This window comes from Myxine glutinosa, chromosome 4, assembly GCF_964187855.1.
Source record: "Myxine glutinosa chromosome 4, kmMyxGlut1.1, whole genome shotgun sequence".
Lineage (NCBI taxonomy): Eukaryota > Metazoa > Chordata > Myxini > Myxiniformes > Myxinidae > Myxine > Myxine glutinosa.
Window position 1 is genome coordinate 132,057,917 of NC_136264.1, and position 533,390 is coordinate 132,591,306.

A 533,390-nucleotide genomic window follows, 5' to 3' on the forward strand; every position below is an offset into this window, starting at 1 on the left:
ATATCTCGGCAATTTCTCGTGTGTGGCGACACGTGAACGAAGCTATGCTCCTCTCTCCACATTATTGTGACGACGTATAAATTAAATATTTCATCGTGACGATTGTCATCAAATGGACGAATTTTTAATATATCTCGGCATTTTCCCATCTGTTATTTCGGGCGGTGTATGACTGAACATGCCGCGATTTAAACAAAATATATACGTATATATCTCGGCATTTTCCCGTCTGTTATTTCGGGCGGTGTATGACTGACCATGCCGCGATCTAAAAAAAAAATATCTCAATGGACTTGAAGTTACAGGCCTTTGAGAATTCATTTCGTTCTATAAAGGGCAGCTTTCATCGGATTTTCTTCCCGTTTTTTTTCAACCGAGTCTAAAACTATGTTAGCGACTGTGAAAAATGAAATGATATATCGAATTTGATTTGAAATAAAACTGTGTGAGAGAGGAAGACACCACGGGCCTACAAAACAGGCCTCAAGGGTCAAAGCTATGCGAGTTAATAAAATGGTGGATATTTGTTTATATGAAGGCTCTCCCAGAATGGGTGGAGCTTTGAGGTTTTGTCTTCCCTGCAAGAACAAGAACAACAACAACAACAACAGCAGCAGCAGCAGCAGCAGCAGCAGAGGGCACTCGATGAGCAGCGTCTGCGACGCGGCTAAAAAAGTCGATCTCTCGATTATCTCTCGATGTCCTCGACAGATCTCTTGATGTCCCTGCTCTCAAATGTTGTGTTCGTGTCCTTCCCCCTCTCTCCCCATCTTGTCTACCGCTCCCCATGTTAAATGTTTTATGTGTCGGTTTGTCTTTCTGTGTGATTAATGTTCGCTCTTTCACGAGCCTCGATCCTGTATAAAAAAAATAAAAAAATAAAATAAAATAAAAAATAACTCATACACAGTTTGTATCAACTATAGTCGAGGTCTAATATATGGTAAATCTCTACCAAAAAAGAATAATTTATGGAACCATTAATGCTTCATTTCCATGTTTACTGTTGATCAAGTAATGGTTGGAGACATGGAGCATCCAACCCGAATCTGGGAGGTCGGTGGTTCAAACCTCGCTCGTCATGCCAAAAGCTTTTATTTTATAAAATGGCCCGTGTTGCTTCTTTGCTTGAGGCTCGGCATTGAAGATGGAGCATGGATAAACACTGGAAACGCAATGGCAAACCACCCCGTGTAACCATTGCGCAGAACCTGCTTCAGCAGCAGCCACGCTCTGAAAGTTTATTGCGCCGTCCATCCGTTCCGATGGTTTATTCCGTTTTTGTTTGTCTGATGAATTATTTATATATTTTAATGTGGCACGTTTTTTGTTTTTTTTAATGTGCGCTTTTGACCGATTTGCTAGATCAGACTTACCCTGGGTAGAATCAATTATCTTGATCATTTTGTGTACAGTTTGTGACTGCAGGTTGTATAATCGCTGTGTTAGGGTGATGCAGTGGCCTGTTTCCCGTATAACTGGAACTCATTTTCCCAACCCTTGAATAAGTCAACCTAATTAATATTATTTAACGGCACAAGGGTTCAGCTCTTGACCATAAGATCTCAAGCCAGCCACGTAACAGTTCAACACAAGGCTTAATTATCTTGATAAGGGAGGTTGATTAAGACTCTCCCCCTCCCAAAACACAGAACGAATTTTCAACACGGGTGGGTCTGCGTGGTTAAATGCATCAGTTTCGCTTCGCCGCTCCATGGTGGCAAAACAATATTTTAACAGGGATGTTTTGTTTGATGTAAAATAAAAATATTCCATTGCATGGCTCCAGCTATCTTACCTAACAAAAAGAATATATTTAAAATTAAAAAAAGAATATATATATATATACACAGTGATTTTTCTGTGTGCAGATGATCTGGTGTTGATTGCAGAAAGTATGGATGGACTGAAGGCAAAGATGAACAAGGGGAAGGAATGTATGGAGACAAAAGGTCTGAAGGTGAATGACGTCTTCGTCGGAAAGACGAAGGTGATGGCAAGTGGTAAAGCATGTGATGAGGTGGAAAGAACTGGGAAGTGGCCATGTGCTGTGTGCAGGAAGGGTGTCGGAGTGAATTTCATTCAATGTACAATGTGCGCCGAGTGGGTTCATCAAAACTGTAGTGGTCTGAGGGTCATTAACCAGGGTGGCAGCCTTTTTTTTTTTTGTATACAACATCGAGGCTCGTGAAAGAGCGAACATTAATCACACAGAAAGACAAACAGACACACAAAACAAATAACATCGGGAGCGGTAGACAAGATGGGGAGAGAGGGGGAAGGACACAAACACAACATTTGAGAGCAGGGACCGAGAGACATGGAGACATCGAGAGAACTGTGGGAGGGAGAGGGCTTTGGGGGGGGGGGGGAGGCATGGGAAGGGGGGGGGGGGTGGGAGAGGTATAAAACATATGGACACTGCCAAGACTTCCAGGAAAGAAGTTGGAATTTCAAACAAGGTGGATCTGGGGTGAATTAGTGGGGGTAGAAAAGATCAAGGTTTTGGATGGGGGAAGATAAGAGATGGTGGTGAACAGCTGTTTTGAAGACCTGGAGGGAGGAGTGTGATTGAAGTGAGTGTGGGAGTTTGTTCCAGAGGCGGGAGAAAAGAGGAATGAAAGAGTGAAGGTGAGCAGAGAGCCGAGATTTCGGCAGTTTAACCATCAGAGGGTTGCTGGCAGATCTTGTGCGACCTGTAGGAATATTTGGGGGACAGAGCACAGAGAGAGCTGGGGGAGCAAGGCCGGAGAGTAAAGGTGGGCGCGATTCGGAAAATGTTAAGTCCGCTTACCGCTTATCCGCTCCGCCAGCCCGTGTAGTCCGATTCGCTTCTCCGCTTCAGCGGCCGAAAATCTTAGTCCGCTTACCGGTTATCCGCTTCGATTCGATTTTTTAAAAGCGCTTCGACGTTTTTAAAGCGATTTTTGACGTTTCTAAAGGGAATTTAATGCTTTTTAAGCCTAAATAGCCATTTCTAACTACTACAAAGACAAACAAAGCTTTTAAGATCAAAAATATACATTTTTATTTAAATAAAATTTATTCAAAATTTATTGAAATAAAGTTTTCCACTCGACTCTACTCTACTCTACAGTTAATTTAAATACAATTTTAATATATGCAAGTTACATTAAAGAAAAATCTATTTGCCCGTCCTTTCTTTGACAAGTGAGTCTACTAGTCAACAGACGAGCAGTCTGTTGACTAGTCCTCGTCTTCCTCCTCCACCTCGTGGGCCTTCTTGAGGATTTGGAGGTTGCCCTTCATGAAGACGAGGGCCTCGAAGTTCGGTGCAGCCAGGGCCGACCTTAGGCCTGAGGATGTCCGACCCGTAGCTGAACACGCGCTCGACCGAGGCAGAGCTCGGGAGCGGCGTGTTATGCCTGAGAAATAGAGTTACCCAAGCATCACGGAACTCGAGCGGGAAGAGATTGGGCGAGAGCCCCGGGTTCCCCCTCAGCGGCTTCCTCGACCAGTTGTTGACCTCTTCCCTGATCTTCTCCTCGAGGTTCTCCTCCTGCTGCCCCTCCTCCATGGCGAACAGGTAGTCTGTACTGCTCGAGCCGGGCTGGACTGCTGGTTTGCGTCGCTCGTGTGCCTGTCCCTGGCACTGCCGCTGGGCTGGAGAGTCAGAAATCTCTCCATCTTGACGTTATTGCCGCTCTAGCGTCCAATAAAATATTCCGTTTTCACTTATTATTCACTTAAATAAATATTCACAATTCTAGAGTAACGGCTCAGGCTAACAGCTGATTTGGCGAATCGCGATGCGCTTTAATTTTTCGGTAGTCCGCTTACGCTTATCCGCTTCGGTTTCCGGGGGTTGTTCCGATTCGCTTATCCGCTTCGAAAACGTTAGTCCGCTGCAGCGGATAAGCGGACTTTCGAAGCGGACCGCCCACCTTTGCCGGAGAGGAGTCGGTAGAAGACAAAGACCACCTACCTGCCTGTGGTGAGTGAGTGAAAGGCCCTCAGAGATAGCTTCATCGCGGGAGATTCCAATGATTCTGAAAGCTTTGGATTCAACAGCGTGAAGCCGAGCCAGGTGTGAGGCAGGAGCACCAGCCCATAGGGGAGAACAGCTACATTCAAATGTAAGGTATGCACAGAGGGAGCTGCAGATGGAGAAAATGTGGAGTTGGATCTTGGACACAGCATGAAGCTGGAAGCTGTGAAAACATTTTGCTACCTAGGAGACATGCAGAATGGAGAAGGTGGATCAGACTCGGCAATGGTTGCTCGAGTGAGATGTGCATGGAAGAAGTTTCGGGAACTGAGTGGCGTGCTGATGAGGGGAGTGTCGTTGAAGCTGAAGGGAAAGGTGTATGCTGCATGTGTGAGAAGTGTTATGATTTATGGGAGCGAGACATGGGCAATGAACATAGAGCAGCAACGAAGGCTGGAAAGGGTGGAAATGCGAATGGTTCGGTGGATGTGCGGAGTATCGTTGAGAGAGAGGAAGACAAATGATGAATTGCGAAAGATGATGGGAATAGAGCCTGTGATGGATGTTGTGAAGAGAAACAGGTTGAGATGGTTTGGTCATGTGTTGAGGAAGGATGAAAGTGACTGGTTGAGAAGAGTGATGGAAATGAATGTAGAAGGAAGTAGAGGACGGGGAAGACCGAGAAAGACTTAGCTAAAGATGGTGGAAGAAGAAATGCGGGAAAGGGGGTTAACAAGGGGAGATGCAGAAAATAGGGCAAAATGGAAAAGATCGTCATGGGGACCGCAAGGCTAACCCCCACTCTAGCAGGGGAAAAGACCTTAAAATGCCTGTTTTGTTTGTGTATATATATATATATATATATATCGTGATTTTTCAGGAAAATTGCATCACAAATAGATCGTTGGTTAACCCAGCTGGCTCATTCTCACGTGGGTTCTGCCTTCAGCACCTGAGCAGGTCTACAATGCTAAGCAACTCATTCTTTGTTAGATTGCAAATTACTTCATTCTAACTTTCCTTCATTTTAACTTCAATGCAAGATCAGATGGTATTCATCAACTTGATCATGCAACCATGGGAATCCAATTCAAATATCGGTCCACAAACCATCATGTGATACCTATAGCAAAGCAAAATGAAGAAATACTTTTTCCATAAAGGAGACGAACATAATAGCAATCAGTTCTAAACTTATGCTGTAGTACCGACCAAAGAAGTGGGGGCAAAGGTCATGCCAACCCAGAACAATAAAAATAAATAAATAATTTTAAATAAATAAAAACCGTACTCAGGACATGGGGAATTGGAGGCAATCCCATAACAGGCATCTTCAGCTGCTGAAGGCAGCCCAGAGATGACATCTGGCTACAAAGGGATCCAGATGAAGCGTTTGCTCAATCCAAACGATTCTTTAAGCAAGCAAAACGCATTATACAATCTTCAGAATTATACAAATTTGTTCATAAAGCACGATAACAAAGGCAAAAAAAAATTAATTAAAAGTTACAAATTTAGCTCTCAAAGTTCAATGTGACAATCGATGCACACGAGTTCACATCTTCCTTGCAATGAAGCAAAGTCCAAAACGATGAACCTCACCTTTACCAGTGCAATCAAATATGCAGAATACAAGTAAACTTTATTCCGAGCTAAGTCTCCTGAAGCATTTTGTACATTTGTAACAGAATGAACTTTGTTGACATGAACAGTGCCTGAAGCTTCACGTTAAGCAGCAGCAGAGAAAATCGTGGGTAGCAACGGGCACTTGGGTCCAACGGAACGTCGAGAAAACACCGCGGAGCCTCGAACAGGCATTTTCTATCAGTTTGAACAAAAACTTACACAAACTGGTATCAAAACAGCTTGCCAAACATTGCGGCTTCATCGGCAACATTTACAACAGTATAAGTATTGAAATGGAACGTCCCTTCATTATCCAGTTAGACAACTAAAGTTTGGAATTCAGCATGCAAAATAAAAATAATAAAATTAGTAGATGCAGAACTACACAACTTACAATGACGTTTATCATGTACAAAGCTCTTCCTAATCCAAATAAATTACTGAGATGGAAATAAAATCACATGAAAATGTTCTGAAATGTAGATACTTCTGGATTCGGATCAAAACAAAATGAAATGAAACCACAGAGGCAATTGCTGCAGAGCAGGCAATCGGCTCGAGGTTATCCGGACTTGAAGAGCAAGATCGCAACCTGGCCCAAATAAAAATAAATGAAGTGCTTCGTCTCATGGGTCACATAGCTGCCGAAGTTGCGGCCGACGATGCAGTGCCAAGTTGGGTTGTATTTCTTGTCGAACTCCTGAGACAAAATTAAAAAAAAGGGGTGGGGGAATTAGGTACACAGAAAATTAGTCCTTCCTATTTGTCAAATCAAAGCCGAGACGTATGCACACTCGCCTCCCAGCTGTCAAATAGCCTGGGTTTGAACCCCCGATCTAGCTGTACACCGTCATCCCGGTGCTTCATCAATGTGTGAGCCGCCGTCCCTCGGGTGCAAGTTAAACTGGGTATCGTCTGCCAGCATTATAGTGTAGCAGCATAGCAAACCTGTTGTGCATTTTGTGATACAAGCACCAAATTTGGCACAAATGTACATTAATATGTTGCGAACATTTTCAGATATTGGGCCACTTGAAATTCCGTAATTTTTTTTTTCAAATTTCGTAATTTCAAATTTTTCGGGTGACACCGTCACAATTTCGGTCTTCGAGGCCGGCCGATATAGTGGGGCGGCTTAGCCCAAATATTCAAAAGAATTGTGCATTTTGTGATACAAGCACCAAATTTGGCACAAATGTACATTAATATGTTGCGAACATTGTGGTCAGCAATGAAGACGAGAGTCTGAATTACATGTATGCAAAAGACCTTGTGAACCAGTGAAGCAAATACACGGGTAAGCATGAATTAAATCTAGGGCATGATATAATTTCCATGATGTTTACCTCTACACTCAATGGTGGAAGGAGGTAATGTTTTGATCCCAGCTTGTCTGTATGTCTGTTTGTCTACAAAATTCCAGACAAAGCTTGTAGTAGTGGTAGTTGTTGTGGTAGTGGTGATAACAGAAATTGTTATATAGAACTGAACTTATATTATTATTATATGCAGAAAATAACTTCATTTCTATATGCCCTGCAGTGGACAGGTTAATTGGTTTATGCACTGAAGGGGTCACCCTGGTGTGCACTGCTGTGTTCTGCCTCACTGAGTTGTTCAGGTATGATGTACTCAGCACAAGCTTCCGGTCGGCCCGGAGGTGGGGGTGCGGGGCCTGTCACGGAACGTCAAAACAAACGGCCTGCCGGGGCCGCCCAAAAGTCGGGCGTGAGGGGCGCGTCCACTAATGGAACGCCTCTCGCTTCCCAGATCGAGGGCCACGTGGTCAGGAGAACCTCGTCCCTTCCGGTCACACTTTGCCTATCGGCCGGCCTCGAAGACCGAAATTGTGACGGTGTCACCCAAAAAATTTGAAATTACGAAATTTGAAAAAAAAAATTACGGAATTTCAAGTGGCCCAATATCTGAAAATGTTCGCAACATATTAATGTACATTTGTGCCAAATTTGGTGCTTGTATCACAAAATGCACAATTCTTTTGAATATTTGGGCTAAGCCGCCCCACTATTAGTTGGTGGACGTTAAAGATCCCAGTGTCCTTTGTGAAGAGGAAGCGAGCTATCGCCAGCACAATGAACAAATTGCGAATTCCTGGCCTAACCTAAAGAGGGCATTGCATCAGCGGCACACCCACGTCCTCAGCCAATAATCCTACCCCATACCAAAGTAGTACAGAGTGACAACATGGTGGTGAGAAAACAATTTTGCAAGATCTGTGTGGCACTGGTTGATGTGGAATGCACAGGTTGTTGGCTTTCATTGACAGTTATCAAATGACTGCTTGAACTGAAATGTGTATCAAACCAAATGGCCACTCTCCTGAAAGTGCCCCATCAATCAATAAACAAGAGGACATCATGCAGAGAATGATACTTGCAAAATCCACACCTCCTCCAAAAAAGGTTGCCATGGATACATCAAATTGTCCATTTCGCTAACATTAAAAATGACGATCTTAAAGCTCGATTCAATCGGATTAAAATTGATGATTTTAGAAGTTTGACCTTAATAGTTGATTTCCCAATTCAGTGATGCACTATGCAATGGCTATTTAAATTTCAAGTCAATCGGATTAAACTTGATGATTTTTTCAGATGAAAATTGATTTTAGAAATTTGACCTTAATAGTCGATTTCCCAATATTGATTCCCAAGCCTGGTGTTGGCTTAGCGGTTAGGGTGCCGGCTTGGGATCCTAGGATCCTGGGTTCGAATCCCGATCGATCGCTGAATTAACACCAGGGGGGTTGACTCAGCCTGTCATCCTTCCGAGGTCGGGAAATCGAGTACCAGCTTGCTGGGATGAATGATCCCGTGTGTACCCCGGCTTAGAATAGGTACACCGTATCCCTGCGCATCGTAAGAGGCGACCAAGGGTTGGCGTCAGGAAGGGCATCCGGCCATAAAAACATTGCCTCACACAGGGAACCATGATTGTCATGGGGCCCACAAGGCCAACCCCCGCTCTAGCGGGGAAAATGGCCTTAAAACGATCATTCATTCATTCGTATTCAAAGTGCTTTGTGCATAACCAGGCAAGCAATTATTTGATTCACCCACACGAAAAAAAAAAAAGAAAAAAAAATTGAAATAAAAACCCAATGATTTATTCAAAATGCCAACAGGATTAGAACATCACCAGGCGATGCCGGTTACTCCTGCTAGTTTCCAATGCGAGTCGAAAACATATTTTAATCAGAACAGGGCATCAAAAGTGATGAAACTCGAGACTTTTATTACTGCCACAAATGAGGAGCAGGAGAAAAATGCTTAAAATGGCAGCTCAGGTCCTGCTTGCTTCAGGAAAACGTTTGTTATGGTGAAGGATGGGACATTTAGCTGCAGCTTTTGCGTGGGATCTCGTGGGAAATGGAAGGATAAACCTATTCCAAAGAGGCTCGATTTAACTGATCGACGATTATGCCGGAAAGGCTCTTCCAAGAAGTCTTGACATTGGCATTCTTGCCGCTTGTACCGTTGTATGATTCCAAAGGACTTTATGAAGTTGCAAAATGCATCACTTGCGCTTGTTTTTGCACCTGCTTGAAATGGTATTAATCCGGTATGTTTTCACAAATTGCACAACTTCTTTAATTCCACTGAAAGATTATCTTGTCACGGTTAACTCTTGGAGTCCATTTATTCTTGGTTGCCGTGCTTGATATGCTGCCTCCCTCCATACAAATTCCTGAAGGTTATTACTTGCAAAATCGAAGGTTTTTCAAAGAAAAAGGTTGGTCTTGTGCATTGTTCTGTCTGGTCTGTCGCCGACAGGTCACAATTTTAAACTGATCTTAACGAAACTTCACCAGATGGTAGAGTTGATCATAAGCAAGAAACATATTTATTTTGAGGTCGAAGGTCATCTTAGTCAGATTTCTAAAATCGTCATTTTTCATCCGATTGACTTGAAAATTAAACGGCCATTGCACAGTGCCTCACTGAATGGAGAAACTAACTATTGTTTTTAAGGTCAAAGGTAAACTCAAGGTCAAATTTGTAAAATCAATTTTCATCTGAAAAATCATAAATTTTCATCCGATTGACCTGAAATTTAAATAGCAATTGCATAGTGCATCACTGAATTGGGAAATCAACTGAATATGAATGAATGATCGTTTTTAAGGCCATTTTTCCCAGCTAGAGTGAGGGTTAGCCTTGCGGGCCCCATGACGATCATGGTTCCCTGTTTGAGGCAATGTTTTTATGGCCGGATGCCCTTCCCGACGCCAACCCTTAGTACCTATTCTAAGCCGGGGTACACACCGGGATCATTCATCCCAGCAAGCTGGTACTCAATTTCCCGACCTCGGAAGGATGACAGGCTGAGTCAACCCCCCTGGTGTTAATTCAGCGATCGACCGGGATTCGAACCCAGGATCCTAGGATCCCAAGCCGGCACCCTGACCGCTAAGCCAACACCAGGCTGCACACAGCACTTTGTAGGGGCAAAACGCCTCATGGTCCAGCTACAGTTACGTGCAAAATGTGGGGGTGGGGTGGTAAAGGCTAAATAAAAGAAAAAGGGGAGGGGCCTCGAGTTTTTCAGAAGGTGAGACCCAAAAGGACAAATCAGGGATGTATTGGATAAGGGCATTACATATTGGAAGTGTGTGGAGAAGAAAAATTCCATTATTCACAAATACCAGACGTGGATACCTCAATTTAGAAAAGGGAAGATACCATTAAACATTACAAATAATACTCACCGACAGTGGGTTTTACCTGAATGATGGCAACAGTACCTGAACCGCCATGGGAAGCAAGTAAAGCTGATGTTAACCCTTCCACTTTACTCCAACGGTAAGGAAAAGCCCAATAAATCAGTTTTACTTCCCTCCCATGGCGATTAGCACTTCGACATAAACTTCAACTTGATAAACGCTATCATTCGAATTTTCAGTAGAAGCAGACACGAACCTCGACCAAGCTTCGTATTTTTAAATCTTTCAATGCAGTCGGCGCGCTACTTGGTACAGTTGGCAAAATGCATTTCTGGACAAGTTACAGCAATTGGATTACCGAGTCAGCAACGGTAATCCATTACGACTTCACATTTGACGAGCGTCCCTTTGCTTTCAATCGGTCTTGGATTTATCTTCAACAGAGGGGATGATGAAGAGGTCAGAGCGATCACAATGATAAACAAGAAATATTTGGAACCTTTCAGGGCCACTTCCTGCATACAACACCAAGCAGGAAGTCTCATGTTTGGGAGCTCGAGGGATTGAAGGCTGATCCAATAAGATTGAAAAGCTCGTCAAAGTTAATGAGCAGGCAATTTGAACGATGGGTTTTATTAACAAAGTTATGCGAACCGCCATGGGAAGCAGAAAATGCTGACATTTCATGCGTTCACTGCTTCGGCAGAGCGAGAGCAATGTCTATTCTGATGAAGGTCGAACGCCTGTGCTACTTTATTCCCACTGTGGTTAAAAATGCCTTCAAAAGTCTTAATGAAATATTAAAAATAAAAACCAATCGCTTTCTACATCAAGCAAAAAACGATGGAATTTTGCCACACAAAATATTACATATCAATGACTCTGCAAACTCCAGGGCCAAAATAAAACTTGTACTCTGCTTTGAATGAACGAGTGTGTGCGCACACACACACACCACACAACACACAACACACAACACACAACACACACACACACACACTTTTGAAACCACCCATGGGCATTCACCGAAATGTGCAGCTTAGTTTTCGAATCACAACTTGCAAACAGCACGTCCTTATGGACGGGAATGTTCTCGCAGAATTGCATTTTACTACGACTTGTAATACCCGTTCCCAACAGGAGTGGCGCTGTGCCATACATTTCCAGAAATAATTAAGTGTTTCTTCCCCCCCCCCCCCCCATCCCCCCAACCCCCCCATCCCCATCCCCCATCACAATCACAATCTTTTTTTAAACACCTAAAACCTCCCCATGCACACAGAGTACAACCACCAGTTTTCAACTCATTCCATGCAGCGTTTCAGGAGTGCATAAAAGGCAGTCAGACACGACAAATTACGGTATGATATGTACAATTACAGGTTATAGCCGGCGAAGCCGGTGTTGTGAATGAACGCGTACGTATTATGTTGAAAAGCCAGATTTTGCTGGATCCTTTGAGAATTTCGAAGCTTTGACACACCAAATCGCTCCACGGAGGCCGCCATCTTGCGGATGCGGAAGTACGCATGAACAATTGCGAAAAAGTTCAATAGGAGTTTGTTTCACCCGTCTTTGTTTGATTCACAATCTTATGCATCTCTAATTTGTAATTAAAATACTTTAAGACCAACATCGTTCCCCGGGCCCTGGTCATCTTCAACGAAAAATCTTCATCAAACACCAGAACAAATGAGATTCGAGCATTTGAAAAAATATTTTTAAAAAGCTTATTACCGCGTTTGAGGCTGAAAACGGCGTCAAATATTCTAAAATTGAGAAGAATTATTTTTTAGAAATCTCGCGGCCGTAGGGGATAGCTTTTCACGGCCGGAAATATCCGAAGTCAAGTCGGAATTCACCGAATTAATCAAGAAGTAAATTTTATAAATTTTAATCTCATCCAGAATGCAAATGGTGTCATTTTAGGTCTGAAATTTACCAAGTCTTACCAGGTACGGTACCTACTACACCTACCTACCTAACCTACTGATGCCATAGTGATGGGTAAAATAGTGGCAACAGGCTTTGGCTTCGCCGGCTCATTGCGGCTTTGCAGTAGGGTCATATTAGATTTTATGTACTATGGAAGAACTAAATGATGAGTAGACCCACGGGCAAGGACTGCAGTACCTTTCCAGTCCAAATAAGGTGCATCAGGGATTAATGTAGAGTTTGACTATACACTTTTATTTATTTTTCAAGAGATACCTGCTCTCAGGGACACGCTGAAGAGCGAGGGGGGAAGAGTAGAGATGGGTCAACATTTACAGCAAGCATCAGTAACAATGTGCAATGTGTCACATGCACAGGCAAGCATCACAGGTCGACAACCCACCCACATGGGGGCAGGGAAGGGAATCATTTTGTGTCCATGACTCCAGCATGTATGCAAAATTTGGTAGAATTAGGCCAAGCTGTTTGAGTCCATGCGAACATAGATAAATGCTGCACTGTATTTTAATGACTAGAAACACCCACTCTGCTGGACTGGCATGTTTTTTTTTTTTGTTTTTTTTTAAATAATGGTAATATTATGCTATTATCATTGTTGTTACTTTTGTTATTGGAAGCAGCCTTGGACCAAAAAATAAAAAATAAAAAATAAAAAATAAAAAAACCACGATAAGGTGTAACGACACTCAAGCTGCTATCTATACACCTTAGCAGGGCGTTTTTCTAAGTTGGTGAAAGGCAACAAAACATGGGGATTCTTCAGGATTTTTTTTTGCATTCGAGTCCAACACAACATAAGCGACTGCGAGAATAAGACAACAGCCTCTTACTCGTGATACAATGAAAGCCTCCAACGTCACCAGTTATACCTTCTTTCCACCACAAGGAGCAGCGCTCCTGGTACACGTTTACTAGAGTCCCTGTATATAGAGTTGTGTCAACTCAAATTTGGACGCCATTTTGTGTCTAAGTGTGTCGGATTAGATATACATGTACATTCGCGATATGGGGTGATATATTCTAAACCTGCTAAAAAAAATTACTACACATATTTAGTCTTATTATTACATACAGGTGATATTTGTTTTGTCAAAAACTCAGCTATTGCCGTGAAAAAGAGCTGTGTGGTGATATTAAAAGTGGTATGGCAATGCATATTACAAGCCAACACTGCATATAAGAGCTAACATTATAAGTAAGACAAACCAATGCTGTCGTTCTCTGAATTTTAATAACTTTTAGAAAGGAGTGTGGGCATATCCAATATTTTTTAAAGGGTGCCGAGAGCAATTCCGGTGTAGGACTTCCAGCCGACATAGTCTAACACACTTAAAGTTAAAACAAATTCTGTACGTGGTATTGCCATATTTCTATAGTGTACAACTTTAGTTTTATCGACATTTATATTCAATTTCCATTGTAATGATTTAACAAGCTGCAAGTCAGCTTCTGTCTCTGACATAAGGAAAACGTCATCGGCATCTAGTAAGATTGAAACGTTCATTTATTACTACACCCTTGCCCAGAACTCTGATGGATATTGCCTGATCGATTAATGTTTCAGAGCTGGCGACTTAATTAATACTTAATTTTCGACTGCGCCAAGCCGTAATTAAACAGAGAAAAAACTTTTAAAAATACCTGCAGTGTGCACGGTTCGTCTAGTCGAACAGATATGGAAAAGCACAGATAAGACGTCGTATTCACCATAACTTGTTTAATTTCCCAAAAATGTCCCAAATTTGTCTTCTGACTTTATCACTTGGAAATCTATACATCTTATATTTCCCAGATTGGTTTGAACAACCAAAAGCAGAACCAGTCATTTTGTTTGGCAATAAACAACATTCCCGTACCAAGCTGACGTTCACGCACGGTGAAGTTAGACACAAAATGGCGCCACGAAATCACGTGACCAGAAATCTCGGGTCAGCGCATGGCGCAACTCTTTATACAGGGACTCTAACGTTTACATAGACAATGTGTCGGCCCCACCTTCAGAAGCCTCTGGGAGAAGGGACTGGTGAAGGGAGGGGGCAAACAACCTCTCAGATTAATTTTTTTCCCTGTCAAGTTTTGCTGAGATTCCACAAGTAATGATCAAATACATCGACCACCAAATTACCGATTTTAGTACGATTGACAGTTGATTCAAGATGCACAATGAAAGGATGTGTAATCCAGAGTGCAGGTAATGAATGCTACAATTAGACAAGCCAACCTACCCCACTGCCAGGAAAAATGGCCAATGAAGAACATCTGGATCACAAGATGATCTTCAGCAGATAAGATAGCCGACTAATGAAATTGCCTCACGCGACAGGTGCTCTGCCACCATTCCCCATGGTCAAAAAGGTAAATATTAGCAAAACCCAAAAATGTCTCCCATTTCTTTTTCCTCAAGTAGGACGGTTATATCGGCTTTCGACGATGCTGTGCCTCAAGAGAAGCAAAGGACACATGGGATTCATCACAGTCCAAGGCATGCCAACAAAAATTGTACAAAATTGCAGCACATTGCTCCCTAATATGCACGGCGAGAGATAACGAATGAACACGAAAACCAACAAACGATTGGGCCTCGTGCAGGCCCAGCACCATCGCTTAGCCTTAGACATGCGTTTCACTTCAACGAGGAGATGCACACATTTATGGTCTGCACTTAAACGATAACATCTGGTCTTAGTTTAGCTCCTGAGTTGTTCTTTTACATATCCTTGTTAAAAAATAATAATAATAAAAAATAATAATAATAATAATTCAGAAATACCTTTTTGATGAATGCAGCGATGTCTTTCTCGATGTTGTACTTCTCCAGGGCCTGCATAGCACAATCTACAGCATCCTGCTGCATCTCCTCAGACATGTCTGCATTCTTGATCACTGCTTTGCGCTCACCCATCTTTGTTCGTTATTCCTAAAGAGCACAAAAGGTGGTAATCAAATTACCAAAGGTCATAATCGATAGTTCAGAACACACCAATGCTAGAACAAGCACATCACAATACAGAATGGGAATTCAAAAAAAATTAAAATAAACCCAACCCCAATGCCAATAGGGACACCACCTCCAACTCCCCCAATAAAATAAGCACCACCAGCCTCCCCAATGCGAGTGGAATACCACCTCAAAAAATAAATAAATAACCATCATCTCTAAAACCCCCACCCCATCACAACTTCACATTACTTCATCCCCTCCCGACCACCTCCTAACCAAAATAACAATCACCACAATTCCTGACAAATTGCCCCCAATATCCCCGGCCACAGCCCCCCATACTCCCGGCCACAGCCCCCCCATACTCCCGGCCACAGCCCCCCAATACTCCCGGCCACAGCCCCCCATACTCCCGGCCACAGCCCCCCCATACTCCGGCCACAGCCCCCCCATACTCCCGGCCACAGCCCCCCCCATACTCCCGGCCACAGCCCCCCCATACTCCCGGCCACAGCCCCCCCATACTCCCGGCCACAACCCCCCCCCATACTCCCGGCCACAACCCCCCCCCATACTCCCGGCCACAACCCCCCCCCCATACTCCCGGCCACAACCCCCCCCATCCTCCCGGCCACAACCCCCCCCCCCATACTCCCGGCCACAACCCCCCCCCATCCTCCCGGCCACAACCCCCCCCCATACTCCCGGCCACAACCCCCCCCCCCCCATACTCCCGGCCACAACCCCCCCCATACTCCCGGCCACAACCCCCCCCCCATACTCCCGGCCACAACCCCCCCCCATACTCCCGGCCACAACCCCCCCCCACTCCCGGCCACAACCCCCCCCCCCATACTCCCGGCCACAACCCCCCCCCCATACTCCCGGCCACAACCCCCCCCCCCCCCATACTCCCGGCCACAACCCCCCCCATACTCCCGGCCACAACCCCCCCCCCCATACTCCCGGCCACAACCCCCCCCCCCATACTCCCGGCCACAACCCCCCCCCCCCATACTCCCGGCCACAACCCCCCACCCATACTCCCGGCCACAACCCCCCACCCATACTCCCGGCCACAACCCCCCCCCCATACTCCCGGCCACAACCCCCCCCCCATACTCCCGGCCACAACCCCCCACCCATACTCCCGGCCACAACCCCCCACCCATACTCCCGGCCACAACCCCCCACCCATACTCCCGGCCACAACCCCCCACCCATACTCCCGGCCACAACCCCCCACCCATACTCCCGGCCACAACCCCCCACCCATACTCCCGGCCACAACCCCCCACCCATACTCCCGGCCACAACCCCCCACCCATACTCCCGGCCACAACCCCCCCACCCATACTCCCGGCCACAGCCCCCCACCCATACTCCCGGCCACAACCCCCCACCCATACTCCCGTCCACAACCCCCCACCCATACTCCCGTCCACAACCCCCCACCCATACTCCCGGCCACAACCCCCCCACCCATACTCCCGGCCACAACCCCCCCCCCCATACTCCCGGCCACAACCCCCCCCCCATACTCCCAGCCACAACCCCCCCCCATACTCCCAGCCACAACCCCCCATACTCCCGGCCACAGAGCCCCCCATACTCCCGGCCACAGAGCCCCCCATACTCCCGGCCACAGAGCCCCCCCATACTCCCGGCCACAGAGCCCCCCATACTCCCGGCCACAAAGCCCCCCATACTCCCGGCCACAAAGCCCCCCATTACTCCCGGCCACAGAGCCCCCCATTACTCCCGGCCACAGAGCCCCCCCATTACTCCCGGCCACAACCCCCCCCCCCATACTCCCAGCCACAGAGCCCCCCATACTCCCGGCCACAAAGCCCCCCCATACTCCCGGCCACAAAGCCCCCCCATTACTCCCGGCCACAAAGCCCCCCCATTACTCCCGGCCACAGCCCCCCTATAATCCCGGCCACATCACAATCCCCCCACCCCCATCGTAATCCCCCCCGCCCACAACGTAATCCCCCCCGCCCCCATCATAATCCCCCCCACCCACATTTTAATCCCCCCCACCCACATTTTAATCCCCCCCTCGTCCCCATCATAATCCCCCCCCTCCTTCCCCATAATAATCCCCCCCCCTCCGTCCCCATAATAATCCCCCCCCCCTCCGTCCCCATCATAATCCCCCCCCCCCCCTCCGTCCCCATCATAATCCCCCCCCCCCTCCGTCCCCATCATAATCCCCCCCCCCCCTCCCCTATATCCCCGGCCATAGTCCCCCATCCCCACCATCTCCACAACCCATCAGGCACCGCAAATAATACAAAACGATCTTTGCACAACAAACGTTTCCACGTCCTAATTATTACAAAATAATGCAATTTGGAAACCCAAGTCACATCGTTGCAATCACAGTCAAAATCGCATTTCATAAACAGCCTCTCGCATCACCTTACAACCGGTAAACAAAGCGCACCACCAACGACTCCCCTCCCCCATTCCCCCGTTACCTTAGAACCGAAAAACATCACAGATCACAACTCTCAACATCGACATCCCGTTACGTCACACCTTGAGCAAACAGCTCCAACAAACCCAACCAAAAGATGCTCCAATAAGGAATGTAGCAAACACGTTTCAATAACCTGCCGCGCTTACTTTGATTAAACCCCCAGTAAAGCCGCGCTCTTACTTCACTCACCGCCTACAGCTGCAGCACGAACCTCCAACCAAAACGAATCACCCTTCGTCTATTTACTTATACGAAGCACGTCATCAGCAATCCCGCGCGTCTGATTGGTCAACACACATCCAAACTCGTCTCTGATTGGTCCGAAACACGCTGCGGCATTTCATGCTCTTTTCCTCAGCAGTTTATTCCGTCCCAGAAAGCATTGCGCGATCGTCATCCTTCGGCGCGAAATTCAAAGGTCCATGTGCATGTTAAATGTTAATCGTGTGTTCAGCGCTGCTGTCGCTCCCAAGGGGTATTCGTCAATTCGTCATTGTTTCTTTATCGGCAATAGCGGTCGCTTTTAATACAATGAGACGGGTAAATGATAAATAATATCATCGAAATAATAACAAGGATACTAAAACAACAATTGCAGCTTTTCTGCGTATATTATACGTTATTTTTTTTTATCACGTGACATCAAAGTTGCATCCAACGGGATCCCCGTCACATATGTGCGCCACAGCCCCCCCATATCCCCGTCACATATGTGCGCCACAGCCCCCCCCATATCCCCGTCACATATGTGCGCCACAGCCCCCCCCCCCCCATATCCCCATCACATATGTGCGCCACAGCCCCCCCATATCCCCGTCACATATGTGCGCCACAGCCCCCCCCCATATCCCCGTCACATATGTGCGCCACAGCCCCCCCCATATCCCCGTCACATATGTGCGCCACAGCCCCCCCCCCCATATCCCCGTCACATATGTGCGCCACAGCCCCCCCATATCCCCGTCACATATGTGCGCAGGATGGAACCGTAGACCGAGCACACTGGTCTATCAGACGTGCACCTGGTTGTAACATACATGCCTCTAGGAGGCACAGCTCTACACACCTGTCTTTTCAGACATGTCTCCACAAACATGGCTCCAACATTTTGCTTTTGACCAGAAAGGCTTCGATGAGGGACATTGCCTCGCCTGGAGCCCTGGACCCACTAGGCCTAGAGGTACGCACACTATACCGCACTCACCACTGAGCTCTCCAGCCTGAGTTCGAATCTTGACCCAGGTTGCAGGTACAAATTCTCATCGTTGTGTTTCCCAGGCATCGTTGTGTGTGCCATCCCTCGGACAGACATGTAACGGTGTCCCACGTTACAAGGTGCCAGGGTGAGTCACAAATCCCAGGACACAAGTTTAGCTACTTGTACAACATTTGTTTTTACCATGTACTTATAATGTTTGTTAGTTTTTTCAGATAATACAAAGAATACATTAAACCAAGATGGCAGACACCAGTCCATTTACAGTGGACGTGAGGCAGGTATCAGTGGTGTGGTGCAATGAGAGGACAAACACAAACAAGACGATGAAATAGGTGCAAGAAGACTTTGAGGAGTGTTTTGGAAAACCAGCACCGTCAAGATCAAATCTTCATCTTTGCGTAAAAAGGTATTTCAGACTGGAGGTGTACTCGATATCAAGCGCAGCGGACGACCAAAAATTCGTGACTTGGAAATTCAAACAAATCGAAAAAAATCATTAAGAAAATGTTCTGCAGAGTTGGGTGTTTCACATTCATCGTTATGTCACACAATGGATGAAGAACTTCACATGAAACCATACAGGCCAACTGTTGTTTGTGAATTGTCAGATGTAGATCATGAAAACAGGTTGACAGCTTGTGACAACGGCCACACTTCTGTCACCACCGCACAGTCCAGACCTGACCACGTGTGACAATGCTCTGTGCGGGATACGTCAAAGCCAAGGTTGCAGAACATCGCATGGCATCTGTTGATGAACTGGAGCACATTCAGGAAGCATTTGGCACCGTGACACATGGTATTTTGGTACATAACATGTGGTATTTTGGTACATAACATGTGGTATTTTGGTACATAACATGTTTTATTTTGGTACATAACATGTGGTATTTTGGTACATAACATGTGGTATTTTGGTACATAACATGTGGTATTTTGGTACATAACATGTGCTATTTTGGTACATAACACGTGGTATTTTTGTACATAACATGTGGTATTTTGGTACATAACATGTGGTATTTTGGTACATAACACATGGTATTTTGGTACATAACATGTGGTATTTTGGTACATAACATGTGGTATTTTGGTACATAACATGTGGTATTTTGGTACATAACACGTGGTATTTTGGTACATAACACGTGGTATTTTGGTACATAACACGTGGTATTTTGGTACATAACACGTGGTATTTTGGTACATAACACGTGGTATTTTGGTACATAACACATGGTATTTTGGTACATAACATGTGGTATTTTGGTACATAACACGTGGTATTTTGGTACATAACATGTGGTATTTTGGTACATAACACGTGGTATTTTGGTACATAACATGTGGTATTTTGGTACATAACATGTGGTATTTTGGTACATAATACATGGTATTTTGGTACATAACATGTGGTATTTTGGTACATAACACGTGGTATTTTGGTACATAACATGTGGTATTTTGGTACATAACATGTGGTATTTTGGTACATAACATGTGGTATTTTGGTACATAACATGTGGTATTTTGGTACATAACACTTGGTATTTTGGTACATAACACGTGGTATTTTGGTACATAACATGTGCTATTTTGGTACATAACACGTGGTATTTTGGTACATAACACATGGTATTTTGGTACATAACACGTGGTATTTTGGTACATAACACGTGGTATTTTGGTGCATAACACGTGGTTTTTTGGTACATAACACGTGGTATTTTGGTACATAACACGTGGTATTTTGGTACATAACACGTGGTATTTTGGTACATAACACGTGGTATTTTGGTACATAACACGTGGTATTTTGGTACATAACACGTGGTATTTTGGTACATAACACGTGGTATTTTGGTACATAACACGTGGTATTTTGGTACATAACACGTGGTATTTTGGTACATAACACGTGGTATTTTGGTACATAACACGTGGTATTTTGGTACATAACACGTGATATTTTGGTTCATAACACGTGGTATTTTGGTACATAACACGTGGTATTTTGCTACATAACACGTGGTATTTTGGTACATAACACGTGGTATTTTGGTACATAACACGTGGTATTTTGGTACATAACACGTGGTATTTTGGTGCATAACACGTGTTTTTTTGGTACATAACACATGGTATTTTGGTACATAACACGTGGTATTTTGGTACATAACATGTGGTATTTTGGTACATAACATGTGGTATTTTGGTACATAACACGTGGTATTTTGGTACATAACACGTGGTATTTTGGTACATAACACGTGGTATTTTGGTACATAACACGTGGTTTTTTGGTACATAACACATGGTATTTTGGTACATAACACGTGGAATTTTGGTACATAACATGTGGTATTTTGGTACATAACATGTGGTATTTTGGTGTATAACATGTGGTATTTTGGTGCATAACATGTGGTATTTTGGTACATAACACGTGGTATTTTGGTACATAACACGTGGTATTTTGGTGCATAACACGTGGTATTTTGGTACATAACACGTGGTATTTTGGTGCATAACACGTGGTTTTTTGGTGCATAACACGTGGTTTTTTGGTACATAACACATGGTATTTTGGTACATAACATGTGGAATTTTGGTACATAACATGTGGTATTTTGGTACATAACATGTGGTATTTTGGTGTATAACATGTGGTATTTTGGTGCATAACATGTGGTATTTTGGTACATAACACGTGGTATTTTGGTACATAATACGTGGTATTTTGGTACATAACACGTGGTATTTCGGTACATAACACGTGGTATTTTGGTGCATAACACGTGGTTTTTTGGTGCATAACACGTGGTTTTTTGGTACATAACACGTGGTAATTTGGTACATAACACGTGGTATTTTGGTACATAACATGTGGTATTTTGGTACATAACACGTGGTATTTTGGTACATAACACGTGGTATTTTGGTACATAACACGTGGTATTTTGGTACATAACACGTGGTATTTTGGTACATAACACGTGGTATTTTGGTACATAACACGTGGTTTTTTGGTACATAACACGTGGTTTTTTGGTACATAACATGGTATTTTGGTGCATAACACGTGGTATTTTGCGTCAGTTTTCACACCAGGTGGAGAAAAAATTATCTCTTGCCGTTACAATGGCGGACGTCATACGGGGGTACACAATGTCTAAGGAGTTATTGTAATTGTTGTATTACTGTAGTAAGTTATTATTACTCCTCTTATGTAATACTGCAATATGTTATTACTCGTGCGGCTTATGGCTCAACCTGGTGGTTGGTGGACATTAAACATCCCATCGTGTTCTTCGCGAAGAGTAGGCGAGGTATCTCCGGCACGCTGTACAAATTACGAATTCCTGCTCGAACCGACAAAGGGAATTGTATCATTGGCCCAGTCCCCTCCCCCACCCCCACCAACCAATGATGCTGCTCGCAGCCATGTGCTGCATACTTAGAAGGGGCGTTTCAATACAACACCCATAACACCATGTTTGTATGGTCAACGTTAAGCATACAATGTTCATGGTAAACACATTATTTCATATCGAACCCTGACATAATATTTTCACATAATCAAAAGAATAAACCTCAAAATTGTAATAACTCCATAAGCTTTTTTTTTTTGTTTTGTATACAAGGTTGAGACTCGTGCAAGAGCTAATATTGATCACAAAATGACAAACTGACACATAAAACATGAAACATGATAAATGGAGCAGGACAACAAGATGGAGGGTAGGGACATCGGGAGATCTGTGGGGTGGTCTGGGGGGAGGAGGCGTGGGAAGGGGGGGGGGGGGAGAGGTAAAAAAAAACACGTGGACACTGCTAGGACTTCCAGGAAAGAAGTCGGAATTTTAAAAAAAGGGGATCTGGGGTGAATTAGCGGGGGTAGAAAAGATGAAGGTTTTGGATGGGGGAAGATAAGAGATGGTGGTGAACAGCTGTTTTAAAGACCTGGAGGGAAGAGTGGGATTGAAGAGAGTGAGGGAGTTTGTTCCAGAGGCGGGAGAAAAGAGGAGTGAAGGTGAGCAGAGATTCTTGATTTTGGCAGTTTAACCATAAGAGGGATGCAGGCAGATCTTGTGCGACCTGTAGGAATATTTGGGGGACAGAGCCCAGAGAGAGCTGGGAGAGCTAGGCCGGAGAGGAGTCGTTAGAAGAAAGAAAGACCACCAACCTGCCTGCGGTGAGTGAGTGAAAGGCCCTCGGAGTTAGCTTCATCGCGGGAGATTCCAATGATTCTGAAAGCATTGGTTTCAACAGCGTGAAGCCAAGCTAGGTGTGAGGAAGGAGCACCAGCCCAGAGGGGAGAACAGTATTCCATTGAGCTGCGGATGAAAGCCTTGTATGTGGTGAGGAGCTCAGGTGTGCCAAGGAAGGACTTCACACGATGGAGGATGCCCAGTCGGCGACATTACCATTCTTCAAAAAGACAAGCTCCCACATTAATGAGGTGTGTGTATACCCTAGACTGGAATACATCAGCCATTGCACCGAGAGGTTCAATACAGTCCAAATTTCTCTGGGGAGTATACAAACCGCCCCCCACCACACCTGCCCCCCACACCCAGCCACCCTCGCGTCTTTAAGGGAGGACGACATCCAGACCCCCTCCCCCACTTCTTAAATCTTAGCGATGGGATTGCCTGATTATGTTTTATCATATAATAAGCAGGCAAGGATCTAATGCGAGGTTTTACAATTAGTTTTCATCCAACACTAGGTATTATAACAATGGCTGTGTTTCATTTGGCCTTGTTAGGGTTCATCTCGTTCACGGGGTGTTTGAAATTGGAAAAATACATAATCACAAAAATTGGAAAACTGCAGAGAGGAAATGCAAAAGCCCAACCAATTTGAGGCTTGGTGAAATAAAGATCAGTCTCACAAAGCGCAACCGTCAATCGAAACTGTCCTGGACTTTTTGTGATATCCTGCTCACAATGAAACAGACAGACAGACAGATAAGCAAACACACAAACAGGAGTGAAAACATAATTCCTCCGTTCATTTTCGGTGGCAGAGGTAACAAACAGACAGTCAAAGAAGAACAAGAAATACGTCATGCATAGCATATTAGCATATGATACTTGCGAAATCCATCAAATAAGTTATTCACCTTTGGCCGATGTTGACCTCAAAAAGAATTGGTGGTTGAATTTACTGACCCGATATGTAAATCCTCTTCACATTTCAAGTCAATTGGATGAACATTTAGGATTTTAGAAGTTTGACAAAGTTGTTGACCTTTGACGTATGTTAATCTTGGGGGGTATGTTAATCTATGTTAATTTCACACTCTCACTGTGTCTCTCCGAAAAGACCGACTGGACAACCCTCCAATCTACTTTCTCAACAATCCTCTCCAAGAAGTTCTGGCACTCAGGCTTTTGGGTCTCACTATCTGCCATGATCTTTCCTGGGAAAACCACATTTCAAATCTGGCCTTCAACGCCAGTCGCCGACTGGGCATCCTCTGTCATGCGAAGTCCTTCCTTGGCACACCTGAGCTCCTCACCACATACAAGGCTTTCATCCGCAGCTCAATGGAATACTGTTCCCCCCTCTGGGCTGGTGCTCCTGCCTCACACCTGGCTCGGCTTCACGCTGTTGAAACCAATGCTTTCAGAATCATTGGATCTCCCGCGATGAAGCTAACTCCGAGGGCCTTTCACTCACTCACCACAGGCAGGTTGGTGGTCTTTCTTTCTTCTACCGACTCCTCTCCGGCCTTGCTCCCCCAGCTCTATCTGTGCTCTGTCCCCCAAATATTCCTACAGGTCACACAAGATCTGCCTGCAACCCTCTTATGGTGAGACTGCCAAACTCAAGACTCTCTGCTCACCTTCACTCCTTCATTCCTCTTTACTCCCGCCTCTGGAACAAACTCCCTCACTCTCTTCAATCCCACTCCTCCCTCCAGGTCTTTACAACAGCTGTCCACCACCATCTCTTATCTTCCCCCATCCAAAACCTTGATCTTTTCTACCCCTGTTAATTCACCTCAGATCCACTTTTCTGAAATACCGACTTCTTTCCTGGAAGTCCTAGCAGTTTCCACGTGTTTTTTAAACTCCCCCCCCCCCCCTTCCCATGCCTCCACCCCCCAAGCCCTCTCCCTCCCACAGATCTCCCGATGTCCCTGCTCTTCATTTTGTTCTCCCACTCCCTTTATCATATGTTTTATGTATTATGTGTCAGTTTGTCTCTTTTGTGATCAATGTTAGCTTTTACACGAGCCTCGACCTTCTATCCAAAAATAATAATAATAATCTTTTGACCTAAAAATCAATAGGCTTCTTCCTTTTGACAAACTCTTCGTGTGCTGGCTTGGGATCCTAGTATACTGGGTTTGAATCCCAGTCGATCGCTTAATTAACGCCAGGGGGGTTGACTCAGTCTCTCATCCTTCCGAGGTCGGCAAATTGAGTACCAGTCCACTGGTAATTCCCTGTGTGTTGCAAGAGGCGACTAACAGGGTTGGCGGCAGGAAGGGCATCCGGCCATAAAACATTGCTTCAAAAAGGGGACCAAGGTGCCCGAAAAAGGCCAACCCCTGCTCTGCGGGGAAAAATGGCCTCAAAAGGTGGTTCTTATGACAAACTCTACCATTTGGTGAAGATTCATAAAGATCAGTTCAAAATTGTGACCTGAAGGCGATTGAAACACAGACAAACAGACAGACAGACAGACAGACAGACAGAATAACACATGCGAGCAACCAATATACAATACATGAAAAATGTTCGATTTTCGCAAGTGATAACGGACCAGACCAACCAATATACTTGCAAATCATCCATTTTGAAGACAGACAGACAAACAGAAGAACAAACAATCAGACAGTGGTGATAACATAACCTCCGATCTGTCGTAATATCCTCCATCTGGAGATAATAACCTCCGTCAACCTTTGCTACCACCTGGCGGAGGTAATAACAGTTTTGTATGTACTACTCTCCAATCCTCTGGTACCTAACCCGACTCCAGTGAGCTATTAAAGATATCTGTTGACATCTCACTTATCTGCTCCACCAACCCGCCCCCCCCGCCCCCCCCCCCACTCCTCCCTCACTACTCTTGAATGCATATTATCTAGCCCAAAAGATTTATCTTCCCTTAGCTTTCCTATACACTCGGACCCCACCATTCATGGGGGATACGTTCCTGGAAAATCTGCGAATAGTGAAACCGCAAATAGTGGGGTGTTGTTTCAATGGAAAAAGGGGGCATAGGTTCCGGAGTCGCAAAAATCCGTGAATAGAGAGGACTAAACCATGAATGACGGGGCAAAATCCACAAATGGTGAGGCAAAATCCATGAATGGCGAGGCAAAATCTGCGAATGGTGAGGCAAATCCAGATAATGTTGACGATAATCCATGAAGGTTGATGAAAGTTCTGCAAATGGCGAGGCAAAATCCACGAATGGCAAGGCAAAATCTGCGAATGGTGAGGCAAATCCAGAGAATGTTGATGATAATCCGCGAAGGTTCATGAAAGTCGCGCAAATGGTGAGGCAAATCCGGCGAATGTCGACGAGAATCCGCGAGGGTTGATGAAAATCCCGCGAATGTATGCCGCAGCATTGTTTCAATGCCCCTGAAAAACCGCGAAACCATATCCTTCTCATATTCTCTTTTGGCTCTCTCATCTTTCCCATTACTTTTTTTGCTGAATTATACAAGTGTTTAATTGGCAATGAGGGGTGGTCTATTTAATCATCCAAATGATAAAGGATCTACCAATGATTTACCCAAATGAACCTCTGGGAAGGAATTGTCTGTAATATGAACGCAATATAACTTTCTGATTATCTCCTCAATATAAACAACTTATTTACTGGATCAGTTTCGGTCATTTTTGGTTTCATTATTTATGTTTCTCTGCACTTGTAAGAAAAATAATCAATTACTCCATTGCATCTCCTCTGTTATATCCTCATTTCAAGAAGCCATATCAATTCCCGTTGTGATCAAGAAGCCTTCACTAAAACACAAACGATCTTCTAAAATCTAAATTACAGACCTATTTCCGTTTTATGTATCACTTACGAGGTTGTAGAATGTGCTATTGCCAACCAGCTTCTGGAATACTTTGACCAGCATTCTTTTGGAATCTTTACAGTTTGGTTTCAAGTGGTTGCATATAGCACCAGAATTGCCTTCCTGAAGGTCACAAATGATTTTGACACAATGTGAACCAAGATTCAGCTACAACCGTGATGCCTCTGGATCTATCAGCTAGTTCTGACACTGTTACAATAATATACCATTTGACCGTCTTCAATCCTGTTTCGGTATCTCTGAACCTGCTCTTGAATTGTTTACATCTTATCTTGTAGATCGTACACCAACTATAAAGATTTCTGGCTGTTCACTTTATTTTATCTATCAGTGTTTATCGGCATCCACTTGGTTCAATTTTACGAAATATCAATGTCAGCTTTCACTGCATCAATGGTCATGATTCCGAGATCTACTTTTTGATACAATATCTAGGCTCATGGAAGAGTGAGGTGACAGGCGGTAAAAGGCAATGTACAATAATGGACATGGGTCTCCTTAATAGGTGACCCAAAACCCGCTGGAAATAAACTCTAAAAACTAGAGAGTTCATAGAACACATTACCCCACGCAGTCTTGAGAAAAAGAACATGGGAAGAGTCTTTGAAACCCTTCCTTTTCATTTCCAAGCACGAACTATATTTCCTTCAAGCCGCAATTTTGTTTGAATCTCAATATTTGCCAATAATGAGAGAGAAATAGCGCTAGGCGCCGACATATTTGTCTGAGTGCAGAATCTCACACAGTTACTCTGCCCTCAGGGCATGAGACAGCGTGAATATTGCTGCTAAATGGAAGGTTTTAGAAAGTGACAATAATGCAATTTATGTTTTAAAGGCCATAAAAAACCCTTTTTTGGAAGTTTACCTCTGTTGAGGCACCGTCTTTTCCACCACCTTATTTCATTCGTTAAATTGTTCTTCAGGACTGTAGATTATGCCCTTTATGACATCCCTAGAAACAGTAAATTTGCTGTTTCAAAATTCTATTTTGTTTGATTGCCAGAAAGGCAGACAGACTAAAAACTATAGCAATGCGACTGTGTCACCAATATGCCTCCGCATAGTCCTACAACAGGTAGATGCCCTCGTTCACTGTCCTACTAATAAACAATTTTGATTTAAATCCCTTCGGTTGTTTTCAAGTATCACATTTTCACCGGCCATGACAGATTTCACATCGATCGGTGAAGCAGTTTCAGAGAAGGGATTTTTTTAAATATCGGCTTTCTAGCTAATATGGCTGCCATACCACGTGACATATGACCTAAAAAATGTACACTCTGCATATGTATGGGTAGGGGATCACGTTTGTGACGTTTTGTGTTGATCGGATCAGGTTCGTTTTTCTATGCAAGATGGCTACCAAACCACGTGACCTACGACATCATCATTTTCAAACTATATGTAACAATGGTGTTAGATGATATTTGTAAAATTTCGCATCGATAGGGTAAGTGATTTCAGAGATATAATTATTTAATATTTTCTTTCAATCCAATATGGCTGCCACACCATCTTACTATAATTCACCAAATGTCCATCCATCTGTCTGTCCGTCCGTTCGAAGGTACCGCAAAATGGCTGAACCGATCGTAACAATATTTTGGGTGGGTAATCCTGGGATCTCCTGGAGTAAAATAGGCTATATTGTTTTTCCAATTTCAGCTTTGGCCTCCAGCATTTCCAGGTTTGGACTCCCGCATAACGTTATTTTCCTGGGTGCCGCACAAACGTCTGCACTGATTGCTGCACCGCTGCACCGATCGGCTGCACCGATCGGACTCGGTGAGCTCGGACAAAGACCTTTTGTCAGGACATGGGTTGAATCCCTGCTTGAGAGAATGCCAACCCCCCTCCCCGCCATCACGGTCATCTCTCCAACTCACAATCCCACGAGATATGCGGAAAGGACGACCCAAAACCAATTATCTTCTTTTTGATTCGTATATAAACATCATTAAAAGTAAATAATGACCTCGGCCAAAGTTCAAACGTCGTGGGTTTAATCTCTACATGAGAGAATTCCACATAGCTATTTGGGCGGTGTATAAGCTAACAGATCGCTGTTTGCATCGATCTTGCCAAGGCCGTAACACCTCTCGGCTAAAAATCCTTTTAACTGTTGACTTGGTAGTTTTTACAATGAAGGAAACACGTATGGGGAGTACATACGATATAGCGATTGTGAATGTGACAGCTCTGAGGCATCTTTCGCTTCGCATCGAATTATTCAATACATTCATTCATCTATCTATAATTCCAGCAATCTGTGTGTGTGTGTGTGTGTGTGTGTGTGTGTGTGTGTCTGTGTGTCTGTGTGTGTGTTTGTTTGTTTGTCTGTGACCGCTGTTTCTCGACAACCACGGGTCCGATATACTTTAAACTTGCCAGGTATATTGCTGGGGACCCGAGGATGTGCCTTTTCAAGGTTTCATATTAATCGGACAAGTAGTTACCGAGCTATGTCCAAAAAACGATTCAACCAATCAGAGAGCAGCGAGCTATCACGTGTGCCGAACGTGCCGAACAGACTCTGCCTCGGACGGCACATTTGAGAGCGTATTCATTTATTTCACGTTGGCAAACTATGTTGGCGTTAAACTATGTTTTAAAACTAATTAAAACTAATTTGCGATTCTTTCGCTTTCCTGCGCGTTTGTGCACGCCATGGCGATTTCTTTACCAAACTCCGCAAGCCGTTCGCTTTGGACCAAACCATTTCATGTAAATAGAGGGGGGGGATTGTCACCGTACTCGCAAGCCGTTCGCTTTGGACCAAACCATTTCATGTAAATAGAGGGGGGGGATTGTCACCGTACTCGCAAGCCGTTCGCTTTGGACCAAACCATTTCATGTAAATAGAGGGGGGGGATATAATTTTAGATATATATATATAGTACGGGCATGCCCTAGTTCATTTAATGATCAGTAGGCTCATTCTTACGCTCATTAAACGTTCATTAAACATTAAACATTCATTAAACGATTGCGAAAATAAAAACGAAAAACATTACGAAATTATGTTCGCACCGTCACATCAAACACTACCTTGAACACAAACATCGTCACAACATCGTCACAATGAAAACATCGTCACAAACGTTACGTTACGTAATTCAAACCGTGAACACATCGAATATTGGAGAGCCCATTGCCCAAATTTGAAACACGATGGAATAATATTGTTGCTGATCGCGGTTTAGATGTTATGATGGGCCGAGCGGATGGTCCAACCGCGACCGTTACAGGATCCCCGACTCACCCGATTCCACCCAAACGTTGGCCGGATCGCACCGCAGCTGCTCAATGAGGGAAAAGACTAAAACGACGAATGCAAAGAGGAAAACGAAGGCAAAGAAAGGTTTGGAAATACTACTGAATTTATTGACTATTTACACACATAAGCAAAAAGAAAGCAGTCACGTTTATTTACAAGCACATAAGACGCAGGTGACACAGTGAAATCTTTAGCTTACCTACACAAGCTTAATTAACCCAGGACAGAACAAACAGAACAAACTCACGTACACAAGAAGGGTGGAAAGGCAGGAGGTGGATGGCTGGAGGGAGAGGGAGGTCCAAGGGGGTCCTGCAGCTCAACCGGCGCGTTTAGCAGCCGCCGTTCCTTTACGGCCCTGCTCCAAACCGCCGTTCAGGCCCCCAAGCTGCTGTTGTGGCTGCTGTGGACGTCGCGTGCTTTGCCAGGCCTTGTCCGACTCGTCTGGTCCACACCCTCAACTCGTTCTTGGTCCACTCACTCTTTACCACCGACTCCTCACCGCAACCAACGCAACCAACTGACCACCACCACCGACTCCTCACCGCAACCAACGCAACCAACTGACCACCGACTCCACTGACTGACTCCTCACGACTCTCTCCACGACCAACTCACTTGCGTGCGCGCCTTTTATAGCGCCTCCGGCGATTAAGCCGCCGGCCTTTTGGACACGCCCATCGGGGTGCTCACCTTGGCCCTGGTTGGTCGCGCGACCCTCTGGCTCCGCCCTTGATGACGACGGGCGGGCACGCCTTTCTTCTCCGATTTGAGCACATGTTCAATGGTGGTTTTGGAGGGGAGGTAATTGGGAATCGAGGCCCGGCAATGACGGAAGGGGATGTAAAAGGAAATGGAGATTTTGGGGATGGGAAGGAAAGGGGATCTATTCTCTTTCACTGGTGCAATGGAGTACTTCAATTAATGGGAGACACAGCCTTACCCTAAAACACAGAATAAGAGATAACTATCAACAGGGGTATTCTATTACTTGGCTGATGTGTATGCTTGTGGACTAATTATGGGATGCCCTTTCACCTTTACACAGCTCCGGAGGTAGGGGGGCGCAGAATAAACAATAATAATAATAATACAGCACACAATCAAAAAAATACAGTCCTCATCTCCGCAACAATATTTACCGACATGAACAGTGATATGGCTTTTATTGAAATTCTACAAATACTGTTTAGATTTTGATGATTTGCGTGTGATATGATTTAACGGATGTTTATATAAATCGTTTAAAATAAAAAAGCCTTCAATTTCTGATATTTTGCCTTTTAATTTGGGCCTCGCAATTGAAGCCACGCCCATAGGGCGGGTACCGTTGTTAGTGTGAACAATGATGTTTTCATGATCATCTTTAAATCGCCATGTCTCACCGTTTATGACACACATAAAGTTTTGAGTCAATCGATTTGGTGGTTTGGGAGAAGATGTTTTTTTTAAAGGTTTTAGGTTAAATCCAATATAGCTGCCAAACCATGCGACCTATGATGTCATAAATTTAATATTTCAATACAAATTCGTCACAAATCATGTGCATGCAATTTCAATTTTTTAGGATAAAGAATTCGATTAAAACCTTTTTGGCTGGTATACCACTTCACCTATGATGTCATCATTATCATGCTTTTGTTCCCCATTGGGAGTACCTGACAATGTGCCAAGTTTCAAATTTTTCCATTCAACGGTTTCCGATAAATAATTATTTTTACTATTTGCGTTTAATCCAAGATGGCTGCCATACCACGTGACCGAATATGTCACAATTATCATAACATTCTGCATGTGTGTCACTCCTACCCTGAAAGTTTCGTCTCAATCAGACATGTGATTTGCGAGAAAAATTTGCGAGATTTGCGAGGATTAGCCTGCATAGACGGACGGACGGACAACCCGAAAACATAATGCCTCCGGCCACCTTCGGGGGCACAGGCTTTAAAACTTAAAATTTACCCTACATGTGCGATCACTTGTGAAAAAATTACCCTCTGTGCATTCACGATTGGGATGAGATTCCATATATTTTGCCAAATTCAGAACCAAAGTCCTGCTAAACTGCAGGTTTGTGTTCAGATTCATGTTTACAGTGTTCAAGTGTTCAAAATATAACATTAAATTTAAATTAAGTAGTTCCTCAATCATACACTGATATCTGTTGACAGACAGACAATATGAACCAATTGCTTAACCCCGCTTTTCGCTTTGTGCACGTGGAGTAATAAAAATAAAATAATAACGAGATCGCAGGGACGCGGTGAGCAGTCAAGCAATATAAATAATTATAGAAAAAGGTCAAAATGACACATGACTACAGAACCGCTTAACTAGACACATACGTCTGATAGCTTACTTAGCACCACACCTGACTCGTTCAAGGGACACAATACTATGTGGAGATATGGATGGAGAGGTAGAGTGTGAAGAGCAGGCCAGTAGGGGAAGGGTGCTTCACTGTGGTGCACTGAGGCTGAGGGTGTCGAATGGGGTGAAGGAGACGTAGAATGCCAGTGCCCCACAACTCATTCTCAGGCCAGATGGCTCGCTTGCAGTCCACCCAGGAGGCCCTCCAACGTAACTGGTACTCGGGCGGTCTTGGACTGGAACTCGATCTGAATCTTCTCCGATCCTGATTTCCTCTGCACGAGCACTCCAACTTGTCGCTCAACGACCATGAACCAACACTGGTCTCACCTGATCTCTAATCTGGCCTGTTGTGACCATTCTGACATAGCAAACCCTTGTCGGCTCTACGCCTGACGTCAACATCACCCCTTACATGGCTGCACTCCAGCCATGTGGTACCCCCAGACATATGGAGCGGATGTTACACACCACCAGCCTCACCGAACGAAGGCCATTCCTTGGTAACACACAAGGAGATGCCATTTTTTGGTAGCACATGTGGAGACGACATCTCTCTGGTAACACGTGTGGTCGAGAATGAAAGAGTATGAGCATACAAGGAAAAGAGGTCTCTATAAACACAATTCCGGCAGCTGATAAGTGGGGTGCTATGATTTTATTCTAACATTAACTATGAAATAATGAGCGAATTAACCCTAATTCGTTTGCATAACATTACTAACAGTGGATAAGTGAAGCTACTTAGAAATAGATAAAATAAGCAAGGAATAGAGCAAACAGGAAAAGAGGAGGGGAGAAAACACATTAATTAGCAAGTAAAGAGGATTGAGTGAGGTAGGATTAATGCAGGTATTAACGAGATGGTATTCATAAAATCCTTACCCTGCGCAGTCTTGAGAAGGACTTGGTGCAAGTCAACTCTTCTGTTTTTTCAGGGTTTTTTTTATCCAATATGGCTGCCAGACCAGTGACTGATGATGTCACTTTTATCAAACTATATTTCCCATGGGTAGTTGATCAATTAGTTAAAGATTTGATCGGTTAAGCAGTTAAAGAGGAGTATATTTTCAAAGATAAAAAAAAAATCATTAGTTATCGAATCAAGCGGTGTACTTGTCGAATTATGACGTCATAATGAAGGCACCGATGACATCATCATTAACATATTGTTATGGATCTCGGACGTCGGCTCTCCCCTTATCAAGGGGGGGGGGGTTAATCCCCTTGTCTTTTTATCTGGCCGACCCGAGTCCTGGAAGTTATAACGTCCTTCCCAGCGTGGCGTTAGGTAGGGTTTGTTAGGCCTAGGGGTTCACCACTACCTAATTACTAACGCCGGCCAGAAACGAGGGAATAACCCCCGCTCAAACCACGGATATGATGGAAAATGCCGAGCGGATAGCAATCCGCGATCCGAGCTATTAACAAATGACTAAACCCGATTCTGAGCGGTTCCTAATCGTGCCACGTTTACCCAATGAGAGAAAAGACTAATGCGATCGGATAAAAGGAAAACCAGGAAAACAAGTACTGTAATTTATTTACAATTTGTACAAGAAGGAGAAGAGGAAACGAAAGAATGTACAGGATAGGAAGAGGAAGAAGCAGTTACACAGGGCAGCCTTAAAACAGTCTTATTCTTAATACCCAGGACAAACATACACACTCACACGGGGATTGTAGATGGTGGATGGAAGGTCCGGCGATGGGGTCCAGGCTCCGGTCGGCTCCAGTCCAGGCTCCGGTCCAGCGGGCGAAACCCGGCAGGCAGCTCCGCGCGTAGTTGGAACGCGACCGGACAATTTATATAACGGGGGGAAGCTGGTATGCTGCATACGTAATATGTGCACTATACAAAGGCGCCAAACGCCCCCTCTCCAATGTACTCCTTTGATAAGGTCCTTCTTTCATAAGCGCCACTGCATCAGCCCTTTCAATGCAACGCGCGTTCTCCCAGTAAGTCAAATGCGCTCTCTCCCATCAGTAAGTAAGTTCTCATCAAGCGTGCCGTATATCTCATAAGTCGGTCCTTGCAATCACGACAGTCCTATGTGCAGTCCTGTAAAAGGGCTTTGCGTTCGCTTTTATAACTCACCAAGCGATCACTCCATGAACCCCAAAGCTACACCTGTCGGCGATCCTACCTCAGCCCTGGTTGGCTGGGCATCGCTTACCGGCCACGCCCTGATGGTGAGTTGACGTGGCCACACCTTCTTCCTGGCGTTCCGCCCCCTTTCTCGGGCCTCACCACGTGGCTTATGGCGGCATTTGGACGGAAGCTCAACGAGGCTGCGAACGCTGCTGGCAGAGGCGCGTAACAATTTGGGAAGGCCATGGGCAGACTGGAGGGCGCGTAATGACGTCGCTTGGAGAGGGAGGCTGCCAAAATGAACAGAATGGGGCCTACTCCTTATTTGATTGACACAACGCAGATTCAACTATTGGAAACACGGCCTTATCTAACACATACTAATGAAATAACTGAATAGTGGGGCAGCTTAGCACCGAATTTCAAAGGGATGGGGACATGCCGGATAAAAGCACCAAAATTTTATCAGGCAATCTTCAGGGTCCCAGCTATGATTCTATAACCGGCGCCAAGCGATACGACCACTCTTATTTGAAATTTTTTATTATTTGTGAATTTTTTTTTTGAAAATTTTGGAAAAAACGTTTTTTTTTGGTTTTTGGAAAAGAAATGTTTTTATTGCAGAAATGAGAATCTTTTCCGAACATTTTGGTGTAATTGTTTTTAAAATCGAACTTCTAGAAGTATTTTAAAACAATATTTGAAAATTAGGTGTCTCGGGTGCATTTCCTCAATTTTGAAAATTTATTGGAAAATTCTTGGAAAATTCTTTGAAAAATTTTTTTTGGGGGTTTTTGGAAAAGAAATGTTTTTATTACAGAAATGAAAATCTTTTCCGAACATTTTGGTGTAATTGTTTTTAAAATCGAACATCTAGAAGTATTTTAAAACAATATTTGAAAATTAGGTGTCTCGGGTGCATTTCCTCAATTTGGAAATGGTTCTTGCAGAGTTTTGTGGTTCTTGCACAAATATACCAATGAGGCCTGACTTCTTTCCTTGGCGCAGTTTTCCGCTTTCAGATAGAGAAGGGGGGTGCGGATGATTTTCATGCTGGAAGAAGGTTCCCATATCTGTATCCCTGTTCTGAGCAACTATGTACAGACGAGAGAAGAGGGACACATCATCTTTCAACAGGGAAACATCCTCTGACTGCTTCCTCTTCCCCTTGGATGGTGACCTGAAGAGAGGCAATGAGTTCCTCTTCACAGGCTCATGGATGGACTGCCTTCGTTCAGTGATGATAGCCTTGTTGTAGCTGTCGTACTGAGCCTTTCCCACTTCTTCTATGGTATGCACAGTGTTGGCCACAGATTCTTCAATCACATGCCACGTGTCGAGTGCAATCAGCTCGCTTCCTTCATCTAGGAACGGGTTGCTCATCTCATTGATAATTTGAATAAGGCCCAGTGTTTGCTCGTGAAATGTCTTCTGCGCAGACAGACCTTCTTCGTGGTGCTGGCGTTCATCTTCTGAGATGGCAGTGTACTCCCGCTCAAACTCAGTGAGAATGCGTGCCTGCTCAGGTCCGGCGATCATCCACTTCTTGAAGGCTGGTTGGGTTTTCAGTCAGGCCGACTGCTCCTCCAGGGCCCTTCACAAGCTCATTATTTTGTTCATGGGCTTGGTCGATCGGAATGCTGGATAACCTTCTGGCTGTCTTCTGAACAACCCAGTTGCCTCTGACAATAAACTCCTCTTCGATTGTTGGAGGGAGGCTCTCCATGTTGCAGATGTGGATCGGGACCCATCTGGCATAATTATGGTGGTCAAGTGCGAAGAACCATGGTGCCAGGGCTTTCAGAGACTCGACATACAGGGGAAAGTCTCTTTCTCTGTGAGCGCGAACGAAGGTGAGTCCCAGGAGCTCAATCCTCAGGATGGTGTCCCAGTACTGAAAGGTTGGACTCTTCGTGATCATGCTTTGTTTCCAGTCCTCTTCTGTCCTATCTTCAGTTGCTGCACCAGCAGCTCCCTTCAGGTAGGCATCATTTTGCAGCTTGGAGAGTGCCAGAGTGCTGACTTGGTGGGCATGCCTGGTTCTCGTCAGGTGTGATGCCTTCAGGAAGGATTCAGCTGTGCCAGCAGAGGCTATGCCTGCCTGGTTTATTGCTGTCGCCCATCCAGATCCGTCTAGGTAGTCTCCAAGTGTCTTCCACACCGCCATCTCCAGGTGGAGTCCGCCGAACATGACAACAAACTGGTCTTCACCGTGTGTGGTAGGCCCGTGCCACTGAATGAACTTGGCAAGCGCATACAGCGGAGCATCCATTGCTATTATTGGAATCTGTCCAGGGTTCAGGAACTGTGTAGATTCACGGATGACATCCATTCCATGCTTGATCATTGCAGGTGTGGCTGCCTTCTCATTGAAGAGAGGCAGAAGTTGAGTGATGGCAGCTTCTACTTCTTGAGCAGGACTGTTTTGAAACGAGGCATGGTAGGCGGACCAGGCTATACAATCTCCCTTGACCACCTCTTCTTTTGCCATGCAACATATAGCAACATATAGCAGATATAATTTCAACATATAGCAGATTTAATAGAATATGCATGTAATTAAATAAAAATAATTATATAAATGTCTATTGTGCATGCATCTTGCTGTTCGGATCGTTTGGTGCCGGTTCTAGAATTGAAGCTTAGATGCTGAGGAAATGCACCCGAGACACCTAATTTTCAAATATTGTTTTAAAATACTTCTAGATGTTCGATTTTAAAAACAATTACACCAAAATGTTCGGAAAAGATTCTCATTTCTGCAATAAAAACATTTCTTTTCCAAAAACCCCCCCAAAAAAAATTCCAACCAAGAATTTTCCAAGAAATTTTCCAAATTGAGGAAATGCACCTGAGACACCTAATTTTCAAATATTGTTTTAAAATACTTCTAGATGTTCGATTTTAAAAACAATTACACCAAAATGTTTGGAAAAGATTCTCATTTCTGCAATAAAAACATTTATTTTCCAAAAACCCCAAAAAAAAATTCCCTAAAACTTTCAAAATTTTCTTTCACAAATAATAGAAAATTTCAAATAAGAGTGGTCGTATCGCTTGGCGCCGGTTATAGAATCATAGCTGGGACCCTGAAGATTGCCTGATAAAATTTTGGTGCTTTTATCCGGCATGTCCCCATCCACTACCTAAGCTGCCTGGCTAGAAGTCCTATGATGACCTACGTGTTGCTTGTGGCCTAACTATGGGGTGCAACCTTTAACCTTTTAATGATGGGATATTTACAAGAAAGTGTGGGTTCTAAAACCGCAACAATATCTTATTCCCCTTGGGGACTACTTGACAATGAGCCATGTTTCAATTGTTTACATGGAGCGGGGTCGGGGATATAGAGGGCCAACGTTTTTCGGTTTTTGCAAGATGGTGCCTTTACCGCTGAACTATGACGTCATAATTATCATTTAAATATTCTACAGGAGGAGGCGCTCCTATGGTGAAAATTTCGTGTCAATCGGTCCAAGAATTGCAGAGAAAAAATTCATACTGATCAAATCAAGCGTTGTACTTGCCGAATTATGACGTCATTATTACGGTACTGATGACATCATCATTAACGTATCTTATTCCCCAAGGGGAGTGCTTGACATTGAGCCATATTTCATTTTTTTCCATGGAGTGGTTTCAGAGATATAGAGGTGCAACTTTTTTCGATTTTTCCAAGATGGCGCCTGTACCACGTGACCAATGACGTCATAATTATCATTAGAATAATTCTACAGGAGGAGCCGCTCATATTCTATAAATTTCGTGTTCATCGGACTAACAGTTGCAGAAGATTTTTTTTTTCATACTGATCAGATCAAGCGTTGTACTTGTCGAATTATGACGTCATAATGCAGGCACCTATGACATCATCATTAATATATCTTATTCCCCATGGGGTGTACTTGACAATGAGCCATGTTTCAATTTTTTCCATTAAGCGGTTTGGGAGATATAGAGGTGTAACGTTTTTCCAAGATGGCGTCCATGCCATGTGACCTATGACGTCATAATTATCAGCAAAAAAATCTACAGGCAGAGGCGCTCCTACTGTAAAATTTCATGTCAATCGGACCAACGTTTGCCGAGAAAATGAATTTTTACAATGCAGACACGGCACACGTACGGCACACGGCACATACGGCCCACGTACGCACATGATTGCTTAACCTCGCCAGGCTGAACAGCTTACGTTTTATATCTCGCTGATAGGCCGGATCTGCAACCGGACCTCAAGTCCTTAAGTATAATCTAATCAGCTTGTTCTTGTCACCTACCCATCTAATCCACCACGCTTTGTCATCCAACTATTTTTGAGGTCAACATAGGCCAAAAGGTCAACATAGGCCAAATTTCTAAAATTGTCAATTTTCATCAGATTAACTTAAACTTTGAAGACGATTTGCATATCAGGTCACTGAATTCAACCACCAATTATTTTTGAATTTTTTTTTTTTTTTTTTTTTTTTTTTTTTTGTATACAAGATCGAGGCTCGTGAAAGAGCGAACATTAATCACACAGAAAGACAAACCGACACATAAAACAAATAACATCGGGAGCGGTAGACAAGATGGGGAGAGAGGGGGAAGGACACAAACACAACATTTGAGAGCAGGGACCGAGAGACATGGAGACATCGAGAGATCTGTGGGAGGGAGAGGGCTTTGGGGGGGAGGCATGTGAAGGGGGGGAGGCATGTGAAGGGGGGGAGGCATGTGAAGGGGGGGGGGGTGGGAGAGGTATAAACATATGGACACTGCCAGGATTTCCAGGAAATAAGTTGGAATTTCAAACAAGGTGGATCTGGGGTGAATTAGTGGGGGTAGAAAAGATCAAGGTTATGGATGGGGGAAGATAAGAGATGGTGGTGAACAGCTGTTTTAAAGACCTGGAGGGAGGAGAGGGATTGAAGGGAGTGTGGGAGTTTGTTCCACAGGCGGGAGAAAAGAGGAATGAAAGAGTGAAGGTGAGCAGAGAGCCGAGATTTCGGCAGTTTAACCATCAGAGGGTTGCTGGCAGATCTTGTGCGACCTGTAGGAATATTTGGGGGACAGAGCACAGAGAGAGCTGGGGGAGCAAGGCCGGAGAGGAGTCGGTAGAAGACAGAAAGACCACCTACCTGCCTGCGGTGAGTGAGTGAAAGGCCCTCAGAGATAGCTTCATCGCGGGAGATTCCAATGATTTGAATAGGTCAAAAGGATGCTCTACCGAGTGCCATTCTACTTTGTTCTGGTTTGCCAAGTGTCACTCCATGAGTGATTTTTCATTTGTCTGTTTATTACTTGCAAAATCGAAGATTTTTCAAGTATACACAAAGAATTAAGTTAAGCACCCCCCCCCGTTTTTTTACAACCTCGCACATTACAAGTTTGTTGTCGTCAAAACAGTGTAATATACCCATGATATTGCTATATTTTCTGGAGAAGTGATATTATGGTCACATAAAAACATAACAATCATGCCGTTTTCAATATTTTATTCTGAATAATTTAAGGTGCAATTTTTTGGGAATTTTAGGCATATTTTCACCTCAATTTAAGTATGGAGCTATAGGTCCATCACGGACAGTGTGGATGACGTTTATGTTTTCTAACGCACAGTCATTGTTCTGAGAAGACCTCTAGCGATCTTTGCGTCAATAACGTGTGTAGGACCCACGTGATCGGATCACTGACTCAACCCTACGTCTCATAGACCCTGTAAGCCGTCGTATGCGTTGCTGTGGCAGGTTGTTCCATTCCCGATGTAATGCACGTTCCAATTCATCCAGATTGGCTATTGGAGGGACCATCTTCGCAATTTGTCGTCCCAACATGTCCCAAACGTGCTCGAGGGGGTTCAGGTCAGGACTGTACGCAGGCCAGGGGATGGTTGTCACAGCACCTTGCTCCAGCAAGGCTCGGACGCGTCTCGCACGGTGAGGCCGAGGAAATCCTGAATACCACCGTAATCCCGCACTTCGATGACCACACCCTCGCCAGCAGACCCATCTTCATGGATGACAACGCCAGGCCTCACCGTGCGAGACGCGTCCGAGCCTTGCTGGAGCAAGGTGCTGTGACAACCATCCCCTGGCCTGCGTACAGTCCTGACCTGAACCCCCTCGAGCACGTTTGGGACATGTTGGGACGACAAATTGCGAAGATGGTCCCTCCAATAGCCAATCTGGATGAATTGGAACGTGCATTACATCGGGAATGGAACAACCTGCCACAGCAACGCATACGACGGCTTACAGGGTCTATGAGACGTAGGGTTGAGTCAGTGATCCGATCACGTGGGTCCTACACACGTTATTGACGCAAAGATCGCTAGAGGTCTTCTCAGAACAATGACTGTGCGTTAGAAAACATAAACGTCATCCACACTGTCCGTGATGGACCTATAGCTCCATACTTAAATTGAGGTGAAAATATGCCTAAAATTCCCAAAAAATTTCACCTTAAATTATTCAGAATAAAATATTGAAAACGGCATGATTGTTATGTTTTTATGTGACCATAATATCACTTCTCCAGAAAATATAGCAATATCATGGGTATATTACACTGTTTTGACGACAACAAACTTGTAATGTGCGAGGTTGTAAAAAAACGGGGGGGGGTGCTTAACTTAATTCTTTGTGTATATATTGGTCGGTTGTGTTTGTGACTCTATCTGTTTGTTTGTTTGTTTGTTTGTTTGTCACCAGCCTACAGGTCACAATTTTCAACCGATCTTCACCAAACTTCACCAAGTGGTAGAGTTGGTCAAATGCCAGAAGCCGATTGTTTTTGGGGTCAATAGGTCAAAAGGTCAACATAGGCCAAAGGTCACCAACTTTGCTAAATTTCTAAAATCCTCAATTTTCATCCGATTGACTTGAAATTTGAAGACCACTTGCATATCTGGTCATTGAATTCAACCACCAAGAATTTTTGAGGTCAACATAGGCCAAATGGTCAACATAGGCCAAATTTCTAAAATCCTCAATTTTCATCCGATTGACTTGAAATTTGAAGACCACCTGCATATCTGGTCACTGAATTCAACCACCAAGCATTTTGAGGTCAACATAGGCCAAATGGTCAACATAGGCCAAATTTCTAAAATCCTAAATTTTCATCCAATTGACTTGAAATTTGGAGAGGACTTGCATTGAATTCAACCACCAAGTACCCTTGAGGTCAACATAGGCCAAATGGTCAACATAGGCCAAATTTCTAAAATCCTCAATTTTCATCCAATTGACTTGAAATTTGAAAAGGACTTGCATATCTTGAAAAGGACTTGAAACTGTTAACATATTGTTGCGAATATGGAATTTGGCCTCCATATCCGCTTGTAAATATTCCCTATTTTCTCCAATACTCCCAACTTTCCCCAATCCCCATTCCCTAGTCCCATTGCATGTAAATAACAATCAGTAGAGCCGACCTTCCCCTTATTCCCCCATTAAATGTCGTGCCCAGGTCCACCGCACCACACGTAGACAACTTTCGGACATCTTCCTAGTTATTCTTAATCTATGTCAGTTAAGGCCTCGTTTCCATTAATTATGACTCTTCGTTGCACCAGAATGTGATTATATGGCATCAGTAGTGAGTTTAGGACCTTTCCCATACCTCCTCCCATCTTCTTCCCCGTCTACAACAACAGAGGGGCACGGCGCTGCGCGGGGGGGAGTGTGCGTCCTCCCACCGGCTCGGTTCGCCGCCATCGACGATGCGCTCCAGACGATGCGCTCCAGACCATGCGCTCCACGGGGTTACCACGAAGGGGCTCCTTGTCAGCTCCTCGTCAAGGGCGGAGCCTGGTAAACCCCCCGCACGCACCCAATGAGAAGCAACGTGCCGATTCCACGAGGCGGAGCTAACGAGCCGAGGGTGTGTCACTCCCCGCCGGAGATACGCGGCCCCGCGCCGGATGTGACGTCAGATGCGCCTCAGCTTGGAGAGAGAAGCCACCGCCACCCCCAGCGCGACGATACCTCCCCGCATCTTTGGACCGGACCGGACCGTACTGTACCCTGCCCCGAGCCCAGGAGGACCTGGAGCCATCGATCCTGCCTTTCCTAGCCATCAAACCCCCGTGTGAGTCAGCCGTTGTCCCGTTTGTCTGTCGTCTGTCCGGGGTTAATATAAGAGTGTGTCTAAGTGCCTGTCTTTCTGTGATTATACCTCTAGCCCCTGTAATCTGACCTTTCCGTACGAATATAATCTCCTCCGGAGGTCTTGAGAATTGAAACATTGGTGTCGTATTGTGTTATTGTAATCCAGCCGGGTGTCTTCTTTTTCTTATTGAGCCAGCATCGCGCGACTAGTCAACGTTCGGGCACAATCGGGTAACTTGTGCAGACGTGGTGCGCAGACCTCATTGCGCAGCTACAGGCAGCTGTACAGATGAGTATGGGGAGCCAAATTGAGCGGTTGGGGAACCGGATGGATGCTCAGGGTGAGCGATTGGAGGGCCAAATGGGGGTAATGGGAAACCAAATGGGGGTAATGAGGGACGAAGCGAGGGGTACCAGTGAGGGGTTAGACAAGAAATTTGGGAAGTTAGACAATAATTTTGAGGGGTTAGACAACGGGATAAAAGAAGTGAAAAATGGGTTAATGGGGGTAGAAAATAGAATGGCTGCCCAGGAGAATCAGATAGAGGGAGTGAAAAATGGGTTAGAGGGGTTAGAAAACAGTATGGAAGGCAAATTGAGGGACATGAGGGACCAAGCGGAAAGGGAAGTTAAACAAATGGAGCAGCAGATAGAGGGGGTCAGAATGGGGGTAGAAACCAAACTGGATGCTCACAGGGAGGAAATGGAGCAGATGAGGGTGGCATCTGGGCAGGAGATGCAAGTGATGGGAGAGGAGATCAGAAGAGGAGTGGGTGAGGAGGTCGGAGGAGTGCGCGAGGAGGTGAGGCACTGTGAGGAGCACATGGAGAAGGAGGTGAGAAAGGGGACTGTAAAGTTACAAGGGGGCATAGAGGACCTGACGCAGGAGGTGGAGCAGCTGACGGTGGGACAGACGGAGTTAGTGGAGCAGGTTCAAAGGAACACTGCGGTATTAGGAGGTTTAAAGGCGACACAGAAAGAACTAAAAGATGACTTGGTAGCGACGAAGAGGGAATGTCAGATGGTACGTGAGGGACTGACAACGAGGTTGGACGAGGTGATAGAGGTTATGGAGACGAAGGACCGGCAGGTGAGGACGCACATGGAAACGGTCAAGGTAGCCTTAGAGGATGAGCTTGAGGAGACGTACCGGGGAATAAAAGAGGTGAAGCACAAATTAGAAGAAGTGGAAGAAGGGATGAGCGAAATTAAGAAGCGACGGAGAGGGGATAAGAAAGAGATAAAAGAGGAGATAAAAGAATTGGTCCAAAGTCTGTGTTTGGATCGTGATGATGTGCTCATTAACCGGATGAGGGATTCGCAGGTGATGGAGGAGAAGCGAAGAGGAAGAGGACCCGGTGTAAGTGGTGACCAATATGGTCGTGCGTATGATGCGCCAGGGGATTTAATAAGCTTGGGGGTCGAGATAGACCCGGGTGTTCGTGAGAGGCCATTGGTGAAGTGTGCGACAGGTCTGGTGTGCGAAAAAGGAGGTGTGCGAGAAAGTCCGACTCTGGGGTGTGTGAGGAAAAAGTGCACGCCGAGGAGTGAGTGTGCCGTCAAGAGTGAGTTGGTCGAAGCGCGTGTGCGAGGGGGCACAGGGAAGCGCGGTGTGGTGAGTGTTACAGAGGGTGTAACTGGAGAGTGTGCGCGAGAAAGGTGTGTGACGGACAGGTGCATGAGGAAAGAGTGCGCTGTCAGAAGTAAGGAAGAGTGTCCACCTGTGGTGAGTGTTACAGAGGGTGTAACGGGAGAGTGTGCGCGAGAAAGGTGTGTGACGGACAGGTGCATGAGGAAAGAGTGCGCTGTCAGAAGTAAGGAAGAGTGTCCACCGGTGGTGAGTGTTACAGAGGGTGTAACGGGAGAGTGTGCGCGAGAAAGGTGTGTGATGGGCAGGTGCATGGGGAAAGAGTGCGCTGTCAAGAGTAAGGGTGAGTGCGCTGTCAGGAATGGAGGTGAAAGTAGTGAGAGTGACAAGGAGAGTGAGTTAGTTGTGACAGGTGAGCGAGGATGTACACCTGGGATGGAAGGATGCACACCTGGAATGGTAGAGCGTGAGTGGGAATGCACGCTGGAGTTGGTGGTGAGGCACGTGGTTGGGTGTGCGAATGAGGGCACACCTGTGATTGTCACAGAGGAGGTGACCGAGGAGGGGGCGCGAAGCGGTGTATTGGTGAGGTGTGCGAGCAACGAATGTGTGCCAAAGTGTTCGGTGGTCAGGTGTGTGACCAAGGCTGTGAGTGGAATGGGTGTACCTGGGTGTGTAAGGAAAGGTACGAGGAGCATGGGCACGGCTGGATGTGTGAGCAAGGAACGGGCTGCGGGATGTAAGCATGCAGGTGAAGCATCGACGTTAGATGGGGTAGAGTTGAGAACGACTTATAGCCGAATCGGGCCCTCGGTGCGTGCTGGGCCTCGCTTTGAACGGCCGCGTCCGTGCTCCACTAGGGGGAGCGGGCAGCCCGATAGGAAGGGTCGTTATGGCGACCACGTTTTGTTGAGACGTGCCGGCAGGTCGAGATCGGGACATTGGATGGCTCCGCGCCGAGGTGATGCGTGGGATCTCGGCCCGGGTAAGCCCCCGTCCCTGCACCGAGTGCCGGACGCATTCAGCCGCTGGCACAAAACAACCAGCATCCATTGCTTGGCTTTACGAAGCCGGGCTTTGGACAGGGATTGGCGCACCGAGAGGTATTAGTGAGTCGACTGGGTGATGAGGTTAGTGTTTTGGACCCAAAATTAGAGAAAAACAAAATTTGATGATTGGCAAGGGATTGGCAGTAGTGATTGGCAGATGATGGGCAGTGATTGGCAAATTTTTAATTTGTTGAAATTTAATGTGCAAAATTGGTAGTGAGAGACCCCCGATGTGGTGGGATGGCATCCCTGCCACCCTTCCCATGGGGGGGCAAAGGAGCAATAGTTTATGGGGTGTATGGCAGTGAAAACTAGCCCGGGTGGGTTAGGTTATATTGATAGGGCCCTAGAAGATGACAGTAGGTGACGTTAAGGTTAGTTAGTGACTGATACCTGTAGTGGGGACGCAGGTAGATTAGTATGGATGATAATGACGAGGGAGCGCAATAGTTTAAAGGGACGACTGGGAAGCGCAAGTTTCAGAAGGGAGTAGTTAGCTGAGATGATGCCGTGTGTGTGAGAATTGCACAGGTGTGCAACTGGACAGGTGTGTGGAGCAGTGTATGAGTAGTGAGTGTGTGGATCAGCGCGAATGCGCTTGGGGAGAGAAGGGTGCAGGTGGCACCAGGTGTGAGAGCACAGGTGTGCAAGTACAGGTGTGTGGAGAGAGTTGGAGTAAGTGGTACGGAGTGGTGTGCATGGTGCGAAGGTGTGGATGGGGGAAGAGTGGACCCCTTTCACGAGTACCCGGGGCGGGTAGTGTAAGTGTTAGGTAGAGGGTACAGGTAAATTGTGGTTGGATATTGGCATCTGTGGTGCGGTTGCAGAATGGTGTTGTGGATGGGTGCATTAGTGTTGTGGAAATGGCTGGGCGTGTAGCCTGTTAGTGTGTGTAGTTGGTTGGGCACTCCACCACTGTGAGGATGTCGGCCAGGTGAGGCCGCAGGTGGGCTCTGGGAGCCGGTAGTTGTGAGTGGGTGCCTGAGGATCCCGGGTGTGGATCGGGTAGCCCAGTGCCAGAGAGGGCACCGAGTGGGGAGAGAGCCAGAGGGCCTTCCCCAGGTAGTTAGGTTAGGGTAAGGAGCAGGTAAGCTCGGAGGCAACTGCAGTGGTGGAGGTGTGCAGGTGGGTAGACCCACTGGGAGAGGTACACGTCGCAGCCCAGAAATTGTACGAGGGCACCGGGAGATGAATCGGGGGAGTGAGACCCCAAATTGAAAAGCACCACAGTTTGGCCAATGGGAATTGGTTTTTAGAACCCATAGTGTAAGAGGGCCAATGGTTTGGCCGGAGAAAGACCCCGGGTAGTGTAAAGTTGTTAAAGTCATTTAGGAAATAGTTAGGATTGAAGAACCTGTCGCACCATACGCAGCCACTTACCTGTGGTGATGATGATGACTCCACACCTGTGTTTTCTTTGTTTTGTTGCAGGAGATGAATCGCTGTGTGGATTTGTGAGACGCATCACGACGTGGATGAGACATTGGAGTGATTCCATCTCTCCCTCCCTAGGAGGGACTGATGATGAATTGGTGATGGCAAATTATGATGTTGAGTTGGAGATGGCAAATTTTGATGAGAGTTGAAAATGGCAAATTTGATTGGTTAGGAGGGAGAGAAGACGAATTTGGTTTATGGGAGGAACGGGGAAGACAGTAGGGATGTTTGTTGATGTGTAAAGTAGATGTTTATGGGTAGTGTTGTGTTTTGTGGATACAGTAAGGGGTAAGGGAGGGGCCATGTAGGTTACCTGGTGGGGGGGGGGGGGGCGTACGATAGGAACGTACCTGTCTCACCTGGTTCCCATGTGCCCCCAGTGTGCATCACCTTACATTGCGTGCACTTTTGCGCCCTTACCACCTTACTCACTTGTCTGCTTCTTTTGTCTCCCACCTCCGAGGATCTGGCTTTGGGGTAGAGAGAGAGGAGAGAGAGGTGCTGGCTGCGCAGTTGTGGGCCTGCACTTTCGCTGTTCGCTGCCTGGATCGGTACACCATATGGACCGCAATGTTTGTGGCCACCCACAATGGACCGCAGTTCGTTTGCGGCCAAGCACCACCCGGGGATGGACCTATGGGTCAACGTGGCACCTATGCCATAAAGGTGAACCACTGTTAGTTAACACCACTGAAGGCCACACGAAGAGCAAGAGACACCTGCAGGGTTAGGGGTTGTCGCATTTATTTTTCATCATTGAACAATGGTGACTGCACCGATTGGTGGTGGGGTGGTGCTTTTGATGCTCGGAAAGGGTGCTCTGCACGTTATTAAAGGCCGTCGGCCACAGAGCACTCGTGGGTTGGTGTATCGATGCTGGCAAGCGCGCTCTCTCTATGCATAACATCTGCATGTGTTCCTCCAAAAACAGGTCCTGGATCGTAGTGTAAATATCAGCGTAATCTTGTAAATAATGCTCCCTACCGGCTGTATGTGTAGTTTGCGAATTCTTTCCGGATTCGGTTATCCTGTGGGTGTGTTTCTGTGAGGAGAAGGGTGCAACGTCGCAGGGGGACATATTTACTCATTTGTGAATATCTGTAAAACTGTCGCACTCAGGGTAGAGTTAATAGTAGAGGGAACTACATTGCGTGCCACACTAAAGTAGGTAAAAATTTATCGGGTCGGGACGCCCCGAGGGTAGAGAAGGGTGCAATGTTGCGAATATGGAATTTGGCCTCCATATCCGCTTGTAAATATTCCCCTATTTTCTCCAATACTCCCCAACTTTCCCCAATCCCCCATTCCCTAGTCCCATTGCATGTAAATAACAATCAGTAGAGCCGACCTTCCCCTTATTCCCCCATTAAATGTCGTGCCCAGGTCCACCGCACCACACGTAGACAACTTTCGGACATCTTCCTAGTTATTCTTAGTCTATGTCAGTTAAGGCCTCGTTTCCATTAATTATGACTCTTCGTTGCACCAGAATGTGATTATATGGCATCAGTAGTGAGTTTAGGACCTTTCCCATACCTCCTCCCATCTTCTTCCCCGTCTACAACAACAGAGGGGCACGGCGCTGCGCGGGGGGGAGTGTGCGTCCTCCCACCGGCTCGGTTCGCCGCCATCGACGATGCGCTCCAGACGATGCGCTCCAGACCATGCGCTCCACGGGGTTACCACGAAGGGGCTCCTTGTCAGCTCCTCGTCAAGGGCGGAGCCTGGTAAACCCCCCGCACGCACCCAATGAGAAGCAACGTGCCGATTCCACGAGGCGGAGCTAACGAGCCGAGGGCGTGTCACTCCCCGCCGGATATACGCGGCCACGCGCCGGATGTGACGTCAGATGCCCCCCGAGCTGGAGAAAGAAGGACCTGCGAGCGCTGAGAGAGAAAGGCCCGCCTGTGAAAGAACGTCCCCTCCGAGCGCTGTGAAACCTCCCGCATCTCTGGACCGGACCGGGTCGATTCTAACCTTTGAGCACAGGTGCACCTGGAGCCATCGCTACCCGCCTGTCCTTTCCATCAACCCCCGTGTGAGTCAGCCGTTGTCCCGTTTGCCTGTCGTCTGTTGGGGAATAATATAAGATTGTGTCTAAGTGCTTGTCTTTCTATGTTGTACCTCTAGCCCCTGTAATCTAACCTTTTCCGTAACGAATATAATCTCCTCCGGAGGTCTTGAGAACCGTATCCCTGGTGTCGTCATTTTATAACCCAGCCGGGTGTCTTCTTTTTCTTATTGAGCCAGCGTGGCGCGGCTTCGTCAACGTCGAGTATAATCGGTAAGTACCCTTGAGGTCAACATAGGCCAAATGGTCAACATAGGCCAAATTTCTAAAATCCTCAATTTTCATCCAATTGACTTGAAATTTGAAAAGGACTTGCATATCTTGAAAAGGACTTGAAACTGTTAACATATATAATGACGTCATGCCTGTCTGTGCTGCTAACATGAGCCCGTGTCATTAATGTATTATAGAGCTACCTTTGCTCGTACCACGTGATGATCGCCATTTAGATTGTTCAGAGCAACATCCGCCACGTCACTGATCCACTCAATCGGACTTCACCTGGTTGGAAGCATCCAGAATTTTTCAAACCTTCACGTCTTCCAGTGTGTGAATACTTTTTGTAAACATCAGATAATTCACTAAATCTGGATATTAAACGGTTCAAAGTCCGTCTCGCATCTGGACCTTGTTGTATTCGGCATTCCACACGGGACTTTGTGTCATGTCCATCACCTGGACCTTGTTATAATATCATTCCCGAGACAAAATGTCCAACGCATTGACATATCGACGTTTCGGGACAAGCTTCATCACCTCAATTATTTGGCCATGAAACGATTGAAAGCACAATAAGTCAACCGTTCGTGAAGTTTATTTTAACTGTTAACGAGTTAAGCTGCGCTTGGGATGGGTGGAGGGGCCGAAGCGCAGAGTCCTGAGGAGATGTGAAATATCGGGTGATCGAGACGGGCGGGAAAATCTCCTCAACGCGATCTCTGAGGTACTGTGGTCTTCAGGCAACCAGCGCGCCATTATCCTCGAGGATGCCTCGTCTCAGCTGAGTCAAGCTGCGCTTCGGATGGGTGGAGGGGCCCGAAGCGCAGAGTCCTGAGGAGATGTGAAATATCGGGTGATCGAGACGGGCGGGAAAATCTCCTCAACACGATCGCTGAGGTACTGTGGTCTTCAGGCAACCAGCGCGCCATTATCCTCAAGGATGCCTCGTCCCACAGCTGAGTCAAGCTGCGCTTCGGATGGGTGGAGGGGCCCGAAGCGCAGAGTCCTGAGGAGATGTGAAATATCGGGTGATCGAGACGGGCGGGAAAATCTCCTCAACGCGATCTCTGAGGTACTGCGGTCTTCACACAACCAGCGCGCCATTCTCCTCACGGCTGCCTATCCTATCCTATCAGTATCAATTCAATTGCCTATCCTTTCAATTGACTTGAAATTTGAAGAGGACTTGCATAATTGGTCACTGAATTCAACCACCAAGTGTTCTTGAGGTCAACATAGGCCAAAAGGTCAACATAGGCCAAATTTCTAAAATCCTCTATTTTCATCGAATTGACTTGAAAATTTAACAGCATTTGCACATCGAGTCACTAAATAGGGAAACTAACTATTTTTGAGGTCAAAAGGTCAAAGGTCAACTGAAGGTCAACCTTCCAAAATCATCATTTTTCATCTGAAAAATCGTCACTTTTCATCCTGTTGACCCGAGCTTTGATCAAGATTGTAAATTTTAAACTTCATGAAATGGACAATTTGCTGTATCAATGGTAAACATTTGGGGGGGGGGGCGTATTTTGCAAGTATCGTGCTACGCATGACGTTTTCTTGTTTGTTTGTTTGTCACCAGCCTACAGGTCACAATTCTAAAGCGATCGTCACGAAACTTCACCAAATGGTAGAGTTGGTCATAAGCAAGAAGGCTATTGTTTTTGGGGTCAAAAGTTCAAAAGGTCAACATAGGCCAAAGGTCAACATAGGCCAAATTTCTAAAATCATCAATTTTCATCCGATTGACTTGAAATTCTAAGTGGATTTGCATATATGGTCACTGAATTCAACCACCAAGTATTTTTGAGGTCAACATAGGCCAAAAGGTCAACATAGGCCAAGTTTCAAAAATCCTCAATTTTCATCCGATTGACTTGAAAATTGAACAGCATTTGCACATTGAGGCACTAAATAGGGAAACTAACTATTTTTGAGGTCAAAAGGTCAATGGTCAACTCAAGGTCAACCTTCCAAAATCATCATTTTTCATCTGAAAAATCGTCACTTTTCTTGCTATTGACCCGAGCTTTGATCAAGATTGTCAATTTTAATCTTGATGAAATGGACAATTTGCTGTATCAATGGAATTTTTTTTTTTAGGGGGAGGGGGGGGCAGATTTTGCAAGTATCGTGCTCCGCATGACGTCTTCTTGTCTGTTTGTTTGTCACTCGCCTATAGGTCACAATTCTAAACCGATCGTCATGAAACTTCACCAAGTTGTACACGTCGTCACAAATGAGAAGCCTATTGATTTTGAGGTCAAAGTTCTTCTGGAGGTAAAATTTCTAAAATCGCCATTTTAAATCTGATTGGCTTGAAAATTGAACAGCATTTGTATATCGAGTCACTAAATTGGAAAACCAACTATTTTGAGGTCAAAAGGTCAAAGGTCAACTCAAGGTCATACTTCGAAAATCATAAATTTTCATCAGAAAAACGGTCAATTTGTATCTGATTAACTTGAAAATTTAACAGCATTTGCATAGTACCTCACTGAATTGGGAAACCAACTCTTTTGAGGTCAAAAGGTCAAAGTTCAAGTCTAGGTCAAACTTCCAAAATCATAAATTTTCATCTAAAAATCGTCACTTTTCATCCTATCAGATCACATTTCCATCCTATCAGGTCACGACGTTTGATTAAGTTCATCAATTTTGATATTGATGAAATGGACAATTTGCTGGATCAATTGCAACCTTTTTTCGGGGGGGGGGGGGGGGGGTGGGAGGGTGGATTTTGCAAGTATCGTTGACGTCTTCTTGTTTGTTTTATTTGTTTTCCAGGTAAGTCTTCTGCATGACGGACACCAGTGAGTATACGATAGAAAACAGACTGATTACATGTGTTTGGTTCATGACCGCGCTCGAGAAGGAGCACGTTTTGAAGACATAAGGACAAGATTTTCGCAGAGGTTCGATAAGCCAGCTCCTATGCGCGACATGATGCGGACATGGGAGAAGAAGGCTTTTTCAATAGGGAGTGTCCTTGATTTGACTTTATTTAGAGCTAGGCTCTTCTGCAGCAATTTCCCACCATTAAATCAAGATGAAGCATTTTTTTTTCGGGTGAGTGTGCTATTTGCCTCAGCAATTGATCCAGGAATGTTTATTTTTGGTACAAAGAAAATCCTCACTTTCATGAGGAAATTGAACAGCATCCTCCTCATGTCATGATGTGGGCAGCAATTTCAGAAGATCACTTGATAGGGCCATATTTTTTCGATACAAGTGTCAATCACACTGCTTATTTGAACATGCTTCAGACGTGGTTTGTTCCACAACTGTGTGAGAGAGGTCTCTAGGCAATAGCTATCCTGCAACAAGATGGTGCGCCAGTACATTGTGCTCTCGCAGTTAGAGAATGTCTCAACGACAAATTCAGTGGACGAATGGGCGTGGATCTGAGATAGTGTGGCCTCCTCGAAGTCTGGACTTAACAACATGTGACCACTCGCTTAGGAGCATTGTGAAAGAGGAAATTTCTCATTTCCGCCTAACAACAGTTGAAGATCTCAAAACAGCTGTCAGGGCAGGGTCGGCATCATGGGGGGGCATTCGTGGGCAATTCCCCCCCAAATGAGTTATTGTGCCCCCTCCTCCACCCACAGGCCAAGCCTTTCGCGCCAAACTTTGTGTTTTATTAATTAATTTATATTTATCATATTAAAAGTGAAAATCTTTTTGCTAAATGAAATGAAATAAAAACAAAAATAAGAAAAGAAAAAAACACACCCTGTTGGTCATATTTGCATCAGGTCACATTTGAGGAAGTAGTATGCTCATTGACGAGGAGTTTAATAAGGTGTGGGACATGGCCACGGCTGCCAGCGCATCACTGAGACCCGCGATCCCCAAACGGAGACGCAAAGCGAACACAAATATGGATGAGTATGTCGTTATGGGAACTACAGGACACAGGGACGATGACGAAAAAACAGAACTTCAGAGACTGCACTACAACACTATTGATTCAGTGCTTGGAGAGATGGATCACAGATTCAGCGAGCGGAACTCCCACTTGGCTGGTGCACTTGTTGCACTGAATCCAGAAAGTGATACATTTCTTGATGTAAAGATTGTGAAGCATATTATGGACCTGTCACGATCGCCTATCATTGAGACAGAGTACGAAGTTGCTGAACAGTTTTTCAGCTCACAAAAACAATCACAGCCAATCGAGGGGGATTGGACTACACAGCACATCCTCTCAGAGTACCACACACATCTGATCGGAATGCCCAGTGTACTGACTGCTTTCAAACATGCCTCAACATTTGGCGCCTCCACAGCAATGTGCGAGAATTCATTCTCCACTCTGAGAAACGTATTTTCGGACCACAGACACGCAATGCTCCACAAAAGAAAGGCCCAGTTGGTTCAGCAAGCGTTTGAGAGGGACTTAACCCGAAAATGCACAACTGAGTGGAAGGACACCATTTTTAGGAGGTTCAGCACCAACACTCGCCGCCTGCAACTCTTCTGAAAGTAAGCCATGCGTTTAATTCACTTTATGATGCCAGCCTTGGCTTTCATGATTATAACGCAAAATGTTGAATGATTTTTGGGTCTGTCTGCATTTATTCGGTAAGAGTGGAGAAAAATAGTGAAAGAGTGAAATATTGAAAGGGTGAAATAGTGAAAGAGTGAAATAGTGAAACAGTGAAAGAGTGAAATATTGAAAGGGTGAAATAGTGAAAGAGTGAAAGAGTGAAATAGTGAAAGAGTGAAATAGTGAAAGAGTGAAAGAGTGAGAGACAGAGACGTGGCTTGCACGTAGGCTATATTTTGTGCAGTGGGGGGGCACAGTGCAGTGTGTGTGTGTGTGTGTGTGTGTGTTGTGTGTGTGTGTGTGTGTCAAGTTGTAGATTTGTTATTGCCTAAAGTTCAGTTATAGACGTTGGTTGCTAATGTGTTATGATTTAAATGTTGTTTAAAAATGCTATTTTCATAAAGTTAATAAAGGGTTTTTGCTTCGTTTTAGTTTTGGATGAGGAAAGGCTCGCTTCGGTCATGCTGGACAATTGTATACGTGTGCTTTATTTGAGGCTAGATAAGGCCGGTCGTAAAACCACGCCCACATGCGCGTGATTTTGTGTAACGCTAGTAGAATGTTTAGATTGCAGACATAAACCTATCGTTAAAACCATATAATCACAGCGACACATGACTCTGTATAAACATGCTTTGAATTACTCATGTGAACCCATATATTTGCTCTGGGCTTATCTGGCCAAGCATGCACTCTTCTCTCTGTGAGTTACATTTCTGTTTTCGCGGAGCCCAGAGAAACATCTGGTCCGAATGATAAGGAAGGGCTGACTCCCCCGAATGACAGCGGATAACGGTGGGAGGGACTCTCGCCAGTCGCTTTGTTCTCTCGGAGATTTTTTGATAATCGTATTCCTATATAAGTGAATGAGAATCAATGCGTTTGCAGGAAGGCTTGACTTGGCATGAAGCTGGTTCTTGCTGTAGATGTCTTGTCTCCTCCGGATCTGTATAAGTTGGTTTTAATAAAGTTGCTGCGTCATTTCAGGCTATTTGTGGACTTCTTTTCCAAACGAAGAGCTGCTTCTTCACAGATGGTACCAGGAGTGGGGTCAGCACCGGACGACGGGAAACGGAGCCCGAGGGACAGGAGGAAGGCTGCCTGAGGCCGGCGCCGGCACGCGGATTTGATTAAAGGTGGGAGTTGTTTTATATCAGAGGGCTATTATTCCAAATTCGTACCTTCCTCCCTCGAGCGGGTTCAGTCTCCCTATCTCCGCGCGGCCTGCACTCGAACAGAAATTGTAAGTAAAGGCTCATTTTAGGCCTCAGAATGACGTGGCTTTGTTAAAGCCAGGATAAACAAGTAAGGATACCAGTAAGGACTTAACAGTAAGCTTAAAGTTACAGTTAGCACCAGGAGGGGAAAATGAGGTCGGACAGCCATATAGGCTGAAGCCAGGTGGCCAAGATTTTTCCAGGAAGGAACAGCCCAGAGACAAGATGGGGTATGCCATTGCATGCCAGGGAACGAAGGGCTGTGGCTAACTTAGAAGGGCCATGAAAACATGGCCAGTAAAAGGATTTGCGCAGGATATCGGTAAAGATAAACGTTCGGTAAGGGCAACGTTATAGTTTAACCAGGGAAAGGGGAAAAGTGAGGTCGGACAGCCGTAAAGGTTGAGCCAGGCCGAGAACTTTCCAGGAAGGATCAGCCCAGAGCAATAAGATGGGAAGCAAGCTAAGGAAAGAAGGGGAACCCCTTAAGGGAACCCCGGCATCTTTCATGTTTAAGAGGCATCATTTTGCCGCGGTAAGACCAGTAAAGGACTGGGCTGTGTTAACTAAAGATTTAAATAATCCCTGGCCAGGGGAGGGATCGTTTGCGCTTGACAAGAAGGAAGCAAGCAACAGAGGTCCAGATAAAGCAGGCCAGGATCTGGTGGACAAGAGAAAATAAATAAGCTCACAGGAAATGGGCCAGGTGGCCACAGGGTGAGAAGGACAGGAATGGTTTTTGAAATATTGAAATTTTAAGCATTGCAGCTATGGTTATTGAAGCTACACCAGACAGAGGACAAGTAAGTAATTAAACAAGTAAATCAGCGAGTGATGCCGCTGGACCAGATGCCAGACCAAGACCCCCCACCCCCCCAAGCCCTGAGCCCTGTCCCCGGGCTACAGGCGCCACCTCTCCCACCCCCGCCCCTGTTCCCCCAGGGGTTAGACCCCCAGAAAACTAGACCAGCCGCCCCTCAGGTTCACCTTAGCCCGGGCAATCCTTTTAGAGGACAAGAAATTAATGGGGCGGACAGCGGGTTCGCGGCCCCAGAAGGGCTAGGAGTATTGTATTGTACCCCTCAGTGGAAGGGCTCACGGAATCGGAGAACTCACAGCCTACAATCGAGATGTGTCCCTTTAAAAAACCATTTGAAAGAACCAGATTTGGCGGCTATGCAGGAGCGGGTGAGAACCTTGCTGGCTGAACAGCCCGGTCACGTACCGGAACTTATGCGTTTGTGGATACAAAATACAGGCGCAGATTGGCGGGACGTCTGCCACATGGGAGAGGCTGTATTGCCAGCGCGGGTGTGGGACCAGGCCAAAGTACACGCACGCTGGCCGAATGTAGCACCAACCCCGGCCCAGACCCTCGACGATTGGGGGGCCCTGGTCGACCTGTTGTTGGCCGGGGTACACATCGCACTAAGGCTAACCGACCAATTAGATGAAGCGGCCGAGCAGTGGGACATGGGCGACGATAAGAAGGCCGATGTAAAGGACGACATGTTGCAAATGCTTGCCCAGGAATCCATAAGGGCCCCCTCCCCTAAATTTGGAACCCACAAGGGCCCCCTCCCCAAAACTGGAACATACAAGGGCCCCCTCCACAGCCGCAGAATTGGGCCGTGCAAAAGGACCCCCCACCCCCCCCAAGACCTGAGCTCAGTCCCGGGGCTCTAGGCAACACCCCAACACCCCCCGCCCTGCCTTCCCTTTTTCACCTCAACCCACCCCCGTCCAACCCGTCCCAAAAAATCCTTTTCCTTGAATGAGAGACGTAACATGAATGAGCAAAGATTGTACATGAGAGTGGCTGGAGAAAGGCATGATTTGAGTCGATCTGAGTTTCGCGCAAAGTCTGGGAGACTTATATGAGTATATGAATGAGGAATGAATGTATATTGGGATGTTAATTGACGTGTGTATCTGGCCAATGTATTTGTCTGTCATCTGTTTGGGAGTTGTTTGGGAAGCGAATTGATATAAATCGGGTCAGGAAAGCACTCGGAGTGCCCTTGTCGACCTACTGTTGATATGAAGCGGTTTCTTGGAGATGGTTGCAGGATGGGCTGCTTTGTCTTTCGAGCGGCAGTAGGACGGAGGTTTGGAGTTTGTGGAACTGGAGGTTCAGAGTTTGGGTCGAAGTGTGGGTTTGACTGGAATCGAAGAGTTCATTCAATGGCAGATATTGTGGATTGTATGTGTGGGATGTATCGCTGAGGCAGCTCACCTTTGGAATTGGTGTCGTGTGGTGCATTTGGGGTCGGGGAGGTGGAGCGTCGGAGATCCTGTTTTTTTGCGATGTTTACGAGCTAGGGATGAGTTCTGACAGCTCACTGTTATGACGGCCCTCATTCGAGAGCGGCGCGCAGTTTTGGTTGCCACGGCTACGAGCCTCGCAGGAAACCGCGAGGCGGGAGTGTTGGGATTCGTGTGGAGGCACGAGGGTGCGCGCCAGGACGGGGGGCGGCGTGGCGTCGTCGCGTTGAGATGGTTGTGCCAGGTCGATCGGCGATCTCTGAATTTAAATCGGATTTTTGTCATGTGTGTTGTGAAATTAACGTCTATCCGAGAATCCTGGCGATGTTCGTTTAATTAAAGTGTGGTACAAACCTGTGTTTCCGCCGTGCGGCTCCGTGGAAGTTTGGGTAGAGGGATATTGTGCGTTCGGGCAGGAGCCGAGCGAGCCGCGAGTCACGGGTGTGCTGTATGAGATTTGCTCAGAGTGCCGGCGATAACTCGCCCACTGTCAGAGGAGGATGTGTGCCCAAATGCATTGTGGGTCATTTCGACTTTGCTGGATGTCGGACGTTCATGTGAGTATCTTGTCAGAATCTTCTTCTTCATGTCATGTCCTTCATCCTTCATCTTCTTGTCCTTCATCTTCATGTCAGAATTAGACATGAGTCATGAGCCATGTCAGAATAGTGGGCACCTGCGACATACATGCCATGCAATGTCACAAAAGGAATACGTTATTTAAAATGGATTTATATAAGGGGAAGAAACGATTTCCAAACTAAATTCGATTTCTAGAATGATTTTCTAAACGCTAAAATAAACGATTTCAAGACAGAGTAATTAATTTCCGGTGACAAGTTCCAACAGGAAGTCTTGTTCATACAGTAACAGTAAGTGAGGTACAGTGCGGAGTGGCGGCTGGAAGATGCATCGAAGGATTTGTGTTGATCGATGCGCCGGACAAAGGGTTTGCTGGCGAGCGATGCTGGTAAGGTTAAGTTATTAAAATTCAATAATTTGAGCAGAAATGTCACGTTTTCAACAGAACGCTTATCCGAGGAAAGAGGAATATCGAGGTTTCAACTGTCGGTATGTGGTGTGGCTGGTGCCAAGGTGTGCGGTGGTCAGGTGTGTAACGAAGCCATTTGTCCAGTGTCAGGAGTGGGATGGGAGCGGAATGAGTGTACTTGGGAGGATATTGTTCCAGGTACAAGACAAGATGCTCTTGCAATGACGGGGGGCAAGGAGACACCTAGATGTGCGAATAAGGTACGTCGAATGGTTGTCGGAGGTTGTGGTTTCATTGCTGTCTGTTCTGTGGAGTTATATTTCTGAGGCATGGATTTCAAGGAGGAAGTGTGTGCCCCGAGAAGATTGTGGGTCGCAGATTGGGCACTCTGGGTGGACACGGGGGTTGCAGTTGTGTGGGCGCGAGGAGGTTTGTTGATGAAGCGTTGTGCGAACGAGGAGGGATGTGCGAAAGGTGTGCACCAGGTAGAGAGGTGCTGCATTGTAAAGCACGCCTCGTACGGACGTTCCTGGGCGGATTGTGACGGTTGTTGGATTCGTAGAAGTTAGCATTATGCTATGTAGAGCCACATTAATGGTCATTTGTCCATTGTCGCCGGACTTGCATTACTTGTGGGATAATAAAGCGCTGGTTACCCCAATTTGAAGTTTGACCTTTCGAAGTTTATTTGACCTTTGTTCGAGATATGTAAGGGTAAGAGGTCAGAGGCAATTCACTAACCTTGGAAGAACGACAGGCGGAGTCAGTCTACAGGGTGTTGCTTTAACGACAGGATATAGAACTTAAATCTGGAGAGAATATCGGGACATATATTGTTGGATAAAACTGAAATCATGTACGTAATTAATGAACAGAGAATATCGAGTTCTGTTTGTCGTTGTAATTGTCGTTGAGGTCCCGATTCAGGGGTCTCAAGAAATAAACAGACTTCCGGTGCCGACCGGAAGCGTCAGGTACAGTACGCTTGAGTTTAATTTAACCGGGCCGAGCACAGTGACGTGCGTGATCGAGCAATGGGGATAGTCATGGTCAGTGAAATGCAGTGAAATGCAGTGAACATGCCCGATTTTGGCTTTGCGAGGCTCCGGATAGAAATTGGCATTTCGATGCTGTGGATTATATTGTGCCTGCCCGGAAAGGTGATGTCCTGTGCTGGGGCTGGCGACATGCCTCTGTTATTTGTCTGTCTGTCGGTCTGATTGTAAGTCTTTGGTACTGGGAGGGCTAATTGAGTGCTTAGGCGTCATTGTTCCATGGAGGCAGGTCCAGGGGTTTTGGTCCAGCCTGCAAGGAGTCCAGGGGCTTGTTTCAGGGCTGGGTCGCCAAAAATGGGATGCTGTGCCCATCTGGATGTAAAATTATCCATCAAGGACGGGGAATGATGTGCAGTGTGATTGATTGGAGGTAATAAGGATTTGTGTTGATTTCCTGATTTGAGTTCATCTGGAAACAAAGACAGATGGGATTAATGTGTATATCAGGAACATTTTGGAAAAGAAATATGGATATATGACATTACTAAAATATAACCAAGCAATTGAGAGTTCTTGGGTTAATGGGATATAAATAAATGCATCTACAAATTGACGGTTTATAAAAAATTTAGTTCTGGATGATACTTAAACGATGAACAATGTTGGCAATATACAAAGAATGTGACTTGTTTTTTGGGGGGAAAACATGTGGTTTAAAATTGGTTGGCTAAGTTTTAAAGATGGAGATGTTTCGCAGAACTCTTATGATTATTTATATGAGTGGTGGACTATTCCATGGCGAAGCATTTTTCAGTTTATTGAAAGTTGGATTTTGTAAAATAATGGTTTAATATAACCACAGTAGAAAATAATATACAGATTTGGGACATTTTGTAAACTTTCGAATAATGAGAAGATTCATAAAATTCATAAAAGGTGGATACTGGGAAACCATTGATGTTGGGGGCAAAGTTATGGGTGGATTTGGTGAGTGGTTTTGGGCAAACGAAGATTAATTTAGATTTATCATAGTTAAGTTCGAGGAAGTTGATTTGAAGCCAGAATTTTATTTGGATGCCAGAAAGGAGAAAGGAGATGCTGTTGTCTACTCTGAATGACAGGTGGTGGTATCCAGGGCGCTGAGGAGTTTGTTCACGCTGTAAAGTTTGTTTATTTATTTGTTTATTTAGTTTGTTTATTGTAGAGAAGAGTGCCTTTGGGATTCCGGAGCCAGAGTGGATAATTTGAGGGTAGTAGGTGGAGTAGAGGACATCTTTGCAGTGCTGTAGGTGGTCCTTGTAGGCTTGGGAGTGAACTGATTTGGGTTTAATAGGCACAAGCTGGTCTAAACAGGGTGAGGAGGATGGTGTGATTGATGATGTCAAAGGAGGCGTTGAGGTGAGGAGGATGAAAATGTTGAGGTTGCCGGCGCCAGAGGAGAGAAAAGGTCGCTGGTGATTTTGAGGAGAGCAGTTTCAGTACTGTGGCTGGAGCAGAATCCGGATTGGGATGTTTCATACAGGTTATTGGCAGAGTGGTGATGTTTGAGTTGAGTGGCCACAGCACGTTCCAAAACTTTTGACAGAAAGGGTAGGTTGGAGATGGGTCTGAAGTTATTTAGGGTGTCAGGGTTTAGTCCAGGGTTTTTCCAGAATGGGGGTGAAGTTTCACGAGTTTTTGGGGAAATCGGTATGTGAAGCTGGATTAAGTTGGAACTGCTTGATGAGCCATGGAGATGGATTGGGTTTTGTTGTTGGTTGTCTGGGAGTTCGGTTGTTGCATTGCCAAAGGTTTCTGTGTGGTGGACACACTCGTTGGCTGTTGTCTTGTGTGACGTGGAGGGAGATGTATGTGGCTGCGTGTGGCTGCCTGGAATCGGGAAGGCGGCTACAGTGGTTGATATTGGTTGTGGATTGTCCGGGGTGCTTCGATTTGCATAGGGGGTGAAGATTGGGATATTACATTATTTTAAGTAAGTATTGGCATGAGTAATTACATAAGTAATTATGAGTTATTATGAGTATTAGTTATGAGTAAGTGATTATTACCTTCGCAAAAGCGGAAGGTTATGTTTGATCGCTGTGTATTTATTTGTATGTCTGTGTGTGTGTGTGTATGTGTATGTTATTCGCATAACTCAAAAAGTATTCAACCGATTCGCATGAAATTTGGTGGGATGATAGGTTATTATCCGGGAACCATTTGATTAGATTTTGGAATCGATCGGGTCAAAGGTCAAGGTCAAGGTCAATAAAAGGTCATGGATGTGATTACAATATCAAACTTTTGGCGGGATAGAATGGTTTAATTTGAAACAAATCTTCCCGCATGACAACGTAGGTGTGGCTTTGCTACACAGATCTTGTAGTCTTTTATTTTGGCAACAAAAGTAGCTGCGGCGAAGGTATGCGCTCTACCGAGTGCCCGTTCTAGTTTTAGTAAAGTTACATGTTTCGCTGTGTTGTGGATCTGGGGACAAGCTAGTTTGATGGGTACCCTGGGGTCTTCGGCGTGTCTATGTGTTTGGCCGTCGGGTACACCGGACTCTTGAATGGGTTTTCATGAGACGAATTTCAGACATAACAGTGAGAATCTATTTTGAGCGAATCACAGTGGGTGAGGAAAACATTGTGTGTGACCAGACACCAGAACTGACCAGAATTGAAATTGGAAGTAGACCAGGTTATTTCTATTATTTGTTTATTCGTGAAAATAAATAAACAATAGGGGGAGGTTAATGGAGGTTAATGGTGGTTTGTTTGTGTTAATGGAGGTTAATGGTGGTTTGTTTGTGTTAATTCTAGTTGAAACTCTAGCTGAAGTAATTTTCGTTTATTTTTATTATTTTATTGATTTTTTTATGATTTTGATTTGATTTGAGATTTGAGATGATTGATTTTTATTAATTTTATAATTTTATTTTTATTGATGTTGGAAACAGGTAATGGGATGCTGAGAGAAGGATTGAATTTAATTTGAATTGGACTGGATTAAATGGGATTGAATTTAAAAATTGAATATTGGATAAAATTGGATCCACTTGAAAAAAAGTGGATTAGGAAATTGGAGAAAAGGTGTTCTATGAAACTATGAATTGAATGAATTGAATCTATGAATTGGAGACCTGTAGACCAGGCGCTCCCAGGAGACTTGTGGACCAGGTGTTCCACCAGAGGAAAAAGACCAGGTGTTCGTGGAGCACTTCACCTGCAAGAACGCCTTGGAACCAAGGTGGAAGGGACCAGTCCAGGTGTTGCTGACTACACCAACGGCAGTCTTTTGTGAGGGCAAGACCTCGTGGATCCACGCCACGCACTGTAAGTTGGCCATACAAGCACCAGACACTACACTGCAAGATAAACACAACCACAACATAACGGCTATAACATTCTCTAGGGGGGTTAGTAGGATTAATGGGGTGGTAAAGGGACTCCAGTGCTTATCCACCCACCTGGTCCCACCCCATGGGACAATGTTTATATGCGGCGACAAGGCTTACCCCTATTTACCAAATAATTGGGGGGGCACATGTTATCTGGGTTCAGTCCTTCCTGACGTTGAGATACTGGATGAGCTAGACCCAAAGTCCTTGGACAGGCGTTATAAGAGGTCAGTCATGAACGAAGATGGAACCACTAAACTACACGGGAGCCTATGGGAAAAGGTGTTTGGTTTCTTCTTCCCAGGAGCGGGCACAGTCATGGATAGTTTCCGGATAGATAAATTGGCTTTGGCCCTAGAAAAGGTGGCAAACGACACCGCTACAGCTCATGACATACTATTGGACACGGTAATTCACATGCGTACAATGGTGATGCAGAAGTGAGACTAAGGGAAACTAGCCACGCCCTGACGATCGATCGGATCGCGCGCGAAAATTCTTATACATTTAGCTGGCTCACTGACTGGTTCCAGGGATGGACGGGCACCATAGTGAAGTGGTTATTGACCGCACTGGCTGTGATAATCGGGGTAGTAATTTGGGGGGCACTAATGAAATCTCTAGTCCTCCTCTGTATGAGAAAGTATTTTACAGGATGGAAAGTGAAGAAGCCGCCGACAACGACTATGGCTCTGACCACAGAGGCCGTCGACCTGAACGGGTCCTTCAACAAGGCAGTTGCGACCGGCGCTCCAGAAAATTGCATTGAATTTTGTAATGACTGTGATACTTGTGCGGATCCCATGTGGGAACTGGCTGCTGCCTGTAACGGTGTATGTGATGACTGTGATACTTGTGCTATAAACCCCTTGCGTGTACTGGCTAACGCTGCTTATGTATTACAAGCTGACAGCTGCACGCCCCCTTTCAACCCAACTATGGATCTGATTGCGACGCTGGGTCTGGCGGTCGAGGGACCCGACGTGGATATCCTAGACCCGCAAGCAGACCAGGCGCCCAAGGGAGACTTTGACATAAAGGAAGTTCCTCCCTTTGCTTCATATGTATTAAGTTCAAATGCTTCAAGTGAATCGGATTTTTACGCTCTGTACCCTGACCAGGAAATTGAGACACAAGATACTGACAATATTATGTATTCCCCAGAACAGCAGCACGTGAGGGACCTCATGGGCATGATCGTTGATTAACTTCGAAGATCTGCAAGGACTGAGTCTGCAAAGGGTGGGGGGAGCAAGTTCCGCAGGGGAGGTGGTGGCCCTCTGGCGGAGCAGAACCTCATCTGGACCAGACACCTTCGTTGTGGATCCGAAACGTTAATGGACTTTCATGTTCTGAGCCCTCAGGCTCCGAGCACGCACCACACGACACGTTCGCCAAATGCACGGGCGAGGCGCTTTGGGCGCACGATATGCCCTTGGGAGATACCCGCATTACACAATTATTTTTCAATAAAGCCCGATGTGGCACGTTGTCTCTTAAGATACTTTGTCTCGACGAGACAAGAGGAAGGAATGTCAAGTTGTAGATTTGTTATTGCCTAAAGTTCAGTTATAGACGTTGGTTGCTAATGTGTTATGATTTAAATGTTGTTTAAAAATGCTATTTTCATAAAGTTAATAAAGGGTTTTTGCTTCGTTTTAGTTTTGGATGAGGAAAGGCTCGCTTCGGTCATGCTGGACAATTGTATACGTGTGCTTTATTTGAGGCTAGATAAGGCCGGTCGTAAAACCACGCCCACATGCGCGTGATTTTGTGTAACGCTAGTAGAATGTTTAGATTGCAGACATAAACCTATCGTTAAAACCATATAATCACAGCGACGCATGACTCTGTATAAACATGCTTTGAATTACTCATGTGAACCCATATATTTGCTCTGGGCTTATCTGGCCAAGCATGCACTCTTCTCTCTGTGAGTTACATTTCTGTTTTCGCGGAGCCCAGAGAAACATCTGGTCCGAATGATAAGGAAGGGCTGACTCCCCCGAATGACAGCGGATAACGGTGGGAGGGACTCTCGCCAGTCGCTTTGTTCTCTCGGAGATTTTTTGATAATCGTATTCCTATATAAGTGAATGAGAATCAATGCGTTTGCAGGAAGGCTTGACTTGGCATGAAGCTGGTTCTTGCTGTAGATGTCTTGTCTCCTCCGGATCTGTATAAGTTGGTTTTAATAAAGTTGCTGCGTCATTTCAGGCTATTTGTGGACTTCTTTTCCAAACGAAGAGCTGCTTCTTCACATGTGTGCAAGAGAGAGACTTTTTTTTCTTCTTCTTTTTTGTATACTGAATCGAGGCTCGTGAAAGAGCTAACATTTACTTCACAAACAAATCCACCAGACAAACAAAATATATAAAAAGAGGGAGCGAAAAACAAGATGGGGAGAGAAGGGGAAGCACACAAACACAACATTTGAGAGCAGGGAGATGTGTGGAAGGGAGAGGGCTTGGGGGGAGGAGGCGTGGGAAGGGGGGGGGGGGGGGAGGGAGAAGTATAAAACACAAGGACACCAAGGACTTCCAGGACAGAAGTCGGTATTTCGAAAAAGTGGAATTGGGGTGAAATTAGCGGGGGTAGAAAAGATCAAGGTTTTGGATGGGGGAAGATAAGAGATGGTGGTGAACAGCTGTTTTAAAGACCTGGAGGGTGGAGTGGGATTGAAGAGAGTGAGGGAGTTTGTTCCAGAGGCGGGAGAAAAGAGGAATGAAGGAGTGAAGGTGAGCAGAGAGTCTTGATTTTGGCAGTTTGACCATAAGAGGGTTGCAGGCAGATCTTGCGCGACCTGTAGGAATATTTGCGGGACAGAGCCCAGAGAGAGCTGGGGGGGCAAGGCCAGAGAAGAGTCGGTAGAAGACGGAAAGACCACCAACCTGCCTGCGGTGAGTGAGTGAGAGGCCCTTGGAGTTAGCTTCATCGCGGGAGATTCCAATGATTCTGAATGCTTTGGTTTCAACAGCGTGAAGACGAGCTAGGTGTGAGGCAGGAGCACCAGCCCAGAGGGGAGAGCAGTATTCCATTGAGCTGCGGATGAAAGCCTTGTATGTGGTGAGGAGCTCAGGTGTGCCAAGGAAGGACTTCGCACGACAGAGGATGCCCAGTCGGCGACTGGCTTTGGAGGCCAGATTTGAAATGTGGTTTTCCCAGGAAAGATCATGGCAGATAGTGAGACCCAAAAGCTTGAGTGACAGAACTTCTTGGAGAGGATTATTCAGAAAGTGGATGGGAGGGTTGTCCAGTCGGTCTTTTCGGAGAGACATCGTAAGAGTGTGAGATTTGTCAGGATTGAAAGACATCTTCCACTTGTTTGCCCAGTCTGTGATTTTGTCCAGGTCTGCAGAGAGTGAGGAGGCTGCAGACTGCCGATCTGAGGGATGAAGAATGGAGCGACAGAGAGTAGAGTCATCAGCAAAGTGATACAGAGGATTTTCAAGAGAGTCAGAGAGATCATTGATGAAGACCAGAAGAAGCACAGGGCCCAGAACACTGCCTTGTGGAACTCCAGCCTGAACAGGAAGGGGAGATGAGAGAAACCCATTCAGGGCCACACGTTGACTACGACTAGAGAGGAAGTCCGCCAGCCATGCGTGGAGATTTCCATGGATACCAAAAGAGGAGAGTTTGGTGAGCAGAGCTGGGTGCCAGACCGTATCGAAGGCACGTGATATGTCAAGGGAGACTGCTCTAATTTCCTGTTTGGCATTGAGGACCTCCATCCATTGTTGAGAAAGCAGAAGCAGCATGTCCAGAGTAGAGTGTCCAGGTCTGAAACCAAATTGATGATCAGAGATCAAGCCATTGGAGAAGAGGAAAGATTTAATATCTGAAGCAATGATGGATTCCATGACTTTGCTGATAATTGGGAGAAGGCTGATTGGTCTGTAGTTGCTGGGATCTGTTTTTACACCTTTTTTGTGCAAAGCGGTGATGTTGGCAGATTTCCAAGCAGATAGAAGATGACCTTGAGCAAAAGAGAGGGTGACTTTGCAGCATGTTTTTAAATTGTAACTGGGTTGGTGTGTTGATTGTTGACGGCAAACTCTTATTATCAAGCATTTACATCATAGATTGAGTTCTCGAACGGCAGTTTGTGCCCCCCCCCACCCCTCCCGTGGTTACCCTAATGCCCCCCGATTCGATTTGTTCTGACGCCGACTCTGTGTCAGGGGCTGACCTCCAACCCTCAACATGGGAGAAGACGTCCAGAAGAACATGAGAAAAATTCAAATTTGTGCGGAGAGTGGAGGGGAGCATACAGAGAGATTCTAACTGCGTGCAAAAGGACTTTGTGTCCACTCTGTACATGTAGGCTGGGAAGGAGGCACGCGATCAATCTAAAGCATCAGGTTTACATTTATATTGATTCTAAATGAAGAAAAACCGCTATATATAAGAAACGGTGTGATTGATTAATCGATACAGGCGAGAAAGTTCCATGTATACCCTTGTATTACTTTCCTGTGCACGTGTAACAATCTTGGCGGTGTTGTTAGTACTAGTGTTTTTCACATTTTTCGAATTTCTGTGACAGTTATTTTTCTAACTTTGTGCGCAAAGCACATTTAATATGCTTAGTGCTCATGCTCGAACCTTGGGATCCGATAATGCCTTATTTTGATATTTTTTGTCCAACGACAGATTTAGCACCATTTGCGCAGTCGCAGTGCGAATCCCGCCATTTCGCAGCCATTAAAGATAGCAGCATGGAATTTCAAGTGGTTCGTGGTCCGGCTGGAAACAACGATTGTCGCATTTACGTAGGAAACCTCCCACCTGACATCCGCGTCAAAGACATCGAAGATCTTTTTTATAAATACGGTAATATCCGCGACGTGGATCTCAAGAATCGTCGCGTGCCACCATTCGCGTTCGTCGAGTTCGAAGACCCCAGGTACGCGGCCAGCCGTGAGACTTCACCGCGTTTGTGGACCGAACATGATTGTTGGCGAGTTCGGTACCTTTGTCTGATCAACGTGAATCGTGTTCGTTTTGGGGATTTATTATTTGATTATTTTTCCTCATGGAGGGGAGCGGAAGTCAAGGGTCGAGCTCTTCCACCGCCTGCTTGCCATTTGGCCATTTGGCTCTTTGGTTGTGTTTGAGCCGTTACGTTAAAACCAAAATGGAGACAAGTAAGATGGGAGTTGGGACGCGTGCTCGCGTTGCTTTGTCGAAATGTATATATATATGCCATAGGTTGACAACCATTGCATAGGCTTTGATGGGGGCCTTAAATGCCTTCTTGTGTGAAGTTACTTGTGAGAAAACTCACATTTTATTATTACCATATCTGGAATTGGAATTGCAATTGGAATTTTTAAATTTGTAATTGAAATAAATAACAAATGAAAACGTATGAATAAAACGGTGGATAAAAACAGCTTGCCATTTGTAGATCCCACTCGGTTTGATACTGATAGATATTCTAGCATCTGGCCGAAATTTGGCACCAAGGTTCCACTCCTAATTGGTTACAGGGATTGCAAAGGTTGTTCTGGTCACGTGACTTTAAGTCGGTCAAAATGGCAGATTATTATTATTACTAGCCGAAACCCGTGGAACATCCACGGAAGGGAGGATGTGGTGTATGGATAGAGTGTACCATTATGGATGGCATAGGGGATTTGCTTGTCCGAGTAAGAGTTAGGAAGAAAGATGAGAATTAAGAGTGCGTATATGAACAACGATCGCCGACGCCGGCACAAATGCATGCTCTGGATTGTCCACTCAGTGGACGGCTTGCTTTCGCCTTCGCCTGTCCAATCAGCGGACGGCTTGCTTCGCCTTCGCCCAGCAGACGCCAATACGATGGCGTCGTAAGATGGCGTCGTATCGGCAGTTAATCGGATGCTTTTGGGCCCCAACGTCGGCTAATTCAGATTTTTCGAGTATGGCTGTACGTAATAAACAAAGAGCGCGGTTCGTAGATCGTAAATCCATTAGTGCCGTGGGCATCGGGTCACTAGGTGCGGCGTAAAAGGGATAACAAAGTCGAGTCCTTACGCTATTATTATATACTAGCCGAAACCCGTGGAACATCCACGGAAGGGAGGATGTGGTGTATGGATAGAGTGTACCATTATGGATGGCATAGGGGATTTGCTTGTCCGAGTAAGAGTTAGGAAGAAAGATCAATTTTCACTTGTGCAAAAATGCTACTCACAATTACATCGCCTGTGCGTCGGCCTGTGATTGAGCCAGAGAGTTGGCCTGTGAGTCAACTTCCTTTCCAATGTCTGCAAGAATTGAAATACTGATTGTGAATGTGTAAAATTATATGAAAGAAGAACATGCATGTCAATAGACGATGCCATCGAAAAGGAGAGCAGCTGTCCATAGAAAAGGATGTCTGACTTATCAATTTGACATTATTGCACAGGAAATGACAAACAAAGAAACAGTTCATTTCCATCGGGTAATATTACGATGAGAGATCAGCCGATACCTTTATTATGTCCATCAGCATCCATGGCACTTAGAAAAAAAAAAACGTGGCATCAGCCAGCCGCAGCCAACTATCACGTACCGTCTCAAAGTCAATGCCATCCTTTTATCTCTTCGTATACAAGTACAACTCACTGATCGCAACGTCACTCCATTTAACTTTATTAAAATGACGATAAAGACGTGAAACCCGTGGAACATCCACGGAAGGGATATCGTTCGTCTGTTTTCAGCTCGTTATCTTTAAGCTTCCTTACGTCTCGCCACCTGCTACACCTCTCTGAGTTACGAGGATTTATGCAACGCACCCCGAGTATCGCAACGTCACTCCATTTAACTTTATTAAAATGACGATAAAGACGTTTCCTTATATATCCTAATTTCAAATGTTCAAGGGAATAAAAAAGCTTCCTTACGTCTCGCCACCTGCTACACCTCTCTGAGTTACGAGGATTTATGCAACGCACCCCGAGTATCGCAACGTCACTCCATTTAACTTTATTAAAATGACGATAAAGACGTTTCCTTATATATCCTAATTTAAAATGTTCAAGGGAATAAAAAGACCATTTGGTTCACACCACCCATCACACCACTCGACTGTCGAATCAACGGACGGCTCGCATCGCCTTCGCCCAGCAGACACCAATACGATGGTGTCGTAAGATGGCGTCGTATCGGCCGATAATCGGATGCTTTTGGGTCCCAAAGTCGGCGAATTCAGATTTTTCGAGTATGGCTGTACGTGATAAACAAAGAGCGCGGTTCGTAGATGGAAAATGCATTAGTGCCGTGGGCATCGGGTCACTGGGTGCGGCGTAAAAGGGATAACAAACTCGAGTCCTTACGGTATTATTATATAGATAATCTATCTATAATTCCAGTAATCTCTGTGTGTGTGTGTGTGTGTGTGTGTGTGTGTGTGTGTGTGTGTGTGTGTGTGTGTGTGTGTGTGTGTGTGTGTGTGTGTGTGTGTGTGTGTGTGTGTGTGTGTGTGTGTGTGTGTGTGTGTGTGTGTGTGTGTGTGTGTGTGTTTGTTTGTCTGTGACCGCTGTTTCTCGACAACAACGGGTCCGATATACTTGCAACTTGCCAGGTATATTGCTGGGGACCCGAGGATGTGCCTTTTCAAGGTTTGAAATTAATCGGACAAGTAGTTACCGAGCTATGTCCAAAAAACGATTCAACCAATCAGAGAGCAGCGAGCTATCACGTGTGCCGAACGTGGCGAACAGACTCTGCCTCGGACGGCACATTTGAGAGCGTATTCATTTATTTCACAACTATGTTGGCGCTATGTTGGCGTTAAACTATGTTTTAAAACTAATAAAAACTAATTTGCGATTCTTTCGCTTTCCTGCGCGTTTGGGCACGCTATGGCGATTTCTTTACCAAACTCCGCAAGCCGTTCGCTTTGGACCAAACCATTTCATGTAAATAGAGGGGGGGGATTGTCACCGTACTCGCAAGCCGTTCGCTTTGGACCAAACCATTTCATGTAAATAGAGGGGGGGGATATAATTTTAGATATATATATAGTACGGGCATGCCCTAGTAATAATAATAATAATAATAATTTTTTTGTATACAAGGTCGAGGCTCGTGTAAGAGCTAACATTGATCATAAAAAGACAAACTTCCACATAAGACATATGATAAAGGGAGCGGGAGAACAAGATGGAGAGCAGGGACATCGGGAGATCTGTGGGAGGGCTTGGGGGGAGGAGGCATGGGAAAGGGGGGTGGGGGTGGGAGAGGTAAAAAAAAACACGTGGACACTGCTAGGACTTCCAGGAAAGAAGTCAGTATTTCAGAAAAGTGGATCTGGGGTGAATTAACAGGGGTAGAAAAGATCAAGGTTTTTGATGGGGGAAGATAGATGGTGGTGGACAGCTGTTTTAAAGACCTGGAGGGAGGAGTGGGATTTAAGAGAGTGAGGGAGTTTGTTCCAGAGGCGGGAGAAAAGAGGAATGAAAGAGTGAAGGTGAATAGAGAGTCTTGATTTTGGCAGTTTAATCATAAGAGGGTTGCTGGCAGATCTTGTACGACCTGTAGGAAAAGTTGGGGGACAGAGCCCAGAGAGAGTTGGGGGAGTAAGGCCGGAGAGGAGTCGGTAGAAGACAGAAAGACCACCAACCTGCCTGCGGTGAGTGAGTGAAAGGCCCTCGGAGTTAGCTTCATCGCGGGAGATTCCAATGATTCAAACTTAGTAAATTCCTTCAAAATCTTCTCCAGATCACAGACTGGGCAAACAAGTGGAACATGTCTTTCAATCCTGACAAATCTCACACTCTTACGATGTCTCTCCGAAAAGACAGACTGGACAACCCTCCCATCCCCTTTCTGAATATTCCTCTCCAAGAAGTTCTGTCACTCAAGCTTTTGGGTCTCACTATCTGCCATGATCTTTCCTGGGAAAACCACATTTCAAATCTGGCCTCCAAAACCAGTCGCCGACTGGGCATCCTCCGTCGTGCGAAGTCCTTCCTTGGCACACCTGAGCTCCTCACCACATACAAGGCTTTCATCCGCAGCTCAATGGAATGCAGCTCTCCCCTCTGGGCTGGTGCTCCTGCCTCACATCTAGCTCGTCTTCACGCTGTTGAAACCAAAGCATTCAGAATCATTGGAATCTCCCGCGATGAAGCTAACTCCAAGGGCCTCTCACTCACCGCAGGCAGGTTGGTGGTCTTTCCGTCTTCTACCGACTCCTCTCTGGCCTTGCTCCCCCAGCTCTCTCTGTGCTCTGTCCCGCAAATATTCCTCCAGGTCGCACAAGATCTGCCTGCAACCCACTTATGGTTAAACTGCCAAAATCAAGACTCTCTGCTCACCTTCACTCCTTCATTCCTCTTTTCTACCGCCTCTGGAACGAACTCCCTCACTCTCTTCAATCCCACTCCACCCTCAAGGTCTTTAAAACAGCTGTTCACCACCATCTCTTATCTTCCCCCATCCAAAACCTTGATCTTTTCTACCCCCGCTAATTTCACCCCAATTCTACTTTTTTGAAATACCAACTTCTGTCCTGGAAGTCCTTGGTGTCCTTGTGTTTTATACTTCTCCCACCCCTCCCCCCCACTTCCCACGCCTCCTCCCCCCAAGCCCTCTCCCTCCCATACATCTCCCTGCTCTCAAATGCTGTGTGCTCTCAAGTGTTTGTGTGCTTCCCTTTCTCTCCCCATCTTGTCTTCCGCTCCCTCTGTTTATATATTTTGTTTGTTTGGTTGATTTGTTTGCGAAGTAAATGTCAGCTCTTTCATGAGCCTCGATTCAGTATACAAAAATAATAAAAAAAAATTTAAAAAAAGATCCACCAGTAAGAATGCTACCAAAGTTGGGTTACAACATTAGGCCAGGGTAGGGATGTTAAATTGTGGCTGTCATGCCGATCACATGACTGACTGGACATGTTAAAATGGCCGACTTTGTCCATTTTTGGGGAAATCGCATAAATTCCTTCATAAATCTTCTACTCCACACCCACCAGTCAGAATGCTACCAAATTTGGGTTACAAAATTAGGACAGGGTCCTGATGTTAAATTGTGGAGGTCATGCCGATCACATGACCATAAGTGTTGTCAAAGTGGTGGACTTGTTAAAATTTTCGGAACAATCGCATACATTTCTTTAAATATCTTCTCCAGACCCACCAGTCAGAATGCTACCAAATTCGAGTTACAATATTAGGCCAGAGCCCACATTAGCTACAGGTCCCGTGGTCCTATTTTTTATTATTGTTTATAACAAACAAGTGGGAGCAGCACTTGTCTCAGGTGACACATCATCCCTAGGTGGAGCCATTGCCAAGTGGTGAATTAATGTGCGAATATGTGTAGTTTCGTTTTGAGGGTCTGTGTAAGTGTTGTGATATTGCTCATCTTACCTGCAATACCTCATCTTACCTGTGATATATTATGTGGCTGTGTTCATGGTCTCCCCAGTGAGACCACTCTCATGGCCTTTGGCATGCTGCACCCTAAGGTCTGACCTTTGATTTATGTTTTTGGCGTGGTGTCACATTTGTGGCCAGTCAACCAAGCAATGGGTTACTGGATTTACTTACTGCAACACTCAAGGATATAAACACATCGTCGCACGTACCTTTTCCATCTCATGCAGGAACTGGCATCTTCCAAGAATGATGCAATAATATTGGTAAGAGAAGTGCTGTGATAAATGATTTATTAAACTTAAAGGCGTGCTCTCACAGCCTTGGAAGTGCACTCGCTTACCTTTTAGCTATCTAATCTGGGATGATTTCTTACCTGATCGTCAACTGTTGGATTGGTGCTTCTTGGGGACAAAGTGGCTCCGTCTCTTGGATGGACGTTAACCTGGGTTTAAAAAAAAACCACCTTTTAGAGGCCATTTTTCCCCGCAAGCGGGGGTTGGCCTTTTTCGGGAACTGTGGTTGTTGTTGTTTTTCGGTCCCCTTTTTGAAGCAATGTTTTACGGCCGGATGCCCTTCCTGACGCCAACCCTTTTTGCCGCCTTTAACGACAAGCAGGGAATTACCAGTGAACTGGTACTCAATTTGCCGACCTCGGAAGGATGACAGGCTGAGTCAACCCCCCTGGCGTTAATTCAGCGATTGACCGGGATTCGAACCCAGGATCCTAGGATCCTAAGCCGGCACCCTAGCCGCTAGCCCAACACCAGGGACTTATATACAGGTTTCCTGTATATTAATTAGCATGAGTTTGAGTCCGTTGTAGATCACGGTGTATTTCAATAATTGTAGGTGATTTATCGCAGGCACCCTGAACGAATTACAAATTTCTACCCAAATCACTATGTCCAACCTCAGACCTCCTAGTCGGTTCATGAAACACTTTTTAATTCTATTTTTTATTTTTTTTATACATATTACATGGTCGAGGCTCATGGAAGAGCTAGGACACATAATAGATCAGGACACAACAGAAGAAAGGGGACAGTAGGAGAAGGGGGGAAACACCAATTGCAGGGTGGAATGAGAATGAGAAAGAGAAGGTAGACTGAGACAGACAAACAAGGGATGCAGGTAACAATAATGAGGCGTTGGGGAGAACACAAGGGGTAAACAAGATGGATGTATAAGCAAAATTTTGGAAAGGGTGGGGGTGGTTTAACGGGTATAGAAACGATAATGGATTTGGATGGGAAATGACCTGAGATAGTGGTGAATAGCTGTCGTGAAGACACGGAGGGAACAATTGTACCGAAGAGAGTGTGGAAGGTGGTTCCACAGATGGGAAAAGAGCGGAATAAATGGGTGGAGGTTATCAGTGGTTCTGGATTTAGGCAGTTTCACCAGGAGGGTGTTGCTGGTGGATTGCGTGCGTCCAGCAGATACTTGTGGGGTGTGGGGTAGAGCATGGTGAGGACAGAGGGTGCAAGACCAGAAGTGAGGTGGAAGAAGGCAGCAACCTGTCGACCATGGCAAAGTGATAGTAGCCTTGTAGGCAGATAGGAGCTCGGGTGCTCTAATGAAGGGCTTTGCATGACGGATGATTCCCAGTCTGCATCTGGCTGCTTGCCCAAGAGAGAACATGGCTGAGAGTGAGACCCGAGAGTTTGATTGACTGAACCTCGTCAAGACGTTGTTGAGAAAGTCGATGGGAGGGTTTGTGAAACGGTCCTTTTAGAGAGAGAGAAGGAGAAGAGAGTGAGTGTGTCGTATCAGGATTGAAAGACGTGTTCCAAGTGTTTGATCAGTTTGTGATTTTGTCAAGGTCTGTGGAGATGAAAGAGGCTGTTGCCTGGGTGTCAGAAGGATGAGGGATGACGTGGCAGAGATTGGAGTCATCCGCAAAGATGAGGATTTTCTAGGGTGTGAGATTGATGATGTAGATTATGATTAGGACGGGGCCTAGAACACTGTGTTGGGGTATGTCAGCCTTGACAGGGAGAGGAGATGAAAGGGTTCCGTTGAGAGCCATGCGTTGGCTACGAGAGTGGAGGAAGTTAGGAATCCAAGAGTGGAGTTGGCCTTGTCCTTGGATTCCAATGGCAGAGAGTTTGGAGAGTGAGGCAGTATGCCAGACTGTATTGAAAGCTTGAGATATGTCCAGAGAGATGGCTCTCATATCATGTCTGAAATTGAGGGCCTCCATCCATTGTTGGGCGAGTAGAAGCAGCATATCCAAGGCAGAGTGACCATGTCTGAATGTGAATTGATGATCTGAGATGTGGCTGTTGGAGAAAAGGGATGATTTTGTCAACTGCAATGATGGATTCCATGACTGCTGATGATTGGAAGTGAGCTAATTGGTCTGTAGTTAAGGGGATCCGTTTTTGCACTTTATATAATGCTGTGATGTTGTCTTTCCAAGCACATGGAGGATGACCTCGGGTAAATTAGAGTGAAAAAGACAGCGAGAGGAAGTGCAAGAGCAGCAGAACAGGTTTTTAGGACACACTTGATGCCCTCTGATCCAGTTGTAGAGTCAAGAGTTGAGGGTTGGAACAAAATCTTTTCCCAGCTAATCCCATGAGTAGGTGGTGGGAATCGTTAAGGCCATAAAATAAATCGTAATTTGATCATTGGTTATCACTGAACGATAAAAAAATTTCAGAACATTCAAATAAAAACATTCAGAAAAATGTGTTTGCTTGTACGTGCTTGGCCCCTTTTGTGGGGAGGTTGCATTCAATAGGTGCAGCTATTTGTGGAGTGTCTCGCGTTATTAATTTGTGCGTTGTTCCCTTTAGAGATGCTGAAGATGCCGTTCACGGACGAGATGGTTACGATTATGATGGCTACAAGCTTCGAGTGGAATTCCCTCGTGGAGGATGTTCCCGATTGGGTGGCCGTGTTGGCACCCATAACCGTGGCCGCTACGGGCCACCATCACACCGCTCGGAGTACCGTGTCGTCATTTCTGGTAACTTTTGTGTTCTCTAAAATTGGTCTGACACAGAATGATGTTATAGTGGAGTAGTTTGGTTTTGTTTGGCTGGAGACTTGAGATTAACCGATTACGATTAAGTACTGTGGGTGAAGAAGTAAAGGGGCTTTGCTGTGGGTGAAGGTCGTGGGGGGCAGGATTTTGGTTCACATTTATCTGCTGGCATTCGGTACCAGGACTGCCGCCGACGGGGAGCTGGCAGGACTTGAAGGATCACATGCGAGAAGCAGGAGATGTGTGCTTTGCGGACGTTTTCCGTGATGGCACTGGTGTCGTGGAGTATGTCCGTAAGGAGGATATGAAGTATGCTGCTCGCAAACTTGATGACACAAAGTTCAAGTCTCATGAGGTGTGTTTGCCATTATAATGTAATAATATTTGTTTACTTTTGCTTGATTTGGTCGTACCGCACATACCAATTGGACTTTTCAAAATTGGTTTCTTTCCATTGTCATTTATTATTTGCTTCTTGCTTTCCTAATTTCTGTTGCATCGGTGTTTTTATTTCTGCATGTCCCACTTTTACTTTGTCACTGTGTAAACCTTTTGTCCTCTGCCATTTCGTTTTTAGACTTCTGTATAAAAACTGACTAACCTATCCTTCCATCCCTATAATCTGCCCCGACCCCTCGGCTCATTTATTTCTGTTATAATTTCCCCGATCCCCACTCCACTGTTGAATCTCCTCGTGTATGTTTCACACTATTTATTTATGTTGTATCCAAAATCTTGGCTCGTGGAGGGGTAAGACTTACCTGCAACCTCGACCGTGAGAAGGTTTTTTTTATTTATTTATTTATTACTTTTCTTTTCTTTTCTTCTTCTTCTTCTTCTTCTTCACCTTTTTTGATGCATAGTGATCAAAATTGTACATTATTTATTTGTGAGCTGCATACACCGCAAGCACCCATAATGTTGTTTGGTACATATTTTGGCAAGTAGATGGAAACTTTGATATTCTGTAAAATTAAGGGTTTTCAATTATTGTGAACTGAGAATATTTAATTTGCAAAATTAATTGGTATAAAAGGTGATGTTGCTTCAATAACTGCCTTTTGGCATTCAAAAAGAAACCTTCAAGAAGAAACATTCAAAAATTCCAAATCCCATTTTGGCAGATGTAATATGTAAATGAATCTTTATATTTGGTAAACAAGTTGGTTCACCCAATCAAGATCGGGTTATTTAGACTTTAGTATACCATCAAGAAGGTGGCAGAGAGTTTGGAGAGTGCAATGACCACGAGTGCAATGACCCGGGAGTGCACCACGGCAATACAACAACAACAACAGGCATTTTAAGGCCATTTTCCCTGCTAGAGCGGGGGTTAGCCTTGCGGTCCCCATGACAATCTTCTCCATTTTGTCCTATTTTCTGCATCTCTCCTTGTTAACCCCCTTGCCCGCATTTCTTCTTCCACCATCTTTAGCCAAGTCTTTCTCGGTCTTCCCCGTCCTCTACTTCCTTCCACATTCATTTCCATCACTCTTCTCAACCAGTCACTTTCATCCTTCCTCAACACATGACCAAACCATCTCAACCTGTTCCTCTTCACAGCATCAATCACAGGCTCTATTCCCATCATCTTTCGCAATTCATCATTTGTCTTCCTCTCTCTCAACGATACTCTGCACATCCGTCGAACCATTCGCATTTCCACCCTTTCCAACCTTCGTTGCTGCTCTTCGTTCATTACCCATGTCTCGCTCCCATAAATCATAACACTTCTCACACATGCAGCATACACCTTTCCCTTCAGCTTCAACGATACTCCCCTCATCATCAGCACGCCACTCAGTTCCCAAAACTTCTTCCATGCACATCTCACTCTAGCAACCTTTGCCGAGTCTGATCCACCTTCTCCATTCAGCATGTCTCCGAGGTAGAAAAATGTTTTCACACCTTCCAGCTTCACGCCATCTCCAAGATCCAACTCAACATTTCCTCCATCTGCAGCTCCCTCTGTGCACACCTTAGATTTGAATGTAGCTGCCACACAGGTTAATGACCCTCTCAGACCACTACATTTTTGATGAACCCACTCAGCGCACATTGTACATTTAATGGAGTTCACTCCGACACCCTTCCTACACACAGCACAGGGCCACTTCCCAGTTCTTTCCACCTCACCACATGCTTTACCACTTGCCATCACCTTCGTCTTTCCGATATTCACCTTCAGACCTTTTGTCTCCATACATTCCTTCCACTTGTTCATCTTTTCCTTCAGTCCATCCATACTTTCCGCAATCAACACCAGATCGTCTGCATACATCAACTCCCACGGTAAACCCTCCTTTACGTTCTGAGCCAGCACCTCCATCACAGCTACAAATTGTAGTGGACTTAGTACCGATCCCTGATGCACTCCCACCTTCACCTCAAACTCACCACTGTTCCCGTCCATCGTCCTAACAGCTGTGCACTCTCTCTCGTACATTGCCATCACTACTCTGATCAACCATTCTTCCACTCCTAACTTCCTCAATGCCCATGTCAATACTTCGCGTGAAACCCTATCGAATGCTTCTCCAGATCAACAAACCCAAGAAACAACTTCTTCCTCTTCTCCACGTGCACCACGGCAATGATGGGCTAAATTACATTATTTCCTTGTTTGAGGTCGTACAAGATCGTGTGATGACGACTTGCACTTAGTGTAGTCCCATGGTGACTGTGGACTATGTATTTTTATTTCCATTCTGCATCTGGAATATAAATATTTGAATGTAGTTGAAGTTGAAGACTTCAGTGGGAGAAGTACTTGAGTCACGTTATTGGGCAAAGTAAGTTAGAACCAGGAACTCTATCTACACTATGATAACAATCCATGTCTGGAATAATTTTGCAGTTATTTTGTGATTTAAGTACTTCTTCCACTCGGTTCTTCAATTGGTTGAACTAGCGTGACAAGGCATGCTCTGCTCGCCTCACCACACGTCGTTTCAGAGGGATAGGCATCTTTGACAATTTCGGTGTCTTTTGGGTCTTCATGGTGTTTTGGGTCTTCAGGGTCTTTTGGATCCTCTGTGCCGTTAAGGGTGTTTTGGGTCTTTCGAGTGTTTTGGGTCTTTGGGGTGTTTTGGGTCTTTGGGGGTGTTTTGGGTCTTTGGGGGTGTTTTGGGTCTTTGGGGGTGTTTTGGGTCTTTGGGGGTGTTTTGGGTCTTTCGGGGTGTTTTGGGTCTTTCGGGGTGTTTTGGGTCTTTCGGGGTGTTTTGGGTCTTTCGGGGTGTTTTGGGTCTTTCGGGGTGTTTTGGGTCTTTCGGGGTGTTTTGGGTCTTTCGGGGTGTTTTGGGTCTTTCGGGGTGTTTTGGGTCTTTCGGGGTGTTTTGGGTCTTTCGGGGTGTTTTGGGTCTTTCGGGGTGTTTTGGGTCTTTCGGGGTGTTTTGGGTCTTTCGGGGTGTTTTGGGTCTTTCGGGGTGTTTTGGGTCTTTGGGGGTGTTTTGGGTCTTTGGGGGTGTTTTGGGTCTTTGGGGGTGTTTTGGGTCTTTCGGGGTGTTTTGGGTCTTTGGGGGTGTTTTGGGTCTTTGGGGGTGTTTTGGGTCTTTGGGGGTGTTTTGGGTCTTTGGGGGTGTTTTGGGTCTTTGGGGGTGTTTTGGGTCTTTGGGGGTGTTTTGGGTCTTTGGGGGTGTTTTGGGTCTTTGGGGGTGTTTTGGGGTTTTTGGGGGTGTTTTGGGTCTTTGGGGGTGTTTTGGGTCTTTGGGGGTGTTTTGGGTCTTTGGGGGTGTTTTGGGTCTTTGGGGGTGTTTTGGGTCTTTGGGGGTGTTTTGGGTCTTTGGGGGTGTTTTGGGTCTTTGGGGGTGTTTTGGGTCTTTGGGGGTGTTTTGGGTCTTTGGGGGCGTTTTGGGTCTTTGGGGGCGTTTTGGGTCTTTGGGGGCGTTTTGCTTCGTTGGGGGCGTTTTGGGTCTTTGGGGGCGTTTTGGGTCTTTGGGGGCGTTTTGGGTCTTTGGGGGCGTTTTGCTTCTTTGGGGGCGTTTTGGGTCTTTGAGGGCGTTTTGCTTCTTTGGGGGCGTTTTGCTTCTTTGGGGGCGTTTTGCTTCTTTGGGGGCGTTTTGCTTCTTTGGGGGCGTTTTGCTTCTTTGGGGGCGTTTTGCTTCTTTGGGGGCGTTTTGCTTCTTTGGGGGCGTTTTGCTTCTTTGGGGGCGTTTTGCTTCTTTGGGGGCGTTTTGCTTCTTTGGGGGCGTTTTGCTTCTTTGGGGGCGTTTTGCTTCTTTGGGGGCGTTTTGCTTCTTTGGGGGCGTTTTGCTTCTTTGGGGGCGTTTTGCTTCTTTGGGGGCGTTTTGCTTCTTTGGGGGCGTTTTGGGTCTTGGGGGTGTTTTGGGTCTTGGGGGTGTTTTGGGTCTTGGGGGTGTTTTGGGTCTTGGGGGTGTTTTGGGTCTTGGGGGTGTTTTGGGTCTTGGGGGTGTTTTGGGTCTTGGGGGTGTTTTGGGTCTTGGGGGTGTTTTGGGTCTTGGGGGTGTTTTGGGTCTTGGGGGTGTTTTGGGTCTTGGGGGTGTTTTGGGTATTTGGGGGTGTTTTGGGTATTTGGGGGTGTTTTGGGTCTTGGGGGTGTTTTGGGTCTTCAGGGCCTTTGGGGTGTTTTGGGTCTTCAGGGCCTTTGGGGTGTTTTGGGTCTTCAGGGCCTTTGGGGTGTTTTGGGTCTTCAGGGTATTTTGGGTATTCAGGGGTCTTGGTGGTCTTAAGTGTCTTGGGGGCATTATAGGGTCGTCAAAGGTCTGAGGGGTCTCAGCAGTCCAAACGTAATTAAGAGGGTTAGTTAAGGTGTTGATTTTATTTGAAGACGTTTTCATCGCATATAAACAAACGTACCTAACGACATAACCATATATGTTTGCTCTATTATATTTACTAGTGTGACTCGGCACACTCCGCGCACCTCACTACACGTCGTTTCAGAGGGGTAGGCATCTTTGACCAATTCGGTGTCTTTTGGGTTTCATGGTGTTTTGGGTCTTCAGGGCCATTTGGGTCTTCAGGGTCTTTTGGATCCTCTGGGCCTTTAAGGGTATTTTGGGTCCTTGAGGTGTTTTGGGTCTTCTGGGTCTTCCGGGTATTTTTGGTCTTTGGGGTCTTTTGGTTCTTCTGGGTATTTTTGGGTCTTCGGGGTCTTTTGGGTCTTCCGGGTATTTTTGGTCTTCGGGGTATTTTGGGTCTTCGGGGTCTTTTGTGGCTTCGGGGTCTTTAAGGGTCTTTTGGGTCTTCCGGGTATTTTTGGTCTTCGGGGTCTTTTTGGTCTTTTTGGGTCTTCAGGGGTGTTTTGAAGGGTCTTCGGGGTGTTTTGAATTGTCTTCGGGGTGTTTTGAAAGGGTCTTCGGGGTGTTTTGAAGGGTCTTCGGGGTGTTTTGAGGGGTCATCAAAGGTCTGTAGGGTCCCAGCAGTCTCAACGCAATTAAGAGGGTTAATTAAGAGGGTGGGAAATTTTATTTGAAGAAGAAGAAGACGTATTCGTCGCACATAAACATGGTCACGTGAAAAAGTAAGTACACCCACTCCATGTGAAGTTTTGACTTTTTCAACATATTTCAACATACAGCTATTTGATCTTCATTTCAACAATATTGACAGATAAAGGAGATATAATATAACAAATATCATGAAACTTTTACATTTTGTAGTCCATTGTATAATTTAAATAAAAATAAATGCAAATTTCGCATGTGGAAAAAGTAAGTACACCCCCACATTTATCATTACTTCAGGTGCACCAGCTCAGGTGCAAATGATTAGAACATCATTTGAGAGGATCTTGGAGGGATCTGTCTTATTTAAACCTCAGACATTTAGTTTGGTTTGCTCTTTGTTGTTGAAGTGTGTGGCGCGTCACCATGCCTCTCAAAAGAGCTCTCCCAGGCCTTCAGAAACAAGGTTATAGATGCCTATGAGTCTGGGAAGGGATTTAAAAAGATCTCCAAACAATTTGAAATCAATAATTTGACTGTCCGGAAGATCATCTACAAGTGGAGAAGATTCCAAACAACTGCCAACTTGTTCAGGCCAGGCCGCCCCAGCAAGTTAAGCCCGAGAGCAGACCGCAAGATGCTGAAAGAAGTCTCTAAGAACCCCAGAATGTCATCACGGGACCTACAGGTAGCTCTTGCCACTGTTGATGTCAAAGTGCACGAGTCTACCATTAGAAAGAAGCTGCACAAATTTGATCTACATGGGATGTGTGCCAGGAGGAAACCTTTGCTGTCCAGAAAGAACATCAGGGCAAGACTAAAGTTTGCCAATGAACACCGAGGCAAAGACCAGCACTTCTGGAACAATGTGCTCTGGACAGATGAGTCAAAGGTAGAGCTATTTGGCCACAGTACCAGAAGACATGTTTGGTGAAAACCAAAGACAGCATTTGACCACAACAATCTGATACCAACTGAAAAGCATGGTGGTGGAAATATTATGGTTTGGGGTAGTGCTGTTAGCTAGATTCAAAATCCCGTCTCGGAACCGTCTCGATAAATTTTCAATTTTCATAACGGGATCTCAGATCGGCTCGGTTCCTGACAAAGTAATACATAAAAAAAAAAAAAAAAAGGCTTCAAAAATAATGGAATTTCATTACAATATATAAACAACAATGAAAAAAATTCATTTCTGGTGTTGAGTACTTAAATTCCGACTTAGCTTCCATTTACCGGGATGAAATAAAATACACCGCCTACATGCAGATGATCGGCCACCGCTAACGCTAAGCGTTCAATATAGCGTGCTCACCGACCTGACGCACGTCCCACTACCCGTAAGTTTAGCAACCCATTCATCGTGAATCCCCGATGAAGCCTAATAACAATAACATGTATATCTTCCATGAAAGTTTTGTTGAATTATCTCACCGGGACCGGGTTATCTCATTACAGTTTGTATTGTCGTGTAATTTCTTGCTCGGAATGTCAGAGAGAGGGAGAAAATGTTTCTGCCCAGGCATATTCGAGTCCCGGTTGGAGTTTCATTATCATTTTGTGAGTTGTGATCGGGCATGTCAAGCGTTCTCGTAGCTCGCGCGCGTACACGTACGACCGTTCGATATTCATGATAGTTCAATAGATGCCGCGTCCTCCGTTAAGTCTCCGTTAGTGTAAGCTGACGATCACGAGGCTCGGGTTCGGCGGCCACCCGATTTTCTCCCTCTGGGTTTGCTTGCGCCCTTGGTGCTGCAATACAGAGATTCAGGTGCCGTTGTAACCCGGATGTTCCTCTGTTTCGCTTTTCTTTCCCCCTCGCACGACGAGCACCGCAGTGCTTACAAATGGCGAAACTTTCGTCGACGGGATCTACAGAAAAGTGATCCCACACAGCAGAAGTTTTCTTTCGCGAAGCCATGATGTCGGGGAGCTCCGAGTCTCGTTCGACTTCGATATTTTGAGAGAAATGAAGACCAGTGAATCTGTGAATGCATATCTATATATACACAAAGAATTAAGTTAAGCACCCCCCCCGTTTTTTTACAACCTCGCACATTACAAGTTTGTTGTCGTCAAAACAGTGTAATATACCCATGATATTGCTATATTTTCTGGAGAAGTGATATTATGGTCACATAAAAACATAACAATCATGCCGTTTTCAATATTTTATTCTGAATAATTTAAGGTGAAATTTTTTGGGAATTTTAGGCATATTTTCACCTCAATTTAAGTATGGAGCTATAGGTCCATCACGGACAGTGTGGATGACGTTTATGTTTTCTAACGTACAGTCATTGTTCTGAGAAGACCTCTAGCGATCTTTGCGTCAATAACGTGTGTAGGACCCACGTGATCGGATCACTGACTCAACCCTACGTCTCATAGACCCTGTAAGCCGTCGTATGCGTTGCTGTGGCAGGTTGTTCCATTCCCGATGTAATGCACGTTCCAATTCATCCAGATTGGCTATTGGAGGGACCATCTTCGCAATTTGTCGTCCCAACATGTCCCAAACGTGCTCGAGGGGGTTCAGGTCAGGACTGTACGCAGGCCAGGGGATGGTTGTCACAGCACCTTGCTCCAGCAAGGCTCGGACGCGTCTCGCACGGTGAGGCCTGGCGTTGTCATCCATGAAGATGGGATTGACGCAAAGATCGCTAGAGGTCTTCTCAGAACAATGACTGTACGTTAGAAAACATAAACGTCATCCACACTGTCCGTGATGGACCTATAGCTCCATACTTAAATTGAGGTGAAAATATGCCTAAAATTCCCAAAAAATTTCACCTTAAATTATTCAGAATAAAATATTGAAAACGGCATGATTGTTATGTTTTTATGTGACCATAATATCACTTCTCCAGAAAATATAGCAATATCATGGGTATATTACACTGTTTTGACGACAACAAACTTGTAATGTGCGAGGTTGTAAAAAAACGGGGGGGGTGCTTAACTTAATTCTTTGTGTATATATAAAACTGTGTGTGTGTGTGTGTGTGTGTGTGTGTGTGTGTGTGTGTGTGTGTGTGTGTGTGTGTGTGTGTGTGTGTGTGTGTGTGTGTGTGTGTGTGTGTGTGTGTGTGTGTGTGTTATATATATATATATATATATATAGATATGTTACCGGTAGACTCCTAAACGGAGAGGCTGACGTACTTGATATTTGGCACAGACATGGCCATTGAGCCTGGGACGAAAATGGCCGAACTCAAAATATTTGACGATCCATATTTTTTATTCATATTTACCTCAGCGCACGGCATCAGAGCAGGTGGGCGTTGATTCGCTCAGAGCGATCACGTGATGACGCTATGAACGCTATGACGCTATGAAAAAAAAAATCGCTCGCTTTGCCAAGGGGCTCGCCCCTCCTCCCCCCCCCCCTCCCCTCCTCTCCCCCGCCCGGCAATGCCGGGTACTTCTGCTAGTAAATTATAAAGCAGGCGGTGTAGTGATCACCCCTAGAAAAGAGGACTTCCGCTTCCGGTCCCTCGAGCGATGGGGCTTGAAGAGAAGGACAATCTCTCCACGGCATCAAAGTTTGAGTGTTTTCCCGTTCGTTTCTTTGTAAAATTTCCGCTGCGTATTTTGTTGTGTATGTGTTATTGTGTGTTTCTATTTGGTTTTGGTTTTGTAGTTGTTGCAAATTTGTGTGTAATTAGTCGTTTCTTTGTCCGGGCCTCGTGCGGCCTGGTGTCTCGTGCGGCCTCCTCGTCTCGACTTGTGCCCCGCCCCCTATATTCTCGTTTGTTCTTTCACCTCTGCTCCTGCTTTCTCAAATCCACGTTCTCACTTAGAGACTTTTCCCAGATTGTTTTCATGGTTTTGTTGAAATATTTATTTAAATATGTTTAAACCGCAGTGGTGATCCCCCCCCCCCCCCCCCCCCCCCAGGATTTCCATGTTTTAAACGTTTCCCAGTGTGTACCCTGGATAAGAATAGGTACGCCGTATCCCTGCGTGTCGTAGGAGGCGACTAAGAGGGTTGGCGTCAGGAAGGGCATCCGGCCATAAAAAACATTGCCTCAAAAAGAGAACCATGACAATTACAACTACATGTGGGCAGGGTACAGCCCGAAGTGGAGATCGGTTTCTGAGGTTTGGGACATGGAATGTAGGGACAATGACAGGGAGATCAGGAGAAGTGGTGGAAGTATTGGTCAGAAGAAGAGTGGACATATGTTGTGTGCAAGAGACGAGATGGAAGGGAAGTGGTGTGAGAATGGTGAAGGGTAGGCAGGGACAGAAATACAAGTTTGTGTGGCAAGGGTGCTTGGAGGGCGTGAATGGTGTTGGTGTCCTGTTTTCTGAGGAGTTTGTAGACAGTGTGGTGAGTGTGACTGGAGTGAGTGATAGGTTGATGATGGTAAAAATGATGATTGGAAAGCTCTTGGTGAACGTCATCTCGGGATATGCTCCGCAGGTTGGTCAGAGCGATGAAGAGAAGGACAAGTTCTGGTGTGCGATAGAGAAGTTGATGGAAAACGTGAAAGATGAGGAAGTTGTTGTGGTAGGAGGAGACCTAAATGGACATGTGGGAAGGAGTATGGATGGTTTTGACGGAGTTCATGGGGGTTACGGATATGGTGTGAGAAATGGAGAAGGTGAAAGGATTTTGGAGTTTGCTGATGGAGCTGATTTGTTGATTTGTAATACTCAGTTCCAGAAAGAGGATAATAAGCTTGTTACATACACATCAGGTGGGTCGACGACAACCGTTGACTACCTGATGGTGCGTAGGCGAGATAGGGGGCACCTCCGAGACACAAAGGTGATCCCGGGGGAGGAGGCTGTTTCACAGCACCACTTGGTTGTCTGCGACGTAAGGGTGAAAGGTGCGAGGAGAGCTCGGCGGGTGAAGTACCAACCGAGAATGAAGGTGTGGAGGTTGAAAGAGGTGACATTAAGGGAGGCATTAAAAGAGAGGCTGAGTGGGGTCGAGGATGATGTGGTTGAGCTTGAAAGTGGTTGGATGTCAATGAAAGCTTGTCTGTTGGGAGCCGTTGGTGAGGTATGTGGATGGACAAAAGGACCACCGAGGCACTCGGAAACATGGTGGTGGGATGATGAAGTTGGAAAGAGGATTGACGAGAAGAGGAAGAAGTTCAAGGAGTGGCAGAAGGCGAAGGGTACGGGAGCAGAAACAGCAGAGCATGAAAGTTATAAGGCAGCCAGGAAGGCTGCAAAGAAAGAGGTAGCAAAGGCGCAGGAGGCATGTAGGAAAATGTTTGGAGAACGCTTGGATTCGGAAGAGGGTCAGAAAGCAGTATTCAGGATTGCAAAGCAGATAGCGAAAGAGAGGTGTGATGGGGGTGAGCTGCTTGAAGGATGAAGTGGGACAAATCGTTGTCGACCCAGATGGAATTAAAGGAAGATGGAAAAGATATATGGAAATGCTGTTGAATACAGAGAATGAATGGGATGGCAACATAGAGAGTAACCCAGTTTTAGGACCGGCAGAGAAGATAACTGAGAAGGAAGTTGAGGAAGCGATAAAAGCAATGAAGGGTAGAAAAGCGGGAGGGCCGACGGGAGTTGTGGGAGATATGTTGAAGGCAGTAGGAAGTTGGGGTGTGAAGAGAATGACAGAGATCTGTAATCTGGTGGTGAAAGAAGGCCGCATTCCAGTGGATTGGGAACTGAGTACCCTCGTCCCTCTATACAAGGGGAAAGGTGACCCTCTGGAGTGCGGCTCGTACCGAGCGATAAAGTTATTGGAGCATGGAATGAAGGTATTGGAAAGGGTGTTGGAGAGGAGGATAAGGAAGAAAGTGAAGATCGACGAAATGCAGTTTGGATTTATGCCAGGAAGAGGAACGACAGACGCGCTTTTCATTGTGAGGCAGTTGCAGGAGAAGTACATGGAGAAGAGGAAGAAGTTGTTTCTTGGGTTTGTTGATCTGGAGAAAGCATTCGATCGGGTTCCACACAAAGTATTGACATGGGCATTGAGGAAGTTAGGAGTGGAGGAATGGTTGATCAGAGTAGTGATGGCAATGTACAAAAGAGCACGCACAGCTGTAAGGACGAAGGACGGGAACAGTGGTGGGTTTGAGGTGAAGGTGGGAGTGCATCAGGGGTCGGTACTAAGTCCACTACTATTTGTAGCTGTGATGGAGGTGCTGGCTCAGAACGTAAAGGAGGGTTTACCGTGGGAGTTGTTGTATGCAGATGATCTGGTGTTGATTGCGGAAAGTATGGATGGACTGAAGGAAAAGATGAACACGTGGAAGGAATGTATGGAGACAAAAGGTCTGAAGGTGAATATCGGAAAGACGAAGGTGATGGCAAGTGGTAAAGCATGTGGTGAGGTGGAAAGACTGGGAAGTGGCCCTGTGCTGTGTGTAGGAAGGGTGTCGGAGTGAACTCCATTCAGTGTACAATGTGCGCTGAGTGGGTTCATCAAAAATGTAGTGGTCTGAGAGGGTCATTAACCAGTGTGGCAGCTACATTCAAATGTAAGGTGTGCACAGAGGGAGCTGCAGATGGAGGAAATGTTGAGTTGGATCTTGGAGACGGCGTGAAGCTGGAAGGTGTGAAAACATTTTGCTACCTCGGAGACATGCTGAATGGAGAAGGTGGATCAGACTCGGCAACGGTTGCTCGAGTGAGATGTGCATGGAAGAAGTTTCGGGAATTGAGTGGCGTGCTGATGATGAGGGGAGTGTCGTTGAAGCTGAAGGGAAAGGTGTATGCTGCATGTGTGAGAAGTGTTATGATTTATGGGAGCGAGACATGGGTAATGAACGTAGAGCAGCAACGAAGGTTGGAAAGGGTGGAAATGCGAATGGTTCGACGGATGTGCGGAGTATCGTTGAGAGAGAGGAAGACAAATGATGAATTGCGAAAGATGATGGGAATAGAGCCTGTGATTGATGCTGTGAAGAGGAACAGGTTGAGATGGTTTGGTCATGTGTTGAGGAAGGATGAAAGTGACTGGTTGAGAAGAGTGATGGAAATGAATGTAGAAGGAAGTAGAAGACGGGGAAGACCGAGAAAGACTTGGCTAAAGATGGTGGAAGAAGAAATGCGGGCAAGGGGGTTAACAAGGAGAGATGCAGAAAATAGGGCAAAATGGAGAAGATTGTCATGGGGACCGCAAGGCTAACCCCCGCTCTAGCAGGGAAAATGGCCTTTAAAATGCATGTTGTTTGTTGTTGTTGTAGTGATCACCCCCCCCCCCTCCTTATTTTGACTCTGTGACTAAAGTAAACGTAATCAACTTATTAGGCCTAAAGTGGAGATAAGATAACCAACCCCCCCCCCATGGCCCGAGTCCTTATCTTCACAATTGTTATCGCCATGCTGTCTTATCATATTCGTTATCTTAAACGCCAAGATAGAAACAAATTAACTAAAAAAGCCATTGAAAAGTTTGAATGTGAACTCATTCTGGAATCTTGAAGTTAATTCGTACAAAACGAACATTAAACTCATTTTTTCAGTCTAACAGGATGGATAATGACAACATAAAGCAGAGCGAAAAGCGATGTCAGGAAATAGTGTACTTTATATATTACGTGTGCAATCCGAAATGCATTATAGGCTTATAAATATGACTTAAGTTATGTACAGCAATGAAAAACGACAAACTGTAAACATCAAGTCATCAACACATTATGTGGGATTTGAAATAAATCTCAACCAACGTCAATTATTTGAAAGTACCAACTATTTACGAGTCGAATTATTTACTCGCTCGCTAGGCTTCAACAACCTGCGCCGAGATACTGCTCAGCCCCCGGTCGGTCGGGATTTGTTTTTCTTTTTCCCCTCTCGTTATCAAAGTATTTTTCACTTCGCCGCGCCAGCCACAGCCCATAAATCTCAGCTGAAGTTGAGCCGCAGCGGCGGGTCATTGTGATCGCGCAGCGGCATGTTTGCAGTGCATTGTTTGTTGACGAGGGGAAAATCCTGGAACAGTGAGTTTACTTTATCTATCATCGTTTGTGTCAGTTCAGCTGCACTTGCGAAAAATGATGCTTGTGCAGAAGCAGAGTAATGAAAGCAAGGCTCAATAAATGCCTCTATTATGGAAAATATCTGCAAGAAGTTGGAATTTTCACCGGGATTTTTTTACCGAGAAATTGCGTCGGTCAATTTATCTCGGGACCGTCCTGAGACCGTCTCGAAAGCCGAAACCGCCGGGATTTCGTCCCGGTCTCGGATCGGTTGACAGCCCTAGTTTGGGGCAGCTTTGCTGCATCAGGGCCTGGGCAACTCACCATCATAGAATCCACTATGAATTCTTCATTGTACCAGAGGGTGCTTGAGGATAATGTGAGGCCATCTGTCGGGAAGTTGAAGTTCAACCAAAGATGGACCTTGCAGCATGACAATGACCCTAAACATACCAGTAAATCCACCAAGGAATGGCTGAAAAGAAAGAAATGGAGGGTTCTGGAATGGCCAAGTCAAAGCCCGGATCTAAATCCCATCGAGATGTTTGTGGGGGGTTTTGAAACGAGCTGTGCATGCAAGAAACCCCCTCAAACATCGCACAGCTGAAAGAATTCTGCATGGAGGAGTGGGCAAAAATTTCTCCCAGTCGATGTCAGAGACTGGGAGACAGTTATAAGAAACACCTACTTGAGGTTTTCTGCCAAAGGGGGCAATACCACCTATTAGAGCCAAGGGTGTACTTACTTTTTCCACATGCGAAATTTGCATTTATGTTTATTTAAATTATACAATGGACTACAAAATGTAAATGTTTCATGATATTTGTTATATTATATCACCTTTATCTATCAATATTGTTGAAATGAAGATCAAATAGCTGTATGTTGAAATATCTGGAAAAAGTCAAAACTTTACATGGGGGTGTGCTTACTTTTTCACGTGACTGTACATACAGACTTGGCATTTAATATGGAATATTTTTTTGTGGGGGTGAACTTCCTTTTCAAGATGTCTTAGAACCAAAAGTTCATTGGAATTATGTTGAAATTATTCTAGATTTTGTTAATGTGACCTTTAAAAGAAACAAAAACCACATTTGACATTTCGAAGCAAATATATTGATCCTTGAAGGTGATGTAAGCTGACATCGAACTCAATTCATGGACAGTACTGTGTTAAACTTCTGTACGTTTCCCAGAAGTATCTCTTTATTTTGCACATTAGGCAATTAAAAAAAAAAGAAAAAAAAAAGTTAAATTACGACTGGGATTACGGACAGTAAAATTACAGTTCAGTACTTCGTTTTGCGGGGAAAAATGGCCTCTAAAGGTGGTTATATATATATATACTTCGTGTAACCCCCACGAGCATTCAGGAGAGCACGGACACGTTGACACATGCTGTTCACAAGATTTGCCAAGGTTTGGACAGGAATCGCTTGCCATGCAGTGACAATAGCATGCTGCAATTCACGCACAGAGGTGGGCTGCTGGTCCAAGTTGTCGATTTGACGCTTTAATTCTGCCCACAAGTTCTCTATCGGATTCATATCCATGGACATGGCAGGCCACTCCATATGCTCTACACCACGGTCAGCAAGAAAGTGTTGGATCATGCGAGCATGATGAGGCCGTGCATTGTCATCTTGGAAGACAAAGTTTCCTCGAAAGGCTGCACGAACAAATGGAAGCAATGTTTCTTCCAGAATGGCCCTGTGCTTGAACTGGTTCAGGTTTCCATTCAGAACAACCATGTCAGTTTTGCCCCCTGCATGAAAAGCAGCCCAAACGGTCACCCCACCACCTCCAGCTTGGACTCTTGGCACTATACAATCTTCGTTGTAGGCTTCATGCACTTGTCTGCGCACTCGGACGAGCCATCTTGACGATAGACCAGAAATCTAGACTCGTCACTGAAGATCACGTGATTCCAGTGTCCTGGCTGCCATTGACGGTGCTCTCTGGCCCACTGCAATCGGCGCTGGCGGTGTTGTCTGGTCAGACGTGGCTTTCTCAGGGGACGCCTGGCACGATAGCCTGCTTGAACCAGTCGTTGGTCGACTAGCCTTCTGGATACAGGCACATTTGTCAGTTGCTGCCACTCAGCCCTAAGCCGATTAGCTGACTTGGTACGGCCATTGCGGACTCACCGTTGCAGCTGGCGATCATCCCTCCTTGTGGTTCTGCGGGAACGTCCTGGCCTCGGTATTGGAGTAGGGACACCCCCTGAGCATTTCGTTTCAGGATATTTGACACCTGACCTTGAGTGATGCCATACTGCCGAGCAATAGCACGCTGTTTCATGCCGGAATTTCGTAAAGCCACCACTCCATGACAAACAGCATTGTCGAGTTGACGGACCATCTCCAGAGGAAGCGGCAATAACTTTTGGAGACGTGCAGCAGTTGTTTTCCACTAATACAGAACGCAACAACCCTTGTATACCCGACTGTGAAGCCAATCTTCAAATGCACCTGTCCGGAGATTTTGCCATGCCCCCTGTGATATAATCCTGTTGTTGACCTCTTGCTGCGACAGACAATCAGTGACATGGTTCTTTTAACAAATAAATCACCAAAGTGTAAAAGAAACTCACCAGATTGATATACTGATTTAAGAAAGTAAACCCAAGTCAAGAAAAATATATATATTCCATATTAAATGCCAAGTCTGTACATGGCGACATACATAACCATATACGTTTGCTCTATTTTAATAAGATATTGGTGAATACCAGACAAATAATTCGCCTTCAAACATAATGCAAAAGGACCGAGGCGCAAGTCAAGATCTGCCCCTCTCCCCGCTGAAGAGGGAGGGGGGAGGGCTCGATCACCCAAAGCTCTGTTCTTTCTTGTTTTACATCAATTTGATTATGAATTGCAATTTTTAATTCACATGTTATAATAATGTGGTGGAGCAAATTTCGGGACAATTGGCCCAGAGGTATGGAATTGTATAACAAACAAAAAGGAGCGTGACGCACAGATGCAGCGGACAACTCACTCTTGTACGTAGATACTATCAAAAATACCCGTCCTCGGTGATGTGGAAAGCAAGCAAATTTTTTTTTTAACCGAATTAATATAATCGTACAGATGCACACCATTGGGGTCCTTTTTGTGTGCATGCAAAGTTTACAGTTTCTAGTTGTCAATGCTGTGGAGCTATGGTGCTGACAAACACACACAGACACGCACGCATTTATTTTCTTGTGACTCCGTGTGGTATCGTTGAAATATTGTTACGGTTTACGCCGCCCTTCCTGCCCTTACCAAGGGGAGATTAAGCCCCTTGTTCTTTCTGGGTCGGCGTAACCGAGAGACTTGAAACGCCCCTCCCGGGCAAACGCAAGGTAGGGTTTCGGGACAATTCTCGCACGTACCTAAATACCTGCGCCGCCGCAGAAGCGGGGAAGCAAGCTTCGCACGAGCCACGCGTAATTTAAGTACACCGAGCGGATTGCGTACCACGTGGTCTGTGCAGTTATCTTTGGTATTGGAACTCGATTAGAGCGGTTCTATTCGTACCACCACGCTTAGTCAATGATGGAAAAGACGAGACGGTCGAATAAAGGAAGAACACAGGTTTAATTATTATTTACACCTATATGTACAAGTCGGTAGAAGTACAGAGACACAGAGCAGTCTTAATCAGTCTTATGTTAACCCCAGACACGGGCCCGCTCACACTCACAAAGGGGAAATGAAGGCAGGATGATGATCACGCGCTGCCTTGGTCGTCCAGGAACGGCCCCATCCGGCGTGGCTCTCCCCGGTCACAGCACGTCCCGCGATGAAGGCAAGCAGGTGGTGGAAGGGATCCTTGTAGCGCGTCTCTCGAACAAAGGGCACAGCAGGAAGGCGGGAGGGAAATGTATGCGTCTCTCGCCGGCCTGGCGGTTTTCCACAGCGCGTTTAGTTACCGGCGTGCTCTCACTCGCGTAACCCAATAGAGGCTCTGCCTCAAGCTCAACCGAGCGTTTAATTGGTAAGAGCGCTTATAGCTTGGTTAATGCGCGTCTTCTCTCAGAACTACTCAAGCTCAACACCCAGCGCATGCCCTTCTCACAACCTCTCAAGCTCATCACCCCGCAGAACTGCGGTGGGGGCTTCGCGCAACGGGTTATATTGCCAACCCCCTTTGCCCTCTCAAATGTTCTAACCACGCCTTGTGACGCAGTGCCGCAGCCACTCCCTTCGAGCCCTGATTTGCGGCTCGCGCTTACCGTCAGCTTTTCCTCCACCCTCCTTCGGTCTTGCCTCGATTTGCCAGGCCTGCCTCGTGTTAATTTGCACCAAAAGTCAAAGGCGGCATAAGGCAAGAAAGGACCTAACTCATTTTTCTACTCAACGCAAAACTAACACAGGAAAAGGACGATGCTTACACATACTAAGAAATAACTGAACTATCGCGAGGCTACGTGTTGTTGTGTGACTAACTATGAGGGGGAAATTTAACCTTTATTGTACAAACTCAAAACCGCAACACTACCCCTCTCCCTCGTCAGACTCGTCCCCGAGTCGAACCCAACAAAAATGGAACGACCGGTTTTGAGAATGATCTGCAAATTACTTTTACTTTTACATGTGACATATAGGTGTTGTTCCCTCTAACATTTACTCTAACCCGTGGGTGCGACAGTTTTAAAACACTAAATATGTCCCCCCCCCCTATTGCGTTGAGTAGCTAATCTAACAGAGTCACGCCCACAACTAACCAAATCCGGAATTTGTCAAACTAAACACACCGCCGGTGGCAGCATCTTATATTTACAAGCACAGAAAAACTTACTTTATTACAGTTCTATGACCCAGCACCTGTCCTTTTTGGAAGAGAAGATTGGAGGGGAAAGAAAGCAGAGCAAAAACACAAACACACTCAAAAATTCATAACACTTGCTGCTTGCTTCTTGCATCTTGATTCTTGCTTCTTCTGTGTTCCTATCAAACCGGCTAGCCCCCGGACCAGCATACAGGCCATTCCTGATCTTCAGGGCTATCTACCTTACAAATCTTCTCGTCCCTAGCACACCATAATAAAAATGCACAACAATGCGTTTATTGTATGTGTTTGTCAAGCAGGGCCAACCTCATGTGGTCCGACTGCGTGACATTCATGCCACTCAAAACAAGTGGTCCGAAGATGCAAGGTGATGCTGCAGCAAGGTGCTGCACAGCAGAGGTGCAAGGCCACAAAGACTTGTGGTCCATAAGTGTGTTTGTGGCAGCAAAGTTACACAAAAGGATATGGCAGCAAAGTGCTGCGCTGTTCGGCTGCACAGATGTAGCAAGGTGCAGAAAGATGCTGCACAGGTCAATGGTGCTGCACAGTTCCACCTCCAAAATGGTCCTGGGGTGGGGGGGAAAGACAAAGCACGACCAGCAAAGCGGAAAGGGCGCAAAGGTACACAGCAACACAAGGTAATGCAGCACAAGGGGCGTGGAAGAGCGAGCAGAGCAGGCTCGTCCCTAGCTGTCCGTACCCCCCATCGTCGGCTTACACCACCCTAGCCCTTCCTTGTATTTACAAATTCGTCTCGACATCTTGTCTCCCATATCCTCCTCTATACCAAATTCGTCTCCCAATCCCTCCCAGGAAGGAAGGAATGGAACAAGCACAATGTCTCATCACGTCCTGATGCGTCTCACTTACTCAAACAGTTTCACAGAGCCTTGGTGTGGAGTTTCGTCCTCCTTGGTGACTGGCTGTGGATGGCGCGAAGGGATTTCTCATCCTAACTACACAACTGACATTTACTTTTAAACTACCCGGGGTCGTACCCTGCCAATCGGCCATCTTTAAACTATGTGGTTCTAAAAACCTGAATTCCCATTGTCCACCCTGTGATGCTCTCCAAAATTTGGGTCTCACACCCACTGAATTTTCTCTCTGTGCCCTTGCACAATTTCGGGGCTGGGTCGTGTGGCTCCACTAGCAGGTCCAATTACCTGTGCACCTCCGCCACTGAAGTCGCCACCCGAGCTTACCTGCTCCTGCGACTACCTAAACTGGGGAAGGCCCCTCCTAGCACTTTACCCCCTGATGCCCACCTTGGCATTGGGCAACCCGGGTCCTCTCCTGGGATCCTCGGGCCACATTCACAGCTACCCTAACTGGCTCCCAGAGCCTACCTGCGGCCTCACCTAGCCGACAAACTACAAGTGGCGGAGTGCCCCAATAACCATACGCACCAATTAAACCACACGCCCAGCCATGTCACTGACTCATGCACCCTCCAAAGCACTACTTTGCCACTACCTGCACCACAGGTGTCATATCCATACAAATTTACCTGAGCCCTCGACCAGACTTTACACTACCCACCCCGGGCTTTCGCGAATGGATTCCATCTCACCCCATTCACTCCTTTGCACCATGCATTCCACATCTTTTATTCCACACCAAGCATTCCACATCAAATATTCTCACACATCATTTGTCTCACGCACCTTTTTTTCCCTCGCACACCTTTTGTGCTTATACACCTTTTTCCTCATACACTACTTTCCATACCCCTCAACACAATTCCATTTGTCTCAAACACACAATTCCTCACCAAGCCCACAGCATCATCAAACTAACTACTTTTCCCCTAAAACTCGTGCTTCCCCGGCATCCCGTTGCACTATGCACTCCCTTCGTCATTAACATCCACCTAAGCTACCTACGTCCCCACTATAGGTACAATGTCACAACTTAAATCTTGTCTCTAAGGTCTTCTAGTTCCCTACCATTATCCTAGCCCTCCCTCGGCTAGCTTCGGTGCCCCATGGAGGTAACCATCGCTGGCCCCCCATGTGCCTATCACTGCCATCCCCCTAAACTAATGCTCATGGGCTCTGTTTGTGTGAGGAATGGTGAAACTACCATTCCTCCACGCAGGGTACACTATCCTCATCCGTACACTTCACTCGAGCCTCTTCGTGTGGAAACAACGCTGTCATGGCGCGGCCTCGAAAGGCCGAGCGATCCATGCGGGTGGTTTGTCTCCTGTATGGGGTGTCCGTCCGGCATTCTTGATCCAGGGGAGGATGCATGGATGGGCCGAGGTTCAGGGCCCCATCTCGGCACGGGGCCTCGCGGTCCCACGCACGATGACCCAACCGCCCACGGTCGGAGCACCGCACCCGCCAAGGTGCGCGGCTCCGAAATCTCCTACCTCCCCTTGAACCTTGCCGATTGCCTTTTCCGCCACGGCTCAGCACCAACCATACAGTGCGGGGGCCAGCACGGGTCATGCACGGCGGTCCTTGTGAAACCGTCGCGGCATCGATCCCCGCCGGTCCCTGCTGCACACAACTCACCGAGGGCTCACGTCGGCTATCCATCGCGCGAAACGCTGCCCTGGTCGGTGTCAATGCTTGAGCCGTGTTCTCACCACTCGCGACCCACTCCGCACTCGCACACCCAGGTGTCCCCGCTCCTCCCATACACTCCGTTACCGTACACCTATGCGCACTCATGCCCCTCACACACATCAGTACGCACTCTTCTTCTATGCACTCTTCTACCGCACAACCAGGTGCGCACGCGCCTTCCACACACTTCATTATCGCACACCCTTGCACACACCCTGGCGCACACTCTTCCGTTACACACTCTAACACCCCCCGGGTGTGCACTCCTGCACACACTCTGTAACACGCTCGGGTGTGCACTCATGCACACACTCTGTAACACGCTCGGGTGTGAACTCATGCACACACTCTGTAACACACTCTCCTGTTACACACCCAATCATCGCACACTTTTTCTCCACGCACTCTTCTCGTGCACATTCCGTCATACACTTTTCTCTCACATGCTTTGGCGCACACTCTTCTCGCACACGTGCACCAGTCGCCCTCGTACACCGTACAATGGACCTTCCGCGACCGCCCGGGTTTCGGCTCTGTCCCAAGCGCGCCAAAAACCCTTTCGTGCCAAACACATTCGCGCCATTATTCCTACTCACTTTGGGGACCTCCTTTTCCGCCAGCACCTGCAAACTTTTTATTTCGTTAGCAAGCACGGCATCACGGTGTGAATACGAACTTTGTACATATTCCATCTCATTCTCCCGTGATATATTTTCTGACTCTGCCATCTCTTCGGCCCCAATTGTTTCTTCAATTTGAATTATTTCTTCGACGACCGCCAGCGCGCATAAATTTTTTTTGTCCAATTCGGTGACCGTCGGCTCTTTTACACCCCGCTCTCGCGTCGCGATCTCCATAAGCCCCGTCAATTTGGCTGTCCCTCGCTCAAGCTCGCTCCCCACGCGTTCCTCACACCGCGTCACCTCGTTGCATACCATTGCGACCTCCTCGCTCAACCTGCGCCCGATGTCCTCCCCTGCTTTTTTAATGTCCTTTTTCGACGCCACCCGAAATTTTTCCAATTGATTATTTTGGGCCTCCATTTTGTTTTCCAACCCATTTTTCACCTCTTCCCATTCCCGGGTGGATTTGTCCCCCATTTCCTTCATTTGACCACCCATTTTGTTTTCCAACCCCTCCATGTTACACCTTGCTTCGTCCCTCATTTCTTTCATCTGACCACCAATTTTTTTCATGTCCCGGGTGGATTTGTCACTTGCCATTTCTATGGTTGCTCGTAATTGAGTTAGGAGTATGTACAGGTCCGAAACCGCTGGCACTGCGGGCTCGGCTCTCGTCGCCACATGCGAGGCGCCGCCATGTTCTTCCCCTGCTGCCGCCCCCTCATCAATTTCCTCCTCTTCTACCAACTCTTGCTGTGGTTCCTGGGTCATCAATTCTACCTCTACCTCGTCTTCTACCCCCACCGGCATTCGACCGCCTTGGCGAGCCAAGGTACGAGTATAAAATTTTGGATTTAATAACTAAATTTCGTCCACTCGTAATTTTGAGTATGTGAAGCGCACTCCAGGTCCAATCCCACTCCTGACACCAAATGTTACGGCCAATATGTACAATCTGGTGTCCAAAAATCCCACTCCTGACTACCAAATGTTATGGTTGTCGCCGCCCTTCCTGCCCTTACCAAGGGGAGATTAAGCCCCTTGTTCTTTCTGGGTCGGCGCAACCGAGAGACTTGAAACGCCCCTCCCGGGCAAACGCAAGGTAGGGTTTCGGGACAATTCTCGCACGTACCTAAATACCTGCGCCGCCGCGGAAGCGGGGAAGCACGCCTCGCATGAGCCACGTGTAATTTAAGTACACAGCGGATTGCGTACCACGTGGTCCGTGCAGTTATCTTTGGTATTGGAACCCGATTAGAGCGGTTCTATTCGTACCACGCTTAGTCAATGATGGAAAAGACGAGATGGTCGAATAAAGGAAGAACACAGGTTTAATTATTATTTCACCTATATGTACAAGTCGGTAGAAGTACAGAGACACAGAGCAGTCTTAATCAGTCTTATGTTAACACCAGACATGGGCCCGATCACACTCACAAAGGGGAAATGAAGGCAGGATGATGTTCACGCGCTGCCTTGGTCGTCCAGGAACGGCCCCAACCGGCGTGGCTCTCCCCGGTCACAGCATGTCCCGCGATGAAGGCAAGCAGGTGGTGGAAGGGATTCTTGTGGCGCATCTCTCGAACAAAGGGCACAGCAGGAAGGCGGGAGGGAAATGTACGCGTCTCTTGCCGGCCTGGCGGTTTTCCACAGCGCGTTTAGTTACCGGCGCGCTCTCACTCGCGTAACCCAATAGAGGCTCTGCCTCAAGCTCAACCGAGCGTTTAATTGGTAAGAGCGCTTATAGCTTGGCTCATGCGCGTCTTCTCTCAGAACTACTCAAGCTCAACACCCAGCGCATGCCCTTCTCACAACTTCTCAAGCTCATCACCCCGCAGAACTGCAGTGGGGGCTTCGCGCAACGGGTTATATTGCCAACCCACTTAGCCCTCTCAAATGTTCTAACCGCGCCTTGTGATGCAGTGCCGCAGCCACTCCCTTCGAGCCCTGATTGGCTGCTCGTGCTTACCGTCAGCTTCTCCGCCACCCTCCTTCGGTCTTGCCTCGATTTGCCAGGCTTGCCTCATGTTAATTTGCACCAAAAGTCAAAGGCGGCGTAAGGCGGCATAAGACAATAAAAGGCGGCATAAGGCAAGAAAGGACCCAACTCTCATTTCTCTACTCAACGCAAAACTAACACAGGAAAAGGACGATGCTTACACATACTAAGAAATAACTGAACTATCGCGAGGCTACATGTTGTTGTGTGACTAACTATGAGGGGGAAATTTAACCTTTATTGTACAAACTCAAAACCGCAACACACTCTTGTACGTAGATACTAGCAAAAATAGCCGTCCTCGGTGATGTGGAAAGCAAGGAAATTTTTTTTAACCGAATTAATATAATCGTACAGATGCACACCATTGGGGTCCTTTTTGTATGCATGCAAAGTTTCCAGTTTCTAGTTGTCAATGCTGTGGAGCTATGGTGCTGACAAACACACAGACACACACGCATTTATTTTCTTGTGACTCCGTGTAGTATCGTTGAAATATTTTATATGGATCTATTAATTTTCCAAGTCTAATTTGGTGACTGAATTGTGAGACATTTATTTCGTGGTTAAAAAAATGTACGCAGCTCTTCATTCTCGGAAGATAATATCCCGCAGTCTAAGGTATGACAGTAATTTAAACTTTTTTTGATAATTGAGGGAGTGAAGCAAGTGGTAAGAAGACTGTTGTATATCCTTTGTCTATAAATCCAAAAATGCTAATTGTCAAAGTAACAGGTTTTCTTTGTCTTCTGCTCTTGGCACCTGACCTGTTATGACTGAGTCTTGGACAGTCAAGAGCTGACTCCTGGACACTCACCTCTTGTGACATTTGATGGCATCGCTGTTGGATTTGGTTGTGCTCCTTCGCAGGGTGAGACATCTTACATCCGCGTTCGTTTGGATGGGCCACGGAGCCCCAGCTACAGCCGGTCGCGCTCACGCTCCCGCACCCGCAGCTCGTCTCCCAAGCAAAGACGCGGCTCGCCACGTTACTCCAATGATCGTTCTCGCTCACGCAGCTAGAGCCCTTTGCTACCACTCCCTGTTTCGACATCTGTCCTTCACAAGTCCTTGTTGCCGTCGGTGCCCTCAGATGGTTTTGACCCGTGTTGGTTTTCTTAATTGATGTATTTTAGAATGATCAAATGAGAAAAATGTTAATTTTATTATGTTGACTTCCTTCCCTCAACAATTATGCATCCTTTTCTTTTCCTGTCTAGATCATTCTTTCTGGTACAGTTCTTGGGGAAAACATTTGCTTTTTTTTTTTTTTGGTTTGTTCCTCCTCTGTAGTCTTCACTTTATGCACAAATAAGCCCTCAAGTTCATCAGACAGACTGCCATTGGCTTTTCCAAAAGACTCGAGTCTGCAGAAGACTGTCCAATCATCGTCTTTCTGTGTTGCTGTATGTTCCTATAGAATCGGGCTGGGATGCCTCGCGTGTTTGGATTAGCATGTTGAGGAGGAGCAGGACGAGGTGATGCGTGTTGAAAGGAGGGATGTGGAAAGCAGAAGCGATTATCGGCTGCAGTGTCTGCGCCGTGCGGTATGCTCCCGGCTGTTTTTTTTGGGGAGGGTTTTAAAAACATTTTTTTCTCCTGTCTATATCTATATCACTATTTCTCTCATCTTTATCTCTCTTACCCTCTCTGTCTCTCTCTCTCTTTCTCTCTCTCTCTCTTTCTCTCTCTCTCTCTTTCTCTCTCTCTCTCTTTCTTTCTCTCTCTCTCTCTTTCTCTCTCTCCTCTCTTTCTCTCTCTCTGTCTCTCTCTCTCTTTCTCTCTCTCTCCCTCTCTCTCTCTCTCTCTCTCTCTCTCTCTCTCTCTCTCTCTCTCTCTCTCTTTCTCTCTCTCTCTTTCTCTCTCTCTCTTTCCCTTTCTCTCTCTCTCTCTCTCTCTCTCTCCTCTCTCTCTCTCTCTCTCTCTCTCTGTCTCTCTGTCTCTCTGTCTCTGTCTCTGTCTATGTCTCTCTCTCTGGCTCTCTCTCTCTGGCTCTCTCTCTCTCTCTGTCTCTCTCTCTCTGGCTCTCTCTCTCTCTCTGTCCTCTCTCTCTCTCTCTGTCTCTCTGTCTCTGTCTCTCGCTCTCTCTGTCTCCTCTCTCTCTCTCTCTCTCTCTCTCTCTCTCTCTCTCTCTCACTATATATATATATATATATATATATATATATATATATATATATATATATATATATATATATATATATATAATCTTTTACATATCTATCTCAAACTGAGTCTCCATTTGATTTGAACATTTGCTAGGAAGCGAAGAGCTTTATCGCTGCTCCAAGTTCGAGGTTTTTTAGGCCAAGTAATTGCAACATACAGGTATTGGCCGGGTTTCGGTTGCATTTTGTTTGTACAATATGGACCGATTTCTTGCAAATGCCTTCATGGGGCTATTAATCGTTTTCCACAATGAGTTAACCTTCATGGCTTTTGCCATACACCTGAGACCCAAATTTTTGCATCCCCTTTTCTTTTCTTTTCTTTTTAAAAATAATCTTCAACACTTGGAATTTTTGTTTCTAACCCTTTGCCCCTCTTTCTCTGCTCTTGCTCGTATGAAGGTGTCCTTGGGAGCAGTCATTTGGACCCGGATGCATTAGGAGGATGTGTAGGCATTATAGGAGGCAAGCACCCGAGGAACGGGGAAACGAGGAGCAATGGATCCATTGGATATACTCTATCGAGGAGCAGCGAGGAATTTGGCACATTAGGAACCCAAATGCAGACTGGATTCCGAACACGGAACGTCGCTGGAGGGATCACCCCATGGAATTGGAAACGCGTAAAAATGGTAACTTGTTTATTGTTTCCTCTGTGGGTGGTGCCACTGGAAATTACCTGAAGCTTGAATGGATCCAGGAAAGTAAAAAAAGAAAAAAAATTCCCTTCACATATTTGGGTTTCATAGTCTAAAATATCCTACTGTTAGGTTAGCCAGCATAGCATTAGACAACCCCAATATTCTCCATTTCCTTAAAAACTCGGACATGTGCCAGCGTGGCGTTTCGAATAATTCGCCAGTTCGTTGAATTTTAATTGTTTCTTTCATTCTATTTTGAAATTGTTATTGAATCAAAAATATGAAAAAAAAAAACTTTTCTTGCAGGTGATTTGACCTTTGTAGGCCATGGGAATTCTTTGAAAGGCATTTTGCTTCCTTCATTTGACTTTCAACAAAGCCAAGCGCTTCCCCTAAACAAACTGCCAGTGTGATATCAATTATCCTCTTTACTGTTGATTGAAAGATGCCCCTTTCGTGGTACATATCGCCATTTTGGCAAGTTGAGTATCTGATCCAATAAAATTATTTTTAGCATTTGCACACATTTGTTTGTCTGGGAAAAATATATACATATACTACTAGGGCATGCTTGCACACTGCAAGCAGATATTGGGGTGCATACTACATGCAGACATAAGAAAATAAGCTTTATTGGTTTGTTGAAGTAGATTGTGACAAAGCTATTATATATTTACCCCCGCCACCGTGGGTGGACGGAGGTTGTGTTTTCACCCTTTGTCTGTCTGTGAGCAGGATATTTCAAAAAGCTATGGATGGATTCGGATGAAACTTGGTGGAAGCTTGTGTGTGTGACAATGACAAATTGATTAGATGTTAGTGAAGATCCAGATACATTTTTTTTTTAAGTGGTTCTCACCTTGAGATGGGGCCGAAATCTATATATGGCATTATATTTCAAAACGTGTACGGATTAGACGAAACCTGGTTGACAGGTTGGGTATGCGACAAGGACTAATTGATTGGATTTTGTTTAAGGTCCGGATCTGGATACTAGAATCATTAAAGTGATTCTTCAAAATTGAGAGATAGGACCAAAATGATATATAGCACAATATTTCAAAAAATTGTGGATTGGTTTTGACAAAACTCAGTGGATGAGTTGGGTTGGTGACGAGGACAAGCCGATTATATTTTGGTTCAGTTCGATCCAGATCCAGCCTCACAGTTGGATACAAAATGTTAACTGTTCAGCCTGGCAGATGTATGTGCGCTACCAAGTACCGTTCGAGTTGATGGAGTGAATCGGGCTTGCATTCTGGAAGCGGATAAATAAATCGGGTAAAACAAGAGTGAGTGATCAGTGAGCTCTTTATTTAGTAGTTTAAAGGTATAGTGATTTTTCATGTAAAAGGGTCAAAAGTTATAAAATAGAAGTGTTGTTTACACTTTTGCGTTGCTTGGCAATGCTAAGAGATGGTATTTGTGGTTCTAAGTCTAAGTGAAACATTAAACGGGGGACGGAGGGGGGATTATAAACAAAAGTAAAAAACAAAGATTTTTCAGATATTTGTAGGTGTTCTCACTTTACATATTGCTAACAGTCCATTTGAGTTATTATGTTAGGTTTGCATCTTTCCTTTCTGATATTTTTGAATTTAGATTTGTAACAATTATTGTGTAAATGCATTGCTAGAGACATGGTGATTATACGTCTGGTCTGGGTTAATTTCCTGACAACGATAAACACAGTACAGTTCAGGACATTTTGCACCCCCTTTTACTAGATGACGAAGGTGGCATTCCTTACTGGATACTGATAGTCAACGTTGCTGCGAAGCATAATTCCCATTTCCCCCCAAAAAAAAATCTAAAGTTCTGTCTCTCTTGACCTCTTCACCTGCTAGTCAGGCAGCTTAGCAGCATATTTATCGAAAATGGGGAACAGCTTGACAAAAGCGCCATTTTATTTTTGTGGTCCATTAGACCATATACAATAGATTTAGGACCGGAGGCAAGAAATATACAGTGTTCTTCACCTTTTTATTGGACAAAAACCAAGGACAAAAACCAATTATGTATATATTTTCAACAAGGAGGCTAACTTTTATTTCATTACATGCAGTGTTATTTGTAAAACTTATGCATGCCTGCATAATAAATCTTACGCTTCCATGTAATAATAATTAGTAATATAATACCGAGTGTTTATACAAATGTGTTATACTTGTGACTCGCGCACCTCTCATATATCTAACATGTACGCAACTACAAGGATGTAATGACAATATAGCTTTAGAACAGACAACATGTTGTTCAAGGTAATTTGTCCAGCAATTTATGTATTTACGATTTTAGTCTAACTCCAATAGCTGATGATTTATTTGCATAAATGTATTGCTCGATATTATGCTGTGCGAGTCGTATTTGCGCAAAAGTCAAACACTGTGTATGTCTTGCCTCCGGTCCTAATTCTATTGCATATGGTCCAATGAACCACTAAAATAAAAATGGTACTTTTGTAAAGTCGTTCCCCTAAAAATTGCTAAGCTGCCTAACTATGACTGTTCCCAGGGGGCGGGTCCAAGCAAGCCTCGCCTGGTTCAGTCTGTCTCTTTTCCTTTTTCGCATTCCTGTGCGGTGTATTCCAACACCAGGGCAACACAAAAAACAAGGAATAATAAAATGATTGTTTCTTTTGATGCTTTTCGAAATTAATTTGGCAAGGTCATCCGTATTTCGAGTATTTTCTGATGTATTGTCGTGTGTTTACCTTCAACTTCTCTGGACAAAGCAATCGTCATAATCTGGATTTTCCAGCAATGTGATTCGTGAATACACTGCAGGGTAAAATATGCATTGAGTGAAATGTTCTGAAATGACAAAAACGTACATTGCCTGTAAACGACAAAAACCCAAAGGTACTTGTCGAATTGTACTTCTCAAGTGGTAATGCCCATGCAAGATGACGTGACGTGATATTGTCTTTGGTCAAGTGACCCTCCATGAGCAGGAGCGAAGCTCCAATGGACAATTTTAATTGATGGATAATTTTGTTTCTGGAGAGTTTGGTGATTTATTTTCTCCTCCCCTCTCTCCTGGAATTGTGGCTTCAAGTTGCACCAGTATGCAAAATTGCAGCTTGCTAGCCTACCGATGAAGTACTAAACATGTTGGTGATTGGTTCAAAACAGCTTTATATAATAGATGCATGTATGCACACATGTTGGGTACTTTCATGCTTTATATTGGAATTGCGTACATCAAGTGCAGAGGAGGCAAGCCTCCTGCTTTTCGTCATACAACTGTCTACAAGATCGTGCTGTCGAAGATAATCTATTTTCTAAAAAGGTATTTGTGGGGAGTGCAAGTGAATGTTGAAACCCGAGGCATATATTAACCATCTCATTCATTCCGAGTGCCAAAAACTGCTTGGGGTTTTTAATTTTTTTATTTTTAATAATCATCATTATTATTCATTTATAATTAAGTTTGAGTTGCTATGCTCGGTCCTGTGTTCTGCTTCCCATGTTTGTATTGTTTGATATTTTCAGGTTCTGTCATTAAGCTTTGATTAACTACTAATCTTTGTAAACCTTCTATTTCCATGTACCAAATAACCTTTTCTTTTTGACCATGTACATCAGAGAGAAAATAATGGTCACTTTTCCTGTTTATACATTCTATTTCCTATCCTTACTCTTTGATCACCAACTTCGCTGACTTGCGTTTCCTTTCTCAATTCGCCATGTGCTTCCCTTATTGGTGGATCCTTACCGATTCAGTTTTGTGCTATTTCACATTTAAAGTTGCTTGTAGCTTCAGAAAACCGTTTCATTTCAGGTTACATTTGATGCCATTTGTATTGAGTTTGTGGGGGCGTAAAAACTACAGGTTTGTTTTCATGCTTTGCGATCACCATCTGGGCTATCAACTTCATTGTCATCAGCAAAGTAAAACATAAAAAGCCAGCATAATTTCATTTAAATGGGTGGTTTACTTGGCACTGCCTGCTTTTACCTTAGCAGTTCCACAACATGGAGGAACTCCTCCTCCCCCAAGTAATTTTGGTTTAACCAAAATCAACAGCCACTGTTTGCAATTTTGTTTTGGTTATCATTAGTAGCCGTGTGCAGATGCTCACCGTATTTCCCTGCACTAGCAGCCTGCCATAGACACTATGTTCATATTGCTGTCCATCTGCCTTCATGTTAGTTGTAGATTTCCAAGTCGACGTACACACCTTGGACGGTTTTCTTCTAGGTTCGACTTAGGTTTTTGAACGTGAATACTGGTTATTACTACCTCCTCTTATTTGTGCTGGACCCTGAGTACATGGAGCCAATCATAATCCTGTTTGCTTCATTCTGTCAAATATGATTGTTGATTTGGCTCTTAGACATTGGGGGGGGGGGGGGGGGGGAGGGTTGGGGGAGTTGAAGCTTGGGGTGATTTAAAGCATGGGGTGATTTATTTTGAGGTGAAAGGTTTTTCCAAGATCATTAAATCTGAAGTTTAAAAACAGAATTATTCACCTCGTGATTACTGTACAATTTAATGTTGATTTTGCTTGTTAATGTTAAGAGCATAACCTATGGAGCCTAGATTGCATTAATGGGTCTGAGACTTTGCCCCTCCATATGGTTTGCTGAACCCTTCATTTCATTGACATTTTAAGCAATAGCCAACACATTTGAATATTTTGATTCACAAGTTTTTAAGTACAAACAGTAAAACATTCCAAACAATTATGTGTGTGTGTGTGTTTGTGTGTGTGTGTGTGTGTGTGTGTTTGTGTGTTTGTATTTGTGTTTGTGTTTGTGTTTGTTTTTGTGTTTGTTTTTTTTTTTGGAGGAGAATCCACTCTCCTGTTATGTATTTATTTGGTTATTATGCATTTCAAACCAAGGAAATGATGCTATTAAACAAAATGAAATGTGAAGGTCCTACCAGAACGAGCCTTCCTGGGGACTAACCATCCTCAGAGGATTTGTGTTCCTTGACGAGGTAATGCTGTATTTAACTCAGATAATCTGGCTGCAAGTCATTCTGGGTTAGCCAATGGGGAAAAGTTATTCAAATCCAAAGTGCATAAATGTGGGATTTGCAATTGCAAAGAACTTGTCCTATTTTTGTCGCACACAATATAATTAATTTTACAGTAATGGCTAGATCTTACAAGGTAAAAGAAACCAAATTATTAACTAGAACTGCCACTTTTTAACTGCTGGCAGTGATGACTGGTTTCCTCTGCCTTCCCGCTTTCATACAACCCCGCTTTCATTGAACACGCTTTGCTACAACCCCGCTTTCATACAACCCCACTTTCATCATAATTAAAGGTACATTGAAAAAATCACATGGCTCGAGAAGATAAAATTGAGTTTTTCTTCTTCACACAATATCAACTGCTACCTTCCAGACCGTACAACCAATCATGTTGCAATTATAAACGCTTGTTCCACTTGATGACATCTACCTTCATTCAAAGTTTCACGTTGATCAATGAAGTGGTTCAAGATAAATAAATAAAAACATCACTTCAATTATTTATGGTTGCCAAACTGAATAACCAGTCATGTTGAAATTTTGCACCTTTATTCCACTTGATCCCTTCTACATTGCTTTCAAGGTTCACTTCGATCAATGAAGCAGTTCAAGAGATAGCATTTAAAAAAGATTTTCGTTCAATTATCTCCCGCTTGCAAACCACGTGACAATTCGCAAATTCCAAAAGGTTGTTTTAGCACTCTGACATGGGGAACATTATTGTAAAGTTTCCACTCGAGTAAAACATTCAATATGAAAAAAAATGAATGAGGCGGTAGGTTTTAAAGGTTTATGCTTCAAAAATTCATAGCTCCAAAACCATGTGACCTCCGACATAACAGCTCTTGAACTTTTTGGTTGTCATGGGTATGTGGTCATGCTTGCAAAGTTTGTGCTCGATCTGTTCAGTCATTTCGGAGAAAAGGGTTTTTTAGTGGTTTTAAAGGCTTTTCCCTTAAAACAATATGGCGGCCGAATCACATGACCTATGACGTCGTTCTTTTTTTCTGCATCAAATTATTTATTTGTTAGAAGTTAGAAGATGATGCTCAAGAAATTTCATCCTGATCGGATGAAGTTTTTCTTGTTGAATTATGACGTGATAATGGAGAGACCAATGGCATCATCATTCACATATCTTATTCCCCAATGGGAGTGCTTGACTGAGCCATATTTCAATTTTTTTCCGTGGTGGTTTCGGAGATATAGAGGCGCAACTTTTTTCGATTTTTTTTCTTCTAGATTTTCAAGACCTATAACGTCATAATTACCATTAAATGATTGTGGAGGCCAAGACGCTCCTATAGTGAAAATGTCCTGTCCAACGATTGCAGAGAAATTATTTTTAAAGGAAATAAAGCCGAAAAACGGCAGTGGCAAAATCAGATGGCCTGAGAAGAAAATATGTTGGGCGTTTCTTCTTCCCCCAACAAAAACGACTCCAACCAATCATGTTGAAATTTTAAACACTTATTCCCCTTGATGACAATTACATTACATTAAAGTTTCAAGTTGATCAATGCAGTGGTTCAAGAGATAGAAGCTTTTTAAGAGTTTCGTTCAATTATTTATTGCTGCCAAACCATGTGACTTATTTCACCTTCCCAAATAACGTTTTAACTTCCCCGCATGGGGAACATTTGTATAAAGTTTCCACTCTATAGCTTCAAAAATGAGGGAGGAGGTAGGTTTTACAGTTTATGCTTAAAAACGTCATAATTCCAAAACCATGTGACGTATGACATCAAATTTTTTTGGATCCCGAATTTTTTCCCCCACTTGGGTCATGCACAAAAAAATATCCTATTCTTGGCATCAAGGGTTCTATTTGTCGAATTTTAACCTCGTAACGTTAACACTTTTAATATCCTAAATAAACATTTTTTGGTCCCATTGCAGGGTTCTTAAGAACAAGCCATGACTCAATTTTTCCATTGAGCCGTTTCGGAGATAGAACGGGGCAAAGTTGAAGGTTTTTTGCTAAGATGGTACCCATACCACGTGATGTATGACGTCATAATGAGCAGTAACAAAAATTATACATGTGTAGCCAATCACTTGGCGCCAGGAAGGGCATCCGGCCATTAAACATTGCCTCAAAAAGGGAACCATGACAATTGCAATGACATATGGGCAGGGCACAGCCTGAAGTACCCCGTCCTCGCCCCCTCGTCAAAAATCAAGGGGGGGGGGGGGAACCCGATCGAACCAAGGGTGGAAATCACTCCATTAATGACGACCCTGGTGTTGGGCTAGCGGCGAGGGTGCCGGCTTATGATCCTAGGATCCTGGGTTCGAATCCCGGTCGATCGCTGAATTAACGCCAGGGGGGTTGACTCAGCCTGTCATCCTTCCGAGGTCGGCTAATTGAGTACCAGTTCACTGGTAATTCCCTGTTTGTCGTTAAAGGCGGCAAAAAGGGTTGGCGTCAGGAAGGGCAGACGGCCGTAAAACATTGCTTCAAAAAGGGGACCAAAAAACAACAACCACGGTTCCGGAAAAAGGCCAACCCCCGCTTTGCGGGGAAAAATGGCCTCTAAAGGTGGTTATTTATATTTATATATAATGACGACGAAACGTCAGATGCCCGATGTGAAGATCGGTTTCTGAGGTTTGGGACATGGAATGTAGGGACAATGACAGGGAGATCAGGAGAAGTGGTGGAAGTATTGCTCAGAAGAAGAGTGGACATATGTTGTGTGCAGGAGACGAGATGGAAGGGAAGTGTTGTGAGAATGATGAAGGGTAGGCAGTGACAGAAACACAAGTTTGTGTGACAATGCCGGAAGGCATGCATGGTGTTGGTGTCCTGTTTTCTGAAGAGTTTGTAGACAGTGTGGTGAGTGTGACTAGAGTGAGTGAAAGGTTGATGATTGTGAAAATAATGATTGGAAAGCTCTTGGTGAACGTCATCTTGGGATATGCTCCGCAGGTTGGTCGGAGCGATGACGAGAAGGACAAGTTCTGGTGTGCGATAGAGAAGCTGATGGAAAATGTGAAAGATGAGGAAGTTGTTGTTGTGGTAGGAGGAGACCTAAATGGACATGTGGGAAGGAGTATGGACGGTTTTGCGCGAGTTCATGGGGGTTACGGATTTGGTGTGAGGAATGGAGAGGGTGAAAGGATTTTGGAGTTTGCTGATGGAGCTGATTTGTTGATTTGTAATACTCATTTCCAGAAAGAGGATAATAAGCTTGTTACACACACGTCAGGTGGGTCGACGACAACCGTTGACTTACCTGATGGTGCATAGGCGAGATAGGGGGCACCTCCGGGACACAAAGGTGATCCTGGGGGAGGAGGCTGTTTCACAACACCACTTGGTTGTCTGCGACATAAGGGGGAAAGGTGCGAGGAGAGCTCTGCGGGTGAAGTACGAACCGAGAATGAAGGTGTGGAGGTTGAAAGAGGTAATACTGAGGGAGGCATTAAAAGAGAGGCTGAGTATGGTAGAGGATGATGTGGTTGAGCTTGAAAGTGGTTGGATGTCAATGAAAGATAGTCTGTTGGGAGCCGTTGCTGAGGTATGTGGATGCACAAAAGGACCACCAATGCACTCGGAAACATGGTGGTGGGATGATGAAGTTGGAAAGAGGATTGACGAGGAGAGGAAGAAGTTCAAGGATTGGCAGAAGGCGAAGGGTACAGGGGCAGAAAAGACAGAGCATGAAAGTTATAAGGCAGGCAAGAAGGCTGCAAAGAAAGAGGTAGCAGGAGCCATGTAGGAAAATGTTCGGAGAACGCTTGGATTCGGAAGAGGGTCAGAGAGTGGTATTCAGGATTACAAAGCAGATAGCGAAAGAGAGGTGTGATGGGGGTGAGTTGCTTGAAGGATGAAGTGGGACAAATCGTTGTGTACCCAGATGGAATTAAAGGAAGATGGAAGAGATATATGGAAATGCTGTTGAATGTAGAGAATGAATGGGACGGCAACATAGAGAGTAACCCAGTTTTAGGACCGGCAGAGAAGATAACTAAGAAGGAAGTTGAGGTCGCGATAAAAGCAATGAAGAGTAGAAAAGCGGGAGGTGTGACGGGTGTTGTGGGAGATATGTTGAAGGCAACAGGAAGTTGGGGTGTGAAGAGAATGACAGAGATATGTAATCTGGTGGTGAAAGAAGGCCGCATTCCAGTGGATTGGGAACTGAGTACCCTCGTTCCTCTATACAAGGGGAAAGGTGACCCTTTGGAGTGTGGCTCGTACCGAGCGATAAAGTTATTGGAGCATGGAATGAAGGTATTCATAAGGGTGTTGGAGAAGAGGATAAGGAAGAAAGTGAAGATTGACGAAATGCAGTTTGGATTTATGCCAGGAAGAGGAATGACAGATGCGCTTTTTGTTGTAAGGCAGTTGCAGGAGAAGTACATGGAGGAGAGGAAGAAGTTGTTTCTTGGGTTTGTTGATCTGGAGAAAGCATTCGATAGGGTTCCACGGGAAGTCGTGACGTGGGCATTGAAGAAGTTAGGAGTGGAGGAATGGTTGATCAGAGTGGTGATGGCAATGTACGAGAGAGAGTGCACAGCTGTGAGGATGAAGGACGGGAATAGTGGTGAGTTTGAGGTGAAGGTGGGAGTGCATCAGGGGTCGGTACTAAGTCCACTATTATTTGTTACCCTCGCCTGAGATTCCATTTAAGGCCGTTTGTTACTTGGCAATTTTTTTGCAATTGTTACGGAAACGGAGTACGGCTCTCCCCTTAGCAGGGGGGGGGGGGGGGGGGTTAATCCCCCTTCTATTTGCACTGGCCGTCTCCGATCCTGAAGCTACCCCGCTCCCTTGTGGGGTGGGATTGGCCGAGGCGATTGGTCAAGGGATTCCCGTACACCCCACCAACCCCTCCACAAAGCAGGTGGGCAACTCCGCTCGAGACCGCGGGCAAGATGGTATTTTGCCGAGCGGTTTTAGCAGCCTGCGGTTCGAACCATTAGCAAAGACTAACCCGATCCGAAACATTGGCCAAAATCGCTCCACAGGTACTCAATGGGGGAAATCACAAAGACGAACGGATGTGAAGGAAAGAAGGCAAAGGGAGGAAGAACAGGGATTTATTAACTAATTATGTACAAATCAAAGAAACCAAGGGAGAAGGAAAGAAACGAAAATAATTTACAGAAGAAGAAGACACAGTGCAATTCTAGCTTATCTGCAGGCTTAACTTAAACCACAGACAAACAGACGACAGTCAGACTTACACGAATGGGAATGAAGCAGGAATGGCTGGAGAGAGAAGAAGGTTCAGGCGGTCCACAGAACGGCCGGGCCGGGAGCGAGCAGCCGCCGGCTCTTCACCTTCGGGTCCACACCGCCGGGATGCTCGCAGCAACGCGTCGGAGCTTGTCGCTGCTCGGCTGGTTGGGACAGCGTCTCCCTCGGTTCAGCACACCTCCCTCGTAGCTTGTTCAGGCACCTCCCTTCACAGAACTGTTTGCCACGGAACTCCTCAACGACTCTCTGGTGGGGGGCTCTCTCACTCATCTTAGGAGATCCTGGAGGGCGCAGGGCTACCCCCCAGCTCCCCATGTCGATGCCGAGCTTGGTGTGGACGCCCGATCGACATAGAGGGACACAGCAGGTGAGCTGGTCCTCATCCGATCCATAAACCCAAGTGATTGTGTGTTTGTCTGTCCGCTCACTTATACTTGCCTGCAGGTCACAATTTGAAACCGATCTTCACGAAACTTCACCAAATGGTAGAGTTCGTCGTCCGACAAAATCCTATATATTTTTGAGGTCAAAAGGTCAACATAGGCCAAAGGTCACCCACCTTTTTTCAAATTTCTAAAATCCTCAATTCTAATCCCATTGACTTGAAATTTGAATAGGATTTACATACCAGCTTGCTGAATTCAACCACCAACTATGTTTGAGATCAGCATAGGCCAAAGGTCAACCACATTTTTTTGAATTTCTAAAATCCTCAATTTTCATCCAATTGACTTGAAATTTGAAAAGGATTTACATACCAGCTTGCTGAATCCAACCACCAACTATTTTTGAGATCAGCATAGGCCAAAAGGTCAACATAGGCCAAATTTCTAAAATCCTCAATTTTCATCCAATTGACTTGAAATTTGAATGGGATTTACATATCAGCTAACTCAATTCAACCACCCACTATTTATGAGATCAACATGGGCCAAAAGGTCAACATAGGCCAAAGATCAACCACTTTTTTTTCGAATTTCTAAAGTCCTCAATTTTTATCCAATTGGTTTGAAATGTGAAACGGATTTTCATATCAGCTTACTGAAACCAACCACGAAACATTTTGAGGTCAACATCGGCCAAAAGATCAACATCGGCCAAATTTCTAAAATTGTCAATTTTCATCCGATTAATTTAAACTTTGAAGACTATTTGCATACCAGATCACTGAATTCTACCACAAATTATTTATGAGGTGAAAAGGATGCTCTACCTAGTGCCATTCTACTTTGTTCTGTTTTGCCAAGTGTCGATCTGTGAGTGATTTTTCATGTTTGTTTGTCCGCACAGAATAAATATGATTTTCTCTGCAACTGTTGGTCCGATTGACAGGAAATTTTCACCATAGGTGCAACTCCACCTGCAGAATTGTTTTATGATAATTATGACGTCATCGGTCACGTGGTTTGGCCGCCATCTTGGAGAAATCGAAAAACTTTCCACCTCTATCTCCGAAAGCGCTGAATAGAAAAAATTGAGACATGGCTCATTGTAAAGAACTCTGCATGGTGAATAAAATATGTTAATGCTGATGTCATAGGTGCCTCCATTATGACGTCATAATTCGACAAGTACAAAACTTCATCCGATCAAGATGAAATTTCTTGAGCATAATCAAGGAATAAATTAGTTTAGTAAAAAAGATTATGACGTCATTGGTCATGTGGTTCGGCCGCCATATTTGTTTTAACACTAAAGCCTTAAAAACCACTGAAAACACATCCTGGTGAGGGTTTGCATCTGATTTGCATCTGATTGCTCTTTCTTGTTGTAGCCGTCATGGAGGTGCTGGCTCGGAACATAAAGGAGGGTTTACCGTGGGAGTTGTTGTCTGCAGATGATCTGGTGTTGATTGGGGAGAGTATGGATGGACTGAAGGAGAAGATGAGCAAGTGGAAGGAATGTATGGAGGCAAAAGGTCTGAAGGTGAATCTCGGAAAGATGAAGGTGATGGCAAGTGGTAAAGCATGTGGTGAGGTGGAAAGAACTGGGAAGTGGCCGTGTGCTGTGTGCAGGAAGGGTGTCGGAGTGAACTCCATTCAATGTACAATGTGCGCTGAGTGGGTTCATCAAAAATGTTGTGGTGGGTCATTAAAAATGAGAGGGTCATTAACCTGTGTGGCAGCTACATTCAAGTGTAAGGTGTGCACAGAGGGAGCTGCAGATGGAGGAAATGTTGAGTTGGATCTTGGAGACTGCTGAAGCTGGAAGGTGTGAAAACATTTTGCTACCTCGGAGACTTTTTTTCTTCTTCTTTTTTTGTATAGAGTCGAGGCTCGTGAAAGCTAACATTTATCAAACAAATAAATCAAACAAACAAGCAAACAAAGTATATAAAAAGGGGAGCGGTCGACAAGATGGGGAGAGAAGGGGAGGAAGCACACAAACACAACATTTGAGAGCAGGGACATCGGGAGATGTGTGGGAGGGAGAGGGCCTGGGGGGAGGCAGGATAGGTATAAAACGCAAGGCCACCAAGACTTCCAGGAAAGAAGACAAAGTCGCCTCAAAAAAGTGGATTTGGGGTGAAATTAGCGGGGGTAGAAAAGATGAAGGTTTTGGATTGGGGAAGATAAGAGATGGTGGTGAACAGCCGTTTTAAAGACCTGGAGGGAGGAGTGGGATTGAAGAGAGTGAGGGAGTTTGTTCCAGAGGCGGGAGAAAAGAGGAGTGAAGGTGAGCAGAGAGTCTTGATTTTGGCAGTTTAACCATAAGAGGGTTGCAGGCAGATCTTGTGCGACCTGCAGGAATATTTGGGGGACAGAGCCCAGAGAGAGCTGGGGGAGCAAGGCCGGAGAGGAGTCGGTAGAAGACTGAAAGACCACCAACCTGCCTTGGTGAGTAAGTGAAGTGAAAAGCCCTCGGAGATAGCGTCATCGCGGGAGATTCCAATGATTCTGAACGCTTTGGTTTCAACAGCGTGAAGACGAGCTAGGTGTGAGGCAGGAGCACCAGCCCAGAGGGGAGAGCAGTATTCCATTGAGCTGCGGATGAAAGCCTTGTATGTGGTGAGGAGCTCAGGTGTGCCAAGTGTTACGTGGTCCTCCCGGTGACTACCTGGTCTCGGTGACCCCCGGACCGTGAGAGGAACTCCGCCAGAAAGATATATGGTTTGTACGCTTTCGTAACGCAATCAATATGAATTCCAGTCAATAAGGAACCCCACACCAAGGATCCGGAGTAATCAATAATATATTCCCCCAAGGAATCAACAATCCACAATCAATATTACAAAGATGGCCATCTTATATATGTGTCCCCCCCCCTGTCCCCACTCACGACCACTTGGGTCACTCCCTCACAATGTCTCTCTTCTCCGCACACGTGCGGTTGAACGAACCCCGGGGGGACGTGCTCCCAACGTGCACGTCTCGTACCGGGGACAGCTGCTGCAGCGCACAACTCCTTGCCAAGCAACTGGGCAAAACCAAGCGCGGCTTGCAACGCGCGCGAGGCCCAAGGTGCGACCCGTACGCGTCCTTGTAGATGGTGAGGCGAACTGTGCCGGACGCTTGGTTCCGTGCACGAACCCACGGCGACTTGACGTGTAAATGGGTAATTACACGTCCAGGTAACTCCTCTCGCCAGACGGGCTTTCAAACGCAGCGTTCCCCACGCTGCTCAATATCGATACCGCTCTTCTCGGCGCTGACCGAGGAAGAAGAAGAGAATCGCCGCTTCTCCCGGACCTTGTGTCTTTTCTTCTCCCGTTTCCGGTTTCCTTTTCCCCAGAAGGGCTCCTGACCATTTAATTACAACAACCTTTAATCGACTACACATTAATAAGCAAAGACCTGAATAGTAATTCACATAAATCCGTAACACTCCCCCCCTTCAAGAAAGAAAGTTTGAACCCAGTGAAAACTTTCTTTGCCGGCCAACTTTGATAAACAAATCAGATAACTCCCACCCCCAAATCATCAGTTCCCACCGGGCACAGTTATCACTTAAAAATCAAGCAACAAAATTTCACACAATCCCCTAGATTAATTCCCTCTGGACCCAGCGTCAACCACTTCTAGTTTCTCTTGAATGATGGTTAAGAGGTGGTGACCAAAGCCCCCAAATTTAAACCTCTCGATAGCACTTTTTCGGGAGGCCCAGCTGAGTATTCCCTACATGGACGCCTTAAGGAATGTGGAGTTCACGGTTAGTCCGGGGAGGAAAGTTCATTACATGGACGCCTTTAAGAGCGTGGCGTTCACTGTTAGTCCGTGTAGGAGCCCCGGCTCGGCGGCTCCCCCGTATCTAGTGCTTCAACTTCTCCAGATTCCTAACAGTTACGGTGGGACCCCTTGTCCGAGCCGTTACCTGACTGGCGGTCTCCTTCTCGGCCAGTGCTCTGACATTCATTCTTTCGGGAGGTGCCGTAACTCTGGGAGCCTCCATAGTAATATTGGCTGCTGCCAACCCCAAAACTACTGCCAAGTTGTCCTCTTCTGTAGACCTCTCGACGCCTACGAAATGCCTTCCCTACTGTTAGGGTCCGACCCTCCAAATTCTTACCATTCCAATTCTTCTCTGCCTCTCTGGCATCTCTTGTGCTTGCAAACGTGACAAAGCCGAACCCTCTTGACCGTTGCGTTTCCCTGTCTTTTACCACCCGCACTTCCACCAGCGGCCCATATCTGTTGAAGACAGAGGTCAGAACTTCTTCCTCTGTGTTGAAGTTCAGTCCCCCTACAAATAACTTGGAACTTTTGTCGCCATCGCAAGCGGGGGTGGTGTTATTTCCCCTGCGGGGCTCTTTACCCACCCTCGGGTTACCATAAATTTGCCCCCCGGCCAAATCATTCCCGATAATCACAGATACTCCCTCTACAGGAAGCGTGGCTTGTAAACCGACGGTGACCGGTCCTGACACCAAATCGGATTCCAAATGGATGACATGAAGTGGGGCACTAACACAGCCACCGATCCCTTGTAACCGAACACTATCACCAGTTGCGGTACTCTGACAATGGCAAAATGCCTTCAAGCATTAAGGATTGATGGGCTCCTGTGTCCCTCAAAACCCTAACCGGTCTTGGGTTAGTCAAGTCTCCCTTGAGTGAGACCAACCCCTCATAAATAAATGGTTGGTAACTCTTCTGTCGGCGATTTCTTACGCTTGCCATCGCATTCGGAGTGGTAATAGTCGGACTCCGCTCTGGGTTTTCCCTTTTCATGAGGTAACAACTGGACATCGTGTCCAGGTTTCTTGCAAAAAGCGCAAGTAGGCCCGGAGGAAAAACTCGTGGTCTGCCTCGGGCCCCCCGAAAAATAAGTTTGTCTTGGGCCCGTAGCCCCCTGATTTCGAACAGTTCGGGTATCAGCGTTGTCCCCATAATCATCTCGAGGCCGCCGCCATGTATTGTCGTTCTCCGCACCTGCTGTTCCACACCTCCCCTGCGGAGATCTAGGCGAGGAGTTAGGTTCGTGGACCCCTATCCGGTGTGTTAAGGCATAATCATCTGCCATGGTGGCTGCGTCCCACAACTTCGGTACTTTCTTTTCCTGCAGGTACACTTTGATGTCCTCGTGGACACACTGTTGAAATTCCTCCACCAGCATCAGGTCACGCAATGCTTCGAAGTCGTTCCCGACTCCTTTTGACTCACACCACCGATCAAACATATTTTCTTTCACTCTCGCAAACTCCACATGGGTCTCACTCTCCCTCTTCCTGGCATTCCTGAATTTCTGCCGGTAAGCTTCCGGAACCAACTCATAGGCTTTGAGGATGTGCTTCTTCAATACCTCATAATCTGCACATTGGTCCATTGGTAGCGCCGAATAAATCTCTTGAGCTTTACCCACCAGCACACTTTGCACTAGTATGGTCCAGGCCTCCTCCGGCCAGTTTAACTGTCGAGCCACTTTCTCAAAGTGTGGAAAAAAATTGAGTGACTTCCTTTTCACTGAAGGGTGGAACCAGCCTCACATGTCTGCCCACCTCCCAGGTGTTCTGGCTAGGTGTCGACCCCGTCAGCAAGGGTGGTACCTCTCCCCGTTCTCTCATTAAATCCAGCTCCTTGAATTTAATCTCTTGCTGAAGCGCCAGATCACGTTCCTTCAACTCCCTTTCGGCTTTTCTCTCCTCTGCTTCGAGTTCCCTGGCAGCTCTCCTCTCCTCTGCTTTTCTCCCTTCTAACCTTTCCTGGAGTTCTCGTTCCACTCTCCTTTGCTCTGCTTGTTTCTCTTCTCTCCTCTCTTCTGCTTTCCTTTCTTCTTCTGCTCTTTCCTTTTCTGCTTTCCTTTCTTCTTCTGCTAACCTTTCCTGGAGTTCTCGTTCCACTCTCCTTTCCTCTGCTTGTTTCTCTTCTCTCCTCTCTTCTGCTTTCCTTTCTTCTTCTGCTCTTTCCTTTTCTGCTTTCCTTTCTTCTTCTTTTAACCTTTCCTGGAGTTCTCGTTCCACTCTCCTTTCCTCTGCTTGTTTCTCTTCTCTCCTCTCTTCTGCTTTCCTTTCCTCTTCTTTTAACCTTTCCTGGAGTTCTCGTTCCACTCTCCTTTCCTCTGCTTGTTTCTCTTCTCTCCTCTCTTCTGCTTTCCTTTCCTCCTCTTTGATCCGTTCCTGGCTCCGTAATTGCAACTCCAGTTTCCGGAGCTCAACGTCTTCTGGTTCTTCGGGTAGGCACTGCCAGGCTAACTCGTCCCATGTTCCTAATCCCACCATAGACTGTATCACCGTGGTCTGCAACTCTGCCTTCCTCCAATTAGTTCGGACCTCCAAGTTAAAATGTTTGGCCAATTTCAAGAGGTCCGCTTTTAGTAACGCTCGGAACTGTGCCTCACTAGGTGTTACCGCAAAGTTCTGTGCAACAAACGCCATGGTGACTATCGTTAACACCTGTTAACCTTCGCCCAAGAATTTACCACAATTTCTCAAAAATTTACCAATTAATAATTAATTAATAAATTTTAATTAATAAAAATTATTATGTTATACAATTTTATATCCCGGAATTCAATTGGACGAGCCCCCAATTCTGTTACGTGGTCCTCCCGGTGACTACCTGGTCTCGGTGACCCCCGGACCGTGAGAGGAACTCCGCCAGAAAGATATATGGTTTGTACGCTTTCGTAACGCAATCAATATGAATTCCAGTCAATAAGGAACCCCACACCAAGGATCCGGAGTAATCAATAATATATTCCCCCAAGGAATCAACAATCCACAATCAATATTACAAAGATGGCCATCTTATATATGTGTCCCCCCCCTGTCCCCACTCACGACCACTTGGGTCACTGTCCCTCACAATGTCTCTCTTCTCCGCACACGGGCGGTTGAACGAACCCCGGGCGGACGTGCTCCCAACGTGCACGTCTCGTACCGGGGACAGCTGCTGCAGCGCACACCTTGCCAAGCAACGGGGCAAAACCAAGCGTGGCTTGCAACGCGCGCGAGGCCCAAGGTGCGACCCGTACACGTCCTTGTAGACGGTGAGGCGAACTGTGCCGGACGCTTGGTTCCGTGCACGAACCCACGGCGACTTGACGTGTAAATGGGTAATTACACGTCCAGGTAACTCCTCTCGCCAGACGGGCTTTCAAACGCAGCGTTCCCCACGCTGCTCAATATCGATACCGCTCTTCTCGGCGCTGGGCGAGGAAGAAGAAGAGAATCGCCGCTTCTCCCGGACCTCGTGTCTTTTCTTCTCCCGTTTCCGGTCTCCTTTTCCCCAGAAGGGCTCCTGACCCTTTAATTACAACAACCTTTAATCAACTACACATTAATAAGCAAAGACCTGAATAGTAATTCACATAAATCCGTAACACAAGGAAGGATTTCGCACGACGGAGGATGCCCAGTCGGCGACTGGCTTTGGAGGCCAGCTTGGAAATGTGGTTTTCCCAGGAAAGATCATGGCAGATAGTGAGACGCAAAAGCTTGAGTGACAGAACTTCTTGGAGAGGATTATTCAGAAAGTAGATGGGAGGGTTGTCCAGTCGGTCTTTTCGGAGAGAGACCGTAAGAGTGTGAGATTTGTCAGGATTGAAAGACATGGTCCACTTCTTTGCCCAGTCTGTGATTTTGTCCAGGTCTGCAGAGAGTGAGGAGGCTGCAGACTGCCGATCTGAGGGATGAGGAATGGAGCGGCAGAGAGTGGAGTCATCAGCAAAGAGATAGAGAGGATTTTCAAGAGATTCAGAGAGATCATTGATGAAGACCAGAAAAAGCACAGGGCCCAGAACACTGCCTTGGGGAACTCCAGCCTGAACAGGAAGAGGAGATGAGAGAAACCCATTCAGGGCCACACTTTGACTATGACGAGAGAGGAAGTCCGCCAGCCATGCGTGGAGATTTCCATGGATACCAAAGGAGGAGAGTTTGGTGAGCAGAGCGGGGTGCCAGACCGTATTGAAGGCACGTGATATGTCGAGGGAGACAGCTCTAATTTCCTGTTTGGCATTGAGGACCTCCATCCATTGTTGAGACAGCAGAAGCAGCATGTCCAGAGTAGAGTGACCTGGTCTGAAACCAAATTGATGATCAGAGATCAAGCCATTGGAGAAGAGGATAAGGTGGATATGCTGAATGGATAAGGTGGATCAGACTTGGGAACGGTTGCTGGAGTGAGATGTGCATGGAAGAAGTTTCGGGAACTGAGTGGCATGCTGACGAGGAGGGGAGTGTCGTTGAAGCTGAAGAGAAAGGTGTATGCTGCATGTGTGAGAAGTGTTATGATTTATGGGAGCGAGACATGGGTAATGAACATAGAGCAGCAACGAAGGCTGGAAAGCGTGGAAATGCGAATGGTTCGGTGGATGTGTTGAGTATGGTTAAGAGAGAGGAAGACAAATGATGAATTGCGAAAGATGATGGGAATAGATCCTGTGATGGATGCTGTGAAGAGAAACAGGTTGAGATGGTTTGGTCATGTGTTGAGGAAGGATGAAAGTGACTACTTGAGAAGAGTAATGGAAATGAATGTAGAAGGAAGTAGAGGATGGGGAAGACCGAGAAAGGCTTGGCTAAAGGTGGTGGAAGAAGAAATGTGGGCAAAGGGAATTGAGAACAAGGGGAGATGTAGAAAATAGGGCAAAATGGAGAAGATTGTCATGGGGCCCACAAGGCTAACCCCCGCTCTCGCAGAGAAAAGGCTAACCTTAAAATGTCGTTGTTGTTGTTGTTGTTGTTGTTGTTGTACTAGCCAATCACTTGGTGAAAATTGTGTCAATCGGACCAATGGTTGCAGAGAACGTTGATTTCAAAGTTTTCGGACATGAAAAAAGTGGCAGAAAAAAATGTATTTTGAAGAAGAATAAACGATAGAAACAATATGTTTTCCTCCAAATTGTATGTAGAAGAAACCTCATTAGAACAGCACTCGATGGAGACCATACCTCCACCAGAATGAACAATTGACGTGTTGCATCCCATTGATAGGTCAGATCTGTATCCGGACCTGAAACCAAATCTAATCGGCGTGCTCTTGTCACTTAACCCACTCATCCACCAAGTTTTGTCATATGTTATCCACAACCTTTTGAAACATCTTGCTATATTTCATTTTTGGCCCCATCACTTGGTGAAGAATCACTTGTACATTTTTAAAATTCTCTTATCGAGATCCATATTGGGATCTTTACCAAAATCTAATAGATTTGTCCTTGTCACACACCCAACTTGTCCACAAAGTTTCGTCCGAATCTCATCAACTTTTTGAGATATCGCGCTGTATATCATTATTTTGTCCTTTCTCTCAATGGTGAAGATTCACTAAAAGAAAGATCAGATCGAGACGAGGATCCAGATCTTTACCAAATTCTCATCATTTCGTCCTTATCACATACCCAACTTCACCAAATTTCGTCCCCATCTGTCCACAACATTTTGAGACCTCCGCTTCCGGTTTCTCGAGCGAGGTGGCGACTTTTGATCTCTCCACGGCATCAAAAGTTTAAGTATTTTTTCATTTGTGTGTTTGTCAAATTTCCACTCGTTATTTTAATGTGTGTTTCTAGTTGGTTTTGGTTTGAAATTCGTGTAACTTGTAATTAATTAATTGTTTTCTGTTCGCTCCGTGTGCGCGGCCTGTTAACCTGAGGCTTCCCCCGTCAGTGTTTTGTTTATTTAAGTTTTTTCCTTCGCTGTATTGCTTGTTTCTTATGTTTTTCTCTTCTCCCCCGAACTTTCCCGAACATCTACTCTTTGTCTAACGTTTTAAATCCCCAAAAAACAAACAAACAAAAAAACATTTATTTCCTTTTCTCCATGTGTGCTTCTGTCATGTGATTCTCTCCAAGTGCTTCTCTCCGCGTGTTTCTCTGCGCGTGTTTCTCTCCGCGTGTTTCTCTCCGCGTGTTTCTCTCCGCGTGTTTCTCTCCGCGTGTTTCTCTCCGCGTGTTTCTCTCCGCGTGTTTCTCTCCGCGTGTTTCTCTCCGCGTGTTTCTCTCCGCGTGTTTCTCTCCGCGTGTTTCTCTCCGCGTGTTTCTCTCCGCGTGTTTCTCTCCGCGTGTTTCTCTCAGCGTGTTTCTCTCAGCGTGTTTCTCTCCGCGTGTTTCTCTCCGCGTGTTTCTCTCCGCGTGTTTCTCTCCGCGTGTTTCTCTCCGCGTGTTTCTCTCCGCGTGTTTCTCTCCGCGTGTTTCTCTCCGCGTGTTTCTCTCCGCGTGTTTCTCTCCGCGTGTTTCTCTCCACTTGCTTATCTCCACGTGCTTCTCTCCACGTGCTTCTCTCCACGTGCTTCTCTCCACGTGCGCTGTCTCGCCCCACCCCCTTTATCTCCTTGTCTTCCACTTTTTGCACGTGGTTGTTCCTCGAGGCTCCCTCTCCCTGTCGGTATTTTGTGAATATGGTTGTTTTTCACGGTTTTGATTAAATATTAATTAAATATGTTTAGACTTTCCCATGCAATGTTTTATTCAGTGGTATATCACAACACGCTGTTTTTCTTCCTATTTAAAAGGCTTTTTTCAATTTCCTCTTCAATTCATTCCACTTCAAAAAAATATTCAATCTCTTACACTTCTTCCTCCCTACATGCTCTAAACTCACTTTCATTTCACCCCTCCTCTATAGTTTTTTAAAACTGATCTCTGACTTGAAAATCACAATAAACCCAATTTGTTATAAATGTTCGTTTTTCATGAATCATCCACTTTCTACACTCCCTCCTCACACCTCCCCTCCTCAACTCCCTCCTCCCTTTCAATTCTCCCTCCTCGCCCCTCTCCTAAACCGCGCCTCGCCCCACCCCATCAAATCTCCCCCCTTACCCCTCCCCTCCTAAACTCCCCCCTCACGCCTCCCCTCCAAATCTCCCACTTTGCCCCTCTCCTTCAAAACTCCTCCCCCAACCCCTTCCCTTCAAATCTCCCTCCTCCCCCTCCCCTTCAAAACGCCCCCCTCGCTCCTCTCCTTCAAAACTCCTGCCCCAACCCCTCCCATTCAAAACTCCCCCCCTACCATCTTTCTCCAATTCTCTCCCCTCCTCCCTCCTCCTCAAAGCTGCCTCCTTCCCACTTCGTCTCACTTCCATCTCATACCTCCACCTCCTCCAACCTTCTACTTTCCTCTGCCCCTCCTCAAACAACCCCTCACTGTACCTCATCCCATCACCATCAAACCTTTTGCCTGCCTCATCCTTCCCTTTCTTGTAACTCTTTTGCAATTTCTGACACACTATCAACAGCTCCCCCTCTCATCCTTCATCTTACCCTACCACTCCCCTCCCCTGTCCTGCACCTGATGCTCCCCTTCCCTCTTCATTAACGATATGGACCTCAAACATCTGGGGCCTTCGCTCAAACCTGATTGATCTCTCCATACAGGTTGCTTCTGACAAACCAGACTTGATCTGCTTAACAGAAACTTTCCTCCTTCAAGATGTCTCTGATTCCTTAATATCTCTTCCTGGGTACTCCCTCCTCTGGTATGACAGACCTGAGCCTCGTCCTGGTGGGGTTGTTATCTTTATCAAAAACTCTCTTCCTCACTCTCCTTGCACTGCCCTCTCTCCACCCCACCCCCAGGAATACCTCTGGCTACGGCTTCCTCTCCGCTCCCACCTTTTGTTCATATGTGTTCTGTACCGTCCTCCAAACAGTGATGTCTCCCTTTACATTTCGCTGTCTGACAACATGGACCAACTTCTATCCACTCATCCCAACTCTCCCTTCCTCATATGTGGCGACTTCGACTGTAATCATGCCAGCTGGCTGGGTGTGGGTACCTCTCTCACCAGCCATGGCATCTCAGCAAAGGACTTCTGCGACTCATTGGGACTAACACAATCTGTCAATTTCCCGACCCGGATCTCAGTCAATGGAGTATCTTCTCTTCTAGACTTGGTTATGACTAACTTCCCTGCAAATGTCTGCTGCTCTTCTTCTGCTCCAATCGGTTCTTCTGATCATGTGCTTGTTAAAGTGGACATCTCTCTGGCCATTCTCAGAGAGCCTCCTCAGTGCCGACAAGTCTGGCATTTCACTCAGGCTGACTGGCATGGTCTGCCAGCAGCCATCAATCATCTGGACTGGTCTCCCATCTCTACTGCCTCTGACATCAACTCTTCCTGGGAATTCTTCCAAAGTAAACTGCTCTCTCTCATGCACAGATTTATCCCACCTCATCTTCAGTTGTCATACCCTTCCTCCCGTCCATGGTACACTGAATCTTGTGGTGAAGCAGTTGCCCTGAGACAACTTGCGTTCGCCTCCTGGAAGGCTAATCCAACTGAAGACGATCTCAGTTCCTTCCACCAAGCTCGGAACAAGTGTGTGGCTACCCTCAGGAGTGCGAGGAAGCACTCACTATCCCTCCACACTCAAGAATGAACTCTCAAATCTGTCTCCTTCCTCCAAATCTGTCTCATTCCTCCAAATCCTGGTGGCATCTGGTCAAATATGTTTCTGGTGTTTGTTCCCCCCTCCATCCTTCCCTTACCTCAAATGGCGACACAGTTGACACCGCACGTGACAAAGCCGAATGCCTCAACTCTGTGTTTGCCTCAAAATCTCGGACCCAACTGCTCCTGGACTCTGTGTCCTTCTCTCCTGACAAGGTGGAGAAGTTTTTTAAATTATCAAACCTCGACTCTGATTCTGCAACTTGACCAGACGGCATCAACCCACGGGTCCTAAAATCCTGCTCTGCCGCTCTATCTCACCCTCTCTGTGTTCTCTTCATCCTCTCTTTTTCTCAAGGTCATCTGCCATCATCTTGGAAATCAGCAAACATTACCGCTTTACACAAAAAAGGTGCGAAAACAGATCCTTGCAACTACAGACCAATCAGCCTGCTCCCAATTATCAGCAAAGTCATTGAATCCATCATTGCTTCAGATATCAAATTCTTCCTCTTCTTCAGTGGCTTGATCTCTGATCATCAATTTGGATTCAGACCAGGTCATTCTACTCTGGACATGCTGCTTCTGCTGTCTCATCAATGGATGGAGGTCCTCAATGCCAAACAGGAAATCAGAGCTGTCTCCCTTGACATATCACGTGCCTTCGATACGGTCTGGCACCCCGTTCTGCTCACCAAATGCTCCTCCTAGGGTATCCATGGAAATCTCCACGCATGGCTTGCGGACTTCCTCTCTGGTCATAGTCAACATGTGGCCCTGAATGGATTTCTCTCATCTCCTGGACTCTGGACCCCTTCCTGTTCAGGCTGGAGTTCCCCAAGGCAGTGTTCTGGTCCCTGTGCTTTTTCTGGTCTTCATCAATGATCTCTCCAACTCTCTGGAAAAACCTCTCTATCTCTTTGCTGATGACTCCACTCTCTGCTGCTCCATTCCTCATTCTTCAGATCGGCAGTCTGCAGACCTGGACAAAATCAGACTGGTCGAACAAGTGGAACATGTCTTTCAATCCTGACAAATCTCACACTCTGACTATGTCTCTCCGAAAAGACCGACTGGACAACCCTCCCATCTACTTTCTGAACAATCCTCTATCCTGCCGACTATGCCATGCTAAAAGTTCAAGAAGGCAGAAATGAACATGTGAGTTTATTCAAACTACACGGTGACTAAACACGCAAGTCTTCGGCTGCAGGCCATCATCGAGCAACTGACTCTGCCTACCCGGAAACGGAAACAGGGTTACCTAATACATCATGCGTAATACCAAAGGGTTTTGCAGTATCCAACACTATGTCTCTCCGAAAAGACCGACTGGACAACCCTCCCATCTACTTTCTGAACAATCCTCTCCAATAAGTTCTGTGACTCAAGCTTTTGGGTCTCACTATCTGCGATGCTCTTTCCTGGGAAAACCACATTTCCAAGCTGGCCTCCAAAGGCAGTCGCCGTCTGGGCATCCTCTGTCGTGCGAATCCCTTCCTTGGCACACCTGAGCTCCTCAACACATACAAGGCTTTCATACACAGCTCAATTGAATACTGTTCTCCCCTCTGGGCCGGTGCTCCTGCTTCACACTCTAGCTCGGCTTCACAGACCTAGAAACCAAAGCTTTCAGAATTATTGGAATCTCCTGCGATGAAGCGAACTCGGAGGGCCTTTTACTCACTAACCCAGGCAGGTAGGTGGTCTTTCTGTCTTCTACCGACTCCTCTCCAGCCTAGCTCCCCCAGCTCTATCTGTGTTCTGTCCCCCAAATATTCCTACAGGTCGCACAAGATCTGCCTGCAACCCTCTTATGGTGAGACTGCCAAACTCAAGACTCTCTGCTCACCTTCACTCCTTCATTCCTCTTTTCTCCCGCCTCTGGAACAAACTCCCTCACTCTCTTCAATCCCAATCCTCCCTCCAGGTGTTTAAAACAGCTGTTTACCACCATTTCGTATCTTCCCCCTTCCAAAACCGTGATCTTTTCTACCCCCGTTAATACACCCCAAACCCACCTCTTTGAATATCCGACTTCATTCCTGAAATTCCTAGTAGTGTCAATTTCTTTTTTACCGTTCTTTCCCATTTTATTATTTATTGTTGTATTCCATTTCATTGGGTGTCAACAAGGGGATAAGATCTGTAGGGGTGGTTGACAGGGGGCTAAGAACATGGGGAGGGGGTGGTGTTTGTAATTTGTGATGAGTGCGGGCAATAAGTCGTCTACTGGGAAATCCTAGTTATTATCAAGGGGAGCATATGGCACTCGACCTGTCAACAAGTACTCACTTTATAATTTCTCGGAAATTTGACCCAGACAACTCAAAGGTAAGTGATCTTTGCCCTCAATGACCTCTTCCCTATCTCGCTGTCTCGTCGGGATTTCAAAAAGCCGAGCTTGGAAAGGAACCCAAGGTGTTTTGGCATATGAGCTTTGTCCTCAAGCTGATTGGCTGCAGCTGACTCCTTTCAAAAATTTATACCAAGCCCCGACCTTGTTAGGAATCGGACCTCTCGTACACCACCTCGTTGGACGTCGTCTCATTACAGCCGGTGGTTTCACCCCCTTCTCTTCACTCGTATGTGTCACGTTTTTATAATACGTACATTTATGGATGACAACTTCTTCAGACGCTGGAACCTTCATCAATTCCAAACAACCTCAATTAATGACTTACCTACCTCATCCTGACACCTCATTTTCACTCCAAACCCTTTGATCCTCCACTTATCTCTGACTCGGCCCTTAGGACTTTAAACCTCTCCCAAAAGGGCGAGCAGGATAGCCTCAAAGTTTGCGCACCGCCTCTCGGCTGTCTAGCCTGGGTTCGAATCCCGACCCAACTATAAAGTGTCATCTCGGTGTTTCACAGGTAGGGTGGTGAATCGTCAATGTGCCATTGGGATGGACGTTGAACTGGCGTCCCGTCTGCCAGCATTAGGTCGTGGATATTAAAGATCCCATGGTGTCCGCGAAGAGGAGGCGAGCTATCGCCGGCATCCTGAACAAACTTCTACCCTGACTTCCTGTGTCGGAGTGCGCGGTAACCCGTACGGGATTTTAAGTTGTAACTTCAGCCAAAGAAATTGCTTTGGCAAAACTGACGCTCTGAACAGAGCCACGTATGGTACATGATGTGATTTGCTCTTAAACCCGACAGGGGCAAATGGGGCATTCCATCAGCAGCACGACCGCGTCCCCAGTAATGATGCAACCCAGCAGCCACGTGATCCATACGAAATGAAATGGTCTCTGTCCACAACGAGATGGTATTCATGGAGTACCTATCCTACGCAGTCAATTTGGTGCGAGCCAACTTTTCTGTTTTTGAAGGGTTTGTTTCTTTGATCCAATATGGCTGCCATACCCCGTGAGCCATTTCATCATAAATTTATATGCTCTAATATATTATTGTATAGATCACGCTCAATAAATTTAAAACTGATCAGACTAAAGCGTTGTCCACCTCGAGCAATGACGTTATACTTGAGGCACCAATGACGTCATCGTTAACGACACTTATTCCCCATGCGGAGTTCTTTACAAAATTTAAATTTTTTTCTTGGAGCGATTGAGGTGCAACGTTTTCGGTTTTTCTCAGGTGGCGCCTGTACCATGTGACCTATGACGTCATCTCATAAGTATTAAAATATTCTGCAGGTGGAGGCGCTGCTATGGTGAAAATTTCGTCAATCGGACCAACATTTGCAGAAAAAAAATAAATTCATACTGATGGGATCAAGTATTGCACTTGTCTAATTATGACATCATAATTAAGGTAGTTATGACATCTTCATGAACAAATATTATTCCCCATGGGGAGTGCTTGACAACGCACCATGTTTCAATTTTTTTTTCATGCAGTGGTTTCGGAGATATTGAGGTGCAACGTTTTTCGATTTTCCAAGATGGCGCATGACCTACGTCATAAATATGTTTAAAATTCTGCAGGAGGAGGTGCTCCTATGCTCAAATTGGTCCTCGATCATAAAGACGTTTACAGCTTGACAGACGATATGGACTGAGGACGAATTCAAATTAGCCATGACCCAATTGCTTAACCGCGCTTTTCTCTTCGCGTACGTGCGCGAAGTCATCATCTGGTAGAGCGTTCGCCAAGTCGCTTAAACACTCGAACGGAACGGCTGGCTTGGCAAGCGCTAGCTAGCTGCTTGGTAACTGAGAACGCCCTTGGTGTAGGTTTGAGATATTTAACATTTGAGGTAAGCGAAGCAAACATTTGTAACTGGAGATTATAATCATGAAAAATTAAAATAACCCGTGAATTGTATTTCTGTTCGTTACACTCATGGAGAGTCTTGGTGCGGTGTATTTTAGATCATTGTTTCCTTGTTAATGGTAAAATATGTGAGTGTATGTACATATTGGGTGTTATTAAATGCTCCTCAGCCTCGATAGAGGATCGATGCCGATTTTCGAGGAAACATTAATTTTATAAAGTGTTGTGGAGCGTGTTACCCGTGACGTCAGCCGCACCTAGCTAGCGCCACGCCTCACGGTGAGGCGGCTCAAACCGAGCGCTGACCGAGTCGGAGGGGCGCTTCCATCACCGCTGAGAGCGCAACGCAGCGGGAGAGGAGTTTGTGAGGAGACGGGTGGAAGCGCTGCGCCATGCTCGTCGGGCGGGGCGCGACATGCGCCGGCCAGCGCCGCTAGCCGAGGCTGTGGGCAAGGGGCGCGGCCTGAGCGCCGCCGGCCTTGCCTTCGTGCTGCTGGGCGCCGTGTTAGCGGCCGTGGCGCGGCCATCGGCTTCGACGGCCGAGGTGTCTTTTGGCTCCGGAGCCGAGGCGGAGATTGTGGTTTCTTACGAGATGGGAGAAGATGGGACCATTTCTGAGGAAAAAGTGTCACTCATGACTGCGAGATACAGCCAGGCAGGGCCGGTCATGCAGATACACGGAGACATGCAACAGGTATGCACGACTGTGATGAGCGGCTGTAGATAAAGCTGTGTGAGGTGAGTGGTCTCATTGGCAAAAGAAGGTGACGTTTGTTGGGATCGCCGTCTTGTGTGGGAATTGTTGGGATGAGGTGGAGTGGTGGTATTTGCAGGTGATCCCTGTATGGTGTGACGTGGGTACCTTTCAGCAGGTGGAAGGAAGGCAAAAGGGCCGTCGATTGGTAGATGTGTGGTTGGCTGAAAACGTAGCAACCATTGCAACATTAAAAGGAGTTTTTTAATATTTATTTTTCTAACTTTAGGCCTAATATATATATATATATATATACACACACATCACGGCTCGCCCGTTCCTGAAGGGACAGGCGAGGTTCTTGTGATCAGTGTGTGTCCTCAGGGTGTTTGGCTGCACCTTGATCTCCCTGTAATCAATATCATTCACTTTGACATGTTAAATATACATGACAGGCACATGCAGCTTTTGCACAGCAATGAAATAAGGTTATAAATCCACATTTACAATATAAATGCTGAATTTGACTCTAAAGGGGTCACTCTCAGTGGCTTGTTTTGTGGATGGGGTCACCTCGACACGACACCACCCAGGTGACACTGCCTTGTCAAATGCTCAGACTTGTACTATTGGTATTTGTTCTACATTCGGCTCGTGGATCAAACGAGACGTCGTGTACATGTCACAGGTACGAACAAATTCTCCTTTGAGCTTTCCCTGGGTTTGACGTCTTGCCCGAATACAAGGTTCGGGTATCGCAGTGACCGCGCCATCCTTCTGATGGCCGTCATTCTGCTTGGATGATTTGGCGGACATCCCTGATGCACAAAGTCCAGAGGCGTCTTGTCCAAGAGTAAGCGATTGTGTGCCGGCATCCGAGGAAAAAAAATCTAACTTCCTGACCTCACCACAGCCGGGGAAGGCAATGGCAAACCACCTGGCATGTTCCTCGTCATGAGACCTCTTGAGCAGCATGTTTACTGTGGAAAGACTAACATGCATGTTGGATTGCAGCGTTTGTAGCAAAGGTCTTGCTTTGTGAATTGAGATAGTGTTCGAGAAACAGGTGCGAGGAAGAAGAGTTTGCACTGCTTTGTGGCCATCAAGATATGCGAGGAGGTGGTCGGTACGAAGAGGAGGCTTGGTGATGGTGACGAGTTTATTGAAGGGCAGGAGGGCAAAGTGGACGTAGGTTGGGTGGGATGGACAATCTATCCTGGGGACAAGGTGACAAACTCACCATTTCACCTGTATGCAAATTTTTTTTTTGCCTTTTCCTTTTCCTTTTAAACATTTTCTTGAGTGCACCGCCACCTGAAGCGTCCTGTGGAATTGTGAATGCCGTCTTCAGGCAATGAATGTCGTGGCGTACGGTTTCAAAATGAACGTTGGAAAAACCAAGACCGTGTTATTTAATGTATTGGTTTAATTCCTGGAGAGACAGGCTTGAGATTGGGCGGACAGTGTTGCGTGACTGCCTGCTTGTGTAGTCCCAGCAGGCGGCAGACATCAAACGGGTCTTGCCCGCGGCTAGTGGGGAGAGCAGGCGACACTGGTATGGCGGTAACAGCATTAAGCCACTGCCTTGGGTTACAGGGTGTGAGCCCTGATAATTCGTTAACCCTACACGTTCACCTCGTGGATGAGAAATCTGCATATGTCGAGCTGACTGAGGAAATATGGATTAATTTGTCGGGTGCCCTTTTCCTTTGAAATCGAGCGATCCGGGGATTTTGTTTGAAGAGCGAAAATGGTGGAAGAAATGTTTACTTAGTGAGATGAAAGTTGAGCGCGAGTGTGTACTTTCATACATGCGTGTTTTTCTTTGATGTGTTATTGCTTCTCCCATTGTAGTTTGCGCAACTCGAAGACTGCAGATGAATAAGGCCCACCATAAAATGTGTCATTGTAGATTTACAGGGAAGTATGGTTAAGACTGTGGGAATAGCAAAGCTGAACTGTTGACACTTTTTAATGACAATTCCAGTCTATTTCTTTTAAATTGGAGCGCCTTGCCTCCCAACAGTCCTTTTATTGTTTGTTACCTCCGCCACTAAAGGTGGATGGAGGTTATCAGCCCTGTCTGTCTGTGTGTTTGTCTGCCAGTCTGTCAGTCTGCCTGTGAGCGGGATATCTAAAATGTTATGGATGGATTCAGACAACTTCATTGAGTTTTGGTGAAGATCCGGATTTGGATATGAGGATTTATAAAAAAAAATTCAGAGATTCTTCACCATTGAGAGATGGGGCCAAAAACAATATATAGCACAATATCCCAAAAAAAGTTGTGGACTAGTTATGAAAACGTGGATGAGTTTGGTAGGTAACAAGAACAAGTCCGGGTTCGGATTCGGTTGCGAGAGGACGCTGGCGTTGCATATTCGCCGCTTCTCCGACTGGATGGATGTACAGGGTCTGCTTCTACCTTTCTGACCTGACATCTCACACCTGTCCTGCCTTTTCACACCCGCACGTGCCGCGTGTTCTCCGGCTGGATAACGGAATCTGCTTTTGATGGTACGGAATACGGAATTCGAAAGGCCCGCTCCCGTTGATTGTGGCCGTGGCCTTGTTTGCCGGTGGCCTTGTGGCCTTGTTTGCCGCTGTGGTCTTGATTAGCGGCTGCAGTCGTTTGCCGCTGCGTTTGCCGCTGCGTTTGCCGCTTTGCCTCCTCGACCTTGGCCTCGTACTCGTCCCTTCGCTCCTGCCTGGCATGGCTCTGAAGTACTCCGCCGCAAGGCTTCTTCTGCTCAATACCCGCTCCACCCCATCATGCATCTCTGCCATCAAATCAAATGGACTCCTCCGACGACCCAGGTACATTCACCGTGGCTCCGGTCGCAAGTTTGTTTATTTGCAATCAGGTCACTCCATCCCCGTCCTCTGGTCGGCTCAGCGCACTCTCACTCTTCGTCCCAGCGCACCTGGTCACAGCAACCCACACGATCGCACCTCTTGCCTACGAACCCTGGCTAAATCACCTGAATTCATCCCTGCTGTTCAAAACAACATCAAGCTCACCCTGTTCAACACCCGGTCCCTCAACAATAAATGCCTCATCCTGAACGAATACATCCTGGATAACAAACTGGACTTTCTCTGTCTCACCGAAACCTGGCAACAACCTCTGGACTACTACACACTCAACCTCACCACACCCAATGGATATTCCTACGTCAATAAACCACGCTCGGAGGGCCGAGGTGGTGGAATTGCCGTTATCCACCGTCAAGACATCAAGACCAACCTCATCTCCATCTCATCTGCTCCATCATTTGAACACCTGGCTTTAAAACTCTCTGGTCACACGCAGTCAGTCATGGCTGTCGTCTACCGCCCTCCCAAACCACACCCATCATTCCTGTCTGACTTCTCCTACTTTCTGACCCAGCTATGTTCCCTCTCCCCCTCAATCCTCCTCCTTGGTGATTTCAATATCCACATGGACTCCACTGACTCCACAATAACCACTGACTTCACTGATTTACTCACCTGCTTTAACCTCACTCAACATGTCGACTTTCCTACCCATATCCGTGGTCACATTTTGGACCTTGTCTGCTCCACTGGATTAAATTTGCACCATCTCTATGGCTCCGACCTCACCCTCTCTGACCACTTAGCCATCACTCTGACCATCAACATCCCCGCCCCAACACCAAGGCATTATCGCACAATCAACTTCCGTAAGCTAAACGCTCTTTCACCTACCTCATTCTCATCCACCCTCTCTGAAAAAATGTCCACTTCTCCCTTCATTGACCTCCACACCCCTTCCGACCTCACTGACTACTACAACCACACTCTCTCCTCCTGCCTTGACCAGCTTGCGCCTGTAAAAACCAAAACAGTTTCTTTCACCCATTCTGCTCCCTGGTTTACCCCTGAACTCCACCTGATGAAAACTCGTGCTCGCCAACTTGAAAGACTCCGCAATAAAACGGGTCTCACAGTTCACTCCCAAGCCTACAAGGACCACATACAACACTACAAAGATGCCCTCTCCCGCGCCCGCTCTGCCTACTACTCTCAAATTATCCACTCTGGCTCCGGAAACCCAAAAGCACTCTTCTCGACAATAAACAAACTCCTCCGCCCCCTGAACACCACCACCCAGTCATTCACAGTAGACAACTGCATCTCCTTCCTCTCTTTCTTCCAACGCAAAATTGACAACATCTACAACAGCTTGACCACCGCCGCACCCGCTCCCCCTCCAACCACCTGCCCCCCCTTGTCCTGCCATCCCCTGTCTCGGTTCTCCCCAATCTCTCCTACTGACCTCTCTGAACTCCTCATAGGAATGAAAACTGCCACCTGCACTCTTGACCCCATCCCCTCCAGCTTTGTCAAAGCCTCCCTCCCTGCTCTCTCTCCACTTATCATTGCAACAATAAACTCCTCCCTGTCTACAGGCATCGTCCCACCTTCCCTCAAAATTGCTGCTGTTACCCCCATTCTAAAAAAACCTGGTCTAAACCCTGACACCCTAAACAACTTCAGACCCATCTCCAACCTACCCTTTCTGTCAAAAGTTTTGGAACGCGCTGTAGCCACTCAACTCAAACATCATCTCTCTGCCAATAACTTGTATGAAACATTCCAATCCGGATTCCGCTCCAACCACAGTACTGAAACTGCTCTCCTCAAAATCACCAACGACCTTCTCCTCTCCTCTGACGCTGGCAACCTCAACATTCTCGTCCTCCTCGACCTCAGCGCTGCCTTTGACACCATCGATCACACTATCCTCCTCACCCGACTTGAATCCACCTTTAACGTCACCGGCACTGCCCTCTCTTGGATTAAATCATACCTCTCTGACAGATGCCAGTTCATCTCCATCAATAACTGCAAATCCCCCACTGCTCCCCTCCCCCAAGGTGTCCCCCAAGGTTCAGTTCTTGGCCCCCTCCTCTTCATCCTTTACCTGTCCCCGCTCGGTCACTTAATCCGCCGTCATGGTCTCCAATTCCACTGCTTCGCCGATGACATCCAGCTTTTCATCTCCACCAAGTCCGTCTCCACCGACACCCACTCTATCCTGACAAACTGCATCACTGAAATAAAATCCTGGCTTCAAATCAACTTCCTCAAGCTTAACTGTGATAAATCTGAAATAATCATCATTGGCCCAAAAACGCTCACAAAATCCACCCATAACTTTGCCCTCAACATCGACGGTATCCCAGTATCCACCTCCCCTCACATCCGGAATCTTGGCGTCATCTTTGACCAAACCCTTTCCTTCGACAAATACACTAAACAGATCACAAAGTCAGCCTTCTTTCACCTGAAAAACATTGCCCGTCTCCGCTCATCCCTCTCCTCCACGGCTGCAGAAACCCTCATCCACGCCTTCATCACCTCCCGTCTGGACTACTGCAATAGCCTCCTCTATGGTTCACCCTCAAAAATCACCAATAAACTCCAATACATTCAGAACTCCGCTGCCCGTCTACTCACTCATTCCCGGACCCGTGACCACATCACCCCCGTCCTTTACAAGCTTCACTGGCTCCCCATCCCCCAGAGAATCCAGTACAAAATCCTCCTCTTGACATACAAAGCCCTCCATAACCTGGCCCCATCCTACCTGGCTGACCTCCTCTCCAGACACACTCCCACCCGCAACCTCCGCTCTGCTGGTACCAACCTCCTGACCCCCTCCATCCGGACCAAATTCAGATCCTGGGGGGACAGGGCCTTCTCCATCGCTGCTCCCACCCTCTGGAACTCACTACCTCACACCATCAGAGACTCCTCCTCACTCACCACATTCAAAACATCACTAAAGACCCACCTGTTCAACGCTGCATTCAACATTCAACCCACAGCATTTAACCCCTGACTATCTCTTCTCCTTCTCCCTCCTTTTGCTTTAAATATTTCCCTATTGATTCTTGTCTTGTCTTTTTGATTCTTGTCTTATATATATGCCGTATATCGCTGCTGTTTGTTTTCTTGATTCTTGTCTTTTTGCAATTGTTGTTTTCATGTATTGTTATGCATTATGTTTTCCACTCTGTCAAAGCGCCTTTGGGCTTCTGGAAAAGCGCTATACAAAATAAATGAATTATTATTATTATTATTAAGTCAATTTGATTTTGGTTAAGGTCCAGATCCAGATCCAGCCATCAGTGGGATACAAAATGTAAACTGTTCAGCTTGGCGGAGGTATGCTCTACCAAGTGCCCATTCTAGTTTTGATGGCAGTGTCGGCTGTGTGATCTTGTGAACAATGTAGTTAGTTGCTTTAAAGTTTAAATGACCTATTATTCGCCAGTGAAATGGTCTAAAAGCCAGTTGTGTTAGAAAAGTGGTCACGGACTGAGGCTGTGCCAGTGTGCCAATGTGCCATGGAGACCCATCCTCGTGTATGAAATTCCATTAGCGATTGTGGTTATCGGTGCCAAATGCACATAAAAATCAGGGAGGTGCATTTACTCATTTCACATATAATAAATATCCCAGAGTGGGCTGACGGTTGGTCATCTCTTGAGGTTATCGTTCAGACGTCTGATTTGGGGGAACCCCCTTCCCCACCCTCCCCTGAAGCCCTGGGAGGACCCCTGATCCGAAATTAAAAACTCTTAGACAGAGCAATCCTATGGACCATCGAGTAGAAGGGCTGTATTGGGTTGGTAAATAAGGGACAAGTAGGGATCCAAAAATTCAGAGGTAACCCCCACTGGGAGCCCCGATGAACTGAAATCGAAAAACTGAAGCCCGAGCGATTGTGCAGGCCACTATCTTGTATTCATGTGTTAAGTTTCAGAACAATCAGGCACGTGATAAGGGAGAGTAGCAAAAATAGCAAAAAGTTGGACGGATGGACGGACGGACAGATACGACCATTTTACAAGTTAATTTCTTTGAGAATAGAGATGAGATGACCTAAAAATAGTGTTTTAATTATTTGTATCATCTACTGCAGTGCCCTGGCAGAAGAAAATGAACATCTACTGCAGTGCTCGCTGCCCCCTCTCTGTGCTCGCTGCCCCCTCTCTGCGCTGGCTGCCCCCTCTCTGCGCTGGCTGCCCCCGCCCTGCGCTCGCTGCCCCCTCCCTGCGCTCGCTGCCCCTCCCTGCGCTCGCTACCCCCTCCCTGCACTCTCTGCTCCTCCCTGCGCTCTCTGCCCCTCCCTGCGCTCTCTGCCCCTCCCTGCGCTCGCTGCCCCCTCCCTGTGCTCGCTGCTCCCTCCCTGCAGTTTCTCCCTACACTCGATGCCTCCTCCCTGCAGCTTCTCACTGTGCTCACTGCCTCCTCCCTGCAGCTGCTCACTGCACTCACTGCCTCCACCCTGCAGCTTCTCCTTGCGCTCGCTGCCTCCACCCTGCAGCTTCTCCCTGCGCTCGCTGCCTCCTCCCTGTGCTCGCTGCCTTCTCCCTGCGCTCGCTGCCTCCTCCCTGCGCTCGCTGCCTCCTCCCTGCGCTCGCTGCCTCCTCCCTGCTCTCGCTGCCTCCTCACTGCGCTCGCTGCCTCCTCACTGCGCTCGCTGCCTCCTCCCTGCAGCTTCTCACTGTGCTCACTGCCTCCTCCCTGCAGCTGCTCACTGCACTCACTGCCTCCACCCTGCAGCTTCTCCTTGCGCTCGCTGCCTCCACCCTGCAGCTTCTCCCTGCGCTCGCTGCCTCCTCCCTGTGCTCGCTGCCTTCTCCCTGCGCTCGCTGCCTCCTCCCTGCGCTCGCTGCCTCCTCCCTGCTCTCGCTGCCTCCTCACTGCGCTCGCTGCCTCCTCACTGCGCTCGCTGCCTCCTCACTGCGCTCGCTGCCTCCTCCCTGCGCTCGCTGCCTCCTCCTTGCGCTCGCTGCCCCCTCCCTGCAGTTTCTCCCTACACTCGATGCCTCCTCCCTGCAGCTTCTCCCTGCGCTCGCTGCCCCCTCCCTGCGCTCGCTGCCCCCTCCCTGCGCTCGCTGCCCCCTCCCTGCGCTCGCTGCCCCTCCCTGCGCTCGCTGCCCCTCCCTGCGCTCGCTGCCTCCTCCTTGCAGTTTCTCCCAACACTCGATGCCTCCTCCCTGCAGCTTCTCCCTGCGCTTGCTGCCTCCACCCTGCAGCTCCTCACTGCGCTCGCTGCCTCCTCACTGCGCTCGCTGCCTCCTCACTGCGCTCGCTGCCTCCTCACTGCGCTCGCTGCCTCCTCACTGCGCGTGCTGCCTCCTCCCTGCGCTCGCTGCCTCCTCCCTGCGCTCGCTGCCTCCTCCCTGCGCTCGCTGCCTCTTCCCTGCGCTCGCTGCCTCTTCCCTGCGCCCGCTGCCTCTTCCCTGTGCTCGCTGCCTCTTCCCTGCGCTCGCTGCCTCTTCCCTGCGCTCGCTGCCTCCTCCCTGCGCTCCTTGCCTCCTCCCTGTGCTCGCTGCCTCCTCCCTGCGCTCGCTGCCTCCCTGCGCTCGCTGCCTCCTCCCTGCGCTCGCTGCCTCCCTGCGCTCGCTGCCTCCTCCCTGCGCTCGCTGCCTCCTCCCTGTGCTCGCTGCCGCCTCCCTGCAGCTTCTCCCTGCACACACTGCCTCCTCCCTGCAGCCTCTCACTGTGCTCGCTGCCTCCTCCCTGCAGCTTCTCCCTGCGCTCGCTGCCCCTCCCTGCAGCTTCTCCCTGCGCTTGCTGCCCATTCCCTGCAGCTTCTTCCTGTGATCGTTGCCTCCTCCCTGCAGCTTCTCCCTGCGCTTGCTGCCCATTCCCTGCAGCTTCTCCCTGTGCTCGCTGCCCATTCCCTGCAGCTTTTCCCTGTGCTCGCTGCCCATTCCCTGCAGCTTCTCCCTACTCTCGCTGCCCATTCCCTGCAGCCTCTCCCTGTGCTTGCTGCCCATTCCTTGCGCTCGCTGCCTACTCCCTGCAGCTTCTCACTGCGCTCGCTGCCTCCTCCCTGCAGCTTCTCCCTGCACTCGCTGCCTCCACCCTGCAGCTTCTCCCTGCGCTCACTGCCTCCTCCCTGCAGCTTCTCCCTGCGCTCGCTGCCTCCTCCCTGCAGCTTCTCCCTGCGCTTGCTGCCCATTCCCTGCAGCTTCTTCCTGTGATCTCTACCCATTCTCTTTCCCTCGCGGTCCCCCTGTGCTGTCTTTCCCTCGCGGTCCCCCTGTGCTGTCTTTCCCTCGCGGTCCCCCTGTGCTGTCTTTCCCTCGCGGTCCCCCTGTGCTGTCTTTCCCTCGCGGTCCCCCTGTGCTGTCTTTCCCTCGCGGTCCCCCTGTGCTGTCTTTCCCTCGCGGTCCCCCTGTGCTGTCTTTCCCTCGCGGTCCCCCTGTGCTGTCTTTCCCTCGCGGTCCCCCTGTGCTGTCTTTCCCTCGCGGTCCCCCTGTGCTGTCTTTCCCTCGCGGTCCCCCTGTGCTGTCTTTCCCTCGCGGTCCCCCTGTGCTGTCTTTCCCTCGCGGTCCCCCTGTGCTGTCTTTCCCTCGCGGTCCCCCTGTGCTGTCTTTCCCTCGCGGTCCCCCTGTGCTGTCTTTCCCTCGCGGTCCCCCTGTGCTGTCTTTCCCTCGCGGTCCCCCTGTGCTGTCTTTCCCTCGCGGTCCCCCTGTGCTGTCTTTCCCTCGCGGTCCCCCTGTGCTGTCTTTCCCTCGCGGTCCCCCTGTGCTGTCTTTCCCTCGCGGTCCCCCTGTGCTGTCTTTCCCTCGCGGTCCCCCTGTGCTGTCTTTCCCTCGCGGTCCCCCTGTGCTGTCTTTCCCTCGCGGTCCCCCTGTGCTGTCTTTCCCTCGCGGTCCCCCTGTGCTGTCTTTCCCTCGCGGTCCCCCTGTGCTGTCTTTCCCTCGCGGTCCCCCTGTGCTGTCTTTCCCTCGCGGTCCCCCTGTGCTGTCTTTCCCTCGCGGTCCCCCTGTGCTGTCTTTCCCTCGCGGTCCCCCTGTGCTGTCTTTCCCTCGCGGTCCCCCTGTGCTGTCTTTCCCTCGCGGTCCCCCTGTGCTGTCTTTCCCTCGCGGTCCCCCTGTGCTGTCTTTCCCTCGCGGTCCCCCTGTGCTGTCTTTCCCTCGCGGTCCCCCTGTGCTGTCTTTCCCTCGCGGTCCCCCTGTGCTGTCTTTCCCTCGCGGTCCCCCTGTGCTGTCTTTCCCTCGCGGTCCCCCTGTGCTGTCTTTCCCTCGCGGTCCCCCTGTGCTGTCTTTCCCTCGCGGTCCCCCTGTGCTGTCTTTCCCTCGCGGTCCCCCTGTGCTGTCTTTCCCTCGCGGTCCCCCTGTGCTGTCTTTCCCTCGCGGTCCCCCTGTGCTGTCTTTCCCTCGCGGTCCCCCTGTGCTGTCTTTCCCTCGCGGTCCCCCTGTGCTGTCTTTCCCTCGCGGTCCCCCTGTGCTGTCTTTCCCTCGCGGTCCCCCTGTGCTGTCTTTCCCTCGCGGTCCCCCTGTGCTGTCTTTCCCTCGCGGTCCCCCTGTGCTGTCTTTCCCTCGCGGTCCCCCTGTGCTGTCTTTCCCTCGCGGTCCCCCTGTGCTGTCTTTCCCTCGCGGTCCCCCTGTGCTGTCTTTCCCTCGCGGTCCCCCTGTGCTGTCTTTCCCTCGCGGTCCCCCTGTGCTGTCTTTCCCTCGCGGTCCCCCTGTGCTGTCTTTCCCTCGCGGTCCCCCTGTGCTGTCTTTCCCTCGCGGTCCCCCTGTGCTGTCTTTCCCTCGCGGTCCCCCTGTGCTGTCTTTCCCTCGCGGTCCCCCTGTGCTGTCTTTCCCTCGCGGTCCCCCTGTGCTGTCTTTCCCTCGCGGTCCCCCTGTGCTGTCTTTCCCCCGCGGTCCCCCTGTGCTGTCTTTCCCCCGCGGTCCCCCTGTGCTGTCTTTCCCCCGCGGTCCCCCTGTGCTGTCTTTCCCCCGCGGTCCCCCTGTGCTGTCTTTCCCCCGCGGTCCCCCTGTGCTGTCTTTCCCCCGCGGTCCCCCTGTGCTGTCTTTCCCCCGCGGTCCCCCTGTGCTGTCTTTCCCCCGCGGTCCCCCTGTGCTGTCTTTCCCCCGCGGTCCCCCTGTGCTGTCTTTCCCCCGCGGTCCCCCTGTGCTGTCTTTCCCCCGCGGTCCCCCTGTGCTGTCTTTCCCCCGCGGTCCCCCTGTGCTGTCTTTCCCCCGCGGTCCCCCTGTGCTGTCTTTCCCCCGCGGTCCCCCTGTGCTGTCTTTCCCCCGCGGTCCCCCTGTGCTGTCTTTCCCCCGCGGTCCCCCTGTGCTGTCTTTCCCCCGCGGTCCCCCTGTGCTGTCTTTCCCTCGCGGTCCCCCTGTGCTGTCTTTCCCTCGCGGTCCCCCTGTGCTGTCTTTCCCTCGCGGTCCCCCTGTGCTGTCTTTCCCTCGCGGTCCCCCTGTGCTGTCTTTCCCTCGCGGTCCCCCTGTGCTGTCTTTCCCTCGCGGTCCCCCTGTGCTGTCTTTCCCTCGCGGTCCCCCTGTGCTGTCTTTCCCTCGCGGTCCCCCTGTGCTGTCTTTCCCTCGCGGTCCCCCTGTGCTGTCTTTCCCTCGCGGTCCCCCTGTGCTGTCTTTCCCTCGCGGTCCCCCTGTGCTGTCTTTCCCTCGCGGTCCCCCTGTGCTGTCTTTCCCTCGCGGTCCCCCTGTGCTGTCTTTCCCTCGCGGTCCCCCTGTGCTGTCTTTCCCTCGCGGTCCCCCTGTGCTGTCTTTCCCTCGCGGTCCCCCGTGCTGTCTTTCCCTCGCGGTCCCCCGTGCTGTCTTTCCCTCGCGGTCCCCCTGCGCTGTCCCCCTGTGCTGTCTTTCCCTCGCGGTCCCCCTGTGCTGTCTTTCCCTCGCGGTCCCCCTGTGCTGTCTTTCCCTCGCGGTCCCCCTGTGCTGTCTTTCCCTCGCGGTCCCCCTGTGCTGTCTTTCCCTCGCGGTCCCCCTGTGCTGTCTTTCCCTCGCGGTCCCCCTGTGCTGTCTTTCCCTCGCGGTCCCCCTGTGCTGTCTTTCCCTCGCGGTCCCCCTGTGCTGTCTTTCCCTCGCGGTCCCCCTGTGCTGTCTTTCCCTCGCGGTCCCCCTGTGCTGTCTTTCCCTCGCGGTCCCCCTGTGCTGTCTTTCCCTCGCGGTCCCCCTGTGCTGTCTTTCCCTCGCGGTCCCCCTGTGCTGTCTTTCCCTCGCGGTCCCCCTGTGCTGTCTTTCCCTCGCGGTCCCCCTGTGCTGGCTTTCCCTCGCGGTCCCCCTGCGCTGTCCCCCTGTGCTGTCTTTCCCTCGCGGTCCCCCTGTGCTGTCTTACCCTCGCGGTCCCCCTGTGCTGTCTTTCCCTCGCGGTCCCCCTGTGCTGTCTTTCCCTCGCGGTCCCCCTGTGCTGTCTTTCCCTCGCGGTCCCCCTGTGCTGTCTTTCCCTCGCGGTCCCCCTGTGCTGTCTTTCCCTCGCGGTCCCCCTGTGCTGTCTTTCCCTCGCGGTTGTCAGCTCTTTCACGAGCCTCGATTCAGTATACAAAAAAAAAGAAAAAAAAAAAGAAGCTTTTCCATGTGCTCACTGCCCATTCCCTGCAGCCTTTCCCTGCGCTCGCTGCCTCCTCCCTGCAGCTTCTCCCTGCGCTCGCTGTCTCCTCCCTGCAGCTTCTCCCTGCGCTCGCTGCCTCCCTGCAGCTTCTCCCTGCGCTTCCTGCCCATTCCCTGCAGCTTCTCCCTGTGATCGCTGCACCCCTCCCCCCCCCTCCCATCAGCCGCTCCCTGCGCTCGCTGCCACCCTCCTGTCCAGCCATTGCCCACGCTCGCTGCCTACCTCTCACATCCACTCCCCGCACTTATTGCCCCTCCTCCCGCCGATGCTCCCCACGCTCGCTGCCCTTCTCCCGCAGCCGCTCCCCACACTCGCTGTCCTTCTCCCGCAGCCGCTCCTCACACTCGCTGCCCCTCCCCACAGCCACTCCCCATGCTCGCTGGCCTTTCCTCGCTGTCCCACTCAACGCTCGCACATGCCGTCCCTCCCCACACTCGCATTTTACCGTACTTTGGCTCTGAATTTGTCCTGATCGCTCATGCAGAGAGGAGTGATAATATTTTTGCTCTGCCTGCCTGTCAAACAAAATTGAAAAGCATTCCAAACAGGAAATGTGCTATTTTTAAGGATGTTGTAAAGGACACAAACAACAAGTACGAAAAACTATTGTAAGGTGTTAGGGTGATTTATTATCTTTGACATTGCGTAAAAGGTGGTAAAACGGAGTTAATTTATTTATATGTCTTCTCACATCTTTGAACCTTATTCATTGAATTGTATACTTGCACACTGCAGATCACAAATCGCTTTCATAATGCTTCCAAGATCCTCCAGTTTTGCAGTACTTTGATATGTTCAATAGGGTGGTGTATGTAACAGGAGCTGTCAAGCGCAGTCCCTGGGCAGTAGGAATGGTATGTTGGAGAGTACAGTATCGGGGCGAAGAAGAGGCCACCGATATGGCTATGTACGGCGCCGATTGACGCTGCGTTCTATGGTGATCAATAAGGCCTCCGTCTTTTAAACTGTGGCTCAACATTGCTTATTAGTGTACAAGGGTGATGTATACAAGACTTTTTCAGTGGCGTTAAACTTCTGGATTTTTTTTGTAATCTTTAAAATTATCATTGTACTAAAATTGAAGTACAGGGAGTCTCTCGTTTTGGAACAACTGGTTTAGGAACATTCGTTACAAAGAACATACTGTTATGTTTGTGGGAATGTCAATTATTTAGGAGTCGTGTTTAGGGCGTATTGCATAGAAGTACCAGTTCAGCTGTGGATCCCCAAATAGGACCTTTTCGTATTTATTTTTCCTTTTTCTTAAACTTTACCGCATATCCACTCCCTTTACGCCACCTGATTTTGACTATTGGTGGTGTTGCACAAAAACAGATTTGCGAAGGATTCAACCCTTTTTCTTTCAAGCAAGGAAGTGTGGGAAAAGGGAGAGAGGAAGAAGAAGAAGAGCGATTCTTGGTTGTGTGGTTAAAAAAATCAATCCTTGCTTGTGGTGTGAACGGCTTCAGAGAGCTTGTTGGTGTGAGACTTGACCTCTACGATCTTTCTGAGCTGAGGGATTTGCTGTGTTGTATGAAGGAGGTTGACGAAAGGAAAGGGATCAAAGGAGAAAGGAATTGCAGAGCGTGATGACTGGTCCATTCACGTTTGTTCCCGCCAAGTCCCGCTCTGATGAACGTTGATGAACCTGCTCTTCAAACAGGCCTGAACCCCATTCCGTCCCCTTCCTCAAATCCCATTTTATTTAAATTCCCTGCGAATATTATTTTATTACTTTGCTTCCCTTCCGTTCCCTTCCCTGTGTTAGATAGAATGTTGTATGGATGTTGTCGGCCTTTCGTATCGGGTGTATGTGGCCTGTGTTAATTGTTTCAGTCTGTCATTAATTAATTAAGTCTGTCATACTTGTACTTATATGATTTGATTATTGTATCGTTTTGCATTATTTGAAGTAAATTGATTGTATTTCACTTTATTTGATTGACCTTTTTCTGATCGGGTTGCAAGCTCCCCTGAGCTGCCAGTGTGGTAGTTTAAACTCTTTGCACTAAGCCAAAAGTTCAAGCTTCCAAAAACCGCTCACTCCCTTGGTCGGGAGTGACGTTTGAGACTCAGGTCCTCATCCCCGACGCCCGTAACAATTGGTAGTCAGGAGTGGAATTTGAACCCCACGGGACAATTGGTGTCGGAGTGGGATATTCGACACCATATAACAATTGGTTGTCCAGATTTTAAAAAAACCCTTACCCTTTTCATCCCCCATGACACTTGTCTGTACTACGATAAGGACCTGAGAGGAGTGTACACCCTGTGCTGTTACAATTGGCTTTAGTAATTGGGTTTGATGGAGGATCAACACTGCCATAGGAGAGGAACGAGGAGTAGAAGAAGGGGAAGGAGAGATAGTTTTGGGGTGTGGCAGGATGTCACTTATGGGGAGTATAATAGAGCAGAGCAGCACTCATGTCATGATGACAGAGCCTATATATAGAGCAGAGAGACTCGTGGTATGACGGAGCCTATAGGACTGAGCAAGACTCGTGGTCTGATGGAGCAGAACAGAAATGGCAGGATGATTCCCCGAAGCACAAGGACAGGGCACAGATTGAATTTTTACTCCCGCCAGGGAGGTGTGTGTGTGTGTGTGTGTGTGTGTGTGTGTGTGTGTGTGTGTGTGTGTGTGTGTGTGTGTGTGTGTGTGTGTGTGTGTGTGTGTGTGTGTGTGTGTGTGTGTGTGTGTGTGTGTGTGTGTGTGTGTGTGTGTGTGTGTGTGTGTGTGTGTGTGTGTGTGTGTGTGTGTGTGTGTGTGTGTGTGTGTGTGTGTGTGTGTGTGTGTACAAGATATCTGGAAAAGTTCTGAACGGATTTGGATGAAAGTTGGTGGGATGATTGCACTTGGGATAAGGAAGAACTGATTAGTTTTTGGTGAAGCTCAGGAAATTATTCCGGATCCAGGAAGTTTTTTTTGGGATTTTTTTTTTTCTGTTTTCTTTTAAAAACCATTTTCTCTGCAATAATTGGACCGATTGAGAGCAAATTTTTACCATAGGAGGGACTCGGTCTGCAGAATATTTTAATGGTAATTATGACGTCACATGTCACGTGGTTCGGCCGCCATATTGTTTTGAGTGAAAAACACTAAAATCCAATTTTCTCCAAAACGCCTGAACAGATTGAGGCCAAACTTTGCAGGCAGAATCGCATACCCATGACGAACAAAAAAAGTCAACGAGCATGTCGTCATGCATCACATGGTTTCAGAGTTATGGGGTTTTTAAGCACAAACATTTAAAACCTAGCTCCTCCCTCATTTGTGATCCAATCGAGGGGAAACTTCACAAATCTGTTCAGCATATCAGTCTACTAAAATGTCCTTTTGGAATTTGCGATAGGTCACGTGGTTTGGCAGATATCGTTAATTAAACGCAAATAATAAAAACATTTATATCCCTTGAACCACTTCATTGATTGACGTGAAACTTCATACTGTAGTAGAAGTCATGAAGAGTAACAAGTGTGCAAAATTTGAAGATTATTGGATGGTACGGTCTGGAAGCTGGCAGTTATTGCGTGAAGAAGAAGTGTTCGCCTGTGGACGATTAATTATTTATCACGTACAGACTTGCAGGCATCGTTTGACACAATGTCCCGGGTTAATTTGAACCTCAAATAAAATTGTAATTCCAGATTTGTCAATGGCTGAGGTATATTAACAAACGAATGAAACAGGTTTGGCAAAATTCGAACTTTAAAAAAAAAGATCGCATATTCACCCAGGGTTGTGAGGCTGAAGAAGAAGAAACCTCGCCTGGGCTTCCCAGACCAAAAAATAATTCTGGCTTTGCGATTTTCAGGTTTATTTATCTATATATCGACATATCTGGGCAGTCTGTCACTGAACTACTCCCTGAAACTTTTATTTCCGTGGTTGTGAAGTGTTTTTAATCACGTGGTGATGGTTTTGAATCACGTGGTGGTGAGGTATTTTGAATTATGTGGTGGTGAGGTGTAAAATGATGTGGTGGTGAGGTGTTTTTAAATCACGTGGCGGTGAGGTGTTTTTAAATCACGTGGCTGTGAGGCGTTTTTAATTTCGTGGCTGTGAGGCGTTTTTAATTTCGTGTTTCGTTGCTGTGAGGTGTTTTTAATTTCGTGTTTTGTGGCTGTGAGGCGTTTTTAATTTCGTGGCTGTGAGGTGTTTTTAATTTCGTGGCTGTGAGGTGTTTTTAATTTCGTGGCTGTGAGGTGTTTTTAATTTCGTGTTTCGTTGCTGTGAGGTGTTTTTAATTTCGTGTTTCGTGGCTGAGGTGTTTTTAATTTCGTGTTTTGTGGCTGTGAGGTGTTTTTAATTTCGTGTTTTGTGGCTGTGAGGTGTTTTTAATCTTATATATATATATATATATATATATATATATATATATATATATATATATATATATATATATATATATATATGTGTATATATATATATATATATATATATATATATCTATATATATCTCTATATATATATATATATATATATATATATATATATCTGTGCAGTGTCTGTCCTGTGTTGTCTTGTCTTGTCTTGTGTTGTCACTGAACTACTCCCTCAAACTTTTGTGAAATCGTACTATTCCAACTTGTCCCACGGTGGGAGTATGCGCTCTACTGAGTGGCGTTCTCGTCTGTTTTCACGGTTTTGTGTCATCACGGTTTTGTTTTGGGATGTGGGTGGGGGGGGGGGGGGGGGGGAGTGCGTGGCGGCTATTCAAGCATACAATTAATTACACCAGAAAACATTGAAATCTTCATTTTAAGATGTATTTATTCAAGAAAAATAACGATGATCAAGTGTGAAATGAAGCCATCTTAATTAAAACAAGCATAAATTTCTGATTGAGCTAAATGCCGACAAGTTAGGAAAGACGAATATAAATGTTTCAGAGGTCTGCATAGAGATGGAAAGCTCCAACATATCCGGAAACACCAGGGATCTTTTTTACAAGATGAGAGAGAGATCAGAGTAAAGTTTAGGTCTAGGATAGGGGGCCTTTAGAGTAGAAGAGGAATAGAGCTGACAGAAGAAACAGGTGAAAGAAAAATGGAAGGACTATACCGAATCTCTATACAATTGCAATAATGAGCAACAACCAATAGAGATAGAATGTGAGGTACAAAGAGCCTTGAAAGAGCTCGAAAATGGAAAAAGCACCAGATACTGATGAAATTGCAATGGGACTCTTTAAGGTAGTTGGGGAGGAGGCAATCAAAATGTTAACAGCTATCTGTACACAGATCTGGAGCAGGACTGTTTGGCCCAAAATGTGGAAGCAGTCAGTCTACGTACCATTGCCAATGAAAGGTGATGCAAGAGAATATTCAAATAACTGAACCATTGCCTTGATTTCACTTGCTAGCAAGATATTACTAATGATCATTCAACACAGAATAGAAGACTTCATTCAGCGAGAAATGCCTGTTGAGCAAGTAGGTTTCAGAAGACGAAAAGGTATTCGAGATCAAATCGTAAATCTGAGGTGGATCATGAAAAGGGTAAGGAAATATCAAAGGAAGGTGTTTTATAGATTTCTAGCAAAGCTTTCAATTGTGTTGTTCATGAATTGATGTAGATTATGCTGAAAGAAATGTGGATGTCGGAGCACCTGATGACAAGATGTGCAGGGTGACAAGAAGCCTGTACACGAAACAAGAAGGTAGAGCAAGAACAGAGTATTTGGAGAGACATAATGGTTTGGAATTGGATAAGGAGCTAGACATGGATGATTCTCTCCCTTTACTTATTCAATCTATAGTGAGCACATATTGAGGAAATCAAACTTTGATGACACAGAGGCTGGAATCAGGAATGGAGGAAGATGTATTAACATAAGGTATGCTGATGATACCACTCTGTTGGCAGAAAGTAAAGAGGGCTTGATGAAACTGCTGTGGACAGTGAAGGAGTAAAGTGAAAAAGCTGGTCTTTATTTAATTAACCATATCTGGGCTTGGCTATTTTGGGGGTTAATTTGCCTGGGGGGAGGGCGGGTGGGAGGGTTGGCAGGTTTAATTTGGCTGGGGGGAGCATTTCCCCTCCCACTCCATCAGATTCAAGCAACAGAAGATCTGATCATCATAAAACTTTGCATGTATATAGAAGGTCCTTTGACGAACATGCCTGTGTTGTAAAAATACAAAAAGGGGCAAAACTTCAGATTTATAAATGAGCTAGTGCAAATAACACTGATTTGGGTATATTTTACACACACATATGGAGAAATTACATTTTTGGATAGACCTGTGAGCATAAAAAGTTATGTATCATGTGATTTTCACAAATTTGGTATTGAAACTTGCGTGAGGCTCGAGAAAAAAGTCATGAAAGGAAAATTTCTGATCAGTGGTGGTTTGGAAGGTGTTGTGAAAATCTGAGGATGGGCATTTACCCCCCTAACGGGTATTTCTTGGTATTTTTATGCATATATGTTTTTCCATTGTAGAACAACAGCACTTGTGTTCAGTCCCCTGCCCACCCCAATTTTCGGTAATGCTTCAGTCACATTTGGCTCGGTGGCCGACGGCCGTAGGGTCTAAAAAATCTACAGCCACTAGCAATTATAGGGCGGCCGCAGTATTTCCACGGTCACACAATGTAGCAGTCACATATGTTTTTATTTTTCGGGTAGCCGCACGGGGTATTTAGAAATTGTGGAGACCGAAAACGTGGGGGTGCCGTACGGTCTTTGATTTGATGTCGCACAGTGACCTTAGGGCGTCCCTGCGGCGGCCATAGAATTTTCAAGGCAGACACAAGGTAGCCTCAAGGTGCCCGCAAGGCGACCGCAGGAGGGCCCTAAGGTGAACGTGCGGCCAGACAGTAACGAGTGGGTATATATACCAGTTCTTTTTCATATGTATAACAGCACTTACAGTTGTCATGGCTACGGCTTGTCGAATTGCTACGGCCGACCTAGAAATGAAAAAAGTTATAACTCCGCGCTATAATTCCACGGCGACCCCTACGGCCTGTAAAAGATAGCCATACGCCCTAGGGCCACCCTGAGGCCACCTCAGAAACTCTGCGGCCGCCGCACGTTTCTGTCAATTTAGGGGGGGGTACGGCCGCCGTATCCTAGCCGTAGAGCAAATGTGACTGAGGAGTAAGCACAAGTATTGGAACAAATGACTGACAGGTGTTTCATGTTGCTCAGGTGTTCCTTGTTGCATTGATCGTTTATACAAAAGAGCTGTGAATGTCTCGTCTTGGTTTTAGCCTTTGCTTTTGTTTTGGGAGTTTGCCTTTGGTGTCAGTAGGAATAAATCGAGGTGAAAACCAGAGAACTGTCTATGAAAGACAAGCAAATAATTTGGAAACTGAAAGAACAGAAGAATTCAATTAGAACCGTAGCACAAATATTGGGCATAGCAAATACAACAATTTTGGAATATCTTGAAAAATAAAGAAACCACTACTGTATTTAGCCACATACAACAGCCAGGTCAGCCAAGGAAAACGACTGCAGTTGATGACAGAAAAATCATCCGAGCTGTGAAAAAGAACCTCTAAAACAACCAACATGACCAAAACCAACGTGTCATGACCAACAACGTGCAGGGTGAAAGTATCACAATCTACCATTTGCAGAAGACTTCGACAACAGAATTACAAAGGCAACACCGTAAGATGCAAACTTCATCGGCACCAAAAATAGAAAGGCCAGATTAGAATTTGTCAAGAGGTATACAGGTGAGCCAGTGAGTTCTGGTACAAAGTGTTATGGATAGACGAGACCAAGTTAAACCTTTACCAAAGCGATGTAAAGGTGAATGTGTGGAGAAAGGAAGGAACTGCATATGATCCAACGCATACTCCCTCATCTGTGAAGTATGGTGGAGGTCGTGTCATGGCTTGGGCTTGCACAGCTGTCTCTGGAACCGACTCACTCATCTTTATTGATGATGTAACTAATGATGGCAGCAGCAGCAGAATGAATTCAGAAGTACACAGAAACATTTTGTCTGCCTATGTACAAGAGAATGCCTCCAAACTCATTGGACGGCGCTTTACTATGCAACAAGACAATGTCCCAAAACACACTGCCAACACAACCAAGCCATTCATCAGGGGAAAGGTTGAAGGTTTTAGACTGGCCAAGTCAATCTCCTGATTTAAATCCAATGGAGCATACATTTCACTTGCTGAAGTGAGACCAAAATTAGAAACTCCCAAATCAAACAACAAATGAAAACGCATGAGAAAAACAAAACACCGACCATCCCTAACTACACACCCATACACACAGGCAAACTGAACACCAGAGGTAGAGGCCTCATCACATACATTCACAATTCAATTTGATACACAGATATCACACAAGACACAAAAGCATTTATACCAACAGACAACACCCTTGAACTACAACCTTTCAAAATTAAAATTAGTAACAAAAAAGAACACACAAACGTAAACATTTACATACTGTACCAATTTACATTTATATACCCCCACTGTACCAACCAAATACTCACCACAACTGCAGAACATTTATTCCCTCCCAAACACCATCATTGGAGGGGACTTCAATGCAAAGGACATGGCCTGGTCCATCCATCACCAGTCAAACTTCAGAGGCCAAACAATTGCCACACAAGTAAATTCGTTATTTACATGTAACAATACAGACCAACACACACCACATCAAGGTGGTTACAATAACTCGTCACCAGACATGACATTCTGTTCTCCATCACTTTGCATCATAACCATGCGGAGAACAGCACAAGTCTCTTTAGATAACCTACCTATCATCATTACCATGAACACAACTATAGACATCAATGCAAACAAAAACAAATCATTCACCAATTACAAAAAAGCAATGTGGGATAACTTTGAGCATGCCACTGAACAAACATTTCTACAACTTAACAGCAAAATAATTAAATTAATATATGCAGGAAAATTACACACCCAGACCAGGAATCAAACCCAGGTCCTCTGGTGAACAACCAGTGCTCTGCCATCTGAGCTATCTGGGTGACCCTGACCAAGTATGCACTTTTTTCCCACTCATAGAATTGCCACCGTCTTTCCGTCAATGCTTCCGGGGCACTCACTGCCAACCATCTATAAATAACAATCACCAACATTGATATCCGCATCAAACAGTTAGTTCAATATGATCATCACAACCACAGCTACCAAACACATTCCAAAGGGCAATATAAAAAATACAACCCAAACTGCTCCCTAGAAATCACACACCTCATCAAACGAGCCAATCTAAAACACACCAACACCCAAAGCACCAGACATAGTAGAAAGGATTTAAACATTAAACACAGAAATCAACAACAAAATACTTGTGAAAAAAACACAGAACTGGCACTCCTCTCTTCAAACACTAAACCATCCAACCAATACCAAGCACTTATGCAAAACCATAAACAGCATCAATAACTTCACCAGCGGCATAACACCATTACATGCAGCCATAACTACCACAGCCATTATACCATCACAAAAACAACAAGCTGACATCCTCCTCGACCATTACACAAACATAAGTTACATAGGACCTAGAAAAGAGAAAAAATGTATTACAAGACGCAAACTCATCTACCAACTCAACACCATCACACCATTCACTCCTGCGCAAACAACAAAAAATCATCAAAAACTCGCAGGCTACCGGCAATGACAACATCTCCAATTTACTTTAAAAACACCTTGGACCAAATGGCATATCATCCCTCACAAATATAAGCAATTTCTCCTCCAAACACTCAAGAATTCCCCAAATTTGAAAACGGTAAAATCATTACCCTCCTTAAACCAAAGATCCCACCAAAGCAGCCTCCTACAGACCTATCACATTACTTTGCACACCCTCCAAAGTTACAGAACGCCTTGAACTTGCACTCCCAAACAATCACATCCCGCTCTCACACACCCAACACAGATTCAGACCAAACCACTCCACCACCACTCTCCTCACAAACCCCACAACAACACCTTTGAAGGCTTAAACAATAGAAAAACCACCAAAACGCACTATTCTCACTTCAGTAGATATCAGCAAAGTGTTTGACACACTCCCAAAGCTCTTACAAACAGAATACTCAACACAAACATGCGCAACAACACCAAACACTGGCTGGCCAACTACCTATCATGCAGACAGTCATTCGTAATTTTTAGCGTCAGGTATACTTTCAGGTATACGTCAGGTATACTTATAGTATACACACACTATACTTTCCGAATGGAGTCCCACAAGGCTTAGTCCTCTCCCCCACACTTGATCTGCTCATGCATGACATTCCACACCCACCCGAGAACATGCAATTAGCCCCATATGCGGACGATATAACCATCACCTCTACTCATAGCAACATAAACATCACCACAGGACAACTTCCACCCTTCCTCAGCACGCTACAAACCTGGCTCACCACCAACAGACTAAAAGTATCCCCCTAAAAATCAACAATCACTCTTCCAACAAATTACACCAAATTACAAATTACACCAAAAATATGTGCTGCACCAGACATCGCACTGAACAACATCATTATTCCACACACACCAAACAAAAATACTCCATCACTTTTAACACATCCGTCTTTTTTTTTTTTTTTTTCTTCTTCTTCTTTTTTTTTTTTGGTATACTGAATCGAGGCTCGTGAAAGAGCTAACATTTACTTCACAAACATATCAACCAGACAAACAAAATATATAAAAAGAGGGAGTGGAAAACAAGATGGGGAGAGAAGGGGAAGCATGCAAACACAACATTTGAGAGCAGGGAGATGTGTGGAAGGGAGAGGGCTTCGGGGGAGGAGGCGTGGGAAGGGGGGGGGGGGGGAGTAGGGAGAAGTATAAAACACAAGGACACCAAGGACTTCCAGGACAGAAGTTGGTATTTCAAAAAAGTGGAATTGGGGTGAAATTAGCGGGGATAGAAAAGATCAAGGTTTTGGATGGGGGAAGATAAGGGATGGTGGTGAACAGCTGTTTTAAAGACCTGGAGGGTGGAGTGGGATTGAAGAGAGTGAGGGAGTTTGTTCCAGAGGCGGGAGAAAAGAGGAATGAAGGAGTGAAGGTGAGCAGAGAGTCTTGATTTTGGCAGTTTGACCATAAGAGGGTTGCAGGCAGATCTTGTGCGACCTGTAGGAATATTTGCGGGACAGAGCCCAGAGAGAGCTGGGGGGGCAAGGCCGGAGAGGAGTCGGTAGAAGACAGAAAAACCACCTACCTGCTTGCGGTGAGTGAGTGAAAGGCCCTCAGAGATAGCTTCATCGTGGGAGATTCCAATGATTCTGAATGCTTTGGTTTCAACAGCGTGAAGACGAGCTAGGTGTGAGGCAGGAGCACCAGCCCAGAGGGGAGAGCAGTATTCCATTGAGCTGCGGATGAAAGCCTTGTATGTGGTGAGGAGCTCAGGTGTGCCAAGGAAGGACTTCGCACGACGGAGGATGCCCAGTCGGCGACTGGCTTTGGAGGCCAGATTTGAAATGTGGTTTTCCCAGGAAAGATCATGGCAGATAGTGAGACCCAAAAGCTTGAGTGACAGAACTTCTTGGAGAGGATTATTCAGAAAGTGGATGGGAGGGTTGTCCAGTCGGTCTTTTCGGAGAGACCGTAAGAGAGTGAGATTTGTCAGGATTGAAAGACATGTTCCATTTGTTTGCCCAGTCTGTGATTTTGTCCAGGTCTGCAGAGAGTGAGGAGGCAGCAGACTGCCGATCTGAGGGATGAAGAATGGAGCGACAGAGAGTAGAGTCATCAGCAAAGAGATAAAGAGGATTTTCAAGAGAGTCAGAGAGATCATTGATGAAGACCAGAAAAAGCATTTCTCAGATTCTCAGATCATATCAAAAACATTTTAAAAACACATGCACACCCAGGCTGAATGCACTTGGGGCACTCACAGGCACGAAATTCAGACACCACAAAGAAACAACATCACCAACATACAAACAGTACATCAGATCAGTCATCAACTATGCCAGGTCATCTTGGGCCTCCAGCCTATCAAACATGTATCTCAGCACCCTGCAGACCATACAAAATAAGGCCCTTCATAAAATCACAGGTTTCACATTAACAATACCCATCGAGCACCTACACACAGAAGTAAAAATCATTAAACATCCTTCACAACACCCCCCCCCCCCCCCCCCCCCACGAAACAACGGAAACTACAAAAAAAAAATCCACATTCGTCACCATAAACAAGAGCAATCGTAGATTGCAGACCCTCCCCAGGATGTTTTAGTGGTTTTTAAAGCTGTGTTAAAACAAATATGGCGGCCGAACCACGTGACCGATGACGTCATCATTATTTTTTCTCCACCAATTTATCCATAGATGACACTCCAAAAATTTCATCTAGATCGGATGAAGTTTTGTATTTGTCGAATTATGACGTCATAATGGAGGAACCCATGACATCATCATTAACATGTGTTATTCCCAATGGAGAGTTCTTTTCAATGAGCCATGTCATTTTTACAGCGTAGCCCATCGGGCAGAGCCGTCTAGCTGTGTGTGTGTGTGTGTGTGTGTGTGTGTGTGTGTGTGTGTGTGTGTGTGTGTGTGTGTGTGTGTGTGTGTGTGTGTGTGTGTGTGTGTGTGTGTGTGTGTGTGTGTGTGTGTGTGTCCTCAAACGTGCACCAATCAGAGCTGAGAATCTGGTCACATGACAGGGTGATGTGATTACGTCTGATGTCATTATGGTGGTGCTGCGGCTGACTCTCCAAGCACTGCCATTTTAATTTGAATGTTGTTCAGGTCGAATATATTGTCGAAACTGTCATATATCACAATCGCCATGATCTAACTTTACGTTTTTCATTCAGTGTGGAACACAAACAAATCGATTGTTAAAATGATCATGAAATATTGATAGCATAGACGTTACGGCTCTTCTAACAATATGGTACGTATAGGCCTTAGGCGTTATGGGACATCTTCGGACAAATTAAGCCCAGGTTTCTTAATACAGTCGTGTATCGTTTCAGTAGTATCGTTTTCGTAATAATAAAAATACAGTAAATATAACCATAACACTTTAATCCCAATGTCGTGAATGGAAAGTCGATGGATTGAAGCGGTGTAAAAGCGGAAGTAAGGAATTCACCTCGGTTTAAAATATATATATATAATTTTCATAATAATAACGTAACGTTATTATTATAATAAATCCAATCATAACACAAATCCCTTTGTAGTGACTGCAATGTTACTGGAGGTTAAATATATATATATGAATGAATGAATGATCATTTTAAGGCCATTTTCCCCGCTGGAGTGGGGGTTAGCCCCATGACAATCATGGTTCCCTGTTTGAGGCAATGTTTTTATGGCTGGATGCCCTTCCTGATGCCAACCCTTGGTCGCCTCTTACGATGCGCAGGGATACGGTGTACCTATTCTAAATCGGGGTACACCCCGTGATCATTCATCCCAGAAAGCTGGTACTCAATTTGCTGACCTCGGAAGGATGACAGGCTGAGTCAACCCCCCTGGCGTTAATTTAGCGATCGATCGGGATTCGAACCCAGGATCCTAGGATCCCAAGCCAGCACCCTAACCGCTAAGCCAACACCAGGCTAGGTTAAATATATAATCTTGTATATGTTGTTACGGATCTGGGGACGGCACTCCCGTTAGCAAGGGGGGGGGGTTAATCCCCTTGTCCTGTTAAGCTGGCCGTCCGACCGGTCCTGGGGGTATGACGTCACTTCCGGTCGATGGTAAGTAGGGTTGTAAGCCCAATTTGTCTTAATACCTAAGTACTACCACCGGCCGTAAGCGAGGAAATAATTCCACCCGGGCCGCAGCGTGATTGGATTGCGCCGAGCTAAGCGAGCTGCGACTCGGGCCGTTACCAAGGGACTAAACCCGATTCCGAGCATTGGCCGAATCGTGCCACAGGTACTCAATCAAAAGAAATCACGAAAGCGATCTGACAAGAAAGAAGAAACCAAAGGTAAGAAATAACAGACATTTATTAATTATGTACAACAAACAAAAGGAAGAGAAACGAAAGTAATATACAGGACGAAGAAGAAGAAGATACACAGGGCAAACCTTAAAACAGTCTTAATTATCAACGCCCAGACAGAACAAACAGGCTCACACGAAAGGGGAATAGCAGGCAGGAATCACTGGAAGAAGGAGAAGGTCCGTGCAGGTGAGAGGGTAGGCAGGTCCGGGCCGGTGCGCAGCGTCGAAGGTGGCTCCAGTCCACGCTACGGGCTCGAGGCGAACAGCCAGCCGCCGCTCCACGTATTCGTTTTCACACGCACTGCCAGGCCAATGTCAGTTGACGATTGTATTGTGGTCGCCATTACGGACCCATTCGCCGGATCACCTCTCTCTCGTGCCTTCTCACCGACTCGTAAAAAGGCTTCGCGCCCGCGCTTATATTACCGTGCTGCAAATCGATGCGCGCTTCATGGAGACACGCCCGCGATGGTACCTTGCCAGCCCTGGTTGGTCGGTCGGGGTTCGCTGACTCCGCCTCGGGTGGTGCGTCGGCATGCCACGCCCGTGATCTGGCGGCTCCGCCCCCTTCTTCCTCAGCTGGACCGCATGGCTAATGGCGGCTTGGGGCAATCAAACGAACCAAGACAAGCGGCAGCGAACGCTGCTCGACCGTTACCTTGCGGAGACGTGGGTGAGGCGATTGGGGAAATTGAAAGGGACCTATCTTATTTGATTAATGCAACCTAGGTTCAACTATTGGGAACAGGTCCTTAACTGAAACGCACAATAATGAAATAACTACGAAGAGGGCCTATGGTTCGCTACGTGTTGTTCATGGACTAACTAGGGTGCGATCTTTAACCAGCCAATTGATGGGGATATCTATAGGGGGACATTTATAAGGGATACATTTACTAAAATTTACTAGTGAAGGTTCTAAAAACCATAACAATATTAAAGTAGCAGAAGTTTTGTGTCCGGCCGTTGTGCTTCGTCGTGACGTATATTATGTCATTACGGCGTAAACACCCTCTCACTTCGGGAGCGGCAGGAAAGGTCATTCCTGTTTGGGGTATATAGATTACAGTCTCTCTATGGTCAGGTCTCAAGAACATTGGGTGTGTGTTCATTTACCATGTTTCTTGTGGAGACATGGCCAAGTGGTTAAAGCATTCGAGCAAGTACTCCATTCAAAACTCTTAAGGAATGGCTGGCTTGGCAAGCACGAGCTAGCTGCTTGGTAAATGAGCACATCTCCAACCCTTGTGGGTTATATAGATGACAGTAGATCTTCGCTCAGTTCTTTAAGTAAAACCTACCTGTTGGATGTCTGGATTCTGCCAAATTTCTTTGTTTAATGTTAGAAACAGCATTAGCGATTGTTTAAAAAGCTAATCATGTGTTTGTGGTTTATAATATTTTACAAACCCGGCTACGCCGCCGTTAGACTTTTGGTCTTGTTTTTCTATGCAGCGCTTTTGGAAATATAGAGGTGCAAAGTTTTTCGGTTTTTTTCCAAGATTTCACCCGTACTACGTGGCATATGACGTCATAATTAACATTTAAAAAAAATCTAAAGGAGGAGGTGCACCTATGGTGAAAATTTCCTGTCAATCGGACCAATGATTGCAGAGAAAATCATTTTTATTCTGTTCGGACAAACAGACAAACAATTGGATTCAAATGCAATACCCTCTCCTCTGGCGAGGGTAACCACATGGGCCCAAACGGTATCTTGGGCATAAAACTGCCACCCATCGATGACACAGAGAAACAACTCTCCAGATATGATCACCTTTCACGCCTTCGCTGTGGACACCACTCACAACTTTTCCACTACAAACATCGAGTCGACGTCACCAATGGACCTGCAACCACTACCAGGCCTCTCCACACACAATAAAAAACATCATGGAAAACTACGTAGGCAAGAGCACAACATCTTGGATGGGAGGGATCTCTGGGTCGCTCCTGTGAGATCGATTGGCTATCTCCATGCCACTGGTCTGTTCAACTAGAAATGACTGGGGCAACACAACAACAACTGCAAATGGCTGCAATTAGGGTTAGGGCAAAGTTAGGTTAGGGTTAGGTTAGGGCATGGCAAAGCATCTTGAAGATATCAAGAATTTGGTGATATCGATGGGTCACATGCTCAGTGCAGTTACTGCATGCAAGTGATATGCAACCAAATATTAACCATTATAGTACTTTAACCATTTAATTATAGTACTTTAATCTGTTCCAATGCTTACCTAAAATGGTGGGACTGAACATAAAAGTTCTGTTGTTCTGCAGTTTGTAAAACATGTATGCATAGAAATACTAAGAAATAAAAGCTGACCTGCATTCGCCTCACATTAATCTTTTGATCTCAAATCCAAATTTATTGAGTACTGTATATTGCAATAATAACAAATTTGATTTCACTCTTTCAATACTTATGGATGGCACTGTGCAATGCCTGATTAATTATTGCAAGTACTGTACCATAAAACCTGTATGTTAAAATAATGAATGCTTTACTGGGGTGTGATAGTGATGATTGGCCAACACTCATCGACTGCTGGGCACTGACGAAACGCCTTCAGAACAGGGAAGGAAACAGGCGTCTATAAAGGCGTGCACATTTGCTTTGAAGCCCTGGAGGGAAGAGTGTGATTGAATGTACCAAATTGGTACCTTTGAAGTAGATTTTTGTCAATTGCTCTACTTTTTTTGCCATTTATTTCTGTTGTAATCTTTGTGTACTTGTCTTGCTCATCTTTCTCCAGTTCTGTCTGTTTTCTTTTTCTCTACTGCTTCCTGGAGAGCACACAAGTGCAATTTTCACTTTTCTATGCCAGTATGTCTGCATTTGATTTGATATTTACTCCTTCATTTATGTAGCTGATGCACTTTGCATTCACTATGCCTTCTTGCATTGCTTTTGCTGAACATTTTCGGTTCTTCTTGCATTGATTCTTGCCACAAATTTGCTTTGTGCCCATGCAGTTCCACCCGCTGGCTTATTGCCAGCCCGACGATGATCACAAGTCTGGTTACGTTGCTGTCATCAAACTGGAGCAGCTTGACAGCGACCAACCAGAATGCAGTCCTGTACTCACAAAGGTATTTTTGATCTTTCCTTTCGTATTGCCATGTTGTTTTGTTGCTGTAACTTGTCATTTTAACATTTCTTACCATTGTTTACATTCGCCGTGTGCATGTCCTCTACCCACAACAGCAAGTGATGAAAGGCGGGAACTGCACACGTCAGGAATTAATCCTAGGGAAAGCTGCCTCAAGTCCAAATTTCGATGGCGTGCTGCCCGATTGATTGTGATGGGTCTTTAGTTTAGTGGGTGTCTAACATAGGAGATTAGCAAAAGGGATTGCCCTAATTTATTTATTTCCTTCCAGGAGTTCTCAATTAAATGAATCGTCCACTGGAAAATATGGCAAGAACAGACATGTTCACGGCTTAAGTACAATAATATGATAAGCACATGACAGGTGGCATGAAATCTCAAACACAAAATAGACAAAAATTAAAGTACTAACCCCACCTAAGGGCCCACACCTTCAATAACCACATTGAACCGGGTGACATAATTAAGACTGGCAGTTTGTCTCAGAATGATGTTGGAGGTTTTCGAACGGCTTGGGGTCTCGGTGTACCTGTCAAGGGGTGGTTAAATAATAGAGTGCGCCAGTCCCAGAGCACCCTCTTTTTATGGTTTCCATCCCCACCCTCAACACATTTCATCAGTGCTTGGCAGATGCCGACTAATTATATTCTGTGCCCATGCATAGCAGCAACATTTGCCAGTTGGCGGCACCGCTCCTAAACCAATCCTCCAATCCTAAACCAATCCTTCCTCTTCCTCCAAAATGTTCACAAAAGGAGGGCATGTGCCGCTGTGCACGCACTGTGATTACATTGTGGTGTGGATGTGGGGATGCCCTGTTTGCCTCCCTCTTGCCCGGATCAACACTAGACTGATGGTACTATAGCTGTCTCTCCGACTGAAAGCAACTCTTTTTGGTTCCCTTTTCTCCTCTAATTCCACTCTGGATGACTCCAACATTCCATCTCCCTCTGATTCACCCCTTACCAATCCTATGCGCTCCCTATAATCTCTTTCCATATAGTCCAAAAAGTACTCCTCTCTCTGGATACAAGCAAAGCAAACGGACAAGATGGCGTTCCTCCTTGTGTCTTGAAGGAGTGTGCTTCAGAACTTGCACCCGTGCTTGCTCGTTTGTTTCGTTTTTGTTTAAAAACCCAAACTTTTCCTCTTTCCTGGAAACATGCCTTAGTGCAGCCTATTTTAAAGAAGGGTGATCGTTCAAACCCTTCCAACTACCGTCCTATTGCTCTGACTTCTACTATTTCCAAAGTCTTTGAATGTCTTCTCAATAACCATTTCCTCAAGCATCTTGAATCCCACAGTCTTCTATCTGACCATCAATATGGCTTTCGCAAGGCAAGATCTACCGGTGATGTCCTTTCTTACATTACAAATGTCTGGGCTTCTTCTCTGAGAGACTTTGGGGAATCCTTTGTTGTAGGCCTTGATATCTCAAAAGCCTTTGACAGAGTTTGGCATTGGGGTCTGATATTCAAGCTTCCCTCTTTCTGCTTTCCTCCTTCACTCTGCTCTCTCATATCGAGCTTTCTCTCTGACAGCTCTATCTCTGTAATTGTCCATGGCTCAACATCTCCCTCCTTCCCTATCAACAGCGGTGTTCCTCAGGGTTCTGTTCTGTCTCCAACACTCTTCCTTCTTTTTATCAATGACCTTCTTTCTTCTACAAATAACCAAATGCACTCAAATGCTGATGACTCAACGTTGCATTCCTCCATGTTTTTCCCATCTGCCCCATCTTCCCTCAATCGATCTGTATCTCGTTTTATCACAACCACCTCTTTAAATTCGGATTTGGACAAGATTTCCCAGTGGGGAAAATGTAATCAGATTAAATTTAATGCTTCTAAAACTAAATTTCTTCCCATCTCTCTCTCTGAAACTTCTCTTAACTCTCCAATCTCCTTTGAAAGCTCCACAATTACACCATAAAAAAAAAAAAAAAAAAAAATTTACATTACAATCTCATTACATTACAAAAATTACATTACATAAAAATCCACAATTACACCATGTGATACAATAAACCTACTAGGTATTACCCTAACTTTAAATCTATCCTGGAATCCACACATTACACAAATAGCTAAATCTGCCTCGAAGAAACAGAGTCCTGTTCAGATGGCGAAGATTCTTCTCCTCTCAACAGTTGCTTCAACTATATAAAGGATTGATTCGCCCTTGTATAGAGTACTGCTCTCACATCTGGGGAGGTTCTAGTTCCACATACTTAATGGACAGAATTGAATTAAAAGTAATTCGACTTATCAACTCTCCCAATCTGACCTCAAAACTTGACCCGCTCAAATTACGTCGTAAAGTTGGCTCTCTTTCTCTTTCTCTTTTCTACAGATATTACTTTGGTTTCTGCTCCCAAGAACTTGCTGCTTGTATACCTCCGCCATTAGCGAGACCACGGAATACTCGACAAGCCACTACCTCTCATGATTATTGTGTGGCCATTGGCAACTCAAGGGTGGGCCGTTATGATGTTTGTTTCTTCCCCTCCACTGCCAAACTCTGGAACTCTTTACCTTCACATGTCTTTCCAAACACTTATGATCTTCCCCTTTTCAAAAAGCAGATTTTCTGCTTTCTCAAAAACTCAGACTATTCTCTCCTTCTTTACTTTTATATCAATGCAGCTCTTTTATTTAGGCCGGGCCTCGATGAGGACGACATAGTCTGTGCCTGGAGCCTTCCACATAAAAAAACAAAAAGAAAAACCACAGGATATCCTTAATCTCTCTCATCTAAAATGGCCAACATCCATCACTCGAATGAGCTGCACGCCAGACAATAATCCCTAGCACATGACCATAATATACGTTTAAGCCTTATAAAGTACACGAACGCAATGGTGCTAAGGCCTTAAATCTTAACTATCCCCAAAGGCCTTACCTTCCAACTACTGTCCCTTACCCCATAAATGTAACTATTTTCTTATAGAGGTGTGGCATCATTTGTATTGGGTCGTGGGTAGTTTGCTGCAATTGCATTTATCTTTGAGTTTTATGGGGAAAGTGTTTTGGGGGATTAAAAATCATAACACCACAAAGGTACCTCTTAAAAATGAGGGATAGTTACCAGTCATGACTCGTTTCCCATTTAATGGAGCTTGTTCCCCTTTGAGCACTTGCTCATAATTTGAGGAACCCAGGTTCAAATACCGTAGACTTTTTCTCCATTGTTCACTTGTAATTTATAGAAAGGAAGGTGCGAAAACATGAGGGGGGACATGATGGACGGACAACAACGCCAAACTTCGAACCGCTGGTGATGTCATTTTGGCTGCTCTACGATGAGGACGCCGCACCATCAACCATACCATCAAACTCGCCCCTTGGCTTTTGATCTCTCCTTTACTGGCAACCGATTGTTGGTGTCGGTTTTCTCTTTTGCTGGGACCGGCTCTTTTGTGTGGACCGGGACATACCTTGCACGCTGGCGTCATAAGAGAATTGAAGCTCGTTGAAAGGCAACACCACAATAGGGTCTAATAATAAGTCTAATAAAAATCCAAGGTCTAATAATTTCAACTTATTTCATCATCAACACAAGTCAGGTGGGAATCGAGTGATGTAAGCCTTGGGCCTGGGTTTCATGTCGGATACAAAGTAGGCTGTGGGTACAAAGTCCGGAGCAAATTCATGGTGGGGAAGTTTCATTTGACAAATTGCACCGAGCAAGAACAATTATTCATCTCCTATTTGACATTGGCAAATCGTGATGAGTAAATCCCTGTTATGACCATCATCATGTCAATATTTGCGAAAACTGTAATTGAAAATGCCATGCAAACCCAAATACTCTGTGACCGGTAATAAAGCAGTGAGATGGAAAACAAGCTGTTGCTTGCTCAGACTGTGACTGTTGGTACCATAAGGAGCTGTCTATCGATGAGTATGTCTGTGTACTCCTTCCTTTTCAATCCCGATGTCTCCTGGGATTGCCCTGGTTGTGGGTGGTCTCCCGCAATACTCGTCAAGCCTTTTGAAATGTACGATTAATTATCAACAGTGATTCAGATTTGGATTCACAGAATTTGAACATAAGTGCCGATAATGTGCTATTCCAAAGCACAGTTGGTCCGCTAACTGCAATATTGTCTCCAAATAGAATCCCGACGATAACCACATCCCCAAATGTTGAGGTTTTTTTTGATAAACTGTCAAAGTATCATTAAGAAGACAGTTGAATTAAGACGAAGAAGAAGAAGAGCCACCTTTAGAGGCCATTTTTCCCTGCAGAGCAGGGGTTGGAATATAATATAATCTCTCAAGGCTGGTGTACTTTTTCTCAACAAAACCTGCCTCAATCCAACAATTACTAATGGTGAAATATTCCCACCTAACCTTGGACTTTTGAGGTATTTAGAAAGGACGAAGAAGACAGTTGTGGTGATTCATGCCCCTTGGAAAAAAACACCACGATAAGGCTTAACATGGTATTTGTCCAATAAGGAATAGCTCCTTGGGGAGGGGGGAAAGTTAATTCGCTCCAACTTCTATCATGTGACCCTTAATCCTCATGTCAAGTTTATTTGAGGTTGGATAAGCAATGACTGAATGGATCGTGGTCAGACAGGCAGACAGACAGACACCAAATTGTGTATTTTAGTATGAATGATAAGATGTAGAGTGCAGACCTACTGAAGAAAATGCTGCTGTTCACACAAGTGCCTCAAAACCTTTGATGTATATTATATTCTCCGTCGTTGATTCTGTCTGTTTGTCGAACGTCTGTCCTGGGGTGTGGCTTCCTCCGTTGAGAGAGTAGCTCCACCCATTCTGGAAGAGGCTTCAAAAACAAATATCCACCATTTTATTTACTCGCATAACTTTGAGGCCTGTTTTGTTAGGCCCGTGGTGTCTTGCTCTCTCTCTGTTTTATTTCAACTCTAATTTGATGTGTCATTTCATTTTTAACAGTCGTTAACATGGTTTTAGACTCCGTTGAAAAAAAAAAAAAACAGGAAGAAAATCCGATGAAAGTTTCCGTTTATAGAACGAAATGCATTTTCAAAGGCCTATAATATTGTTGCAGATCTCCGACGTCGGCTCTCCCCCTATCAAGTGGGGGTTGATACCCTTGTCTTTTATCTGGCCGACGCGATCCTGGGGGTTATAACGTCCTTCCCGGGCAGCGTTAGGTAGGGTTTTTAGGACTAGGGATTCGCTATTACCTAAGTACTAACGCTGACCGGAAACGAGGGAATAACTCCCACCCGAATCATGGATATTGATAGAATATGCCAAGCGGATAGCAATGCGCGATCCGAGCTGTTAACCACTGACTAGACCCGATTATAGCGGTTCCGAATCGTGCCACGCTTACCCAATTGAGAAAAGACTAGGACGATCGGATTAAGAGGAAACCAGAAAGAACAAGTAATTTATTAACAATGTACAAGAAGAGGAAAAGAAAGGAATGTACAAGAAAGAGGAAGGAAAAGGACACAGGGCAGTCTTAATCACAGTCTTAGCTTATTCCCTGGACTCGGGCCTGCTCGCTCTCAGACTCGGTCTCAGACTTCAGACTCACGCGGGGATGCAGATGGTAGGGTGGAAGGTCCGGCGATGGCGTTCAGGCTCCGGTCCTCGACCCGTACCAGGCGATGGTGGAAACCCGGCAGGCAGCTCTCCGCGTAGCGTAGGCGTAAACGGACAATTATCGTGATGGGGAAGGGGTAAGCTGGGCTAGCGCGACTTCGTGGCTCTTGGCCGCTTATGTAATATGTGTACCGGCGCCTTCACACGCGCTCCCGGTATTACTCTGATCCAAGCGCCCCTTTCCCAATGTCCTCCTGCACGCTGCAGTCCTCGGCAATGCGTGCCGCGCGCTCGCCTTAGGTGAAGCTGGTTGCCACAGCGCGTCTCTCCCTCTCGTACTCAACCCTCATACTTATACTTTTCATGTGAGCTCGCCCAGTCAGCCCTCTCCGCACAGTCCTTAATAAGCCAACCTTCCAACGAGTTCTCTTGAAGGGCTTTGTGTCAGCGCTTTTATAAGATAAGCCAGCGAACGCTCTCGAAGCCCCAACCACGCCCTGTTAGGCGATCTCACCTCCGCCCTGGTTGGCTGGTGAGGGCTTACCGGCTCCGCCTTGATGGCTGTTTGATGTGGCCGCACCTCCATCCTTGGGCTCCGCCCCCTTTTCGGGCCTCACCTCGTGGCTTTTGGGCTGGTTCGAGCGGAAGCCCAAGGGCAACGAAGGCTGCTGGCCAAGGAGCGTAACAAATTGGGAGGGCCGATGGGGCACAAACTGGAGGGCGCTTAATGGCGTCGCTTGGAGGGAGGCTGCAAAATGGACGAGGGGGCCTACTCTTATTTGTTTTACGCAACGCAGATGCAACTATTGGGAATGGCCTTATCTAAACACATACTATGAAATAACTGACGTCCTATGGTGACCTACGTGTTGCTTGTGGCCTATCTATGGGGTGCAGCCTTTAACCTTTAATGATGTTATATTTACGAGGGGACCACGAGGTCCCGGGCAACCGCCCGTCCCGGGCAACGGCAACAACGACTTCCGTCCCGGGCAACCCACGCGTCGCCGTCATCGAACCACGTTCTCTCAACAACAGCTGCACGCACTCGAGGCTGCGTTCTGTAGGAACCACTACCCAGACAGGGGACCACGAGGGGACCACGAGGGAAAGACAGCACAGATAAGTGTGGGTTCTCAAAACCGCAACAATATAAAGACTCTCTCACGCCTTTATCTCCAATCTAACTCACCATCTCATTTCATTTTTATCGATGGTTTTAGACTCGGTATCAGCAATAATTGAGAAAATTCACGCACACACGGGAAAATGCCGAGATATATAAAAAATCGTGGCACGATGTATCATACACCGCCCAAATAGCTGACGGAAAAATATCGATAAATATATATAAAAATTAGCTTTTTCTTTTCCGTTAAGATATTACTTTTCTGTTTGATGACAGTCGTCACAAAAACGTCAACAATGATGCCGACATATATTTCTTTGTTCTTATTTCATTCATCATTATTATCCGGAAGTAAAGGCAATCCTGTTTAAACTTCCATTCATTCCATGGATCTTCTTCTTTTTTTTTAACACCAGTTTTCAACATCGTATTCACATCCAGAATGAATAAACAAACTCCATTTCACGTGTGTATGGACGTGTAATTCACATATGTAAAATAAATAAATAAACAGACGGGAAATTGCTGAGATATCTTTTCGTTCTTATTTTATACGGTATGTCCACGTGCACTTTAAATAAGTTTATTTGAAATCTTTAATTTAAAAAATGTCATTTTGTATGCTGTAACTAAAAGAGTAACTTGTGTTTTCGTGGGACACGAAGGTGCAATGTTATGTTTTTATACACCGCCCAAAAGACTTTTTTCCAAGGGACATTTCCATTTGAGCTGTATTCTTTTTCCGTTCTTTTTCGATATTTTTTCGTTCTTATTTTATAATCTATGTGCACGTTCACTTTAAAGAAGTTTGTTTGAAATCTTTAATTTAAAAAAATGTCATTTTGTATTCTGTAATGAAAAGAGTAACATTCGTTTTCCCGGGAGAGATAGTCACGTGCAAAAGTAAGTACACCCCATGTAAAGTTTTGACTTTTTCAACATATTTCAACATACAGCTTTTTTTTTTTTTTTTTTTTTTTTTTAAATACTGAATCGAGGCTCGTGAAAGAGCTGACAACCGCGAGGAAAAGACAGTACAGTGGGACCGCGAGGACAAAGACAGCACAGGGGGACCATGAGGGAAAGACAGCACAGGGGGACCATGAGGGAAAGACAGCACAGGGGGACCACGAGGGAAAGACAGCACAGGGGGACCGCGAGGGAAAGACAGCACAGGGGGACCGCGAGGGAAAGACAGCACAGGGGGACAGCACAGGGGGACCACGAGGGAAAGACAGCACAGGGGGACCACGAGGGAAAGACAGCACAGGGGGACCACGAGGGAAAGACAGCACAGGGGGACCACGAGGGAAAGACAGCACAGGGGGACCACGAGGGAAAGACAGCACAGGGGGACCACGAGGGAAAGACAGCACAGGGGGACCACGAGGGAAAGACAGCACAGGGGGACCACGAGGGAAAGACAGCACAGGGGGACCACGAGGGAAAGACAGCACAGGGGGACCACGAGGGAAAGACAGCACAGGGGGACCACGAGGGAAAGACAGCACAGGGGGACCACGAGGGAAAGACAGCACAGGGGGACCACGAGGGAAAGACAGCACAGGGGGACCACGAGGGAAAGACAGCACAGGGGGACCACGAGGGAAAGACAGCACAGGGGGACCGCGAGGGAAAGACAGCACAGGGGGACCGCGAGGGAAAGACAGCACAGAGGGACCGCGAGGGAAAGACAGCACAGAGGGACCGCGAGGGAAAGACAGCACAGAGGGACCGCGAGGGAAAGACAGCACAGAGGGACCGCGAGGGAAAGACAGCACAGAGGGACCGCGAGGGAAAGACAGCACAGAGGGACCGCGAGGGAAAGACAGCACAGAGGGACCGCGAGGGAAAGACAGCACAGAGGGACCGCGAGGGAAAGACAGCACAGAGGGACCGCGAGGGAAAGACAGCACAGAGGGACCGCGAGGGAAAGACAGCACAGAGGGACCGCGAGGGAAAGACAGCACAGAGGGACCGCGAGGGAAAGACAGCACAGAGGGACCGCGAGGGAAAGACAGCACAGAGGGACCGCGAGGGAAAGACAGCACAGAGGGACCGCGAGGGAAAGACAGCACAGAGGGACCGCGAGGGAAAGACAGCACAGAGGGACCGCGAGGGAAAGACAGCACAGAGGGACCGCGAGGGAAAGACAGCACAGAGGGACCGCGAGGGAAAGACAGCACAGAGGGACCGCGAGGGAAAGACAGCACAGAGGGACCGCGAGGGAAAGACAGCAGAGAGGGACCGCGAGGGAAAGACAGCACAGAGGGACCGCGAGGGAAAGACAGCACAGAGGGACCGCGAGGGAAAGACAGCACAGAGGGACCGCGAGGGAAAGACAGCACAGAGGGACCGCGAGGGAAAGACAGCACAGAGGGACCGCGAGGGAAAGACAGCACAGAGGGACCGCGAGGGAAAGACAGCACAGAGGGACCGCGAGGGAAAGACAGCACAGAGGGACCGCGAGGGAAAGACAGCACAGAGGGACCGCGAGGGAAAGACAGCACAGAGGGACCGTGAGGGAAAGACAGCACAGAGGGACCACGAGGGAAAGACAGCACAGAGGGACCACGAGGGAAAGACAGCACAGAGGGACCGCGAGGGAAAGACAGTACAGTGGGACCGTACAGTCAATATTCGCAGATATTTGATCTTCATTTCAACAATATTGATAGATAAAAGTGATATAATACAACAAATATCATGAAACATTTCCATTTTGTAGTCCATTGTTTTATTTAAATAAACATAAATGCAAATTTCGCATGTGGAAAAAGTAAGTACACCCCATGAAATGTTTTTAAAAATCTTTTTAACATATGTGGACATATCAATATTTGATCTTCATTTAAACAGTATCGATAAAGGTGATCTAATTGAACAAAAAACAATGAGAAATTGGCTTTGCAATAATTTATTCAACAAAAAATTGTTGCACAGCATGCACAATTGCATGCACAGCTCGTTTCAAATCCCCCCACAACATCTCGATGGGATTTAGATCCGGGCTTTGACTTGGCCATTCCAGAACCCTCCATTTCTTTCTTTTCAGCCATTCCTTGGTGGATTTACTGGTATGTTTCGGGTCATTGTCATGTTGCAAGGTCCACCTTTGGTTGAGCTACAACTTTCCGACAGATGGCCTCACATTATCCTCAAGCACCCTCTGGTACAATGAAGAATTCATCATGGATTCTATGATGGTGAGCCCATTCCAGAACCCTCTATTTCTTTCTTTTCAGCCATTCCTTGGTGGATTTACTGGTATGTTTAGGGTCATTGTCATGTTGCAAGGTCCACCTTCGGTTGAGCTACAACTTTCCGACAGATGGCCTCACATTATCCTCAAGCACCCTCTGGTACAATGAAGAATTCATCATGGATTCTATGATGGTGAGCTACCCAGCCCCTGATGCAGCAAAGCTGCCCCAAACCATAATATTTCCACCACCATGCTTTACAGTTTGTATCAGGTTCTTGTGGTCAAATGCTGTCTTTGGTTTTCGCCAAACATATCTTCTGGTACTGTGGCCAAATAGCTCTACCTTTGACTCATCTGTCCAGAGCACATTGTTCCAGAAGTGCTGGTCTTTGCCAAGGTGTTCATTGGCAAACTTTAGTCTTGCCCTGATGTTCTTTCTGGACAGCAAAGGTTTCCTCCTGGCACACCGCCCATGTAGATCAAATTTGTGCAGCCTCTTTCTAATGGTAGACTCGTGCACTTTGACATCAACAGTGGCAAGAGCTACCTGTAGGTCCCGTAATGACATTCTGGGGTTCTTAGAGATTTCTTTCAGCATCTTGCGGTCTGCTCTCGGGCTGAACTTGCAGGGGTGGCCTGGCCTGAACAATTTGGCATTTGTTTGGAATCTTCTCCACTTGTAGATGATTTTCCGGACAGTCGAATGATTGATTTCAAATTGTTTGGAGATCTTTTTAAATCCCTTCCCAGACTCGTAGGCAAGGCCTCAGAGAGCTCTTTTGATCTCGGCATGGTGACGCCGCACACTTCAACAACAAAGAGCAAACCAAACTAAATGTCTGAGGTTTAAATAAAACAGGTTCCTCCAAGATCCTCTCTAACGATGTTCTAATCATTTGCACTTGAGCTGGTGCACCTGATTTTAATTTTAGGTATTTGAAGTAGTGATAAATGTAGGGGTGTATTTACTTTTTCCACATGCGAAATTTGCATTTGTTTATTTAAATTATACAATGGACTACAAAATGTAAATGTTTCATGATATTTGTTATATTATATCACCTTTATCTATCAATATTGTTGAAATGAAGATCAAATAGCTGTATGTTGAAATATGTTGAAAAAGTCAAAACTTTACATGGGGTGTACTTACTTTTTCACGTGACTGTAGGTGTTATGTGATGTTGTTATACACCGCCCAAAAGACGTGTGTGTGTGTGTGTGTGTGTGTGTGTGTGTGTGTGTGTGTGTGTGTGTGTGTGTGTGTGTGTGTGTGTGTGTGTGTGTGTGTGTGTGTGTGTGTGTGTGTGTGTGTGTGTGTGTGTGTGTGTGTGTGTGTGTGTGTGTGTGTGTGTGTGCGCGTGTGCGTGCGAATATGAGAAAGACAGAATTGGCAGGAACAGAAATGAAACGAGCGTTACGCCTCGGTCCCCCGTCGGTGAAGTGATGAGTTGACCAAGTGGAAGATGCAAGGCGGCCATATTGGATTTTGACGTGGCGACCCAATTTTCAATAGCGTTCTTCCTTATGTGTAGATACACCCACACACCAGATTAGAAGTTAGTAGTTCGTTTATTTTTCAAGATATTTCGCTCACAAGGTTCAGACATATATATGGTGGCGGCCATCTTGGATTTTGACGTGGTGACCCAATTTTCAATAGCGTTCTTCCTTATGCCTCGATACACCCACACACCGGATTAGAAGTTAGTAGTTCATTTATTTTTCAAGATATTCCGCTCAAGGTTCAATGCACGCACGCACACACGGACGGAGGGGAAAACCATAGTCCCCCTTTCGCTCCGCGGTGCGACGGGGGACAAAAACGTGATGTGTGTGTGTGTGTGTGATGTGGGAGGAGAGGATTTGAGTTCTTAAAGTCACATTTTACATGAGATGTAATAAAACATTTCAAACTGTATTTCCCATGTGCGAGCACATGCATTCACATGTTATCAGAAGTAAATACATTGTGTAGATTACATTATTTGTGGATCTGATAAATTGGCAGTAACCATTTTGTGAAACTGAATGTACAGGTGCAGCATCTAACTCAATATGTCGAAATGTCACACACGTCCATGCCTGTGGGATTCTCACGGGTGACCCCACTAGTTTTCAATTATTCTTCCAAGTTTTTCCCAACTTTTTTGCTTTGGTTTTATCCATTTGCTAATTTAAAAAGAAGCTGTGCTTGCTCTTATGCCCATTAAATACACTTCAACAAGGTTTATAACCAGCCCTGGGTAATGAGAACCATCAAGGGGATAGGCAAACAAAAACAGCGAGCCTACAACAAAGCTACTTCCTGTTATGGCAGGAAAAAGGCTAGACTCTGGTCTCGTTACAATCGGTTGAAGAAAAAAAAAATGCAGCTAGCCTGTAGAGGAGCATCCAGCAATTACAACAACAACAACAACAACAACAACAACAACAACAACAACAACATATTCCCCGACTTGAAATGAGGCGGTCCCTTTGAAACCCCTTGTTCTGGTTGCCTTGGTCTTGTTCTGGGTGATGGGTACTTCATGAAACTTAGAGGCTGAAATTGATTTGTTCCAGAAAATTCTTGGGTAGGTGCACTTTGTTCACGACTAAATTGAACCCTTGTTTTTGGAGGATTTTTTTTCTTTTGCTATCGTCTTTGCGACTGTCGTCCAACCAGTGAACGGTTACTGTAAAAGTGTAAATTTTCTGCGTTCAATTTTCGCAAACTTCACACCACAACAAAGAAGCGGAAATGTAACGACGCATGAATATATTTGCCTTTTTCTTTTTTGAGAGATTACAGTACCAGAGTGTCAAAAATAATGCTTGTGCCATACACATACAGTTACCAGTCACGCTGTAGTGAATAGCAAGTAATGCGCTTGGCCAGCACGTGTAGCAGAGGCCTACATGTTTCGCAACTACCGTACCGTTCGCAAGTAAGGCAACTACCGTACCGTTCACAAGTAAGGCAACTACCGTACCGTTCACAAGTAAGGCAACTACCGTACCTTACTTCAGCGCCCACAGTTCAACATAAAATATGCTTCATTATTTAAAGCTAATTTCAAAAGCGGACCAAGTTCCATTTCTCCCGAAACCTGCAAGCTTGGTTAAAGAAGGGCTTGATACACCTTCTGTCCGTGCCACTCATGAAGACATATTTCAAGTTGCTATGGGCGAAGTAAATTGCAATCTGTATTTTATTGGTCCCGTATGATTTACACCGAGTTCCCATATGATTTACATTTTGATGAAAATCCTAATACAACAGCTCTTGCACCATCACAAGAAAACAGAATATTTTATTTGCGAAAAGTACGCCAAAGGATTACGGGTATTTGGTTTTGAGATTTAGATTCCTTTGCTGGTAGAACTCGGAATTTCATATTGAACGATAGCTAACGTGCAAATTTCCATTCTGCCTGAGGTTAAAGTGTATTCACTGACCCAACATTGTCAGATTCATTGGAGTGGTGGAAATGGCATTTCCATTGCATGTTGATTAGATCGCCTTCAGAATTTTTATTTCTTAAGAAAAAATAAAAGGTCTATTGTTCTTTTGTAAATTAAGAAATGCATGAAAAACAACTTTGAGCGGGTGGTGTGTATTCCGTTAGACGTTCTGTAGTGCTCAAAGTTGTATTTTGGCCCACCTTGTACAGTTTGACAAGATGACCCTTTGTTTCACGTGGCAGGCACGAAAAGCGATAGCGCGTGGAGCTGAAGCTGTTATATTTGACGTTTCGAACAACAGCAATGCTGTAGAAAAGGTATGGCTGACCTATTGTCATGTGGGTTTTGACTTGGCCGTTGGAGAGTGGGAGTGCAAATTCAATCTGGGTGTGCAACGTGTGTGTGTGTGTGTCCAGCTGAGTGTAGAAACCTTGCGGCCTTTGACGAGGCCAGTGCTTTACATACAAGGTGAAGATGCCAGGCAACTGCTCCATATCATACTACATCGTGCAAGGGCGCGAGTGTTAATCTCGCCTAAAGAGACAGTGGTAATCCCTCCGCAACATCTTTTACATTTACAATCATCGACTCATCATGTCCTGATAGTGCACATTCCATTTAATGCTCCTTCCCTGGCACCCCCTCCTCCACCCCCACCCCACTCCCCCACCACATTTTCGAAAGAATGTAATGAATTTGTGATCAAAAGTTGGACTTTTTTATGCATGACTGTATGAAATGCACATCTTGTAAAATGTCAAATAGAATCCAGTTTCACATCTTGGTTAATTTGGCCATATTGCAGGTACTTTAAACACCAAGCACACCTAGTGTCATCACAATTGGAAATCCTGGGTAATTAAATTTAATTTGGAATGATCCTTCTGTGACATACGTGTCTGTGTTTTTCATTCATTACCCCTTTATCCTAAGGAAATGAAATAACCGACTTCCTTAAACTGATACCTGATTATTTTACCCCTCTGTTGTATCTTTCTGCTGAGAGATTATAATTTGGCATCAAACGCCTTCCTTTTATTTCATTTGTGTGGATGGAGAATCTTCTCTCTATCCCATAAAAGCTTTCTTGTTGCATCTCTCTGAGGTCTAAACTGAAACCTTGGTTCAATAATTGTCCTGCTCTTTTTTTCACATTTTATAATTTTGAAGTTGAGGGTGTAGTACTGGTGAACAGGTTTTTTTTTTGGGGGGGGTTTTTTTTATTATTAGCTGAACAGTTTCCTTATAGTCTTATAAACAAGAACCATGCTATTAGAGGTCATAGAAGTACCCCTAATTATTGTTATCTTTACACGCAATTTACAAGAAATATTATATTTTGCATGAAATTTGTTATAACTTTTAAATTTGCATCATTCTTTTGGGCTGAAATTTGGACAGGATATTCAGAATATCACTTCCTTTAAAATGATGAAGGCTTTTGTTTATAGGAGTAGCCATTGTGGATTTATTGAAGGACAACCAAGTTTTATCTGGTAATTGGCATAATTAGCTAATTAGTGAACATTTGACATAATTTCACAAAATCCTCTCATCAGGTAGTAGAGTAACACATGTATAATACATGTACCAAGTTTTGTGTGAAAAGAATGATAGGTGACATAGAAGATAGAAGTAGAAATGTGTTCTTTGTTTTTCCTTGTTTTTTTATTGACGGTCTAATTTATGCAAATTATATGCATGTAATATGACAACGAAGCGTTGAAACTGGTCTGAGTTAAAGCCAAGATTATATCTTTCAAGAAAAACTGAAAATTAGATATTAACTTGACTTTGTTTTTGTGTAAAGGCCTCTCAAAGGTACCTATGTAGTTTTCTCAATTTTTCACCAGTACTACACCCTTAAGAATTAATTTTCTATTGTTGATTTTTCCAGTATGGAGGAGTGGACATCATTGTGTTCGTGTCCCTCTTTGCCATTGTTCTCATCGTGTGCCTGCTCTTTTACCTTAAGATGAAACTGAGTCAGCGGAGGAGCCATGTACGTAGATTCCTTCCCCATCCCTCCATACTCTTTGTGAAAGATGCCTTGTTACCACCATCATTTCAGTTTGAAGTCTTTTCGACACCCCCATCTCATCCTATACCCTGCTTTTTTTCCTATCCACACCTCTTTCCCACCTCACCCCCTAGACTGAGCTGACACGCCTGACATTGTTGGCCATGGAGTCTATGGAAACCAGAAAGTATAGAGCCAAGGGTCGGAGGTGTACCCGGAAGCTGAATCGTTCCCGTGCAGGGTCTCTCAGTAGTGGCTCTGAATGTGCCATATGCTTGGAACATTATACTGATGGAGAGGTGTGTGTGTGCGTGTATGACCGAGATCGATATCGATATTGAGACCTGAAATTTTAACACTTTGCTTATTGGGTCACTGAATTGGTTCACCAATCGAAAATTAGAAGCCAATTATTATTATTATTATTATTTTATTTTTTTTGAACTAAAGGTCGTGGTTGCATAAATTCGTCAATTTTCATCCGATTGACTTGAAATTTGACCAGGGTTTGCATAATGGGTAACTGAAGCCTTTTACTTTTGAGGTGAAAAGGTCAAGGTCACCTAAAATCGTAATTTTTGTAATGTTTTTAGCTGTTTTCATCATGTTTAGCATACGGAAGAAGACGATGAAGTCTGAATACAAAGCGGAAGCAGACATTCTTTGCATTTTCAGATGTTTTCTTGTTATAACTAATAATTTAATTAACTACCTTAATTATTAAAGAAAAATTGTTTATATACAGCGGTTGACGCTCATTGAAGAGCTTAATCTATCCAGAAAACTCAGTCATGAGAATCGGAGGAAAATTATTCGAGTTGTGATCAAAAAGGTGTTTTTGTTAATTAGGTCACGATCTGAAAAGTAGGTCAAGGAGACAAATTGAATATCAGGTGCACAACTTTGATGCAGGTACGTTGTGATGCCAGAACATCTTGGAAGGCCAAGCGGTTTTTGAGATTCCGCATTGACAAAATTGAGTGATGACAAAAAACGTGTTGTTTTTTTTCAAAGTGCCATTTGACCTTGACCTTGACCTTCAACTCGGATGGTATGATGTTAATTAATCGTAAATTCGCCCTGCTCCAGACTATCTCTGGATGACGATTTCATTCTGATCGGACAAACCTTAATCGAGTTATGGTGAAAAATGTTTTTTTTAAGGCAAGGTGTGAGGCAGGGGTGCCAGCCCCCCACCAACTCTATAATTAGGTCATGACCTTCAAATTAGTTTATCGTCAAAAATATTGTCAAGCCCGCATACATTCACATTGATGATGCAAAATTTAATTCCAAGATACAACTCGAAAATTGATAGTTTGGAAATTTGGAGGGCAGGAAGTGGGAAAGTAATTTCTAACTGGTGCTTTCAATTTCTAAGAAACTCTGTGGTACAATAAAACAAAAATAGGGGGAATACCCCTGGGCACTCACCTGGTAGAATAAAGCAGTATACTACATGACTGTGGTATTTCAAACCAATTTCAATGGTTGCTAAGAGACGGGGCAGCATGTAAAATCATACTAACGTAATCATAGGACTTAATTTTAAAAAAGGGGAAAAAAGGCTATTTTGGGGGGCAACCCTCCCGTAGATACCCTTAGATCCTGATTTTCGTCAACACCCTCCCCTGCCCCCTCCTTCCAACTCCACCCAAATTGATTTTGCACCCCAAAACAGGAATTAGCTTTTTCTTCTGAAACTACACACACCATTTTGATGAAACTTGACCACAACCTTTCTCCCCCGTGACATACCAAAGCTTGTTCACGGCATTAAGAAAATCGAGGTCGAACGGGGTCTATGACAGGTCAACATGGGTCCAGGTTTGACCCACAAAGTAGGTATTTGCTTCTTCTCAGAAACTACACATGCAAATCTGATTAAACTTGACCAAAGCCTTCATCACCCGTGATGTACCAAAGTTTGTTCATGGCATCAAAAAGAAATCGAGATCTTTAAAAAAAAATTGAGATCGAAGGAAGTCCACGGGGGTGGTTTAAGGCCCCCAAAATTGGTATTTGCTCTCTTCCCAAAAACTACACACACAATTTTAATGAAACTTCATCACAACCTTCAACCCCCATGATGTACTAATATGTTTGTTCACAGCATTAGAAAAAAAAGTTGGATTGTGTACATGTTTTGTAAATTGTCCTCTCATGGTGGTATCATGAAGCACCAATTGCTAATTTCTGGTCATGCCTAAAGTCGTGCCTGTCATCACATTTATTATTTCGTCGATACATGTCCATGTTTTGATGTTTTTGTTTTTGATATTTTCTCCTGTTAAAAAGTGTTTTTTGTGCAATGTTGTATTTGCTGCTTTGTTTTTTTTTTGGCAAAAATGCAATTCTTAATTTTCTTCATGTGCAGTACGAAGCTGCAGGTTTCATCACAACAGGCATGACAAATTTGGTGACCCCTGTAGGTTAGAGCAGGAATTTGTAATTTGTTCAAGGTTGTTGCTGATAACTCACCTATTTGTGAGATGCAATGGGGGAATCTTTAATGTGAGATACAATGTGGGATCTCAAACCCAGGCTCGACAGCTCAGAGAGAAGTGTGCATGTATTTAGGCTATCATGCTTGCCCTATCTTTGCAACACGAGGTTGTTATCAAGCGTTTTTATTTCATTTTTTGTTTCAAATAACAAGAAAAGAAACTCCTTCCTTCACTTGTAATATCTTTTCATGTTAAATATTTGCAAACAGCAAACTGGTATTTCCTCCTCCCCCATTCTCTTAGGAAGTAAGAGTGGTCTCATGTCGGCACAAGTTCCATCGGCGCTGCGTTGATCCCTGGCTCCTTCGCCAGCGTTCTTGCCCTCGCTGCCGATACACCATTCTTGGTATGATAAGCTGGTCTGTTTAAAAAAAACAAATGTTTTTAAACATTAAATCTGCTTCTTGTCATTGGAATGATTTTCGACTCGAGACGAATCCAAAACCCAGTTAATGATCGAATCTGAGGTGACCACCCAGTCATTATGGTTCATAACCAATCTAATTGCATGACAGGCTGCTCAGTTGGGAACACCAAACAGGCCAACCTGACATGAATAAAGTTGTTCCTTGGTTTCTTATTTTCGTTTAATCGCACCATTGAGCCAAAACACACCAGCAGCAACTTCACTTGGAACAAACGTGATAGATAGTTTCTCATGCTATATATCGTACATTCCTCATTTTTGTTTTGTTGAGGAGGATAATAGTGCTAAGAAGCCCTTTTTGAATTGGAAATATCCATTTGTTCATGACATATTCTCCATAAATATGAGTCCCCAGTGTCGCATGTTAGCTCGTCATTTAATGACCCATTTACTAACAGCATGTTTTAGGATGCTGAAAAAACTGCAAAATGGCCATGACAGTCGTGGCCAAAAATATTGGCACCCTTGCACTTTTTTCAAATAATGCACCATTTCTTCCAGAAAATTGTTGAAATTAAAAATATTTTGGCATCCACATATGTATTTATTTGGTTTGCAGTGGAATAAAACAAAAAAAGCTGAAACAATTAGGAAATCTTAGCTTATTCCACACAGAAATCCTAAAATGGCCTAGACAATATTATTGGCACCTTTTAGAAGTTGTTAGAAATAATTATATTTCAAGCAGGTCGTTCTCCTTGACTTTGGAATTGAACTCACCTATGGTGAGTTGCAGGTGCCTGCAATGTAAAAAGCACTCATTCAACCAGATTGAATAGAGAAAAGAGTCATTCTGCTGTTTTCTGTCACTGTGTGTACCACAATGAGCATGGAGAAAAAAGAGAAAGAAAACCAGATAATTGTCTGAGGAGGTTAGACACAAGATTGTACCCAAGCATGGACAATCTCAAGGCTACAAGTCCATCTCCAGAAACCTTGATATTCCTGTCTCCACTGTACGCAATGTTATCAGGAAGTTTAAGGCCCATGGCACTGGAGTCAACCTCCCTGGACGTGGCTGGAAGAGAAATCTGGATCGAAGATTGCAGCGAAGGATTGTTTGAATGGTGGAGAAAGCACCTCGATCAACTGCCAAACAGATTCATGCTGGCCTTCAGACACAAGGTACGACAGTTTCAACTTGCACCATCCGTCGCCAACTCAATGAAAGGGAGTTCTGTGGTAGGAGAACGAGGAGGACCCCACTGCTGAGAAACCTGACTGGAGTTTGCCAAAACACACCTGAACAAGCCAAAATCCTTCTGGGAGAATGTCCGGTGGACAGATGAGACCAAATTAGAGCTTTTTGGTAAAGCACATCATCTCTATGTTTACAGAAAACAAAATGAAGCCTTCAAAGAAAAGAACACCTTCCCTACAGTCAAATATGGAGGAGGTTCAGTGAAGTTTTGGGGTTGTTGTGCTGCCTCAGGCACTGGGTGCCTTGAATGTGTGCATGGCATCATGAAATCAGGAGATTACCAAGGCATTTTGGAGTGCAATGTTCAACCCAGTGTTGTAAAGCTGGGTCTCCGTCAAAGGTCATGGGTCTTGCAGCAGAACAATGACTGCAAGCACACTTCAAAAAGCACCCAGGAATGGTTCAAGATAAAACGCCGGACTGTTCTGAAGTGTCCAGCAATGAGTCCAGATCTAAATCCCATTGAACACCTGTGGGGAGATCTGAAAACAGCAGTTGGGAGAAGGCACCCTTCAAATCTGGGAGAACTGGAGCAGTTTTCACAAGAAGAGTGGGCCAAACTGCCAGTAGAGAGGTGGAGGAAGCTCATTCATGGCTATAGGAAGCGCTTGACTGCAGTTATTTTGTCCAAACGATGTGCTACCAAGTACTAAGTCCAGGGTGTGAATAATTTTGTCAATTCTATTTCTTTTTGTTTTCTGATTTAAAAAGATATATTAAATTATGAATCAAAAATAAAGGTTCTGTAATATTAACAGTGAAATAAAGAATTGTGGAGACCAAATACCTTTGTCAATTTCAACTTATTTTTAGAGAACATTGTGAGTTATTTGAAAAAAGTGCAAGGTGCCAATATTTTTGGCCATGACTATGTGCCAATCACATTCAACCACTAACAATTACTGCTTTAAATGACAGATGTGTGATGTAACCCTTCTAACTACCACCTATTTTTTTTTTCCAGACCTCAGTCGAATTGCGATCCCTCGCCCAGCTGCTCCATCACTTGTGTTTTCTCCTCCCCATCAGCCCTTGGTTTCCACCGTCACATCCCCTCCAACCATTGCTGGTTCACGTCCTCCAACCCGTAGACCTTTCTATCCTCCGGCCCCTCACATGTTTCTCTCCCATCGCCAAGGCATCCGCCCTTATGACCGGCACTGGAATACTACAGGAAGCCGAAGATTGAGGGGTTCCTTTGCCCGTACTCGATTGCCCCGCAGATGTCGATGTTTTTGTCCTCAATGCCGTGGTGATGGGATACTTGGCAATCGTAGACTTCGCACTCAGCTGTCAAGCCCACTGCATGATACAGATGTCTCACCTCTTTCATCACCAGCATCAACGTCTTCTGGTCACTCATTATCTTCCTCCGACACTGGAGATGCAAGCCGCCAAGGCGTGTATGGCAGTGGTTCAACTCGTCGCAGTTCTCCAGGCAGTGATTGTGAGGCATTTGTATTCCGTGGGCACAAGCCTGCCAATGGCCCCACCTTGGCTGTTCTTCCACAACTTTGCAGTGTCTGTCAGAGTACTGCCCCAAGCATTGAACACCCGTTACTACCTGCTGCAGTCACCATGACTGCACAAGCAACCCCTCACTGCATCCATCACCACCATCAAGATGCAGGCCACATAGAAAATGGTCACCATAATGATGGAGGAATTAGGGAACGTAGCCATCATTATGGAACTATGCTGCGTGATTGGCCAAACACTGCCTGCAACAATAGCCATAATTGTGTATTTGAGAACAAACTTTGCTGGGAGTGCAATAGACATCAACAACATCGGGTTTTTCACAGCAGCAGCCAAACTGAAAATAGTATTTTTGACCAATGGGAAATTTGTTTGGATGCACGTGCAGAGTCTAGTTCGTGTCAAGGTGAGATTTCCTTGAGAGATGTGAGGCGTCTGACCCAAGACCAGCGCAGCAATTGCTTTCATGGGGGCACGAGTGACCTTGAGGGGTGTGTTAGGCATGTGCGGGGCGTTGAGGGTGGCGCGAGACACGGGCATGTTGAGGAATGTTCAAAGCACGTTGAGGGGGGAGCAAGACAGGTTGAAGACTGTGCAAGGCATGTGGGGCATGTTGAGGGGGGTGCAATGCAGGTTGAAGATAGTGCGAGGCATGTAGGGTATGTTGAGAGGTGTGTAGGACATGTTGAGAGGGACACGGCACGTGCGAGGCATGTGGGGAATGCTGCGGGGGATGCGAGGCACGAAGGGGATTTTGCGGGGGGTGTCAGCCACGTGTGGGATGTGAGCCACACAGGAGGTGCGAGGCATGCGGGGGAGGTCACGCAGGGTGCGAGTGTTTTGTGGGCTGTGAGGCATGCAGGGGGCATTGAGGGGGGTACAAGAGACACTGGGGAAGTTGAGAGGCGTGTGAGGGACATTGAAGGTACTGCGGGGAGCATGAGGCACGCGGGGGACCTTGCAGGGGACAGCGTGAGGCATGCGGGGGACGACCTTGTGGGGGACGGCGTGAGGCACGTGGGGGACAGCGTGAGGAACGACATTGTGGGGGACAGCGTGAGGAACGACCTTGCGGGGGACAGCGTGAGGCACGCGGGCGACGACCTCGCGGGGGACAGTGTGAGGCACGCGGGGGACAGCGTGAGGCACACGGGGGACGGCGTGAGGCATGCGGGGGACCACCTTGCGGGGAACAGGGTGAAGCACGCGAGGGACAGCGTGGGGCACGCGGGGGACCTTGTGGGAAGCGTGAGGTGTGCCGGTGATATTGATGGGTTAGCGCGGCGCATGAGGTACGACGAGCGGGTCGCGAGGCATGCAGTTTTCGTTGAGGGGGCTAACCAAACAAAAAGTGCACTTGAAGAGGATGTGTGGGTGCCTTTGGAAATTCCTTTATTACTTCAAGGTGAGATTACTTAATTAAATCCTGTGCATTGGTTTTTCAAAAATGAGTCATAGGAATGCTAAACCTTTTTTTACCCCCGTCCACTCATTACTGCTCATTTTTCTCTCTAGCTCCCCGATTTCCACCGTCCATTTGTGAACACTACGTATGAAACATCTTTCGTTCCTGAAAGTGAGAACCGGAAGCTGAGCAGCTGGCCAACATTATCTTGCTGCTTGCTATTTTATGAAGTCTTTTTATTTTATTTTATGTTTTTGAGTTGAGATATGAGCATATGTTGAGAAATGTTTATATCCTTGTGAGGGAGATGACAAGAATGTGTTCACGTTCCTGGTTAACCTTCTTGTAACTGTTGGCTTTAAGTGCCTGGATTTGAAACCCTGACCAATTGTTTCTTCTTTTTCTGTGATTTTACTTTTTGGCGGTGTAACAATGTAAAAAGAAATGTTTGACAATATTATTAACAATTCAAATTTGTATATTTAAAGTCTGTCGTCATTTTCATTTTTTTTTAAATTGACTGTGAACCTTAAATCTGAGTTGCAGTTTAACTATACATGAGGGCCGTTATGAATGTAATGCCTCTTATTTTTTTTCTTTTCAGGTATGCCTCGTAGGAAGGCAATAAAATTCCTGCTGAATGAATGTTTCTCGACGTATCCTGACTGGCACTGCGATCAGTCAAATGACGACAACTCTAAATGGCTGCTGATTTGTGAAATGCGTGCAAAGTTGAACAGTGAAGTGCATCTTGTTGTTGAGGTGCGGCTGAGAAAATGTATACAGTTGCTCTGCCCCTGATGTCAGTGTAGATGGTGGGCAGTACTTTAAGTGTGCGGAATCTAAATTCAGACGAGCCACACAGTTGGTGACACCACGGCAGTGACACCAGAAGAAAAAGCACCAAGTGGAGCTCGTTCGAACCAATTGACTGATCGCCAAATGATTAGTGTGAACCAACAGGTATCGGCAAGCCAGCAATTTGTTATCGAGGAACCTCAGGTACTCAAGTCTGTGCTCAGGTTCATATGCTGAAGGATGTCCGTCAAGACTTGCGTAAGACTATACTCACCTTCCTGAATCTTTTGAAACTGAATGTGATGCATTTCTCTCATGTGTAATCACAGGTGAGACATGCGTTTGCCATTTCCAAACCCTTGACCAGATAAGTGATGGCCACTGTGTTCTGGGAAAGTGAAGGAAGATTATCGACCTTGTGCCAAAGGGTGCCCTGATCCTCCCACTGCTGTACAACGAGACCTTGAAGAAACTGAAAAAACCCAAACGGAGCATTTTCCTTCACCGACACGTGTTTGGGTGTTCCATCAGCAAAACGTGGCCAGGTGGCACCAACCTGAGGCAATCATGTTGTTCGGATGGACTGTGGTGTCCCAGCCCGTGTGTGCAGCTCGGATTTTACCTTCAGAATGCCATTTCTGTGGCTGACCGAAGGTTGCATTGTGTCGACACCACTTCAAAGGTGACGATGATGTGGAGACTCAGCAATTGGCTAAGCGAGGCGTTGTACAGTGTGAGCACATGTGCCTTCGTTAAATAGTGCCAAGCATCCATTTATAGTGATGGAGACGACACAAAGATGACCAGGTATTCAGCAATGACTCGGTGAAGTTCCCGACAAGCTTCATGATTTCTGAGATGACATTTAACAAGATACTAAATGAGGCATTACTTTTGTACTGACCCTTGTACATGGTTAGAAAACTTTATACTAATGATGCCAAAGCTTTTGGAACAAAGGCAGTGCATGTAGAGATTGTAAGATGTATTTTAAAAGGGATTTATATTTAATAATTAAAAGTGAACTTGTGTAACATCTTTGCATTTTGGTGTTTCTCCTGAAAATGTTTCATTTTTAACTGAAAGGGAGGTCTGAGTGGATTGTACCTCCAAACAACACTTTCAGTGACGTCGATAAATTGTTCTCGTATTCCCCGATACTATCGGGGAGTACGAGGACCTGACTTGCTCAATAGTTTTCTCTTAAATATTGTTAAAATGAGAAGTCCTCTTCAAAATGATTACAGCCGTTACAAACGAGCTGCCATTCAGATTTTATTTATTTATTTATTTTTTGTATAGAAGATCGAGGCTCGTGTAAAAGCTAATATCAATCACAAAAACAAACGGACACACAAAACATGGAATAAAGGGAGCGGCAGACAAGATGGGGAGAGAGAGGGAAGCACAAGCACAACAGCAGAAAATAGGGACATCAGAAGATCCGTGGGAGGGAGAGGGCATGGGAAGGGGAGGGGGGGGGGGTGGGAGAGGTATAAAACACATGGACACTGCTGGAACTTCCAGGAAAGAAAAGTCGGGATTTCCAAAAAAAAAAGTGGATTTGGGGTGATTTAAAGGGGGTAGAAGAGATCAAGGTTTTGGATGGGGGAAGATAAGAGATGGTGGTGGACAGCTGTTTTAAAGACCTGGAGGGAGGAGTGGGATTGAAGAGAGTGAGGGAGTTTGTTCCAGAGGCGGGAGTAAAAGAGGGATTCCATGACTTAAAAAAAGTAAAAGGGATTGACAAGAGATGCCAAGATTACTGATGTAAAGTAAAATCCATAAAGATTACTGATTACAATCCATATCCATTGTTGTGCTCACCTCAGACGCTCTGTACCACCACCACACTGCAACTCAGTTGTTTCACTCGGGTGTCCTTTCCACTCAGTCGTGATCGATTGCTTTGGTCTTCAACAGTGATGATTTAATGGAGTGTTTTTATTGTAGGATGTAAGGTTGAGGATGTCTTTTGGGGGACGAAACAACTCGAGCTGGACTAAAGATCTCTGAGGGTCTCTCACGTGTTCCACCTGAATACTTTGTCGCTCCACATATTTGGCAGCTTCTTCCCATCCATACACTGCATTTTTCCTTCAGACTGAAGTATTCTCGTTTTTCCTCGCACCATCATTTTGGAACTCGACCTCCCTCCTGTTCCCCCTCAATCCGAACACATCTCCGTTCAAGAGGATTATAAAGACATTCTTGGGTAAAATGTGAGGGGCATAGAAAAGGCCCCTTTATATAAGGATATGTGCCATGTGGCAAAGTATAGAAAAGGAGGGACATTCCATAGCTTGTATAAAATGCCAAACAATACAAAATAAGGGGCATTCAGAAAATCTCGTGTTCATGCTGGACTACCCTTGTGTTCCAGGGAGGAACCAAGGAATGCTTTAGAAAAGTTCATATAATTATTCTATTCTTAAACGGCACATACCCTTATATAAAGGGGCCTTTTCTATGCCGCTGACATTTTTCACAAGATACAATTTAAATACGAACAAAATTCATTTGTTAATCGTACAAGACTTTATATGAAGACTTGAAAAAGTAAGGGAAAAAAATATTCAACCCAGACAGGATTGAACACACAATCCCTGGTGAGGGAGTCTGATGCTTTATCCATTAGGCCATTGAGCTAGCAGCTTAGAATTTTTTTAAAATCCTTTAACGGCATATAAAATGTGTGTACATGTATCTCATTATAATAGAGCAAACGTATATGGTTATGTATGTCGTTATGTTTGTCGTTATGTTTATATGCGACGAAAACGTCTTCAAATAAAATTACCACCCTCTTAATTAACCCTCTTAATTGCGTTAAGACTACTGAGACCCCTCAGACCTTTGACGACCCTTTAATTCCCCCAAGACCCTTAAGACCACCAAGACCCAAAATACCCTGAAGACCCAAAACACCCCCAAAGACCCAAAATACCCTTCAAGGCCCTGAGGCTCAAAAAGACCCTGAAGACCCAAAACACCCCGAAGACCCAAAACACCCAGAAGACCCAAAACACCCCAAAAACCAAAAACACCCCGAAGACCAAAAAGACCCCAAACACACGGAAGACCCCAAATACCCAAAATACCCTTACATACCCCAAATAACCAAAATACCTCAAAGACTTAAAGACCCAGAGGAAACAAAAGACCCAGAGGAAACAAAGGACCCTTAAGACCCTGAAGTCCCTAAACACCTCAAATACCCTTAAATACCCCAAATAACCAAAACACCCCAAAGACTCTTAAAGACCCAGAGGAAACAAAAGACCCAGAGGAAACAAAGGACCCTTAAGACCCAAAAGCCTCTGAAGACCCTGAATACCCAAAACACCTCAATGACCCAAAATACCCTTAAATGCCCAGAGGATCCAAAAGACCCAATTGGCCCTGAAGACCCAACAGACACCGAAATGGTCAAAGACGCCTGCCCCTCTGAAACGACGTGTGGTGAGGCGCGCGGAGTGCGCCGAGTCACGCTAGTTATTATAATAGAGCAAACGTATATGGTTAGTTATGTCGTTATGTATGTTTGTTTATATGTGACGAAAACGTCTTCTTCAACTAAAATTAACACCCTCTTAATTACGTTTAGACTGCTGAGACCCCTCAGAACTTTGACAACCCTTTAATTCCCCCAAGAACCTTAAGACCACCATGACCCCTGAAGACCCAAAATACCCTTGAAGGCCCTGAGGCTCAAAAAGACCCTGAAGGCCCAAAAGACCCCGAAGACCCAAAACACCCCGAAGACCCAAAACACCCTGAAGACCCAAAATACCCCAAAGACCCAAAGACCCAAAAAGACTCAAATACCCTAAAAGATCCAGAGGAACCAAAAGACCCCGATGACCATGAAGACCCAAAACACACCGAAGACAAAGACCCTGAAGACCCAAAATACCCCAAAGACCCAAAACACCCTGAAGACACAAAATACCCTGAAGACCCAAAAACCCCTATAGACCCTGAAGACCCAAAACACCCCAAAGACCCAAAATACCCTTAAAGGCCCAGAGGATCCCTAAGACCCAAAAGACACTGAAATGGTCAAAGATGCCTATCCCTCTGAAACGAAGTCTGGTGAGGCGTGCAGAGCGTGCAGTCACGCTAGAAAATGCAATGTACCAGTAGAAGCCGAGAAACGAATTTTCAGTCCCCATGTTAAAGTTGCACACAGAGACACCGTCCCATAAAAAGGAAGGGGCACTTTGCACCTCCATTGATTTCCATACAATAAGCAATTTGATGTGGTACAATACTCATGACACTGAAATTCAGATTTAAGAATAATTAGGTTTTAAATACAAACAAAATGCATTTGCTCATTGTACAAGATGTTCATTTGTTCATTATTGAAGATGATATAAAAGACTTGAAAAAGTAAAGGGAAAGAAAAATATATTATATTCAACCCAGACAGGATTCAAACCCATTAATCCCCAGCTTGAGAGTCTGATGCTTTATTCATTAGGCCATTGAGCCAGCACATTATATTTGTGCAATAATATTTTGAAGTGTTATAAAGTGTTTATATATTTATATATATATATTTATGTATATATACTTATTGTCCCCCGTCGCACCGCGGAGCGAAAGGGGGACTATGGTTTTCCCCTTCGTCCGTGTGTCCGTCCGTGCGTGCGGGCGGGCGTGCGTGCGTGCGTAAGCGAAGGACCGCATTCGAATTTGGTGTGTGGGTGCAACCCACGTCAAATCCAAGATGGCCGCCGCCATGTATGTCTGATGCCATGCATGTCTGAACCTTGTGAGCTGAATATCTTGAAAAATAAGCGAAGTACCAACTTCTAATCTGGTGTGTGCGTGTATCTCAGCATAAGGAAGAACGCTGTTTAAAATTGGGTCGCCACGTCAAAATCCAAGATGGCCGCCGCCATGTATGTCTGAACCTTGTGAGATGAATATCTTTAAAAATAAGCGAAGTACCAACTTCTAATTTGGTGTGTGGGTGTATCTCGGCATAAGGAAGAACGCTATTGTAAATTGGGTCGCCACGTCATTTCCAAGATGGCCGCCGCCATGTATGTCTGAACCTTGTGAGATGAATATCTTGAAAAATAAGCGAAGTACCAACTTCTAATCTGGTGTGTGGGTGTATCTACGCATAAGGGAGAACGCTATTGAAAATTGGGTCGCCACGTCAAAATCCAAGATGGCCGCCGCCACGTATGTCTGAACCTTGTGAGTGGAATATCTTGAAAAATAAGCGAAGTACCAACTTCTAATCTGGTGTGTGGGTGTATCTACCCATAAGGGAGAACGCTATTGAAAATTGGGTCGCCACGTCAAAATCCAAGATGGCCGCCTTGCGTCTTCCACTTTGTCAACTCGCATCACTTCACCAATGGGGGACCTAGGCGTAACGCTTGTATATATTTAATTTTAAAGCAAAAACTACAGCACTTAGGTGGAATTTGTTTTGAAAGCCATGAACTAGACCTATTGGTCGATGTATATTCCAAGTTTCAGCTAGTTTTAATGTGTTGTCCTTGAGATATGAGCGCCAACACATTTCGGGCTGACGGACGGACAGACACCCTGATTTCGAGGGTTTTCGAAATATAACTCAAGAATGCAGAAACAGACGTTGCTGAAAGTTGGAACATAGTACCTTAACGTACAAAGCATTTACTTCTGAAATTTGCAGCCAATTCCATCCAGTAGTAGCCAAGAAACGTATTTTCAGTCCCCATGTTACAACTGCATACAGGGAAACAACCCCTTATATAAAGGGAGGAGTGCTTTTCGCCCGAAGGTGGCCACAGGAATTATGTTTTCAGGTTGTCTGTATTGTCTGTACATCCGTTTGTATGGGCTAAACCTTGTTTTTCTCAGCAACCACATCTCAGCAACCACAACTTTCAGGGTAGGAGCGACACCCATGTAGAATGTTTTGATGATAATTGTGACATCATGTGGCATTGCAGCCTTCTTGGATTAAACGCAATATCTCAGAAACCGCTTACCCTATCGATGCGAACTTTACAAATGTCATCTAACACCATTGCTGCATATAGTTTGAAAATTATGACGCTGTAGGTCACGTGGTTTGGCAGCCGTCTTGGATAGAAAAAAGAACCTTATTTGATCAACATGAAACTTCACAAATGTGATCCCCTACCCATACATATGCAGAGTGTACATTTTTGATGTCATATATCACGTGGTTTGGCAGCCATATTAGCTTGAAAGCTGATATTTAAAAAAAAAAACATTCTCTGAAACTGCTTCACCGATTAATGTGAAACCTGTCATCTATGGTAAAACCGTGATACTTCTAAACAGCTGAAGGGATTTAAATTAAACTTGTTTATTTTTAGGACAGTGAACGAGGGCATCTACCCGTTGTCACGGGCAGGGACTAAGCGTTGGCATATTGGCGACGCAGTCGCATTGCACTAGTTTTCTGTTTAATATCTATACTTTCCTTTGTGTAGCCCCCACCTTTGAGGCCTTTGACTTTGTGATGGGTAAAATTCCATTGAAAAAAAGAAGAAAAAAAATCCGACATTCTTCCTTCATGGATTTGAGGTTAACGTTGTCTTTGACAAACCCTTGACGGCAGTGTGTTTGTGTGGAAGCCCTTGGTCTGGATAGAATTAAACCGAAAAAAGAAGGAAGGGTTCCAAAGAAAATCCCACTCTCAAAAATAGATCACAATACATTTTTATTTTCAAACCTTTTTGACGCAGAAGGTAATCTAAGAATGGGGTTTTGCTACCTCTGCCAAAGCACTGTAAGTATCCTCTGCTGTTGTGCCAAATCTCAAGAGATAAGAAATCTCATTACGATGTCATTATGATAAATTTGGCAATATTCCATCATACAAAGTGTGTTTCAAAAACCTTGTCGCTCAGATCGTAAATTTGGGGTCAAAATTGTTGTTCATAATGCGATTTTGAGGGTGCCCGATCGGACACCAAAAATCCAACCACGAGTACAATCTGGGTGCCTGATAGTGGAGGAAAATTAGCTAGAACGTCGATCTGGGCGTCCTGCATGATGGTATCTGGGCGTCCTGCATGATGTGGGAAAATTTGGGGACAGAGATGAAAATTGGCTGAAATGACCTAAATACCCTATAAAAGCTTTGCAGAAAGTTCCCCATAATTCCTGGGGGTGGAAGGTACCTAATTTGCATATTTCCAAGATGGCTGATACCGGCAAAGGTAAAATTTATAACTTTTGAACCGAAGAGGATAGAAGCATATTTAACATGTCTAGTTCCACTAATTTTAGGGTGGAGAACTCATTGCTGAGGTTTTTGGGTGGCTACAGGGTCATTTAGAGGTCATTTTTGGTGGTAATGGGGTCATTTAGAGGTAAAAATATGCAAGTTATGGTAAAAAGTGGGTTACAGAGTCACCTCTGGCGATGAGGGCGATGAAGACCACTGGAGGGCTCACACGTGGTCAGCGCATCACTGACAGTACTCGCGCACAGTGGGTGGGCGCTGTACCCCTTTGTATACCGATATGTGAGGCTCTGGAGGAGCTTTCAGGCATGCGCTGTGAGCCATCAGACCAACCAACACTCACTACATAAGGACCATGCTGAGTTGGGGCAGGCTAGACAGACTCAAGATGATACTGATTGAAAGTGGTTGGTTGGATGGCTCAAATCACACAATCCCTTTGAGTACAGAGACAAGTTGGTATCTATCTTCACTGGAGTTGAGGCGGATTCCAGTATAAACTGTGACAATGCTGTCACTATTGGCTCCGAACAGCACACGCAGAAGATGGGGCAGAACTTTGCAGACTTGAAGCTACAGAAAAAGAAAAGAGTTCAGCCATTGTCAGCCATGCGCTCCACTGTCAAAGTGCGGAATGAGCCCTTGGTTGTCAATGAGCAGCAGATGCTGAACAGGATTCTGGCTGTTCTACAATCAAGCAATGACTTGAGAGATTTTGTTCAGTATGAATTCGTGAACTTCGCCCCTGCTTTGTTCGATGCTGTGTCCATGCGTAAGACAGCAAAGGCTGCTCTGAATCGTATCCTTGACGTGAATTCACACCTAGTTGACTCAACAGTTATAGGCCCAGTTTCCATAGTTATAGATGGGGGTCACTTTCTGCACGCCGTTGAATGGAATACACCCTGTACATATGCAGATGTGATACAAAGCTATGTGAGCTATGTGCAAAAGCATTACCCAAACCGCCTTGTCATCGTGGTCTTTGATGGGTATGGTGCTCAACTCAGCACCAAGGTTGTCGAACAGTCCAGGAGAGCCAGCAAGGTTACATCTGCAGCCATTGCTGCATCACCACAGATCAACACATCCACAACACAAGCAGAGTTTCTGGGGAATGGAGCAAACAAGACATCGCTGATGAAGTTGGTCTCAACAGAGCTGAGGGCTGATGACATTCTTACCCATCAAGCAGAAGCTGATGCTGATAACCTCATTGTCAGCACAGCTCTTGAGTACAGCAATGTCGATCTGGGGGTTCATGTTGTCTCCAAAGATGCAGATGTCATGATATCTCTGCTTCATCGTAAGCCATCCGGTGAGTCGATCATACTCATTAATCCTCAATCGGGTGGGGTGGAGCCTAAGTATGTAGATATTGACAAGCCCCAAGTTTCTCTGGGCCCTTTGAAGGAAGTGATTCTTTTCGCCCATGCCTTCACGGGGACTGACACGACATCAGCAGCATACCGCCGAGGTAAGGCTCAAGTGTGTCAGCTGCTGAGAAACAGATCCATTCTGAGACGAGATGTCTATATTCTATAAGAAGGACGCGTCTCAGGAAGAAATCGGTGTTGCGGGTGAGCATTTCTTTCTTGGCTGGTATGGTGCTGAAAAATTTGCCTCACTGAACAATGTTCGGTTCTTCAAGCTTAAGCAAATGATTGCGAAGCAGTCTGTGACAAATGTCATGAACCTCGCTGTCTTCCCACATCTGGGTCAGCCAAGCAGCATAGTCTGCGGGCATATCTACTGATTCAGCAGTGCCAGGGTGTTGAGCTTGATTGTACCCAGTGGGGCTGGGAGATGCAGGCAGATGTACTTTGTCCAGTGGGTTCAGCAAACCCATCTGCCCCTGAGAGACTCCTGGAACTCATATTCTGCAACTGTAAAATGGGATGCAAGACAGCCACTTGCAAGTGCAGGAAGGCAGGTCGTGCATGCACACCAATGTGTGAAACATGTCTAGGAGACAACTGTTACAATGCCCCAGTTGTTGAGGAGATTGATTAGATTACATTAAATCCCCTTGTACTTGCACTTGCTTGCTTACTTACTTGCTTGTATTCCCTTGGACGCACTAAATTATTGAATTGTTTTGTATGTTTTGTATGCTAAAAAAACCCCACGACAGCTTAACACAACCAATTTCCTGTTGTTTATATTATAATCTGGTATGTATTCAGAAGTGTCATTTATTATTCAAAAATAATTGGTTCCACAATTATCACAAGTATCACAATTACAGCTTTTTAGTGGTGGCAATCCTCAACATATGCAAATTTAGGTGCCTAATTTGACCCCCTCAAATACCCTGTAGCCACCCAAAAACCTCAGAAATGAGTTCTCCACCCTAAAATTAGTGGAACTAGACATGTTAAATATGCTTCTATCCTCTTCGGTTCAAAAGTTATAAATTTTACCTTTGCCGGTGTCGGCCATCTTGGAAATATGCAAATTAGGTACCTTCCACCCCCCAAGAATTATGGGGAATTTTCTGCAAAGCTTTTATAGGGTATTTAGGTCATTTCAGCCAATTTTCATCTCTGTCCCCAATTTTTCTCACCTAAAATTATTCTTCCTCCACTATGACGCTAAAATTAGACGCCGGGCACCCATTAATGTCGAGTCTTGCAATATATAACAGCGTGGTTAGCAGAAGAATTGCTGACATGGCAAGAGCAGCTCTTCAAAAAGTGAGTTGGTGTTTTATGTTTATTTCATTAGTAAAGTCGTGGTGCTGTGCAAATTACAATTTTGTCTTGAGCATTTTTTTTGTAAACCAAGGAAATAAAATTCCGTTTGATGCAAAAAAATGTTTCAAATAAAGACCTCCATCCAAAGGAGCCTGAAATCCTGGGATTCCAGCATCGGCTTAAAGTGAAAATGAAGAAGAAGGTCCACCAAAGCTCGACAGACGACGCTCGTTGGAGCGCGCATATATATTTGGGGTTGCGGAGAGCTCCGCGTGGCCTTGCGCGCTGTGGTTCCGGTGGAAATCAACGGCGAAGCGGTGGAAGCGCTGATCGATACTGGAAGCGATCAAGGCTTCATCAGCCAGCGTTTCATCGAGCGTCACGGGTGGCCCACCATTGCTGGTCCACCACCAAACGGGTGACCCACGGTTGCTGCGACGCAGCGCGAATACATGGCTCGGGGGCCTTGTGGCAGCAATCGTGCGGTTTCTGTGTGGTTAAGCTGATTGCCAATGATGTTACTTACTCGGATGTGAAGTTAATGGTGTTTCAGAACCTTTGCTCGGACGTGCTTCTCGGGCATGATTTCTTGAACCGGCATAAACGCCTAGAGATGCAGTTTGGCGGCGCGCATACACTCTCTATAGGTTCCGTGCCGGGATCGGTATGCGGCTTAGCGGAGATAGCTATCGAACCTCCCCCGCTGTTCCCGAGTTTAACATCTAATTGCCACCCTGTCATCATGATATCTAGGTGGTATTCTCAGCCCAATGTCCAGTTTATCGCAGACGAGACTAAACATCTTTTGCTCGAGGGAATCATCGAACCCAGTTGCTCGCCTTGGCGGGCTCAAGTGCTGGTCGTGAATAGCGCTAATCATCGCAAACGCATGGTCGTTGACTACTCGCCAATGATTAATCGTTTCACACAACTCGATGCCTTCCCATTCCCTAGAATGGATGATATGTTCTGGGCAGTATTTAAATATCGAATTTTCAGTACGCTGGACCTTCGTAGCACCTATCATCAGATTCTGATACGGGAAGCCAACCTGCCCGACACGGCCTTCGTGTCTGGCCAGCGGTTGTACCAATTTAGTATAATTCCCTTTGGTGTTACGAACGGAGTGGCATGCTTTCAAAGGGCAATAGACAATATCCTTTCAAAAGAGCAATTGCAAGATGTATTTGTGTACGTGGATAATGTGACTGTGTGCAGATGAAACCAGAAGGACTATGATGCTAATCTGCGGCGCTTCTTGGAAGTGGCTCATAAATACCGGTTGACCTTCAACGAAGCCAAGTGTAACTACTCTGTGAGAACGATAGATCTTTTAGGCTACACGGTGTCTGGTGGGGAGATACGGCCCGATTCGGCGCATCTTCAACCTCTACTCGACCTAGCCCCTCCCGTCGATCTGGCGACTTTAAAGCGAGCATTGGGACTATTTGCACATTACTCACAGTGGGGTCCAAGGTTCTCAGAGAAGATACGGCCTCTCGTCGCGTGCAAAACATTTCCATTGACCTTGGCCGCACAAACGACTTTTCAACAACTGAGGGATGACATAGCTGGCGCGGTTGTGACCTCCATCGATGAGACAGTCCCTTTCGTGGTGGAGACGATTGCGTCAGGTTGCGCAATCACGGTCACACTGAATCAGGGGGTCTGATCAGTGGCTTTCTTTTCACGAACGTTATCCGACAGTGAGAGGCGCCATTCCTCGATCGAAAAGGAGGCGTACGCTATAGTGGAGTCGGTCCGTAGATGGCGACACTTCCTCTTAGGGAAGCATTTTCACCAAATCACGAATCAGCAATCAGTCGCTTTCATGTATGACGGGAAACGTTCTCAAAAGATTAAGAATGAGAAGATTGCACGCTGGCGCATAGAATTGGCCGACTATAGCTTTGATATTGTGTGCAAAGGATAACCTTGCGGCCGACGCCTTGTCTCGGCCCATCTACTCCGGAATAATGGTCGACGAGCTACGTACGATGCACAATGCCCTTTGTCACCCGGGCATCGCCCGTATGGACCACTTCGTTTGGAGTAGAAACTTGCCTTTCTCCGTCGACAATATTCGCCATTTATGCAAGACGTGTCCGGTATGTGCAGAACTCAAGCCGAGTTTTTACAAGCCTCCTATGGGTACGTTGATCCATGCTGGATGGCCGCGGGAGCGACTGAACATCGACTTCAAAGGGCCCTTGCCCAGAGGGAGAGTGCATCGCTACCTTCTAACGGTAGTTGATGAGTATTCACGATTCCCATTTGCATTTCCGTGCACAGACATGTCGTCTCTTATGGTAATCCGCTGCCTTCGCCAGTTGTTCCTCATGTTCGGCTATCCAGCCTTCATACATAGCGACCGAGGAACGGCGTTCCTATCCCGGGAGATCAAGCAATTTCTCCTCGAGCGGGGATTTGCTTCGAGCCGCACCACAGCGTACAAACGCCAGGGGAACGGTTTAATTGAACGTTACAATGGCATTATTTGGAGAGCAGTTACTATGGCTCTGCGATCCCGCGGGATGACTTCGAACATGTGGGAGCCTGTGTTGCCGGAAGCATTACACGCCATCTGGTCTCTCCTATGTACCGTGACTAACGCCACGCCTCATGAGCGACTGTTCAAGTACCAACGTCGCAGCTCCAGCGTGCAGCCTCTACCCTCGTGGCTAGCTGAGCCGGGACCGGCTTTCCTGAAGCGAGCGGTCCGTCAGAGCAAATACGAACCACTCGTGGACCGGGTGGAAATATTGGAAGCAAATCCGGAATACGTGCATGTCCGTTTGGCCGACGGTAGAGACAACCATGTCGGTCCGGCATCTCGCGCCTTGTGAAGAGGTTAACGGGCAGCCTGTCATGAGTGTACCGGCCGACGCGACTACCCCCACCTCTTGTGACTACGTCCCGGACGATGCTGAGACCGGTTCCACTGCTTCGGACCCTGGGAGCTTGTCACCTGTGTCGCCTGCACCAGGAAGCATTCCGAGCCCTTTGAGTAAATCACCGATACCTAGCGTTGGGGACCCGGGCGTTGCCGGAGTTTATCGCTCTAGAATTGGGCGGCTTTGTCAGCCTCCGACGCGTTTTGGCTGGTAGCTTATTCGTTCTGATTTATTGCTTTTGCCTGTTGCTTTAGCCTTTACACCTGTTAGCAGTATTCTTAAGGTAGGGTGATTGTGGTGAAAATGAAGAAGAAGAGCCTTCATAGGCTTGGGGCATATTGGATGCCTATTTATGGACGAGCGCTCAGTCAGAGAGGGGGTCAATATCTTGTCTGCTGAATGAGTTATGCTGAGATGAGCACTGGATCTTATTGGTAAGAAGTGACTGGGATTGATGATGTAATGCTTTATTAGATTTTTAGGACTGATGAGCTTATTGCCTGTTGTGTAGGATGCCAAAGATGGATTTGAATAAAGCCTCATATCCTGAAGTGAGGCCTGGAAGCCTTTTCAATACAGCTAGACAAACTGATGGATAGAGTTGAAGATTTGGATTGGAATTTGCTGAAGGTGTCTCCTGGACCCTTCTGCATGCTAAGGCTTTCATAAGTTTCAAATTGGGAAAGGAAAACTTCTCTCTTCTACCGTCTCCTTTTGGTCTTACACCCTCTGCTCTTTCCATGCTTTGTCCACCCATCCCAGGTTTCTGCAGGGCTCAGACAGTTCACCAACAGCCTCCTTATGGTGAAACTACCTAAAATCCTAAATCCAGGATAACTGCTCACCACTCATTTGTTCTTCTTTTTCCCCACCTGTGGAATTAACTTTCGCATCCTCTTCAATTTCATTCTTCCCTCCAGTTCTTCAAGCCAGCTGTTCACCACCATGTCAGATCGTCTTCAATCCTAAACCATGATCTTTTCTACCCTCGTTAACCTACCCATAACCCTCCTTACAATTTTCCTTCCTTGGAGTTTACTTCTGTATCCATTTTGTCCAGCCCATTCATGCATGTTTTGCGTCCTGTTTTTGTGTTACATGCTGATCCGTTCACTGCACTCGCTCTTCCACGAGCCTTGACTATGTATTCAAAAATAAAAAAAACATTTTAAAAGCAACTCCTTCCTGCCCATTAATACTGGATAAGAACACTATTGTGTGTTGATTTGCTACAAAATCAATATGACAGTCCTTGCACACCACTCAATCCATCAAATGTGCCATATTCAGGTATGGCGTTGGTGCTTCACACAGTACCTGGATGAGGATTATTGGGGATGGTTTGTTGTTGCTTTCACAGCTTTCTTTCATTCAGGGCAGTAATGTGTGCAAGGTGCCGGTAATAACTCACCCCTACATGAGTGCTGGCAGACGGGTCTTGCTTAATGGCCATTTGATCGACGGCGCACATCAATGTATTGTCACTTTGCGTGTAAAACAAGTGTGACAGTTTTATAGAACTGGATTGAGAATTGAAGCCAAGTTGGGCAGTTCAAAGGTGTGTGCATACCTTTCGGCTATCCTGCTAGCCCCTGACAACCACCAAGTATAATAATTACCTACGGTAAGGCTCAGGTACTGTTACCTTGCATTAGGACGATGGTCCTCTCGAGTATAAATTCATTCATGTGAGGGACTCAAGTGAGCTGATGCCTACCTGAATGGCAAGATCGTGCCTGGTAAAAGGTAGCACTCGTCCCTTTAAGCTGTCGCATCTATGTCTGATTTCCTAGAATACTATAAACCGTGAAAACGAGTACATTGTCCCTCAGATGGACGTTAAGCTGGGTATCCTGTGTCTGTGGATTAGTTGGTGGACATTAATGGTGCCACGGCATATTTTGACGAGGCGAGTTATCTCTGGCTGGTTGTACAAGTTCCTGCCCCGACTAGCTCTACAACAGTCCAGCCTCTGAGTTGGGGTTCTGGCACCTCACAAACCATGTACCAATGGCCTAGGGCAGAGGCTGGAACAAGGCCAGATCAAGTTACAACACTGCTGAGGGTTCCAAAGTTTAACAATGAATGTGTTATAGTTTAAACCAGTTTTGAACAATAATGCCAGGGAAGCCAAGGTTTTTGATTAGTTGTTCTACAGGAAAGTTAATTTTTGTGATTGTTAGACATGTTTGTACAAGTCTTTCACTGTCTAACAAAGGTCATGCTTGTGGAGTTGCTTTTGCTCCCTTTAAAGATATATTTGAACATCTTGTCTAATGTTAGCAACTGATCAAAGATGATAAAAAATAGGTTTGGCAAAATTGCACAAAGGACTTGCCTGCTGGTTACATTGTTTCTGGGTACAGACGATGCGGCAGAGTAGGAATTTAGTAAGGGTATCAAGCAATTTCCTCTTCAAAAATTTCAGGTAGAATCTTTAACTTCCATAAGTGTGTGCAAGATGATGGGACAACCAGCTAAAAAGGGGCAGATAAGATAATAATAAAAGATGATTAATAATTTGTAACTACCAAATCTCAACATCATTTGCTTACATGGGACATGTGTGCAGAAAATAATGAAATAGAGATGAAAGTTTTTTTTTTTTTTACTATTTAATACAATGACAATGCAAAGAGCACAAAATATCAGGACTCCTGCCTTAATGATTAAATTAACACTTTTCAATTGTTTATACAGTATACATAGTTCTCTGTACAGTCATAAGCAAAACAAAAAAAATACATTTTCAATATACCACTGGACTACACTACAAAGCTTAATTCTTTCGACTGCACTTTGACAGAACACACTATGACTTCCTGTCCTCATAGCAGGACGTCTGCCCACGTCCACGTCTCCCACCTCGCCAGCTCCGCCAGTAGCCCCGGCCTGGTCCCTGGCCCCAACCCCGGCCTTGTCCCTGCCCCCAGCTCCGGCCTTGCCCCTGTCCCCAGCCCCGGCCTTGCCCCTGCCCCCAGACCTGTGTCTGCCCCCAGCCCCGGCCTTGTCCTTGTCCCTGCCCCCCGCCCCAGCCTTGTCCCTGCCCCCTGCCCCGACCATGTCCATACCTCCATCTCTGACCTTGACCCTGCCCCCTGCCTCGACCCATCAGAGGAATATCATGCTCAACCATGTCAGGGCAGGGCCTGACGGGCCCACCGTGCTCCAACTGTCCGGTTTGGGTGTCATGGACATCCGCTGATGAACGGTCACACTCCGATAGTCCTTCTGCAGCACCCACAAGAGGCAATTTTGTTTCCATACTTGCCGCAGGCAGCGACCTCTGAGAGGACTCTTGATAAACCCACATCCTCCGATCACCCCGCCTTTTGGCAGTCCTTTTGCCCCCGCACTGCATGGGGACACTCGCCACGATACGAGGTGCACACGTTTTTGGTTCTGGATGTTCCTGTTCTTCACGATGTTGTTCTGAAGATTGAGGCTGTGGGATTACAAAAGTGAACATTGGTAAAGAGTACATCTAAACAATTTTGGGTAGAAATAGGATATTGTAAGGGAAGGTAATAGAATGAGACAGACATTGGGGACAGGTAGGAAACGAGTGAGGGTGGGAGGAAAGAAGAGAGGACGGCAGGGAGACCATGGATCCTCCCAGTCTTTTAATCTTACCGAGTTGAGAACTACTGTAAGTACAAATGGATTCTCCGCTGGATCTATGTGTCCTTCTTTATCCTTCTGCTCATCAAATAGGGCGCGGAACCTCTGTTGCTGCCGTCGCCAGGTAAGCAAGCTGGCTGCCCATTCCTCATCCTCTTTCTCGGTGTTTCCGGACACATCATCGAGCTCATCCTGGGAAAGAGGGAAAAAAAACAAAGTAAAAGAGCCAGAGTTGCTCTTGCTTTTATCATTCTGTCCTCATTCCCCCCAATCATAACTGCTATTCATTTAGGATCTCCCTGTACCTGTGTGTCAGTGTACAGTGGACCTGTAGACAAGGATGCTGGGTCAATCGTTAGTGTCTCACGGCACACAGGGCACAACACCTGAGCACAGAGACAACACAAAACTTCAGGTTTTAGAACATCATTCTTGGAAGCACATAACGTGGAGCTTACAATTCAATGACAAGTAAGTAATGCAACTCGACAAGGAAACAGCAGAAACAACACAACAGCAGTGGACCCTTTCCTTCGTATCCAATGTGGATCGTCGAAAAATATACTGACAAACCACTTTGGATTTTACCCTTTTCACAGTCGTTCCAGCAAATCTTGGTATTGTGATATGCATATATATTGTGGTTTTAGGAAACCGCTAAGAAGTAATGGCAACCACCATACAGGTCCCTTAGAATAGTTATTTCATAGCAGAACATTATCTTAGTCTTCTTATTTATCCTTCAGATAAATTATCTTATTTCTTATCATTATCTTAAAATTATAAAATATCTTATCTTCGGATAAATTATCTTAAATTATATTATCCTTCCCCTTATATGGGTTAGTATGTCATTATGCATTGGGGAGGGGAAAGACAGACCCTCCACTCATAAGGGGATAATTTGCCAGGCAATGCGCACAGGCTCAAAGGCACACCATCGTCGCGAGCAGACGTATTTTCCTCTCACTGTTCCTGCCTGGTGGAAGCGGCCGCATATTTTTTCCTCTCCTTGGTGTTGGCTTCGTGACGGCTGCGCTTGGTGTCGTGTGCGCCTGAAAGGACATCGGGGCTCGGTGCAGCCGAGCAGGAAGGATGAGGGAGGAGCTCGGGCCTGTTCGCTTCGCGTCGGCGGCTGGCAGTGAACGACTTCGCGCCAACGCGTGTTTTCCCGCACAGGGACGCGGGTTCTGTGATGGCCCCGGACGGTCAAGGATGCCGGAGCGGAGTAGCAGGCAAATGCACCACACTACATTTTTACATTTCTTTTATCATCCCCTTGTGTGTAATTGTGTATGAGTGGAGGATCCTCAATATAGGAATTTTTGTTTACTGTGCATTCATTTCTGTTATCCTGGCATTTATTTTTATTAAACTATTATTTGTTGCATTTTAATTGTTGTATTGTTTCTTTGCCTGTTTTGTACGTTTATTTGTTGTGGGAATCGGATAACCCCCGTGCCGCGTCCAGCCATTCAGGTAAGCTCTCGCTGCCCTCCAATGCGTGTCACTACCGCCATAGTTGAGTATACGCCTCGGAGTTAAAGCTCGGTCAGCCATCAGCCACCCTGCAGTGTTCACTACAGGGGAGACACGCGGCAATATCAACTAGGTATTGAAAATAAAACTCAGATTATGCTTGCTGATCAGTATACTGACACCAAATACAAGGTTGGACCGTGCTGCTGCCATCACAAAACATGATGACGAGGAAGGCATGAGCATTGTACCTGTATTGGGCTTTGCTGCCAATCACTTGAGAGTCGGTTCGCCTGGAACTGCTCATTCTGCTGTCTCTCACCGATAGTCCTGGAGGCAACAGTTGCATCCCGTTCTTCGTGCTGCAAGCGAGTGTGCACGAGGTAACGCGACAAGCAGCACTTGTGGTAGTAGTGGTAACACGGTGTTCGGAACAACTTGTCTGTTGGCTGGAGGAAGAAACTACAGATGAACATTCATCTTTGCAGACTTCTTCATATTAAGTTTCCTTAAACATCTCAAAGGAAGCTTTCCATTTTGTAAACCAACACTTTACTGTAAGTTTTGCTTCATCTTTGAATCAATGATGGTATTTTTTGTACCTCTGCATTTTATGGAGGAAAACTCAAGAAATAACCAGAAACAAGCGTTTTATCAAATGTTGTACAAAAGTGCTGAAGGTGTGCGATAAGGTACGCACCAAGTTACAAGCGGCATTTTAAAGAGAGCAACACCTATGGCAACCTTGAAATACAAGGCCAGTCTTGCAATTGTCTGCCGAGATGAGTGTTTACAGAAGAATGACATTTCACTTGTTACCTGAATGTCACAAAGACAAATGGCACAATGACAACAAGGAAAGTTGTTCTCTGTCAAAAGTTCCTTTGCAGTCTGTAAGCAAAATGGGGGGAAAGAAACAGGAAAAAAGGGGTATTTAAACTTGAGATGAGCATCGAACAAGCATATAAGATCCATAACAGAATTGAGAGCAGTACAGTGGTTTAGTAACAATGTGGTATCATAATTTAATTCAATAAAAAACTAGAACGTCACTCTTCGATGTTACAATGTCGACCGATATCCCTCCGTCCATATTATTGCATCATTATACATACTTGTACCAAATTTGATTTGAATACCTTCAGCTGTACTCATGTATCACATTTTTACCTCACACGACCTCTGACCTTTGACCCTGAAATCTAATCAGTTTGTCTTTGCATCATAAAATGTATTCATCCCAAGATTGGTCAAAACCCCATCAATGATTCATAAGTTAACACAGTAACAGAATTTTTAGCTAACGGGATCTCTGACCTTTGACCTCTTGACCCCATAATCTAATCAGTTTATCTCTACATCATTATACATACTTGTACCAGGTTTGACCTAGTTCCCTTCAGCCGTTTCTAAGAATATCGCGGTAACGAAAACCTATTACAGACTCTGACTTTTGGCCTCTTGACCTCAAAATTAAATCAGTTCATCTTTGCATCATAATACATACTTGTACCAAGTTTGGTCAAAACTCCATCGTTGGTTCACAGGTTATCATGGCAACAGGATTTTCACCTAACATGACCGCTGACCTTTGACTTATTGACCCCAAAATCGAATCAGTTCATCTTTACATCACAGTGTATACTTGATCTAATTTTGATTTAAATCCCTCCAGTCGTTCTCAAGTAATCGCGGGAACGAAAACCTATCACTGACGCATGGACAGCCGGATGGACAACCCAGAAACATAATGCCTTCAGGTCGGCAGAGGCACAAAAACACTTTTACTGAGCAGTTGCGATACACTAATCATCAGGTGTCAACTTATGACCGGATGCATCAATGATTCTTTTGTTGACAATTATAACACATCTTGTTGAAGGTAATAAAAGGAGTTTGGAATAATCATAAACAGCCCCACATGTGTTTTCCATGTGATGAAACAGTAAGTGCTAAAGCAAAATATATTTGTTCGTGAAAATCATTAACAGCTCGAGTACAAAATCCATTGCGTCATTTCCCGTGTTTCTAGCGGAGGGTTATCAGGGCAGAGACAGCTGAGCTGTACGAGAGTATCAAACCGAAGAGGTTTTCCAGCACAGCACATCAATATTGCATGAAGGCCGAGGGGATTTATTAATAAACATCATTTGAGCAGATGACGTAAGAAGTAGGCCGAGGTCTCCAAGCGAAAAAAATTAATTAATAAATAAAAAAGAAGGACACCAAACCCTAACTGCCCATCATTCCATTCCACAATATAATTTAATGATGCCTTGGGATTTGTTGGGATTTGTTGCTTTGTCCCCCATGCACCAAAACCCACAAAGCTTCCTCAACAGGTCAAAGTTTCTCAACACCAAACTTCATTCAAAAAAAAAACTGTCGTGTGTACGGCACTCACCAAAAAGTACATAACCACAATCTAAGCGGTTACTGATCACACTGGAACTAATGATCCAAAGATTAAACGAAGCGATCACTTTTACTCGCATACGCACTGCAAGCAGTGACATTGGCTCACGCTTCAGCCTCACACTTTTTTAAATGGGGATGATTATCAATTTAATCCTCCAGCCATGTGGAATAACACCAAACGACGTGGCAAAATGTCAGCAACACGAGGCGCACACAGACTTTTAATAAATAAATTATTAATTTGACATGAGACCAGACAAGAGCATCCTGAACACGAACAACAACAAAAAACAATCAGGAAAAACTGCGCAAGAAATGGAGCTATGGCTGGAAGACAAAATGCCTTGCCGACGGATGCAACAGGCTTGGAGACCTGCAAGGGAGGATGTGGAACGAGAAAGTCTTCCACGAAGATGGACAAGTGAGAAAGGGGGTGGGGAAGGGCCGGGGGAAGGAAAAAGTCTTCAACAGACGAAAAGTGTTGGAAATAAAGGAAAATAAAACGAATTATAGGACACAGACCCCTTATACTCAATCTGTGCGGCAGCACCGAGCAGGCGGAATGCTCGCTGCAAAGAATGAAGCCTGCACCTCCTCTAGTGAGAAGAAAGACCAACTCACAAGAGCAAAGGGATTTGCACCAAGCCATGATGCTGTGGAGGTGCTACCTGTCTCAAAAAGGAAGCTCAACAAGAGGAAACTAAAAAATGAATGTTGGAGCACAGAGGAAAAGGAGGCTATTTACTAATGTAAAGTCTATTCAAGGCATGAACAGTGTGGGATGTCCGGTAGGGGAGCTAAATTCATGGATCAGCTGAAGAAGACCAGATTGACCAGCAGAGCAGGGATTGACCATCCAACAAATTTGAAAGAGTTGCATCAACGGTACATAAATTCCAAAATAAAATAAGAGGGATAAATGTGAAGGCCAGAACACAAGCAGAAAAGATATGAGGAGGATGGGAGCCGAGCGCTCGCCAGGGGGTGGTGGTGGACTGCAATGTTATCCAGAATCTGGTGAACCAGAGGGATAGTGGAAAAGTGGCGACAATGGATGGCAGCAATGGATCGCAGGAAAGGACTGCTCGACGAAGCAATGCCAATGGTTTGGAATGCCGAACGCCACTGGAGACCCAGCGGCCAGAGTCACAGGGGACAAAGCGGCCAGAGTCACAGGGGGCAAAGCGGCCAGAGTCACAGGGGGTATAGCGGCCAGAGTCACAGGGGGCAAAGCGGCCAGAGTCACAGGGGGCAAAGCGGCCAGAGTCACAGGGGGCAAAGCGGCCAGAGTCACAGGGGGTATAGCGGCCAGAGTCACAGGGGGTATAGCGGCCAGAGTCACAGCGGACAAAGCAGGCAGAGTCACAGAGGACAAAGCGGCCAGAGTCACAGCGGACAAAGCAGGCAGAGTCACAGAGGACAAAGCGGCCAGAGTCACAGAGGACAAAGCGGCCAGAGTCACAGCGGACAAAGCGGCCAGAGTCACAGGGGACAAAGCGACCAGAGTCACAGAGGACAAAGCAGGCAGAGTCACAGGGGACAAAGCGGCCAGAGTCACAGGGGACAAAGCGGCCAGAGTCACAGGGGACAAAGCGACCAGAGTCACAGAGGACAAAGCGGCCAGAGTCACAGGGGACAAAGCGACCAGAGTCACAGAGGACAAAGCAGGCAGAGTCACAGAGGACAAAGCGGCCAGAGTCACAGCGGACAAAGCGGCCAGAGTCACAGGGGACAAAGCGGCCAGAGTCACAGGGGACAAAGCGACCAGAGTCACAGGGGACAAAGCGACCAGAGTCACAGGGGACAAAGCAGCCAGAGTCACAGGGGACAAAGCAGCCAGAGTCACAGGGGACAAAGCAGCCAGAGTCACAGGGGACAAAGCAGCCAGAGTCACAGGGGACAAAGCGGCCAGAGTCACAGGGGACAAAGCGGCCAGAGTCACAGGGGACAAAGTGGCCAGAGTCACAGGGGACAAAGCTGCCAGAGTCACAGGGGACAAAGCGGCCAGAGTCACAGGGGACGCAGCGGCCAGAGTCACAGGGGACGCAGCGGCCAGAGTCACAGGGGACGCAAAGGCCAGAGTCACAGGGTACGCAGCGGCCAGAGTCACAGGGTACGCAGCGGCCAGAGTCACAGGGTACGCAGCGGCCAGAGTCACAGGGTACGCAGTAGCCAGTCACAGGGTACGCAGCGGCCAAAGTCACAGGGGACCCAGCAACGAAGGCGAGGTGAGACAGAGGGAGAGAAGACACAGTCGTAGACCAAGTGAAAACAGCTACACAGCTGAAGGGGATTGAAACGAGAATGGCAGATGATAACAGGCAGGACGGAGGGGAAAAGAGAGGTGAATGAGAGGAGGATGGAGATGATGACGACCAGCAAAGACTGGAAGAAGAGCTGGCAAACAAAATAGTGGAGATGAGAGTGACACCATTATACAAGATAGAAAACAAACGACGGCCAAAAATGCTGGTTGGAAGAACCAACAAAGCACTCAAGAGATTGGTACCAAAATCATCCCCATTAAAGGAACTCAACATCGTGAGCTTTGCAGCGGCACTGCTCATACAAGAAAAAAATAACAAGAAAACAACAACGCAAGAAGAGCAAATCAGCCGATACAGACAGAATCCAGGCACCACCATGGAAATGGAGGCTAGAGGCACAAAGGGAGCAACTGAGAAAGGAAACGGGACAAATACAGCAAATTATAAGGGAGAATCGAAGACCAAAGCTAATGAGGAGAATCCAAAACTTGAAAACCAAATACAAAATTGGAAATAAAGACCTAGAGGTAAGTAATGGCTGCTGAAAACAAACTCAAAATAAAAATGATCGCAAGAAAGATAAGAAACAATGACGAAGCCAACAAAGGGAGAAAACAGACGCGCATGTTTGAAAATAACCCGAAAAGATTATACCGCAAACTCGGGAAACAAAAGCAATTTGTCCGATTCCATCCATAACATGTGTTTTTAGTTAACATAAATGTCCTTTTCGTTTGAGCCTTAGTCATAAATAAAAACTTACATCAAAAATTTCAAAAAGCATTTCGGAGCCGAGGCGACTGGAAGCCAGCATCTGCAAAGTGTGTTGCATCCTGTAGGGGGGAAAGACACAAGAACGTGGTTAATCACAGTGGTTTAGATGAATGGGATAAAACAGAGGTATAGGTGAATGAAAAAAATAATGTAACTTAGTTTGGATTGAGTGATCAAAAGTAATGTGAGGAGAAAAAAAAAAATCTCACAAAGTAGGAAAAAAAATGGAAACAGAAAGAGGGTGAGGGAGAGAGCCAATAATAGGTTACTATTGTCCTGTCAGCAGTGGTTAAGACCGCTGGATGACGGATAACCAAGACAGTTTTATTCCCGAGGCGGCACCCCGAAAAATGGCGGTACTTTTGTCGCGCGCGGAATGAAGGGAGGCAAAGTGTTTACCTGAACGGAACACACGGTTTTATTCTGAAACCACAAACAAGTAAACACGACAAGGAAAATTCAACAAATATGGTTTAATAAAAATAAATCAAAGAATGAAAATGAAGGCCGAGGTAAAACTAAAATTCTAACTGAGGTACCTTCACATACGGACTCAACAACAGACAAGGGGAAAGCTAATGACTTTTTTTTTTTTTAACCCTTTTTGTCCGTTGGGCACTCAGCTTTGGCTTCAAGTGGCCCTTTTTGGGGAGAGTGGTGGTGACGAGCCACAGGAAGCACACAAATGGTGCTGAAGGCGCCAAGGGTCATGAGGCAAGTTGTGTAGATGTCCCTCTCTCGCTCTCCACTCTGTCCAAAGTGCCAAGAGCCCCACAAACCGCCGCCTTTATTGCTCCTCGTGGTGCCACAAAGTACCCCCAACTCCGTCCAACCTCCTCTTTTTCTCTCGAAGCTTCTCACTTTTTCTCTCGAATCACATCACACCGACCAATGGCAAAGCTCTTTCAAAATCACCCCAATGGTCCTCTCGGACATTCAGGGTCGTGGCCTGCCGACTCTTTCTTCCACGCCCATCGTACCACTCTGGGGGCATGGCCTTTTTCCTTATTAGGTCCATTGGGTGGGGCTTAGTGTCCAGGAACCTGCCTAGCTTTCAGTGGACGGTTGTTGTGGTTTAATGGGGGTTTTCATGGCCGGCCTTGTCAGCAAAACGTAAAGTGAAAACGACAGGGAAATCACATACTGGGGAAAACCAGTGCCATATATTAACAGAGTCTGGCCAGCCTTTGATCTGCTCAACTACCGCCGTGATTGGTCGAGCCCACGTCACGTGGTTTACAGGCGCCATTTTGCATACCACCTCAGCCGAGCAGCTTTCCCGCTGCACCCATTCCGTGCCATTGCTTCGTATCATTGCATATTTCATTTGAGTAATATTTCAATAAAATCAACCAATATGGTGTGTTGTGCCATTTGGGGATGTTCTGTTAGACCAGGACAAGATCGTATAATGCATAGATTTCCTCGAGACAAGGAACGAAGTGCTATTTGGGCGGTTAAAAGCCAGAGAAAGCCTCAGTGGTAAGAATTTAGTGCAGCAACTTGTCAAGCAATGCAATGACCTCCTGTCAGATATTGACGTTCCCAAATGTCATGATGCCAAAAACCGCCTGTTAGTGAGATTCTTCACTGTCCGTTTGTATATTTTTGCAAGAGGACAAGCACACAGCGGTAAAACGCAACGTAAAGTTACGACTGGAGAGCATGGCAGCAAAAGTATGGCAATGCGAGCGCTTGTCAATAAATTGAAATAGGATATATGTATATACACGTACACATTTGATATATGTATATCTACAGACTTGGCATTTAATATGGAATATTTTTTTTGTGGGGGTGAACTTACTTTCCAAGATGTCTTAGAACCAAAAGTTCATTGGAATTATGTTGAAATTATTCTAGATTTTGTTAATGTGACCTTTAAAATAAACAAAAACCACATTTGACATTTCGAAACAAATAAATTGATCCTTGAAAGTGATGTAAACTGATATTGAACTCAATTCATGGACAGTACTGTGTTAAACTTCTGTACGTTTTCCAGAAGTATCTCTTTATTTTGCACATTAGCCAATTTTTTTTTAAACAAAAACAAAAGTTAAATTACGACTGAGATTACGGACAGTAAAATTACAGTTCAGTACTTCGTGTAACCACCACAAGCATTCAGGAGAGCACGTACACGTTGAGGCATGCTGTTCACGAGATTTGCCAAGGTTTGGACAGGAATCGCTTGCCATGCAGTGACAATAGCCTGCTGCAATTCACGCACAGAGGTGGGCTGCTGGTCCAAGTTGTCGATTTGATGCGTTAATTCTGCCCACAAGTTCTCTATCGGATTCATATCCGGGGACATTACAGGCCACTCCATATGCTCTACACCACGGGCAGCAAGAAAGTGTTGGATCATGCGAGCACGATGAGGCCGTGCCTTGTCATCTTGGAAGACAAAGTTTCCTCGAAAGGCTGCACGAGCAAATGGAAGCAATGTTTCTTCCAGAATGGCCCTGTACTTGAACTGGTTCAGGTTTCCATTCAGAACAACCAGGTCAGTTTTGCCCCCTGCATGAAAAGCAGCCCAAACGGTCACCCCACCACCTCCAGCTTGGACTCTTGGCACTATACAATCTTTGTTGTAGGCTTCATGCACTTGTCTGCGCACTCGGACGTGGCCATCTTGACGATAGACCAGAAATCTAGACTCGTCACTGAAAATCACGTGATTCCAGTGTCCTGGCTGCCATTGACGGTGCTCTCTGTCCCACTGCAATCGGCGCTGGCTGTGTGGTCTGGTCAGGCGTGGCTTTCTCATGGGACGCCTGGCACGATAGCCTGCTTGAACCAGTCGTTGGTTGACTAGCCTTCTGGATACAGGCACATTTGTCAGTTGCTGCCACTCAGCCCTAAGCCGATTAGTTGACTTGGTACGGCCATTGCGGACTAACCGGTGCAGCTGGCGATCATCCCTCCTTGTGGTTCTGCGGGGACGTCCTGGCCTCGGTATTGGAGAAGGGACACCCCTCTGAGCATTTCGTTTCAGGATCTTTGACACCTGACCTCGAGTGATGCCATACTGCTGAGCAATAGCACGCTGTTTCATGCCGTAATTTCGTAAAGCCACCACTCCATGACAAACAGCATTATCGAGTTGACGGACCATCTCCAGAGGAAGCGGCAATAACTTTTGGAGATGTGCAGCAGTTGTTTTCCACCAACACAGAACGCAACAACCCTTGTATACCCGACTGTGAAGCCAATCATCAAATGCACCTGTCGTACATTTTGCCACGCTACCTGTGATATAATCCTGTTGTTGACTTCTTGCTGTGACAGACAATCAGTGACATGGTTCTTTTAACAAATAAATCACCAAAGTGTAAAAGAAACTCACCAGATTGATATACTGAGTTCAGAAAGTAAACCCAAGTCAAGAAAAAATATATATTCCATATTAAATGCCAAGTCTGTATTTTATCTAAATATATCACCAAGGTTATAATGTTTAATGGCGGATTTCTTCAAGAATAACAAATTAACAATGTACCTCTGAGTCTGTTTACTTTTTTATTGCTGATTATGGTGTGAGTCAAGTTATAACAACATTTGTGAACCCAAGCTAATGAATAAAATAATAGACATTGTACTTTCGTAGCATTATGGGAATATTGTATGTTACGTTTCCAGATAATAGATGAAAACTAGTATACAAGCTCCATTTTATCAAATTACAATTTCATGCCAAGAGAAATAAAATTTATCAGTGTGCTGTACGCAGCTGACAATAAATCGTGTGCCGCGACAGGTAAACAATTCGTGTGGATAAATGACGCCGCTTGCAGATTTTATTATTCCAATAACAAACAACACGTCACTTTAACTTGAATTAGTTGTTCCTCATTAAATCTGCGACCAAACAGAAATTAACATCAATTCCCACGTCACAGAACTACAGGATTGCCACAGCTGACATACATCTCGCAGTGCCAGCGCACGAAGTTAGGTATGCAACATGGCACCAGTATTTCAGTTGGCCAGACTCTCAATATACACGGCACTTGGGAAATGAATGAATGAATGAATGATCGTTTTAAGGCCATTTTTCCCTGCGAGAGCGGGGGTTAGCCTTGCGGGCCCCATGACAATCATGGTTCCCTATTTGAGGCAATGTTTTTACAACTAACCTTAATGGGGAAAACTAACCTTAATCCCCAACTAATTAGGTTTACTCTCCATGAAATGGAGAGTAACCTATTATTACTGCTAGAGTTTTTCTTATTATTCTTCCGCCCTATTTTGCACCCCCGAAAACGTCATAATTAATGTTCTCAGCAACCGCTGGTCGGATTGACAGGAAATTTTCATCAAATGATCGTCTCGGCTCCGAGAATTTTTTCATGCTAATTATGACGTCATAGGTCACGTGGTGTGGGCGCCATCTTGTAAAACAAATTCAACTTTTCCCCTCTGTATCTCTGCAACGGCTCAATGGAAAAATTTGAGGAATGGCTCATTCTAAAGAACTCTTCAATGGGAACAAAATACATGTGTATCGAGTATATTTAAAATGCTAACGTTAAGAGGTAAGAATTCGTCAAACAAAAAATTTTCTCCCCCGAAAATGGGATTTTTTTCCCAGATGCTTAGTTAAAAAAATCTCAGAATGCAAAAATTTTCGAAGTCATACGTCACATGGTTCGGCCGTCATCTTGTTTTCCGTGAAAAAACACAAAAAACCCTTTTTCTCCGCAACGGCTGAACGGATCGAGCCCAAACTTGGCATGCGTATTCGCATACCCATGATGAACAAAAAAGTCAGCGAGCACAACGTCATCCGACACATGGTTTCAGAGTTATGACGTTTTAAAGCTCAAACTAGAAATGGAATCACCTCCATAATTTGTGGCGATATCGAGTGGAAACTTTACACAAATGTTCCTCATGGGGGGATGTTTCATCGTTACTTGAGACGTTTTGATAAGTCACATGGTTTGGCCGCAATAAATAATGGAAGTTAAATTATAAAAAGCTTGTAACTCCTGAACCACTGCATGGATCGACTTGAATATTTAATGCAATGTCGCTCTCATCAAGGGGAACAAGTGTGCAAAATTTCAAGATGATTGGATGTACTGTCTCGAAGCTATAAGTCTTTATTGTTGAAAGAAGAAGAAACACACCATTTTGTCCTTCCAGGCCACGTCTCCCAGTGCTATTGCCATTTTAAGTTTTAATTTCCTTTAAAAAACATTTTCTCTGCAATAATAGGGCCGATTGAGATAAAAAAATTCACCATAGGAGGGACTCGGTCTGTAGAATATGTTAATGGTAATTATGACGTCGCAGGTCATGTGGTTCGGCCGCCATATTGGTTTTCGTGAAAACACGAAAACCCCTTTTTCTCTGCAACAGCTGAACAGATCGAGGCCAAACTTTGCAAGCAGAATCGCATACCCATGACGAACAAAAAAGTCACCGAGCACGACATCATCCGACACATGGTTTCAGAGTTATGACGTTTTTAAGCATGAACCTTTAAAACCTAGCTCCTCCCTCATTTTTGATCCAATCGAGGAGAAAATTACAGATCTGTTCAGCATGTCAGTCTACTAAAACGTCATTTTAGAATTTGCGATAGGTCACGTGGTTTGGCAGATATCGTTAATTAAACGAAAATATTTTGTTAAAAATGGATATCTCTTGAATCGCTTTATTGATCGACGTGAAACTTCATACTATAGTAGAAGTCATGAAGAGTAACAAGTGTGCAATTTCAAGATGATTGGATGTACGGTCTGGAAACTAGAAGTTGTTATTGCCTGAAGAAGAAGAACCACAACACTTTTGTTTGACCAGGCCATGTGACATAACCACCTCACGAGCTAAGGGTAGCTCGAAATTAAATTGTCCTTGGATTTGGCAGTCGCTAGAGGGTGTTAACATTCGAATGCAACAAATCTGGGCAAATTCTGATGAATTTTCGTAAAACTACACGATATTGTCATTCACATTGGAAAATAACATTGTAAAACTCTCCGCCGCCTCGGCTTATTTCTCGCTCTGAAGTTCATCCTGTCTTCAATTTTAAGGAGAAAGAGAGGTATCTGCAAGCAATGGTGACCTTTATTTTGTGGAAATCCGATTTAAAATGACGAAGTTATTCAAAATCTAACATTTTAAATTGGTCGCATTTCCAAAGTGAAATCTTCCACAGGTAAAATATCCATGCGTGCAGGCATACCTTACGGCGTCAATTTGGCTCCGATTTCAAATCGGATTTCGATTGTCGTATTGCCTTGGATGAGTTAACAAAATACCACAACAAATTTGGTGACAATCATGAAAAATTTGACCAAGTTCGATCGATGGGATACTTCGTTCTTCCACTGACATACGGCACGGGCTACGGATGACGGCATGCCACGGCATGACGTTCTTCGACGAGTGGCAGATATCGTTAATTAAACGAAAATATTTTTTAAAATGGATGGGGTGGGGGGATGTGTGTGTGTTTGTGTGGAGGGGTGTGCGTGTGGGGGGAGGGGTGTGGGGGTGTTTGTGTGTGGGTGTGTGTGTATATATGTGTGTGTGTGTGTGTGTGTGTGTGTGTGTGTGTGTGTGTGTGTGTGTGTGTGTCGAGGTGGGTGTGTGTGTGTGTGTGTGTGTGTGTACGTGTGGAGGGTTGTGCATGTGGGGGGAGGGGTGTGGGGGTGTTTGTGTGTGTGCATGTGTGTTAGGGTTGGGGGGTGTGGGGGGATGTGTGCATGTATTTGTGTTAGGGGTGGGGGGATGTGTGTGTGTGTGTGTGTGTTGGGGGTGGGGGGATGTATGCGTGTGCTTGTGTGTGTGTTAGGGTGGGGTGTGTGTGTGTGTGTGTGTGTTGGGGGTAGGGGTGGGGGGATGTGTGCATGTGTTTGTGTGTTTGTATGTGGGTGGGCGGTAGGTGGAATGTGTGTGTGTGTGGGGATGTGTGTGGGGGATGTGTCTTGGGGGGTGGGGGGAGGGGGATGCGCGTTTGTCTGGATATGTGTGTGCGTGTGGGGGGAGGGGTGTGCACGTGTTTGTGTGTGTGTGTGTGTGTGTGGATATGTGTGTGTGTGTGTGTGTTGGGGGTGGGGTGTGTGTATGTGTGTGTGTGTGTGTAGGGGGGATGTGTGTGTGTGTGGGGGTGGAGGGATATGTGTGTGTATGTGTGTGTGTGTTTGGGGGGAGGGGTGTGGGTGGGGGTAGGTGGGATGTGTGTGTGTGTGTGTGTGTGTGTGTGTGTGTGTGTGTGTGTGTGTGTTGTGTGTAGGGGGGATGTGTGTGTGTGTGTGTGGGGGGAGGGATGTGTGTGTGTGGGGAGGGGGGGGGGATGTGGGTGTGTGTGTTTGGAGGGGTGTGCGTGTGGGGGGAGGGGTGTGGGTGGGGGTAGGTGGGATGTGTGTGTGTGTGTGTGTGTGTGTGTTGTGTGTGTGCATGCGTGTGTGTGTGTGTGTGTGTGTGTGTGTGTGTGTGTGTGTGTGTGTGTTGGGGGTGGGGGGATGTATGCATGTGTTTGTGTGTATGTGTCGAGGTGGGGGGGGTGTGTGTGTGTGTGTACGTGTGGAGGGGTGTGCATGTGGGGGAGGGGTGTGGGGGTGTTTGTGTGTGTGCATGTGTGTTAGGGTTGGGGGGGTGGGGGGATGTGTGCGTGTGTTTGTGTTAGGGGTGGGGGGATGTGTGTGTGTGTGTGTGTGTGTGTGTGTGTGTGTTGGGGTTGGGGGGATGTATGCGTGTGTTTGTGTGTGTGTTAGGGTGGGGGGGATGTGTGTTTGTGTGTGTGTATGTGGGTGGGGGGTAGGGGGAATGTGTGTTTGTGTGTGTGTATGTGGGTGGGGGGTAGGGGGAATGTGTGTGTGTGTGTGTGTGTGTGTTTGTGTGTGTGTGTTTATCAGGGTTGTATCCAAGGGGGTTGTGTCAAAGCATGTCCAATGAAAGTGGGGTTGTATCAAATGTGGGGTTGTATCAAAAGTGGGGTTGTATCAAAAGTGGGGTTGTATCAAAAGTGGGGTTGTATCAAAAGTGGGTGCGAGTAAACCGGTCATCACTGCCAGCAGTTTTAAAGTGGCAGTTCTAGTTATCACTGCTTCACCCCTCGTGTGAAGACACATAAACAATCTTAAGCTACAGTTTCTCTACTTAAGTACATAGAGATTTCTCCTACGCGTCCACGGTCCATGCTATGATTATGCAATCCTACCTTTACTATGGGATGCCATACTAAAGTATGCCATATTTAATGCCGTGAACAAACTTTGGCACATCATGTGTGTTGAAGGTTGTGGTCGAGTTTCATCAGAATTGCATGTGTAGTTTCTGAGAAAAAAGCAAATACTTCCGTTTTTTTTTGTTTGACTTTTTTGACTTCCGTTTTGTTTTGAAAATAAATAAAATATATATTGTGTTTTTATATATAAAAAATAAATATTTGAAAATAGAAGTTTGACTTCCGTTTCCGGTCCCTCGAGCAAGGAAGCGACTTCGATGTCTGCACGGCTTCAACGTTTTAAGTATTTTTCCAATTTGTGTCTTTGTCAAATTTCCGCTCGCTATTTTATTGTGTATGTGTTCTGTGTGTTTTCAAGTTAATCTTGGTTTGCAATTCGCAAACTTGTGTATAATTAAATCGTTTTCTGCTCGCACAGCGTGTGCAGCCTGGTAACTTGAGGCTTCCCTCACCCAGGCGGTGTTTTGTGTTTTTAAGTTCTTTCCTTCGCTGTATTGCTTATTTCTTAGATTTTCTTTTCTCCCGCTAACTTCCCCGAGCATCTATCCTTTTCCTAACGTTCCATATACAAAAATAAAAAATAAAAAAAATCCCTTCTCTCCTCTCCCCTCCCCCTTTATCTCCTTCTCTTCCACCTCCAGCCGTGTCTTGCCCTTCCAATTCTAGTTTCCTTCATCTCATTTAACCCTTTCTCCTTTCTCTGATTCACACCATTACTTCAGAGACTTTTCCCAGATTGGTTTTCACGGTTTTGTTTAAGTATATTTAAACTTTCCCCCGCAGTATTTTATTCAATGGTTTATTACAACACGGTTTTTTTTCTTCCTATTTAAAAGGCTTTTTTCAATTTCCTCTTCAAATCATTCCACTTCAAAAAAATATTCTATCTATTACAGTCAATCCTCCCTACATTCTCTAAACTCACCTTCATTCCACCCCTCCTCTGTCGTTCTCAAACGGATCTCTGACGTGAAAATCACAATAATCCCAAGTTGTAATAAATGTTCGTTTTTCATAAATCGTACACTTTCTAAACTCCCCCCTCACCCCTCCCCTCCCAAACTCCCCCCTCACCCGTCCCCTTCAAAACTTCCCCCTCACCCCTCCCCTTCAAAACTCCCCCCTCACCCCTCTTCTAATCTCCCCCCCCCTACAATATCCAAATCTCCTCCCTACCACCTCCTCCTCAAAGCTGCATCCTCCCCACTTCCTCTCCCTTCCATCACATACCTCCACCTCCTCCAACCTTCGACTTTGCTCTTCCCCCTTCAAACAACACCTCACTGTGCCTCTTCCCATCACCATCAAACCTTTTGTCCTCCTCATCCTTCCTTTTCGCCTAACTCTTCTGCAATCTCCGACACACCATCAACAGCTCTCCCTACCTCCCCCTCTCACCCCTCATCTTACCCTATCCCTCCCCTGTCATGTACCCGATGCTCCCCCTCCCTCTTCCTTCAAGGTATGGACCTCAAACATCCGGGGCCTTCGCTCAAAACCTGACTGATCTCTCCATACAAGTTGCTTCTGACAAACCAGACATAATCTGCTTAACAGAAACTTTCCTCCTTCAAGATGTCTCTGATTCTTTAATATCTCATCCTGGTTACTCCATCCTCCGGTATGATAGACCTGAGCCTCGTCCTGGTGGTGGGGTTGCTATCTTTATCAAAAACTCTCTTCCTCACTCTCCTTGCACTGTCCCCTCTCCACCCCCAGGAGTACCTCTGGCTATGGCTTCCTCTCCGCTCCCACCTTTTGTTCATATGTGTTCTGTACCGTCCTCCAAACAGTGATGACTCCATTTACATCTCCCTGTCTGACAACATGGATCAACTTCTATCCACTCATCCCAACTCTCTCTTCCTCATATGTGGTGACTTCAACTGTCATCATGCCAGTTGGTTGGGTGTGGGTTCCTCTCACACCAGCCATGGCACCTCAGCAAAGGACTTCTGCGACTCACTGGGACTGACACAATCTGTCAATTTCCCAACCCGGATCTCAGTCAATGGAGTATCTTCTCTTCTAGACTTGGCTATGACTAACTTCTCTGCAACTGTCTGCTGCTCTTCTTCTGCTCCAATCGGTTCTTCTGATCATTTCCTTGTTAAAGTTGATATCTTTCTGGCCATTCTCAGAGAGCCTCCTCAGCGCCGACGAGTCTGGCATTTCACTCAGTCTGACTGGCACGGTGTTCAAGCAGCCATCAATCATCTGGACTGGTCTCCCATCTCTACTGCCTCTGACATCAATTCTTCCTGGGAATTCTTCCAAAGTAAACTGCTCTCTCTCATGCACAGATTTATCCCATCTTGTCTTCAGTTGTCATACCCTTCCTCCCGTCCATGGTACACTGAAGCTTGTGGTGAGGCAGTTGCCATGAAGCAACTTGCCTTCACCTCATGGAAGGCTAATCCAACTGAAGGAAATCTCAGTTCCTTTCACAAAGCTCGGAACGTGTGTGTGTCTACCCTCAGGAGAGCCAGGAAACAATATCTCTCTACTCTCAAACCTGTCTCCCTCCTCCAAATCTTGGTGGCGTCTGGTCAAATCTGTTTCTGGTGTTTGTCCCCCTTCCATCCCCTCCCTTACCTCAAACAGCTACACAGCTGACTCCGCACGTGAAAAAGCTGAATGCCACAACTCTGTGTTTGCCTCAAAATCTTGTGTCCCAAACCAGTCCCTCTTTGTACCCACCATACCCAGTCATACCCATCTGCTCCTAGACTCTGTGTCCTTCTCTCCTGACAAGCTGGAGAAGTTTCTGTCAATCCTCGACTATGATTCTGCAACTAGACCAGACAGCATCAGCCCACGGGTCCTAAAATCCTGCTCTGCCGCTCTATCTCACCCTCTCTCTGTTCTCTTCACTCTCTCTTTTGCTAAAGGTCATCTGCCATCAGCTTGGAAATCAGCCAACATTACCGCTTTACACAAAAAAGGTGCAAAAACAGATCCTTGCAACTACAGACCAATCAGCCTTCTCCAAATTATCAGCAAAGTCATGGAATCCATCATTGCTTCGGATATCAAATCTTTCCTCTTCTCCAATGGCTTGATCTCTGATCATCAATTTGGTTTCAGACCAGGTCACTCTACTCTGGACATGCTGCTTCTGCTGTCTCAACAATGGATGGAGGTCCTCAATGCCAAACAGGAAATTAGAGCTGTCTCCCTTGACATATCACGTGCCTTCGATACGGTCTGGCACCCCACTCTGCTCACCAAACTCTCCTCCTTTGGTATCCATGGAAATCTCCACGCATGGCTTGCGGACTTCCTCTCTGGTCGTAGTCAACATGTAGCTCTGAATGGGTTTCTCTCATCTCCCCTCCCTGTTCAGGCTGGAGTTCCTCAAGGCAGTGTTCTGGGCCCTGTGCTTTTTCTGGTCTTCATCAATGATCTCTCTGACTCTCTTGAAAATCCTCTCTATCTCTTTGCTGATGACTCCGCACTTTGCCGCTCCATTCCTCATATCTCAGATCGGCAGTCTGCAGCCTCCTCACTCTCTGCAGACCTGGACAAAATCACAGACTGGTCAAACAAGTGGAACATGTCTTTCAATCCTGACAAATCTCACACTCTTACTATGTCTCTCCGAAAAGATCGACTGGACAACCCTCCGATCTACTTTCTGAACAATCCTCTCCAAGAAGTTCTGTCACCCAATCTTTTGGGTCTCACAATCTGCCATGATCTTTCCTGGGAAAACCACATTTCCAAGATGGCCTCCAAAGCCAGTCGCTGACTGGGCATCCTCCATCATGCGAAATCCTTCCTTGGCACACCTGAACTCCTCACCACATACAAGGCTTTCATCCGCAGCTCAATGGAATACTGCTCTCCCCTCTGGGCTGGTGCTCCTGCCTCACACCTAGCTCGTCTTCACACTGTTGAAACCAAAGCTTTCAGAATCATTGGAATCTCCCGCGATGAAGCTAACTGAGGGCCTTTCACTCACTCACCGCAGACAGGTTGGTAGTCTTTCTGTCTTCTACCGACTCCTATCCGGCCCAGCTCCCCCCAAGCTCTATCTGTGCTCTGTCCCGCAAATATTCCTGCAGGTCGCACAAGATCTGCCAGTAACCCTCTTCGGGTGAAATTGCCAAAATCAAGACTCTGCTCACCTTCATTCCTCTTTACTCCCGCCTCTGGAACAAACTCCCTCACCCTCTTCAATCCCACTCCTCCCTCCAGGTCTTTCATACAGCTGTTCCCCACCATCTCTTATCTTCCCCCATCCAAAACCTTGATCTCTTCTACCCCCGTTAATTCACCCTAAATCCACTCTTTTTTTTTGAAATACCGACTTTTTTCTTTCCTGGAAGTTCCAGCAGTGTCCAGGTGTTTCAAACTTTGTCCAGGCAGTGTCCAGGTGTCTTGCCAGGCGACCCCCAGGTCCGGCTGTCCTGGGTGTTTTAGTGAGGCCAAGTTTTTTGTGTTTTTCTGCCTTTGTGTCTCTTGCTAGTGATATCCTTTCCCTTTCACCTTCACTCCTTATTCCCACCCCACCCCATCTTCACTTCTATATTGAACAGAACAAACCCAACAGTCTTTATCAAGACTACTGCAGTTCCTGCAGCCACTTTCCTTCATAACTAGTAACGCCATGAAACGTTAGTGTTAGAACGTGTCATGAGGGCTAAAATGAAGAAGGGTTCGCCAGGAAACGGATGCAAGGTCGTCTTTCGTAGTCGGCCTCAGCAGAGATCTACAGATGCCGTTTCTGGAAATGGTAAACAAGACTTTACGCCACCTAGACCTTGTCCAGCACAACATCAACTGTAGACAGCAGCAAACAAAAGACCTCGCACACTACTAGGTCAGAAAAACAGACTAGGGTGGCAGTTGAGTTCTTTTCTGATACTGAGCTTAGTCTCAAAGAGCATGGCCTACCTACTGAAGTATCAGGTGCGGTGTCATGCTGTACTCTAAAAGATGAAGCTCTCTTAGGTAAAGAGTTTTACCACAGCACGATTCCTAACTTGCCTGAGGAAGACTCAGATTCAAGCCATCGGGCCGAGCTTATGAGAGAACAGCTTACCTTTGGACAGCCCGTTTGTGGGCTGAGTTACCTCTCATATCTCAAAGGGGGATTGGGGTGAGTGTTGGACGAGGCATTGTTACAAGAGGCCATTGAAGCCATGCAGACACTCGAACATGAACAAGAACTATGCCCCTGTTGTGATTTGGCTCAAGCTGTCACCTTATCAAAGATGCCTGCCTTAGACGAGGACACACCTACTAACATTGAGGGTGAAGACCAGCCAGATTCATTAAGTGACCCGGATAACAACCCCATGCAAGGGGTTCAATATGAGTGTACTTCAAGCAAAAAAGAAAAGACTCCAGAGTCCAGATGAAAAACAACAAGAGAGTTGTGCTGTTGAATCAGACGACCTTCCGTTTTCTCTAGAAGACGTTGAAAAACTTGATGACTGCATTGCCCCTTATGTGGGTTCCAGGTGGCGAGACCTAACAACACGAGTACAAAACATGCTCTCAAAGAATAACCTGTACATAGCCCAATATGTCGCTTTTACCATTAAAGATGCCAATCGAGCGGCAGGTGAAGCCATTCGTCATACATGTTTACATCCCGCCTGTGTCAGTTGGACTATGCCGAAGAATCTGTGCAAACACCGACGTGTGAGATCCCATGTTGAAGTGTTTCCAGTTTTTTCAATTGACGTTTCTGACCGTTTTTCGGTGTTAGGTTCCCTCGAGGAAGAATACCTCGAGAACGGACCTTGCCCAGAAGATACACCGGTAGTGAGGGCGCAGTTCCGTAAACATTTTAGTGTAGCGACCCATGGGTCCCCCAAGCGAGACCAGCAGCAGAATCTCCTTGCTCCAGCCGGTGACGTCACCGGCGGACAACCTCGGCGCCGGGGTGGCTGGTCACGTGACCACCAAAGCGTGCCTCGCGTGCGGTTATAATCCTTTGCACCTGTCGGTCACGTGACCACCGAAACACGCCTCGCCTGAGAGGCGTGGCTTTCGGTTTCGGTTATGCTTTCTGGTTTGGATATATATGCAGCCCGATAAACGGGCTTTTCAGAGTTCCCGAGTTGGTTTTTACAATAAATATCTTCTCGGACGAGTTTGTGCCTTGCCCATCATTTTGTCCGTCTCATGCTGGAGCACGGGCCCCTTCACTGGTGACCCCAAATTTACAACACGCGATGGACACCGCAGTGTCCCTCAAACTGCCCACCTTCTGGGAAGCACATGCCGCCGTCTGGTTCACGCAGGCGGACTCCCAGTTCGCCCTGCATGGCATAACGGAGGACGCCAGTCGATACCATTACGTGGTCGCCGCGCTTGGCTCCGCGACCGCCGCCCGCTGCCTGAGCTTCCTCCAGAACCCGCCCGCTGACGGCAAGTACGACGCCATCAAGGCACTTCTGCTGGGCGCTTTCGCCCTCTCCCCGGCTGAGCGTGCACGACGCCTGCTCGACCTGCCTGAGCTCGGCGATACGCGCCCGTCCGAACGCATGGATTACATGCTCGCGTTGCTTGGCGAGCACCCCTCGGATTTCCTGTTTCAGGAGCTCTTTCTTCGCCAGCTCCCGGCCTAGGTACGGGTCGCCCTGGCAGGTACGACCATCGTGAACCCCTGCGACCTCACCAAGGAGGCCGACAAGATCGCTTCGGCAAGCCAGCTCGCCAGAGCGGCGAGCCAGCTCGTCGGGGTGGCGGCCAGGAGCCTTCCCGCCCACCCGCCCGATGCCCGCGACGCAGTTTCCTACCCGGAGGCCGCCGGGCCGGCGCAACTGGCAGCGGCGACGCTGCGTCGCCCGGGCCCGACGCGTCGACCGGAGCCCCCGCCGGACCCGGCCTGGTGTTATTTCCACACCAGGTTCGGGCGGCAGGCCCGATCATGTCGACCCCCGTGCACGTTCGGCAAGTCGGGAATCGGGTTAGCCGGCGTTCCCTACCAGCAATGAACGCCGGCCGTTCCGGAAACCTGCTGTTCATCGCGGACCGAGCGTCGGGGCAGCGCTTCCTCTGCGACACCGGCGCTCAGCTGAGCGTCATTCCCGGCCTAGGTACAGGTCGCCATGGCAGGTACGACCATCGTGAACCCCTGCGACCTCGCCAAGGAGGCCGACAAGATCGCTTCGGCAAGCCAGCTCGCCAGAGCGGCGAGCCAGCTCGTCGGGGTGGCGGCCGGGAGCCTTCCCGCCCACCCGCCCGATGCCCGCGACGCAGTTTCCTACCCGGAGGCCGCCGGGCCGGCGCAACTGGCAGCGGCGAAGCCGCGTCGCCCGGGCCCGACGCATCGACCGGAGCCCCCGCCGGACCCGGCCTGGTGTTATTTACACACCAGGTTCGGGCGGCAGGCCCGATCATGTCGACCCCCGTGCACGTTCGGCAAGTCGGGAATCGGGTGAGCCGGCGTTCCCTACCAGCAATGAACGCCGGCCGTTCCGGAAACCTGCTGTTCATCGCGGACCGAGCGTCGGGGCGGCACTTCCTCTGCGACACCGGCGCTCAGCTGAGCGTCATTCCCGCTTCGGCGGAGGACAGGCGGGCCGCCGTTTGCGGCCCCCCCTTGGTCGCGGCCAACGGCTCCGCCATCCGCACCTTCGTCCCACGCACCGTCGCCCTCCGCTTCGGCAGCCAGCTCTTTCACTGGGAGTTCGTGACGGCGGACGTCCCCATGGCTTTGCTCGGGGCCGATTTCCTGTGCACCCACGGGCTGCTGGTCGACGTGAAACGCCGGCGTCTCGTCAACGCCGAAACTTTCAGCTCCCTGGCATGCGCCTTGAGCCGTGCCGCGCCCACCGAGTTTTCCTGCGCCCTCCCATTGGCGGACGACTTCGCACGCCTCCTTGCGGAGTTCCCGGCCCTCACACGACCGACGTTTTCGGTCATCGCGGTGCGCCACGGCATCGAGCATCACATCCCCACTACGGGCCCGCCGGTGTACGCCCGGGTTCGCCGTCTCGACCCCGCCAAACTCGCCGTCACCAAGGCCGAGTTCGCGGCGCTGGAGCGCCTCGGCATCGTGCGGCGCTCCAACAGCGCCTGGGCCTCGCCGCTGCACATCGTCCCGAAGCTGGGGGGCGGATGGCGGCCATGCGGCGACTACCGCCGCCTCAACGACGCCACTACCCCCGACAGGTACCCCGTCCTGCACATCCAGGACTTTTCCGCCCGGTTGGCGGGGCGGACCATTTTTTCAAAAGTGGACCTGATTCGGGGGTACCACCAGGTGCCCGTCCGCCCGGCCGACATCCCGAAGATGGCCGTGATTACACCTTTCGGCCTCTTTGAATTCCTCCGGATGCCCTTCGGCCTCAAAAACGCGGCGCAGGCGTTCCAGCGCCTGATTGACGGCGTGCTGCGCGACTTGCCGTTCCTCTATACCTACCTGGACGACATTCTCGTCGCCAGCACGTCCAGAGCCGAGCACCTCCTCCACCTCCGGACGCTGTTCGGCCGCCTCAGCGAGCACGGATTGATCGTCAACCCGGCCAAATGTCACTTCGGTGCGGCGACGATCGACTTTTTGGGCCACCGCATCACCCGGACCGGCACCGTGCCGCTACCGGCCAAAGTCGAAGCCATCGCCGCTTTCCCGCGCCCCCGCTCCGTCAAGGCGCTGCAGGAGGTCCTCGGGATGGTGAACATTTATCACCGCTTCGTGCCCCGAGCTGCGCAACTCATGCGGCCCTTGTACGCCGCCCTCCGCGGCCAGCCGGCGAAGCGCGACGTCGTCTGGTCCACGGACATGGACGCTGCTTTCACCGGTGCAAAACGGGCCCTCGCCAACGCCACGCTGCTGGCCCACCCGGTACCCCAGGCTCCCATCGCCCTCACCACGGACGCCTCCGACTACGCCGTGGGCGCGGTCCATGAACAATGGGTAAACGGGGCCTGGCAGCCGCTCGCATTCTTCAGCCGGCAACTCCTGCCCAACGAGATAAAGTACAGCACCTTCGACCGCGAGCTCCTCGGGCTGTACCTGGCCGTCCGCCATTTTCGCCACCTCCTGGAGGGCCGCCCGTTCACGGCTTTTGTCGACCACAAGCCGTTTGTTTTCGCCATGGCCAAGGTCACGGAGCCGTGGTCGGCCCACCAGCAGCGCCACCTCTCCGCCGTGTCGGAGTACACCACGGACATCCGGCACGTCGCCGGGAAGGACAACGCCGTGGCCGACTGCCTTTCTCGAGCCGGCGCCAACGCCGTCCACCTCGGCGTCGACTTCACCCTCATGGCAGCGGACCAGGCCACCGACGGCACGGTGCAGGCGCTCCGGGTGGTGGACACGGGCCTCCGCTTGGCTGACGTCCCCTTCGCGGACACGGTCCTGCTGTGCGACATCTCCCAAGGCCGACCTCGTCCCGTTGTGCCGGTCACCTGGAGGCGTCGCATTTTTGCTTCGCTCCATGGCCTCTCTCACCCGGGCCGGAAGGCGTCCCTGCGGCTGGTGGCGGCGCGTTTCGTCTGGCATGGGCTGCGACGGGACATCCGCGACTGGGCCAACGCCTGCACACCCTGCCAGCGGGCCAAGGTCCACCGGCATACCCAGGCTCCGCTGGCTCCCTTCACCGTGCCCGAGCGACGGTTCGACCACGTCCACGTGGACCTGGTGGGTCCCCTTCCCCCATCGCAGGGGTTCACCCACCTGCTTACCATGGTGGACAGGACCACCAGGTGGCCGGAGGCCGTGCCCCTCACCTCCACCACCACCGCTGACATGGCCCAGGCGTTCATCGCCACCTGGGTCGCGCGTTTCGGCGCACCGGCGGACATCTCGTCGGACCGCGGCCCACAGTTCACGTCCGAACTATGGGGCGCGATCGCCCGCACATTGGGCGTCACCCTACACCGCACCACGGCTTACCACCCCCAGGCCAACGGGTTGTGCGAGCGGTTCCACCGCTCCATGAAGGCCGCACTCATCGCCAGCCTCCAGGACGACGGCTGGGCCGACCGGCTCCCGTGGGTCCTTTTGGGCCTACGCACGGCCCCCAAAGAGGACCTCCAGGCGTCCACCGCCGAGCTGGTGTACGGCCAGGCCCTACGCGTACCGGGCGAGTTCATTCCCGACGCCACCAGCCCCTGGTCCACCGCGCGCCAGCGCACGGACTTCCAGGAGGCCACCTGACGTTTCGCCCCGGTGCCCACGTCCCGCCATGGCGACCCTCAATCCTACGTCCCCCCAGCACTCCGCTCGGCGGAGTACGTCTTCGTGCGCCACGACGCGCACTGGGGGCCGCTCCGACCACCATACGACGGACCCTTCCGGATCCTACGACGGGACAACAAGTCCTTCATCGTCAGCATCGGCGGCCGGGTGGACCGGATTTCGCTGGACCGCCTCAAACCGGCCCACATGGACGTCGGCCAGCCGCCACGGCTGGCTCTCCCACCGCGGCTCGGCCGCCCCCCGTCCACTGTACCCCCCGTCCGACCACCCGCCACCACACCGGACCCCCCCCCCCCCCCCCCCGCGACTGGCCAGGGGTCGTTTCGGTCGGGTCATCCGGACCCCCCTCAGGTTGACCTTCCTGGATCAAGTCCATTCTGGGGGGGCGTGTGTAGCGACCCATGGGTCCCCCAAGCGAGACCAGCAGCAGAATCTCCTTGCTCCAGCCGGTGACGTCACCGGCGGACAACCTCGGCGCCGGGGTGGCTGATCACGTGACCACCAAAGCGTGCCGCGCGTGCGGTTATAATCCTTTGCACCTGTCGGTCACGTGACCACCGAAACACGCCTCGCCTGAGAAGCGTGGCTTTCGGTTTCGGTTATGCTTTCTGGTTTGGATATATATGCAGCCCGATAAACGGGCTTTTCAGAGTTCCCGAGTTGGTTTTTACAATAAATATCTTCTCGGACGAGTTTGTGCCTTGCCCATCATTTTGTCCGTCTCATGCTGGAGCACGGGCTCCTTCATTAGACAAGAAAAAACAGAACGAGAGTCTGTGCATCCATCCTCTCCCATTTTGGACGAGAAACAAAAGAAGAAAAAACAGGAGATGGAGGTTGAGGCAGTTACACGTGTGCCTGCGGTTAAAGCTAAGACCCATTTCTCTCTGGAGAAAAGGTTAGCTAATCACCAAGCGGCAAAAGACACGATACGTAACAAAGTTCGAAAAATGTCAATCGAAGAGATTGCCTTATATATGACGTCTCACACGTGCCTCCATTCCACCTGGGATACTATCAAGTATTTCCATGAGTGGATAATTGACTTGAGTCACAAAACTAATAGCGTATATGGAATACTGGCACGGGCTGTTGCGCTACATCAGCCAAAACATGATACCCTACTTGCGGCCTTAAACCTCTGGGATGTTACATCTGGGTTAGGTTACCTCATCAACGATGAGTGCAGTTGGACGAGAGTCTTAAATGATGACGGCGACGTAGAGAGTAACCCAGGGCCTGGAGTCTGTCGATCTATGGCGGACGTCAAGTCAAAAAAAAGCATGTGTGTCCAATCATCGGGGAGGCCAAGCCTAGGATCAGGACCAGAGCAAGGCCTCTATCATGCGGCTGATGCGTATATGAGTTGTGGGATGGATACTAGGGGACATCAAACAGGCAGCTCTTCCGTCAGTTGTATGCCCCATATGGCTATTGAGTTGGCGACCAACCACCATGTAGATGACGGTTTCGGGTTACCGTTGCTAGAACATAGCATCCATCCCCGTAGTTGGCAGACTACTGATGTTGTGGCTGTAAATAATAATGTTCCGGTTGGGGAGGAGTATGCCCGAGATCCAAACTTGGATTATTTTCTGTTAAGATAACTCTGAGCGCCAACGCTTACACATGTTTAGTAGCGACAAACAGGAAAAATCGGCACACAGGGTTAGATGCAGGCCAGTTCATTGGAGTGGCTATGCTTATAGGTCCTGACGGTCTTATTCATGTCCATAGGTTGATTACACCTGCTGCAGATCTGGTTTGGGATGATGGTGCAGATCACCCACTCTGGGGTGCAAACCGGGAAGGCGATACGTGGCTTAATCCCAATATCTGGATTGAATTGCCTGATATAGACGTTACACAATGGCGTTCTGTTGGGGCTGTGTTGCTTAATGGAGCACGGGCTAAGGGGAAGTGGTTTCCTAATACCTGTCAACTGATCCACAATTTCATGGTCGAAGGAATAATCCTTGATCCCGAAACTCAACAGCCCACGTGCTTCGATTGGGTACATCTGCTCCAATGCTCTTAGGAGAATTTCAACTACGTCAGCTCCTTGGCTATTCATTGCCATTGCCTAGAGTCAGAGATTGGGTGAAGGGGTCTCCCCAGAATCCACTCCGTTATGCGACAATTTCAAGGACAGTGAGTTGAGTCATGTCACTCTGAGCCAGAGAGTCGACATCTTACCGAATTGTTTAAAAAAAAAGACGACGTCTATGACATTGCCGCAAGCGTTCACGGTACTGTTATGGATTCGTCACTTCCGTTGTTGTGGTTCTCATCCACGGTAAACATTTTTGGTTGCATGTACTATTATTGTTATCATTTAGGTGAAATGGAGATAACTGTTTTCAAAAGGTAAAAAAAGTTAATGTTTTAAAAAGAAACCAGAAACCGGATCGGGAACCGGACGAGGAAGAAGGAGGAGAAAGAGGCGGAGCGAGTGAGGTCGGGGCAGAAGCCGAGCTGTTTGGAGGTCTGGAGAAAACGCTGGTGAACGGAGGTCACTAGCGAACTTTGGGGTTTCCTGGGAAAGGGATTCCTGCGACAGAGTTGTTAGCGCTGTGACAAATAAACCTGCGTGACAGGTTTTGCGGTCGATTCCGAAGAGAATCATGAGAGTGCTGTTACGTCTCGAGAACGGACTGTTGGCCATTTTACCTCGCACCTGATTTCACATCGCTCCAGGTTTTTTTCACCTCGCTTCAACCTTTTCACCGCATCCAGACGTTAACCTGGTGTGTGTGTGCAACGTGGATTTTGAGTGGGAATTTGCGGTTCGCCGTCTGTGAGCCGTTGAACGTCCATATCCGAAGGTTAATTTGCGGTTCGCCGTTTGTGAGCCGTTGAACGTCCATACCCGAAGGTGTGATTTTCCCAGTCGCCTTTTGAGGACACTTTTGCCTATCTTTGGCAGTGTGACTGTCAACCGAGCGGGATTCTGGTCTCGATACAACATCGTTCTGACGATCACTAGAGCGTGGATCGACTTTGAATTGAAGCTGGGACAGAGACATTGGGAAGGTTATTTTCGCTCACTTGGAGCATAGTGAGTTATATTGTACGAAACCGATGGTACCATCATGGGAATAATATATTGGTTGTACAATTGATTAATATTGTTATTGTACTGTTATTCTTGTGTGACCTTAATACAATACTTGTTTGTTGGTAACAATTGGTGTGGTTTCACCATTGATCTTTGACATACAGAATAACACATCTTTCTGCCGTGACTCCTCTCGGGGCTCGGAGGTACACCGTGACCGGGGTTCGAGGAGGAGCACGTAACAGTACCCATCTGACTAACGATGCTATGACCATAAAACTGTGTCTCTATGGTATGGTGTTGCTATTGCGCAGCACTAACCCAGAACATGATTCACCACTTGAGGGTGAGTTGGTATCACTGATGCCCTGGGTTACTATAGCACCCGACCAAATACAAAATCGAAGGGTCTCAATAAATAGGAGTCCGCAACACAATGGGCGAGCAGGCAGGTACGACCCATACATTCTGTTCTATGGTAGTGCACAAGGCGGTAGAAAAGGGCGGATAACTTTCCACTCTAGTCTGAGTACAGTTCGAGGCTCCAAGAACAATATTATCGCCATACCTGACTGCTTGTGTAGCCGTCAGGATGGGCATCGCCTTGTCTCTCTGTTCATTGCACTTCACTGTCCATATCCAATGTTTAGCTATGACATCACTGCAAACACGTTTGATCAAACAAGAGTGGGGGAGGGGGCAGTTGAGCAATATTATGCCTGGAATAGCGGACTGGTGCATATTGGAGGAGAAACCCAACTCAACATGTTGTTGCCAAGGCGAGACGGGGCCCGTCTTCAGAGTGCGGAGGCAGTGAACGCCCATTTGCTATGGATACCTTCTATAGGACCGACCCCTACACTGAATTACCCAGCATACATGCCGATGGCTGTGGGTATAGATTCGGAAAGAGGATTTGAGCTCCCTTTCGGCGACCTGCTGGAAGACTATATATATATATATATATATATATATATATATATATATATATATATATATATATATATATATATATATATATATATATATACTGTATATATATATATATATATATATATACATATATATATATATATATATATATATATATACTGTATATATATATATATATATATATATATATATATATATATATATACATATATATACAGACTTGGCATTTAATATGGAATTTTTTTTTTTTCTTGACTTGGGTTTACTTTCTTAACTCAGTATATCAATCTGGTGAGTTTCTTTTACACTTTGGTGATTTATTTGTTTAAAGAACCATGTCACTGATTCTCTGTCGCAGCAAGAAGTCAACAACAGGATTATATCACAGGTGGCGTGGCAAAATGTACGGACAGGTGCATTTGATGATTGGCTTCACAGTCGGGTATACAAGGGTTGTTGCGTTCTGTATTAGTGGAAAACAACTGCTGCACATCTCCAAAAGTTATTGCCGCTTCCTCTGGAGATGGTCCGTCAACTCGACAATGCCGTTTGTCATGGAGTGGTGGCTTTACGAAATTACGGCATGAAACAGCATGCTATTGCTCGGCAGTATGGCATCAGTCAAGGTCAGGTGTCAAAGATCCTGAAACGAAATGCTCAGAGGGGTGTCCCTACTCCAATACCGAGGCCAGGACATCCCCGCAGAACCACAAGGAGGGATGATCGCCAGCTGCACCGGTTAATCCGCAATGGCCGTACCAAGTCAGCTAATCGGCTTGGGGCTGAGTGGCAGCAACTGACAAATGTGCCTGAATCCAGAAGGCTATTCAACCAACGACTGGTTCAAGCAGGCTATCGTGCCAGGCGTCCCCTGAGAAAGCCACACCTGACCAGACAACACAGCCTGCGCCGATTGCAGTGAGCCAGAGAGCACCGTCAATGGCAGCCAGGACACTGGAATCACGTGATCTTCAGTGACGAGTCTAGATTTCTGGTCTATCGTCAAGATGGCCGGGTCCGAGTACGCAGACAAGTGCATAAAGCCTACAACAAAGATTGTATAGTGCCAAGAGTCCAAGCTGGAGGTGGTGGGGTGACCGTTTGGGCTGCTTTTTAATGCAGGGGGCAAAACTCACCTGGTTGTTCTGAATGGAAACCTGAACCAGTTCAAGTACAGGGCCATTCTGGAAGAAACATTGCTTCCATTTGCTCGTGCAACCTATCGAGGAAACTTTGTCTTCCAAGATAACAATGCACGGCCTCATCGTGCTCGCATGATCCAACACTTTCTTGCTGCCCGTGGTGTAGAGCATATGGAGTGGCCTGCCATGTCCCCGGACATGAATCCGATAGAGAACTTGTGGGCAGAATTAACGCGTCAAATCGACCACTTGGACCAGCAGCCGACCTCTGTGCGTGAATTGCAGCAGGCTATTGTCACTGCATGGCAAGCGATTCCTGTCCAAACCTTGGCAAATCTCGTGAACAGCATGCCTCAACGTGTACGTGCTCTCCTGAATGCTCGTGGGGGTTACACGAAGTGAAAATGAATGAATGATCGTTTTAAGGCCATTTTCCCCGCTAGAGCGGGGGTTAGCCTTGCGGGCCCCATGACAATCATGGTTCCCTGTTTGAGGCAATGTTTTTATGGCCGGATGCCCTTCCTGACGCCAACCCTTGGTCACGCTCTTACGATGCGCAGGGATACGGTGTACGTATTCTAAATCGGGGTACACGCCGTGATCATTCATCCCAGCAAGCTGGTACTCAATTTGCCGACCTCGGAAGGATGACAGGCTGAGTCAACCCTCCTGGCATTAATTCAGCAATCGACCGGGATTCGAACCCAGGATCCTAGGATCCCAAGCCGGCACCCTAACCGCTAAGCCAACACCAGGCTAAAACTGAACTGTAATTTTACTGTCCGTAATCCCAGTCGTAATTTAACTTTTGTTTTTGTTAAAAAAAATTTGGCTAATGTGCAAAATAAAGAGATACTTCTGGAAAACGTACAGAAGTTTAACACAGTACTGTCCATGTTCGAGTTCGATATCAGTTTACATCACTTTCAAGGATCAATTTATTTGTTTCGAAATGTCAAATGTGGTTTTTGTTTCTTTTAAAGGTCACATTAACAAAATCTAGAATAATTTCAACATAATTCCAATGAACTTTTGGTTCTAAGACATCTTGAAAAGTAAGTTCACCCCCAGAAAAAAAATATTCCATATTAAATGCCAAGTCTATGTATAGCTGGGCTAATTCGTGGACTCAATTGGACGTGGTGTCACTGTACCGCCATTTGGTGGATTTTGGCTATATCGAGCAGGAGGCGCGTTTTTTAATGGATGACCTCCCCAGCATTTTGGTCTACCACACAGGAGGCAAAGTGGTGGCAGAAAGCGAAATGTTGTTGGAGGTCCCCATTGCCACCAAGAGACAGAGGCTGGCTGTTGGGAGTGAGCCAGTGCTCAAAATGTGGTACTGGTCTAATTCCGAGGTACCAAGACTGCCCGACGGTACTATTTGGCGTCTCTTCTTGCCAACTCGCTACGACGCAACTATTGCGCCGATCAATTTCCGGGCAAATTTGGGCCTTACCCTCGGCTTGCGGAAGAGGTCGCTGAGTTATGCGGCACCAGTGTGGCCTGGAGCGTAGAAAAATTACTATAAGAATGGCTCCATCGGGTTTCGATATCTGTCAACCCATTTTCGACTCTTCCACCAATTTAACTCATTGGACTACTCTACGCTGTACCACATGTACGGCAATGCAGTGCAGGGTTCATCTCATCCATAAATGGTTCTCAATGATACTTGGGACAGTGTCGGGCCGGCTGAGGATCGGGCTTCTGCCCAGTGGTCCATCCTGGTGACAATGGAAACTACCAGCGGTGGAGTGGCCAAGTTGGCTCACAGCGTGACGAGCCAAAAACCTCTCACGTTCCACTTTTGTCAACCTGCTCTCTGGAACAGCCCATTCTTCAGCATAGATTATACTGAAGTATACCCACGTAATATTGCAAACATGTATCCCGACATATACCTTCAACACCTCTCGGAACACGTGTTCGTGCGGAATTGTCCGATAGTCCTGCCCTGCTCAGGGGAGCTACCGGTGGGCATCTACATGCAGAGTGGCATGGAGAGGTGTGCCCCCGAACGGGCTGGACCAGTCTACCAGACTCAGGGCACGCACACAGGAATCGTTCCAGTGGGAGATTGGATGACGATTGAATTGGAGATTTGAATGATGAATTGGAGATTGAATCGCCTTGGATGACGAGGCGGTTTGGAACAAACGCCTACTTTATGGGTGTTCGCATTGGCAGGTTTTGGACCTGCAGACGGGTTGCCAAGTTGCAGGTGCCAATGCTCCAGATACTATACCTACTATCAGAGGGTGGGTCTCACACGACGGAGAAGCATTACCGAATTGCCATGAGGGACAAGTCATGTGGTACCGCAATACTCTCACAGTGCCTAAGGTAGACTGGCACAGCCTGAGGGCCATGACCATCCAGAGTGCCGTAGACATAGCCCAGTCCGTGCACGTAAGGAGGGTGATGAACAGTAGCATCGGAGCCAGGTTTCCCGAGTGGTTGATGACAAATTTAGGATCGGGACAAGTGTGTTCCACCGCCCACGACCAAATGCCGGCTATGACTATGCTGACTCGATGGAGACGAGTCGGCAGGCCGGGAAACGAGAAGGGAGTGGAGTCTTCCACCAACTCTACTCCAGGTTCATTAGCTGGTGGAACAGTAACTCCTTTGGTGGAGCAGGTAATACCAACCCAAAGTTGAGTTCCAGTGGATGGGCCGGTCATGATGATTGGCCAGACCCTCAAAGTGAGGAGGCTGCGTGGGTGGGGTACGCATTCTCGTGCATCGAGATGCGGGATGCGGGATTGCAGAATTTTTCCGCCCTCCTATGTAGCCTTGTGGGCCGGAAGAGTCACTACGACGTGATATTCCTCGTCCTGGTGTTTGGTCTCGTAGACTATTTTCGTCTAAACAAGACACTCCCGGAATGTTTCCGATCCCGGTTTCAGAAAAACACAACAATATTGCTGAGTGAGTTCCAAAAAGCCATAACCATATCTGAAATTCAACTAAGGATTGGTAAACTGGTTACAAAGAATGGCAAGTTTTGTCAGCTTGTAATTTATTTGCAATTTGTCTCAAGTGTCAGTGAATGCAGTTGCTTGTGCCATTAAACAGTAGAACGAAACTGGTACAAATGCGGATAGAAAATGTTCTGGTCAATCAAGAATCACAACAGAATCACAGGACCAGTAAATCCAAGTCACAAGTCTGAGCAGCAGACGTCTTACAGCGCCAGGATTTAGAGCCCAGCTAAACAGCTCCAGCATTGCAACTGTTTCAAGGCCTTCTTTTCTCAAAGTTACAATTGCCTGTCTTTTTTCTGGCATTAGCTGAGCTTTGGCACCCATGTTCATGCAATCTGAAACACAAAAACACTCATTAGATTGTATGGCTGGCCTTTCTGTAAACATTTTTTTGCAACGCCTGCCAATAATAGACATTGCACGTGATGAAGAAACTAAGCACAAACATTTATTCCACACAGAGCAGAATATTTGTAAACAGTTTTTGCTCCCGAGATGAAACGTTAATAACATTAACTTCACGTTTCAGTTTGGATTTAGTATTGCACTTTTCGACATATTTCCAAAAATTGCTTTCAGCCTACGTTCCTGCAAGAAAGATGCATTGAAGCACAATATATTGTCGTGTCCCCAGGGTTAAGACCCCAAAAGGACGAATGGCCGAAACAAAATTTACTCCGAGGCATATACCCAACTTGGCGGTAGTGACACGCACGGGAAGGTTCGAAGTCTTACCTGATCGGTAACACACGCAGGGGTTAATCCGAACCCACAAACACAAAGACAGGACAGAAAAATCCACAATACAAGGAAAGTAAAATTCGACAAATAATCATTTAATGAAAAGAAATGCAAGTAACAATGAAAGGTAAGGTAAAAACGAAAATCCCTAATTGAGACGTCTCCACGCAGACTCGTATACAAACAAGGGGAAAATGAAAGTAAAAGAAAATAAATAATGCTTTGGTAAATCGGCTGACGCTCAGCTTTGCGTCCCCAAATGGCTAGTAGGCTTGCCGGTCAATCGTCGCCTCAAAACCACCATGAGAGAAACACACAAAATGGCGTGGAGTGGGGCTCTTCGACGTCCAGAGGAAACACGACACGGACCCAGTCAACCGCCGACGTCGATCCTGGTGCCTTGTAGTTCTGACTGTCCCGAACCGCTGTTTCTCACCAGCCCTTTCCCAAGAGCGTACACGAACCAAAGACCACATGCCCAGGAACAAGGAGGAAATGCCACTACCCACTATCAAAGCCAGGATCAGAAGAGAGAGTAAGATGACGCGTCTCTTTTCCTTCACCCTCTGTCCAATCACCGAGCGCTACTCAATCACGAAGGCCGGGGCGTGGCCTCCCCGTTACGAGTCGTCAGAGGGCAGAGTCCAGTCGTTCGGGAATGTTCAGATGACTTCATTGGCCATGAGGCGGGGCTTGCGTGCCGATCGGCAAATGTGCTGGGTGTTGGTTAGCTCTGGCGGCGTTGTGAGCGAATAAGTCCATTTACAGTGCGATCGTTGTTTTACTGAGCCTTTGATTTCCTGGCTGGCCAAACGTAATAAGAACATTAGGGAAAATTGCAGGGAGGCAATCACATACAGGGAAACTTAACCTTACATACCCTGCAATTAATTAGCACAACTCCACTCCTCTGTGTGGAGACACCTAAACACTTACCCGGACATTCGACACTACTTAGATACATCGAGGTGGTTTCTCCTTCTTCGTGACACTCGGAGCACGCTAGTTTATACGATTCTATCTTGATAACGGTATTTTATTGTTTACCCCCACAGATGTAACAATATTATCAGTAAATAAGCAGATATATCTTTGGTAAGAGTTTTGTTCACATTAAACACATTATGTTGGGTGTACCTAAGCTTTTGACTGGTAGTGTGTATATGTATATATATATATATATATACAGAGTTGGCATTTAATATGGAATTTTTTTTTTTCTTGATTTGGGTTTCCTTTCTGAACTCAGAATATCAATCTGGTGAGTTTCTTTTACGCTTCGGTGATTTCTTTGTTAAAAGAACCATGTCACTGATTGTCTGTCGCAGCAAGAAGTCAATAACAGGATTATATCACAGATGGCGTGACAAAATGTACGGACAGGTACATTTGACGATTGGCTTCACAATCGGGTATACAAGGGTTGTTGCGTTCTGTATTAGTGGAAAACAACTGCTGCACGTCTACAAAAGTTATTGCCGCTTCCTCTGGAGATGGTCCGTCAACTCGACAATGCTGTTTGTCATGTAGTGGTGGCTTTACGAAATTCCGGCATGAAACAGTGTGCTATTGCTCGGCAGTGTGGTATCACTCAAGGTCAGGTGTCAAAGACCCCGAAACGAAATGCTCAGAGGGGTGTCCCTCCTCTAATATCGAGGCCAGGATGTCCCCACAGAACCACAAGGAGGGATGATCGCCAGCTGCACCGGTTAGTCCGCAATGGCCGTACCAAGTCAGCTAATCGGCTTAGGGCTGAGTGGCAGCAACTGACAAATGTGCCTGCATCCAGAAGGCGAGTCAACCAACGACTGGTTCAAGCAAGCTATCGTGCCAGGCGTCCCCTGAGAAAGCCACGCCTGACAAGACAACACCGCCATCGCCGATTGCAGTGGGCCAGAGAGCACCGTCAATGGCAGCCAGGACACTGGAATCACGTGATCTTCAGTGACGAGTCTTGATTTCTCTTCTATCGTCAAGATGGCCATGTCCAAGTGCGCAGACAAGTGCACGAAGCCTACAACGAAGATTGTATAGTGCCAAGAGTCCAAGCTGGAGGTGGTGGGGTGACCGTTTGAGCTGCTTTTCATGCAGGGGGCAAAACGGACCTGGTTGTTCTGAATGGAAACCTGAACCAGTTCAAGTACAGGGACATTCTGGAAGAAACATTGCTTCCATTTGCTCGTGCAGCCTTTCGAGGAAACTTTGTCTTCCAAGACGACAATGTACGGCCTCATCGTGCTCGCATGATCCAACAGTTTCTTGCTGACCGTGGTGTCGAGCATATGGAGTGGCCTGCCATGTCCCCGGATATGAATCCGATAGAGAACTTGTGGGCAGAATTAACTCGTCAAATCGACAACTTGGACCAGCAGCCTACGTCTGTGCGTGAATTGCAGCAGGCTATTGTCACTGCATGACAAGCGATTCCTGTCCAAACCTTGGCAAATCTCGTGAACAGCATGCCTCAACGTGTACGTTCTCTCCTGAATGCTCGTGGTGGTTACACGAAGTACTGAACTGTAATTTTACTGTCCGTAATCCCAGTTGTAATTTAACTTTTGTTTTTGTAATTTTTGGCTAATGTGCAAAATAAAGAAATACTTCTGGAAAACGTACAGAAGTTTAACACAGTACTGTCCGTGAATTGAGTTCGATATCAGTTTACATCACTCTCAAGGATCAATTTATTTGCTTCGAAATGTCAAATGTGGTTTTTGTTTCTTTTAAAGGTCACATTAACAAAATCTAGAATAATTTCAACATAATTCCAATGAACTTTTGGTTCTAAGACATCCTGAAAAGTAAGTTCACCCCCACAAAAAAATATTCCATATTAAATGCCAAGTCTGTGTATATATATATAAATATATATATATATATATATATATATATATATATATATATATATATATATATATATGTCAGGTCTCAGATTTGTTACTGCTTAATGCTCAATTATAAATGCCGGTTGACTGACGTATTACCACGTAAGCTATGTTATAAAATGCTGTTCTATAATGTTATTTCATGAGTTAATAAAATGTATTCGAACCTTAGGTAGGCTGCTTGAATCGTAGACATAAATCCTTTGATAAATTGCCAAAAACATTAACTGTTTTGTTTAATGACAGTGACGCCTGAGTTACAATGAGGTTTTTGCTTCGCTTTCATTTAAAATGAGGAAAGGCTCGCTTCAGTCGTGTTGGACAAATTGTATACGTGTGCACTTTCGAGGCTAGATAAGGCCGGTCGTAAAATCCCTATCATGATTCTCAGACGGCGCCTCGAGCCGCGGGCAGGAGAACGCTCACATGCGCGTGATTTTGCACAACACTAGCAGAATGTTTAGGTTGCAGACATAAAACCTATCGTTAACCATATATATTTTGTATTAATCGCAGCGACGCTTGACTCTGTATAAACATGCTCTGAATTACTCATGTACACAAACCCATAAAATATATGGGTTTGTTTGGCCAAGCATGGTCTTATCTGGCCAAGCATGCACTTTTCTCTCTGTGAGTTACATTTTTTCGTCACCTCGGAGCTTTTGAAACTATATCTGGTCCGAATGATAAGGAAGGGCTGACTCCCCCGAACAGCGGATAACGGTGGGAGGGACTCTCGCCAGTCGCTTTGTTCTCTCGGAGATTTTCTGATAATCGTATTCATATATAAATGAATGAGAATCAATGTGTTGGCAGGAAGGCTTGACTTGGCATGAGACTGGCTCTTGCTGTAGATGTCTTGGCTTCCTCCGGATCCGTATAAAGTGTTATTTCAATAAAGGTCTCGTCATTCTCAAGCCTGTTGGTGGAACTCTATTTCGATCAGAAAAGGTGGTTTCTGACATTTGGTGCCGGGACTCGGATTGCAACAGACGCGGAGGACGGGAAGCGGAACCCGAGCGACAGAAGGAAGGCTGTCCGAACGCCGGGACGCTGGCACTCTAATTTGATTAAGGTATCTTTCCAAATTTGTACCTTGCTTCTTCGAACGGGTTCAGTCCGCTTCCCTGTCATCCGCGCTGTCTGCACTCGAACAGAAATTGTAAGTAAAGGCTGTTTCAGGCCACAGAATGACGTACCTTTGTTGAAATCACCTGGATATCATTTAAGAGTAACGTTACAATATTTGCGCTGGATAAACATTAAGGGTAAAAAGCTAAGGATAGATTTTGCGCAGGATATCAGTAAGGATTTAACAGGAAGCTTAAAGTTACAGTTAGCACCAGGAGGGGAAAATGAGGTCGGACAGCCATATAGGTTGAAGCCAGGTGGCCAAGATTTTTCCAGGAAGGAACAGCCCAAAGACAAGATGGGGTATGCCATTGCATGCCAGGGAAAGATGGGCTGTGGTGAACTTAGAAGGTCCAGATAGAAACAGGCCAGGACCTGGTGGACAAGAGAAAATAAATAAGCTCACAGGAAATGGGCCAGGTGGCCACAGGGTGAGAAGGACAGGTTAGGTTTTGAAATATTGAAAATTGAAGCAGGAGCTGCATTGTAGGAATTTGAAGCTTCAGAGCCAAAGGAAGCAAGTTCAGGAAGCAAAGTTCAGGACAAAACAATTAAGGAGGTAGTTAAGCAAGCAAATCAGCGGCTAATGCCGCTCGTCCATAATCCGGACCAAGACCCCGCGAAAGGGGAGGTAGCCACCATGCCCCCAACCCCCCCCCAAGACCTGAGCTCAGCCCCGGGGCTCTAGGCAACACCCCAACACCCCCCGCCCTGCCTCCCCTTTCCACCTCAACCCACCCCCCGTCCAACCCGTCCCAAAAATCCTTTTTCCTTGAATGAGAGACGTAATATGAATGAGGATATGAATGAGGAATGAATGTATATTGGGATATTAATTGACGTGTGTGTCTGGCCAATGTGTTTGTCTGTGTGTCAAGTGCAAAGCAGAGGGTTTCGGTGTGAAACTTTGTAAGCGATCTGCTCGACTTGGGGGAAATTCAGGCCGGGAATGTCCATTTTAACGTCTATCCGAGAGAACAGGCGAGGTCCTGAACTGAGTCCGGATTTTCATCTGTTTGGGAGTGTTTGGGAAGCGAATTGATATAAATCGGGTCAGGAGAGCACTCGGAGTGCCCTTGTCGATCTACTGTTGATATGAAGCGGTTTCTTGGAGATGGTTGCAGGATGGGCTGTTTTTTTTCTTTCGAGCGGCAGCCGGACGGAGGTTTGGAGTTTGTGGAACTGGAGGTTCAGAGTTTGGGTCGAAGTGTGCGTTTTACTTGAATCGAAGAGTTCATTCAATGGCAGATATTGTGGATTGTATGTGTGGGATGTATCGCTGAGGCAGCTCACCTTTGGAATTGGTGTCATATAGTGCATTTTGGGTCAGAGAGGTGGAGCGTCGGAGATCCTGTTTTTTTTTGCGATGTTCACGAGCTAGGGATGAGTTCTGACAGCTCAATGTTCTGACAGCTCACTACATGTCAGGTCGTAGATTTGTTATGACAGCACTTTGTTATGACAGCCGACTGCATGTCCCAACGCGAGGTAAACCCCGCCGCGAACGCGAATAGAGCGGCGTGCAGGGAGTGTTGGGATTCGTGTGGAGGCACGAGGGTGCGCGCCAGGACGGAGGGCGGCGTGGCGTCGTCGCGTTGAGATGGTTGTGCCAGGTCGATCGGCGATCTCTGAATTTAAATCGGATTTTTGTCATGTGTGTTGTGAATTTTAGCGTCTATCCGAGAATTCTGGCGATGTCACGGGGCAGGAGCCGAGCGAGCCGCGAGTCACGGGTGTGCTGTATGAGATTTGCTCAGAGTGCCGGCGATAACTCGCCCACTCTCAGAGGAGGATATGTGCCCAAATGCATTGTGGGTCATTTCGACTTTGCTGGATGTCGGACGTTCATGTCAGACGAGCCATGTCGGAATAGTGGCCGGCTGCGACATATATGCCAGGCAATGTCACAGGACGAATACGTTATTTAAGATGGATTTATATGGATGGATTTATTTAAGATGGTTAAATTAAACGATTTCAAGACAGAGTAATTAATTTCCGGAGCCAAGTTCCAACAGGAAGTCTTGTTCATACAGTAAGGTACAGTGCGGAGTGGCGGCTGGAAGATGCATCGATGCATTTGCGTTGACCAATTCGAAGTTTGACCTTTTAAAGTTTAGTTGACCTTTGTTCGAGATATGCAAGGGAAAGGTCAGAGGGAATTCACTAACCTTGGAAGAACGACAGGCGGAGTCAGTCTACAGGGTGTTGCTTTAACGACAGGATATAGAACCTAAATCTGGAAGGAAAGGACATTATATTGTTGGTTAAACTGAAGTCATGTACGTAATTAGTGGACAGAGAATATCGAGTTTTTTGTTGTTGTGGACGCGTCAGGTACAGTACGCTGGAATTTAATTTAAGTCATGTTAAGAGGACATTTGGGAGGATGAAGAGATGCAAGTAACGTGGATTAAATTGTGGTATCACGAGTTGGGTGCCAGAGATATTGTGGTTATTATAACTCACTGATTATAGGGGGCGCCGGGCGCACCAAGTACAGATCGGGTTGCATGATGGAGCACGCATGCATGGATTTTGGCTTTGCGAGACTCCGGATAGAAATTGGCATTTCGATGCTGTGGATTATATTGTACCTGCCCGGAAAGGGGATGTCCTGTGCTGGGGCTGGCGACATGCCTCTGTTATTTGTTTGTCTGTCGGTCTGATTGTAAGTCTTTGGTACTGGGAGGGCTAATTGAGTGCTCAGGCGTCATTGTTCCATGGAGGCAGGAGCTGTGAGTCACAAAATGTAAATGTAACACAGAGAGATGAACAGGACAACAATGGAGTTTATATGGACGGGTTTGGGGCAGTTTCAATCTGACAATTACAGAGTGCTTTGTTCCGTTCACGAAACATGTAAAATTCATGGAGTTGAAGTGGTTTGCAAGAAGGCAGCAGAGTCAGTACTGGGATGCAACCTCGTATTGTGATCTGTTTAAGTGTAAGAGGCGGTGGCTAAGAAAGGGGTGATGAAAAGTTATTTGTTTTAGTGTGAAGTAGGTTGGTTGCTTATTTGTCACAGTAAGATGAGAGTTGTGTTTTTAAGCTTGGTCTTTGAATGAATTGTTGCTTGGAAAAATGATTTTTGATCGCTGATCCGATCTGGTTTTGAATTGTTTGATTTAATTTTGGATTGATTGGAGGTAATAAGGATTTGTGTTGATTTCCTGATTTGAGTTGATCTGGAAACAAAGACAGATGGGATTAATGTGTATATCAGGAACATTTTGGAAAGAAATATGGATATATGACATTACTAAAATATAACCAAGCAATTGAGAGTTCTTGGGTTAATGGGATATAAATAAATGCATCTACAAGTTGATGGTTTATAAAAATTTAGTTCTGGATGATACTTAAACGATGAACAATGTTGGCAATATACAAAGAATGTGACTTGTTTTTGGGGGGAAAACATGTGGTTTAAAAATGGTTGGCTAAGTTTTAAAGATGGAGATGTTTCGCAGAACTCTTATGATTATTTATATGAGTGGTGGACTATTCCATGGCGAAGCATTTTTCAGTTTTTATGATTAAGGTTTAAGGTCTTTATGATCTGTTTAGTGTATTTTTCAAAGGAGAGGGTTTTGGTCAATGATGATGCCAAGATTCCGGATGTGGATACTGGGAAACCATCGATGTTGGGGGGAATGAAGATTAATTCAGATTTAGCGTAGTTAAGTTCGAGGAAGCTGATCTGAAGCTAGAATTTTATTTCAGTTAGGCAGTTTGTCAGGATAGAGTGGGTGGTGGTGGAGCACGATTTGGTGGAGATGAAAAAGCTGGATGTCATCGGTGAAGCAGTGGAATTGGAGACCATGGTGCATTGGCTATGGTGCATGACGGATTAAGTGACCAAGGGGGGATAGGTACAGGACGAAGAGGAGGGGGCCAAGAACTGAACCTTGGGGGACACCTTAAGGGGGAGTGAATTGTGGTGATTAAGCTGTTGTAGATGCTGTCAATTTTGCTTTGGATGAATGGTCCAGGAAGGAAGGAGGGTGCAGGTGGCACCAGGTGTGAGTGCACAGGTGTGCACCAACAGGTGTGTGGAGCAAGGTGGTGGTATCCAGGGAGCTGAGGAGTTTGTTCACGTTGTAGAGTTTGTTTATTTAGTTTGTTAGTTGTAGAGAAGAGTGCTTTTGGGATTCCGGAGCCAGAGTGGTGATGTTTGAGTTGAGTGGCCACAGCACGTTCCAAAACTTTTGACAGAAAGGGTAAGTTGGAGATGGGTCTGAAGTTATTTAGGATGTCAGGGTTTAGTCCAGGGTTTTTTTTCCAGAATGGGGGTGAAGTTTCACGAGGTTTTTGGGGAAATCGGTATGTGAAGCTGGATTAAGTTGGAACTGCTTGGTGAGCCATGAAGATGGATTGGATGTTTTGTTGTTGGTCGTCTGGGAGTTCGGTTGTTGCATTGCCAAAGGTTTCTGTGTGGTGGACACACTCGTTGGCTGTTGTCTTGTGTGACGTGGGTGGAGATGTATGTGGCTGTGTGTGGCTGCCTGGAGGGGAAGGCGGCTACAGTGGTTGATATTGGTTGTGGGTTGTCCGGGGTGCTTCGATTTGCATAAGGGGTGAAGATTGGGATATTACATTATTTTGAGTAAGTATTGGCATGAGTAATTACATAAGTAATTATGAGTTATTATGAGTAATTAGTGGTATGAGTATTAGTTATGAGTTCCAGGTGTTGAGCTAGTTATGCTAGTTATCCAGCTAGTTATGAGTAAGTGATTATTTTAGTAAAGTTACATGTTTCGCTGTGTTGTGGATCTGCGGACAAGCTAGTTTGATGGGTACCCTGGGGTCTTCGGCGTGTCTATGTGTTTGGCTGTCTGTCACACCGGACTCTTGAATGGGTTTTCATGAGACGAATTTCAGACATAACAGTGAGAATCTATTTTGAGCGAATCACAGTGGGTGAGGAAAACATTGTGTGTGACCAGACACCAGAACTGACCAGAATTGAAATTGGAAGTAGACCAGGTTATTTCTATTATTTGTTTATTCGTGAAAATAAATAAATAATAGGGGGAGGTTAATGGAGGTTAATGGTGGTTTGTGTGTGTTAATGGAGGTTAATGGTGGTTTGTTTGTGTTAATGGAGGTTAATGGTGGTTTGTTTGTGTTAATTCTAGTTGAAACTCTCGCTGAAGTAATTTTCGTTTATTCTTATTTTTTGATTCGATTTGAGAGTTGAGATGATTGATTTTTTATTAATTTTATAATTTTATTTTTATTGATGTTGGAAACAGGTAATGGGATGCTGAGAGAAGGATTGAATTTAATTTGAATTGGACTGGATTAAATGGGATTGAATTAAAAAAATTGAATATTGGATAAAATTGGATCCACTTGAAAAAAAGTGGATTAGGAAATTGGAGAAAAGGTGTTCTATGAAACTATGAATTGAATGAATTGAATCTAGATAGATGAATTGGAGACCTGTAGACCAGGCGTTCCCAGGAGACTTGTGGACCAGGTGTTCCACCAGAGGAAAAAGACCAGGTGTTCGTGGAGCACTTCACCTGCAAGAACGCCTTGGAACCAAGGTGGACGGGACCAGTCCAGGTGTCGCTGACTACACCAACGGCAGTCTTTTGCGAGGGCAAGACCTCGTGGATCCACGCCACGCACTGTAAGTTGGCCATACAAGCACCAGACACTACACCACAGCAACCACAGTAAGGATGGGCCTAATCATAGGTGCGATACTATTGATAGCAACAGTAGCTAGGGGAAGCTGGGACAAGGGAGCTCGGGGATTACACTACGAATAGTACTGCAAGATAAACACAACCACAACATAACGGCTATAACATTCTCTAGGGGGGTTAGTAGGATTAATGGGGTGGTAAAGGGACTCCAGTGCTTATCCACCCACCTGGTCCCACCCCATGGGACAATGTTTATATGCGGCGACAAGGCTTACCCCTATTTACCAAATAATTGGGGGGGCACATGTTATCTGGGTTCAGTCCTTCCTGACGTTGAGATACTGGATGAGCTAGACCCAAAAAGTCCTTGGACAGGCGTTATAAGAGGTCAGTCATGAACGAAGATGGAACCACTAAACTACACGGGAGCCTATGGGAAAAGGTGTTTGGTTTCTTCTTCCCAGGAGCGGGCACAGTCATGGATAGTTTCCGGATAGATAAATTGGCTTTGGCCCTAGAAAAGGTGGCAAACGACACCGCTACGGCTCATGACATACTATTGGATACGGTGATTCACATGCGTACAATGGTGATGCAGAATCGGGTGGCTTTGGACATGCTCTTGGCAGAGAAAGGAGGGGTATGCGGAATTATAGAGGGAAAATGTTGCACTTACATACCCGATCCATCTGAAGGAGTGTCAGCCGCAATAGTGAGACTAAGGGAAACTAGCCACGCCCTGACGATCGATCGGATCGCGCGCGAAAATTCTTATACATTTAGCTGGCTCACTGACTGGTTCCAGGGATGGACGGGCACCATAGTGAAGTGGTTATTGACCGCACTGGCTGTGATAATCGGGGTAGTAATTTGGGGGGCACTAATGAAATCTCTAGTCCTCCTCTGTATGAGAAAGTATTTTACAGGATGGAAAGTGAAAAAGCCGCCGACAACGACTATGGTTCTGACCACAGAGGCCGTCGACCTGAACGGGTCCTTCAACAAGGCAGACGTGACCGGCGCTCCAGAAAATTGCATTGAATTTTGTGACGACTGTGATACTTGTGTGGATCCCATGTGGGAACTGGCTGCTGCCTGTAACGGTGTATGTGATGACTGTGATACTTGTGCTATAAACCCCTTGCGTGTACTGGCTAACGCTGCTTATGTATTACAAGCAGACAGCTGCACGCCCCCTTCCGACCCAACTATGGATCTGATTGCGACACTGGGTCTGGCGGTCGAGGGACCCGACGTGGATATCCTAGACCCGCAAGCCGACCAGGCGCCCATGGGAGACTTTGACATAAAGGAAGTCCCTCTCTTTTCTTCAAATGTTTCGGATCTCTTTGATCCAAATGTTTCGGATCTCTTTGATCCACATGTTGCGGATCTCTTTGCTTCAAGTGATTCGGATTCGGATTTTTACGCTCTGTACCCTGACCAGGAAATTGAGACACAAGATACTGACGACATTTTGTATTCCCCAGAACAGCAACACGTGAGGGACCTCATGGGCATGACCGTTGATTAACTTCGAAGATCTGCAAGGACTGCGTCTGCAAAGGGTGGGGGGAGCCAGTTCCGCAGGGGAAGTGATGCACCCTCTGGCGGAGCAGAACCTCATCTGGACCAGACGTCTTCGTTGTGGATCCGAAACGTTAATGAACTTTCATGTTTTGAGCCCTCAGGCTCCAAGCACGCACCACACGACACGTTCCCCAAATGCAGGGGCGAGGCGCTATGGGCGCACGGTATGCCCTTGGGAGATACCCGCATTACACGATGGTCTTTCAATAAAGCCCGATGTGGCACGTTGTCTCTTGAGATACTTTGTCTCGACGAGACAAGAGGAAGGAATGTCAGGTCTCAGATTTGTTACTGCTTAATGCTCAATTATAAATGCCGGTTGACTGACGTATTACCACGTAAGCTATGTTATAAAATGCTGTTCTATAATGTTATTTCATGAGTTAATAAAATGTATTCGAACCTTAGGTAGGCTGCTTGAATCGTAGACATAAATCCTTTGATAAATTGCCAAAAACATTAACTGTTTTGTTTAATGACAGTGACGCCTGAGTTACAATGAGGTTTTTGCTTCGCTTTCATTTAAAATGAGGAAAGGCTCGCTTCAGTCGTGTTGGACAAATTGTATACGTGTGCACTTTCGAGGCTAGATAAGGCCGGTCGTAAAATCCCTATCATGATTCTCAGACGGCGCCTCGAGCCGCGGGCAGGAGAACGCTCACATGCGCGTGATTTTGCATAACACTAGCAGAATGTTTAGGTTGCAGACATAAAACCTATCGTTAACCATATATATTTTGTATTAATCGCAGCGACGCTTGACTCTGTATAAACATGCTCTGAATTACTCATGTACACAAACCCATAAAATATATGGGTTTGTTTGGCCAAGCATGGTCTTATCTGGCCAAGCATGCACTTTTCTCTCTGTGAGTTACATTTTTTCGTCACCTCGGAGCTTTTGAAACTATATCTGGTCCGAATGATAAGGAAGGGCTGACTCCCCCGAACAGCGGATAACGGTGGGAGGGACTCTCGCCAGTCGCTTTGTTCTCTCGGAGATTTTCTGATAATCGTATTCATATATAAATGAATGAGAATCAATGTGTTGGCAGGAAGGCTTGACTTGGCATGAGACTGGCTCTTGCTGTAGATGTCTTGGCTTCCTCCGGATCCGTATAAAGTGTTATTTCAATAAAGGTCTCGTCATTCTCAAGCCTGTTGGTGGAACTCTATTTCGATCAGAAAAGGTGGTTTCTGACATTTATATATATATATATATATATATATATATATATATATATATATATATATATATTGTTACTGTTTTCCGCACGACCCTCGTTCCCTTACCAAGGGGATATTAAGCCCCTTGTTCTTTTTGGATCGTCGCAACCGCGAGACTTGTCGCCACTTCCGGTCGGACGCAGGACAGGGTTTCGGGACAATTCTCGCACGTACCTAAGTACCTATGCCGCCGCAGAAGCGGTGATCAAGTCTCACACGAACTACGCGTAATTTGAGTACGTCCGAGCGGATGGCGTACCACGTGGTCCGTGCAGTTACCTTATTATTGGAACCTGATTAGAGCGATATAATTCGTACCACGCTTAGTCAATAGATGGAAATGACGGGAACGATCAAATAGAAGGAAGAACACAGGTTTATTTACAGCTATACAAGGCGAAGAGACACAGAGCAGGCACTTAAGCAGTCTTAGCTTATTTTCCCAGACAATGGGCCCACTCACACATTCAGGGGGATGAAGGAGGAAAAGTTCCTGTGCTGGACGCGCCGGCTTTGTCGTTCAGGAACAGCTCGCCCGGCGTGGCCCTCTGCGGTCACAGCACGTCCCTCGACGAAGGCAGGCAGGCAGGCGGGAGGGATCCTCGCAGCGCATATCTCGAATAAAGGCAGGCAGGAAAATATGCGCGTCTCTCGCCCGGCACGGCGATTAATGCAACAGCGCGCTTTCACTCTCGTAACTCAACGGAGGATCTGCCTCAAGCTCAATTCAACAGAGGACCCCGGCTCATAACTTGGTTCAGCGCACCTCTCCTCAGAACTGCTAACTCAACACAGCGCTTCGAACTGATAACTCAAGCTCATCACTCAGCGCAGGTCCTCCTCAAACTTAGTTCAGCACACCTCTCCTCAGAACTCGCAAGTGCCTCTCCCCATAACTGAGGTGGGGGCTTTTGGGCACAGGGTTATATTGCCTCGCCCTGGCCTGCCTCGAATGTTCCAAACCACGCCTTTTGCCGCAGTGCTAAGCCACTCCCCTCGAGCCCTGATTGGCGGCTCATGCTTACCGGTCACTCCCACTGTCCCGCCTTCCTTCGGCCTGGATCGACTTGTCAGGCCGGCCTCGTGGTAATTTGCGCCAAAACTCAAAGCATCGAGGCGGCATAAGCATTGGAAGGAAACCGAACTCTCATTTTTCTACTCAACGCAAAACTAACACAGGAAAAGGACTATGCTTACATTTACTATGAAATAACTGACCTTAAACGAGGCTACATGTTGTAGTGTGACTAACTATGAGGGGCAAATTAACCTTTATTGGTAAAAACACAAAACTGCAACAATATATATATATATTGTTACGGTCCGCGGATTAGATGTTACTTTTACCGAGTGGAGGTAACCGCGGCCGAACAGTTTTTTTCCCGACTCACCCGATTCACCCAGACGTTGGCCGTATCGCGCCACAGCTACTCAATGTGGGAAAACTCTAAAGCGACCGAATGCAAAGAGGAAGAAGAAGACGTACAGAAGAGTAACGGGGTTTATTGTTTACATGCACATAAGCAAAAAGAGCAGTCACGATTATTTACAGGGGACATGAGACGCAGGTGACACAGTGCAAATGACTAACTTACCTAACAGGCTTAATTAATACCCAGGACAGAACAAACGAAGACACAGACTCACGCGGGGAATTGCAGAGTGGATTGGCTGGAAGGAGGAATGTTCAGCTCGGACCACAAGCTGGAAGGCTTGGCAGGGCGCACAGCAAGCCGGGCCTCGTTAGGCTGGGAGCGAGCAGGGCGACGGCGGCACGCGTATCTCGCTGCACGCGGCCGGGGCTTGTTGTCGCTCCACGTCTCGGGCTCTTTTGGGTCCTCCCCTTCTTTCTCCCAAATCGTCTGACGCGTCTTTCTCTCCTTGCGCACTTGTCTCTCTGAAGGTCGTCTCTTTTCAGACTCAGAACTCATCTGCTTGGGGAACGTCCCGCAGCGGGTTATATATGCCCCGCCCCTCAACCTTTGCGAACCTCCTTGATCTTTCTTGCCACACCCTCTCGAAGTCCAACCCCTTGTTTGTGGTTGGTTGAGTGGGGCTTACTCACTCCTCCCCTCTCTGACGAGGTGGGGACCCGCCTTTCTTCCCCAACCCTGCCTCGTGGCCAATGGCGGCTTTGGAGGGGATGTAATTGCCAATTGAGGCTTGGCAATGACGAAAGGGGGAAATGGAGGTTTTTGGGAATGGGAATGAAGGGAATCTATCTCTTTCACTTGGTGCAATGGAGTGTCATTCTAATGGAAGACAAGGCCTTACTCTAAAACACATAATAAGATATAAGCTACTGAACAAGGGTTTTATCGTGTCCTGCAATGTGGTGTTTATGGAATTAACTACCGAGACGCCCTTTTTTTATCTTTACACAACTCTGGAGGCAGGAGGGGCCATATCCAACAATGTTACACAACAATTTCCAATACAATACAATTTAAAAAATGCCATCCTCATATCCGCAACACTGCACCCTCCTCCTCTTAGGCATGTCCCGGCATGTCACTTAGGCATGTCAATTTAGTATGACACATAGGTGTAGTTCCCTCTACTTTTAACCTGACCCTGAGTGCGACAGTTTTAAAACATAAATAAATGTGTCCCGCTGCTCCATTGCACCCTGCCTAACAGACTTACGCCCACAGTTAACCGAATTGCGGAATGGTCTTCAAACTATACACTGACGGTGGGAAGCATTATTTACAATGACGCTACTTCTATTTACAAGACTAACCCAGGACCTGTAATTGTTCTTTCTGGGGGGGAGACAGTCTGTTCTGCATCAATGCACCATTAAAGCACCCAAAAACGCACCAATACACGCCCAAGCACCAATCGGTGCAGTCATCACTGTTCAACAATAAAAATAAACCAACAACCCCTAACCCTGCAGGTGATCTCTTGCTCTTCGGCTCCCTCTGCTGGTTATTATTATTTTCCTGGTGTTGTCATCTTCCCTTGCTGGCGGCCTATTTGCAATAAAAGAATGCACCTAACGTGTCCGTTTTTATTTTATTTATGGCCCACAGGGGCCGACTACGTGTGGTTCACCTGTGGGGCATCGGTGCCCTGTGGCCAAGGTCCGCCAGCAAGATTTCGGGCCCTCATGGCCGGTGCCAGCAGAGGGGCCATGCCCCAACCCATGGGGTCCATAGGTGGTGCTCGGCCACAGACATGTGGTCCATAATGTGGTGCATCGATGCAGACAGCTGGTTCTGGGAATTTCGGGCGCACAATGGCCGACCCACGCACGCTCCCCTCGGCACCCAGTGGCGCACAGGTCATGTGGGAGACAAAAGGGGAAAGACAATTGAGCGAGGGGTAAGGTCACAAGGGTACACATCAATAAGGCAATGCAAGGCGAAATGCGTACGGAGGGCGAAGTGAGAAAGCTCGTCCCTACCGTACGTCACCCCCCTGTCACCTACCCTACCCTTGCCCTTACCCCATATGTACAAAAATCTACACATTTACAAATTCGTCACTACTGTCACGTCTTCCCCATATTTCCCCTATACCAAATTCGTCTCCACAATCCCTCTACTTCAAAATTTGCCATCACCAAATTCATCATCAATCCTCATAAGGAGGCAGAGATGGAACATCAAAGCACAATGTCACACCCACGTCATGATGCGTCTCACAATCCAAACATTTGCACAGTAAAAATAATTAAACATGGCATGGTGCGGAGTACCTGTCACCTCAGGTGAGTGGATGCAGATGGTGCGAGGAGACTTCATCCTAACTACTTTCTAAATGACATTAACACACTTTACACTACCCGGGGTCTTTCCCTGCCAATCCATTGGCCAACTTACACTATGGGTTCTAAAAACCAATTCCCATTGACCAAACTGTGGTGCTTCTCAATTTGGGGTCTCACTCCCCCGATTCATCTCCCGGTGCCTTCGCACAATTTCTGGGCTGCGACGTGTAGCTCTCCCAGCAGGTCTACCCACCTGCACACCTCCACCACTGCAGTTGCCACCCGAGCTTACCTAGCTCCTCACCCTAACCTAACTAACTGGGGAAGGCCCTCTCCTGGCTCTGTCACCCCTTGGTGCCCTCTGGCACTGGACCCGGGTCCGTCCTCCGGATCCTCGGGCCCCATCCACAACTACCGGCTCCCAGAGCCCACCTGCGGCCTCACCTGGCCGACATCCTCACAGTGGTGGAGTGCCCAAACCAACTACACACACTAACAGGCTACACGCCCAGCCATTTCCACAACACTAATGCACCCATCCAAAGACGCCAATATCCAACCACAATTTACCTGTACCCTCTACCTAACACTTACACTACCCGCCCCGGGTATCCGTGATGGGGGTCCACTCTTCCCCCATTCACACCTTCGCACCATCCACTCCACTCCACAATTTCCACCATACTCACTCCACGACCATCCATTCCAATACTCCATTTATTCCACACTACCATTTATTCCACATAGCCACATACACCTGTTGTTGCACACCTGTGCAATCACCTGGTGCCACCTGCACCCTTCTCTCCCCCAAGCGCATTCGCGCTGATCCACAACACTCACTACTCATACACTGCTCCACACACCTGTCCAGTTCTCACACAGCATCATCTCATCTAACTACTCCCCTCTGAAACTTGCGCTTCCCAGTCGTCCCTTTAAACTATTGCGCTCCCTCGTCATTATCATCCACACTAATCTACCTGCGTCCCCACTACAGGTATCCTTGTCACTAACTAACCTTAACGTTACCTAATGTCATCTTCGCTAGATCCCTAACAATATAACCTAACCCACCCGGGCTAGTTTTCACTGCCATACACCCCATAAGCTATTGCGCATTTGCCCCACTCTTGTGAGGGATGACAAAGTTGCCATCCCACCACATCGGGCATCTCCCACTATCAATTTCGCTCGTCCAAATCCAACAAATCAAAAATTTGTCATTTCATCTGCCAATCACCGTACCAACATCAAATTTTGCTTTTTTTCTAATTTCGGGGCCAAAACACTATCCTCATCACCCGTCTACTTATTACATCCTCTCGGTGCGCCAATTCACGTCTACAGCCCGGCTTCGTACAGCCGAGCAATGAATACGGGTTGTTTTGTGCCAGCGGCTGGATACGTCCCGCATTCGTGGCAGGGACGGGGGCTTACCCGGGCCGAGATCCCACGCACCACCTCGGCGTGGAGCCATCCAATGTCCCGATCTCGACCTGCCGGCACGTCTCAATAGAAAGTGGTCGACATGACGACCCTTCCTATCGGGCTGCCCGCTCCGCCTAGTGGAGCCCGGACGCGGCCGTTCAAAGCGAGGCCCAGCGTGGATCGCGTACGGCGGTTCTTTCGAAACCGCCGTGGTTCGGATCCCCGCTGGTCCTCGCGGCACGCGAAGCGGCCCGACGCGCACCGAGGGCCCGATTCGGCTACAAGTCGTTCTAACCTCTAACCCGGTTACCGTCGATGCCTCACCTGGATGCTTACAAGCATACGCTACCCCTTTCTTGCTCATACCTCCAGCTGTTCCCATGCTCCTCGTACCTTTCCTTACACACCCAGGTACACTCATTCCACTCACAGACTTGGTCACACACCTGACCACCGAACACCTTGGCACACATTCGTCGCTCGCACACCTCACCAACACACCTCTTCGCGCCCCCTCCTCGGTCACCTCCTCTGTGACAATCACAGGTGTGCTCTCACCCGCACACCCAACCACGTGCCTCACTACCAATTCCAGCGTGCATTCCCACTCACGCTCTACCATTCCAGGTGTGCATCCTTCCATTCCAGGTGTACATCCTCGCTCACCTGTCACAACCAACTCACGCTCCGTGTCACTCTCACTACTCTCACCTCCATTCTTGACAGCGCACTCACCCTTACTCTCGACAGCACACTCTTTCCTCATGCACCCGTCCGTTACACACCTTTCTCGCGCACACTCTCCCGTTACATCCTCTGTAACACTCACCACCCCGCGCTTCCATGTACCCCCTCGCACACGCGCTTCGACCAACTCACTCTTGACGGCACACTCACTCCTCGGCGTGCACTTTTTCCTCACACACCCCATGGTCGGACATTCTCGCACACCAGACCTGTCGCACACTTCACCAACGGCCTTTCACGAACACCCGGGTCTAAACCAATCCCCAAGCCGACTGAAGCTTTCCTCACATCATATACATTGCCACTCACCTCCGTACCTCGTCGTCGCACCTCCTTTGCCACCTGCAAGCTCTTTATTTGGTTAGTGAGCATCACATTATGAGTTGAGCACCGACCTTGTACCAATTCCATTACCTCCTCCTGGATTTCTCTCTTAGTTTCTGTCCGTCTCTTCTTAATTTCACTCACCTCTTCTTCCACTTCCTCTAATTTTTGTTTAACCTCTTTTATTTCTCGGTGCGTCTCCTCAAGTTCGTCCTCTAAGGCTACCGTGACCGTCTCTATGTGCATCCTCACCTCTCGGTCCTTCGTCTCCATTATCTCTGTCACCTCGTCCACCCTCATTGTCAGTTCCTCACGTACCATCTGACATTGCCTCTGTGTCGCTATCAAGTCATTTTTAATTTCTTTTTGTGTCGTCTTTAACCCTCCGAGTACTGCAGTGTTCCTTTGAACCTGCTCCACTAACTTCGTTTGTCCCTCCGTCAGCTGTTCCACCTCCTCCGTCAGATCCTCTATGCCCCCCTGTAACCTAGCCGTATTATTCCTCACTTCTTTCTCCATACGCTTCTCACCTCGCTTTACCTCCTCGCGTAGCCCCGAAACCTCCTCACCCACACCTCGTCGTATCTCCTCCTTCATCTCTTCCCTTTCTTTTGTAGATGCCGCCCTCATCTGTCCCAATTCATCCCTCTGAGCATCCAGTTTACTTTCTAACCCGATTTGCACCTCCTCTATCTGGTTCCCCATTCGTTTGATTTCCCGGGCAGATTGTTCCCCTATTTCCCGCAATTTGTCCTCCATCCTATTTTCTAACCCCATTAACCCATTTTTCACCCCCTCTAACTGATTCTCCTGCGCAGTCATTCTATTTTCCACCCCCGTTAACCCATGTTTTAATCCCTCACCGGTACTCCTCGCTTCGTCCCTCATTACCCCCATTTGGCCCCCCATCCTATCCATTTTTGCATTCAGTTGGGTCAAGAATAATCTGAGGTCAAACCCGGTTTGCCCAGCGTCCCCAGCCGCCACCGCGGGCTCGCCCTCCACTGCGCCGCTATTTTGGGACTCTTCAACCACGTGCGCGAGCACGCCATTTTGCGCGCCTGATACTCCCTCAACCGCCTCCTCATTGCTCCCCTCCATTTGATCCTGGGTTACTCCTAACCCCTCTTCTAGCTCACCCACCGGCATCCCGTCGCCTTGACCAGCCATGGCGCGATTTCAAAATTCGGGTTTTGTAAAACAAAACAAATTTCGGCCGCTCCAAATTTTTGACCAAATTTTTTTTTTAGATGTTTTAAAAATTTGGTTCGGGCCCCGAATCCCACTCCTGACACCAATTGTTACAGACGCGGATTAAAGATGTTATTTTACCGAGCGGTTTGGTATTACCGCGTCCGAACAGTTACTCCCCGATTAGAACCCGATCCCGCCCAAACGTTGGCCGGATCGCACCGCAGCTGCTCAATGAGGGAAAAGACGAAAACGACGCAATGCAAAGAGGAAAAGGAATAAAACGAGAAGACGTACAGACGAGTAATGGGATTTATTATTTACACAAGCAAAACGGAGCAATCAAGGTTTATTTACAACACATAAGACGCAGGTGACACAGTGCAAATACTAGCTTATAGTTATACAGACTTAACTTATTCCCAGGACAGAACAAACAAAGACACTGACTCACGCGGGGAATTGCAGAGTGGATTGCTGGAAGGAGGTGTGTGGCTGGAGGGGGGGGGGGGGGGACGGCACGGAGCTGGCTGGAGCTTGATCCCGCACGGGACGTCGGGCTGGACCTCGACGGCCGCTGATGCCACCGGGCCTGTCGTGTGCGCGGGATCACGGGTCAGAGCTGCTTGGTGGAGCCGATGCGCTGGTGGGAGGGTCTGGCGTGACGGGTTCTCTCCTCCTCACGCGCTCTTGCTCTGATGACCCAGCTCTTTTTCGTCCCTCCTTGTCTCAACTCAAAGTGCATCTCTCTCCCTTGACGACCAACTCACGACTCTCTTTCGTGCGCGCCTTTTATAGCGCCTCCGGCGATTAAGCCGCCGGCCTTTTGGACACGCCCATCGGGGTGCTCACCTCGGCCATGGTTGGTCGCGTGACCCTCTGGCTCCGCCCTTGATGACGACGGGCGGGCACGCCTTTCTTCTCCGACGAGAGCACAGGTTCAATGGTGGTTTTGGAGGGGAGGTAATATGGGCAATCGAGGCTCGGCAATGACGAGAGGGGATGTAATATTGGCAATCGAGGCTCGGCAATGCCGAAAGGGGATGTGAAGGAAATGGGGATTTTGGGGATGGGAATGAAAGGGGATCTATTCTCTTTCACTGGTGCAATGGAGTACTTCAATTAATGGGAGACACAGCCTTACTCTAAAACACAGAATAAGAGATAACTATCAACAGGGGTATTCTATGATTTGGCTGATGTGTATGCTTGTGGACTAATTATGGGATGCCCTTTCACCTTTACACAGCTCCGGAGGTAGGGGGGCGCAGAATAAACAATAATAATAATAGTACAGCACACAATCAAAAAAATATACAGTCCTCATCTCCGCAACAATATATATATATATATATATATATATATATATATATATATATATATATGTATATATATATATATATATATATATATATATATATATATATATATATATATATACACACGAGGTGTGTTCAAAAAGTATGCGACGTTAATTTGTCGTGCGTAAACAAATGAAGCTAGGGAGGCGTTGATTGGTGCACGTATGTAGGCGATCCTAATGCGCACGCGTGAATTTTTTCCCACCTGCAGAAGCTGTCATTCGATGGCAGACCGCCGATGAGTGAGGAAGTGTAAGTGAGCGCTGTCGGATTTTCGTTTTTGACAAAATGACGGAAAAACATGAACAACGCTACTGCATCAAATTTTGTGTAAAGCTTGGCGATTCCCAAGTGGAAACGATCCGCAAGATTCAACAGGCCTTCGGGGACGAAGCAATGAGCACCACACAGATAAAGGAGTGGTACAACCGCTTCAAAGATGGCCGCACATCAGTGGAGACTGAAGCACGTTCGGGTAGGCCCTCAACATACCGAAATGAGATCGTCATTGACCAATTGAGGACCCTGGTGATGCAGGATCGTCGAATCACGATCAGAGAACTTGCAGACGAGGTGGGCGTCAGCATTGGATCCGTTCATTCCATTATGACGGAGGATTTGGGCTTCAGGAGAATCTCAGCGAAGTTCGTACCAAAGCTGCTAACGATTGAGCAGAAGCAACTCCGTTTGGAGATCGCACAGGACATGCTGGAGACTGTGAACAGCGATCCCAGCTTCCTCAACACAGTGATCACTGGCGATGAGTCCTGGGTTTATGGGTACGACCCAGAAACCAAGTTGCAGTCATCACAATGGAAGCATCCAACATCCCCGAGGCCAAAAAAGCAAGGCAGGTCCGCAGCAATGTCAAAGTCATGCTGACCGTCTTCTTCGACTCCAGTGGCGTGGTTCATCACGAGTACGCACCACACGGCACAACCATCACCAAGGAGTATTACCAAGAGGTTCTGCGTCGCCTTCGTGACGCTGTGCGACGCAAACGGCCGGACCTGTGGGCAGCGGGCAATTGGCAGCTTCATCACGATAACGCACCTGCCCATTCTTCACATTTGATACAGAGTTTCTTGGCCAAACACAACACACCTGTGCTTCCGTCAGGCTCCCTACTCTCCCGACATGGCTCCGTGTGACTTCTGGCTTTTCTCCAAGCTGAAAATGCCCCTGAAAGGGACCAGATTTCAGTCCAGAAAAGACATCATGCGGAATGCGACGGACCAGCTGCGCGCCATCCCAAAAGAGGCGTTCCAGCGCTGCTTCCGACAGTGGCAGAACCGTTGGGAGAAGTGTGTGGCAGCCCAAAGGGACTACTTTGAAGTAGGTTAGTGTAAGTTTGTTGTATCTGGATACGAGTATTTTTTATGAACAAAGGTCGGATACTTTTTGAACACACCTCGTATATATACATACATTTTTTATATATACACACATATATATATATATATATATATATATATATATATATATATATATATATATATACAGTGGGACCTCTAAATCCGAATTTAATTCGTTCCAGCGGCAGTTCGGATTGGGAAAAGTTCGGAATTAGAAACTATTTTCCTCATAAGAAATAATGGAAAGTGAATTAATCCGTTCCTGGACCCCAAAAACCCATTATCAAGACACTGTTAACTGCAAATACACATGATTCAAGGTAAAATAAGATGAGTAATTGCCCTAAATATCTAATAATAATAATAATAAAAAAAAGAAATAAATGTACTAACATGAAAATAACTGCATTTACCTTAGTGGAGAGTTCTGATGGTGCATGTGGAAGCTGGAGAGGAGGAAGGAGGGAGAGGGTTTTATTGCTTGGAAGGTGAGGCACCTTCCAAGCTAACATCAGATGACTGTGCTTCTGGTGTTTGCTCTCTTTGTCTCTTAACACCACTTGTAGAGGGTTGGGGCTCACAAGGCTTGCTTTCTTTAGAGAACCACCTCTCCAAAGTTGCCTGGTGTTGGCGACTTTTCTTAACTTTTCAAGTTAATGCTCCTGTTAACCACTGCTTTATTAGGGTGCCAGTTTTCAACAATGGCCTGTGTTTTAGACCAATGGAAGCACAGTTCTCTAATTTCAGCACTGGAAATATGAACGACGCTCGCGGCGGGAAATATGAACGACGCTAACGCTATGTTGGCGGTTCGGTTATAGAAATACATTCGGAATTAGGGACAAAATTTTCTCGAATTTACGGTTCGGAATTAGAGTAGTTCGAGATGAGGGGCGTTCGGAATTAGGGGTCACTACTGTATATATATATATATATGTATATATATATATATATATATATATATATATATATATATATATATATATATATATATATATATATATATATATATATATATATATATATATATATATATATATATATATATATATATATATATATATATATATATATATATATATATATATATATATATATATATATATACAGACTTGGCATTTAAAATGGAATATTTTTTTTTATTCTTGACAGGTTTAATTTCTGATCTCAGTATATCAATCTGGTGAGTTTCTTTTACGCTTTGGTGATTTCTTTGTCAAAAGAACCATGTCACTGATTGTCTTTCGCAGCAAGAAGTCAATAACAGGATAATATCACAGGTGCGGCGTGACAAAATGTAAGGACAGGTACATTTGACGATTGGCTTCACAATCGGGTATATAAGGGTTGTTGGTTCTGTATTAGTGGAAAACAACTGCTGCACGTCTACAAAAGTTATTGCCGCTTCCTCTGGGGATGGTCCGTCAACTTGACAATGCTGTTTGTCATGGAGTGGTGGCTTTACGAAATTCCGGCATGAAACAGCGTGCTATTGCTTGGCAGTATGGCAACACTCAAGGTCAGGTGTCAAAGATCCTGAAACTAAATGCTCAGAGGGGTGTCCCTAATCCAATACCGAGGCCAGGACGTCCCCGCAGAACCACAAGGAGAGATGATCGCCAGCTGCACCTGTTTGTCTGCAATGGCCGTACCAAGTCAGCTAATCGGCTTAGGGCTGAGTGTCAGCAACTGACAAATGTGCTTGTATCCAGAAGGCTAGTCAACCAACGACTGGTTCAAGCAGGCTATCGTGCCAGGCATCCCCTGAGAAAGCCACGCCTGACCAGACAACACAGCCAGCGCTGATTGCAATGGGCCAGAGAGCACCGTCAATGGCAGCCAGGACACTGGAATCACGTGACCTTCAGTGACGAGTCTAGATTTCTGGTCTATCGTCAAGATGGCCACGTCCGAGTATGCAGACAAGTGCATGAAGCCTACAACGAAGATTGTATAGTGCCAAGAGTCCAAGCTGGAGGTGGTGGGGTGACCGTTTGGGCTGCTTTTCATGCAGGGGGAAAAACTGACCTGGTTGTTCTGAATGGAAACCTGAACCAGTTCAAGTACAGGGCCATTCTGGAAGAAACATTGCTTCCATTTGGTCGTGCAGCCTTTCGAGGAAACTTTGTCTTCCAAGATGACAATGCACGGCCTCATCGTGCTCGCATGATCCAACACTTTCTTGTTGACCGTGGTGTCGAGCATATGGAGTGGCCTGCCATGTCCCCGGATATGAATCCGATAGAGAACTTGTGGGCAGAATTCACGCGTCAAATCGACAACTTGGACCAGCAGCCGACCTCTGTGCGTGAATTGCAGCAGGCTATTGCCACTGCATGGCAAGCGATTCCTGTCCAAACCTTGGCAAATCTCGTGAACAGCATGCCTCGACGTGTACGTGCTCTCCTGAATGCTCGCGGGGGTTACATGAAGTACTGAACTGTAATTTTATTGTCCGTAATCCCAGTCATGATTTAACTTTTGTTTTTGTTGTATTTTTTTTTGGCTCATGTGTAAAATAAAGAGATACTTCTGGAAAACGTACAGAAGTTTAACACAGTACTGTCCATGAATTGAGTTCGATATCAGTTTACATCACTTTCAAGGATCAATTTATTTGCTTCGAAATGTCAAATGTGGTTTTTGTTTCTTTTAAAGGTCACATTAACAAAATCTAGAATAATTTCAACATAATTCCAATGAACTTTTGGTTCTAAGTCATCTTGAAAAGTAAGTTCACCCCCACAAAAAAAATATTCCATATTAAATGCCAAGTCTGTGTATATATATATATATATATATATATATATATATATATATATATATATATATATATATATATATATATATATATATATATATATATATATACACATGTCAAGTTGTAGATTTGTTATTGCCTAAAGTTCAGTTATAGACGTTGGTTGCTAATGTGTTATGATTTAAATGTTGTTTAAAAATGCTATTTTCATAAAGTTAATAAAGGGTTTTTGCTTCAGTTTAGTTTTGGATGAGGAAAGGCTCGCTTCGGTCGTGTTGGGCAAATGGTTTTTCGTATACGTGTGCCCTTTTCACCTAGATGGTCTTATCTGGCTGGCCAAGCATGGTCTTATCTGGCCAAGCATGCACTCTTCTCTCTGTGAGTTACATCTTTCGTCACCTCGGAGCTTTGAAACTATATCTGGTCCGAATGATAAGGAAGGGCTGACTCTCCCGAATGACAGAGCGGATAACGGTGGGGGCTAGGGATAACGGTGGGAGGGACTCTCGCCAGTCGCTTTGTTCTCTCGGAGATTTTCTGATAATCGTATTCCTATATAAGTGAATGAGAATCAATGCGTTTGCAGGAAGGCTTGACGTGGCATGAAGCTGGTTCTTGCTGTAGATGTCTTGTCTCCTCCGGATCTGTATAAGTTGGTTTTAATAAAAAGCTGCGTCATTTCAGGCTATTTGTGGACTTCTTTTCCAAACGAAGAGCTGCTTCTTCACAGATGGTACCAGGAGTGGGGTCAGCACCGGACGACGGGAAACGGAGCCCGAGGGACAGGAGGAAGGCTGCCTGAGGCCGGCGCCGGCACGTTGATTTGATTAAAGGTGGGAGTTGTTTTATATCAGAGGGCTATTATTCCAAATTCGTACCTTCCTCCCTCGAGCGGTTTTCAGTCTCCCTATCTCCGCGCGGCCTGCACTCGAACAGAAATTGTAAGTAAAGGCTCATTTTAGGCCTCAGAATGACGTGGTTTTGTTAAAGCCAGGATAAACAAGTAAGGATACCAGTAAGGACTTAACAGTAAGCTTAAAGTTACAGTTAGCACCAGGAGGGGAAAATGAGGTCGGACAGCCATATAGGTTGAGCCAGGTGGCCAAGATTTTTCCAGGAAGGAACAGCCCAGAGACAAGATGGGGTATGCCATTGCATGCCAGGGAACGAAGGGCTGTGGCTAACTTAAGAGGGCCATAAAAACAAGGCCAGTAAAAGGATTTGCGCAGGATATCGGTAAAGATAACGTTCAGTAAGGGTAACGTTATAAGTTAACTAGGGAAAGGGAAAAGTGAGGTCGGACAGCCGTAAAGGTTGAGCCAGGCCGAGAACTTTCCAGGAAGGATCAGCCCAGAGCAATAAGATGGGAAGCAAGCTAATGAAAGAAAGGGAACCCCTTAAGGGAACCCCGGCATCTTTCATGTTTAAGAGGCATCATTTTGCCGCGGTAAGACCAGTAAAGGACTGGGCTGTGTTAACTAAAGATTTAAATAATCCCTGGCCAGAGGACAAGTAAGTAAGCAGTTAAACAAGTAAATCAGCGAGTGATGCCGCTGGACCAGATGCCAGACCAAGACCCCCCACCCCCCCAAGCCCTGAGCCCTGTCCCAGGGCCACAGGCGCCACCTCTCCCACCCCCGCCCCTGTTCCCCCAGGGGTTAGACCCCCAGAAAACTAGACCAGCCGCCCCTCAGGTTCACCTTAGCCCGGGCAATCCTTTTAGAGGACAAGAAATTAATGGGGCGGACAGCGGGTTCGCGGCCCCAGAAGGGCTAGGAGTATTGTATTGTACCCCTCAGTGGAAGGGCTCACGGAATCGGAGAACTCACAGCCTACAATCGAGATGTGTCCCTTTAAAAAACCATTTGAAAGAACCAGATTTGGCGGCTATGCAGGAGCGGGTGAGAACCTTGCTGGCTGAACAGCCCGGTCACGTACCGGAACTTATGCGTTTGTGGATACAAAATACAGGCGCAGATTGGCGGGACGTCTGCCACATGGGAGAGGCTGTATTGCCAGCGCGGGTGTGGGACCAGGCCAAAGTACACGCACGCTGGCCGAATGTAGCACCAACCCCGGCCCAGACCCTCGACGATTGGGGGGCCCTGGTCGACCTGTTGTTGGCCGGGGTACATACCGCACTGATGCCAGCCGCGGGGCCAGATTGGAATAAAATATACGGCCTAAAACAGAAGCATGGCGAAGCAGCCCTCGATTGGAAAGAGAGGGTAGAACGAGCAGTGTTAAGGTGGGGAGGACTGGGCCAGGTGCGGGCACAAGATCTCCCTCACGCTGTAGTGAACAACTTTTTTGTAGAAGGAATGAGACCGACAGTTAAGAAGCGCATTCAAACGGCTATGATAGGATGGAGAAACACCCCAACCGACCAACTAGTCGAAGCGGCCGAACAATGCGGCGAGGGCGACGAGAAGAAGGCCGATGTAAAGGACGACATGTTGCAAATGCTTGCCCAGGAATCCATAAGGGCCCCCTCCCCAAAATTCGGAACCCACAAGGGCCCCCTCCCCAAAACTGGAACATACAAGGGCCCCCTCCACAGCCGCAGAATTGGGCCGTGCAAAAGGACCCCCCACCCCCCCCCCCCCCCAAGACCTGAGCTCAGTCCCGGGGCTCTAGGCAACACCCCAACACCCCCCGCCCTGCCTTCCCTTTTTCACCTCAACCCACCCCGTCCAACCCGTCCCAAAAATCCTTTCCCTTGAATAAGAGACGTAACATGAATGAGGAATGAATGTATATTGGGATGTTAATTGACGTGTGTATCTAGCCAATGTATTTGTCTGTATGACATATGCAAAGCAGAGGGTTTCGGTGTGAAGCTTTGTAAGTGATCTGCTCGACGTGCGGGAAATTCAGGCCGGGAATGTCCATTTTAGCGTCTATCCGAGAGAACAGGCGAGGTCCTGAACTGAGTCCGGATTTTCATCTGTTTGGGAGTTGTTTGGGAAGCGGATTGATATAAATCGGGTCAGGAAAGCACTCGGAGTGCCCTTGTCGACCTACTGTTGATATGAAGCGGTTTCTTGGAGATGGTTGCAGGATGGGCTGCTTTGTCTTTCGAGCGGCAGTCGGACGGAGGTTTGGAGTTTGTGGAACTGGAGGTTCAGAGTTTGGGTCGAAGTGTGTGTTTGACTGGAATCGAAGAGTTCATTCAATGGCAGATATTGTGGATTGTATGTGTGGGATGTATCGCTGAGGCAGCTCACCTTTGGAATTGGTGTCGTGTGGTGCATTTGGGGTCGGGGAGGTGGAGCGTCGGAGATCCTGTTTTTTGCGATGTTTACGAGCTAGGGATGAGTTCTGACAGCTCACTGTTATGACGGCCCTCATTCGAGAGCGGCGCGCAGTTTTGGTTGCCACGGCTACGAGCCTCGCAGGAAACCGCGAGGCGGGAGTGTTGGGATTCGTGTGGAGGCACGAGGGTGCGCGCCAAGACGGGGGGCGGCGTGGCGTCGTCGCGTTGAGATGGTTGTGCCAGGTCGATCGGCGATCTCTGAATTTAAATCGGATTTTTGTCATGTGTGTTGTGAAATTAACGTCTATCCGAGAATCCTGGCGATGTTCGTTTAATTAAAGTGTGGTACAAACCTGTGTTTCCGCCGTGCGGCTCCGTGGAAGTTTGGGTAGAGGGATATTGTGCGTTCGGGCAGGAGCCGAGCGAGCCGCGAGTCACGGGTGTGCTGTATGAGATTTGCTCAGAGTGCCGGCGATAACTCGCCCACTCTCAGAGGAGGATGTGTGCCCAAATGCATTGTGGGTCATTTCGACTTTGCTGGATGTCGGACGTTCATGTCAGTATCTTGTCAGAATCTTCTTCTTCATGTCATGTCCTTCATCCTTCATCTTCTTGTCCTTCATCTTCATGTCAGAATTAGACATGAGTCATGAGCCATGTCAGAATAGTGGGCACCTGCGACATACATGCCATGCAATGTCACAAAAGGAATACGTTATTTAAAATGGATTTATATAAGGGGAAGAAACGATTTCTAAACTAAATTCGATTTCTAGAATGATTTTCTAAACGCTAAAATAAACGATTTCAAGACAGAGTAATTAATTTCCGGTGACAAGTTCCAACAGGAAGTCTTGTTCATACAGTAAGTGAGGTACAGTGCGGAGTGGCGGCTGGAAGATGCATCGATGCATTTGTGTTGGTCGATGCGCCGGACAAAGGGTTTGCTGGCGAGCGATGCTGGTAAGGTTGTTATTAAAACGCATATGGGTCTGGGGGCAGATAATGTGGGACAAGCTGCCTCACGGGCGCTGCAGGGAGAGTATTTGGAAATTCAATAATTTGAGCAGAAATGTCACGTTTTCAACAGAACGCTTATCCGAGGAAAGAGGAATATCGAGGTTTCAACTGTCGGTATGTGGTGTGGCTTGTGCCAAGGTGTGGGCGCGAGGAGGTGTGTTGATGAAGCGTTGTGCGAACGAGGAGGGATGTGCGAAAGGTGTGCACCAGGTAGAGAGGTGCTGCATTGTAGAGCACGCCTGGAAGTTCCTGGGCGGATTGTGACGGTTGTTGGATTCGTAGAAGCTAGCATTTTGCGATGTGGAGCTGTGAGTCACAAAATGTAAATGTAACAGAGAGATGGACAGGACAACAATGGAGTTTATATGGACGGGTTTGGGGCAGGTTCAATCTGACGATTACAGAGGGCTTTGTTCTGTTCACGAAACATGTAAAATTCATGGAGTTGAAGTGGTTTGCAAGAAGGCAGCAGAGTCAGTACTGGGATGCAACCTCGTCCAGGGGTTTTGGTCCAGCCTGCAAGGAGTCCAGGGGCTTGTTTCAGGGCTGGGTCGCCAAAAATGGGATGCTGTGCCCATCTGGATGTAAAATTATCCATCAAGGACGGGGAATGATGTGCAGTGTGATTGATTGGAGGTAATAAGGATTTGTGTTGATTTCCTGATTTGAGTTCATCTGGAAACAAAGACAGATGGGATTAATGTGTATATCAGGAACATTTTGGAAAAGAAATATGGATATATGACATTACTAAAATATAACCAAGCAATTGAGAGTTCTTGGGTTAATGGGATATAAATAAATGCATCTACAAGTTGATGGTTTATAAAAATTTAGTTCTGGATGATACTTAAACGATGAACAATGTTGGCAATATACAAAGAATGTGACTTGTTTTTTGGGGGGAAAACATGTGGTTTAAAATTGGTTGGCTAAGTTTTAAAGATGGAGATGTTTCGCAGAACTCTTATGATTATTTATATGAGTGGTGGACTATTCCATGGCGAAGCATTTTTCAGTTTATTGAAAGTTGGATTTTGTAAAATAATGGTTTAATATAACCACAGTAGAAAATAATATACAGATTTGGGACATTTTGTAAACTTTCGAATAATGAGAAGATTCATAAAATTCATAAAAGGTGGATACTGGGAAACCATCGATGTTGGGGGCAAAGTTATGGGTGGATTTGGTGAGTGGTTTTGGGCAAACAAAGATTAATTTAGATTTATCATAGTTAAGTTCGAGGAAGTTGATTTGAAGCCAGAATTTTATTTGGATGCCAGAAAGGAGAAAGGAGATGCTGTTGTCTACTCTGAATGACAGGTGGTGGTATCCAGGGCGCTGAGGAGTTTGTTCACGCTGTAAAGTTTGTTTATTTATTTGTTTATTTAGTTTGTTTATTGTAGAGAAGAGTGCTTTTGGGATTCCGGAGCCAGAGTGGATAATTTGAGAGTAGTAGGTGGTCCTTGTAGGCTTGGGAGTGAACTGATTTGGGTTTAATAGGCACAAGCTGGTCTAAACAGGGTGAGGAGGATGGTGTGATTGATGATGTCAAAGGAGGCGTTGAGGTGAGGAGGATGAAAATGTTGAGGTTGCCGGCATCAGAGGAGAGAAAAGGTCGCTGGTGATTTTGAGGAGAGCAGTTTCAGTACTGTGGCTGGAGCAGAATCCGGATTGGGATGTTTCATACAGGTTATTGGCAGAGTGGTGATGTTTGAGTTGAGTGGCCACAGCACGTTCCAAAACTTTTGACAGAAAGGGTAGGTTGGAGATGGGTCTGAAGTTATTTAGGGTGTCAGGGTTTAGTCCAGGGTTTTTCCAGAATGGGGGTGAAGTTTCACGAGTTTTTGGGGAAATCGGTATGTGAAGCTGGATTAAGTTGGAACTGCTTGATGAGCCATGGAGATGGATTGGGTTTTGTTGTTGGTTGTCTGGGAGTTCGGTTGTTGCATTGCCAAAGGTTTCTGTGTGGTGGACACACTCGTTGGCTGTTGTCTTGTGTGACGTGGATGGAGATGTATGTGGCTGCGTGTGGCTGCCTGGAGTCGGGAAGACGGCTACAGTGGTTGATATTGGTTGTGGATCGTCCGGGGTGCTTCGATTTGCATAGGGGGTGAAGATTGGGATATTACATTATTTTAAGTAAGTATTGGTATGAGTAATTACATAAGTAATTATGAGTTATTATGAGTATTAGTTATGAGTAAGTGATTATTTTAGTAAAGTTACATGTTTCGCTGTGTTGTGGATCTGCGGACAAGCTAGTTTGATGGGTACCCTGGGGTCTTCGGCGTGTCTATGTGTTTGGCTGTCCGTTACACCGGACTCTTGAATGGGTTTTCATGAGACGAATTTCAGACATAACAGTGAGAATCTATTTTGAGCGAATCACAGTGGGTGAGGAAAACATTGTGTGTGACCAGACACCAGAACTGACCAGAATTGAAATTGGAAGTAGACCAGGTTATTTCTATTATTTGTTTATTCGTGAAAATAAATAAATAATAGGGGGAGGTTAATGGAGGTTAATGGTGGTTTGTTTGTGTTAATGGAGGTTAATGGTGGTTTGTTTGTGTTAATGGAGGTTAATGGTGGTTTGTTTGTGTTAATTCTAGTTGAAACTCTAGCTGAAGTAATTTTCGTTTATTTTTATTATTTTATTGATTTTTTGATTTGATTTGAGACTTGAGATGATTGATTTTTATTAATTTTATAATTTTATTTTTATTGATGTTGGAAACAGGTAATGGGATGCTGAGAGAAGGATTGAATTTAATTTGAATTGGACTGGATTAAATGGGATTAAATTTAAAAATTGAATATTGGATAAAATTGGATCCACTTGAAAAAAGTGGATTAGGAAATTGGAGAAAAGGTGTTCTATGAAACTATGAATTGAATGAATTGAATCTATGAATTGGAGACCTGTAGACCAGGCGTTCCCAGGAGACTTGTGGACCAGGTGTTCCACCAGAGGAAAAAGACCAGGTGCTCGTAAAACACTTCACCCGCAAGAACGCCTTGGAACCAAGGTGGAAGGGACCAGTCCAGGTGTTGCTGACTACACCAACGGCAGTCTTTTGCGAGGGCAAGACTTCGTGGATCCACGCCACGCACTGTAAGTTGGCCATACAAGCACCAGACACTACACCACAGCAACCACAGTAAGGATGGGCCTAATCATAGGTACAATACTATTGATAGCGACAGCAGCTAGGGGAAACTCCGATTCCAATAGATGCGAAAACGAAACCCGACACCTCACCGTAACATGGGGACAAAGAGTATCACTACCATGTTTCGAACAGAAAGCCCTACACACAAATTGGGTGAACATAAATTGGCTAGCACTGTCGGCAGGGCCTGGACGCGTTGGCATGGTACTACAAAAGCAACGAGAGTTCCGGGAAGACGGGCAAGCTAGCATTAAGACCTTGGCCCAACCAGGATACCAATGGGGAACCCCTGATTTTAAGCTACAAACACGCACACGCCTAGGGAAAGACATGACCATGCAGGTCCGGTGCAGCGTCTGGACCCCTGGCGCGGCCGGTGGCGAAAAGAACTACATACCATGCATCGAATACATACTCACGCCACAACCCCAGAATAAGGCCCCAAAGAGGGGGGAAAACACATATTGGAAAGTGGCCAGGGAGGTGGCAACAATTCAAAATAGGACACACTGCTGGTCGTGCATGCACTTTCCCCAAGCAGGCACCACAGGAATACACATGATAGTGCTACCTCTGTCCCTCAATGACCTCTGCTCACAACCTATCGATTCCCCATGTTTAGTCACCACGCTGGAAAGAGAAGGGGTTGACAACGGCAAGAGTTGCAATCGACAATTTAATTATCGCCCGTCAATGATTGCCCATGTGGCCGAGAGGCCTGCCCCCGTCTGGGTCAAACCACAGAAAGGGAGGGTCTGCCTCCAGGGTTCCGGCCACTTGCGTATGGGAGAATCAGAATGCGCCTACACTCTCCCCGGGAAGCTGGGACAAGGGAGCTCGGGGATTACATTACGAATAGTACTGCAAGATAAACACAACCACAACATAACGGCTATAACATTCTCTAGGGGGGTTAGTAGGATTAATGGGGTGGTAAAGGGACTCCAGTGCTTATCCACCCACCTGGTCCCACCCCATGGGACAATGTTTATATGCGGCGACAAGGCTTACCCCTATTTACCAAATAATTGGGGGGGCACATGTTATCTGGGTTCAGTCCTTCCTGACGTTGAGATACTGGATGAGCTAGACCCAAAGTCCTTGGACAGGCGTTATAAGAGGTCAGTCATGAACGAAGATGGAACCACTAAACTACACGGGAGTCTATGGGAAAAGGTGTTTGGTTTCTTCTTCCCAGGAGCGGGCACAGTCATGGATAGTTTCCGAATAGACAAATTGGCTTTGACCCTAGAAAAGGTGGCAAACGACACCGCTACGGCTCATGACATACTATTGGACACGGTAATTCACATGCGTACAATGGTGATGCAGAAGTGAGACTAAGGGAAACTAGCCACGCCCTGACGATCGATCGGATCGCGCGCGAAAATTCTTATACATTTAGCTGGCTCACTGACTGGTTCCAGGGATGGACGGGCACCATAGTGAAGTGGTTATTGACCGCACTGGCTGTGATAATCGGGGTAGTAATTTGGGGGGCACTAATGAAATCTCTAGTCCTCCTCTGTATGAGAAAGTATTTTACAGGATGGAAAGTGAAGAAGCCACCGACAACGACTATGGCTCTGACCACAGAGGCCGTCGACCTGAACGGGTCCTTCAACAAGGCAGTTGCGACCGGCGCTCCAGAAAATTGCATTGAATTTTGTAATGACTGTGATACTTGTGCGGATCCCATGTGGGAACTGGCTGCTGCCTGTAACGGTGTATGTGATGACTGTGATACTTGTGCTATAAACCCCTTGCGTGTACTGGCTAACGCTGCTTATGTATTACAAGCTGACAGCTGCACGCCCCCTTCCGACCCAACTATGGATCTGATTGCGACGCTGGGTCTGGCGGTCGAGGGACCCGACGTGGATATCCTAGACCCGCAAGCCGACCAGGCGCCCAAGGGAGACTTTGACATAAAGGAAGTTCCTCTCTTTGCTTCATATGTATTAAGTTCAAATGCTTCAAGTGAATCGGATTTTTACGCTCTGTACCCTGACCAGGAAATTGAGACACAAGATACTGACAATATTATGTATTCCCCAGAACAGCAGCACGTGAGGGACCTCATGGGCATGATCGTTGATTAACTTCGAAGATCTGCAAGGACTGAGTCTGCAAAGGGTGGGGGGAGCAAGTTCCGCAGGGGAGGTGGTGGCCCTCTGGCGGAGCAGAACCTCATCTGGACCAGACACCTTCGTTGTGGATCCGAAACGTTAATGGACTTTCATGTTCTGAGCCCTCAGGCTCCGAGCACGCACCACACGACACGTTCGCCAAATGCACGGGCGAGGCGCTTTGGGCGCACGATATGCCCTTGGGAGATACCCGCATTACACAATTATTTTTCAATAAAGCCCGATGTGGCACGTTGTCTCTTAAGATACTTTGTCTCGACGAGACAAGAGGAAGGAATGTCAAGTTGTAGATTTGTTATTGCCTAAAGTTCAGTTATAGACGTTGGTTGCTAATGTGTTATGATTTAAATGTTGTTTAAAAATGCTATTTTCATAAAGTTAATAAAGGGTTTTTGCTTCAGTTTAGTTTTGGATGAGGAAAGGCTCGCTTCGGTCGTGTTGGGCAAATGGTTTTTCGTATACGTGTGCCCTTTTCACCTAGATGGTCTTATCTGGCTGGCCAAGCATGGTCTTATCTGGCCAAGCATGCACTCTTCTCTCTGTGAGTTACATCTTTCGTCACCTCGGAGCTTTGAAACTATATCTGGTCCGAATGATAATGAAGGGCTGACTCCCCCGAATGACAGAGCGGATAACGGTGGGGGCTAGGGATAACGGTGGGAGGGACTCTCGCCAGTCGCTTTGTTCTCTCGGAGATTTTCTGATAATCGTATTCCTATATAAGTGAATGAGAATCAATGCGTTTGCAGGAAGGCTTGACGTGGCATGAAGCTGGTTCTTGCTGTAGATGTCTTGTCTCCTCCGGATCTGTACAAGTTGGTTTTAATAAAAAGCTGCGTCATTTCAGGCTATTTGTGGACTTCTTTTCCAAACGAAGAGCTGCTTCTTCACACACATACATATATATATATATTTTTTTTATTTATACATATACATACATATATATATATATATATATATATATATATATATATATATATATATATATATATATATATATATATATATATTTATATATGTATATGTATATACATACACTAAATGACCAAAAGTATGTGGACACCCGAACATCGAACATCTCATTCCAAAATCATGGGCATTAATATGGAGTTGGTCCCCCCCCCCCCCCCCCCTTTGCTGCTATAACAGCCTCCACTCTTCTGGGAAGGCTTTCCACGATGTTGGAACATTGCTGTGAGGATTTGCTTCCATTCAGCCACAAGAGCATTAGTGAGGTCGGGCACTGATGTTGGGTGATTAGGCCTGACTCGCAGTTGGCGTTCCAATTCATCCCAAAGGTGTTCAATGGGGTTGACGTCAGGGCTCTGTGCAGGCCAGTCAAGTTCTTCCACACCGATCTCGCCAAACCATTTCTGGATGGACCTCGCTTTGTGCACGGTGGCACTGTCATGCTGAAACAGGAAAGGGCCTTCCCCAAACTGTTGTCACAAGGTTGGAAGCAAACAATCGTCTAGAATGTCATTGTATGCTGCAGCAATAAGATTTCCCTTCACTGGAACTAAGGGGCCCAGCCCGAACCATGAAAAACAGCCACAGACCATTATTCCTCCTCCACCAAACTTTACAGTTGGCACTACACATTTGGGTAGGTAGCATTCTCATGGAATCCACCAAACCCAGATTCATCCGTCGGACTGCCAGATAGTGAAGCGTGATTCATCAATCCAGAGAACATGTTTCCACTGCTCCAGAGTCCAATGGCAGCGAGCTTTACACCACTCCAGCTGACACCTGGCATTGCGCATGGTGATCTTAGGCTTGTGTACGGCTGCTCGGCCATGGAAACTCATTGCATGAAGCTCCTGACGAACAGTTGTTGTGCTGGCGTTGCTTCCAGAGGCAGTTTGGAACTTGGTAGTGAGTGTTGCAACCAAGGACAAATGATTTTTCGCACTATGCGCTTCAGCACTCGGCGGTCCCGTTCTGTGAGCTTGTGTGGCCGACCACTTCGCGGCTGAGCTGTTGTTGCTCCTAGACTAGACGTTTCCATTTCACAATAACAGCACTTACAGTTAACTGGAGCAGCCCTAGCAGTGCAGAAATTTGACGAACTGACTTGTTGGAAAGGTGGCATCCTATGACGGTGCCACGTTGAAAGTCGCCGAGCTCTTCAGTACGGCCCATTCTACTGCCAATGTTTGTCTATGGAGATTGCATGGCTGTGTGCTTGATTATATATACCTGTCAGCAATGGGTGTGGCTGAAACAGATGAATCCACTAATTAGAAGGGGTGTCCACATACTGTGTGTGTGTGTGTGTGTGTGTGTGTGTGTGTGTGTGTGTGTGTGTGTGTGTGTGTGTGTGTGTGTGTGTGTGTGTGTATTTTCACTTTAAAAATGGTTTTGTCTGCAACCACTTATCCGATTGATGTGAAATTTAAAACGTAGGAGAACAATATGAAAATATAGGTGGACTCCCTAAGGACAATATTTTAATGCTAACTCTGACGTCCTCGGTCACATGGTATGGCAGCTATATTGGATTAAAGGGGAAAAATTGAATATCATATCCTAAACTGCTCAACAAAAACCATTGAAACTTAGCATATGTCATCAACTCTCCATGGGGTGTATAGGGTGATGAGGATGACATCAGTGAAGTGGTATTCCAGCCATAGTTGATTTAATTGAAATCCTTTTCCAAAAATCTTTAACTTCATATATCTGATCTATGACTGATACAAGTGAATAATTAATTTATGATATCATGGTTCACATGGTATGGCAGCCATATTGGATTAAAGGAAAAGAATTTGGACATCATTTTCTATGAAACCGCTCAACGAAAAAAAATTAAACCTCAAGTTCATCAACTCCCCATAGGGTATATAGGGTGATAATGATGACATCATTGGTGAAGTGATATTACAGGCATAATTGGTGAATTGAAATCTTTATCCCAAAAAATCTGAAACTTCATATATCTGATCTTTGACCCAATGTGAGTGAAAAATTAAATTTATGACATTTATAACCCATGCCAAGAAACTATGTGACATAATAGGCTGCATGGATGATAGGGATATATGGGCCATATAATAGCATTGGGCCATGAAGTGTGTTCAGTTAACGATGGTATTTTTGGTCAGAATGAACGTGTGAGGCAAGACTATGCACTATGCGAGTGCTCTTCTAGTTAGTATAAGAGGAAATTATACGGATAACCTTTCAAATTCACCCATGAACAAACAACATTGAGAAATATTGAACACCAGATTGGTCAGACCTGTCCAATCTGCTGTCCGAGAGGCCACGAGCAGAGACGATGCAAATTTCTGGAGGAACAGTAGGGTACTGGAGGGATAGAAACAAAGTGACCAAATGTGTTGGACCAAGGAGATAACGTAATCATGCACACAATATTGATTTAGATTGTGTTCATGAAAACAAAGAATAGTTTTAAGGTAAGGAGGAATACGGTAGTATAGGAAGTGTGAGGAATTCAGGGAGGTTGGGGTTGAAGAAAACGTATCACATGATAGGGTTCAAGCAATTTCTCACAGATGGAGGGAGATGCAGACTGAGGGTCAGGCAGACCAGCGAGCTGCTACTGTCTCCACCTGTGGCTGGATGCAATGGGAGCTGCAGATGCCATGGGTTGGGCCTGGGTAAGCACAGAAAATGAAAAAGGACACAAGAAAGGGGAGCAGGAGACACAATGAAAAGATTGTTTAGCAAGGGAGAAAAATACCCACCACTTGCTAGTGACTTTATCACTTCACCAAATATCTTAAACAGCAATGGTCACTGTATTGTCACTGTATTTATTAAAATATTTTGTTGCCTTACGCCCAATGAAGAAAATTATATTCCTGAATAAAACAATCAATTCCATGTTGCTCGGTTATTCAAGAACACCGCAACATATGCAATCAAATGACTGTTGATATGACAATGGGCCTGTTCACCAATCGTGAGTGGCAAAACAATGGCGGTGAGTGAACAAAATGCGAGTACGTGTGACTTTTCTGATGGTAGGTCTAAATATTATCAGGAATTGCAAGCCATGTACCACCGGACACCCACAGATGGTGAAGATCTCAGCATAGTATCATTTCCAACAAGCCTAACCTCTTGGAGCAATGAGAGGTGATAATACATACCAATAATGTACATATTACACTGCATGTATATCAATGCAAAGCAGCTTCAGCTGGAGACAGTCACTGGGATTTCAACCCAAAAGCATTCAATATTGCTCCCACCTGAGCTATCCCACTGTCCTTAGATATTAAAAATAAGATATAAATAACACAAATGGTTCACTATTTTAACACTGCATTTGTTTCGTACTTGGCCTATTGTGAGTATGTCTTTCCAATGGCCTTTCAAATGCCTCTCATATCTCTCACCAGCCAATCGCATTCGCTGTTGCCCCTCCAAGCAAGAGTGCCATTCATGTACCTTTATCTTGATCGTTGTTGTATTGCTCGTTTATTAACAACTGCTGATCGATAAAAAAAAGAATTGTTTAGTGACTGCTGATCGATAAAATTGTTAAGTGACCAGAGAAAGCATTGAGATGCGAGTACAACCTGTCAGCGTCGTAGGAAACTTGCAGATCGTCCAGGAAGATGGCCTGCAGTGCCTCCAACTCTGTAACAAAGCTGTAAGATAAAATAAATACACAAGAAGTTTTTAAAAATCATACAAACCCAAAATAGTCAACAGAATCAAGCATTTAGACTTTGCTTTCAAACAGTTGCATTCATTCTTGGAAAAAACATTGGACATTTTAGATTGTTACTTATCCTCCAGTACAAGATTGCGTGCCAAAGCCACCGCACCCTTGAACACGGCCCAAAAGACCCCGCTGACCACCGAGCCTCAAAAGGCCCCCCACCCGACTCAAAAGCCCTCCCATAACCACGTCCCGTCTCTAACCCCCCCCCCCCTCCCAACCCCCTTGACTGACTGCATTCAGAAAGTTCACCCACCTTGCAGGCAAAAAAGTCCAGCCCTCCTCTCCCCGGTCGCGACCCAAAGTCCCTCGGGGCAACCCAAAGACCCGGCCACGTCCCAAAAGCCCTCAGACATGTCTCACCCCCCCCCCCCTACCATGCCCAAACGCTCCCCAACAACGTCCTAGAAATCCACCTCCCCCCTGACCACTTCCCAAAATCCCCCGCCCCCCTCCGACCGTGTGCTAAAATATATACAGTGCATTTAATCAGACCTTCAAATTCAGAATTCAAAGGTAATTCAGAAAGTATTCAGACCCCTTCACTTTTTTCACATTTTGTTATGTTGCAGCCTTATGCTGAAATCGTTTAAATTCATTTTTTCCCTCCTCGATCTACACTCAATACCCCATAATGACAAAGAGAAAACAGGATTTTAGAAAGTTTTGAAAATTTATTAAAAAGAAAAAACTGAAATATCACATTGACATAAGTATTCAGACCCTTTGCTATGACACTTGAAATTTAGCTCAGGTTCCTCCCATTTCTCTTGATCATCTTTGAGATGTTTCTACACCTTGATTGGAGTCCACCTGTGGTAAATTCAATTGATTGGACATGATTTGGAAAGGCACACTTGGAGTTTGCAAAAAAACACCTAAAGGACTCTCAGACTGTGAGAAACAAGATTCTGTGGGCTTTCATGTGTCTTTCACTGAGGAGAGGCTTCCGTCTGGCCACTCTGCCATAAAGCCCAGATCGGTGGAGTGTTGCAGTGATGGTTGTCCTTCTGGAAGTTTCTCCCATCTGCACACAGGATCTCTGGAGCTCAGCCAGAGTGACCATCGGGTTCTTGGTCACCTCTCTTACCAAGGCCCTTCTCCCCCGATTGCTCAGTTTGGCCGGGCGGCCAGCTCTAGGAAGAGTCCTGGTTGTTCCAAACTTCTTCCATTTAAGAATTATGGAGGCCACTGTGCTCTTGGGAACCTTCAATGCAGCAGAATTTTTTTGTAGGCTTCCCCAGATCTGTGCCTCGACACAATCCTGTCTCTGAGCTCTGCAGGCAGTTCCTTCGACCTCATAGCTTCGTTTTTGCTCTGATATGCGTTGTCAGCTGTGAGACCTTATATAGACAGGTGTGTGCCTTTCCAAATCATGTCCAATCAATTGAATTTACTATAGGTGGACTCCAATCAAGGTGTCGAAACATCTCAAAGATGATCAAGAGAAATGGGAGGCACCTCAGCTAAATTTCAAGTGTCATAGCAAGGGGTCTGAATATTTATGTAAATGTGATATTTCAGTTTTTTTTTTTAAATAAATTTGCAAAACTTTCTAAAATCCTGTTTTCTCTTTGTCATTACGGGGTATTGAGTGTAGATTGATGAGGGAAAAAATGAATTTAAACGATTTCAGCATAAGGCTGCAACATAACAAAATGTGAAAAAAGTGAAGGGGTCTGAATACTTTCTGAATGCACTGTAACTCCCCGACCAGATGCCTAAATCCCACCATGACTGAGTACCAAAAGTCCCCTACCCCCTGACCAAGGCCAGCTTGCCCCCGCCACAGTCCAATCGTCCCCTTCCCCTCCCGAGTCCCGAAAGCACCTCCCTCAAAACGAGTGCTGATAGCCCCATCCTTCCCCCACCCCACATCCCTGAAGGCCACCCCGACTTCTCTGGATTCAAATTGACAAATCACCCCAATGAAGCGTCAAGATGTTCTGACAAACAGGTAAAACGTTTAATATCCACTTTTTACACACTCAAGTTCGGGTGGAGGTGACAAGAAGTGAAAGGGATTGACAGTTCGGACTGAAGGAAAGCATACAAGCCAACTTTCACATTTCATCTATCGGGATGCCTCTTATCAGTGGTTGCACTCCCTCTGCCTACACTCCCTCCACCAATGCAAGTCGGGGGCTGAATCCTCCCCACTCTACCCTGCTGCATGGATTTGTTCTGACAGTGCGGCCATGGTCAGAGCAACGATTGGTCCCCATGGTTCGGCCCATGACTTCCTGTCCCTCTATATCTCATGGCCCTGGATTTAAGAAGCTACACCATCTTGGATGTGGAGGATCTCTGGCTCGCTCCTGGAAGATCAGCTGTCTCCTTGCCAGAGGCCCGCTCAAGAGAACCGTTTTGCTATACTGCTATACAACAACTCACGGTTTTGGCACATCTCAAGCTCTCACAGCCACACAAACTAATCTCACGGGTTTGTAGGCCTTCCAGAAGCAAATGGAAAGTTTTTCACATTTTTCTCAATCGGCGCTTTAAAATCGGAATAACCTCCATGCACCTTCGGTCGCGGAAGTAATAAAAATAAAATAGAATATTGCAAACATTTTCCATCGTGATTCGTTTTTGAATAGTCTACCGGTGGGATCAAAGGCCAAAACATAAAGGTATCGTTGTGGTAATGAGCATAAGATAGACTAGTTATGTCATTAATAATGTCCAGCATGAGTGGGTGGTTTCTGTGTAAAATTATAGGACATGCGATGTAGAGAGGAAGAGAGCGGTGGACAAATAGACACTGAGAATGGCATGTCATGCATGGCACAGGGAAAAGCACGCGTGTGTGTTGGCCAGTAGCCACAAGCCAAGACGCAACTGGACCTGTCATGTCTCTATCGCCGAGACCATAACCGCCAGCCAACGCCACCTCACGCAATCATTGTGTAGGGGTTCTTTCAGTCTTGTGACCTCTATCCCTGTCTTTAGTGTGCACGAGTGATTGGGCGAGAAGTTATTTTGAATAAGCTGACAGTCTCCTGGGAGCACGGGGATTTAGCTTATGAAAGAAAATTCTCCGTTCTGTACATGTGTTGCTTCCTTGCCCTTCCCACCCCTCTTGCTTCTTGCAATAAACAGTTTTTCCACACCGAGTGCATGGTTCTGATTTGGAGTATTATCACAACTGCGCGAGTCAAAACCCATGGCCATTGGAAATTGGTGCCAGGCCCTCATTAGGACTTTAAAATTGCAGGTGTTCATCCTGGGTCATTGCTCTGCCCTCATTCTTTCAGACCGACAAACCGAAACAGATGTCATTGGAGTTTCTGCAAGTCGGAAACTGAAGAAAAGATCTGTTCGGCTTTCCCGGCGGATGGCGTATAGCCGACTGGGTGGAAGATTTTACCACGTGTCCACGCATTGCCTATCGTTGCATTGGTAATCAGGATTATAATCAGGACACCAGTCCAAATCCGACGATCGTTACAGTTACTGTATGCTTGAAGACTTTTGTGTTTTCTGTGACAGTAATTACCATGAAGTTATGAGGTATGTCAGTGTTTGATGGCTTAGCTTAGAAAAAGCAATGCATATAATCTTGCAACTCTACATTTCTTTGGAAAGCTATTTCAAATCCGACCATCCATATTATAAAAGGAGCCGTGTCTGTCTGTCTGTCGTGTTATAACTCGAGAGCGGATTAACGGATTTCAATAAATCCAACTACGGTGGATTCGTATAACTCCCGGGAGTGTTTGTGATCCCCAAAAAAAACTATTTACTTTTTTTTTTATGGGTACATGGACACGCATGTCAAAACTGCAAATGCCAACATGTGATGTTGGTTATCCCTGCACGGAAAGCAGGATCTCCCAGGAATCCTTTTTTTTTTTCTCCCATAGATTAGCCATGGCGGCAAAGATTGGTATTTCCGTCAGCAAAGCGACGGGTCTTATATTCTCGTTTATGATATAGCAAGATTCAGAAGGCTGCTTGTTGTGTTTGAAGCTCCTATGACTGAAGTACACTTGCTTTACTACGAGTCAGTACTTCCTACTTTCACTCGCATCAACCTCCTCCTGCAGCGGGGGAACCCAGTATATACTTGGTAGCTGATGCAATTTGAGTCTTATATACCGCAAAATTATACAAAAATATTATAGAACCCAGTTGTTACGTGCTCCTCCCCAAACCCCGGTCACGGTGTACCTCCGAGCCCCGAAAGGAGTCACGGCAGAAAGATGTGCTATTATGTGTGCCAATGACCAATGGTGAAACCACACCAATCAGGTGTTACCAAAAAACAAGTATTGTATTCGTATCGCACAATAATAACAGCACAAGTACAATATACTTCAATTGCACAACAAAAATACCATATAATTCCTATGATGGTACCACCGGTTTCTTAACTCGATAACTCACGGTGCTCCATGTGAGCGAAATGTAACACCCCCAAAGTCACTGTCCCGGCACCAGGCCAAAGTCGATCCACGCTCCGGTGATCACAAGAAAAAGGTCGTATTGAGACCAGACTCCAGGTCGGCTGACGGTCAACGCTGCCGAAGAGCCTCTGGGTGGGTGTCGGGCCGACGTCCGCCAGGCAAAAGTGCACCCAAAAGGCGACTGGGAATTCACACCTTCGGTCCACCAGACAATGACGCTGGTATGAACGTTCAGCGGCTCCCAAACAGAGAACCGCGAATTCCCAATCGAAATCCACGTTACACACGCGAACCAGGCTATCGGCTGGGGTGCGGTGAAATGGCTGGAGCGAGGTGAAATGGCTGGAGCGAGGTTAAATGGCGGACGGGCCCGTAATGGAGGCATACCTGCTCTCCAACAACGATGCACTTCGGAACCACAAAACCCATCACGCAGGTTTATCTGTCACAGCGATAACGACTCTGACACAGGAATCCCTTTCCCGGGAAAACCAATATTCGCTCGTGACCAACGTTCGCTCGCGTCCACTCGATACCTCAAAGCAGCTCGGCCTTTCTCTCCCGACCTCACTTGCTCCGCTACTTTCCTCCTCCTCTTCTTCTTCCGGTTTCTCCCGATCCATTTCGTTTTTCTTTTAAAACACAAATTTTTCCTTTTGAAGACAGTTATCTCCATTTAACTCAATCTATAACAATAATAGTACATGGAACTAAAAATGCTTCCAGTGGATGAAAACCACAAAGACGGAAGTGACGAATCCGTAACACAGTATATACCACAAAAAGCTGCTTCGTAAGTTTGTCACAGTGGATGCCATCAAATAGGCAGTTGACATCACAAAGGTAGACTTTGACAATACTACAAACCACCTAGATGACTCCAAACTCGTAGTTTGAACAATACCAAAGCAGAGGCTGAAAAAAAAGTTTGATGAAGGTGACCTTTGTGTTGCTGATGAAAGATAGTTCTACAAGGAGTAAGAGCGTTTTACATGAAAGCTGCTTCTCAGGCCTGAGAAAAATTTGGCTATGCCGCTGATGCACTGCCCCCTTATCAGCCAGCTGGTACCCTGCTGAGCTCGCTGTGCCACTGATGCAGTGCCACCTTCCTTACCAGCTAGCTGGTTCTCATTTTGCGGACCTCGCTGTGCCGTTGATGCAGTGCCCCCTTACCAGCTAGATGGTTCTCATTTTGCCGACCTCGCTCCCAGTGTGTACCCTGGTCAGAATAGGTACACCGTATCCCTGCGTGTCATAAGAGACGACTAAGAGGGTTGGCGTCAGGAAGGGCATCCGGCCATAAAAAAACATTGCCTCAAAAAGAGAACCATGACAATTACAACTACATATGGGCAGGGTGCAGCCCGAAGTGGAGATCGGTTTCTGAGGTTTGGGACATGGAATGTAGGGACAATGACAGGGAGATCAGGAGAAGTGGTGGAAGTATTGGTCAGAAGAAGAGTTGACATATGTTGTGTGCAAGAGACGAGATGGAAGGGAAGTGGTGTGAGAATGGTGAAGGGTAGGCAGGGACAGAAATACAAGTTTGTGTGACAAGGGTGCCCGGAGGGCGTGAATGGTGTTGGTGTCCTGTTTTCTGAGGAGTTTGTAGACAGTGTGGTGAGTGTGACTAGAGTGAGTGATAGGTTGATGATGGTGAAAATGATGATTGGAAAGCTCTTGGTGAACGTCATCTCGGGATATGCTCCGCAGGTTGGTCGAAGCAATGAAGAGAAGGACAAGTTCTGGTCTGCGATAGAGAAGCTGATGGAAAACGTGAAAGATGAGGAAGTTGTTGTGGTGGGAGGAGACCTGAATGGACATGTGGGAAGGAGTATGGATGGTTTTGAGGGAGTTCATGGGGGTTACGGATATGGTGTGAGAAATGGAGAAGGTGAAAGGATTTTGGAGTTTGCTGATGGAGCTGATTTGTTGATTTGTAATACTCAGTTCCAGAAAGAGGATAATAAGCTTGTTACATACACGTCAGGTGGGTCGACGACAACCGTTGACTACCTGATGGTGCGTAGGCGAGATAGGGGGCACCTCCGGGACACAAAGGTGATCCCGGGGGAGGAGGCTGTTTCACAGCAACACTTGGTTGTCTGCGACATAAGGGTGAAAGGTGCGAGGAGAGCTCGGCGGGTGAAGTACCAACCAAGAATGAAGGTGTGGAGGTTGAAAGAGGTGACAGTAAGGGAGGCATTAAAAGAGAGGCTGAGTAGGGTAGAAGGATGATGTGGTTGAGCTTGAAAGTGGTTGGATGTCAATGAAAGCTAGTCTGTTGGGAGCCGTTGGTGAGGTATGTGGATGGACAAAAGGACCACCGAGGCACTCGGAAACATGGTGGTGGGATGATCAAGTTGGAAAGAGGATTGACGAGAAGAGGAAGAAGTTCAAGGAGTGGCAGAAGGGTACGGGAGCAGAAACAGCAGAGCATGAAAGTTATAAGGCAGCCAGGAAGGCTGCAAAGAAAGAGGTAGCAAAGGCGCAGGAGGCAATTAGGAAAATGTTCGGAGAACGCTTGGATTCGGAAGAGGGTCAGAAAGCAGTATTCAGGATTGCAAAGCACATAGCGAAAGAGAGGTGTGATGTGATGGGGGTGAGTTGCTTGAAGGATGAAGTGGGACAAATCGTTGTCGACCCAGATGGAATTAAAGGAAGATGGAAAAGATATATGGAAATGCTGTTGAATACAGAGAATGAATGGGATGGCAACATAGAGAGTAACCCAGTTTTAGGACCGGCAGAGTAGATAACTGAGAAGGAAGTTGAGGAAGCGATAAAAGCAATGAAGAGTGGAAAAGCGGGAGGGCCGACGGGAGTTGTGGGAGATATGTTGAAGGCAGCAGGAAGTTGGGGTGTGAAGAGAATGACAGAGATCTGTAATCTGGTGGTGAAAGAAGGCCGCATTCCAGTGGCTTGGGAACTGAGTACCCTCGTCCCTCTATTCAAGGGGAAAGGTGACCCTCTGGAGTGTGGCTCGTACCGAGCGATAAAGTTATTGGAGCATGGAATGAAGGTATTGGAAAGGGTGTTGGAGAGGAGGATAAGGAAGAAAGTGAAGATCGACAAAATGCAGTTTGGATTTATGCCAGGAAGAGGAACGACAGATGTGCTTTTCATTGTGAGGCAGTTGCAGGAGAAGTACATGGAGAAGAGGAAGAAGTTGATTTTTGGGTTTGTTGATCTGGAGAAAGCATTCGATAGGGTTCCACGCAAAGTATTGACATGGGCATTGAGGAAGTTAGGAGTGGAGGAATGGTTGATCAGAGTAGTGATGGCAATGTACAAAAGAGCGCGCACAGCTGTAAGGACGAAGGATGGGAACAGTGGTGAGTTTGAGGTGAATGTGGGAGTGCATCAGGGGTCGGTACTAAGTCCACTACTATTTGTAGCTGTGATGGAGGTGCTGGCTCAGAACGTGAAGGAGGGTTTACCGTGGGAGTTGTTGTCTCCAGATGATCTGGTGTTGATTGCGGAAAGTATGGATGGACTGAAGGAAAAGATGAACAAGTGGAAGGATTGTATGGAGGCAAAAGGTCTGAAGGTGAATATCTGAAAGACGAAGGTGATGGCAAGTGGTAAAGGATGTGGTGAGGTGGAAAGAACTGGGAAGTGGCCGTGTGCTATGTGCAGCAAGGGTGTCGGAGTGAAATCCATTCAATGTACAATGTGCGCTGAGTGGGTTCATCAAAAATGTAGTGGTCTGAGAGGGTCATTTACCAGTGTGGCAGCTACATTCAAATGTAAGGTGTGCACAGAGGATGGAGAAAATGCAGATGGAGGAAATGTTGAGTTGGATCTTGGAGACGGCGTGAAGCTGGAAGGTGTGAAAACATTTTTCTGCCTCGGAGACATGCTGAATGGAGAAGGTGGATCAGACTCGGCAACGGTTGCTCGAGTGAGATGTGCATGGAAGAAGTTTTGGGAACTGAGTGGCGTGCTGATGAGGAGGAGAGTGTAGCTGAAGCTGAAGGGAAAGGTGTATGCTGCATGTGTGAGAAGTGTTATGATTTATGGGAGCGAGACATGGGTAAGGAACGTAGAGCAGCAACGAAGGCTGGAAAGGGTGGAAATGCGAATGGTTCGATGGATGTGCGGAGTATCGTTGAGAGAGAGGAAGACAAGTGATGAATTGCGAAAGATGATGGGAATATTGCCTGTGATTGATGCTGTGAAGAGGAACAGGTTGAGATGGTTTGGTCATGTGTTGAGGAAGGATGAAAGTGACTGGTTGAGAAGAGTGATGGAAATTTATGTAGAAGGAAGTAGAGGACGGGGAAGACCGAGAAAGACTTGGCTAAAGATGGTGGAAGAAGAAATGCGGGCAAGGGGGTTAACAAGGAGAGATGCAGAAAATAGGGCAAAATGGAGAAGATTGTCATGGGGACCGCAAGGCTAACCCCCGCTCTAGCAGGGAAAATGGCCTTAAAATGCATGTTGTTGTTGTTGTTGTTGCTGTGCCGCTGATGCAGTTCCCCCTTACCAGCTAGCTGGTTCTCATTTTCCTGACCTCGCTGTGCCACTGATGCAGTGCCCCCTTCCTTACCAGCTAGCTGGTTCTCATTTTGCGGACCTCGCTGTGCCGTTGATGCAGTGCCCCCTTACCAGCTAGATGGTTCTCATTTTGCCGACCTCGCTGTGCCATTGATGCAGTGCCCCATTACCAGCTAGATGGTTCTCATTTTGCCGACCTCACTGTGCCGCTGATGCAGTTTCCCCTTACCAGCTAGCTGGTTCTCATTTTGCCGACCTCGCTGTGCCGCTGATGCAGTGCCCCCTTACCAGCGAGACGGTTCTCATTTTGCCGACTCGCTGTGCCGCTGATGCAGTGCCCCCTTACCAGCTAGCTGGTTCTCATTTTGCCGACCTCGCTGTGCCGCTGATGCAGTGCCCCCTTACCAGCGAGACGGTTCTCATTTTGCCGACTCGCTGTGCCGCTGATGCAGTGCCCCCTTACCAGCTAGCTGGTTCTCATTTTGCCGACTCGCTGCGCCGCTGATGCAGTGCCCCCCTTACCAGCTAGCTGGTTCTCATTTTGCCGACCTCGCTATGCCGCTGATGGAGTACCACGTTACCAGCTAGATGGTTCTCATTTTGCCGACCTCGCTGTGCTGCTGATGCAGTTCCACCTTACCAGCTAGCTGGTTCTCATTTTGCCGGCTTGCTGTGCCGCTGATGTAGTGCCCCATTACCAGCTAGATGGTTCTCATTTTGCCGACCTCGCTGTGCCGCTGATGCAGTGCCCCCTTATCAGCTAGCTGGTTCTCATTTTGCCGACCTCGCTGTGCCACTGATGCAGTGCCCCCTTACCAGCTCGCTGGTTCTCATTTTGCCGACCTCGCTGTGCTTCCGATGCAGTGCCCTGTTACGGATTCGTCACTTCCGTTGTTGTGGTTTTGATCCACTGTGGGCATTTTTGATTCCATGTACTATTATTGTTGTCGTTTAAGGGAGATCGAGGTTATTATTTTCAAAAGGTAAAAAGTCAATGTTTTAAATGAAACCGGAACCAGACGACGGCGAAGAGGAAGATGAGGAGAAGAAGGCAGGGCGAGTGAGTCGGGGAAGAAGCCTAGCTGCTTCGAGGTCTGGAGCAAACGTTGACGAACGGAGGTCACTGGCAAACTTCGGGTTTCCCAGGAAAGGGATTCTTGCGACAGAGTTGCTATCGCTGTGACAGATCAACCTGCGTGTCAGGTTTTGGCGGTCGATTCCGAGGAGAATCATCGTCGTGCCGTTTCGCCTCAAGAACGGGCCGTCGGCCATTTTGACTCGCGCGCTTGGCGTATCACTCAACGTTTTTCGCCTCGCTTTATCTGCGGTTCGCCGATTTGGAGCCGTGAAACGTCCATACCCGAGGGTGTGATTTCCCATTCGCTTCTCGAGGACACCCTCGCCCATCTTTGGCAGTGTAACTGTCAACCGAATGGGATTCTGGTCTCGATAAGACATCGTACGGATGATCACTGGAGTGGATCGACTTTGGTTGATGCTGGAATACGACTTTGGCTTGATGCCGGAATACGACTTTGGCTTGATGCCTGTTTGGGGAGGAGCACGTAACAGATATTGGGGGCTCGTCCGGGATTAAATTCCCTAACATTCCCAAAATTCCTAAATTTGGAATTTTTCGAACATTCCCAAATTTGTCAAAAAAATTGGAAAGTTTTTTTGTGTGACAGATAACAGGTGATAACTAATAGTCACCATGGTGATTGACGCAGAAAGGTTTGCGGCGTCCCCTAATGAGGCACAGTTCCAAGCGTTAAAAAGATCGGAACTCTTGATATTGGCCAAACATTTTAACTTGGAGGTCCGAGCTCATATGAAGAAAGCAGAGATGCAGACATTGGTGGTAGAATCTCTGGTGGGACAAGGAACATGGAAAGAGGTAGCCTTGGATTGGTTACCCGAGGAAAAAGAAAATGTGGAGCTCCGGAAAATGGAGATACAACTGCAGAGCCAGGAAAGGTTAAAAGCAGAGGAAAGGAAAGCAGAAAAGGAGAGAGCAGAACAGGAACGAGAATTCGAGGAAAGAAGAGCAGAACAGGAACGAGACCTCGAGGAAAGAAGAGCAGAACAGGAACGAGAACTCGAGGAGAGAAGAGCAGAGGAAAGGAGAGCTGAAGAAGAAAGAAGAGCAGAGGAAAGAGCAGAGGAAAGGAGAGCCGAAAGGGAGTTAAAGGAACGTGACATGGAGTATCAGAAGGAACTTAAACTCAAGGAGCTGGAATTACTGGGAGAACGGAGAGAAGTAGAATCCATGCCGGCTAGTTCGACAACTCGTCAGAACACTTGGGATGTTGGTAGGCATGTGAGGCTGGTTCCACCCTTCAATGAAAAGGAGGTAGCCAAGTTTTTTTTACACTTTGAGAAAGTGGCTCAAATGCTAAAATGGCCTGTGGGGTCCTGGACTATGTTCGTGCAAAGTGTTTTGGTGGGTAAAGCTCAAGATATCTATTCGGCTTTACCGATTGACCAATGTGCAGATTATGAGATCGTGAAGAAAACTATTCTCAAAGCCTATGAATTGGTCCCTGAAGCTTACCGGCAAAAATTCAGGAATGCCAGGAAGAGGGAGAGTGAGACCCATGTGGAGTTTGCCAGAATGAAGGAAACCATGTTTGATCGGTGGTGTGACTCGAAGGGGATTGGGAAAGACTTCAAACTGTTGCGACAATTGATCTTGGTGGAGGAATTCAAACAGTGTGTCCACGCGGACATTAAAGTACATCTGGATGAAAAGAAAGTACCAGAGTTGCATGAGGCAGCAACCGTGGCATATGACTATGCCTTGACACACAAGATGGGGTTCCACAAACCTAACTTCCCGCCTAGAGTTAGCCAGGGGAGTTATGGTAAATCAGGTTCGGAGAACAAATATTCATGGAGGCGGCCTAGAGATGACTATGAGGACAAATCTGATACCGTGAATTTTAGGGATCAGAAGACTACAGTTCCAAGACAGACCTATCTTCCGGGGTGCTCGAGGCAGACCACGAGTTTTTCCTCCGGGCCTACTCGCACTTTTTGCAAAAAACCTGGGCATTTGATGTCCCAATGTTATGCCCTGAAAAGGAAAAATCAGGAGCGGAGTCAGACTAGTACAACTCCGAATGCATTGGCAAATGCGAGAAATCGTCCTTGGAGGACAGTGCCTTGTGAAGGTTGCCATGCCAAAGTTACGGCATCACAGAACGACCTTGTTCAAGAGGGTTACAAACCTTTTATTTCAGAGGGGTTTGTGTCACTGGATGGAGACTTGACTAACCAGAGACCTGTTAGGGTGTTGAGGGACACAGGAGCACATCAATCTTTGATGCTTGAGGGCATTTTGCAATTGTCAGAGAAGACGGCAACTGGTGTTAGTGTTCTTTTGCAGGGAGTTGGTGGCTATGTTAAAGCTCCACTTCATGTCATCCATTAGAAGTCTTATTTGGTGTCAGGACCGGTCACCGTAGGTTTACAAGCCACACTTTCTGTAGAGGGAATCTCTTTTATTATCGGGAATGATTTGGCCAGTGGTCGGGTTTCTGGTAATCCAATGTTGGTTGAAAAGCCCAGTATGGAAAATAACACTGCACAGTTAGAGCAGGAGATTCCGGGTATCTTTCCATCCTGTGCAGTGACTCGTGCTATGGGTGGGAAGCGCTCTGAAGAGAAGGAGAAGGAAGGTGATGTGGATTTGGGTTCCTTTGAGGTATTGGAGAAAAATTCTGAAAGAGGTAATAGGAAAGGGAGTGACATCAAGGAACTTTAGGAAAAGGTGGCATCTGGAACCAAAGAGGAAATGCAGTGTCTGGCGGAGACATCTGGGAACGAGGTTGAGCAAACAGTGCTGGTCCGAAAGAGACTTGTTGAAGAACAACACGGAGATGCGGAGATCCGGAGTTTAATTGGTAAAGCCGTCACAGAGGAAGAGGCTATGAAGATACCTGATGGTTACTTCATGAAAGGGGAAATACTCATGAGAAAATGGAGACCACCAGAGGTGCCAGCAAACGATGAGTGGAAAATTCATTACCAAATTGTGGTGCCACCGCTGTACCGGAAGGAGATATTGAGTTTGGCGCATGAGACACCTTTGGCTGGGCACTTTGGAGTGAGCAAGACCTGTGACAGAATATTGGTACATTTTTTCTGGCCAGGATTGCGACGTGATGTGGCGGAGTTCTGCAAATCTTGCCATTCTTGCCAGCTGGTGGGAAAACCTAATCAGAAAGTCCCATCCGCACCTTTGAAACCCATTGCAGCTTTTGAAGAGCCATTCAGCCGTGTCATTATTGACTGTGTAGGCCCTTTACCTAAAACTACGGCTGGACATCAGTATTTGTTGACCATCATGTGTGCTTCCACAAGCTTCCCAGAGGCAGTGCCTCTTAGAAAAATTACGGCGGCAGTTATTGCGAAGGCCTTGATTAAATTTTTCACTTTGGTTGACCTACCTAAGGTCATTCAGTCTGATCAGGGTTCCAATTTCATTTCAATGCTTTTTCAGCAAGTGGTATACCTGTTGGGAGTGGAGCAAGTAAGATCAAGTACTTACCATCCCGAGAGCCAAGGGGCCTTGGAAAGGTTTCACCAGACATTGAAGAATATGATCAGAACGTATTGTTTTGAATGTGACAAGGATTGGGATGAAGGAATACCCTTATTGTTGTTTGCTATGAGTCATTGGGGTTCAGTCCTTTTGAACTTGTGTTTGGACACACAATGTGAGGACCGTTGAAATTGGTGAAAGAACAGTGGCTACAGGAGGAGTCACAGTCAACAGTGGTGGAGTATGTGTCAACGGTTAGGCACAGATTGGCAAAGGCTTGTGAAGTTGCAAGAAGAAACTTGAAAGTGACACAGGATAAAATGAAAGTGAGACATGACAAGAAATCTCAGATAAGAAATTTCAGTCCTGAGGACCAAGTGTTAGTGTTGCTTCCTGTTCCAGGTCAACCACTACAGGCTCGATATTTTGGTCCCTATGCAATCCAAAGGAGGGTTAATGAAACAGATTACGTGGTGACAACTCCCGACCGACGGAAAAAGCGGCAGCTGTGTCATGTCAACCGACTGAAGAAATATTATGAGAGGAAGCCTGTGGAAGAAATGGTGGCTGTCTCACCTGTCGTGCCTGTAGTCGGGGTGCAAGAGAATGCAGAGGTTGACGCCGGTGTGAAGTTTGATAACTTTGATGACCAGGCTTGTCCCAGATTGACGAACACGGAAGTGTTGAGCAATTTAGATGAGAAACTCAGTCATTTGACGAGGGAACAACAAGGACAACTATCCAGCCTAATTTTTGAGTTTGCACATTTGTTCACAGATGTACCTGGTCATACTGACTTGGTAGATCATGATATTGAGGTGGGGGAAGCCACTCCTGTGAAGCAACACCCCTATCGGATGAACCCTGTAAAGATGGAGTATCTTCGGAAGGAGGTTCAGTATATGTTGGAGAATGACATCATCGAACCAAGCAGCAGTGAATGGAGCTCACCATGTGTGTTGGTTCTAAAACCCGATGGCAGTTTTCGCTGTTGTACGGATTTAAAACGGGTTAATGCAGTGACCAAGACCGACTCATATCCCATCCCAAGGATTGATGACTGTATTGATAGAATAGGCCCAGCTAAATTTGTAACTAAGTTTGACTTGCTGAAAGGGTATTGGCAGATTCCTCTTACTGATAGAGCCAAGGAAATCTCGGCTTTAGTCACACCAAATGGGTTGTATCAGTACAAGGTTCTTCCCTTTGGATTCAAAAACGGGCCTGCTACATTTCAACGGCTGATTAATAAGCTTATTGCAGACCTTGAGGGGGTGGAGGCTTATCTGGATGATGTCATCATACACACACCATGACCATGGAAGATCATATTAAACAAATCCATGCATTTTTCAAGAAACTGACCGAGGCAGGGTTGACCATCAACTTATCTAAGAGTGAGTTTGTAAAGGCACAGGTAGTGTTCCTAGGCCATGTAGTAGGTCAGGGTCAGGTGCAACCGGTGACAGCCAAGATAGAAGCCATTGATCGCTTCCAAGTTCCAAAAGGGAAGAAGGAGCTTATGAGATTCTTGGATATGGCTGGTTGGTACCGACGGTTCTGCAGGAATTTTTCTGATGTGGTAGCCCCTTTAACGAATTTGCTGAGGAAAGAGACCAAGTTTGTTTGGGATGACAAATGTCAGGCTGCCTTTGCCCACGTCAGAGCAATATTAATGAGCTCTCCTGTCCTAGCAGCCCCGGATTTTCAAGCACCTTTCAAGTTGGCCATTGATGCAAGAGATGTGGGGGCTGGGGCAGTTCTATTACAGGAAGATGAGGATGGAGTGGATCACCTGGTGTGCTACTATTCGAAAAAGTTTAACAAACATCAAGCAAATTATGCCACTGTGGAAAAAGAGACCCTTGCTCTCCTGCTAGCGCTTCAGCATTATGAGGTGTATCTGGGAACTACTACTACTACAACAACAACAACAACAACAACAGGCATTTTAAGGCCATTTCCCCTGCAAGAGTGGGGGTTAGCCTTGCGGTCCCCATGACAATGTTCTCCATTTTGCCCTATTTTCTGCATCTCCCCTTGCTAACCCCCTTGCCCGCATTTCTTCTTCGACCATCTTTAGCCAAGTCTTTCTCGGTCTTCCCCGTCCTCTACTTCCTTCTACATTCATTTCCATCACTCTTCTCAACCAGTCACTTTTATCCTTCCTCAACACATGACCAAACCATCTCAACCTGTTCATCTTCACAGCATCAATCACAGGCTCTATTCCCATCATCTTTCGCAATACATCATTTGTCTTCCTCTCTCTCAACGATATTCCGCACATCCGTCGAACCATTCGCATTTCCACCCTTTCCAACATTCGTCGCTGCTCTACGTTCATTACCCATGTCTCGCTCCCATAAATCATAACACTTCTCACACATGCAGCATACACCTTTCCCTTCAGCTTCAACGACACTCCCCTCATCATCAGCACGCCACTCAGTTCCCGAAACTTCTTCCATGCACATCTCACTCGAGCAACCGTTGCCGAGTCTGATACACCTTCTCCATTCAGCATGTCTCCTAGGTAACAAAATGTTTTCACACCTTCCAGCTTCACGCCATCTCCAAGATCCAACTCAACATTTCCTCCATCTGCAGCTCCCTCTGTGCACACCTTACACTTGAATGTAGCTGCCACACTGGTTAATGACCCTCTCAAACCACTACATTTTTGATGAACCCACTCAGCGCACATTGTACATTGAATGGAATTCACTCTGACACCCTTCCTGCACACAGCACACGGCCACTTCCCAGTTCTTTCCACCTCACCACATGCTTTACCACTTGCAATCACCTTCGTTTTTCCGATATTCACCTTCAGACCTTTTGTCTCCATACATTCCTTCCACTTGTTCATCTTCTCCTTCAGTCCATCCATACTTTCTGCAATCAACACCAGATCATCTGCATACAACAACTCCCATGGTAAACCCTCCTTTACGTTCTGAGCCAGCACCTCCATGACAGCTACAAATAGTAGTGGACTTAGTACCGACCCCTGATGCACTCCCACCTTCACCTCAAACTCACCACTGTTCCCGTCCTTCATCCTTACAGCTGTGCGCGCTCTTTTGTACATTGCCATCACTACTCTGATCAACCATTCCTCCACTCCTAACTTCCTCAATGCCCATGTCACTACTTCACGTGGAACCCTATCGAATTCTTTCTCCAGATAAACAAACCCAAGAAACAACTTCTTCCTCTTCTCCATATACTTCTCCTGCAACTGCCTCACAATAAAAAGTGCGTCTGTCGTTCCTCTTCCTGGCATAAATCCAAACTGCATTTTGTCAATCTTCACTTTCTTCCTTATCCTCCTCTCCAACACCCTTTCCAATACCTTCATTCCATGCTACAATAACTTTATCGCTCGATACGAGCCACACTCCAGTGGGTCACCTTTCCCCTTGTATAGAGGGACGAGGGTACTCAGTTCCCAATCCACTGGAATGCGGCCTTCTTTCACCACCAGATTGCAGATCTCTGTCATTCTCTTCACACCCCAATTTCCTGCTGCCTTCAACATATCTCCCACAACTCCCGTCGGCCCTCCCGCTTTTCTACTCTTCATTGCTTTTATCGCTTCCTCAACTTCCTTCTCGGTTATCTTCTCTGCCGGTCCTAAAACTGGGTTACTCTCTATGTTGCCATCCCATTCATTCTCAGCATTCAACAGTATTTCCATATAACTCTTCCATCTTCCTTTAATTCCATCTGCGTCCACAACGATTTGTCCCACTTCATCCTTCAAGCAACTCACCCCCATCACATCACACCTCTCTTTCGCTATCTGCTTTGCAATCCTGAATACCGCTCTCTGACCCTCTTCCAAATCCAAGCGTTCTCCGAACATTTTCCTACATGCCTCCTGTGCCTTTGCTACCTCTTTCTTTGCAGCCTTCTTGGCTGCCTTATAACTTTCATGCTCTGCCTTTTCTGCCCCCATGCCCTTCGCCTTCTGCCACTCCTTGAACTTCTTCCTCTTCTCGTCAATCTTCTTTCCAACTTCATCATCCCACCACCATGTTTCCGAGTGCCTCGGTGGTCCTTTTGTCCATCCACATACCTCACCAACGGCTCCCAACAGACTATCTTTCATTGACATCCAACCACTTTCAAGCTCAACCACATCATCCTCGACCATACTCAGCCTCTCTTTTAATGCCTCCCTCACCGTCACCTCTTTCAACCTCCACACCTTCATTCTCGGTTGGTACGTCACCCGCCGAGCTCTCCTCGCACCTTTCACACTTATGTCGCAGACAACCAAGTGGTGCTGTGAAACAGCTTCCTCCCCCGGGATCACCTTTGTGTCCCGGAGGTGCCCCCTATCTCGCGTACGCACCAGCAGGTAGTCAACGGTTGTCGTCGACCCACCTGACGTGCATGTAACAAGCTTATTATCCTCTTTCTGGAACTGAGTATTACAAATCAACAAATCAGCTCCATCAGCAAACTCCAAAATCCTTTCACCTTCTCCATTTCTCACACCATATCCGTAACCCCCATGAACTCCCTCAAAACCGTCCATACTCCTTCCCACATGTCCATTTAGGTCTCCTCCGACCACAACAACTTCCTCATCTTTCACGTTTTCCATCAGCTTCTCTATAGCACACCAGAACTTGTCCTTCTCTTCATCGCTCCGACCAACCTGCGGAGCATATCCCGAGATGACGTTCACCAAGAGCTTTCCAATCATCATTTTCACCATCATCAACCTTTCACTCACTCTTGTCACACTCACCACACTGTCTACAAACTCCTCAGAAAACAGGACACCAAAACCATCATGCCCTCTGGGCACCCTTGCCACACAAACTTGTATTTCTGTCCCTGCCTACCCTTCACCATTCTCACACCACTTCCCTTCCATCTCGTCTCCTGCACACAACATATGTCCACTCTTCTTCTGACCAATACTTCCACCACTTCTCCTGATCTCCCTGTCATTGTCCCTACATTCCAGGTCCCAAACCTCAGAAACCGATCTCCACGTCGGGCATCAGACGTTTCGTCGTCATAAATGGAATGATTTCCACCCTTGCTTCGATCGGGTTCCCCACCTTGAGTTTTGACGAGAGGGAGTGGGGTCCCCACGGGGTACTTCGGGCTGTACCCTGCCCATATGTAGTCGTAATTGTCATGGTTCTCTTTTTGAGGCAATGTTTTTTATGGCCGGATGCCCTTCCTGACGCCAACCCCTTTAGTCGCCTCTTATGACACGCAGGGATACGGTGTACCTATTCTAAACCGGGGTACACACCGGCGACTACTACCTTTCCTATAAAAGTCTTCACTGATCACAACCCCTTAACCTTCATTCAAAAAATGAAAAATAAAAACCAGAGGTTGATGAGATGGTGTTTGGCTTTGCAGGAGTTCAACTTGGAAATTGAGCATGTAAAGCGCAGGGACAATGTCGTTGCTGATGCTTTGTCCAGAGTGAACTAACTTTGGGAATTTCTGTGGGTTGTTTGGAAGTTTTGTTGCTTTATTTTGGGAAATATTAATTATTGTTGCTCATGGGAATTGATGATTTGGGTGTGAGTTTTACTTTTGTTTGTTAAAAGAGTTTTTGCCTGCAAAGAAAGTTTTCACTATGTTCAAACTTTCTTTCTTGAGGGGGGGAAGTGTTACGGATTCGTCACTTCCGTTGTTGTGGTTTTCATCCACTGTGGGCATTTTTGATGCCATGTACTATTATTGTTGTCGTTTAGGGAGATCGAGGTTATTATTTTCAAAAGGTAAAAAGTCAATGTTTTAAATGAAACCGGAACCGGACGACGACGAAGAGGAAGAGGAGGAGAAGAAGGCGAGGCGAGTGAGTCGGGGAAGAAGCCGAGCTGCTCCGAGGTCTGGAGCAAACGTTGACGAACGGAGGTCACTGGCGAACTTTGGGTTTCCCGGGAAAGGGATTCTTGCGACAGAGTTGTTATCGCTGTGACAGATCAACCTGCGTGTCAGGTTTTGGCGGTCGATTCCGAGGAGAATCATCGTCGTGCCGTTTCGCCTCAAGAACGGGCCGTCGGCCATTTTGACTCGTGCGCTTGGCGCATCGCTCAACGTTTTTCGCCTCGCTTTATCTGTGGTTTGCCGATTTGGAGCCGTGAAACGTTCATACCCGAGGGTGTGATTTCCCATTCGCTTCTCGAGGACACCCTCGCCCATCTTTGGCAGTGTAACTGTCAACCGAACGGGATTCTGGTCTCGATACGACATCGTACGGACGATCACTGGAGTGGATCGACTTTGGCTTGATGCCGGAATACGACTTTGGCTTGATGCCGGCATACGACTTTGGCTTGATGCCGGCATACGACTTTGGCTTGATGCCGGAATACGACTTTGGCTTGATGCCGGAATAGAGACATTGGGAATGTTCTTCTTTTCGCTCACTTGGAGCACAGTGAGTTATATTGTACGAACCTGATGGTACCATCATAGGAATGATATATTGGTTGTTCAATTGATTACTATTATTTTTGTGTTGTTATTCTTGTGTGACCTTAATACAATATTTGTTTGTTGGTAACAATTGGTGTGGTTTCACCATTGATTTTCGACACAGAATAACACATCTTTCTGCCGTGACTCCTCTCGGGGCTCGGAGGTACACCGTGACCAGGGGGTTTGGGGAGCACGTAACAGCCCCCTTACCAGCTAGCTGGTTCTCATTTTTCCGATCTCGCTGTGCCGCTGATGCAGTGCCCCCTTCCTAACCAGCTAGATGGTTCTCATTTTGCCGACCTCGCTGTGCCGCTGATGCAATGCCCCCTTCCTTTCCAGCTAGATGGTTCTCATTTTGCCGACCTCGCTGTGCCGCTGATGTAGTGCCCCCTTACCAGCTAGATGGTTCTCATTTTGCCGACCTCGCTGTGCCGCTGATGCAGTGCCGCTGATGCAGTGCCCCCTTCCTTACCAGCTAGTTGGTTCTCATTTTGCCGACCTCGCCGTGCCGCTGATGCAGTGCCTCCCTTACCAGCTGGATGGTTCTCATTTTGCCGACCTCGCTGTGCCGTTGATGCAGTGCTCCTTTACTAGCTGGCTGGTTTTCTCTCGGAAGCCTGACAGGTTGAGCCAACCCTCCTGGTGGTATTCCAACGGCATGACAAGGTCTCAAACTCAAGACCCTAAGATCTTAAGCCAGCCACCTTAACCATCAAGCCAACACCAGCCATCGAGGTTAAAACACATTTCTTCCTTCCGGGCAAGTGCTGCTTCATCAGGATGAAGATTACCGCAGTTGGCATTTACGGAATATAACGATGACCCCCAAAATATAGACCGACCGGACCAAAACATAACTTGGCCTTGGTTCAGACGCAAAGACTTACATTTGTTTCAAAGACGCCATGAGACCCAAAAGGTTAAGATGAATGTCAGCAGGAGAGCCGCCAAGGTACGGATACGTCACGTCGTTCCACTCACTCCCTCCCTCACTGTTGACGATGCTTGCTCGCTGATGCAGCCGGCAGCCCCCTCTTCCGACCAACATGCACATTTACAAATCGAAATAAAAATAGAATTGCTCCCGCTCAAGTGTCTTTGAAGATACTTTTCTCATGAAGACCCTTCACTATGAATGAAAAAACACAGACCTGCTGAGCCTGGTTGATGCAGCCGCCGCCATGACGTCAATGACCTGGATATGAAAACGTGAATGGAATACAAATTGTGCGATATAAAAAAAACGTTTTCATTGAAGTGCGAAGTGAAAAAAAACGACTTTTAATAAAATCCTCAACGCGAATTAAATAAAACAAGACCAAAAGTCTAAGCGGCGTAGCCGGGCTTGTAAAATATTATAAACCACAAACACATATTATTAGCTTTTCAAACCGTCACTGATGCTGTTTATAACATTAAACAAAGAAATTTGGAGGAATCCAGACATCCATGAGGTCAGTTTTACTTCCAGAACTGAGCGAAGATCTACTGTAATCTATGTACCCCGCAAGGGTTGGAGGTGTGCTCATTTACTAAGCATCTAGTTAGCGCTTGTCAAGCCAGCTATCCCTTAACGGTTTTGAATGGAGTGCTTGCTCGAATGCTTAAACCACTTGGCGATCTCTCTCCAAGAACCTTGGTAAATGAACACACACCCAATGTTCATGAGACCCGACCATAGATCGACTGTAATCTATATACCCCAAAGATATTCAAAGATAAAGAATGGCCCTTCCTGCCACTCGCGTAGTGAGCAGGTATACTTGTAAATTCAAATGTCGGTCAGTACAGTCAGCCGTCGTAATGACAACATAGGCGTAATGACATAATGGACACAAAACTGATATATTTTAACTTCCAGTAAGTTTGCCGTCACTACGAAGGTATTACGTATTAGTGTTATGATTAGATTTACTATCAAATTAATGTTATGTTATCATTATTTCGAAAATGATGTTACTGTAGCGGCTACCGCTGGGTTTACACAATCGCCTTGCACCTACCAAGGACGCGGAGCGATCACCATGCCGGGCTCGTCCAGGACGCCCGGGCAGGCCCACGCTCAACTTGCCAGGCCTCGGCCGGGACGCCCGGGCATGCCCGGGCATGCCCGGCCACGCCCGCTCTCAACTTGCCAGGCCGCGTCCGGGACGCCCGGGCATGCCCGGGCATGCCCGCCCTCGACTTGCCAGGCTGCGGCCAGGACGCCCGGCCACACCCCCTCTCGCCTTTCCCGGGCAAACGCTCCGGGATAATGTGTGTATATATATTGCTGCCCGATAAACGGGCTTTTTCAGAGTACCCGAGTTGTTTTGTGACAATAAGGAAACTCGGACGAATTCCAGCTTTTTGTCGCGTCCATTCTTCCGACTACGTGGGAGCACAGCTCCTTCATTGGTGACCTACCGACATGGACACGACAGTTGCCCTTAAACTGCCTACCTTCTGGGAGGCTCACGTGGCGGTTTGGTTCGCCCAGGCGGACTCCCTGTTCGCCCTGCGAGGCATCACGGCCGACGACACCCGCTTCCACCATGTGGTAGCAGCGCTCAGTTCAGCCACCGCGGCCCGCGCCCTGAGCCTCCTCGAGAGCCCGCCAGCCGCTGACAAATACGGCGCGATTAAAAAGCTCCTCCTCGACGCTTTTGCCCTCCCATCGGCGGAACGCGCACGGCGCCTGCTCGACCTGCCCGAGCTCGGCGACACGCGCCCGTCCGAGCAAATGGACTACATGCTTTCGCTGCTCGGCGAGCACTCTCCGGCATTCCTGTTCCGGGAGCTGTTACTCCGTCAGCTGCCTAGCCCTGTACGCCTCGCCCTGGCGAGCACGACGATCACGGATCCCCGCGCCCTCGCCAGGGAAGCCGACAAGATCTCCGCGGCAGGCCAACACATTGCAGCAGCGACCTGGGGCCCACCGCCGTCCGACGCAACGCCCACGGCACCCGAGCACCCGGCACGGTCGACGACCGAACGGCCGACGCAATTGGCGGCCGCAACGCCGAGCCGACCACCTCCAGCACGACGACCGGGGCCTCCACCTGACCAAGCGTGGTGTTACTATCATGCCAGGTTCGGACAGAAGGCCCGGACATGCCGACCCCCGTGCACCTTCGGCAGGCCGGGAAACGGCTGGGCCGGCGTTCATTACCAGCCATGAGCGCCGGCCACACGGGCAACTTACTTTTCATCACGGACAAAGAGTCCGGACGGCGCTTCCTGTGCGACACCAGCGCCCAACTGAGCGTCATACCCGCCTCCGATCAGGACAGGCAGTCCGCGGTTTGCGGCCCCTCCTTGGTTGCGGCCAACGGATCGGCCATCTGCACCTTCGGCCCGCGCAACGTCACCCTCTGCTTCGGCGGCCAACGCTTTACTTGGACGTTTGTAACCGCAAACGTGCCCATGGCTCTGCTAGGCGCCGACTTCCTCTGCGCACACGGACTGCTGGTGGACGTCCAACGGCGTCGCCTCATCAATGCCGAGACCTTCAGCTCCCTGGTATGCACATTGAGCAGCTCCGCTCCGACCGAGCTGGCATGCGCCCTCCCGGCGGCGAACGAGTTTGCTCACCTGCTCAAGGAGTTCCCGGCCCTCACGCGGCCGATGTTTTCGGCCGTCGCAGTACGACATGGGATCGAGCACCACATACCAACCACGGGCCCGCCGGTCTACGCCAGAGCCCGCCGCCTCGACCCAGCCAAGCTCGCCGTGGCCAAAGCCGAGTTCGACGCTTTGGAACACCTCGGCATGGTGCGGCACTCCGATAGCGCGTGGGCTTCGCCACTACACATCGTCCCAAAACCAGGGGGCGGCTGGCGCCCATGTGGTGACTACCGCCGCCTTAATGACGCTACCACCCCCGACAGGTATCCGATCCCGCACATCCAAGACTTCTCCGCCCGTCTGGCAGGACGGGTCATTTTTTCAAAAATCGATCTCATACGGGGATATCATCAGGTACCTGTCAGGGCGGCCGACGTCCCTAAAACGGCCGTCATCACGCCGTTCAGCTTATTCGAATTCCTACAGATGCCGTTTGGCCTCAAGAACGCGGCTCAGGCGTTCCAGCGCTTGATGGACGGCGTGCTGCGTGACCTGCCGTTCCTCTTCGTTTACCTGGACGACATCCTCGTCGCCAGCACGTCCCGGGCCGAGCACCTCCTCCACCTCCGAACACTGTTCGGGCGTCTCAGCGAGCACGGCCTCATCGTCAACCCGGCCAAATGCCATTTCGGCACGACGGCCGTTGATTTTTTGGGCCACCACATCACCAAGAACGGGGCCGTGCCGCTGCCAACGAAGGTCGAGGCCATCACCACGTTTCCGTGTCCCCGCTCCATAAAGGCCCTGCAGGAATTCCTGGGAATGGTGAATTTCTATCACCGCTTCGTGCCCCGCGCTGCTCAACTCATGCGGCCCCTCTACGAAGCCTCTTCGGGGCAAGCCGGCCAAGCACGACGTCGTCTGGTCCGCAGCAATGGACGCGGCCTTCCAAAGCTCAAAGCGGGCCCTCGCCGACGCAACACTGCTCGCTCACCCGGTGCTCAACGCTCCCATCGCCCTCACCACGGATGCCTCCGACTACGTGGTGGGCGCCGTACATGAGCAATGGGTGAACGGGGTTTGGCAGCCACTGACTTTTTTCAGCCGGCAGCTCCGGCCGAACGAGCTCAAATATAGCACGTTTGACCGTGAGCTCCTCGGTCTACACCTGGCCGTTCGCCATTTCCGCCACCTCCTGGAGGGCCGACCCTTCACGGCGTTCGTCGACCACAAGCCGTTGGTTTATGCAATGGCCAAGGTCACGGAGCCGTGGTCGGCCCACCAACAGCGCCACCTCTCCGCCGTGTCGGAGTTTACCACGGACATCCGGCACGTCGCCGGCAAAAACAACGCCGTGGCCGACTGTCTTTCTCGGGCCAGCGTGTACGCGGTCCACCTCGGCGTGGACTTCGCGCTTATGGCGGCGGACCAAACCACCGACACCACGGTGCAAGCCCTCCGGGCGGCGGACACGGGCCTCCGCCTGGCCGACATCCCGTTCGCGGACACTGTCCTGCTCTGCGACGTCTCCCAAGGCCAGCCTCGCCCCATCGTGCCCGTTACCTGGCAACGCCGCATCTTCGCCTCCCTCCACGGCCTTTCCCACCCGGGCCGGAAAGCTTCCCAGAAGCTGGTGTCGGCGCGATTCGTCTGGCATGGCCTTCGACGGGACGTCCGCGATTGGACCAGCACCTGCACAGCCTGCCAACAGGCCAAGGTCCACCGACACACCCAGGCGCCGCTGGCACCTTTCACCGTGCCCGAACGACGTTTCGACCACGTCAACGTGGATCTGGTGGGCCCACTCCCCCCATCACGGGGGTTCACACACCTGCTCACCATGGTGGACAGGACCACCAGGTAGCCGGAGGCCGTTCCCCTCGTCTCCACCACCACCGTCGACGTGGCGCAGGCTTTCATCGCCACCTGGGTCGCCCGCTTCGGCGCACCGGCGGACATCTCGTCAGACCGCGGACTGCAGTTCACCTCCGAGCTGTCGGGCGCGGTCGCCGCAACCTGGGGGTCAAGCTCCACCGTACTACGGCCTACCACCCCCAAGCCAACGGGTTGTGCGAGCGATTCCACCGCTCCATGAAGGCCGCGCTCATGGCCGGCCTTCAAGACGGCGGTTGGGCCGACCGGCTGCCGTGGTTCCTTTTGGGCCTCCGCACGGCCCCCAAGGAGGACCTCCGGGCATCCACTGCCGAGCTTGTCTACGGCCAGGCGCTACGCGTCCCGGGCGAATTCGTGCTCGACGCTACCAGTCCCTGGTCCGCAGCTCACCAGCGCTCGGACCTCCAGGAGGCCGCCCGACGGTTTGCCCCCGTGCCAACATCCCACCACGGTGACCCCCAGTCCTACGTCCCCCCAGCGCTTCGCACAGCGGAGTACGTTTTTGTGCGTCATGACGCACATCGGGGGCCACACCGGCCGCCGTACGACGGGCCCTTCCGGGTCCTGCGACGGGACGACAAGTCGTTCGTCATCGACATCGGCGGCAGGTCGGACCGGATTGCGGTGGACCGCCTCAAGCCGGCGCACGTGGACATCGACCAACCGCCACGGTTGGCCCTTCCGCCACGGCGAGTCCGCCCCCCATCCACGGTGCCCCCCACTCGACCACCCACCACCACACCGGACCCCCCTCCCCCACGACCCACCAGGGGTCGCTTCGGCCGGGTCATCAGGACCCCCCTCAAATTGACCCTGCCGGTGCAAGTCGATTCTGGGGGGACGTGTGTAGCGGCTACCGCTGGGTTTACACAATCGCCTTGCACCTACCAAGGACGCGGAGCGATCACCATGCCGGGCTCGTCCAGGACGCCCGGGCAGGCCCGCGCTCAACTTGCCAGGCCTCGGCCGGGACGCCCGGGCATGCCCACTCTCGACTTGCCAGGCCGTGTCCGGGACGCCCGGGCATGCCCGGGCATGCCCGCCCTCGACTTGCCAGGCCGCGGCCAGGACGCCCGGCCACGCCCCCTCTCGCCTTTCCCGGGCAAACGCTCCGGGATAATGTGTGTATATATTGTTACGGATCGCGGTTTAGATGTTATGATGGGCCGAGCGGATGGTCCACCGCGACCTAACAGTTCCCCCGATTCTTCCCCAACTCACCCGATTCCACTCGAACGTTGGCCAAATCGCGCTACGCTAAATCAATGATGGAAAGGACACAACGACTGGGATAGATGAAACGACGCAAGGGGTACAGTTCTCAAGACCTCCGGAGGAGGATATAATTAGTGGTGGAGAAAAGGGGGTAGATTACAAGGTAGAGTGAGGTAAAAGACACAGAAGAGATAGGCACTTAGATACAATCTTATCTATCCCAGACAGACCACAGACAAACGGAACAAGGCTGACTTACACAGGGATTGATGGCAGGGAAGGACAGGTAGGTTGATAGCACAAGGTGCACCTTGGCTCGGGGACAGGATCAAGCACGGTCCAAAAGATGCAGGGAGGCCTCACAGCGCTCGGAGGTGGCGTCCTTCTTGCTCCAAGCTCAGCGCGCATCTGACGTCACCTCCCTCTTCCTGCGCATGCTCAGCGGGGAGTCACACGCCCTCGGCTGGTTGGCTCCGCCCCAGATGGGACCGGTCCGCCGCTTCTATTGGGTGCGGGGGTTACCGGGCTCTGCCCTTGACGAGGAGCTGACAGCGAGCCCCTACTTGGTAACCCCGTCGAGCACATGTTCGATGGCGGCTCGTTGGAAAGGCCTGGTGCCCTCCCAACACCCCCTACCAACCAAGCCGGAGTGAGGACGCGCACTCCCCGCGCTCGCCGCTGCTGTTGTTGTTGGTGTTGTTGTTGTTGCTGAACCGTGAGGAAGAGCTGCGGGGAGGTATTGGGAGGTCCTAAACTTCCTAACGGTGCCATACAATCACATTCTGGTGCAACGAAGTGTCAGAATTAATGGAAACGAGTCCTTAACTGACATAGACTAAGAATAACTAGCAAGATGTCCTATAGTTGTCTTACATGAGATGCGGTGAACCTGGGTGCGACATTTAATGGGGGAAATAGGGGGAGGTCGGGTCTACAGAGTGTTGTTTACAGAAAATGGGACTAGGGAATGGGGGATTGGGGATAGTTGGGAAGTATTGAGGAAATAGGGGAATATTTACAAGCGGATATGGATGGATGCAAATCCCATATCCGCAACAATATATTGCTGCCCGATAAACGGGCTTTTTCAGAGTACCCGAGTTGTTTTGTGACAATAAGGAAACTCGGACGAATTCCAGCTTTTTGTCGCGTCCATTCTTCCGACTATGTGGGAGCACAGCTCCTTCATTACCATTAAAAAACCGAGGCTAATTCCCTACTCCCTCGGTTATTAATATTAGTGCCGAACAACGCTCATCAGTCATCACTGATCATGAACCATACACCGTTTCAATCAATGAACTTCAATGAACTTCAATGAACTTCAATGAACTTCAATCAATGAATGAACATTCACGACATTGGGATTCAATTATTATGGTTATAGTTCCTATATTATTATTACTAGCAACGGTACCCACCCTACAGGCAGGGCTTCAATTTGGAGGCCAAAATGAAAAGGCAAAATATCAGAAATTGAAGGCTTTTTTTATTTTAAACGATTTATATAAACATGGGTTAAATCATATCACACACAAATCATCAAAATCTAAACAGTATTTGTGGAATTTCAATAAAAGCCATATCACTGTTCATATCGGTAAATATTATTCCATCACGTTTGGAAAAACTGGAAAATTGGAAAAATTGGAAACAAATTTTAAAAAACAATATAGCCTATTTTACTCCCGGGGGGGGGGGCCCAGGATTACCCACCCATAATTTTGTTGCGATTGGTTCAGCCGTTTTTGCGGTACCTGGGAACAGACAGACAGGCAGACAGACAGACATTATTTTGTGAATTATAGTAAGATTATTACGAAAACGATAGTACTGAAACAATACACTACTGTATTAAGAAACCTGGGCTTAATTTGTTCCAAACGGTCCGAAGATGGGTCATAACGCCTAAGGCCTATACATACAGTATTGTTAGAAGAGCCGTAATGTCGACTTTCGATATTTCATGATCATTTTAACAATCGGTTTGTTTGTGTTTCACACAGAATGAAAAACATAAAGGTAGATCATGGCGATTGTGATATATGACTGGTTCGACGATATGTTCGGCATGAACGGCATATAAATAAAAATGGCGGTGTGTGAAGAGTCAGCCGCCATACGCCGTAATGACATCAGACCTAATCACGTCACCCTGTCATGTGACCATATCCTCAGCTCTGATTGGTATATGTTTGAGCGGACATACATACGGACAGACAAACACTGCTCGAGACGGCTTGGCCCGATGGACAACGCCGTAAAAAACTACATTTTCTTCAAAGAATACTTACATTAAATACGCAGTCAACTTGGTGCGAGCCAACCACTGATCTCTATACTAACTGGATATGATATATGATCTCTATACTAACTGGATCTCTATACTAACCTGATAGTTAACACCACCGTCCGCCATCTTTGTTCACCCAAAAAGGAATCACACGTGTGTGTGTGTGTGTGTGTGTGTGTGTGTGTGTGTGTGTGTGTGTGTGTGTGTGTGTGTGTGTGTGTGTGTGTGTGTGTGTATGTGTGTGGGGTTTCATGCTTTTTGTGTCTATTAATTACTACGTCTATCAATTAATTATTATGCACTATTGAAATGTATGCTGAGACCCCTTTGATCTTTGAAGACCCTCATGATCCTTAAGACCCCAAACACCCCTAAATACCATCAAGACTCAAAAACACCCCGAGGACCCAAAATAACCCGAAGTCGTAAAAGACCCAAAGACCGAAAATATTCCAAATACCCTTAATGACATTGAAGACCCAAAAGACCATTGAAGACTCCAAAGACCAAAGAGAACCAAAAGACTCTGAAGACCTAAAAGACCCCAAAGACCGAAAATATTCCAAAGACCCTTAAAGACCCCAAAGACCAAAATACCGAAAAGACTCCGAAGACTGAAAATACCCAAAACACTGAAAATACCCTGAAGACCCAAAAGACCCTCAAGACCCAAAAGACTGAAAAGACCCTGAAGACCCAAAAGACCCTTAAAATGGAACCCAAACACAATTTTTTTCTTCTGAAAAACCATTGGCAATCATCACGGTGAAGGAACTGCGCTCCAACGCGAGTCGAAAGAATTGACGCGACCAAAGACGGAATTCGTCCGAGTTGCTTTATTGAAACAAAACAGCTCAGATATTCTGACAAGCCCGTTTATCGGGCAGCAATATATATACACATTTATGTCGGGAAGTTTGCCCGGCAAAAGCTATACCGGGCATGGCCGGGTGTCAAGGGTGAGCCTTGGAAAGGCGAGTCTGGACCTGCCCGGGCGTGTTTGGCTGCGGCCTGGCAAGTCGAGGCTGGGCGTGCCCGGGCGCTCTGGGCGAACCCTGGAAAGGCGATAGGGGGCATGCCCGGACGCTCTGGGCGAGCCCTGGAAAGGCGATAGCGGGCATGCCTGGACGCTCTGGGCAAGCCCTGAAAAGGCGATAGCGGGCATGCCCGGGAAAGACGAGACCGGGCGTGCCCGGGAGGTTCGGGCGTGCCCGGGAACAGTGAGTCCGGGCATGCCCGGGAGAGGCGCGTCTGGCCGTGTTCTGGCCGGTGCAAGGTGATTGTGTGCATCCAGCGGTAACCGCTACACACGCCCCTCCAGAATCGACCTGCACCGGCAGGGTCAATTTAAGGGGGGTCCGGATGAGCTGGCCGAAGCGACCCCTGGAGGGTCGTGGGGAGGGGTCCGACGTGGTGGTGGGTGGTCGAGCGGGGGGAACTGTGGACGGGGGGCGGCCTCGCCGTGGAGGAAGGGCCAACCGTGGTGGTCTGTCGACGTCCATGTGCGCCGGTTTGAGGCGGTCCACAGAAATCCGGTCCGGCCGGCCACCGAAGTCGACGATGAAAGACTTGTCGCCCCGTCGCAGGACCTGGAAGGGCCCGTCATACGGCGGCCGGAGTGGCCCCCGGTGCGCGTCATGACGCACAAAGACGTACTCCGCTGTGCGAAGCGCCGGGGGGACGTAGGACTGGGGGCCACCGTGGCGGGACGTCGGCACGGGGGCAAATCGTCGGGCGGCCTCCTGGAGGTCCGAGCGCTGGCGAGCGGCGGACCAGGGACTGGTAGCGTCGGGCACGAATTCGCCCGGGACGCGGAGCGGCTGGCCGTAGACGAGCTCGGCGGCGGACGCCTGGAGGTCTTCCTTGGGGGCCGTGCGAAGGCCCAAAAGGACCCACGGCAGCCGGTCGGCCCAACCGTCGTCCTGAAGGCCGGCCATGAGTGCGGCCTTCATGGAGCGGTGAAACCGCTCGCACAACCCGTTGGCTTGGGGGTAGTAGGCCGTGGTGCGGTGCAGCGTGACCCCCAACGAACGGGCGACCGCGCCCCAAAGCTCAGACGTGAACTGTGGGCCGCGGTCGGACGAGATGTCCGCTGGTGCGCCGAAGCGCGCGACCCAGGTGGCGATGAACGCCTGCGCCACGTCGGCGGTGGTGGTGGAGGCGAGGGGCACAGCCTCCGGCCACCTGGTGGTCCTGTCCACCATGGTGAGCAGGTGGGTGAACCCCCGCGAGGGGGGCAGGGGACCCACCAGGTCCACGTGGACGTGGTCGAAACGCCGTTCAGGCACGGCGAAAGGTGCCAGCGGGGCCTGGGTGTGGCGGTGGACCTTGACCCGCTGGCAGGCCGTGCAGGCATTGGCCCAGTCGCGGATGTTTCGTCGAAGGCCGTGCCAGACGAAACGCGCCGACACCAGCTTCTGAGAAGCTTTCCGGCCCGGGTGAGAAAGGCCGTGGATGGAAGCGAAGATGCGGCGCTGCCAGGAAACGGGCACGATGGGGCGAGGCTGGCCCTGGGAGACGTCGCAGAGCAGGACGGTGCCCGCGAATGGAATGTCGGCCAGGCGGAGGCCCATGTCCGCCGCACGGAGTGCTTGCACCGAGGCGTCGGTGGTCTGGTCGGCCGCCATGAGCGCGAAGTCTACGCCGAGGTGGACCGCATTCGTGCTGGCCCGAGAAAGACAGTCGGCCACGGCGTTGTCTTTGCCGGCGACGTGCCGGATGTCCGTGGTGAACTCCGACACGGCGGAGAGGTGGCGCTGCTGGCGGGCCGACCACGGCTCCGTGACCTTAGCCATTGCGTAGACCAACGGCTTGTGGTCGACGAAAGCCGTGAACGGGCGGCCCTCCAGGAGGTGTCGGAAATGGCGAACGGCCAGGAATAGCCCGAGCAGCTCCCGGTCGAACGTGCTGTAGTTTAACTCGTTCGGCCGGAGTTGCCGGCTGAAAAAAGCGAGTGGCTGCCAAACCCCGTCCACCCATTGCTCATGGACGGCGCCCACCGCGTAGTTGGAGGCGTCCGTAGTGAGGGCGATGGGCGCGTTGAGCACCGGGTGAGCCAGCAGCGTTGCGTCGGCGAGGGCCCGTTTGATGCTGGCGAAGGCCGCGTCCATGGCCGCGGACCAAACAATGTCATGCTTGGCCGGCTTGCCCCGGAGGGCCTCGTAAAGGGGCCGCATGAGCTGAGCAGCGCGGGGCACGAATCGGTGATAAAAATTCACCATGCCGAGGAACTCTTGGAGGGCCTTGATGGAACGGGGACGCGGGAACGTGTTGATGGCCTCGACCTTGGTCGGCAGCGGCACGGCCCCGGTCTTGGTGATGCGGTGGCCCAAAAAGTCAACGGTCGTCGCGCCGAAGTGGCATTTGACTGGGTTGACAATTAAGCTGTGCTCGCTGAGGCGACCGAACAGTGTTCGGAGGTGGAGGAGGTGCTCGGCGCGGGACATGCTGGCGACGAGGATATCGTCCAGATAGACGAAAAGAAACGGCAGGTCGCGCAGCACGCCGTCCATCAAGCGCTGGAACGCCTGGGCCACGTTCTTGAGGCCAAACGGCATCCGCAAAAATTCGAACAGGCTGAACGGTGTGATGACGGCCGTCTTGGGGACGTCGGCCGCCCGGACAGGTACCTGGTGGTAGCCCCGTATCAGGTCAATTTTCGAAAAGATGACCCGTCCCGCCAAACGGGCGGAAAAGTCCTGAATATGCGGGATCGGGTACCTGTCGGGGGTGGTAGCGTCGTTGAGATGGCGGTAGTCGCCACACGGGCGCCATCCACCCCCCGGCTTTGGCACGATGTGCAGTGGCGAGGCCCACGCGCTATCGGAGTGCCGCACGATGCCGAGGTGCTCCAACGCGTCGAACTCGGCCTTCGCCACGGCGAGCTTGGCCGGGTCGAGGCGGCGGGCCCTGGCGTAGACCGGCGGGCCCGTAGTGGGTATGTGGTGCTCGATCCCGTGCCGCACCGCGACGGCCGAAAACTTCGGCCGCGTGAGGGCCGGGAATTCGGCGAGCAGGCGAGCGAACTCGTTCGCTGCCGGGAGGGCGCACGCCAGTTCGGTCGGCGCGGAGCTGCTCATCATGCACGCCAGGGAGCTGAAGGTCTCGGCGTTGACAAGGCGACGACGTTTGACGTCGACCAGCAGCCCATGCGCGCAGAGGAAGTCGGCGCCCAGCAAAGCCATGGGGACGCAGGCGGTCACAAAAGTCCATTGAAAACGCTGGCTGCCGAAGCAGAGGGTGACGACGCGTGGCCCGAAAGTGCGTATGGCCGAGCCATTAGCAGCGACCAAAGAGGGGCCGCAAACGGCATCCCGCCTGTCCTGCTTGGAGGCGGGTATGACGCTCAGTTGGGCTCCGGTGTCACACAGGAAACGCCGCCCAGACGCTTTGTCCCGAATAAACAGCAAGTTGCCCGAGTGGCCGGCGCTCATTGCTGGGAATGAACGCCGGCCCGGCCGTTTCCCGACCTGCCGAAAGTGCACGGGGGCCGGCACGTCCGAGCCTTGTGTCCGAACCTGGCGTGGTAATAACACCACGCCCGGTCAGGTGGAGGCCCCGGCCGTCGTGTCGGAAGTGGGCGGTGCGGCGTGGCGGCCGCCAGTTGCACCGGCAGTTCGGCCTCCAACTGCGCAGGGCGCTCGGGCGTCGTGGGCATCGCCTCGGACGGCGGCGGGCTCCAGGTAACCGCGCCGATGTGCTGGCCCGCCGAGGAGATCTTATCGGCTTCCCTGGCGAGGGCACGGGAATCCGTGATCAACGTGCCAGCCAGGGCGAGGCGTACCGGGTGAGGCAGCTGGCGAAGGAACAGCTCGCGGAACAGAAAATCCGGAGAGTGCTCACCGAGCAACGAGAGCATATAGTCCATGCGCTCTGACGGGCGCGTGTCGCCGAGCTCGGGCAGAGCGAGCAGGCGCCGTGCGCGTGCTGCCGGTGAGAGGGCGAAAGCGTCGAGGAGGAGTGTCTTCAGCGCGTCGTATTTGTCAGCAGCCGGCGGGTGCTCGAGGAGGCTCAAGGCGTGGGCCGCGGTGGCGGAACCGAGCGCCGCCACAACATGGTGGAAGCGGGTGTCGTCCGCGGTGATGCCTCGCAGGGCGAACTGAGAGTCTGCCTGAGCGAACCAAACAGCCGCATGAGCCTCCAAGAAGGTAGGCAGTTTAAGCGTCACTGCCGTATCCATGTCGGTAGGTCACCAATGAAGGAACTGCGCTCCAACGCGAGTCGAAAGAATTGACGCGACCAAATACGGAATTCGTCCGAGTTGCTTTATTGAAACAAAACAGCTCAGGTATTCTGACAAGCCCGTTTATCGGGCAGCAATATATATACACATTTATGTCGGGAAGTTTGCCCGGCAAAAGCTATACCGGGCATGGCCGGGTGTCAAGGGTGAGCCTTGGAAAGGCGAGTCTGGACCTGCCCGGGCGTGTTTGGCTGCGGCCTGGCAAGTCGAGGCTGGGCGTGCCCGGGCGCTCTGGGCGAACCCTGGAAAGGCGATAGCGGGCATGCCCGGACGCTCTGGGCGAGCCCTGGAAAGGCGATAGCGGGCATGCCCGGACGCTCTGGGCGAGCCCTGAAAAGGCGATAGCGGGCATGCCCGGACGCTCTGGGCGAGCCCTGGAAAGGCGAGAGCGGGCATGCCCGGGAAAGACGAGACCGGGCGTGCCCGGGAGGTTCGGGCGTGCCCGGGAACAGTGAGTCCGGGCATGCCCGGGAGAGGCGCGTCTGGCCGTGTTCTGGCCGGTGCAAGGCGATTGTGTGCATCCAGCGGTAACCGCTACAACGGTTTAATTTGAAGGGATTTTTTTTTCTTTGCCAATCACAAAGTTCCGAAAAAAACCTTACACTGTCGATTTTTGAGATTGCCAGTGACGTCACATTGCGAACTCACCGTCATTATGCCAGCGACGGTACATAGAGAAATGGTGCATGGCGAGGTCGGATTCCGATACTGATTGGGTATGATGAATGAGGGGGAGGGGGGTGAGGTGTGGGGGGGTCATTGGCTTTGTTAACTCGGGTGACTGTTGATAGGGGATTGTGAGGGGATGGCAGAGAGAAGGGTGGGGGGTGGGGAGGTGGGTTAATAGGTATTCTTAGCCTTGGTGATGCTTGATGGGGGATTGTGAGGGAATGCTGGAGCGGGTGGGGGGAAGACGGAGGTGTGGGTTGGTTGTGGATATTGTTAGCTAGGGTGATGGTTGATTTATTTTTTTTCTGGGAAATTGAGATGCCTCATAAACCAAGGCCACCTAAGTGGAACAGAAATCATCAAGTGCAATATTACCAAAGGAAATCAGCAAGAAATCCAAGTCAAAGCAGTTGTGTCAGCAGAAAATATCTGATGGCAGAAAAATGTGTTGCCCGCTTGGAACAAGATCGCCCGGAAGGCGGGTACTCTGCTAGTGATAATAATCATAGTGTCATTAGGCAAGAATAATAACGAACGTTTAATCCTCGCCATGACATCTGGGCTTCGTGAAAGGCAAGGTGATGCTCAAGCAGTACGGCAGGCAGGTATTCTACAAGGCCGTGAAGACCAATGAAAATTTGGTCCAATGGACCAACGGGCCCCCGAGTATATAAAACGAGCACACACACCCAGTTCAGCCTGGTGTTGGATTAGCGGTTAGGGTGCCGGCTTGGGATCCTGGGTTCGACATCCCGGTCGATCGCTGAATTAACGCCAGGGGGGTTGACTCAGCCTGTCATCCTTCCGAGGTCGGCAAATTGAGTCCCAGCTTGCTGGGATGAATGATCACGGTGTGTACCCCGATTTAGAATAGGCACACCGTATCCCTGCGCATTGTAAGCGCGTGACCAAGGGTTGGCGTCAGGAAGGGCATCCGGCCATAAAAACATTGCCTCAAACAGGGAACCATGATTGTCATGGGCTAACCCCTGCTCTAGCGGGGAAAATGGCCTTAAAACGATCATTCATTCATATAATACACCCACAAAGGTTTTCTCTTGATAATGAAATATTTTTAACCGTTTGCCCATGACTAAACAAAATTACTAAATGAAAAAAACAACAATACAAACAACGTGATATAATGCTCTTACAGTAACAAAATATCCAGCAGTTTTGAAATCGTGAAACAACTCAAGGGAAAAGTCAAAGGTGGTAAGAACGTGAAACAATATATTGTACTTTATTTTGTTTATAATAAATTTCTTATTTTTAAGTGAGGTACAGTATATTACTTGTGAGATTCAGCCGCAACACATTGTGCATTGCATTAAAACAACTTGCAGTATCAAACTAAACTTTTCATAAATCTCTTGAGGTTGTAGTTCAGACCTCTGCTGATTTGGTGAAACCAGGATCTCCATTTTCGCCGCTGTACCACGACCTGATTTGACGAGGATGGGGCATGACCATGTTAAATGTCTCATTCACATCGTCATATATGTGCCTTTGCTGAGTAGAACTGCAGTGTCATGGCAAATGATTTCAGTTCTTGTGTTTCTTGCTGTTGCTTTAAGGCACCGGAGTGTTTCTTGCTGTTGCATTTTCGAATTATCTTCAGGACTTCTTTAGGGACTCTACTGAAAGTTTCCTCCAACAACTCTGCTCCAATTTCTTCGATTACATTTTTCCTGCCAGGCCACGTGAGCGATGACATCATAAATTTATATTCTCTGATATAATTGTTGCGTAGATCACGCTCAATAAATTTCAAACTGATCAGACTAAGCGTTGTCCCTGTGGAATTATGACCTCATAATTACAGCACCAATGACGTCATCGTTAACACCTATTCCCCATGTGGAGTTATTTACAATGAGCCACGTTTCAATTTTTCCTATGGAGCGGTTTCGGAGATATAGAGGTGCAAAGTTTTTAGGTTTTTCCAAGATGGCCTGACCACCTGACCTGACCTGAGATGGTACCACCTGACCTATGACATCATAATCGTCATTGAAATATTATACAGGAGGCGCTCCTATGGTACAAATTTTGTGTCCATCAGACCAACAATTGCAGAGAAAAAAAATTCATACTGCTCGGATGAGGCGTTATACTTGTCGAATTATGACGCCATTAACATATCTTATTCCCAATGGGGGAGTACTTGACTGAGCCTTGTTTCAACTTTTTCTGAGTAGTTTCAGATATATTATGTAGAGGTGCGAAGTTTTTCCAAGATGGCGTCTGTACCACGTGACCTATGACGGAATAATTATGAATTCAAAATTCTACAAGTGGAGGTGCGCCTATGGTAAAATTTCGTTTCAATCGGACTAACGGTGAATTTTAAAAATGAATTTTAAAAATGCACACACGCACGTACGTACGTACGCACTGAATGCCTCATCATGCTTTTCGCTTCGGGAGGGCAGGATAATAATGTTAAAAGTAATAACCGACGTGTTACTGAAGCTCATTCATTGAAGTGAAATCTCGCGATATCGGCTGTTGTGCAGCATGTTTCTGAAATTCATTTATCGAAGTGAAATCTCGCGATATCGGCTGTTGTGCAGCATGTTTCTGAAATTCATTTATCGAAGTGAAATCTCGCGATATCGACTGGCAAGCAGGTTATTGAAGCTTATTCACCGAAGTGAAATCTCGCGATATCGACTGTCAGCATGTTACTGAAGCTCATTCATTGAAGTGAAATCTCGCGATATCGGCTGTATTGCAGCATGTTTCTGAAATTCATTCTCCGAAGTGAAATCTCGCGATATCGACTGTTCTGCAGCATGCTACTGAAGCTCATTCTCCGAAGTGAAATCTCGCGATATCGGCTGTATTGCAGCATGTTTCTGAAATTCATTTATCAAAGTGAAATCTCGCGATATCAACTGTCAGCATGTTACTGAAGCTCATTCTCCGAAGTGAAATCTCGCGATATCGGCTGTTGTGCAGCATGTTTCTGAAATTCATTTATCAAAGTGAAATCTCGCGATATCAACTGTCAGCATGTTACCAAAGTTCATTCTCCGAAGTGAAATCTCGCGATATCGGCTGTCGTGCAGCATGTTTCTGAAATTCATTTATCAAAGTGAAATCTCGCGATATCGACTGTCAGCATGTTACTAAAGTTAATTCTCCGAAGTGAAATCTCGCGATATCGACTGTCAGCAAGTTACTAAAGTTCATTCTCCGAAGTGAAATCTCGCGATGTCGACTGTCAGCAAGTTACTAAAGTTCATTCTCCGAAGTGAAATCTCGCGATATCGGCTGTCGTGCACATTTTTGTGGCGGGCGGTGCGGTTGGCAGTTTATGTATTTATTGTGGAAAAAGATTAGAACTTTTGCATGTAGTAGTTTTTTAAAAACGTACACCTTCATTGGGTGGGCTTTGGTTGTGAGGGAGGGCCAAGGGAGAAGGAAAGTGTGTGTTGAGCTTGAGGGACAGTTGGCCGCGTTGAGGGCCCGAGGTTGCGAAACGATCACGTTGACCGGTTAAACTTTAGGGATACCTGTGGCTGTACCAGTGTACCTGTACGTAAGGCCAAGGTCCTGTCGAGGAATCTCTCACGATGAGCATTTTACAGAAAATCGCCGAAATCGAGAGTGAGGTGAGTAATGGGGAATGACATCTTGATTGTTACAGAATGACCCATTTCGTCGGTGGTGGCCGAAACGCCTCTCTACCTGAGAGGTACCACCGAAGGATACTTTTACAATAGCAAGTCACTGTATATAATTAGGCCTACTGTAGTTATCACTCGAGTGGTTATCATTATCGATTATGTTTCTATACAAGATCGACGCGCGTGAAAGAGCGATGTGATTGCGGTTAACAGGATGACGAAGCGACGGTGGTTCCATTGTTGGACACAAGGGAATGAATGAATAGAAAAAGGGGGGAAAGTTGAGTATTGTAACCTGCAGATAAGAAGAGGGTTAGCTTAGCCGTTGGGTTGGGTGGGGTTCATAGGTGTGGAAACGATAATGGGGGGGTATGGGGGATGATTGGAGGTGGTGCTTTACCACCTGCTTGAAGTTTAAGCTGTAGTTCTAAGATGTAAGTGAAGAGTGTGATTGACGTCTCCAGGAGGAACTTGCATTGAATGAATGGTCGGGGTTACCAAGTTTATTGTAGAGTGCTCGCCTAGTGGCTTAAGCACTCCATTCGAAATGGTTCATACGGAACGGTTGGCTTGGCAAGCGCTAGCTAGCTGCTTGGTAATTGAACACACTCCAGGTCTTTACTAAGATGTACGATAAAGTGAAACGTGACAAAAACAAAAACCATGCATTTACGACTATGGGTGAATACAGGATGAGGTGGTGCATAATTATTTTATTTTAACGATAAAATAAATAAATAGTCCTATTTTGGATCAGTGAACATTATTCATCTATAGCTTAAATATATATATATATGTATATGTATGTATGGATATGTATACACCAGCAGAGTTACCCGGCGTTTCCTGGAAAATAGTCAGTCACGTGTGTGTAGTGGGCTTTTTGTGGTCTGAGGAAGGCACGCCCCGCCCTGTGGTAATAATATGGCCCCGAGTTTAAATCTGATGTGCTCATGTTTTTTGTCGTGAAAAGTTACCCCCAAGGACCCCTAATTCCCTCTCTAAGTCACTTCCTTCGGCTGTCCATGACATGAGGCACAACCGAACAACAACAACAACAGGCATTTTAATAGTGCAGCAGATAAACACAAAAATTGTGCATTTTATGAGAAAAGCATGAAATTTCTAACATAGTTAGTATATACCAAAGGTTTATTTTCAGATGTGGAGGGAAGTCAGATTTGACCTCTGAGGACCATGAGAGGTCAAATCCAAAATGGCCGCCAGTCCACCGAGTCTAATGTTCAAACGTGCTTAATTTTGGAACCAAATAGTGTAGAAAAACATTATAGGTGTCATTTCCAACTAAATTGGGGGTGCCCACTGCCCAGAGGTGAATGATGCTTTCAATGAACTCCTAGGCATGCCAAGTGAGGTCAGTGAAGGCTCAATGTTACTGCTGGAGCGATTTGTGGTGCTGATGTACGACCGAACCAGTGAGAGAACGGAAGTGAATGATGCCAGGAAACAGCTCTTCACACAGAAGTGTAGAACTCTAGAGAACATTCCTCCAACCCAGGCAGCACTCAAGCAGCACATCAAGCACACTTGCTACCAGGCTAACTGTTGTAACCAGGCATTGGTCATGGATCCAGAGATGGACAAAGGAGACAACTGGGTGGCAGCCGCGTTGGACCACTCTTCCTGAAGCATCAAAATCGTGCCATGAATTGATCCACTGTGGCTGCAAGAAAGGGTGCACTGGACGCTGCAAGTGTGCCAAAGCTGCATTCAAGTGCACTGCACTGTGCTTCTGTTCTGGAGACTTAGATTTTGATCATTACCAATTTTCATCATTGCACTTGATTTAATGTAAGCTTTTGTGGACATACTTGGTTAACTACAGTTATTTTTTCAGTGGTTATTGCATCACTCCTTGCAGTGTAAACACTTTTTTTTCATCATTTCTGGTCTTTGGGTGTTCTGTACCTATCCCTGTACCTGAAAAAAATAAAGTTTTAAAAGTTCAAATGAACTTTTTCCAAGAGCAGTTCCAACTGCAGTATCATAAAAATAGATATTTAATGTAATTTGACCTTGACCGTGACCTAAATGCATGTCCTTGAGTTCTGGCGATCTCAAAAGTATCACCAAATGAATGGGCATCCCCAATTTAGTTGGAAATGACACCTATAAGCGCGTTTGAACATTAGACCCGGTGGACTGGCGGCCATTTTGGATTTGACCTCTCACGGTCCTCAGAGGTCAAATCTGACTTCCCTCCACATCTGAAAATAAACCTTATGGTATATACTAACTATGCTAGAAATTTCATGCTTTTCTCAAAAAATGCACAATTTGTTAAATTATGAGAGCTTATCCGCCGTACTCTAAGGCCATTTTCCCTGCTCGAGCGGGGGTTAGCCTTGCGGTCCCCATGACAATCTTCTCCATTTTGCCCTATTTTCTACATCTCCCCTTGTTGATAGGGGATTGTGAGGGGATGGCAGAGAGAAGCCCTTTGCCCGCATTTCTTCTTCCACCATCTTTAGTCAAGTCTTTCTCGGTCTTCCCCGTCCTCTACTTCCTTCTACATTCATTTCCATCACTCTTCTCAACCAGTCACTTTCATCCTTCCTCAACACATGACCAAACCATCTCAACCTGTTCCTCTTCACAGCATCAATCACAGGCTCTATTCCCATCATCTTTCGCAATTCATCATTTATCTTCCTCTCTCTTAACGATACTCCACACAAACGAACAACAGACGTTCACAAATAGGGTGTTGTGTATATATATATATGTACATGTACATGTACCTGTACATGTACAGACATGTTCTCTCCTTACCACCTCTATCAGCTCGGTTTAAAATGGTGTTCATCTGATATGTCGTAGGTGTAGACTTCTTGAGAGTCCTTTACTTGTGACGTTCAAAGTAAATTGGTGTCTTGCATGACGAACCATATTCTCAATGCTGACTTCAGATGGCGAGGACCCAGAAGAACAAGGCCACGGCCCACCACCTCGGCCTCCTTAAAGCCCGTCTTGCGAAGCTAAGAAGAGAGCTTATTACACCAAAGGGTGGAGGGGGAGCAACGGGCGAGGGTGAGGCCCACCGGGCTGCTTGTGATTTGGTGTGCATGTGATTATTTCATTATATATGTTCATTACCCCCACACGGGTATGTGCACAGCAGGGTAAAGCAATTGCTTCAGTCTCTCTGTCTGTCATTCTATGATCTAGGAACTATTTTATTTCAATTGAATTATATACAATCATATTGAACACTGTAGAACAAGAATCATTTCCATAAACCTGCAGATTAATATCAATTTTTGCGATGTACGTTGGCAAAATTGTATGCCGTCTTGACTAATCAAACTTGCGCCTCACGCTCTGCTTGCATAAGAACATCGATATTCGAATAAAATGGCAGCACCCAGCAAGGACCCGGCACCTGAGCTAACTTTGTCAAAAAAATATCTGTTGAGTTTTTTGTGCATCTTTTCTCCAAGTTCGTTCTAAAATCATCAGTTTCTATGAGGAGTTGCAGAATGTTTGTATTTGCGCAAATACATGGATAAACCTCTATGGTGACGGGAAACGTATCTTAGCGGAGCATCGTCAGCTCTGTACTGTTCCGTTTGACCCATCGGCTTCGTATGGTTACCATCGCGCCTGTTATTCAAAGTTCACAGAAAAAACTAATGTAGATCGTGCTCGGAAATGCAAATTAATAGTTGAAAAGGAGGAGAGGAACCTGGGAGATCCCCAGGCCCAGGAAGTTGAGCGTCTGTCAGAGTCCAACTAGGAAAAGGAGGAGATGACAGAGGAGGACTGTCAAATAGACTGCCAGAAGCTCCACATCTTGGCTTAAAAAGGGAAGGGGGTAACCCTCCCCATAGTCCTTTTTTCAATACAGCATGGGGTAAAGTGTTCCATGAACTATCTAGTTTGATTACAAGTGTGAGTGACATACTTCCTTTGCCCAAGTTCCTTTTTTAATGGGTTGCACAGTAGCAAACTACTGCTGTCTGAACTTAGCATAGAAGAAGTTCTCCTTAGTCCTTCAGCAACAAGTTGTCTGAAGATTTGCTTCACACTGTAAATATCTTTATGTATCAAACATTCTGCACTTGTGTTTAACCTCCAACAACATTAAGCCCAAAGCCATCATTATATCATGCTTTCTTGTAGGATTTGACGTGGCCAAGACAGGTGATGCGAGGATTGGGTTTGTTGGATTTCCCTCGGTGGGCAAGTCCACTCTCTTGAGCAACCTTGCTGGGGTGTACTCTGAGGTTGCGGCATATGAATTCACCACACTCACTACAGTTCCTGGGGTCATTCGCTATAAAGGAGCAAAGATACAGGTTCGGTGGACTCACTTCCTGGCCACTTTTATGGCCGTCACATGCCTACTCACGCTTGCGTATATCCTGATCACACTATGCCATTCTGTTCCGAGGAGCATTATCTATCTGTGGAAAGCCGAACCTCTATAGGCCAGCATTTTAATCTCTCGATTACAAATTAACTTTGTACAGTGGGTTGTTAATGTGTCTTCCTTTCCTCTTTATCTCTTCTGTTCTTTGGGGCATTTGGTATGGGACAGTGTGAATTAGGGAATTTCCACCATATTTTTGGACATAATAAATAGATGTGCCATGTCGTACATCTTTGATTCTCATACCCACTTCTTCTTTCTGGCCGTTGCCCTATCCCAAACTCACCAAGCCCCCAAATAGCTGTCCGTCTCCCCTCATAACTGACTAACCCTCAGATTTGACTGGCCTTACACATCACCCTCCCATCTGACCAAGCTCACAGATTTTGATTGGCCATACCGCTACCCCTCCCCTCCTGTGACCTGGTGTTGGGCTAGCGGCTAGGGTGCCAGCTTAGGATCCAAGGGTCCTGGGTTCGAATCCCGGTCGATCGCTGAATTAATGCCAGGGCGGTTGACTCAGCCTGTCATCCTTCTGAGGTCGGCAAATTGAGTACCAGTTCACTGGTAATTCCCTGTTTGTCGTAAAAGGCGACAAAAAGGGTTGGCGGTAGGAAGGGCATCCGGCCGTAAAACATTGCTTCAAAAAGGGGACCAAGAAAAACAACAACAACCACGGTGCCCGAAAAAGGCCAACCACCGCTTTGCGGGGAAAAATGGCCTCTGAAGGTGGTTTTTGTAATACTGCTACCCCTCCCCTCCTGTGACCATGCAAGCCAGTCAAAATCTGAGGGCATGGTCAGTTATGAAGGGTCCCTGTATGATCGATCAATCAACATCTGGGGATTTGACCAATTAGGAGGGCTGTGCTAATAGTATGGCCAATCAAAATCTGTCAAAAACCCTCCTCTTCTAAATGGCAAAGCTCCAGATTGATTGGCCATACCAACCCCACCCCTCTTAGATGGAAAGCCCACAGGTTTTGACTTGCTCTGCCCTTCTTGCCTCCGCATCCATGATTCCTCATACACTTCCAATGTACTTCCAACATTACTGTTTTCCTCACCGCTCATTAACTACCTTTACGGCTTCCTCCTGCAGCTTCTGGATCTCCCAGGAATTATTGAAGGAGCAAAGGATGGAAAAGGGCGTGGTCGACAAGTCATTGCTGGTATGTCAAGTTATTATTCCCTCAACCACAGGGGACTATAGGTTTGCTCTCCGTCTGTCCCACCTGTGGTTTTCTGCACATTTTTCCTGTACCCTCTAAGTCTAAAATATTCAACTGAAACTTGGTTTATGGCTTTATTATGAGAAGTTACAGAAGAAGTTTGAGTTTTGGGCCGTTTTGCCAAATTTTTCATGGAATTGTCCTTTTTACTTGGAATATGAACATTCTTTTATGTGTAGCTTTTCTGTTTTATCCCTCATCTGTGATATGTTGCCAATGGCAGCCATTTGTGAAAATGTCTAGCTTCCCATTCTTTTTTTTCTTGGTTGCATGTTGTGCCTCTACATTGTGGCCTCTTGTAAGCTTGTTCACTCGTGCTTTGTCTTTCCTTACTGTGCAGTTGCCCGTACTTGCAGCCTCTTGTTGGTGGTACTGGATGTTTTGAAGCCTCTGCAGCATAAAAAGCTCATTGAAAAAGAAATGGAGGGTTTTGGCATTCGACTCAATATGGGCCCTCCACCAATTTCCTTCCGTCGAAAGGACAAAGGAGGAATCAACCTCACGAGCACGGTATTCATAGTGATGTAGGCCAATTAAAAGTTGAATACTTTATTGTTCTTCCTTTTGTCTTTGCTTCTTATGGATACCTCAGAAGGAGCGAGACATGGGTAATGAACGTAGAGCAGCAAGGAAGGCTGGAAAGGGTGGAAATGCGAATGGTTCAGTGGATGTGTGGAGTATTGTTGAGAGAGAGGAAGACAAATGATGAATTGCAAAAGATGATGGGAATAGAGCCTGTGATGGATGCTGTGAAGAGAAACGGGTTGAGAAGGTTTGGTCATGTGTTGAGGAAGGATGAAAGTGACTGGTTGAGAAGAATGATGGAAATGAATGTAGAAGGAAGTAGAGGACGGGGAAGACCGAGAAAGACTTGGCTAAAGGTGGTGGAAGAAGAAATGTAGGCAAGGGGATTAACAAGGGGAGATGCAGAAAATAGGGAAAAATGTAGAAGATTGTCATGGGGCCCGCAAGGCTAACCCCCGCTCTAGCAGGGAAAATGGTCTTAAAATGCCTGTTGTTGTTGTGTCTTTGGTCTTTGCTTCTGGAGCTCTCCTCTGTTCAGTGTTTTTTTTTTTTTTTGTCTGCCACCCTCTATTTCCCATGCCAGTATTCTCTTCGTCTGCTACCCTCTTTCTCCATCCGCCACCCTCTATCTTCCATGGCTTCATTTTCTCCAGCATTCAACTGCTGTGGTTCTCCTTTCAGGTCACACAGACCGAACTAGACATGGAGACCGTTAAGTGCATCCTGTCTGAGTACCGTATCTCCAGCGCTGATGTGTGCCTGCGCTGCGACGCCAATGCCGACCAGCTCATTGATGTCGTGGAGGGAAACAGGTATGCCCTGACATTGTGCCAATAAGCAGCTGTTGGGTTTGTGCCTCAAAAAGTGGTGCGATTATGGCTAACGCCACAAGGGATGATGCTAATTTATTCTGTCTGAGGTGTCCATAAGCAAGGTGACACGATTGAAGCAGGTTTGGATAAAGCTGAGATCGTCTTGGTGGGTAATCGATAAAGCATTTGGAGGAAAATGTGCAATACATTTTAAACGATGAACAAAGTTGTGCTTACCAAATCGAGACAGCCTGGAAATCAGACAAATGAATGGGCTTCAATAAACTTTTAGAAGCATTTCTGTGGAATAGTTGACAGACCACTTCTTTTTTTTCTTTTTTTACAATTTCATATGTACAACCCCACACCAACATCTCAACAGGTCGACCAGGGGTTCCCAACCTTTTTTGTGTTATGGCCCCCTTGGCTCCCAGAGCACATCCCCAGCACCCCCCTTCCGCGAGGATCGAGTGGCGGAGCGCGTGTAAGCAGGCTAGGTTCCCAGAAACCCAGCTACCCCCCAGAAAATTTTTGATTTCTAGATGCTCTGTGGTGCATTCTGAGAGGTGTTTTTTCCTTTAATTGGCTATTTTGTTTGTATGAGAATTGGTAAATTATTACACAGAAAATGAGGAATTCCAAGTAGCCAACATGAACATTTAGTTCCTTAGTTTTTTTTCTGTTTCTTACTGGCTCCCAATTACATCATTTTTGGAAGAAGCAAAGAAAGCAACGTCGCTCGAATGATGCATGTTTGATATGAGATTTTAATATCAGTAGCAACACTATGGACAGCATAAAATAGAACTGTCACACAAGAAAACAGTATGAAAAGGTTCCAAGTCAAGAATATGTGAAAACTAAAAACCTCTGTCGTGTCTGTATTTAATACAGTGTTATAATCTCACAAAAAGAAACTCAATTCGACAACAACTCAGGTAATCAAAACTAGGGACGCGGTGCATGCGTCGTAAAAGTGAATTAAAAACTCAGTGGGATGGCTGAAATTGCATTTTAGCTACAAATTAGGGTATCCGTGGTTGAATCAGTCAGGGCACAGCGGAGGTCATCTTCCATGTGGAGCCGATTATGCTGTTTCGATTTGATATTCAACAGCGTGGAAAACCCCGCTTCGCAGTGATAGGTAGATGAGAATGGCAGAAGCACCCGGATAGCTAGCTGGCTGATATTAGGGTAGCGACCCATTCCCACCCAAAACTCCGTCAAGCTCTTCTCTTCGAATGTGTCTTTGGCAAATGTGTCGTTTCGGAGATCCGGGAATTCATCTTGCATTGCCTCCGGCAAATTACCCCAGGGCCCCCTGAGTTGTACACCATGGCCCCCAGGTTGGGAACCACGGAGGTAGACCATACACGTTGAAGCATATCGCTTCGAGGCTGACCGTGCTTGAAGCAATTTAAATCAAAACTGCACTTGAGTGGAGAACGCCATGTTTACTCCGAACGAGGTCCAATCCATGTCGGTTATTAATAATAGAACTAGAACAACACTTGGTAGAGCGCATCCCTCTTCCAGGCTGAACAGTTTACATGTTGTATCCCACTGATAGGCCAGATCTGCATCTGGACCTTAATCAAAATCAAATCGGCTTGTTCTTGTCACCTACCCAACTCACCCACCAAGTTTTGTCTGAATCCGTCCATTACTGAGACGAGTGGGGTCACCCGTGGGAATCCTACGGGCATGGGCGTGTGTGACATTTCGACATATTGAGTTAGATGCTGCACATTCAATTTTACAAAATGGTTACTGGCAATTCATCAGATCCAGAAATGGTGTAATGAACACAATTTATTTATTTCACATAATATGTGACCCCACACTCCTCTCCACCTGACGCTCTCCTCTCTCCACCCTCACGCCTCTCCAATCCCACTCCTCCTCGCACTCCTCTCCAATACCTCCTCACACTCCACTCCAATACCTCCTCACACTCCACTCCAATACCTCCTCACACTCCTCTCCAATACCTCCTCACACTCCACTCCAATACCTCCTCACACTCCACTCCAATCGCTCCTCACACTCCTCTCCAATCGCTCCTCACTTTCCTCTCCAATCGGCGCTCCTCTCCAACCCCTCGCCTCAAAACCTCAAAACTGCATTCAAAAGCCTCAAAACTGCATGCAAAAGCCTCAAAACTGCACACAAAAGCCTCAAAACAAAACTCTTCTCCAACCCCTTGCTCTTCTCCAACCCCTTGCTCTTCTCTCCAACCCCTCGCTCCTCTCTCCAACCCCTCGCTCCTCTCTCCAACCCCTCGCTCCTCTCTCCAACCCCTCGCTCCACTCTCCAACCCCTCGCTCCTCACTCTCCAACCCCTCGCTCCTCACTCTCCAACCCCTCGCTCCTCACTCTCCAACCCCTCGCTCCTCACTCTCCAACCCCTCGCTCCTCACTCTCCAACCCCTCGCTCCTCACTCTCCAACCCCTCGCTCCTCACTCTCCAACCCCTCGCTCCTCACTCTCCAACCCCTCGCTCCTCACTCTCCAACCCCTCGCTCCTCACTCTCCAACCCCTCGCTCCTCACTCTCCAACCCCTCGCTCCTCACTCTCCAACCCCTCGCTCCTCACTCTCCAACCCCTCGCTCCTCACTCTACAACCCCTCGCTCCTCTCCAACCCCTAGCTCCTCTCCAACCCCTCACTATGCACAGTGGAGAGCATTGTACACAGGGGAGAGGAGGAAAGGACCACATACAGGGGAGAGGAGGGAGCATAGGGTGGGAAGTGAAACTTCTACCTTCACTTGGTTGACTTCACTTGATTTGACTTGAGAGGGTGGAGGGTGGAGAGTGGAGAACCCGCCTTGACTCTTGTTCATTTATAAATTTGAAAGTATCGAAAACACTTCGCTTTACAAAGTAGAAGTGGATTAAAACCAAACGTTATTAATAAATATTGTATTCCAGTTGGTCGACATTATTATGTACATTTTTGAAGAACTGTATTGTTTAATTACATAGTTGGAAGAGTTGAATCGCCTAAAACAAACTTTGTATGTAACCCCAGGAATATGGAATAATATAATTTGACTTTGGTTCGATCCCGAACTTCAGTATTCATTCGCTGTACTTTTACCAAGTAATAATATAAATAACGTAGTCCTGGGAACGTTTTCTTCTATCCTTCACCTCTCGTTCCCTCTCTCATTCTCGCCTCATTCTTGCCTCTCATTCTTGCCTCTCATTCTCCTCTCTTTCTCCTCTTTCATTGTACTCTCTCATTCTCCTCTCTTATTTTCATCTCTCCTCCTCTCTCATTCTCCTCTCTCATTCTCCGTGCCCACTTAACAGTCAACACATTCAAAAGGGATGTTGGAATACATTTTGCCGATTTTCTCAACTTTAGCTGAAACTGAGACTTGAACCATCCTAGCGACTGTGATGGTGAATTAGAGTGGCCTTTGAAAATGTATTTCGTTCTATAAACGGTAACTTTCATTGAATTTTCTTCCTGTTTTTTGAAACCGAGTCACGATTGTTTTATATATCTCGGCATTTTCCCGTCTGTTATTTTAGGCGATTCAGCCTTGAGAACTCGTGCGGGGAAAAAAAACAAAAAAAACAATGATGGAATGAATGCCAGTTTAAACAGGATTACCTTTACTTCCGTATTATAATGATGAATGAAATAATAACGAAGAAATATCTGTCGGCAATTTCCCGTCTGTGGCGACACGTGAACGAAGCTATGCTCCTCTCTCCACATTATTGTGACGACGTATAAATTAAATATTTCATCGTGACGTTTGTCATCAAATGGAAAAGTCAGCCACAAATTTTTAATATATCTCGCCATTTTCCTGTCTGTTATTTTAGGCGGTGTATTTTCGTGCATCATCGTGACGCGATTTTTATAAATATATCTCGGCAATTTCCCGTGTGTGCGTAAATGTTCTCAATTATTTCTGACATCGAGTCTAAAACCATCGATAAAAATTAAATCAGATGGTGAATTCGAAATAAAATCGTGAGGGCGACTCAATGAATGGGCTTTATTTTACAGGCCTTTGAGAAATCATTTCGTTCTTTAAACGGAAACTTTCATGGAATTCTCTTCCCGTTTTTTTTCAACCGAGTCTAAAACTATGTTAGCGACTGTTAAAAATGAAATGATATATCCAATTAGAGTTGAAATAAACCTGTGTGAGAGAGAAAGACAGCACGGGCCTAACGAAACAGGCCTCAAAGCTATTCGAGTTAATAAAATGGTGGATATTTGTTTACATGAAGCCTCTCCAAGAATGGGTGGAGCTACTCTGTAAACGGAGTAAGCCACACCCCCGGACAGACAGACAGACAGACAGACAGACAGAATCACCGTAGCCTATTATAATATAGATTTTGTGCTTATATCGTTTTTAGCCATACCTCTCCATGGTGAAGAATCACTGAAGTTTTCGGATTCAGATCATCACCAAAATCTAATCAATTCTTCCTCGTCACACACCCAACCTGTCCATCAAGTTTCATCCGAATCCATCCACAACTTTGTGAGATATTCTGCTCACAGACAGGGGTGAAAACATAACCTCTGTCCACTTGAGGAACCAGTCAATATCTGAGGGCCCAAGCAATGAGGAAAGTGATAGATGAACATCGATAGATTTGGAGCTGCACAGTGCTCCGTCTGGGTGTATTTGTTTTTGCCTCCCCCCCCCCCCCCGGGTGTATTTGTTTTTGCCCCGCCCCCCCCCCCCCATACCCACTGGCCTCCACCTTTTTTCATAATGCAGCCCGCAGCTCAGTCTTTCCGGCCGATGAACACCCACGGCACACGTGACAGACACTAGGCTGCCAATCAAGGCTCTGTGTGTGCACGAGCCTCACAGCCAATCATGGTCTTGCATGGATGCCTCAATCTCACATTTGGTGGAGATGGAGATCTTAATCTCACTGTTAGAATTCACCATTTAGCGATGAGTTCAAACTACGTGAATCAATTTTCATTTGCGGTGCTTGGTCATTTTGCATGGCAGATGAAACATTGTACCCTCCTATAATGCGATTTGCAGACTACTGTATGTTTGATCGGTTAACTCTGCCTGCTGTTGGATTAGAATGCTGGGCTGGAATGCTGGTGTTTGAGGGTTGCAATGTACTTGGAGTGGGACCACAGTTGAACACAAACGGGCAAGGACCAAACAAGAAAATAGGAGGGGAGGGAACAGTTACCCACAAGTAAGAAGGTTGGGTTAATGGGAGTAGTAGTAGTAGCATCACCACTTGCCTGATGATGATCGAGCACACCTCATTTATATTCCTTATTGACGTGCTCTTCCAGGGTTTACATCCCATGTATCTATGTGCTCAACAAGATCGACCAGATCTCGGTTGAGGAGCTGGATCTGATTTATCGCATAGCGCACTGTGTCCCCATCTCTGCACATCACCGATGGAACTTTGACGACCTGCTCGAGAAGATGTGGGATTACCTTCAACTTGTACGCATGTATGAAACTCTTCCTACCTTTCTCGGAATAAAGTAAATATAAAAAAGCAATAAAACATTGTATTGATTTTTGTGCCACACGTAAAAAAAAAATCTTGTTTAGGAGCATTTGTACATGGTGCCTCTGGGCTTCTTTGGGTGTTGAATTGCTCGTTCCCTGTGAGTTGGATGTGCAACTGCAGTCGCACAATCAAACACACAAGACACCAACTCTGTCTCCTGCATACTTTTTCTTTCAGTTACACAAAACCCAAGGGGCAGCTTCCTGATTACTCGTCACCCGTCGTACTCAGAATTGGACGGACAAGTGTGGAAGATTTCTGCGGCAAGATCCACAAACACCTCATCACCAACTTCAAGTAGTGAGTTTTTATTGCTGAAGGCCCATACTTGTGTCAATCTTTGGTATAGTGTGGCATTTCCTTCCCGTTTTAATATCAGTCGCACACTTAGGCGATCGAAACGTTCCGGGTATTGCGAGTCCCCTTTGTTTTTAAATAATCCACTGGATAATGGTGTGTAATTCACTGATGGAACAACCTAGATTCAAGAGAAACAGGGGATGCAAGGATCAGATCTTCACACAAACAACAAGATCATCTTCATACTAAGAGCAATGAATGGAATGCAAGTCTTTACCTATCGTTCATTGACTTTGAATAGGTGTTCAATCGTGTGAATAGAGAGGCAATGTGGAAGATACTGAGATTCTATGGAGTACCAGATATATTTGTACGGATGATAGAGCAACTACAATGGATACCAATGCAGTGCATGTTGCAACAAGTTGTCGTCCTAAATTTAAGTTACTACTGCGGTCAGACAAGGTCACAGGTTGTTGTATAGCCCCAGACAGTTCTCTCGAACAAGCATACGGCATGGAGACAGCCGATCGATGTCCCAGGAGCGACCCCGAGATCCCCCACATCCAGGATGGTGTGCATCCGTCTACACAAAGTCAGGGCCACGACAGAGTTAGAGACGGGGGAAAGGGTCGGTCCATCGGAACTGATTGGCACTCTGACCGTGACCACGCTGCCCTGACGAATCCGGGAAACAGGGAAAATTTGGCCCCCGACTTGTGTTGGGGAGAGGGACAGGGGGTTGGAGGGGGGGGGGGGGGATTGGAGGGAGGTACAACCACCACGAAGAGTTGTTCCCGATAGTTGTAGGTTGTTGTATAGCCCGAGACAGTTCCTTCGAATAAGCCTGAGGCACAGAGACTGCTGATCGATCTTGCAGGAGCGAACCAAAGATCCCCACATCCAGGATGGCATACCCCCACCTTCACTAACCCGAACAACTCGGCCACAACAGAGTTAGAGTTAGAGTTAGAGAGAGAAGAGACAGAGACAAGGGGGAAAGGGCTAGTCCATGGGGACCAATCGGCACTGACTGTGATGCGCTGCCCTGCCGAATCCGGGCAGCAGGGAAGAATGGGAAAGATTTGGCCCACGACTTGTGTTGGGGCCGAACGTTTCACGAACCAGACCCAAGTACAACCACCGCGAAGAAGCATCCCCGATAGTTGTAGGTTGCATGTTGTCTCCATTACTGATTTTAGTGGTGTTGGACTGGATGTTGTCGAAAACAACTCAGCAGAGAAGGAACAGGACAACTGGAGGAACCAATTCGAACAGCTAGAAGAACTCTGCTTTGCAGATGACATCTGCGTGCCGTCACAATCCGTACATAATAGCATGCATGAGAGAGGAAATAGGCTACTTCAAGAGTACACTGTGCAAGTGGAGCCAAACATTAACATAACCAAAACATAAATCATGAACATACATGCCACACACACCAACACCACCATCATGTGCAACAATTCACCAATCAGAGGTTGGTTGACAAGTATATATATATATATATATATATATATATATATATATATATATATATATATATATATATATATATATATATATATATATATATTGTTGCGAATATGGAATTTGGCCTCCATATCCGCTTGTAAATATTCCCCTATTTCCCCAATACTCCCCAACTATCCCCAATCCCCCATTCCCTAGTCCCATTGTCTGTAAACAACACTCTGTAGAACCGACCTTCCCTTTTTTCCCCCATTAAATGTCGTGCCCAGGTCCACCGCATCTCACGTAGACAACTTTCGGACATCTTGCTAGTTATTCTTAGTCTATGTCAGTTAAGGACTCCTTTCCATTAATTCTGACTCTTCGTTGCACCAGAATGTGATTATATGGCACCAGTAGTGAGTTTAGGACCTTCCCATACCTCCTTCCATCTTCTTCCCCAAACAACAACAACAACAACAACTACAGCTACAACAACAACTACAACCACGGCGCGCGGGGGGAGTGTGCGTCCTCCCACCAGCTCGGTTAGCCGCCATGACCATGCGCTCCACGGGGTTACCACGAAGGGGCTCCCTGTCAGCCCCTCGTCAAGGGTGGAGCCGGTAACCCCCCCGCACGCACCCAATGAGAAGCAACGAGCCGATTCCATCTGGGGCGGAGCTAACGAGCCGAGGGCGTGTCACTCCCCGCCGGATATACGCGGCCACGTACCGGACGTGACGTGAGATGCGCCCCGAGCTTGAGAAGACAAGAGAGCCACCTCCGAGCGCTGAGAGACCTCCTGCATCTTTTGGGCCGCGCTATCCTGTCCCTGAGCACAAGGTGCACCTTGTGCTGGCCATCGAATACCCGCTTTCCTTGCCATCAATCCCCGTGTGAGTCAGCCTTTTGTCCCGTTTATCTGTCGTCTGTTGGGGTTAATATAAGTGTGTCTAAGTGCCTGTCTTTCTATGATGTCCCTCTTGTAGTTGTAATCTAACCTTCCGCCTTAATATAATCTCCTCCGGAGGTCTTGAGAACCGTATCCCTGGTGTCGTGTCATTTTAATCCCAGCCGTGTGTCTTTTCCTTCATTGATCTAGCGTAGCGCGATTAGTCAACGTTCGGGTATAATCGGGTACCCAAGTACAACCACCGCGAAGAAGCATCCCCGATAGTTGTAGGTTGCATGTTGTCTCCATTACTGATTTTAGTGGTGTTGGACTGGATGTTGTCGAAAACAACTCAGCAGAGAAGGAACAGGACAACTGGAGGAACCAATTCGAACAGCTAGAAGAACTCTGCTTTGCAGATGACATCTGCGTGCCGTCACAATCCGTACATAATAGCATGCATGAGAGAGGAAATAGGCTACTTCAAGAGTACACTGTGCAAGTGGAGCCAAACATTAACATAACCAAAACATAAATCATGAACATACATGCCACACACACCAACACCACCATCATGTGCAACAATTCACCAATCAGAGGTTGGTTGACAAGTATATATATATATATATATATATATATATATATATATATATATATATATATATATATATATATATATATATTGTTACAGACGTGGCTTGGATGTTATTCACCGAGCGGTTTTGGGATGACCACGTCTGCACAAGATTATACTCGATATTATACCCGAAGCCGAACGTTGACTAGTCGCGCGATGCTAGGTCAATGAAGGAACAGACACACGGCTGGGATTAAAATGACGACACCAGGGATACGGTTCTCAAGACCTCCGGAGGAGATTATATTCGTGCGGAAGGTCAGATTACAGGGACGAGAGGTACAACATAGAAAGGTGGGCACTTAGACACAACCTTATATTAACCCCAACAGACGACAGATAAACGGGACAAAGCTGACTCACACGGGGATTGATGGAAAGGACAGGCGGGGTAGCGATGGCTCCAGGTGCACCTGGGCTCAAAGGTCAGAATCGACTCGGTCCGGTCCAGAGATGCGGGGAGGTCGCAGCGCTCGGATGGCGTCTTGTCTGCTCAAGCTGGGGGCACATCTGACGTCACATCCGGCGCGGGGCCGCGTATATCCGGCGGGGAGTGACACGCCCTCGGCTCGTTAGCTCCGCCTCGTGGAATCGGCACGTTGCTTCTCATTGGGTGCGTGCGGGGGGGTTACCGGCTCCGCCCTTGACGAGGAGCTGACAAGGAGCCCCTTTGTGGTAACCCCGTGGAGCGCATGGTCTGGAGCGCGTTGTCTGGAGTGCATTGTCGATGGCGGCTAACCGAGCCGGTGGGAGGACGCACACTCCCCCCCGCGCAGCGCCGTGCCCCTCTGTTGTTGTAGACGGGGAAGAAGATGGGAGGAGGTATGGGAAAGGTCCTAAACTCACTACTGATGCCATATAATCACATTCTGGTGCAACGAAGAGTCAGAATTAATGGAAACGAGTCCTTAACTGACATAGATTAAGAATAACTAGGAAGATGTCCGAAAGTGGTCTACGTGTGGTGCGGTGGACCTGGGCACGACATTTAATGGGGGAATAAGGGGAAGGTCGGCTCTACTGAGTGTTATTTACATGCAATGGGACTAGGGAATGGGGGATTGGGGAAAGTTGGGGAGTATTGGAGAAATAGGGGAATATTTACAAGCGGATATGGAGGCCAAATTCCATATTCGCAACATTGCACCCTTCTCTACCCTCGGGGCGTCCCGACCCGATAAATTTTTACCTACTTTAGTGTGGCACGCAATGTAGTTCCCTCTACTATTAACTCTACCCTGAGTGCGACAGTTTTACAGATATTCACAAATGAGTAAATATGTCCCCCTGCGACGTTGCACCCTTCTCCTCACAGAAACACACCCACAGGATAACCGAATCCGGAAAGAATTCTCAAACTACACATACAGCCGGTAGGGAGCATTATTTACACGACTACGCTGCTATTTACACTACGATCCAGGACCTGTTTTTGGAGGGACACATGCAGATGTTATGCATAGAGAGAGCGCGCTTGCCAGCATCGATACACCAACCCACGAGTGCTCTGTGGCCGACGGCCTTTAATAACGTGCAGAGCACCCTTCCCGAGCATCAAAAGCACCACCCCTCCACCAATCGGTGCAGTCACCATTGTTCATTGGAATAAAAATAAATTCGACAACCCCTAACCCTGCAGGTGTCTCTTGCTCTTCTTGTGGTGCACTTGGTGTTAACTAAAAGTGGTTCACCTGTATGGCATAGGTGACACGTTGACCCATAGGTCCATCCCCGGGTGGTGCTTGGCCGCAAACGAACTGCGGTCCATTGTGGGTGGCCACAAACATTGCGGTCCATATGGTGTATCGATCCCGGCAGCAAACAGCGAAAGTGCAGGCCCACAACTGCGCAGCCAGCACCTCTCTCTCCTCTCTCTCTACCCCAAAGCCAGATCCTCGGAGGTGGGAGACAAAAGAAGCAGACAAGTGAGTAAGGTGGTAAGGGCGCAAAAGTGCACGCAATGTAAGGTGATGCACACTGGGGGCACATGGGAACCAGGTGAGACAGGTACGTTCCTATCGTACGCCCCCCCCCCCACCAGGTAACCTACATGGCCCCTCCCTTACCCCTTACTGCATCCACAAAACACAACACTACCCATAAACATCTACTTTACAAATCAACAAACATCCCTACTGTCTTCCCCGTTCCTCCCATAAACCAAATTCGTCTTCTCTCCCTCCTAACCAATCAAATTTGCCATTTTCAACTCTCATCAAAATTTGCCATTCTCAACTCAACATCAAAATTTGCCATTACCAATTCATCATCAGTCCCTCCTAGGGAGGGAGAGATGGAATCACCCCAATGTCTCATCCACGTCGTGATGCGTCTCACAAATCCACAGCAATCTCATTTCCTGCTACAAACCAAGAAAACACAGGTGTGGAGTCATCATCATCACCTCAGGTAAGTGGCTGCGTATGGTGCGACAGGTTCATCAATCCTAACTATCTCCTAAATGACTAACAACTTTACACTACCCGGGGTCTTTCTCCGGCCAAACCATTGGCCCTCTTACACTATGGGTTCTAAAAACCAATTCCCATTGGCCAACCTGTGGTGCTTTTCAATTTGGGGTCTCACTCCCCCGATTCATCTCCCGGTGCCCTCGCACAATTTCTGGGCTGTGGCGTGTACCTCTCCCAGTGGGTCTACCCACCTGCACACCTCCACCACTGCAGTTGCCTCCGAGCTTACCTGCTCCTCACCCTAACCTAACTACCTGGGGAAGGCCCTCTGGCTCTCTCCCCACTCCGTGCCCTCTCTGGCACTGGGCTGCCCGATCCACACCCGGGATCCTCAGGCACCCACTCACAACTACCGGCTCCCAGAGCCCACCTGCGGCCTCACCTGGCCGACATCCTCACAGTGGTGGAGTGCCCAACCAACTACACACACTAACAGGCTACACGCCCAGCCATTTCCACAACACTAATGCACCCATTCACAACACCATTCTGCAACCGCACCACAAATGCCAATATCCAACCACAATTTACCTGCACCCTCTACCTAACACTTACACTACCCGCCCCGGGTACTCGTGAAAGGGGTCCACTCTTCCCCCATCCACACCTTCGCACCATGCACACCACTCCGTACCACTCACTCCAACTCTCTCCACACACCTGTACCTGCACACCTGTGCTCTCACACCTGGTGCCACCTGCACCCTTCTCTCCCCAAGCGCATTCGCGCTGATCCACACACTCACTACTCATACACTGCTCCACACACCTGTCCAGTTGCACACCTGTGCAATCACACCTGTTCAATTCTCACAAACACGGCATCATCTCAGCTAACTACTCCCTTCTGAAACTTGCGCTTCCCAGTCGTCCCTTTAAACTATTGCGCTCCCTCGTCATTATCATCCACACTAATCTACCTGCGTCCCTACTACAGGTATCAGTCACTAACTAAACTTAACGTCACCTAATGTCAATCCTCGCTGGATCCCTACACACCATATCCTAACCCACCCGGGCTAGTTTTCACTGCCATACACCCCATAATCTAGTGCTCCTTTGCCCCCACGTCTGTGAGGGATGGTGGATTTGCCATCCCACCACATCGGGGGTCTCTCACTATCAATTTTGTTCGTCCAGATTCCACAAGTCAAAAATTTTCTATTTACTGCCAATTCTATTCACTTTTCTAAATTTTGTATCAAATCACTACTATCACTATCACCATCACCCGTCTACTTATTACATCCTCTCGGTGCGCCAATTCACATCTACAGCCCGGCTTCGTACAGCCGAGCAATGAATGCGGGTTCTTTTGTGTCCGCGGCTGGATACGTCCCGCATTCGGGGCAGGGACGGAGGCTTACCCGGGCCGAGATCCCATGCACCACCTCGGCGTGAAGCCATCCAATGTCCCGATCTCGACCTGCCGGCACGTCTCAATAGAAAGTGGTCGCCATGACGACCCTTCCTATCGGCTGCCCGCTCCGCCTAGTGGAGCCCGGACGCGGCCGCTCCACGCGAGGCCCAGCGTGGATCGCGCACAACGGTCCTTTCGAACCCGCCGTGGCTCGGATCTCCGCTGGTTCTCGCGGCACGCGAAGCCCGGCACGCACCGAGGGCCCGATTCGGCTAAAAGTCGACCTAACCTTTAACCCGGTTATCGTCGACGCCTCACCTGCAGGCTTACATGCATACGCTACCCCTTTCGTGCTCATACATGCAGCCGTTCCCATTCTCCTCGTACCTTTCCTTACACACCCAGGTACACTCACTCCGCCCATCGACTTGGTCACACACCTGACCACCGAACACTTTGGCACACATTCGTTGCTCGCACACCTCACCAATACACCGCTTCGCGCCCCCTCCTCGGTCACCTCCTCTGTGACAATCACAGGTGTGCCCTCATTCGCACACCCAACCACGTGCCTCACCACCAACTCCAGCGTGCATTCCCACTCACGCTCTACCATTCCAGGTGTGCATCCTTCCATCCCAGGTGTACATCCTCGCTCACCTGTCACAACCAACTCACGCTCCGTTTCACTCTCACTACTCTCACCTCCACTCTTGACAACGCACTCACCCTTACTCTTGACAGCGCACTCTTTCCTCATGCACCTGTCCATTACACACCTTTCTCGCGCACACTCTCCCGTTACACCCTCTGTAACACTCACCACAGGTGGACACACTTCCTTACTTCTGACAGCGCACTCTTTCCTCATGCACCTGTCCATTACACACCTTTCTCGCGCACACTCTCCCGTTACACCCTCTGTAACACTCACCACAGGTGGACACTCTTCCTTACTTCTGACAGCGCACTCTTTCCTCATGCACCTGTCCATTACACACCTTTCTCGCGCACACTCTCCCGTTACACCCTCTGTAACACTCACCACAGGTGGACACTCTTCCTTACTTCTGACAGCGCACTCTTTCCTCATGCACCTGTCCGTCACACACCTTTCTCGCGCACACTCCTGCGCACACTCTCCCGTCACACCCTCTGTAACACTTACCACACCGCGCTTCCATGTGCTCCCTCGCACACGCGCTACGACCGACTCACTCTCGCCAGCACCCTCACTCCTTGGCACGCACTTTTTCCTCACACACCCCAGAGTCGGACTTTCTCGCACACCTCCTCTTTCGCACACCAGACCTGTCGCACACTTCACCAACGGCCTCTCACGAACACCCGGGTCTATCTCGACCCCCAAGCTTCTTAAATCCCCTGGCGCATCATACGCACGACCATATTGGTCACCACTTACACCGGGTCCTCTTCCTCTTCGCTTCTCCTCCATCACCTGCGAATCCCTCATCCGGTTAATGAGCACATCATCACGATCCAAACACAGACTTTGGACCAATTCTTTTATCTCCTCTTTTATTTCTTTCTTATCCCCTCTCCGTCGCTTCTTAATTTCGCTCATCCCTTCTTCCACTTCTTCTAATTTGTGCTTCACCTCTTTTATTCCCCGGTACGTCTCCTCAAGCTCGTCCTCCAAGGCTACCTTGACCGTTTCCAGGTGCGTCCTCACCTGCCGGTCCTTCGTCTCCATTACCTCTACCACCTCGTCCAACCTCGCTGTCAGTCCCTCTCGTACCATCTGACATTCCCTCTTCGTCGCTATCAAGTCGTCTTTTAGTTCTTTCTGTGTCACTTTTAACCCTCCTAATACCGCAGTGTTCCTTTGAACCTGCTCCGTTAGTTCTTTTTGTCCCTCCGTCAGCTGTTCCACCTCCTGCGTCAGGACCTCTATGCCCCCTTGTAACTTTACAGTCCCCTTTCTCACCTCCTTCTCCATGTGCTCCTTACAGTGCCTCACCTCCTCGCGCACTCCTCCGACCTCCTCACTCACACCTCTTCTGATCTCTTCTCCCATCACTTGCATCTCCTGCCCAGATGCCACCCTCATCTGCTCCATTTCCTCCCTGTGAGCGTCCAGTTTGGTTTCTACCCCCATTCTGACCCCCTCTATCTGCTGCCCCATTTGGTTAACTTCCCTTTCCGCTTGGTCCCTCATGTCCCTCAATTTGCCTTCCATGGTGTTTTCTAACCCCTCTAACCCTTTTTTCACCCCCTCTAACTGATTCTCCTGGGCAGCCATTCTATTTTCTACCCCCATTAACCCATTTCTCACCTCTTTTATCCCGTTGTCTAACCCCTCAAAATTATTGTCTAACTTCTCACCGGTACCCCTCGCTTCGTCCCTCATTACCCCCATTTGGTTCCCCATTACCCCCAATTGCTCACTCTGAGCATCCATCCGGTTCCCCATTTGTTCCCTATCAGCCCTCATTCCCATCATTATTCTGCTTTCCATTTCTTCATTATTCTTGTCCATAAGGGCCTTCATTTGCATAAAAAACAAGTTCAAATCCACCGGGGGCGCTGCCACGGTCGCTGGCGCGGTGATCAGCGAGGCGCCATTTTGCGCGCCCGCTTCTTCGTGCGTGACGGCGCTATTTTGCGAACCTGCCGCCCTCACTGCTTCGCTCTCCTCCTGTCCCTCATTTTGGTCCTGGATCGACCCTACCTCTCTCTCCTCTACCGGACCCCAGCTGTCTTGATCCGCCATAGCGCGACTTTCAAAATTCGGTTTTTTTATTTATTTTCGTAAAACAAATTCAAATTTCGGCCGTTATAATTTCGCGCGGGAAACGCGCTCCAAATCGATTCTAACTGTTACAAATTTGGGCCTAATAAATTTAGTCCCGGGTTCGAATTCCACTCCTCGACACCAATTGTTAGACGTGGCTTGGATGTTATTCACCGAGCGGTTTTGGGATGACCACGTCTGCACAAGATTATACTCGATATTATACCCGAAGCCGAACGTTGACTAGTCGCGCGATGCTAGGTCAATGAAGGAACAGACACACGGCTGGGATTAAAATGACGACACCAGGGATACGGTTCTCAAGACCTCCGGAGGAGATTATATTCGTGCGGAAGGTCAGATTACAGGGACGAGAGGTACAACATAGAAAGGTGGGCACTTAGACACAACCTTATATTAACCCCAACAGACGACAGATAAATGGGACAAAGCTGACTCACACGGGGATTGATGGAAAGGACAGGCGGGTAGCGATGGCTCCAGGTGCACCTGGGCTCAAAGGTCAGAATCGACTCGGTCCGGTCCAGAGATGCGGGGAGGTCGCAGCGCTCGGATGGCGTCTTGTCTGCTCAAGCTGGGGGCGCATCTGACGTCACATCCGGCGCGGGGCCGCGTATATCCGGCGGGGAGTGACACGCCCTCGGCTCGTTAGCTCCGCCTCGTGGAATCGGCACGTTGCTTCTCATTGGGTGCGTGCGGGGGGGTTACCGGCTCCGCCCTTGACGAGGAGCTGACAAGGAGCCCCTTTGTGGTAACCCCGTGGAGCGCATGGTCTGGAGCGCGTTGTCTGGAGCGCATTGTCGATGGCGGCTAACCGAGCCGGTGGGAGGACGCACACTCCCCCCCGCGCAGCGCCGTGCCCCTCTGTTGTTGTAGACGGGGAAGAAGATGGGAGGAGGTATGGGAAAGGTCCTAAACTCACTACTGATGCCATATAATCACATTCTGGTGCAACGAAGAGTCAGAATTAATGGAAACGAGTCCTTAACTGACATAGATTAAGAATAACTAGGAAGATGTCCGAAAGTGGTCTACGTGTGGTGCGGTGGACCTGGGCACGACATTTAATGGGGGAATAAGGGGAAGGTCGGCTCTACTGAGTGTTATTTACATGCAATGGGACTAGGGAATGGGGGATTGGGGAAAGTTGGGGAGTATTGGAGAAATAGGGGAATATTTACAAGCGGATATGGAGGCCAAATTCCATATTCGCAACAATATATATAGAGGCTCCATGGTTACCATAACTGAAGGGGGAGATGCAGATGTATTACAATTGATACAAAAGGCAAGGGGTGTATTCATGAGGCTCGAGGTAGTTTGGATGTTAATTCTAGGAAATCACCCCAAGGAAATAACGTGCAAACTGGAGTCTTTCATATACAGAAGCCATAAGAAAATCTTGACTCTTCTGGCCTGCCATGGCTAGTAAGAAAGAAGTTGAAAGGTTAACAGGGAGGAAAAACGTTATCGAAAAGATAAAAATTAGGAGGTGCAGATGGATTGGGCATGTGTTACACATGGAGAGGATCAAGATATACCAAAAAGAGCAACATGCTGTGCACCTGGTGGGAAGAGAAGGGTTGGATGGGTGACGTCAGGCAGTGGTTGTGCAGTGTATTGTTGGTACTCATTGGTAATAGACACGCATATCACAGGATTGCGCTTCGGCTATATGGCTTATACCAATCGCTAAAACCACCACGTCGTTACAGCTTTAATTATTCCCACCACCTTGCGGGGTCGTCCAGGGAACATTTTTGTCCCAAGTCTTTCACGAACCAGACCTGCCATTCATCTGACGGTATTTTGGGCAGGAACTTTTTTTTTTTTTTTTAATTCACGGTTTTGGTGATAAAACACGTATTCTTTTCTTTCTCAAATTGGTCGATTAACCCACCACACAAACACCTCCTTCACCCTCTATCAACCTTGGCTGCTCATATTTTTCCTTTGGATGTTTAGGGAACCTTTTTAGTTTTGCTTGTAGTTTTTATTTTTCCTTGTCTGCACGCAAGCGTTGAAACTTGTGATTTGGCACCTTGCTGCACAGAGTTACAAGCAAATCTTTTCTGGGGGTCCAAAAAAGCCGTTGTTTTTGTTAATTTCCATATACGATTACTTTATATGGTATTTGTATCAAGCAAGTCCTTTAAAAAATATATGCTTATGTTTTAATTTATCACAAAACCATCTTCCAATCAAAATGTTTCCTCATTGTTGTGAAACTTTAGCAGATTTAATTAAATGTAGTGCTTATGAGTTGGGGTCATAAGTTCCCAGTTGGAACGTTAATTTAGGAATTTATATTTTATTTTATTTGTTTATATTTTATTGATTTTACATTTCCAAATAGAAGAGCTTGTGTAGGTGGAATTGAACAAGTGTGCATTGTTTGCTCGTTTCTGCCTTGTGGGGTGTTTGAACGGCCAGCGTGGGATTCCAATGGGGGTGTGACTTGCTTCTTGAGCTAACATCATGTGATTGATTGCAGTGCCCAAGTGTGGGGATCCTCGGTGAAACATAACCCGCAAAAGGTTGGTCGAGAACACATCCTGCAGGACGAGGACGTCATTCAGATTGTGAAGAAATGAAGTTCAACTGTCTCACTTGGCTGCTACATTAAGCAGCTTACCTTGACATCATAAGCTGTTTGTCCTCAAATAAAGATGCTGCATGCGATTCACAATATCTTGTGTCCACAAACCCAAAGTGGTAGAATCGGGGCATGATGAAATGGGACATTCAAAATCGTTGACCTCATGCTTTCCCGAGCCATGGCTATTGAGAACTGGACCTGTGCTATGCAAGCCCCCTTTGGAGGTTGTCGTACAGACATGATCACACATCATGGTATGGGATAGTCAGCATTCCTGTAAATTTCCGTCTTCACGACATAGATAGAATACAACTTGACTACATAAAAAACTTTCCTACACATGCGTTAAATACGAGTGGCTCGTAATCTTTGGTTCCATCGATCGCTATCAAGCCCTGTCAAAGGCTTCTCCTGTAGATGCCTCCATGACATTTGCAAGGAGGTTGTTTCATTCATACATCAGCCTCGAGCGATTAAAACCGTATTGCTGGCATCAAGCCTGGATCTCTTTTGTACAATTTCAAATGGTGGTTTTGCTTCTTTTTTTTTTTGTGGTGGAGACAGGTTTATTGGCACAAGTTTCCCAGAAGTTTGTATACTGCGATGGTATCACCAGTGTGGTGCCTAAAGTACATAGTGAAGATTTAGGGTTTTTAACTGCCCCTGGTATGGGAGTCCTCAGTTCATGTACCAGTCGAGTTGTACATCTCTGAACTAAAAAAAAAAAAAAAATCATTTTCAGCTCAACTGGTCTTTAGTCTGGTGAGCTTATGCGAATGAGCAGTGTCTGTGGGTCAGACAGTGAGTGGGTCAGTCTGTAAAGTCATTATTTGATGAAACTTGGCCACAAGCTGCATATTTGATGCCTAATGAAGGTGTATTGACCACATAAAAATCTGCGCTCATTGAGGGCATCTACGGGAGGAGGGGGCGGCGGTTTGAGCCCCCCCTCCAAATACTGTATAGGTATTTGCTCCTCAAACTTGGTTACAAGCTTCATATCTGATGCCTAATGAAGGTTTATTGACCGCATTGAAATCTGAGCACAGAGGGGGTTATGGGGGTTTTTTGCTCTTCTTCGAAACTACACACACTTTCAATGAAACTTGATCACAACCTTCATTGCTCATGATGTACCAAAGTTTGTTCATGGCATTAAAAAAATATCAGAGTATGAGGGGGTCTATGGGGGTTTGAGTGACTGTTGCTCCTGATTCAGGTGAGCTTCAGGACCCACCGTCCTATTTTCCATCAACTTTGTATCTGGTGTGTGAGGATGTACCACCACATGATTTGCATCACTACAACCTACAATTACGTCACCTCATCCTTCTCCTCCACCTAACCTATACACACGAACTACTTTGCAGCACGCATAAAGAAATGTACTGTACTGCAGAGTGGCTAAGAGGCAGTGTAAAAGTGTTACCTTAAAAGTGAAGATTAGATGTTATTCAGCAAATGGATGCTGGAGAACATTTGATTGATGTCAGGTTTATTAAGTTCACCTCCAACGATGGTGTCCATCTATAAAAATGCCGACGTTCATTGCAAGTCTTGGCTGGTTCAACCTCTTGCGGAAGACAGAATGAAAGTTAAAAAAAAGAAAAAATCAAACAAATGTTTATTTTTCATGTAAATGTGTAATTTTTGTGTGTGTGTATTTGAATATAATTGTCATTAACCAAAAAAAAGGATAATGCCTTTGGTAACTAGATCAGAACTCGGTGGAGCACATACCTCCGCCAGGCTGACGTTTGTTTTGTATCCCAATGATAGGCTGGAACCTGATTCGGATCTGAACCAAAATCTAATCTGCTTGTTCTCGTCACCAAACCAACTCATCCACCAACTTTAGTCATAACTTGTCCATAACTTATTTAAATATCATGTTTTTCGCTTTTCGAAATCGCTTTTCGCCCGATCTCTCAATGGTGAAGAATCACTTAATTAATTCTAGTATCCGAATCCATATTCAGATCTTCACCAAAATCGAATGGATTCCCAAAAATAAAAAAACAATCAAAATCGAACCAGTTTTTTGAGATTTTTTTTCACAAACAGACGGGTGAAAACAACCTCCATCCACATTCGGTGGAGGTAAAAAGCAAACGTAATAGGTGAAGTGGTGATGTTAGGAATGCAACCTCCTCCCATTATTCCATCAATTATGACAAAAATTGCCCTGATTTACATCGTTTCAATATTCTTCGCACCTTTCAGAAATGCATGTTGATTGGGGTTTAACAGTAATTTAAAAAAATTAATAATTTAACCTCATTTCAAAAGTTTTGAATAACCCATGTTTTTTCAGCAAGAACCAGTTTGTAAAACAATCAAAACCCAGGCAACAATGCCAGCACAGCTGGTTTCGTTTTTATTACAGGCCCAACACATTTACAAAAATACTCGCAACTACCCAAAATATAAGTAGCAGCATTTTGTCTACACCGACATGCATGTCCTTTTCCATTCTTACACATTCACGCCGCTGCATCCATATGCAGCATTAGACTTAACGAGGACACACAAAGTCGAACAAATTTGCGGAAAACAAGCGGAGGTGCAGCATCATGGAGCCAGGATGTCAATGAGATACGAGTCATCGACCAACCAGTAAAAAGGTCTTATGCAATTGCACGGCCGACACAAAATAAAGAGCCGTTGGTCTTTGTATACAGGTTTAGATCTAAAAAAAAAAAAAATGTTAGAACCGTACAAACACACAAACTATGTACAACAATGGAGAACTTAATCAGCTCCTGTGACAATTAAAACATTGAATTTTGCCAATAATAAGCTTTATCGTAGATTTACTAACCACAGCCAAAGCTGAAATAATAATTTCTACCACCAGTCAATATAACATTCATTTTTCTGTCCAGTAAAGGGTTCAGCACCGTGGACAGATGTGGACGTGTCTCCAGGCTTGGAATCATTCAGGCTGCAGTGTTGTGATGGATGCTACCTAACTGCATCCTACTGGGGTGCAGTTTACACCTATTAACCGTTGTCACCCCTGTGAGAGCTAGAGCAAGCACTGCTGCAAGTAGCAAGGGATTTCACCAATAGGCTCACGTGCTCTTTACCCCTCCGTGCACAAACGTATGGACTTTTCATCACGTCTGCAGGACCTTTAACCTTCGTCAAGAACGGAAATTGCAACTTATTTTGATCAATTATCAAAAAATGCAAGTCGGAACGGTTTGCAGCTCGCACCCCCTAAATGTGCACTTGTGACTGTGGCCTACCTATCCAAATGCTCCCTCTTAAATTACACAATGAAATCGTACCAGTAATCAATAATTTCGTTTCCCTCTCGTAATATTTGTCCTATCGGTGTTATTGATGACATTAACAGATGATGGGAATTGGCTGGCTTGACAAGAATTTAAGTGGTATTGCACATATTTAGTGGCAGGATAAATGCACAAACGTTTCAGTGGTTAATTTTAAAACATCGTGCTATGACCTTTTTGAGACATCAAGAACATTATTTTACGCCAAGAATTACAATGGCTCTGATGGACTTGTTGCTCGAAGGGACCAATTCGTAGTCGACCACCAGGGCATCGACAGACTATGTGGTGACCAACAATAAAGATGACCATGCAACCTCTTTCGGAAAATAGAGGAAGGAATTTATTACCAAGTCTAGTGGAAAATGAAGAGCGCAGACTAAATTTGAACTCTTGCTTGGATGTTGAGAGGTCACGCAACATCATGAAAATTGATTTGCGGTTCTATTATTGAAAACAAGCCTGTGATATTACTACTGTGACTCCCCGCAAGGTTCGATAGGAAAACGTGAACAGGTTCTGCACCCATGCTGATGAGGTTGCATCACTGTACCACCATGTAAAGTCTAGTGTGTCTTTTCTAAGAGGAAGTAACACCAGCTGAACATTTCGATGATGAGAAAGGATCCAACTGTTCTTATGGATCATATCAAGGGAAGATTATTCATTCTGACTGTTCCTTCTTGAGAAAACCACAATCGCATCAATTGGAAGTACAGTGGTTAACGACCATTCAAGGTTTCACCAATCTGCTTCTGCTAGCTTTTTTTTTTTTCAGGGAAAATATGGTTCGGGTTTGTCACAACCCGTGACACGTTTTGAGATTCATGTCATCTCTTCAATACGTTTCATTAATCCGAACGATGCATCACGAGCCTTGTGCCAGAATTCATGACACGAGGATAGTGAAGACTCCTCGTCCTCCAGATTTGACTCCCAGTGGCATTTGCTGTTCTGCAAATTGAAAGATCGTCAGGGCACTGGCTATACCAACGTACTCTTGGTATCTCATATTGGTGCTTTGAATGTACACATGAAAGATGACTCATTATTAACTGACCAGATCAGGATTATTGCCTTGCCCAGAGAAAGGAAGAGATCTTTGTGAAAGACTACAGGAACGTTTTAATATTTGTATATAGTGTTGAGGCTCGTGGAGGAGCTAAACCACAGAATCATGCGGACATAACAGAACGAGAAGAACAGTATAAAGAAAGAGGGGACACCAACAGCAGGATTGAGAGCCGAGATAGAGGGGTGTGGGAAAGAATAACAGCAAGGGGAGGACACAGGAGGTGAAACAAGATGGATACAGCTGCAAACTCTCCATAACAGAAGTGGAATGAAAACCTGGAAAATGTTTGGCTTGGGAAGAGTTAATGGTTATATAATGGGGAATGATCTGGGATGGTGATGAACAGCCAGCTGTCTTGAAGACCTCGAAGGAAGAATGAGATTGAAGAGAATGTGGACGGTGGTTCCACAGACAGGAAAAAGAGGAGCAAATGAGTGGAGGTGAGAGTCTGGATATTGGGAGTTTCACCAGAAGGGGATTACTGGCAGACCTTGTGCATTCTGCAGAAACCTGAGGTGAGGGATGCAGAACGGAAATGGCAGAGGATGCAAGACCAGAAAGAATATGGTAGAAGACAGACCACTGACATGTAAGAGGCCCATAAACTCACCTTCGTCACAGGAGATCCGAATGATTTTGAAGGCCTTGGTTTCCATAGCATGAAGCTGAGCAAAGTGTGAAACAGAGGCACCAGCCCAGAGGGGAGGGCAGTACTCCATCAATCTGCAGATGAAGGCTTTGTAGGTAAAGAACAGTTCAGATGTGGCAAGGAAAGACATTACATGATGGAGGACGTGACTGGTTTTGGAGGCCAACTTAGATATGTGGTTTGCCCAAGAAAGATTATAGCTGATATTGAGGCCCCAAGGTTTGAATGATTGAATTTCTTCAAGAGGATAATGAAGTAAATGAGAAGGTTTCAGACAGTGTTTTCAGAGAGATGGTGTGAGGATTGAAAGACATTCTAGTGTTTGACAGCTCATGATTCTATCAAGGTCTGAAGAGAGGGAAGAGGCTGCTGCATGCCTATCCGAAGGATGAGGGATGTTACGGCAGAGGGTGGAGTTATCAAGAAAGATAACGAGGATTTTCCAGAATCAGAAAGATCGTTCATGTAGATTAGGAATAGGACAGGGCCCAAAACAGTGCCTTGGGGAACTGCAGCCTTGACAAAGATGAGATGTAAGGATTCGGTGAGTCACACAGCTACGAGAGTAGAGGAAGTCAGTGTGCCATGTGTCGAGTTGCCCTTGGATGCCATAAGGCATAGATTTTGGAGAGCAGGATGGGGGTGCCTCACTGTAATGTCCAGACAGATGGCCTTGATGTAATTTCTGAGAATGGGGGCCTCCATCCATTGTTGGGAGAGTAGAATGATGCAGTCTGAATCCGAGGTGATGATCTGAGATCAGGCTGTTGCTTGGAGGGGAAGCTGTTGCGTCATTTTGCCGTTCAATAATCGAAGAAGGCATGTCCAATTTTGTACACTTACCCTCATCTCAACTTAATCTGTGATCATACTCTTCCTTGTCTCTCAACTAGCCACCTTCCCACTTCCAGCCACTCTGCTGCTCCTATTCCTCTCCCATGGATGTCATCAACAGATAACCACCACCTCATTCTGCATGTACTTAGTTATTTGCTTCAATTCCCAATTCCTCAGTACATTTGGTATTGGTAATGGCACAAATTATGTTACCAATGAAGCAATGCTACCTTCCTGTTTCATGCAGATGCTCAGCTATGAACAATTTCTCTGTGATATGAAGAACAATGCAGCATACGTTGGTCTTCCGTCAATCTGTGGTCATATTGCTTGATCCCTAATTATCCGCTGATCTATTCTTTCCCCGACACCAGCGGCAGTTACACCTCAAAGCAAACAGACTCCACACAGTAGATACATATTAATCAAAGCAACTAGTGCTCACAATAAAATACAAACGAGCATACGTAGACTAGAGGAAACATACGATTCCAAGCACTGTGCAGTCGCACAACACCAATTACCTGCCCCTGCGGCTGAATGGCTGAACAATATGTTGGTTCCTGACTTCCTGACTTTCCAAATCTACAACACTGGGTTAAGAAGAAGAAGTCTATTTCAAATCATGGCCACCAACACTCAAAACGTTAGCATACAAACAGGGAGATGCAGCGCAAGTTCATAGATATCCTGCTCCACTGCATCGGTCATTCGCATTCCACAACGGTTCCATTGCCCTTTGTCATTTCATTTTCCTATGGCTTTGGCAAGATGCTTGGACTATGGAATGGTACACTGGTACACAAGTGGTATTTATGGTACACAAGTTAATGTTTATGGTACACAAGTTAATTGACTCTTGAGGGGTATAGTCAATCAAACAACACAACGGGTCAATTTTAGTAAATTTTAACACAAGTTCGCAAACAAGTATCTTGGGCATCTGCGTGCATACATGGGTGGAATGATTATTCAGCTCAACACTATCTCAGGACAATGTGGTATTTCTCAGGGCAATGATGTATATTATCCGACCAAAGGTCATGGGACAGGCACACCAACCCCAATTGTGAGAAATTCCTGCAAATACAGCAGATTTGCTTAACAGCGAATGTCACCAACTGGCCAAACATAAACAACTAGAACAGCACGCAATAGAGAGCATACCTCCACCAAATGAACAGTTTACGTTTTGTATCCCACTGATAGGTCGCATCTGGATCCACACCTGAACTAAAATCTAATCAGCTTGTTCTCGTCACCTAACCAATTTACGCACCTAGTTTTGTCATAACTCGTCCATAACTTTTTGAGACATCCTGCTATATATCGTTTTTGGCCCGATCTCTCAATGGTGAAGGATCACTTAAATTATTCTATCTAGACACAGATCTTCACCAAAATCGAATCGATTCGTCCTAGTCATACACAAAACTTGTCCACCAACTTTCGTCTAAATCCGTCCATAACTTTTTGAGATATCCTGCTTTTTGTCGGTTTTAGCCCCATCTCCCAATGGTGAAGGATCACTTAAAAGATTCTACTAGCCGGATCCAGATCTGGTTCTTCCCCAAAATTTAACCAATTCTTCCTTGTCACACACCCAACCTCTCCACCAAGGTTCGTCCAAATCTATCCACAACCTTTTTGAGATATCCTGCTATATTTCGGTTTTGGTCCCATCTCCCAATGGTGAAAAATCACTTTAAAAATTATAGGAGCCGGATCCGAATCAGGATCTTCACCAAAATCTAATCATTTCCTCCTTGCCACATACGCCACCTTTCTGCCAAATTTCGTCCCAATCCGTCCACAACTTTTTGAGATATCTTGTTCACAGACAGACAGGGGTGAAAACATAACCTCCATCCACCTTTGGTGGCGGAGGTATTGAACAATCCCATTGCTCAGTTTCAGGCAACGAGTCACATAGGAAGGAGGGAAGGAGTTTAGAGTTACAACGAGTAATGGTGAGCATTCATCAGAAAGTGTGTACCTCAATGAAGACTATTTCAACCGTTCTAGCCATTCCGAACATCATGAAGTGTAACTACCACTGGTGAACATCAGCATTGTTTATTAACAAGGAAGACCTAGGGTGGTGCAAGGGGAGGAGTGAGGGGGAAGGGGAAACCAATCACCTGAAGAGGGAAGACAACCCTCCAGCATAGCCATAGTAAGGGAAACATATGAAAATCTGTTAACTAAATTGTTACCAAAAAATTTCTTCACCAATATGTTTGTAAAGGTGTGTAATAACATGTGTTAAAATGTTGAAGTTCAACTCCCGTGGGAAACCCAGAAAAAAAGCTGTTGAATTCGGGTACCGAAAAATTATTTTCGAGAATTTTTTTTTTTTTTTAATCGGCCCTTAAGTAACTTATGAGGGGTCAAATAAGGGTTTTTCATGATTCTGAGTTGATTGTTAACATTTATATTTCATCACAGACTCCTTTGTGGAAAAATAATTTCTAAATATATCTCATTTTCTACTTTGCAGGACATGGAGTCTAGCAATATGGATGAAGACGTTACTCCACCTGTGCTCAATTGCTTCATCTGTGCACGCTCGGATACACCAGCTGAAAGGCTCATACAGGCAACTCCAAAGGGATACTCAACTTTATTGAAACAAGCAGAAACTGTCGAAAATGTTACTGTTGTGGAACGTATGAAGGAGGCTCAAAAGGAAGGAAAACTGAGGTACCACCTGAAGTGTAAAAATGATCTGTACAACAACTTTGTTGCAACCACCAATAAGTCAGCTCAAGCATCAAAGGCAGAGAAAGAGTCATCAAAGTTGAAGAGAAGACGCACTACTTGTGAGTTCAGTTCATCAACTGGCTGCAGTTCTAGAAGATCACAGTCAGTTGACCTCCTGTATAAGGATGTATGCATTCTTTGCAACCAACCAGCCCAGCTCTACAAAAATAATCCAGCACAAGCTAGAAAGAAATACAGAGTGCCAGATAATTTGACTGCAGATACACTGAAGGCAAGCTTGCTGAAGACAGCACGGAGTCGCGGGGATGACTGGGGCACTGAAGTCACTGGACGCCTGGAAGGGATCAACGACTTGGTAGCAGAAGAAACACTGTACCATTTGCGATGCAAACTTATGTTTGCGAGAGGTGACAGTTTGTCCAAGACTGATGAGGAAGGAAAAAGGAAGAGAGGACAGAGGAGTATTGATGAGGAGCGAGAGGCAGTTTTTATTGAATTCTGCGAATGGTTAGACTCAGAATTAGAGCATGGAGTAATGAACATGGACCAAGTCCATGAAAAGCTGCAGGAGTTTGATCAGTCACCAGAGAAGAGCCTTTCTTATTCAAAGCATTGGCTAAAGATAAAACTTCTAGAGAAATACGAAGACACCTTGTATTTCACAACACAGGAAAGAAGGGCAGATGTACTCTGTCTCAAAGATGGCACCGACAATATTCTGCGAGTGCATCATGCTAATCTTGACCATGGAGATGAGAAGACTCAGATCATAAAGACGGCACTCAAGTTCATATCCAATGATATTGCCTTGATTGATTTAGGTCCAAAGTCATACCCCACCACACACAGTATGACTGACATCGATAGTCAGCTGACACTTGTTCCTGCAAGCCTTCAGATGTTCTTGAGACCGATTGTCAAGACAGACAAAAGAGTTGCCGTTTGGGGGCAGAATTTTATTAAGGCCTGTCGACCTCGGTCTGGAGTATTGCCACACCAAATGGGGCTTGCCATACAACTTGATCATAGATTTGGGTCAAAATGGATGCTCAACAAGTTCCACCGGCTGGGATACACTGAGTCTTACACGGAGACACAAAACTACAAATACTGCTTCCTTAATAGTAGGAGTGGAGATGATGTTCCAGATACTTCTGGCACTCTTGACACCATTGTGGAGGAAACCGATGAACAGATCAATGATGAGGTTGCGGTTGATGCTGCGCTTGAGGATCAATCAGTGATGACAGCCAAAGTGCCAGTTGCCTGTATGAGCCTTTCAGCTGGTGTATCCGAGCGTGCACAGATGAAGCAATTGAGCACAGGTGGAGTAACGTCTTCATCCATATTGCTAGACTCCATGTCCTGCAAAGTAGAAAATGAGATATATTTAGAAATTATTTTTCCACAAAGGAGTGTCTGTGGTGAAATATAAATGTTAACAATCAACTCAGAATCATGAAAAACCCTTATTTGACCCTCATAAGTTACTTAAGGGCCGATTTAAAAAAATAAAAATTCTCGAAAATAATTTTTCGGTACCCGAATTCAACAGCTTTTTTTCTGGGTTTCCCACGGGAGTTGAACTTCAACATTTTAACACATGTTATTACACACCTTTACAAACATATTGGTGAAGAAATTTTTTGCTAACAATTTAGTTAACAGATTTGTGAAATATCTCATAAAATGCCCTTACTACCAGAACAGACATTAATGTTTTGTTGCACCAAGGCTTGAGGTGACAGGTTTGGAGAACAATTGGAAAGTCGGGAAAACAAACAGCAATGAAGTTCATCAAACCTTACATTCTATGGAATGTCACCGTAGATCTATAGGTAGATCTATACGAACCCATCAGTCGTCAACGTATGAGGTCGCACGACCCGTGCACAAACAGGTGTCCCAGAGACTCAGACCATGGAAATGGGTTTTGTGGGGCAACAAGCTCAAGTACAGATTGTTAAAGTCTCAGGGCAGGGCCTGTGGAATGCGTTGGAATATTAAAATACAGGGTCAAAACACCAACTACACAATCTGAAAGAACTATACTGTGCTAGGAGTGGCAGAGCATCCCACCTCCAAATTATATTAGGTAATTAGGGTGAGGTTGCAAGCCGTGATTAAGGATTTCTCAAATAACCACGTATCCACGATTGTTACGCAATAATAAAATCCATGTCCCATGACTTTTGGTTGGCTCATGTATATACTGTACTGGGTTTATCATCCAATTGGTTTTAAGAGCTGTTCTAGCTCTTCCATGAGCCTCGACCACAATGAAAAAAAAAAATAAACAGTAGCGAGCAGTTGCATCACAACCCTTTTCACTCCTGAGATAGTGCAGTGAGTGAGCTGTGGTTAATTGTGAATTTGATACTTTCCAGGCCTATCTGGTGATGATGAAAAAAGGTATTTCTAAGGTGTGCATGCCATATTGCATTACACAGATAGGAAGCCAACACACCCCAGGCCAGCTCATCATGACAATCTGCACAAGCAGTACAAAAGTGTTGGGTTATCCCCGGATGTACCATCCCACAGCCCCCATGCAGGAACGGTGTAAGCGGGTAGAAAGGGCACAGATCGGTATCGAAGCAAACCAACAGAGGGACATGTCGGACGTCGACATGTTTTGTGCGAAACCATTTTACGAGAATTTACGGGTTCGCATTGCATTTCATCAGTACCTGAGTTTAGAGACAATATTCCGTTGCCTAACATTGGATGGAATGCAGAGTAATAAATAAAATTGTGTTTCTTATTTTAAAACCACCATACAGAGACAGCCTTGGTGGCTCTTCAGTGCAAATCTCTCTACTTTTGCCGTATTTTAGGAATGACAGCAGATGTGGGTCCCTGGGCAAAATTGGATCTTACTCTCCCTCCGATAACCAAACAATAGCAAGAGGCGCGAAGACACAAACACACCATTCAGCTTGGTCGTCATCTCTGGCACACCTCCAATTACCATTGGCTTTGTAGAGGGTGCACATTGGCAGCAAAACTACTGCCCTCCATTGTATGCATACTCAGCCTTATTATGCATCACCAGGACTCCGTTGGCAAAGTAGAAGCTATCTGAACGTGTGAGATATGGCCGAGCAATCATCTCTTCAACTGCAGAAATAACATGGGAGAGGGGCAGAGAAGAAGTTTGAATATTTGAGGGAGCGGATCAAGATGGGAGAAGTTACCATTGGAGAGGGATTAAAATACTATGTTGCCGAAGGTAAACAATTGATACAGGTTTGACACATATGTACATGAGAATGGGTGTGGGTGGTAATAAAACGAGGACAAATGGGTGCCGATGGCTGATGCAGCAGAGACTGCACGACCGCTGGTGTTAACTCACCGAGGGAGTCGGAGAGAGCAGGGAACTCGTAAACCTGCTCCACAGAGTTGCGCGAGTTTGGGATGCAAAAGCCAAAGTCAAAATCGAAGCTTTTCAGGAGCCGATCGCCAAAGTAATGGCGTTCGATCATACGGAATGCGGGCACAGGCTGGGATCCAACGGAGAATTCCACCCTTGGGTGGGAGGGGGAATTCAGGGAAGTGGAGAACACAATGTGGTTTGTGTACATAACCTCTCAATGTTCCCTCCTTCGGTTTAAATGGCTGTCGCCTTGTAGCAATCGTTTCACTATGCTAATGAGAACGTGTGGGTTTGGTCACACTTTGCTCACCCATCCTTTTGTTGTTCTCAGCTGAGCACTTTGCTCGTGATGCCGAGATTCCCGGTTCAAATCCCGTAGATTGTATGAGTACTATGCCCCTGTAGTATATGTTTAAAGTACACCAATGCCTCCTGATATACTTGTCCTGTACATGGACAAGTTCCTCCATCAGCTTTGGATCACAGCTTTGAAATAAATAAATTATTATACACGTTGATGGATAAATAAAGGGCACAGAGAGACAACAGGTAACAGAAAAAAATAGAACAATGCGATTATGTCGCCAATAAGCCTCCGCGTGGTCCCTGCACGTGACAATGGGTAGATGCCCTCGTTCACTGTCCAAAAAATAAACAAGTTTGATTTAAATCCCTTCAGCTGTTTTCAAGCATCCCATTTTCACCAGCCATGACAGGTTTCACATTGATCAGTGAAGCGGTTTCAGAGAAGGGATTATTTTTAATTATTGGCTTTCAAGCTAATATGGCTGCCACACCACGTGACATATGACCTTATAAAATGTACACTCTGTATATGGATGGGTAGGGGATCACGTTTGTGAAATTTCGTGTTGATCGGATAAGGTTTGTTTTTATATCCAAGATGGCTGCCAAATCACGTGACCTATGACGTCATAATTTTCAAACTATATGCAGCAATGGTGTTAGAGGACATTTATAAAATTTCGCATTAATAGGGTAAGCGGTTTCAGAGATATAATTATTTAACATTTTCCTTTAATCCAATATGGCTGCCACACCATGTGACCAATGATGTCATATATTTAATATTTCAATACAACCTTGTTTTTGTGATCAACTTTTAATAGCCATGCCTAGTCAATGACACGTAAAGTTTTGAATCAATCAATTTGGTGGTTTGGGAGAAGATGTTTTTTTAAGGGTTTTAGGTTAAATCCAATATGGCGACCAAACCCTGTGACCAATGATGTTAAAAATTTAATATTTCAATACAAATGGGTCATAGATCATATACAGTCACATGAAAAAGTAAGTACACCCCATGTAAAGTTTTGACTTTTTCAACATATTTCAACATATAGCTATTTGATCTTCATTTCAACAATATTGATAGATAAAGGTGATATAATATAACAAATATCATGACACATTTACATTTTGTAGTCCATTGTATAATTTAAATAAACATAAATGCAAATATCGCATGTGGAAAAAGTAAGTACACCCTTGGCTCTAATAGGTGGTATTGCCCCCTTTGGCAGAAACAACCTCAAGTTGACGTTTCTTATAACTGTCTACCAGTCTCTGACATCGACTGGGAGAAATTTTTGCCCACTCCTCCATGCAGAATTCTTTCAGCTGTGCGATGTTTGAGGGGTTTCTTGCATGCACAGCTCGTTTCAAATCCCCCCCACAACATCTCGATGGGATTTAGATCCGGGCTTTGACTTGGCCATTCCAGAACCCTCCATTTCTTTATTTTCAGCCATTCCTTGGTGGATTTACTGGTATGTTTAGGGTCATTGTCATGTTGCAAGGTCCACCTTCGGTTGAGCTTCAACACTCCGACAGATGGCCTCACATTATCCTCAAGCACCCTCTGGTACAATGAAGAATTCATAGTGGATTCTAAGATGGTGAGCTGCCCAGGCCCTGATGCAGCAAAGCTGCCCCAAACCATAATATTTCCACCACCATGCTTTACAGTTGGTATCAGGTTCTTGTGGTCAAATGCTGTCTTTGGTTTTCGCCAAACATGTCTTCTGGTACTATGGCCAAATAGCTCTACCTTTGACTCTTCTGTCCAGAGCACATTGTTCCAGAAGTGCTGGTCTTTGCCTCGGTGTTCATTGGCAAACTTTAGTCTTGCCCTGATGTTCTTTCTGGACAGCAAAGGTTTCCTCCTGGCACACCTCCCATGTAGATCAAATTTGTCCAGCCTCTTTCTAATGGTAGACTCGTGCACTTTGACATCAACAGTGGCAAGAGCTACCTGTAGGTCCCATGATTACATTCTGGGGTTCTTAGAGACTTCTTTCAGCATCTTGCGGTCTGCTCTCGGGCTGAACTTGCTGGGGCGGCCTGGCCTGAACAAGTTGGCAGTTGTTTGGAATCTTCTTCACTTGTAGATGATCTTCCGGACAGTCGAATTATTGATTTCAAATTGTTTTGAGATCTTTTTAAATCCCTTCCCAGACTCGTAGGCATCTATAAACCTTCTTTCTGAAGGCCGCAGAGAGCTCTTTGGATCGAGGCATGGTGACGCCGCACACTTCAACAACAAAGAGCAAACGAAACTAAATGTCTGAGGTTTAAATAAGACAGGTTCCTCCAAGATCCTCTCTGACGATGTTCGAATCATTTGCACCTGAGCTGGTGCACCTGATTCTAATTTTAGGTATTTGAAGTCGTGATAAATGTAGGGGTGTACTTACTTTTTCCACATGCGAAATTTGCATTTATGTATATTTAAATTATACAATGGACTACAAAATGTAAATGTTTCATGATATTTGTTATATTATATCACCTTTATCTATCAATATTGTTGAAATGAAGATCAAATAGCTGTATGTTGAAATATGTTGAAAAAGTCAAAACTTTACATGGGGTGTACCTACTTTTTCACATGACTACATGCAATTTCAGATTTTTAGGATAGGGTGATGAGGTGTACAGTGCAGAAACGTGTGATTTGTTACGTTGCCCCAACGGTGCGAAGTCGTAGAAATGCCGGAGTGAACTGGTATCGAACAAAACGTCCGGCAGTCGATTCTTCCTCAGCCTCACCATCATCCTCATCATCCTCAAAGGTCTCAGGAACATCACCTCGTCCTGCCGAAAAGTACCACCACGGAAACCCAGTCATGCTCGGACAGAGAGCGACAGACTTTAAAGGAAAATTTAAATTGCTGTATTTACTATTTATTTTAATCAACACAATTTAAAACCTATTCCTCATTGAGCCATTTACTTTCACATTGTGATCCCAAGGGGTTTGCACAAAGGCAAACCTAACACGTTGTGTTCTATATTTACACCGTAACTATGGCAACTGCCTGCTCATCCACGCAGGTAGGGAGGCATTGTCTCGGCCTTTTAATTAACGCACCACTTAACTTATTTCATCGCACGGGTGCACACAAGAACATTCGGGCAACGGTATTGATGCTCATTGTCACGAAGCAATAACCGTTTGGCCATTCATCGCACATTACCGTGGGGAGGCTTGGTGATCTCGAACAGAACGGTGCCAGTGTCCAAGTCCCGAATCTTGAATCTCGTGAACTCTATCCCAAATATGTTGTCTTTCGGAGAACACAAGTAACCTTTCAAACAGGGGAAAAAATCGAGCAAATGAGAATTTAATCGCCAAGAGACCGAGCACATTTTAAACATTTATTCAAATTATTGTTAGAATACAACACGGTGTGCACAGGTATGCATGTACATGCACCAAACTGAAATGTACACTGTGTAGGACAAAAACAGGTGAGTACAGGACAATCTCGGTGTCTGCTGTCCCACAAACAGACACTAGTACAGTACAAACTCAGAGTACACCGAGTTGCAAGCAGACATCGTGCAGCAAATTAACAATCATCGAGAAATATCCATGAAAGGGCAGAAATCACAGGAGGGAGAATTGCTTTGCAATACATGTCCTCTACTGATGTGGTGTTCAAAGTCCAAAGAGGGAATAACTGAAACATTGACGAAACGCACTCAAACTCGAACTTCTTCTGTAACTGATCATAATAAAGCCATGTACCAAGTTTCAGTTGAATATGTTAGAGGGTATGGGAAAAAAAGTCTGAAAAAGCACAGGTGGGAAGGACGGACAGACAGAAAGAAACTTATAGTCCCCTCCGTGAAACCGGTAGGGGATCAATAACAGCTTTTAAACAACCAAACCACCACTCTACTGAACAGTCAGGTTGAAAACGTACTCCCTTTTCTTTATACTAGGGCATTGCCCGTACTATATCTATATCTAAAATTATATCCCCCCCCTCTATTTACATGAAATGGTTTGGTCCAAAGCGAACGGCTTGCGAGTACGGTGACAATCCCCCCCCTCTATTTACATGCAATGGTTTGGTCCAAAGCGAACGGCTTCCGGAGTTTGGTAAAGAAATCGCCATCGCGTGCACAAACGCGCAGGAAAGCGAATGAATCGCAAATTCGGTTTTATTAGTTTTAAAACATAGTTTAACGCCAACATAGTTTGCAAACGTGAAATAAATGAATACGCTCTCAAATGTGCCATCCGAGGCAGAGTGTGTCCTCCACGTTCGGCACACGCGATCGTTCGCTGCTCTCTGATTGGTTGAATCGTTTTTTGGACATAGCTCGGTAAGTAATTGTCCGATTAATATGAAACCTTGAAAAGGCACATCCTCGGGTCCCCAGCAATATACCTGGCAAGTTAAAAGTATATCGGACCCGTGGTTGTCGAGAAACAGCGGTCACAGACAAACAGACGTACAGACGTACAGACGTACAAACGTACAAACAGAGATTACTGGAATTATAGATAGATATTGCACCTTCATATGTCACACTACCTTTTATTTGCATATTTCATTTTAAAACCCACCTTCATTAAAACAAGATATCTGAGATCGCAAAGCGACCGTCAAGAGTAAGCCTCCCCCGGCCAATGATGACCATATTATTTTCAGGCCGCCATTTGACCATATCAACAAAAGAGTGAGCTAACCTTTTGAAATTATATTTGGAAGCATTTAATGAAAACTGTAATCATGTGCATTCGTGTTAAAAATTTTAACATTTCCCCTTATGAAAAAAAAACAAAAAAAACATTCCCCATCAGCCGCATGCACATCACTTCTAAAAGCATCTTCCATGTATCACGCATAAAACAGCTGCACATACGCGTAAACCATTCCCCACCATGCCATTCGTCATTTGCAGTTTTTCACAGGCGTATTCGTGGTTTGCTGACATTCGCGACCATGTGCTCAGCGTATTCGTGGTTCTTCACGGGAATTTCGATTTTCCATTATTGTTACGTGTCTCCTCCCCAACCCCCTGGTCACGGTGTACCTCCGAACCCCGAGAGGAGCCACGGCAGAAAAATGTGTTATTCCGTGTCTAAATCAATATTGAAACCACACCAATGGTTATCAACAAACAAATAATGTGTTAAAAAATCACACAGGAATAACGATACAACAATGATAGCAATCAACAATACAATCAACACATCTTATGATGGTACCATCAGCTAGGGTAAGATAACTCACTGTGCTCCAAGTGAGTGAAAAAGAACACTCCCCAATGTCTCTATAACTCAAAGGTGATCACCTCCAGCGAGTGTCAGAGCGAGATCAAATCGAAACCCGAACCCCGTTCAGATGACGGGCCCGGTCACACTGCCAAAACAGCTCACAGGCGTAGGCGGCCGAAGCGGCATAAAGAGTCACGTGGTCCAAAACCATGTCAGGCAAACTCACGGAGGAATGGGAAATCCAAAGGCGCCATCCAGATATGAACGTTCACTGTTCAGTCGGCGAACCGCAAGTTAATCTTCAAACTCCGCGTTGCGCACACACATCCCTGACAGACGACAGGATGGTGACAGAACTGACACGTAGCAAAGACCTTTTGCGATGAACAAAGCACGAAGGTCAAAATGGCCGACGGCTCGTACTTAAGTCGAAACGACCCGGCGATGATTCGTCAGAATCCCAACGCCAAACCTGACCACGCAGGTTTCTCAATCCCAGTGATAACACCTATCGCAGGAATTCCTTTCAAGGAACTCAAAGTTCACTCGCGACTTTCGTTCGACAATGCTCGCTATGGAGCTTGAAGCGACTCGCTTCTTGACCGAATTCACTCGCCCGCCTCCTTTTTCTCCCTCTCCTCTTCTTCTTCCTCGTCTTCCGGTTCCCGATCCGGTTTCCTGTTTCATTTAACATTAACATTTTTACCTTGTGACAATAATAATGGCCATCTCCCTCAAACAAGAATAATAATAATACTACATAGAACCAGAAATGTTTCAAGGGGATGAAAACCACAACAACAGAAGTGACGAATCCATAACACTTCCCCCCCTCAAGAAAGAAAGTTTGAACGTAGTGAAAACTTTCTTTGTAAGCAAAATTCTTTAAACAAACAAAAGTAGACTCACACCCCAAATCATAAATTCCTGTGAGCAACAATAATCGATATTTCCCAAAAATAAAGCAACAAAACTTCAAACAACTTACAGAGATTTCCAAAGTTAATTCACTCTGGACAAAGCATCAGCAATGACATTGTCCCTGCCCTTTACATGCTCAATTTCCAAGTTGAACCCCTGCAAAGCCAAACTCCATCTCATCAACCTCTGATTTTTATTTTTAGTTTCTTTTGAATGAAGGTTAAGGGGTTGTGATCAAAAATCCAAAGGCAAACAAATCTATAGCACTTTTTCCGGGAGGCCGAGCTGAGAGCCAGGTTCCATGGTTGTTGGGTGGTGAGGCCTGGAAGTATTCACTACATGGACGCCTTTAGGAACGTGGAGTTCACAGTTAATCCATGTAGGAAAGTTCACTACATGGACGCCTTTAGGAACGTGGAGTTCACGGTTAATCCGTGGAGGAAAGTTCACTACATGGACGCCTTCAGGAACGTGGCGTTCACAGTTAATCCGTGTAGGAATCTTGGCTCGGCTGCTCCACAGCATTCAGTGCTTCAACTCTTCCTAACTTTCATAATAATCACAGTTGGACCGATTGTCGCTGTAGTCACGTGAATAGCGGTCCCCTTCTCGGCCACTACCCTGATAATCATCCCTTCGGGAGCTGCCGTAACTCAGGGAGCCTCCATAGTAATATCGACTGCGGCCACCACCAAAACTACAACTCCCACCCCGGGAGCCATAGCCACCCCTGAAACTACCTCCACGTTTTCCTCCTCTGTAGCCACCTCGACGCCTATGGCCTGCCTTCTCTACTGTTATGGTCCGACGCTCCAAATCCTTTTCTGCATCTTTGGCGTCCTTTGTGTTTTCAAACGTGACAAAGCCAAACCCTCTTGACTTTTGCGTCTCCCTGTCTTTTATCAGCAGCACATCCAGGAGCGGTCCATATCTGCCGAAGACAGAGTCCAGAACATCTTCCTTTGTGTTGAAGTTCAGTCCACCTACAAAGAGCTTGCCAACACTGCCTCTATGCCTGACTTGTGTGTGCCGACACTTCGTTTCAGGGTACATCCTCTTCTCGTCAGGGCGCTTCCTACTCGTAACACGAGTCGCGGTACAGGATGGAAAGATACCCGGAATCTCCTGCTCCAACTGTGCGGTGTTATTTTCCATACTAGGCTTTTCAACAAACATCGGGTTACCAGAAACTTGACCACCGGCCAAATCATTCCCGATAACAAAAGATACTCCCTCTACCGGAAGAGTGGCTTGTAACCTACGGTGACCGGTCCTGACACCAAATCAGACTCAAAATGGATGACGAAGTGGAGCTTTAACACAACCACCAACCCCCTGTAAACGAACACTAACACCAGTTGCCGTCTTCTCTGACAATGGCAAAATGCCCTCAAGCATCAAAGATTGATGTGCTCCTGTGTCCCTCAACACCCTAACAGGTCTCTGGTTAGTCAAGTCTCCTTTCAGTGACACAAACCCCTCTGAAATAAATGGTTTGTAACCCTTTTGAGGGCGATTTCTCACATTTGCCAATGCATTCGGAGTTGTACTAGTCTGACTCCGCTCCTGATTTTTCCTTTCCAGGGCATAACAGTGCGACATCAAGTGTCCAGGTTTCTTGCAAAAAGCGCAAGTAGGCCCGGAGGAGAAACTCATGGTTTGCCTCGAGCCCCCCGGAAGATAGGTCTGTCTTGGAACTGTAGTCTTCTGATCCCTAAAAGTCGCGGTATCAGATTTGTCCTCATAGTCCTCTCTAGGCCGCCCCCATGAATTTTCGTTCTCCGCACCAGATGGACCATAACTCCCCTGGCTAATTTTAGGCGAGAAGTTAGGTTTGTGGAACCCCATCCTGTGTGTCAAGGCATAGTCATCTGCCACGGTTGCTGCCTCATACAACTCTGGTACCTTCTTTTCCTCCAGATGTACTTTAATGTCCTAGTGGACACGCTGTTTGAATTCCTCCACGAGGATCAATTGTCGCAACAGTTTGAAGTCTTTCCCAACCACTTTCGAATCACACCACCGATCAAACATGGTTTCCTTCATTCTGGCAAACTCCAAATGGGTCTCACTCTCCCTCTTCCTGGCATTCCGGAATTTTTGCCGGTAAGCTTCAGGGACCAATTCATAGGCTTTGAGAATGGTTTTCTTCACCAACTCATAATCTGCACATTGGTCAATTGGTAGAGCTGAAAAAATATCCTGAGCTTTACCTACCAGAACACTTTGCACTAACTAACATGGTCCAGGACTCCTCAGGCCATTTTAGCATTCGAGCCACTTTCTCAAAGTGTAAAAAAAAAGTTGGCTACCTACTTTTCATTGAAGGGTGGAACCAGCCTCACATGCCTACCAACATCCCAGGTGTTCTGACTAGTTGTCGAACTAGCCGGCATGGATGTTACCTCTCCCCGTTCTTCCATTATTTGCAGCTCCTTGAGTTTAAGTTCCCTCTGACACTCCATGTCACGTTCCTTTAACTCCCTTTCGGCTCTTCGTTCCTCTGCCCTTTCCTTTTCTCTTCTTTCTTCGAGTTCCCTTTCAGTTCTCCTTTCCTCCGCTCTTCTCTCCTCAAGTTCACTTGCAGCTTTCCTTTCCTCTGCTTTTAACCTTTCCTGACTCTGCAGTTGCATCTCCATTTTCCGGAGCTCCACATTTTCTTTTTCCTTGGGTAACCAATCCAGGGCTACCTCTGTCTATGTTCCCTGTCCCACCAGAGATTCTACCACCAATGTCTGCATCTCTGCCTTCTTCATACTAACTCGGACCTCCAAGTTAAAATATCTGGCCAATATCAAGAGTTCCGATTTTTTTAATGCTTGGAACTGTGCCTCATTAGGGGACGCCGCAAACTCTCCTGCATCAAACACCATGGTGACTATTAGTTAGCACCTGTTAACCTTCACACAAAAATTTCCAAAATTTTTTGAAAAATTTGGGAATGTTAGAAAAATTCCAAATTTGGGAATTTTGGGAATGCGAGGGAATTCTCTCCCGGGCAAATTATCGGGGAATTTAATCCCGGATGAGTGTTATTAGGGAATTTAATCCCGGACGAGGACCCCGTTTTCGAGCCCCCGAGTCAATTGGACGAGCCCCAAATTTCTGTTACGTGCTCCTCCCCGACCCCCTGGTCACGGTGTACCTCCGAACCCCGAGAGGAGCCACGGCAGAAAAATGTGTTATTCCGTGTCTAAATCAATATTGAAACCACACCAATGGTTATCAACAAACAAATGATGTGTTAAAAATCACACAGGAATAACGATACAACAATGATAGCAATCAACAATACAATCAACACATCTTATGATGGTACCATCAGCTAGGGTAAGATAACTCACTGTGCTCCAAGTGAGTGAAAAAGAACACTCCCCAATGTCTCTATAACTCAAAGGTGATCCCCTCCAGCGAGTGTCAGAGCGAGATCAAATCGAAACCCGAACCCCGTTCAGATGACGGGCCCGGTCACACTGCCAAAACAGCTCACAGGCGTAGGCGGCCGAAGCGGCATAAAAAGTCACGTGGTCCAAAACCGTGTTGGGCAAACTCACGGAGGAATGGGAAATCCAAAGGCGCCCTCCAGATATGAACGTTCACTGTTCAGTCGGCGAACCGCAAGTTAATCTTCAAACTCCGTGTTGCGCACACACATCCCCGACAGACGACAGGATGGTGACAGAACTGACGCGTAGCAAAGACCTTTTGCGATGAACAAAGCGCGAGGGTCAAAATGGCCGACGGCTCGTACTCGAGTCGAAACGACCCGGCGATGATTCGTCAGAATCCCAACGCCAAACCTGACCACGCAGGTTTCTCAATCCCAGCGATAACACCTATCGCAGGAATTCCTTTCAAGGAACTCAAAGTTCACTCGCGACTTTCGTTCGACAATGCTCGCTACGGAGCTTGAAGCGACTCGCTTCTTGTCCGACTTCTCACCCCGCCTCCTTTTTCTCCCTCTCCTCTTCTTCCTCATCTTCCGGTTCCCTGTTTCATTTAACATTAACATTTTTACCTTGTGACAATAATAATGGCTATCTCCCTCAAACAATAATAATAATACTACATAGAACCAGAAATGTTTCAAGAGGATGAAAACCACAACAACGGAAGTGACGAATCCGTAACATTATGAATAACGAACTGGCAGAAACTTATCCTCCCCTTTTTCCATTGAAGCAATGCCCCCACATTCACAGCATTTTCCAGCAACATCACCCATGAATATTGGGGTCCTCGAGGTCCGACTGTTCAAGATATATGTACACGCTGATAAAATTTACTCCTCCCTTTTCCATAAATGTGTAGACCTCAAACATCCAAGGTCTCCTGACAGATCTCTCAAGACCAGGCCACTACCGATAAACCAGACATCATCTGTTTAACATAATCCTTCCTCCCACAAGACGTCCCTGACTCCTTCGTGTCTCTCCCTGGTTATTGTCTCATCCGGTTTGATAGACCTGAACCCCGTCCTGACAAATGGAGTCACACTGTACATCAAGAACTCCATTTCTCACCCTCACACCGCCCAAACCCCAGGAGTGAAGTTGACAAAAACGACAGTTGAAAAAAATTGCACATTTTGTAAAATTTGTGTTATCCATATTCTCATAAAAGGTTTATTGAAGATTTGATGACAAAAGCTCAAATGGTAAAAATTTCTGGCTTGGACACTCACTGAAGCTCAATGGTAAAAAAGTAAGGAAACATGGAAGAGATTTTTTTTTAAATCGTTCGTTCATCTTGCACTTGCTGTGTTCTACTGCGGAGCTGATAAGGGCTTTTCACCGTAATTAATAATTCATTATTTTCTCCATATACATTATTTGTCAATGACTTAAACTGATAATAATGCCCCCTATTTTCCAATGACATTAAAACGATAAGATGTAAAGCAATATGACTTAAACTGATCATTACTTGTACAAACTAGAATGGCACTCAGTGGAGCGCGTACCTCCGCCAGGCTGAACGGTTTACGTTTTGTACCCCACTGATAGGCCTGATCGGGATCTGGACATGAAACAAAATGGAATCAGCTTGTTCTTGTCACCTTACCAACTCATCCACCTAGTTTTGTCACAGCTCGTCCACAGCTTTTTGAAAGATCGTGCTATACTGTAAATATCATTCACAGCCACCCCCCCCCCTCCGCCCCCCTCCCCAAAATGGCTGTCTGCTTTCTTCTCTGAAACCACAGATACAATTTCAATGAAACCTGAACACAACCTTCATCACCTGTGATGTATCAAAGATGTACATGGCATAACAAAGACATCTGTTAAAGGCATAACAAATAGGACCATTGGACCGTAGCTTATCTGAGCCTTGGCAAATGTTGGAACCCAAATTTGGTATCATTCTGACTGGTCGGTCTGGAGAACAAGATTTTTGAAGGAATTCACTCGATTTTCCAAAAAGTTGACCAAGTCGGCCATTTGACAAAGTGGGACCAAAATAGTTATTTGCTTTCTTTTCAGAAACGACACACACCATTTCGAAATCTGACCACAACATTCATCACTCGTGATGAACTAAAGTTAAAAAAATAAAAGGGATAAAGAGAAGGAAGAGCACCAGATAAGAAGAGATAAGGAAGAGGAGGAGAAATAAGGGTGCCGAGAACAGGAGACGAGAACGATGAAGGGTGTTATAAAAGTACACATCATTACAATGTGTTATTAAGGTACAGTATTATTGCGTGCTATTAAAGTACAGCATCATTATAATGCATTATTAAAGTACAGTATTATTGTGTGCTACTATTAAAGCACAGCATCATTATAATGTTACGTTTGTGGGGATGCGGGGGGGGGGGGGGTACATGGAGTCTTAGGGACTCTGTATAGAATAAGATCGTATATGTGTTTCCATACTAGGGCTGGAGCTGTGCTAATTAGGTAGGGCTTAAGGATAACCCCCAGTGTGTAATTGCCCCAGTGATCTTCCCTCCGTCTTTATTACAATTATAAAAAGCCCGCCAAACAACAACTATAACAAATGGACTCAGTCGCTCAATCACCATGCTAACCAACACCCAGCACATTTTCCGATCGGCACGTAAATCCCGCCTCAGGACCGCCGACGTCATCTGAACATTCCCGAACAGAGATTGGACGCCACCCGAAGATGACTCGTAACGAGGAGGCCACGCCTTCGTGATTAAGTAGAGCTCGGTGATTGGACAGTGTGTGACATCCTGTGGAACATTCGAGAGCTGAAGGCAAAAATACGCCTCTTGCCATTTGCTCTCTCTCTCTCGTTCTGGCTCTCGTCTCGAGTGGACGCTGTGGTTTTGGGTGCGCTGGTGAGATGTCGGGGCTTTGGGACCTTTTCAGGATGGAGGAAGGAGGTGTTGGTTGATGGTGATGCTCTGTGGAGGAGGAGGAGGGGGTCGCGAGCGAAATAAAGAGGGATTCTGCCTGCTTGCCTCACGCTGGCGGCTTGGAAGTTGGAAAGAGGATTGACGAGAAGAGGAAGAAGTTCAAGGAATGTCAGAAAGCGAAGGGTATGGGGGCAGAAAAGGCAAAGCATGAAAGTTATAAGGCAGCCAAGAAGGCTGCAAAGAAAGAGGTAGCAAAGGCGCAGGAGGCATGTCGGAAAATGTTAGGAGAACGCTTCGATTTGAAAGAGAATCAGAGAGCGGAATTCAGGATTGCAAAGCAGATAGCGAAAGAGAGGTGTGATGTGATGGGGGTGAGTTGCTTGAAGGATGGGACAAATTGTTGTGGACCCAGATGGAATTAAAGGAAGATGGAAGAGATATATGGAAATGCTGTTGAATGCAGAGAATGAATGGGACGGCAACATAGAGAGTAACCCAGTTTTAGGACCGGCAGAGAAGATAACTGAGAAGGAAGTTGAGGAAGCAATAAAAGCAATGAAGAGTAGAAAAGCGGGAGGGCCGACGGGAGTTGTGGGAGATATGTTGAAGGCAGCGGGAAGTTGGGGTGTGAAGAGAATGACAATCTGTAATCTGGTGGTGAAAGAAGGCCACATTCCAGTGGATTGGGAACCGAGTACCCTCGTTCCTCTATACAAGGGGAAAGGTTACCCTCTGGACTGTGGCTCGTATAGAGCGATACAGTTATTGGAGCATGGAATGAAGGTATTGGAAAGGGTGTTGGAGAAGAGGATAAGGAAGAAAGTGAAGATCGACAAAATGCAGTTTGGATTTATGCCAGGAAGAGGAACGACAGACGCACTTTTTATTGTAAGGCAGTTGCAGGAGAAGTACATCGAGAAGAGGAAGAAGTTGTTTCTTGGGTTTGTTGATCTGGAGAAAGCATTCGATAGGGTTCCACGCGAAGTAGTGACATGGGCATTGAGGAAGTTAGGAGTGGAGGAATGGTTGATCAGAGTAGTGATGGCAATGTAGGAGAGAGCGCGCACAGCTGTAAGGACAAAGGACGGGAACAGTGGTGAGTTTGACGTGCATCAGGGGTCGGTACCAAGTCCACTGCTATTTGTAGCTGTGATGGAGGTGCTGGCTAGGAATGTAAAGGAGGGTATACCGTGGGAGTTGTTGAATGCAGATGATCTGGTGTCGATTGGGGAGAGTATGGATGGACTGAAGGAGAAGATGAACAAGTGGAAGGATTGTATGGAGGCAAAAGGTCTGAAGGTGAATATCGGAAAGACGAAGATGATGGCAAGTGGTAAAGGATGTGGTGAGGTGGAAAGAACTGGGAAGTGGCCGTGTGCTATGTGCAGGAAGGGTTTCGGAGTGAATTCCATTCATTGTAAAATGTGCGCCGGGTGGGTTCATCAAAAATGTAGTGGTCTGAGAGGGTCATTAACCAGTGTGGTAGCTACATTCAAGTGTAAGGTGTGCACAGAGGGAGCTGCAGATGGAGGAAATGTCAAGTTGGATCTTGGAGATGGCGTGAAGCTGGAAGGTGTGAAAACATTTTGCTACCTAGGAGACATGCTGAATGGCGATGGTTGTTAGAGTGAGATGTGCATGGAAGAGGTTTCGGGAACTGAGTGGCGTGCTGACGAGGAGGGAAGTGTCGTTGAAGATGAAGGGAAAGGTGTATCCTGCATGTGTGAGAAGCATTATGATTTATGAGAGCGAGATATGGGAAATGAACGTAGAGCAGCAACGCAGGGTGGAAATGCGAATGGTTCGGTGGATGTGCGGAGTATCGTTGCGAGAGAGGAAGACAAATGATGAATTGTGAAAGATGATGGGAATAGAGCCTGTGATGGATGCTGTGAAGAGAAACGGGTTAAGATGGTTTGGCCATGTGTTGAGGAAGGATGAAAGTGACTGGTTGAGAAGAGTGATGGAAATGAATGTAGAAGGCAGTAGAGGACGGGGAAGACCGAGAAAGACTTGGCTAAAGGTGGTGGAAGAAGAAATGCGGGCAAGGGGGTTAACAAGGGGAGATGCAGAAAATAGGGCAAAATGGAGAAGATTGTTATGGGGACCGCAAGGCTAACCCCTGCTCGAGCAGGGAAAATGGCCTTCATGCATGTTGTTGTTGTTGTTGTTGTATAATGTGTTATTTAAATACACGATTATAATTTATTAAAGTACAGTATTATTATGATGTGTTATTAAAGTACAGTATCATTTTGTGTTATTAAAGTACAGTATCAATATAATGTGTTATTAAATTACAGTATCAGTATAATATGTTATTACAGTACAGGCGGGAGTAATGTATTCGATCGTGTCCGTCCGTCTGTGTCCGTCCGTCCGTGTGTGTGTGTGTGTGTGTGTGTGTGTGTGTGTGTGTGTGTGTGTGTGTGTGTGTGTGTGTGTGTGTGTGTGTGTGTGTGTGTGTGTGTGTGTGTGTATGTGTTCGTGTGTTCGTAAACAAGATATCTGGAAAAGTTCTGAACGGATTTGGATGAAAGTTGGTGGGATGATTGCCCTTGGGATAAGGAAGAATGTGTTAGCTTTTGGTGAAGCTCAGGATATTATTCCGGATCCAGGAATTTTTAAGCATTGGAAGATAGGGCTCAGCAGCGGCCACCCACGGCGGGAGTATGCGCTCTGAGTGGCGTTCTAGTTATAATGTGTTATTAAAGTACAGTATCAGTATCATGTGTTATTAAAGTACAGTATCATTACAATGTGTTATTAAAGTACAGTATCATTCTAATGTGTTATTAAAGTACAGTATCATTACAATGTGTTATTAAAGTACAGTATCATTCCAATGTGTTAAGGTACAGTAGCATTATAATGTGTTATTAAAGTACAGTATTATAATGTACTAGCAGAAGTACCCGGTGTTGCCGGGCGGGGGAGGTGAGGAGGGGGAGGGCTGGGGGAGGGGAAGGGGAGGGGAAGAGGGGGGAGAGGAGGAGGGATGGGGGGGAAAGGGGAGGGGAGGAGGGGAGGCAGGAGAGGAAGGGGGTTCATATATATGCTGGTGGGTGAATGGGGTGAATGGGGTGAATGTGGCGTTCATCACGTTTCTGAGTTAAGTGTGATGCCGATCAGGAAGAAGAAGACGCCGTACTACCAACTTCGTACACTTCCGGAATTGTTTGATTTATTTGTATTCAAATGTCTGGTGATTGTTTTGTATTTATTTATGCGAATGTGTACTTGTATATAACTGTCATTAATTTAAAAAGGCTTTGGCACTGTCAAGCTTCTTCTTTTTTTTTACTCCAAAAAAACGATCTTTAAAAAAAAAAAAATATATATATATATATATTTTGCCGAAAACACTCCCAGGCACTCACTGATGAACCTCTGAAAGTTTGACGAAGATCCGTTCAGCCATCTCTGAGAAAAATGGCGACACACACAGACATCTCTCTTATATAGTAGATTATTTAAATACACTATTATAATTTATAAAGCACAGTATTATTATAATTTGTTATTAAAGTATAGTATTATTATAATGTGTTATTAAAGTACAGTATTATAATGTATTATTTAAATGTACGATTATAATTTATTAAGTACAGTATTGTTATAATGTGTTATTAAAGTACAGTATTATTATAATGTGTTATTAAAGTACAGTATTATTATAATTTATTAAAGTACAGTATCATGATAATGTTATTAAATTACAGTTATAATTTATTAAAGTACAGTATAATTATAATTTTTTTAATTCCAGTATTATTATAATTTGTTATTGACGTACAGTATTATAATGTATTATTTAAATATACCATTATAATTTATTAAGTACAGTATCGTTATAATGTGTTATTAAAGTACAGTATTATTAAAATGTGTTATGAAAGTACAGTATTATTATAATTTATTAAAGTACAGTATCGTTATAATGTTATTCAATTACAGTTATAATTTATTAAAGTACAGTCTTATAACTTTTTTAATTACAGTATTATTATAATTTGTTATTGAAGTACAGTATTATAATTTACTAAATTACAGTATTATAATTTACTAAATTACAGTATTATAATTTATTAAAGAACAGTATTATTATAATTTCTTATTTAAGTACAGTATTATTATAATTTGTTATTAAAGTCCAGTATTATAATTTGCTATTAAAGTACAGTATTATAATTTAAGTACAGTATTATTATAATTCATGAAAGTACAGTATTATTATAATTTGTTATTAAAGTACAGTATTATAATTTAAGTACAGTATTGTTATAATTTGTTATTGAAGTACAGTATTCTTATACTTTGTTGTTAAAGTACAGTATTATTATAATTTGTTATTAAAGTACAGTATTATTAGAATTTGTTGTTAAAGTACAGTATTATTATAATTTGTTATTAAAGTACAGTATTATTATAATTTGTTATTAAAGTACAGTATTATTATAATTTGTTATTAAAGTACAGTATTATAATTTGTTATCAAAGTCCAGTATTATTATAATTTGCTATTAAAGTACAGTATTATTATAATTTGTTATTAAAGTACAGTATTATTATAATTGGTTGTTAAAGTACAGTATTATTATAATTTGTTATTAAAGTACAGTATTGTTATAATTTGTTGGTAAAGTACAGTATTATTATAATTTGTTGTTAAAGTACATTATTATTATAATTTGTTATTAAAGTACAGTATTATTATAATTTGTTATTAAAATACAGTATTATTATAATTTGTTATTAAAGTACAGTATTATTATAATTTGCTATTATAGTACAGTATTATTATAATTTGTTATTAAAGTACAGTATTATTATAACTTGTTATTAAGGTACAGTATTATTATAACTTGTTATTAAAGTCCAGTATTGTAATTTGCTATTAAAGTACAGTATTATTATAATTTGTTATTAAAGTACAGTATTATTATAATTTGCTATTAAAGTACAGTATTATTATAATTTGTTGTTAAAGTACTGTATTATTATAATTTGTTATTAAAGTACAATATTATTATAATTTGTTATTAAAGTACAGTATTATTATAATTTGTTGTTAAAGTACAGTATTATTATAATTTGCTATTGTTGAGGTTTTGTGTTTTTATAATAAAGGTTAATTTCCCCTCATAGTTTAGTTACACTACAACACGTAGCCTCGTTTAAGCTCAGTTATTTCTTAGTAAATGTAAGCGTAGACCTTTCCTGTGTTAGTTTTGCGTTGAGTAGAATAATGAGAATTAGGTCCTTTACGATGCCTCCATGCTTTTGGTTTTGGCGCGAAATACCATGAGGCAGCCCTGAACAAGTCGGCCAAAGGCGAAGGAAGGTGGGGGAGGAGTGACCGGTAAGCACGAGCCACCAATCAGGGCTCGAGGGGAGTGACTTACCACTGCGGCAAAAGGCGGGGTTTGGAACATTCGATACGGGCCGGGGCGGGACGATATAACCCTGTGCCCGGAGCCACCACCTGAGTTATGAGATGCGCGCAGGGCAAGCCAGTTGAGTTCTCAGTTATGAGTCGGGGTCCTCCGTTGAGTTACGAGAGTGAAAGCGCTGTGTTCAGTTATGAGAGTGGCGCAACCCACGAGTTGAGTTCCGAGTTATGAGAAGGGAGGCGCGGAGTTGAGTTGAGTTCTCAGTTACGAGAGTGAAAGCGCTGAGTTACGAGTTATGAGTTCGGAGCGCTCAGTTTGACGGCAGTTGTATTAATCGCGCTGTGAAAGACAGCTGTGCCGGGCCACAGACGCGCGCATATTACCTTCTGCCTGCTTTGCTGAGATATGCGCCGCGAGGATTTTTCCGCCTGCCTGCCTGCCTTCGCCGGGATACGTGCGGTGGCCGCCAGAGGGCCACGCCGGGTGAGCTGTTCCTGGAGGACCAAAGCCGGCGCGTTCGGCGCATGAACATTCTTCCTTCACCTCCCTGTATGTGTGAGTGGGCCCATTGTCTGGGAGAGGTAAGACTGTTTAAGACTGCCCTGTGTCTCTCTTCTTCTACCATTGTACATTGTGTAAATAAGAATTAAATCTGTTATTCCTTTGATTCGACCGCTTTTGTCTCTCCATCATTGACTTAGCATGGTATGAATTATATCGCTCTGATCGGGTTCCAATAGCAAGGTAACAGCACGGACCACGTGGTACGCCATCCGCTCGGGTGTACTCAATTACGCGTGGTTCGTGCGAGACTCCATACCCGCTTCCGCTGCGGCGTGGGTACTTAGGTACGTGCCAAATTGTCCCGAAACCCTTTTCCACGTCTGCCCGGAAGTGGCGACTCAGTCTCGCGGTTCGAAGACCCAAGGAGAACAAGGTGCTTATGCTTAATCTCCCCTTGGTAAGAGAACGGGCTTCGCAAAACCGCAACACTATTAAAGTACAGTATTATTATAATTTATTAAAGTACAGTATTATTATAATTTGTTATTAAAGTACAGTATTATTATAATTTGTTATTAAAGTACAGTATTATTATAATTTGTTATTAAAGTACAGTATTATTATAATTTGTTATTAAAGTACAGTATTATTATAATTTGTTATTAAAGTACAGTATTATTATAATTTGTTATTAAAGTGCAGTAGTATTATAATTTATTATTAAAGTACAGTATTATTATAATGTTACTAAAGTACAGTATTATTATAATTTGTTATTAAAGTACAGTATTATCATTTGTTACTGAAGTACAGTATTATTATAATGTTTGTTAAAGTACAGTATTATTATAATTTGTTATTAAAGTACAGTATTATTATAATTTGTTACTAAAGTATAGTATTATTATAATTTGTTGCTAAAGTACAGTTAACAGTATTATTATAATGTGTTGTTAAAGTACAGTATTATTATAATTTGTTATTAAAGCACAGTAGTATTATAATTTATTATTAAAGTACAGTATTATTATAATGTTACTAAAGTACAGTATTATTATAATTTGTTATTAAAGTACAGTATTATCATTTGTTACTTAAGTACAGTATTATTATAATGTTTGTTAAAGTACAGTATTATTATAATTTGTCCCTAAAGTATAGTATTATAATAATTTGTTGCTAAAGTACAGTTAACAGTATTATTATAATGTGTTGTTAAAGTACAGTATTATTATAATTTGTTGCTAAAGTACAGTATTATTATAATGTGTTGTTAAAGTACAGTATTATAATTTGTTACTAAAGTGCAGTATTATTATAATTTGTTGATAAAGTACAGTATTATTATAATGTTTTGTTAAAGTACAGTATCATGTTCCTATTTCATTTTCGGTGACATAAAAACGGAAATTTAACCATCACCTGACAACATCCCAGGACAGGACACGACACTTCAGTCACTTCACAGATGTGTGATGGAGGCAATGTGTGTGTGTGTGTGTGGTAAACGAGGGAGGAGGCTTCACGATACAGTACCTCGAGTGATCCTCCTTAGAGCCAACACATCCTCGACCCGAATGGCGCCTTTTTTTCTCATCGTCTCCTCGTGCACATCCCCTTCCCACTCTTCGGAGTCCTTGGGCGGTGCAGTTCGAGACCGACCTCTCTCTGGGAGCCCCGGCGAGGCTCCTCTGCATCCGCTCATGTCGGGTGTTATGGCAATGCGGCGGCACCAACGTGTAGTGCCCGCCTCCCCTCACTTTTCTTCTTCCTCCTACTGCGGTGCTTCTTCTTCTTCATTTATCCTCACTTCCTCTTCATTATTTGTTTTTACCTCCACTTTTTCCTCTCGGGCTTCTTTTTTATTTCCTTCGTCTCTCGATTATTCGTCTTCCTGTCAACGTGGTCTTCACCTCTTCCACATTTATTGTTTTTTATCTACTTTATTCATACGCTACTTTAATCTCTCCGAACGAATTTGTCTTTATTTCTTCTCTCTCTTTATCTCTTATTATTTACTTGTTTCTCGAAATGTGCAATTGTTCTCTTTTTTTCTTCTTCTTACTCCATCATTCTCCCGCCTTGTCTTTTCCCTCTTCATTTTCGTTTCGCGTTCATTCTTTTTCCGATAGCAGTAGGCCTACATACAACTGTCCTCTTAACCCCATTAATTTTCCTTGTTTAGCACTTTCATTTAAGCTCCTTTTTGAAGGATAGAGTTGCTGAGAGGAGGAGGAGGGTGGGGGAGAGGGAGGAAAGGGGGAAGGATTGAGGAGTGAGGCAGAGATGGGTGTAGAATTTGTTGGGGGTGTTCACCGTACGATTTGTGGGTGTGAGCGCTGGGGGTTTCGTGGGACGACACGTCCAAGTTTACCGTCACGTGACAATATATTGATTTCCCCAAATAATAGTTATTCTGTGATTTATTAACTTGCAAAATCGAAGATTTTTCAAGTATATTGGTTGGTCTTGTGCGTTATTCTGTCTCTCTGTCACTCGCCACAAGGTCACAATTCTAAATCGATCGTCATGAAACTTTACCAAGTTGTAGAGGTAGTCACAACTGAGAAGCCGATTGATTTTGAGGTCAAAGGTCATCTTGAGGTCAAGTTTCTAAAATTGTCATTTTTCATCCGATTGACTTGAAAATTGAACAGCATTTGCACATTGAGTGACTAACTTGGGAAATCAACTATTTTTGAGGTCAAAAGGTCAACTCAAGGTCAAACTTCAAAAATCATCAATTTTCATCGAACAAATCATCAATTTTCATCCGATTAACCTGAGCATTAAACAGCAATTGCATAGTGCAACACGGAATTGGGAAACCAACTATTTTTAAGGTCAAACGGTCAACTCAAGGCAAACTTCTGAAGTCATCAATTTTAATCTGAAAAATCATCAATTTTCATCTGATTAACCTGAAAATTAAAGAGCGATTACATAGTGTATCACTGAATTGGGGAATCAACTTTTTAAGGTCAAAAGGTCAAAGGTCAACTCAAGGTTAAACTTATAAAATCATCAATTTTCATCTGACAAATCATCAATTTTCATCCGATTAACCTGAAAATTAAACAGCAATTGCATCGTGCATTACTGAATTGGGAAACCAACTATTTTTAAGGTCAAAAGGTTAACTCAAGGCAAACTTCTAAAGTCATCAATTTTAATCTGATTAACCTGAAAATTAAAGAGCAATTACATAGTGCATCACTGAACTGGGGAACCAACTTTTTAAGGTCAAAAGGTCAAAGGTCAACTCAAGGTTAAACTTCTAAAATCATCAATTTTCATCCGATTAACCTAAAAATTAAACAGCAATTGCATAGTGCAACACGGAATTGGGAAACCAACTATTTTTAAGGTCAAAAGGTTAACTCAAGGCAAACTTCTAAAGTCATCAATTTTAATCTGATTAACCTGAAAATTAAAGAGCAATTACATAGTGCATCACTGAATTGGGGAACCAACTTTTTAAGGTCAAAAGGTCAAAGGTCAACTCAAGGTTAAACTCCTAAAATCATCAATTTTCATCTGACAAATCGTCAATTTTCATCCGATTAACCTGAGAATTGCATCGTGCATCACTGAGATCTTGGAGACGGCGGCAGGGATTTTCGAAGCTCCACACGGTCTCCACGTTTTTCGAAGTTAAGTCTGTTCACAATTGTATTTTGTCGAAACTGTATTTATCTTTCGGTGTGTGAAGTTATTGTGTGCAACTTTGGTTGTTTCTCGGTGTTTATCTTTCATAAATTGATCGTCTGTTTGCCGTGTCGTGTCTTGAGGCCTTGTACAGTGTGCACTGTACAACCTTGAGGCTTTGTTTTTCTCTCAGCGGTCCGTCTTTTGTGATCCAATAACTTTCGTTCTCTGTATTCCCAGGCTTTTCACCCATAGCCTACTTCCTTGTGTAAATCTCAACTCAAAAAAAAAAAAAAAAAAAAAAAACATTTTCCTTCTCTGTTCTCATTCGTTTATTCATTCTTATTCGTTCGTTCGTTCTTCGACCACGTGTTTCTCCCCCATTTCCCCAGATAGTTTTCACTCATTAACCTTCAATGTTTACACTTTCCCCTCAAGTTATGTATTCCGTCATATTTTATAACACCTTTTTCTTCTTCTTCTTTAAAAGGCTGCTTTCGACCTGCTCACCAAATCAATTCATCCCAAAAAAAATATCCATCTCCTATAGTGCCTTTTTTCTACATTCCCTAAACTCTCCTGCACTCCATCCTCCATCCAGCGTCCTTAAACGTATTTTTAACTCGAAGGTCACAAGAAACTCATTTTGCAATAAATGTTCGTTTCCCATAAATCGTACACTTTCAAAAATCCAATCTCACCCCTCCCCTCCAAATCTTCCCCATAACCCCTCCCCTCCAAATCTTCCCCATCACCCCTCCCCTCCAAATCTTCCCCATCACCCATCCCTTTCAAATCTCCCCCCTTGCCCCCTCCCTCCTAAACTACCCCCTCACCCCTCCCCGCCAAGACGCCCCCTCGCCCCTCCCCTCCTAGACTCCTGCCTCACCCCTCCCCTCCAAATCTCCCCCATATCCCATCCCTTTCAAATCCCTCCCCTTGCCCCTTCCCTCCCAAACTCCCCCCTCACCCCTCCCCTTCAAATCTCCCCACCCTCATTGCTTCTCAATTTCCCCCCTCTCACTCCCCCTCCTCAAAGCGTCCTCCCCGCTTCTTCCCCCTTCAAACTCTCACCTCCATCTCCCCCAACCTTCTGCCTCGCTCTTCCCCCTCCTCAAATAACACCTCATTGTGGCTCACCCAATCACCATCAAACCTTTTGTCCGCCCCATCCTTCCCTTTCTCCGAGCTATTCTGAAATCTCTGACACACCTTCAACAGCTCTCCCTACCTCTTCCACCTCTTCCACATCTTACCCTACCCCTCCTCCCCCCTGTTCTGTATCTGATGCTCCCCCTTCCTCTTCATTAACGGTATGGACCTCAAACATCCGGGGCCTTCGTTCAAACTTAACTGATCTCTCCATACAGGTTGCTTCTGTCAAACCAGACGTGATCTGCTTAACAGAAACTTTCCTCCTTTATGATGTCTCTGATTCCATAGTATCTCTCCCGGGCTACTCCCTCCTCCGGTATGATAGACCTGAGCCTCGTCCTGGAGGCGGGGTTGCTATCTTTATCAAAAACTCTCTTCCTCACTCGCCCTGCACTGCACTCTCTCCACCTCACCCCCAGGAATACCTCTGGCTACGGCTTCCCCTTCGCTCCCACCTCTTGTTCATATGTGTGTTGTACCATCCACCAAACAGTGATGACTCAATCTACATCTCGCTGTCTGATGATATGGACCAACTTCTATCTACTCATCCCAACTCTCTCTTCCTCATATGTGGTGATTTCAACTGTCATCATGCCAGTTGGCTGGGTGTGGGTACCTCTCTCACCAGCCATGGCTCCTCAGCAAAGGACTTCTGCGACTCACTGGGACTGACACAATCTGTCAATTTCCCGACCCGGATCTCAGTCAACGGAACATCTTCTCTTCTGGACTTGGTTATGACTAACTTCCCTGAAAATGTCTGCTGCTCTTCTTCTGCTCCGATCGGATCATCTGATCATGTCCTTGTTAAAGTGGACATCTCTCTGACCATCCTCAGGGAGCCTGCTCAGCGTCGACGAGTCTGGCATTTCACTCAGGCCAACTGGCACGGTCTTCAAGCAGCCATCAATCATCTGGACTGGTCTCCCATCTCTACCACCTCTGACATCAACTCATCCTGGGAATTCTTCCAAAGTAAATTGCTCTCTCTCATGCACAGATTTATCCCATCTCGTCTTCAGTTGTCATACCCTTCCTCCCGTCCATGGTACACGGAATCTTGTGGTGAGGCTGTTGCCCAGAAACAACTTGCCTTCGTCTCCTGGAAAGCAAATCCAACGGAAGGAAATCTCATTTCCTTTCACAAAGCCCGAAACAAGTGTGTGTCCACCCTCAGGAGAGCCAGGAAACAATATCTCTCCGTTCTCAAGACCGAACTCTCTTATCTGTCTCCCTCTTCCAAATCCTGGTGGCGTCTGGTCAAATCCGTTTCTGGTGTTTGTTCCCCCTCCATCCCCTCCCTTACCTCAAACGGCTACACAGCTGACTCCGCACGTGAAAAAGCTGAATGCCTCAACTCTGTGTTTGCCTCTAAATCTTGTGTCCCAAACCCATCCCTCTCTGTACCCACCATACCCAGTCGTACCCTGCTGCTCCTGGACTCCGTGTCCTTTCCTCCTGACAAGGTGGAAAAGTTTCTGTCAACCCTCGACTCTGATTCTGCAACTGGACCCGACGGCATCAGCCCACGGGTCCTAAAATCCTGCTCTGCTGCTCTATCTCACCCTCTCTCTGTTCTCTTCACCCTCTCTTTTGCTCAAGGTCAACTGCCATCTGCTTGGAAATCAGCCAACATCACCGCTTTGCACAAAAAAGGTGCAAAAACAGATCCTAGCAACTACAGACCAATCAGCCTTCTCCCAATTATCAGCAAAGTCATGGAATCCATCATTGCTTCGGATATGAAATCTTTCCTCTTCTCCAATGGCTTGATCTCTGATCATCAATTTGGTTTCAGACCAGGTCACTCTACTCTGGACATGCTGCTTCTGCTGTCTCAACAATGGATGGAGGTCCTCAATGCCAAACAGGAAATTAGAGCTGTCTCCCTCGACATATCACGTGCCTTCGACACGGTCTGGCACCCCGCTCTGCTCACCAAACTCTCCTCCTTTGGTATCCATGGAAATCTCCACGCATGGCTGGCGGACTTCCTCTCTAGTCGTCGTCAACGTGTGGCCCTGAATGGGTTTCTCTCATCTCCTCTTCCTGTTCAGGCTGGAGTTCCCCAAGGCAGTGTTCTGGGCCCCGTGCTTTTTCTGGTCTTCATCAATGATCTCTCTGACTCTCTCGAAAATCCTCTCTATCTCTTTGCTGATGACTCCACTCTCTGCCGCTCCATTCCTCTTCCCTCAGATCGGCAGTCTGCTGCCTCCTCACTCTCTGAAGACCTGGACAAAATCACAGACTGGTCAAACAAGTGGAACATGTCTTTCAATCCTGACAAATCTCACACTCTTACTATGTCTCTCCGAAAAGATCGACTGGACAACCCTCCCATCTACTTTCTCAACAATCCTCTCCAAGAAGTTCTGTCGCTCAAGATTTTGGGTCTCACTATCTGCCTGATCTTTCTTGGGAAAACCACATTTCCAAGCTGGCCTCCAAAGCCAGTCGCCGACTGGGCATCCTCCGTCGTGCGAAGTCCTTCCTCGGCACACCTGAGCTCCTCACCACATACAAGGCTTTCATCCGCAGCTCAATGGAATACTGTTCTCCCCTATGGGCCGGTGCTCCTGCCTCACACATAGCTCGGCTTCACGCTGTTGAAATCAAAGCTTTCAGAATTATTGGAATCTCCCGCGATGAAGCTATCTCTGAGGGCCTTTCACTCACTCACCGCAGGCAGGTAGGTGGTCTTTCTGTCTTCTACCGACTCCTCTCCGGCCTTGCACCCCCAGCTCTCTCTGTGCTCTGTCCCCCAAATATTCCTACAGGTCGCACAAGATCTGCCAGCAACCCTCTGATGGTTAAACTGCCGAAATCTCGGCTCTCTGCTCACCTTCACTCTTTCATTCCTCTTTTCTCCCGCCTCTGGAACAAACTCCCTCACTCCCTTCAATCCCACTCCTCCCTCCAGGTCTTTAAAACAGCTGTTCACCACCATCTCTTATCTTCCCCCATCCAAAACCTTGATCTTTTCTACCCCCGCTAATTCACCCCAGATCCACCTTGTTTGAAATTCCAACTTCTTTCCTGGAAGTCCTGGCAGTGTCCATATGTTTTATACCTCTCCCACCGCCCCCTTCCCACGCCCCCCCCCCCCAAGCCCTCGCCCTCTCTCAGATCTCTCGATGTCTCCATGTCTCTCGGTCCCTGCTCTCAAATGTTGTGTTTGTGTCCTTCCCCCTCTCTCCCCATCTTGTCTACCGCTCCCTATGTTATATGTTTTATGTGTCGGTTTGTCTTTCTGTGTGATTAATGTTCGCTCTTTCACGAGCCTCGACCTTGTATACAAAAAAAATAAAATAAAATAAAATAAAATAAAATAAAATAAAATTAAACAGCAATTGCATAGTGCAACACGGAATTGGGAAACCAACTATTTTTAAGGTCAAAAGGTTAACTCAAGGCAAACTTCTGAAGTCATCAATTTTAATCTGAAAAATCATCAATTTTCATCTGATTAACCTGTAAATTAAAGAGCAATTACATAGTGCAACACGGAATTGGGGAACCAACTTTTTAAGGTCAAAAGGTCAAAGGTCAACTCAAGGTTAAACGTCTAAAATCATCAATTTTCATCTGACAAATCATCAATTTTCATCCGATTAACCTGAAAATTCAAGAGCAATTGCATTGTGCATCACTGAATTGGGGAACCAACTTTTTAAGGTCAAAAGGTCAAGGAATATATAAGCAGATATTGAAGGTATGCATATGCAAATCAATAAAAGGTATGTGTTAGAAGAATTTGTTGGATGGTTAGAACAAGGTCACCTGTAAGGTGGGTAATCTGCTCGTTTATTTTCTTCCAAAATTCAGATAGTGGGATGTTTAACACCCCCCCCCCCCCCACCCCCACCCCCGCCCTCTTCGTGGAAGCCGTTCACCCTTTACGCGGGTCTACTCTCGGCCTTCAGGGCTCGCATCATCACCCTGCACACGGGATGCAAATTACGTGTCTTGCATAATACGACACGTGATCCAGGTGATCCAGCATCACGTGGACAGAGCACAATGGGCAAAGGCAGAGATGTAACAGTATTTGACAGGAGCATGATCATGGGTGGCTGTCGCGTTGGTGCCACAGTCGCGATAAAGGTCACATTGTTAGGTTGTTCCAAGACATCGGTCATTGGGTATACCAGCAATGGCAACACGAGGGCAGAGTGGTCGCCAAGAGGGAGAGCTGTGGACGAAAGCATTTGGTGAAACGACCGCTGTTGGAGACCTTTGCGCAAACGCCTCATGTCGGTTCCAAACAAGAAGGTACGACTGCATTGGTGCAAGGAGCAGAGAGATTGCACTGCTGACTGGAGGTACGTGATCTTCTTCTTCGTTTGTACGCAGCACAAGGCCACGGGGTAGCATCACCGGCCGAGGACGCGGCTGTGTCCCTGATGCAAGGCCCTCTGCTGGTTAGGGCAGGAATGGACGTTAAACTGGCGTCCTTGCCTGTCTGCCGGAGGGTTCGTTGTTGGTGGACGTTAAAGATCCTACGGTGTCCTTCCCTAAGCGTAGGCGAGCGATCACCGGCATTCTCAACAAATTCCTGCCCTGAATGATTACTTGTTGGGAAGGCAATGGGACTACCCAGTGTAACCTTTGTGGAGAGCCGGGACGGTTCAACCGTGAACAGGATGGCCGCAGAACACCAAAATGATTCCGCACAGACCCACGTTTTTCACGTTCCGCCACCACACTTCCTTTTTCCAAACCTTACCCATGTGAACGCACATTCTGGCTATCTGCAGGCCAACCAAGGAAAGTTTTACACTCCAACGTTCTTGGGGCTCTTAGGCAGCGAGTGTAACACAGAGGGGGATTACAAAAGGTGGTCTGTTGGTGCACTAAAGACATTTCACCATTGAGTGGCTTCCTTTGGAGTGATTGAATCACAAGGCAATCATGTGACAGTCCTGGAGGAACAGTGATTGAGCCATTTGACAGAAACAAAGGGAAATGGATCAAGACTGATCACCGCCACAACCTCCCAGTGCTGTGTAGATCTGCCACCTGGTGATTACTGGCTTTACATCCCATGCAGAGCCATGGAGTTCCTGTTAAAAACTGCCGGAAAATTCACTTGCTCCAAGCGGAAGAGTGCACGAGCTATTGCTAAAAAAATTCCAAATTCATGCTCGATTCACAGGGGGCCCTGCATCAGCGGCACTACTGTGCACCTGCGAGAACTGCTGCAAAGCTGCAGCCACACCACATCCTGCGTATGAGTGACGCCCCTGAGCAGAAGAATAAGAAGCTGTTAGGCGCAGCAAAGTAAGAGCGTTTTTATATCCAACTAGCCGAAAGCACCCGGCGTTGCCCGGGTTCTTTTTGAATGCATTTACTACTATAATTCAGCTTTTACTCGCGGCCGTAGAAGATTTACTACTATAATTCAGCTCAGCTTTTAATTGCGAAATGGGCCCAGCCCGGCCGAGGCGGCATCGACCGGCCTCGCCACCGAGCCTATAACCTTCCCGGGGCCCGTCCCAACATTTTTGGTTCTTTTTGAATGCATTTACTACTATAATTCAGCTTTTACTCGCGGCCGTAGAAGATTGACGACTATAATCCAGCTCAGCTTTTAATTGCGAAATGGGCCCAGCCCGGCCGAGGCGGCATCGACCGGCCTCGCCACCGAGCCTATAACCTTCCCGGGGCCCGTCCCAACATTCTTAGTTCTTTTTGAATGCATTTACTACTATAATTCAGCTTTTACCCCGCGGCCGTAGAAGATTGACCACTATAATTCAGCTCAGCTTTTAATTGCGAAATGGGCCCAGCCCGGCCGAGGCGGCATCGACCGGCCTCGCCACCCAGCCAAAAACCTTCCCGGGGCCCGTCCCGACATTTTTGGTTCTTTTTGAATGCATTTACTACTATAATTCAGCTTTTACTCGTGGCCGTAGAAGATTGACTATTATAATTCAGCTCAGCTTTTAATTGCGAAATGGACCCAGCCCGGCCGAAGCGGCCTTGACCGGCCTCGCCACCCAGCCAAAAACCTTCCCGGGGCCCGTCCCGACATTTTTGTTCTTTTTGAATGCATTTACTACTATAATTCAGCTTTTACTCGCGGCTGTAGAAGATTGACTATTATAATTCAGCTCAGCTATTAATTGCGAAATGGGCCCAGCCCGGCCGAAGTGGCCTCGCCACATAGCCAAAAACCTTCCCGGGCCCGTCCCGACATTTTTGGTTCTTTTTGAATGCATTTACTACTATAATTCAGCTTTTACTCGTGGCCGTAGAAGATTGACTATTATAATTCAGCTCAGCTTTTAATTGCGAAATGGACCCAGCCCGGCCGAAGCGGCATCGACCGGCCTCGCCACCCAGCCAAAAACCTTCCCGGGGCCCGTCCCGACATTTTTGTTCTTTTTGAATGCATTTACTACAATAATTCAGCTTTTACTCGCGGCCGTAGAAGATTGACTATTATAATTCAGCTCAGCTTTTAATTGCGAAATGGGCCCAGCCCGGCCGAAGCGGCCTTGGCCGGCCTCGCCACTGAGCCAAAAACCTTCCCGGGGCCCGTCCCGACATTTTTGGTTCTTTTTGAATGCATTTACTACTATAATTCAGGTTTTACTCGCGGCTGTAGAAGATTGACGATTATAATTCAGCTCAGCTTTTAATTGCGAAATGGGCCCAGCCCGGCCGAGGTGGCCTCGACCGGCCTCGCCACCGAGACTATAACCTTCCCGGGGCCCGTCCCGACATTTTTGGTTCTTTTTGAATGCATTTACTACTATAATTCAGCTTCTCGCAGCCGTAGATTCAGCTACTCACAGCCGTAGCCGTATAATTACTCGCAGCCGTAGAAGATTGACTATTATAATTCAGCTCAGCTTTTAATTGCGAAATGGGCCCAGCCTGGCCGAGGTGGCCTCAACCGGCCTCGCCACCTAGACTATAACCTTCCCGGGGCCTGTCCCGACATTTTTCGTTCTTTTTGAATGAATTTACTACTACAATTCAGCTTTTACTCGCGGCCATAGAAGATTGACTATTATAATTCAGCTCAGCTTTTAATTGCGAAATGGGCCCAGCCCGGCCGAGGCGGCCTCGCCACCTAGCCTAAAACCTTCCCGGGGTCCGTCCCGACATTTTTTGTTTTAGAGGTTTCCTCCTATCTTTCACCGTTCAGGAGATTAGGTTGTGCAGACAAACAAACAAACAAAAACTTTCTTTTGTAGATAGAGATAGAAGATAATCCCACCAGCGAAATACCCACAGATCACAACGTTCTCTTTCTGAAGGTGCAGAAAGCAAAATAGTGTAGCATCTTACGGCAAGCTTGCACCACAAAAAGTGATGCATTTGGAAGAAAAGGCCAGCAGTCTGGTGCGGAAACTCTCATTGACTACGAGGAGTGCTATATCAAAGCAGATCGAAGCTGAAAATACCCCTTTTGCTTTCCTATCCACATTCAACCTTCTCGTATTCTACGTAAGGTGGTTTAATGGAAGAATGACAATTGTCTTATCAAATTGATTTGAAAGAAGCACCAGGTGTATTCCGGTTGTATTTACTCTGCGACAAATACAGTATTTGAAAATGTAACTTCCAATTTTCCTTTAAGGAGAGTTCACTCTGTATACAATTTATATTCACACGTGACTGGGATTTCTACATCCCCACTTAATCTGCATCCATATCCAGATCGGCATCCACGTCCTTGTCCAGGTCAACCGGGAAGCAGGTGGACGTAATAGCCTCTCTCACTCTCTGGCGCTCCTCTGAGATGGACGATTTTCATGATTTTTGCAGCACATTGGGTTTGGGAAAAATAAGGTTGGGGTTTGGGGGTGGAGTCGTGGGGCAAAGATAACAGGTCAGCATATGAACACCTGCAGGTGTAATACCTAAGGTACTGTGCAAGCAGAATTTGAGAAATTGGTCATCATCATAAGCTAATATCTTGTACAAGAACGCAAAATGACACCGAGTTCAGAAACCCCCACCGGGCATACATGCTCAGGATGCAACACAAGCATTATGGGCCAAATTCACACTTCCTTTGCAATTGTTCTTCCTTCCTTGTGGGCAAAAGTGCAAGTTTCAGTCTGGGTAAAATATTGAGGCCAACATGAGTAAAGGGAGGAGATGTGAATTTAAAAACATTAATTCCTTGCTGCAGGAAGTGGCCTCGTACCGTTCGTAACACATGCAGCAAGTTGCCTTTGCAACGTTTTGCGATGGTGTTCAATCAAAAACTTCTGGCACGATCTGATGCTACCTGGAGAAATATTTTTGGGGAGGAATTGGAGAGAAAAAAAAACAAGATTGATCTGGCAAAGTTTGTGTTAGTAGAAAAGGCAATGGAGTTTTCTCCTGCATACTTAAACCCAGGTCCTTCATTATACAAATTGTGAATACATTTTGATTTGTTTAAGCCTTCCCGAGGATATGGTGAGGCTTTATCCTGTTGTAGAGTCTGTTTCTACAATTAGTGCCCCCAATTTTTAATGGTACACCAGAGTTTCTTCAACACCCGAGGAGTACTGTCACATCGCCGGGGATTAAGATCTCCGATGACGGATAGCCGCAACGAGCTTTAACTCCTCGGTGTATTTCAAAACTTGGCGGGATTATCTTTGGCGCGCGCGGGAAAAGCCCGAAGCCTTATCTGATCGGACGGCCGACGGGTTATCCCTCGACCCACAAACACAAAAACGAACAGGACAAGAAATTGAAAGTCAGCAAATACCGATTTAATGAAAATAATCATGATGCAATTAAAATGAATGTGAGGTCAAAACGATTTCCTAATTTGAGACGTCTCCACTCAGACTCGTATACAAACAAGGGGAAAACGAAAGTAAAAAAAAATGATGTTTCTGCTGGCCAGCACTTAACTCTGGTCTCAACGAGGGGGCTTGGCGTTTGTCGCCTCCAAACCACCGCGCGGGAAGCGCACAAACTTGTGCGGAGTCACCCTCCTCGACGTCTAAACGTGAGGTACTTCTCATGATGCTGACTGCCCCGAACCGCTCTTGCTCAGTCTTTTTCCAAGAGCGCACACGGGTCACGCGACCGCCTGCCACGAAGTCCAGCACAGAGGAAGAGACCAAAAATATGCGCCCGCTCGCCACGCAGCCCAGGACCAAGAGAGAGAGAGGGGTGGGGGGAAGGGTGCACCCTCCTTTGTCCTTTGCTGACGTCACTCCCTGAGCAATCCTGACGTCCGGTTACATCATCCCATAGCTCCTTAACCAGTCACGAAGCTCGGGGCGTGGTTTCTCCGTTATGAGTCCTCAAGGCGGAGTCTAGCCACTGTTCGGGAATGTCCGAATGATGTCGGCGGTCGTGGGGCGGGGTTTACTTGCCCAATGGAATGTGCTGGGTACTGTCGGCAATGTCAGTTTAATGGCAGTTGTTGTAACAATGGGGCCGATTGCTTGGCTGGCCGAGTTTTGATGAAATGAAACAGAAGGGAAAAATCACAGGGGCAATTACACACTGGGGATTATCCTTAAGCCCAACCAAATTAGCATAGCCCCACCCCTCGTATGGAGATACAAATACAATCTTATTCTATACAGAATCCCTACTTAGTTACATCGAGGTGGGATTCTTCCTCGCGTCACACAGTCCATGCTAATTTACACAATCCTGACTTCACTAAGGTATTTCATTACCTACCCCCACAAACGTAATAGTACGAAACCACCATTTAGAAAAAAGAAATTCTCCCTTTACTGCCAATATCCTGGCTGTCTTGGAGCCAGCTGGAACTTTCAAAATGAAATTTTGCATCAATAATGGGAAGAGAACGTACATGGGGTTGACATTTTTTTAAACCTTGACCTCATCTTGAAGTTCATGACCCAACTGGAGTGCCATTTTAACATTTTGCACCATAACTCGACCAAGGTATGTCCGATCGTAATGAAAATTCCCTCATGAGAGCCTAGAGCAAGCCGCATTTACATCATACCTCTCTGAGTTAAAGGTCAAGGTCAAATGGTGGTCAAAAAATGGAGGTCGTTTTTTCTCCGTTCAATTTTGCCATTGCAGCATCTCAAAGACCATTCAGCCTTCCAAGATATTTTTGCAACATAATAGCGTAATTGCACTGAAGTTGTGCACCTTATATTTGATTTGTCTGCTTGACCTATTTTTTATCAGATTGTGACCTAATTAACAAAAAACACCTTTGTGATCACAACTTGAATAATGGTCCACCGATTTTCATAATGTTCCTCCGATGTTCATGATCTTGGGTTTTATGGATAGATTGTACATAGGGACACATTTTCATAATTTACACGCTATTCCTAAATGTTGAAGGTCAAGGTCAGATGATAATCCAAAAAACATATGGCCATCAATGGATCGTGGGTGCTTGGGGAGGCATACAACCTTGGCAATCACTTTGTCTGAGTATATTTTACCAGGAATTACAAGGACACAACTAAACTAGAATGGCACTCGGTGGAGCATATACGTCCGCCAGGCTGAACAGTTTATGTTTTGTATCCCACTGATAGGCCGAATCTGGATTCGGACCTTAACCAAAATCGGATCGGCTTGTTCTTGTCACCTAACCAACTCGTCCACCAAGTTTATTCATAACTTGTCCACAACTTTTGAAAATATGTCATATATTGTTTTTCGCCGATTTCGGGAACTGAGTGGCGTGCTGATGATGAGGGGAGTGTCGTTGAAGCTGAAGGGAAAGGTGTATGCTGCATGTGTGAGAAGTGTTATGATTTATGGGAGCGAGACATGGGTAATGAACGTAGAGCAGCAACGAAGGTTGGAAAGGGTGGAAATGCGAATGGTTCGACGGATGTGCGGAGTATCGTTGAGAGAGAGGAAGACAAATGATGAATTGCGAAAGATGATGGGAATAGAGCCTGTGATTGATGCTGTGAAGAGGAACAGGTTGAGATGGTTTGGTCATGTGTTGAGGAAGGATGAAAGTGACTGGTTGAGAAGAGTGGTGGAAATGAATGTAGAAGGAAGCAGAGGACGGGGAAGACCGAGAAAGACTTGGCTAAAGATGGTGGAAGAAGAAATGCGGGCAAGGGGGTTAACAAGGAGAGATGCAGAAAATAGGGCAAAATGGAGAAGATTGTCATGGGGACCGCAAGGCTAACCCCCGCTCTTGCAGGGAAAATGGCCTTTAAAATGCATGTTGTTGTTTGTTGTATTGTTTTTCGCCGATCTCTCAATGGTGAAGAATCACTTAAAATTAAATAACTCTCATATCCGAGTCCATATTCAGATCTTCACTAACATCAAATCTATTCGGTCTTGTCACACACCCAACCTGTCCACCAAGTTTCGTCCTAATCCATCCACAACTCTGAGATATCCTGCTATATGTCCTTTTTGGCCCTGTCTCCCAATCGTGAAGAATGAATGAATAAATGCATCAGAAATGAATGAATCATTCAATGGTGAAGAATCACTTTAAAAATTCTACTAGCCGGATCCGAATCCGGATCTTCACCAAAATCTAATCATTTCGTCCTTGCCACATATGCTACATCTCTGCCGAATTTCGTCCGAATCCGTCCACAACCTTTTGAGATATCTTGTTCACAAACAGACAGGGGTGAAAACATAACCTCCATCCACCTTCGGTGGCGGAGGTAATAACGGACAAAACACGTATGTGGTAAAAACGAGAATTGAGCTGAAATTCATACAAGATCACAGGTCAAGCTAATTGTTGAATTGCACCAAAGTTGTTCATGTTTTCTGTGACTCACATCGAAGATGTCTAAAATCTCAGCTTCATATGACTAAGTGTTTGAGTTATCTTGCAAACAACGAGGCAACACTGTCACTTCCCTTTGGAGATGTCTCAAACAAAGTTTTTATATTTCTTTATCCACTCGCCTACCTCCGACGTGCAATGTGTGCAGATTACACTGTACACGGTTGGGAGGGAATCCCACGTCGGAGACAAAGGGAAGAGCAGAGGACAGCAGAGGCAAGGAGTCTTTCCGCACCCTCACAATCACCACGCCCGTCTTCATGTTCACATAGGAGACTGCACGCAGCATGCATGACACATGATGCACTGCCCAGAATTATTTCAGCTGAAAAATAAAACATGACCTACACGCCAGTTGCTGTGCTGGCGAGATGCCGTGTGACACTTGCAGGAAGATGGCTGTGTCAGTGGTAGCCTGCTACTCTTACGTAAATAAGTAATGGCAGTGTAATGTGGTGGAGAGGACTGTTGTTGTGCACCTGTCATGCCAATGAGGCACCTCGCCTGTCCGTACATGCCATGCTGAACGAGCAGAGCGTGGGACACTGTGTTGTACACAGCAGTTGGCGATAAAGCACGGAGGGCTGAATCACCCCCTCGCACGGCACACAGCACATACCTGCAAGCATCACATTCACGATTATCAACACAATGACGTAATTCATATCCAGCCATGACATCGGAAATTTGTCACTGTGTACGACGTCATTAGAGATGTGCAAAACAATAGCAAACAATTTAAATTATGGCATATGGTGATATAGCATGTGGTTGTAATCAAACTCAAGTACAATTTATTACCACTTGATAAAATTTAATGTTTTAATGCCTCCGCCGCTTTTCCGAAGGCTGGAGGCATTTATACATTTGAATTATCCGTCCGGCTGTCCGTCCATTTTCGTTTTTTTTGTTTCCAAAATAACTCGAGAACCAATGAAGGGATTTAAACCAAATTTGGCACTAGTATGGATTGCAATACAAAGATGAACTGATTGGATGTTCGGTTCAACAGGTCAAAGGTCCAAGGTCATGTGTCCTTTGAAAACTGTTTTGCAGATCACAACTCAAGTTAAAAACATCTGATGTCATCTCTTTTTTTCTTCTCATGTGACCTCTAATTGAGATCAAATGTATTCCACTAAAAGTAAAATAGTATCGCATCATTATGCCATGAGATGACTAGCAGGTGGTATTTTATTCTGTAATGTGTTATGAATTTAATTTTAACTTTTCCCCACCACCTGTGCAAACTGCCAGCCTGAGGGGCGGTTGGACATCTGAACATGCACTTGCATGTCTGCTCCCAATGGCTGGTTCAAACCAGCTGTTTGTTGAACCGACCCATTTGGTGAGTTTTTTTTAGGGAAAGTGTGTTGAGCATGGGAAGAGACAATTTAAGAGACATACCAGAACAGTTGCAGGAGAAGACAAAATTGAGAGAGAGCGAGAAAATGGAAGAGTGTCGGGAGAATTCCAGTGTGACATGTCAGAGAGCTAAGCTGTTGATGTTAGGAGACAGAGAAATCGAAGGAAGAGGAATCATATCCAATTTTGTGTTGTTTGGTCTAACAACAGCGGAGCACGGCAATGTACGATGGTTTCTGTTTGGTGAAGTTTGTCTCTCTTCATGAGTTTGCAACCTGACTGTGCCCGTTTACACACAGCTGAAGCTCTCAGGCCCCTCTCACCTGTATCCACTGTGATGTTTATCTGCCATTGGTGCTCTTAAGGTTCCTTCACCTGTATCTACGAGAACCACACAACACTAGCAAGGTACAAAAGGCTCTTCCACATGAACCTGCTGTATAGCCTTGTGTGCTGGAAATACCACCCCCACCCCTCCCCCCCAGACCGTTCATGTGCACCAAAGGCTCACTATTTGCCACATTGGCTCTTTAATTAGCCGTGGTTGATAACGGCCATCTTTCTCCCAACATGCTCTCTCCGGCTGTCATTCGTATCCTCCCACTCCCAGGATCCTATCAATCCTAATTACCCTGCGCTTGTGAAGCGAAAAGTGGGGTTAAGCGATTGGTAGCTTACGTCTGCATTTTAAAAATTCATTTTCTCGGCAACCATTGGTCTGATTGACATGAAATTTTCACCATAATATGCGACAACTCATGCATAATTTGTATTGATAATTATGACATCATAAGTCATGTGGTATGGGGTACCATCTTGTTTAAATCCATTTTATCGACAACCGTTGGTCCGATTGACACGAAATTTTCACCATAGTATGCGTCTACTCGTGTAAATTATTTAGTGGTAATTATGATGTCATAGGTCACGTGGCATGGCGCCATCTTTAGAAAAACTGAAAAAAATTGGACCTCTTTCTCCGACTGCTTCATGGAAAAAAAATGGTGAAATGTGGATAATTGTAAAGAACTCCGCATGGGGAATGGTGTTAATGATGATGTCATTGGGGCCTTCATTATGACGTCATAATTTGAAATTTCAGTATGAAATTTCTTCAGCATGATCTACGCAACAATTATATTGAAGAATGGGAATTTATGACGTCATCAGTCACGTAGTCTGGCAGACATATTGGATCAAAGAAAAAAAAAACAAGAGTAGCCTCACAACAAGTCGACTGCACGGGGTATGTATTCTCTGAATACCATCTAATTTTTCTTTGTTTTTATTTTTCCTTCAAATATGGATGGATGTATTTAATTTTATTTCCTTCTCTTGTTCTTTAGCTTCCACTACTGGCCACAGCATTCCTCTATCCCCACCACCATTCCTTTTGCATCTTGAGATGCATATGGCTGCCGAAGCAGTTTCCGAGGCTCTTGGGCCCAATCCTGAACGGGCCACCACTCAGACGCAGGATACTCGAATGGCTCATTCTTCCAAGTAAGCTGGTACTGTCTGGGCCGTACCTTTTTGACCCATATTATGTCAATATGGAGAAGACAAATTAATAATTGGTCAAAGTTGCAAAAAATCGTCAATTTTCATACAATTGACCTGAAATTTTAAGAATTTGCATTTTGGGTCACTGTAGCATATTGCTTTTGAGGTCCAAAGGTCAACGTCATCTAAAACCGTCAATTTTTTGTATTTTCACCTCCGCCACAAAAGGTGGATGGAGGCTATGTTTTCACCCCTGTCTGTTTGTCTGTCTGTCTGTGAACAAGATATCTCAAAAAGTTGTGGACGGATTCGGACTAAATTTGGCAGGGAGGTAGTGTATGTCGCAAGGAAGAAATGATTCGATTTTAGTGAAGATCCAGATTCAGCTCGTATAATTTTTCAAGTGATTCTTCACCATTGGGAGATAGGGCCAAAAACGATGCATAGCAGGATATCTCAAAAAGTTATGGACGGATTTGGGCAAAACTTTGTGGATGAGTTGGTTAGGTGACAAGAACAAGCCGATTTAATTTTGGTGAAGATCCGGATCCGGGTCAGGCCTATCAGTGGGATACAAGACAAACTGTTCAGGCTGGTGGCGGTATGCGCTCCACCAAGTGCCGTTCTAGTTAAAAATCTGTTTTCATCATGTTTAGCATAAGGTAGAAGTCTGAGTACAAAGTGCACGCGGACGGGCTTTGCATTTTCAGATGCCTTCTAGTTTTTTTTTCCAAAGAATACCATGCCTTGGAGTTGGAAAGACCTATTAAGATGCTCTATATACTTAAAAATTGCATGCGCTTAAAAGATGGCAATTCTTCCGGATTATTTGTTGTCGATTAGAGGGTCATACTAAACTAAACACCGCCCGGAGACTCCCGGGTTCGTGCCTTTATTTAATTTCCAATCAATGCGACACACTCTATGAGCTCTTATTCTGAACCGATTTTCACAATTTAAGCAGCGGTAATGAACTCAACAGCAGTTCGGACTGCTAAAAAAAAGCGTTCATTTGCTAAAAACGTTTCTTCAGGCGTCTCCAGGCGCTGTTTAGCATGACCCCGATTAGACGAATCAACTCAGGAGATCACGAGGATCATTTTGGTAGGTGTGTCACATTCTACATCAGAAAGCTCCAGTTGAACTCCACAAAATAACACTGACACACACACAATGGACGGACATACACACAATGGACACACACACACACATACAATGGACACACACACACACAATGGACACACACACACACAATGGACAACCCACACACACACACAATGGACAACACACACACACACACACACACACACACACACACACACACACACAATGGACACACACACACACACACACACACAATGGACACACACAGACACACACACACACAATGGACACACACACACACAAACTAGAAGACATGGACACACACAGCCACACACAATGGACACGGACACGGACACACACACTGGACACACACACACACTGGACACACACACACACTGGACACACACACACACTGGACACACACACACACACTGGACACACACACACACACACTATATCGGCTAACATCTCAAAGTTTTTAGAAACACATTCTACATCCGTACAATTACAAGCATTTTCACCTAATTACTGTGGAAAATTAACATCACGGCAGCAATTAGCTTCTTCAACGCATCGCCAAGGCCGCACCGTTGCCATGTGCGTGTGACGTCACGACCGATCCGAGAACAGCTAATAATCGCAAAATAATTTAGCAGCAACTGCAAAAGCACCTCACCTGTTTTTGAGACGCACCATTTTCTACAAATATTGACCGCCGAGGAAAAGGAAAGGACAAGCGCTATCAGTATCACTATCACTATCAGGAGGGGAGCAGGCGTTTTTTAAATTTTACTTTAGGGTCAGCGATGACGCTCTATTCAGTTACGGACATTAAACCCAGATATATAACCGGGAGGCGGGAGGTGCAGTTCGCACATCCTGGAAGTTTCGAAATACCAACAGAGGAACAATCTGGCGAAAGCACTACCGCACACTACACTTGCATGGCACAAAATACCAAACAAGTGTGATCCCCATCAAAATGCGCTCTTATTCGAGACAAGCGACATCGAAACAGGATACACCTCCCTTTATCACTATTTTACCATACTGTATTTCGGCTTGTAGTGCGCTCGCCAAGTAGCTTAAGCACTCCAACGAACCGGTTAAGGAACGGCTGGCTTGGCAAGCTTAATATGGTAAAGAGTGAACCTTAAATTAGACGTCGGCATTAGTTGCTGAACGTTAAGACCCCAAAGTGCCCCTCGTGAAGAATAGGCGAGCTATCGCCGGCACCATGAACAAATTTGTGTCATAATAATATACTTCGTCGAGTGTCAAATCTGGCCAGCCTGTTCGTGAAAGACTGAGGCCAAAAACCTCCCCAACCAACCCTATAAGGATGTGGGCATAAATAACAAGACTGAAAGTCTAGTTAGTATATGTCGCAAGGAAGGGGAGGGGGAGGGAGAGATTGGGAAGGGGGAGGGAGAGATTGGGAAGGGGGAGGGAGAGATTGGGAAGGGGGAGGGAGAGATTGGGAAGGGGGAGGGAGGGAGGGAGAGATTGGGAAGGGGGAGGGAGAGATTGGGAAGGGGGAGGGAGGGAGGGAGAGATTGGGAAGGGGGAGGGAGGGAGGGAGAGATTGGGAAGGGGGAGGGAGGGAGGGAGAGATTGGGAAGGGGGAGGGAGAGATTGGGAAGGGGGAGGGAGAGATTGGGAAGGGGGAGGGAGAGATTGGGAAGGGGGAGGGAGGGAGGGAGAGATTGGGAAGGGGGAGGGAGGGAGGGAGAGATTGGGAAGGGGGAGGGAGGGAGAGATTGGGAAGGGGGAGGGAGGGAGAGATTGGGAAGGGGGAGGGAGGGAGGGAGAGATTGGGAAGGGGGAGGGAGAGATTGGGAAGGGGGAGGGAGGGAGGGAGAGATTGGGAAGGGGGAGGGAGAGATTGGGAAGGGGGAGGGAGAGATTGGGAAGGGGGAGGGAGGGAGGGAGAGATTGGGAAGGGGGAGGGAGGGAGGGAGAGATTGGGAAGGGGGAGGGAGGGAGGGAAAGATTGGGAGGGAGGGAGGGAGAGATTGGGAAGGGGGAGGGAGGGAGGGAGAGATTGGGAAGGGGGAGGGAGGGAGGGAGAGATTGGGAAGGGGGAGGGAGGGAGGGAGAGATTGGGAAGGGGGAGGGAGGGAGGGAGAGATTGGGAAGGGGGAGGGAGGGAGGGAGAGATTGGGAAGGGGGAGGGAGGGAGGGAGAGATTGGGAAGGGGGAGGGAGGGAGGGAGAGATTGGGAAGGGGGAGGGAGGGAGGGAGAGATTGGGAAGGGGGAGGGAGGGAGGGAGAGATTGGGAAGGGGGAGGGAGGGAGGGAGAGATTGGGAAGGGGAAGGGAGGGAGGGAGAGATTGGGAAGGGGGAGGGAGGGAGAGATTGGGATGGGGGAGGGAGAGATTGGGAAGGGGGAGGGAGGGAGGGAGAGATTGGGAAGGGGGAGGGAGGGAGAGATTGGGAAGGGGGAGAGATTGGGAAGGGGGAGAGATTGGGAAGGGGGAGGGAGGGAGGGAGAGATTGGGAAGGGGGAGGGAGGGAGGGAGAGATTGGGAAGGGGGAGGGAGGGAGGGAGAGATTGGGAAGGGGGAGGGAGGGAGGGAGAGATTGGGAAGGGGGAGGGAGGGAGGGAGAGATTGGGAAGGGGGAGGGAGGGAGGGAGAGACTGGGAAGGGGGAGGGAGGGAGAGATTGGGAAGGGCGAGGGAGGGAGAGATTGGGAAGGGGGAGGGAGGGAGAGATTGGGAGGGGGAGGGAGAGATTGGGAGGGGGAGGGAGAGATTTGGAGGGGGGAGGGAGAGATTGGGAGGGAGGGAGAGATTGTGATGGGGAGGGAGGCAGAGATTGGGAAGGGGAGGGAGAGATTGGGAGGGGGGAGGAATGGGGAGATTTGGAGGGAGGGAGAAGGGAAAGAATGATGTGAGAGAAAGGATGGGGAGATTTGAAGGGAAAGAAGGATGAGAGTGAGAAAGGATGGGGGGGGGGGGGGGGGAAGAAGGATGGGAGAGAGAAAGAATGGAAAGATTTGGAGGGAGGGAGAAGGGAAAGAAGGATGTGAGAGAGAAAGTATGGGGGGGAGTGGGGAAGGATGGGAGAGAGAAAGAATGGAAAGATTTGGAGGGAGGGAGGGAGAAGGGAAAGAAGGATGTGAGAGAGAAAGGATGGGGAGATTTGAAGGGAAAGAAGGATGTGAGAGAGAAAGGATGGGGGGGGGGGGGGGGGGATGGAAGAGAGAAAGAATGGAAAGATTTCGACGGAGAAAGAAGGGAAAGAAGAATGTGGGAGAGAAAGGATGGGGAGATTTGAAGGGAAAGCCAAGTAAAGGGAGGTGCAGGATACAGTCATGGCCAAAAATATTTGCACCCTTGCACTTTTTTGTAATAACTCACAATTTTCTCTAAAAATAAGTTGAAATTGACAAAAGTATTTTGTCTCCACAATTTTTTATTTCACTGTTAATATTGCAGAACCTTTGTTTTTGATTCAGAACTTAATATATCCTTTTAAATTAGAAAATAAAAAGAAATGGCATTGACAAAATTATTGACATCCTCGGCTTAACATTTGGTAGCACAGCCTTTGGACAAAATAACTGCAGTGAAGCGCTTTCTCTAGCCATGAATGAGCTTCCTACACCTCTCTACTGGCAGTTTGGCCCACTCTTATTATGCAAACTGCTCCAGTTCTCCCAGATTTGAAGGGTGCCTTCTCCCAACTGCTGTTTTTAGATCTCCCCACAGGTGTTCAATGGGATTTAGATCTGGACTCATTTCTGGCCACATCAGAACAGTCCGGCGTTTTGTCTTGAACCATTCCTGGGTGCTTTCTGAAGTGTGTTTGGGGTCATTATCCTGCTGCAAGACCCATGACCTTCGACGGAGACCCAGCTTTCTGACACTGGGTTGAACATTGCGCTCCAAAATGCCTTGGTAATCTCCTGATTTCATGCAAACATTCAAGGCATCCAGTGCCAGAAACAGCACAGCAACCCCAAAACATCACTGAACCTCCTCCATGTTTGACTGTAGGGAAGGTGTTATTTTCTTTGAAGGCTTCATTTTGTTTTCTGTAAACATAGAGATGATGTGCTTTACCAAAAAGCTCTAATTTTGTCTCATCTGTCCACAGGACATTTTCCCAGAAGGAGTTTGGCTTGTTCAGGTGTGTTTTGGCAAACTCCAGTTGGGCTTTCTTATGTCTCTCTCTCAGCAGTGGGGTCCTCCTGGGTCTCCAACCATAGAACCCCCTTTCATTGAGTTGGCGACGGGTGCGAGTTGAAACTGTCGTACCTTGTGTCTGAAGGTCAGCTTGAATCTGTTTGTCAGTTGATCGAGGTGCTTTTTCCACCATTCGAACAATCCTTCGCTGCAATCTTCGATCAAGTTTTTCTCTTGCGGCCACGTTCGGGGAGGTTGGCTACAGTGCCATGGGCCTTAAAATTCTTGATAACATTGCGTACGGTGGACACAGGGACATCAAGGTCTCTGGAGATGGACTTGTAGCCTTGAGAACCCTTCCCAGCAACTTCAGCATCCACGAGTTCTTCCCGTAATCCTCCCCTGGTTAAATTTCCAAAATCCAGACTGACTGCACACCTCACTGAACTCCTTTGGTCCTCACATTTCCTATATGTGGAACTGCCTTACAGACGCTGAGCAATCTCACTCTTCCCTCCAGGGTTTCAAGTTGGTGGTACACCATGTTGTTATTCCCAGCCCTACCCATGATATTTTCTACCCCACCTCCAAAACCAAAATATCTTTACTTGCAAGTTTCAGTTTCCTCCCCTTTTGCTGATTTGTGCATTCTCGTGTTTATGATGTCCAAAGATTGCTCCACTACCTCAATTCAATGTCAATTCGTACCCGCCATCACCTTGCTCTTCCATGAGCCTCCATCTTGTACAAAAAATACATACTTATAATAACATATCAACAAAAAGAAACATACACCTGTAAGGTAGGTATCACTCTCAAGACCACCCTCTTTAGGAAAGCGAGGACATTATATTGACACAGTAACAGCGTGGACGTCAGAAACGTCAACCCCATCCAGATGGGTTAAGGTCCGATTGGACCACAGTGGACAGCAGGAGTCGTTTACCAACATCATCACAGGCCAATGTGGTCCTCAATCATTCGTAGGCCGATCCAAGTTTTCATATCTTGAGGTCAGATGATTAGGGACCTTCATGTTCTCGGTTTCCTTCAAACATGTGCTTGTTCCACGAGACAATTGCCATCTCCTCTTTTTATGTCTCCAGAAATGTCATATTGCATCAATTTACCATCAGATATAAATTTCATGCAGATAGATGGCTTATTACGAGAAAAAAAGAAAGAAGAGAGATGACTGAAAGCAACCCATACATATTACATATCTAGTACCGTCAAGTCGTGTCCAACTTTTAGTGACATTGATGATCAGATTTCTGAAAACATCCCTATCCCACACTGCTTACCAAAGCTCTGGCAGCAAAATCTTGGTTGTACCCTTTACCTCCATCAATCCAGCATACACAACGTCTCCCTCTCTCTTCCTCTTCTTCCCTTAATCATACCCATCATGGTTTATTTCTCCAGACTTTCATTGTCTGCATGCATGATGTGTCCAAACTGACAGTTTCTGCTTTAGCATCAGTGCTTATAACGTACATATTGATCTAATTTCTTCAAGCACTGATTTGTTTGTTCTTCTTGCAGTCCATGGAATATTTAACATTAGTCTCAGGCACCACATTGATCATCTTTTTATCTTTTTTTTACTGTCTATGATTCACATCGAAACATTGCCACTGAAAATACCAGAGTATTCACCAATCATCCACCCACTTGGTTTGCATTTTCACATCTTTGTCAATCCTGACATTGCTGTTCTCTCCAATGTTAACCATATCTGAATTCTCCACCACATTCTCCACTCACTTTGATTTTTTAGAGCCCAGAGAGACTCAGGAAAACCCTTACAGCACCCCAAATGACCTGTGTAAGTGACCATGGCTCTAACTCGATGGAGGCAAATTAAAAAATTCACTGGACTGTGCAACAAAAATGGAGGTTTACGAATGTTCCAGCGTCACAGATGTCATTCTACACAATCCAGGCTCAAAGCAGGTGACAACAAGAATGACACTCAGTAGAGAGCATACCACCGCCACGTGAACAGTTTACGTTTTGTATCCCAGAGTAGACCAGAAAATCACAATACAAAATAACATTTAATCAAAATCATCCGCCCACAACTTTTTGAAATATTCTGCTTTGTATCGTTTTTGGCCCGGTGTGTACCCTGGTTAGAATAGGTACACCGTATCCCTGCGTGTCGTAAGAGGCGACAAAGAGGGTTGGCGTGAGGAAGGGCATCCGGCCATAAAAACATTGCCGCAAAAAAGAGAACCATGACAATTACAACTACATATGGACAGGGTACAGCCCGAAGTACCCCGTGGGGGACCCCACTCCCTCTCGTCAAAACTCAAGGTGGGGAACCCGATCGAAGCAAGGGTGGAAATCATTCCATTTATGACGACGAAACGTCTGATGCCCGACGTGGAGATCGGTTTCTGAGGTTTGGGACATGGAATGTAGGGACAATGACAGGGAGATTAGGAGAAGTGGTGGAAGTATTGGTCAGAAGAAGAGTGGACATATGTTGTGTGCAAGAGACGAGATGGAAGGGAAGTGGTGTGAGAATGGTGAAGGGTAGGCAGGGACAGAAATACAAGTTTGTGTGGCAAGGGTGCCTGGAGGGCGTGTATGGTGTTGGTGTCCTGTTTTCTGAGGAGTTTGTAGACAGTGTGGTGAGTGTGACTAGAGTGAGTGATAGGTTGATGATGGTGAAAATGATGATTGGAAAACTCTTGGTGAACGTCATCTCGGGATATGCTCCGCAGGTTGGTCGGAGCGATGAAGAGAAGGACAAGTTCTGGTGTGCGAAAGAGAAGCTGATGGAAAACGTGAAAGATGAGGAAGTTGTTGTGGTAGGAGACCTAAATGGACATGTGGGAAGGAGTATGGACGGTTTTGAGGGAGTTCATGGGGGTTACGGATATGGTGTGAGAAATGGGGAAGGTGAAAGGATTTTGGAGTTTGCTGATGGAGCTGATTTGTAATACTCAGTTCTAGAAAGGGGATAATAAGCTTGTTACATACACGTCAGGTGGGTCGACGACAACCGTTGACTACCTGATGGTGCGTAGGCGTGATAGTGGGCACCTCCGGGACACAAAGGTGATCCCGGGGGAGGAGGCTGTTTCACAGCACCACTTGGTTGTCTGCGACATAAGGGTGAAAGGTGCGAGGAAAGCTCGGCAGGTGAAGTACCAACCAAGAATGAAGGTGTGGAGGTTGAAAGAGGTGACAGTAAGGGAGGCATTAAAAGAGAGGCTGAGTAGGGTAGAGGATGATGTGGTTGAGCTTGAACGTGGTTGGATGTCAATGAAAGATAGTCTGTTGGGAGCCGTTGGTGAGGTATGTGGATGAACAAAAGGACCACCGAGGCACTCGGAAACATGGTGGTGGGATGATGAAGTTGGAAAGAGGATTGACGAGAAGAGGAAGAAGTTCAAGGAGTGGCAGAAGGCGAAGGGTACGGGAACAGAAAAAGCAGAGCATGAAAGTTATAAGGCAGCCAAGAAGGCTGCAAAGAAAGAGGTAGCAAAGGCGCAGGAGGGCAAGCAGGAAAATGTTCGGAGAACGCTTGGATTCGGAAGAGGGTCAGAGAGCAGTATACAGGATTGCAAAGCAGATAGCGAAAGAGAGGTGTGATGTGACGGGGGTGAGTTGCTTGAAGGATGAAGTGGGACAAATCGTTGTGGACCCAGATGGAATTAAAGGAAGATGGAAGAGATATGTGGAAATGCTGTTGAATACAGAGAATGAATGGGATGGCAACATAGAGAGTAACCCAGTTTTAGGACTGGCAGAGAAGATAACTGAGAAGGAAGTTGAGGAAGCGATAAAAGCAATGAAGAGTAGAAAAGCGGGAGGGCCGACGAGAGTTGTGGGAGATATGTTGAAGGCAGCAGGAAGTTGGGGTGTGAAGAGAATGACAGAGATCTGTAATCTGGTGGTGAAAGAAGGCCGCATTCCAGTGGATTGGGAACTGAGTACCCTCGTCCCTCTATACAAGGGGAAAGGTGACCCTCTGGAGTGTGGCTCGTACCGAGCGATAAAGTTATTGGAGCATGGAATGAAGGTATTGGAAAGGGTGTTGGAGAGGAGGATAAGGAAGAAGGTGAAGATCGACGAAATGCAGTTTGGATTTATGCCAGGAAGAGGAACGACAGATGCGCTCTTTATTGTGAGGCAGTTGCAGGAGAAGTCCATGGAGAAGAGGAAGAAGTTGTTTCTTGGGTTTGTTGATCTGGAGAAAGCATTTGATAGGGTTCCTCGTGAGGTATTGACATGGGCATTGAGGAAGTTAGAAGTGGAGGAATGGTTGATCAGAGTAGTGATGGCAATGTACAAAACAGCGCGCACGCCGCACAGCTGTACGGACGAAGGACGGGAACAGTGGTGAGTTTGAGGTGAAGGTGGGAGTGCATCAGGGGTCGGTACTAAGTCCACTACTATTTGTAGCTGTGATGGAGGTGCTGGCGCAGAACGTAAAGGAGGGTTTACCGTGGGAGTTGTTGTATGCAGATGATCTGGTGTTGATTGCGGAAAGTATGGATGGACTGAAGGAAAAGATGAACAAGTGGAAGGAATGTATGGAGACAAAAGGTCTGAAGGTGAATATAGGAAAGACGAAGGTGATGGCAAGTGGTAAAGCATGTGGTGAGGTGGAAAGAACTGGGAAGTGGCCATGTGCTGTGTGCAGGAAGGGTGTCGGAGTGAACTCCATTCAATGTACAATGTGCGCTGAGTGGGTTCATCAAAAATGTAGCGGTCTGAGAGGGTCATTAACCAGTGTGGCAGCTACATTCAAATTTAAGGTGTGCACAGAGGGAGCTGCAGATGGAGGAAATGTTGAGTTGGATCTTGGAGACGGCGTGAAGCTGGTGTGAAAACATTTTGCTACCTCGGAGATATGCTGAATGGAGAAGGTGGATCAGACTCGGCAACGGTTGCTAGAGTGAGATGTGCATGGAAGAAGTTTCGGGAACTGAGTGGCGTGCTGATGAGGAGGGGAGTGTCGTTGAAGCTGAAGGGAAAGGTGTATGCTGCATGTGTGAGAAGTGTTATGATTTATGGGAGCGAGACATGGGTCATGAATGTAGAGCAGCAACGAAGGCTGGAAAGGGTGGAAATGCGAATGGTTCGGTGGATGTGTGGAGTATCGTTGAGAGAGAGGAAGACAAATGATGAATTGCGAAAGATGATGAGAATAGAGCCTGTGATTGATGCTGTGAAGAGGAACAGGTTGAGATGGTTTGGTCATGTGTTGAGGAAGTGTTACGAATTCATGTGAATTACTATTCAGGTCTTTGCTTATCAATGTGTAGTCGATTAAAGGTTGTTGTGATTAAAGGGTCAGGAGCCCTTCTGGGAAAAAGGAGACCGGAAACGGAAGGAAAAAGACACGAGGTCCTGGAGAAGGGACGATCTTCTTCTTCTTCCTCGCCGAGCTCCGAGGCGAGGGTATCGATATCGAGCAGCGTCTGACGCGGCGTTGGGAAACCCATCTGGCGAAAGGAATTCCCCCTTGACACATCAAGTTGCCGTGGGTTCGTGCACGGAACCGAGCGTCCTACACAGTTCGCCTCACCGTCTACAAGGACGCGTACGGGTCGCACCTTGGGCCTCGCGCGCTGGACAAGCCGCGCGTTGCTTTGCCCGCGTTGCTTGGCAAGGAGGTGCGCGCTGCAACCGTTGTTCCCGGTACGTGACGTGCACGTTTGGGAGCACGTCAGCGAGGGGTTCGTTCAACCGCCCGTGTGCGGAGAAGCCGACCATCATCTTGGTCAGGAGGGGCCCAGAGACATTGTGAGGGACAGAGACCAAAGGGGTCGTGAGTACCCAAGGGGTCGGGAGTGGGGAAAGGGGACACACATATATAAGATGGCCATCTTAATAATATTGGTGATTGATTGTTGATTGTTGATGGTTGTTGATGGTTGTTGATGGTTGATTGCTCGGGGAAAATATTATTGATTGTTCCGGATCCTTGGTGTGGGGTGTCTTATTGATTGGAATTCATATTGATTGCGTTACGAAAGCGCATAAATAATATATCTTTCTGGCGGAGTTCCTCTCACGGTCCGGGGGTCACCGAGACCAGGTAGTCACCGGGAGGACCACGTAACAGAATTGGGGGCTCGTCCAAATTACGATTTGCGGATTCGCAATTGGGTCTACGTCCGGGATCTAAAATTGTATAAAATAATAAAATAATATTTTTATTAATTAAAATTTATTAATTAAGTATTAATTGGTAAATGTTTGGTGAAATTGGGGGTAAAGTCTTGGGTGAAGGTTAACAGGTGTTAACGATAGGCACCATGGCGTTTGTGGCACAGAACTTTGCGGTAACCCCGAGTGAGGCACAGTTCCGAGCGTTACTAAAGTCGGACCTCTTGAAATTGGCCAAACATTTTAACTTGGAGGTCCGAACTAATTTGAGGAAGGCAGAGTTGCAGACCACGGTGATACAGTCTATGGTGGGATTAGGAACATGGGACGAGTTAGCCTGGGAGTGGCTACCCGAAGAACCAGAAGACGTTGAGCTCCGGAAACTGGAGTTGCAATTACGGAGCCAGGAACGGATCAAAGAAGGGGAAAGGAAAGCAGAAGAGAGGAGAGAAGAGAAACAAGCAGAGGAAAGGAGAGTGGAACGAGAACTCCAGGAAAGGTTAAAAGAAGAAGAAAGGAAAGCAGAAAAGGAAAGAGCAGAAGAAGAAAGGAAAGCAGAAAAGGAAAGAGCAGAAGAAGAAAGGAAAGCAGAAAAGGAAAGAGCAGAAGAAGAAAGGAAAGCAGAAGAGAGGAGAGAAGAGAAACAAGCAGAGGAAAGGAGAGTGGCACGAGAACTCCAGGAAAGGTTAGCAGAAGAAGAAAGGAAAGCAGAAAAGGAAAGAGCAGAAGAAGAAAGGAAAGCAGAAGAGAGTAGAGAAGAGAAACAAGCAGAGGAAAGGAGAGTGGAACGAGAACTCCAGGAAAGGTTAGCAGAAGAAGAAAGGAAAGCAGAAAAGGAAAGAGCAGAAGAAGAAAGGAAAGCAGAAGAGAGGAGAGAAGAGAAACAAGCAGAGGAAAGGAGAGTGGAACGAGAACTCCAGGAAAGGTTAGAAGGGAGAAAAGCAGAGGAGAGGAGAGCTGCCAGGGAACTCGAAGCAGAGGAGAGAAAAGCCGAAAGGGAGTTGAAGGAACGTGATCTGGCGCTTCAGCAAGAGATTAAATTCAAGGAGCTGGATTTAATGAGAGAACGGGGAGAGGTACCACCCTTGCTGACGGGGTCGACACCTAGCCAGAACACCTGGGATGTGGGCAGACATGTGAGGCTGGTTCCACCCTTCAGTGCAAAGGAAGTCGCAAAAATTTTTCCACACTTTGAAAAAGTGGCTCGACAGTTAAACTGGCCGGAGGAGGCCTGGACCATACTAGTGCAAAGTGTGCTGGTGGGAAAGCTCAAGAGATTTATTCGGCGCTACCAATGGACCAATGTGCAGATTATGAGGTATTGAAGAAGCACATCCTCAAAGCCTACGAGTTGGTTCCGGAAGCTTACCGGCAAAAATTCAGGAATGCCAGGAAGAGGGAGAGTGAGACCCATGTGGAGTTTGCCAGAGTGAAAGAAAACATGTTTGATCGGTGGTGTGAGTCAAAAGGAGTCGGGAAAGACTTCGAAACATTGCGTGACGTGATCCTGGTGGAGGAATTTCAACAGTGTGTCCACGAGGACATCAAAGTGTACCTGCAGGAAAAGAAAGTACCAAAGTTGTGGGACGCAGCCACCATGGCAGATGATTATGCCTTAACACACCGGATAGGGGTCCACGAACCTAACTCCTCGCCTAGATCTCCGCAGGGGAGGTGTGGAACAGCAGGTGCGGAGAACGACAATACATGGCGGCGGCCTCGAGATGATTATGGGGACAACGCTGATACCCGAACTGTTCGAAATCAGGGGGCTACGGGCCCAAGACAAACTTATTTTTCGGGGGGCCCGAGGCAGACCACGAGTTTTTCCTCCGGGCCTACTTGCGCTTTTTGCAAGAAACCTGGACACTTGATGTCCAGTTGTTACCTCATGAAAAGGGAAAACCCAGAGCGGAGTCCGACTATTACCACTCCGAATGCGATGGCAAGCGTAAGAAATCGCCCACAGAAGAGTTACCAACCATTTATTTATGAGGGGTTGGTCTCACTCAAGGGAAACTTGACTAACTCAAGACCGGTTAGGGTTTTGAGGGCCACAGGAGCCCATCAATCCTTAATGCTTGAAGGCATTTTGCCATTGTCAAAGAGTACCGCAACTGGTGATAGTGTTCGGTTACAAGGGATCGGTGGCTGTGTTAGTGCCCCACTTCATGTCATCCATTTGGAATCCGATTTGGTGTCAGGACCGGTCACCGTCGGTTTACAAGCCACGCTTCCTGTAGAGGGAGTGAGTATCTGTGATTATCGGGAATGATTTGGCCGGGGGGCAAATTTATGGTAACCCGAGGGTGGGTAAAGAGCCCCGCAGGGGAAATAACACCACCCCCGCTCGGGATGGCGACAAAAGTTCCAAGTTATTTGTAGGGGGACTGAACTTCAACACAGAGGAAGAAGTTCTGACCTCTGTCTTCAACAGATATGGGCCGCTGGTGGAAGTGCGGGTGGTAAAAGACAGGGAAACGCAATGGTCAAGAGGGTTCGGCTTTGTCACGTTTGCAAGCACAAGAGACGCCAGAGAGGCAGAGAAGAATTGGAATGGTAAGGATTTGGAGGGTCGGACCATAACAGTAGGGAAGGCATTTCGTAGACGTCAAGAGGTCTACAGAAGAGGACAACTTGGCGGTAGTTTTGGGGTTGGCAGCAGCCGATATTACTATGGAGGCTCCCAGAGTTACGGCACCTCCCGAAAGAATGAATGTCAGAGCACTGGCCGAGAAGGAGACCGCCAGTCAAGTAACGGCTGGGACAAGGGGTCCCACCGTAACTGTTAGGAGTCTGGAGAAGTTGAAGCACTAGATACGGGGGAGCCGCCGAGCCGGGGCTCCTACACGGACTAACCGTGAACGCCACGTTCTTAAAGGCGTCCAGGTGTTGAACTTTCCTGCACGGACTAACCGTGAACTCCACATTCCTTAAGGCGTCCATGTAGGGAATACTCAGCTGGGCCTCCCGAAAAAGTGCTATCGAGAGGTTTAACTTTGGGGCTTTGGTCACCACCTCTTAACCGTCATTCAAGAGAAACTAGAAGTGGTTGACGCTTGGTCCAGAGTGAATTAATCTAGGGGTTTTGGTGAAATTTTGTTGCTTTATTTTTAAGTGATAATGGTGCCCGGGGGGAACTGATGATTTGGGGGTGTGAGTTATCTGGTTTGTTTATCCAAGTTGGCCGGCAAAGAAAGTTTTCGCTGGGTTCAAACTTTCTTTCTTGAAGGGGGGGAGTGTTACGAATTCATGTGAATTACTATTCAGGTCTTTGCTTATCAATGTGTAGTCGATTAAAGGTTGTTGTGATTAAAGGGTCAGGAGCCCTTCTGGGAAAAAGGAGACCGGAAACGGAAGGAAAAAGACACGAGGTCCTGGAGAAGAGACGATCTTCTTCTTCTTCCTCGCCGAGCTCCGAGGCGAGGGTATCGATATCGAGCAGCGTCTGACGCGGCGTTGGGAAACCCATCTGGCGAAAGGAATTACCCCTTGACACATCAAGTTGCCGTGGGTTCGTGCACGGAACCCAGCGTCCTACACAGTTCGCCTCACCGTCTACAAGGACGCGTACGGGTCGCACCTTGGGCCTCGCGCGCTGGACAAGCCGCGCGTTGCTTTGCCCGCGTTGCTTGGCAAGGAGGTGCGCCCTGCAACCGTTGTTCCCGGTACGTGACGTGCACGTTTGGGAGCACGTCAGCCAGGGGTTCGTTCAACTGCCCGTGTGCGGAGAAGCCGACCATCATCTTGGTCAGGAGGGGCCCAGAGACATTGTGAGGGACAGAGACCAAAGGGGTCGTGAGTACCCAAGGGGTCGGGAGTGGGGAAAGGGGACACACATATATAAGATGGCCATCTTAATAATATTGGTGATTGATTGTTGATTGTTGATGGTTGATTGCTCGGGGAAAATATTATTGATTGTTCCGGATCCTTGGTGTGGGGTGTCTTATTGATTGGAATTCATATTGATTGCGTTACGAAAGCGCATAAATAATATATCTTTCTGGCGGAGTTCCTCTCACGGTCCGGGGGTCACCGAGACCAGGTAGTCACCGGGAGGACCACGTAACAGAATGATGAAAGTGACTGGTTGAGAAGAGTGATGGAAATGAATGTAGAAGGAAGTAGAGGACGGGGAAGACCGAGAAAGACTTGGCTAAAGATGGTGGAAGAAGAAATGCAGGCAAGGGGGTTAACAAGGAGAGATGCAGAAAATAGGGCAAAATGGAGAAGATTGTCATGGGGACCGCAAGGCTAACCCCCACTCTAGCAGGGAAAATGGCCTTAAAATGCATGTTGTTGTATCGTTTTTGGCCCCATCTCCCAATGGTGAAGAATCACTTAAAAATTCTACTAGCCTGATCCGGATCTTCACCAAAATTGAATCGATTCTTCCTCGTCACACACACAACCCTCTCCACCAAGTTTCGTCCAAATCAGTCCATAACTTTTTGAGATATCCTGCTATATTGTTACGGTCCGCGGATTAGATGTTATTTTTACCGAGCGGTGGTGTAACCGCGGCCGAACAGTTATTCCCCGACTAAAACCCGATTCACCCTGAACGTTGGCCGTATCGCGCCACAGCTACTCAATCTGGAAAACTCTAAAGCGACCGAATGCAAAGAGGAAGAAGACGTACAGAAGAGTAACGGGATTTATTACTATTTACACACACAAGCAAAAAGGAGCAGTCACGATTATGTACAGGGACATGAGACGCAGGTGACACAGTGAATTCCTTATACAAGCTTAATTACCTACCCAGGACAGAACAAACAAAGACGACTCACACGGGGAATTGCAGAGTGGATTGGCTGGAAGAAGGTGTGTGGCTGGAGGGGGAGGACGGCACGGAGCTGGCTGGAGCTTGGTCCCGCACGGGACGTCGGGCTGGACCTCGACGGCCGCTGATGCCACCGATCCTGTCGTGTGCGCGGGATCACGGGTCGGATCACGGTCGGAGCCGACGCGCTGGTGGGGGGTCTGGCGTGACGGGTTCTCTCCTCTCTCTTTCTTTGTCCAACCACTCTTTCTCCAACGCAACCACTCAACGCAACCACTGACCACCCCTGACGACCAACTCAGCTCTTGTCATGGACCTCTCTACGCGCTCTTGCTCTGACGACCCAGCTCTTTCCTTTGTACTCGTCTCTCCTCTGTAAAAGCTCATATTCTTGGGGAACGCCCCCGCGGCGGGTTATATAGGCCCCGCCCCTCAACCTTTGCGAACCTCCCCCAAACGCTCTTCCTCCGCCCTCTCAAACCAAACCCCTCGTGCTCGGTTGGTTGTTCGGGGCTGGCTCACTCCTCCCCTCTATGACGAGGTGGAAACACGCCTTTCTTCCCCAACCCTGCCTCGTGGCCAATGGTGGTTGAAGAAAACCGCCCAAAATGCAGTTGGCCATTGAAATGAAATGAAAGGGGACCTATTCTTATTTCACTTGGTGCAATGGAGTATTTAAATTAATGGGAGACACAGCCTTACCCTAAGACACATAATAAGATATAAGCTACTGAACAAGGGTTTTATCGGGTCCTGCAATGTGGTGTTTATGGAATAACTACCGAGACGCCCTTTTTATCTTTACACAACTCCGGAGGCAGGAGGCACAGAATAAACAATAATAATAATAAAGCACACAATAAAAAAAATACAGTCCTCATATCCGCAACAATATGTTGGTTTTAGCTTGATCACTCAATGGTGAAGAATCACTTTAAAATGAAGTATTTCTCATATCCGAATCCATATTCAGATCTTCTACTTTCCCTCCCATCTACTTTCTCAACAATCCTCTCCAAGAAGTTCTGTCGCTCAAGCTTTTGGGTCTCACTATCTGTCATGATCTTTCTTGGGAAAACCACATTTCCAAGCTGGCCTCCAAAGCCAGTCGCCGACTGGGCATCCTCCGTCGTGCGAAGTCCTTCCTCGGCACACCTGAGCTCCTCACCACATACAAGGCTTTCATCCGCAGCTCAATGGAATACTGTTCTCCCCTATGGGCCGGTGCTCCTGCCTCACACCGAGCTCGGCTTCACGCTGTTGAAACCAAAGCTTTCAGAATTATTGGAATCTCCCGCGATGAAGCTATCTCTGAGGGCCTTTCACTCACTCACCGCAGGCAGGTAGGTGGTTTTTCTGTCTTCTACCGACTCCTCTCCGGCCTTGCACCCCCAGCTCTCTCTGTGCTCTGTCCCCCAAATATTCCTACAGGTCGCACAAGATCTGCCAGCAACCCTCTGATGGTTAAACTGCCAAAATCTCGGCTCTCTGCTCACCTTCACTCTTTCATTCCTCTTTTCTCCCGCCTCTGGAACAAACTCCCTCACTCCCTTCAATCCCACTCCTCCCTCCAGGTCTTTAAAACAGCTGTTCACCACCATCTCTTATCTTCCCCCATCCAAAACCTTGATCTTTTCTACCCCCGCTAATTCACCCCAGATCCACCTTGTTTGAAATTCCAACTTCTTTCCTGGAAGTCCTGGCAGTGTCCATATGTTTTATACCTCTCCCACCGCCCCCTTCCCATGCCCCCCCGCCCCAAAGCCCTCGCCCTCTCTCAGATCTCTCGATGTCTCCATGTCTCTCGGTCCCTGCTCTCAAATGTTGTGTTTGTGTCCTTCCCCCTCTCTCCCCATCTTGTCTACCGCTCCCGATGTTATATGTTTTATGTGTCGGTTTGTCTTTCTGTGTGATTAATGTTCGCTCTTTCACGAGCCTCGATCTTGTATACAAAAAAAAAAGAAAAAAAAGAAAAAAAAAGACACCCAACTGGTCCACAAAGTTTCGTCCAAGTCCGTCCACAACTTTTTGAGATATCCTGCTATGTATCGTTTTTGGCCCGATCTCCCAATGGTGGAGAATCACTTAAAAATTATAGTAGCCGGATCCGAATCTTCACCAAAATCTAATCTTTTCGTCCTTGTCACATACACTACCTCTCTGCCAAATTTCGTCCAAATCCGGCCACAACTTTTTGAGACATCTTGTTCACAAACAAACAGACAGACAGACAGAGACAGGGGTGAAAACATAACCACCATCCACCTTTAGTGGTGGAGGTAATAACTACAACCTGGCATTTAAGGCAAGGCTGCAGACATACCTTGACTAGCAAATTGAGAAAAGATTGATGTGTGATAGAACTATGACTGGAAAAGTCAGCGATGTCAGTCAACTGTAATTCGCTGGTTCATGGAATCCCATAGCGTGAGAAAAAAGAAGCAACTAGTTGAGTAGGAAAATCCCGTTTTTATTAATCCCATGCCTTCTGTCATCTAAATATGTTCAAAAGCGAACTAAACAACTGGGCATCGCAAATGGCAAATTTTCACATGCGTATCTGTACAACAAGCCAGACGCCCAGGATAATAACAATAATGTAATGTTGCTGATTTAGCTCAAAAAGTTTGCTTTCATCATCAACAGAGCAATATGCTCACATATCGCTTCAACAAACAACCAGCGTGGATGGACATGATGCAACCAGGACCTTCTGATCCCTGTTCGAACGTGGACCGTCACCCCCGAAAATCACTCGATTCATTTACAGCACCGCGGACGTCAAGACTCCATGATACAACACTTCATCTGAGAGCATTCTACATACGAGCTTTTGAAGCAACGCGTCACATCCCCCCATCTACCTCCAGCAAAAGAGAAGAGCAGAAAAAGCCCCGCCATTGTTATTCTTCATGTGATGTATTCAATGAACATTTAAAACCTGCGGTTTATTAATTTATATCACAAAGTGAAAGTGAAACCATTTCATTATTAAACGTGGTGCCAAAGTTGCCGTTTCATTAGCGATCCTTCAGTTTATTGTGGAGAAAATATTCCTCAAATGCTAAAAGGAATCCATTTTCATCTGGATTAAAGGGAGAGACAGCGATGGCTCAATTGTAAACCACAAGTTGTTTGTTCTCTTCCCATTGTTTGCTCACAGTTCATCATCCCTCTATTACCCGCTCACCATTCCCTGCTGACACTTTCGACCAGTCTTCCTCTTCCTTGAATCGTCATATCGCTTTCCTCTTGCGCCATGAGGCATGCGTGGTGTGACAATGCACGTTTAACCCTTATCACAGAGCCTGTGAATAGTAAACAATTTACAAGTGAGAATAAAATAAAATCTCAAATACTGCAATAAAATATCTATGGATCTTGCATGGAATTCCAAGCAACGCCAATATGGAGAGACTGAAAAGGTAGTATGCGAGGAGGACAGGGAAGAAGGAAACGGGGAAAAATGAGGGGGAATAACAAATGGCGAGGGTTGAAGAGGGAAAAATAAAGAGACAGATGATGGAGAAGAGTAAGATAACGTGAACAGGGAAATGACACAAACGGATGTGGTTTCTTCAGAGCTTGTGAGATTGGATCGTATCAAGGCATTTCCTCAGGATGGTTTCAATGTCCTCCAGGGAGCGGGAATAGCTGTTTCGAACGTTCTCCCAAACTACTTTCTGATTGGCTCGTTCTTCCTACAGCAAAACGTCATGCCAAAATCATCACAGACAGTTAACTAAGAATAAAAAAAGTAATGAGACTTTTATCGCAATCGTTCCTTTTGTTCTCTGTCTCCTAAAAACCACTTACCTCTTGATGCTGATCCAGAAGGGGAGATGGAGCATAATGGACGTTCCTCAGATCCAAGACATGTTCTCCGACTATGCCGAGCAACTTGTTCACCGCTGCCTCAAATGCCACCACAAACTCCTGGTAGCCTGTTAGTGCAGGCACCTGAGGAACATTACCTGGTATCTTACGAGCATCATTTCCCATAAGGTGTACCATTTTTATTGGAAATAGCATTGACATCATTTCTGCCTTTGTGTAATTAAATAAGGTTTGTCAGGAGGAATGCCACAAGAAATGTACTCAATGATGTTTGAACGTATGCACATGCACAAACACATGTGCACGCATACTAGTACAAACATGTGCGCACAGACATGCATGTATATGCATGCACAGGTACACTTTTTACGGGATTATCTAAACAGTTTTTGTTCGTTGCTGATGTTAATTCGTTGACGTCCTCGTTAAGTCCTTCGGTGCGTGCTTTTTTGCTGGATTCCTGTCTCCTTGTTCGGCCATGTGCTATTGTGAGCCTCGTTCGGGGTTTTTGCCCCTTTGCTCTCCTTCCTCTTTTCCTGTTCGCTCATTGACTCTTCCCCTCTATTGCCTCGCTCTTCCATGAGTCTCACTTTCAGAATTTTTTTTTTTTAAAAGGATATGGGATTTAAACCTGAGATAGCAGCATTGCGGGCAAGGTGTTACTGATGGTAACAATAAATGGGCCGACAATTTTCACTGCAATGCAAGGGCAATGGGCACAGTCCTCGAGAAAATGTGGAGAGATGAGCTTACCGACTGAGGGACCTGAGGGTCTTTCCGTTTCTTTCTTCGGCGTTGGAGCAGCGAGCGTTGTGGGCGCAACATTGTAACCGCCAGACCCATCACCACCACCACCACCAAGCACGTTGTCTAGAGAGGGTAGCGTAAAGAGTTGTATGAGTAGCAGAACGCAGGAGAAGAAAGGATGTCGAGTGGTTTGAAGGAAAGGAAGTCGGGTTGCAGGAGTAAAAAAGACTTGAGTGAGTAGAAGGCGAACAAAAGGTATATCATAAGGAAGAAGCAAGAAGTAAGAAAGGATGAATGATTCAAACAGGAATTTCAGCCAGGAGAATATTTTGCATCAAGAACAAAAACTAAAGAAGTGAAGGGAATTTTCAAAACATGGACGTATGATTAACTCGGACTCGGATAACTCGGACATCTAGCTTTGGAAACAAGTGAGTCGTAAATAAATATATAAAGAGTACAAAGCTCCAAGAATACTTGAAGATTCACTTATTTATTGCCTGTCACCTCAGCAGCAAAAGCAAGTCGGTGCAGAAGACCAGGCTGAGGTCGCAAGTCATGAGGACCAAGAGATTCATCGATAAGGGAACCACGACAAGCCAGACACGTGTCTGTAAGAGATTTAAATATGAAGTGAAGAAGTGATAGTGAGATGACAGTGAGCAGGTGAAATTGAAGACTATTCGAAACGCTTTGCCATGTGGATGAATAGCTGAAGATTAACTTGAAAAAGAATGAGGTGCTGTTTCCGCAAGTGACAATCATGGTTATGTCTTCCAACAAAACAGAATTGACCAACACACCTTCTAAAGAAACTATAATGTCAAAAGAGACTTTTCATCAATAAGGAGAAAAACAAGATTGAAACATTCACATCATCTCATTGGTGCTACAGCACAAATCCTTAAAAAGCTTTCAAAACATAAATACAGTTCAGTAATGGACATCAAATATATCATTGCCCACCAGTCTTCAGAAGGATTTTCCATATTAAGTCAGAATGACCTGGATAATTTAAGAAATATTATATTCGAGCAAATTAAGATAATGTCATGAAAGATTTTGTCATGCTAACCTGAACGAGAGATTAAGTTTCTAAAAATTTATATTAAACTCGAGCAAAGTCGATGGCGCACCATCGCAGACCCCCACGCTTATCAGCAAAAGGAAAGTTGAAAGATGGCAAAAAGTTCCACCAGGAATGATCAAATATTGAGGTAAAACAATCTTCTGCTTTGACCCCTGTGACCTGAAGGCCCCATCCCATGGGGCATGAACTGGGAATCAAACCAGAAAATCGTTACATATTTCATGCATCCCTCAATGTTGATTGAATATACAAAGTTAAAATAAGAAATGCTTAAAAATGTGCCCGCAATTGCATTTTTGGTATTTGACCTTTCGATCCCACCCCAAGGCCCCAGGGGGCGGCGGCAAAAATGATACTGCTCTTGCACCTTCGTGCGACGTGGTGATCATAACTACGAGGTTTGGTGAATTTCTGCACAACCGTTTAGAAGGGGATAGCGTGATGAACAGACAGACAAATAGACCTGATTACAATATCCGCCCGTTTTTTTAAGCGTGGGAATAAATATTGAGATTTATAGTTGAAACTTTATCTTGAAAGATTCATTCGTTTTGAAAAGGTCATTTGGTCAAATAGCTCTTAAAAATACACGAAAAGACAATTAAAAGGCAAGGCTTAAGCATCAAGTGGGGTGCTTAAAAAGTCATTGGCATGAGGAATAAGCGACCACCTCTCATTTCTGACCACCTGCTAAATATGCATGAACGTATTTTCCTTTGATAGCCACCTGAAAGTGACCACCTGTTAAAGCCCAACAGCCATAAAATCTGTCTATGTTACCACCAGCGGCTTCATTACTCCAGTTTGAGAAAACCACTCTCTTGGGAGCAAGACCAGTTGATGCTTGACAACTATGATCAAAGCCACCTCTGCTTGGCATGTTAAATCATTTTGTTTTGAAGTGAGAATGAAAGACATTGCCTAATATCACGACTTTTGTTGCACAATTAGATTATGTTTTGGTCTCTGAAAACCTGACTGATGGCATCACGTCGCCAATTGAGCAAAGAAAATGTGCTTATTCACTTTGGCAATTCGGGTGAAATACCGGTAAATCGTGGATATTTAAATAAATACACAATGCCAGTGTTGAAAGACAACTGAATTCATGCGATTATCCAGAGCTTTTTGTTGATATAATTTTTTTGAAACCAAGTTGTTTTAGTACATACAGGACTCCATGGATGTTGCCGAATCGGCGGATATGAATCGGAGCGTACAGGAAATTAATTAATATAGTTTCATTACCTGGTGTGAGCTGATAGGTGCACAGCAGACTTCACCGTGACACAGTGCCAACATGCCAGAAGCAAGTTTAATTCAAAATTGCGCATTATGCTGTCAATTTAGGTTTTCAAAATGGAGAAGAAAAGTTTTCCAAACGGAGACACGTATTGAGAAGAAAAAGAAATCACTACAACAGCACTCGGAAGAGCACATACAGTAAGTGTCGGGGATTTCATACATTTGGCTCTGTTACTAGGCAGCCCTTGAGCATTCTGGGAACTGAACAGAGCTGGGCAGCACCGACCCCTCGACTTCTAATAACATAGCCTGTTGTTGAAATTTTCAGGCTCCGACCTTGGTCAAAGCTGTGTGGACAAGAAGATAGCTTTTCCCTTACAAAACAGCCCCACAATTGTTATGCCTTTCCTCTTATCTTTAAAGTCTCCTTTAAAGGAGACTCCTTTAAATGTTCTGTACAGTATATAAACCCTGGCCTGCTGTGTCCTAATTGAGAAGCTGGCAGCTTTCCCATATACATGTACCCCAACCTTTAATAAATTCTCCTGTAACTGTCTGAGTTTGATCAAATGATCATTCCTGGGGGGGTGCTGGAAGGTAAATCCTCTACATAAGTACCCCTGCCAGGCTGAACAGTTTATGTTTTGTATCCCACTGATAGGTCGGGTCTGGATCGAGACCTGAACCAAAATATAATCGGTTTGTTCTCGTCACCAAACCAACTCATCCACCTAGTTTTGTCATAACCCGTCCACAACTTTTTGAGATATCATGCTATATATAGTTTTTGGCCCCATCTCTCAATGATGAAGAATCACTAAAATATTTTTAAATATCCGGATCCGGATCTTCACCAACATCTTCAACAAGCAAACAAACAAGACAGGACAGACACAAACAGACAGACAAATAGGGTTGAAGACACAACCTTCGTCTACCTTCGGTGGTGGTGGTAAATATTTGTTTGAAAATAAAACATTGTGTTGCCACCTGATATTGATTAATAAAATGTGTTATAAAACTGAAATTGACCCCAGAGTTGTTACTAGAGCACGTTTTGAACACCACAATTAACTCCACAATGATATCGTTTCCTATTTCAGGCCAATATATGGTCTCAACAGAGGAACAAAGTACTTCATAACTTCAGTCAAAGTACTTCAGTAACAAAGTACTTCCCCCAACCCGAGCCATGATCTTTATTACCCCCCATTAACCCTTACTAACCCAACTCTCGTACTTGCTGATTTTTAAGTGTTTTCACCTCTTCACTCTTTCTCTCTTCCTTTCGTGTTTAGCCATTCCCTTGCTGTTTGTGCCCAATTATTGCTTCACTACCCTGTCAATTCAACCTTGCTCTTCCATGAGCCTTGCTCTTGCAGAGAAAATTTTTTTTTTTTAAATGATTGCTGTTTCACCATCGAGTCAAATTTACTTTTCGTTTCCAGAGGTCAAACCTTGACCAACATAAGACTTACCTTCAAAATGATCTCGCAGTGCATTGAAATGACCGCAGATTTTGTTCTGAATAGTACTTGATTCGTCTGAAATAGCAGGAAAATAAAGACAACTCAAGACTTTTATGTAATAACTGGGGGGAATCAGTGGATGAAGGGAGTGGGTGGGTGATAAGAGCACGAGGAATGGGATTATTGAATATAAAGTTGAGTAAAGTGAAAGCTGTAGCAGGTGTGTTACACTTAAGATGAGATATTTATTACCATGTGTTATTCCACAGTTATGCAGTGTGAGGAGTGCATGTGTGAGGTTAAAAGCTTCCAGGTGACATCTCCATGTTCCACTGCATATGAAGTCTCGCAGTGGAGGATTGGCAGGTAAAAACACAGGTTGCTAAAAGAGGAAGCCAACAAGTGGGGAGACAAGGGAGAGCCATGAGGAATGTATACAGTAAACGAGTCATCATTAACAAGGTATACCTTCGGACAGAAGGTAAATATCTCATGAAATAGAACTCTTAACATGTTTATTCTCACTTGGGATATAATAATCAGATCTTTACAACATTTCTTGGCCAAAAATTAGAGAATAGCTTTAAATATAGTGGATTAAACTACCTTTTTACAATAAATGTGTTGAAGCTCATAGAAGTGCACACAAGATGGGGGTGAAAAAAAAATAGGAACAAGAGGAGTTGCAGGTGAAAGGTGGGGGTATGATCTCAGCGGGTGTAGTAAAGCTGAGAGGTGGAAATGGGAAAGACATGAAGGGCACAGATTTTGAGGGAAGAGATACAGAAAACAGACTCAGGAAGACTCTTGCACAAGAAGAAGAGGGAGCTGAATGAATAGCATTGACTTAAGTTTCAATTTCAGGAGACTAACATGGATAGGGTTTCTGGTAGAATGCATGTGACTTGGAGGGGCTGAAAGGAGGGCAGGACCAGAATAGAGCTGGCAAAAAACTTCAAGGTCATCAATCTGCCTGCAGTGAGCAAGAAGCAGACCCTGAGACTCGGCCTCCTTTCATATCTGATGTATCCATTGTTACATGAAATCCCAAAGATTCCATATGGGATTGAGGTGGTCACTTTAACCTTCTGGTTGGAGCCAATTCTACAATTATTTTGAATGTAATATGTAAATAGACCCCTATGCAGCATCTTGTAATGGAAAAATAATGCCTGAGGATGCTACGTGGCATTTTTGTGAAAGGCAAGGATGGGGGGAGGGAGGGAGGTTGGGAGGAGGGCGGACAAACTGAATATCAGTCAGGCACAAAAATCAGTCATCAACAGCATCCCATTAATGAAGATGAATGAGTTGATACTGCTTCTGGTGTATCATGTAACTCTATGACAGTAACCAACAAAGACTTGAAAGCTACTCATTAAAAGCCTTCACAATTACCTCACTTTCACCACGACCCCCCTCTGCCTCGCACCTCTCACCTTGACCACTTTCTCTCTTGCCTTCTCTTCTGGCTCATTCTCCTCCAGCAGCCTGTAAATGGCTATCAGTTCTCTCAACAGAGAGGACAGTGCTGATAGGTTGATGCCGGCTTCTTCAACTCCACCACCATTAACAACCATGGACGCTGGTATCCCATCAGTTGTTGCAGCGTTCCCGCCGGCTGATTCTGGCACCTCCACTGCCGTGGTGGAACCACTTCCTTTTGCAAGACCTGCTGTTGCTATGGTTACCCCACGAAGGGTAAGCGCACGAATCCGCAGCCAAAGTCGAGATGTTTCAATAGAGCGTGAAAGATCTGATGGATGGGGCAGCCTGGGGTTGGAGTATGTAGAAGGGGGGTGGAGGGGGGGGGGGGTCATCTAGAGCCAGAGCAACATAGCAGCATAACCATAAGGATTTTTAAGATGCATATCAATGTGGAAATTAAAAGGCAGAAAGGCAACCACAAATATATACAGATTTTTTTTTAACCTGAAAAATTCAACAAAGTCAATAAACTATTCACGTCGTTCAAAAGACAGGGACAGAACTCACTGTTCATTCGGTTCAAAAGTCTGAGATATATCGAAATCACGGTTGTCACGGAGATGATCCCACGGGATTGTGTCTCCCTCCATTGCCATGGCAATGCTTTCCTGTAGGGATTGGTTCCTGTGAGGTTAAACAAAGAAAAAGTTGTTAATGGTTCCATTGACAGCAGAGTCTTCCAGATTGGTGCTCCACAAGGTTCTCATCCATGTGCAACATTATAACTTGTGAACCATTTATATCTCATCTTTCCTCTATTTCCTTTCATCTTCCAATACTAGGACATATTCCTTTCTTTCGCCCAACTATCATCACTGCAGACTGCCTCTCGAGCATTCCTCGTGCCATTATCTGCCTTTGGTCGGGAGGTTTGGGGAGGTCTGCCTTTGCTTAGCTATTATTGTCGATCTGTGCTGCGCTTCATCAAGTCTTTATTGATCCACCTCTCCTGACCGAAAATTCGAGTTTCCCATTTTTTTCCTGGATGTGTCAACTTGCTGTTCTCTTGACTTGCTGAGTACTTGAAGGGTCTGTTTCTAAGCAGTCTCACTTAATGATGGCTGTGCTTCAACCTTGTCACAAACTTGTGCAATACTTCACTGCTCACATAACCCTAAAATTGTTTTTGCATTCTGCTCATGAAAACCGGTCCACCTTATCAAGTCGTTTCATTCGCTCCCAGTTTTCATTCCATAATTCCAAATTTCTTAAGGTAACACTTCAAGCAGCTCCCAGTTTGGCAGTTTATATGCTTAGCTTAAGTGTCTTACTACACTCTGTCCTGACAAATATGTATCTCTTGCTTCCTTGTACATTTTATGTTTTGCAATTTTTGCCATGCGTCCCTTCCCTTTTAAAATAAGATTTCTCATCCCTCTGCTCTTCTTCTTCATTTGATTTAACAATGACACCTTCTCTGTGCAACTTGCACAAATGTCACCATGGTTAGAAAGTTGCATTCCTGTTCAACTCGGGGAGGATGAGATGAGGAGGACCAACTTATGTCCACTCATCCAAACTCTCTCTCTTCCTCATATGTGGCGATTTAAATTTTCATCATACCAGTTGGCTGGGAGTGGGTACCTCTCTCACCAGCCACGGCACCTCAGCAAAGGACTTCTGCGACTCACTAGGACTGACACAATCTGTCAATTTCCCGACCCAGATCTCAGTCAACGCAGCTTCTTCTCTTCTAGACTTGTTTATGACAAACTTCCCTGCAAATGTTTGCGGCTCTTCTTCTGATCATCTGCTTGTTAAAGTGGACATCTCTCTGACCATTCTTAGAGAGCCTCCTCAGCGCCGACAAGTCTGGCATTTCACTCAGGCTGACTGGCACTGTCTTCATGCAGCCATCGATCACCTGGACTGGTCTCCCATCTCTACTGCCTCTGACATCAATTCTTCCTGGGAATTCTTCCAAAGTAAACTGCTCTCTCTCATGCACAGATTTATCCCATCTCGTCTTCAGTTGTCATACCCATCCTCCCGTCCATGGTACACTGAATCTTGCGGTGAGGCAGTTGCCATGAAACAACTTGCCTTCGCCTCACGGAAGGCTAATCCAACTGAAGGCAATCTCAGTTCCTTTCACAAAGCTCAGAACAGGTGCGTGTCTACCCTCAGGAGAGCCAGGAAACAATATCTCTCTACTCTCAAGGCTGAACTCTCAAACCTGTCTCCCTCCTCCCAATCCTGGTGGCATCTGGTCAAGTCTGTTTCTGGTGCTTGTTCTTCCTACATCCAATTTTTTACCTCAAATGGCTCCACAGCTGACATTGCCTGTGAAAAGGCTGAATGCCTCAACTCTGTGCTTACTTTGGAATTTTGTTTCCCAAACCCGTATCGCACTGTGCCCACCTTACCCAGTCGTACCCAGCTGCTCCTGGACTACGTGTCCTTCTCTCCCAATTAGGTGGAGAAGTGGCTGTCAAACCTTGACTCCGATTCTTTAAGCGGACCAGCCGGCATCAGCCCACATATCCTAAAATCCTGCTCTGCCTCTCTTTCACACCCTCTCTCTGTTATATTCACTCTCTCCTTTGCTCAAGGTCATCTGCCATCTGCTTGGAAATCAGCAAACATTAGCGCTTTACACAAAAAGGTGCAAAAACAGATCCTTTCAACTTCAGTCCAATCAGCCTGCTCCCTATCATCAGCAAGGTCATGGCATCCATCATCACTTCTGATCATAAATCTTTCCTGATCTCAGATCATCAATTTGGATTCAGACCAGGCCACTCTACCCTGGACATGCTGCTTCTGCTTTCTTAACAATGGATGGAGGTCCTCAATGTCAGACAGGAGATCGGAGCAGTCTCCCTTGACATCTCATGCCTTTGACACGGTCTGGCACCCCACACTGCTCACCAAACTATCCTCTTATAGTATCCATATAAATCTCCTCATGGCTCGCTGACTTCCTCTCCTGTCGTAGTCAACGTGTGGCTCTCAATAGAATTCTCTCATCTCCTCTTCCTTTCCTGACTGGAGTTCCTCAAGGCAGTGTTCTGGGCCCTGTGCTTTTTCTGGTCTTCATCTATGATCTCTCAAACTCTGGAAAATCCTCGATCTTTTTGCTGATGACTCCACTCTTTGCCGTTCACCCTCTCATCCCTCAAATAGCCAGGCAGCAGCCTCTTCACTCTCTGCAGACCTGGATAAAATTACAAGCTGGTCAAACGCATGGAACATGTCTTTCAATCCTGACAAATCTCACACTCTCACTATGTCACTCCAAAAGGACTGTCTGGAAAACCCTCCCATCTACTTTCTCAACAATCCTCTCAAGGAAGTTCTATCACTCAAGATTTTGGGTTTTACGATCTGTCATGATATTTCCTGGGAAAGCCACATTTCCAAGCTGGCCTCCAAAGCCAGCTGCCGACTGGGCATCCTACGTCGTGCGAAGTCCTTCCTTGGCACAACTGAGCTCCGAACCATTTACGAAGCTTTCATCGGCAGCTTGGAGTACTGCTCTCCCCTCTGTGCTGGTGCTCCTGCCTCACACCTAGCTCAGATTCACGCTGTAGAAACCAAGGCTTTTAGAATCAATGGAATCTCCAGCGATTAAGGTGATTCTGAGCGTCTTGCTCTCTCTCACTACAGGCAGGGTGGTGGTCGTTCTGTCTTGTAGCGACACCTCTCTGGTCTTGCACCCTCTGCTCTGTCTGTGCTCTGTTCCCCCAATATTGCTGCAAGACACACAAAGTATGCCAGCAACCCTCTTCTGGTGAAACTTCCAAAATCAAGACTCTCTGCTCACCTTCACTCTTTCATTGGTCTTTTTCTCACCTGTGGAACAATCTCCCACACTCTATTCAATCCCACTCTTCCCTCCAGGTCTTTAAAACAGCTGTTCATCACCATCTCTTATCTGCCTTCATCCAAAACCATTATCTTTTCTCCCCCCGTTAATCCACCTTAAACCCATCTCCTTCAAATTCACTGTTTGCTTTCCTGAAAGTCCCTGTGGTGTTCATCTTGTTTATCCTGTGTATCCCACCCCAGCCCTCTCTCCTCCACAGATCTCCTGATATTCCTGTTCCTACTATTGTTGGGCTTGCCTCTCTCTCGCCCCCTCGTCTCCTGCTTTCTTTGTTACATGTTCTATGTATTAGCCCCTATACAAGACTCGACTTGATATAAATAAATAAAAAATGAATAAAGTATCCATGTCCTTTTGTCGTTCATCTATTATGTAAATATAGACATCCATCGGAATTTAAAAAGGGGGACACAAAAAGGAACGTTATTGCTAACCACTCGTGAAAAGTTGTGATGATCCCTCATCAACAATAAGCGAAACCATTCTCATGACATCTTATCCCCAAATCACCCTTGTGGTGTTATTCCCACGAGGGTGACAAGGAGGGCCAGTTCGGTGCGAGCCAATGCGAGATCCAGCGAAGCAGAAAGGCGCTCACGGAATGACACCACTTCAGGAACTTGAGCAAATGAGCCAAATTTGAACGCCTGGATAATGTACTCTGCCGTCTGTGAAACAAAAGGCAGTGGAGAAAGGCAAGAGGGTAAATTTGAGCATGATGAGAAAGAAATTAAAAAGGGTATGTGAAGGCAAGGACACAGGAGAAAATCGAGGAAGACCGAAAGAGCTCCACAACTTTACATACTTATCCACAACTATCGCCCAAGAGAGACGTTTGCAATGATTGTCAGGAAGATAAATGTGAGGAAGGGCGACTGAGAGAGAGAAACTCGCCTCCTTATGCTGTGCCCGGTGAAACTTCAGAAGAGGCGAGTACACCAGCCCGGCAGTGAAAAACTGCCCAGAAGCTGGCACCTGAGACATCACCAGATAACTGACAGAGAGTGTTGAACACACACAGACAAGCATGCTCAAGTTAACTTAACTTGACAAAGTTAACTTTCATGGTAAAATACTGGTTGGCTGAGAAAAAAAACAACCAAAAACCAAGTGAAGGTTTTAATTAAGCTTCATAATCCGACTATCACCAACGCTTTGTAATAATATTGTTAGTAAGTTAAAATGCAAGGCTCAACGTTAACAGTTGCCCGATGAAACTAATGACTTGGTTGCCTAGTAGGGCAACCTCATTACCGTGCCTTGAACATTCATATTGACAATGTTGAATATGGGTGTACAAAACGATCCATGCACAAAACAATGTTTTGATGTACAAAACGACCTCCCGGATCAATAAAAAAGTTAACAGTCTTGTAATGTGGTTGTTACACGTGATCTTTTGTGTGAGCACATGCTAAGGTGCAAAGGTAATCTGAAAGGCAGTGTGTGTGTATTAATTGCGTATACCTGTTGGTCGAATTCCCAGATCCGAGCAAGTGTGAAATCTATAATAAAAGGCGTGTGTTGATATGTGTGTGTGTGTGTGTGTGTGTGTGTGTGTGTGTGTGTGTGTGTGTGTGTGTGTGTGTGTGTGTGTGTGTGTGTGTGCGCGCACAAAATGTAAACTGGTGGCGTTTACTTCCACAAAACGTAAGCAAGGTGGAGGTGTGCGCTCTACCGAATGCCGTTCTAGTTTAGGAAGTGTCGGTTTATGACGTCTATAAGCTTGATTTTCTATGCACTCTTGAATCGCTTTGAATGAATACGTTTAAAACTGGGGGTTGCACTCGGAATGTACTGCGTGGGTATTAGGAGGTAAAAATAAATTCATAGTCCTAACGGTTAGGTGAGGACATTAATTCTCTCCACATAAATGTGCATCGTATTACCTGGTGAGTAATTACCTGGTGACCTACCTGGTGAGTGCTGGTAGAACAAGTCATAACAAGAAAGAGCTATCAGAGATTGCAAACCATTGCCAGGATGTATTTTCAGTGGTTTTTAAGGCTTTTGTGTTAAAACAAATATGGCGGCCGAACCACGTGACCGACGACGTCATCATTTTTTTTTTCTCCACTAATTTATTCCTAGATTATGCCCAATAAATTTCATCTTGATCGGATGAAGTTTTGTACTTGTCAAATTATGATGTCATAATGGAGGCACCTATGACATCATCATTAACAGATGTCATTCCACATGGAGAGTTCTTTATAATGAGCCATGTTTCAATTTTTTATATTCAGCGCTTTCAGAGATATAGAGGTGCAAATGTTTTCTGTTTTTCCAAGATGGCGGCCGAACCACGTGACCGATGGCGTCATTATTTTTTTCCCTCCACCAGTTTATGCCTACATGATGCTCAATAAATTTTATCTTGATAGAATGAAGTTTTGTACTTGTCGAATTATGACTTTATAATGGAGGCACCTATGAGATCATCATTAACATATTTTATTCCCCATGGAGAGCTCCATACAATGAGCCATGTCTCAATTTTTTCTATTTGGCGCTTTCGGAGATATAGAGGTGCAAAGTTTTTCAGCTTTTCCAACATGGCGGCCGAACCACGTGACCTATGACATCATAATTATCATTAAAAAATATTCGGTGGAGTTGCACCTATGGTGAAAATTTCCTGTCAATCAGACCAAGGGTTGCAAAGAAAATCATATTTATTCTGTGCGGACAAACAGACAGACAAACAAATGCACTCAAATGCAATACCCTCTCCTCAGGCGAGGGTAATTAGAAAGCATCTGAAAATGCAAAGCCCGTCCGCGTCCGTTTGTATTCAGACGTGTTCGTCTTCTTCCGTATGCTCAAAATAACAAAAGCAGTTCAAAAAAAAAATAGAAAATGAAATTTGATTTCATGCAGCCTTGGCATTTGAGCTTTAGATCTAAAAAAAATAATGAGCTTCTAGCTTTTAATTGGTGAACCAATTCAGTGACCCAACATGCAAATTCTTAAATTTCAAGTCAATTGGATGAAAATTGACAACTTCATGCAACGTTGACCTTTTGATCTAAAAAAACTAAACAATCGACTCCTACGTTTTCATTAGTGAACCAATTCAGTGACCCAATATGCAAATTCTTAAAATTTCAGGTCAATCATGTGAAAATTGGCGATTTTATGTGATGCTGACCTTTGACCTTTTGACCAAATCATTAATTTGCCTTCTTCATATTCTCATATTAAAGCATTGTTGAAATTTTGATGACAAAACTCAAATGGTAAATTTAAATTTCAGGCCAATTGTATGAAAATTGATAATTTAAGGTGACACTGACCTTTAATGTTTTGACATTTTGACAAAATTATTAATTTGTCTTCTCCATATTATCATAATAAAGCTTTGGTGAAAATTTGATGACAATAGTAAAATTACAATAGTAAAATAATTACAATAGTAAAATTACATTATAATTATTAGTTAATTATTAAATAATTACAATAGTAAAAATGTTTACAATAGTAAAAAGTTACAACATGGACACACACCCAGACACACGCACAGACAAACACACAGACACACGCACACACGCACACACGCACAAACACACGCACAGACACATGCACAGATACACGCACATGCACGTACACACATACATACACACAGACACACAGAAGTGATTGCAAAACCCCATCTCCTGCTGTGCATGGGGATGGGCTAATAAAATTGTAAGCCAATCATAGAAGTGGGAAAATTATCAGGAAGTCATGAGACTTACTTATGCAGGGATAACCCGGACACTCAGTAGGTTTAATCCAACACAAATCCTCAAAAAAAAAATCAATCAAGATACAAACTTTGAAACCCATAAAGTACCGACCAGTCAGTCGTCCGTGGAGAATTTCACATTCAATACCATTCATGAAGCTTTTGGACAACATCGGTAAAATACATAATTGACCAACCCAAAAGAGTCGTTCTGTCATTCTTTTGTTTTGTCATTCTTCTTCTTTTTTTCTGAGAGAGCCAAACTAAAAAATAGTTAACGCTCAGGAATTGTTCACAAATCTACTACATTTTATAGTGGGAAGGTCCATGACTAGTCAAATTTTTGACAACTTGAAAGGGGATTCCACGAAAAGTAAACAAAACTATCTCTATGCATAGGAAAAAAAAAAAAAAAAAACACCTTTAGAGGCCATTTTACCCCGCAAAGCGGGGGTTGGCCTTTTTCGGGGACCGTGGTTGTTGTTGTTTTTTGGGTCCCCTTTTTGAAGCAATGTTTTACGGCCGGATGCCCTTCCTGCCGCCAACCCTTTTTGTCGCCTTTTACGACAAGCAGGGAATTACCAGTGAACTGCTACTCAATTAGCCGACCTCGGAAGGATGACAGGCTGAGTCAACCCCCCTGGCGTTAATTCAGCGATCAACCGGGATTCGAACCCAGGATCCTAGGATCCTAAGCTGGCACCCTAGCCGCTAGCCCAACACCAGGGTCTATGCATAGTAATAGAAAGGAAAACGAGAGTGAGTGGGACACAATGCAGGACCATTCTTCAAGGTGTGAGGTTTCTTCTTCTTTTTATATAGAATATTTTGGCATATAAACAAAAAGAGAAAACAATTTTCTGTTTTTCAATTTTTATATGGAGAAAACAATTTTCTAAAAAGTCTGTTTTCATTTGTTGGTGTTCATCACACATTTGTTCTGTCTACCTTGGATTCTTACGACAAGCCCGGGGACTATCGACTGTACATATTACATATAATAAACACTGATTTTATTTACTGCACTATGTGCACTGTATTGCTGAACCCACTAATTATTGCTGCCCATTATATAATAGCAACACCAATTAGTGCAAGTGTTTTCACACATAATCGACAAGCTATTTTGTCGTGCAATCAAAATAAAACTCTTTACGTACCTTTACTGAACAGTTTACGTTTTCTTACCTGCCAACTCTCACACATTTGGCATTACACTTATGCCTTTTCAACTCAGGTCATTCTCTCATGCCCAACGACTGAAATCCAATGTTTAAAATTTTTTTTAGAAACGATATTTATTTTTTAACAAAGTCATTAGGATGGGTCCCTGGTCAAAACAACTGAGTTTCCAGCGAATGAAAAATGCTGTCACTTTCAAGGTTGTTTGTGGAGCCAGTGAATCTGCTGAACAAGACAACAACCGCACTCTGACATTACAAGAAGTGTAACTTGGTGTTCCGAAGGATATCCAAGAAGACCTGACCACTTGCTCCCCACACTTTATGCAGGAATTTGTGATTTGTTCAATGAATCTGTGAAAACATCCCTACTCTTCACAAAATATACCGTGGGTCCTTCAACGTAGACGGATCTGCAACATCCATCCGATCGATGATGAGAACGCATTGATACCTCACCCTGCCTGCAAAACTCCAGGATGGCAGTTTATACCTCGATGGGGATTCAAACCCAGGCTGGACAGCTCAGAAGTGACTGTGTACAGATCTCGGTCTAGGCTATGCAGCCATCCATTTATGTGTACAGAAATAACTTTCAAGGAGCTTATAGTGGGGGTAGATATGCGATAAAAAGGTGAAATTGTTTTTGATTATAGACTGAAATACTTAATTTCAGACATATACTTTCAGACATTTGAAATACCAACACAAGCTCAGACACCAACATAACAGAGTAAAATAATCCTGGCTCACCCCATGCTCTCATGCTGAACATGTTTGGGCTCCAGGGCTGCGTAAGCTGCGAGACTCCCCGATAACGCTCCAATTTCTCCGTACAAGCGCAGCTGAGCCAGTCGTAGCTGCGGCGCAGCGGGACACTGCATCACGGCCCATTCTAACAAACCGAGGGCACGCCAAATCGCCCGGCCCTGCCCTAGACGTATGTGCATACAAACAAAACAGAAACACAATACACACACGAAAGAAAGAAAAAGAAAAGAGCCGAACCATTTTATTGCAAACTAACCCCAGGATTTTACATCATGTATGGTACACAAAACACAAGCTGTACTTAAGAAAAAGTACAGAGCTTTAGCCCAGTTGCTTGATCATATTGACACTTTAAAACTAATGTCCTACAACGCATCAATTTCTGGCATCAAAAACAGGCCCAGCACACACCGGCTGACATGAGTTTCACCTTTGTGATATCCCACCCCATTAAAAGCCGCAAACGGTGACATATAAGCCAAAGATCTCACCGCTCTCCCTCCATTCATCAAGCAACAGGTGTGTGGCGAGCAAGCAGAAACCCTCACCAGGACGCATATCCGTACGCAGCAAGCACTCATCTGAAAAGGATGGACAATATATAATTGCCGGAATACAATGATTTGATCCATATTTGGTGAAAAAATATCGTCACAGCTCAATGAAAGGCGACACTAATTCAGTGAATCTTTTTCATGTTAAATCCCGTGTGTATTGTTCGACATAAAATGAGTGAATATTTATTTTTCATTTTCAACAAAGTCGATTCTCATTACCCAGAGTGAGTGTGTGGCGAAATAGCCGTGCAGCAGTTTGTGCAAGTTTGAGGCGCACGTCAGCTTCCAGGCTAAGGTGTAGGCCCAGTACACGTGCAAGCGCAGCAAGGCACTCCCCGCGCCTCTGTGCCTCAAGACCACGTGGGAAGGGAGGGAAAACTTTGGGGAGTGATGTCGAAGAGAGAGAGGACATGGGGGTTTCAATGCTGGTAGGAGGAGCCATTTCATTGGCAGGTAGACCTTTGCCTGTTGAAACCCGAACAGCATCTTTGTTAACGGGTGGACTTTGTTTCAGCAGTGGGTTCTCTCTTGCAGAAAATTGAGTCTCCTTAATAGTGAGTTCTGCAAGGCTGCATGGGTTATCGCTAGACATTGGGGATAGTGTAAAAGATGATGAAGTTGCATTGTCCGACAGCAGCTCCTCATTACTGTGAGTTGGAGTTAAATTGCCAAAGGGCAGAGTCCCATTGTTTGAAGATTCATCGGCAGCACATCCCAGGCTATTGCATGCCTCGGTATCCACAGAAGCATTGAAACCGCCATTACTCAGACACTGCAATACCAAGTGTGGAGATGAAACATCCAGTGCTTGATCAATACCATCGTCAGGGCAAATCAATGCAGAACTATTGGAGGGAAGCTTGACCTTGTTGGCAGGCAGTGGAGAGTTACTGAGAGCAAGCGTAGCATTCCTCATCCCAGTCTCCTTATCCGGATCATTTGGAAGCGAATCCAAAAGGGTCGAGAGAAACTGGGGAGGAAAAATTGAGGTTGCACAAAATGGAGAGAGACAGAGAGACAGAGAGACAGAGAGACAGAGAGAGAGAGAGAGAGAATGGATATATATGTATGTACATACTTTTTCTTTTCTTTTTTTAAAGTTGATGTTACTGAAGCAGTTTCTAGGCAAAAGTTATACTGGGTGGTTTTCCATTGCCTCCCCAGCATTGTTTGTCTGTGCTCTATCCTTTTAAAATGTTGTGCGTCAAACAAGGAACCAGCACACACCATTTTCAATGTCTTTGGTATGACTTGGCCAGGTTTTGAACCACCGACCTTCCAGACTCGAGAGCAGATGCTTGAACCAACCATTACATCACAGAGTATGGTGGATATGGATATATATATATATATATATATATATATATATATATATATATATATAATAATAATGCATTTATTTTATATAGCGCTTTTCAGGAAGCCCAAAGACGCTTTGACAGAGTGCAAAACATAATGCATAGCAAAACATAAAGACAATTGCAAAAAAAAAGAAGAATCAATAGGGAAATATTCAAAGCACAAAGGAGGGAGAAGGAGAGGAGATAGTCAGGGGTTAGATGCTGTGGGTTAAATGTTGAATGCAGTGTTGAACAGGTGGGTCTTGAGTGATGTTTTGAATGTGGTGAGTGAGGAGGAGTCTCTGATGGTGTGAGGTAGCGAGTTCCAGAGGGTGGGAGCAGCGATGGAGAAGGCCCTGTCCCCCCAGGATCTAAATTTGGTCCGGATGGGGGGGGGTCAGGAGGTTGGTACCAGCAGAGCGGAGGTTGCGGGTGGGAGTGTGTCTGGAGAGGAGGTCAGCCAGGTAGGATGGGGCCAGGTTATGGAGGGCTTTGTAGGTCAAGAGGAGGATTTTGTACTGGATTCTCTGGGAGATGGGGAGCCAGTGAAGCTTGTAAAGGACGGGGGTGATGTGGTCACGGGTCCGGGAATGGGTGAGTAGACGGGCAGCGGAGTTCTGAATGTATTGGAGTTTATTGGTGATTGTTGAGGGTGAACCATAAAGGAGGCTATTGCAGTAGTCCAGACGGGAAGTGATGAAGGCGTGGATGAGGGTTTCTGCAGCCACGGAGGAGAGGGATGGACGGAGACGGGCGATGTTTTTCAGGTGAAAGAAGGCTGTCTTTGTGATCTGTTTAGTGTATTTGTCGAAGGAGAGGGTTTGGTCAAAGATGATGCCAAGATTCCGGATGTGAGGGGAGGTGGATACTGGGAAACCGTCGATGTTGAGGGCAAAGTTATGGGTGGACTTGGTGAGCGTTTTTGGGCCAATGATGATTATTTCAGATTTATCACAGTTAAGTTTGAGGAAGTTGATTTGAAGCCAGGATTTTATTTCAGTGATGCAGTTTGTCAGGATAGAGTGGGTGGCGGTGGAGATGGACTTGGTGGAGATGAAAAGCTGGATGTCATCGGCGAAGCAGTGGAATTGGAGACCATGACGGCGGATTAAGTGACCGAGGGGGGACAGGTAAAGGATGAAGAGGAGGGGGCCAAGAACTGAACCTTGGGGGACACCTTGGGGGAGGGGAGCAGTGGGGGATTTGCAGTTATTGATGGAGATGAACTGACGTCTGTCAGAGAGGTATGATTTAATCCAAGAGAGGGCAGTGCCGGTAATGTTAAAGGTGGTTTCAAGTCGGGTGAGGAGGATGGTGTGATCGATGGTGTCAAAGGCGGCGCTGAGGTCGAGGAGGATGAGAATGTTGAGGTTGCCAGCGTCAGAGGAGAGGAGAAGGTCGTTGGTGATTTTGAGGAGAGCAGTTTCAGTACTGTGGTTGGAGCGGAATCCGGATTGGAATGTTTCATACAGGTTATTGGCAGAGAGGTGATGTTTGAGTTGAGTGGCTACAGCGCGTTCCAAAACCTTTGACAGAAAGGGTAGGTTGGAGATGGGTCTGAAGTTATTTAGGGTGTCAGGGTTTAGTCCAGGTTTTTTCAGAATGGGGGTAACAGCAGCAATTTTGAGGGATGGTGGGACGATGCCTGTAGACAGGGAGGAGTTTATTGTTGCAATGATAAGTGGAGAGAGAGCAGGAAGGGAGGCCTTGACAAAGCTGGAGGGGATGGGGTCAAGAGTGCAGGTGGCAGTTTTCATTCCGATGAGGAGTTCAGAGAGGTCAGTAGGGGAGACTGGGGAGAATTGAGACAGGGGATGGCAGGATAAGGGGGGGCAGGTGGTTTGAGGGGGAGCGGGTGCGGCGGTGGTCAAGCTGTTGTAGATGTTTTCAATTTTGCGTTGGAAGAATGAAAGGAAGGAGATGCAGTTGTCTATTGTGAATGACTGGGTGGTGGTGTTCAGGGGGCTGAGGAGTTTGTTTATTGTAGAGAAGAGTGCTTTTGGGTTTCCGGAGCCAGAGTGGATAATTTGAGAGTAGTAGGCGGAGCGGGCGCAGGAGAGGGCATCTTTATAGTGTTGTATGTGGTCCTTGTAGGCCTGGGAGTGAACTGTGAGACCTGTTTTATTGCGGAGTCTTTCAAGTTGGCGAGCACGAGTTTTCATCAGGCGGAGTTCAGGGGTAAACCAGGGAGCAGAATGGGTGAAAGAAACTGTTTTGGTTTTTATAGGCGCAAGTTGGTCAAGGCAGGAGGAGAGAGTGTGGTTGTAGTAGTCAGTGAGGTCAGAAGGGGTGTGGAGGTCAACGAAGGGAGAAGTGGACATTTTTTCAGAGAGGGTCGATGAGAATGAGGCAGGTGAAAGAGCGTTTAGCTTACGGAAGTTGATAGTGCGATAATGCCTTGGTGCTGGGGTGGGGATGTTGATGGTCAGAGTGATGGCTAGGTGGTCAGAGAGAGTGAGGTCGGAGCCAGAGAGATGGTACAAAATTAGTCCAGTAGAGCAGACAAGGTCCAAAATGTGACCACGGTTATGGGTAGGAAAGTTGACATGTTGAGTGAGGTTAAAGCAGGTGAGTAAATCAGTGAAGTCAGTGGTTAGCGTGGAGTCAGTGGAGTCCATGTGGATATTGAAATCACCAAGGAGGAGGATTGAGGGGGAGAGGGAACATAGCTGGGTCAGAAAGTAGGAGAAGTCAGACAGGAATGATGGGTGTGGTTTGGGAGGGCGGTAGACAACAGCCATGACTGACTGTGTGTGACCAGAGAGTTTAAAAGCAAACAGTCATATATATACAGTATATATATATATACATATATAAACAGTACTTACTTTTTCCACATACGAAATTTGCATTTATGTTTATTTAAATTATACAATGGACTACAAAATGGAAATCTTTCATGATATTTGTTATATTATATCACCTTTATCTATCAATATTGTTGAAATGAAGATCAAATAGCTGCGTGTTGAAATATGTTGAAAAAGTCAAAACTTTACATGGGGTGTACTTACTTTTTCACGTGACTGTATATATATACTGTATACATACACAGATAAACAGTGCCTTTAGAAAGTCTACAGCCCCTTTTAAAATTTTCACCTTTTGTTGCCTTATAGCCTGGAATTAAAATGCATTAAATCAGACTTTTTCCAGATTAATTTACACATTGTAAGCCACAACTTCAATGTGAAAAACATATTCTCCAAATTTCAGAAAATCAATTGAAAATACAAATTGAAGGAACTAGATATTTTAAATTGGAATGTACCTATTTTGCAACTGAATGAGGTTAAAAGTCTAACTCATGCTCAACTAATGAAATTGAATGAACCCTTTTTGCTCATTGAATGATGAAATAAAGGTGCATTCATTTTCACATTTAATTGAATGAGTTGGGTATTAACCTAACTGAATGAGTTGAGAATGAGTTGGGTAGGCTAACCCCCACTCGAGCAGGGAAAATGGCCTTTAAAATGCATGTTGTTGTTGGGCATTAAATTGAATGAAATTTGTTTGAAATTGGCCAGGAAAACCTATATTAAAACAAACATCTTCTCTTCTGGATTTGGTTATGACAAACTTCCCTGAAAATGTCTGCTGCTCTTCTTCTGCTCCAATCGGCTCATCTGATCATGTGCTTGTCAAAGTGGACATCTCTCTGACCATTCTCAGAGAGCCTCCTCAGCGTCGACGAGTCTGGCATTTCACTCAGGCCAACTGGCACGGTCTTCAAGCAGCCATCAATCATCTGGACTGGTCTCCCATCTCTACCGCCTCTGACATCAACTCATCCTGGGAATTCTTTCAAAGTAAATTGCTCTCTCTCATGCACAGATTTATCCCATCTCGTCTTCAGTTGTCATACCCTTCCTCCCGTCCATGGTACACGGAATCTTGTGGTGAGGCTGTTGCCCTGAAACAACTTGCTTTCGTCTCCTGGAAAGCAAATCCAACGGAAGGAAATCTCATTTCCTTTCACAAAGCCCGAAACAAGTGTGTGTCCACCCTCAGGAGAGCCAGGAAACAATATCTCACCATTCTCAAGACCGAACTCTCTTATCTGTCTCCCTCTTCCAAATCCTGGTGGCGTCTGGTCAAATCTGTTTCTGGTGTTTGTTCCCCCTCCATCCCCTCCCTCACCTCAAACGGCTTAACGGCTGACTCCGCACGTGAAAAAGCTGAATGCCTCAACTCTGTGTTTGCCTCTAAATCTTGTGTCCCAAACCCATCCCTCTCTGTACCCACCGTACCCAGTCGTACCCAGCTGCTCCTGGACTCTGTGTCCTTTCCTCCTGACAAGGTGGACCTCGACTCTGATTCTGCAACTGGTCCTGACGGCATCAGCCCACGGGTCCTAAAATCATGTTCTTCTGCTCTTTCACTCCCTCTTTCTGTTCTCTTCACCCTCTCTTTTGCTCAAGGTCATCTGCCATCTGCTTGGAAATCAGCCACCATCACCGCTTTGCACAAAAAAGGTGCAAAAACAGATCCCAGCAACTACAGACCAATCAGCCTTCTCCCAATTATCAGCAAAGTCATGGAATCCATCATTGCTTCAGATATTAAATCTTTCCTCTTCTCCAATGGCTTGATCTCTGATCATCAATTTGGTTTCAGACCTGGTCACTCTACTCTGGACATGCTGCTTTTGCTTTCTCAACAATGGATGGAGGTCCTCAACGCCAAACAGGAAATTAGAGCTGTCTCCCTTGACATTTCACGTGCCTTCGATACGGTCTGGCACCCTGCTCTGCTCACCAAACTCTCCTCCTTTGGTATCCATGGAAATCTCCACGCATGGCTGGCAGACTTCCTCAGACTAACCTCCCTATCTCTCCCTATCTCCCTATCTCTGGTCGTAGTCAACGTGTGGCCCTGAATGGGTTTCTCTCATCTCCTCTTCCTGTTCAGGCTGGAGTTCCCCAAGGTAGTGTTCTGGGCCTGTGCTTTTTCTGGTCTTCATCAATGATCTCTCTGACTCTCTTGAAAATCCTCTCTATCTCTTTGCTGACGACTCTACTCTCTGTCGCTCCATTCCTCATCCCTCAGATCGGCAGTCTGCAGCCTCCTCACTCTCTGCAGACCTGGACAAAATCACAGACTGGTCAAACAAGTGGAACATGTCTTTCAATCCTGACAAATCTCACACTCTTACAATGTCTCTCCGAAAGGACCGACTGGACAACCCTCCCATCTACTTTCTCAACAATTCTCTCCAAGAAGTTCTGTCGCTCAAGCTTTTGGGTCTCACTATCTGCCATGATCTTTCTTGGGAAAACCACATTTCCAAGCTGGCCTCCAAAGCCAGTCGCCGACTGGGCATCCTCCGTCGTGCGAAGTCCTTCCTTGGCACACCTGAGCTCCTCACCACATACAAGGCTTTCATCCGCAGCTCAATGGAATACTGTTCCCCCCTCTGGGCTGGTGCTCCTGCCTCACACCTTGCTTGGCTTCACGCTGTTGAGGCCAAAGCTTTCAGAATCATTGGAATCTCCTGCGATGTAGTCAACACCGAGGGCCTTTCACTCACTCACCGCAGGCAGGTTGGTGGTCTTTCTGTCTTCTACCGACTCCTCTCCGGCCTTGCTCCCCCAGCTCTCTCTGTGCTCTGTCCCCCCAATATTCCTTCAGGTCGCACAAGATCTGCCCGCAACCCTCTTATGGTTAAACTGCCAAAGTCTAGGCTCTCTGCTCACCTTCACTCTTTCATTCCCCTTTTCTCCCGCCTCTGGAACAAACTCCCCCACTCCCTTCAATCCCACTCCTCCCTCCAGGTCTTTAAAACAGCTGTTCACCACCATCTCTTATCTTCCCCCATCGAAAACCTTGATCTTTTCTACCCCCGGTAATTCACCCCAGAGTCCTTGCAGTGTTCATATGTTTTATTCCTCTCCCACCTCCCCCCAAGTCCTCCCGATGTTCCTGCTCTCAAATGTTGTGTTTGTGTCCTTACCCCTCTTCCCCCTCTCTTTTGTGTCCTTCCCCCTCTCTCCCCATCTTGTCTGCCGCTCCCCTTGTTTTTTGTGTTTTGTGTGTCGGTTTGTCTTTTTGTGTGATTAATGTTAGCTCTTTCACGAGCCTCGATCTTGTATACAAAAAAAACAAAAAACAAACAAACAAAAAAAAAACACCATTGATTCAAACGAAGGATTCTCTACCATACTTGCTATGGATCCTCTGATTGAAATCCAAGGTAACCGGTTCCTTATCAATGCTTGCTGTGCGTTTGATGTGCATTACGAGACCATAATTGGGGTTTGGTGAGGAAACAGACATCACATTATGTATTATTGCGTTTTACCAAACAAAGATTTATTTTCACTACTCTAAAGCTACATTGTATAACATTTGAGTGTCTAATTGGAAATCATACTAAAATACACAATTTGGTATATGTCTATCTGGCTGATTTCTTTTGACCGCAATACATTTGGTCGTTACTTAGCCAATCTTGACGTGACGGTAGAGAATCGAAAGGAGGCCGTCTAATCTGCTCGCCTCACGCTTGTTGTGTCTTCGACGCGTGGTGTTCGACACCGCCATTTTGGACCACTTCCCGCATGAGTGGCTAACCCAGTTTCAACAGCCGCCAAGCTCCTGAAAGTACTCTTTGGGACGCCAAGCTAAGTGCCGGCTGAAGGGGTTTATTTTCATTTTATCTTTCCCTTGACGCCGAGGAGTTCTGGAAATCTCGCAAGATTGTGAAAGAAAACATCTGTCATTATTTACTTTTAACAATGCGTATAAAGCATCGGGGCCTGGCGAAGCGTGCAGGCGGACGGAGGGCTTCCTCGCGCCGGAGCTTGGAGCCGCGTGTGGACGGTGGACAAGACGACGGACAGATACCACATTTCCCCACACGAGGTTTTGGACAACTGCTGGGCTCTTGGAAGCTGAAGGCCGCATTGGACTTGACGGTAGAGAATCGAAAGGAGGCCGTCTAATCTGCTCGCCTCACGCTTGTTGTGTCTTCGACGCGCGGTGTTCTACACCGCCATTTTGGACCACTTCCCGCATGAGTGGTTACCCCAGTTTCAACAGCCGCCAAGCTCCTGAAAGTACTCTTTGGGGCGCCAAGCTAATTGCCGGCTGAAGGGGTTTATTTTCATTTTATCTTTCCCTTGACGCCCCCACCCCCCCCCCCCCCACCCCCCAGAATTTCCATGTTTTAAACGTTTCCCGGTGTGTACCCTGGATAAGAATAGGTACACCGTATCCCTGCGTGTCGTAAAAGACGACTAAGAGGGTTGGCGTCAGGAAGGGCATCCGGCCATAAAAGCATTGCCTCAAAAAGGGAACCATGACAATTACAAGTACATATGGGCAGGGTACAGCCCGAAGTGGAGATCGGTTTCTGAGGTTTGGGACATGGAATGTAGGGACAATGACAGGGAGATCAGGAGAAGTGGTGGAAGTATTGGTCAGAAGAAGAGTGGACATATGTTGTGTGCAAGAGACGAGATGGAAGGGAAGTGGTGTGAGAATGGTGAAGGGTAGGCAGGGACAGAAATACAAGTTTGTGTGGCAAGGGTGCCTGGAGTGCGTGAATGGTGTTGGTGTCCTCTTTTCTGAGGAGTTTGTAGACAGTGTGGTGAGTGTGACGAGAGTGAGTGATAGGTTGATGATGGTGAAAATGATGATTGGAAAGCTCTTGGTGAACGTCATCTCGGGATATGCTCCGCAGGTTGGTCGAAGCGATGAAGAGAAGGACAAGTTCTGGTGTGCGATAGAGAAGCTGATGGAAAACGTGAAAGATGAGGAAGTTGTTGTGGTAGGAGGAGACCTAAATGGACACGTTGGAAGGAGTATGGATGGTTTTGACGGAGTTCATGGGGGTTACGGATATGATGTGAGAAATGGAGAAGGTGAAAGGATTTTGGAGTTTGCTGATGGAGCTGATTTGTTGATTTGTAATACTCAGTTCCAGAAAGAGGATAATAAGCTTGTTACACACACGTCAGGTGGGTCGACGACAACCGTTGACTACCTGATGGTGCGTAGGCGAGATAGGGGGCACCTCCGGGACACAAAGGTGATCCCGGGGGAGGAGGCTGTTTCACAGCACCACTTGGTTGTCTGCGACGTAAGGGTGAAAGGTGCGAGGAGAGCTCGGCGGGTGAAGTACCAACCGAGAATGAAGGTGTGGAGGTTGAAAGAGGTGACAGTAAGGGAGGCATTAAAAGAGAGGCTGAGTAGGGTCGAGGATGATGTGGTTGAGCTTGAAGGTGGTTGGATGTCAATGAAAGCTAGTCTGTTGGGAGCCGTTGGTGAGGTATGTGGATGGACAAAAGGACCAACGAGGCACTCGGAAACATGGTGGTGGGATGATGAAGTTGGAAAGAGGATTGACGAGAAGAGGAAGAAGTTCAAGGAGTGGCAGAAGGCGAAGAGTACGGGAGCAGAAACAGCAGAGCATGAAAGTTATAAGGCAGCCAGGAAGGCTGCAAAGAAAGAGGAAGCAAAGGCGCAGGAGGCATGTAGGAAAATGTTCGGAGAACGCTTGGATTCGGAAGAGGGTCAGCGAGCAGTATTCAGGATTGCAAAGCAGATAGCGAAAGAGAGATGTGATGTGATGGGGGTGCGTTGCTTGAAGGATGAAGTGGGACAAATCGTTGTCGACCCAGATGGAATTATAGGAAGATGGAAAAGATATATGGAAATGCTGTTGAATACAGAGAATGAATGGGATGGCAACATAGAGAGTAACCCAGTTTTAGGACCGGCAGAGAAGATAACTGAGAAGGAAGTTGAGGAAGCGATAAAAGCAATGAAGGGTAGAAAAGCGGGAGGGCCGACGGAAGTTGTGGGAGATATGTTGAAGGCAGCAGGAAGTTGGGGTGTGAAGAGAATGACAGAGATCTGTAATCTGGTGGTGAAAGAAGGCCGCATTCCAGTGGGTTGGGAACTGAGTACCCTCGTCCCTCTATACAAGGGGAAAGGTGACCCTCTGGAGTGTGGCAGGTACCGAGCGATAAAGTTATTGGAGCATGGAATGAAGGTATTGGAAAGAGTGTTGGAGAGGAGGATAAGGAAGAAAGTGAAGATCGACGAAATGCAGTTTGGATTCATGCCAGGAAGAGGAACGACAGACGTGCTTTTCATTGTGAGGCAGTTGCAGGAGAAGTACATGGAGAAGAGGAAGAAGTTGTTTCTTGGGTTTGTTGATCTGGAGAAAGCATTCGATAGGGTACCACGCAAAGTATTGACATGGGCATTGAGGAAGTTAGGAGTGGAGGAATGGTTGATCAGAGTAGTGATGGCAATGTACAAAAGAGCGCGCACAGCTGTAAGGACGAAGGACGGGAACAGTGGTGAGTTTGAGGTGGAGGTGGGAGTGCATCAGGGGTCGGTACGAAGTCCACTACTATTTGTAGCTGTGATGGAGGTGCTGGCTCAGAACGTAAAGGAGGGTTTACCGTGGGAGTTGTTGTATGCAGATGATCTGGTGTTGATTGCGGAAAGTATGGATGGACTGAAGGAAAATATGAACACGTGGAAGGAATGTATGGAGACAAAAGGTCTGAAGGTGAATATCGGAAAGACGAAGGTGATGGCAAGTGGTAAAGCATGTGGTGAGGTGGAAAGAACTGGGAAGTGGCCCTGTGCTGTGTGCAGGAAGGGTGTCGGAGTGAACTCCATTCAATGTACAATGTGCGCTGAGTGGGTTCATCAAAAATGTAGTGGTCTGAGAGGGTCATTAACCAGTGTGGCAGCTACATTCAAATGTAAGGTGTGCACAGAGGGAGCTGCAGATGGAGGAAATGTTGAGTTGGATCTTGGAGACGGCGTGAAGCTGGAAGGTGTGAAAACATTTTGCTACCTCGGAGACATGCTGAATGGAGAAGGTGGATCAGACTCGGCAACGGTTGCTCGAGTGAGATGTGCATGGAAGAAGTTTCGGGAACTGAGTGGCGTGCTGATGATGAGGGGAGTGTCGTTGAAGCTGAAGGGAAAGGTGTATGCTGCATGTGTGAGAAGTGTTATGATTTATGGGAGCGAGACATGGGTAATGAACGTAGAGCAGCAACGAAGGTTGGAAAGGGTGGAAATGCGAATGGTTCGACGGATGTGCGGAGTATCGTTTAGAGAGAGGAAGACAAATGATGAATTGCGAAAGATGATGGGAATAGAGCCTGTGATTGATGCTGTGAAGAGGAACAGGTTGAGATGGTATGGTCATGTGTTGAGGAAGGATTTTTTTTTTCTTTTTTTTGTATACTGAATCGAGGCTCGTGAAAGAGCTAACATTAACTTCACAAAAAACCGACCAGACAAACAAAATACACAAAAAGAGGGAGCGGAAGACAAGATGGGGAGAAAAGGGGAAGCACACACACACAACATCCGAGAGCAGGGAGATGTGTGGGAGAGGGCCCGGGGGGAGGAGGCGGCGTGGGAAGGGGGGCGGGGGGGGAGGGAGAAGTATAAAGCACAAGGACACCAAGGACTTCCAGGACAAAAGTTGGTATTTCAAAAAGTGGAATTGGGGTGAAATTAGCGGGGGTAGAAAAGATCAAGGTTTTGGATGGGGGAAGATAAGAGATGGTGGTGAACAGCTGTTTTAAAGACTTGGAGGGTGGAGTGGGATTGAAGAGAGTGAGGGAGTTTGTTCCAGAGGCGGGAGAAAAGAGGCATGAAGGAGTGAAGGTGAGCAGAGAGTCTTGATTTTGGCAGTTTAACCAAAAGAGGGTTGCAGGCAGATCTTGTGCGACCTGTAGGAATATTTGCGGGACAGAGCCCAGAGAGAGCTGGGGGGGGGGGGCAAGGCCAGAGAGGAGTCGGTAGAAGACGGAAAGACCACCAACCTGCCTGCGGTGAGTGAGTGAGAGGCCCTTGGAGTTAGCTTCATCGCCGGAGATTCCAATGATTCTGAATGCTTTGGTTTCAACAGCGTGAAGGCGAGCGAGGTGTGAGGCAGGAGCACCAGCCCAGAGGGGAGAGCAGTATTCCATTGAGCTGCGGATGAAAGCCTTGTATGTGGTGAGGAGCTCAGGTGTGCCAAGGAAGGACTTCGCACGACGGAGGATGCCCAGTCGGCGACTGGCTTTGGAGGCCAGATTTGAAATGTGATTTTTCCAGGAAAGATCATGGCAGATAGTGAGACCCAAAAGCTTGAGTGACAGAACTTCTTGGAGAGGATTATTCAGAAAGTGGATGGGGGGGTTGTCCAGTCGGTCTTTTCGGAGAGACATCGTAAGAGTGTGAGTTTTGTCAGGATTGAAAGACATGTTCCACTTGTTTGCCCAGTCTGTGATTTTGTCAAGGTCTGCAGAGAGTGAGGAGGCTGCAGACTGCCGATCTGAGGGATGAAGAATGGAGCGACAGAGAGTAGAGTCGTCAGCAAAGAGATCGAGAGGATTTTCAAGAGAGTCAGAGAGATCATTGATGAAGACCAGAAAAAGCACAGGGCCCAGAACACTGCCTTGGGGAACTCCAGCCTGAACAGGAAGAGGAGATGAGAGAAACCCATTCAGGGCCACACGTTGACTACGACTAGAGAGGAAGTCCGCCAGCCATGCGTGGAGATTTCCATGGATACCAAAAGAGGAGAGTTTGGTGAGCAGAGCGGGGTGCCAGACCGTATCGAAGGCACGTGATATGTCAAGGGATACTGCTCTAATTTCCTGTTTGGCATTGAGGACCTCCATCCATTGTTGAGAAAGCAGAAGCAGCATGTCCAGAGTGGAGTGTCCAGGTCTGAAACCAAATTGATGATCAGAGATCAAGCCATTGGAGAAGAGGAAAGATTTCATATCTGAAGCAATGATGGATTCCATGACTTTGCTGATAATTGGGAGAAGGCTGATTGGTCTGTAGTTGCTGGGATCTGTTTTTGCACCTTTTTTGTGCAAAGCGGTGATGTTGGCAGATTTCCAAGCAGATGGAAGATGACCTTGAGCAAAAGAGAGGGTGAAGAGAACAGAGAGGGGGAGTGAAAGAGCGGAAGAACATGATTTTAGGACCCGTGGGCTGATGCCGTCAGGTCCAGTTGCAGAATCAGAGTCGAGGTTTGACAGAAACTTTTCCACCTTGTCAGGAGGAAAGGACACAGAGTCCAGGAGCAGCTGGGTACGACTGGGTACGGTGGGTACAGAGAGGGATGGGTTTGGGACACAAGATTTAGAGGCAAACACAGAGTTGAGGCATTCAGCCTTTTCACGTGCGGAGTCAGCCGTGTGGCCATTTAAGGTGAGGGAGGGGATGGAGGACGAACAAACACCAGAAACAGATTTCACCAGACGCCACCAGGATTTGGAAGAGGGAGACAGATAAGAGAGTTCGGTCCTGAGGACGGAGAGATATTGTTTCCTGGCTCTCCTGAGGGTGGACACACACTTCTTTCGGGCTTTGTGAAAGGAAATGAGATTTCCTTCCGTTGGATTTGCTTTCCAGGAGACGAAAGCAAGTTGTTTCTGGGCAATAGCCTCACCACAAGATTCCTTGTACCATGGACGGGAGGAAGGGTATGACAACTGAAGACGAGAAGGGATAAATCTGTGCATGAGAGAGAGCAATTTACTTTGGAAGAATTCCCAGGATGAGTTGATGTCAGAGGCAGTAGAGATGGGAGACCAGTCCAGATGATTGATGGCTGCTTGAAGACCGTGCCAGTTGGCCTGAGTGAAATGCCAGACTCGTCGACGTTGAGGAGGCTCTCTGAAAATGGTCAGAGAGATGTCCACTTTAACAAGCACATGATCAGAAGAGCCGATTGGAGCAGAAGAAGAGCAGCAGACATTTTCAGGGAAGTTAGTCATAACCAAGTCCAGAAGAGAAGATTCTCCGTTGACTGAGATCCGGGTTGGGAAATTGACAGATTGTGTCAGTCCAAGTGAGTCACAGAAGTCCTTTGCTGAAGAGCCATGGCTGGTGAGAGAGGTACCCACCCCCAGCCAACTGGCATGGTGACAGTTGAAATCACCACATATGAGGAAGAGAGAGTTGGGATGGGTAGATAGAAGTTGGTCCATATTATCAGACAGCGAGATGTAGATGGAGTCATCACTGTTTGGTGGACGGTACAACACGCATATGAACAAAAGGTGGGAGCGAAGGGGAAGCCGTAGCCAAAGGTATTCCTGGGGGTGAGGTGGAGAGAGGGCAGTGCAGGGCGAGTGAGGAAGAGAGTTTTTTATAAAGATAGCAACCCCACCTCCAGGACGAGGCTCAGGTCTATCATACCGGAGGAGGGAGTAACCTGGGAGAGATACCAAGGAATCAGAGACATCATGAAGGAGGAAGGTTTCTGTTAAGCAGATCACGTCTGGTTTGTCAGAAGCAACCTGTATGGAGAGATCAGTTAAGTTTGAGCGAAGGCCCCGGATGTTTGAGGTCCATACTGTTAAGGAAGAGGAAGGGGGAGCATCGGATACAGAACAGGGGGGGGGGGGAGCGGTAGGGCAGGATGTGGAAGAGGAGGAAGAGGTAGGGAGAGCTGTTGCAGGTGTGTCAGAGATTACAGAATAGCTTGGAGAAAGGGAAGAATGGGGCGGACAAAAGGTTTGATGGTGTTTGGGTGAGGCGCAGTGAGGTGTTATTTGAGTAGGGGGAAGAGTGAGGCAGAAGGTTGAGGAAGATGAAGGTGAAAGTTGGAAGGGGGAAGAAGCGGGGAGGACGCTTTGAGGAGGAGGGGTGGGAGGGGAGTCTAGGAGGGGAGGAGTGAGGGAGAGTCTCGGAGGGGGGGGGGTGTGGGGGGAGTTTAGGAGGGAAGGGGCAGCGGGGGAGATTTGAAAGGGATGGGTGTTTGGGAAGATTTGGGGGGGAGGGGCAAGGGGGAAGATTTGACAGAGATGGGTGATGGGGAAGATTTGGAGGGGAGGGGTGTGATTGGATTTTGAAAAGTGTACGATTTATGGGAAACGAACATTTATTGCAAAATGAGTTTCTTGAGACATTCGAGTCAAAAATACGTTTGAGGACGCTGAAGGGTGGGTGGAGTTCTGGAGAGTTTAGGGAATGAATGAAAGATGCACTGTAAGAGATGGGAAAATTTTTTTGAATGAATAGAATTGGTGAGCAAGTCGAAAGCATCCTTTTATAGAAGTAGAAAAAAGTGTTATAGAATATGACATAATAATAAAGTTCTTCAGGGGACAGATGAAACATGTATTAACAACTTGATCACGTGATCTCGAACAACGTGGTCGAAGAACGAAAGAACAACTAACGAAGAATGAAAGAGCAAAAGAACGAAGAACGAAAGAACAAATAAGAACGCACAAGCGGATAAGAACAGGGAAGGAAAAATTTTTTTTTGTTTTTCTTTGAGATTTTAAAACAAGGGAGTATGGGTGAAAAGACCGTGAAAAACAGAGACCGAAAGTAGTTGCAGCGTGATCGAAGAACCGCTGAGACAAAAAACAAAAGCCTCAAGCCAAGGTCTGAGGACACGGTAGCCGACTAGTACTACACTAGGCCTCAGAATACACGATACGAAAAAACCGACGATTCTGTACACAGGTATGAAAAACCAACACCGAGAAACCTATTAAAGTCACCCCAATAGGTACATGCACCGAAAGAAAGATAAAGATACGACAAAAATACAAATGTGAAAGATCACTTAGCTTCGAAAGCGTGAGCGCATGGAGCAGCTTCGAAAAGACGTGACCTCGCCGTGATCTCGCGAGAAATCCTGTCAAGTGAATGTAGAAAGTGACTGGTTGAGAAGAGTGGTGGAAATGAATGTAGAAGGAAGCAGAGGACGGGGAAGACCGAGAAAGACTTGGCTAAAGATGGTGGAAGAAGAAATGCGGGCAAGGGGGTTAACAAGGAGAGATGCAGAAAATAGGGCAAAATGGAGAAGATTGTCATGGGGACCGCAAGGCTAACCCCCGCTCTTGCAGGGAAAATGGCCTTAAAATGCATGTTGTTGTTGTTGTTGTTACTTAGCCAATCTCAACCAAACTTGACATGAGGACTAAAGATCACATGATGATGGTTGTAGCGACTTAATTTGCCCCCATCCTCAAGAGAGTTGCCCGTCTTGTTTGAACTACGTGTTGAGGTGTATATCTGTGCTAAGTTAGCTTTATCGTGGCATTTCCCCAAAGCGGCTTCGAATAACAAAAGTAATAACATGAATGATAATAGCATAATATTAATGTGATTACAAAACAACATTAATACTAATAATATCCGTCCTCCCCAAGACATGTTTCCTCCTTGAACAAATGCTGTGTTAACATGTATAAATAGCTTGTTGTGGTGTTTCGTGAGAGCACCCCTACCAGAAGTAAAAATATTATAAACCACAAACATGTATGATTACCTTTTGAAACAGTCGCTAATGCTGTTTAACAGTAACACTAAACTGGAAGAGAGGAAACGCAGGGTGTGTTCAATTACAGGTCACAGGACGTATTATAATGTTATGTTAATGTGTATAAATAAATTATAATGCCGTTTTTACAAGGCTGCTATCCCTCCTCCTCAAAGGGTTTTAATTCCTCCTTGGACAAACACCGTGTCAAGGCTTATGATGTCATTTTTCCAAGGCCGTTTTTAATAACAAAAGTAATAACAACACAAATGATAACAGCATAATATTAATGCTATTGCAAAGCAATACCCCTTCTCCCAAACGGGTTTTTGTTAAATGTGATATTGCCTCCCTCCCACTCCTCAACACCCTCACGGAAAGAAATTTTAATTAGGCAATTTAGAATGGTGAGGCACGGTCTGATCTTTTCAAAGACCTGATCTAACATAAGTAATAACAATTGACAATAATAAGGATAATAACATGACTTCGCCTGCCTCTCCCGTAGTGAGCGGGTGTACTAGTTGCCATAAATAGAGGAATTCTAACGGAGGGAACAAACAACTAATGCATTTCTCTCTCTGGTACCATTATATTTCTGTGCTAGATTTATAACATTGCAATGGGGTTGCACTCTCTCCTTTTTGTATTGTATATTTCCCTGTTGGTCTTTGGATCCTAAGGCGAGTGTTTTATGACAAGCAATGTTGGTATTGACAATGAACGACGGAGATGTGAGCACCTGCTGTGCTTGTGATTGCTGGATGAGACCAAGGTACGGTTTGATGTCTGCCAGGCAGCAAGGTCGCGCACCAAACCGCCACAAGTACATCCGTAAAAGTTGCACACCATCTTGAATATAAAAATAGCAAGATACAAAAAGTGGAGGAAAACGTCAAAAAATAAAATTACAAAGAAAGGCTAACAGCCAAAAGAGCTCAAACTCATACAGCACTCAACAAACTTGCCGATCATATCATCCAGCTCCTCTTCCCGTCCATCCTGTTTCAACCTCCACAGCAGCTGGAGACGGGCAAGACTGGGACCCCTGATGGGCCGGCCGACAGTATCAGCTGTGGACTTTCTATCTGGAGACTCCAAGCCATCGAGGAATGCCATTAGGGCAGATGGAGAACAGCTTGTCTCAGCTTCCCCAGTCCTGCGAATCACAACCAAAACTAACCTAAAAAAATGTCCAGAAAATGAATACCATTAAAGGTTTGGTGATAAGATCATTGGTATAAAAAAACTGAAAAGGGAATTTAAAGGTAAGCTGGGATATCGTGCCCTAAAGTTCAAATATGTTGTGACAAATTTGACTGGCCAAAACAGATACATTCTTCATCATATGGTGATTCAATATACGGAATTTCGCAGCAATGCAACATATAAACTAGAATCCGGGCACTCGGTAGAGCGCATACCTTCGCCGCAGCTACTGTTCTGTACTTGGCATGGGAGTGTATGCGATGTGAAACTTTATGTGAAATGCGATCGATTTTTAAAAATCAGAATTTGAGCAAATCTGTTTCATTCGTCTGTTAATATGCCTCCCCGATTGACAAATCTGCAATTTGAATTTCATTTGAGGTTGAAATGATTGCGGGAGATCGCGTTATAGTGATGACGTCTTGGATGGACATCCTCTTCTTCAGTCGCTCATAACTTTGAGTGAAATACGATCGAGTTAAAAATAGTCAGAATTTGAGCAAATCTGTTTCATTCGTTTGTTAATATGCCTCATCTCTTGACAAATCTGCAATTATAATTTTTTTTGAGGTTGAAATGATCGCGGGAGATCGCGTTATAGTGATGACGTCCTGGATGGACATCTTCTTCTTCAGTCGCTCATAACTTTGAGTGAAATACGATCGAGTTAAAAATAGTCAGAATTTGAGCAAATCTGTTTCCCAAAATCTAATCAAATGTGTCCCGTATAATAACCAATCATCCCACCAAATTTCATGCAATTCGGTTGAATACTTTTTGAGTTATGCGATTAACATACACACACACAGACATACAAATAAATACACAGCGATCAAAACATAACCTTCCGCTTTTGCGAAGGTAATTAGAGAAGCAATTTGATATGCATTACATTAAATTCGCTTTTACGGAATGTTGGAAAGTATATGAGGGGTTTGGGTAGGGGAAATCGAATAAGGGGTGCCTCACAAAATGCCACAATAAGCTATTTATACATTTTAACACAGAATTTGTCCAAAGAGGAAAAAACACTTGGGGAGGGGGTTATTATTAGTATTAATATTGTTTTGTAATAACAATAATATTCTGCTATTAGCATTAGTTTTGTTATTGGAAGCGTGCTTGGAAAAACGCAACGATAAAGCTATCTTAACGTGGATATACACGTCAACACGCAAACCCATTGGTGGGGAAAACTCCTTTGATGGAGAGAACCCCCTTGGGGAGGGGAGCAAATGAATTTGCTACAACCTTCATTGTATGTCCCTTAGTCCTCCTGTTAAGTTTGGTGGAGATTGGATAAGTAAGGACCGAATGTATCGTGGTCAAAAATCGTGAGACAAACAGACAGACTGACATACACCAAATTGCGTATTTTAGAATCATTATTAATATTTCATCATAACATTATTAAATTTATATTAACTAGTACACCTGTTCCCCACCGGGGCATCAGGAAGGGTCATTCCTCTCTGGGCTATATAGATTACAGTTGATCTATGGTCAGGCCTGAAGAACATTGCGGAGGGGTGTGTTAATTTACCAAGTTTATTGTAGATCACTCGTCAAATGGTTAAAACATTCCAGCAAGCACTCCATTCAAAACCGTGGATAATGAATGGGTGGCTTGGCAAGCGCTAGCTAGCTGCTTAGTAACTGAACACACCCCGGGCTTCCTCCCTTTCAGTTTCATGTTAAACAGCAGTAGCGACTGTTTCAAAAGGCAATCATACGTGTTTGTGGTTTATATTTTTACTTCTGGTAGAGGTGCTCCCATGAAAATGGCACGATAAGCTGTTTCTACACGTTAACACGGCGTTTGTTCAAGGAGGAAGCATCCCTTGGGGAGATGGGATATTATTAGTATTAGAAATTAGTATATATTATAAATAACAATGATATTATGCGATTACATTTATTGTTGTTACTGGAAGCGGCTTTGGAAAAACGCCATGATAAAGCTATCTTAGCACCAATTAGTATGATTGCGTATTTTAGTTTTAGTATACACCTCAACACGCATCCCCATTGGTGGAGAAAACCCCTTTGGGGGAAGGGAGCAAATGAATTCGCTACAACCTTCATTGTGTGACCCTTAGTCCTCCTGTCAAGTTTGGTTGAGATTGGATAAGTGACAACCAAATGTATTGTGGTCAAACATCGTCAGACAGACAGACACCAAATTGTGCATTTTAGTATGATGAATATGTGCCTAAAAAAGGTTTGCTGCATTCTTAAGTGAGTTTTTAATTACATCTTGGGGCCGAAAATGTTTTCCGTAGGAAGGCATCTCCAATTACATATTGGAGGTCAATGGGAAAATAGGTTTCAATATTCGGAATTTTGCTTTATGCAAAACGTTTCAAGAACGTACAGTCACGTGAAAAAGTAAGTACACCCCATGTAAAGTTTTGACTTTTTCAACATAATTCAACATACAGCTATTAGATCTTCATTTCAACAATATTGACAGATAACGGTGATATAATATAACAAATATCATGAAACATTTACATTTTGAAGTCCATTGTATAATTTAAATAAACATAAATGCAAATTTCTCATGTGGAAAAAGTAAGTACACCCTTGGCTCTAATAGGTGGTATTGCCCCCTTTGGCAGAAACAACCTCAAATAGGTGTTTCTTATAACTGTCTACCAGTCTCTGACATCGACTGGGAGAAATTTTTGCCCACTCCTCCATGCAGAATTCTTTCAGCTGTGCGATGTTTGAGGGGTTTGTTGCATGCACAGCTCGTTTCAAATCCCCCACAACATCTCGATGGGATTTAGATCCGGGCTTTGACTTGGCCATTCCAGAACCCTCCATTTCTTTCTTTTCAGCCATTCCTTGGTGGATTTACTGGTATCTTTAGGGTCATTGTCATGTTGCAAGGTCCACCTTCGGTTGAGCTTCAACTTTCCGACAGATGGCCTCGCATTATCCTCAAGCACCCTCTGGTAGAATGAAGAACTCATTGTGGATTCTATGATGGTGAGCTGCCCAGGCCCTGATGCAGCAAAGCTGCCCCAAATCATAATATTCCACCACCATGCTTTACAGTTGGTATCAGGTTATTGTGGTCAAATGCTGTCTTTGGTTTTCGCCAAACATGTCTTCTGGTACTGTGGCCAAATAGCTCTACCTTTGACTCATCTATCCAGAGCACATTGTTCCAGAAGTGATGGTCTTTGCCTCAGTGTTCATTGGCAAACTTTAGACTTGCCCTGATGTTCTTTCTGGACAGCAAAGGTTTCCTCCTGGCACACCTCCTATGTAGATCAAATTTGTGCAGCTTCTTTCTAATGGTAGACTCGTGCACTTTGATACCAACAGTGGCAAGAGCTACCTGTAGGTCCCGTGATGACATTCTGGGGTTCCTAGAGACTTCTTTCAGCATCTTGCGGTCTTGCTCTCGGGCTGAACTTGCTGGGGCGGCCTGGCCTGAACAAGTTGGCAGTTGTTTGGAATCTTCTCCACTTGTAGATGATCTTCCGGACAGTCGAATGATTGATTTCAAATTGTTTGGAGATCTTTTGAAATCCCTTCCCAGACTCGTCGACATCTATAACCTTCTTTCTGAAGGCCTCGGAGAGCTCTTTTGATCTAGGCATGGTGACGCCGCACACTTCAACAACAAAGAGCGAACCAAACTAAATGTCTGAGGTTTAAATAAGACAGGTTCCTCCAAGATCCGGTCTAACGATGTTCTAATCATTTGCACCTGAGCTGGTGCACCTGATTCTAATTTTAGGTATTTGAAGTAGTGATAAATGTAGGGGTGTACTTACTTTTTCCACATGCGAAATTTGCATTTATGTTTATTTAAATTATACAATGGACAACAAAATGTAAATGTTTCATGATATTTGTTATATTATATCACCTTTATCTATCAATATTGTTGAAATGAAGATCAAATAGCTGTATGTTGAAATATGTTGAAAAAGTCAAAACTTTACATGGGGTGTACTTACTTTTTCACGTGACTGTATATATTCTGCAAGTCAAGAGGTAGGTCTAAACTTCTTTCCCTGGTTAAAAATAGAAAGCACCACCAATGTTAAGTCATATCAAATACAATGATTATTTCCTTTTCATTAATGCAATGGTAAGTGACTAATTGCCAATAAACCAATATTGTGTTTTCAAGAGAATCCTCAAATCTACTATTCACCCAAAGCATAATATTCAGTGCAGTTTTACTGATCCTACAAATTATAGATGCTCTTGGTGGACCTGCCGCTGACATTTCGATGGAAGGACGTGGGGTTAAACCTGGGCTCAGCTCACTTGCGATGGCAATCCATGAGGTGAAAGGAAGAATCAAGCAGGAGCTGGAGAGAGGGCCAATCATCTGGACTGTCGTCAATGAGGAACAGCAGTAGGAGAAAGGTAATTTGATTAAACAATCATAAACAAGCACAACTCAAACGATTTCGATAGCAGGATGAATCAAAGTTTGAATTGTAAAACCTTAGCCTCAACAAAGTCAAATATTCTTCCGTCTCCTCCACCTCCTCCTCAATTGAAGAAACACTAATTCATATAAAAAGAAAATGATCATAGAAGGCCAGGAAGTAAAAACATCAGCATACCTGTATTCAAGTACGTGATGTGCCAGCTCATTGGCCTCATGCCAGCATCCTGTCTTGCGCAGGATGGCTGCTTTCCTCATGTCCACAGCCCTCAGCTCTCCACACAGTTTGCCTGGATAACATCAGATTATGTTAGGAAACAAATTCACCATCTCACCATCTCACCATCATATGAAGAAATGAGAAAACGGTGCAAAGATGAAAACACATGAGGTGAATAAATATCTAGTCTAGGATATTGCACTAGATTCTCAATGAATCACACTAAGAAGGTCATTTAGCCATACACCTCATCTAATACAAGAAATTTGGAGGTTTGAACAATTTTTTTCTAATCACTCGTGCTGTAACATTTTGGCGCGATAACATCTTACTCTATCTTTGATGCCTCCCAGACAAATTCAAACATGTTAGCCAGCTTCACTTACCCTCAAATGAGCGCTGGCCCCACCTGCTACAGCAAACAAACAGCAGTTTTATATTCTAATCATATTCAATCAGTAATCAAAATTAGAAGACACGGAAAGCAGCACGCTTCCAAGGAATGACGCTTCCACCACTGTGCCTATCAGTTTTGACGAAGGCACTTCCCTGGCTCAACCCACAGCTGGTCCCATTATACCTCCATTAATACTCAACAGCTCACATTCTGTCCAACAAACTGCGGCAGAAAAACGAAAGGGAAGTAGCAGAATGGAGATGAAAGGAAATCTTAGAGTGAACTTGCAAGCAGGAATTGAAAGAAAAAATAAAAATACTAACGAGGAAGTAAATAGATATTAAGGGTCTATCTACATATTACCTCCACAAAAAGTAAATTTAGTAGGCTACCTCATCAACGTATGTATGCAATATGTGAATTGTCTCCAAAAACAGGGTACATGTTCCTTGTTTATACCCCTTCACATCACTCGCACACACACACGCTGCACATTGAAGGTGCAATTTACATCTCATGGATGCAAATTTGATAAAATTATCAAGCTTATTACATGCTTTTTTTTACATACAGGTTTATTACCTGTTTACACCATGAGTAAGATGCTCACTACGCGTTTGCCATCATGAGTACGAGTTTGCCATTATGGAAAACATTGCAAACAGCGGCCCTTGGTCCGTTATCCTTTTGATCTGTTTTCCACCCCTTCGGATAATATAATTCCATCAACCAATCGCGCTTTTGGTGTTGGGCTAGCGGCTAGGGTGCCAGCTTAGGATCCTAGGATCCTGGGTTCGAATCCCGGTCGATCGCTGAATTAACGCAAGGGGGGTTGACTCAGCCTGTCATCGTTCCGAGGTCGGCAAATTGAGTACCAGTTCACTGGTAATTCCCTGTTTGTCGTTAAAGGCGGCAAAAAGGGTTGGCGTCAGGAAGGGCATCCGGCCGTAAAACATTGCTTCAAAAAGGGGACCAAAAACAACAACAACCACGGTTCCCGAAAAAGGCCAACCCCCGCTTTGCGGGGAAAAATGGCCTCTAAAGGTGGTTATTGTTTTTTTTATAACCAATCGCGCTTTTGACACAGGTTACCATAAGATAAAATATGACCATCTTCAAACCTGTTTTGGTATCTCTAGACCTGCTCTTGAATGGTTTAAATCTTACCTTGCAGATCATATAACCACTGTAACCAATGATGGTTGTTCCTCACAACTACTTCATCTACCTGTTGGTGTTCCTCAGGGAACTTTGGCTTGGTCCACATTTGCTTGCTGCTCTTCATCTGCTGCCACTGGGTATGATTTTATTGAATTGCAATATCAGTTTTCACTGCTCCGTCTATGATAAACAAATCTAGCTGTCCATTGAACCTGATAATGAGCCATGTTCTCCAACACTGAAATCCTGTCTCTCTGAAATTCAAACACAGATGTCCAAGGACTTTCTCAAACTAAATACTGCCAAGACTGACACAAGCTGTTCCTTGGGCCCTCACATGTCAATAAAAGGTTTTAATCCCATTGAGTAAAACTTGGGGATCATCACTTCATCTCTGCTACCATGGTTTCCACCCTAGAAGTAACAATGGACAACTTTCTGATATTATCCACGTTGCTAAAAACTAATTATGAGTATATTCTTGGGAAAAATGCCAGGGGCATAAAAAAGGCCCTTTTATATAAGGGTATGTGCCATGTGGCAAAGTATAGAAAAGAATGGACATTCCATACCTTGTAGAAAATGCCAAACAATAGAAAAGAAGGGGCATTCAAAAAAATCTAGTGTGCATGCTGGACTACTCTTGTGCTCTTAGGAGGAACCAAGTAATGCTCTAGTAAAGTTCCATGTCCTAAAATGCCATGTACTAAAAATAAACAAGTTTGATTTAAATCTTTTCAGCTGTTCTCAAGTATCACATTTTTACCAGACATGACAGGTTTCACATTGATCGGTGAGGCAGTTTCAGAGATTTTTTTAAATATCGGCTTTCAAGCAAATATGGCTGCCATGCCACATGACATATGACCTTAAAAAATGCACACTCTGCATATGTATGGGTAGGGGATCACGTTTGTGGAAGTTTCGTGTTGATAGCATAATGTTAGTTTTTCTATCCAATTTTTCTGCCAAACCATGTGACCTACGACATCATCATTTTCAAACTATATGCAACAGTGCTGTTAGATGACATTTGTAAAATTTCGCATCGGTAGGGTAGATCATCTTCATCGAGTGGTTTCTGAGATACAATTATTTAATATTTTCCTTCAATCCAATATGGCTGCAAAACCATGTGACCGATGATGTCATAAATTTTATATTTCAATACAAATGGGTCATAGATCATGTGCATGCAATTTCAGATTTTGAGGATAAGAAATTCCATTAAAACATTTTTGGCTGGTATACCACTTCACCTACAATGTCATCATTATCATGCTTTTGTTCCCCATTGGGAGTACTTGACAACGTGTCAAGTTTCAAATTTTTCCATTCAGTGGTTTCCGATAAATTATTTTTTAATTATTTGCTTTTAATCCAAGATGGCTGCCATACCACGTGACCTATGACATCACAATTATCATAGCAAACATTCTGCATGGGTGGCACTCCTACTCTGAAAGTTTCGTCTCAATCGGACATACAGTCACGTGAAAAAGTAAGTACACCCCATGTAAAGTTTTGACTTTTTCAACATATTTCCACATACAGCTATTTGATCTTCATTTCAACAATATTGATAGATAAAGGTGATATAATATAACAAATATCATGAAACATTTACATTTTGTAGTCCATTGTATAATTTAAATAAATATAAATGCAAATTTCGCATGTGGAAAAAGTAAGTACACCCTTGGCTCTAATAGGTGGTATATCTGCCCTTTGGCAGAAACAACCTCAAGTAGGCATTTCTTATAACTGTCTACCAGTCTCTGACATCGACTGGGCGAAATTTTTGCCCACTCCTCCATGCAGAATTCTTTCAGCTGTGTGATGTTTGAGGGGTTTCTTGCATGCACAGCACGTTTCAAATCCCCCCACAACATCACAATGTGATTTAGATCCGGGCTTTGACTTGGCCATTCCAGAACCCTCCATTTCTTTCTTTTTAGCCATTCCTTGGTGGATTTACTGGTATGTTTAGGGTCATTGTCATGTTGCAAGGTCCACCTTCGGTTGAGCTTCAACTTTCCGACAGATGGCTTCACATTATCCTCAAGCACCCTCTGGTACAATGAAGAATTCATAGTGGATTCTATGATGATGAGATGCCCAGGCCCTGATGCAGCAAAGCCGCCCCAAACCATAATATTTCCACCACCATGCTTTACAGTTGGTATCAGGTTCTTGTGGTCAAATGCTGTCTTTGGTTTTCGCCAAACATGTCTTCTGGTACTGTGGCCAAATAGCTCTACCTTTGACTCATCTGTCCAGAGCACATTGTTCCAGAAGTGCTGGTCTTTGCCTCGGTGTTCATTGGCAAACTTTAGTCTTGCCCTGATGTTCTTTCTGGACAGCAAAGGTTTCCTCCTGGCACGCCTCCCATGTAGATCAAATTTGTGCAGCCTCTTTCTAATGGTGGACTCATGCACTTTGACATCAACAGTGGTAAGAGCTACCTGTAGGTCCCGTGATGACATTCTGGGGTTCTTAGAGACTTCTTTCAGCATCTTGCGGTCTGCTCTCGGGCTGAACTTGCTGGGGCGGCCTGGCCTGAACAAGTTGGCAGTTGTTTGGAATCTTCTCCACTTGTAGATGATCTTCCGGACAGTCGAATGATTGATTTCAAATTGTTTGGAGATCTTTTTGAATCCCTTCCCAGACTCGTAGGCATCTATAACCTTCTTTCTGAAGGCCACAGAGAGCTCTTTTGATCTAGGCATGGTGATGCCGCACACTTCAATAACAAAGAGCAAGCCAAACTAAATGTCTGAGGTTTAAATAAGACAGGTTCCTCCAAGATCCTCTCTGATGATGTTCTAATCATTTGCACCTGAGCTGGTACACCTGATTCTAATTTTAGGTTTTTGAAGTCGTGATAAATGTAGGGGTGTACTTACTTTTTCCACATACGAAATTTGCATTTATGTTTATTTAAATTCTACAATGGACTACAAAATGTACATGTTTCATGATATTTGTTATATTATATCACCTTTATCGATCAATATGGTTGAAATGACGATCAAATAGCTGTATATTGAAATATGTTGAAAAAGTCAAAACTTTACATGGGGTGTACTTACTTTTTCACGTGACTGTATGGTTGCTGAGAAAAACGAGGTTTAGCCCATTCGGACGGACAACCTGAAAACATAATGCCTCTGGCGACTTCGTCGGCGGAGGCATAAAAATATTTTAAAGTGGTATAAAGTGTGTATATATGTATATCTATATATATATAATATACCAAGACAAGCCGAGAAACGAATTTCCAGTTCCCATGTTAAAGTTTAATACAGAGAAACCGTTCCAAAAAAAAGGAAGGGACACTTTGTGCCTCCCTTGATTTCCATACAATGAGCAATTTGATGTGGTACAATACTCATAATGACGCTGAAATCCAGGTTGAAGAATAAATTTTAAGAAGAAATTTTAAGTACGACCAAAATGCATTTGTAAGGGAAAAAAAATATTCAACCCAGATGGGACTCAAACTCACAATCCCCAAATGGGGAGTCTGATGCCTTCTCCAACTATGGCACTTTGGTGGAATTTGTTTTAAAAGCCATTAATTCGACCTATTGGCCGATGTATATTCCAAGTTTCAGCTAGTTTCAATGTATACCCTTTGAGATATGACCGCCACCACATTTTGGGTGGACGGACTGACAGACACCAAATGTGAGTTTGAGGGTTTTCTAAATAAAACTCAAGAATACGGAAACACACGTTGCTGAAATTTGGAACATATTACCTTGATGTACAAAGCATTTACTTCTGAAATTTGCAGCCGATGCCATCCAGTAGAAGCCAAGAAACGAATTTTCAGTCCCCATGTTAAAGCTGCTCATTTCAGTCCCCATGGAACTGAGTGGCGTGCTGATGATGAGGGGAGTGTCGTTGAAGCTGAAGGGAAAGGTGTATGCTGCATGTGTGAGAAGTGTTATGATTTATCGGAGCGAGACATGGGTAATGAACGTAGAGCAGCAACGAAGGTTGGAAAGGGTGGAAATGCGAATGGTTTGACGGATGTGCGGAGTATCGTTGAGAGAGAGGAAGACAAATGATGAATTGCGAAAGATGATGGGAATAGAGCCTGTGATTGATGCTGTGAAGAGGAACAGGTTGAGATGGTTTGGTCATGTGTTGAGGAAGGATGAAAGTGACTGGTTGAGAAGAGTGGTGGAAATGAATGTAGAAGGAAGCAGAGGACGGGGAAGACCGAGAAAGACTTGGCTAAAGATGGTGGAAGAAGAAATGCGGGCAAGGGGGTTAACAAGGAGAGATGCAGAAAATAGGGCAAAATGGAGAAGATTGTCATGGGGACCGCAAGGCTAACCCCCACTCTAGCAGGGAAAATGGCCTTTAAAATGCATGTTGTTTGTTGTTGTTTAAAGCTGCTGTGGTAAAGGTGGTTATGTTAAAGCTGCATGTGCGAGGAGAGCTCCGCGGGTGAAGTACCAACCGAGAATGAAGGTGTGGAGGTTGAAAGAGGTGACAGTGAGGGGGGCATTAAAAGAGAGGCTGAGTATGGTAGAGGATGATGTGGTTGAGCTTGAAAGTGGTTGGATGTCAATGAAAGATAGTCTGTTGGGAGCCGTTGGTGAGGTATGTGGATGGACAAAAGGACCACCGAGGCACTCGGAAACATGGGGGTGGGATGATGAAGTTGGAAAGAAGATTGACGAGAAGAGGAGGAAGTTCAAGGAGTGGCAGAAGGCGAAGGGTATGGCGGCAGAAAAGGCAGAGCATGAAAGTTATAAGGCAGCCAAGGCTGCAAAGAAAGAGGTAGCAAAGGCGCAGGAGGAATGTAGGAAAATGTTCGGAGAACGCTTGGATTTGGAAGAGGGTCAGAGAGCAGTATTCAGGATTGCAAAGCAGATAGCGAAAGAGAGGTGTGATGTGATGGGGGTGAGTTGCTTGAAGGATGAAGTGGGACAAATCGTTGTGGACCCAGATGGAATTAAAGGAAGATGGAAAAGATATATGGAAATACTGTTGAATGCAGAGAATGAATGGGATGGCAACATAGAGAGTAACCCAGTTTTAGGACCGGCAGCGAAGATAACCGGGAAGGAAGTTGAGGAAGCGATAAAAGCAATGAAGAGTAGAAAAGCGGGAGGGCCGATGGGAGTTGTGGGAGATATGTTGAAGGCAGCGGGAAATTGGGGTGTGAAGAGAATGACAAAGATCTGCAATCTGGTGGTGAAAGAAGGCCGCATTCCAGTGGATTGGGAACCGAGTACCCTCGTCCCTCTATACAAGGGAAAAGGTGACCCTTTGGACTATGGCTCGTATCGAGCGATAAAGTTATTGGAGCATGGAATGAAGGTATTGGAAAGGGTGTTGGAGAGGAGGATAAGGAAGAAAGTGAAGATTGACGAAATGCAGTTTGGATTTATGCCAGGAAGAGGAATGACAGACGCGCTTTTTATTGTGAGGCAGTTGCAGGGGAAGTACATGGAGAAGAGGAAGAAGTTGTTTCTTGGGTTTGTTGATCTGGAGAAAGCATTCGATAGGGTTCCACGTGAAGTCGTGACATGGGCATTGAGGAAGTTAGGAGTGGAGGGAGGAATGGTTGATCAGAGTAGTGACGGCAATGTACGAAAGAGCGTGCACAGCTCTATGGACGAAGGACGGGAACAGTGGTGAGTTTGAGGTAAAGGTGGGAGTGCATCAGGGGTCGGTACTAAGTCCACTACTATTTGTAGCTGTGATGGAGGTGCTGGCTCGGAACGTAAAAGAGGGTTTACCGTGGGAGTTGTTGTATGCAGATGATCTGGTGTTGATTGCAGAAAGTATGGATGGACTGAAGGAGAAGATGAACAAGTGGAAGGAATGTATGGAGACAAAAGGTATGAAGGTGAATATCGGAAAAACGAAGGTGATGGCAAGTGGTAAAGCATGTGGTGAGGTGGAAAGAACTGGGAAGTGGCCGTGTGCTGTGTGCAGGAAGGGTGTCGGAGTGAATTCCATTCAATGTACAATGTGCGCTGAGTGGGTTCATCAAAAATGTAGTGGTTTGAGAGGGTCATTAACCAGTGTGGCAGCTACATTCAAGTGTAAGGTTTGCACAGAGGGAGCTGCAGATGGAGGAAATGTTGAGTTGGATCTTGGAGATGGCGTGAAGCTGGAAGGTGTGTAAACATTTTGTTACCAAGGAGACATGCTGAATGGAGAAGGTGGATCAGACACGGCAATGGTTGCTAGAGTGAGATGTGCATGGAAGAAGTTTCGGGAACTGAGTGGCGTGCTGACGAGGAGGGGAGTGTCGTTGAAGCTGAAGGGAAAGGTGTGTGCTGCATGTGTGAGAAGTGTTATGATTTATGGGAGCGAGACATGGGTAATAAACGTAGAGCAGCAATGAAGGCTGGAAAGGGTGGAAATGCGAATGGTTCGGTGGATGTGTGAAGTATCGTTGAGAGAGAGGAAGACAAATGATGAATTGCGAAAGATGATGGGAATAGAGCCTGTGATTGATGCTGTGAAGAGAAACAGTTTGAGATGGTTTGGTCAGGTGTTGCGGAGGATGAAAGTGACTGGTTAAGAAGAGTGATGGAAATGAATGTAGGAAGTGGAGGACGGGGCAGACCGAGAAAGACTTGGCTAAAGATGGTCGAAGAAGAAATGCGGGCAAGGGGGTTAACAAGGGGAGATGCAGAAAATAGGGCAAAATGGAGAGGATTGTCATGGGGACCTCAAGGCTAACCCCCGCTCTTGCAGGGAAAATGGCCTTAAAATGCATGTTGTATGTTAAAGCTGCATACAGAGAAACAATCCCATATATAAAGGGAGGGGCACATTGCGCCTCCCTTTGATTTTCCTCCATCTGCACAACATTACCTAAATCAGCTTGTTTTCTAATCAGACGACTAATTGGAGTGTACATGCTCTTTGTGGCAACACCCCAGGCCCCCATACACATACTTCAGGCCTGATCTTTGGAAGAACAAACTTTAGTACATCACGGGTGGCGAAGGTTGTGGTCATGTTCCATTGAAATAGTTTTTGCAGTTTCAGAGAAGAAAGCAAATACCTATTTTGGAGGGAGTGGTAGGGTATCAAACATTGACCCAATTTTAACCCCGCCGCCCCCCCTTCACATAGACCCTCAGACCCCAATTTTCTTAATGCCATGGACAAACTTTGAAACTTTGGTACATCACGGGCGAAGAAGGTTGTGGTTTTAGGCCTTAGGCCTGAAATTCCATCGGACTACTGGAACTCTGGTTCATGCTGTCACAACATTGCACCTGGATTACTGCAAATCACTGCAGACAGGTTTGACTGCGTCCTCCTCTCAAGCCCTTGCAATTTTCTAAGAATGTGGCATCTGGGGCTGTTGTTCAAGTTCGTACATTTGATCACAGTCCTCAAAACACCTTCCTCGGCTCCCAATACGCCAACATATCGATTTGAAAAATAGGGGGAAATTTCAGAGTGCTCACCTGGTAGAATAAAGCAGTATATTACACCAAATAAAGGTATTTAAAATAGTATCACAGAATTTTAAACCAATTTCAATGGTTGCTAGACGACAGGGCAGCATGGAGAACCATACTAACGTAATCATAAGACTTCAAACAATCAAACAAACCAAAATCCATGAATTCCTCAATCCATGAAGTTCAGATCAACATGAATTGATGAAAGCATGAGAATTTGTCGAAGAATTTGGTTAGAGATGGCATGTAATCAGCACTGTGGTTTTACCGTACAAAAAATGGCAAATTTTGAGAGATGTATGACTTGCCTCCTAGTGGTCCCTCTAAAACAGTAAGAGCCTCGTCATGCTTCTCGAGCAGATCAAGCACAAGAAGGTACAGCTGTACCTGTGGAAGAATAATGCAGGTTAGATCAGTTCGGACTAGCACAAATATCCATATTCCATCCAACATCCATATTCACAAATATCCATATTATATCTTACGTCCATATTCACAAATATCCATATTCCATCCTACATCCATATTCACAAATATCCATATTCCATCCTACATCCATATTCACAAATATCCATATTCCATCCTACATCCATATTCACAAATATCCATATTCCATCTTACATCCATATTCACAAATATCCATATTCCATCCTACATCCATATTCACAAATATCCATATTCCATCCTACATTCATATTCACAAGTACCATATTCCATCTTGCAACCATATTCACAAATATCCATATTCCATCCTACATCCATATTCACAAATATCCATATTCCATCCTACATCCATATTCACAAATATCCATATTCCATCTTACATCCATATTCACAAATATCCATATTCCATCCTACATCCATATTCACAAATATCCATATTCCATCTTGCAACCATATTCACAAATATCCATATTCCATCCTACGTCCATATTCACAAATATCCATATTCCATCTTGCATCCATATTCACAAATATCCATATTCCATCTTGCATCCATATTCACAAATATCCATATTCCATCCAACAACCAAGTACAAAAGCTACAAACTTACCTCCGCCTCAGCTTCCACCTTTCCCTGCTTCACCAGTTTGGAAATCATGCGCTCAGCCAAAGGAAGGAACATCTCTTTGCCTGGATCGTCTTCGCTGGCACAAATTGCCTGGGAGAACATGACAAGGTGCATACTACTGTTCAACTGTGGAAGAATAATCTATATATTGACATCAGTATACAGTTAACAACAAACCTAAAACACTTTTCAGGTCATTGCACGTTTACTGCATTGTATAAGGCTCAAGTGGAAGCATAAGCATACAGCAGAAGTAGGACACTTTAAGTTGTCTAGTCTGAGTTTGATTCAGAACCAGACTAAAACTGTCTGTGCCGTCTCTTGTATGGCATGCTCGAACCCGTCCTCCAGTGTTGGCTACTGGGCACGTAAAAGTATCCCACGGTGTTTTTCAGAGTCAGCGATCGTTTCCGACACCCTGAACAAATTACAAATTCCTGCCCGAACCTGGAGAGGGCACTGCATCAGTGCCACGGCCAGCCTCACAGAAATGTTGGAACGAGTAGTCAGATGTTGCATACGACAAATAGTGGCTTTAGAGTGCAGACAGGCTCAGTGTAATGGTTATTGAGTAGACGAGCCTAATGGCTCAGGAGTCTGTTGGGATTCTTAAACCTTTTTTATTTAGATGGGTGGTTCGTGTGCAGCCACCCAGCTGCTGGTTGCATCATTTTTCTGTGGGCGCTTCTGCCGCTGATGCAATGCCTCTCTATAACCAGTTATCTGGTACTCATTTTGCTGACCAAGGAAGGATGACAGGCTGAGTCAACCCCTCCTGGCGTTAATTCAACGGGATTCAAACTCAGAACCTTAGGATCCCAAGCCCGCCGCCCTAACCATTAGGCCAACACCAGGTGATTTTATTTGGATAAAACCATTTTTGCTTGTGAAATAGGTTGATGGTAGAGCCAAATGCAACTTACCTGCATCACTAAACTCATCACAGCCCAGAAGTAGTAAGGATTCTTGGGAGTAATTTTGTAGAGCACCATGGCAGCCTAACAAAAATGATTAATAAATAAATAAATAAACAAACAAACAATATATATATATTCAACTACATCACAATATTTTCCCATTGTAAGTCTTCAAAAAAGTAGATGTAATGATATCATCCAACTATGAATATTATTATTCTGCAAGCTGTACATACAGTTCAATAGATGTGACTACATGAACCAAGCAGGTGCACGCACACCCTTGCTCACCGTGCAATACAGTGGAAACTAGAAAGAGCAATCAGAGATTGCAGACCTCGCCAGGACATGTTTACAGTGGTTTTTAAGGCTTTTGTGTTAAAACAAATATAGTAGCGGCCGAACCACGTGACCGATGACGTTGTCATTTATTTTTTTCTCCACCAATTTATCCCAAGATGATGCTCAAGAAATTTCATCTTGATCAGATGAAGTTTTGTACTTGTCGAATTATGACTTCATAATGGAGGCACCTATGACATCATCATTAACACACGTTATTCCACATGGAGAGTTCTTTACAATAAGCCATGTCTCAATTTTTTTCTATGCAGCGCTTTCGGAGATATGGAGGTGCAAATTTTTTTGTTTTTTCCAAGATGGTGGCCAAACCACGTGACCAATGACATCATAATTATCATAAAAAAATTATTCAGGTGGAGTTCATTTCACCGATGGTGAAAATTTCCTGTCAATCGGACCAACGGTTGCAGAGAAAATCATATTTATTCTGTGCGGACAACCAAACAGACAGACAGACAAACAAACGGACTCAAATGCAATACCCTCTCCTCTGGCGAGGGTAGTAAAACATAAAAGGTAGCCCCACTGTTCTCACTTGTCTAATGCCAAAAGCCAGTAAGAACTCATCTAATTATCAAGAATGTGAACGTGGCGCAATTTTACACCGCCCTCTCATCCCCTCCTCCCCCACCACCAAATTCCCTATCACCTATCTCCCTCCCTCCCCTCCCCCCGGCCTCCACCCACCTCTCAATATTCTCTCCCACACACCCCAACAACTGGTCCCCTATATTGTGTTTTACTGGTTTAAAGAAGCATCCAAGAGTAGACAACAGATTGACTTGTTAAGTAGTAGAAAAGCTTGAGATGAGGTCTCAACCAAAATGGAACTACATACAATTTCACAGCATGTAAGCTACCGACTTTGCAAACAGCTTTCAAATATAGTGGAGAGACCTTAAAGTAGAGAACAGAGAGCTAAAACTTGGGAATGACTACAACTTCCTTTGAACGAGTCGGTATTCTACTAAAGCGACAAATCAGTGGTATTCTTCGAATCAGTGTTGAGGCAAACACGCCCACACACCGAGAGATGTTCACCATGTAGCTCAAACCGATGGGCAAATTACCGATTGTTGCTCTTCTCAGATAAACAATAACCTTAAGATGTTCTTCCAAAATGCATGCTCATCCTTAGCGTTCATCAAGCCCCTCCCTATTCAAGGCACATGGCACATACCTGTTGCATCTTCTTAAAGTGGCCCAATCGAGCATACGCCATGAACAGGTGAGCCTGGAGTTCTTCACTGGGAAGACCATTTTTCACAGCAGATTCATAAAGGGGGGGCACAAGTTCCGCTACATGGTGTGGGAAGTAGGGTGGGGGGCACACAGCTTTGATTCAACACTTTGGCAATAGAGGCATTGATACACCAACGACACCTAATCCCACAACACACCCTCTTCAATACCACACCTCTGGGGTTACAAGTACGTACTCCTCTATTCCAGTGATAAGCACACAGCTTTCATACTTCAAAAAAGTGAGGATCAGGTGGTTGAAGGCAAATTATGGTCGGTGGGTTAAAAACGTATAATCTACTTCAATAATTTCTATACTTTGGGATTTTATGATGAAATATGGTCTGTGGATTAAGAACATTTCTATCAATATAGTTATCTGAGGTAAATGTTTGCCACCATTGAAGAAACAATCCCTACCCTCCTCATATTTTTTTTCTTTGATTCCTCCACTTCATGGTCACTCCTAGCTCAGACTGCCGGTTTAATCACACGACATACAATTCGAGAAATGTCTGCTGGTGGATCCGGTTGTGGGTCCGGCTTGTGGGTCCGGCTTGTGGGTCCATTTGTGGGTCCGTTTTGTGGGTCCGATTTGTGGGTCCGATTTGTGGGTCCGATTTGTGGGTCAGTTTGTGGGTCTGGCTTGTGGGTCCGGCTTGTGGGTCCGGCTTGTGGGGCCGGTTTGTGGGTCAGTTTGTGGGTCAGTTTGTGGGTCCGGCTTGTGGGGCCGTTTGTGGGTCCGTTTGTGGGTCCGTTTGTGTGTCCGGTTTGTGTGTCCGGTTTGTGTGTCCCGTTTGTGTGTCCCGTTTGTGTGTCCCGTTTGTGTGTCCCGTTTGTGTGTCCCGTTTGTGTGTCCGGTTTGTGTGCCCCGTTTGTGTGCCCCGTTTGTGTGTCCGGTTTGTGTGTCCGGTTTGTGTGTCCGGTTTGTGTGTCCGGTTTGTGTGTCCGGTTTGTGTGTCCGGTTTGTGTGTCCGTTTGTTTGACTTATATGTACTCCTAAACCGCTGGATGAAATCAGTTGAAAACTGTGGGTTGCACTCAGGATGTGCACGAGTAAGTGATAAGCAATAAAAACTCTGGTGTAAGCAATAAAAAAATTCATAGAATCTGAGGTTTCAGGGTGGGGGTACGCCAATTTTCGATGTAAATGTGTATCAGATAGCGCTGCTCCCGGTGTGAGGAGGGTATTAAACATCATAATAAATTAATTATCGATCATGAAAACCATACATATCATAGAAACGGGGGAATTGTCACACTATAATTTCATGTTGTTTGTGTGTTTGGTTCACATTTGTGAACTCCTGAACTCCTTGACAGAATGAGTTGAAAACTAGTAGTTGTACCTGAGGATGGTGGGGGTGGTAGGCAGGGGGGGGGGGGGGGGAGGGGAGGTAAAAAAATTCATAATCTGTGTTGTGAATCATGTTGTGAGTGTTGTGTTGTGAATAATGTGCATGAATAATGTTGTGTGAATAATGTTGTGAATCTAATCCTCTTCTGGACATGCTGCTTCTGCTGTCTCAACGATGGATGGAGGTCCTCAATGCCAAACAGGAAATTAGAGCTGTCTCCCTCGACATATCACGTGCCTTCGATACGGTCTGGCACCCCGCTCTGCTCACCAAACTCTCCTCCTTTGGTATCCATGGAAATCTCCACGCATGGCTGGCGGACTTCCTCTCTAGTCGTCGTCAACATGTGGCCCTGAATGGGTTTCTCTCATCTCCTCTTCCTGTTCAGGCTGGAGTTCCCCAAGGCAGTGTTCTGGGCCCTGTGCTTTTTCTGGTCTTCATCAATGATCTCTCTGACTCTCTTGAAAATCCTCTCTATCTCTTTGCTGATGACTCCACTCTCTGCCGCTCCATTCCTCATCCCTCAGATCGGCAGTCTGCAGCCTCCTCACTCTCTGCAGACCTGGACAAAATCACAGACTGGGCAAACAAGTGGAACATGTCTTTCAATCCTGACAAATCTCACACTCTTACGATGTCTCTCCAAAAAGACCGACTGGACAACCCTCCCATCTACTTTCTGAATAATCCTCTCCAAGAAGTTCTGTCACTCAAGCTTTTGGGTCTCACTATCTGCCATGATCTTTCCTGGGAAAACCACATTTCCAAGCTGGCCTCCAAAGCCAGTCGCCGACTGGGCATCCTCCGTCGTGCGAAGTCCTTCCTTGGCATACCTGAGCTCCTCACCACATACAAGGCTTTCATCCGCAGCTCAATGGAGTACTGCTCTCCCCTCTGGGCTGGTGCTCCTGCCTCACACCTAGCCCGTCTGCACGCTGTTGAAACCAAAGCATTCAGAATCATTGGAATCTCCCGCGATGACGCTATATCCGAGGGCCTTTCACTTTATCACCGCAGGCAGGTTGGTGGTCTTTCCGTCTTCGACCGACTCCTCTCCGGCCTTGCTCCCCCAGCTCTCTCTGGGCTCTGTCCCCCAAACATTCCTGCAGGTCGCACAAGATCTGCCTGCAACCCTCTTATGGTTAAACTGCCAAAATCAAGACTCTCTGCTCACCTTCACTCCTTCATTCCTCTTTTCTCCCGCCTCTGGAACAAACTCCCTTACTCTCTTCAATCCCACTCCTCCCTCCAGGTCTTTAAAACGGCTGTTCACCACCATCTCTTATCTTCCCCAATCCAAAACCTTGATCTTTTCTACCCCCGCTGATTTCACCCCAAATCCACTTTTTTGAGGTGACTTTTGACTTATTTCCTGGAAGTCTTTGGTGTCCTTGCGTTTTATACCTATCCTGCCTCCCCCCAGGCCCTCTCCCTCCAAAAACATCTCCCGATGTCCCTGCTCTCAAATGTTGTGTTTGTGTGCTTCCTCCCCTTCTCTCCCCATCTTGTCGATCGCTCCCCTTTTTATATACTTTGTTTGCTTGTTTGTTTGATTTGTTTGTTTGATAAATGTTAGCTCTTTCACGAGCCTCGACTCTGTACACAAAAAAAAAAAAAAAAAAAAAAGTCCCAGGAGTACAGGGAAGGGGGAGGACCCCAATTCTCTCTAAGCATACAGTAATGTGAAAAAGTAAGTACACACCATGTAAAGTTTTGACTTTTTCAACATATTTTAACATACAGCTATTTGATCTTCATTTCAACAATATTGATAGATAAAGGTGATATAATATTACAAATATCATGAAACATTTACATTTTCTAGTCCATTGTATAATTTAAATAAACATAAATGCAAATTTCGCATGTGGAAAAAGTAAGTACACCCCTACATTTATCACTACTTCAAATACCTAAAATTAGAATCAGGTACACCAGCTCAGGTGCAAATGATTAGAACATTGTTAGAGAGGATCTTGGAGGAACCTGTCTTATTTAAACCTCAGACATTTAGTTTGGTTTGCTCTTTGTTGTTGAAGTGTGCGGCGTCATCATGCCTAGATCAAAAGAGCTCTCCGAGGCCTTCAGAAAGAAGGTTATAGATGCCTACGAGTCTGGGAAGGGATTTAAAAAGGTCTCCAAACAATTTGAAATCAATCATTCGACTGTCCGGAAGATAATCTACAAGTGGAGAAGATTCCAAACAACTGCCAACTACAACTGCCAACTTGTTCAGACCAGGCCGCCCCAGCAAGTTCAGCCTGAGAGCAGACCGCAAGATGCTGAAAGAAGTCTCTAAGAACCCCAGAATGTCATCACGGGACCTACAAGTAGCTCTTGCCACTGTTGATGTCAAAGTGCACGAGTCTACCATTAGAAAGGCTGCACAAATTTGATCTACATGGGAGGTGTGCCAGGAGGAAACCTTTGCTGTCCAGAAAGAACATCAGGGCAAGACTAAAGTTTGCCAATGAACACCTAGGCAAAGACCAGCACTTCTGGAACAATGTGCTCTAGACAGATGAGTCAAAGGTAGAGCTATTTGGCCACAGTACCAGAAGACATGTTTGGCGAAAACCAAAGACAGCATTTGACCACAAGAACCTGATACCAACTGTAAAGCATGGTGGTGGAAATATTATGGTTTGGGGCAGCTTTGCTACATCAGGGCCTGGGCCATCTGTCAGATGTGAGGCCATCTGTCAGAAAGTTGAAGCTCAACCGAAGATGGACCTTGCAACATGACAATGACCCGAAACATACCAATAAATCCACCAAGGAATGGCTGAAAAGAAAGAAATGGAGGGTTCTGGAATGGCCAAGTCAAAGCCCGGATCTAAATCCCATTGAGATGTTGTGGGAGGATTTGAAACGAGCTGTGCATGCAAGAAACCCCTCAAACATCGCACAGCTGAAAGAATTCTGCATGGAGGCGTGGGCAACAATTTCTCCCAGTTGATGTCAGAGACTGGTAGACAGTTATAAGAAATGCCTACTTGAGGTTGCTTCTGCCAAAGGGGGCAATACCACCTATTAGAGCCAAGGCCCAAGGGTGTACTTACTTTTTCCACATGCGAAATTTGCATTTATGTTTATTTAAATTATACAATGGACTACAAAATGTAAATGTTTCATGATATTTGTTATATTATATCACCTTTATCTATCAATATTGTTGAAATGAAGATCAAATAGCTGTATGTTGAAATATGTTGAACAAGCGTTACGCCTCGGTCCCCCGTCGGGGAAGTGATGTGAGTTGATAAAGTGGAAGACGCAGAAAACATGCTATGATATGATATTTCGCTCACAAGGTTCAGACATACATGGTGGTGGGCATCTTGGATTTTGACGTGGCGACCCAATTTTCAACAGCGTTCTTCCTTATGCCCAGATACACCCACACACCAGATTAGAAGTTGGTACTTCGCTTATTTTTCAAGATATTCCGCTCACAAGGTTCAGACATACATGGCATCAGACATACATGGCGGTGGCCATCTTGGATTTTGACGTGGGTTGCACCCACACACCAAATTCGAATGCGGTCCTTCGCTTATGCACGCACGCACGTATGTACGCACGCCCGCACGCACGCATGCACGGACGGACGGACGGATGGATGGATGGATGGACACACGGACGGAGGGGAAAGCCATAGTCCCCCTTTCGCTCCGTGGTGCGACGGGGGACAAAAAGTCAAAACTTTACATGGGGTGTACTTACTTTTTCACGTGACTGTATGTGTATCGTGTAGTGCCACCTGGTGAAGCCTGTAAGCCATAAACATCATAAAGGTGTGGGAATTAACCTGTCCGTAAAAACAGTTTCTTTGCTGGTCATATTAACGCACCAAAGAAGCTCCAAAATCTCAGTGCACCAAATGAAGAAATAGCATACAAACTCTCCCACAAAATACTTTGGAATTGCATCATACTCACGGCGGTGCAGCTCCCGGTAGAGAATAGTCAGTGCCTGCAAGCTGCTGTCATCTGCTGGTTCCATAGCAGCTACCTCCTGGCCTAACATTAGCGCCTCGGCTTGTCGACCAGAGCGTTGCAATCCGATCGCTTTGAGAACCTTCGAATCAGAAAGGAGTAAAAGTAAACATCCAATAAACACAGAAATAAAATCCGGTAACCAGCCATCCCCAGTTAAGTGAATGAAAATGCCAAACTAGACGTTTGTTTCACTAGCAGAAAACTTACCTTAGCACAATGAAGATCCTTGTGTTTGCGCAAAAGTTTCTCTGCCTGCTGTATAGCCATTTTGTTGTTACCATTGTCAAGGTAATCTGGACACAGACACCAAAAGGAACAGCTTTATTTCATGTAAACCATTATGAGGGAAAACTATTAAAGGCCTCAATCTCTTGATATGATCATTAATAGCCTGACACTCAGCAAGGCTCTCTTTACGTCTTTATGGCAAAGCAAGCCGGCTCCTGTGCCATGTGGTATGCAGCAGTAAACACTACAACTGTGTAACCACCACCACCACAACCAGCTACACCAGCCTTTACTACCCCAGGACACTCGGCGAGCACAAACAAATCTTTGCCAGGACATCAAATCGCTGGTAACTGTCAGGCAGTAAACTGGTTGGTTACAATTTTGACAACAATTCTGACAATTCAATAACAAAAATCCTCAACTCTGTCCCATCTTTGCTCTCCTCTCTCACCCCAACCCCAAGTCCTCACCATCCCCTCCCCAACCCTAAGGCATCAAAGCCCCTCCCCACACCCAAGACTTAACCCCCACCAAAAGTCCTCAACCCCACCCCCCGAAGCCTCAACCTCCCCCTTCCAAAGCTGTCTCATCTTCCTTTTCACCTTCCTCCTGCTCATGAAAGCAAACGGCATTCCCATTCCACATAGTGTACGTGACATATTATAATGTATGTTATGTACACACATACTATACGTGACACATTTTACATATACAGTATATACACACACATGTACAGTGTGTGTCGTTGGTTGTTATCTCCACTTGCGGGTTTAAGGGTGTAGAACTGGTGAACAGGTGTTTTTTTTTTTTGTTTGTTTTTTAGCTGAACAGTTTCCTTATAGTCTTATAAACAAGAATCATGCTATTAGAGGTCATAGAAGTACCCCTAATTATTGAAAAATTCAAATTTCAATTCAATTCAATTCAATATAATATTTTGCATTTTGCATGCATGAAATCTGTTATAACTTTAATTTGCATCATTCTTTTGGGCTGAAATTTGGACAGGATATTCAGAATATCACTTCCTTTAAAATGATGAAGGCTTTTGTTTATAGGAGTAGCCATTGTGGATTTATTGAAGGACAACCAAGTTTTATCTGGTAATTGGCATAATTAGCTAATTAGTGAACATTTGACATAATTTCACAAAATCCTCTCATCAGGTAGTAGAGTAACACATGTATAATACATGTACCAAGTTTTGTGTGAAAAGAATGATAGGTGACATAGAAGATAGAAGTAGAAATGTGTTCTTTGTTTTTCCTTGTTTTTTATTGACGGTCTAATTTATGCAAATTATATGCATGTAATATGACAAAGAAGCGTTGAAACTGGTCTGAGTTAAAGCCAAGATTATATCTTTCAAGAAAAACTGAAAATTAGATATTAACTTGACTTTGTTTTTGTGTAAAGGCCTCTCAAAGGTACCTATGTCGTTTTCTCAATTTTTCACCAGTACTACACCCTTAAGGAGGTGAAATGGACTCCTCCCAGGACCAAAAGTATCCACCTCCTCTTTGGTAAGGGATCACGGTTGATGAACCAAGCTGTTCAGTTTTTCTCAGAGTTTTTTCCCTAAAGGCTCTTTTCAGGATCGTCACCGAACCCTGGATTGCCTCCAGTTGTAGTTCATTTGTGGTAATATTCCCGGGGATGGTTTTTTAAATCTCAGTGAGCTTCTTCTAAGGCTAACCCCCGCTCTAGCGGGGAAAATGGCCTTAAAATGATCATTCTGTGGCGGACACGAAAGCCCACTGGCGTGGTGACATCATTCCGCGCACCAAGTGGGTGGCGGCCACGCCCTAGGGGTAGGCGTGGCCTCAGGATATACACCGGGCGCGCAGCCCGGAGCGCGCCAGTGCTACAGTGACCTCTTGTGAATAAAGACTCTTTTGTTTAACCGCGTTGTCCGCTTCCTCCTTGGTAGCAAGTAAGCGCGCGTAGCACCGCGCTTTAATTGGTGACCTCCGACGTTCTGGTCAGCCGTCGCTGACCACCCGACATGGCAACTAACGTGGTAGCAATGAAGCTCCCCGAGTTCTGGGAAGCTCAGGCGGAGATCTGGTTCCCGCAGGCCGAAGCCCAGTTCAGGCTTCGACGCATCATGGCGGACGAGACACGCTACTGTCACGTGGTCGCCTCCCTCGGGGCCGGCGCGGCCGTCCGCGTCGTGTCGGTCCTGAGGAACCCACCGGCCCACGACAAGTATGAGGCGATCAAGCGCCTCCTCCTCGCCACGTTCGGCCTCACAGTGGACGCACGGGCCGATCGCCTCTTGGACCTCCCCGAGCTCGGTGACACGCAACCGTCGGTCCGAATGGACCATATGCTGTCGCTCATGGGCGACGAAACCCCGAACGCTCTATTCCGGGCGTTATTTCGACGCCAGCTGCCGGCACGAGTCCGCCTCGCGTTGGCCGGTTCCGCGACGACGGAACCCCGTGCATTCGCGGCCGAGGCCGACAAGTTCTACACAGCTTTGGACACGCAGGCGAGTTTCGGCGCGGCCATAGCGGCTCCCGAGCCCGAACCTGCTGCGGGTGCCCACCCCTGCTCCGAGGGGCGCCTCGTGGCGGCCGCCACGCCCCGCCCACCACCACCGCGGAAACCGCGGCCTCCGGCTTCGCCGCAAACCTGGTGCCATTTCCATGCTAGGTTCGGCCACGAGGCTCGGCAATGTCGTCCGCCGTGCTCATTCGGCAGGTCGGGAAACGCCCGGGCCGGCCCTCGGTAGTGGCACTGAGCGCCGGCCGATCAAACAGCCTCCTATACATAACGGACACCTTGTCCGGGCGCCGTTACCTGTGCGACACGGGAGCGCAGGTGAGTGTCGTTCCTGCCGGTACGTCTGACAAGCAAACCGCGGGCCGAGGTCCCGCACTGCTTGCGGCCAATGGTACGTCTATACGCACGTACGGAAAACGCTGTCTCTCTCTGCGGTTCGGAGGGCAGGTTTTCCGTTGGTCGTTCGTTACGGCCGATGTGCCCATGGCACTGCTCGGCACGGACTTCTTATGTGCTAATGGATTACTGGTGGATGTAAAGCGCAGAAGGCTTGTCCAGGCTGAGACGTTCAGCTCGCTCGCGTGTGCGCTGCCCGCCTCGTTGAGCAGCTCACCGAGCGGCTCACCGAGCGGCTCGCCGAGCGGCTTGCTGAGCGGTTCCGTTCCGGCCAGGTTCATCTGTACGCTTCCGGCAGCGGACGAATTCGCCCGCCTCCTCGTGGGTTTCCCGGCCCTCACGTGGCCCACCTTCTCGGCGGGGACCGTCAAGCACGGGGTGGAACATCACATCCCCACCACCGGGCCACCGGTCTACGCCCGGGCACGCCGCCTCGAGCTGACGAAGCTCGCCGTAGCTAAAGCGGAGTTCGCTACGCTGGAGCGGCTCGGCATCGTGCGGCGCTCCGAGAGCGCGTGGGCGTCCCCGCTCCACATCGTGCCCAAGCCCGGCGGGGGATGGCGACCGTGCGGGGACTACCGGCGCCTCAATGACGCCACCACCCCCGACCGCTACCCCGTCCCCCAAATCCAGGACTTCTCCACCCGGTTGGCGGGGATGTCCTTCTTTTCAAAGGTGGACCTCGTACGCGGCTACCATCAGGTCCCTGTCAGGCCGGAGGACATCCCGAAGACGTCTGTCATCACGCCATTCGGGCTTTTCGAATTTCTTCGGATGCCCTTTGGTTTGAAAAATGCGGCTCAGGCGTTACAGCGCCTCATGGACAGTGTCTTGCGCGGCTTGGATTTTTTGTACGTCTACCTGGACGACATCCTCGTCGCCAGTGCGTCCCGCGAAGAGCACCGTCATCACCTCTGCAAGCTCTTCGAACGCCTGGGCCAGCATAGCCTCATCGTGAACCCCGCCAAGTGCCGGTTCGGCGTCACCCGCATCGACTTTTTGGGGCACCGCATCACCAGGCACGGGGCCGTCCCCCTACCGGCCAAGGTGGAGGCGGTGAAGGGGTTTCCGCGCCCCCGCACGATCAAGGGGCTCCAGGAGTTCCTGGGCATGGTAAACTTTTACCATCGGTTCCTGCCCCGCATCGCCCAGCTCCTGCGCCCCTTACACGAGGCCCTTCGAGGGAAGCGGGCAAAGGTGACGTTACCTGGACCGAGCAGATGGACGCGGCGTTCTCGAGCGCGAAGCTTGCCTTGGCCAACGCCACCATGCTCGCGCACCCGGCGCCCGATGCACCGATCGCCCTCACCTCCGACGCCTCGGACTACGCGGTGGGCGCGGTGTACGAGCAATGGGTGCGTGGTGCCTGGCAACCGCTGGCGTTCTTCAGCCGGCAGCTTGGCCCGCCGAACGCCGTTACAGTACCTTCGACCGCGAGTTGCTTGGGCTTCACCTGGCGGTCAGGCACTTCCGCCATCTGCTCGAGGGCCGTGCGTTCACGGCCTTCGTCGACCACAAGCCGCTGGTTTTCGCGATGGGCAAGGTCGCCGAGCCGTGGTCGGCCCGGCAACAGCGTCACCTCGCGGCCGTGTCCGAGTACACGACGGACATCCGGCACGTCGCGGGAAAGGACAACCCGGTGGCCGATTGCCTTTCCCGGGCCGTCGCCCACGCAGTCCACCTTGGCATCGACTATGCCCGGATGGCGGTGGACCAGGCCGCCGACCCCGGGGTCCAGGCCCTGTGGACCGCCGTCACTGGCCTCCGCGTCACCGAGGTGCCCTTCGACGGCGCGGGCACGGCCCTCGTTTGCGACGTCTCCCTCGGGCGGCCTCGCCCCATCGTGCCCGCAGGCTGGCAGCGCCAGGTTTTTGACGCCATCCACGGCCTGTCCCACCCGGGCACGAAGGCCTCCCAGAGGTTGGTCGCCGACAAGTTTGTTTGGCATGGCCTCCGGAAGGCCGTCCGCGGCTGGACCAGGACGTGCCTCGCGTGCCAGCGCGTGAAGGTGCACCGGCATACCCAGGCCCCATTGGCCCCGTTTACGGTGCCGGCACGTAGGTTCGACCACGTGCACGTGGACCTGGTGGGACCTCTGCCCCCCTCGCGGGGTTTCAGCCATGTCCTTACCATGGTGGACTGCACCACCCGGTGGCCAGAGGCCGTGCCTTTGGCGGCGACGACGGCGGCAGACGTCGCGCAGGCGTTCATCGCCACCTGTGTCGCCCGGTTCAGCGCCCCCTCGGACATCTCGTCCGACTGCGGCCCCCAGTTCACCTCGGAGCTCTGGGCCGCGGTCGCGCGGGGGCTCGGGGTCCAGCTGCACCGAACCACGGCCTACCACCCCCAGGCCAACGGCCTGTGCGAGCGGTTCCACCACTCGTTGAAGGCCGCGCTCCGGGCCACCCTCCGCGACGGCGGCTGGGTCGACAGGCTCCCCTGGGTCCTGCTGGGCCTCCGGACGGCGCCCAAGGAGGACCTGCACGCACCCGCGGCGGAGTTGGTCTTTGGACAACCGCTGCGGGTGCCGGGCGAGTTCCTCCCCGACCCCAAGGCACCTTGGTCCGCGGCGAAGGAGTGCTCCGCGCTGCAGGAGACCGCCCGGAGGTTCGCCCCGGTGCCGACGGCGCACCACGGGCACCCACGCACGTCGCCCCGGAGCTTCGCACCGCGGAGTATGTCTTCGTCCGGCACGACGCCCACCGGACACCACTGCGGCCCCCGTACGATGGGCCTTTCCGCGTGCTGGAGACCGGGGTGAAATACTTCACCTTGGACATCGGCGGTACTCCTGACCGCGTCTCGGTGGATCGACTCAAGCCGGCCCACCTCGACGTGGACCACCCACCGCCGGTGGCTCGGCCCCCGCGTCGGGGCCGCCCCCCGGCGGGCGGACCCCCGGCACCGCCCAGCACCGCCGGCACGCCGCCCCCCGGTCCGGCACCCATCCCGGGTACAGCCGGGGGCATCCCAGCTGGCATCCCTGCACCCCAGACGCCGCCGGTCGCCAGAGGGCGCTTCGGTCGGGTCATCCGTTTGCCCCGCAAACTGGCCCTCCAGGTGCGCGGGAATTCTGGGGGGGCGCGTGTGGCGGACACGAAAGCCCACTGGCGTGGTGACATCATAACGCGCACCAAGTGGGCGGCGGCCACGCCCGAGGGGTAGGCGTGGCCTCAGGATATACACCGGGCACGCAGCCCGGAGCGCTCCAGTGCTACAGTGACCTCTTGTGAATAAAGACTCTTTTGTTTAACCGCGTTGTCCGCTTCCTCCTTGGTAGCAAGTAAGTGCGCGTAGCACCGCGCTTTAATTCATTCATTCATTCAGTGAGCTTCTTCTTCATCATCCCCGTTGCCCCAATTATCACTGGCACAATTTCGATGCTCTTCAGCTTCCAATTCATTTTTGAGGTCCTGGTATTTGGTTTTTTGTTTTCTTCATTTCTGCGTTGTTTAGACCAAAATCGCTGGGTATTGATATCTCAATCAGCAATGCTGTCTTTTCCTTTTTGTTCCTGAGTACAATGTCAGGACACAATGCTTTGTTTTCGATGTTCAGGCTCGATGGAATCATCAGGTCATACATAAGAATGACATCCTCATTACCTCCACCACCAAAGGTGGATGAAGGTTATGTTTTCACCCCTGTCTGTCTGTTTGTTTGTTTGTGAACAAGATATCTCAAAAAGTTGTCGACGGATTCAGACGAAATTTGGCAGAGAGGCAGTGTATGGGACAAAGACGAAATTATTAGATTTTGAATATCCGGATTCGGATCCGGCTCGTACAATTTTTTACGTGATTCTTCACTATTGCGAGATAGGGACAAAAACGATATATAGCAGGATATCTCAAAAAGTTGTAGACAGATTTGGACGAAACTTGGTGGACAGGTTGTGTGTGTGACGTGGACTAATCGGTTCAATTTTGGTGAAGATCTGAATATGGATTTGGATATGAGAATTATTTAATTTTTTAAGTGATTCTTCATCATTGAATGATAGGGCTAAAACCAACATATAGCCAAAACATATCAACATATCTCATACATATCTCATACATATATAGCAACATATCTCAAAAAGTTATGGACGGATTTGGACGGAACTTGGTGGACAGGTTGTGTGTGTGACAAGGAATAATTGATTTAACTTTGGTAAAGATCCGGATCCGGCTAGTATTATTTTTTAAGTGATTCTTCACCATTGGGAGATAGGGCCAAAAACGATACAAAGCAGGATATCTAAAAAAAGTTGTGGACGGATGGTTTTGATTAAATGTGATTCTGTATTGTGATTTTCTGGTCTACTCTTGGATACAAAACGAAAACTGTTCACCTGGCGGAGGTATGCTCTCTATTGAGTGACGTTCTAGTTTTTAATGATTGCCCCTTGTTCATGTTTCCATGAGTTTTCTGGTAATGGGATGTTTAATTTTTTGCAGATATACCAATGAATCACTTTGCATACTTTGTTGTGTCGTTGCGTGTAAAGTTGTTCTGATAAGAGTTTTTTGCACCCCGAGAGCAGGTGACTAGTACTTTCTGTTTCTGTCTTGCAGAATCTACACTTGTCCGTCTGGCTCAGTCCCACCATCTTTTAAAATCCATTGGTGCAGTGTCCTTGATGGGTAGTGTGTGTGTTTTATTGGTTTTATTCTGTTTTGAAGTGAAGTTTTGAAGTTTGAAAAGGTGAAGTTTTATTCTGGTATTAAGAAATTCTGGATCATTGATAATTCCAAACCGGTAATCAACAGTGTCCACAGCATTAATAACAAGGGTAAGGCTAAATGCTGATCAACTTTTGATTTTTCCACATTGTACACAAACATTCCACATGACAAGCTCGTAACCACATTGGCTAGACAGAGCGGTAGATAAAGCATTTACAGGAGGTAATAAAGTATACATTAATGTATAATGTATATCAAAAAAGAGCACACTTGTCTGCAAAGGATAATCAATATTCATGCAGTTTTTCAAAAAGTAAACTCAAAGTATTCGATTTCTCCTAAACAACCGTTTCTATGCATTTGGCAACAAGGTACTCCAGCAGACAGTGGGCATACCCATGGGTTCAGATCCGGCCCCTTTCTTTACAAATTTGTTCCTGCACATGTACGAGTCTGATTGGGTCCAGAAAATGTGTTGGGATAAACTAACAACTGCACAAAGATCTGGAAACATCTTCAGGTTAATTGATGTTTTGTTGGCAATTAATGATGGATTTGTATTTGATCAGCTTTATAATGATATACAGTCATGTGAAAAAGTAAGTACAGTACACCCCATGTAAAGTTTTGACTTTTTCAACATATTTCAACATACAGCTATTTGATCTTCATTTCAACAATATTGATAGATGAAGGTGATATAATATAACAAATATCATGAAACATTTACATTTTGTAGTCCATTGTATAATTTAAATAAACATAAATGCAAATTTCGCATGTGGAAAAAGTAAGTACACCCCGACATTTATCACTACTTCAAATACCTAAAATTAGAATCAGGTGCACCAGCTCAGGTGAAAATGATTAGAACATCGTTCGAGAGGATCTTGGAGGAACCTGTCTTATTTAAACCTCAGACATTTCGTTTGGTTTGCTCTTTGTTGTTGAAGTGTGCGGCGTCACCATGCCGAGATCAAAAGAGGCCTTCAGAAAGAAGGTTATAGATGCCTACGAGTCTGGGAAGGGATTTAAAAAGATCTCCAAACAATTTGAAATCAATCATTCGACTGTCCGGAAGATCATCTACAAGTGGAGAAGATTCCAAACAACTGCCAAGTTGTTCAGGCCAGGCTGCCCCAGCAAGTTCAGCCCGAGAGCAGACCGCAAGATGCTGAAAGAAGTCTCTTAGAACACCAGAATGTCATCACGGGACCTACAGGTAGCTCTTGCCACTGTTGATGTCAAAGTGCACAAGTCTACCATTAGAAAGAGGCTGCACAAATTTGATCTACATGGGAGGTGTGCCAGGAGGAAACCTTTGCTGTCCAGAAAGAACATCAGGGCAAGACAAAACTTTGCCAATGAACACCTAGGCAAAGACCAGCACTTCTGGAACAATGTGCTCTGGACAGATGAGTCAAAGGTAGAGCTATTTGGCTACAGTACCAGAAGACATGTTTGGCGAAAACCAAAGACAGCATTTGACCACAAGAACCTGATACCAACTATAAAGCATGGTGGTGGAAATATTATGGTTTGGGGCAGCTTTGCTGCATCAGGGCCTGGGCAGCTCACCATCATAGAATCCACTATGAATTCTTTTTTGTTCCAGAGGGTGATTAAGGATAATGTGAGGCCATCTGTCAGAAAGTTGAAGCTCAACCGAAGGTGGACCCCTTGCAACATGACAATGACCCAAAACATACCAGTAAATCCACCAAGGAATGACTGAAAAGAAAGAAATGGAGGGTTCTGGAATGGCCAAGTAAAAGCCGGGATCTAAATCCCATCGAGATGTTGTGGGGGGATTTGAAACGAGCTGTGCATGCAAGAAACCCCTCAAACATCACACAGCTGAAAGAAATCTGCGTGGAGGAGTGGGCAAAAATTTCTCCCAGTCGATGTTAGAGACTGGAAGACAGTTATAAGAAACGCCTATTTGAGATTGTTTCTGCCAAAGGGGGCAATACCACCTATTAGAGCCAAGGGTGTACTTACTTTTTCCACATGCGAAATTTGCATTTATGTTTTTTTAAATTATACAATGGACTACAAAATGTAAATGTTTCATGATATTTGTTATATTATATCACCTTTATCTATCAATATTGTTGAAATGAAGATCAAATAGCTGTATGTTGAAATATGTTGAAAAAGTCAAAACTTTACATGGGGTGTACTTACTTTTTCATGTGACTGTATATCCAAAATAACTTGAATTTAAAAAAGGAAAACCAACCTTCCACTTCAGTTTCCTTTTTAGAATAACAAATTGATATCCATAATAATAAATTTCACACAAAATTATTTGATAAATGAGATGCTTTTCCATTCCACATTGTACGAATGCCTTTCTTAGACAGCAACATTCCTAAAAAGCTATTCTATGATATGGTTCCAGGTGAAATCATTCGGACTATGAGAGTAACCACACACAACACTGAACTTATCAATAGATTAAAACAGCTAGTTAGACTATGCTAACACAACAATGAACATATCAATAGATTAAAACAACTCGATGGACAATGCTAACACAGCAATTAACTTATTAATCGTTTAAACCAGATTGTTAGACGATGCTAACACAGCAATGAACTTATCAATAGATTAAAACAGCTAGTTGGACAATGCTAACACAACAATGAACATATCAATAGATTAAAATAGCTAGTTAGACTATGCCAACACAGTAATGAACTTATCAATAGATTAAAACAGCTAGTTAGACAATGCTAACACAACAATGAACATATCAATTGATTAAAATAGCTAGTTAGACAATGCTAACACAACAATTAACTTATCAATAGATTAAAATAGCTAGTTAGACTATGCTAACACAACAATGAAAATATCAATAGATTAAAACAGCTAGTTAGACAATGCTAACACAGCACTGAACTTATCAATAGATTAAAACAGCTAGTTAGACTATGCTAACACAACAATGAAAATATCAATAGATTAAAATAGCTAGTTAGACTATGCTAACACAGCACTGAACTTACCAATGTATTAAAATAGCTAGTTGGACTATGCTAACACAGCAATGAACTTACAAATAGATTAAAATAGCTAGTTAGACTATGCTAACACAGCACTTGAACTTACCAATCGATTAAAATAGCTAGTTAGACGATGCTAACACAACACTGAACTTATCAATAGATTAAAACAGCTCGTTAGACTATGCTAACACAACAATGAAAATATCAATAGATTAAAATAGCTACTTAGACGATACTAACACAGCACTGAACTTACCAATGTATTAAAATAGCTAGTTGGACTATGCTAACACAGCACTGAACTTACCAATAGATTAAAATAGCTAGTTAGACTATGCTAACACAGCACTGAACTTACCAATAGATTAAAATAGCTAGTTAGACGATGCTAACACAACACTGAACTTATCAATAGATTAAAATAGCTAGTTAGACTATGCGAACACAGCACTGAACTTACCAATAGATTAAAATAGCTAGTTAGACTATGCTAACACAGCACTGAACTTACCAATAGATTAAAATAGCTAGTTAGACTATGCTAACACAACACTGAACTTACCAATAGATTAAAATAGCTAGTTAGACTATGCTAACACAGCAATAAACTTATCAATAGATTAAAACAACTAGATAGATTCTGCTAACACAGCAATTAACTTATTAATAGATTAAAACAGCTAGTTAAACGATGCTAACACAACACTGAACTTATCAATAGATTAAAACAGCTAGTTAGACTATGCTAACACAGCAATGAACTTATCAATAGATTAAAACAGCTAGTTAGACACTGCTAACACAACAATGAACATATCAATATTAAAACAGCTAGTTAGACAATGCTAATACAACAATGAACTTATCAATAGATTAAAATAGCTTGTGTTGCTAACACAACAATGAAACTAGAACGGGCACTCGGTAGAGCGCATACCTTCGCCGCAGCTACTGTTCTGTACTTGGCATGGGAGTGTAGGGAACAGAACAGTGAACAGTTTGGTGCTGATTTCATGCAAATCGGATAAGAATTGACCGAGTTATGACAAATAAAAATACGATTTTGACCTTTTCGTGACCTTGACCTTGACCTTTGACCCGATTGCTCCCAAAATCTAATCAAATGTGTCCCGTATAATAACCAATCATCCCACCAAATTTCATGCAATTCGGTTGAATACTTTTTGAGTTATGCGAATAACATACACACACACACACACACACACACAGACATACAAATAAATACACAGCGATCAAAACATAACCTTCCGCTTTTGCGAAGGTAAATATCAATAGATTAAAACAGCTAGTTAGACTATGCTAACACAGCAATGAACTTATTAATTGATTAAAACAGCTAGTTAGACTATGCTAACACAGGGAGCTACAGACAGCAGATTAAAACAAGTTTTCTTTGAGATCACACACGACACCAAATATAATTAATAAAATACAATACGAATAGTAAAATATTATTAACTTGCTGAGCTTGCCCATCACTTTGCTGATGGACCAATCAGTTAAATTGTTTGCTAAAATTAATTTGTCTGTGCAAAGAGTGCTTTAACCTCAGCGTTACCCAGGCAAAAAAGAATTGTAATACCCTGTCACCACCACAAGGTGGCGCTACATGATACATAATTATGGATAATTTATGCCCCCCAGCATCTCCTCCCGCACCCTCAAGTGAGGCCACACAAAGTTGGTACCCCCCACACAAAGTTGTCGTTATACGCCAATTTTGGAGTTTGTAACTTAAAAGATGTGGCCATGCATAGAAAACATACAAAGATAAAGAGACAGAGAGAGAAAGAGAGATTTTTGCCTTTTATAGGTATGAATGAGATATTGATATTATATATATATATAACAACACAACCTCGGACGAGTTCCGTTGAACTTGGGGCCGACTCAGAAGAAGACCTTTGTTGGTCGAAAGCTTGTCGAATTAAAGATCGAAGCCCTGAAGCTACGTCCGCGTCTTATTCAATCTCCCGATTATTTATTCAATGCAAATGAGACGCCCTGCTCGTACTGTGGAGTTTCTACTATTTCTCACAGTTATATATATATATATATATATATATATATATATATATATATATATATATATATATATATGTATAAAGCAACTAGTACATTGTTGTACTAGCTATTTGAATCTATTGGTAAGTTCATTGCTGTGTTAGCATAGTCCAACTAGCTATTTTAATACATTGGTAAGTTCAGTGCTGTGTTAGTATCGTCTAAGTAGCTATATAACTAATATATATATATATATATATATATATAGATATATATATATATATATATATATATATATATATATATATATAAAACCATTTTAAGTGGTTGCTCGGAGATGGCATCATGTATAAATCCATTATAAATAACCGTTTGAATATATGAATAACAGTATGATCCAGAGGTAAGTGGGGTGGTCGTGCTGGTTGGTGGACATGGACATGTTATAGTTAAGGTAGGATGTGCATGATTTAGTCATCTAATGGAATGTGTGATGGGAGTTGAAAATATGTGATAATAAATTTAATCTTCTCGCGAGTAGTTTGGTTCGTGATGTTGCATTTATGGGTTGACCAACTGCCTGGACTCAACTGAGGTTGTGGATCTACTGATGTAGGTAATTTACTGATGTTGATCCGTGACCGAAGTTGTGGATCCGCCGTTTTTTAGGGTCCTGGGCTGAAAGGATCGAAACCTTGAGGAAGAACTGTGCCCAGATGATGATCCGTGTGGTTGTGAAATGGTCCATGTGATCAATTGCTTATAGGTTAAGGTTCTTACCATAGGTAAGGGAACTATGTTTTGAGGTTTACAATTTAAATAAAGTTGAAGGATGTTATGAAACCAACTTCATTTACAGCATTGCTTTAAATTATATTCGATTTTCGACCGAAGGTGGATGGAGGTTATGTTTTCACCCCTGTCTGTCTGTCTGTCTGTCTGTGAACAAGATATCTCAAAAAGTTGTGGATGGATTCGGACGAAATTTGACGGTGAGGTGGTGTATGTGACAAGGACTAAATGATTAGATTTTAGTGAAGATCTGAATATGAATTCGGATACGAGAGTTATTTAATTTTTTAAGTGATTCTTCACCATTGGGAGATAGGGCAAAAAACTATATATAGCAGGATATCTCAAAAGGTTGTGGACGGTTTTGGACAAAACTTGGTGGAGAGATAGCGTATGTAACAAGGAAGAATTGATTTAACTTTGGTGAAGATCTGAATATGGATTCGGATATGAGAGTTATTTAATTTTTTAAGTGATTCTGCACCATTGAGAGATCGGGCGAAAAGCGATATTTCAAAAAGTTATGGGCGAGTTATGACTAAACTAGGTGGACGAGTTGGTTAGGTGACAATAATAAGCCGATTAGTTTTTGGTTCAGGTCCAAATCCAGATCCGGCCTATCAGTGGGATACAAAGGTAAACTGTTCAGCCTGGCGGAGGTGTGCTCTCTACCTAGTTCCATCCTAGTTTGTGTGTGTCGTGGTTATCTCCACATGCAGGTTTCAGAAGGTCGAAGACCCATCCTTCCCAGGTGTCAAAAGTATCCACCTTCGTGTGTGTGTGTGTGTGTGTGTGTGTGTGTGTGTTTTGTATGCAAGATAATTTTGTTTAAACCGTGATGTTCTGTGTGCCATTGTCGGAGGATGGAGTGAAGGTTGAGGAATGGGGGTGGTGTGACGTAGTCCCCTTCAGGTAACGTGCTGGTAGATGATAAAAACGTCATTATTTGATAACATGTGCGAATGCAAGTGCGGTAACCTTTCCCACCGAATGGACCGGTCTGTTGATATTCCAATCTAAAGTCGTGGCTCATGATGTGGGATAACTCCGTACAACTATCATAACCCACCAGTTTCTCCATTGCCCATCAATGTCCTTGTACAGTAAATCATCTAGTACTGTACAAGTACACCGCCGTCTCCCAACGTCTTCGCTTGGATTAGCACATCTTACCAGTTACACACCTCGGGATGTCAAAACAAACACCGCGTTAACCATTTGTGATCCGGAAACGTCCCCAAGCATTCCGACTCGATCGCTGTTTCCACGTCACGCACGAACATGACTCGAATCGAAATCCCCAAACGAGCCGCACAGCTTGGCGAGTAAACTCGAATCCCTTAGCAGATCCCGACCTGCAACGTACTGAGAACAGCGAGCGCGTGTTCGTGCGATCGCTCCGGAATCGTGGTGGAACCGAGTCCGCAGGTCCGTGACTTCTATATTATCGGGGAGAGCAGACAAAACAACACAACCTCGGACGAGCGCGGCCCTGACAGGAGCAACAACGCGGGAGTCCCGTTCGCGCCTCACGGTTCCGGCGAAACAAGTGAAGCAAAGTCCGTCTTTCACCGCCGGGCAAAAGGACCCATGACAACCATAGGAGACCTAGTGACTGGGTCTTAAAGCACAGGCCGCACCGTATATGGGCCTCAGCCTGCGGTCATTCGTCTCCTGCACATGGCTGCGCGCTGCCATCTTGATCGGGGCTCGGCCGACTGGCGCGCTCTCATTGGTCGGACAGACACAATTCTTCTTCTTCGCATCGCAATTTTTTTTTACTTCCGTTCTTCACATTTTAAATCTTTAACATTCTTAATCCTCTTCAAATTATTATTTCTTCTTCTTCTTCTTATATCCTGTGTTCGAAAAATATATATAAAACATACTTTAAATCGCGAAATCGTATGGCGAGGACGAATTGAGAAAAACAAGGAAAGAGTAAGAGGAAGTTGTGGTTTTTCCCTCAGAGACGAGGAAATGCATGGAATATTCTCCCTGCAAAGGCAGCTATGACAGCAGGAAGAGTATCGACTTAAAAAATTGAGTCAAATAGGTAGCTATACATATACGTATCGGGACACTGAAACCAAGTATTGGCATGATCGTGTACTGTGTAGGCTTCATGGGCCAAATGGCCTCCTCCGTTGCAGTAACTTGCAATTCCTCGTAATAAAGGAGCGGAGGAGGGTAGTAAAGAGAAAGTAAATTGCCAACAGAATAGGAAAAGGGAAAGTAAATAGATTTCCGCAATATTGCGTATGTAAAATGTAGATAGTGGCTAAGAAGATGTTTCTTGGTTTTCAATATTTTCCTTTCATTTAATTTAAATGTGAATGAAAATGAATCAAAGTTTCAAATCAAAGTGCACAAAGTTTCCTTTGTTTCGTATTCCCTTCATTGACGACAAGGGAGCGTCAAAACATATACATATACTTTTTATATTAAATAGCATATATATTGTGTGTGTGTGTGTGTGTGTGTGTGTGTGTGTGTGTGTGCGTGTGTGTGTGCGTGTGTGTGTGTGTGTGTGTGTGTGTGTGTGTGTGTACACACAGTGCCTATGGAAAGTCTACACCCCCTTTCAAAATTTTCACCTTTCGTTGCCAGCCTGGAATTAAATTACATTCAATCAGACTTTTTCCAACTTTATTTAGACATCGTAACCCACAACTTCCAAGTGAAAAACAAATTCTCCAAATTTCCGAAAATTGATTAAAGATACAAAACTAGAATATCTTGGTTGGATACGTGTCCACCACCCTTCACCCTCCTCCCCCCGCCCACCCCACAACCCCTCACTCCCCCCCCCCGCCTCCCCCACCCCCACGCAAAGTGTGAGTCTTTTGGGATAGGTCTCTTCCAACTTTGCACAACTTGATTGGGCAATATTTGCCCATTCTTCTGCACAAAACTGCTCAAGCTCATTCACGTTGCGTGGCGAACGTTGATGGAAAGCAATCTTCAATTCATGCCACAGATTTTCGATTGTATTTAGGTCGGGCTCTGATTGGGTCACTCAAGAACATTTATCTTTTTGTTCCTTAGCCACTCCAGTGTAGCTTTGGCTTTGTGCTTCGGGTTGTTGTCATGTTGAAAGGTGAACTTCTGTCCAAATTTCAGTTTTCTTGCAGTGGACAGCAGGTTTTCCTCTATAATTTTTCTGTATTTTGCTCCATCCATTTTCCCTTCTATCCTGACAAGTGCCCCAGTCCCTGCTGATGGGAAACATCCCCATAATATGATGCTGCCTCCACCATGCTTCACAGTAGGGATGGTGTTCTTTGGGTGATGTGCTTTGTTGGGTTTGTGCCAAATGCAACGTTTTGCATTGAGGCCAACATGTTCCATTTTGGTTTTGCCAGACCACACTCTGGAGTGTTTTTTTACGTACCTCAAACGGGATTCAATGTGGGCTTTTTTGAGTAATGGCTTCCTTCCAGCCACCGTATCGTACAGGCCAGACTTGTGGAGTGCTTGGGATATTGTTGTCACCTGCACACAGTGACCAGTCTTTGTCATAAAGGCCTGTAGCTCTTTCAAAGTTGCCATTGGCCTCTTGGTGGCCTCTCTGATCAGTCTCCTCCTTGCTTGTTCATCCATTTTGGAGGAACGGCCTGATCTAGGCATGGTCTTGGTGGTATCATATAATAATAATAATAATAATAATAATTCATTTATTTTGTATAGCGCTTTTCATGAAGCCCAAAGGCGCCTTCCACTTCTTAATGATTGTCTTGACTGTGCTTCAAGGGATATTCAAGGCCTTTGAAATATCTTTATACCCATCCCCTGATCTGTGCCTTTCCACAACTTTATCCCAGAGGTCTTTTGAAAGCTCCTGGGTGCTCCTTGATGCTCCTTGGTTTTAATGGCCTAAGTCATTTTAAAAATGGCCTAAGCCATTACTGTATTACAAAAAATGTTGAAAAAAACATCAAAACATCAAACTAGAAATCAAAGCCATAATCAATATCAAATAAATCAAGAACAATTATCAAACAGGTAAATAAATCAAAAACGAACAAGTAAATAACAATACATCAAAAACAATAATCAAACAAGAAAGAGCAATCAGAGATTGCAAACCCTCGCCAGGATGTATTTTCAGTGGTTTTTAAGGCTTTTATGTTAAAACAAATATGGCGGCCGAACCACGTCATCGTGACCGATGACGTCATCTTTTTTTTTTCTAAACGAATTTATTCCTAGATTATGCTCAATAAATTTCATCTTTATCAGATGAAGTTTTGTACTTGTCGAATTATGACGTCATAATTGAGGCACATATGACATCATCATTAACGTATTTTATTCCCCATGGAGAGTTCTTTACAATGAGTCATGTCTCAATTTTTTATATTCAGCGCTTTCGGAGATATAGAGGTGCAAAGTTTTTCGGTTTTTGCAAGACGGCGGCCGAACCACGTGACCGATGACGTCATCATTAAAAAAAATTCTCCACCAATTTATGCCTACATGATGCTCAAGAAATTTCATCTTGATAGGATGAAGTTTTGTACTTGTCGAATTATGACGTCATAATTGAGGCACGTATGACATCATCATTAACGTATTTTATTCCCCATGGAGAGTTCTTTACAATGAGTCATGTCTCAATTTTTTCTATTCAGCGCTTTCGGAGATATAGAGGTGCAAAGTTTTTCGGTTTTTCCAAGATGGCGGCCGAACCACGTGACCGATGACGTCATCATTATTATTTTTTCTCCACCAATTTATGCCCACATGATGCTCAAGAAATTTCATCTTGATAGGATGAAGTTTTGTACTTGTCGAATTATGACATCATAATGGAAGCACCTATGGCATCATCATTAACATATTTTATTCCCCATGGAGAGTTCTTTACAATGAGCCATGTCTCAATTTTTTCTATTCGGCGCTTTCGGAGATATAGAGGTGCAAATAGTTTATCGGTTTTTCCAAGATGGCGGCCGAACCACGTGACCTTTTAAAATTATCATTAAAATTTTAATTTAATTATCGAGAATAATTATCATTAAAAAATTATACAGGTGGAGTTGCACCTATGGTGAAAATTTCCTGTCAATCGGACCAACGGTTGCAGAGAAAATCATATTTATTCTGTGCGGACAAACAAACAAACAAACAGACAAACAAACGGGCTCAAATGCAATATAGTAGGGGAGCTCCCAATAGAGTTCGTGACCATTTTCCCGTGATCAAGGTTTGAAGGTTGATTTTGAAAGATAAAAATATATATAAAAAAATAAGCTTGGGTATCTTTTTTTAAAATGCGGGCTAACTCGGCCAGAGGACAAAATCCAAGATGTCCGCCAAAACCGCGAAATCGGGCATATTTCCGCCTACGTGAATGCTACATATACATATTGGGTGTCCATATGTGGGTTTTTCTGGGCCCAGATCTTGCATCTTACATCAGTCAAGTGATATTGTGACTTAAAATGATATTAAATGATTAATGTTGACCAAAATCCAAGATGGCCGCTGCAAAAAACCATGTATTGTATATGTTCATAATTGTGCATACCATAGATTCATCGCTGGCGTCTAAATACAGTTTTACATGACTAGTGTTTTCATTTATAACCTTACTGTTACTATGAATGACTTTTTGAGCAGGTAACGAACCAAGATGGCTGCCTCTCGCCCGTTAGATAAGCAGTTATGGCTACTGTACATTGTATCTATTGCAACGTCTTTTATTTGACACAATGTTCAAGGTTTTCATTTGCAATCAGTAAGAAAGAATTTATCTTTCTCTATTTTGTTTTATTATATTTACAGTGACATGACATTACATTTACAAGCAGTGATACACATTGCACAAGTAGCATATACGGTAGGGTTGAAAATGACAATAGTTGTTATAACAGTTTGTTTGTGTTGGATAGATTGAAATTGTTATTCACTGTCCGAATCGTCCGTCTCGGACCCAGACTCGACTGGATCATCCATAGTTGGGCTGCTTTCCAAAGCCTGAGTTAGTTTTTCTGGGAGTGCTGGGTGAATGTACCTCAATGGAAGACACATGCCTTCCTCGAGATGCCAGCCATGAGATAAAGGAGACGGTGGCGCATCAGGTTTTTCGAAGTTGAGCAACACGTAGGTTTGATAGTTCACTCTCTTGACTTTCAAATCGTGGGATTCTTTGTCTGGTGGAAGCCGCAGTATTGATTTCCTTTTCATTTGTCGCCACTTCCTGGCCCGAGCATCACACAGAGTGGTACTTTGTTTGTCCTTGTATATGTACCGTATGGTGTACAGCGTCATATGATCAAGCACCTGCTGAGGGACCGGTAGGTGTTTCCCTACTTCACTGAGGAACGCTCTAGCTTCAGGTGAAGTGGATGATATGTCGAAGATGGTTTTCTTCCCATGTCCAAAGAATGCTGCTGTTGTGTCTGAGCCGCTGTGGACGTGAAGAGGAACTATGATATCTGCTATTTCCTTCGGGCAGAAAGCTGTACAATCTATGAACTGCTTTTTGTACTTCATTGCGAGCACTCCTTCAGTTCTATGAGCAACATACGATGCCAATACAAGCACGTCCGTATCTTCTGCGTCGATGATAACAGGTGTTTCTATTCCAGCTTTACGTATTTGTGAGTAGATGAAGAACATGCATGTGTCTGCTTCTAACTGTTCACACTGGAAGTCTGTAACAGGCAAACCTGTCGATAGATTGACACATGTGGGCCCAACGCAGTAGACAAATTCAGTGTTAGAATAGTTTCGGTACAACACGCTGAACTCGTTTCTGAGAAAGATCTGTAGGTGCTGCTTGTTTGTTGCATTGTGGAAGAAGTCTTGAAATCCTTTGGCAGATGGGAATTTGTCCGACTGCTTGAAAAATACATTCTTGGAGCCATCTGAAAATCCAGAAGTGCTTTTTCGAAGCTTGCGTTCGCTATCCTTGACGGTCAGGGAAACATCATATCTGTCATTGACAAACACAACTTGTGATGCATATTTATGTCTGCTCATAATGACGGCGAACACCTTCGATGCGTAGTCTCCCCAGGTGTAGGAAATTCCATCAGCCTTTTCCCTGTCTTCTACCGATGGCGTAGACAAACGCCATATAAATCCCATGTCCAGGATCGCCGTGTACTTGTCTGGTGTTGGTTCCAACGCATGTAGCTTGAATTTTTCTACCAACTTAGATTTTTGCACTTTTTTCATGGTGCCGTTGATATTGAATATTGGCAGACATTCATCTGTGACTCGGTACGACATTATCTCTGACAAGGTGAAATTTTCTGTGTCATTTTCAGCAAGTGAGACAACTGCTGCCATCGCTCTGTTCTCCATTGCGTCTGACTTCATGATGCGCTCGCCAGTCTTGACTGAAGGTGGGTTGCTGAAGTTCCGTCTCAAATTCCTGTGAATGGTTGCATGGAAAGGTTTGTTGCTGCTGAACATTCTGTCTTCACAGAATGCCTTCAAGCATTTCTCGCCATCGGTGTGGACCGATTCAAAATCTTGAATGAGGTCATCAGAAGCTACCATTCCAGACTGTAGTGACTTCAAGACCTTGTTTTCTTCATTGAAAGGGTCACAGCCGAATTCAGTGATGCAGTTGTTAATATCTTGTACAGCTTGTTCGTCTTCCTTCATGCGAGTGGGAGCATTTTCACTGTGATGTCGTTTTGATTCTGATGTGCTGGCAAGATCATGCAGTGAGGATCGGACTCTATTAACATTGTTAGCATTTCGGGAATGTGACAGCAGCATCTTTTCGTTCTTCAAAATTTTGAGCCAGCCAGCTTTCATCTTTGAACCCTTGTTCATTGTCATCTCGATCCAGAGATCCAATGGCAAACATGAGTAAGGCTTTCCCGACATGGATTGAGCAAATAAGCCATCTCGCATGTATTGTGCTACATCCTCTGGGAGGGATTCCATTTCCAGCCAATACTCAACCAACCACCGTCCATATTTATCGTTGTCATAAATCTGGATCCATGGTAGCATTAAACGTAATGTCGACTTGAATTGTTCCCAGTTCTGGATTCTCAACGCATGCAGATTCATCATCAATATTTCAGTCATCTCCATAAATGTGATCCAGTACTTTGCCATTGAACCACCGGACTCCTCAATTCTATTGAACTCATCTGCCACCAATGAAATAACCTCTTGGTTGGCTTCCAGAAGTGCATAACATTCCTGCCGTTCTTCTGCTGTTGAGGAAGGATTCCGCAGGACAGTCAAGTGAGCTTCAAGTTCATCTGAGATGCTTCCCCCATTCTGTAGTGACTGTTGTATGATTCTTCTCAGCAGAGTTTCATACATCAATCGGAGACATCGTATGCTCCTCTTGTAGTGTTTGCCCCGTAATGCCTGGTCCACAGACCCTTCTGCAATAACATCTGCCGCAACGAGGATGTCAGACAAGCCAGACCCGTGAAAACGCTTATTCATGGCAGAAATGTAAGACATGTGAATATGAAATGGGCCCATAGAAGGCAACACGACACTGAATTTATCAGGGTGTTCGTATCTCATTTGCACTATCAAGGCATACACTGGTTGATCTCCTACCAACTGGATGAAGGGCATGTTCTTTTTGCCTGCTGCATCAACCATCCGGCACATTATTTCGTGCACTACAGATTTTCCAGGAGGATTTGGAAAAGTCAAGAAGTAATACGGCTTGCTTTTGACAACATGCGGCTGAACTGTTGACTGGAAACCTGCAAATCCCCCAACTGTTTGACTGCATGGTGCAGGTGGTGTATGAGTCTCATCTAGACGTGCCATGGCATGAATGAGTCCTCGCTGCCTCTGGACTTTAGTATCTGAAGGAGTAATGTCAACACCTGTTCGCATACTTGGAGCTCCACGCTGGACAGTCTTGTAAGGATGGACTTTATGCTGATCGATGCAAAGATGCTTCATTTCTTTAGACTTGGGAATTGTTAATTCTGGGGCCGATTCCTCTGGAGCATGAACCAAATCAAGTGGCTGGACAAACATAACATTTGTACGGTGTGAAGTGTTCGCGCCAGTTAGCGTGTCCTCAGAAAAGTCATCATTGTCCATTACTGCTGTCCCTGGCATACCCAGTGCAAGCTCCTCTGGACATGCTTTGTTCTGCTCAATATCGTACTTGGCCCAAGCATCATAGAGGTGTAGCACGTCTTTGTAGCTGATCCCAATTGAGAATTTTTTCAATAACTCGACAAGTTCCCGGCTTCTGGTTAGTCCGTGTATCATAACAGACAACCTTGTTCCAAATGAAGTTCGTTTGCCTGTCATATATGAAGAGAGCAAGGCAGTCAAAGCGATAACTGCAGAGTCGTCATCCTCCATATCAAGGTCACGCTGAGGTTTTGAAGACTTTAGACGGGAAATGAGCTGTTTCAGTAGGCTGCTTGTTTCGTCCTCATTGAGTAAATCGTCAATGTGAGGTGGCCAGATCATTAGCGATACTTTTGCTGCTTCAGCTCTAATTCGTTGCGCTACAATTGAGACGAGTTGGTCATCAGTTGCACCTAGGCAATTTACAGCAGCTTCTATGTATGTTCCACCAGCTGACGTGTCAAAAACCATTGAGCTCTTGTTTTTTGTAACTCTTTCGTGGAAACCAATTTGGTCGCTGAATTCCGTTTGGAGCATAGATTTTATTGTGCTAGACTTCACAGTGTTCACAGTCATGCCAAAGTTCACCAGCATTTGCGTGTAGTCTTGTAGAAGGCTCTGTAGTGTTCGGAGTTCATGTCTTTCAAAAATTACAGTGCGCACATGTTTGAAAAACATTTGACGTACTTCTGCCAGTCGTACATTGTGCATGTGCAAATGTTGATCATTATAATCATGGACTTTGATGTATTTCGTCCAACATGACCGATGGTAGCGGATCTCTGTGGCAAATGGATCTGACGTGGAATCAATCAGTGTCAAAATGCGATCCCGCATATTCTCGTCGTCCAGATGGACTGTGTGACCTTTGAAGACATGCCATGCATCCATTTGTTGCATGATGTGCCACTTGTCCCGTCCAGGGTGTTTCAGGTCTTCTCCCTTCATACACCAAATACACAAATGTTTGTCTTGTATAATACCGGTTTGTGATCGTGATTGTCTCTGAGCGCAAGATGGTCCAGGTGCTTCGTCAGCTACATCATCGCTGCGAGAGATTTCTGTTTCAAAACATTTCTTTTGTCGCTTTAGTGCCTGCTCCAATTTATAGTTACTGGCCAGTTGAACTTTACACAGTTTGTGGAAATATATTCCAGCTGGTCCATTGTGCCATGGCACTGCATCAAAGACTTGACCGTATTTGTCCAATCCTCTCCATCGTTCTGCTTGTTGTTGGAGATGCTGCCAGGCTTCTGGGCTTAAGCTACTCTTTTCCTCATCACAATGCTTATGACAGAGGATACACTCACTGGAGCTTGATAGTCCTGGAGGCTGGTCCTCATCTTCACTCTTTCTCTTCTTTCCTTGAATGGGTGGTGTCGCCATGGTATCTATCTATAATTCCAGTAATCTCTGTGTGTATGTATGTATGTATGTATGTATGTATGTTTGTATGTTTGTTTGTGACCGCTGTTTCTCGACAACCACGGGTCCGATATACTTTAAACTTGCCAGGTATATTGCTGGGGACCCGAGGATGTGCCTTTTCAAGGTTTCATATTAATCGGACAAGTAGTTACCGAGCTATGTCCAAAAAACGATTCAACCAATCAGAGAGCAGCGAGCTATCACGTGTGCAGAACGTGCCGAACAGACTCTGCCTCGGACGGCACATTTGAGAGCGTATTCATTTATTTCACGTTGGCAAACTATGTTGGCGTTAAACTATGTTTTAAAACTAATTAAAACTAATTTGCGATTCATCGTAACTGCGATTTGCGACCTTCCGGACAGTGAAGACTTCACTTCCGGCAGCCAATCACAGAACGCGTTGTTGCGAGCCGAGCCGAGCGCGTGCGCCATTACGGTTCGTAATTCGATTTCTTCCGGAGAAAATAATAATTTCTCGATTTCTTATGCGCATTATTTCTCCCAGAGCGAAGGGCGGAAGCGAAGAGCGTTGTTTTTTTTGTTTACGGGCGTACGGGCGTACGGGCGGGGTAGAGCGTACGGGTAGCGTTTTTTTTTTTTTTTTGGCAAGGAACGGGCACCCACGTACGGGCATGCCCTAATCTATCTATAATTCCAGTAATCTCTGTGTGTATGTTTGTATGTTTGTATGTCTGTGACCGCTGTTTCTCGACAACCACGGGTCCGATATACTTTAAACTTGCCAGGTATATTGCTGGGGACCCGAGGATGTGCCTTTTCAAGGTTTCATATTAATCGGACAAGTAGTTACCGAGCTATGTCCAAAAAACGATTCAACCAATCAGAGAGCAGCGAGCTATCACGTGAGCCGAACGTGCCGAACAGACTCTGCCTCGGACGGCACATTTGAGAGCGTATTCATTTATTTCACGTTGGCAAACTATGTTGGCGTTAAACTATGTTTTAAAACTAATTAAAACTAATTTGCGATTCTTTCGCTTTCCTGCGCGTTTGTGCACGCTATGGCGATTTCTTTACCAAACTCCGCAAGCCGTTCGCTTTGGACCAAACCATTTCATGTAAATAGAGGGGGGGGATTGTCACCGTACTCGCAAGCCGTTCGCTTTGGACCAAACCATTTCATGTAAATAGAGGGGGGGGATATAATTTTAGATATATATATAGTACGGGCATGCCCTAGTACTCTGCAATGAAAAATAAAACCTATTACTTACTGTACATACCGTACATCAGACAGCATGATATGAATGATGTTAATACTTAACTGAACTTAAATATTGAACAGGACAGATCTTTATCTCTTAAAGAAAGGGACTTAACTAATATTTTAACTATTATTAGTTGAATATACTTAACTGTAATGCCTTGATCCATTGTCCACCCTGGTACTCCCTGGAAATTAATACTAACAACTACCTGTGAACAAATACCTGTGAAACTTAATCAAACCATCTTGTAGATAAGGCAGCAATCTTGGTTCGTTACCTGCTCAAAAAGTCATTCATAGTAACAATAAGGTTATAAATGAAAACACTAGTCATGTAAAACTGTATTTAGACGCCAGCGATGAATCTATGGTATGCACAATTATGAACATATACAATACATGGTTTTTTGCAGCGGCCATCTTGGATTTTGGTCAACATTAATCATTTAATATCATTTTAAGTCACAATATCACTTGACTGATGTAAGATGCAAGATCTGGGCCCAGAAAAACCCACATATGGACACCCAATATGTATATGTAGCATTCACGTAGGCGGAAATATGCCCGATTTCGCGGTTTTGGCGGACATCTTGGATTTTGTCCTCTGGCCGAGTTAGCCCGCATTTTAAAAAAAGATACCCAAGCTTATTTTTTTATATATATTTTTATCTTTCAAAATCAACCTTCAAACCTTGATCACGGGAAAATGGTCACGAACTCTATTGGGAGCTCCCCTACTAATACCCTCTCCTCATGCGCTGGTAACAAGTAAATAACAATAAGTAAACAAATGTCCAACCATCAATAAATTCAGTCCTTCAAAAGAAAACCCCAAAAGTCACTTTTTCCCCTTTGCAGCTGCCACCCCCAAAAGGGGGCGGGGGTGCACAAATGGGGGGCCAGGAGTCTTCTCGCAGGGAGTGAGAGCGGGAGCTGGAGTGCATCGGGGAGATGGTGGCTGAGAGGACGTGTTCCACAGAACAAAGCTACCTCTGGATCTCCACTGAACATCTGGAAGGCAGGGAGTCTTTTGGCACCTCCTTCATAGCCATCATACGTTTTTTGTACACTGGGCTGCTTTTTCCTCAGGGAGGCTTTCCCCCTTGCCTCAGCCCCTCCTGGTCCAGCCACTTGTGTCCACATCCTCATAACTGGAGGAGTTGTCATGGCCATCCTCCCTTCCCTCAGCAGGCAAAGGGGCCAACTCACCCCTGTCGACCACGGCTTCCTCCTCTCTCCCCTCAAAGGGCCCAATGGCCACCGCACCCGTGCCGATAACATCTCCACCTCTCTTCTCCCCTTCCTCCATGGTGAGAGGGGACAACGCCGGCTGCATCACCACTGTCCGGGGCATAGGGACTTCCACCTCCATTCTGCCCTCCTCTCTCTCTGTCGTTCTCTCCTAATTTGCTGCAGGGGAGGAGGAAAGAGGTAACACAGCCACAGCAGCTCTTGTCCCTTAGTGCTGATCTCTACCCCCACAAACGTAACAATATATTGTTATGTTTTTGCGGTATGGATGAAATACCCTAATGAAGTTCAGAATGTGTAGATTATCATGCTCCGAGTTTCGCGAAGAAGAAGAATCCACCTCAATGTAAAATAAGTTCGGCCGACTGTCTGGGTAAGAGCGTTTGTGTGTCTCCACACGGAGGAGTGGAGTTGTGTTATTTAGCTAGGGCTTATGGTCAATATTCCCCTGTGTGTAAAGGCCTCTTGTAATTTTGCCCTTCATTTTTATATTAATGAAAAAGCCATGCCACAAATGCTCCATTCACCCACAACACCAGCAGAGCTAGCAAAAACCCCACAGCTGCCCGATAGGACTAAACCCCGCCCCTCCTACAACCAATGTCACGCGAACCTTCTCTATGAAGGACTGAGCGAACCTCGATGATGCGTGTAAAAGGAAACCATGCCCCGAGCTTTGTGAGTGGTTGAGGAACGATGGGGTGATTGAATCGCGCTCAGCGATTGGTGATGTGACTGGAAGGCAGGGAGCCTTTTGGCAGCTCAGGTCAAGCAGCTCAGGCTGAAAAGGATAAGGAGGAAGATTCCGCCTGAATCGCTCTTTTTTTGTTCTGGTTTTGGTTAGGGCGGTCTCTCTTTCCTGGTCGCTTGCTCTTTGTCTCTTCTTGCCTGGTCGCCGACGAAGGAGGACGCGATCGAGTTGCGCTTCTTGCTGGGTGCGTCTAAGAGATGGTCGGAGCTCGGTGCAGCCGAATGTGAAGGACCGAGGGAGGAGCCCTTGATTGTTTGCCTCGCACCGGTGGCTAGCTGTGGACGCGACTTCATGCCAACGTGTGGTTTCCGCGTACTGACGCGGGACATGCGACGCCCACCAAACCCTCGTTGAGACCGATGATAAGTGGCTACACGACATCCGACATTTATTTTTACTTTCGTTTTCCCTTGCCTGTCTTACAAGTCTGCGTGTGGAGGGACCCTCATTTAGGAATTTTAGTTTACTTTACTTTTGCTTGTTCCCTGGCATTATTTTAATAAACCCATTATTTCCGCATTGTACTTTTTCCGCATTGTACTTAACCACTTTACTTTCAGGAAGGCATCGATGGACTCCCGTGTCCAATTAAACCTCGTCCCCTTATCCATAAACCGGTGAAGGGGCCTTGCTATCTCCGCAAATTTTGCCACAATGCACCGATAATAAATAGGAGTAGAGTCCAAAAACCCCCCGCACCCCTTTGATGTTGTGAGGTATGGGCCACTCCTCCACCTCCGTGATCTTACCTTGGTCAGTTTTCACCCTCATGCGACCTATCAAGTGACCCAGATAGGCCACCTCTTTCGCAAACAAAGTGCATTTATCCAGACTCAATTTAAACCCTGCCTGTCTGAAATGCCAAAACACCTTTTCCAAATTGGTTATGGCTCGTTCAAATGTTTTAGCGTGCACCAGGATGTCATCCAGGTACAGCAGGCATTACTGCCATGGTATGCCGCCCAGTACATGCTCCATCAATCTCTCAAAGGTCGCAGGGGCGTTACACAGACCAACGGGCATCACAGTGAATTGATACAGTGCCTTACCTGAGGAAAATGCCATTTTCTCCTTCCCTGCCATATCCATCTCTACCTGCCAAGACCCACTCTTGAGGTCCAAGGTTGAGAACCAATTTGAACCCGCAATGACTTCAAGGGTATTGTCAATTCTAGGCTGGTGATAGGATTCGTAGAATGCCATGTTATTAAGCTGGCGGTAGTCCATGCATATTTGTTGCTCAGTTGTTTCTTGTTGCATTGATCATTCACACATAAAAGAGTTGTCAATGGCGAATCCGCACTCATCTTAGCCTTTCCTTTTGCCTTGGAAGTCTGCCTTTGGAGTCAATAGACATAAACCACCATGAAGACCAGAGAACTGTCTATGAAAGAAAAACAAGCAATGTGGAAGCTGAACGAACAGAAGAATTCAATTAGAACCACAGCACAACAATTGGGCATAGCAAATACAATAATTTGGAATATCTTGAAAAATGAAAGAAACCACTTATGTACTTAGCAATAGACAATGGCCAGGTCTGCCTCGGAAAACAACTGCAGTTGATGACAGAAAAATCATCAGAGCTGTGAAGAAAAACCCTGAAACAACTGTCAGTGACATCACCAACAACTTCTAGAGTGCAGAGGTGAAAGTAGAAAAATCTACCATTCGCAGAAGACTTCGACAGCAGAATTACAAAGGCTACACCGCAAGATGCAAACCTCTCATCAGCACCAGATTAGAATTTGTCAATATGTACAGAGATGAGCCGATAGAGTTCTGGAACAACATTTTATGGACAGATGAGACAAAGACAAACCTTTACTAAAGGGTAGAAGGGCGAAAGTGTGGAGAAAGGAAGGAACTGCATGTGTTCCAAAGCATACTATCTCATATGCGAAACATGGTGGAGGTGGTGTCATGGCTTATGCTTTCATGGCTGCCGTTAAAACTGACTCACTCATCTTTTTTGATGATGTAAGCAATGATGGCAGCATCAGAATGAATTTGAAAGTGCACAGAAACATTTTGTCTGGCTTTGTGCAATAAAATGTCTTCAATCTCATTGGGCGGTGCTTCACTATGCAACAAGACAATGACCCAAAACACACTGCCATCACAACCAAGGAGTTCATCAGGGGAAAAATGGAAGGTTTTAGACTGGCCTGGTCAATCTCCTGATTTAAATCCAATGGAGCATGCATTTCACTTGCTGAAGAGGAGACTACAGTTAGAACCTCCCTGCCCCCATCCGCCCCCCCCCCCCCCTCCAAAAAAAAACAAGCAACAGAAAATGGCTGCCGTAAATGCTTGGCATGGCAAAGCATCTCAAAGGAAGATACCAAGAGTTTGGTGATGTCGATGGTTCATAGACTCGGTGCAGTTATTGTATGCAAGAGATGTGCAACCAAATACTAACAATTATACTTAGTAAGGGCATTTTATGAGATATTTCACAAATCTGTTAACTAAATTGTTACCAAAAAATTTCTTCACCAATATGTTTGTAAAGGTGTGTAATAACATGTGTTAAAATGTTGAAGGTCAACTCCCGTGGGAAACCCAGAAAAAAAGCTGTTGAATTCGGGTACCGAAAAATTATTTTCGAGAATTTTTATTTTTTTTAATCGGCCCTTAAGTAACTTATGAGGGGTCAAATAAGGGTTTTTCATGATTCTGAGTTGATTGTTAACATTTATATTTTCACTTTTACATTTACACACAAAGTAGCTTTTATTTCACATACATATATAATACTCAAGAGTTATTTCTCATTCACAATGTCAGAAGTTTCAACAGTCATTGTCTATGTCTTCTTCAGACTCAACAACATCATGACTGCAGTTTCTGCATGTAATGCCATTACAGACTCCACAGGCCGAGATGCACGTGACCCCATTCTTCTTGCAGCTGCATCGCCGGTTGCTGCAATCTCCATGACAATTACAGCTCGTGAACTGCAATAGCTCCTCAGGAGCCGTGGGGTCCAGTGTTGGAACTGGCTCATACCCATGCACACCTATTGTCCATCCATAGTCACTGGGGTTCAGAGACATGCTCTGTAGAAGGATCCAGTCCCGGGTCTGCAGGTAGGCACGGAGTGAATGTTGTGCAGCTGCACCCTCTGTTGGAGGTAGAGTCTCTGGTTTGATCACCCACCCCGCTGCCCAGAGTGTGTCACCTGGAGTGAGGAGTGGCTGATCATGAGCCAGGGAGGAGGAAAGCTTAGCGAGGGGGAGAAACATGATCGCGTTCGTTCCTATCTGTTTCCTGTTCGTAAATGGAATTAATCTTTACTTCAGTTCCTCTCAGGATCTTAGCTTTGTCGAGTGCCTTCAACTTCACCCGGGGGAAAGCTGCTGTTGTCTGTGGATCTGGCAACGGTGGTGCCGGAGAGGTGACTTCGATCCAACCCATTGAGTGAAAGGGAGTGTTTCGTGAGTAGAGACAATGTTTAAATCTATATTGTCTCCAACAAACTGAGTGACTGCATTGTTTGTTTCCCCAACCTCCATAAAGACCACCTGATCATTACTTGACAATTCACTTTCACTGGCTGGCACTTTGGCTGTCATCACTGATTGATCCTCAAGCGCAGCATCAACCGCAACCTCATCATTGATCTGTTCATCGGTTTCCTCCACAATGGTGTCAAGAGTGCCAGAAGTATCTGGAACATCATCTCCACTCCTACTATTAAGGAAGCAGTATTTGTAGTTTTGTGTCTCCGTGTAAGACTCAGTGTATCCCAGCCGGTGGAACTTGTTGAGCATCCATTTTGACCCAAATCTATGATCAAGTTGTATGGCAAGCCCCATTTGGTGTGGCAATACTCCAGACCGAGGTCGACAGGCCTTAATAAAATTCTGCCCCCAAACGGCAACTCTTTCGTCTGTCTTGACAATCGGTCTCAAGAACATCTGAAGGCTTGCAGGAACAAGTGTCAGCTGACTATCGATGTCAGTCATACTGTGTGTGGTGGGGTATGACTTTGGACCTAAATCAATCAAGGCAATATCATTGGATATGAACTTGAGTGCCGTCTTTATGATCTGAGTCTTCTCATCTCCATGGTGAAGATTAGCATGATGCTCTCGCAGAATATTGTCGGTGCCATCTTTGAGACAGAGTACATCTGCCCCTCTTTCCTGTGTTGTGAAATACAAGGTGTCTTCGTATTTCTCTAGAAGTTTTATCCTTAGCCAATGCTTTGAATAAGAAAGGCTCTTCTCTGGTGACTGATCAAACTCCTGCAGCTTTTCATGGACTTGGTCCATGTTCATTACCCCATGCTCTAATTCTGAGTCTAACCATTCGCAGAATTCAATAAAAACTGCCTCTCGCTCCTCATCAATACTCCTCTGTCCTCTCTTCCTTTTTCCTTCCTCATCAGTCTTGGACAAACTGTCACCTCTCGCAAACATAAGTTTGCATCGCAAATGGTACAGTGTTTCTTCTGCTACCAAGTCGTTGATCCCTTCCAGGCGTCCAGTGACTTCAGTGCCCCAGTCATCCCCGCGACTCCGTGCTGTCTTCAGCAAGCTTGCCTTCAGTGTATCTGCAGTCCAATTATCTGGCACTCTGTATTTCTTTCTAGCTTGTGCTGGATTATTTTTGTAGAGCTGGGCTGGTTGGTTGCAAAGAATGCATACATCCTTATACAGGAGGTCAACTGACTGTGATCTTCTCGAACTGCAGCCAGTTGATGAACTGAACTCACAAGTAGTGCGTCTTCTCTTCAACTTTGATGACTCTTTCTCTGCCTTTGATGCTTGAGCTGACTTCTTGGTGGTTGCAACAAAGTTGTTGTACAGATCATTTTTACACTTCTGGTGGTACCTCAGTTTTCCTTCCTTTTGAGCCTCCTTCATACGTTCCACAACAGTAACATTTTCGACAGTTTCTGCTTGTTTCAATAAAGTTGAGTATCCCTTTGGAGTTGCCTGTATGAGCCTTTCAGCTGGTGTATCCGAGCGTGCACAGATGAAGCAATTGAGCACAGGTGGAGTAACGTCTTCATCCATATTGCTAGACTCCATGTCCTGCAAAGTAGAAAATGAGATATATTTAGAAATTATTTTTCCACAAAGGAGTGTCTGTGGTGAAATATAAATGTTAACAATCAACTCAGAATCATGAAAAACCCTTATTTGACCCCTCATAAGTTACTTAAGGGCCGATTAAAAAAAATAAAAATTCTCGAAAATAATTTTTCGGTACCCGAATTCAACAGCTTTTTTTCTGGGTTTCCCACGGGAGTTGAACTTCAACATTTTAACACATGTTATTACACACCTTTACAAACATATTGGTGAAGAAATTTTTTGGTAACAATTTAGTTAACAGATTTTCATATGTTTCCCTTACTAACTACTTTAATCAATATTAAGTTAATCTGTTCCAATACTTATGCTTACCTAAAATGGGGAGACTGAACATAAAAAGGGCTATTGTTGTACAATGGTAACACATATATTGTACAATGGTAACACATAATAATCTTTGTATAGTTTCAACACCATTGTATTCATGGAGTTCTTCAATCAGATCAGATTTAAGGGTTTTGCAAGAGGGTTCAAATATTGTTGTCTTGCTGTTGAAGCCTGAAGGTATGAGGACGCTTCAAATGTGGTACAGGCTGTTGTTTATACTTGTAAGTAGGCATGTATGTTTATCATAAATACAATGCTGATATTAGCTTACTTTTCAAGGTATTCTCCAAACACACACACTATGGGAATGCTTGTTTTCAAATGCCTTTGGTGGAGGAGTCTTTAGAACAAGTGCATATCAAGTATGGTCAGTCATTTCTAATTCCCTCATTTGTCAGAAAATGCTTATCCCAAGATGCTTTTTGCTGGCAGGTTATGTTTAAGAGGCCACAATCACCAAGTACCATAAAGCCAGCCAGTCTTCTAAAATTCAGCAGGCTCCATGTTTTCTTTGAGCAGAGATTTCATAATTATTCGATGTTCTGCCTTTGTGACCTCATCTGGTGCCATCTTGATTCATGACATTCAGTTAAACAGGAAATACCTGATTAAATGTATTGGAATTATGGATGAGGCTGGTGTTAGCTTTATGCTTAAGGTGGCTGGCTTAGGATTTTAAGGTCCTGAGTTGGAGCCCTTGTCATGGGTTGACTCAGCCTGTCATCCTTCCAACATTGGCAATATGAAAACCAGTTCATCGAACATCTTACCCCATGCAGATCGTAGATCGTAGTAAATATAGATTGCACTCGGAACACACAAACCAAGAATTGAAAAGAACCTTCCCAAACCCTTTTTCTCGTGTTCCGAGTGCAATCTATATTTACTACGATCTACGATTTTGTCTGAATGTCGATAATCCCCAACGCTGAGAGTACGAGAGGCAAGTTTTATTGGTCAAGATGGCGTATAATGGTGTAATAATTTGTCTAAGTACTGCAAAACTAGAGGTTTTTGGAAGTGATAAGAAGGCGATTTGTGTTCTACAGTGTTCAAGTATATACTTCAATTTTAAAAAAGTAAAAGTTTTAAAGGTTGAAGAAAGGTCTTTTTCGGAAGTTTACCGCCTATGATGCACCATTGTTTACACGTAAAATTAGTTTTTCGTGCCTGTTGTTTGTGTCCTTTATGACGTCTCTGAAACAGTAAGTTTCCTGTTTGAAACGACTTTCAATTTTGACTACCAGACAGGCAGACAGACTTGAAAAAATTACATTACTCCTCTTTGCGCATGTGTGAGCGGGACGAAATTCTGTACAATTTGCCAAATTCAGAGCGAAAGTACTGGTGAACTGCACATTCACATTCCAATTCAGGTTCCGAAACGTGTTCTACAGTATCGAAAAAAATAAAAATTCAATTGAAATTAAGTAGTTCCTCAATCATAGACTGACGACTGTAGACAGACAGACAAAGTGAACCAATTGTTCAACCCTGTTCTTTGCTTCTTGTGCATGGGGTACGTACCATGATGCCAACACCACCAGGACAAATTCCTTCAAAAGTATTAATCTACATGCATTACATTTAGATACAAGCCTGGTGTTGCCTTAGCGGTTAGGGTGCCAGCTTGGGATCCTATGATCCTGGGTTTGAATCCTGGTCGATCGCTGAATTAACACCAGTGGGGTTGACTCAGCCTGTCGTCCTTCTGAGGTCGGCAAATTGAGTACCAGTTCACTGGTAATTCCCTGTGTGTCGCAAGAGGCGACCAACAGGGTTGGCGGCAGGAAGGGCATCCGGCCATAAAAATTGCTTCAAAAAGGGGACCACGGTGCCCGAAAAAGAAACCAACCAATGTTCTGCGGGGAAAATGGCCTCCAAAGGTGGTTCTTTACATTTAGATACATTACACTCCCATTTATAAACAAAGGTCCATAGCAAATTCAATCCAGCCGCATAGAAACAGCCAGCAATATGGTCGTAGTGGTACATTATATGACCATTTTGGCTTTCGACCATGGGTGCACACACACCTATTGCTTGGACAGGCATTGTCAAGGCTTTGCATGACCATGCACTTTGGTCTTTGGACTAAAGTACATGCACTGTATTAGCTTCGTCAACAATGTTTTGACCTTTTTATTTTACCCTGTTGGTGTAATAAGGTGTTTGTTAAATGCGAAACAGCACTGTATAAGAGTGATGTTTTGATTTGTAGCTCACCTGGAACATATAGTTCCGGGGAGCTTATGGGATGGCGCGTCGTCCGTCCGTCCACCTGTCTGTAAACACTTGCAACTTCTTCTCCGAAACTGCTGATGGGATTGTGACAAAAATTGGCTAAAATTCTATATGTAAAGTTGGAACCCAAGTTTGTGAACGGCATTTACAAAATTAGGGTCTAAGGGGGTATACCGGGGTCAAAGTGGGTCCTCACCCCCCCCCCCCCCCCCCCCAAAAATAGAAATACGCACACAATTCGATGAATCTTGACCACAACCTTCATCACCTGTGATGTACCAAAGTTTGTTCACGGCATTAAAAACAGGGTCTAAGGGGACTACGGAGGGGGTTGCCCCCCAGAATGTATTTGCTTTCTTCTCAGAAATTACACACACAATTCCGATGGAAGTTGACCAAAACGTTCATCACCTGTGTTGTACTAAAGTTTGTTCATGACATTAAAAAATCAGTCTAAGGGGGTGCATGGAGGAGTGGGGGAGTTGCCCCCTAAAATATGCATTTGCTGTCTTCTCTGAAACTACGCAAACGATTTATTTTGATGAAAGTTGACCAAAACGTTCATCACCTGTGTTGTACTAAAGTTTGCTCTTGACATTAAAAGTAATAATCAGGGTCTAAGAGAGTCCGTGGAAGGTGGGGGGGGGATTTAGGGGGGGGGGGGGTTGAGCTTCAGGACCCGCATTCCTATTTTTTTTCCTTTTTCTAATCCCTGTGCCCATTTTACACTGCACTACTATGGAGGCTCTTCCAATATGCCTTATAGAGTTTACATGAAAGATAGTTTGTCCATTGCTAGGAAAACTTCAACAAAACTTGGATTACCTGAAACCAAAGAAAAAAAACAGCTGTTAAAGACAGGGTGGTCCATGCATAAGTCTTGTTCCAACTATGTGATTTTTTTGTTTGCCCATATAGAAATTTATTCCATTGATACATAATCCCATGAGCTCACGGTCTCTCTCCTCTATTCTCTTCTACTGTACAACCACCCACCCCCACCTCCGGTGTGGTGTAACACAACGATGCAGAACGTTGCCGGGTTAGCAAGGGTAACATGACATATACGGATCTGCGTGTGCAGTACATGTAAGCTCCGGTACTTCCGATTTGTACAAGATCTCCTAACATGTGCTGTCGTCTGTACCAAGTTGCAAGCAGCACTATAGGGCTAACAACAGTTTATCGATTTACCCATGATGCATTTCAAAACAACACCACTCCCAATCAATAATGGCACGCCTATCGCTGCTGCTTCTTGTCCTCAGTTACTTTTAGCAAGTTACATTTATCAGCAGCAGCTGAATTTGATAAGAATCGCTCTACATAACTGGGGGAAAAGCAGCTGTAATAAATAAATAAATAAATAAATAAACTAAAATAAACTAAAATAAATAATATATATGTATACATATATATGTCAAGTTGGCTAAATTGTACACCAAACTAAACCGACTTGTCTGATTTCCGACAGGATTGGATTAAGGATTGCTGCAGATTATCAGGAAAGATCTCCCTACCCTTCGCTAAGTTAACCCAGCAACAGTCAGTGAGTGCTCTCTTTTTCCCATCGGCAACACACCGACCTTATAATGTTGATGAGATTCAGGTAACGCTACCAACAGCGAGTCATAATATCCCATTAGCCTTTCATGAGGCTGACTTGTTCACAGATTGACGGAGGTAGAATTCATTAAAGTTGGTTTGTCTTTTGCCAGATCTCTGCCTGGGCCAAAGACTTCAAGTGCCCCCCTCCTCCCCGCCGCCTGCCCCCTTCCACCTCCATCCCAATCATTGCTTTCAACTCCAAAGCCAGGTCACACAGCGGTGCTTAGGCCTGCCCGGTTCTGCACTCACCTCCTACTTCCGAACCTTTCAAATACATTACAGAGTTTTTACAAACTTCCTCTCCTCGGCTCAGCCCACTACTCCCCACCATCGCAACCCCATTTTGCCCCCTTCCCTCATCCAAATCGCACAAAAATATCGAACACCCTTCCTCTAATATTATATATTCCTTTTGTTCTGTATTTTTCCTTCCCAACTTTGTTCCTGCATGGAGAGATCCTTTTCCTGAGAAATAATAGTGTAAGGATGATGTAAAGAACCAATGGTTCCACAGGGGTTCATGGTACTCGTTAAGGACTTTCTTAATCCCAACCTACCTGAGACTGTCTGGGTTACTTCTGCCAATGTGTTATTACCTTTGCCTGAGGAGAGGTTATTGCACTTGCGTCCGTTTGTTACTTGGCAAAAAAATTTTTTCTTTTAATTTGACAAGTATGTTGATCACTCCGGGTTGTGCGTTTGTCTGTCCGCTCACGTACACTTGCGTACAGGTCACAATTTAAAACCGATCTTCACAAAACTTCACCAAATGGTAGAGTTCGTGGTCCGACAAAATCTTACATATTTTTGAGGTCAAAATGCCAAAAGGTCAACATCGGCCAAAGGTCGACCACTTTCTTCGAATTTCTAAAATCCTCAATTTTCATCCGATTGACTTGAAATTTGAATCGGATTAACATTTCAGATAAATGAATTCAACACCAACTATTTTTGAGATCAACATGGGCCAAAAGGTCAACATAGGCCAAAAGTCAACAACCATTTCAAATTTCTAAAATCCTCAATTTTCATCCGATTGACTTGGAATTTGAATGGGATTTTTCATATCAGCGACCTGAATTCAACCTCCAAATATTTTTGAGATCAACATAGGCCAAAAGGTCAACATAAGTCTAAGGTCAACCACTATTTTAAAATTTCTAAAATCCTAAATTTTCATCCGATTGACTTGAAATCTGAACAGGATTTGCATGTCAGCTCACTGAAACCATCCACCAACTATTTTTGAGGTCAACATAGAACTCGTAAAGAAAGGTCAACACAGGCCGAATTTCTAAAATTGTCAATTTTCATCCAATTAACTTAAAATCTGAAGACGATTTTCATATCAGGTCACTGAATTCAACCACCAATTATTTTTGGGGTCAAAAGGATGCTCTACTGAGTGCCATTCTACTTTGTTCTGTTTTGCCAAGTGTTGCTCCATGAGTGATTTTTCATTTGTTTGTTTGTTTGTCCGCACAGAATAATATGATTTTCTCTGCAACCGTTGGTCCGATTGACAGGAAATTTTCACCATAGCTGCAACTCCACCTGTATATTTTTTTTAATTATAATGATGACGTCATAGGTCAAGTACTATGGGCGCCATCTTGGAAAAACCGAAAAACTTTGCACCTCTATATCTCCGAAAGTGCTGCATAGAAACAATTGAGACATGACTCGTTGTAAAGAATTCTCCATGGGGAATAAAATATGTTAATGATGATGTTATAGATGCCTCTATTTTGACGTCATAATTCGACAAGTACAAAACTTCATCCGTTCAGGATAAAATTTCTTGAGCGTCATCTAGGGATAAATTGGTGGAGAAAAAAAATGATGATGACGTCATCGGTCACGTGGTTCGTCCGCCATATTTGTTTTAACACAAAAGCCTTTAAAAAACCCACTAAAAACACATCCTGGTGAGGGTCTGCAATCTCTGTTCTTTCTTGTTAATCTGCACATTGCATAGATCTATACAATCTATACATATGCATGATGTACTATAGATTTGAAATGAAATATCAAATCACCCAAAGATACACGTACTCCAAAGACGAGTTTGTCCCCCTAAGGCCCAGAATTATTTGGAATATAATATATAATTACCTCTTCTCACCTCGACTTGAAAATAGAGAGGAAAAGGTTTTCATTTGATTTCCTGGGCAGAATCTATAAAATAGAGATTGAACAAAAAGTGTGATTGTTTTGTAAATGAAGTTGATAAAGTTGGCAGGAAAAAGTCCAGAATTGTTGGAAGTACACAAGTGTTTGAGATGATTGCATTAATGCCGTAGAAAGCCAATAAAACTCATGGAGAGTTAGCTATATCCATGTTGATGTGAGGTTCTAACATCTCCATTCTTCTTATTTTCTTCCTCGAAACCTGATTGTGTTCCAATTGCAACTTATTTCCTTGCACTTCTATCAATTCGTCTTCCTGTGTGATATTTAAAATAAAACTCGTTTATCGAACTCTTTCCGCATGTTCTCTACACGCGTTTCTTCCGCGTCCCATTGCGTCTTTACCTGTTTCTGATTCACACATTCTTTACTCAATGCACTCCATCTTCCGCTTACTTGTGGCCTGCTCTAATGCGTCAAACCACTGCGTTTAAAAGTGCTTTGCTTGCAATCTCTGCTATTCAAAAGTATATTTTATGGGAGACTTTTGTAATATCATTGTGGTTATACGATGCATTATATGCAGACTGATGGAAATGCAATCCCAAACTTGTGTCTGCTTGTCTCCTGCCTTCCAGTGTGTCTAGGTCTTTCCACTCATCTCTCTTACCAATGCTTTATAATCCCACTCTTGTGCCCAAATTCACACATTCTTTTTTGTCTGATGTTATTGCTTTTTTCATCAATTTCTTTATCTAATTCACCCCGTTGTCATCTTTAATTTATTTATCTAATTCACCCGTTGTCATCTTTATTGTGCGTTTTGGGAAAACTAATGAAGTTGCTCTGTAATGTTTAAGTCTGGAATATTGTTCAAATAAAACTCAGGCATCTGGGAAGGTAGCTGTTTAACAATCCAACAACAGTAAAAACAAAATAGGGCTTGGAATCCTTGGATCTTGGCCTGGATTTTTTAATGTGACGATAAATTTTCTCATCCTGGTGAGGTCATTAAACCTGTGACAAGAGCCAATGGTCTATGATTGCAAATTGGGTGAATAACTTTATCAGGTTGGTGGGAATAAGTAGAGCTTGGATGTAGATCAGAACAAAATCCAACTACTCCTGGGCGTTTTATTGTGATTAAACAGACAACGGTGTTTGGGACTTTGCGTTTTAGTTAACTGCAGCAGTAGGAACAATATATTTCAACAATATATATATATATACTAGCGCAAAATAGCTTTGCTAATCAATCTGCTGAAATCCACAAGATTAAAGTACCTAGTCCTACCTTATCCTTATTTCCTATGATTAATTTCCTACGGAATCATTTACATTTTGCCATTCACGAAAGGTGGAAAGCAAAGGAGTAGAGCAGTAAATGGCAGAATTTTTCGATTGGCTTTCGGAAATTAAGTCTTAAAAACTGGTTTGTATAATATGCAGTGTTATATTGTGGGGTATTCTAAATATTTACTGCAGAAAAAGGTCATAAGAATCTTATTTTAAAACGTTATTATTGATTATAATGAGATCAATAGAAAGTGTATTTTTGTGATTGTTGAGAATTATTGATATAATTGGTGCTTGAAAATATATTTGTGGATATATATAATATACATATAAATAAATAAATAATAATAAGAAAAATATATATATATGTGTATATATATATATAAATATATAAATATGTATATATGTATACATTATGTGTATATATACATACATATGCACACCGTGTCTATATACATATATTATTAGGGTTGTGTGTGAAAAAAAATACAAGAAATATATATATATATATATATATATATATATATATATATATATATATATATATATAAATAAATATATATACGGTAGTTAAGTGTTTGTATGAATGAGATGAGAGAAGGATAAGAAGAGAGAGTCAGCCAGTCATGAATATAGATATATGGAGATGTAAAGGAAAGGGAGGGTGGGGGGGAGGTGGTGCGACCCCACGCGTGTTCCAAGCGACCCCAGCGCGTGCCTCATGCACAGACATGCCATATGCGCCCACCTGCTGCAAGCTTCTGCAGATTCAGGTGAGGAGGGATTCAGATTGTGGAAGGAAATTCTCTTTTCATTCATTCCTCTTCCTCCTCTTAGTATCAATGTTTGAAGAAACTTTTAAATTTAATTTGCTGAGCATTAAAATAATTTTTAAGATAATGACTTTTTCCTCCATCCTTAAACTCTACCGGTACATTAAAAAAAAGTTTTGTGCAGGATGTTGTTTTGGTAAATTTAAAATATATATTTTTGTTCTTTTTCATAAACATTTTATGTGGAGCATGTTAAATCTGCTTGAACTTGTGTTAAATTGTTTATCAATCAATAAACAAGAAGACATCATGCAGAGCACGACACCTACAAAATCTACCCCTCCCCCCAAAAAACGTTGTCAAGGATACATCAAATTGTCCATTTCATTAAGATTAAAATTGACGATCTAAATCAAAGCTCGGGTCAATCGGATTTAAATTTATGATTTTTCAGAAGAAAATTGATGATTTTAGCAGTTTGACCTTGAGTTGACTTTTGACAATGAAAATAGTCAGTTTCCCAATTCAGTGACTCAATGTGCAATTGCTATATAATTTTCAAGTCAATCGGATGAAAATTGACGGGTTTTCAGATGAAAATTGATGATTTTGGAAGTTTGACCTTGAGTTGACCTTTGACCTTTTGACCTCAAAAATAGTTGGTTTTTCAATTTCGTGGTGACTCAATGTACAAATGCTGTTTAATTTTCAAGTCAATTGGATGAAAAATTGTGATTTTAGAAATTCGACCTCCAGATGACCTTTGACCTCAAAATCAATAGGCTTCTCAATTGTGACGACCTCTACAACTTTGTGAAGTTTCATGACGATCAGTTTGGAATTGTGACCTGTAGGCAAGTGACAAACAGACAGACAGAATAACAAACACAACCGACCAATATACAGCCACGTGAAAAAGTAACGACACCCCATGTAAAGTTTTGACTTTTTCAACATATTTAACATACAGCTATTTGATCTTCATTTCAACAATATTGATAGATAAAGGTGATATAATATAACAAATATCATGAAACATTTACATTTTGTAATCCATTGTATAATTTAAATAAACATAAATGCAAATTTCGCATGTGGAAAAAGTAAGTACACCCCTACATTTATCACTACTTCAAATACATAAAATTAGAATCAGGTGCACCAGCTCAGGTGCAAATGATGAGAACATCGTTGGAGAGGATCTTGGAGGAATCTGTCTTATTTAAACCTCAGATATTTAGTTTGGTTTGCTCTTTGTTGTTGAAGTGTGCGGCGTCACCATGCCTAAATCAAAAGAGCTCTCTGAGGCCTTCAGAAAGAAGGTTATGGATGCCTACGAGTCTGGGAAGGGATTTAAAAAGATATCCAAACAATTTGAAATCAATCATTCGACTGTCCGGAAAATCATCTACAAGTGGAGAAGATTCCAAACAACTGCCAACTTGTTCAGGCCAGGCCGCTCCAGCAAATCCAGCCCGAGAGCAGACCGCAAGATGCTGAAAGAAGTCTCTAAGAACCCCAGAATGTCATCACGGGACCTACAGGTAGCTCTTGCCACTGTTGATGTCAAAGTGCACAAGTCTACCATTAGAAAGAGGCTGCACAAATTTGATCTACATGGGAGGTGTGCCAGGAGGAAACCTTTGCTGTCCAGAAAGAACATCAGGGCAAGACTAAAGTTTGCCAATGAACACCTAGGCAAAGACCAGCACTTCTGGAACAATGTGCTCTGGGCCGATGAGTCAAAGGTAGAGCTATTTGGCCACAGTACCAGAAGACATGTTTGGCGAAAACCAAAGACAGCATTTGACCACAAGAACCTGATACCAACTGTAAAGCATGGAGGTGGAAATATTATGGTTTGGGGCAGCTTTGCTGCATCAGGGCCTGGGCAACTCACCATCATAGAATCCACTATGAATTCTTCATTGTACCAGAGGGTGCTTGAGGATAATGTGAGGCCATCTGTCGGAAAGTTGAAGCTCAACCGAAGGTAGACCTTGCAACATGACAATGACCCTAAACATACCAGTAAATCCACCAAGGAATGGCTGAAAAGAAACAAATGGAGGGTTCTGGAATGGCCAAGTCAAAGCCCGGATCTAAATCCCATCGAGATGTTGTGGGAGGATTTGAAACGAGCTGTGCTTGGCGGGGTGTGGCAAGATGGCGGCTGTGCATGTGTGGTGAGCGTTGAAGTCCTTTCCAAGGGTGTGGTTCTGACCGGGCCGCCGTGGTGTTCGCATTACAGCCCGACCAAATATCGTCGCTTCGTGGCTGCTTTCCGCCGCCGAAATCCAGCGTGGCTTGGGCGATTCTGCCCCTGTTTGGAGAACACCCAGCAAGGCCTTCATCGGGGCCGAGCGAGCAAGGCTTCCGCTGCCAAAATCCAGCGCGGCTTGGGCGATTTTGCCCCTGTTTGGAGAACACCCAGTGAGGCCTTCATCGGGGCCAAGCGAGCAAGGGCGTGTCGGGACCTGGTTCGCGCCATTGACCGAATGGTTCGCACCAACCGGAGCTGTTTTCGGATGACGTGCTGATGTCCTTGGACTTTGCGCCAGGCTCTGGGCCGACCGGGCCGATGTGCATCGAAGTCCTTTCCAAGGGTGTGGTGCTGACCGGGCCGCCGTGGTGCTGACCAGGCAAATGTGGTGTGGTGCTGACTGGGCTGACGTGGTGTGGTGCTGACCGGGCCGCCGTGGTGTGGTGCTGACCAGGCTGACGTGGTGTGGTGCTGACCGGGCCGACGTGGTGTGGTGCTGACCGGGCCGCCGTGGTGTGGTGCTGACCAGGCTGCCGTGGTGTGGTGCTTAAGGGGCTGACGTGGTGTGGTGCTGACCGGACCGCCGTGGCGTGGTGCTGACGGGGTCCCCGCAGCCGTGATGCCCCCCCCCCCCCACCCTAGAATTTCCATGTTTTAAACGTTTCCCAGTGTGTACCCTGGATTAGAATAGGTACACCGTATCCCTGCGTGTCGTAAGAGATGACTAAGAGGGTTGGCATCAGGAAGGGCATCCGGCCATAAAAACATTGCCTCAAAAAGAGAACCATGACAATTACAACTACATATGGGCAGGGTACAGCCCGAAGTGGAGATCGGTTTCTGAGGTTCGGGACATGGAATGTAGGGACAATGACAGGGAGATCAGGAGAAGTGGTGGAAGTATTGGTCAGAAGAAGAGTGGACATATGTTGTGTGCAAGAGACGAGATGGAAGGGAAGTGGTGTGAGAATGGTGAAGGGTAGGCAGGGACAGAAATACAAGTTTGTGTGGCAAGGGTGCCTGGAGGGCGTGAATGGTGTTGGTGTCCTGTTTTCTGAGGAGTTTGTAGACAGTGTGGTGAGTGTGACTAGAGTGAGTGATAGGTTGATGATGGTGAAAATGATGATTGGAAAGCTCTTGGTGAACGTCATCTCGGGATATGCTCCGCAGGTTGGTCGGAGCGATGAAGAGAAGGACAAGTTCTGGTGTGCGATAGAGAAGCTGATGGAAAACGTGAAAGATGAGGAAGTTGTTGTGGTAGGAAGAGACCTAAATGGACATGTGGGAAGGATTATGGATGGTCTTGAGGGAGTTCATGGGGGTTACGGATATGGTGTGAGAAATGGAGAAGGTGAAAGGATTTTGGAGTTTGCTGATGGAGCTGATTTGTTGATTTGCAATACTCAGTTCCAGAAAGAGGATAATAAGCTTGTTACATACACGTCAGGTGGTTCAACGACAACCGTTGACTACCTGATGGTGCGTAGGCGAGATAGGGGGCACCTCCGGGACACAAAGGTGATCCCGGGGGAGGAGGCTGTTTCACAGCACCACTTGGTTGTCTGTGACATAAGGGTGAAAGGTGCGAGGAGAGCTCGGCGGGTGAAGTACCAACCGAGAATGAAGGTGTGGAGGTTGAAAGAGGTGACAGTAAGGGAGGCATTAAAAGAGAGGCTGAGTAGGGCAGAGGATGATGTGGTTGAGCTTGAAAGTGGTTGGATGTCAATGAAAGCTAGTCTGTTGGGAGCCGTTGGTGAGGTATGTGGATGGACAAAAGGACCACCGAGGCACTCGGAAACATGGTGGTGGGATGATGAAGTTGGAAAGAGGATTGACGAGAAGAGGAAGAAGTTCAAGGAGTGGCAGAAGGCGAAGGGTACGGGAGCAGAAACAGCAGAGCATGAAAGTTATAAGGCAGCCAAGAAGGCTGCAAAGAAAGAGGTAGCAAAGGCGCAGGAGGCATGTAGGAAAATGTTCGGAGAACGCTTGGATTCGGAAGAGGGTCAGAGAGCAGTATTCAGGATTGCAAAGCAGATAGCAAAAGAGAGGTGTGATGTGATGGGGTGAGTTGCTTGAAGGATGAAGTGGGACAAATCGTTGTGGACCCAGATGGAATTAAAGGAAGATGGAAAAGATATATGGAAATGCTGTTGAATACAGAGAATGAATTGGATGGCAACATAGAGAGTAACCCAGTTTTAGGACCAGCAGAGAAGCTAACTGAGAAGGAAGTTGAGGAAGCGATAAAAGCAATGAAGAGTAGAAAAGCGGGAGGGCCGAGGGGAGTTGTGGGAGATATGTTGAAGGCAGCAGGAAGTTGGGGTGTGAAGAGAATGACAGAGATCTGTAATCTGGCGGTGAAAGAAGGCCGCATTCTAGTGGATTGGGAATTGAGTACCCTCGTCCCTCTAGACAAGGGGAAAGGTGCCCCTGTAGAGTGTGGCTCGTACCGAGCGATAACGTTATTGGAGCATGGAATGAAGGTATTGGAAAGGGTGTTGGAGAGGAGGATAAGGAACAAAGTGAAGATCGACGAAATGCAGTTTGGATTTATGCCAGGAAGAGGAACGACAGACGCGCTTTTTATTGTGAGGCAGTTGCAGGAGAAGTACATGGAGAAGAGGAAGAAGTTGTTTCTTGGGTTTGTTGATCTGGAGAAAGCATTCGATAGGGTTCCACGCAAAGTATTGACATGGGCAATGAGGAAGTTAGGAGTGGAGGAATGGTTGATCAGAGTAGTGATGGCAATGTACAAAAGAGCGCGCACAGCTGTAAGGACGAAGGACGGGAACAGTGGTGAGTTTGAGGTGAAGGTGGGAGTGCACCAGGGGTCGGTACTAAGTCCACTACTATTTGTAGCTGTGATGGAGGTGCTCGCTAAGAATGTAAAGGAGGGTTTACCGTGGGAGTTGTTGTTTGCAGATGATCTGGTGTTGATTGCGGAAAGTATGGATGGACTGAAGGAAAAGATGAACAAGTGGAAGGAATGTATGGAGACAAAAGGTCTGAAGGTGAATATAGGAAAGAGGAAGGTGATGGCAAGTGGTAAAGCATGTGGTGAGGTGGAAAGAACTGGGAAGTGGCCATGTGCTGTGTGCAGGAAAGGTGTCGGAGTGAACTCCATTCAATGTACAATGTGCGCTGAGTGGGTTCATCAAAAATGTAGTGATCTGAGAGGGTCATTAACCAGTGTGGCAATTACATTCAAATGTAAGGTGTGCACAGAGGGAGCTGAAGATGGAGGAAATGTTGAGTTGGATCTTGGAGACGGCGTGAAGCTGGAAGGTGTGAAAACATTTTGCTACCTCGGAGACATGCTTTATGGAGAAGGTGGATCAGACTCGGCAACGGTTGCTAGAGTGAGATGTGCATGGAAGAAGTTTCGGGAACTGAGTGGCGTGCTGATGAGGAGGGGAGTGTCGTTGAAGCTGACGGGAAAGGTGTATGCTGCATGTGTGAGAAGTGTTATGATTTATGGGAGCGAGACATGGGTAATGAACGTAGAGCAGCAACGAAGGTTGGAAAGGTGGAAATGCGAATGGTTCGATGGATGTGCGGAGTATTTTTTTTTTTTTTTTTTTTTTTTTTTTTTTTGTATACAAGATCGAGGCTCGTGAAAGAGCGAACATTAATCACACAGAAAGACAAACCGACACATAAAACATATAACATAGGGAGTGGTAGACAAGATGGGGAGAGAGGGGGAAGGACACAAACACAACATTTGAGAGCAGGGACCGAGAGACATGGAGACATCGAGAGATCTGAGAGAGGGCGAGGGCTTTGGGGGGGGGGGGGGGCGTGGGAAGGGGGCAGTGGGAGAGGTATAAAACATATGGACACTGCCAGGACTTCCAGGAAAGAAGTTGGAATTTCAAACAAGGTGGATCTGGGGTGAATTAGCGGGGGTAGAAAAGATCAAGGTTTTGGATGGGGGAAGATAAGAGATGGTGGTGAACAGCTGTTTTAAAGACCTGGAGGGAGGAGTGGGATTGAAGGGAGTGAGGGAGTTTGTTCCAGAGGCGGGAGAAAAGAGGAATGAAAGAGTGAAGGTGAGCGGAGAGCCGAGATTTCGGCAGTTTAACCATCAGAGGGTTGCTGGCAGATCTTGTGCGACCTGTAGGAATATTTGGGGGACAGAGCACAGAGAGAGCTGGGGGTGCAAGGCCGGAGAGGAGTCGGTAGAAGACAGAAAGACCACCTACCTGCCTGCGGTGAGTGAGTGAAAGGCCCTCAGAGATAGCTTCATCGCGGGAGATTCCAATAATTCTGAAAGCTTTGGTTTCAACAGCGTGAAGCCGAGCTAGGTGTGAGGCAGGAGCACCGGCCCATAGGGGAGAACAGTATTCCATTGAGCTGCGGATGAAAGCCTTGTATGTGGTGAGGAGCTCAGGTGTGCCGAGGAAGGACTTCGCACGACGGAGGATGCCCAGTCGGCGACTGGCTTTGGAGGCCAGCTTGGAAATGTGGTTTTCCCAAGAAAGATCATGGCAGATAGTGAGACCCAAAATCTTGAGCGACAGAACTTCTTGGAGAGGATTGTTGAGAAAGTAGATGGGAGGGTTGTCCAGTCGATCTTTTCGGAGAGACATAGTAAGAGTGTGAGATTTGTCAGGATTGAAAGACATGTTCCACTTGTTTGACCAGTCTTTGATTTTGTCCAGGTCTTCAGAGAGTGAGGAGGCAGCAGACTGCCGATCTGAGGGAAGAGGAATGGAGCGGCAGAGAGTGGAGTCATCAGAAAAGAGATAGAGAGGATTTTCGAGAGAGTCAGAGAGATCATTGATGAAGACCAGAAAAAGCACGGGGCCCAGAACACTGCCTTGGGGAACTCCAGCCTGAACAGGAAGAGGAGATGAGAGAAACCCATTCAGGGCCACACGTTGACGACGACTAGAGAGGAAGTCCGCCAGCCATGCGTGGAGATTTCCATGGATACCAAAGGAGGAGAGTTTGGTGAGCAGAGCGGGGTGCCAGACCGTGTCGAAGGCACGTGATATGTCGAGGGAGACAGCTCTAAGTTCCTGTTTGGCATTGAGGACCTCCATCCATTGTATTCTTGAGAGAGAGGAAGACAAATGATGAATTGTGAAAAATGATGGGAATATAGCCTGTGATTGATGCTGTGAAGAGGAACAGGTTGAGATGGTTTGGTCATGTGTTGAGGAAGGATGAAAGTGACTGGTTGAGAAGAGTGATGGAAATGAATGTAGAAGGAAGTAGAGGACGGAGAAGACCGAGAAAGACTTGGCTAAAGATGGTGGAAGAAGAAATGTGGGCAACGGGGTTAACAAGGAGAGATGCAGAAAATAGGGCAAGATGGAGAAGATTGTCATGGGGACCGCAAGGCTAACCCCCGCTCTAGCAGGGAAAATGGCCTTAAAATGCATGTTGTTGTTGTTGTAGTCTCTGACATCGACTGGGAGAAATTTTTGCCCACTACTCCATGCAGATTTATTTCAGCTGTGCGATGTTTGTGTGGTTTCTTGCATGCACAGCTCATTTCAAATCCCCCCACAACATTTCAATGAGATTTAGATCCGGGCTTTGACTTGGCCATTCCAGAACCCTCCATTTCTTTCTATTCAGCCATTCCTTGGTGGATTTACTGGTATGTTTAGGGTCATTGTCATGTTGCAAGGTCCACCTTCGGTTGAGCTTCAACCTTCCGACAGATGGCCTCACATTATCCTCAAGCACCCTCTGGTACAATGAAGAATTCATAGTGGATTCTATGATGGAGAGCTGCCCAGGCCCTGATGCAGCATAGCTGCCCCAAACCATAATATTTCCACCACCATGGTTTCCAGTTGGTATCAGGTTCTTGTGGTCAAATGCTGTCTTTGGTTTTCGCCAAAACATGTCTTCTGGTGCTGTGGCCAAATAGCTCTACCTTTGACTCAACTGTCCAGAGCACTTTGTTCCAGGAGTGCTGGTCTTTGCCTTGGTGTTCATGGGCAAACTTTAGTCTTGCCCTGATGTTCTTTCTGGACAGCAAAGGTTTCCTCCTGGCACACCTCCCATGTAGATCAAATTTGTGCAGCCTCTTTCTAATGGTAGACTCGTGCACTTTGACATCAACTGTGGCAAAAACTACCTGTAGGTCCCGTGATGACATTCTGGGGGTTCTTAGAGACTTCTTTCAGCATCTTGCGGTCTGCTCTCGGGCTGAACTTGCTGGGGCGGCCTGGCCTGAACAAGTTGGCAGTTGTTTGGAATCTTCTCCACTTGTAGATGATCTTCCGGACAGTCGAATGATTGATTTCAAATTGTTTGGAGATCTTTTTAAATCCCTTCCCAGACTCGTAGGCATCTATAACCTTCTTTCTGAATGCATCAGAGAGCTCTTTTGATCTAGGCATGGTGACGCCGCACACTTCAACAACAAAGAGCAAACCAAGCTAAATGTCTGAGGTTTAAATAAGACAGGTTCCTCCAAGATCCTCTCTAACGATGTTCTAATCATTTGCAACTGAGCTGGTGCACCTGATTCTAATTTTAGGTATTTAAAGTAGTGATAAATGTAGGGGTGTACTTACTTTTTCCACATGCTAAATTTGCATTTATGTTTATTTAAATTATACAATGGACTACAAAATGTAAATGTTTCATGATATTTGTTATATTATCTCACCTTTATCTGTCAATATTGTTGAAATGAAGATCAAATAGCTGTATGTTGAAATATGTTGAAAAAGTCAAAACTTTACATGGGGTGTATTTACTTTTTCACATGACTGTAGGTGTGAGGCAGGATCACCAGCCCAGAGGGGGGAACAGTATTCCATTGAGCTGCATATGAAAGCCTTATATGTGGTGAGGAGCTCAGGTGTGCCAAGGAAGGACTTCGCACGACGGAGGATGCCCAGTCGGCGACTGGCTTTGGAGGCCAGATTTGAAATGTGGTTTTCCCAGGAAAGATCATGGCAGATAGTGAGACCCAAAAGCTTGAGTGACAGAACTTCTTGGAGAGGATTATTCAGAAAGTGGATGGGAGGGTTGTCCAGTCGGTCTTTTCGGAGAGACATCGTAAGAGTGTGAGATTTGTCAGGATTGAAAGACATGTTCCACTTGTTTGCCCAGTCTGTGATTTTGTCCAGGTCTGCAGAGAGTGAGGAGGCTGCAGACTGCCGATCTGAGGGATGAGGAATGGAGCGGCAGAGAGTGGAGTTATCAACAAAGAGATAGAGCGGATTTTCAAGAGAGTCGGAGAGATCATTGATGAAGACCAGAAAAAGCACAGGGCCCAGAACACTGCCTTGGGGAACTCCAGCCTGAACAGGAAAAGGAGATGAGAGAAACCCATTCAGGGCCACACATTGACTACGACTAGAGAGGAAGTCCGCCAGCCATGCGTGGAGATTTCCATGGATACCAAAGGAGGAGAGTTTGGTGAGCAGAGCGGGGTGCCAGACGATATCGAAGGCAAGTGATATGTCGAGGGAGACAGCTCTAATTTCCTGTTTGGCATTGAGGACCTCCATCCATTGTTGAGACAGCAGAAGCAGCATGTCCAGAGCAGAGTGACCAGGTCTGAAACTAAATTGATGATCAGAGATCAAGCCATTGGAGAAGAGGAAAGATTTCATATCCGAAGCAATTTGTTATATTATATCACCTTTATCTATCAATATTGTTGAAATGAAGATCAAATAGCTGTATGTTGAAATTTGTTGAAAAAGTCAAAACTTTACATGGGGTGTACGTACTTTTTCACGTGACTGTACTTGAAAAATCTTCGATATTGCAAGTAATAAAATGTGCCCCACTTTTGACAGGTAGCTGACAACGACAACGGAGGTGCCTGGTCAAAGGATATTCTCGGTATTCTCGGTGGTTTGCCATTGTCTTTCTGGCAGTATACAGGACAGAAATCTTTCATTTTTTCAGGATGTCGGTAATAACGCGCCTATTCTTGCCGATTAATTTCCAACAAATAGTGCTTGCAGATAGGACACCCAGTTTAATGTCCACGCACGCCCTTCAAAGGTTGTAGCATTTGTTGTAATAAGGAGTTTTCGATCAACCCTTTTCAATAAACCCCCAAATCAATGATTCTGCACTGTGGGGAGTGGGGAGATCTGAAAACAGCAGTTGGAAGAACTGGAGATGGAGAACTGGAGAACTGGAGATGTGTAGGAAGCTCATTCTTGGCTATAGGAAGCGCTTGACTGCAGTTATTTTGTCCAAAGGCTGTGCTACCAAATATTAAGTCTCGGGTGTCAATATTATAATATTGTAGCAGTTACCGCTGGGTGTACACAATCGCCTTGCACCTACCAAGGACGCGGCCAGGGAGCAATCACCATGCCGGGCTCGTCCAGGCCGCCCGGACAGGCCCAGACGCGCCTCTCCCGGGCATGCCCGGACTCGCTGTTCCCGGGCTCGCCCGAGCCTCCCGGGCACGCCCGGTCTCGTCTTTCCCGGGCATGCCCAGACTCGTCTTTCCAGGGCTCGCCCAGGAGACCCGGGCATGCCCGCTCTCGCCTTTCCAGGGCTCGCCCAGGACGCCCGGGCATGCCCGCTCTCGCCTTTCCAGGGCTCGCCCAGGACGCCCGGGCATGCCCGCCCTTGCCTTTCCAGGGCTCGCCCAGGATGCCCGGGCAGGTCCAGACTCGCCTTTCCAGGACTCACCCTTGACGCCCGGGCATGCCCGGTCTCGCTTTTCCCGGGCAAACGCTCCGGCATAATGTGTATATATATTGCTGCCCGATAAACGGGCTTTTCAGAGTACCTGAGTTTGATACATGCAATAAAGCAACTCGGACGAATTTCCGTCTTTGGTCGCGTCAATCCTTCCGACTTGCGTTGGAGCATAGCTCCTTCATTGGTGACCCCGAACATGGATACGGCAGTTTCCCTTAAACTGCCTACCTTCTGGGAGGCTCACGCGGCTGTTTGGTTCGCCCAGGCGGACTCCCAGTTGGCCCTGCGAGGCATCACCGCCGACGACACCCGTTTCCACCATGTGGTAGCAGCGCTCGGCTCCGCCACCGCGGCCCGCGCCCTGAGCCTCCTCGAGCACCCGCCAGCCGCTGACAAGTATGGCACGATCAAGATACTCCTCGACACATTCGCCCTCTCACCGGCGGAACGCGCACGACGCCTGCTCGACCTGCCCGAGCCCGGCGACACGCGCCCGTCCGAGCGAATGGACTACATGCTCTCGTTGCTCGGCGAGCACTCTCCGGATTTTCTGTTCCGAGAGCTGTTCCTCCGCCAGCTGCCTAACCAGGTACGCCTCGCCCTGGCAGGCACGTCGATCACGGATCCCCGCGCCCTCGCCAGGGAAGCCGACAAGATCTCCTCGGCAGGCCAGCACATCGGAGCGGTTACCTGGAGCCCGCCGCCGTCCGAGGCGACGCCCATGAGGCCCGAGCGCCCTGCGCGGTTGGAGGCCGAACTGCCGGTGCAACTGGCGGCTGCCACGCTGCGCTGACCGCTTCCAACACGACGGCCGGGGCCTCCACCTGACCAGGCGTGGTGTCATTACCACGCCAGGTTCGGACACAAGGCTCGGACATGCCGACCCCCGTGCACTTTCGGCAAGTCGGGAAACGGCCAGGCCGGCGTTCATTACCAGCCATGAGCGCCGGCCACTCGGGCAACTTGCTTTTTATTAAGCACAAAGCGTCCGGGCGGCGTTTCCTTTGTGACACCGGCGCCCAACTAAGCGTCATACCCACCTCCGAGCAGGACAGGCAGAACGCCGTTTGCGGCCCCTCCTTGGTCGCTGCTAATGGATCGGCCATACGCACCTTCGGCCCGCGCAACGTCACCCTCTGCTTCGGCAGCCAGCGCTTTCAGTGGACCTTTGTGACCGCAAGCGTCCCCATGGCTTTGCTGGGCGCCGACCTCCTCTGCGCGCACGGGCTGCTGGTCGACGTCAAACGGCGTCGCCTTGTCAACGCCGAGACCTTCAGCTGCCTGGCATGTACGATGAGCAGCTCCGCGCCGACCGAACTGGCATGCGCCCTCCCGACGGCGAACGAGTTCGCTCGCCTGCTCGTGGAATTCCCGGCCCTCACGCGGCCGACGTTTTCGGCCGTCGCAGTGCAACATGGGATCGAGCACCACAAACCCACTACGGGCTCGCCGGTCTACGCCAGAGCCCGCCGCCTCGACCCGGCCAAGCTCGCCGTGGCCAAAGCCGAGTTCGACGCATTGGAACGCTTCGGCATCGTGCGGCACTCCGATAGTGCGTGGGCCTCACCACTGCACATCGTGCCAAAGCCGGGGGGCGGATGGCGCCCGTGTGGCGACTACCGCCGCCTCAACGACGCTACCACCCCCGACAGGTATCCGATCCCGTACATCCAAGACTTTTCCGCCCGTTTGGCGGGACGGGTTATTTTTTCAAAAATTGACCTGATACGGGGATACCACCAGGTACCTGTCAGGCCGGCCGACGTTCCTAAGACGGCCGTCATCACGCCGTTCGGCCTGTTCGAATTTTTGAGGATGCCGTTTGGCCTCAAGAACGCGGCCCAGGCATTCCAACGCTTGATGGATGGCGTGCTGCGCGACCTGCCATTTCTTTTCGTCTATCTGGACGACATCCTCGTCGCCAGCACGTCCCGAGCCGAGCACCTCCTCCACCTCCGAACGCTGTTCGGACGCCTCAGTGAGCATGGCTTAATTGTCAACCCGGCCAAATGCCACTTCGGCACGACGACCGTTGACTTTTTGGGCCACCGCATCACCAAGACCGGGGCCGTGCCGCTGCCGACCAAGGTCGAGGCCATCACCAAGTTCCCGCGTCCCCGCTCCATCAAGGCCCTGCAAGAGTTCCTCGGCATGGTGAATTTTTATCACCAATTCGTGCCCCGCGCTGCTCAGCTCATGCGGCCCCTTTACGAAGCCCTCCGGGGCAAGCCGGCCAAGCATGACATTGTTTGGTCCGCGGCCATGGATGCGGCATTCATGAGCGCGAAGCGGGCCCTCGCCAACGCAACGCTGCTGGCTCACCCGGTGCTCAACGCTCCCATCGCCCTCACTACGGACGCCTCCAACTACGCGGTGGGCGCCGTCCATGAACAATGGGTGAACGGGGTTTGGCAGCCACTCGCTTTTTTCAGCCGGCAACTCCGGCCGAACGAGTTAAAATACAGCACGTTTGACCGCGAGCTCCTCGGTCTATTCCTGGCCGTTCGCCATTTCCGCCACCTCCTGGAGGGCCGCCCGTTCACGGCTTTCGTCGACCACAAGCCATTGGTTTATGCAATGGCCAAAGTCACGGAGCCGTGGTCGGCCCGCCAGCAGCGCCACCTCTCCGCCATGTCGGAATTTACCACGGTCATCCGGCACGTCGCCGGCAAAGACAACGCCGTGGCCGACTGTCTTTCTCGGGCCAGCGCGAACGCGGTCCACCTCGGCGTGGACTTTGCGCTCATGGCGGCCGACCAAACCACCGACACCGCGGTGCAGGCCCTCCGGGTGGCGGACACGGGCCTCCGCCTGGCCGACATCCCCTTCGCGGACACTGTCCTGCTCTGCGACGTCTCCCAAGGCCAGCCTCGCCCCATCGTGCCCGTTACCTGGCAGCGCCGCATCTTCGCCTCCATCCACGGCCTTTCTCACCCGGGCCGGAAAGCTTCTCAGAAGCTGGTGTCGGCGCGTTTCGTCTGGCACGGCCTTCGACGGGACATCCGCGACTGGGCCAACGCCTGCACGGCCTGCCAATACCGTTTCTTTTTATTTTCTGATTTAAAAATATATTGTTGCGGTTGTGCCATAAAGGCAAACCCCCTATAAGTCATTGCACGACAACATGTAGCCTGCAGTAGTTAGTTATTTTCTAATGAATGTAAAGATTAGCCCTTTCCCATTGTGTAGTAATCAAAACCAATATGCATTGAAGTTAGGCAGGATGTCAAACCTCCATGTGGTTAAGGGAAGCCATTACTATGAGCAGGAAGGCGTGGCCAAAAGCACGGCCCAGGTGACCAATGGCGAGCCGGGAACCCGTCGCCATGATGTGGCAAACCTCAGCCAATGGGAGGCTGTGGAACATTTTGAGGGGCGTGGGCAGATCTGGTAAAAGCCCACGCGGAGCACATTATCATTCTCTTTGCCTGGGATTTCGCGCGCACAGGACGACCTCCTGCTCTGAACTCTTGCCTTGGATTTTGCCACGTGGACGACACGACACTCTTGCCTTGGATTTTGCCACGTGGATGACACGCTTCTTTTTGCTGGGGATTTCGCAGCGCACAGGACGACATTTCTCTTTGCTTGGATTTCGCAGTGCACAGGGAACAGCTCCCTCTTGCTTGGGATTTTGCCACGTGGACGACACCCTGCTCTGAACTCTCTTGTTTTGGCTCCACCAGACGACACGTGTTTTGGCCTTTGTCTTCTTCGTCAACAACAATCGTTTCTGCGCCGATCTTTTGCGCCATCTGGCTGACCTGCAAGCGTTGGCATTTCTACACGACTCACCTGCGCTGAAGTTCATCTACCTGTGCTAAGTTCGTCCGTGCCGACTTTGAGGCGGCGATTCGTCCTTTGGACCTGACCTCATCGAACTGCGAGCCGTGCACACCAGACCACGTGGTCACCAGTGAGGCAATTCCAGCACGTACATCGGTACGCCCTTAACCAGTGTCTTTTTCCCTGTGTGTGTGTGTCAGAGTGTGAAAGCGCCAAGTCGGGGTTATTATTAGGTTGAAGCACGCGGTGCTACGCGCGTGACTTGCTACCAAGGAGGAAGCGGACAACGCGGTAAGTTTATAGTTCTTTTTTCCAAAGAGGTCACTGTAGCACTGGCGCGCTCCGGGCTGCGCGCCCGGTGTATATCTTGAGGCCACGCCTACCCCTCGGGCGTGGCCGCCGCCCACTTGGTGCGCGGAATGATGTCACCACGCCAGTGGGCTTTCTTGTATGCCACACGCGCCCCCCAAGAATTCCCGCGCACCTGGAGGGCCAGTTTGCGGGGCAAACGGATGACCCGGCCGAAGCACCCTCTGGCGACCGGCGGCGTCCGGGGTGCAGGGATGCCAGGTGGGATGCCCCCGGCTGTACCCGGGATGGGTGCCGGACCGGGGGGTGGCGTGCCTGCGGTGCTGGGCGGTGCCGGGGGTCCGCCCACAGGGGGGCGGCCCCGACGCGGGGGCCGAGCCACCGGCGGTGGGTGGTCCACGTCGAGGTGGGCCGGCTTGAGGCGGTCTATGGAGACCCGGTCAGGAGTGCCGCCGATGTCCAGGGTGAAATGTTTCACCCCGGTCTCCAGCACGCGGAAAGGCCCGTCATACGGGGGCCGCAGTGGTGTCCGGTGGGCGTCGTGCCGGACGAAGACGTACTCCGCGGTGCGGAGCTCCGGGGTGACGTGTGTAGGAGGGCGCCTGTGGTGCGCCGTCGGCACCGGGGCGAACCTCCGGGCGGTCTCCTGCAGCGCAGAACGCAGACCAAGGTGCCGTGGGGTCGGGGAGGAACTCGCCCGGCACCCGCAGCGGTTGTCCAAAGACCAACTCCGCCGCGGATGCGCGCAGGTCCTCCTTGGGCGCCATCCGGAGGCCCAGCAGGACCCAGGGGAGCCTGTCGACCCAGCCGCCGTCGCGGAGGGTGGCCCGGAGCGCGGCCTTCAACGAGCGGTGGAATCGCTTGCACAGGCCGCTGGCCTGGGGGTGGTAGGCCGTGGTTCGGTGCAGCTGGACCCCGAGCCCCCGCGCGACCGCGGCCCAGAGCTCCGAGGTGAACTGGGGGCCGCGGTCGGACGAGATGTCCGAGGGGGCGCCGAACCGGACGACCCAGGTGGCGATGAACGCCTGCGTGACGTTTGCCGCCGTCGTTGCCGCCAAAGGCACGGCCTCCGGCCACCGGGTGGTGCGGTCCACCATGGTAAGGACATGGGTGAAACCCCGCGAGGGGGGCAGAGGTCCCACCAGGTCCACGTGCACGTGGTCGAACCGACGTTCCGGCACCGTAAACGGGGCCAAGGGGGCCTGGGTGTGCCGGTGCACCTTCGCGCGCTGGCACGCCAGGCACGTCCTGGTCCAACCGCGGACGGCCTTCCGGAGGCCATGCCAGACAAACTTGTCGGCGACCAACCTCTGGGAGGCCTTCGTGCCCGGGTGGGACAGGCCGTGGATGGCGTCAAAAACCTGGCGCTGCCAGCCTGCGGGCACGATGGGGTGAGGCCGCCCGAGGGAGACGTCGCAAACGAGAGCCGTGCCCATGCCGTCGAAGGGCACCTCGGTGACGCGGAGGCCCGTGACGGCGGTCCGCAAGGCCTGGACCCCGGGGTCGGCGGCCTGGTCCGCCGCCATCCGGGCATAGTCGATGCCAAGGTGGACTGCGTGGGCGACGGCCCGGGAAAGGCAGTCGGCCACCGGGTTGTCCTTTCCCGCGACGTGTCGGATGTCCGTCATGTACTCGGACACGGCCGCGAGGTGACGCTGTTGCCGGGCCGACCACGGCTCGGCGACCTTGCCCATCGCGAAAACCAGCAGCTTGTGGTCGACGAAGGCCGTGTACGTACGGCCCTCGAGCAGATGGCGGAAGTGCCTGACCGCCAGGTGGAGCCCGAGCAACTCGCGGTCGAAGGTACTGTACCGGCGTTCGGGCGGGCGAAGCTGCCGGTTGAAGAACGCCAGCAGTTGCCAAGCACCACGCACCCATTGCTCATGCACCGCGCCCACCGCGTAGTCCGAGGCGTCGGTGGTGAGGGCGATCGGTGCATCGGGCGCCGGGTGCGCGGGCATGGTGGCGTTGCCCAAGGCGAGCTTCGCGCCCCAGAACGCCGCGTCCATCTGCTCGGTCCAGGTAACGTCACCTTTGCCTGGCTTCCCTCGAAGGGCCTCGTGTAAGGGGCGCAGGAGCTGGGCGATGCGGCGCAGGAACCAATGGTAAAAGTTTACCATGCCCAGGAACTCCTGGAGCCCCCTGATCGTGCGGGGGCGCGGAAACCCCTTCACCGCCTCCACCTTGGCCGGTAGGGAGACGGCCCCGTGCCTGGTGACGCAGTGCCCCAAAAAGTCGATTTCAGCGACACCGAACCGGCACTTGGCGGGGTTCACGAGCAGGCCGTGCTGGCCCAGACGTTCGAAGAGCGTGCGGAGGTGACGAAGGTGCTCTTCGCGGGACGCGTTGGCGACGAGGATGTCATCCAGGTAGACGTACAAAAAATCCAAGCCGCGCAAGACGCTGTCCATGAGGCGCTGCAACGCCTGAGCCGCATTTTTCAAACCGAAGGGCATCCGAAGAAATTCGAAAAGCCCCAATGGCGTGATGACAGCCGTCTTCGGGATGTCCTCCGGCCTGACAGGGACCTGATGGTAGCCGCGTACGAGGTCCACCTTTGAAAAGAAGGACATCCCCGCCAACCGGGCGGAGAAGTCCTGGATGTGGGGGACAGGGTAGCGGTCGGGGGTGGTGGTGTCGTTGAGGCGCCGGTAGTCCCCGCACGGTCGCCATCCCCCGCCGGGCTTGGGCACGATGTGGAGCGGGGACGCCCACGCGCTCTCGGAGCGCCGCACGATGCCGAGCCGCTCCAGCGTAGCGAACTCCGCTTTAGCTACGGCGAGCTTCGTCAGCTCGAGGCGGCGTGCCCGGGTGTAGACCGGTGGCCCGGCGGTGGGGATGTGATGTTCCATCCCGTGCTTGACGGTCCCCGCCAAGAAGGTGGGCCACGTGAGGGCCGGGAAACCCGCGAGGAGGCGGGCGAATTCGTCCGCTGCCGGAAGCGTACAGATGAACCTGGCCGGAACGGAACCGCTCAGCAAGCCGCTCGGCGAGCCGCTCGGTGAGCCGCTCGGTGAGCTGCTCAACGAGGCGGGCAGCGCACACTCGAGCGAGCTGAACGTCTCAGTCTGGACAAGCCTTCTGCACTTTCCATCGACCAGTAAGCCATTAGCACATAAGAAGTCCGCGCCGAGCAGTGCCATGGGCACGTCGGCCGTAACGAACGACCAACGGAAAACCTGACCTCCGAACCGCAGGGAGAGACAGCGTTTTCCGTACGTCCGTATAGACGTACCATTGGCCGCAAGCAGTGCAGGACCTCGGCCCGCGGTGTGATTGTCGGATGTACCGGCAGGAACGACACTCACCTGCGCCCCCGTGTCGCACAGATAACGGCGCCCGGACAAGGTGTCCGTTATATACAGAAGGCTGTTTGAATTGCCGATGCTCACCGTTGCCACCGAGCGCCGGCTCGCCCATTTCCCGACCTGCCGAATGAGCACGGCGGGCGACACTGCCGAGCCTCGTGGCCGAACTTGGCGTGGAAGAAACACCAGGCGGGCAGCTGCGGCGTCGGAGGCCGTGGTTTTCTTCGCGGCGGCGGCGGTGGTGGTGGGCGGGGCGTGATGGCGGACACGAGGTGCGGTGCATCGGGGAAAGCCTCGGGAGCCTCGGGAGCGGCAACCGCGCCAAGACTCGCCTGCGTGTCCAAAGCCGCGTAGTATTTGTCGGCCTCAGCAGCGAGCGCACGGGGTTCCGTTAACGCGGAACCAGCCAAAGCGAGGCGGACTCGTGCTGGCAGCCGGCGTCAAAACAACGCCCGGAATAGAGCGTTCGGGGTTTCATCGCCCATGAGCGCCAGCATATGGTCCATACGGACCGACGGTCGCGTGTCCCCAATCTCGGGGAGGTCCAAGAGGCGATCGGCCCGTGCGTCCACCGTAAGGCCGAACGTGGCGAGGAGGAGACGCTTGACCGCCTCGTACTTGCCGTCGGCAGGTGGATCCCTTAGGACCGATACGATGCGGGTGGCCGTGCCGGGCCCGAGGGCGGCGACCACGTGGCAGTACATGGTCTCGTCCACCGTGATGCCTCGAAGTCGGAACTGGGCTTCCGCCTGCAGGAACCAAACTTCGGCTTGTGACTCCCAGAATTCGGGGAGCTTGATGGAGACCGCGTTGGTAGCCATTGTTGTGGCGGTTTCGGGTAGTCAGCGACGGCTGACTCGAATGTCGGAGGTCACCAATGAAGCACGTGGTGCTACGCGCGTGACTTGCTACCAAGGAGGAAGCGGACAACGCGGTAAGTTTATAGTTCTTTATTCCAAAGAGGTCACTGTAGCACTGGCGCGCTCCGGGCTGCGCGCCCGGTGTATATCCTGAGGCCACGCCTACCCCTCGGGCGTGGCCGCCGCCCACTTGGTGCGCGGAATGATGTCACCACGCCAGTGGGCTTTCGTGTACGCCACAAGGTAATAATTGATAAGCTGAATCCTCGTCTGTTTCTCTGTGCCTTCAAAATAAAAGGCTGTACATTTTGTTGTTACATTCCAACCTGTTCGGTACGTCTTTTCTCCATTGGCCTCGCATCATCCGAGACCGAATTTGGCTCGACTCAGGTCCATAAACCTCGTGGGGTAACGCCGCTTTCCACACCGTGAAAATCAGCTCGGCACCCATAAGGTGTGGGAAAGTGAGGGTTCGATCGTGCGGTTCTTCGGCACACGCGTGCACCTTGATCCGTGCCCCTTGAAGGTATTCGTGATTCTCCGGTATTAACCGAGGGGAATCACGCAACAAAATTGTTGTCAGGAGTGGGGATTTGAACTTGAACCACCACAACAATATATTAAGTTCTGAATCAAAAACAAAGGTTCTGTAATATTAACAGTGAGATAAAGAATTGTGGAGACCAAATACTTTTGTCAATTTCAACTTATTTTGAGTTATTTGCAAAAAGTTCAAGGGTGCCAATTTTTTGGGCGATGACTGTACATGCATACAACGGACGGAGAGACAGACACTGTTCCAGATAGCATTGCCCTACGGGCTACGCCGTAAAAAATATGGCACACACATAATGAATGATAAGTTACATATGCACCTCATTTTGTATGTAAAAACCCGTCGACACATATGTAAAAAAAAGAGAAAAAAATCCTCAATCAATAACTACCATTTCCAATTGTGGAAGAAGAGAGGGAGGTAGGGGGGGGGGGGGGGCTAAATATATACGAGTAATAAAATAACATTTCAAAAGATGTAAAAGGATGTAGAGATAGTTTGTCAAAAAGTATGAAAACAAGGTAGAAATGGTCACAAGAAATTATCATGCGAAACCATCCCTACATCTTTCTTTGAATAATGGTTGTTTCCTGTCAACCCCTGCATTATTTTCCAATAATAGTGTTTGTTGATTATTTCGAAGTACGACGTTCACCAGTGAAATATTAAACCGGTAACACACGTATGCACACACACACGTACACACACACACGCACACACACACACACACACACACACACACACACACACACACACACACACATACTCACTGACACATTTCACATCCCAAAATCTGAAGAAACCCAACCGATAAGATATCTACCATCAACATACAAACTTATAACAGGAATCATCACAGAAATTATGTACCAACACCTAACACAACTAGATGCAGAACATGATGGATGTAAGAAAGGATGCTGCAGAACCATTGACCAAACTACTAAACTACTAAACTAAACTAGATGGTATTCATAGAATACTTACCCTACGCAGTGAACTTGGTGCGAGCCAATTATTCTGTTTGTGAAGGGCTTTTTTCTTTGATCCAAAATGGCTGCCAGACCACGTGAGCGATTATACCATCAATGTATTGTTGCGGTTTTGAGTTTGTCCAATAAAGGTTAAATTTCCCCCTCATCGTTTAGTCACACAACAACATGTAGCCTCGCGATAGTTCAGTTATTTCTTAGTATGTGTGAGAATAGTCCTTTTCCTGTGTTAGTCTTGCGTTGAGTAGAATCATGAGAGTAGGTCCTCCATTGCCTTATGCCGCCTCCATTGCCTTATGCCGCCTCCATTGCCTTATGCCGCCTCCATTGCCTTATGCCGCCTCCATTGCCTTATGCCGCCTCCATTGCCTTATGCCGCCTCTATTGCCTTATGCCGCCTTACACCTCCTTATGCTGCCTTTGGCTTTTTGGTGCAAATTAACACGAGGCAGGCCTGGCAAATCGAGGCAAGACCGAATTAGGGCGGCGGAGAAGCTCACGGTAAGCGCGAGCCGCCAATCAGGGCTCAAAGAGAGTGGCTGCAGCACTGCGTCACAGGGTGTGGTTGGAACATTCGAGAGGGCTAAGGGCGTGGCAATATAACCCGTTGCGCGAAGCCCCCACGAGCAGTTCGGTCAGTTATGAGCTCGGGGTGAGCAGTTCTGCGAAGGGGTGAGCAGTTCTGCGAAGGGAGGCGCTTGACTAAGTTCTGTGAGAGTTGAGTGTTGTACAAGAGAGAAGACGCGCATGAACTAAGTTATAAGCGCTCTTACCAAATTGGACGCTCGGTTGAGCTTGAGGCCGAGCCTCTATTGGGTTACGTAAGTGATAGCGCGCTGGTAACTAAACGCGCTGTGGAAAACCGCCAGGCCGCTGAGAGACACGTACATTTCCCTCCCGCCTGCCATCTGCCCTTTGTTCGAGAGACGCGCTACAGAGATCCCTTCTCCACCTGCTTGCCTTCATCAACGGTCGTGCTGTGACCGGGGAAAGCCACGCCGGGCGGGGCCGTTCCTGGACGACCAAGGCAGCGCGTGAACACCATTCTACCTTCATTTCCCCTTTGTGAGTGTGATCGGGCCCGTGTCTGGGCTATAATATAAGACTGCTTAAGGCTGCTCTGTGTCTCTCTGCTTTCTACCGACTTGTACATACTTGTGTAAATAATATTTAACTCGTGTTCTTCCTTTATTCGACCGTCTCGTGTTTTCCATCATTGACTAAGCGTGGTACGAATAGAACCGCTCGAATCGGGTCCCAATACTAACGGTAACTGCATGGACCACGTGGTATGCAATCCGCTCGGTGTACCCAAATTACGTGCGAGGCTTGATTCCCCACTTCCGCGGCAGCGCAGGGATTTAGGTACGTGCGAGACTTGTCCCGAAACCCTACCTTGCGTTTGCCCGGGAGGGGCGCTTCAAGTCTCGGTTGCGCCGACCCAAGAAGAACAAGGGGCTTAACCTCCCCTTGGTAAGGGAAGGAAGGGCGGCGGAAAACCGTAACAGTATATTATCTAATATAATTGTTGCATAGATCATGCTCAATAAATTTCAAACTGATTAGACTAAGTGTTGTGCCTGTCAAATTATTACTTCATAAATATGGCACCAATGACGTCATTGTTAACAACACTTATTCCCCATGCAGATTTATTTACAACAATCCACATTTCAATTTCTTCCATGTCGCAGTTTTGGAGAAATAGAGGTGCAACGTTTTTCGGTTTTTCCAAGATGGCGCCTGTACCACGTGACCTATGTCGTCATAATTATTAAAATATTCTACAGGAGGAGGACCTCCTATGGTGAAATTTTCGTGTGAATTGGACCAAGAATTGCAGAGAAAAAAAATTCATACTGATTGAATCAAGCGTTGGACTTGTCGAATTATGATGTCATAATCAAGGTACCGATGACATCATCAACATATCTTATTCACCATGTGGAGTACTTGACAATGAGCCTTGTTTCAACTTTTTCCATTGAACGGTTTGGGAGATATAGAGGTGTAACATTTTTCCAAGATGGCGTCAGTACCACGTGACATATGACGTCATAATTATGAATAATAATAAAAATTCAGGTGGAGGCCATTTCTACAGGCGGAGGTGCTGCTATGGTAAAATTTTGTGTCAATTGGACCAACAGTTTCCGAGGAAATTAATTTTTAAAACGCAGACACGCCACACGTACACACGTACGGACGGAACCGAATGCCTAACTCTGTTTTCGCTTCACGAGCGCAGAGTAACAAGGCCATACTCAAAAACTGTAAAACAAGAAGAACCAATTTATTCACAGCCTGGATAGACTACAAAAATGCTTTTGATGGTGTCCCACATTCATGGATGATAAAATGCATGCAGGTATACAAGGTCAACTTGTAAATAATTAATCAAACTGATTGAGAAAACAATGGAACACTGGAATACCAGTACATCGATATTACAGGAATCAGAAGGAAAGATCGAAATACCAGGGGTGAAGATACGACACAGGATCTTTCAGGGTGACAGCCTTTCCCCGCTCCAGCTTTGCCTAGCCCTGGACCTCATTAGTTAGACTGTCAATAGAGCAACCTCATTAGTGAGCAAGGCCATGGATACACCATAACATCCAATAGAATAACGTCCAATGAATCAGGAAAGGTGACACAGCTACTGTACATGGATGATTTAAAGCTCTTCACACTGAATGATGAAAAGATGGCAGAACTAAAATTAGTGAAACGGTACTCCAACGGCATTCAAATGGAATTTGGCCGAGATAATTGTGCCAACCAAATGCACATTCATACAAGGTAAACCAACAAAAAGGACAACATAAAAATGGATCTAAATACATCAATACAGAAGCTAGACAACAAAGCATCATACAAATAACTTGGATCCAAAGAGGGCCACCAAATGTGTTGCAAACAAATACACAAAACAATTACCAAAGACAAAGAATACCTGCATAGAATCAAACTGATCCGGAAAACATACCTGTCCCCAAGAAACAAAATTAAAACCATAAACCAACTAGCATGCTCTAATACAGCTGCAGAGTAATAAACTGGCCACAAGCAAGAGCTCAACCAAGTGCAAAGAATAACAACTGTAGGATTGGCTGAGTACGTGAAAAGTTCAACACGCTACCAAATCCAATTTGTACACAAACACGAAGACAGCAAGCCAGAAAAGGTATCCTTAGCCCACTGTGCGGGAAATTTCCAAACAGGTGCGAAAAGAAGGTGTCACATATGAAACCAAAATAGCAACACATTCAGGACCAACGATTGCAAAAAAGACAAAATAAAAATATAAAGCGAAATATCAACAGATATACACCACCAACTGGGAGAATGATAAAATGGCAGGAGATTTTTTTTTTCCAAAAAAAAAAGAGTTAGACAGATTGAGCATACAAAAAGAAGGCTCATTGAAATGGCTCAGAAGAAGTCAGCTCAACTGAGATGGAGAAGGAGTCATTATTAATGCCCAAAATCAAAGACAACTACCAATGGCTTTAAGAAAATGGTGGGGTTAGGTCAATCGGACATGCGTAGGTTTTGCAATGTAAAACAGAAAGCATGAGTCACCTCCTATCAGAATGTAAAAAGACTCATGTCAGAACAGCTGGAAACACAAAGGCACAACAAAGTATGTGGAGTAATCCACTGGCATATCAATAAAGATTTCAATATCTCAGTTTCAGAAAAGTTATGGAAAAATTGAGAACAATGAAGTAACGCTCATGTACGACCTGATGATCTCATTGAGCAAGAACTTAGAAAACAAAGCATTGCGACTGAATATAGTACTTAGTTACAAAAAAGAAAAGGCGGCATTGCTAATTGAGGTGTCAGTACACTGCGATTTTTGCCGCAGCAATGCAGAAATCAGGAAAATGACCAAATACCAAGATCTCAAAAATGAAGTAACAAGCTCCTAGAAGCTGAAGTGTGCTGGAATTGTACCAGTGATAATAGCTCAGGAATGATAAAGAGGAACCTCACGGACCATCCCTGGGATTATTACTACAAAAGAACTACAGGTAGAAGCTCTCCGGACTTAACGACAATCCTAAAAAGAGCCCTTGGAACAAAACTTTGAGAACAAGAAAACTTTGCAGCTTAGTCCATTACTGAAATAGAGGTGGATACTTCGAGACTTGGAGAACTCTGTTCCATAACAACAAATGACACGCATACACACTGCATACACACACATACACATACCTCATCTATTCATTTCTGTTCCTCACATTTCTATCATATCTATATTGTAAAACAGGAGTGTCTGTCTGTCCCCAAACTACTCCCTCAGTTTTGGGGATAGTCCCTCCAAACCTCCTGTGGAACGTTTTGGGGTCCCAGCGGATGTTCTAACATAGTTAGGAGGTTTCAAAAATTCCTCAATAAAATTATGATTTTGAAATTAACTCGATACCAACCTGCCGCGAATGCGGAAACCCGATGTGGTGGTTTACCAATATGGCGGCCCGCCATCTTGGTCATCCCACTGCACATCGCTGGGTTCTTCAGCCACCATTTTGTTTCGGCCTACTCAAACGTGCCTTGCCTTGGAAACACGATCGATTTATCATTACATTAATTTAAGCATACTAGTACCCGACTGCAAAGCCGCAATGAGCCGGCGAAGCCAAAGCCTCTTGCCACTATTTTACCCATCACTATGGCATCAGTAGGTTAGGTAGTTGGTAGTAGGTAGGTGTAGTAGGTACCGTACCTCGTTCAAAATGACACCATTTGCATTCTGGGTGAGATTAAAATTTATAAAATTTACTTCTTGATTAATTCGGTGAATTCCGTCTCAACTTCGGATATTTCCGGCCGTGAAAAACTCTCCCCTATGGCCGCGAGATTTCTAAAAAATAATTCTTCGTCAATTTTAGAATATTTGACGCCGTTTTCAGCCTCCGAAATGCGGTAATAAGCTTTTTTGAAATATTTTTTCAAATGCTCGAATCTCATTGGTTCCGGTGTTTGGTGATGATTTTCGTTGAAGACAACCAGAGCCCGTGCGGGCCCGGGGAACGAGGTTGGTCTTAAAGTATTTCAATTACAAATTAGAGGTGCATAGGATTGTGAATCAAACAAAGACGGGTGAAACAAACTCCTATTGAACTTTTTCTCAAAATTTTATGCATACTTCCACATCCGCCAGATGGCGGCCTCCATTGAGTGATTTGGTTTTTGAAATATTTTTTCAAATGCTCGAATCTCATTGGTTCCGGTGTTTGGTGAAGATTTTCGTTGAAGATAACCAGAGCCCGTTCGGGCCCGGGGAACGAGGTTGGTCTTAAAGTATTTTCATTACAGAATTAGAGGTGCATAAGATTGTGAATCAAAAAATGATGGGTGAAACAAACTCCTATTGAGCTTTTTCTCAATTTTTTATGCATACTTCCGCATCCGCAAGATGGCGGCCTCCATTGGGTGATTTGGTGCGTCAAAGCTTGGAATTCTCAAAGGATCCAGCAAAATCTGGTTTTTCAACATAATACGTACGCGTTCATTCACAACACCGGCTTCGCCGGCTACTAGTACCCGACTGCAAAGCCGCAATGAGCCGGCGAGGCCAAAGCCTCTTGCCACTATTTTACCCATCACTATGGCATCAGTAGGTTAGGTAGTTGGTAGTAGGTAGGTGTAGTAGGTACCGTACCTAGTTCAAAATGACACCATTTGCATTCTGGATGAGATTAAAATTTATAAAATTTCCTTCTTGATTAATTCGGTGAATTCCGTCTCAACTTCGGATATTTCTGGCCGTGAAAAACTATCCCCTACGCCCGCGAGATTTCTAAAAAATAATTCTTCGTCAATTTTAGAATATTTGACGCCGTTTTCAGCCTCCGAAACGGTAAAAAGCTTTTTTGAAATATTTTTTCAAATGCTCGAATCTCATTGGTTCCGGTAATTGGTGACGATTTTCGTTGAAGATAACCAGGGCCTGTGTGGGCCCGGGGAACGAGGTTGGTCTTAAAGTATTTTAATTACAAATGAGAGGTGCATAAGATTGTGACTCAAAAAAAGACGGGTGAAACAAACTCCTATTGAACTTTTTTCAATTTGTTATGCATACTTCCGCATCCGCAAGATGGCGGCCTCCATTGAGCGATTTGGTGCGTCAAAGCTTCGAAATTCTCAAGGGATCCAGAAAAAATCTGGATTTTCAACATAATACATGCGCGTTCATTCACAACACCGGCTTCGCCGGCTATTATCAAAATCTGGATTCTGATTTGAGGATTGGATGCTGTAAACTAAATAATTTCCAAAGCTGGAGTGAAATCTGACCAGATTTACCATATCTCTTGTTTTTATAACGAAGTGTATATATGCATTTATTTAAGCGAGGTTGTGATTATCATTCTGGGATTCGTTTTTTATTAAATTATTTTTAACTTAATTCTTACTTCCATGGGAACTGCTCGGAGACGAATTTTTTGAATGAAACGTGTTTAGCGAAGAACACTATTTTAGTCGTTGGGATTGCTGTTACTGTTAGAGTAAATTCTGAAGTTGGAATTTTGAAGATCGGTTCGGATTAAGAGTTTGTGGAGCTTATCTCATTGTGGTTTTTAACCTGTGTGGAAATGAAATAAAGGGGTGGAGTGAGGAGGGTGGGAGGGGGTGGTGATGGGGATGAGTGGTGGGAGGGGGGGGAGGCTGGGAGGAGGTGGTGGGGGTAGGATCTAAAAAAAAAGCAATCTGCTTCTAGCATTGGTGAACAAATTAATTGACCCAAGACACACACACACACACACACACACACACACACAAACGGGGACCGACACACCCACGGGGACACACACACACACACACACACACAAACACACACGGGGACACGGACACACACACACACACACACACACACACGAGACACATGCACACACACATGGACACACACACACACAGGAACACACACACACACACAGGGACACACACAGACACACAGTGACACACACACACACATACACACACACACGGGGACACACACACACACACAAACACACACGGGGACACACACACACACACACAAACACACACATGGGGACACCCACACACACGGGCACACACACGGGATCACACACAAACAGAATTGTCTGAGGAGGTCAGACACTAGATTGTAGCCAATCATGGACAATCTCAAGTCTACAAGTCCATCTCCAGAGTCCTTGATGTTCCTGTGTCCACCGTACGCAATGTTATCAGGAAGTTTAAGGCCCATGGCGCTGTAGCCAACCTCCCTGGACGTGGCCGCAAGAGAACATTTGATCTCAGATTGCAGCAAAGGATTGTTCGAACGGTGGAGAAAGCACCTCGATCAACTGCCAAACAGATTCAAGGTGACCTTCAGACACAAGGTACGACAGTTTCAACTTGCACCATCTGACGCCAACTCAATGAAAGGGGGTTCTATTTATGAGACCCAGGAGGACATAACTGCTGAGAGAGAGACATAAGAAAGCCCGACTGGAGTTGCCAAAACACATACCGGAACAAGCCAAAATCCTTCTGGGAGAATTTAATGTGGACAGATGAGACCAAATTAGAGCTATTTTGTAAATCACATCATCTCTATGTTTACAGAAAACAAAATGAAGCCTTCAAAGATAAGAACACCTTCCCTACAGTCAAACATGGAGGAGGTTCAGTGATGCTTTGGGGTTGCTGTGCTGCTTCCGGCACTGGGTGCCTTGAATGTGTGCATGGCATCATGAAATCAGGAGATTACCAAGGCATTTTGGAGCGCAATGTTCAACCCAGTGTCAGAAAGCTGGGTCTCCGTCAAAGGTCATGGGTCTTTCAGCAGGATAATGACCTCAAACACACTTCAAAAAGCACCCAGGAATGGTTCAGGTCAAGACGCTGGACGGTTCTGAAGTGGCCAGCAATGAGTCCAGATCTAAATCCCATTGAACACCTGTGGGGAGATCTAAAAACAGCAGTTGGGAGAAGGCACCCTTCAAATCTGGGAGAACTGGAGCAGTTTGCACAAGACGAGTGGGCCAAACTGCCAGTAGAGAGGTAGAGGAAGCTCATTCATGGCTATAGGAAGTGCTTGACTGCAGTTATTTTGTCCATAGGCCGAGCTACCAAATATTAAGTCTGGTGTGTCAATAATTTTGTCAATGCCATTTCTTTTTATTTTCTGATTTAAAAGGATACATTAAGTTCTGAATCAAAAACAAAGTTTCAGTAATATGAACTGTGAAATAAAGAATTGTGGAGACCAAATACTTTTGTCATTTTCAACTCATTTTTGGAGAAAATTGTGAGTTATTTAAAAAGTGCAAGTGCAAAAAAGTGCCAATATTTTTGGCAACGACTGTAGGTGCATTGATCTGCATTTTCGCATATAAAATATTTCAAATAAGGTCGAAGTTTGAACATCTTGTAAAATGTACTCGATGCTTGTCAGTACATAGCGAATAAGGTTTGAAATTGCTTGACAGGGGCTCAAACTCAAGACCCCAATATCTCAAGCCAACATCAGGCTTTTTGTCGAACAGTGGTAACCAACCGACGATCATTCGTACTGTCTTATGAAGTCACCAGAGTATGACGTCAGAGGGAGATCATTAATTTCCCTTGCATCCGGTGTTTTTTAAAAGGCTGTTTTTTCTTCTTTTCTTCTGCTTTTCCTAAGTCGAGTCAATAAAACAACGTTAATGTTTAGCACAGCCTTCAGGAAGTGGCGAAAACCGCTGAGCTGGGAAGCGCTATTACCTGTTCGCAAGCTTAGCCTCCGGGTGAAGTTTCTTATTGTCTGCAGAATCTGAGGATGAACTACCTTCCGAATGCCCTGCAGCTTGAGCTAAGGGTTAAATGACGATGTATTAATTACATTTACTTTTGTCTGTATACATTGACTTCAACTAAAATGTTTCCTTATTGTTGTCGCCAAATTTTGATTTTCCATTCTTACCACGAACTTTAATTGGAAATATTCAA

At 46.2% G+C, this 533,390-nt stretch overlaps 8 protein-coding genes and 1 long non-coding RNA gene across 25 annotated transcripts; 4 read left to right on the forward strand and 5 right to left on the reverse strand.

The window, feature by feature from the left end:
* Positions 1-5,572: 5,572 nt before the first annotated feature.
* Positions 5,573-17,903, reverse strand: LOC137425232 (dynein light chain 2, cytoplasmic). Of its 5 annotated transcripts, none has more exons than XM_068113438.2 (3): positions 17,834-17,903; positions 14,986-15,132; positions 5,573-6,275 (listed from the first exon to the last, which is right to left on the reverse strand). In XM_068113438.2, the coding sequence occupies exons 2-3, from the start codon at positions 15,115-15,117 to the stop codon at positions 6,138-6,140; spliced, it is 270 nt and encodes an 89-aa protein (XP_067969539.1). In that variant the 5' UTR covers positions 15,118-15,132; positions 17,834-17,903; the 3' UTR covers positions 5,573-6,137. The 5 variants fall into 5 exon arrangements, with proteins under 5 accessions (XP_067969539.1, XP_078632558.1, XP_067969540.1 ...); XM_078776432.1 differs by having other exon boundaries at positions 17,825-17,858; XM_068113439.2 differs by having other exon boundaries at positions 17,791-17,858.
* A 39,844-nt stretch (positions 17,904-57,747) lies between these two features.
* LOC144891809 (uncharacterized) lies at positions 57,748-64,201 on the forward strand. The gene is made up of 2 exons (XR_013623193.1): positions 57,748-60,512; positions 60,557-64,201. It is a non-coding gene; the product is annotated as an uncharacterized LOC144891809 (long non-coding RNA).
* Positions 64,202-67,184: 2,983 nt separating this feature from the next.
* LOC137425233 (serine/arginine-rich splicing factor 1B) lies at positions 67,185-102,519 on the forward strand. Of its 3 annotated transcripts, none has more exons than XM_078776434.1 (5): positions 67,185-67,449; positions 75,700-75,872; positions 76,073-76,245; positions 100,059-100,735; positions 101,759-102,519. In XM_078776434.1, exons 1-4 carry the CDS (start codon positions 67,262-67,264, stop codon positions 100,209-100,211), a joined length of 687 nt encoding a protein of 228 aa, XP_078632560.1. In that variant the 5' UTR covers positions 67,185-67,261; the 3' UTR covers positions 100,212-100,735; positions 101,759-102,519. The 3 variants fall into 3 exon arrangements, with proteins under 3 accessions (XP_078632560.1, XP_078632562.1, XP_078632561.1); XM_078776436.1 differs by having other exon boundaries at positions 67,219-67,449; positions 100,609-100,735; XM_078776435.1 differs by lacking the exon at positions 101,759-102,519 and having other exon boundaries at positions 67,221-67,449; positions 100,609-100,917.
* A 26,956-nt stretch (positions 102,520-129,475) lies between these two features.
* On the forward strand, positions 129,476-183,564 carry LOC137425234 (uncharacterized). 2 transcript variants are annotated; one of them, XM_068113443.2, is made up of 10 exons: positions 129,476-129,906; positions 159,224-159,340; positions 172,936-173,010; positions 173,110-173,241; positions 174,591-174,695; positions 174,848-175,012; positions 177,464-177,566; positions 179,813-181,732; positions 181,843-181,903; positions 182,337-183,564. In XM_068113443.2, the coding sequence occupies exons 1-9, from the start codon at positions 129,628-129,630 to the stop codon at positions 181,881-181,883; spliced, it is 2,937 nt and encodes a 978-aa protein (XP_067969544.2). In that variant the 5' UTR covers positions 129,476-129,627; the 3' UTR covers positions 181,884-181,903; positions 182,337-183,564. The 2 variants fall into 2 exon arrangements, with proteins under 2 accessions (XP_067969544.2, XP_067969546.2); XM_068113445.2 differs by lacking the exon at positions 129,476-129,906 and adding an exon at positions 158,981-159,074.
* A 14,376-nt stretch (positions 183,565-197,940) lies between these two features.
* On the reverse strand, positions 197,941-293,939 carry LOC137425244 (uncharacterized). Of its 4 annotated transcripts, none has more exons than XM_068113467.2 (11): positions 293,647-293,782; positions 272,691-272,762; positions 272,508-272,599; positions 271,657-271,759; positions 271,382-271,449; positions 205,897-205,966; positions 201,268-201,339; positions 200,700-200,897; positions 199,275-199,355; positions 198,982-199,161; positions 197,941-198,793 (listed from the first exon to the last, which is right to left on the reverse strand). In XM_068113467.2, exons 3-11 carry the CDS (start codon positions 272,549-272,551, stop codon positions 198,161-198,163), a joined length of 1,449 nt encoding a protein of 482 aa, XP_067969568.2. In that variant the 5' UTR covers positions 272,552-272,599; positions 272,691-272,762; positions 293,647-293,782; the 3' UTR covers positions 197,941-198,160. The 4 variants fall into 4 exon arrangements, with proteins under 4 accessions (XP_067969568.2, XP_078632563.1, XP_067969566.2 ...); XM_078776437.1 differs by having other exon boundaries at positions 272,508-272,602; XM_068113465.2 differs by lacking the exon at positions 272,508-272,599 and having other exon boundaries at positions 293,647-293,939.
* Positions 293,940-310,867: 16,928 nt separating this feature from the next.
* Positions 310,868-336,733, forward strand: DRG1 (developmentally regulated GTP binding protein 1). Its single transcript, XM_068113446.2, has 9 exons — positions 310,868-311,237; positions 314,183-314,303; positions 315,396-315,571; positions 316,747-316,816; positions 317,217-317,386; positions 318,083-318,213; positions 323,521-323,688; positions 323,928-324,050; positions 336,136-336,733. Exons 1-9 carry the CDS (start codon positions 311,199-311,201, stop codon positions 336,233-336,235), a joined length of 1,098 nt encoding a protein of 365 aa, XP_067969547.1. The 5' UTR covers positions 310,868-311,198; the 3' UTR covers positions 336,236-336,733.
* On the reverse strand, positions 318,963-369,209 carry LOC137425237 (protein unc-119 homolog B). 2 transcript variants are annotated; one of them, XR_013623194.1, is made up of 7 exons: positions 368,425-369,209; positions 351,704-351,814; positions 351,188-351,320; positions 348,183-348,355; positions 347,796-347,944; positions 322,608-322,739; positions 318,963-319,909 (listed from the first exon to the last, which is right to left on the reverse strand). XR_013623194.1 is itself a non-coding variant. In XM_068113448.2 (6 exons), the coding sequence occupies exons 1-5, from the start codon at positions 368,591-368,593 to the stop codon at positions 347,832-347,834; spliced, it is 699 nt and encodes a 232-aa protein (XP_067969549.1). In that variant the 5' UTR covers positions 368,594-369,209; the 3' UTR covers positions 318,963-319,909; positions 347,796-347,831. The 2 variants fall into 2 exon arrangements, 1 of the variants encoding a protein (XP_067969549.1); XM_068113448.2 differs by lacking the exon at positions 322,608-322,739.
* A 10,006-nt stretch (positions 369,210-379,215) lies between these two features.
* On the reverse strand, positions 379,216-388,339 carry POP5 (POP5 ribonuclease P/MRP subunit). 4 transcript variants are annotated; one of them, XM_068113459.2, is made up of 5 exons: positions 388,083-388,339; positions 383,914-384,053; positions 383,561-383,710; positions 379,859-379,942; positions 379,216-379,442 (listed from the first exon to the last, which is right to left on the reverse strand). In XM_068113459.2, exons 1-5 carry the CDS (start codon positions 388,100-388,102, stop codon positions 379,345-379,347), a joined length of 492 nt encoding a protein of 163 aa, XP_067969560.1. In that variant the 5' UTR covers positions 388,103-388,339; the 3' UTR covers positions 379,216-379,344. The 4 variants fall into 4 exon arrangements, with proteins under 4 accessions (XP_067969560.1, XP_078632564.1, XP_067969562.1 ...); XM_078776438.1 differs by having other exon boundaries at positions 383,949-384,053; positions 388,083-388,267; XM_068113461.2 differs by lacking the exon at positions 388,083-388,339 and adding an exon at positions 387,928-388,008 and having other exon boundaries at positions 383,949-384,053.
* A 16,578-nt stretch (positions 388,340-404,917) lies between these two features.
* Positions 404,918-478,213, reverse strand: NAA25 (N-alpha-acetyltransferase 25, NatB auxiliary subunit). 3 transcript variants are annotated; one of them, XM_068113450.2, is made up of 24 exons: positions 478,101-478,213; positions 463,032-463,117; positions 462,765-462,903; positions 457,404-457,522; positions 455,867-455,941; positions 454,926-455,033; positions 454,179-454,257; positions 444,817-444,928; positions 444,512-444,580; positions 439,978-440,168; positions 439,752-439,861; positions 422,624-423,374; positions 422,339-422,428; positions 421,830-422,010; positions 417,063-417,162; positions 416,679-416,836; positions 412,847-412,963; positions 412,291-412,624; positions 411,104-411,233; positions 410,861-410,926; positions 407,555-407,658; positions 407,054-407,170; positions 406,280-406,423; positions 404,918-406,164 (listed from the first exon to the last, which is right to left on the reverse strand). In XM_068113450.2, exons 1-24 carry the CDS (start codon positions 478,156-478,158, stop codon positions 406,042-406,044), a joined length of 3,561 nt encoding a protein of 1,186 aa, XP_067969551.2. In that variant the 5' UTR covers positions 478,159-478,213; the 3' UTR covers positions 404,918-406,041. The 3 variants fall into 3 exon arrangements, with proteins under 3 accessions (XP_067969551.2, XP_067969553.1, XP_067969552.2); XM_068113452.2 differs by having other exon boundaries at positions 444,469-444,580; positions 478,101-478,176; XM_068113451.2 differs by lacking the exon at positions 478,101-478,213 and adding an exon at positions 477,827-477,925.
* Positions 478,214-533,390: the final 55,177 nt, after the last annotated feature.

What these genes read in the sequence shown, in the direction of transcription:
- POP5 (XM_068113459.2), bottom strand. Translation starts at nt 388,102, where the DNA reads ATGGTGCGTCTCAAAAACAG. An exon ending in ATGGTGCGTCTCAAAAACAG is followed by an intron (nt 384,054 to 388,082) that starts GTGAGGTGCTTT and finishes TGATGCTTGCAG; the next exon opens with GTATGTGCTGTGTGCCGTGC. An exon ending in GCACACATTGCACGTCGGAG is followed by an intron (nt 379,943 to 383,560) that starts GTAGGCGAGTGG and finishes ATATTTCTCCAG; the next exon opens with GTAGCATCAGATCGTGCCAG.
- LOC137425234 (XM_068113443.2), top strand. Translation starts at nt 129,628, where the DNA reads ATGCGCCGGCCAGCGCCGCTAGCCGAGGCTGTGGGCAAGGGGCGCGGC. An exon ending in GCAGTCCTGTACTCACAAAG is followed by an intron (nt 159,341 to 172,935) that starts GTATTTTTGATC and finishes TTCACGTGGCAG; the next exon opens with GCACGAAAAGCGATAGCGCG. An exon ending in CTGCCGATACACCATTCTTG is followed by an intron (nt 177,567 to 179,812) that starts GTATGATAAGCT and finishes TTTTTTTTCCAG; the next exon opens with ACCTCAGTCGAATTGCGATC.
- DRG1 (XM_068113446.2), top strand. Translation starts at nt 311,199, where the DNA reads ATGAGCATTTTACAGAAAATCGCCGAAATCGAGAGTGAG. An exon ending in AGGGGGAGCAACGGGCGAGG is followed by an intron (nt 314,304 to 315,395) that starts GTGAGGCCCACC and finishes GCTTTCTTGTAG; the next exon opens with GATTTGACGTGGCCAAGACA. An exon ending in TACCTTCAACTTGTACGCAT is followed by an intron (nt 323,689 to 323,927) that starts GTATGAAACTCT and finishes TTTTTCTTTCAG; the next exon opens with TTACACAAAACCCAAGGGGC.
- LOC137425233 (XM_078776434.1), top strand. Translation starts at nt 67,262, where the DNA reads ATGGAATTTCAAGTGGTTCGTGGTCCGGCTGGAAACAACGATTGTCGC. An exon ending in GTCGAGTTCGAAGACCCCAG is followed by an intron (nt 67,450 to 75,699) that starts GTACGCGGCCAG and finishes TGTTCCCTTTAG; the next exon opens with AGATGCTGAAGATGCCGTTC. An exon ending in CAAAGTTCAAGTCTCATGAG is followed by an intron (nt 76,246 to 100,058) that starts GTGTGTTTGCCA and finishes GCTCCTTCGCAG; the next exon opens with GGTGAGACATCTTACATCCG.
- LOC137425237 (XM_068113448.2), bottom strand. Translation starts at nt 368,593, where the DNA reads ATGAGCGGATGCAGAGGAGCCTCGCCGGGGCTCCCAGAGAGAGGTCGG. An exon ending in GATCACCAAGCCTCCCCACG is followed by an intron (nt 351,321 to 351,703) that starts GTAATGTGCGAT and finishes ACTTTTCGGCAG; the next exon opens with GACGAGGTGATGTTCCTGAG. An exon ending in CTTCGCACCGTTGGGGCAAC is followed by an intron (nt 348,356 to 351,187) that starts GTAACAAATCAC and finishes CTCCCACCCAAG; the next exon opens with GGTGGAATTCTCCGTTGGAT.
- LOC137425232 (XM_068113438.2), bottom strand. Translation starts at nt 15,117, where the DNA reads ATGGGTGAGCGCAAAGCAGTGATCAAGAATGCAGACATGTCTGAGGAG. An exon ending in TCGCTGCATTCATCAAAAAG is followed by an intron (nt 6,276 to 14,985) that starts GTATTTCTGAAT and finishes ATTTTGTCTCAG; the next exon opens with GAGTTCGACAAGAAATACAA.
- LOC137425244 (XM_068113465.2), bottom strand. Translation starts at nt 293,813, where the DNA reads ATGTGCATGTTGGTCGGAAGAGGGGGCTGCCGGCTGCATCAGCGAGCA. An exon ending in ATGGCGTCTTTGAAACAAAT is followed by an intron (nt 272,763 to 293,646) that starts GTAAGTCTTTGC and finishes TTTATCTTACAG; the next exon opens with CTTTGTTACAGAGTTGGAGG. An exon ending in GTCTGCATCTCCCTCCATCT is followed by an intron (nt 271,450 to 271,656) that starts GTGAGAAATTGC and finishes CTATCCCTCCAG; the next exon opens with TACCCTACTGTTCCTCCAGA.
- NAA25 (XM_068113450.2), bottom strand. Translation starts at nt 478,158, where the DNA reads ATGGCAGCGCGCAGCCATGTGCAGGAGACGAATGACCGCAGGCTGAGG. An exon ending in ACTTTAAGAAGATGCAACAG is followed by an intron (nt 455,942 to 457,403) that starts GTATGTGCCATG and finishes CATTTTTGTTAG; the next exon opens with GCTGCCATGGTGCTCTACAA. An exon ending in TTCTGGATCAGCATCAAGAG is followed by an intron (nt 406,165 to 406,279) that starts GTAAGTGGTTTT and finishes GTTTTGCTGTAG; the next exon opens with GAAGAACGAGCCAATCAGAA.